The sequence below is a fragment of the Equus asinus genome, chromosome 20, assembly GCF_041296235.1.
Source record: "Equus asinus isolate D_3611 breed Donkey chromosome 20, EquAss-T2T_v2, whole genome shotgun sequence".
Taxonomy (NCBI): Eukaryota; Metazoa; Chordata; class Mammalia; order Perissodactyla; family Equidae; genus Equus; species Equus asinus.
The window spans coordinates 51,742,508-52,221,317 of record NC_091809.1 but is presented as its reverse complement, the minus strand read 5'-3'; the positions used below and the strand labels follow the sequence as shown (position 1 = coordinate 52,221,317).

Sequence of the window (478,810 nt, the reverse complement as noted above, 5' to 3'; positions counted from 1 at the left end):
AAGTAAAATAACTCCAAACTTTGAAAGTCTCAAGGTAATGAAAGTCAAAGAAAAACTGAGGAACTGCTCTAGAGTGACAGAGACAAAAGAGAGACGACAAATAAAGGCAGTGCTTGATTCTGAATGAAATCCTTTTGCTAGTTAGGAAATTATTGGAACATCTGGCCAAACTTGGATGGATTCTGAGGACTAGATAGTAGTAATGGATCGGTGTTAATTTCCTGATTGTGATGGCTGTATGAGGTTATCTAAGGGAACATCCTTGTTGGTAGGAAAAATACAATGAAATATTAACGGATGATGGAACATCAGGCTGGCAACTTATTCTCAGATGGTTCTGGGGGGAAAGATCTTTGTACTGAACCTGCAACTTTTCTCCTAGTTTGAAACTGTTTAAAGGGAAGCATTTGCAAATGGTGGGACTATAATTATCAGTAACGTCTTACTTGCAGTATGGCTTGCATCTCAGCTGGGCACACCAGTTTGTCATGATGTTGTGGTTGAGAGCATTTGAGAGCTGCGGATCCAAGATGCAAATGAATCATTGTTACAGCTGTCAATCAGCACTCTAGCCCCAGGCTCAGGATCAGGCTCAGACCCACACCCATCTTGGCCTTGTCCTTACAGGCTACAGGGACCCATGATGAGTACTTTCCGATTCGGACCACCATCCACTAAAAACCAATTGAGCAATTCCTTTCTTCCAAGATTTCCCATCATCCCCCTGGAAAACACAAACAGAAGGTGTGATCTAGACTAGACAAGCACTAAGGTGTCGTCCAGCTCTAAAATTATTTGCTTTCGATATAATTTTTTTCTAGCTTATTGCTGAGCACGTCATGCCCATGTTACTTCTGAACTTATAGTAAGACATTCCTAATGGTGGATAGCAAATGGTAGAGACAGGTGCCCAATGAAGGCCTAGGAAATTACGTGAGATGGAAAAGCAACAAAGCCAATTCCTCTGTACAGCCCCTCTTTTTTTCTTGCCAAGAGCAGTACATGGTTAGTAACTGCTAACTAATCTTAAGTTATTTTTGAATCCTAATTTGAACAGCAAAAAAATAATAGTATCTAGAATGAATCATCAGAGCAAGGGCATCAGGGGAAACCTGTTTTTCAAAATAGAATAAGCCCAGGTATATGTTTCAAAGTATAAAGTTATCAAATATATATTATCACAGAATAGATACTCCAGAGTCTTCTATGATGGGTTATGTATTTTAATCAGCAAAATTTAGATCCCTTCAGGGGCTCAAAGTTTGTGCTGTTCTGTTCTTACATTTTCTCATATGCCTTGTATTTGGTTTAAAGCAGGATCAAGCAGAATTCATAACTGCTTGACTGTATTGGTGTTATTAATCAGGGGAAAAGACCACTGAGCATTTCCGGTAAGGCAACTTTTGTTAGGGAGTTGGAAAATGCTTTAATTGCTTTCACCGCCAGGTGGCAGTGTTAGAGTATCAGAAATTTTACTTACTACTACTGTCATGCCTCACTTAACATCGGGGCTACTTTCTGAGAAATGCATCATTAGGCGATTTCACCACTGTGCAAACATCAGAGAGTGTACTTACACAAACCTAGATGATATAGCCTAATACACACCTAAGCTATATGGCATAGCCCATTGCTTCTAGGCTACAAACCTATATAACATGTTACTCTCCGAATACTGTAGGTAATTGTAATGCAATGGGATTTGTGTATCTAAACATATATAAACATAGAAAAGGTACATTAAAAATACAGTATAAAGGAGAAAAAAATGGTCCACCTATATAGGGCACTTACCATGAATGGAGCTTGCAGGACTGGCAGGTGCTCTGGGTGAGTCAGTGAGTGAGTGGTGAGTGAATATGAAGAACCAGGACATTACTGTAGACTTTACAAACACCGCAGCCTTAAGCTACACTAAATTTGTAAAAAGATATGCTTCTTTCCTCAATAATAAACTAAGCTTAACTTAATGTAACCTTTTTACCTTATAAACTTTCTAATTTTTTAACTTTCAGTTTTGTAATAACATAGCTTAAAACACAAACACATTGCATAGCTATACAAAAAATATTTTCTTCCTTTATATCCTTATTCTATAAGCTTTTTTCTATTTAAAAAAATTTTTTTTTTTACTTTTTAAACTTTTTTGTTAAAAGCTACAACACAAACACACACATTAGCATAGGTCTGTCCAGAGTCAGGATCATCAATATCACTGTCTTCCAACTCCACATCTTGTCCCACTGGAAGGTCCTCAGGGACAATAACACACATGGAGCAGCTATCTCCTGTGATAACGGTGTCCTCTTCTGGATTACGTCCTGAAGGACCTGCCTGAGGCTCTTCTTGAGGAGGTGTCACTCTTTTCAGAAAAATGACTATCATGGTTTGTTTGGTTTGTGTCCTTTTTTCGTCATAGATTTGCCTGTAAGCAGATAATGCACCATGAACATTCCTCCCTATTAATGAAAACCTTTCAGTGTTGGAATCCATGTTTTCAAACTTTTTCAGGAGCTTGTTGAGCTCTGCAAAAGCTTCTGCTAAACCCTTCACTGCGAATTTTCTTGAGGGTTCTTCTCCTTTTTCTTCTCCTGAAGTTTCCTCTTGTCTTGCCTCTTCTTCAGCTATGCATTCCTGTTCCAGTTCCAACAATTCCTGGTTAGTCAATAGCTCAGGAACCAGCTCTACTTGCTCCCTAATGTCATCCTCATCCACACCCACGTTAAAGTTGTTCACCATCTCAACCACAGCCTTGTTAATTTTTGCAACCTCCTCATCCTTGGCAAATCCTCTGAAGTCACAGACGAACCTCTTAAGTGTCTTCTTCCAGATGCCATTCATATACTCCTTGGTGACATCACCCCAAGCCCAAGCAAGGTCCTTGATGCAGTCATAGATGTTGTAATCCTTCCAGAATTGCATCGGTGTCTTCCTCAGTTGCAGCAAGAGCCTGGGCAAAGGTCCTCCTCAGGCAGTAGGCCTTAAAAGCTGCTATAGCTCCTTGATCCACTGTTTTGATCCGCAGTGTTTGTTCACTTTTGGATCAAAGAGGTGGTGTTTGGAGGGAGAAGCACTGTTTGACATTGGGATGAAGATCACCAATAAAAGAAGGATGTCGGGGAGCATTATCAACAATAAGCAACATCTTTAAATGTATGTTATTCTCCAAACAGTACTTCGCCATTTTGCTGGCATAGCAATTCAGGAGGGCATCCTGGAAATGGAGCTGGGTCATCCATGACTTCTTTTTACTCCTGTAGTACACTGGCAGTGTGTGCTTACTGATATGCTTGAAGGCCCTGGGGTTCTCACTATGCCAGGTCACAAAAGGTTTCAACTTGTAGCCTGCAACATTGCCCCTGTCCTTAAAAGCCTTAGAACCTGGCATTGACTTGGCCTCCTTGTGGATGAAAGTCCTTTCACCTTATAGATGAAAGTCCATTTCCAGAACATGGAGGTTTCATCCACATGATGTTTGCTCTGGAAAGTAATTTTCCTCCACAATCAACTTATCTAGGGTTTTCACAAATTCTTCAGCTTCCTTCACATCAGCACTTGCAGACTCACCACTCACTTTCACATTATGTCATGAATAATGATTTTTCAATCACTTAAACCACCCAGAGATAGCAGTAATTCAACATCGTGGTCAGGTCCAGCCTTTTCTTTCAGCACTGTGAACAAACTTTTTGCTTGGATCACAATTGTCACAGGGCTGAGAGGAATATGCTTCTATGTCTGGTCTTCAAACCAGGTCATTAGAAAGGTTCTCCATGTCTGATATAGGCCTCTCTGGAATTTTTGTTCATCTCATTACCTTCAATCCTTTAGCAGCTTTCACCACTTTGTTCTTGTTCTTTAAGATCATAGCTATGGTAGAATGTGACATATCTGACTGGTGAGCAATAACCATCACTGGTTTTCCACTTTCATAGTTCTTAATCAATTTTAATTTTGTTTCCCAGTCAATCATTTGATGTGGCCTCATACGGGCAACATTAGCAGTGGATTTTGCATGTTTCAGGGCCATGATGAACAAAACAGCATGAGATTATATCAACCACAAGAGAAGATGATGAAATCAAGAGCCATGGTATACATGAGATGTATGAGGCTGCTGCCGGTGTAACACAGTAGACTGTTTTACAACACACTGGTTTTTTCATAAGTAGAAAGAGTGCACTCTAAAATAACAATAAAAAGTACAGTATAGTAAATACAAAAACCAGTAACACAGTCGTTTATTATCATTATTTAGTATTATGTACTCTACATAATTGTATGTGCTATACTTTTATATGACTCACAGCGCAGTAGGTTTATTTACACTGGCATCACTACAAACACATGAGTAATATATTGTGCTACAATGTTATGATAGCTACAATGTCACCAGGCAATAGGAATTTTTGAGCTCCATTATAATATTATGAGACCACTATTGTATATGTCTTCTGTCATTGACTGAACATTGTTATGCAGTGCATGACTGTGATGTTCATTAGTTTATGGCAAGAAACTTCCTGCAACTATAAGGGAAGGGGGAGTAAAAATGATACAAGGAGAAATAAGACAGTACAATGAAGTAGTCAAAATCCCGGGTTCTGGAATCAGAGTGTCCAGGTTCTAAATCCTGTTCCTGCCATTTACTGGCTGTACAATCTTGGACAAACTAACAAATTATTTAAGCCTCAGTTTCCTCATCTCTAAAATTAGGGTAACATTACCTACATAAAAGTGTTGTTGTGAGAATAAAATCACAAAATATACGCAAAGCGTTGGCACATGTTATGTGTTGACCTGGATCCCACAAAATTCGTATGTTGAAGCCCTAACTCCCAGTACCTCAAAATGTGACCTTATTTGGAGATACAGTCATTGAAGATGTAATTATTAACATTGTAGAGGAATAGAATTTGTCACCCCAAAATATGTCTCTTTGGCATAAGGATTATTTTAGACAAGTTATTTTTAAGAAACACTGGACATGGGAGACACTCTGAAAACCAAGGAGAAGTTACCCTTTGTAAAATTTATAAGGAAAATCTCCTTTTGTAAGGGTGTCTCTCTCGCTGTACCAGGAAGAGGTAGATGTCTCAGTCTCTAGAAATTCTTATCAATGGTGAAGGCAATGACTTAAATCTGGCTAACAATCTTACTCTTGTTTACTGTGCTTTTCTGGGTAAGCTTTCATAACTGACTCCCCCTACCCACAACATATCCTTTTGTCTTTGCCTGGAGATGGTATTTAAGGTAGTGGCTTCAGCCATTCTGGCAAGTTACTCAGTTTTCCTGGGTCCCACCCATGCATACAGGAAGTATACATGTTGCTAAACTTCTGTTCATTTTTCTCCTGTTAATCTGTCTCAGGTCAATTTAATTCTTAGACCAACCAGAAGGATCTTTAAAGCAGAGGAGAAACTTTTCCTCCCTGACAGTTCACGTAGTTGGCAGGATCAAATTTGCTGGTTGGAACTCTGCTCCCCCACCAAGTCTGCTGCAACTGAGAGATTCTGGAACAGGTGACAAAAGCCAGCAGAAGGTGAGATTTCTTACCATGTCAGTCTCCCAAAATCTTTGTCTGTGGGGTTCAGTGGAAGTGAGAGTAGTGAGAGAACTTTTTCTCTCTTTCTAAATTTAGATTAGTAGGACAAAATATTTGTGGAACTTATTCCTTGGGCATAGTTACTCTGGTTATTTGGTGGGGTAATCTTCGTTTTATTGATCCTTTTCCTCCCAGAGATGGTCACTACTTTTCTTTGTCTCTGTCTGTTGTGTTATTTGCCCTTTCATCCTGTTCTGTGTCCTGAGAGCTTGGCTTCATGACAAGTGAGAACACGCTCTGGTCTCCGCCATCCAGAATGTGCACTAAGCAAGGTGTACCTTGGTGGCCAGTTAGATAGACCGGGGTTCTGAGACACAAAATCACAAGCAGCACTCTCTTCTTCCAGCTGTGCCAGCTCTCAGGGGAGTTTGTCATAAGGGATCTCAGTCCATAAGAGGCCTTTGTCATCTCAACTTCATTGCTTCATTAGTGCCTGAAAAGCCCCATTCCAGTAGCTGGTGTCACAGATTAGTAGGTTTGTGACTGGAGGTGTCTCACATTTATGCAGGAGACCAGGGACACCACTTTCGCTATACCATTCTTACCACCTGTGGCAACAAAGATCTTTTATTTCCTTAAGACTGTCCTCTGGAATAAACTTTTTGGATCTTGCGAGGACATCATCCTTGGCACTCTCTTGTGGGACACCCCTTGCATCCTTGGGTAAGTCATAAAAAGTCTTATTGGTTTGAGTCACTATTGAAATTAAAAGATCCTACTTATCACTGGCCAGGTGATGGACCTTTTACATTGGAAAAACTTCTAAATTGAAAAATTTCATAGAGAGTTCACAGTCTAAATAATTGTCCTGAAGTTCTAGAATATAGAAATCTTTTGATTTCCATCTTAGTTGGCAATCTCCCTGAAATGAAGAAGCAAGTTTAGTTGGATGGACAGGTCAGCCTCTTAATATTCAGGCTACAACTCAATTCTTTGAGAAATTGAAAACAACTATCTTTGCCTTGCAAATCTCTACAAAAGCAAAAATGTGGCTCTAGAAACAATTCAAAAGCTCCCCTATCTTCACCAATCCCCAAACCTCTCCTGTTCATCTCAAAATGCTTATAGACATTATAAAAGATCAGTACATTGGAAACAGAATTGTCTGTATTTACTGGAAAAAGTTAAATAGAAATTACCCTAGACCTCTGATAATAGGCAAATATGCCCCAAAAACTCCACCTTGGAAAAAATTTGGGTATTCTCTGTGCCTTTGTTATGTAGATTTTCTACCCCCATTTTCTCTAGGACCTAAAACCCATTCTTTGAAATACATACCTTAGAGAGAAATTTCTCATCAGAAGGAACTTCAAAGAAGGTATGTGGAAATTAGGCAAACAAAAAAAATAAGGATATTTTAGGTGAACTTTTTAACAATGATTGTTTCCATGATATGTCTACTTAAATAAGTTTCCCAAGTCTTTTTAGTAACTTAAAGTTTTGCTAAGTTAAATTAAATGATAGAAATTTATTGAATATCTAGATCATTTCCAAATAAGATAAAACAATGAAACATTAATTACTAAACATAGATCTATTTACTTTTGGCTTTTTATTGCAGAGAAACTAAAGATGTTTGGGTCTGTCAGTAAACATGTCTGTGCCATATTTAAAAATTGTACTAAGGAAGCATATGTCTCTAGAAACTATGAGATGTATTCACAAATTTGACAATCTAAAGAATACTAATGTGGCAGACAGTTCACAACTGCTTACTTCTTAGTTTTTACTAGAAATTGAGGTTTCTGAGGGTTGAAAATTCTAGTTAATATTTAGTTAAAACTACTAGAAATAATACGAGAAATAGCTCTATATAAGAAAAGTAGGGTGTGTTTTTAGGTAAAAAAGAGGTATGAGAAATGAAGATACGTATTTGTTAAGGAAAAAGAAAGTATATTGTCCCAAAGTAAAAACTGGTTATGAGAAGGAGGAAAGGACAAAATCTAGATGTAAAAAAGAAAGTTGTAGAAGGTTTATGGAGAAGGAATCTTTGGAAAGAAATTTTACTCATAATCAGGACTAGCTAAGATTGGAATGAATGAATTTTAATGTTAAAAGTAAGTTGGTGCAAAATTAGAATTTGGTTTTCTCTCTGTTAAAGAAGAAAGTGTTCTTGGACTATTGGTCTACTCTTGATAAGATATTGTAAAAGGCTTTTCTTTACCTTTTAAAATAATCTACCTAGAAAACTAAGAATTCTTGTTTTGTCAAAATAATTTTCTGTCTTCAAAAGCTAAGTCTTTTATAGTAAAAGAGCTAAGGTTTATTTACAACTATTTAACTTTCCGTATTTTCCTTTAACATCTTTAATTGTCACTTTAGTTACATGGATTACTAAGCATTGTTTCTCAGTGACCTATGATCCTATCTGACCAAGTGTTTTAAAACCCCTTTGATTTTTTTATTTGAGTTCATAATAGTTTACATCACTGTGAAATTTCAGTTGTACATTATTTCTTGTCTGTCATGACATAGGTGTTCCCTTCCACCCCCTGTGCCCAGCCCCTACCCCCTTCCCCCTGGTAACCACTGAACTATTTTCTTTGTCCATGTGCTTATAAAACCCCTCTGATATTTTTGACAACGTTTTCAAATAAAATTCTAGATGAAGTCTTTTTTACCTCAACTAACTTTGAAATGCTCCAGAGGGCCTCTGGAACATTTCAAAAGATTTGTTCCCTCTCCTTATAAAAAGGGAATTGTTAAACTAATTAGGCTTATTTGATATGCTAAAATCATGTGGGAAGCATTGTAAAATAAACAATGATAAACCTTCTTAGGTTACATTGCATGGGTGAATGCTATTAATAAAAATGTTCTGGAAGTTTATAAAAGTTCTAAAATTCTGATATGTCCTGGTATAAGATTATCAGTCATAATTCTAGTTATTATCTTAGGTGTTGTGTGTCACAGAAATAATAAAATTTCCTTACTGCATTATAATAAACTCCCATCTAACCTTTAACCATGGGCATTTTTAAGTCTTTGTCATTTACAAAGAGTTATTGTTTTACTCTGACACTTCTGCAAATATGTTTAATCTTCAGAGTGATTCATGAAAAGGATTCTGACACTTCTGATAAACTTTCGACCACACCACTGACGTGGGTAAGAATTTGCAGAACTCTAACAGAGAAACTGATGGCTTCATACAACTGCTAACAAAAGACCAAGATCAACAAGAATTAATCACGTTGGACTAACTAAACTAATGAAGGTTATTATACTTTTTACAACTTCTGTTTGAAATATAACTGGTTCTTTAATTTTTTGTTTTCCTGATATAAGGAAACCTTTCCTCTATAGCTAATTATGACTTACACAAATTTGATAAATTATACTTTTGTAAGCAGAATTGAAACATTTGTCTTTTTCTCCCTACCTAACCCCTCCAGAATTCAGAAACTCTCAGTTAATATTCTTATATTTTCATGGCAATATAGTTATTTGCATAAGTTAAATAAGGATCTGTTCTCCTTGTAACAAGACACAATTGGAAACTGGTTGTACTATCAAGGCTTTGACTGGAATGTCATATTTGAGAGAGACATGCACAGACTTGGATATAACCAAACAGCTTTAAGGAACTAAGATTGATTATATGGAGCCAATAAAATCCCCTTGGAAGAACAGTCGATATCTTGCTTACAGGTTCCCAACAGCCTAACCAGGTGAGTAAGGAAAGTCACTTTTCTGGTAGGCCTAGGAACTCCAAGATATTTTGGGGACCTGAAGAAGCGAGGAATTCACCCAAATTTATAGGTATTGCAGGCAAAGTTTGATGGCATGTCCTTGGCTTGGCTTTCCTGGCTTTGAGAGGTCTTTAAAAGTTTAACCTGAGATTCCTTATCAAAAGTTGCAGCAAAGTAGATTTAAAAGATTCTGTATGGTTAACCACTATTCTTACTGCACTTGTATAAATAAGCAGGCCAAGTTTAATGAGACTAGACTTATTCTGAAAACAAATTAGTCTTAATTTGGCTATCTTTGGTAGAAATGAGGGTGATTTTTAGAGAGAAAAATTATGTTTCACTTGCAGATATCAGATTCTAGTGCTATACATTGTCCTTTTTTTTTTTTAACCTGCAAACTGGACTGGATCCTGAATTTTTCTAGTCACAAACCTCCAAAGTAACATTTCCAATTTTCTCCCTTTCTTTTGACTTGGAATCATTAAGAAATAAAGTTGCCTTTTTCCCCAGAGCCCTGCAAACTGAAGATGAATGACTTGATATATTAACTTCAGAGAAATCACCATAACAGCTCATATTTAAACAATCTTCTTCACGCCTGTTGCTATGTAGGCCACTCAGAAAGTTTATCTGAATATTGGACAACATCATCAGAAACACTTCAAACTGCAAAGATGCTTCAAGACAGACGTCTAAAAGTCTTCTTGACTGGCTGCCCTCTGGGCTCAGAAACTGGTTTATAGTCTGCTCCAATCATTAACCTTTGTGGGTTTTTTGGTTTGTTCCCATAGAAATGCCTCTTATTAAATATCTGATTTCTCATGCAATACAGGCCTAACTCTGGGAACCCAGCAACATCACCGTTTCCTGAAATGAGACACAACTGTCTAACTGAACTGACCTATTCACCGGACTGAGTGACTGGTTCAATGAGATGGATGAAACTATCAAATTAGCTTCTGGATTGTGAAACTTCTTGGGGAAGTTTCAAAGGCAGGACTCTAGGGGGACAGAATTTGCCACCCCAAAATATGTCTCTTTGGTGCAAGGATTATTTTAGACTGATTATTTTTAAGAAACAGCAGAAATGGGAGAAGCTCTGAAAACTAAGTAGAAGTTATCCTTTGTAAAATTTGTAAGGAAAATCTCCATTTGTAAGGGTGTCTCCCTCGCTGTACCAGGAAGAGAGAAATGACTCAATCTCTAGAAACACTTATCAATGGAGATGGCAATGACTTAAATCTGTATAACAACTTTACCGTTGTTTACTGTGTTTTTCTGTGTGACCTCCCATAACTGACTCTCCCTACCCCCAACATATCCTTTTGTCTTTAGCCGAGGGTGGTATTTAAGGTAATGGTTTTGGCCATTTTGGTGAGTTACTCAGTTTTCCTGGGTCTCTCCCACTTATATAGGAGGTATACATGTCACTAAATTTCTGTTAGTTCTTCTTCTATTAGTGTGTTTCATCAATTTAATTCTTAGACCAGAAGAACTTAAAAGGGTAGAGGAGAAGTTCTTCCTCCCCAACAACAAAAATGAAGTTACTCAGGTGAACCCTAGTCCAATATGACTGATGTCTCTATAAAAAGAAGAAAATTAGAATGTAGAGACATGCACACAGAGAAAATATCTTGTGAGGATGATGGCAGAGATTGAGGTGATGCTTCTGTAAGCCAACGATGCCAAAGATAGCTAGCAAACCACCAGAAAGTACACAAGAGGCCTGAACCAGATTCTTCTTCACAGTCCTCAGAAGGAATCAACCCTGCCAACACCTCAATCTCAGACTTCTAGCCTCTAGAACTGTGAGACAATACACTTCTGTCGTTTAGGCCATCCAGTGTGTAGGACTTTGTTACAGCAGCCCTGAGAAACGTACAGCATGTGATAAGTACTAGTTAATATTAGCTGTTATTAGTCCTGTACACTTTTAATCTAATTGTACTCAGGCAACAAGACTGTTTCTACTGTAAATTAAAGTGCATTTTCTAGCTATCATGGATTTACATCCCCTGTCTCCCCAAAATCATGACATTCTGTGGAGCAACACAGGGCAAACTTCCCAACAGAGGGAGGAGGATTTCAATGAAATACAGGAGGCTACCTGCCAACAATGAGAATTATGAAGTCTTCATTCCCTGACGAGGTTCACAGTTCACACAAGAGTTCACAAGACCCCTGAGAGGTGAAGCCAGGTACCTGTGGGGTACTAGAAATATTCAATAAGATTACCTTTTGACCTTGTTATGTAAAGAAGTTAATCTTATCAATTTACTGTTTTCCTGTTTAACCTGAGGGGTAACTCAAGGGTCTCAAGGATCTATGAGTTTGTTTTACACAAGAAAGAGAATGCCTTCAAGGGTCACTAGATAACCAGCCCCCAGAGCTGCATTTGATACCCAGAAGTAAGATTGCCCAGCGGCATAAGGGGAGTGAAAGAAACAGAGATTACCCCTTTGTTTCTCTGAAACTCTTGCCACACTCCTTAGCTCTATAAAACCCCTTGTTTTCTTCTCTTGTTAAAGCAGATTTGAGAGAACCCATGCTCCCACCTTCTTGTCTTGGCCAATGAAAATAGATCTTTCTCCATCTCCAAGCACCGATGTCTCAGTGTTCGGCTGGTTTACTGTGCATTAGGCACACGAATTTGAGATTAAGAGGTTCAGTAACATGGGGCTGGCCCCGTGGCCGAGTGGTTAAGTTTGCGTGCTCCACTGCAGGTGGCCCAGTGTTTCGTTGGTTCAAATCCTGGGCATGGACATGGCACTGCTCATCAAACCACACTGAGGCAGCGTCCCACACGCCACAACTAGAAGGACCCACAACAAAGAATATACAACTATGTACCAGGAGGTTGGGGAGAAAAAGGAAAAAATAAAATCTTTAAAAAAAAAAAAAAAGAGGTTCAGTAACAGAGGAGGTAAAATTTGGAGCTCCGTGATCAACCACATGCTGTAACGGTGTTAGCTCTTATTACCAGAGGGGCCTTCTGCTGGTTGGAAGACTGGATTTAATAACCTGTAACATCTTTATCCCAGTGCTTGAATTTCAGCCATTTTCCTTTTACCCTATAGAAGCTAGGAAAGGAAAGAAGGCAAAGAACTTTGGTGGTAGTTTGTTTCTTTTTCTTTGTTAGTGTCTAGAATCTCTAATAGCTCATTTTGTTAAAGACTGAGGTCAGTTAGGTAGGATTAAGGCTAAGGAACTGCTCCTAAAACCCACACCCTATGCCACATACATCCTGACCATTTCATCCCCAGCCCTCCTCCACAAGGCAATGAATAAAACAGTCTTGAATAAATTTAGCTAGAATAGGAAGCACTACAAGTTACCATACTTGGCAGACAATTCACCCCAAATCATCCCCTCCTGGGGCTCAAAGAAGAGACCCGGCCCCATTGGGTGGGCTGGAGGGCTGACAGCAGTTAGGGGGATTTGAGACTGCCTTTTTTGTGTGTATGATAAAGAATGTAGGAGGGAATACTACCTTAGAGGCTGGTCCAAAATGCCCCACACCCAGGTCATTGCCACAACTTGCCTCCAGGGAAGACACCACCAAGTAAGATTGGAATTTTAACTAAAAGGAATTACAGATGTGGGGACCTTGTTTGGTTGCTGATACGAACAAACCAACCAGAAAAGACACGTTGAGACAACTGGAAAAATTTGAACATAGACTGAGAATTAGATAAAATTAAAGATTTATCCTTTTTTATTTTATTTTATTATTTTTTTTTAAAGATTTCAATTTTTTTCCTTTTTCTCCCCAAAGCCCCCCAGTACATAGTTGTATATTCTTTGTTGTGGATCCCTCTAGTTGTGGCATGTGGGACGCTGCCTCAGCGTGGTTTGATGAGCAGTGCCATGTCCGCGCCCAGGAGTCAAACCAACGAAACACTGGGCCACCTGCAGCAGAGTGCGCAAACTTAACCACTCGGCCACGGGGCCAGCCCCTTTCATTTTTATTTTTATTAGAAGTGATAATGGCACAGTGGTTTTGTAAAAGATAAAAGGCCTTATTGGGGCTGTTCCCTTGGCCTAGTGGATAAGTTTGATGCTCTCTGCTTCGGCAGCCCAGATTCAGTTTACCACTGTGGACCTACACCACTCATTGGTGGCCATGCTGTGGCAGGAACCCACATACAAAATAGAGGAAGACTGGCACAGATGTTAGCTCAGGATGAATCTTCCTCGGCAAGAAAATAAAAGGCATTATTGGCTAAAGAGATATACAATAAAATGACCTGATTTCTGGGATTTGTTTTAAAATATGCTAGCAAGAAAAAAAGGTAGACGGGATGAATGAAAACAAGATTAGTGAGCCACTGATAATTTCTTATATTGAATGAGAGGCTCACTGGAGGAACCTCAGTGAAGGTTCATTATATTATTCTCTCTATTTTTAGGTATGGCTGAAAGTTTCCATTAAAAAAATTTAAAAAATAAAAAGAATGGGAAGGGGGGAAAGAACCACAGGTCTCCAGTCCTAATGAGCAAAGAAGTTCTTTGGAAGGTAAGAGAGAGAGGCTTAGAAACCTCACTGAGTTTGTCCTTACAGGAAATAATAATAATAAAGTGACATGGAGAGAACACTAGAACTAGTTTAACAAATACTTAGCTAATATCTACTCTTTACCAAAGCCTGCGATATAATAAAGAAGAAAGAATATTAACTCACTGAGCAGCCCCTCTGTGAAAATTGCTTTTACGAACATCTCCTTATTTAGTCCTCTCAGTAATACCGTTCAGGAAGCTAGATATTATTTTTATGAATCCCCATGTTGATTATTCATCATTTGACATGTCTCACCCCCACCCCTGCCCAGATCCATTTTCTACCATCTTCTGCTGTGCTCTGCAAGCTGACCACTGCAGATTGCATCACCCAACTCCCTTGCCAGGAGGTTTCCCATACCATTTGGATAATGGGAAGCTGCAGTGGGTCATCTGTGGGCAGGAGAGGGGAAAGGTCATGGTATTTCTTCCCCACTCCCTTCCTGCCTTGTTGTCTTATCTATAGCAGTAGTTGCGTCCTCTGAAATTAAAGGTCCACCGCTTGGCCCCTCCTGCAGCTCTCACTGTGAGCCAGTAACTACTCCTTCTCCTTGTGCCCTCACAAGGAGGTAAATTCTGCTTCCTATCAAGGCCCTTATTGACACAATTCCAAAGGTTACAGTCAAGGGTTTTAAGAGGAGCATCACATGATCAGATTTGTACTTTAGAAAGCTTATCATGGCCACAGTGTGGAGAAGAAATTGGAGGAAGAAAAAACCAGGGGAGAATATGGCCACTTAAGAGATTATGTCAGTATAAAGGCAAGAGATTATGGAGAGAGCAGGGATTAAAGGAAGTAGATAGATTCAAGGGACATTAAGGAAGCAGAATTAATAAGACTTGGAAATCAAATGGACATATAAAAATAAGAAATGACAATCATCATCTGGATGGCCAGCACAAAAAAGAGAAAAGATGGTGAAAAAAAATCACAGAAAAAAATACGGTGATCAGTGTGTAACATCCAATACTACTTAAGAGATAAGGCCCTCAAATTTAACCAATATTCCCAGTGGTAGCTCCATCCATATTGGGGAGATGCATGCATCAGCAATCACAGACTGGGAATCTCTGAATCACACAACTAACCCCCAATTCTGATGCCAAGATTACAAAGCACTTTTGGGAGGGAGGTGTGAGGCAGATTGGCCATGAGCCAACATCTACTGCCAATCCTCCCCTTTTTGCTTGAGGAAGATTTTCCCTGAGCTAACATCCATGCCGATCTTCCTCCATGTTGTATGTGGGACACCTTCATAGCACGGCTTGATGAGCAGCGTGTAGGTCCAGTACAGCATCGGAATTCATGAACCCTGGGCTGCCAAAATGGAGCGTGTGAACTTAACCACTATGCCACTAGGCTGGCCCCACAAAGCAATCTTAGTAAGCGTAAATAAGCTTCTCACTTAGGTCTACTGAAGGAGAGAGAAACATTCCTGTCTACATGATATTTATTTCATTACAGATTATCAAATTCTACTCTGTTCTATGTATAAGACCACCTGATTGATTCCTGTGTCTATCTCCAGAGTGAGTCCAATCTACTCTGAGATCCTGGAAGGATCAGGTTTCTAGATCTGCAAGTAAATGACACTGACTCTTTTCCATCCCAGGACTCCTACATGTGTTTGCTGTTCCCTCTCCTTAAAAGAACTTCTATCCCACTCCACTTTGACTGACTAACTCTAACTTGTCCTTTATGACTCCAGCTTTAAGGTTATTTTCTCCAGAAATACTTGCCTAATCTCTGTATTTATCTGTCTTAATTACATGGAGCGGCATGAAGTCAGGAACTTTGTATGCTCACTTCTACATCTCAAGCACCTAGCGCAATGCCTGGCCCATAACTTGTCTTCCTTATTGGCCTGGAAGCACCCTGAGATCACAATATTTATCAAAATCATTTTTATATCTTTCCAGAGTGCCAAGAACAATGCCTTGTACACGGTAGATCACTAAATACTTGTTAAATATATAAACAACATAAAAATGCAAAAAGTGTGTTCTTTCTCTCTATATTTCAAGGGAAAATATAATAAATTATCATGATACCGGAGCCAAATGAATCCAAAGGAACCTCCAGGAAACAAAAATGTGCAAATGTGCCAAGAGGTTTTACAGAGTAAGCCCATATGGGATTTTAAAAAACAACACAAGTGCTGTAGAACTTTATTGTGAATTGGATCTGCCAATATCAATAGTGAAGAAGCCAGTCTTGAAGCCAAATGCCAGCATTTGTTTCCCGAACACTGATTAAAACAAATATTTTTTCAGTTGCCATAGCTTTTGGATCTATTTTTGACATACACATTGAATGAAGCAAATAAGATGGAAACCCTGGCTCCCTTCATTGCTGTTTGACATTAAGGAACCTAACCTCACTAGTGAGGCCAGAAAATACCACTTCACAACCACAAAAGATCATTTTCCTTGGTTCTAGGCAGCCAACTCCAGTACAATCTTTGTGGTGGTTTGTCATTTCTACTAAATAGCATGCGCCTTAAAATGAAATACAGCCTCAAAGTAACCTTCCAGTTTGGAAACTAGTTAAAATTAGACTAAGCCCTCTGTCGTTGCATAAAAGCACCAACAATATCTCTTTGATACTGTGTGTAGCCTCTATATATTGTTATGAATTAGTATTATGGAAATTTAACAATATGTACAAAATTAGAAGAGTAAAAGGATCTGAAGTATCTTTCACCCAGCTTTAACAATTACCAATTGTGAAAGAACTCAGACACAAACCATCAAGAAAAGAATTTTTACTTTCACTATTTTGTAAGGGAGACCATACTTCAGAACAATCAAGCTCTCCAAACAAAGAACACAGCAGGTATTTCAAGAAAAAAATGAGAAGTTGCCCAGATTACAGTTTGTTCCTCATATGATTATTATATTACAAGGGTTGTCGTCAATCTGTAGACATCAATATACTGCAAAAATCAGGAATAAAGTTGTTTGCAGTAGGTTGTTAGCAGCTTACAAGAAGGGCACAGGTCTTCATTTAGAGGCTAATATTAGAGTGTTTCTGGTTTTTTTAGTTTATTTAAGAATGTCAAGGAGCCGGCCCCGTGCCCGAGTGGTTAAGTTCGCACGCTCTGCTTCAGCAGCCCAGGGTTTCGCTGGTTCAGATCCTGGGAATGGACATGGCACGGCTCATCAGGCCATACTGAGGTGGTGCCCCATGTGCCACAACCAGAAGGACCCACAACAAAAAATATACAACTATGTACTGGGGGGCTTTGAGGGGGAAAAGCAGGGGAAAAAACCAGAAGATTGGCAACAGTTGTTAGCTCAGGTGCCAATCTTTAAAAAAAAAAAAAAAAAAAAAAAGAATGTCAAGTGTTTAGGGTTTTTTGTGACTGTGGTTTTGTTTTAGTTTGGTTTTTTGTGACCATGATATATGATGTGCTAAGTCAAAATAGCAGCAGGGCAAGTACCATTACTGCTTGCTTTGCCCTGCATTCTGGCCAGGTCCTGCCCCTTAAGCATAGACTTGACCATACAGGTTTGTTCAGCAATTTTCTGATTCATATCGTTAACTTGTTGACTTTTTTCTATTTTGCCAGTTTAATTTACATGGGAGCCACCAGTGGAGTTGATTAATATGTGATTTCCTTATTGTATGATTTTTTAAAAACTAAGTCCATATGATACTAATGCTTGGAGAATTAACTTCTGCTTAGAGGCTTCATAAAGCCCCTAGTTGTACTTTGATCACATCAGTGTTACAGAAGTATTTGAATTGCTATTATCCACTTGTCCTTTCTTTCTTTTGTGTGTGGGTGTGTGTGTATGTGTGTGAGGAAGATTGGCCCTGAGCTAACATCTGTTGCCAATCTTCCTCTTTTTTGCTCGAGGAAGACTATTGCTGAGCTAACATCTGTGCCAATCTTCCTTTTTTTATGTAGGATGCTGCCACAGTGTGGCTTGACGAGCGGTGCTAGGGCAACGCCCAGGATCCAAACCTGCAAACATGAGGCTGCCAAAGCACAGCACACAAACTTAACCACTATGCCACCAGGCAGGCCCCTCCATTTGTCTGTTCTAAGTCTAGGAACAAAAGGCATCCATTTTCCCTCTACCAAGGTTTTCCTGTAGTAGCTATATAACTGGGGTGTCCTTCCTTCTCTGAGATCCCCAAGCCTGCCAACACTCCTGGTTGTCAGGAAGTAGCATTCTTTATTAACTATAAAAGCTAAGATTTCTCTAGCCTTAGGGTAGGGGAGGAATTTGTAGGCATCTTTTCCACATATGAAGTGCAGTCCTTGTATCTTAATGGTGAGTTTATCATACCTAATTAAATAAGATTTGTTTTTGTATGTGACATTTCTGGCATGGTCTCTCTTACAAAATTTTTATCAATCATATCTCAATAGGAAAAAGACAGATTTGTTTTGAACCCATGTAAATAATGACAAGGCCATGAAAAAGTAAAGGGAAGCAACAAACTGCACTTTGTATAACAATTACCATTGTTCTGTGTAGTTTTACAGACAAAGCCAATCAATGTGACACTATTTTCCTCAGAATCATTTTTCTTAGTGATCATTTCACAGTATATACAAATATCAAATCATTATGTTGTACATCTGAAACTAATAAAATATGTCAATTATATCTCATTTTTAAAAATAAAATAAAATGTTTAAAGTCAAAAAACGAATCATTTTTCTTAGATTTTTCCTCTTGATTTATTAGCTTATAATCTATTTTCTAAGATATTTTTATAGATTTGTTTTCAGAATTCTAAGACATCAGTTGCAATAAGACACCGTATAAAGAGTGTTTTGTCCCACTTTGTACAGTTAGCTTGTTAAATCAAAAATTAGTAATAAATCAGGAAGAAAGAAAAGGAGTGTTCTTATATGCCCAATAGAATATAGAACATTAACCACAAGCAAATTTTTCATCTTAATTTCCTTCAATCCTAGGTAATTAATTCTTGTTTTCTAATCTTGGTATAATTGGCCATCTACTATCACAAAGTCATCTGCTTTTGGATGGAAAAAAATGTCCTAGAAATCCTCAGTCATACCATTCAACCATGTGCTTGGTGATGTCAACTTATACTGGAAAGCCTGTACCTGTGAGTCTATTCCATTTAGTATTAGTAGTTAAGAGTACCCACTTCAGGCCTTCACTGACGTCATGATTCTTCTGATGTTTCTTCCAGAAGATTTCATCACTGGCCTATAGCCTAACAGCAGGGGTGTTTAGGCAATTGTTAAGGGAGAAAAGAAACCACATAATGATGACAGGACTGAAGGGCTTACATTAATGTACTATAATAACTGACAATGTATACAAGAAGAAAAGTGAGACATAATGCCTACATATTTTATAAGGATTTAATCAATAATTGCTCCGAGAGTAGTAACATAGTACAGACAACTAGGGTGTTCACAGATCTCCAGGCTGTTTAATTTATCCCATTAAATATGTATTTTATTGTAACTAATTGACACAGGTATTTTAAAATAGATAGAAAACTAAGTAAATTTTGTGGACAGTTATCATGCCAGTCTTTGCACATGAGCATGAGTACGCTCTATCCATCCTGAAGACACAGAATTACAGAAACATGTTCATTTTAATATTAATAACATCTCACTTGTATGCCTTGTATACAACTGTTCTAGGGAGGCTGGTTTGCCAGCTCTTTGTGTTTGTCTTCTGACAAACAGCTCTCACAATACAGAGAACACCGAGCGCTCTTAATGACTAGCAACCCTCCTTCTACAAAATGAGAAATTAAATCTTTGGTGTTGTCCAGCAGCTGTCTGGGAAACCTCAAAGGCAGTTGGGTTGTACAAGACATCTGAGCAGTTTTCTTATTCAGAGTTTGGGGCCTGACTTTGTAGAAGTCAGTATAAAAGTCTGTCAGAAGAGACAAGATGGGAGCATAAATCATAGGTGCCTAAACATAAGAAACCGTTACAGTCTCAGTTATAGCGAAAATACACACCAGCAAATAACAGTAAGTATTAGGAACTGTAGCCTTTTCAGAAGTGGACTTTTTCTAAAAAATTATTTAAGTGTACAACCAAAAAAAAAACCACAAAATATTAACAGGCTCTTGTGTAAGTACATTTTGGGGACACCAGGAGTCTCTGCTAGCTGGGCATAGAATGACTTTTTGCTATTTCTCGTTCCGAGCAGACTGGATACTCAAAGCTCAATGTTCTTCTGAAATATCTAACTTTCTCTTCTTCATCTTTATAAACTCTGTTTGCTTCATAAATGTAATATTCTATTATAGGCATATATTCAGACATAGAAAAATAAACATACAGTTAAATGGCAAATATGAAGTTTTAATTTTAACTTTAAAGCTTGATTTTACCAGAATACCATATGAGATAACGTTTATCCATATTAAATTCATCTCAATAAAACTGTAACATTTTCCTTGAAAATTGAATAAATGAAATATATCCCATTATCTTGTATACACATCTGTATCTTTTTCAATGACTGTCTAGCCTCAACTACTATGCATATTAGTTCCAACTTCAACCACAGTTACCACCTCTGCTCTCTCAAAGGCCCAGAGAAAACTGGGAGATGGGTAACTGAGGGTCTATTGTACACAAGCACCTTGGCAGAAAAGCAAGACCCAGTGAAGGCCACTTGTGCCCCACTAGCTGTATTACAGATCCATTTCACATTTGTTAAAGTAGCAAAAATGAACACATGAACCAACACAAACCAAATTTTTTGCCTTCTTACAACACATAGTCAGTCTCATTTCATCCAAAATCCACCAACTACCAACTTGTCCCTAGGTTATTTTGAGGCAAATCCCAGACAAATCATTTCACCATAAACGTTTCAGTATGCATCTTTAAAAGATAAAGACTCTTTTTATTCTATAAACATGACCACAACACAATCATCAAATGCAAAAATTACCAATAATTCCTTCACATCATCAAATATCCAATCACTGTTCACATTTCCCCAGTTATCTTGCAAATATTTTCAGCTTCTCTATTTCAGTCAGGATCCAAATAAAACACATTGCAATTGAGCGATGTGTCTTTTAAGACTACTTAATCTATAGGCTTCTCTTCCATATCTTTTTTTCCCTTGCAATTTTTTGTTAAAGATACCAGGTTGATTGTCCTATAGGGTTTCCGTAAACTGGATTTGCTGACTGCATCACTATGGTGTCATTAACATGTTGTCTATCCATTATATTTCCTGTAAATTGTTAGTTGTCTCTAAAGGCTTAATCAGATTCAGGTTCAATGTGGGTCGTTTTCTGGTTTGGTTTTGTTTTGCAAGATGTGTAGTAAAAAATTTAATCTTGTTCAAAAATCAGTCTGGCCTTTGGTTTCTGGGAGGTAGTCTCTAAGCCCTTGGAATAGCATACCTGATAAAAGTGCTTTTGTTTGCCTGAGGGCCTTGGGTCACACAAAACCAGCTCAATTTCATATGGCTGGAGACTGAGAAGTCACATACGCGATCAACCAAATAAAAACTCTGCACAGGAAGGCTCAGGTGAGCTTCCCTGTTGGCAATAATCTGTGCATACTGTCATATATCGATTCTGGGAAAGTAATGGTGTCCATCACTCTATGGGGAGAGGACAGCTGGAACATCCATTTTTGGAACTTTCTTAAGCTCTGCCCTGTGTGCTTTTTTCCTTGGCCACTTTTAATCTGTATCTGTTAGCTGTAATAGACCATTAGTACAATAGCTTTCAGTGAATTCTGTGAGTCCTTCTAGAGAATTATCAAAACTAAGGATGGTTTGGGGAATCCCCAAACTCCTAACTGATGCCAGGTATGAGGGCTGTCTCCTAAACTTCCCACAAGACCACTACATAGTGGTGGTACCTATCCACTATGTGTCAGGAGGTACATGATTTCTGGGTATTTCTGTTTCTGATTTTATCAGCCATTGAGATGATGGCTTAAGATCATTAATTCTTCAGGGACTGCAAATGGTGATGTTCTATATCTATCATCTCTTCTTCATTCATGTTCTTTTTTAGTCTTCCCTTCATCTCTAGATAGATCTATATCTATCTATCTGATATAGATAATATAGGAATGACAGAAAATATAGAATGACAGAAAAAGTGCTTAATTCTTTTCTTTATAAGTTTTCAAATTAAAGAGGCAGTTCCTTGTGTCCTCCATTCAGAGTGACTAATGACTTTGGTTTTCTATCTTTCTGTCAGGAATTGAAGCACCTATCCACTGAGTTACTATCATTATTGATGCTCATATTTGACCATCTTTGGCCAGTGAGAGCTTATCTAAATGGACTGCTGAATCCTTTTGATGTGACCCTAGGACTCTGATAGCTTCCTTGCTTTCTGGTATCACTAGATGTTCCAGGCTTATCTGACATATTTCCTGTTTCAGACCAGGAATCAACCATTTCTCCAAGAAGCCCTGTCTCAGGTTGGGTTCCCCCAGGAAAGACTCTGAGTTGAATATTTACACACAACAAGTTTACTGGGGACTGTCCTCAGAATCAACACCTGTGAGGGAGTGGCAGAAGTAAGACTGGGCAGAGGAAGGAGGTGAACCACAGTGCACCCACAACCAATTCCATAGACAGTGCTACAGATGGTCTAGCCCTTCAAGCTGTCCTGTTTGAGGCAAGCGAGCCTGACCTTTGTAACCTACATTAACCAGTTATTTGATGTGGGCTGCCCCTTTGGAGGAGGGTGTAACCTTGGGTGGAGTGGCTCTCTTCATTTTAGGGCAATCTTTCCCAATTATGGCAATTTTGCCCCGAAGGGGACATTTGGCAATAGCTGGAGACATTTTTGGTTGTCACAACCATGAGTGGGGTGCACTGGCAGCAAGAGAGCAGAAGCCAGGGATTCTGCTAAACATCTTCTAATGCACAGGGCAGTCCTCAACAACAACAAAATTATCCAATCCAAAATGTCAATTTAGTGCTGATGTTGAGAAATCTTGTTTTAGGGCAATGCCCAGATAGTGACTCAGCTGAGAGCCAACAGCTGCCAATGCTCCCAGCATCAGGGGGAATGAGGCCTTAGTCCTGAAAGGGGGATCTGGGTGGCACACCACAGCATCCGCTACATGCCCTGATTACTTTTGGAGAAAACTAGTATATAGAGACCTTAGTCTAGGTGCTAGGAATGCTTGTTGCTCCTGGTTTGGTCTCTATTTCTAGGACTTTCCAGTGGACAGAGTTGAGAAATATATATATTTTTTAATATACATTCATTTATACTGATACTTCCAATGCAAAGTCAGAACCTCAGGTATATTCTTATATTTTGAGAAGCTTGGAAACTCATTGACCCTAACAGAGTTCCTAAAAGCTTTCTGATTAGGCCTTTTTTGAATTTCATTAAGTTTACACTTCAGGGGTTACAAAAGCAAAGGAAAACTTTGCAGGAAAGTGTTCAAAAATAATCCAGAACATTAGAATTAGAAGGAACCTTAGAGATCAAACCTTAGTGACCTTTAGTGACCAAAACTCTCATTTATAAATGAGGAAAAGGGGACCCAGCAAAGTTCAGTGAACTTGCTCCAAGTTTCCTAACTACTTAGTATCCTAGGCAGAACTAGGACCAGGCCACCTAACTCTTAATACTCTTGTTCCTCTTTTCTGACTCTTCTCCTTAGTGTTCCCTCTCTCATGTTGCAGAACTGAGAAAACAGAGCAGAGAGGAACAGAAAGGAGGATGGAAATCACTTTGGATTTCCTAGTGCTTCAGTGGAACTGAGAACTCTGAGCATAGATCTGTGTGAAGGAAGCACTACTTACCCACCTTCAGGAGAAAACCTTCCTTTAGTCGTTTCTCCAAAGCACTCTTAGGTTGTGCTGTGCCTTCTGCATTCTCTTCTTCACTTCTTCCACTGGCCAAGCAGTTACACAAGAGGTTGGCCAAGGCGGGGCTATCTCAGCAAAGTAAAAGAGTTCAATTAACCAGCCTGCTGAGGAACAGAATTAATGACTTGGTCTCATTAGTGCCACACACAAAAACAATCAATCAAGCTGGCAACGTGGTGCAATGCCTCACCCCTCTTCAAATGAAGGATTTTTAAAGAACTCTGTCAATTCCTCCCTCAGCATACTAATTTCGTCCAATAGTCAGTTGCTTATTATCTCTTTCAGTGCTTCTTAGACTTTTCCACTGAAGTATCGGGAGAGAAGAGTGCCAGCTGCACACAACACACACACACCACACAAAGGGACTCGTGTGTGTAAATGCACAGTCCTGGGAAAGTGGCCCAACACATTCTTTAGGAAATAAACATTTCTCCAAAGTCCCATGGTTATCTTAAATATTTGTTTAAATCTCACACCTACTCTGTTTTTCACGTATAAATAAAAGCTTAAAAGGGAAAATTTGTATTCCAGAAGATGCAGTATGTTTAACAAAGACTTTGAGAAATTCCTCCCCCTCCACAATCACCGCACGTCTTTTATATCCCATTTGAGAAACTCCTCTTGAGAAACTGCTTATAAAATATATTTTTATTGCCCTGGGGTAGAATTCATATTCTTAAAGGTAGTTTAATATTTTTAAATTTGCATTTTATCTACTCACTCAACCAAGATCTATGGAGTATCTACTATTTTTCTGCTTTTACTTTAGCAAAAACACTAAGCTGTTGTAATGAAGATTTTCACATAATTTGTGTTTTACTGACGATATAAAATTAAAATATATAAGTGTATTCAAACTGTGTAAGGTGTTACTATATTTTCATCAAAAATGTAAACTAAAATAAATGTAAAAAACAAAAATTATTTTTCATATATTGTCAAATGTTACGTCTTCTAAGATATTCAAAAGTATCTATTAAAATTAAAAGGAAAAATGTAAATTAAAATTAATAAATGTCAACATTTTAAATTAAACTTCTTCAATTTAACTTTTGAAAATTTAATGAAATGTTATTAAATCATTTATAAAAATAAAGCAATTCCTTGTTCAGAATTTATTGTCCTTCTAGGTGCCAATGCAAAGAAATGGTATCACACTTTATAAATGTTTTAGCTAGACCTTCATATGTACAATTTAAGAGGGATATGAATTATTTAATGCTGCGAAATATTCCTCAGCCACCATGTGCAACAGGTGTGAAAACTTCACCCCAAATTTGTGAAGTAAAACAAATGTACACTCAGCACAATTGGAAAACAGTACTTGGATACGGAAAAATCTATTCATTCTTGTTGAAAGAGACGATTTGAAGACTTGATTAACTTGTCTTTCCTCTTATCCAAGCACTTCCATCACTCAAATGCTCTCCACACTTCAAAGCAGTGTGGGACTCCATCTTTGGGAACAGCACAACCCACAAACTTTATAGCATTCAGAAGCAGCCATCTTCTCTTTTGATGACATAAGGCAAGAGATATGGAAAAATGATTTCCTGGGGCTTAAACAGTGTTAGTTATAAAAGTGGATATTTAGGCTTATGGACACGCTATGTCAATGCTGAACGCCCAAGTGAGAAAGGGGCCCATACACTCTTTAGTAATTTGTGTGTGGTTGAGTGGGGGAGGGCAGGTTGTGATATGCAAGGCTCTCTAAAGCCAGGGCAGTCCTCGCTTGCCCCAATCTGAGGCAGTCAGAAGTCTTCAGTACATGGATGCAAAATGGAATGGAAAGAGTGATGTGACAGAACCCTTTCTATTCTGCTCTGGAGAGAATACAGCATGAGAAGAGGAACTAGGAACAAAGAGTCTACAAAGTGCTTTCTCATACATGACCTACCTACCCAGTGAAGTCAGTATATAAAGCAGATATGATTACTAGTACTTTACAAACAAGGAAACTGAGGCACAAACTAAATTAAAGTGACTCTAATGGTTACCTAGCTACAACTTCGTGAAGCCAAGACCAGAACCCAGGGCTCCTCACTCCCCAACCACAGAAACTTGCTGCCTCATGTCTAGCTTCTTGACACTCGGAGCTGCTACCATATACCTGTCAGGGTTTTGTGGGAGAGTATTATGTGAATAGAAAAGAATAGAAGAACCATATTGTTTCATCCTCTTTAGCATTTAAGGACTTGGAGGTTCAGGGGTGGAGGAAAAGGGAAGTCATTTTAATAGATGTTTTCTGAACTTGATTATTGAACATCTTGGAAGCAACATATCCTGAAATGTTTCTGGTCAAATAGTGATTATAGGCACAACAATAAAATTACTGTATTTAGTCTTCTGGGGAGTGGTCAGCATCTTCTTTCATCCTTTTGATTTGGATTTCCTTGGGCTACTGGATGGGGATGTTTTCTGTTCTAACATGGCAATTTGAGAGGGGTAGCTAAGTAGCGTAATTGTTATTTACCATGTGGTATGCACTATTTGGGAGTTGGGGGCTGAACCCGACAGAAAATTAAATGTGATTTCTGCCTTCAGAGGTCCTCATTTTACTCTGATGAATAGATTTGACATGTAAACACAGGAAGAAGAAGAGAACATCAACTTTAGGGAAAATGGGGTGGAGATACACCCAAAAAGACAGACGTCTGTGAGAGTCCCTAATAAATTTAATTTGATGTTGATTTGAAGAAAATTAATAGATTTTTTAGCTGTAAAGCAAAGGCTGCAGATGCTGCCTCTCCAGCTGATCTCCACACCGCCAATACTCTTCCCCCAGAGGTTTTGTACAAGTCATTAACGTGGCATCTGCTCACGAACCAGGTTCTTGGTGACATTCTGTCTTGTTTACAAAAAATATATATGCTTGTCTCTTTCTTACTGTCCACACTGCCCTCCAAAAAAATCAGGGCACTAGAAACAGGAAACAATATCTTTACTCAAAGGATGGATAGATGCCTTTTTAGAAAGACATTTATGACAAAATGTGGCTGACCAGTAGAGGGGGCATGAGCTTCACATTTGGTGTTCTGTAAAGAACTAAGAAAGCAGAAAGAAGGGTGCCTGGGTAAGGTCGCAAAGCAGGATAAATTAGGTGTACAGCAAATTTACAACCACTAAAAAGATTTTGCGAACATTCTCTCTGTATCTTTACATTTTTGCGTGGGCATATGAAAAAGGAATATTCTGCAGACTAGAGGAATGAATCACTCTTGATCCAACAGTGAATGACATTTCTGACTTGAGCTCTCTTGCATTCAGATTCTTATTACTCAATGATATATGTGACTTCATTTTAACACAGCTTTTCCATTATGACGTGCATATACAAATTCCTCAGTTTGCCAAGGCATACTTTGTGTGGCAAAATACTTAAAGGTTAGATGCACTCTTACCTTCACATCTCTAAAGACTGTTATCCTCAACAGAACAACTGCTTTTGGTTGGTATCATAGTGAGTAAACCAATCTTAGTGACCAGGAGCCTAACCCAATTGTTAAGGGCTCAGCCCTCGAGTTAAACAGATGAAACTTCAAATTCTGGATTCTACCACAGCTAGCTTTGTGGACTCAAGTAAGTTATGTTAACTCACTAAGATTTGATTCATCTGTAAAAAGGGGATTATAGTAGCAACCAAAAATAGGATTGCTGTGTGGATTAATGATTACTAACCATAAAAGCAAAATATGGTGAGGGAGTTGATGTTGTTCTTGTTTTCTGTGCACTCGAGTGCACAGAATTGGATTATCTTTGATTTGTGACATGCTCTCATCATTGGCCTAAGCGTGGCTCTCTTTTGCTTTAATTTGTCTGTACTATGTACTTGTTTATTATTAATAATACAAATACTTGTGAACCAAACATTCAATACAAGAATTAGAACATTAACAATCATTTACACCCACCTAATGGTTTCTCTCCATTCTATTCCTCTCCTCCCCCTTTCTTGAATCTTGCAGTTATTATTATAATTTGGTTTTGAAATTATAGCTTTATCACATATTTGTATTCCTAAAAATTATATTCTTCAATTTTCTTTGTTTTAACATTATGAAAATGGTGTCAGGCACTATAAAATCTTTTGGAACTTTTTGAAAAAATTGTACTGCTCAGATCATTCATATTTTTGCTTGTAGCTATTTATTTTGCTATATAATATGCCATTGTGTGAAGTTACCACAATTTATTTATCCATTTTCTATTGATAAGTTTTTGGGTTATTTCAGATATTTATCTTACTAACTGTGATAGTGCAGTAAGTGCTGCTGGCGACATTCTTGTTTGTATCTCCTACTTGGAGGTACACCTAGAAGTAGAACTGCTGAGTTCTAGGATACGGAAATATTCAACATTTAGATAATGATGAACCTTCCAAAGTGGTCCTCCCATTCACACTCCCAACAGTTTGTATTAGACACTCTGTTAATTTACATTCTTGCCAATTCTTGGCATTATCATATTTCTTAAGTTTTGCCCATTGAATGGGTGTAAATTGGTATCTCATCATGGTTTTAATTTGCCTTCCCCAATGAATAATGAAGTTGACCATCTCATAATAATTTTATTGATCGTATGTTTTCTCCTCTGTGAAATTTCTGTTTGTATTTCTCACCCATTTTCTATTGGATTACTTGTCATTTCCTTATTAATTTGGGGAAACATTTATATGTTCTAGTTATTAATCCTTTTTTGGTTAATTGGGTTGCAAATATCCTCTTCTAGTTGGTACCTTCTCTCTTTTCTTTTTCTAAGATATCCTTTGTTGTTCAGATCTTAATTTTAATTTGTCAGGTTTATTGATCTTTTCTTTTATGGTTAAAAGCTTTGGGGCTGGCCCAGTACTATAGTGTTTAAGTTTACACGCTCCACTTCAGCAGCTCAGTGTTTGTGGGTTTGGATCCCAGGCACAGACCTACATGCTGCTCATCAAGCCATGCTGTGGTGGTGTCCCACATGCAAAGTGGAGGAAGATTGGCACAGATGTTAGCTCAGGGCCAATCTTCCCTATGGAAAAAAAAAGCTTTTTTATGTCTTTAATAAAAGCTTCCCTACCCCAACCCCAAAGTCAGAAACATATTTACCTACATTTTCTAATAAAATGTGTAAAATTTCACTTTAACATTTAGGTCCTTAATTTGTCTGTAGTTCATTTTTACAAATGATATGAGGTAGGGATCAATATCACTTTTTCCATATAGATAACCATTTTTTACAAATCTATTCATTGAATAGTCCCTCCATTCCCCATTGATCTGCCATGCCACATCAATCATATATCAATGTTCCATTTTTGCTTGGGTCTGTTTCTAAGTTTTCTATCTGCTCAATGGCTTATTTTTCTATTTCTGAACAAGTACCATGCTATCTTCATATGCTATAGCTTCAAAATAAATCCTGTTATCTAGTAAAGTAAATCTCCCCTCCCTACTCATCTTCTTTAGAAATGTCTTGACTTCTTGGCCCTTTAGTCTTACATATAAATTTTAGAATAAACGATCAAGTTCCATTAAAATCTTATTGACATTTTTCTTGAAATTGCATTAAGTCTATAAACCAATAGGGGAGAATTGAAATATTTACAATATTAAAGTTTTTTCCATTAAAGAAATAAGAAATATGTATCATAGTATTTCTCTTCATTTATTTAGGACTTCTTTAATAAACCTCAGTAGTGTTACATTTTTTCCATGGAGGTCCTGTGCATCATTTTAAAAAATTTTATTTCTATGTATCTGATTTTTTAAAATATATCCTAAGTGGCATCTTCTTTTAAATTACATTTTATGGTTATTCGTTGCTGGTGTACAGGAATGAACTCACTTTGCTAAATTCTTCTATTTTTTCTATTTATATAATAATTTGCCCCAGGAGTCTTTGATTTTTTATGGGGCAATCATGTCATCATCAAATAATGACAATTCTATTTCCTCCTTTCCAGTCCTTATGCCTCTACCATCTTTTTCTTGCCTTATTGCACTAGCTAAAACTGTCAATACAAGGTTGAATAAAAGTGATAATACTGGGCACGCTTGTTTCATTCCTGATTTTAAATGGAATGCAGCTACTGTTTCCCTGTGAAGTATAATGTTTGCCATAACATAATTATCCACCAGGTTAGGCAAATTCTTGATTTGCTAAGAATCTTTATCATGAATTTATGCTTAATTTCTATGAAATATTTCTGCATATCTTTTTAAATGATCATGTCATTTTTGTCATTGAAGCTGTTAATCTTGTGAATTACATTTATAGATTTTCTCTAAGTCTATTTGCATTCTTGGGAAAACCCTACATGTTATATTTTACTTTACATACTCTGTTGGACTTAGTTTACAAATATTTTATTTAGAATTTCTACACTTATGTTCCTGAGGAAATAATCTGTAACTTTCCTTTCTCATATTGTCCTTGTCTTGTTTCAGGATCAAGATTACGTGGCCTCATAAACGAGTTGAGGAACATTCCCTCTTTTTCTGTTCTCTGTTACAGTTTGTAATAAGTTTAGTATGATGTGTTCCTGGAAAGTTTAGTAAAATTTGCCTACAAAACTACCTGGCCCGCTGGTTTTTTGTGAGGTGATTTTTAAAATTGCTTTCATTTCTTTAATAGTTTCAGCATTATTAAGGCCTTCTATTTCTTCTTAACTCAACTGGCAGATTATATTTTTCTAGGAATTTTTCCGTTTCATTTATTTCAAATGTCTTTGCATGTTGTTGAGATGATATTATAAACAACAAAATGGACACATTTTGCTCTCATCTCATTTATGCTCCAGACTCTTGAGGTTTTAAAGATGAGATTAAAAGCTGATAAGAGAATACTAGTTATTTAATATCTTTTCTTTCTTTCCTTGATCACTCTTGCCACAGACTTGTCTGTTTTATTCGTTTTTTCAAAGAACCAACTTTTGATTCTGTTGGTCTTCTGCATTGTACTTTTGTGTTCTATTTCATTAACTTTGGCTATTATATTTCTCATCTCCTTCCTTCTACTTTCTTTAAATTTATTCTGTTTTATTTTTTCTATTTTAAAAATGTCTAACTTAAAGACGCCACCGTTTGATATTGTGTAGAATTTAAGTCTAGGTTATTGTAGACATACTTTCTTGTTTTCTTTTCTTTGGACTTTGCTAGTTTTTAAAAGACAACATCAAACTTTATCCAAGTATTTGATTATCTTTACTTCATACATCTCTAGTAGCATCTCCTGGATTCGCTTCTTTTCTTATTTGAGTACCTTTTTCAATACTGTTTTCAGTATGGGTCTTTGTGTGACAAACCTTTGAGGCCTTATATGCCTGAAAATATTTTTATATACCCTCACATTTAAATGACAATTTGGATGGATACAAATTTAGGTTCAAAGTTCTTTTTACTTTTCAATACTTTAAAAATATTACCATTGCCTTCTCATTGCTCTTGAAAAGTCTGCGATCCTAATGATTTTTTTCCTTTATAGTTGATCTGCTCTATCTCTCTAGAAACTTTTAGAATTTTATCTTTGCCTGTAAAAACTTTAATTTCATTATAGTATTATCAGAGTTAGTTTCTCCTTACCACTCTTGTTTGGTACAGCATAAATATGAGATCTTTCATCTTTCTTTAATTCTGGGAAATGTATTTCCATTTCTCCAAATACTTCCTCTTTTCCAGTTTTATTTTTCTCTCCTGACATTCCTAGTATCTGTAGGTTGAAGTTCACATTCCAATTCAATCTTCCTTATCTCTTAACTTTTATTTTATATATTCTTTTTCTTTATTCTTCCCTGCTTCCTTCTAGAAGAGCTCCTTAATCTGATCTTCCAGCTCACTAATTTATTTTTAAGCCATGTTTATTCTACTATCTATCTCATTTGTTATGTTATTTCTACTATTACATATTTTTGGGGGTTTTTTTTTTTTTTTTGGATTAGCTGAGTTTTTTTTTTTTTTTCTAGATTGGCACCTGAGCTAACAACTGTTGCCAATCTTTTTTTTTTTCTGCTTTATCTCCCCAAATGCCCCCCGTACCTGGTTGTATATCCTAGTTGCAGGTCCTTCTAGTTGTGGCACGTGGGACGCTGCCTCAACGTGGCCTGATGAGTGGTGCCATGTCCGCGCCCAGGATCGGAACCGGAGAAACCCCGGGCACCGCAGCGGAGCGTGCGAACTTAACCACTTGGCCACGGGGCTGGCCTCTATTACATGTTTTTTATGCCTAGGATTTCCTCTTGAATTTTATGATTTCCTTATCAATTATTTATTATGCTTATTTTATATTTATTAACCATCGGATTTAACATATTTACCTCTGGTGGCATCTGTGATCCAAGTTGTTTTCTTTTGAAGTAGCTGTGCTCCAGAGGTGTGTCATTACTGTGGCCTGTGAGCATGTATTTCTCTGATGGTATCAGCTATTCTGTCTGAGCATTTGGTATGGGAAAAGACCAAAGGGCAGATCCCAGTCTGTGTCAACATCCAGTGAGATCAAGGAAAGGGGTAGGCATAACCCTAGGGTGGAGAGCTCCAAGCACCAGACTACCATAATTAATTGCTCAGACTAGGTATCATGCTCCCAAGTAACTCTTCAGGTCAGGGCCCTATCTTTAGGACCACCCTCACCCTCCACCCCTCAAGGAAAAGTAGCCTTAAGAGGAGGTACTTCTAGATTGTAATTCACCAGCCCCAGGGGCTGGAGGGAATGGGGAGGGCAAGGTGAACAAATGCTCAAGGTCAGTCAGTCCCCACCAGTTTTCCAAACTCTGGATTCTGTTCTGCCCTGGAGAAGACACACCAGCAGTATGAGCTTCTGTTGCTAATTTCTACAAAAGTCTCCTGCCCCAGGCTTCAGATGAACACACAGATATACCCATACATGCACACACACACATCAGTTCAAAACAGGCTTCCCTGTCCCTAGGGAGTTCTCTGGGAGTCTCTAAGGAGTTTCCCATTGTTTCCTAGTTTCTTGATGGTTTTCTTCTGCAGTTCCTCCAAGATTGATCTTAGGGTCAGCAGCCAGCCCATGGTAATTCTCTATCTTGGCAGAATTGGAGGTTTTACATAGGTTTATATTAGACAAAACGTGAAACAAGTATCCCCGGGACGTTAGCTGCACCAGGACATCCCAAGATTCAAAATCTCCTTTACAAAGCTTACCTACCTGAGCCTCCATTCCCCATCATCAGCCAACGTCTCTGTCTGAGCTATTCCTCGCCTTCTTCAGATTCCATTAATTGATACTTATCTTTTCCCTATGCAAATATCTAATTAACCCAATCATGAACTTATTGGAAAAGAATTAGAATAGCAGAAAGGAAAGAGGCCTAGAGACTTTCTCTACTGGTAACCAAAGTGCATTTTAAGAGTGGTTTTTGGAAGGCTAAATCACTTGCTTTGTATAATCCAAAGGAAAAAGCTTTGCAGAAAGGAAGTGGCAGGCTGCTGGAAGAGACATTTTAGACAAACATAATCTTTCAGCTTTCAAATTTCACTGTGTAGAATCACACATCCATATAACATTATAATTCCCACTAAGGCTTATAAGCTAACAAAAACAATAGTTACAAGTCAACTTTTCCCATTTCAAGCCTAATGGGTCAAAATGTACTTCATGATTTAATATACATAGGGCCTTACATAATATGGTACTCACCTGCCCCTCAGGCCCATCCTTCAACCTTCATTGTCACTATTCAGTTGGAGCATTTTCAGCTTATTCTGACCTCAAGAGAGTCAGAAATCTTTTCACTTCTTCTAGTAAGGCTCTCCCCACATCTCATCTTCTGGCTTACTGCTATTGATTCTTCAGATCCCACCTTAAATGTCACTTTCTTAAGAAAACTTCTTGACCCGCACTCCCCAGACTAGATCAGGACCCTATGTTGTGCAATCTCATAGCATGTAATACTTTTCTTTTAAAGCATTTACCATAATTATAACTAACTAATGAAATATGTAGGGAAGAGGAGAATTGGTGTAATATACTTGGAAGCAGAAAATAAAGCATTTTTATTCATTTTTTGAACAAATATATATTGAACACGGATTATGTTCCAGGCATGTGTTAAGTAACTGGGAATACAGTGGGGAAAGAGACAGATCATACCTCTTCACTTTACTCACCCATTCTGGAGGCTATCCCCTGGATCTTATCGTACCTAAAACTATATCTAACTCAACTATACCAGCAGAGACATGACTGCTTCTCAAGATTTTTCATGTCCTCGCTCTCATCTCATTTCCGTTCCAGACTCTTGAACCCCCTATTTTCCCATCAGTCTCCCTGCCCCTACTGATCTTCACTTCTTTCTCTATCAGATTACATGGTACTCGTTCTCAGTAATTTTCTTGCCAAATCCTCAACTCCCTTGCCCCTTTGACATTCTGTAGGATCCACCCAGCAAACTCCAGCCCTGTATCAATCTGACATCCAGGCTACCAAACATTGTTGCAAAAAGTCCCATGACCAACAATGTGGATTGCTATTTCCATCAATATATTGTTTCCCCACCTCAACTGGACCTTCTTGGAGCTTCTTATTGCCCAGCAAGTTTTCTATGTGTCCTAATAGATTTCTTCTTCCATTCTTATAGCAGATTTTTTAAACCTTCACAACCCATCTAAAGCCTCTTATTCCTCTACTCTCACACTCTGCAGAGAATCTGCTTCCTACTTCACAGAGGACACTGATGCCAAGGGTAAACTTTGTGCACTGCAAACTATCCACTTACCTGCATCCAAAGCTGCCCTTGCTTCCTGCTCCCACCAATATCAGAGTAAAGAAGGCATCTCATCTCCTGGCTTGTGTTCAAGATTTCATTGCCCTCTATAGATGATCTCTAATCAACTTTATTTCAATCTTTCTCTCTTCTGGCTCTTTCTAAAAATACTCAACTCTCTACCAATTAAAAGCAAAACAAAACAAAACACCAAACTTCTTTGGACTCTATATCCCCTTCTATCTTTGTTCTTTCACAGACAAGTTTCTTGAAAGAACAGTCTACACTCACTTTTCTTCATCACTTCCCACTCACTCCAGTTTGGCTTCCACCCTCAGTACTCTGAAATCCTCTGCAAAGATCATCAATTATCTCTTCATGACTAAATCCAGTGAATTCTTTTCACCTTTATCTTGCTTGACATCTTTTCGGTGATTCAAAGTACTCCCACTTTCTGGAAATTCTCCTCCTTTAAACTTGCTTTTCCCTAGATTTCAAAGATATTTTTCCCTCTCTACTCATTCTCCTTTTATTTCTCTGGCCCTCTCCTCTTTGGCAGGAGGGAATGCTTCTCTTTATTTGCCCATGCCTGTGAGTGCTGAACAAATATGTAGGATTCTGTCTTCTCCTTCATTCTTTGTTTTTTAGGGGGGCGGGGGGGTTATTGGCCTGTTTTTGTATTTTGCTATCTTTAAGTCAGTAAACTAAGCAAATAAATATATTCTTCATTCTTGGAGACCAAAGATAAATGCAAATTTTAAAATAATTTTGTAGTTACAAATATAGGAAATTTAGGTTCTATAAACACTTAATCCAAAACTATTCACTAAAATTAGGTTAAAATCAAGTCACTGAAATTGTATATAATTATATTAAAAACTGAAATTTACTTATTCACAGCTCCCAAATTTTACCTACAAAACCAAAAGGAACAGGTCCACTAGTAAATTAGTAGTTAATGTGGTTCCAGTTTTCACAATATAACACACTTTCCAAGACTGAAGCTTCAAAAAGAATGACTATTTACTTACTTGTAATGTTTATTCCCCTAAGAGATGATAATAATGGTAAAAACGCAAAACCAGGCCCCCCGAATCTGTGAGTTTATCCCCCTGAGCTGTAAGGAACAGTCCCCTAGACTAGCAGAAGGCACTAAGTAGCTGCAACATCTTCTCCTTCACTCTTAATATTCCCATAGGGTGATTCCATCCATATCCTTGACTATCGATCTCTACATTTTCAGCCTGTGTCTCTCCACCAAACTCCAGAATTATGTATCCAGAGCTTGTAAATGGCAACGCAGGACATACGACTCCTAGCACAACTCATGTTTACTCCAGACATAATATATATTGATTTCTGCAGATCAATTAACAGTCTTTCACAATATCTTTATCCATATTAAAGAAATAAGGACTAAATGAATGAAATAGATTGTATGCTCTTTAAGGTTAGATCCATAGTTCATTCACCTTTCTATGTTCAGTGCCCAGCAGAATGAATGGCACATGGTAAGCTCTCAGGTAATTGATTGCATCTGTTTACACCTATCAAAAATCTGGTAACAGGGCCAGCCCCATGGCCGAGTTAAAGTTCCCCATACTCCCCTTTGGCAGCCCTAGTTTGTGGGTTTGGATCCCAGGTGCGAACCTACTCCACTCACTAACCACACTGTGGAGGTGTCCCACATACAAAAACAAACAGAGGAAGATTGGCACAGATGTAAGATCAGGGCTAATTTTCCTCAAGCAAAGAAACAAAAAACAAAACCTGGTAACAATCTTTGACATTTCTCTCTCTCCCATTCCTCACGTCTTATCATTGCTACAGCTGAAATCCATTGCTACAGCAGCTTCCTACCCAGTTGTGACTTTAGAATTTCTCTTTGAAGGGGTTTAGGAGCAGCAGTCCGGCTGGAAGGGCAAGAAGGAGCTGCCCATGGCCTGGTCTCATGTATCTTTCTGTCTCACCTGTGGACATTCTCATCACTGTGTCTCGACATTCACAACTGATGGTAGTTACCTGAGAACATCACACCTCTTCATACCTTCAGAACCACTGCTCATGCTGTTTCTTTTTCAAATGCTCATCCAATCTTTTTTCACCTGGCTAACTTTTACTAAGCCTTTACAACTCTGTTCGAATTTCACCTTTGGAAGCCTCTCCTGCAAACCCTTACATTGAGCTCATTGCCTCTCCTCTGAGCTCTCACCACTTTAAATTATAAGTATTTGTTTATATGTCTACCCTCCTCAAATAATCCTCTGAGGTAGGTGCTATTATTAACACTACTTAACAGATAAGAAACTGAGGCAGAGAAAGGCTAAGCAACTTTCCCAAGGTCACCAGCTAGTAAGTAGTAAAGCCACAATTCACACCTAAGCAGTCAGATTTTAGAGTTCCTGCTCTAAACCATAAAATTCTCAAGGGCAGGCACTGTGCCTTACTCATGTTTGCATCCCCAGTGTCTACCGTGGTGCCTAGCACATGGATGCAATAAATGTCAAACTAAACTGCATTTGTTGAATTCTGCTAAAAAGTTTAGGAATTTCAAAAACAACTAAGATATGACCCTTACCCTCAAAGAAGTTCACGACCTAATGAGGTTAGGGAAGATTAGTACAATACTCCAATAATAAAAAGGAATGAATTAAAGGGAAAGTAACTGAGAGCTGAGTAGCTTATAGTACATTGAAACTTTGGTATTAGAATGTTGAGGACCCTCTTTATAATCTTATCCCAGTAGCATAAACGTAGAATCTTCCTGGAACTCACAGTTATATGAAAAGCCAAATCAAATGAATGCCGACCAATAAATTGTTGGAAGTCAAACTGGAAGCTGTCTAGTGACAAGCTCTAAAACTCTGGCCCAAGCTTTGCCGTATTGACCAGTTTACCAATCGAGTCATGAACCTACTACGAGCCACACACTCCTACTAGGAGTGGTGATACAAAGAATAATGACTGCAATAAAACAAGAGAAGGCGTACTGGTGGAATATGCAGATGGATCTGAGGACTAAGATTAGGTAATATGATAGATGGCAGAGTGAAGAATCAAAATGATTCTACTATCTGGAACAATGAACACCACCAACAAGATACATTTTAACTATCAGAATTTCCATTTATATTTTTAAAAAATCAAATGCCCAAGAAAATGGTAACGGTAATTGTTATTTTGAAAGACCCAGAAGATTTAGTTGGCCTTAATCTTAACTGTGGGCTTTGGCTGCTAAAAAGAAAACTAGCACCATCTTTGAGTGGATCAGTATGAGCAGAGTGTCTGGGTCAAAGGACAGACTGGTCAATGGCCAGTATTCTACACTGCTTTGACCATACCTGGGTTACTATGTTAAGTTTGGGGAACAATATTTTAAGAAAGACATTGACAAAACAGAGTCCCAAGAAGCACAAGAAGAAATGGTAGAAGGCTAGAAACATAGTCAGCTAGACAGTGAATTTGGGAATGTTTGGCCTGGAGAACTGAAGAGAGAATATGACAGTAGGTGTGTGTCTGTTTGTTTGTAATGTCTTGCACCAGGGAAAAGAACTAAAACTATGGACAAAAGTCAGAAAGAAGCAGCTATGAGGCCAACATGAGGACGTATTTTCTGCTGATATGAACTGTCTCACATAGATTACACATGAGACATATAATGAAGCATGAAGCAATAAACAAAGGCTTGATGCCATCCGTCAAGTGTCTAGAGATTTCTGTATCAGATGGGAAGATGGACTCACATGATGCTGTCTAAGATGCCTTTCAAATTTAAGATCCTAAGAAAATCGGGGAGGAGACACAAAATTTTGAAATTATTTTCAAAGTTTAGACAGAATCACAACTTTTTCATTTAGAGAAGATTACCACAGCTAAAACTAGCTTAAAAAATTAAAACCAGAGCATGGTTACCCATCCTTTAAAGGAACCAAAGAAAGTTTTCTTTAAATAACGTCAATCCTGTAGTTTATTTCCATAATAGTACCTTAAACATAGTGGCACCCACATGTTCATTAACCTGACAGAATTGATGCATATTTCAGGAATAGCTCTATTTTATAATAATAAGAAGTACTTGTAGTTGGTACAGGTCAATGATTTGGATCTTCTCATGTACTTTCTGCCTTCTGTAATATAAAAAGCAAAGTATTCATTCTAGCTTTGTAATCTTATTTTTTCTAAGCAAAGTCATTTAATAAAGATTTCACCAGTTTTTGACTTGAACTAAATCTAAATTTAGGTCTGTGCCTACTGGTGTCTTGACTTCTACTCAGTCCTGAAATGATAAAACAGGAAAAATATAGACGTTGATCACAATCAAGGAAACATATGGTACATACATTGTTTTTCAAGTCCACGGACTGTCTGCTTCAGCAAAATATGTACAGCATTGTGAGCCACGAAGTTTTCTTCCCTCACAGTTCAAATCACTGTTCCAGTACCTCTTTGCTAACTCCTCTCTTCATTCCACATTTTCATTCTAAGTCCATTTTGTTCTAAGTATGTTATAGAATTAATTCATATCTCAGTCTCTCACCATCTTTCTTAATTCTTTCTACGTGTACACTCTTTTGCCTTTTAACGTGTTATCTTAACATTTTTTAATCAACTCAATGGCAAATATTGTGGACTCACAGCATTAGCTGGAAATGTTGCATTCTAAAGGTCAAACAAATAGGAAATCTGGTGACTAGAGTACTCTATCTCACTGTTTATAAAACTGGAGATGAAAAAGATGGGAATGATATGAAGCCTCTCTTCTCTTCCCTTTCTCTTATCTTTTATTCTTTTTCCTGAGGGGAGAGGTGCTGGTGGTGGTGGTGGCGGTGGTGGCGGTGGTGTGTGTGTGTGTCTAGGGAGAGAGAAAGAGGAAAGGAAAGCAAGAGTTGGATAATATTAATAATTGCTAAAATGTATATAGGTCATTTAATTGAAGCAAAAGCACATAAGAGACACACTGGGTTGAAATTGGAGAGGGAGAAGTAGGTCTTTCGGACCAAGGAAGCAGAGCTGAAGCATATTTTCCAAAGTTGCAATATTCTAACCTAGCCCACATGTCTTCTTCAGGGTTAGCTTTACAACCTACAAGTAATTTTCAGTGACACACCCATTGTATTTCCAAGTGGGCAAGGTTTACTTTCAGCACAGCCCCTCCCAGGGCTCCTCCATCTCTGGCCTCTCTCTCTCTCTAACCTCTAGACACCCTCACACTGAACTCTGGTTTGCCAAAAATCTTTTGGTACTCCCCGCCATCCCTTTTTCTTCTTTCCTGCTCCAAATCAAGTCTTAGTCCCGGATTGTGCAAGAAGGGAGTTGGCCTGGTTATCTGATTAAAATAATCACATAGAAATGAGTCAATTTTTGCTCAAAAGTCATACTGTAAAGGAGGAGGTTGTTAGCTCTAGTGGATCTTTATGTGCATTTTCTGGGTCTTGAGTAAGTAGCTTTTCATTAGATTTCCAAAGGAACCCATTCCCAGAGCAATTAAAACACATTAACCTAACTGGCAAAATGTATATGAGAACTATTTTTGAATTGGGGTACATATGGGAGCTCCTGGTCTAGTTATATGAACCCTCACATACCACCCACATCAATCCAGAAATCCTATCAGTCTTATAGCCTCCCCCCACTTCCCTCCTCGATTTTGCAAACAACATAACTCACAGTAGAATAAAGTATTTCTTGGGAGAGTGAAGGGCAGAAGCACAGTGAGCAGGTGGAGGGCCCAAGAGCCAGTCGATCTTATGCAAAGAATATAAAACAAAACAAAACAATTAAATTAAATTAATAGAATAAAATGTATGTATACACACATATATACTAATTTTCATTTAAAAAATTAAAATGAGGGGCCAGCCCAGTGACCAAGTGGTTAAAGTTCCATGTGCTTTGCTTTGGCAGCCCAGCTTCACAGGTTGGAATCCTTGGCACAGACTTACTCCACTCATCAGCCATGCTGTGGAGGCATCCCACCTACAAAATAGAGGATGATTGGCACAGATGTTAGCTCAAGGCTAATCTTCCTCAAGAAAAAAAAGAGGAAGATTAGCAACAGATGTTAGCTCAGGGCAAATCTTCCCCATCCAAAAACAAAATTAAAACAACAGAAAACTTGCAAGTACAATGAACTACCGTATACCCTTTATCCAGATTTATCAATTTAACGTTTTGCCATATTTGCCTTATCTATCTTTGTTAAACCATTTGAGAGTAAGTTGCACGTAACAAAAACTGTAATCTCTAAATACTTCAGTGTGTATCTTTCAATAACAGTACTCTTTTTCATAGCCATAACACAACTATAAAATCCAAGAAGCTTAACATTTAAATAATACTATCATCTAATATGCAATCCATATTCAAATTTCAACAATTGTCCTGAAAATATTCCTTTATAGCACTTTTCTCTCAATCCAGGATCACATGTTGCCTGTAGAGACATATCTCTTTATCCCTTAAATCTAGAATGGTTCCTCAGCCTTTCTTTGTCTTTCATGACATTGACATTTTTTAAGAGGACAGGCCAGTGGTGGGGTAGAATTTCTCAATTTGCATTTTTCTGATTGTTTATTTGTGATTAGATTCAAAGTATGTATTCTTGACAGGGATATTGCAAAAGAGAAACTGTATTTCCTCTCAGTGCCTCACATCAAGAGGTACATCATGTCATTTTATCCCATAATTGGTGACATTAACTTTGATCATTTGGTTAGGGTGGTGTCTCTCAAATTTCTCCACTGTAAAGGTATGGTTTTTATCCCTTTGTAATGAATAAGAAATCTGAAAATACTTTGAGACTGTGTAAATATCCTGTTACCCAGCAAACTTTCACTCAATGATTTTAACATCTATTGAGAATTCTATCTGAATCAATTATTACAAATATACTATATTACTATATTATTACAATTATTACTATAGTGGTTGCAAAATGGTGATTTCCTAATTTCATCGTTTCTTCTATGTACATTAGTTGCCATTCCACTGTCAACAAGAATTGTCATTTCTCTCCCCTTTATTTATTTAATATTTTAAGAATAAGTATGCACTCACGGGTTCTTTTTAAAACTCATTGTGTTGTAATCCATTTCTATCATTATTCATTCATGATGCTAAAATTGTCCCAGATTTGGTACGTCGAGGCTCCTGTTTCCTTTTGACATGTCCTCATCATTCTTTGAAAATCTTGCTTTCTGGCACAAGATCTTTTAAGGGCATTTTATAGTTTCCCTCTCTCTGCCCTGGAATCAGCCATTTCACCAAAGGGTCTGGTTCCTTTTAGTGGAGACTGGCATTTAGAAATCCAGATCTGGAGCCACGTAATATACTTCAAAATATTAAAATAACGCTTTACTTGTTTCCTTGAATCACCATATGGAAGACTGGTGTGGTGATTTGCAATCCTAACTCTACCATTACCTGGGTGACCTAGGTAATTCCCTCACTGGGGCTTGATTCTTCATCTGAAAAGAAATTGCATCAGATAACTATTTCTTAACCTCTTCTGGGTCGTCAGCGCGTTTGGGAATCTGATAAAAGCTACAGTCTCATCTCCCCAGAGACAAGCTCAAGCAAAAATTCGCGTACATTTTAGGGGATTCGAAGCTCCGAAGGCCATTCGAGGCTCCAAATCCCCAGATTAGGTGATCTCTAGGGTCTCTTCAGCGTTGATATTCTGTGATTCTATAAGCGACCGTGCTGCTGTCAGAATGACTTCTCAGAGACATCAAAATGTGGAGCGATTTATATAGAAACAGACGAGAAAAAATAGAAAGAAAGGAGCCTGTGAGCAACGCATTGCTCAGCCAGTTCTTTGCCCGTGCCAAATTTAGGACGCGCTGTAGTCAGAGGTGAGAGGTTTTGGCGGGAAGGTCCGCGGGTGGGCGGAGAATGCCGGGGCGGGCGAGGGGAACTGCAAGCCGGGTCCAGGTCGCTGCACGCCCCCGCTCCGCCCACCAGGGCTCGCTCTTGCCCTTCGGCTGGGTGGCCGGGGAACTGGGCGGGCCGGGAGGCGACCCCGCCCCCGGCAGCGGCGAGGCGGCGGGGAGAGCTGAGGGCGCGGGAGCCCGGAAGGAACGCGCCGTCCAGGCCCCGCCCGTCTTCCCTCCCTCCAGCCGCCGACGTCTGCGGTGCTCCGGTCGCCATGGTGACCAATCGAGGCCCGGTCCCGCCCCCGCCCCCCTGCCCCGGCCCCCTGACGTCGACGCACGTCAGCAGCGGCGCGCGCCTGGCTGGGCCCTGCGGAGCAGGAGGCACCGAGCGGAGGAGCGAGCCGAGCGGCCGTCGCCCGAGCCCAGCCGCGCCGCCAGCCCGCCAGCCCGCCAGCCCGCGCTCCAGTCCGCCGTGTCTAGCAGCGGGGCCCAGCATGGTCATGGCGGATGGCCCGAGGCACTTGCAGCGCGGGCCGGTCCGGGTGGGGTTCTACGACATCGAGGGCACGCTGGGCAAGGGCAACTTCGCCGTGGTGAAGCTGGGGCGGCACCGGATCACCAAGACGGAGGTGCGGCCCGGGGCTCGGCGGGAGCGTCCGAGGCGAGGGTTCGGGAGAGGAGCTGTTTACCGAGAGGGGCGGCTGCAGCGGGGGCCTGGGGAGATGCGAGAGGCCGGGTCACCAGCTGAGGCGAGAGGGCCCGGGACTGTGGGGACCCAGGAGGTGCAGGGGGTCGGCCAGCGCCGGAGGGGTCGGGGCCGGGTCGCTCGGACCGAGTGTCGTCTGATTGGAAACCCGGGCAGCCGGGGCTTTGCCTTCCCTACGCCACCCCCGGTGGCCGCACGGAATTTCGCCCGGAGCCTCTCACCCGGGCCGTGACCTGGTCTGTGGCCTCCGCTCCGGAGCCCAAGTTCCGCGTCTTCCCTGCTTTCGGCTGGGGGTGGGGTGGGAGGGGAAGTCTCCGTGCTCCTGGGCTGCTCGAGGAGAGCCGTCGCCAGCCCCGAGGAGGGGACCGCCGGCTCTCGGGCTCCCCGGACGGGGCATCGCACGGCCCCCGGGACCCTGGCTCCCCTCGCTCCCGTCCCCGGTCCCGCCAAGAAGGGGCCCCCGAGGCCGGGAATGCCGGACGGTCACTGTCCATCTTGTCTCCCTCCTTTTGCCCGACAGTGTCTGGGATTTGGTGTCAGGCTAGCTTGGTCTCGTGCCTGAGGCATTTCCATCTAATACTCCAGACAATGGAACTGGTTAAAATGGTCATCTCTGCATTTGCACGGTTGATGGGTTAGTCTTTCTTATCCTGGGTCGTCCCTTTACCAGGTGTGCATTCTGGCTGTGAATACGCCTTCCTTAAGCCACATCAGATTGTGCCTCTCTACTCATAAAGCCTTCAACTGCCTCCTGACGGTGAATCCAGCATCCCCCCATCCATTGCACATTCTAATGCACCGCACATATTTTCTCACAAGTCTCTGTTCTTACCTAACCCGCCCCCCTTCCTTCCACTGCCTCAAGCTGCTCTCCTCAGGGTCTCTATTTTAAGACGTGCAAATTAAATACTTTAGAAAAACGGTAGAAACAAAACCATTCTTTAGAATAAAACCTTGTGTTTTTGACGTACTGTACTCTGCTTTATGGTAGTTGGTCTGGAGTTTCATCCTTTCTCAGTTTTTTTGCCTTCAGTTTACATCCTTTTCAGTTTTTGCCCTTATTAGTGTGAATGTACCAGAGTTTGAATATGGAATAATGTAGGACTTTTTTTTTTTCCAGAATGGCCGTGTAAGGCGAAGGGCATTTGAAAACTTGAGTGATTTTTGTAGCTTTTGTTCTTAGAAGTTTTGCTTAATGTGAAAGAGTCCATTTCCAAAAGAAGGGGTATATGTCATTGTGTCATCTTCACTTTTTGCCCTCCCCTACTGATACTCATTCAGCTCAAATCTAACTTATTTTTTAGCATCAGGACCAAGGTCGTAAGTTTTCCTCTCACAAATTTACCAGTGTTAGCAACTTAGATTAAGTTTGTAATGATAAATAATGTGACTATAGTGAGATTACTCAATCTGATCCCGGCATTTTTAAAGATGAAGAAAGAAATTGGTTGCATTCCTCTAAAGAACCATGGCCTAATGCCATGCCATTTCCCCTTAAATTACATGAAAAGAAGGTATTTTCAATGTGTATTTTATATGAGTCTTTGCTTAATGACTGTCTAAAAATCAAACAGCTTACGCATTACAGAGCTTCTACAGAACTTTTGAACTGGACTGTTATGTGGTTGAATTCCAAACCCATCAGTTCATTTTGTTTTTCTCATCAGTTCTTATCAGTATTAGTTACAAGATTTAATTGTCAGCTTTTATTTATTAGGTCAAATTTAGGTAATATTGTATCTATTTAAAAACTGCTTAATTGGAGCTGGTATGACTGACTTTCTCTTCAGGTTGACAGTTCAAACGATATCCCTTTTAAACTGATACCACTGGTAGAGCTAGGGGGCGCTGTGGAGCAGTGTCATGGTTTGGCTATCAGATAGAGTGAGATCAATGCGTTTGTAACTGAAGGCACAAGTCAGATCATGAAGGAGCACTCGGATCCTGAATTGTGTGTGTAGTATATGTGTGTAAAATGATTTAAGTTAAAAGCTGAAATTTCGAGTCCACAGAACCCATCTCCCTTGTGCTTTTCTAAAAAAGCCATCCTTAACATATAGAGAGAAATAGTGTGAATTTAAGATGGGTGGGTGGGTGTGGTAATTTGATTGGAGATATTAAAATTGAGAGGAGTGAGGGAAATAGCAAGGTAATTAGTGAAGAGAGTAGTTCTTGTAGATCTCAAGTTTTATAAAGTTGCTCTGGGCTCTTTTATGGTAATTTACATTAAGAATTGCTTAGCTACTGGCACAGATACAGTTGTTTCTTAAAGTATACTATTTGTTGTTAGTGAGGGGTTTTTTTAAGCAGTATTTTTTTCTTCCTTCATTCACTGGATAAATATTTGTGTCTTTGATGAATACAGCAACTGCCTCAAATACCATAAATCATGTGGCTAGTGGAAACTTTGTTTTATTTAACGTTATTTTAGATTCTCATTACTGAACATCCTACACTACTAATTACAGTGAGAACAATTAATATGCTATAAAAAACAATATCAGCAAAATATGATTATACTTACTGCTTATCAAACTTTCTTCAATATGGTATGCTTTAACATCAGTGTAAGTTTGTGTGTTTTAAAAGTTGGAAGTCTTTTTTTCCCAAGTTTGAACCTGAAGGAAATTTGGGGGCTTAGTTTAAACATCTGTGTGATGAACAATTGGAGCCTTTTATTTTTAATTGGCTTTTCTCCGTCTCTTGTTTTATAACACTCAAAAATGGTAGATTTTCTACAGAGCTTGGGAGATCCAAGACCGTTTGCCTTTTAGGGGGAAAGAAACAGTAGACAAAAGAGATCTTCATTTTGGTCTAATCTATCAAATAGCTTAACATTGTTTGAGAAATATAATTACATCATCATATGAAGCAGTGTTCTCATGTTAGATCTCTATGTAAATTTTGCACACAAAAGGGAAGGCAGGTGGTGGCAGAATCCAGCTTCCTAATGTAATACTTCATAGAAACTTCGTAGTACTGGTTTGTGGTTTATGAATTAGAGTATCTAATTTTATAAAATTAACATAATGAGGAAAGAATAATAGCATTGAGACTGTTGAACTATTTTAGGCAATAGTGGTTGCTAGTTTGCTATGCTATGAATGTCCTTGAGTAGTGTTTTGTTAATACTGTACTAGCAAGGAACTTTTTCCTTCTAACTAATTGTATGGCTGGTTTTCATTGCTTTTTGTCTGTTAAATAAAATTCCAGAAAAGTCACTTGTGCCCTTAAACTGTTTTTTGTTTTCTGACTGTTAAAGAAATATAGTCTTACTGTAGAAAATATAAAGAGTATAGTGCACAAAAAAGTACCTGTGTAATTCCTCCACCAATGGGAATAAATCATTCTTAACATTATGGTATTATTTCCCTCCAGTCTTTTTTTTAAATTTTTTTTTATTTTTTAAAGATTGGCATCTGAGCTAACAACTGTTGCCAATCTTCCCTTTTTTTTTTTTTCCTGCTTTTTCTCCCCAAATCCCCCCAGTACATAGTTGTGTATTCTTAGTTGTGGGTCCTTCTAGTTGTGGTGTGTGGGACGCCACCTCAGCATGGCCTGAAGAGTGATGCCATGTCCGCGCCCAGGATCAGAACCAGCAAAATCCTGGGTGGGCCACCAAAGCCGGGCGCATGAACTTAACCACTCGGCCACGGGGCTGACCTCCCCTCTAGTCTTTTTTTTATATGCATTTTTTTTCCCATAGTTGAGATTACATCTTATGTACACTTACATAAATTGTATCCTTTTTTCCCACTTATTGTTATTGCCTAAGCATTTTGCTTATTATATATATAACTTTATAAGACATTTTTAATAGCTGCGTAGTGTTCTGCCTTGTAGATGAATCCTGTTTTACTTAATGATTTCCTAGCTATTGAAAAGGATAATTTCCAGTTTTCACTTATAGTAAATAAATTGCAGTGAATGATTTTTGTGTATGTAACTCTTGTGTCTTTGCTTTTAATTTTGGGGGGAGGAGGGATTGGGGGGAAATTCCTAGAAGGGAAATTACCAAGTAAGAAGGTATTATTTTTATATTAAAGAATTATGTATTTTTACCGAATCTCCTTGTTTATTATTGAAAATTAAAAAGTATAAATAAATGAAAAGAACTACCCATAATGTCTCCAACCAGGGATAACCATCCTTAGTTATTTTCAGACCTTTTCTGTGACAGATAGTTGAGTTTTCCTCAATATCATACCTTTTATATTGCTTAGCTAAAGAACATATTAATGTGTGGTCCATGAACTCTTAAAGATATTTCACAGAGTTTCTGAAAATTACCTTATTAAAATAGCATGTAGATGTTGGGCACTTACATTCCTAAAACTGATAGCAAGGACACTCTGAAAATTGCTTTTCTTCACTGAAAAGCTTTCTATGTGCAGTTTGGGACTTTTATATTTAGGCATAATTCTTAAACTAACTATTACCTTAAAATGTAAGTGTTTTTAAAGCTTTCCAAATAAGGTATCAAAATTGCATTTTTAGAGCAAGAGTAGAAACAACAGAAGGGGCATATTACACCCTGATTACTATAGTGTTTCTTGAAGAAGAGAACTTAACTTTTTTAGTACATTTAAACTTTATATTTTGCTTTAAAATTTTAAGACTCTTCTCAGTTGTCATGTTGTTAATCTTGTGCTGTGAAATATTCCAGATTGCAAGAAGCAGCTGTACTATGTGCAACAGGACTTGTTACCAAATAACTTAATCACTAATATTTGTATCTAGGCCTCTGTATGATCTTTAATTGTGTGTTGAAATAAAAATTGTATTTGTCATGGAATATATATGCATTATTAGAAATTGTTCTCTAGTTTCTTGGCACCCAAGACAAGTAATATTTGGCAAATTATTTTTTCTAAATATTGTTCAAAATGATCTGTTCTTTTCGGAGGAGGGTGAGGGAGACAAACGTGCAAAATAAAAGTTGTGTAAATTTTTATATTCTCTAGAAATTTTTAACTTTAACAGAGTTTAATGTGTTCTCGTCTTCATTCCACTGGGAAATTCTATCTCAGTGTCAGGCAATTAAGAAAACATTTATTTGGAAATAACTGAAACTGGCCTTGATTCTTGGATTCACAGGATGACATTTGATTTATGGCCCACTGCTGATGGCAGATTCATTTCCTTGAAGCCAGATGGATTCCAGAAATTCATTAAGATATCTTTCTTCTTCAGTGTACCTAGTACCTCTTCTACCTTCCACCTTCATAGTTTTGAAATAAGTTATTTATGTAAAAGTTTCTTTATGCAGAACATTGGTGGAGAATGCTTTCCTGCTCTTCAGAGAGAAACAGCCCATAATCCAGTTTGAGATTATTAGAAGAATCAAAGACAATTACATTTGGGAATTTCATCAGAAACTCTTCATTTTAAAAAACATTAAAAAATACTTTAAACAAGATGAATCTTGGATGAATTAAACTGAAAAATGATGCTAAAGTTTGTTTTAAGTTCTTCTTTAAAGTAAACGTAGTATTTGTGTGTTTTTCCCCCAATTACAAAAGATATGTATGTTCATTTTAGATATTGTTGAAAAGATCAAAGAAGAGAATAAACATCCTTAATTCCACCATCCAGACCAAGAGATAACCACTGTTGATATTTGGTTCATATCCTCTTATTTATTCACATATATTTTATTTATATTTATACATATAATCTGTTTTTTCACTTAATGTGTTATTAGCATTTCCCTAAGTTTAAAAAAAAAATGCCTAAAGCATGGTTAAATAGTACCCTTGCATGTGACTTTATATTTTATTTAATCTATTTCTTGTTATTGAACATTTAGACTATTTCTCTCTCTTGCTGTTTCTCTTTCTAAAATAATGTTTCAGAGGGCATTCCTGTATATACATCTTTGTTCATCCTCAGGGTAGTCTCATAGCACTGGAATTCTTGGGTCACGGAGTATGTCCTTTACATCCACATGTTATGGCATGAGATGCCAAATTACCCTCCAGAAAAGGAATACCTATGAATTTTCATCGAGAAGAATACATGCTTACCAGCAATATTATTTTTTAAGTTTTTCTCAGTTTGATAGGGGAAAATAATATTTTTATTTGAATTTGCATTTTGATTTACTTTGATTACACAGTCTTATAAGATTAAATATTTTTGTGAATTGCTTTTTTGTTCTTTGGCCCACTTTTTAATTGAGTAGTCTTTTTTTTTATTTGTTTAAATAGTTTTTAAGATAGGAGATTATTTTTGATCACTTCTTTTACAGTCTTAAGCATTCTCAATTCAGTTTTTATGGATCTCAAAGTGTAGTGACATTCACATTTCCTCCTGTCTGTTTTCCTCTCCCAGCATTATAAAATACAAATCAAATCTTCATGAGCATTTGTTTTATTATATAAATTTTTTATTTTAAAAGTCAAGTTTTAAATTTGAAAAAATGTTGACATTATTCTTAAAGAGTACCTAGAAGTGTCCAAGTCAGTTTTACTACTGACTCTCACTGGTTTCAGAAACTTTTCATGTAGACCAATCATATTCTTTTTTTTTGGTATGGAAGATTGGCCCTGAGCTAAGATCTGTGCCAGTCTTCCTCTAGTTTGTATGTGGGACACCGCCACAGCATGGCTTGATGAGCAGTGTGTATGTCCATGCCTGGGATCCGAACCTGCAAACCCCAGGCTGTTGAAGCAGAACACAGAAACTTAACCACTGTGCCACTGGGCCAGGCCCACATTCACTTTTCAATCAAATGATAGGCTAGTATGTTCTGATTCCACCCATGTTTTGATGTATAAACTTGAAAAGTGCATTTATTTTTAATTTCAAATATCTAATCATATGGTAAGGATAATGCTACTTGGTACTTCAGAAGGACAGTGTAGACTTAGTGTATTAGTAGTAAGCAGCCCTGAAGCAAGTATTACCCGAGACGGCAAACATACATTAATCTCTTCTGATTTGTTGCTAGAATAGGTCTTACTGTGTGACTTCCTTACAAAGCACCCCAAAGCCACCGTTGTATGTGTGGTTTCTTTAAGTACATGAAATTAATATTTCTTTTATGGGAAGTGAAATAATTTTTTCTAAAATTATCAAAGACAGGGTAACATTACCATTAAATTATATTTTGAAAAATGAAAGAATTTCTTTTATCCATCAGTTTAACACTATTTCATTTCTGCTCTTGAATTTAATCCCTTGTCTTCCTTGCAAATTTGTATTTTACATAGTTGTTACTTTTATATATGTATATTTTTTTTTGCTTAACGTTGTTGGAAGCATTTCTGTGTATATAGTTTTCTTAATATTTAAATCTTATAAAATAATATAGCCATTTTGTAGAGAATTTAGAAAATAAGAAAATGAAAATGGCTAATATTTCACAGATGAAGTTAGCATATGTGATAAATATAACTCCGTTTCATTTTTCTTTTTTCTTATTGGAAAAGTAATTCATGCTTACTGAGGAAAAACTGTACCTAAAACTATAAAGCAAGAAAATAAAATAATCCCTATTTTTCACCCACTGATAACATTTTTGTCATATTTGTATCTAGATTTTCCTGATCTTTTTCTACACATACTTTGTGTTGAGGCTACACTGATATCCTGATTTCTTACTTAATATTTTAGTCTAAACATTTTTCCATATTATTAAAAGGAACTATTTTAATAGCGTGTCATTAAATAAACTTACCATAACTCATATAATTATTTCCCAATTATTGTTTATATTTTTTATATTGTAAGATAATATTCTTGAATATGTTTACACATAAATTTTTATCATCGTTTCAGATTATTTCCTTCAAATAATTTCTCAGAAGTAGAATTCTTAGGCTAAATTGGACAGATGATTTTTAAGGTTCTTGGTAAAGATTACCAAATTTCCTTCTAGAAAAATTATGACCTATTTTATATTCCTACTAGCAGTATGTAAAAGTGACCATCTCATTGAATCTTAGCTCACAAGGGTGTTTACTTTTTAATCTTTGCAAATATAATAAGTCAAAATGGGTATTTTTGAGATATAATTGACATATAACATTATATTAGGTATTTTATTATTCTTAATTCACATTTTCCTGTTTCTGAGGTTGAATAATCGGTCTTTTTTAATTCATGTTTTCCTGGTTCTGAGGTTGAATAATCAGTGTTGCTACTTTACATGGTATTTAGTTTGGTAGTAATCTAGTTTATCTAATACCCCCTTCACAGTTGTATAGGAAACCTTCGTTTTGTCCCCTAGGAGAAGGAATATTAATTTTTCTATCTCCATATAAATTCACTGAAGGATTTTTTTAAAGCTATTGCATGCATAATTAAGAATTAAAGAGGGCCCAGCCCATTGGCGTAGTGGTTAAGTTCGTGTGCTCCGCTTCGGAGACCCGGGGTTCCCAGGTTCAGATCCCAGGCGTGGACCTAGCACTGCTTGTCAAGCCATGCTGTGGCAGTGTCCCACATAAAATAGAGGAAGATTGGCACAGATGTTAACTCAGCAACAGTCTTCCTCACACACACACACGAAAAAGAGCTGAATAATTTAGATGAACAACAACGAAAAGGGATCCTTCGATTTACGGAGTCTCTTGCTTGACTTTGTGCAGGTTTTTGTCCTTGGTACCACATTTAGAACTAAGTAGAGAAGGGGTGCAGAAAGTAGGTTCCCAGAAATCTAAGTTATAATTGGAACATAACCCTTTTGTAAGTTGGGACTTTCATACACCATTGAGGAAATCCCAAGGTGCAGATTTTTTGTTGATAAAATTTGTTTTCCAAAATGTGTTCTCTTTGTTCTCACAGGTCTATTAAGTTCCTTGAGGGTAGGAATCAGATCTTGTTCATTTTTGCGTCCTGGGCATAATTCCGGGCACACAACAGGTGCTCAGTAAATGTGTGAATAATAGGCTCTTTGAAAGAGTGAGAAGATTGCACTTGGAGTTAGATGGCCTGCGGTTTTTTCCCATTAATTCGCTTGCACTTTGACACCTTTGTAGATTATGTAACATCTTTTGAGCCTCAGTTTCATCAACTCATGGATGTACTCCTTGTTCATTTACTTCTCCAAGTCAAGAAGTAACCAAGATAAAATACGTTAAAGTGTCTTGTTAAATTAAAAAGTGCTGTGCAGTTGTGAAAGTCATCATCATCATCATTCTATTTCTGGGAAGTACTTGATAAAGAGTCCCATTGTTAAGAAATTACCTGGAAGAGGATGGCAGAGACTCCTAGCTAATCACCAAAAATCCACTGTTTCCTTTTCTTCCTGGTCCTACAACTGGACTGTTTCTTGGCTCCCTTGCATTTAGGTATGGTCATGTGACTGAGTTCTAATTAATGGAGTGAACAGAAATAATGTGTGCCAATTCCATGCCTGGCCCATAAAAACCTGTCATGAGTGCTCCTCCAAGCCTTTTTCTCTTGTCTGGCTAGAATGGAGACCACCTTCAGGGTAACTGTGAAAGCCACCTGTTAAAGATAGAGCCTTCTTGCACTTCATGTGCCTGCATGGAGGAGGCCACCTGCTAGCTTCTCTCTTCCAGTTCCACAACATAAGCAAGAAATAAACTTCTGTTGTGTTTGAATCATGATACATTTTGGGGTCTACTTGTTACAGCAGTTAGACTTGCCCTAACTATTTATAAGGAGTATGCTGACACATGCTTTACTTTTTCTTTAGTTCTTTGCTTTCTCATAATCCTCTTATAGCAGGCTTGCAAACAAAGGGGTAATTGTAAAGATATAAATATAGAGGCCTGTAGTCCGTATACATACAGTCTGTGTCCAAAGATAAAATGGAGGAGAGAATTATATTTTGTCATTTAAGACTTTTTGGCTGAGAAAAGTTAAATAATGAGGTTTATAGTTTATTATTATGAAATTTAATTAAGTAATTTATATATTTTTCACTTTTTCATTGTTTGAGGTCAAGGTTCCCAAAGAATATCAAAGAGGAGACATCTCTTGGTAATACCTTGCTTTAATTGTATTTAGTATCTAAACTTTTTCTTTAACATTAAATATGTTAAATAAGTACTCAAGATATTATATATAGTAAAAATTTTTCTAAATGACAGTAATCATGCTGAGATTTTTTCAGTCGTGATTTCTTTCTCTCCAATTCTTTTTTCTATTAGATGGTTGTGAACCATTTTGTTATAAAAGCTTTTTGTTGGGGTGGGGGTTCTGGTATCTAGAAATCGTAGGGAAAGACATTTCCTTCAAAATATGTGTGTCTGTAAAACTCCATGTTAGCTTCCTAAGGAATATTGGGGAAATTAAAATATTCACATCTTTTTTATCTGGCAGCTTTTACCCAAAGTTATTCAAAGTAACTGCAACTGTCTTCTCTCATGCTCCTAGTTGGGGAGAGGGCTTGTTTTAAACATATTTAGGTTTGCAGTGGTCCTCAAATAGCAAGTACGATATTAATCAGTCTACGTATCAGGCAAAGTATAGCACCTTTTAGTTTCTAAAATATTTTGATTATGGAAATACATAAAATACCACCAAACAGAATGAAAATAGCTATCACAAAACCTACGCACTCTACTGCCTAGAGAAGGAGCTACCCTCTTTCTTCTTAGGCAATAAATTTAATTTTAAGCATTATATTTAGTAATCTGATTTCCCCTGAGAAGCTTGATTTATTATGAGGGTGACAATTAATTCAAACCAGGAAACAAGCTGTAGACAGCAAATGAAAAATAGAGAAAAGTGAGAGAGAAACCTTACAGTAGAGCTTTAAGAGATAACAGTAAAGGACACAGCAGCCGTAAGGAGAGAAGAAAAAACTAATTGTTCAGAAGTCTGAGGGAATTAGGTGAATTGACAAGCTAAGTCCTATTTTCTTGGATACATTTTAGGAGTATTAAACATTTATAGCACATACAACAATTGATATTAAAAATTACCCTGAAACAGCAGCGTAAGACAGTTGTGTTCAGAGTACTTTTGGGTAGAATGTGAAGAACATTTTAGAGTTTCTTCAGAACTTACTATAATTAAGTTTGAGTGGTTCCCAATTATCTGAAAATTTTATGTAAATCAGAATGGCTTATTTCCTAACCAAATATCTAGTAATTTTAAAAAATTAGTTCTTTTTGGTTGCATGAAAAAACTGCTTGATTTTTGATTTATGACTACCTAGTTATTCACCTTCAAATGCAGTTCCTTCAAATTATTACCCTTGGAGTGGTTTGGGTTCCTATCTCGTTATGACAGGCAGAGGACACATTTTTTGAAATCAAATTCCTTTAAGGAAGTCAAAATTTAGGGTAAATACTAACATTTGAGGTTTTTGCACTTTGATTTTTAAAATGAAATTTAATCCAATTGGTATTTTTTCATGTAGATGGATTTTAATGCTTTATATTTAGCTTTTTTTTTCAGAAAGATAACATCTGTAGTCTTTGGAAGCATCACTTGCTTTTCTAGAAAAATTGTGTTTCAGTACAACAGAAACTGTCTTCTACTTGTCTGATCATATGTTTATAGTTACTCTGCAGTGGGATGATAACTAGTTGAAACTGCTGACGTTTTATTTCTTCAGTTTATAAATGGAGTAAAAAGGCATTATAGTTCTACTGAACGAGAAATATGTTTGTTAAAGTAACTTCGCAGGGTTATTCTTCCTAGCAGGCTGAAGGCACTCTCAAACAAAATCCACCACAGTGCCTTACACGTTGCAGATGTTGAAGAAATGTTTGCTGAATGAATGAATGAGCGTTGGGTGTAACTAGTTATCATCATCGTCATAGGAGCCTACAGCCAAGTCTCAGTTGTCATTTATTGAAAAGATTCTTAACTGGAAATTGTTAACCATTGTGTACTAATTTTATTTATTTGTTCTGGGATGCAGGTGGCAATAAAAATTATAGATAAATCTCAGCTGGATGCAGTGAACCTTGAGAAAATCTACCGAGAAGTACAAATAATGAAAATGTTAGACCACCCTCACATAATCAAACTTTATCAGGTATGACTCAGCCTTCTACCTCTCTCTGCTTCTCACTTCCACTTCTCTATTTTGCATCATAGTTTTTCTCTTTTATGTTAGTTAGATAATTATATGCCTTTATTAAGCTCAGTACATCCATTTTTCCATATGTAAATTAAAATTAGGAAATCAAAAACTACTAGTAGCTTAATTTTAAGTTCTCGCTCAGACTCAGTTATTTATTTAAAAAGTTTAGAGTTGGGGATTTATGACACCCTGCTTAAACCTGCTGGGTTTGGTGACAGTACCATTAATGAAGATACAGCAATTTTGCTTATTTAAAAAATATACTGTTTGTGTTTTATGAAATACAAAGGCTAAAATAGTATATGACTTAGTGGCATGCTCTGAAGTACCTAGAGCCAAATCTTATATTTTGTTTGGGTTATTTTATCAGATAAAGCAAATGAGCCATTTTTTTAAAAATCAACTTTATTAAGATATAGTTTTTGTAAAATAAACTGCACCCACTTCAAGTGTAAGGCATATTTTTTAAAAGTAAGATTTTTCTCAGATTTTTAGAGAGTAATTCATGTTTTAGAATGGTAATCTACTACAAAACATTTTTTTTTTACATTTCTAGTCATTGATATGTAGAATTTCTGTTTTGGAAAACTACTTTTTTTTTGAGGAAGATTAGCCTTGAGCTAACTACTGCCAATCCTCCTCTTTTTGCTGAGAAAGGCTGCCCCTGAGCTAACATCCGTGCCCATCTTCCTCTACTTTATATGTGGGACGCCTGCCACAGCATGGCTTGACAAGCCGTGCCATGTCCGCACCAGGGATCCGAACCGGGGAACCCTGGGCTGCTGAAGCAGAACGTGCGCACTTAACTACTGGGCCAGCCCACGGAAAACTACTTTTAAACTACAATGTTACAATATGCCAGCCTATGACTTTGATCTGCAAAGTATGATGTGTGCCCCAAATAGTATGCTGGTCTCAGCCTATGTTGGTTTGTGAGAGCTGATTGTTAAATTTTCAGAAGTTTTGTAAGGTGATAAACATCGTGTTAGTAGCTCAAAATCAGTGATGGTAAGTGTATTTACACCACAGAATGTGGTATAAATTTGGTTTACAATTGGTTTACAAGTCAGGGCCTTTTTTTTTCCTCAAAGCTAGTGCTAGCACACCACTGAATGCATTCAAATGGTTAGCACAAGTGTCCTTTGGGGTATAAAAAGGAAAATATTAGAACTTCTGATTATGTTTATTTTTTATATTTATCTTCTTGTGGGCATTTTCTAATGTACATAATATATTTATACAGTGGCACAAGTATGTAATTTGTGTCTCTGTATGTATATATTCATAAATACGTGTACATACGTGTGTGTATATATACACGTGTATGCATATGTGCATTCATATGTATACTTGGCTAAACAACTTTCTATTGGTAGAGGTTTGCAGTTAAAAAGGTGGGGAGACCATTGGAGACCATTAACATTACCATTAGCTAAGAGTGAGAGACTATGGTGTGCCACTCAGAACAATTTCTAAAGTTCAAAAACGCAGAGGGCCTCTTAGGTCAAATTTATATCAGAATATTTCTCCTTTTAAGCTTCATTTATGTATTTTTTAATATTCCTAAAGAGGGTACTTATAAAAAACTAATCACATCCTTAGAAATCTCTAATGAACCGTGAGCCAACCTGAGGTTAAAACTACTGTAGTTCACATGATAATTCTATCTTTATTTGAACAAAATAATCAGTTAAATTGATTTACTGTTTGACTTGTTTAGAACCAAATTGTAGGTAGCTCTTAGTTTTCTGGCCTGATAGGGGATAGTCCTAAACCTATATGTTAGAGCAAAAGTAGTTTTCAGCCTTTCAGTAGGTAGCAGTTAAATTTTACATTATTAGCATGTGCAGAAAAGTAGAAAGAGAAAGAGTGTTACAGAGAAGAAATCTAAAACTCACTCATTTTGAATCTATAAATTAGTTTCCTTTCAGTTCAGTAGTTTGAAAAATCAAGTTTGTGGGGCCGGCCCCGTGGCCAAGAGGTTAAGTTCTCGCACTCCGCTTCGGCTGCCCAGGGTTTCGCCAGTTCGGATCCTGGGCGTGGACATGGCACCCCTCATCAAACCATGCTGAGGCAGCATCCCACATGCCACAACTAGAAGGACCCACAAATAAAAGAATATACAGCTATGTACAGAGGGCTTTGGGGAGGAAAAGGAAAAATAAAATCTTTTTAAAAAAAAGAAAAATCAAGTTTGTGACAATGACACGCTTCCTCTTTGAACCTAGAAAAACTAATTTAAATAAAAGTGTATAGCACTGGAGTTATGAAAAAGCTTTTGAACAATGTTTTAAAATAACAATACTTTGTAGCAATATGAAAGTATAGTAGGAGGAATATCACATTTTGTGTGAGATTAGCTAGGCTCCAGGCCAGATAAACTGATTTCTCTTTTATTTTTCTTTTCTTACACAGAGTCTACCATATCGCAGGGCTAGAAAAGTCAGTGAGAAGGTGGTGAAAAGGCAGTCTTCAAAATTCCTGTTAACCTATATTAGTATTTCTCACAACTGAGCCTAGCAGTCACCTGGGGCTTTTGTTAAAATGTAAACTCTGTGTCAGGTCTCGGGTGAGGCCTGAGATTCTGCATTTCTGACAGATTCCTGGGAGGTGCTGGTTCTGCTGCTGGTCCATGGGCCACACTTGCAAGAGCAAGGATCTAGATTTTTCACCACAGTGTTAGCATGAGGGTATTGTCAATCTTGTAAACTTCACCGTCTTCTGAATTGTTCATAACTTTGATACTTTTATTCATTTTAATTTAGATAACTCCATAGAATGTTATAGTAAATTGCAGTCCTTTCCTGTCAGACTAATATGGAATTATTTATCAATAGGTAATGGAGACCAAAAATATGTTGTACCTTGTGACAGAATATGCCAAAAATGGAGAAATTTTTGGTAAGTATTTTTCTTTAAATTTTTTTAAATTTGAAAACGTCATTAATCTTCATGAATGGAGTATTTTCTGTTAATTCTTCTACTTGTTTAAGAGTTGGTAAATGAATTAGAAGTTTGTAAGCATTAGAATATAATAAAATATCCAGTAAGCTAAAAATATGGAATATGATTTACTCTCTTGTATTTTATGATATTGAAGCTGTGCTTAATTCTCTCATTTGCATTAAAGAGATTGGGGAATCAAAGATAGGGAAAGGCTTTCAGTCATATTGCAAGGGAGATTTTCTTTCCTTTTCACCTTTCTTTCCAGGGGAAATGTCAGTCAACAAATATTTCTTGAGCTCCTACTGTGTGTCTGGCATTGTACTAGGTCTAGGGAATACAGTGGTGACCTAAATAACACAGTCTCTGCCACTGTGGATCTGACAGTTTAGTAAGCTATTAACTAGAGCTGTAAGACCTCAGCAAGCCACTAAACCTCTCCAGGACTTGGTTCCTTTATCTCTGATAAGAAAGTATTTGATTAATTGGTTTCTATGATCCATTCTAACCCTTAAAAATTATAAATATTAAATCTAGCTTTCATCTTTTTTATTTTTACTCTGTGGAGCCAGAACACTGTAGATAGTCTAAATATTTTTGTTTTTTAACCTAAATTTAAGTCCAAAATTATTTTTTAAACAGCTTTGTTGAAGAATAATTCATGTAGAATAAATTGCACATATTTAATGTGTATAATTTAATAAGTTTTCATACACACGTGTATATGAGAGAAACTATCACTGCAATCAAGATATCTGTCACTCCCAAACGTTTCTTTGTGTCCCTTTCTCTTGCCTCACCTCACCACCAGGCCATTCCTTACCTGTTTTCTGTCACTATAGATTAGTTGTGTCTTCTAGAATTTTATATAAATATAATCATACAGTATGTAATCTTTTTTTGTCTGGCTTCTTTCTCTCAATATAATTATTTTAAGATTCATCCATTTTTTTGCATGTGTCATTTCTTTTTATTGTGAGCAGTAGCCTATTATATGAAAATACGCCAATTTGCTTATCCATTGATATGTTGATAGACATTTGGGTTTGTTTCAGTTTTTGGCTATTATACATGAATTGCTGTGACTGTTCATGTACAAATCTTGAACTTACAATCTACCTTCAAGGAATATTCACCACTTCACATGCAGGATGAGAACCTTAAAATAATATACTTCTATTTTGCCCTTTCTGGCCTTTATGTTCTTGTCATACATTTTACTTATACCTATTTTATAAAACATAAAATACAGTGTCATTATTTTTGTTTAAGAAGTTAATTATGTTTTAAAGGAATTTCAATATTTTTTTAAAATCTTATATATTTGGGGCTGGCCCCGTGGCCGAGTGGTTAAGTTTGTGTGCTCCGCCGCAGGCGGCCCATTGTTTCGTTGGTTTCCTGGGTGCGGACATGGCACTGCTCATCAAACCATGCTGAGGCAGCGTCCCACATGCCACAACTAGAAGGACCCACACTGAAGAATATACAACTATGTACTGGGGGGCTTTGGGGAGAAAAAGGAAAAAATAAAATCTTTCAAAAAAAAATCTTATATATTTACCATTGGAGTTACCATTGCTATATCCCCATAAGTAGATGCATGTTTTCATCTTTGTTCTTTACATAGATACGTATTTTCATCTGGTATAATTTTTTTTCTGCTTGAAGGATTTTCTTTATTTTTTCTTGGAGTGCAAGTCTGCTAGTGCTGAAATTTTTCAGCTTTTGTATGTCTAAAATAATCTTTATTTTGTCTTTTTTGAAAGATATTTGTACTGGGTATATAATTCTAGGCTGACTTTTTTTCTTTCAATACTTTAAAGATGTTGCCCTACTGTCTTCTCATTTGCTTTATTTCTGACAAGAAATCTGCTACCATCTTTTTCTTTAGTCCTCTGCATGTAATGTGCCTTTTTTCTCTGGCTGCTTTTAAGATTTGCCATTTGTTACTGATTTCAAAAGCTTCATTACGATGTACCTTTGTGTGGTTTCCTTTATTATTCTTATGTTTGGTCTTCATTGAGCTTTTTGGATCTGTAAATGTACAGTTCTCATCAAATTCAGAAAATTTCTGGCCATTATTTTCTTAACTAATTTTTCTGGCCCACCCGTCTCTCCTCTTCTTCAGAGACTCCAATTGCACATATATTAGGCTGTCTGAAATTGTCCCACAGCTCACTGATGCTCTTTTCCATTTAAAAAAAATTCCTCTTTTGATATTTCACGTTGGATAGTTGCTAGTTCTGTGGCTTTAAGTTCATTAATCTTTTCTTCTGCAATATCTAATCTACCATTAATCTCATCCAATGTATTTTTCATCTTAGACGTTGTAGTTTTCAGCTCTATAAACTTGATTAGGGCCTTTTTAAAAAACCAACAAAAAATTTTTAATGTCCATGTCTCCTAATTCTGACATCTCTAGCAGTTCTGCATCAGTTTTGAATGGTTCATATTTCTCCTCAGTTTTGGTCATATTTTCCTGCTTCTTTACATGCCTGGTAGTCTTTGATCAGATGCCAGACATTGTCAGTTTTACCTTATTGGTTGCCACATATTTTTATATTCCTATAACTTGTCTTGATCTTTGATCTGGGATGTAGTTAAGTTACTTGGAAATAGTTTGATCTATTTGGGTCTTCCTTTTATGACTGGAGCAGTGCTCAGTCTAGGTCTAACTATGTCCCACTTTGGAGTTTTCTACCCAAATGCCCCATGAATCCTGGGTGTTTTTTAGCCTGGCCAGTAGGAGCAGGCGCTGTTTCTGGTGCTGGGCACTGTTCTCTCTAACCCTGTCAGACAGTTCTTTCTGTGGCCTCAGGTAGTTTTCTCACACGTGTGTGCCAGTCGATATTCTGAATGTCCAAGGAGGGCCCTCTGCAGATCTTTGGAGATTTTTCTGTGTGTAGCCCTTCTCTCGTAGTCTGTTTTGTGACCTCTGTTTACCTTGTTTTCCCTAGACTCTCAGCTCTGTCTTTTCAACTCAGGGACTTCGTTGGGCTCTGCCTGGGTTCCCCCTCCCTACATTGTAGCCTAGACACTCTCAAGGCTTTAGTTGAGGGCATTCACAGGCCTCACCTAATTTATTTCCTGTCTCTCGGGGATCACTCTCCTTCTTTGCCTAATGTTCACTGTCTTATAAGCAATGTCTCATATATTTTTGTCTGTTTTTGTTTGTTGGGGGTGGGTTGTTTCAGGCAGGAGAGTATATCTGATCCCTGTTACTCCATCTTGGTCAAAAGTAGAAGTTTCTGATCCTCTCAAAATTATCTTTCATTTTAGTTATTTTAAAAACAGAGAATTATATACACTTCTGTAGTTTTGAAAAATGTATTATTTATGGTTGAATTCTAAATAAATAGTTCTGATTGAATAATTTTCTAATTGTATTTCAAGAAAGATAGTTGGCTTGCTTCTTTTACTTATTTTTTTCCCTTTTTTATGCTAATGCTTATTGAGCTTACTTAAACTCTTAAGATACTTGTTTCAAATAGAAGCTTCTTAACTGATGCTATAAGGGAATGGTATGGGCTTTGAAGCCAAGCAAATCTGGTTTACAGTGCTGGCTACACCATATTAATTGTTGCATTGCTTTGTCAAGTTTCATCCTTTCCTTTCCTTTCTTCTTTTTTTTTGTTCTTTTCCTTTCTCCTTCTTTCTTTCCTATTCTTTCTTATATTCACTCATTCATTCATTCATTCATTCAGTCAGTCTTTCAGGAAGTCTTTATTGAAACCATTATGTGTCACACACTGTTCTATGTGGAAAAAATACAACAAAGAAGGGGCTGGCATGGTGATGTAGCAGTTAAGTTCATGTGCTGTGCTTCAAGGGCCCGCACGCAGTTCACCAGTTTGGATCCCAGGCACTGACCTACGCACCACTTAACAAGCCATGCTGTGGCAGGCATCCAACATATAAAATAGAGGAAGATAGGCATGGATGTTAGCTCAGGGCCAATCTTCCTCAGCAAAAAGAGGAGGATTGGCAGCAGATGTTAGCTCAGGGCTAATCTTCCCCCCCCAAAAAAATATGGCAAAGAAGAAAACAGACCAAAATCCCTGTTCTCTTGAACCTTACTTTCTAGTGTGGGGAGAGAGAAAATAAACAAAATAAGTAAATTATGTAGTATATTAAATGGTGATAAGTGCTATGGAAATAATGAAGCAAGGAACGGGACATGGGGAGTGAAAGTGTTGATTGCAGTATTAAATAGAGTGGTCAGGGAAGCCCTCGCTGACATTAGAGCAAAGACTAGAAAGCACAGTCATATAGATGGGGGGAAAGAGGGTGATCCAGGAGAGGGAAGAGTAAATGCAAAGGCCCTGGAGCAGCAGTGTGCTTGGTGTATTCAAGGAACAGCAGGGAGGCCAGTGTACTGGTAGAGAAGCAAGCAAGAGGGAAGAGCAAGAGTGAGCAAGGAGGCAGAATAGTGGGAGATGAGGTCAGAAGGTAAATGGGAGGCAGGAGTGGGGCATATTCGGGGACTCTGTAGGCCATTATAAGGACTTTGGCTCTTACCTTGAATAAAATTAGGTAACCATTAGAGGGGCTTGAGCAAAGAAGTGATTGTATCTAATTTAACATTTTAAAAGCATCATTCTGTCTGCTGTATTGAGAAGAGATTGTAATGAGCAAGGATAGAAACAAGGAGAACAGGCAGTAGGCTGTTGCAGTGAGAAAGAGTGATGGCTCAGACCAGCTAGTAACAGCATTCATAGTGCTAAGTGATCAGACTCATGAAACGTTTTGAAAGTAGAATCAGTAGGATTTCTTAACAGATGAAGACCACCTAAATAGTGAGTATGGTTAAGGAAGAGACCACTGTCTGATCCCCAAGGCACTCAAATGTTGAAAGTTTGGGGAAAGAGGAGGAACCAGCAAAGGAGACAGAAAAATACCAAGAAAATGTAGTGTCCTGAAAGCCAAGTGAAGAAAGTGTCCTCAGGAGGATGGAGTGAACATCTGTGTCAAGTGCTGCTGATAGATCAAGAAGATGAAGAATGACAATTGACCATTGTATTTAGCAGTTGGTGACAGCAGTTTTGGTGGAGCAGGTGGGCCAAAAGCTAGACTAAAGGGTTTTAAGAGCAGATGAGAAAAGAAAAATGGAGAGAGCAGAAGAGACAACCTTACAAGGATTTCTGCTGCAAAAAGGGAGAAAAGAAATGGGGAAGTAGTTGAGAAGGGCAGTGGGTTCAAGGAAAGGATTTTTAAGTCTTTACCCACTGCAATTTTTTTTTTTTTTTAAAGATTTTATTTTTTTCCTTTTTCTCCCCAAAGCCCCTCTGGTACATAGTTGTATATTCTTCGTTGTGGGTCCTTCTGGTTGTGGTATGTGGGACGCTGCCTCAGCGTGGTTTGATGAGCAGTGCCACGTCTGCGCCCAGGATTCGAACCAACGAAACACTGGGCCACCTGCAGCGGAGCGCGCGAACTTAACCACTCGGCCACGGGGCCAGCCCCCCACTGGAATATTTTTAAAGCTTCAGGCTATCGTTGTATGAGTAAACTAGAAATGGTTGTTACATGTTAGGTGTCATTTGTATGAAAACAGAATGTTCTAAATTGCTCTTTCTTGCTAAGACCTTTGATGATAAAAGTTTGGATCATATTGTTTTATATAAATTGAAGCAGCATTTGGGGATTTTTAATGTATAAAGTTTATTTTTAATGTAAAATACCTAGGTTAAATATGGAAGATAAGACAGTAAACTATAGATTCAGGTAGGTACAAGCAAAGAACAGTCTGGTAGACAGCCAGTTTCTGACATACAGCCATGAGGATAGTGAAATAGAAGTGAGAAGTTGCAGTCCATGGAACATTAATCAAGTAGTGAAAAATATGCATACGATTTTAAGCGAATTCTGAGCCAAAAATGTTTTAAGTCAACTGGAGACTTGAAATGAAAAAGAACCACATAAACAGCATTGAACTATGTATTAAGAAATATATATTAGGATTTATTTTTTTGTGTTTGTAACTTTGGAATTACTCTTTGACTTTAGAAGTATTCCTTTAGTGCCTACTCTGTGCTGAAGGGCATTGTGTTCCTTTTTTTTTTCATTCCCTTAGTTTTTATATTTAGTTGGCCGGCAGATTATACTCTGTGTTCTTGAAAAATGACTTGAAATTAAATCCTTCTGTTTCCACAGTCATCGCCCTGATCTAGGCTTTTATCACCTCATGTCTCAGTTAGTAAACACCTCATGTTTTACCACCTCCTATTTCTTTTCTAGTCAAGTACATTCCGGGTATAATTCCTATTTAGTCTTCCCTGAATATTATTTATATTATATTACTACTGTGTTCAGTAACCTTCCTATTGATTACTTGATAAAATCCAGACTCTTCAAGCTGTAAGTAGAGTAGCTCCACTAAGTAAACAGATGTGCCCAACTGTTCCTTACATAGGTCTACAGATTATCTTGGGTATGGACAACCAAATTGCAAGCTGTCTGCTTCAGTTAATAATCTAATTTCTTTCTTTTACCCTTTCTCTCTGTCTGTCTGGCTGTCTCTCTTGATCTTCGTATTTCTGTCTTCTAAGTTTTTATCTTTACAAAAGTTAAACGTCTACTAGTGTAAGAAGTCAAATAACCGTAAGATTTGTTACAGAAAAATATCGATTTCCCATCCTCCTTCCCACTCCTATTTCCTTCATCATAGACACCCACTTTCTTCTTTTAGCCGATTAGTTTAGATTTACCTCCATTTCCCTAAGTAATATGTTTAAACTGCTGCTTCAGGCTTTTTTAATATGCTATTTTAGGCATAATTTCTTGAATATGTTTTGAATTCTTTCCCTGCTTCTATATGTAAGAGACACATGTTAGAGAGGTGTGTGAGGACCAGTTGTGGGAGACCTTGAGTGTTTGGATAAAGGGTTAGGATTACTTGTTAGAATGGACATCTGTGAGCCAAAAGGTGATCATGTGTATAAGGGCTTTTTAAGAAGATAAATCCAGCAGGGGTGTGTAGACTGAATTAGAGGAAGAGGAAAGTGACCGTTTAGGCAACTATGTTGATTGTCTAGGGGTAAGAGGCTGAATGCCTAGATTAAGATGTTAGTTGTTAGGGGCCGGCCCAGTGGCGCAGCGGTTAAGTGCGCACGTTCTGCTTCGGTGGCCTGGGGTTCACCGGTTCAGATCCCAGGTGCAGACATGGTACCGCTTGGCAAGCCATGCTGTGGTAGGCATCCCACATATAAAGTAGAGGACGATGGGCACGGATGTTAGCTCAGGACCAGCCTTCCTCAGCAAAAAGAGGAGGATTGACAGCAGTTAGCTCATGGCTAATCTTCCTCACACACACACACACAAAAAAGATGTTAGTTGTTAGAATCTTGAGAAAAATTTTAAGCAAAAGGCATTTCCATTCTAAAAATAATAAGTAATATTTATTGAGTATTCCCTTTTTGTTGGGTACTATTTAAAGGGTTTTACCTGATTTTTTAATTTAAAATCCTAAAACCTTGTAAAACAGGCAATGAAAGATGTGGTAATTTGTCCAAAGTTACACAGCAAATAAGTGGCATAGTCCAGGTTTGAACCATGCAATCTCAAAGCCTGTATGTTAATAATTATACTCCACTGCCTTCCAAGAATTCTTATTGATTGTCAAGAGGAAAACATTGAGTTAGGATTTAAAGCAAGGGTGATGGAAGAATATTTGTGATGTGGTTAACAGCAATAAAGAGGTCTGGTTCCTAACTAAAAAATTACAAATTAGATTTTAAATGTGCTGTTGGAGATAACATCAGGACTTTTAGTTTGATACGAGCTGTTGGCAGTTGAAGATATGGAAGCAAATGACAGTCAAAAGACAGCTTAACTTCAACATAAAAGACAAACAACCCAATTTAACAAAGGGCAAAAGACTGGAACCAAACACTTCACAAAGGAAAATATATAAATGACAAATTAGCACATGAAAAATTACTCAACCTTATTAGTCATCAGAGAAATGCAGATTAAAATCCACAGTGAGATAACATTGCTTATCATCTAGAATGGTTAAAATGTAAAAGACCAATAGTACTAAATGTTAGTGGGGATATGAAGCAACTAATATTGTCATACATTGCTGGTGGAGTGTAACACGGTACAACCCCTTGGGAGAACGGTTTTTCAGTTTCTTACAAAGTTAAACGTATATTTACTCTATTACCCAGTAATTCCATTCCTGGGTATTTGCCCAAGAAAAATTAAAATAAGTGCCCATAAAACAACTTGTACAAAAATGTTCATAGCAACCTTTTTCACAAGCAGGAGCAGCTCAAATGTCCATCAACAGGAGAATGTATCCTGAAAAATAGTAATGCAGTGGAAGACGACATAGCAATAAAAAGGAGTGAACTACTCATACATGCAGCAACACGAACACATCTTACAGACATGCTGAGGGAAAGAAGCTAGACACAAAAGGGTCTATACTGTTTAGTTCTATTTGCATGAAGTTCTAGAACAGGCAACACTAATTAATGGTAATAGAAGTTGAAAAGGGGTTGTCTCTTTTCACTCTTTCTAGGGAGACAGGAGACTTGTCTGGAAAGGGGCAAGAGAGGTGATGGAAATGGGGTTTTTTTTGTTTTGAGTGGTGGTTATACAGAGTATACAATTATCAGATCTCATCTAAGTAACGCCATAGGAATCTGCATTTTATTGTACATAAATTATCTTTCAACAAATTCTTTTCTCTCAAAAAAGAGTTCAGTAGTAGAGGTATAGATTTGGGAATTATCTGCACAGAAGTGATGAGTGAATCTGTAATTAATAATGAGATCTCAGAGAAGGAGGCTAAGAAGTGCATTGTGATTCTGCCTTCATTTAGAAGGCAAGCAGAAGTGGAATTGGTGAGGTAGAAGAGTTATCTTGAGAAATAAGAAAAGTTTCTGTCCTGATTAGCCAAAGGGGAGGGAGCTTGGAATGAAGGGGGATGTATTTGGTCATTACAACATCACAGATGACTTTGAAGAGAGTACTTTTCAATAAATTGGGGATAAAGCCGGATTTCAAGGAGTTATGGACACATGGCTGGTGAGGAAAGGGAGAAAGGTATTATAAAACTATTTTGAGGTTTTCAAGGTAGAAGAAGAAGAGAAGGAAAGAACTGAGGAATAATTAGGGTCTATAGAATTCAGTATTGTGTCATGGTTTTGTTTGTGGTGGTGGTCTTGGTGTTTGAAGAAGCTAGAAACGAAAAGAATACAGGCAGGAAGGCAGAGATAGTTGGTGAAACAGGGTCACAGAGTAGACAAGAGGCAGTGGGATCAAAAGCACAGATGGAATGGTTAGCTTAGAAGAGAGGAATTCCTCCTTCTCTGAGAAGATATGCCCAAGTACAGTCACAGAATTAGAGCTCATGGTGAGGATATGGCTACAGAGGTGCTTTGGGGTGAAATAGAAGGAAGATGAATTTGTTAATATAGAAGAGACTTAATTCATTCCGTGATGTAGCAAATGAGACATCAGGGAAAGAGCAGTACATTAGACACTGCAGTGTGGGGAAAGGTTTAGAGCAGCTGGTACTGCTCAGATGATAGTCAAGGGATGAAGAAAAGCATCGATCATTAGCAGTGAGGGAGTCTCCCGTAGACGCACAGTCAGCAGCAGTGCTTTCCAACCCAGGAGGAGAAAAAGTAGACAGTATGAATGACTCAGGTTGGGGATTGGAATGGTAAAAAGTCAAATGCATATAGGAGTTGCTGTGGCCAGAGAGATCAGAGTTGAAGTGGCCGACCACAAGATCCAAGTTCAGGAGGGAGGTAAGTGAGGGATCTCATGAGTTGAGAAAATAGAACAGTGGAACAACTGAAGGTTATGAAGAGGGTGAAGTACTTTCAGGAAAAACATTCATATACAAAAAATAAAAACTCTAACCTTGAGCCCTATGTAACCTCCCAGCAGCTTGCCACTTTCAGGTTCTCTCCTGCTCCTGGCACTGATTGTCCTAACTGTGCCCTGCTAATTCAGGAAAGTCCTTAGGTCTTTGCACTCTCCTCATCTGCTGCTTCTTTGCACAGAGAGAGGTTTCCTGTGCCATCTGGTTTTCTTGCTTTGTCTGTCTAGGTTTATGCCAAAAGGGTGATTTTAGAGGCATGCTGGGAGCGATCTACAGTGCATGATTCATGCGTTATGAGGCTACGGTCTTTCTGCCCTTTATTTTTGTTTGGTTAATTAGATTGCACCTCATTCCATAAATGTTGAAGTCTCTTTAAAGGAGAAAAATACAAAAACAATAGCTCTAAAATATAAATCAGAAAGAACTGACTCAGAAAATACATATAAGAGTAGAAAACAATCACGGGAGGTGGGGGTGGGAACACAAACATGCAGGCAGGAAGGGCCTAAGAGCTTCAGGTTTGGCTCTGAACTTTCTGGCGGTCAAAGTGAAAAGAAGATATAGTGCTACAGAATTTTATCTAGGAGAAAGAAATGTACCTATTCCTCAAAGAAAACAAACTTTTCTTGGCAGTAAATCCTAGAATAAACTTTTCTTTTGAGGTTTCTTATAAGAGGTACTAAGTAATCCATCTTTTTAAAACAAAAATCCAACTAAAGCTGTTAAAACTTTTCAGGGGCTTTCATTGTTTTTGGAATAAAGTCCAGGTAACAAGGCGACAAGGATGACTACACTCTGTACACTCCAGCCTTAAAAACAGTAACAATAAAGATTATTATTTCTTGAACACTTACCTAATGTGTTAGGTATTGTGCTAAGTCCTGTACATATTCTGTGTCATTTCATCCTCTAAAAACTTTATAAGATAGGGACTATTAATATCTCCATTTTACGATAGAAGAAACTGAGGAATAGAGAGGTTAAATGATTTGCCCAAGTCACACAGCAAATAAGCAAGTAAGAGGCATAACCAAGGCTTGAAGCCATAGCCTGACTTCAGAGCCTGGGCTTTTGACTCCACTGCACTAAATGGTTGTATGCCTTCCTAAACTTCTTTGAATTTGCCAAGCTTCTTCTGTCTCAGTGACTTTACTCATTACTGTTTCTTCTGCCTGGAGGATTCTCTACGCTCTCCTCATCCCCTTATGCATGTCAATTAATTGAATTGAATCTTGGTAGATATCATTAATGTTATCATTAAAACTAGACACAGGCAAAGCATGTAACACTTTTGTCCACTCTGGTGGGTATACTATTCTTGGTATAGCTTCTTATGTTGCTTTGGTCCTCTATTTCCTCCTTATCTCGAAACGGGAGTAGGGACCATTCCAGTCCCTGTCTTCAGTACTTTGGAAACTGGCCAGTAGATTTCTTACCAAATCTAATGACCAAATCTAATCTGATGATCACAAAACCCGTAATTAGGCTGATCTCCATATTGGTTCTCAAAATAGAACATGTAAATGTCTGATTCCAAATCCGTGCTCCTGTTGATCTGGAGCCCTAGAAAGCCCTTGGCACTCTACGCATTCAGATGTTTCCTCTTTAAAGGCCTAGCTGAAGCTTCATCTCTTCAATAGTCTTTCTCAATTCTGTCTACATTGATTTCCTCTTATGAGAACATTATAATTCTCTTTCCTGCACAACTCATTTTAGAATTTGTCTACGTGCTGCCTTTCCTTGTTATTTAACGTCTTCATGTGCATCATTTTATCTCTACTAGATTGTAAGCTTCTGCCGAGGACTTAGCACAATATGCAGCATTTTATGAACGTCAGTTGGATGAATGATGTAATAGTCTCCTTTGGCTTTCTACACCTTATTTACTAAGTGAAGCCAACAGGAGAACGCTGCCAGGTTAAGTAGTCTGAGGTACTTCTTTGTTCAGTTTTTGAAAGGGGTTTTCTGTTGGTTTACTCTTCAGGAGATAAACATGAATGAGGAAATACTAACTGAATCAAGGGAGAAAGTTGGCTTCCTCTAGTGTTCTGAGCAGTTTTTGAGTACTTACTGGTAGTTACCACCCTACAGTTACATTCTTTTTTCCAACTCCCACACCTGCCTAAAATAACCCTCTCAGAGTATAATGGTAAAGACGAGCAAATAAATTTAATCTGAGTAATTTTTGTTTTCCAATTCTTATATAGCAGTTAGTGCTCATCTCTGAAGAACATTATTTTCTTGATCTGGCAGCATGGAGTATGTAATGGCAAGTGAATTTGCTTAAAAGAGCCCTGGGTTATTTATAAATACAAGGTTTTGACTCTAAACTTTTCCTTTGAAATCATAGGTATGATTAATGAAAGTTACTCAAGATTCCTACATTCTTTAGAACTATTTCTTATATTTGTCCGTGTGCTCACATGCAGTAAATGGTGCAGAAATCTTAGGGTGGTCACCTTATCAGACAATTTGGGCACTGTTCAAACAATTAAACCGGCAGTCAGCAGATTCCGGCCTGGTAATTAAATTACCCAGGGCCTTTGTTTTCAGATTTCTGCTCCTTGATATGCTGTGTCTTTCCAGGCCAAGCATGTGCTTGAGGTTTATTGATTCATTTCCTGTCTTTCCCTTTCAATGATAACATATTAGGATACTGGCTGTGGTGATTGAAAAAGGGCTTTGTTTTAGCCAAAATACCTTTAGACGCTTGGTTACTCAGAGCACCTATGGGACAATTTTTGTGGCCTTTGGTTACTATCTTAATGGCATGTAATGTAATGGTAATGTTGGAAAAGTTGTTCATTGGCCTTTTATTATGAATGTAAACTTTGAAGGTTTTACTTTATAACACCAGTATGAGTCTAATTTAACTTTTAATTCTTTGAGTTTTTAAATTATTAACGAGGGTCCCAGTTGCAGTACGGCCTAAATCTGCCCTCACTTCTCCAATTTCTTGCTTTAGTTGCTTTAGTTTGGACCTTCGTCGTTTCTCACTTGAATTACTTCAGCAGCCTAAGTTCTCTTTGCCTCCGGATTTGTCCCTCTTCTAATCCGTCTTGCATGTTGCTGTCAAAAATGATATTTCAAAAATGCAGACTGATGCTTGTCAGTTTTCTACTTAAAGTATTTCTGTGGTTCCCCATTGCCTTCAGTATAAAGTCAGAAGTTAGTATAGAATTGGTATAATGATGCAGCCCCATCTACCTTTCCAGTCACATCCCTGTCACATGTCTTATGAGCTTTATTAACTGAACATAATCTACTGTGCAGATGTATAGGCGAATGTTGCTTTCGCATGTCTGAGGATGGTAGATGTCAATGTAGAAAGATAGTAAATTAGTATGTGCTTCAGAAGAGGTATGCCAATGTTGAATTCATGTGGATAAAATTAGGCTGTCCTTGGATATAAAATTTAAGATCTTTCCTTTTGAATTTTTGTTAGACACGTATAACATAGTTACTGTTGAAGAGGTCAGATCTAATTGGATTATTTGTAAATCTTTCTAGTTAACTTTTAGGGAGACTAGTAAGTACATCAAAGAACCAGCACGATTCATGATTCACAAAGTTGTTGGTCTCCCCCTCACCTTTGTTTAAACTGAGTCAGACGTTAAAAGAAAAATCCAGAGTAAAGTCTATGTGCTAGCCCTAGATCTAACTCCTAATATAAACATCCTGGGGCAAGCAGTAGAACATATCTGAACCTCAGAGTCTTCTAAGAATGGGGAGGTTGTATGAGCTTGTTAAGTACTATGTGCTTGATACTGTGGTTAGTGCTGGGGATTTAAAAGAAAGAAAGAAATGAGTGACTTGACCACTGCCCTAGAAGAGTTCACAGTCAGTTTTCTAGGTCTAAAAGGCTGATTCTGTAAATCTCAGGAAACAGTTTAGTTTCTGAACATTTGATGAATGAAATGGATTTGTCAGAGATGATTAAATAGTTTTTAAGCTTCATATGTTTGGAAATATAAGCATAATAGGCCTTAATTGAATAGACAAGTTTCTGAAAAGCAATCCAGTTTTCCTGTTAACTTCTATATTAATTTCAGCTATCTCCTGCTGATTATTGGCAGCCTGCCTTTAGTTAGGGTTCAAAGCTGACATTCTGTGCTGTGAGCAGTGAGCTTCTCCCATGTCTGGCAGCTGCAGCTGCAGCTAGGCTACAGTGAAGGGAGAGAGAGAAGCATCAGCTATTCTGATCTTGGCCATAACCATACCCAGCCAAATTCTATTAATGTGAGGCTTTTGACAGTCTGTGTTTTCTATTTCTTTCAGAATGAATTTCTATTAAGTGAATCATTGTGTTAAGGAATTTCAATAAGACCGAATTAATTCAGAGAAAGCTACTTCTTTGTTTGTGAAAGAGGAGAATCAGAAGTAGATTTTATCTGCTAATTAAGGTGATAAGAGGGATAGATTTCCTACTTAGGATAAAATGGGAAAACCATAGTCCACACAGGAAATGATCTTTTCTTCCCGTTTTGGAGAATATGCTTTCTGCTTTCAGAAAGAGGTCTCTGAGTGAGACCTCTGAGACCTTCTATTTCTGAAAATGTCTGCATTTTATTCTCGTACATGAATAGATAGTCTGATTGTGCTATTTGCTCATTGTCTACTTTTGTAAAATTATTTTTTATTTCTATCAAAGCAATACATTGTATATTGAGCGTCTGTTGTATATCAGACACAGTTCTAGGTGCTCAGAACACATCAGTGAACATATAGTTCTTGCCCTCTTGGACTTACATTTTAGGGAGAGTGTTTCAGGTTGCGGGGGATTAAAAGAAAATGTACAATGTCAGTGTTTCCTAGAAGGTAAGGAGGATAGGGAAGCCAGGATGAAGACTGTTCTTTTATAAAAGGTTGTCAAGGAAAGCCTTTCTGATTTTTGAGCAGAAACCTGAAGAAAGGCTATATAAGAGCAAATTTTTTGATACCTTGTGTGCTTGGAGATCTTGCATGTCTACCATAATACTTAATTGTTTCTCTTGAAATAGAATTTTAAGTTGGAAATAATTTCCCTTAAGAATAATGAGGACATTGTTCCATTGTCCTGTGGTTTCCAGGATTGCTTTTGAAAAGCTTAAAGTGATCCAGTTCCTGAATCTTTGTTGTAAATTGTTTTCTGTCTATGAGCTTGTAAGATCTTCTCTTTGTCCCCAGTGTTCTAAAATTTCACAATGATGTGTCTTGGTGTAGGTCTGTTTTGTTTCATGGTGCTGGGCTCTTGGTGGCCCTTTTAGTCTGGAAACTCATATCCTTTGGTTCTAGGAGATTGCCTTGTATTGCTTAGTTGATGGTTCCCTTCCCTAATTTTCTCTGTCTTCTCTTTCACAAATGCCTATTCAGATATTGACCCTCCTCAACTGGCCCTCTAACTTTTTCTTTTTTATTCTCCTTTTTCCATATTCTTGTCTTTTTGCTCTGCTTTCTAGGGTATTTCATAAACTTTTCCTTCCAAGTTTTCTTCTGCTATTATATTTTTAAAATCTATGAGTTTATTTTGTTCCCTGATTGTTCCTTTTAAAATAACACCCATTTTTGTTTGATAATTTTACAATGTCTTAGCTCTATGAGAACAACAATAATTTTGTTATATTTTCTTCTCTTTACATGCTCTTTTTTTTCCTCCAAGTTGGTTTTTCTTTTTACTATTGGTGAGTATGTTTTGGTCTATATATTTTATCTTAGGAGGTTTCTTTAGATGATTATCTGACATATTTGGTTGTCAATTCCTAGGTAAGAGCAAGGAACTAAGAAACTGACTGGGTACTAAGAAACTGACTGTAAACTAAGCCAGGAGTGGATGGGATTTGTCAGCTATGAATTTTACTATGGGAATGATATTACTGTTCTTTTATTGGAGATTCCCAATGTTTGTATCTTTACTCTTAAGTTGATAGAGTCCCAGGAGAAGATTATTGCAGTCTTCTACCCAGAAGGTAAAGGCCTGGTTGCCATTTTGGCCTCATGGGTAAGGAAGGCTGAGGCATGTCAGCATCAAATATGCCTGTTTACTTAATCTCCCTGTTTTCACTGTGGTATCCCTGTCCTCAACTGTGCCTAGGATCCTTAAGTCTAGAAACCCTTTGTTTCAGTCTCTCAAGAGACACAGCCTCTAGATTTCTACTGGAGTAGAAGTCAGGGCAGGTCACCCAATTACATAGAATGAAAGATGAAATCTGGGAATTGAACCACTTCTTAAAACATCTTCAATGGATCACCCTTATTTTAGCTTCATTCACGCAGACTTTCAGAGCTCCTTGTGCCATCAGTTCCTGAGTCTTTGGGGGGTTTGCTGGATAAATTATATTGAGTCAAGGCATTTTCCATTGCTGAGTAGATTATGTTGAGTCAAGGTATTTTCCATTGCTGAGGCTTCAGGTTTCTCAAGTTGATTGAGTTTGTATTTCAACAATTAGACTTTTTATTTCCAAGTTCTCTCATTGATTTCTTTTTCTCATTTCCTATTTTTTCTTCGATGTGATATATTCCCTTATTTCTGGGAAGATATTAAACATATATTTATCTCTAATGTTCCTTTTTTTCTCCTCACTATATTTTCCTTTAAATACTTGAACATAGTTATAATAACTCTTTTAATGCCATTGTCTGATAATTCCATCATCTGTCTCATTTCTGAGTCTGTTTCTATTGTCTGTTTTTCTCCTGGTTATAGGTTACAGTTTCCTGCTTCTTGGTGTGCTAATACTTTTTTTTATTGGATGCTGGACATTGTGAACTTTACATTGTCAAGTCTCTGGATTTTGTTGTCTTCCTTTAAAGAGTATTGAGCTTTGGTAGGCAGTTAAGTTACTTAATAGTTCTGTTTGATCTTTTCAAGTTTTGTTAGGGTGGGTGTTAGAGTATAACCTTTACAGTAGCGATAGCTTGGCCTCACTACTAAGGTGTGGTCCTTCTAAGGTCTCTGCTGAATGCTTTGAATGATCAATGAGAACTCTCCCCTTTAGTTGGTGGAAATTTGAATGATTCTCAGCCCTACGTGAGCTTTGGGAACCATTCAGCTCGTGGCAGCCTAGTTGTTCTCTGCCCAGCCTTGTAGAATTTCGTCGTGCACAAACGTCTTAGTATTTAGCAAAGAATTAATGGTACTCTTATGAAGATTTGTGAGTTTTTTTTTTTTTTGGTAGCTCCCTTCTCTCCAGAACTTTGCCCCACATCTTCCAGAAACCTCAGACCTCTTGAATTCTAATTTGTCTCCTCTACTCTGCAAGACAACCATGCTTTGCTTGGAATCTCTGTCCCTGCTGTGAATTCCAGAATGTGCCTCCAGACAGAAAGCCAGGAGGTCATAGGCCTCACCTCATTTGGTTACCCTCTCTCAGGGATCACTGTCCTATTTGCCTATTGCCCAGTGTCTGAACACAATTGTTTTACATGTTTTGCCCAATTTTCTAATTGTTTTAAATGAAGGATACATCTGGTTTCTGTTACTACATTATGGCTAGAAGAAGTCAACATAGTTATTTTTAAATCCTATTCCAGTTTATATTGTTTCTTTGGGTGGGTTCTTCATTTGTTGAGCTTGTTCTCTGCCTTAAATGAGATTTATATTCCTCGAGAGTTTGCTCATTCTTTGATTATATATTCATCTTTATAATGGAAATTCTTTGTCATATTCCGTCCTGACTCTATTTATGCAGCATACTTGGGAAGAGGGCTAAGACCTGCTATTGGAGTTTTCACTCGATTTTCAGTGAGAGGGAAGGAGTGAGTAGAAAATATTTCTGGGCTAGGTATCCTGGTGGCTGATCTGCTGGGAATGAACACTTCCCTCTCTTTCTAGGTGTCACCAGCCACCCAGGACACTGCTCTGTCTCTTTAAGATCTTATACACATTGCTCCCTCCTGGGAGGAGGCACTCAGTAATGTCTCTCACTGCCAGGGGTGTTGTGAAGGGGATGAATACGGGCTGATTTGACTTGGCTGCACCCACTGTGGTGTTCTAACTAATAATGCTGTTGACTGCCCCTTGGCCCTTTTCTCTTCCTCTATTCCACCTTTGGGCATAGAGCACTGGTAGTTCTGTTGCCGTTTCTTATATCTGTATTACCTCTGCAGATCCACGTTGATCTTAGTCTGTGATTTTCCTCTTTAGTTTGATTTAGTCTGTTGTAGATGACAGAATATTCCCCGTTTCTAGCTCTTTGATTTTTTTTGTTTTTGTGACCACTAATTAATTTTCTGTCATTTCCAGGATTTGATGTGGGAGGGGAAAACTAGGCAGTTCTCAGTCTGCCGTCTTGAAACAGGCAGAATAATCTCTTTTGATCCTGTCCATGTTCAACCATTTTTAAATAGATTTGCTTTTCATTAAATATCATGGTTTGGGGGGGGGTTAAAATAAATATCTAGCTTTACTTTTGGTAAAATAAACATTAAATACTATAACATTTGTCTTTGCTTCTTTATCCCATTATGAACCATTTATTTGGCTCTTCATTCAGAAGTGATTATTGTTTCTTATCTAGATATTTGAGGGGGAGGAAGAATTAAAGATACAACTGTGCTGTAATATGTATGTGGTGAGTGCTGTTAGAAAATACAAGAGAAGTTCTGTAGAAAATCAGAAAAAAAATAGACAATGATTAACAAGCAGAGATAATATCTGCAGGACGTGGAGTTACAAACTCAGTGGTAATATAGCATCTGGTAAAGGTCACCAGTGACCTAATGGTCAAATCTACTTGCTTCTTTTTAGCCCTCATTCTTTGTCTTCACTGCACAACTTGGCACTTAGCAAGCACTCTGTTCTTCTTGGGAATTTTCTTTTGTGACAGGTTTCTTTTCCTGCTTTTAAGACTTGTCTGTCTCATTTTCCTGTTTCCTAAGAGGAGTTCTGTGTATTCTCTCACTGTGAGCTCCTCTATTCTGAAGCCTTCAGTGCCTCTAGGAAGATCATCTCAGATCTTTGACCTGAGCCTTTACATTAGCCTAAACTCCAGATCCTTACTTTCTGCCTTGATACCTGGAAAATGAGTTACAAAGCTGAACACATTACCTTCTCCTCATCTAAATAAGCTTTTCCTGTGTTCAAATTTCTGTCACCAGTTTGCCCATTCTTACCACCACTGAGTACCTATGACTCATCCTTCTTCATGTTTATATCTAGTTAGTTGCTTAGTCTTACTAATTTTCCTTAGAAATATTTCTCATTTCTGCTCTTTACTTTGTATTTTCATTGCCTTAACCCTAATTTAGTCCCTCATTAATTCACTTCCGGCTCATGATTAGCATTCCAAGTGCTCTCTTGTCTCTAGTATTCCCTTATCAGTCCTGCCTATGCATGGTTGCCAGTTTAATCTAAAGCTAATTCATTCACATTCTCATGATTTTGTCTGTTGTAAAGCAGCATTGTCAGTTTATATATCTTTCTCCTATCCCACTGTGATTTTCCTTAGGGCAGGATCTGTATATTACTCATTATCCCTATCCTCAGCACCCAGGAAAGTAGCACACGACAGGCACTTAGTAGTTGAATGAATGAGGTAAGACTTGTTTTGCTTTTAAGGTATATTATGTTTTAACATGTGTAGTAGTCAGGCAGTTATTAAAAATGTATGAATAGATTTTGTTTTTCAATAACAACTTTTTGATAATAGACTACTAATTTGTGAACATTGATTTTACTGATTCACGAAAAGTAGGCAGTACCTTTAGAACCAAAAAAAAACCCCACCCACATTGTAGTAAGATAATATATTTAATGTCTGCCACAGTGTCAAACAAATATAGAAAATCCTATTTTTCGAAAAGGAACTAAGAAAAAGGGAAACATTTTTCCTAACATATTGGCCACATGGCGTTATATCTCATTTTGTAAGTGACTGCTCTCAGCATTTCTACTGCCAATAGCAGTATTATTATCATTGATTTCAAAAAATTCAAATTTGCTTGGAATGAGAAAAGATCTGTTGCACATTCACCTGTTAGTTTATTTCCAAACTTATGGTCTAAATGTACAGTATGTTTCATGCTGCAAAATATGAAGCAATCTGAAAAAGAGGAAAGCTAAAAGATTCAAAAATCATCATAAGGTTTTGCTTCTATGTGGTTTGAGGAATTTAATGTACAAATTTAACACTGCTTTGTTAACTAACACTTAAAAACTTTCTGGGGGCTGGCCTGGTGGCACAGCGGTTAAGTGCGCACGTTCTGCTTCTCGGTGGCCCAGAGTTCGCCGGTTCTGATCCTGGGTGCGGACATGGCACCACTTGGCACGCCATGCTGTGGTAGGCATCCCACATATAAAGTGGAGGAAGATGGGCCAGGTGTTAGCTCAGGGCCAGGCTTCCTCAATAAAAAAAAAGAGGAGGACTGGCAGTAGTTAGCTCAGGGCTAATCTTCCTCAAAAAAAAAAACACTTTCTGGACCTCTACTATTTATTACAATTGGAATGCAAACAACATGGTTAGAAAAATTAGAAAACCATAAAACCCATTTTTGTTTTTTATTCCTGTCCAGTTGTTCTTTATTTACATTTTTCCTTTTTTATAAAATTGAAGTATAATTTATGTACAGTAAAGTGTACAGATCTTAAGTTTATAGCTTGATGAATTTTCTACATATGTATCATCTTAGGTAACCATCTCCTAGGATAGGATATAGAACATTTCCATCACCCTAGAAAGCTCCCGTATGTTCCCTCCCAGTCCATATCCCCAGAGCCTAACCATTAGCTTTATCTTTCCCACCATAGATTAGTTTTGCCTGCTTTTGAATTTCAGATAAATGGAATAATTCTCTATTGTGCATACTACTTTTACTCAACCTTATGTCTATGAGATTCATCCGTGTTATATGTATCAATAGTTCATTCTTTTTCATTGCTGTTGTTATTTTTAAGTTTACCTTTTTTCACAAAAGTAATATATTTATTGAAGAAATTTTGGAAAATATATAAAAGCTAGGGGTGAAGTTGGGGAGAAGGGAGAAAAAGACCCTTTAGTGCCCCAAGACAAATATTTCTAAGTTTTGGGTTATTTCCTTCCACTTTTATTCTTTGTGTATACGTATAGTTTTTTATAGTTGGAATCATGATATTTAAGTTACATAACAATTTTTTGTTACATAACATATAAGTATTTTGGGAATCAGCAAACAAGGCCAGTTGTCTTTCTACTTAGCCCTGGCTGAAATTACTAATGGACTGGAATTTTCATTTATTCATTTAGTACAACAACAAATATTTGTTCAGCTTCAGCTGTGTGTCAAGCTGTTTCAGTCAAGCCCTGTTCCAGTCACTGTTCTAGGTGCTAGGAGTAGAGCAGTGGACAAGACAGGCCAACTCCTGCTCTTAGGGAGGTTACAATGAATGGACATTAAACAAGCAAAGTAAACAAGAAATTTTCAGGTAGCAGCAAGTGCGGTGAAGATCATACGTGGGTATGGAGCGATAGGAACTCTCATATACTGTTGGTAGTGTGTAAATTATTAGGTAAAATCAAGAGTAAATATACCCTGTGACCCAGAAATTTCACCGTTTCATAAACGTATAAGCTAGGATGCACCTGGAAGAGTGTTCATAGCAGTATTATTTTTAATAGTTCGAAGCTGGAAACACCATGTCCACCAACAGTAGAATGGATAAACACATTGTAGTATATTCATGTGGTGGAGTACCATACAGCAGGGAAAACCAATGTACTACACTCTGTGAATGATGCTTAAAAACACGTTGTTGAGGAAAAGAAAACAGACACAGAAGAACACATTCTATTCATACAAAAACTAAGCTGTGTTGTTTGGGGATACCTACTTAGATAGTAAAATTATTTTTAAAAGATGAAGTGATTACCATAAAAGTCAGGACAGGGGTTACCTCTGGGGAGAAGGACAAGTTATGATTAGGAAGGGGAATGAGGGGGAGGCACTTCTGGGGTGCTGCAAATGTTCTATATTTTGACCTTGGTGGTAGTTATATGGGTATTTATAATAATTCATTAAACTGCATGTTTATGTTTTAAGCAGTTTTCTGTTTGTGTTTTATATTTTGAGCAAAGCAGTGGGATGATAGCATAAGTATAGTTTGTGTGTATGTGTGAGAGATTTGACAGATTTATTGAGGTACAGTTGACATACCATAAACTATAAATTTAAACTATTCAACTGGAAAAGTTTGGGCATATTATTAATCCATGAAACCATCAAAACAATGAATGGGTCCACCATCCCCAAAAGTTTCCTCATATCCCTTTATAATCCTTCCCTGTCACCTCTTCCTCCTCATCCCCTCACCCCTGGGCAACAACTGCTCTGCTTTCTGTCACTATAGACTAGCTTAGTTCTAGTAGTTTATATAAATGGAATCATATAGTATATACTCTCATTTTTGTCTGATTTCTTTTGCTCAGCGTAATTATTTTGAGATTCATCCATGGTGTTGTGTATATCAGTAGTTCATTGTTTTTAGTGCTGAATTGTATTCCCTTGTTTGGATATACCACAATTTGTTTATCCGTTCACCTGTTTATAGATATTTGAGTTGTTTCCCGTTTCTGGCTATTACAGATAAAATTGCTGTAAACTTTCATGTACAAATTTGTGTATACATATATGCTTACTTTTCTCTAGTACTTTTCTCTGTTTCCTAGATTAAATACCTAGGGATGGAATGGCTGGATCATATCATAAGTGTATATTTAACTTACTAAGAAATATAAATATACTTTTATACCCCCTCTAATATCTCATGAAAATATTTTCAAGTCAATAAATATATTTCTTTAAAATTATTTTAAATCATTATGTAGTAGTCTGTCAATTAAATTTGACATAATGTGTTTCACCAGTTCGTTGTAGGTGGGCATTTAGATTTTTTCCACATTATAAATGTTACCATAAACGTCCTTGAAACTAAATCTTTGACATGTTCTGAATTATTTCTTTAAGATAAATGACTAGAAATGAAATTACTTGGCCAAACAACCAAGCTTTTGTTATAGATTGCCTTCTAGACATGTGACAAATTAAATCTTCATCATTCAGATTTTTTCATTTGAATACTAGATTTGTGTCAGATACAGTTAGTCAAAATAATATGTTAGATACAACTAATCAAAATATTCCCTTTGTGTAATGAAGCATTTTTATTTTTCTTTCTTTAGGACTTACAGGTGAAAATAAGTCTAGAGTCTTAAAAATGATTTGTTCAATTTGTATCATATAATAAATGAAATTTCTCTTTCTGAATCAGATGTAGCTGTGAAAGAATTACCCTTAGAATTAGGGAATCTGTAAAATTAAGAGATAAATTGTTCAGATAAAAAAATAAATTACAGAATAGTATGTATGGTATGATTACATTTAAATTTTCAAATATATTATTGTTATTTAATACTGTTTACTATTTAAAGCTGTTTATATAATATATGGTTCATATTGATGTGATATATTTATATAACAGTATATTTATACACACAATGTTTATATTTCATTATGCATACATATTTTCATAGACATAAGGAAAAGTTTAGAAAATATGAATTGAGTTGTACAATGGTGTGTCTGAGGGGTGGGATTATGGGGGCTTTCATTTGTATTTTGTGTGTTTCTATGTTTGAAGTTTTTTCACAATGAGTATACACAGCTTTTATTATTGAAAAAACTCATATCTTTTCATTTGGGAAAATATGAGGTACCTCTACAAAAAAGTTCAGAAGACATTTTAGAGTGTAGACCTTTTGGAGAAGGTCCAACTAGATAAGAGGCTATGATAAGTATATCCTATTGTTGGAATATGTCTTGTTTACCAATTGTGGTCTCCCAGTCAGTGTTTGCGATCTTGAATTGTTAGTCAGCAAAATGAATACTTTTTTATTCTTTCCTAAATTCTGTCAGGCTACACATATTTTATAATTGATATGTTATGTAGCTTGTCAGTTCCAGTGTTCTAGCACCTATTATATTTCAGCATACTGCAGCTGGTTAGGGTGGTGTCACATAGTTTCACTCTTTTTTCCTGCACATTTGTCTCTCCATCTGTGAGCACAGCATTTTGTTGATCCTTGCACATATTCCTTGTATCTGTCTATACGCTGACTTTGAATCTGCTCATCGTACACTTATATACACTTTAGTTGGTGACCGCTGTGTTCTAAAATAATATATTGTTATTGTGAATATGAAGCAAATTATTTTTTTCCCAGATCAGGTAACATCTTGTCTACAAGATAACCACAGGTAACTAGTGAAGGTGTTTGAATACTTCAATTTTATAGTACTATAGTGGAAAAGTCACTTAGCTAGATACCAGGAGACCCGTGTAATTATCCCAGCTCTGTTATGTACTTAGGAAGTAATGCTTGCTGAGGTAACCTACCAGAAAATGAACATTCATTCATTCGTGAGGATTAAGTGATACACTAATGTATGTGAGAGTATTTTATAAATGATAAAGGACATTGCAGTTGTGGTTCTGACGTCTACATCTACTTTTGTTATTATGCGACTTGGGAGTCCTTGTGCTGGCACAGGGAGTGGTGGTGGTGTCATGGTGCTGGGAGTACAGAAGGAAGATATTGCTAGTACGTTCTCAGCATCACTTTTTCATAGCTAACAAGATCTTTTCTCCAGAATAGCTCTTTCATTTAAAAAAAATTTAACTGTTCTAGAAGCACTCATAAGTCTTTGCACATCCCAAAGTAGATCTTGGAAATGAAGAGAGACAGAAAAATATCGTTTAGTGGTTTACTAATAAACATAACTCAAATGCAGTAGTATCATCTCAATATAAGCTATAAACAGTTCATTAGTCCCGAAAGCTTTATTGCTTGTCTGTGATTCTGTAGATCCTTCTCCCATAAAACATTGGATTAGTAGATAAACATAGTTGATGTCAATATACCAACGAGCTAAAATGTCATTTAATATCCATAATTTAGATATATTTTAAATCTTAGCTTTAGCAATTAATTATCTTTTCTTTGGCTTTTCTGAGTAACCAAATTTCAACCCATGACTTGGTTAAACTATCTCTGTTATGAAGTGTCTGAACAAGTAGAAGAAAATCTCTGATCTTTATGAAAACACATGACTATAATTATCAGTAGTTATATATTCTTCCTGCTATCTTTGAGACCTTGAGAGAAGAATTTTGACCTCTGTATTGAAAGTCAGCGAGAAAAAGCTGTGGTGAAAATAGCGTTCCCCTAAAAAGCAGGAATCTTCATGCTTATCATTTTTTAAATATTTATTGTGCACCTATTACAGAAATTATAATAATATTATGCTCTGTTAAGAGTTATAAAATCTTTGGCTTGGGTGTTAGTTTGGGAAAAGTAAAGGCTAGGCATCAATAACTGAAAATATTATAAATGTTTTGTTGATCTTCTTAAATAGTCATTCTCAACCTCTTCCATTTTTTCTATTCAGACCTCCAGTAATTCAAACATCAAAACATAAATTCTTTGAATTGACATGTTGCTTGTTTTTCCCTAAGTTATTTTATGTTTAAAATAGGAAAATTGCTTTGGATAAAATTATATAAGGTAAATGAAAGTAAAAATAATAGGTTGTGTTCAATACAGCTAAAACCAAAGTGATCTCTGCTTCTATGTTTACCTAAATAATATGGCTGGTCTCAGTAGGCATGATTTTTCTAGAAATAGTGCTGTTTCATTATGAGTTTCAGCATAGAGTTTTCTACCTTTGATTTTATATATATAAAAATAAAATTGATTTTCAGTGCTTTTAGTGAACCTCTTTTGTCTTTTGTTAAGAGTACTTCTGACTGAGTTCAAGTTAGATTTATAATATTAAGTTGCCTCAAGCTACATATTCTTTGCTGAAAAGCTTGATATCTCACATGTCATATGCAAGGAAGATTAGTCTTTAATTCACTAGAGTAAAGCAAAATTAAATAAAGGTACATTAAATTTGAGTTATTAATGCAGTGACCTGTAGGAATTAGATAAGCTTTAACTGAGTTTTAATGGGAAACTTGCTTGTTTTTAGTTTTAGCATTGTTGGGCTTTTTCAAGATAAAATAATGCACTTCTTTTTAGTCCAGTGATGTGTGTAAAGGTAGCCTTTGTTTGTACGTTCATTCGTTCCTTCAACAGACATGCATTGAACACCTACAGTATGGCAGGCACTTCAGTTTGATTAATTTGCTTCAGTATAATAAGTTGTGATTTTGGCTTTGTCAGTGGCAAATATATTACCTGGCTAGGATGACTTTGCAGGTTCTGTAGCTTTCTTTTGGTGGGCTAATAATTTTAATGGAAATAATGTGCTACTCCAAACCATTACATAAATGCTACATAAGAGTAATTATTAGCTGTACCAATAAGCCAATATCAACTCTTTATACAGCTATGTGTCTCATATAACTTTATCATTGAAGATGATTCATAGGTGCTTCTAAGATCTCATATACACACAGTTTGTTCCTCAAGCAAAAAGAGGAAGGTTGGGAACAGATGTTAGCTCAGGGCCAATCTTCCCCACCAGAAAGAAAAAATAAATAAATAAAATAAAAGATAAAAATCTGTCAAATTTATTGCGTATACACTGACAAACATACAGTAATAAAATGGATAAATATTATTTATATATATGTATTGTTTAAATACATATACATTATTACATATATGACAATGTAATCAAATCCTGAGTTAACACAGAAAACATATAACTTTAAATATTGTCATTGGATACTCTAAATCTATAAGAAATTGGTGGCTAGGGAGCTGTGGCCAAAATTAATCACTTCTGACTTTTTAATATCTTTATAGTCAAATGGGTCACTCATATGTGGTAGGGTTGAGGGGAGGGGAAGAATGACAGAAATTGGTAGAGCACCAAAATCAAATCTCCTAGTTTGCAATTTTTTCCTAAGAATCCTGGTGATAGACGGGATGTCTTTAATATTATCTTGGTACCATGGACTGCTTTTGACTCACTACTCCAATTTTTTAAAAGTTGTCATGAAAAACATGGACCACTTGTGATGTGAATGAGAGTAACTTGAATTCTTGTAACAGGGCATTTAATTAGTATAAGTGCTTGGAGAAACAGAACCAACCAGATTCAGATGACTTTGATTAGAAAAGCCAATTTTTTAATGTTGTTAATAATGCTAATAACAATGACATTTATTGAATAAATATTATAAAATTGTCATCATTAACATCAAAATTATATTGGATAACTAATCAGATTTCTTGGGTATGGGATCCAAGGCTCTGCATTTTTAACAAGCTTACCAGTGTGATTCGTATGAAGACTAAAGTGTGAGAACCACTGCACTACACTATACTGCTACACAATTTGAGTATGTAAAGACAAATAATAAGGACTTACGGATAGGAGGATGAAGAATATTCCTGATATTGGGAATGATATGTATGAAACCATGAAAGTGTGAAGAACTTCCACATGTACTGGCAATATTTCTAATATTGGAAAACAGTTTGCAATATAGAGGACTTAGAGAACTGTGAAGTCTAAATTAAAGATTAGGACAGTGCTTTAGAAAAGAAGGAGATTGAACAGAGCTGGGTGCTAACTTTTCCTGCTTCATGAACACCTTGCTCACATCCGTATCCTAATGCTAAAGCATTGTATTTCAGCTGTCTTCTTCCTTCATTACACTGTGTTCTTGAGACTAGATATTCTATTTTATTCATTGTTGTGTCCCCATCCCTTAGCCTACTCCCTAGTACATACAGATCCTTAATAAATGTCATATTATCTCACTTTTTTCTTTTAAAACTCCTAGAAGACCCAAACTGGGCTGGAGTCCTTTCTGGGCCAACTTTTAGCAATTTGAGAGTCTTGAGCATTACCTTCCTGTCCAGACCCACAGATCCAAGGAGGAGCTTCAAGCTGTGACTTGGCTTCCTTGAACCAATTATTGAAGTTTAACCCAACCTTGAACCCTGAGTCTTTCCAGATGCCGCAGGAAGAATATTTCCGGAAAGACACAGCAGCCTCTTTTCCCTCTTGTTCAGCAATACTGAGAGAGGGCTCAGTAACTTGACCCTCAGTCTTGGGACCAACTGTCCTTCCCCTCCACCAGAAGTGTCACCCCAAGAGCAGAACAGATAGGACACCATCCAACAGTATAGGTAATAGGAAAAGACAGTATTGCTTCAATTCTGAAAAGACAATTTAATTGGAGATCCTTCAGTCACAGTACACATTATAAAAATAACTTTAGACTTGAATTTGAATGTTATCATTTCTGGAATCATTCTGGGAACCATAGAATGAGAAAAGCAGCTTCTCATTTTCCCTCCTCTGCTCAGAAATATTCAGTAACTTGACCTTCAGCCCTGGTACCATCCTTTCTCTGCAGTAGTACAATTGTTCCAACAACAGGAGAGAAAAGAACATCCAAGAAGAAGGGCAGTGGGAAAGGGAATTGACATTTCCCGAGGGAGGCTCCTAACACTGTGGTTTAATGGAGGCTTGTCTTCCTCTCAGTATGGAGATCAGATTGAATACAGACATGAATGTGCATATTGCTTTGCACAGAAGCTTTCTAAGAACTTAAAACAGTGAGAAATGGTCATTTGTAGCAACAGGATGCAGATTTATGCCAAAGAATCATATCAGAAAGTAGATTTGATCCAATTTCGGTGCCACTACCAAAATGTTCCACCAGCAGCTTTAGGATCACCTGGGGCAAGCTGAGAGGTTTCTTTGATGTGAGCTGTCTGTTTACCTTCTCATATCTGTCATTCCTTCCCTTCTGTGTTATCTGCAATTTGTAAGTTATCTGTATATATTGAATGCCTTTCTGATTTCACTTTGCTTTGTTTATTGATTAGCCTTTCTTTGGCACCTGCATGTGTGTTTTACAATTCTAAAGTCAATTATGACATGGACTCTGTTGTTAAGAATTTGAAACAAAAAACTGTGGGGAAAGCAAAAATAGAAATTATTTAGGTAAAACATGATTGTGATAAACTGTTAGTAAATATTTATTGCTCTGTAACAATGATCTTATTATTCATTCTTAAAGAAATAGCTGCTGTGTTATTTCAGTACAAAATAAACATGTTCAAAGGGCAGAAAAACTCTCAGAAACTCCAATGGTAGAACAAATCCTTCTGTAAAACAAAAAGGAAAAAATCCTGGATGTCAGAGTTAGTCGCTGATTTCCTTTTCTCTGCTAAATGTTTCATTTACGTGTTGAAATCTCTGATTGTTAACTGAGCTCCTCTGCTGCGAGTTTTTGCTCTTCGCAGTATAGAGTGCTCCAAGATTTGAGTCGTTACTATTCCCATAGCATTTGGCCATCATCAGCTTGTTTAGCCAAAATAGGTACTGTTTACCTGCCTCTTTTTCTTTGCTTATTTCTTGACTCTTTTGTATGATTTTCTCACTTGTTGCTCTGTTTATGGTTCTGTCTATATGAAAACCCAATTATGAGTTATTTCAAATGCAAGGTAAATTATTTAATATTGTAACATGTTTAAGCAGTATTAGAGTAACTTTTTTACGTGTTTTACAATTCTAAGACAGGCATCTCAAGTAGCTTTTAAATTAGTTCCCCACACCTAAATGCAAGTGAGAATGGTACATTTTTCTGCTTGTCATCAACTGCCTCTTCTCCTCAGTCTTAACCATGTTTCACTAACCATGTCCATCTGTTGTGTCTTATTAAGAATCTGTACACCCATCAGCTTCACACTTTTAGAGGAATATAGTACAAAGTCTCATGGAGAATATGACTTTATGTTTTATATGAGATGAAATTTCCCTCCCCAAGTAAGAACTGGTTTTTTTTTCACTATAGATGCAGACTCTTTAGAAAATAATTATGAGTATCAAGTCTGATTTCAGAATACAAATTCCTTTGAGAGAAAATTTAATCAGAATATTTAAAATATTATTCTGCAGTGGAGCAAACGATTTATTAGATTTATCAGTGGATCCTTCATATATAAATATATATATATATATTTATGATATATGAGGGACAGGATTTTTTAAAGATCTTTTTTTTTACTTAAATATTTAAATGAAACATTTTTCTTAGGCCAGCCCCAGTGGCCTAGTGGTTAAGTTTGGCATGCTCTTCTTCGGCAGCATGGGTCAGTTCCCGAGCGCGGACCTACACCACTCATCTGTCAGTGGCCATGCTGTGGCAGCAGCTCATGTACAAAAAGAGGAAGATCAGCAACAGGTGTGAGCTCAGGGCAAATCTTCCTCAGCAAAAGAAAACAACTATTTTTTTCTTCTTTGTTTGGTCACCTTATCTACCAGTGAAATCTGACATCTTAAACTTCTCTATAAAGGTCAGCGGATATCAGTAATTTTTCCATTTCTATTTTTTATATTAACTATCACTTAAAGTCTGTGTGTGGAATCTGCTGCTTGCTTTTTTGGCTGTGTATACAGAGGCTGTTGACAATGGTAATGAGAGTGGTGATAGATGCTGTTGAAAGAACAATGGCGTGAAAAGCTTCTCTTGACTCTCTCATGCTAGGTAGGTTAGGTAAAGGTCCCTTCTTTGTGGTCACATAATGGCTTGTGCATATCTCTCAGTGCTATACTTGGCCATTTTATAATTATATGCTTCTAGGTCTGTCTCCCCTACTACTGAACTCCTGGGGGGCAAAAAATGTTTCTTACTTATATTTGTATTTCCAGTACCTGGCAGAGTGCTTAGTCTACAGCATATTGTAGATGCATATTGCATTTGTAATTTGTAAGTACATGTATGTAAATTGTAGGTATATACTATAAATGTTTATTAAGGAGTTGAGAGAACTGACTCTCTAACATTGATGATTACTGTTTTGAACTAAGATTGTGCTTCTGTGGACCAATAGCCAAAAACATATATAAATTGCTTTTAAACATTTCTCTGTTATTAATAGTTCTAGTTATTCATTTACTAGAGAATATATTATTTTTTAATTTACCAAGAAGTTTTAATGTCCTAAATGTATTCATATGTGGATAATTTTGTTCAGTATCATCAAATGCTGATAGGCCTTAACATAAGGACGACATGTCCTGGTTATTATATCCCTTCAAGGTAGTTTGTTACCCATTCTCCATGTGTACAACTCAGCAGTTTCTATTTTACCACTCTGAGGATAACTGTGATATAATAGTTGTCACCATTTTTTAAACTCTTTAAAGAGAAACTCGTTAATGGAAAGAAAGAGGTACAAGTTATTCATAATGCAAAATAACCCATTGGATTTGTTTCTGAAATGCATTTTTAACATTTTTTAAATGTCTGATCTGAAATTTTGCTTTGTGTTATACCTTTCTTACATATAATGTATGATCTTTACTGTTAGTGATTTTGGCATTCCAAATAAAATAAAATAATCATGCTATGAAACTCTGGCTTGAGTTGCTAGTAAGCTGTCTGCCCAGTTCAATTCCCATTCAATTTTCCTACTTAACTTTTCTCAGAAACTTCTGTTCCTCCCTCAATGTAATATTGTTACACATTTTAATTTTTTTTACACTCTAAGCTAGATGTTTAGCTAACTCAAATTCCTCTTGAGGGAAAAATAGAAACCCTAGAAATTTATAAGACCTTTCCTATTATTTTAACCTAAAGATAGGAAAGGAAACCTCAGTGTTCTTTTTGTTCTCCAGTAGGCTGTAAGAATAAACTTATGCAAATATTTATTGAACATCTATTACTTATACGTCACTGTTCTTAGTGCTGTGGACTACAAATTGAATAAGATGTGGTTTTCTGCTTTCAAGTCTATTAGAATAAATAAGCCATATTCATATAGCAATGACAAAGCTTAAAGAACAAGGCAGGATTTTTTTAATGAGATGGCATTTGGAGGATTGTTGAGAATATCTGGTCTCTCTGACTGATACCTTTGGATAGCACTCGGATTGCTGCTGCCCTTGCTGATAAACTACCATTTTGGCTGCATTCTGTCTATTTTGGAAAAGTATTGCTGACTTTGTAATCCTTAAAGTGATTTTGCATATATCTACTCTGATCCATTCATATGCTGATTTTATTAATTAGAATATGCTGCAATTTCTAAAAATCTATTACTCCTTTGTGCTGTCTACAAGGGTGGAAGAGAATTTAGAGTAGAGGGAGGTAAATTTCAGATGAAGATAACAGCATGAGCTAAAGTACAGAAGTAGAAAATTATGACGTTTATGTGGAGAACAAAGCAGTTCAGGTTGACTGGAGCAGATGGGGGAGGAAAGGTGATAGGAAGAGGAGATGGTAATAGGAAGAGATAGTAAGGGCATAAAAGATGGGTTAAAACTATATATAATGGAAGTTCTGTACACTAACTAGGCTAAGGAGTAATATGGGCTTAATTAATGCCATAAGCATGGAAGAGCTAGGGAGAATTTTTAAATAAAGGAATGACGTATTCAGAGTTCTGCTTTGGAAAGATTGATTTGTATTGGAATTGGGAGATCCTGAAGCCATAGTGTTTCCTTGACAAGTATTGACTGTAACCCAGGTGAAATGTAATCAGGATTAATATGGGGTAGTGTCAGCAGAACTCAGTGTGGGAAGGGCATGGAGGAAAGCACCAGATGGGAGAGAGGTTGCAGAAAGAAAATGTCAAGCCCTGGCATTCTTTTCCAAAAGCGTGAGAGAAAATGAAAGGTAGAAATGTGTCAGGAAAGGATTTGAAAATCTAATGCTGGACCCAGATACATTTTTGCTGTGTATAGAACATCTTTGACACTTAACATGATTTATTCTCTTTTAGTGGCCAATTTGTTTGATACTGACTACATGATCATCTTCTTCACTTTTTTTTTTTTTCTGAGGAAGATTAGCCCTGAGCTAACATCTGCCAATCCTCCTCTTTTCTGCTGAGGAAGACTGGCCCTGAGCTAACATCCAGGCCCATCTTCCTCTACTTTATATGTGGGACACCTGCCACAGCATGGCTTGACAAGCAGTGCGTAGGTCTGCACCCAGGATCTGAACCGGCAAACCCCGGGCCTCTGAAGCAGAATGTGTAAACTTAACCACTGTGCCACTGGCCAGTCCCTTCTTCACTTTTTATTTACTTTTATGATCTTGTTAAATTTTACTATTATTGGAGCCATTTTTTCATCCCTCATCTGTTATTTTGCCCCCCCCCTTTTTTATTTTAGGATGTGATTCTTTTTGCAGTTATTTTATTGAGGTCATATTGTTTATAACATTATGTAATTTCAGGTGTACATTATTATATTTCAGTTTCTGTACAGACTACATTGTGCTCACCACCAATAGTCTAATTTTTACCCATCACCATAATATGTGCCATTTACCCCTTTCACTTACTCCCCTACCTCCTCTCCCTCTGGTAGCCACTGATCTGTTCTCTTTATCCATATATTTGTTTATCTTCCACATATGAGTGAAATCATATGGTGTTTGTCTTTCTCTGTTTGTCTTATTTCGCTTTACATAATGCCCTCAGGGTCCATCCACGTAGTTGCAAATGGGACAAAATTTTGTCTTTTTTTATTTTTCAGTAGTATTCCATTGTATATATATACCACCTCTTCCTTATCCATTCATCAGTTGATGGGCACTTAGGTTGTTTTCACATCTTGGCTATTGTGAATAATGCTGCAGTGAATATAGGGGTACAGAAATCTCTTTGAATTGCTGATTTCATGTTCTTTGGATAAATACCCAGTAGTGGGATCGCTGGATCCTATGTTATGTCTGTTTTTAATTTCTTGAGAAATCTCGAAACTGTTTTCCATAGTGGCTGCACCAGTTTTCATCCCCACTAACAGTGTATGAGGGTTCCCTTTTCTCCACATCCTCTCCAACATTTGTTATTTTTTGTCTTGGTAATTATAGCCATTCTGACAGGTGTCAGGTGATATCTCATTGTAGTTTTGGTTTGCATTTCCCTAATAATTAGTGATGTTGAACATCTTTTCAAGTACCTGTTGGCCATCTGTGTATCTTCTTTAGACAAATGTCTATTCATATCCTCTGCCCATTTTTTGATTGTGTTGTTTGCTTTTTGTTGTTGTTGTTGGGTTGTATGAGTTCTTTATATATTTTGGAAATTAACCCCTTGTTGGATATATGATTTGCAAATATTTTCTCCCAGTTGGTAGGTTCTCTTTTCATTTTGTTCCTGGTTTTCTTTGCCTTGCAGAAGCTTTTTGGTCTGATGTAGTCCCATTTGTTTTCCTTTGTTTCCTTTGCATGAGTAGACATGGTATTCAAAAAGATGCTGCTAAGACCAATATAAAGGGTATACTACCTGGGCTGGCCCCGTGGCCAAGTGGTTAAGTTCATGCACTTTGCTTCAGTGGCCCAGGGTTTCACCAATTTGGATCCTGGGCACAGGCATGGCACCACTCTTCAAGCTGTACTGAGGTGGCATCCCACATAGCACAACAAGAGGCACTCATAACTAGAATATACAACTATGTACTTGGGGCTTTGGGGAGAAGAAGAAGAAGGGGGAAAAAAAGAAGATTGGCAACAGATGTTAGCTCAGGTGCCAATCTTTAAGAAAAAAAAAGAGTATACTACCCATATTTTCTTCTAGGAGTTACATGGTTTCAGGTCTTACATCCCCTTTTGAGTTTATTTTTGTGTGTGGTGTAAGATAGTGGTCTACTTTCATTATTTTGCATATGGCTATCCAGTTTTCCCAACAACGTTTATTAAAGAAACTTTCCTTTCTCCATTGTATATTCTTAGCTCCTTTGTCAAAGATTAGCTGTCCATAGCTGTGTGGTTTCATTTCTAGGCTTTCAGTTCTGATCCATTGATCTGTGTGTCTGTTTTTGTGCCAGTACTATGCTGTTTTAATTACTATAGCTTTGCAGTATATATTAAAGTCAGGGATTGTGTTGCCTCCAGCTTTATTCTTTTTTCCTCAAGATTGCTTTAGGTGTTTGGGGTCTTTTTGTTGTTCCATATAAATTTTAGAATTCTTTGTTCTATTTCCATGGAGAATGTCATTGGGATTCTGATTGGGATTGCATTGAATCTGTAGACTACTTTAGGTAATATGGACATTTTAACTATGTTTATTCTTCCAACCCATGAGCATGGAATATCTTTCCAATTCTTTGTGTCTTCTTCAATTTCTTTCAGTAATGTCTTAGAGTTTTCAGTGTATAGGTCTTTCACCTCCTTGGTTAAGTTTATTCCTAGATGTTTTATTCTTTTTGTTGTGATTGTAAATGGGACTGTATTCTTGACTTCTCTTTCTGCTAGTTCATTATTAGTGTATAGAAATGCAACTGATTTTTCTAAGTTGATTTTGTACCCTGCAATTTTGCTGTAGTTATTGATCATTTCTAATAGTTTACCAATGGATTCTTTAGCGTTTTCTATATATAGAATCATGTCCACAAACAACAAGAGTTCACTTCTTCCTTTCCAATTTGGATACCTTTTATTTCTTTTTCTTGCCTAATTGCTCTGGCTTAAACCTCCAGTACTATGTTAAATAGGAATGGTAAGAGTGGGCACCCTTGTCTTGTTCCTGTTCTCAGAGAGATGGCTTTCAGTTTTTCACCTTTGAGTATAGTGTTGGCTGTGGGCTTGTCAAATATGGTCTTTATTATTTTGAGGTACTTTCCTTCTATACTCATTTTATTGATAGTTTTTTATCATAAATGGATGTTGGATCTTGTCAGAGGCTTTCTCTGTATCTATTAAGATGATCATGTGGTTTTTATTTGTCATTTTGTTAATGTGGTGTATCACATTGATTGATTTGCTGATGTTGAACCATCCCTGTGTCCCTGGTATAAATCCCACTTGATCATGGTGTATGATCCTTTTAACGTATTGCTGTATTTGGTTTGTCAATATTTTGTTGGAGATTTTTGTGTCTATGTTCATCAGCAATATTGGCCTGTAATTTTCCTTCTTTGTGTTGTCCATGTCTGGTTTTGGGATCATGGTGATATTGACCTCATAGATTGAGTTAGGAAGCATTCCGTCTTCTTCAGTTTTTTGAAATGGTTTGGGAAGGATAGGTATTAAATCTTTGAATGTTTCCTAGGATTGTCCAGAGAAGCCTTCTGGCCCTGGACTTTTGTTTTTTGGGAGGTTTTGGATTACTGTTTCAATTTCCTTACTTGTGATTGGTCTATTCAGATTCTCTGTTTCTTGTTGATTCAGTTTTGGCAGCTTATGTAAGTCTAAGAATTTGTCCCTCTCTTCTAGGTTATCCAGTTTTGTTGACATATAGTTTTTTGTAGTATTCTCTTATAATGCTTTGTATTTCTCTGGTATCCATTGTAATTTCTCCTCTTTCATTTCTAATTTTATTTATTTGAGCCTTCTCTGTTTTTTTCGGTCAGTCTGGCTAAGAGTTTGTCAATTTTGTTTATTTTCTCAAAGAACCAGCTCTTAGTTTTATTGAGCCTTTCTACTGTTTTGTTTTTTGTCTCTATTTCATTTATTTCTGCTCTCATTTTTATTATTTCCCTCCTTCTGCTAACTTTGGGCTTTGTTTGTTGTTCTTTTTCTAGTTCTTTTAGGTGTAGTTTAAGATTACTTATTTGAGATTTTTCTTGTTTGTTAAGGTGGGCCTGTATTGCTATAAATATCCCTCTTAGAAGTGCTTTTGCTACATCCTTTAAGAGGCAGTGTATTGTATTTTCATTTTTATTTGTCTCCAGGTATGTTTTGGTTTCTCCTTTGACTGCTTCATTGATCCAATGGTTGTTTAGTAAGTAGCATGTTGTTTAGTCTCCACATATATGTGACCTTCCCAGCTTTTCTCTTCTAGTTGATTTCTAGTTTCGTAGCATTATGGTTGGAAAAGATGCTTGATATGATTTAAGTCTTCTTAAATTTATTGAGGCTTGTCTTGTTTCCCAACATATGATCTATCTTTGAGAAAATTCCATGTGTACTTGAGAAGAATGTGTATTCTGCTGTTTTGGGATGGAATGTTCTATGCATCTATTAAGTCCATCTGATCCAGTGTTTCTTTTAAGGCCACTGTTTCCTTGTTGACTTTCTGTTTGGATGATCTACCCATTGATGTAAGTGGGGTGTTGAGGTCTCCTACCCTTATTGGGTCGCTGTCAGTTTCTCCCTTTAGGTCTGTTAATAGTTGCCTTATATACTTTGGTGCTCCTGTGTTAGGTGCATAAATATTCATAAGTGTTATATCCTCTTGGTGGACTGTCCCTTTTATCAGTATATACTGTCCCTCTTTGTCTCTCGTTGTCTTTTTTATCTTGAAGTCTACTTTGTCTGATATAAATATGGCAACGCCTGTTTTCTTTTGCTTGCTATTTGCCTGGAGTATTGTCTTCCATCTCTTCACTCTGAGCCTGTGTTTGTCTTTAGAGCTGAGATGTGTTTCCTAGAGGCAGCATATTGTTGGATCTTGTTTTTTAATCAACCCAGCCACTCTATGTCTTTTGATTGGAAAATTCAATCTATTTACATTTAGAGTGATTATTGATATATGAGGGCTTAATACTGGCATTTTATCTCTTGTTTTCCAGCTGTTCTTTATTTCCATTGTTTCTTTTCCCTTGTATTTCTGACTGCCATTTCAGTTTGATGGTTTGTGATGGTTTTCTCAGTTTTCTCTTTATTTGTGATTTGTGGCTTTGCTCTGATTTTTTGTTTAGTGATTACTCTGAGGTTTGTAGAAAAGATCTCATAGATGAGAAACTCCATTTTCTGATAGCCTCTTATCTCCATTAGCCTAAGTAGGTTCCATCCCTTTTCTCTTCCCCTTCTCAGTTATTGTTGTCACAAATTGTTCTTTTCTGTGTTGCGAGTTTGTGATTAAATTGAACTGCTTATAGTTATTTTTGATGCTTTTTTTCCCTTTGTCTTTGATGTTGTAGTTAAGTGTTTACTGACCTATTCTGACATAGAGCTGCAATTTTCTGATTCTGTTTATCTCCTTGCTCAAGGTTTTTTAAACCTTTGCCTTTTTGTTACAAGTATGAGGGCTTCCTTCATCATTTCTTGTAAGGGACGTCTATTGGCAATGAACTCCATCACTTTTTGTTTATCTGGGAAAGCTTTTATTTCTCCACTGTATCTGAAGGATAGTTTCACTGGATAGAGTATTCTTGGCTGAAAGTTTTTGTCTTTCAGTATTTTGAATATATCATTCCATTCTCTCCTGTCCTGTAAGGTTTCTGCTGAGAAATCTGCTGAAAGCCTGATAGGGGTTCCTTTGTAGATTATTTTCTTCTGACCTTGCTGCTCTTAATATTTTTTCTTTGTCATTGACTTTTCCCAGTTTTAATAGTATACTTAATAGGCCTTGGAGAAGGTCTTTTTGCATAGATGTAATAAGGAGTTCTGTGGGCTTCATCTACTTGTAAGTCTAGTTTCTTCCCCAGGTTTGAGAATTTCTCAGCTATTATTTCTTTGAAAAAGCTGTCTGCTCCCTTCTCCCTTTCTTCTCCCTCTGGAATACCTATATATTTATATTACTTTTCCTAATTGAGTTGGGTATTTCTCAATGAATTTCTTCATTTTTTAAAAAATTTTAATTCCCTCCCCTCCTCTACCTGAAGAATTTCTATATTTCTGTCCTTTAATTCACTAATTCTGTCTTCCATAATGTCAGCTCTATTTTTTATGATTTATAGATTGTTTTTTATCTCATTAATTGTGTTATTCAAATCCAGAATTTCTTTTTGTTTTTTATTTTTAGAGTTTCAATCTTTTTGGTGAAGTGTTCCTTCTGCTCATTAGTTTTATTCCTGAGCTCATTGAATTGTCTTTCTGAGTTTTCTTGTAACTCATTAAGTTTCTTTATGACCACTATTTTGAATTCTCTGTCATTTAGATTGTACATTTCTGTGACTTCAGGGTTGGCTTCTGGAGACTTGTCATTTTCCTTCTACTCTGAAGTGTTACTGTAGTTCTTCATGATATTTGATGAATTGATCCTTTGCCAGTGCACTTGTGGTAGTTTCAGGTCACAGGTTCCAACTGCCACCACTGGGGGTGAGCAGGAGCTATGTTGTCTGATCCTGCTTCATCTGCTGGAAGTTATGCAGGTAGGGCTACTATGTGTTTGTGCAAACTGGCTGCAGCCACTCTTCAGGTTGTGCCCTCATGGGCAGGGCCTCTGTGCTGGGCGAGCAGGTCGGGCACCATAAAGCGAGGCTTCTCTGCTTGGCAGGGGACCGGCTGAGCTGCTGTGTGCTAGGTGGGAAGGGCACCTTCATGGGGGCATAGCCACCATTCAGTGGGTCCTGTGAGCTGCTGTGCTCCATGGACAGGGAGCAGATGGACTTCTGAGCAGATGGGGTGCCTTCTTGCCTACCTGCCTAGGGGCAAGGGGCAACCATGCAGGGGCTGAGCTGCCATTCAGTGGGTCCTGCAGGTTGCTATGCTTTGTGGGCAGGGGCACCTTCTGAGCAGGGAGGGCACCTTCTCACCTGCACTGCGCTCAGTAGGTGGGCACCTTCGTGGGGGCTGAGCCGCTGTCACTCAGTATAGAGTGTTTCCACCAGCAGGGCTGCCGTGGTACAGTGGGTGCTTCCACAGGCTGGGCTGCAACTCTGAAAGCGTCTGCGTAGACTGGGCTTTCCCACCTCCTCTTACAGTTGTGCCAGCCGTTGTGGATCTGCGATCTGGCTTGCTGCCGCTGGGGAGGGGAAGGGAAGGGATGTGCTCACCCATTTCCATTGCCTCCCAGGGATCTGGTCCACCCACCTTCAGATGTATAGCTGCATGGATCTCTCAGATGTCCTGTTGTGCTGTGCAGGAAATCCTCTACTGATTAATAAATGTCCATTTAGTTGTAACTTAAAAGGGAGAAACTAAGGAAACAATTCACTCCACCATGATGCTGATGTCACTCTCCTATTTTTGTCCCCTTTTAATTTGCAATTTTAGTCTAATTTGACTTTCCCCTTTCCATCTACCCTTGTGTGTCCTAAGACAGGGATTGTTGAGTAGCAGAGAACACACTCATCCTATCTCTCATGAAGAGACACAGTGTAAGGTTATAGTAATTTCTGGTAATTCATGAGTAAGAAAAGCTTAGCCAGGCAGCATGGGAACTAAAAAGCTAAAAGAACATCTTTGCCTTAAAGGATCAGTCTTGTTCTTTCTAATGGCTTCTCTGCTTGCTACACATCTCTCTATCCCTTTCAGTCTCTCCTCTGTCTCTTCTTCTCTCTGCTTATTCCTTTTACAATGGCTCCTATGAGTTTCCTGTTTTTCTATACTCTTTCAGTTCCGTTCCTCACAACTAACTGGCAGCTTCCCACTTTGTCTCTCAGTGCTAGTACTTCCCAGGAGAAAGAATCTGATTCACCTAACTCACTCAGTCCAAGTCACAGTATCCTTTTTGATCCAGTGGTCTTTCAGCTACAAGTGATAAAACCCTGACTCAGATTGGCTGAAAAATGGGGAAATGTGTTATCTCCTGTAACAGGAAGTCAGGAGGAAGGGCAGCCCTTACAGTTGGTTGATTGGAGATTCAACAGTGTCATCAAGAACCCTGGGTTCTTTGCATCCCTTCACTTTGCCATCCTCAGGATTGGCTCTATCGTTAGTAAAATGGCTACAGCTAGCTGTTCCAGTCGTCACATCCAGATGCAATAACATTCAGAAAAGGAAGTGGCCATTTCTTCCTGTGGCTTTTTCTTAGGAATGAGAAAAATTTTCCTAAAATCTGCTCTGGAAATGAGCAGACTTCCCCCCCTTGTGTCTCATTGACTGGACTTGAGTTTAGAGACTTTTTGGATTAGTAAACTCTTTCAGTGAGAAAGAGAAGCCACCAGAATATACCATTCCTAAACCCATCTCTGGTAAGAGGAATGGGTTGACCTAGAGACTAAATCAGGCCCATCTCTGGAGTTAGAATAGACATCATTTTCCTCTGTGGTAAATGAAGCCTTATATCTGGAGAGTGGAAAGGAATGACAGTCTGTTGATGGGGACCCAGAAAACTCCTTCTGTTCAAAGGTGTATGTCCATATGCACTGGAGTATAAGCTCTTCTTTTAAAATGAAATTTACTGTGGGAATTTTACCTGAAGAAAATTTGAGTTCTATCACGATGGAAGGCAATTTACTACAATTATGTTTGGATCAGGTATGTACCCCTTTCCCAGTTATCTGTGGCCTGGAGAAGGAGGTATAGTATATAGTATATACATAGTATAAAATAAAGCCACTTCACACTATGAGTGAGGACTGTCTGAACAGGGAATGGCAGACAGGTACCCTGAAATATCTCTGATGTATACCTCTTTTGGGTCTATTTTCTGAATTCTTATAGACACAATCCTTCCTTAGAGATTTTCAGTAATGAATACATTGATTTCAGTGATACAGTGTTTCTTACTATTGTCATAAGAAATATTGAGTATTCAGTCACACAAAATTTTTGCAAAGTTTGAAATACAATTTAGAGAAAGTCCCTTATTCACAATGAGCATACTTTATAAGATTATGGTACCAGGAAAGACATTCTTTCCAAAACCTAAACCTCATACATTTACTATCCACCCTGTGTTATCTAATATGATTTTCATGATTAATTTCTAGTAAGGAGTATCACATTTTGCATGGCCTGTATCTTGCTGAATTTGTGCATACTAATTATTAAGATGAATCTAAATATACTGAGTATCTACTGTGTATGACACCCTCTCCTTGCTTGATACAGTATGCAAGCAAAAGATTCAAAATACGACATATGTTCATTGAGGAACCAGGTTTTTTATGGATCAAAAGGAAAGCTAAAGTAGGTTAGAAGCCCAGAAAGGCTCTTCTTTTCAAAGATATATGCCAATGTACAAATCTACAGTTTGGTTGGGGGTGGGGAGTTGGGGTTTTTTGCTTAATAAACTCTGTTGATAAGAAAGAGAACCCACAGAATGTGGAATTTTCCCGAATAAGATATTCGGGAAAGGAAGCAGGACCCTGATGGCCACTGTTGAAAATGGTCTTAGATACCTCTACAGGCCAGTATTTCCTACAGCATGTTTTATAAAAGCAAGTCCTTGACTGGCCCCTTGAAAAAGGATTCATTCTGTAGTCACAAACAGTGAGAAATATTAAACTCTTCTCCAGGAGGCTTGCATTGTACATTAGTAAATTAAATACTGAGAAGTTGTGTAGTAAAATAACACAAACTTCTCTAATCTTGTATTTTCCAAAGTTTCTTAATCACCGAGTCTCTCCTTTCATATAACATCTGTTAACATCTTGCAGCACACACTGAGGAACTGCTGAGGTCAGAGAGGAGTGTTCTTGAGCAGAACAGTAACATTACAAACACAGTGTTTCAGTAAGAATAGTCTTGTGGTACATAAGATAGACTGGAAACAGAAGAGACTGGAAGCATAAAGTCCTGGTTGGAAGCTTTTGGAATATTTTGATATGAAATAGATGCCACAGATAGAAAAATAACAATGAATATTTATTTATTTATTAATTCAACAAACATTTATTGAGCCTTAACTATGTGCCAAGCATTGTTCTAGACCCAGGGGATGCAGAGAAAAAAATTCAAAGTCCTTGTCCTCATGGAGTTGGTTTACATCCTAAGAGAGGAAGAAATACAGTAAACAGACAAATATACGAACTGGCAAGTGGAGAAGAGTGCTAAAAAGAAAAATAAAGCAGAGTAAAGATAGAGTCCCTGGACAGTGGTTAGAGGGAGACCTTTCTGATGAGTAGACATTCAAGCAGAGACCTGAATTAGGTTAGAAAGAAAGCAATGTAGCTATCTAGGCAGAGGGAACAGCAAGGCAAAGACTCTGAGGTAGGAACCCAATGTGGCCAGAGCAGAGTGAGGTAGAAATGATAGGGTATGGGGAAAGGAGCATGGGACAGGGTGGGTAATAGGCAAGATCATGTCAGGCCTAATAGACCACGGTTAAGACTTTGGATTTTATGCTGACTAGAAGCCATTGGAGAACTTTGAGCAGAGGAATGACATGGTGTGAGTTAGTTTTTAAGTGGTCAGTCTGATTTCTGTTTGGAGAACAGACTGGAGTAGAATTGGAGCAGAGATGAGACTGGTTAGGACTGTTGCCAAGGTCCAGACAAAAGATAATGGTGGCTTGGACTCAGGAGGTGGTCGTACAGGTGGTAATAAGCAGTCAGCTTCAGGATAAATTTTGAAGTTTAGAGTTGACAAGAATTTCTCTTGATGATACCATGTGCCAGGTTTTATTTTAAGTGTTTAATACTAATTATTTAAAATTCATAAAAAGCTTTTGAGGTAGGTACAGTTATTATCTCTGTTTTATAGTTTAGAAGGAAAAAGCACAGAAAAGTAGCTTGTCCAAGGTCATACAGCTAAAAAGTGGTGGCACTGGATTTCGAACCCAGGCATTATAACTCCAGAGCCTGTGCTCTAACCATTACAGCATTCTGTGCCCCACACCCTGCCCTGCCCCTCACCCTCCCTATGGAGAAATTAGAGGAAACCCCTGGGCTGGTACTAGGCAAACACTGCATAATGCCTTCTGCCTTCCACTTTCCATCCAGTATGTGCAAAATTAATAAGAAATAAAATCAAAGTTTTTCTTGTTTAATCTGCTTATAAAGTGTTTGAGCCAGTTCTGCATAACCTTGTCCTTTTCCTTATTTTTCTGTGAAACTGTTTTTGAGAGACTTTCAGAGTTTCTCAGGGGAAATCATATTTTCTGACTATTTTTCACCAGAGGAAAAGGTTGGGTCAGTATAAACTGGTGCTGGGCAGGCTGGAGTGTAGAAGAGAGTGAGATAAGATTCCAGGTGTTCTTTTGGGGTTAATTCTAACAGTTCTTTGAAACATTCCCCCCACAAACATACCTCAGAGAAATGAGTTCTCAGTCAGGATATTGTAAACTGCTTTTTGTTTCCCTGCTCACAATGGCCTAACTACTTTGAGTGCTTCTGACGGGCATAATTGAAACAAGAGAACTCTTACTGCTTCTCATCATCTTACCCTTATCTTTTTCTTTTTCCTCTTTGGCTTGGGGGCTTCAGAGCACTTTCTGGGAGGGAGGAAACAGTCTTTGGAATTCATACAGTGGAAATGTGTTTTCCTGGTTTCTGGCCTGGCATATAAGGAGCTTGGAAGTCATCACTCCATCCTAACAACAAGTAAAAAACTGAACAGACTAAAAAATCATCAGTCACGGGGCAAACCGCTGCTCCCAGCATTGGAGAGACAGAGAGGCGAATACAGAGAATCATGTCTTACCAGAGCAGAAGCCCACAAGCAAAAACTTCTGTGGGAACCAGTACTGAGGTAGGAAACCCTGAATGATGAATTGCTGGAAGCTCAGTGTGGACAAGTCTGAGAGTTAAAAACTCCAGGGGGGTCCAGTCATCAGGGTCGGGGGGACTCCACACTTTTGTGAGTTTCTGAACTGTAGAGCACTTCTCTTTCCCCTACATCTCACTACCACACCACTAAAGGCTATTTATTAGAGTTCCTTTTACCCAGTACATCATGTCTGGCTTTCAACAAATAATTTCAAGGCATATTAAAAGGCAAAAAACACAGTTTGAAGAAACAGAGCAAGCATCAGAACCAGACTCAAATATGACAGGGATGTTAGAGTTATCAAACTGGGAATTTAAAACAACTATGGTTAATATGCTAAGGACTCTAAAGGAAAAAGTAGACAACGTGTAAGAACAGATGAATAATATAAGCAGAGAGATGGAAATTCTGAGAAAGAATCAAAAAGAAAGAGAGATCAAAAACACTGTAGCAGAAATGAAGAATGGCTTTGATGAACTCATTAATAGACTGGGTATGGCTGGGAAAAGAATCTCTAAACTTGAGGATATGTCAATAGAAACTTGCAAAACTGAAAAAGAGAAAAAGGAGTAGAAAAAAATGGAACAGAATATCCAAAAACTGTGGGACACCCACAAAAGGTATATGTGTAGTGGAGAAGGAGGAGAAGAGAGAGAGAAAGGAACGGAAGCAATATTTGAAGCAATAATAACTGAGAATTTCCCCCAAATTAATGTCCGACACCAATCACAGAAGCTCAGAGAACACCAAGCAGGATTAATGCCCAAAAAACTATACCCAGGCATATTGTATTCAAACTGCAGAAAATCAAAGATAAAGAAAAAATCTTGAAAGAAGCCAGAGGAGAAAAACACCTTGCCTACTGAGGAGCAAAAATAAGAATTACATCCAGCTTCTCTTCAGAAACCAAGCAAGCAAGAAGTGAGTAGAGTGAAATATTTAAGGTGTTGAGAGAAATATTTTTTCTCCAGTTGCATTGGCTCTAATCTAACCAAACAAATCAAGGTTAAATTAAATCTGACCCTTCTTCCACAATCCATTGAACAGGTTTCTAAAATAGTGGATTGGAAGAATGTTTGAAACAAGGAAGAAAGAAATAGATCCAGATACTGTAGGAATTTCATAGGATTTGGCTATGTACCAGGGGTGGTATGAGGCAGGTGTAGACCAGAGATGAGACGGAATGATCAGAGTAAGGCCAAAGTAGGCGTGAGATATTTGAATCAAGATTTAGAAATGGCAGAGGACCACTGAACCTGCCGTTCTGTTTTCCATGGCCTTTAGTTTTCCAAGTGCCACTCTTTAGGTTACTAGGCTACCGTTAAGGGTCAGAACCTTGGAGAGTTCCATACAGCACAGGGCAGGAGAAATGTGAATGTAACTATTGCACTGGCATGAAGATGACAGGATAAAGGCTCTTAATAATTGATGCTGAAACAACTGTCTTGTTTTCTCTTTATTGGAATCTCCCAGATTTAAAAGGCTGGTACCTCTTTCTCCCCCAACCTCATGGAGATCTTGGTGGGGCTAGAGATGTCACTCCATCTTGTGGAACAAGGACAAAGCTATCTTAGCTGCAATGGAATTTTCATTAAATTCTGATGCTACAGAGGGACGTGGGGCTTTCAAATACTTGTACTCTCTCCTAAGGACTCTCATACGGTACAGTATTGCTTCTCTAGGTTATCTCCTGACCTAGCATAAAATTAATCAAAATCCTTGGTAGGGTTGGGAGAGTGGATTTGCCTAAAAGTTGTTTTCTGGCAGGCACATATTTTTGTAACTGAAAATTAAAAAGATACTCTGAGTGTTAGAGGTGGTTTATAGAAGCTGAAGCAAGTTCAGGCTAATCTCAGCAACAACAGACTTTTGCAATATAAGTTGCAGGCTGATTAACCTCCTCTAATTTCAGTAATCTGGTTTGTTTTGTTTATTGTTTGTTTGTTTTTAGGACACTAAAAAAATGCAAACACTTATATTTTCATTGTTGTTCTCCTCCTCAGTTTTAGGGCATGTTCTGATGTTTCATATCAGATTAGTAAATTTCTGATTCTTTAATTAAAGCTTCACTTGGCTGTTTAAAAATCTTTTTTTTAACGAATCTACGTTTAGATGCCATATCAGACTACAAATAGAAACTTGAATGTAAATTTCAGGAAATACCTAACTAGTAAATCCTGGGGGTAATAATAGCAAAGGGCAGAAAATCTTATGAAAGTAGAACTTATTGCAGAGAATAATTGTGACATATGTACACTCTGTTACAGTTCTAAGATGTGTTCGTTATCTTTTTATACTACCTGAGAGAATAGGAGAGTTAGAGCAAATTTCTGAGTAGCTAACTGATTTGCAATGCCAAAAATAAATATGGTCTCTAAGAGGTATGTGATGAAAAGGGAGTCTCCAGGACTGCATTAGCATTCTAATAAGATTTCAGAGGTAAGGAAAGTTAGATTTAGTTAAGGATAACAGTAATAAGTATTAGAAAGATACAAGATTGTACCAGAGCTTCCTGTCTCCTTCAAGAGGCATCTTTTAAAATGTTTATTAATGGCTATTCTTGGTGTCTTAAAAGGATATTATTTTCTTTATGTGATGAGGCAGACCCACTTTGTGATTGTGAACTGAGTTTGGACTGAGGCTTAAATTTGTAGTTCACACTACATGCATCAAAACACCAAAGGCTAGTAACTTCAGGAGGGTTTTCAGGTGGGCTGAGTAGAGAAGGAGAATTGTATCCGGAGTGAATTTGCAGCCATCAAATTACAAGTAAAAATTACAGAATATGACAGAATGAAGGACAGCCAGATGTCAAAGATGACTATGAGGGAAATACTGATACCATTAATAGGAATGTGGAAGTTACAAAGGAAACCAGTAAGTAATGAGTTCCATTCGGAACATGTTGAATATGACGGATTGAGATGATATCCAGGTGGAAATATTTACTAGATAGTTGGAAATTTTATTCATTCAACAAATATTTATTGAGCCCTACAGATGTCTTTTTTTAACAATCGATGAGATTAAAGGTATTGCAGGTTTCTGTCCTACTCTTATAAGCCCAATAATGTGGTCCCCAGAAGGATTTTCTCAAGGAAGTATTTTACGTCAATTATATAAGATGTAATAATTGCTTTTTTTTTTTTTTACCACCTCTGTGTTCTATCTTATAATAATCACAAATTGATGGTTTCCAAACTCAGAGACTATTTTTAGTGTTGTTAAAAAAAAATAGTTCTCCCTGTGAATGTACTATAAAACATTGAATTGTGTGATTTGAATGGGTGAATTGTATGTTGTGCTAATTATATCCCAATAAAGCTGTTTAAGTTACATTGGATTTGAGGGAAAGAGAGAGTAGATACCACTTAATTTTTTTTTTTTAAAGGTTGGTACCTGAGCTAACATCTGTTGCCAATCTTCTTCTTTTTCTTTTTTTTTTCCTTCTTCTCCTCAAACCCTGCCCCTGGTGTATGGTTGTATATTCTAGTTGTGAGTACCTCTACTTGTGTGACGTGGGAGGCCGCCTCAGCATGGCCTGGTGAACAGTGCCATGTCCGCACCCAGGATCCGAACCGGCAAAACCCTGGGCTGTGGAAGTGGAGCGCACGAACTTAACCTTCAGACACCAAGCCATGGGGCCGGCCTCTGCACTTAAATTTTAGAATGAAGTTTCAAGCTAGTTTTTAGAATATAGAAAATGTAGGTATTTTTTATCTTGTAATCTAGTTAGCAGCATTGAGCACCTGCCCTACCCAGCCAGAGGAGTCAGTAAATGCTTCCTTAAGGAGATGATACCCTGAGATGAGTCTTCAAGGATGAGTAGAAATTGGTACAGTGAGGAGGGTGGACATATTCAGAGGGAAGAGCCTGTGCAACAGCAGGTATATGTGGGAAACTGCCCTCAGTTTGGAATTAATAAAGTGAAGAGTGTGTGTGTGTTAGAGAGAGAGAGAGAGAGAGAGAAAGATCCTTCGATGTGAATACATAAAGATTCATCACGTTTTTTAACAGCGTCATGGTATTCCTTAGTATGGTTATGTGCCCTGAATTGCTTAGCCATTCCTCTATTAATGAACATTGAGATTGTTGCTTGGTTTTGCCTATTTCAGATAATGTTGTACTGAACTTACTTGTACATGTGTCCTTGCAGACTTGTGAATGTAGTTCTGTATCAAAGGTTAAGCCTCAGTTTTGATAGTCAGCACTGACAAATTTGAGTATGTGCCTTCGGTCTGAGCCATGACCAGTCACACTTCATTGTATAATTTTTGAGCCAACTATTTTAATTAAATCAAAAGTGTTTTCAGATTCTTGTTATTAGGGCTTTATTCAGCCGTGGTAAAGACTTTAGCTTTTATTCTGAGTGATATGGAATGCCATTGGAGGCTTCTGGGCAGAGGACTGACGTGATACATAAAAAGTTTCCAAAGATCACTCTGGCTACTGTGTCAAGAAGAGAAGACAGGGAGACTAGAACAGAAGCAGAAACCCAGTTAAGCTATTGTAATAGTTGAGGCAGGGTGTGACGCTGGCTTGGACTAGAGGAGAAATGATGGAGGTGAAGAAAAAGGGTGGAATTCTAGACATAATGTTGACATTAGAATTGACAGGATTTGCTGATGGATTGGATGTGGAGAGAGAAAAGAGTCTCAAGATTAACTCTAGGAATAGAGTGGCCTTTTCCTGAGTTGGGAAGACCGAGAAAGGTGCAGGCTTGGGAGAGATGCTCAAGAATCCTGTTTGGGGCTTGTTAGTTTGAAATGCAGATTAGATATCCAGGGGGAGTTGATGAGTAGGCAGTTGGTAGATGAGGCTAGAGATCAGGGTGCCCAATATTTTATTAATGAATGAAGAAATCGTTGATAGGTAAATTAGGAAGGAAATGTATAAAACAAAAGTTTGAAAGGGAACAAAGTACAGTTTACTCCTTGATTATGACTCATGCATGGTCCTTTTCTCTCCACTTCTAGGTAGGTCTCATTTTGACTGGAATAGAACTAAACTGGTAAGAGTTTGGAGAGATGAGGGAGAAATACATTTTTATATGCATATTTATTTCTCTCAGAATCTGCCTGTATCTAAGATATGACAGTGCTCAGGAAAATATTTGCTATTAATAATTCTGCATAGACATATTCTAGCTTTATGGAATTATGTTTCATAAAATAGTTATAAAGAAAACCTTTTCATTTTGACCTCCATATAAAATTAAAAATATTTTCACACACACACACAAAAATTACTAATAAACTAATTTTATTAGTTTTATACTAATAAACTTATTATTGGAGTTGGAAAACTTATTAGTAAACTAGGAGTTAAGATGTTAATCGCAGGCCTGGCCCAGTGGCAAGCGGTTAAGTTCGCACATTCCGCTTTGGTGGCCCGGGCAGGGTTCGCTGGTTTGGATCCTGGGTGTGGACCTACACACCGCTCGTCAAGCCATGCTGTGGCAGGCGTCCCACATATAAAGTAGAGGAAGATGGGCACAGATGTTAGCTCAGGGCCAGTCTTCCTCGGGAAACAAGAGGAGGATTGATAGCAGACGTTAGCTCAGGGCTAATCTTCCTCAAAAAAAAAAAAAAGACAAGAAAAAGATGTTAATCACTTTATGGTATTTGCTGTGGTAAGTTACGCAGCCATAAGGACTTTATGGCCATTAGACCTCAACTTTGGTTTGCCTTTTGAACACATCATTTCCTTAACCACCTACCATCATCTCTGATTTTAGCTATCCCTTTCTCATTGACCAGAGACGACATTTCCAAACCCTGCTCCACATTCTCAGTTCCCCAAGTATCTTTTCTACTTTTTATCTGTGTGTTATGGGAATGCCCATATTTGATAAAGCCTCATTCCATTCATGGCACAAACTGCAACCTAATTATGGTAGTTTAAAATGCTGTGAATTAGGTCTTTGTCATTTATCTGCATGATGAAATTTTCCTTAGGAAACATAAAGCCAGAAACTCACTGCATGTGAATGGTAGATCCATGCTGGCACTGATTGCTTAATCCTCTAAATTTCAAAAGATCGTATCCAAAGGCGTTGACAGATCTCACTGGTTTTTTCCAATTTGTTTGGTTAATAGACATCCTTATTTATAGAAAAGCTTAATGGTCCACAAATATTTGAATAGTACATAAGATATTTTATTTGAACTGTTGGTAATACCAGCGCATGGTGGACTTTAAATTAAAAATAAGGCAAGCTTGGAATTCCCCAAGGCTTTACTTTAGCTCCTTGTGAAGTTACACAGCTCTGAAGGGCCCTTGTATCATGAAATATGTTAGACACCAATACAATATTCTTTGACAATGCCCAGGATGTTTCGTAAACCTTAGAGTGGCAATTTTTTAAGTGAACAATCAAAATTATAAAGGAATCAATGTATTTTTTATTGTTAACAATCTTGTAATACTTGACTAGTTAAACAGTGACTTGATTTAGCATGTCTTAAATTTGCAGAAAGCAAAATGGATTTACGATTAAATTCTTTTTTCCTTTCACTCAAAGAGGGAGAAACAAGAGGATGGAAAAGGTTGACTAGACAGATAGGTCAGAGATTGTTGAGAAACTGCTAACTACACAAGGTAATCATAAAACACTTGCTCTGAAATCTACGGACAACACCACCTAAGAGAGAATTCGAGGACTTTTAATGTCTTGCAAGTTGTAGGGCTGTATTCTAACTTTGGTGGATATGGAGCTTCGAGATAAGGATGCAGACACTTTCTAAACTCTGTAGATCCGACCACTATTAGTTTAAACTCTGGCTTGAACAAAATTTAAGGATTGGAGAGAAAGGTACCAAACTGTATCTTAGAGTGCTTTATTTTAAACTTTTGTGTATCAGCAGTACATGGTAATAGTATGTTTGGTTTTCCTAAGAGTAATGATTAGAAACCCACGCTAATCTCTTTCCTGGTTAACCACACCTGTAACACAAGACTAGCCACTTAAACCACCTGGAGACATCATTAAATGTAAGAGTTGAATCTGCAAACCAGCTCTGTGAAGTCATGTTCTTTGTCGAATATTAATCTTTCAAAGGCCACAGAAAAAACTTTGCTCAAGACTATCCCTATTCCTCTGTTATTCAGGGTCATCACCACTAAATTCTTAGAACAAGCAGGTTCCATAAGCATTTAGTTTCTTTTTCTGTTGTTAAAAAGAAACATTTATTAATGAGCTACATGGTTAGAGGCCTTAATGTCCACTCTCTCATTTAATTGTATTTCTGTCACTCTCACTACTCTTGTTTTGGCACACTACTACTAGCTTTATGAAATGTTAGATCTTTTTTCAAAAACTACCAGAGATGGGGATGCAGGCTCTCCTGCCTGTGTTAGATCACTGAATACTGCCCAAACTGGAACCACTTACCTTTTATCTTTCCTGTGCATCTGTTGGCTTTGATCTGTTTCTTATGACTGCTAGCTATCATTCTTCCACCCAGGATTCTGTCTTTTCAGCCTCATTGCTAAGTGAGTAGTAGTTTCAGACCCCAATCATCTAACTTCAGTCCTAAAATAAGTACCCTAAGGATTTTGTACCAGAAATTATAGGGAAAAAGATGAGATAAATATAAACCATAGGGTTAAAAATGGTTAAGATGGAAATTGTGTTACGTATATTTTATGATAAGAAAAATTTTAATAAATAAACCGAGGAGAAACTTGAAGTCGCATTTTTATACAAAGCTGATATCCATTGAAGTGTTAATATTGAATTAAAAAGCAACCTAGAAGTTATATTGAGTGTATTAAATTATATTTAAGTATATTTAGAAACTAAGACCTAGAAAGATTAAGTGATTTGTGTAAGAGCTGAGAACAGAGCCCAGTGTTTTCAAGGGTAGTCCGTGTTGTTTTGGAGCTATCTTCTTTAATTACTCCCTGGACTTAGTAGTTATTATAACTAACCCCTCTGTCTGTTTTATCTTCCTTTGGAATCGAATCATAATTGGTTCTTCAGAACCGTACCTAATCAATTCTCCTCCTTCCCCAGCACTGAACCCGGAACTAGGAGCCAGTGGCTAAGTCTAGGTGCTAATGATGGGTAAACTGGCTTGGAAAAGGTGATCAAGTGCCCTCCTCTGAAAGGAAACCAGACTAGTCTTTTTCACATCATCTTACATAATAGAGCCAATAATTAACACTGTCTACATGAGCAGTTCCCAACCAGCTGTTCTTCAAGGCCAGTCAGGTTGGTTTTGATATCTTAAGATGTATTCCAGATATGTAAAAATAATACAAGTGTATGTGTAATAAGGAACACAAAATATCGCAAAAATGTGTGGCAGAGATGTTCAGATTTCTTTGAGCAATTGTAGTTCATTTTGTAGTTGAGCAAACCTCTCTTTTCTAGTATTCAGGAAATTTTGTCAGTCATATTTCTGCTGTGATAATGTTGCATAACAAACACTCCACAATTCAGTGCTTTACATCAACAAATATTTTTTGTCTGTAGGTCAGCTGGGGTGGCTCTATTTCAGGCTGTAGGTTGGGTTCAGATCTGCTCCACTTGTCTCTCATCCGGGGGCATGCGATTCTCATGGTAGAGGGCAGAAACACAAGATCCGAGTCAAACCACACACATTCCCCATGACCAAGATCAAAAACAATAGTTCAGGATGTACACCACCTGTTGTGCTGGGAGTCATTGCAAAGTCTCATAACAGAGGGTATGGATATTTAATCCTATTACAGGGAAGGAGTGAAGAAATGGGAACAAAGATCTACCACAGAAACATTTCAACCTTGTAATGTTAGTTTGTTACTGAATTAACTGCCCTATTTGATTTCTAAATAGTTGAGCAGATAGCTAGGCTCTTGTTTTGTCCAGCTAGCCTTTCCCTTTCATTATTATCCTTTCTCCTCTCTCATAAGTGACTTCACAATGTCGTTATTACTTCTATGTGGGACCCCAGGAAATATGCATCATAGTTAAGCCACTGGCTGATAAAGTAAGGAGCTTGCCTTTTTCTGAACATGTTTGCCCAGGACACTTGATTTGCTGTTTAACTTTATTGCAAGAGCTTCATTGAAAAATTCTTCTTACTCAGCACAGCTTAATCTATACTCTTGAGTTCTCTGTGCCCATTTCTGAGTGAACCAATCCAGCCTAGCTTCATTGTTTTCCACTCTCAATTCATCTGAAGAACTCAATGAAAAAATGAGAGAAATATATTTGCCCTTTGATTTATGAGTGAATGATAACAGGGTCTTAGATCACAAGTATTTGCTAAAAATATATCTTTAGATTACATATATACAGAAACCAAAATATTAGAATTAACAGATTTTCTTCCTTTGTTGTCAGCATCTTATTCTCCAGGTTTGACATTTGAATTCTAATTCCTAAAAATTTCATGGTTTGGTAAACCATAGTCTGTACTTTGGACTATATTTCTTTCCTTCTTAAGAAATAATTGCATATCAAAATAGCTATCTGGATGTATTTATCTGTGTAAAGAATGTGTTAGAAGTGTGACCAGATTGCATTTATAAATATTATTATAACACTACCATAAATTGAGTAAATAGCACACAACATCAGTAGTTCAGCTTAGAGTGACTCATTTATCAGTCCAGTCATATTCATTACTCAGAAATAATTCACAAGAGAGTTTGAGGTCCAGTAGAGATGATAAAAACAGGTGAGATGCACATACCTATTTAGGGAATTGTCTGGAATGTTTAATGCCATCAAGATGACATCATCATCTGATAGTATTAAATAGGACTCTGGGCACTGTCCTAGGCTATTCAGTTGACGTAATTTGTTTTTTAATTACTGCCTACAAAACAGTTCTGAGACAGTTAATGAAATGTTACTACATGTATCAAAATCAGTAAGAAAACCCAGCTATTGTTCTGAAATTATATTAGGAGAGTTTAGGATGTTTCCGACAGTATCTCATCTTATGTCTGTGAGCCAGTATTGCCTCATGACATCTCTTCTATTATTGTCTTAAAGGGATGATTAAAGTTTTTATTATTTAACCTTCTTTTCTCATATGTATTGTAAATTTGTTTGCATTAGGGACTGAATTTTATTTCCTTCTGGCTCTCTCATCAGCTATCAGGACCATTCCCATAGGGGTGCTTACATCGTTTGTTTGAATTTTTGCTTAATGGAACCGTACAGCTTATTAACATAGAGTTCACAGTTTCAGATTATTTTTAAGTGCTTTTAAAATGTAAATTAGATCAGGTCTCCCACCTACTTAAAACCATTGAATGGTTTTCCAGTATTTTAAAATGTAGACTCTCTCCTAAGGCTTCTAAATTCTTGCTGAGTTTGACTTCCACTTCTTCGGTTTCTTCCTTTGCCTTCCCCTCTTCCTTGCTCTTTATGCTTTAGCCTCATTGGTGTCCTTTGGTCTCATGAGTATGCTACGTCTGTTCCTTGAATGCCTCTCTCCCCAGCTGAAATAGTACCTGCTCATAAGGGCCTCTCCCCATCACCCTATCTAAAGCAGCCTCCCCCTCATACTTTCCAGCTGCTCACCCCAGTTCTCTGGTACACCATAGTTACAACTTTTACTTGTCTACTTACTTATTGTCCTTTCCTCCACCCAAATAGAAGTTTCATGAGGGCAAAGTGCTGAGCATAGTGGCTGACACAAAGAAGTCACTCAAATATTTGTTGAATGAATGGATAAATGAATGACTTACACTTTAAACTCACAAGAAAGTTTAACATTCTTCATTAATTTGATTCCATGAGGAAGAAAGCATTGTGCTTTGAGATTGACCTGAAGGGAATCAGTACAATTGAGGGCCCAAGTAGTCGTGTGGTACTGTGCTCATTATTCTTTTGTAATTGATTTTATTCTGGTTCAAAGCTGAGAGGGGGGTGTGTGTGTGTTCTTAAGATCTGTACACATACATGGAACCTGGGCCAAAAATCATATTCTTGTACATGTTTATTTTTACAAGCCTTCTTGCTTGATTTGCCCTATTAAATACTTCAAAATTGGAAATAAAAGTTTTTTTCTAATGCATATTTTGTGTTGTTAACTACTAGACTCTTGTTAGACACTGCAGACAGCATGATATTTTCATGCAACAGGATAAAGAAATTGCTGTATATGGACAGAAGCCAATAGGATAGAAGTAGAAATAAAAGTCTTGAAGGTTTTTTGCTATCAAGTTAGGATCCATGTCTGGAACAGTTTAAGGTAGGACCCTCTCACAAAGAACAAAACTTGGGGTTTCTTACTGAGAAATCAGAGTAGCCAAGGGCCGAAATAACTTGTCCAAGGTCACATAGCAGTGAGAAATAGAAACAGCATTCAAAATCAGGCTTTTCTGACTCCAGAACTTACTTCCACTATATTTTGAAATCTCACTAGGTACAAAGAGATCAGAAATTTATTTTACTTAGATGTTTTATTAAAGATATGAAAATTTTTTTAACTCATCTCTTTATTTGATATCTGTTACTGTCATCAGATATTGCAATCTGTTGGCTTCTATGTGGGGGTTATAAATAATTTTAGAAAATTTGACCATATATACTTTTATTTGTTGCTGAAAACTTGAACATATAGTCACAAAAGTTGATTATAAATAATCTTTAAAACTTTATATAACTGAAAACTCATCTTCTCAGAAGACTATGGTTTGCTTCAGTAGTTTCACGAAGCTTGAAGAACTAATTCAGAGTCTAACAGATGCAAACAGTCCAATGTAGGGAAATTGCTGAAAGCACAATTAAATTGCCAGAGTATACCACGAGCAACAATTTCCTTTAATTTTTGTCAAAGACACAATTTGATATGATTATATACTTAGAAAAACAAATAGAAAAAAGGAAAATGTTTTAAAATTTATAGTTTCATATTCATAAATGTGTCTCAAGGTTAGAAGTTTAATGTAATTTAGTACTATAAGTAATGTTGTAATCTAATACTTAAAATTAGGGTAACCCATGTTATCCTAATTCAATATGGATCATACACCTAATCCATTTTCTATTAGTGTTCACACTGTGAGGTGGTACATATATTAATGTGCTAAAAATTGTTTTCAGGTTTTTACTTTATTTATTGGGCCTTCCTTTCTTAGTTATATTTTATCCAAGATTGATTGGTTAGAATCAGCACAATCTAAGTTACAAAGACCAGAGTCCTGATCTACAGTAAGAGAGTTTTATTTTACAGTAACATTTTGTACTGATTAGAGGAAGGAAATGTTAGAGAAAAAGATGAGTGGAGATTTGAATATGGGGATTGAAAATAATGGATCTTCAGAATAATTTGAAGAGAACAAATGAACCAATTTTGATTCCTTTATTGGAACCTCAGTGTTCATAGTGGTCATACTCCTGAAAACATTATTTCTCTTCAAGTTTAGTAATTAGAAATGTAAAGTCTTTGCAGATTTGTGGGTTAGGGATCTCCAACCAAGATTTAATTATCTGAAGTGGGGTGTTTTTTTTGTAAGCTATTTAAGCATAAAATATTAACTTGGCATCAGCCTTTTTGCTTTACTCCCAAATTACAAATTGATGAAATTACAAATTAAATCCTTTTAACATAACATTAAATATTTAATTGCATAAATTATTAATCTTTTTGGACTGTTATTCAGCTCCAACTTTAAGGGATGCTGATAATTTCTGACTGAACAATATTAAGCTTAAAGGTAGTCATTCAAAAATTCTGACATCCCTGAAACTTAAGGGATGGGTTTCTCTACTTTGATAAGATGCTGGGAAAGCTGCCCCTTATCCCTGGGGGAAGAGAAAGGATGCCACTAGGTGCTGGTTGGTGGTGATGATGATGATGATAGTAGCTAACATTTATCAGCATTTATTATGTGTCAGGCACTGTGCTATGAAATCTAGACTTGTTATCTGTAAATGCAGAGTGAAAACATTGATTAATTATATTATATAAAGCTTAAATCTATATAACTTGAAACCTACTTATTGGGGCTTCAGCTCTACTTAATTTGGGGGTTGGTAGAAGATGACTCTTGAATTTTTGAGGTCGAATGACTGTAAGATGATAGTTATAGGGACTTAGAAGGTGGTAATGAAGTTTAAAAAAGGAGAGATGAGCTCAGTCTTGATAACACTGCAGTAGCAGAAAGAAATTCTATGTAGATATACAATGGAGTAACTGTGGAAAGGTCAAATGTGTTTGGCAAATTTGGAGGTTAATTTTATAAAAATTCTAATCAATGAAGTAAATCCCCAAGGCAGAGTTTCCTAACCTTGATTAAACCTAAGATTTTAGAAACTCCCCTGAAGTTGCATATAAAATTTTATGTGTGTCTTTGCATACAAGTATAATTTTCATTAGACTCTCAATGAAATCTGTGAGCAGAAGGTTCCAGGCCACAGTGTTAAGACTTACCTTGACTGGAGTGACTAAAGGGGCACCCCTGAGACTGACACTCAGTGAGAAGAATCTGAAAGAGGACTACATAATCCAGCTAAGAATGAAGCAGCTTGCAGGTTATCCACAAGAAGGTGATAGTTAAGATTAATTCTATGAGGGAAGGAGTACAGAAAAAGAAAGGCAGGGGCCAGAGCTAGACTGAAGGAGGTTTATGTGGTTAGAAGAGAAAGAAGAGCAATCAGTAAAAGAGATGGAGGAAAATCAGATAAATACAGAATCAATAGGGAGAGAGATTTATTTTGGAAACCAATTCAGTGTAAAATATGATTGAAAGGTAATAAACGATGAGAACTAAGAAAAGGTAATTGGCTTTAGCCTAGGGAAGTTGTCGTTGACTTTAAAGCAATGTCAATGGAGTGTGAAACGTAGAAGCCATATCATAAAGGGCTAATGAGTAGATTGTAGTTAGGAAGGGAAGGTAGCCTGAGTCAACCCCTGGTAATATAACAACAATAGTAATAATCATAGTTAAATAATAGCAGCTCACATTTTTGAGCACTTACATGTGTCAGGTACTATGAAGAGATTTTTGTCTTTTTTAATTGCTTTTTTCCATTTAATCTTCACATAACGGTGTGAGGTGGAGTCTATTATCCCCATTTTTGGATTAGCAAATGGAGGTTTGGGGAGGTTAAGTAATTTTCTCAAGGTCACATAGTTAGTAAATGTGAAGATAGAATTTGAACCCAGGCAGCCTGGCTCCTGAACATTCATTCTTAGCACCATACTATTAAATACTAAAAGTATCTACAATGATGTAAAAGGAATTTACATCATGGAAGATTTCTGTGTACTGCTGTGAAGTGGGGAAAAAAAAAAAAGAATAAATGTTTTTGTGTAAGAAGTGGGGAGAATGCAGTTATGTATACGTATTTTCACATGTAAAATGAAACACAGAAAGGATAAATCAAAAGTTGATAAAAACAGTTACCTATAGGCAGAGGAAGGGAACAGGGATGAAAGCAAGACTTCTCAGACTATATCCTGTTACATAGTTTTAACTTTGGCATCATATTAAACATCAGGTAAGTGTTTTACATATTCCAAAAATAAAGTTAAATCAAATAGGAGAAAAAAATAATCCCTAATATTTGAAAACAACACATAAACATGCTGTCTTCATATCGTGTTGGCAAGACAGAGCACAGAGATAGCTTTTCAAGTAACTTTAACATAGTATTTTGACTGTACATTCTTAGGGCAATATAATCTCAAGATAAAAAGACATGCAAAGAAATATTAACTTTTAAACTTCATCCAGTAATTTTATTGTTGGTAGTAATATTAGTACAGCTATTTTGAAACTATTTCATGTGTATTATAGGATAAAACAATTAATTTATGTTACTATTAAGAACCAAGATCTTTTATGTAACAGAGAAAGAAAGACAAATGTAAAAATCAAAGAAAATTCCTATAATGTTAAATTTGAAATGGAATGAACTCATTTTTTTTCTTTTTAAAAGTACTTGTTTCCTAGCTCTGTCCCTGAGAAGAGTTAGAAACAGCACCAACCCAGCAGTAAAAAGCACCCTGAGCATCCAGATACCATTCCCCAATAAAAAGAACTAAGGCTTCTTGGAAAAGTGACTGATTCCAGATTTGGGGCAGGAACTATGAGACTTTTTTTTTTTTTTTTTTTTGGTGAGGAAGATTGTCCCTGAGCTAACATCTGCACCAGTCTTCCTCTGCTTTGTATATGGGACACCACCACAGCATGGCTTGATGAGCAATGTATAAATCCACACCTGGGATCCAAACCATGAACCGTGGGCCACTAAAGCAGAGCACGTGAACTCAACCACTACACCACCAGGCCAGCCCCTATGAGACATTTTTATTATGCCAGAAGGCAAAAGATAGTGAATACTTCTGTGGTCATGTTAAAAAACAAAAAAGCGTATAAAGGGGTTCCCATTGGTCAAGGATGGGAAAATTTGAGCATCAAAAAGAATAATGAGGGGCTGGCCCAGTAGTGCAGTGGTTAAGTTCGCACACTCTGCTTCGGTGGCCCGGGGTTCGCCAATTCAGATCCCAGGTGCTGACCTATGCACCACTTGTCAAGCCATGCTGTGGCAGGCATCCCACATATGAAGTAGAGGAAGATGGCCATGGATGTTAGGTCAGGGCCAGTCTTCCTCAGCAAAAAGAGGAGGATTGGCGACAGATGTTAGCTCAGGGCTAATCTTCCAAAAAAAAAAAAAGAAGAATGAATGACTGTAGTGATTGAAACAAATTAAACATAAAAATCCATGCATTCATTATGATACTTAAGAGAATCATAAAAGAAAGCTAAAAAAAAAAAATAGGAGAAAAAGAAAGCTAAAAAAAATTAAACACACAAATCTTAATAGTTATCATTGGGGGTAGCTAGTGTGCCCCAACCCATTACTCTGAAAATTGGTACTCACAGAGGAAGAATTAAGCATTCAGCCTTCCTGACCTATTTTCGTTGTATTTCAGGATAACTAAATAGCCCTAATTGACAACAGAATAGTTTCATTTAATTTATGTGGCAGGAATAAAAAAATTAGAAAATCACAATTTTGCAACCCCTATGAAGTAATTGATTAAGATACAACCACCAATGCATACTAAAATTAGTGCTGTGTTTCTCAAAGTGTGGTCCCTGTTCTAGTATCTTAAGCATCACCTGGATACTTCTAAAAAAATATATAAATTCTTGGGCCCTTTCCAACACCTACTATATCAGAAACTCTGGAGATAGATGCCAGTAATCTATTTTAACAAGTCTTAGAAGATGTACTCTGGAAATTGAGAACCATGATATTAGGAGAAAGAGTGATTTAATTGAAGGCTCAAGCTATCACCCCCAGACTCGTTGATCAATCTCAGTACTCCTAAAGGCGGGAGAAGCAAATGTTATATTCCTCTAAGTAGATGCACCTATGACATACTCTTGTCATCCTCCAAAAACTTAAACCTGAATCTATTCTGTTCTTTATACTTGAATTCCAAATTATAGGAAATATAAGAGATAGAAGACTAAGTTAAACAATATCCTGAGGAAGCAAGGGACAACACCAGAATGTAGGATGACCAGCCCAGTTTCTTCAAGTCAGTAGTATGAGAAAAAGGGGAGAGGGCAAGGGGACTGTTCCAGAATAAAAGGACTCCAAAGACAAAATAAGCAAATACAAGATGTACATCTTGTTTGAATCCTGAGTCAACTAAGCCAACTGAGGAGGTTTGAATTCAGACTGCATATTAGATGATATCAAGGAATTGTTAATTTTGTTAGGTCTGATAACGGGATTGTGGTTATGTAAGCAAATGTCTTTTTTTTTTTTTTCCAGAGATACATACAAAAGTATTTAGGGTGAAACAAAATGAGGCCAAGATTTACTTTAGGGTTACTACAGCCAAAAAAAAAAAAGAAAAAAAGGATAAACGAAGCAAGTATGGCAAAATGTTGATAACTCTTAAGTCTTGCAGATTCATTATACTATTTTCTCTACTTTCATGTATGTTTGAAATTTTCATAATAAAAAGATAGGAAATTTTTTTAAATCCTCAAAAATATTTATTAGGATATATTTATTCCTGTGCTAGCCTTTATCACAGTGTATTCTAATTGCCTGTTTACTTGTTTGTACCGGTATTTCTCAAATTATCAGTATTGAAAGATCAATTTTTTAAATTGTCCAATCTGTCATAGACCATGATTTTTTGTAAAATACAATAAAAATCAATTACCATAAAAGCAAAATGGGCAGGAAGGACATACAAAATATAACCTCCAAAGTTTTGTCATTAAAGTCAACAAACATAAAATTACATTTCACTTAACAATCAAAACAAATGTAAACATAGGGAAAAAGAATTTTTTTTTAAACTGGATCCATTCGTTAAAAAAACCCACATAGGCAGTTAGTATAGAGAAGTGCTGTTACACTCATAAGTTTGTTCTGTAACCGTAATTAAGTCGAGTTTTTAATGTGGAAGGTGAGTGTGCTTTTTACAAGTTATCTTAAGGACCATGTGCATTAACTCGAGCTTGGATTGATGACAGTGCCCCTCACAGGGGATGATGGATGCCTAAACTGGTGTTATCTGCAGCCACGGGTTTTTGCCTCAGTAACTTCTTTTACTGGTTTCCCAGCGAATGGTAGTTTTCAGGGATGCCTACACTGCAGAAATCATAAAGAATGGGGGAGATCATAGATATGATAGAATACTTGCTGAAATTTTCACTTAATGAGTGAAAAAAAGCACCTTTTTAAAGAGTTGATCTCTTCATCTCTGGAATATGGATGTTGTCATTTTTCTTAGTGTGTTAAATATTTGTTGCTGTGATGACAGTGGCTTTCCATGGTAGTTTTAGGTTCCGATATCCCACACCTTTGCTTTTCAGACAGTACCCTTGCTGCCCGGCCTCAAGGCTTTTCTTCCCCCTTGGCTGTGGTAGTGCTAGTTTGGAGTGATCACTTCCAAAAACAATCCCTTACTGTGGATTCCGTTGTGCTTCCCAGGACTCGTTTTGTAGGCGACAGTTTGGGTTCTTTTTCCGTGCATATTAGCTTGTGCTTGTTTACGTTGGATCTGTTAGGCTTCTCTGTGTTGCCAAAATCTCAAAAGTCTTTTCCATTGACCCACCTTAACTCGGCATTTTCACCAGAAAGAAATTTTGTCTATCTGGAGAAGTTGATCATTTGTCTATGAAAAAATTGTCTTTGGTGTGGAATCTTAGGAAAGATATTACTAACTAGCCAAAAGATAATCCCTTACAGAAAACATGCTGCGTTCCTCTCAGTAACTTGTCTTTGCCCAAGGGTCCAACCCTTTATTATGGATTTCCTAGCTCACACAGTATAGAAATTAGGCTCAGGTTTACTCTTCTGAGTAGAGAGCGCGTTGTCCACTTGCTGGTTTACTTAGACATAGTCACTCTGATGATAGTTTGGATGTTTTGACTGAAAATTCTACATGTTTGTTCTTCACTGATCCGTTTTTCCCCTTCAGAATTATGGATGGCAACTGTGTGGGCTCTGTGAACGCAAGGGGAAGCTGTGACGAGCTAATCACCTCAGTTTGTGATAATGGCAGATGTGGAAGAATATACAAAATGTGTGCTTAAATTTAAAGCCTATGACATGTAGAGTATAACACTACTTCACATTTTTATAATACTGCTGATGGAAAGGTTCATGATACCATCCATGATAAGACCTTAATCAGCTAGGTATTTAATAAATACTGTACCTGAGACATTTTGTGCATTGTTCTATGCAATGTGGGAAGTACAGAAGAGAATGATATGGCCCCTCGCCTCAGAAAACTTTAGTGAAGGTATCTGCAGAATTAATTTTCAGGTAAACTGTTTTAATAGATTATAAATTACACAAAGAGAGCTAACATACCTTGCAAAGTGTATTTGTTGAGAGAGTATGGCTGTCATGACAGTGTTTGGTTTAGAGAACGCGTCTGCATATTCTTGGGTAGATCAGCATTGCTCCATTGAACAGGAGAACAGGGTGTGAATTATGTAAACTACTGCCAGGGACGGCTGTATCTCACATTACGGTGATTTGTATAATAACTGCATGAAATGATTGTTTAAAAGAAAGATATCCCTCGTCTGATGGAGTGTCAGAGAATTGATTCATATTCTTTGTTTTACGTAAATTTTATTTTTAAAATGTGGTTAGGAAAAATAGTCAATAAATTTTTCAACACAAGAACAAAGGGGGTGCTTAGGCATAAAAGAGCATCTTGAGTTGTATTGTAAACATTATGCCACTTACTATTGTCTGGTCTTAGGTTCTCTTCAGTTATCTGCATTCCAGTGAAATATGGTTGGAATTACTTTTCTCAAAGCAAGGAACTTGGAAAACAGCATGTTACTTGAACACCAACTCTTATTTATTATAAAAGCTTTTTGAGGAAAAAAATCCTGAATACTAATAGCAGGGTTCTTTTTGGGTTTTTTGGTGAATAATTCTGAATTCGCTCTTCTTTTACAGACTACCTTGCTAATCACGGCCGGTTAAACGAGTCTGAGGCCAGGCGCAAATTTTGGCAAATCCTGTCAGCTGTTGATTATTGTCATGGTCGGAAGATTGTGCACCGTGACCTCAAGGCTGAAAATCTCCTGCTGGATAACAACATGAATATCAAAATAGCAGGTAACTGGGACGCAGCTGGCTCTAATGTGATCGGATGTGAGCCATCGCACTCGGTGTGAGCGGAAACAGACCTGCAGGCAGAGATTCAGGAGCATTTCTACCGACGACATTAAGCTTTCTTTTCTTTTCTTTTCTTCATTTTCTTAGTTCTATGTGTAATGAAAAGTAAGGGAAATAAGTTCATTATTAATATCCACAGGGGCAGGACTATAACTGAGGTCTGATTTGTGTCCAGGTCTGTTTGTGGCACTCTGCTGGAGGAGGTGCATTTGTCTGCGTGTGTGAGTGAGTGGAGGCACTGACAGGGCTAGAGGAGCAGTGTGGGTTGCTGGTGCTGTACCCTGCTCGCCTAATTATGCCTGGTGGCTATAGAGAGGTTACAGACAGAAAAAAGACCAAGGAGGTGATGGAAGCAGAATGAGAAATATTTGGACACAAAAGCACCTTGCCTGCCTCTGATACTATAGGGTTTGGATTTATGACATGGAGACTAGGGTAGAGATTGTGTTGCTAGCTTTCCTGCTACCCTTTTCACAATTGTAAAAGCTTTTGTATTTTATATTCCAAGTTTCTTTATCCACATGGTCAAAACTCTCATTCAGCAAATATTTACGTGTCAGGTACTCTGCTACGCTAGATACTGGGGATACAAATCAAGTCATTTCCTCTAATCTTAAAAGTCTAGTGGAATGGTAAGAATAAGTAAAATACAATATGATAGTTACCCAAAAATATTTGTACAAACTGCAGTAGGAATAGAGGTGAAGGATCATCATTCTACCTGAGGAGTCAAGGAAGCTTCATAGAGAACGAACTGTTTGACCTCAGGCTTGAGAGATGGGTCAGAAGCTTGCCAGGAAGATATACAGAAGTATTATTTTGCAGACAGGCAGGCAGACTGTGTAAATACCACAGGTATAAGAGAGGAAGAGTTTGGAAGGTGGGGAACTATAGCTCAATACTGGTGAAATGTAAAATCCGTAGGCCTGGGACATTGACAACAGAGTTTCTTATGGGCAGTAGGGAGTGTAACCTATTGAAAATTTTATGGTGGGGAGTGGGTAACGTGGGACTGGGTTAACATTATTAGATTTGCGTGTTAGAAAGATGTCTCTCTCTGGCAGCAGAGTGAAGATAGGTGGAAGATGTGGATAAGATTGAAGATGGGGCCAGCCCAGTGGCACAGCGGTTAAGTTCGCACTTTCCTCTTCGGTGGCCCAGGGTTCACTGGTTTGGATCCCAGGTGCGGACATGGCACCGCTTGTCAAGCCATGCTGTGGCAGGCGTCCCACATATAAAGTAGAGGAAGAGGGGCACAGATGTTAGCTCAGGGCCAGTCTTCCTCAGCAAAAAGGGGAGGATTGGTGGTGGATGTTAGCTCAGGGCTAATTTTCCTCAAAAAAAAAAACAAACAAAAAATATTGAATCTTCCTGAAGACAGGAAGATTAATAAGGAATCTAATGCAGTAGTCCAAGTAAGAAAATATGGGTCTGAACTGGAGTAGCAGCAGTAGAGGTTGTAGGAGTGGGAGGGAGATTGATTTCAGTTAGGGTGTTTAAGAAGCAAAAGCTGAGCAAAGTTGCAGGTGGAGGTGTTGTATTCTAGGATTGTTAAGGAGGAAGAGAGACGTCTAGATGAGAGGAGCAGACCAAGAAATTATTAGTTGATTAGCTAGTGTGGATACTCACTGGACTCACTAAGTTTGGGGAGAAAGCAACTGCCTTGGTTTGCTGCACTGTGGTGTAAAATTTAAGTTAAAGCCTCTGATTTGTGCATTTAACTGATTTATTTCTGTGCCATTTCCTATTAGTTTTTGCCTTGGGCATTTGGGGAAAGGCAAATAATTAATTTCTACTTAACTTTGACTTTAATTTTAATTATTTTATTTTATTATTTTTTTAATAATTAATTTTAAATGCCAATGTTATATATGTTTCAGGGAGGTAATGGATTTTCCCTTCTGTAGTCTATTTTTTTTTCTAATGGGATTACCTGAATAAGACAGTTTTGTAAGTTGTTACATTCCCGTTATATATATAAAAATTTCTATTGATTTGTCATTTTTGTTTTGAAAAATGCAATCCACAGTGTTAATTAGTGTTTTGTAGTTTCTTATGTGTGCTCACTTCTCCCATTTGGGTTTTTTTTCCTTCTTTTGGCCTTCCATTTGGTCTCATTCATTTCCCTCCTTTCTGCCAGCCTTCTGTAGTGCTCGTCATTGGAACTTTTTGTTTACCTCTCCTTGAATGCATCAGCTTCTCTAAAATGACCTCTTCAGAGAAGACTCTTGTTTTTTGAAGTCCTTAACTGTATAATAGTTAAGAAGGGGGAAACCCCTGCTTCAGCTTTATATTCCTTTATCACTGAAACAAAAAATTCACAAAAACAATTTGTCAAAGGAGTTCTGGAAGGAGAAAGGTTAGACGTGTGAGTCATATGCTATAGGAATTACATCTCTCACTGACATCTCAAAAGAAAATGTCAAAGTAGAACGGCAAGAAACCTGCAAACAGAATATACAGAATATTCCTTTAAGGTTATTACCGAGTTTTGCCTGGCTATAATATGCCTACTATAATTCTGCCTGTAATATAGGTAGGTAAACTCAGTATTTCTAATGTCATTATGTGATATCTAGTTTTTTGTTCGTTCCTGTTTTTATTTTTGTTTTTGAATATCTAAACTTGAAGGCCTTCTAATTTTTATCTAGAAGACAGGAGACCTAAAGTTGTTCTCTCTGGTTAAGCTAGTGTGACAGCTAACATTTATCGAGCCTTCACTATTTTCAGGTACTCTGCTAGGGACCTGTGTCATTTAATCTTCGCAATCTTCGCAGCACCCCTCGGAGCTGCAGAGCTCTTGCCGGTTTTTCGATGAGAGAGCTGAGACACAAAGAGAGTCAGTAACGTGCTAAGGTGACTCAGGTGATAAGTAGCAGCTGGCATCCACACCTGGGCCTCTGGGACCGCAGCACCTGTGCTTCCAGTACATGGTGTGGGAGGTTCCTCACGTTGTCAGTTATTCCTAAGGGCTTCTCACTGCTTGAATTTTGGGTCCCATCATTCTATACTTACTGTCCTTGATTCCATACCTCACAAGTGGAGACACACATGCACACACACACACAGTATATTTAAGCACTTAAATATCTTCTTGCCCACATTTTTTTTCTCTTGTCATCCTCACCACCATTTAGCCCAAATTTTAGTAAATATTTATTAAGCATCTACTATGCTCCTGAGCTAAGTCCAGGAGATTCAGATATTTCAAGACAAAAACAACAGCAATGCAAAAAACTCAACTCTGCTCTCACCTCAAGAAATTAATCTAGAATCAGACCTTTAATAGGTCTAGTTTCTATAAATATAACACAAAAAGTAATTGTTGTTAAGGCCATGAGGCTAGGAGAAAGACTAACTCTGCCTGGAAGAATCAGGGAAATTATTAGCTAAGACTTGATTAAGAAGAAGGCATTTGTGGTAGGATGGGGGAGAGAAGAAGAAAGGGATGGGGAAGAGAGTGTGTCGAGGGGGCGAGGTAGGGATGGCAGCTCCAAGCAGATGGATCAGCATGTGCAAGGGCAGGCAGGCAGAGAACTCAAAGCATGTAGGGAAACTACAGACCAGAGCTAGTGGAACCTGAGTGCTGGTGAGGAATGATAGGAAAAGAGCCTGGACAGGTAGACAGAGCCAGATCGTGAAGGATTCCACATGCTGTCAAAAGTTTATATGTGTTCCAGTGCTGTTAAAGCATTTCTCCAGGATATTTATTTGTTTGTTTATTTCTGAGGAAGATTAGCCCTGAGCTAGCATCTTCCTCTTTTTTTTTTTTTTTTTTTTGCTTGAGGAAGATTAGCTCTGAGCTAACAGCTATGCCTGTCTTCCTCCACTTTATATATGGGTCGCCACCACAGCATGGCTGATGAGTGGTGTAGGTCTGTGCTTGGGATCCAAACCTGCAAACCTGGGCTCCCAAAGCAGAGCATGCCAAACTTAACCACTATGCCACAGGGCCAGCCCCCTCCAGGATATTTATTTTTATCCATAGATTTTATAATGTTTTTATGGCCCTGCTTCCCTTTAAAAACATCATCTTCTGATCTCTGAAAATTCTTGAATTTTAAAGAAATCTAACACATGTAGGAAAGAGGGGACTCCATGGAGAAATTGCAAGAACCCAGAATAAAATAGAAAATTATTCCCTCAAATTATACTTTCTCTGTTTATTCTACTTGAGAAGATTTCTTTAATTGCTAAATGAGCTGAATAAATGAACTGCTTTAGCCATCTTGTATGTTGAAATTGAAGAGAAGCGCAAGTCAAAACTAGGTTTAAATTAAAATATTTGTCTCTGTAAGACAGAAGATGGAATAGAAGTATCAGACATGCTTCATTTTAATAAGTACAGAAAGACATCTTTGAAATTAGCTTCTAATTTATGTTCCTCCAATGAGTAGACTTCAGACACCGATGAACCCGTGGGTTCACCCACACCTGTGTGTGCTCATTGCTTCAATTAGGAGACCTCCAGCCTTTGCAAAATAGGAGTGTTAGGACATTCAGAGTAAGAGGCAGAATGCAAAGAAATACTGGCTTTCATTCGTTTTAGTAATTGCAGAACTATTTCCTCCTAGCTATTTTGGCTATGACTATTCAGGCATTAAGTTGAGAATAAATAGATGAAGGACATTTAGTTTTATTCTTCAACTTTCCTAATCTAAAATGTTTATAATAAATACTTAGATAAGGATAAAAATGTATGAATTACTTGGAGGAAGTTTTCAGAAGATATCACAGTTCAAACAAGGCTTCACGTAAAGAATGTGGAGTTTGATATCAGACAGTGCTGGTGCAAATTCTGGCTGTGCCACTTAGCAGCCGGGTGACCTTGGGCTGATTATTTAACGTCACTGAGCCTAAGTTTCCACATCTATTAAACAGATTAATCTGGAACGTTGTAGGAATTAGCAGTAATGTTGGAGACAAGGAGGGTGGTAGGTAAGAGTCTGGGCTCTAGAGCCAGGCTACTTGGGGTTGAATACTGGCTCTACCATTTACTGTGTGACTTTGGACACGTTCACTAACCTCTCTGTCCTTAGTTTCTTTATCTGTAAAGAGAGAATGATAAAAGTTCATATCTCATAGTAGTTACTAGTTAATATTTGCAAAGTACTTAGAACTGTACCTGGTACGTGGTTAGTGCTATTTGTTTGTTAAATAAATAGTTAATTAAAATTCCTGGCACCATGTAAACATTCAATAAATGGTAGCTATTATTTATATTCAATGTATAATTGATTCCATGTGAAAACAAATTCTGAAAATGTTGATAGCCATTTAACCCCCCTCAGCATGTTTTTGTCTTTAATTACCAAGGCCTTAAAGCCTTATTAATATAAATCTCAGCAGAACGATAATTTATCATTTGTATTCTGAATTGTCTCTGCTTGATGCAAATTATTTTTTTTTTCGGAGAGGGACCTTAAATCTAATTAGTAACGTGTAATGAGCCTACTTAATCTGACGTGTGCATCACAAGTCACTTGTCTTTAACCCAAGAGGAAGGCTTCCTCTCTGGATTGGCCCACAATCTCTGCGTGGCCCATCATCTCTCATTATTGCTTCTAATAACCTGCCTGCTTACTGGAAGACCTTGAGACAGGGCTTCTTTATGTGGCATTCCAGTTTTGCGCCCTGAAGCCAAACAAGGGTAGGGGAGACTGAGACAGGTTTTATTGGTAAAATATTTATTAGAAGTCTTCCATTTGTTATCCTCCTGCCACTCGTATTATGCAAAATGTAAAAAGAGCTTTGCAGGAGCAAGCACAATGAGACCTTGTCTTTATCCCTCAAGCCTACTTAGCACTAGCAGCGCGTTAAGCCTGGAATATGGAAGACAGCTCAGAGGGTTTTGTTTCGATTTGTTTTGCTTTTCACTTCTTTGTCTTTCTCCCCTCTCCCCATTCCATTTTGGGCTGAGGAAGATGACTTTTTGCTCCTTAGCTCACGGAACTCTCATAGACAAACAGATGTCTCGCACTGGTCAGAGGATCACATTTCGTCTCAGCTGTGATGATTGCTCTTGTGCCCTGCTGTCAGGTAGGGAGGGAGTGACTGGTGTCTGGAGGGAACTATGCAGCTGGCCTTTTCTCGCCGGTGGGCAACAGAGTAAGCACTGACGTAAGCCGTGGCTGATGTTCAGTTTGTGCACTGGGTCAGCCCTGTCTCTCCTGCTCTCCTACCTTTCGTTTGTCAGCTTTCATTTCCTCATAATTGTCTTCTTTGCTCCTGTGATAATAATTACAAAAGATGTGTGACTCTTCAGTGAGACTGGATATCTGAATTCTACTGGTAATTTTAGAAGTGAAGATAAATTTAACCCTAAAGCCATCTGCTGCTCTGTAGGAGGATTTTTTAAATTATAAATTAGACATTATAACACACTGCTGGAGATTAAAAATTGCCTTGGTTGTGTTGATTCATGGAAATCGTTTACTTTTTCTTAGCTTGAAGACTGGTTTCCAATGTTTTGTCTGCTTTTTTCTTTTTTAAAAAATGACTTAGTTTACCTAATGACTTCTTCTATTTAGTTTTTATGTCATTTAAGTTGAAATCCTGAAAGTATTTAGTAATTATAATCATTTTTCAACAATAAACAGTGACAAACTGTGTTAACATTTTCTATGTCTTTTTCACAACCTCTGTTTTAGTCTTGATTTCCTGGCTACTCAAAAGAGTGGTCTGGGGACCAGCAGCATGAGCATTACTTTGAAGCTTGTTAGAAATACGCAATCTCAAGCCCAACCCTAGATGTGCTGAATCAGAATCTGCATTTTAGCAGATTCCCCAGGTGATTTGTATACTTGCTAATGTCTGATCTATCTCGTTCCAACACACATAACAGAATTCTCTAGTGTGCTTGGTTCCCATCAGACAGTGATCATCAGGATCAGCTTATTTACTCTGTGCAAGGCCCTGTTATTCCTAAAACATTGGCCCTTTGCTAATGATGTTTGGGCACTGATAATTTATGTAATTTAGTGATGACAGTAATAATAATCGGTTTTTGTTATCAAGAAGATATAGGTCAACCAGTCATTTTCAAAATATAAAGCAGAAAACAGTAATAGCAGTTCTAGTACTGTTTTCAAATATATCCATAGTCTGTTACTGGTTAGTTAGATAAAGGTAATTAGAGGACTCAGCTTTTGAAGCCGAGTTGATTTCCATGAGAGTCAGTCAACAGTAATTGATCTGTTCTGTGGTTAAAGACTACCCCAAGCCCTCTCTTCTACAGACATTTTAGGCCACACAGAAACCAGGTGAGAGAATATGGCTATATCAGGAAATCTGAAAACCGTCGTTAGAGTAAAACCTCAGAGTACGTGCATTAGTGTTGTAGGGATGGGAGCGTGTATCATCTTCACATGAAAAGGACAAGATGTGTCTATTTAACACATCATACATTGTTAAAATGAATATAGCTTCCTAAAATGAAGGTTGGTGTGTATTTCTGACATTGACTTTGTAAAAATCTTAATTATATCCATTCATTTATTAAGGATGCTGTTAACATAGCACCAATATTATAGAGAAGAGAAAGCCCTCACTTGTCAAGTTCCGCTAGTAGAAGGATAAATTAGAAAATCTTTCATCTCTATTTAATGTAAAGGATTTTTCCTGGGTTTATGACAGCCTTACCTCCAACTTTAAGTTGGATTATACCGCTTTGACTAGTGGTGTTCTCAGAACATCTGTGATATATTAAAAAAAAACCACCTGGCTTGAAGTTCAAAGGACCTGTGTTTGAATACTGGCTAAGCCACTTGCAGCTGTAGATCCTTGGGCAAGTCAGTTAACCACTTCAAGCTTCAGTTTCCCCCTTTGTAAGGTAAGGACAATCATACCTCACAGGGCTGTCATCACCATTAAATGAAATAATATATACAAAAATACTGAGGGTGTAATGCCTAGCCCAAAATAGGCATGACATAAGTGTTTTTTGGATTTGAGTTTAGCTCATAGACCGTGTTGAAGGACTAGTTGTTATTTTGTTTCTAAAACTTATGATTTCATATTGAACTTTTTCAAAATTGAGAAGCTAAAAGGTTGTTTGAGAAAGATTTTACTTTTTTCTGCTGTGTTTAAGAAATCTTGAAAATCATGATTGATCTGACAAATTCAAAGTGTGTTATGAGGGAGAGTTCAAACAATTACTCCCACGCAAATGACAAATTACTACAGAGTAAAGATACTTCTTTATACCTTTAAAATTTTGTCAGAGTTGCTCAGCCAATCATGTATAAATAAAATAGTATCAAAATAATGTTAAACTGAACCCTGGATTGGAGTGAGAAGTATCAGTATGAACTCATGGGTTGTTGTTCTAATACATATTCATATAGATACAAAAATAAATACACGTGTGTGTATATACATGGATTAGCATTCATACATATATTTCCTAACTCTGTCTGCTGACAGGGCCTAGAAGCAGTGATACCCCAGTTGCTATGAGCACATCTAGGTCCTAGTCTTGGTTTCTAAATACCATTTGTCTGTAAAAGGAACCAAGGCTCCTTGGAAAAGGAGTTGATTCCAGGGCTGGGACAGGGAAAATACAAGATGAGCCTGGAACGTCTTCTGATGCCAGAAGATAAGGGAGTACTTAAAATAAAATGAAATTTTAAAAATATGGGGCCATATGGGGGGCTGGCCCCGTGGCCGAGTGGTTAAGTTCGCGCGCTCCGCTGCAGGTGGCCCAGTGTTTCATTGGTTCCAATCCTGGGCGCGGACATGGCACTGCTCGTCAGACCACGCTGAGGCAGCGTCCCACATGCCACAACTAGAGGAACCCACAACGAAGAATACACAACTATGTACCGGGGGGCTTTGGGGAGAAAAAGGAAAAAATAAAATCTTTTAAAAAAAAAAAATATGGGGCCATGTGGAAAGGAGAGAACCTGCCTGAATTAGCTCCTAATGGCCAAAGGTAGAACTATTTGAACATCAAAATAAGTAGCAATAGTATTGAATTATAACCCAAAGAATAAGATAAATACTCATGACAATATTATAATTAATAAATGATTTAATGAATAAATAAAAGGGGAAGAAGGGACAGCTTTTCCTTAAAGAAGAATTGTAATTAATAAGTGTAGAAGAAATGAAGGAAATGAAAACTCACCATTTGACCACCACAGTAATCATTGCTGCGATCAGGATCCATCAATGAATGCTAAATTAGTGAGTGAGAGTTTAAAGAGAGATGGGATATGTATAGTCTCAATGTATCTCCTCTAAAAGATGTATTGAAGGGAAAAACAATGACTTTACATTGGAGAAACCCAGCAGACACCACCTTAATCAAGAGATCAAGGTTATCCCACCAGTAATTAGATGTAATACTATGCACCCCCTGATAGGAAGCACCAAAAAGAGCACTTCACCTCTGTGATGCTCTTCCCAAAAATTCGTAATCTTAATCTAATCATGAGAAAACATCAGGCAAATCCAAACTGGGGGAGAGTCTACAAAATACCTGATCTGTAGTGTTGGTGCTCAGGAAAGACTGGGAAACTGCTACAAATTGGAGAAGACTAAGGAGGGATGATAACCAAATGCATTGTGGAATCCTCAACTGGAAAGGGACATTAGTGAAAAAACTGGTGAAATCTTGATAAAGTCCATGGTTTAGTTAACAGTATTGAATCAATGTTACTTTCTTAGTTTAGATAATTTTACTAATATAGTTATGTAAAATGTCAACCTTAGGGGAAGTTGAGTGAAGGGGATAGGGAATTTTCCTTACTGTATTGTTGCAACTCTTCTATAAATGTAAAATTATTTCAAAATTAAAAGTTAAATAGTATGTAAGTGAATCCAGCATTACATGGTGTAAGTTTTATGACAGAGAAACAGGAAGCAAAATGTCTGAGAGATATAGCAGCCATCATTTTAGGTGTTAACTTGCAGATGGAGAAGATATTCTACTGAAAGCATGTTTCCTGTCTAGCAAGGCCAGGCTGGATCTGGGTCTAGCATAAAAAGAGGAATGCCCAAGTTATTGTTTTCATAATGCTTTCCGAAGTCGGATGATTTGTGGGGTCTTTTATTATTCTCTGTTGTCATGAGACTCTCTTTTTTGTGTTTGCAAGGTAGTTGACGCATATGCTCCCAAATGTTTAATGAAGGAATGAATGAATTTGGTTGGTGTGATGAAACATTAATCCATTCCATTTGAATAAATGGCGATAAGAAACAAATGCTGCATAGCTATGCCATTTTCAAATTTCATCCCTCTTGCTCACTCCTCATTTTACTGTATACTTTCAGGCAGAAAGCTACAGACTGTGAATGAAGCAAATTACCCAGATTCCTGTGAAGAAATAAAAAGGCTTTTATTTTAAAGCGCCTTTCCATTGCTGCTTCTTAACTTGACAATTATTAACTTGTTCTATCACTGTGCCAGACAAGGACGTAAAGGTGGTGGTTAACAGGGAGGGCTCTGTAGTCAGACTTGGTTTCTGTTCCAGTTCTGCAACTTAACTCTAGCAAGGTACTTAACTGTCTGCCCTCACTTTCTCCTAAAACGAGGATACTTGTAGGGTTTTTCAGAAGAAATCATCTTCAGAGAGCTTAGATCAGCTTCTGGCACATAGTAAGCACTTTTAAAAGAGATGATGACAACATATTCATTCGGCAAACCTTTAATGAACAGCTGCTGTCTACAGACAGCACGCTAAGTGCTGAGAGTACAGACGTATCATTTCCCTTTCTCTACTCTCAAGGAATTTAATCTGATGGGGAAGACAGATAAGTGAAACAAGAAGAAGAAGAATGGCTATTCTTCTTCTATTCTCTTGCGTAGCTTACCCAATAGCTGCTGTTTATTGAGCATCGACTGTATTTCAATAGCATGCCTAAAGTGTTATATATTATCTACTTCTAATATGTGTACTTATCTACATATCCTCACTTATTGTGAGTATAAGTTACAATAACTTTATAAAGTGTTGATATTGTCCCCATTTTGCAAATGAGTAAACCAAGGCTCCGAGAAGTTAAGTAATTTGCCCAAGATCACACAGCTAAGTGGAAAACCCAGGATTTGATCCGAAATCTGCCTAATGCCAAAGTCTTCCTTAACCCATATATCAGATGATTGCAAATACAAAGTGCCTTCACAAGGTTATAGAAGACGTCTGCATATATGCTATTATAATAGCTTTAGTGAACCTGTTTGTCTTACAGTGTTTCGTTTAATGTTCCTACGGGCTCACGTTCCAATTTTCTTCAGTTACCTCCAGGAAATAGAAGTAAACATCTGCTCAGTACCATTCTTCTTATAAGTTAACAGGCCGCTTTCTCTGTCCTAGATGTGTAAAGGCAAGGTTGAGAGTGGGCGACCAAGGGCACTGGGATGCCTTCCTAGCTCTTGCTCTCGTCTTGTCTATGAAATGTGCCAGTGAGAGAGCCCAGGGTCCGTGAGGAGGCCAGGCCGCCTTCCTGAGAGGCCTCTGTCCCAGCCACTCCTCGAGTTCATTCCACTCCAGGGAAGTTCAGAATGAAGTCCAGGGAAGTTCAGAATGAAGGAGTTACGTAATGGCTCTTTGAGATGTTAAAACTTTACAATGCTATTTGGAGAGTATCCTCAATTTACATGTGCTAAAACTTGTCTTGTGATTATGGTTTAAAGTGCATCAGTTGTTGCACCTATTTCAGGATCTCCAGACACACATCCCAGAGCTTCTTGTGCTTTTCCTTGTTAGTAAATTAGTATTTTCCTCTTTAAATATTATTTGAACATCTAGTCCTTGACTCATTTGAGAGTGTAGTTTTTCTAGAAAATTAGAAACGTATCAGTATGGACATGTGGGTTATGATGTGATATGATTGGCTAGTCGGAGAGGTGGAGTTGAGAAGATAAGACCTCTCTGACCGTTGTTTTGGAAAGCCAAGTATAGGACTGAACTGCAGTCACCTTGTGAAGGGAGAAGTTCTCATTGCCTCCTGCTCCTGGATGCCAGGGACAGACCACAGTGTTCCACTACATTTAGACTCTTTCCCCACGTCCCCTGTTTTCTCTTCTGAACCCTTAAGCTCCTCTATACTTTTTCTCCCGTTGCTGTGTATTTTCTCAGGAGCTTTTTCTCTGAAAGGCCATAGTTGGTAATGATGGCTTCACATAAGTAGAAGAGAGCTGACATTTCACGTCTACTATGGCATTTTACATTCCTAATCTCATTTAATCCTCACAGCATCCCATCTGAGTAGTGGATTATCCCCACATTTATAGATGCAGAAACTAAGGTTCAGGGAAGTTAAGTAATTTCCCCTGGGGGACTTGAAACTAGACGGGGACTGGAAGTCAGCTCTAGTCCTCCCCGACTTCATAGACTGCACTCCGCCATGAGGCTGTGGTGTTGGGGATTGTGACTATGGTTACTGTTACAACTGCTTGCCACCAGTTTTTACATCAACAGCTGAGAGAATGCTTCACCTAAGGTACAGATGTGTGCCATAGTCTCAAGATGTGAATAGAGTGTGAGTTTATGTTAACTCATTGGTTCCCACAACAATCTGCTGACTACACTTATTTATTATTTCAACTTTACCGATGGGGAAACCAAGGCACACAAAGACTGATCCAAAGTCATGTGGCCAGTCAGTCTGGCGCTGAAGACTTGATCCAGTCCCCCTGGGGCACTTCTTAAAGTTGACGATCCCTGCAGTGCCCTGTGCTAGCTGGGAGTAAAGCTAGTTCCTGTCACTAAGGCAGTGTTCTTCAGTCAGGAGTGTGTTACAACATAACACAGTATGGCCAGAACTTGCAAAATAGTAGGAATTTGTTTGTTCAGTAAGAACTTGAGACTAAGTGAAGGCTTAGCAAAAGGAACAAGCTTGCATTTCTACCAGAGCTCACAATTCGGTATTCTGCTGTAATTTTCATGCATATTGAAGATATCTTAGTACAGTGTTTCCAGACTGTATAACAAGACTGTAGATTCAGTATGACTAACATCATAAGGGGAAGGCCATTAACTGGTTTACAGTATAATGCCACTGCATTCCATAAATGAGTAGATAAGAGATACTGGTGATAGGTGGCCTGTGGCTGGGACCATATGGCCATCACCTGTTAATGAGCTATTCTGATGGGTCTCTGCCAAAATCAGGATGTACAGGCCAACATTTAGAGAGTTGTTACTTCAGAAACACTATACTCAGTTGCCTTAAAAGGTTATATATCTTGCTACCCTGGGGTAATGGCTGTAAGAGCAGCCAGTCCACTTGGTTGGATTAAGGTAAATATGTTAGAGTTTTACTCATTCGTTTCTTTCTTTATAGACCATATAAGATAAATGGTCTTAATCATGGAGTAATTGAAATTCTAAGATTATCAAATTCAACTTGATTGTCCACACCAATGGATTTTCTTTCAGACTTAAAAATACATTATTTAAAGTCTTCTTCCAGTCTCTCATTCACTTTGAGAAAAAAATTTAATTCATGTACACATTCGTTCAGTACGTATTTAGTGAATTCTTAATATTTGTTAGTCATTGTGCTAAGTGCTAAGGAAACATCACAAGATAGATGTCATCCCATTCCTCCCAGAGCGAATAGTAGTAATATTGTTAATAGAGCATATTATTAAATTTATTACGAGAAATTCAGTATAGTTTGAGAGCATAGATGAAAGTAACATTTATTTCCATCCCAATAGATTTCGGTTTTGGAAATTTCTTTAAAAGTGGTGAACTGCTGGCAACATGGTGTGGCAGCCCCCCTTATGCAGCCCCAGAAGTCTTTGAAGGGCAGCAGTATGAAGGACCACAGCTGGATATTTGGGTATTTCTTTGCTTTGCTGTGTTAAATGCATCTATGATGATAATACTTGGTACTCTGGCCCATCTTTGAAGCTCTTGGTACCTAAAACATAGACAGTAGTTCATACTTTCCCTGTCCACTGGATTGTAATTAGTCAGAGTATCTTGAATTAGATTCTAGGAAACAATTTCTAGGGACGGATGTTAATCATCCTAATATCGGCAATAAATTAAAGTTGAGTAATAATCAAAATTATTAAATTCAGATCTTTTGCTATTTATTATAGGATACTTTATTGCAGTAGTTAGGGTTTCAGGGTTTTTTTTCATAGTCTGAGAAAATAGTAAATCCAAACAAGAATTTTTCAGTCCATAGGATTTTTAAGAGCCCTAGGGATATTTAGGAAAATAAAGTGTGAAGTTTTCGGGAGAAAAGTGATTGCGTTGATTTCTTCCCTAGAGCATGGGAGTTGTTCTTTATGTTCTTGTCTGTGGAGCTCTGCCTTTTGACGGACCAACTCTTCCGATTTTGAGGCAAAGGGTTTTAGAAGGAAGATTCCGGATTCCATATTTCATGTCAGAAGGTAACAAATTGTTCATCTTACAATTGTGCTTTACAGAATTTGTGCTCCAAGTGAAATGCCTAGGCAAAGGCTTCTCTTTTTCCAAGAGTTTGGGTGCCAAATAAAGTGACTGAGTCACTTTAAAAGCCATAGAAATAAGCACCCCCTCCATGTAGGTGAGAGAAGTTCCAGCCTTCCTACTTGTAACTGAAAACAGAAAGTTTCCCAGATTAAGAACAGCAAGTCTTCCCATTTATTCTCAGTCTATAAATGTCCCAGGCTTATTTTAGACTTAGAGAAGCACTTTGTAGATACAGATTCACAACCATTTTATTCTAAGTACGAAATGGATTTTCCCATATCCTTTGGGGGGAAGTTGCAAATTAAAATTTTTTAATTAAATTTAAAACCAACTGGCAAAACTATTGAATTAAGATGAAATGCCATAATCCCTACCAGTCCTTGTATTGGGTTGTTATGTAGGCATCAGTTAAGTTTACCCCTCAGTTTAGTTTTTGGTTATCATCCTTAACTCTTTTGCTCCTACTAACAGTAGAAGTAAGCCCTAGTAGTTAATTGCGTAGACTTTGGAGCCAGACTGCCTGGTTTTAACCCTGAGTTCCCTACTTACTGGCAGTCTAACCATGACAAGTTATATCTCCTCTCTGTGCTTCGATTTCTTCAATCTGTAAAATGGAAACAACAGTAGTTACTAATAGAGGTGTTGTGAGGATTGATTAAATTAATCTGTATAGAGCACCTAGCATGGTGCCTGGCACACAGCAGGTGATACAAGGTTAGCTTATGTGGGGGTAGTAAAGAGCATGATGTCAGCTCAGAGAATAAGCTAGTGCCCAAAGTTGCAGGAGTGCAGTTTTCTTGGTGTAATCAGAAGTAAATAATGTTTCACGTACATTTTTCTCAGCTGCACTGATATGGAGAAAAGCAACAGTCCACTGGAGAGCTCTTGCCTCACTTATATACATAGCCTTAGTATATCAGCCTCAGAAGTGACTGAGGATCCATTTATTATTTGCTTGTTCTAGGAAGAAGGCTTGTTTTTTCCTCTAGTGGAAATCTAAGTCTGTGTCTAGATATTTTCAGTTGAGAAATTCAGTGGAAAGGTTCATTTAGTGCAAAATTGGATAGACCTACACCCTTCTGTTGAAGTATTCATTCATGGTGATGGTTAATTTTGTGTCAACATTCACCATGTGAACTTGACAAATATAAGTAGCCTTTATATATTCATTTGTTCATTTGACCTACTTTCCGGTGGGCACTGTGGAGGATACAAAGATTAATGCCAGTGTACCAAGTCACATGAGTCAAGCAAATACCCTGAAGTGCAAGGTGATTTACATGGTTTTTCTAACATTGTGTTTCCTGTAGATTGTGAGCACCTCATTCGAAGGATGTTGGTCCTAGACCCATCCAAACGGCTAACCATTGCTCAAATCAAGGAGCATAAATGGATGCTCGTAGAAGTTCCTGTACAGAGGCCTACTCTCTATCCACAAGGGCAAGAAAATGAGCCATCCATTGGGGAGTTCAATGAGCAGGTTCTGCGATTGATGCACAGCCTTGGAATAGATCAACAGAAAACCATTGAGGTAAAGTGCTCGGAGATTTGACTAAAGATACTTTAGGATTCTGTTGTACTTAGGAACTTGAAATTTCACACGCTTACCTGTCCTCCTGGTCTTTCAGCATGCCATCCCAGCACCTGGGCATACTGTTCCGTTTTCCCTCAAGATTACATCAGACTCTATTTATGTTTGCTTTTATTCAATGTATAAATTCCTCCCTTTGCCCCATCTGCTAAAAAATTCACGAGAAAGGGTTTATATAGGATTGAGAAAAGACAAAGACGGAAGCTTAATTACAAAGTAGAAAGTTTCTTCTCAGATGAAGCATAAAGGTGTATGTAGGTAAGAAACCAGTTTATGTGGAACATCAGCGTGCAGATATGGAACAGGCTGAGGACTGAGCAGGAAACAAGAAGGTAGGCATCAGGTTTAGGAAAGCCAGTGAGATTTAGGTTGTAAACTGGAGAAAGTGGCAAAAACAGGTGGATTCCTGATTTGGAAGTATTATGGGTCATGACCCTGAGAAATTGCTTGTCGCTTTTATTTCTGTCCTTTAAGAGTTAGCATATTTCATAGGATATACATATTTTTAATATCTCCACAACAGTAAAAAAAAAACAAACAAACAATGCTTTTAAGAAGGAAGCATAACTAGAAAGAACATCAAATGCCCCCTTGTGAATATAAAGTGTTCCAGACTGTGCTGCCTTTCCTTCGTTGTAACCGTAGTGAAACCAGACTGGCTTTCCTGCTTTGCTCAGCATGAGCTCGGTGATGTTTTTCTGTGCTTGTTCTTGAAGTAGATCTAGAATGGCAGCTGTGAGTGCAGTTTCGCTGGCCTCTGGTTTTTGCTGAGAGTGCTCTGCATCTGAGGTGCCCTGCACAGCGCCCGTGCAGACTGTCAGGTGGAATTAGAAGCCAAAGAAGCAGTGGTTTCTCTGTTTCTTTAGCATCCTGGGAAAGCTGGCCGGCAAGGGATGTGAAAATTGGGAAGCAACTTTATTTTCAAGGTTTCAAGAGGGTGGGACTGCAAAAACAAGAGGAAAAAATTACCTAAGAACAGAGACACAGTGTCTCTCAATCTAGAATCCAAATGTCATTCTCCAGCCCAAAATAATCACCAGAAATTTCCCCAAAGACTTTAATCGTTCACTTCAGAGTTTGCAATGGTTTGGACTTGTGTTGAAGCTATGGAATTAGAGCCTCTGGGCTCAGGTTGCTAACCAACCTTCCATCATAGCTACAGCCATGAGATGGGACCTTAGGACAGCGTTGAGGAATGTCTCCATGAGACGATGATGGCGTTTTCTCTGAATGCAGAAAAAGGAATGGATCTTGTTAATGTAAAAGGACCAATCAAGTCATTTAAAGGCATCACCCTTTATATAACTAATACTAGAAACTTGAAATTATGCCTTCCATTCTAAATTCTGGAACAGCTTTCATTTTGACACACACTTTGTTTGTTACTCTATTTTTAAGAACATGTGACTTCTTCCCTCCTTTTTTAGAAAGGTGTAGATCATTGGGTGGGTTTTTATGGTTCTCTGCCTTCAGCGCTTGTTTTCTGTTTCAGTCTCTGCAGAACAAGAGCTATAACCATTTTGCTGCCATTTATTTCTTGTTGGTGGAGCGCCTGAAATCACATAGGAGCAGTTTTCCTGTGGAGCAGAGACTTGATGCCCGCCAGCGTCGGCCTAGCACCATTGCTGAACAAACAGTTGCCAAGGTAACACCCCATTAGCCAACAGTCTTATCTGTGCATGTGCCTATTCACATGTCTGACACATTGTTCATCTTGTACGACAATGGGTTAGGATTTCGTTCTCTGCACTGTTTTTCTGTAAAGTTTCTGCCTATCATTCACCAGATTCTCAAATGTTTTAGTATCTTCCTATTTTTAAGAATTAACTTTATTTCAAACAGTTTATTTCTGTAAGAGAGTTCTCCTTTTTTTATCATTCGCTTATGTTGAGAACTAATGTAATTAGCCTGTATATTCAGTTTCATTTAACACATTTTTATTGCAAATTTACCATGTGCAAGCTTCTATAGGGGTTAGAATGTATAAAACACAGTCATTGCCCTCAGAGACATTACAGTATAGAAGCAAAATAAAACAACATCATAAATAATCATGATTCAAAATACAGAAAGATACATGCTGTGGAAGAACTAAAGGCAGAGGAAAGAGAGATGCATCTGAATGGGAAAGCTTCATGGGAGAGATGGCATTTAAGACAGATCTTCAGAGATGTGTAGGACTTTGTTAGGGAGAGGCAGTAGTTGAAGGCATTATCGGTAGGCAGAAGAAGCGGCGTGAACAGAAGTACTCCAGTGGGCAAGTGTGGGGCTTGTTCAAGTTAACCCGCTGGAATTGAAGCATAGGGAAGTGAAAAAGTTGGAGTGGTAAGTTGAAGCCATGTCATGAAGGTTTTGAATGCCAAGGTAAAGATTTTACTTGTAATTCAGGAAGTAATGAGGAACTAATGAAGAATTTTGAGCAGAACAGTGATGAAATTATATCATGCTTTAAGCTTATTTGGTGATACTGACAAGGATAGACTGGATAGAGAAGAGGAGAAATTGGGAGAGAGCAGTTAGGAGATTATGACGGTAGTTGAGATGAGAACTACTGAGGGCTTGAACTCAGGTCGTGCTGGTGGCAGTAGAAAGGAAGGGAAAGCGTAAGAGCCTGTCAGAGGTAGACTAGGTGAACTTAGCAGTGGTTTGGAGAGGCAGCTCAGCATGCTAACTAAAAGCAAGGACTCTGGAGCAAATCCCAGGTTCTCTCATTTTCTGCTTAAGAGTTTAAAAAGTGACCTTGAAACAGTTAGGGGCTGGCCCCGTGGCCGAGTGGTTAAGTTCGTGCGCTCCACTGCGGCAGCCCAGGGTTTTGCCATTTCGGATCCTGGGCCCAGACATGGCACCGCTCATCAAGCCATGCTGAGGCGGCGTCCCACATGCCACAACTAGAAGGACCCACAACTAAAATTTACAACTCTATACTGGGGGACTTTGGGGAGAAAAAAGAAAAAAATAAATCTTTAAAAAAAAAAGGTTACTTAAGGTCTTTCTGTGCCTCAGTTTTCCAAGCTGTAAAATGGGGATAATTATAGGATGTTATGATGTTTAAATTAGTTAATAATTGTGCAGGACTTAGAGTGGTGCTATGTAAGTGTTTGTTGTATAAAATAATCAATAAATATTGGGAAGGAAGAGACAACAGTGAGTTAGAGATGACCCCACTCTTGAGCCCTCGGATGAGAGAATAGTGGTGCCTTTAACTTATTTGCATAGAAGGAAGAGTGAATCTGGATCCTGGGAGAGAGGCTGGGGCTAAAGAGAGTTGGAAGATCATCTATATAGAGGTTAGGAAGAGGAAGGGTTCGTCATTTGATCTACTAGGGTTTCCATCTACTTCTGTGAGTATTTGCGTTGTTCAAAGTGCAAGTAAGAGAAAAAGAGTTTTGACTTTGCATTTCCTGGTTAGCAGTTTTAGAAAATGTGGAGGATTGTAATAGAATTTTGCATTGGTTCCTACAGAATATGTGGGAAAAAAAAACCCAAGGAAATTAAAATTTCCTTGGTTTTGTAGGCAAATGGTATACTTTGTTATAAATGCTTTTTTTTTACTGCAATATATACATTCACTATTTTTTTTTTCTTAAAGATTGGCACCTGAGCTAACAACTGTTGCGAATCTTCTTTTTCTTTTCTGCTTTTTCTCCCCAAATCTCCCCAGTACATAGTTGTATATTTTAGTTGTGGTTCCTTCTAGTTGGGGCATGTGGGACGCTGCCTCAACGCGGACTGACAAGTGGTGCCATGTCTACGCCCAGGATCTGAACTGGCGAAACTGTGGGCCACCGAAGCAGAGCGTGTGAACTTAACCACTCGGCCACAGGGCCTGGCCCTCCATACTTTAATATATAAAATAATGTGAATATTGATACTAATGTGAGTAACATAATGTATTGATAAAGTTCCAAATATTGGGATAAGAGCATCTTTGAGCACTCTTGGAATCCTTCGAAGTTGAATGGTATTGCTTTCAGCACAGAGAGGAGGGAGATGAAGTGAGAATCCTTAAGTTGGGGTACGCCAGCCCTGGTGGTCTAGTGGTTAAGATTCAGCTCTTTCACTGCCTCAGCCTGCGTTTGTTTTCCATTCAAACCACACCACATGTCTGTCAGTGGTCACACTGTGGTAGCTGCATGTTGCTGTGATGCTGAAAGCCATGCCACCAGTATTTCAAATACCAGCAGGGTCACCCACGGTGCACAGGTTTCAATGGAGTTCCCAGACTAGACAGACTATGAAGCAGGACCTGGCCACCTACTTCCAAAAAATTGTCCATGAAAACCCTATGAATAGCAATGGAGCATTGTCTGGTATGGTGCCAAAAGGTGAGAGGATGGCGTGAAAAGATCAGGCAGGGTTCTGCTCTTCTGTCACTAGGAGTCAAAATCGTCTGCACAGCACTAACAACAACAAAAGTTGGATAGTAATAGTGAGCTGTGGTGGTGCCCCTTCCCTCGTGAAAATCCTGCTAGGCAAAAGGATAGGAAGCTGGAAAGCCCCCAGTGCTGCAGGAGGCTCTCCCTCCCAAGTCTATTTATTCTTCTTAAACATTACACAAGTGAGGGAATGGGGTTTGGTAAATGATTGCTCCTGAGCCCACACATGTGTTATTGTACCTGATTGCCTTTCATATCTAAACTTGAAGCCAATTCCCCATGACACCTCAAATTATGTTTAATTTGACTTGGGATTCAGATATATAACGTAGCTTCTCATGTTTGATAATTTTTTTTATTACTGAGCACCTCATAGTTCTTTTTATCTTGTGCATTGACCAAGGTGTCATAGAAGGCTACTTACGGGGACTTAAAATGTCTCTAATTCAAATAGAAGTCTTCAGTGCTCCCTCATAAACATGTCTTGACTGCTTTCTGGATGCTAAGCAATAAGCACTGGTGCTGAAGAAGATGCTCCCTTCCCTACAAGATTTTGCATTCTAATGTTTAGTGTTGAACTTGTTAAAAAATACATTTCTCAGGGCCAGGTCCATGGCTGAGTGGTTAAGTTCATGCGTTCCACTTCAGCAGCCCGGGGTTCACTGGTTTGGATCCTGGGCACAGACTACACACCACTCATCAGGCCATGCTGAGGCAGCATCCCACATGGAAGAACTAGAGGGACCTACAGCTAGGATCTACAACTATGTACTGGGGCTTTGGGGAGGGAAAAAAAAAGAGAAAGATTGGCAACAGATGTTACTCAGGGCCAATCTTCCTCACACACAAAAAAAATAGATTTCTCTGTTTTTATGAGTATAAATGTGCTTAAAGTTTTCTCCCTTTGATCCTTTGATGTTCTACTATTTTTTTTAAAGAAGTGGAAAATCACTTGTTACTTGATACAGCAATAAGAAGTTGTGGAAACAATACGATCCCATGCAAAGATCACATGAGCTGCGGAATCATGCAGACCTTGGGTTCCATACAAAGCTGAGTGACTTCAGCAAGTCAGCATCTCAGAGCTCTAGTGTCTTTAAATATAAAGTGGAAATAACAATACCTACTTCATAAGATTGCTAAAAGATAAAATTAGTTAACTTATGTCAGCAGCTCAGTTCAAATAGAGCACTTATGTGCTAGGCACAGTCCCTTTTACTGTGGCTTCAGAGGTACCCAGTAAACAGTCCCTGCCCTTAAGTAGTTTATAGCATGGTGATATAGTATGGTGATAAAGTACCCAGTATTACTGCTTAGAAAACAGTAAGATTCCTGTCTTAGATAGGTTTACAATACTTATGTTTGCCATATAATGTGCAGAAAATGTTACATCTAATTGACTGCAGATGTCATGCCTTTTTCTTGTGAATTCTAACTACTGGTTTTTAACAGTTGTTCCACTCCAACTTTCCATCAACTGTGTAAATACACAAGAATGAATCATTCATTCCAGTTCTTCTTTAATTACTGATTAGAGGTTGCCCTCCATCACTGCAAGAAAAAGCATCGTATTGGTCTGCTAGGGCTGCCGTCACAAAGTACCGCAAGCTGGGTGGCTTAAACAACAGAAGCTGAACTTCTCAGAGTTCTGGAGACTGGAAGGCCAAGATCAGGTGCCAGTCAGGGTTGGTTTCTGGTGAGGACTGTCTTCCTGGCAGACAGCCACCTTCTCTCTGTGTCCTCACATGGCCTTTCCTCTGCACACAGGGAGAGAGAGAAATCTCTGGGGTCTCATCCTCTTCTCAGAGGAACACCAGTCCTGGTGGATTAGGACCCCACCCTGAGGACCCCATATAATCTTAATTACCTTCTTACAGGCTCTGTCTTCAAATACAGTCACATTAGGGGTTAGGGCTTCAACATATGGATGGGGTAGGGGCACAGTTCTATCCATAATAGGCATATTCCTATTGGAGCAGTAAAGATTTTCCCATAGGAGAGAACATTATTTTCATTTTAATGGTTCTGGAAAGCACAAGTCAGGAGAAGAGATTCAAGACAATAAATACATGTTCTAAAAAGTCATTACAATTAGTTGGACGTGATCATTGTTTATTGTCACTCTTGAAGAAACTGGTAATATCTGCTTCGTTGGGATATTAATCAACCATTTATTTATTATAATGTTTTTTAGTCAGCTCTGTAGTGCTGAGCATGCCATTTGAATATTTATACCCTACCTTGTTCCAAAAAGACTTTTTTAATCCCCTCAGTGATTGAAAGAATCCTAAAAAGCAGACCTCTAAAACCTACCATCCTGTTTTCTGTGAAGTGATTGTCACAGTAAAATGTGTTATTCCTCTGTCCCTCCCAAGTTTACGGTAAGTCCTAGTCCAGATTGGATGTGAAGGTTGTCAAGGAGAATGTGGTATGCTTGGTCTGGCACAGCGTGATCCTGCCGTTTAAAGAGTCACGGGCATAGGGGCAGGGACTGAGAAGGAGCACACATCGTCCGTGTCAGGTTGGTGTCTCATTTCCAGTGCGGTATCTTCAGGTAATGCTTGGCCTTAATAATTTAGACTACTTTCATGTAGATGAAGCAGTCCAATAAATTTGGGAAACAGAAGTCAAAGTTCAGTTTTATCCTTTGATTGAAAAGCTGGTGATAAAGGTAAGAAGAATGTATCAAATATACTTTATTAGGAAGTTTACATTTTGCATCGTGACATGGTGGCTACAAAAATTAAATGACTAATGCTTGAAAGGAAAAAAAAGTTGTTTAGCCTCGAAAGTGGCGTAGGATATAAGCCCGAGCAATGATGATACAAGAAAAGCTACTTCTTTATCATACTCAGAATAGTATACAATGTATTTTTTTTTTTTGTTTTACCATCCATATAATACCAAGCCTTTGCTATTGCTGTTTTATTCTTTATCTCATGCAGTGTATCTAATGATGTTAATATTGGAATATACCAAATATAAAGCATATTCTAAATATTTTCAGAGTATATTCAAATATAAAGTATATTTCTAACATATCCCCCCCATCATTGAAAACCACCAACCTGAAATTTTAACTAGGAACCATTATAGTATCTGAGAACAAAACTGTGTATTCATTTTGCAGTCTAATTCCTATATTAAATCTTATTATCATTTTAAGACTTTAGAAAGAAGGAGAAAGGAGGCATTAATGCTGCTGAGTGGAGGACTTTACATGTTGCCCTTTGCAATCCTAACTTCACTGTGAAGTAGGCATTATGCCTTTCTTGACAGGTGAAGAAAGCAAGATTCAGAGAATTTAGGTAACCTGATTAAGTTCACGCAATTAGTAAGTGATGGAGCCAGGAATCAAACCCAGGTCTTAGGAGAAGAGAAGCTAGAACCATACCACTTTGTTCCTTTTCATTTGTTTGAATTTAAAACTCACCATCCTATATCCCTTGAAGTGATTATAGCAGAAAAAAGGCCACTCCTCTGCCTCGAAAAACTAGTCTGATGATTGTTCCCTCAGATGTTTTGCAATGTTTGTTACATTCAAAAGGCATCTAATAAGTCATTCTGCTAGTTTTGAAGAAATGGGGAGGAAACAAGTATCCAACAGTTTCCTCTTTAAAATCAGTCCTTGCAAAGTGTCATAAAGGAAGATTCTTTTTTACATGATTTTTTAAAAGAAGAGTTTGTAAAGCTTGTTTACTTAGAGTTCTTAACAAGAGATGAAGAATGGACTTTAAACCATCAGGAGCTTTCTATAGTAGGTTGACTTCAGGAATATAACTTGCTCAGCCGTAAGCATCTCTTTACATGGGCCAGCAGGCTGTGCCTCTCCTTGAAAGAAGGACATTCCTGTCACTTCCAAGTAACTGCTGCTTCTCTTTTCCTCCTTTTTCACACACACCCTTGCCAAGAAATATGTACCATCCCACCCCAGAAAAAAAAAGCAGATAGATAGACGGCACTTACTGCCGTGTGCTTTGTATTTATAGTTAGTTGTGTATGTTTCTGTCCCTGGTTCAATTTTGAGCTCCTAGAGGCCGTGACTTTTCTATTCCTTATATCTTTCCCGGGTAATATTTTTAAGGATATAGACAATATATGTTTGTTAAATTGGAAAAAAGAGTGTTCTAAGATTCCTTACAAAGACTAGCTTTCTTGTCATCTGTGTAATATGCGCCTCATCATGGAAGAGGAGTGAAATTCTGTACAACCTATCTCAGAATAGTGGATCGCTGAGCCTGCTTCAAATCGTTACCTGTGTCATATACATACTGTATCAAATCTTTTCTGGAGTTTTCAACAAATAGCTAATTATCCTTTCATTACACCAGGAAGAATGACTTTATTCCAAGAATTTTGTATATTTATATAGAAAGCATTAATGTTCCCAAATTATCTGTTCTTGCCACATTTACAGGCACAAACGGTGGGGCTCCCAGTGACCATGCATTCGCCGAATGTGCGACTGATGCGATCTGCCCTCCTCCCACAGACGTCCAATGTGGAGGCCTTCCCATTCCCAGCCTCGGGCTGTCAGGCAGAAGCAGCCTTCATGGAAGAAGAGTGTGTCGACACTCCAAAGGTACCAATGTCTTTGAGAGACTTGCAGGTTGGCTGGAGACTTCAGTTTGGCCCACGAGTGTTGTACTTTGGCTTTGTTGAACTTTGTCATTTCCTCAAGTCACTCAAGAGTGTTGTTTTTGTGCAGAAAACCTGAGAGAAGCATCCAGAGCTAAACTCAGCTCTCATCACCATCTTATCGTTACAACTGTTATGACTTTTCAAAATCTTTTTTTTTTCCTCTTTCCTTAACCAGTTCCTTCTCTCTTCAAGTTTCTAGATCCTCATAGGTTTTGGGTTGTTTTTTTAAACAAATTGTAATTCTGAAAACAAAAATACAACTCTTACGCTGAATTGAGCTTTGTCTATGTTATTATTGCCTCTCTTCTGCCACGTGTGCTGCAGCTGCAAAATGATGGGCCATCTTTTTTGGTCAATTAAACATCTTTTTCTGTCCAGTTTGAACATGCTTAAAGGAGATGAGTTTATCCTGGTATACTGCATAAAGTTGGCTTTTGGTATATGGAAGATGACAGCTTCTCTCATTTAATGGGTGTTTACGTAACTTATAATATATGTTTTATATACTTAGCATCAAGTCCTGTACAGGGGATCTTCTTAATGGGCAGGTCTTGGAGTCTGTTCAAAATAGACTACTTTACTAGCTCTGTAGGCTTGGGCAAGGTGACTAACTTCTTTGAATTTCTGTTTTCTCTTGTGTAAAATGAGAATACCAACTTTATGAGAGTGTTGTGAGGATTAATTGAGATAATGTGTGTGAGGTTCTAGGCAGATTGTAGATACTCAAAGAAATATTGGTTTCCTATCTTTTTAGCCTCTTTGGGTATTAAAAAGACATGAGTTCTGCCTCAAAGTTGATAGTCCAGCAGAAGAGACAGGATGCATAACTAAAGACAGTGTGCCAGGTGTTGAATAAATTAATAAAATATACTTGGTCCCTTAAAGAGCTATAAATCAAAGTGCTGCAAGACTAGGAGGAAGCAGGGGGAGTTGCTTTAGCTGGTTTGATCAGGAAAGTCTTTGGGTTAACTGTCAGAGCTGGGAATTGAGAAGGGGGCAGAATCACTCCCTGGTTTGGGAGTGGTATTTCAGTGGAGGAAAGAGCCTGAGCAACAGCAAACATCAGGGAAGCCTCAGTCCATCTAAGTCAGAGCAGCAGCTAAGTGCGCCTGAGGAGCAGGGCATGTGACCGGGTGTCGTACGGCATAAAGACAAATACCTTAGCTTCAAACGGCAAGCCAAGGGATGTAGACTTTTTCTCTAGGCTAAGGTTCTCAACGTGGGAATGTGTTTCATGGTCAAAGAGAGTTTTTTTCCAATGGACTTCCCCAAGGTAGTAGGAAACAATTGAAGATTTTTGATCAAGGAAGCACTATGAGCCATGTTGTGCTTCAGAAATGAGCCTGGAAGGCTACATAGGCTGCATTGGATAGGGGAGAGACTGGTGACAAGGACAACAGAAAGTTAGAGCATATGTCCAGCAGGGAGATGATGAGGACCTTGAACTAGCATAGTGCTCGTGAAACTGGAGAGGAGGGGATGATATAAATGAGGTTGTATGGATAAAATCGATAAATATTAGGGTCCAGAGAGAAGTCCAAACTGATAGTATTTCGAGCCTAGATGATGGGGAGGGTGAGTGCCATTTTCAGAAACAGGGAGCTCTGGAGGTAGAGCTGATTCAGAAGTTAAATAATGAGTTGAGCTAGAACGTAGTCAAGGCGGCTTGATCCTGGGCTGCCACAGGCAGGTGTTAAGCCAAGTTGCTAACCACAAGGAGTTAGTGTCCATGCCCCTGAGGACAAGGCTACTTCCTGTGGACAGTCTGTTTTCTCTGCCTGTAGTTGCCTAGCATGTTCAGTAACCTCATAAACTGCTACTAAATTCTCACCCAGAAATTTAGGCATAAATTGGGGCAACATAATTCATTTAAGATCTAATTCCCTTGAAAAAATTAAAATGCAGTCTGCTAAAAGCTTGTCTGTGAGGGCATCAGGCCCGAAACACAGATTGGGCATTGGCTGCCGTATTATATAGGGCAAGCTATTTTTAAAGCTTGTGATTGTTACCGTAACTAGGAAACAGACAGGAAATGAATGATTTTGTGAAAGATACAGACAGAGATAGATGGTGTATTTGCATTTGTAGGAAAAGCAGTGCCACGCTGGAACTGGCCACCCACACTGGCAGTGCCACCCTGGCGCGTAGTCAGGCCATAGATATCCACTTGTCTTATTTGTGGCCGATTTCATTTATGTCAGCAAAAATGCCTGTCCCTCTGCCTTCTCTATACCTCTTTCTTTGGGGCCCATAAATAACTGGACAAACACAAAACTATCAAAGATACAATTCCTTTGTTATTCATATTGCTTCATATGCATTCACTATAACACCCATTTGTTGTCTTCTAAAAGATGCTTCCTAACTGCATGTATTGCTCATTTATTTCTGCTCTCAGTTGGTGGCAGGTATTGTGTGTCAAAGATTTCACCTCTCCTTCCCTCCCAGAAGTCTTCAACTTAAAACTATCAGTAAAGTCCCTTAGGGAATCTGCATTGAAGTGTTGGTTTCTGGTTCTCCTTGAACCCGACTTCAAAAAATAGCACCTTTCTGAGACAGTCACCCAACTCTGACCAGTAGCTGAGACCCCCAGGTAACAGAGACCATTGGGCAGATGTGCTAACCCTGTGGGATCAGTCTTTCTCTTTTGAGGCTTTCTTTGGGAATGATGAATTTTACATACACACCCACACACACACATTTCAGTCACTTTTAACATTTTATTAGAGATTATAATAAAAGGATTCCCAAGTTACTATCTTCATAGCTGGATAGCAGAAGGGAACTATGAGTCTAAACTGTGAAAATGCAAGTGTAATAGAGGTGTTCCATGTCTGTTTACATTTTTAGTACTTTTTTTTAAAGGTAGTATACATAAGAGAAGGTCTGAAAAGGACGTATATCAAAACCTCTTAATGGTCTTAACCTCTAAGGCTACTTTGTAAAGGGGAGAAATTGCACTTTTACTTCTGAATTTGAATGTTTTTATTTAAAATTGAAAACAAAATAAAACCAATCAGAATCACACATGGAAAACTCAGGAAGGGAATAAGAAAAAATTAATTTATCCATAATCCCACTACCCACAGACAAGCATATTTTGACATGTTTCCTTAGAGTTGGTTATATATGGATGGATGGATAATGGATGGGCGGATAGATGGGTAGGTGGGTGGGTGGGTGAGTGTAGGGTGGTTCGGGAAGTAGATAGACTAGTTACAACAAAATGGCATTGTATTATATGTAATTTTGTGTCTTGCTTTTACATAATATAACATTATGAGCATTTTCCCCATATCATGAAATCTTCTTTGAAAGCCTGAGGTGTATTTAACAACTGCCTAATATATTGTATTAGATGTACCCTTACTTAACTGCTCTCCTATTTTTGGACATCACGTACTTTAATTTTTTTACGTGCTTATATATGCTTCAGGTGAATATCTTTGTGTCTAAATATTTGACTGTACTGAGGTTATCCAGTTCTTTCCTTCCTCACCTGGTTGTTTATTTTAATTTGCCTCATGATGGTGAAGATGCTTTAAAAGAAAATGTTGTAGTTATATCCTCATGCTTTTTAAATTTTTATTGTTATAAAGGATTCTCTTTGGTCAAGAAATAATAATAATAGATACAGTATTTTAGTTAATCCTCTCAGACAACTTTACTCCTATTTTGCAAGTGAAAAAAAATTGAGCTTTATGGAAGTTAAGCACCTTGCTAATAAGTCATGGAACTGAGATTTGAGCCTACAGCTCTGCCTCCATATATGCCAAACTTTGTCAGACACTTAGGACACAAATTAAAGAAGGCATATTCCCAGCCTCCAGGCTCACTGACTAGTACTGTGTGCTACTCTGTTGTACTAGTCTGCTTGGGCCGCCATCACAAAATACCGTAGGCTGGGTGGCTTCAACAACAGAAATTATTTTCTCACAGTTCTGGAGGCTAAAGTCCAAGATCAAGGTTCTGGTCAACTTGCTTTCCGGTGAGGACTCTTCCTGGCTTCTGGAGGGCCGCCTTCTCACTGTGTCCTCCCATTGTCTTGCCTCTGTGCTCAGGTGGAGAAAGAGAGAGCTTTCTGCTGTGTCTTCTTATAAGGACACTAATCCTACTGGATCAGGGCTCCACCCTTATGACCCCTTTAACTACACTTCCTTAGAGGCCCCACCTCCAAATTCTGCCACAGTTGGCTTCAATATATGGCTTCCGGGGGAACACAAACATTCAGTCCAGAAGAGTCTGCCAATCTCCTGTGCTAGAATCTTGTATCTGTGGTAGAGTCAAGGGTGTTATCAGTTAGTGACGGAGTTTCTGAGAGTTTGACTCCTGTGTGTATACTACCTAGTGCATATGAAGTCTCTTATTAGAAGTGAAGTGATTGATTGAGCTTTAAGGAAAGACAAAAACAACGTATTGGTGTACATTTTACCCACATTGTATTTTGAAGTCCTGCAATTTACAGTTAGCTTAGATTATTTCCTAGAGCAAAAGCTCTTATGTCTAGCAGCTTAGGTCGCCTAAGTAAATCAGCCCAATATTTCAGTCACACAATCCCAGAGCTGAATTTGTTATATCAAGTCCCTGGGTAAATTGGTAGGCAAGGGTGGCACGATTATCACCTGTTTCCGCAAGTGAACTTATAGCTGAAGATGTTCACATCTATTAACTATGAGCAGGCTCCCACATGCTTTCTGATTTAATCATCAGACATCATCTGAAAAAACAGATCATTGTTTTCCACCTGTCCCAGGATAAAATTGAATTCAAACATTTTTAAATGAAAGACATAATTTCTCCTGTAGTCTAGATGAGCAGGTAAATTTGTAAGCAGACAATTTAAGAAAAAATTATAAATTTTAAGGGGACTGCAAGGTTTTTTGAGTACTCAGAAAAAGATGACTTGTCTCTATTAAGGAAAAAAAGAACCTGGTTGTAAGGCTATACTGCAAGAAATATCTGGGAAAATTTTGACGTAGGCTGTAAGTGTAAAGATGCTCAGTAGATACTTACTTAACAGTCTTTTCTCTGCTACTTTACCCATTTCTAAATCATCCCTAGCTAGTCCTAGAAAATTGTATTAGTAGACAGTTAAGGAACCTAGAGGTATGAATATAAGTTCCCAAGCAGCCATTCTTTCCTACGGCAAACTATGAAGTGTATCAAAAAGGGAACACTTATGTGAGGAAGGGCCAGGGGCAGCATAAGTTGCTGGCCAGATTTCAGAGTTTTTGTTTTCTGGTGCCATGGGGAAGATTGGTCTTAGTCTGGGAGGAGAGCATTTGCCACTCTTCCTTTTAAATGACCGCTCGTCACTTTAAAGCCCTACAATGCGTCAGCTACCTTATCCAAGTAATGGCTACAGCCCCAGAGCAGTTTTTATGGAATAACTGTCCCCTCCCCCAACCAAACAAAGATCTGAGTCACCCAAGTCTGTCTCTCCAAATAAAGGGCTTTGCGGTGCCTTCAGATTGGTTGCCATAAGAGGAAAGCTTCCTGTGTCTGGCACAGGGATGTCCCACGTCACCTCTCACATACATGAGCTTCTCCTGCTTCCAAAGGAAACAATAGCTCTACCCAGTGTATTCCAGGTGAAAGTACTGCTGAGAACTCAGCGTCTTATGACTGGCTGTTCCTGAGCAGCTATTCCTAGGAGAAAACGCATTGATTTCCACGGGGGAATAGTTAAGGTAATGAGGTAAATAATTGCCTCCCCATTGGGGCTTTTACCAGCCAGAAGAACTGGCAACCACAGCTCCCCTTTGTCTGCTGTTTCTGCCTGCCATTAGGTGGTTTGCTTGGCAACTGCGTAGGAAGGCAGAGTTCTCGCTCAGGAGCTGTGCTGAGCTCAGCCCTGTGGGAGAGAACCGTAGATACTGTGTGTGTTGCTGGAGGAGAGGCTTCGGTGTGCTGGTGCTCGTTAACCTCCGCTGGAATTTGGGGCCTGTGAGTCATTTGTTACTCTATAATGGAAGGCTTTGGCTGTTTGCCACTTGAGGGTGTTTTTTTTTTTTTTCAATCCTTTTTGTGGTATCAGCCTGTCTTTAAAGAATCCTTTTTTTCCATTCCTCGGGCACATAGAACCAATTAAAGACTAAATCAAATGGGCAGGTACTTAAATTATGAACATAAAAGTATGTCTAGAAGCTTCCAGTATGTTTTGTGGTTGAAAATGAGAAGAATGCTGGTGACTACTCTTTTCTTAGTTATGAGCCATACAGGTATTTTTTTTTTTTTAAATCTCATCTTCCCCCTCTTTGTCTCCCTTATTTAAAAAAAATAACTGGTAGGCCTCAAGCTAATATACCCCTATTCATCTGGAAACCACTAAAAAAAATTGTTTATTGTAATGACGGTGACTCAGAGAAACCTGGGAGACAGTGCCAATTTGGGTCATAATGGGCTTCTGTCTCTAAGCTGCAGTTGACTTGCCTCAACTTCTAATCTGCGTGTCATCATTGGTAACAAATATGTACATTTTTAATATTTTACTTAACTTCTAGCTTGCTACAAGTCGACACTTTTTCCTTTGTGGATTTTCTAGTGTTTCAGCAGAGCAGCAATTTATAGTTTCCTCTCACACTGATGTTTAGGTAAATGGCTGTCTGCTGGACCCTGTGCCTCCTGTGCTGGTGAGGAAGGGGTGCCAGTCATTGCCCAGCAACATGATGGAGACCTCCATTGATGAAGGGTTGGAGACAGAAGGAGAGGCTGAGGAAGACCCCAGTCAGGCCTTTGACGCGTTCCAGTCCACGCGCTGTGGGCAGAGACGGCACACCCTGTCGGAAGTGACCAACCAGCTGGTGGTAATGCCGGGGTCAGGTATGAGCGCCCGTCAGCACTGGGTTAAGGCTTCACAGCAGCAACTCATATTCCAGTCTCCAAAAAACAGTAACGATGCCAGCCAGTTTCTAAAATACAGTGAACGTTTTATCCTGTACAGACCACATTCAGCAGGCTGTAGGCTTAGGCCTGCTCGGCAGCTAAGAGAGATGAAATATCTCTGAGTTGGCTCCCCTAACTCCTGGGATTCATGCGAGTGCCGTGTGAGGTGTCGAGGACTCGGGCTCTTTGGGAGTGGCAGAGGTTGTATGGGTCCAGGTTCTGGAGTGTTTTCCCCATTAAATTCAAAGCTGATTAAATTGCCCTGTAAAAAGGTTCTGAAAAGATGTTCGGTTGGAGATTAAGCACACTGCAGCTGTGGAAACTCAAGCTGGTTATGCTTTGAATCCCATGTTCAAAGGAGATGCTGCTTGCTGTTGGTCATAACTGTTGTTTTGTTTTGTTTTTTCTCTTAAAGGGAAAATTTTCTCCATGAGTGACAACCCCTCCCTTGACAGTGTGGACTCTGAGTATGATATGGGGTCTGTTCAGAGGGACCTGAACTTCCTTGAGGACAGCCCTCCGCTTAAGGACATCATGTTAGCCAATCAGCCATCACCCCGCATGACATCTCCCTTCATAAGCCTGAGACCCGCCAACCCGGCCATGCAGGCTCTGAGCTCCCAGAAACGAGAGGCCCACAACAGGTCGCCAGTGAGCTTCAGAGAGGGCCGCAGGGCGTCAGACACCTCCCTCACCCAAGGTGACTGACTGCCCTCTCCTGGCTTTTAAAACTCTTATATTATAGGACTTGAGGGGGTTTGTTGCCGTGTTGGTTTTACACCTGTGGTCACTGGAAGGTCTTGTGTTTTATTTAAACTGTTTGGTCCTTATTCTTTCTTTCAGGAATTGTAGCATTTAGACAACATCTTCAAAATCTGGCTAGAACCAAAGGAATCCTAGAGTTGAATAAAGTGCAGTTGCTGTATGAACAAATAGGATCGGAGGCAGACCCTAACTTGGCCTCAGCTGCTCCTCAGCTCCAAGACCTGGCCAGCAGCTCCCCTCAGGTGGGTGCCCTGGACCCTTCCCACAGTGCTGACGATGAGGCGTGAGTCTGTCCTGAAGATATGTTGTTTCATCTAGAGGATTTACTCCAGTCCTAGAGCACGCAGGCTCACTGGGGAAGCCCACAGCCTGAAAGCTTTCCTTGTTGCTGCCACCTGCCACTGATGGGTGAGACACACCCGCATTGGCCCTGGGGGATCAGTACTGCACGGAGGCCTAGACGCTCTCAAGCTCTGTTTGGTTCATAGGGCAGATTTGATATGAATTAGCTCTTACAGTCTCCCTTGAACTGCCCCCCCAACACACATAAAAATTAAGAAGAGTAAACTTCACAGAAATGAGAAGCTTGTTGCCACTACCTTTGATGTGATATCACTTCATTAACTATTACAAGTGGATTATTTATGCTAAAAACACAGAAAAATATTGTTGATCCAGTAAATTTCATTTTGAGCCTATTTTCAGTGCATCAAGGATATTATAGCATTCAATGCCCACATGAAAGTAGTGGCCTCCTGATGACATCAAGAGCCTTTGCTCCAGTACTGACTGGGTAATCGTTTACTACAGATGATACCTGTGTAAATTTTCTGCAGCGTGATTAACCCTCAGCCTACTAGCTGTGTCAAGAGCTTGGAGTGTCGTGGCCCACAGAGCTGGAGTTCCTCTGGACGTTTCCCAAGGTGCTTAAACTGAGAACTGAAACTTTCTCCCACACGGAGAACTGAAAATATTTTCACCCCTTGCTCCTCAGGAGGAAGTTTCTCAACAGCAGAAAAGCGTGTCTGCTCTCGCCACCAGCGTGCGTCCTCAGCTCTCCCAGCGGCAAGGCCTGGAAGCCCAGTACCTGCAGCACAGACTCCAGGTGGGAGCCTCCCCTTGTCACCCCAGCTCACTCCACTCATCCAGAACCTGCCTTTCTGCACAGCAGAAGCCCATTTTGCTTGGTATTTTTTTAGGGTAGCTGCTTGATTCCTTATAGGCAGGTAGGTTCAACTCTGCACTTGTAGTTTCTAGAAACATGTTGAGACTTAGCCTTATGCTCTGTGTTGGCGGCAAAAAAGGATTTGTCCTCAGGCCCCAGGAAAGGACAATGCCACTGAGTGGTAGGAAGGGAAACCTGGCTTCTTTGCTTCTAATGTTATGCCTCTTAATGAATAATAAATAAAATGGAAATCTCAAGTCAGCAAAATTTTAATATCAACTTTCTTCTACATTGGTGCCTGAAAAATCTTTAAAAATGATACAACATAGATCCCATGAAGAACGAATCAGAGGCCGGCCCAGTGGCACAGCAGTTAGTGCACACGTTCCGCTTCGGTGGCCTGGGGTTCGCCGGTTCGGATCCTGGATGCGGACATGGCATCACTTGGCAAGCCACGCTGTGGTAGATGTCCCACATATAAAGTAGAGGAAGATGGGCACGGATGTTAGCTCAGGGCCAGCCTTCCTCAGAAATAAGAGGAGGATTGGCAGCAGTTAGCTCAGGGCTAAGCTTCCTCAAAAAAAAGAATGAATCATTCGTTCATTCAGCAGGTACTGTGGCCTTTGCTATCAAGACTTAACTCCACTTTTCTCATTGTTTTTAATCTCTGTGAACCTCACAGTCTTACAGGACTTTTAGAAATGGAAAACTGAAGTAGATTAGAGCTGAGGCACTCCAGGCCTGCTGACCCAATGCTGCAGGGCCACGGGCTCTGCCAGGGTCTCAGTGCGCAGGTGGCAGTCCATTCACTCTGCATGGGTTCTGGAGGACACACTTGGCTTCATGCTTTAGGCAGAACTACAATCTAATGACTGCATTCTGGATAACAACATATTGTCATGCTTGTATTATTTTTCTGCTCTTCCAGAAGCCCAGCCTTCTGTCAAAAGCCCAGAACACCTGTCAGCTTTATTGTAAAGAACCACCAAGGAGCCTTGAACAGCAGCTGCAGGAACACAGGTGAGAAGGGGTCTTTGGCCAAAGAAGTCACTTTCTTTATGGAAGACTTAAGAATGCTGGATGTGTTGTCCTTTTCCCCAGGTGTTTGCCTCTACTAGGAAAATAGGTGTCAAGACCTGATCGTCAATGCAGATATTCCAGCGTCCATGGAACATGGGCCTTTTAGGACATAGCAGCCCCAAATGTGCTTTGTTTTCCTTTTCGTCTGGCATTTCCCCTTTGGGTTGTGAATATATTATGCTTTCAGAATCCACGAGCTCATGCGATTTAAGTGGGTTATACTGCAGGGAAGGCCTCCGTCCTCTCTTGCAGTATTCCTGCCCTAGGCCTCACTAGTACAAGCCGCTTGGCCAAGGTAGAATTACCTAATCCATCAACCTCCAGACACCCACAGAAGCCAAGGTGTCACCACACCTTTGAATCACTCCAGATGGGAAATTAGCCTCCTGCTTCATAGGGAGAAAAACTCAGAGTATTAGAGAAAATGAATTAGTGTTCACTTTAGCACCGAGGGGTCAGAATGGGGGGTTTAGGAAACCAGACACGATTGGTTCCTACCCCTACTTTGTTTTCTTCTGCCACGGGAAAGAGAGAGGTGGGGGACTAAAGCTAATGACTGATACTGGATTTACATTAAAATGGCCGTCACTGAAGAGGATTTAAAATTCTTTCTTTCGGTATTGCCATTTAGACTCCAACAGAAGCGACTCTTCCTCCAGAAACAGTCTCAGCTGCAGGCGTATTTTAATCAGATGCAAATAGCGGAGAGCTCGTACCCACAGCAGAGTCAGCAGCTGCCCCTTCCCCACCAGGAGACACCACCGCCATCACAGCAGCCACCGCCATTCAGCCTGACCCAGCCTCTGAGCCCCGTCCTGGAGCCTGCTTCAGAGCAAATGCAATACAGCCCTTTCCTCCGCCAGTACCAGGAGATGCGGCTGCAGCCCCTGCCCTCCTCGCCTGGTCCCCGGGCTCCACCGCCGCTGCCCGTGCACTTGCAGCAGCAGCAGCCGCCACCGCCGCCGCCGCCGCCACCACCGCCACAACAGTCGGGAGCTGCCCCAGCGCCCTTACAGTTCTCCTATCAGACTTGTGAGCTGCCAGGCGCTGCCTCCCCTGAGCCAGACTATCCCACTGCCTGTCAGTACCCCATGGATGGAGCCCAGCAGAGCGGCATGGCAGCTCCGGACTGTCCCAGGAGCTCAGGACCGCAGGAGGCCCCCTCCAGCTACGACCCTCTAGCCCTCTCTGAGTTCCCTGGACTCTTTGATTGTGAAATGCTAGAGGCTGTGGACCCACAGCACAGTGGTTACGTCCTGGTAAATTAACCTCAGCACAGGAAGTAAGGCGGGTCAAGTAAAGGAAGAGTATTTCTATTTGTATTCCAGCCTTTTAAATTTAAAGCTTATTTTCCTGCCCTCTCCCTAATGGGGAAAAAATCAAGTCACCCAACTGGAATCAGAGGGCCTGGCCGGGTGGATGTTGCTTCCTCCTGCCTCTGTCCCACCAGTTTTCTGTGGCAAGTGCTGGAACATAGTTGTAGGCGGAAGCTCACGCCCTTAGGTCAAGTGGAGCAAGCTCTCACGGGAGGCACCAAAAAATGTTTTTATACGAAGAAGGCATCCAGACCCAGGTTTTTGCAGAACTACACCAATTTGTTATCGAGGGAGACCTTGGTGAACGCAGGAAAAATGTGTGCCATTGTATATGGGCAAAAAAAAAGGCAATATATTTTTCACTGAAGCCAAGCAACAACATGTTGCTTAAAGGCAGATCAAGAACGCATAATGAAATTTGATGCACAGGAAATAAAGGACAGTGTACTTGGTCATTGAATCCTAAGTTCTAAGCTGCTGAGGCAAGTTGTCCCTGAGGCCATTGCAAAGCAGTAGAGTGTGAGCTTTGTTTCAGGGGCCACTACATAACGGCTGGTACTGACCCCTGAGACCAGTGGTCGTCTCCCCCTGGGAGCGGGTGACACACCACTTCAGAAGGTGCCCTGGGTTACAGAACGTCAGAGTGTACTTGGCTCCAAAGATGTCACCTGTAGAACCAGAGACCCACCGCAGTGGAGACTGGGGGCACAAATTCAAGAAGCCGTCAGGAGCAGCAGCCCCGGGCCGGGGAAGACGGGCTCTCCCTGCACAGTCCTTGTGGAGACTTCTGGTTCGAGCAGTGGGTCTTTAGAGGACCTGGCGTCTCTTTTAAAATGTAATAACTACTTTGACTTTACACTCTATGTTGCTAGTAGTTTGAGCTTTGTATATTTGGACAGTTTCATATAGGGCTTAGCAATTTTAAGGACAAGACAAATGAACTTTGATCTCCCATGTGAAGTGGTAGTGCTGTGCCTTTTCTCCCAGATCATGCTTTAATTCTTTCTTTTCTGTAGAAACCAATAGTTTTCCATTGATGTCAATGCTAAATCCAAAGTCACTTCAGAGTTTGTTTTCCACCATGTGGGAATCGCATTCTTAATTTCCGTAAAGTTTTGACTTGTAATGAAATGTTCAAGTATTACAGCAATATTCAAAAACCACAGATGTGTTAACCATTTAAGCAGATCATCTGCCAAACACATTATCTTACTAGTAAATTAACCCTTACAATTCATTCATCAGAGTAAGTAAAAACTAGATCCTACAGCTAGTTAACTGTATACCTAGACGTAATGAGTAACTTGTCATTTGGACAGTAACATCCAAGGGTTACAAATTCAGTATTATTTACAAAGACTATCGTTTCTGTCCTTTAGAACGGCTTGTCTATCAGCAGATGAATGCGCTAAGCACAAAGCATCTTCCTTAAAGCACAAAGAAGAGAGATACTCCAGTGATGCTGCATCTAGAACACACCTTTAAGTTGCCTTTCCTCTTTGTAGTAAGTGTCCAGGCAGGTGAGGAGAAGCATGGAAAGTCTAAGGAGTTCCGTTCCGGCCCCTGCCCAGCCCCGCCCAGCATTGGTAACTGGAGCATCCTTGTCACCGGCTCCACTTGGCGCCAGGCCCGTTCACAGAGGCTCTCTGCGTGGGGTTGGACTCTGGGTGTTAGCAAGAAAGGGTGGTGCGGAGGACTGTCATGCTGTGATTTAGCAACACGCAGTGAAAATCCAGGAAGAATGATGTTCCTTCTATGGATTATTCTCCTTCATGCTTAAGATTGATGATTTCGTGAAATAGATCACATCGTTTCATTTAAGAGATCCTTTCATTAAGATCTCTAATCTGTTCTAAGGTTTTGCAAAATAAGCCAGTTATAAAATAGGGCTTGATTTGTTTAGGCTGAAGGATATTTCCCAAAATATACTACAGAAGGGCTGTAATATTTATAAAATTAAAACGCTTTCCAGATTGAAAATCCAGGCCGCTCATTTCAGAGTCGCAGGAATGGCACAGTTACAGATTGGCATAAACACCTGCCTCCCGGCAAGGCCATCAGCTACTTAGCCTGGGAAACCTCGGAGCTATGGCAGGACGAGCGGGCTGACAGATGAGAGACAGCGGCGAGGCTGTTGGAAGGTTAAAGGGCCCAGAGAGAGACATGGGGAGGCACCAGCAGGGCCAGGTATGGTAGGAACCGACAGACCAGCGGTGCAGGCACTCGCCTGGCCAGTGCGTGACCCGCCTGCCAGACCTGTGTTGTAAGCTCCTGTTTGTTTTTCTCATTTATTTCAAGCAGAAATCAATAAATTCCCTAACGATCTGTATTTACTGAAACGTAAGGTGGTGAGAGGAGACTGCTTCTGTTGGTCAATCAGGTGTTTTCCCAGCCCTGTCTGATCATTGCCGTTGCTCTGTCCCCTAACTAGTGACCTGTGTAAGCTGCCAAGCCGTTTTCTCCTCACAAATACTGAAGTAACACTAAGGCTTCGTACCTCTCTTTTTATGAGAGGCTGCTTTGAAAGAACGACTTTCTTTCCAGTCTGTTTCACATTAGCAGTGTGTACACTACTGTATAATAATCATTAGCTTTATTACTTTGTAAACCAGGCTCCTCTGAAGAGACTTTGGTGAGATGAACGTGAGGTAAAAATTTCATTCAGCAAAAAGTGCAATATGTGTGGTACTTTCTTTATTTTTTGTTTATGTTCTTTTTTTAATCCAGGGGTATTAGTCTCTGCTTTGGGAAAAAAAGCACTAGTTCTGCCATTTCTAGTCGGGCAAGTGTGTCTCTGGTATTTACGTGCAGCTGATACGCAGGTCCCTGTAAGGCAAATAGAGCGTGTTAATGCAAAGAGGGAGGGTGGCTGCTCCATTTCAAAACTGCCGTGAGCTCCACTGACGACGCCTCGCCGGCCCTCGCCCCCTCTGCCCCTCCCGGGCCTGCACTGGCCTCTTGCTACCTTGGCAACAGAGAAGGGGGCAGAAGGTTCGCCACACCAGCCACCCTCCAACATCGGCGTAATGGGAGACATCTGGGGCCGCCACGGAGGACCAGGAGATGGGACTAAAGGACTCTGTGAGTTCTGGTATGAACAAAACCCCTTCCTTTCTGAATCAAACTCTGCCTCCTGGGAAAGAGAAAGTCCCTTTCTTCCTCAGAAATAAAGAACTCGCGAGGGTTTAAGCTGTCCTGCGTTGGTTAGGTGGGACTGGCAGGAGCTTGGGATGGGGACTAAAGGCAGCCCTTGGCCGGAGTTCCTGGAGGAAGGGGGGTGCCCTGTGTCCTTATGGGGCGAGAGGCAACCACCTTGGGGGAGTATCGCCCTCCAGTAGACATAAGGCCTCTGCAGAAGGGACTCATCTGGCACTGGCCTCTCCCACTCTGCCCCCACACTGTCATTAGTACCTAAAAGGGGGGCTCTCGGAGAAAAGAATTCTGCCTAATCGTTAGAGTTGGGGAGAAGGGTGTGTGCTCAGCTAGAGTGACAGGGTGGCCAACCAGAAACTAAAGAAAGGGGACAAGCAGCAGCTTCTCGTGCTAGCTGGCCCGGGGTCCCGGTGCGGAGGTGAGCACAGCCTCTGGCCAGGGGCAGGCAGTTCAGACAGGTGGACAGGAGGACATGAGTGGCTTCTTTTGCAGGTACTTAAATATTGGGTGCTATGTTGGGGTAGAATTTTCAGCTCTGTATTACATTTAAAAACCCCTATTCAACAGTTACCCTCAGGCACCCTAAGGGTTTAAAGGAAATTCATAGTGGGGATAACTTTTTCACATTCCTCCTCCTCTAGAGACAGTACATAGTGTCACTTGACAACACTGGCCCCAGTGAGCAGCTGCGGAGTCCCAGTGCTGGGGCTGACCTGGGCTGCATCTGCACCCCACACTGGGCTGCCTCTCCTGCCTCCTCGGAAGCCACCCGAGCCGCTCGGTCCCTTTGTGCCTAGACATCAAAGGTAAAAACTGGAGAACAGGTAGTAAGTTGGAGTCATTGTCTAGGCAGGGACCTTTGATCATTTTGTTGCTTTTAAAGGAAATTCGTACAGAACTTATCTTCAAAGTGATGTGTGGAAGACAAGAGCAGTATCATCTGCCTCTGTTTCTAAACTGGACAAAGATAAATCTTTTTCATTTATGTATCCCTTCTCACAGGTTCAGTAGTACGGTCCTCCCGGGCCTGCGGCCCCAGGGAAGTGACTGGTTACGGAGCCCTTTCTGTCTCGGCCTGCGGCCCCTGGAAGGCAGCAGGATAAACACAGGCTGGCCTTCCAAAGCCCCTTTTGCCTCAGAGTGTCTGGTCTCACAGTGCCCCTCACATACTTGTTTTACCATTTTTTCCCCATTAAGGTAGCCTGGCTGATTCCAGAAGGCTCACAGCCACCCTAGTTTACACCACATCTTATCTGGGCAGATTTCGACACGTCTGGCAGGAGACGGCACCTACCGTTGCAGACACTGAGCAACAGGCAGCAGCGCCCTAGCCAGCGCCCACTGTGCCGGTTCCTGCCCGACGTTCCACTCGCCTGGGGAGAGGAGCAATAGCTGACACCTGCACCGATAGGCCAGCACTTTCACAGGCCAGCTCTTCTGATCCTCACAATTCCATGGAGTCATTTGGGCAGGTAGAGTCCTCATTTTACAGCTGAGGAAAGCCAAGCTCTTGGCAAACACATGACTTGTTGACGTGACTTGTCCAAGTGCACAGAGCTCGTGTGCGGAGCGGCCAGGACAAGCTCGTGGGTTTTCCGGCTTCTCGCTGGGCGCCCTTTGCCCTCCTTGGTAGCAGTGGACTCTTCATGAGCAAACAGCTGTATAAACAGAGTCCCCATCATGGTGAAGCATTGGGTGAATGTGACACTGTCCCCACAACCTTGTTGTCCACTTGACAGCTGCTTGGCTTTGGGAAAGAGGTGCCCTCCAGGTGACAACTGCAGTTGTCCAGGTGGCCCTGCATGAACAAGGCTAAGGGGACACAGACCCCACAGGCTGCCATCCTTCCAGTGTCCAGTTAACTACAGAAGTTAGGTTCACATCAACATGTCTAGTTTCTCCAAGTTGCGCGATATAGTGATTTCCTACAGGAGCATATGATAGAAGGACCCACCCTTCCTTGATTGCCAAGGGGCCAAACTGCACAGCTCTGGGCCCCCACTGCAGGCCAACAAACCCAACCCCAAGAAAGGGGGCTGCACAGAGAAGAATCATGGACCCAGCCTGGTCCTGAGGAGGGGCGTAACGTTTCTTTACAGTGAAGGCCCATCGAGGAGAAATGCCAATTAGACACTTGTAGGGTTAAAACAAATAACATACTTTGATTGAAGATTTTGTCTTTTCAGAGGCAAAGTGGGTGGGTAGGCAGGAGCTTTAAAAATAGAAGTGCAAAATAACATCCTGGAAAAATATGACCCCAGATTGGAATGATGTTACATTAGCAACTACAGAGACCTGGGACTCGCCGCTGGCTGTGGGATGCCTGTCTGTCGAAGATTCGCTCAGTCAAGGAAATTCCAGTGGGGAGGCCTTCCCACCACCAAGGGTAAAAGAAATCCGCCTCCACCAGCATCTCCGAAGGCAAAAGCAGCAGAGAGAAAAGGAGATTTGCTTCTCTTTGGGGACTGCAGTTTAAGAAATAAAAGTGATCCGGAGTTATTTGCACTTTGTAGAAACGGCAAGAATATTTGCTTATTGCTGAAGGGAGGAGGGTGGCCTTTGCTGGATGTTTGGTTTGTGAGTTACTTTTGATAAAGTTAATCTAATTGTAGTTATTTTTCCTGTGTGCTTTTTTATTAATTACTAAGAAAAAGTGGTGAGTTCAATAGCTTTGTATTTTGAGTGCAAATCATAATAGTTCCAATGTGAAAAAATCAAAATGTAACCTGTCACTCAATGTTAGAAAATTGCCTAAAATGTGGTTTAATAAATGATCTTTGTATCAAACAGTAATTTAAATGGGGGTAATTTTCTGCAAAGAAAATGTACTGTTTTTACGTTTCCACCCTCTTGAATTAAAATAAAAAGTTCTTTTCTAAGAGCCTGGGTGAGATGCATGTCAGGCGGATGAGGTAGGGCCTTCACCTCGTCAGGCCTCGGGTGGGATTTTTGAAGTATGGAAGGTGGCTGTGTTCCCTAAGTGCTGATGCTCATTTCAGGCTACAGAAAAGGACAGTGGATAATATGTTCTCATTGACGTCAGCAGGGTAAATAATACCTCGCTCCCAAGTCGCCTGAGTACACGTTAGCCGCCGCAGAGCGCTGACGAAAGCTGGCTGGGCGCTGCCTGGTGCTCCGGGCCACTCAGAGAGGCAGCAGGAGCAGCAGAGGAGCGGGGGGGAATTGGGCTCCCCCAGGACAAACCAGCTGCAGGGCAAGGGGCAGGGGGGGAGGTGCAGCAAGACCCTGCGACTTATGCTAGCACGTATTCTCTGGGGCCTGCACAAGGCGTCCGTCCGGCGTGCGTGCACACATGCACGCGCGCACACACACTGGGGACCCCTCACAGCACAGGCAGCAGCTCAGTGCCCTCCCTCAGATGCTGCAGAACCCATTTGCTGAGCATTTGGGGCCGCTCTCATGCGTTCGGGACCTGTTCTCATGCCAGAGCCCGAGTGAAAGGGCGTATTAAATCCTACTTTCTGGCAGCAAGTTCAACTGAGATTTGGTTTCACGCACATCATTCCAGTTGAGCCCATGCTATAGAGCTGAGACAGTTCCCAAACTGAGGGATCATCTGCTGGCCGCCTGGCCGGCTGGGTGGGAGACTGGAGCAGCCAACCAAGAGCAGGAGGAGAGCCCCCTCTCCATAGGCTTGTTCTGCTGCCCCAGCCCCACTTACAGTGCTCAGTCCTGCCCCAAAATGGCTGTTAGCCCTGTTTGGCTGCCCAAGAATTCAGTAACACAGAGTTTCAATTGCTTTTTTTTTTAAGGAAGGCGCTTAATTTCAGTAACGATGTTTTGCAGACTTTGCCCTTTCCCACCAAATTTCTCCATCATTTTTATTTGTATTGCCAAAAACAACCCCAGCGTCCAGCGTCCAGGCAAAAATAACAGGCCTGCCAGCAGAGACTGGCCGGAACTTCAGCGGCCAGTCAAGCGCAACCTCCACATTATCCAGAACATCCTTCAGTTCTGTGGCTCTCATGAGCCAAAGGCTCAGCGCAGGGTAGAGGAAGAGACTGGGGCCAGGGAGACCTGAACTCCTCTGCCTGGCAGGGCTCAGGGCCTAGAGCTCGCTGACAGTGCCCACACTCCAAAAGGAGGCAGTGTCTGCAGTGCCACTCACCAGAGCACACCTGTCCCCGCTAGTCAGGGCCCTTCCCAGGCAGGGTAGTAACAGAGCCCCAAGGTTCCGTTCTTGGCCATCTGCTCCTTTCTACCCTACTAGTTCGCAAATTGAGGTTTCACAGATCCCTTTGACATGCTGATAAAAGCTTTGGACCCTCTTCCCAGGAAACATGTACACAGACATACAACCTTGGACAGATAATTTCAGGGGAGGAGTTAGTTTCTGGACTCCCTGAGGCCCATTCATGGGGTTAGAGGGGTTTTCTAACCCCTGACTGAGAAAGAGCACGACCCCTCGGGCCTTTTCAGAGTTCCAGTTCTTGTCGGCACTCTCCCTGCTGAGTGTTCCAATCCCTCCCTGGGGGAATCCAGGTAAGGGAGAGAGCCCTGTGCTCTGCCCGCAGCCCCGGCACACCATGGGAGGAAGTTCTGGGCTTTGTGCACTAAATCCTGGGTGCCACGTAGCTGCAAAATAAATGTCACCTGCACAGGCTACAGCTGCTCTGCCCAGGGGGCTGAAGAGAGATGACTCTGTCCTCGTTTCAGCCTCAGCAGTGATGATGTCACTTCAAATAATTGACAAGACTGAGCAGCTCTGAAGGGACAGCATACCTACACACGGCTTCATCCTTTACGATGTCCTTTTGGGAGACAAATGTGGGTCTTGAAGTGAAGGGTTCACTGGCAGCCCTGCCCCCACCCAGGTATATAGCTATGACCACAAACCACTGAGGCCAAACCCGAAAGCCAGGCCAGGCCTAGTGGGGAGCCTGCCGTGTGTCTCCAGCCATTCCACTAGAACAAGCCTTCCTGCTCGGACGTCCCAGCCCCCCAGCACAGCTGAACTCCTCTGGACCTGCAGTTGCAAATACCCCTAGGGAGCACTGCTACCTCCCTTCGGGTACCTTTCTAGGGGACTTTCCCCAGCAGGACTGACTCAGAGCTGGTCTGAATTGGCAGGGTCTGAAGCCCAGGCAAAGCAGGTGCAGGGCTAAGCCATGAAGCAAGGAGCCCAGATCAGGCGAGGGAGTTCACCACACCATGGGAAGCGGATCCCCTGCAGCTGAACCTCCAAGAGCTGGCCAGGCAGAAAGCTCAGAAAATCTGGGCTCAGAAGAAATGAGGCATTGGGGATTTGACCTCTCCAAGGGAAAATCGAGTCACTCTCTTCATCAGGCAGGCTTTCAGAGTTTCTGACTCAGTCTCTCTCCTCACTCCCCAAAGAGGAGAGAATAATGGGGCCTGAGATGCCCCAAAGGAGGCCTGACTGAGAACTCTGACCCTCAGGAGTCCATTACCATGCCAGGGCCGCCCGCACGGTTGGCAAGTGGGACACAACTGAACTGAGGGAAAACCCCCCAGAGCTTTCCTAGAAGCACGCCATGCGAAGGATGGGTTTACAGTTCAGCTGACTTGTCTGGGACCCACTAGAACTGACCTCTGGTCACTAGAGAAGCCCAAAGGTTTAGCAGGGTCCCTGTGCCAACAAAGGGGGCCAAAGGGCAGGCAGGCCGTTGGAAGAGGCCCCAGGGATGAAAGGGCCTGGCAAGGAGGGCCTGGCCAGGACCAAGGCTGGGAAAGCCGGGCCAAGCTTCCCCCAGCCCACCCCCTGGAGCAGCCACCCTGGCCAGAAAGGCCACCCGGGCATGGTGGTGCCTTCCCATTCTCTGCCAGGAACAGCCTGGGAGGCAGCAAAGAACCTCTGACTGAGTCCTCAGCTCCTGGCACCACTCCCAGCCCAGCCACTAACCTGAGCAAATCATCGCAAAGGCTCATTATTCCCCACGGTAACTTGGGAACATAGACTGGCTGACTTAACTTGCAGGCTACTGTGCGAGTCCAGCGCAGCCTGACATAGCACTGCCCACCAAGAAAGCGTACCTCACCTCCACCTGTCTTGCTTTCATTTAACTCTTGACTGTCCCAACACCAGACAGAGAAAACGGTTGCTTGGTGCCTGTGAAATCTCTTCACAGATTAAACGGTGGGTGCCCTCTTCTGAACACCTGGTCCACGTTGAGAACCAAGAACTTTGCCCAGGATGTCTTTATTTTCTGTGAAGAGTTCTGGGCAGCGCCAGCCATGGGTACCACAGACATAAGAACATCCACGAGAATCCAGGTCCCACCTAGAAGGCCTGTCTTATCCATCTCTAACTTTTAGGCCAAGCTCCTGGTGGAGAAGCGTTGAAGGGCCTGGGAGGTCTTTCTCTGCAGACAGCCGCTCGAGCCCCTAGCCCCTACAGTGGAGAACACGGCTCTGGCTGGGCCTGTGACCGGCCCAGTGCTGACCTCCCTGCACTGACCTCTGCTGCCAGCCCTCAGGGAGATGCACACAGACCTCTCGTTCAAGAGAACTAATCCCCCAGCCCGAGGTTGGCCCTGGAGGAGCTCCCGCCCTTCAGTCATCCACAGCCAAGCTCCTTAGAAATGCCCTGGAGACCCTCCGGCAGCACATAGGCCCTCCTAACCTGCTGTCAAGAGGGACAAGGACAGGACAGGCAGCCCTGCCTCCCCCAGGAAGCTGGCTCCTGAAAGAGCTGGGATTCCTGAGCTGCAGAATGGGCCCCACCTCAGCCGAGCCGGAACTGCCTGGTTCACCAGCAAGTGCTGGTTTAGAACATGGAGGAGAGACGGATGCCAGAAGGCAAAAGCCAGAGATCCCAGGGGCCCAAACGACTGAGTTTGGGGAAAATAAGGAAAACTGGAAAAACCAGAAGTAGAAACAAGTTAGAAGCAGCAAGGGGTGCAGAAGGTGAGATCTCAGCAGACTCCGGGTGCAAGGGGCGGGCTCCGGCCAGTGTCTGTGCAAGACAGACTGCTCGCACAGAGAGAAGAGGAAAAGGAGGGTGCATTCGGTACATCAGTGCCTGCATTTATGGATGCTTCACTTGATTTCAGTCTCCAAACCTGGGCTCGGGGTGGAGAATGACTGTCCCTCACAGCTGCTCCTTCCTGCAATAACAAGACTGACATCACTGTTGTCAGGGAAATGGTGTTTTGATTAAAATCATGTGACAGCTTCTTCGTGATTCAATAAACAAATCCTCTGTTAACCCTCGCCTGACAGAGGCCCGTCAGCAGCCCTGTCGTCAGAGCAACCCGTGGACCGTCCAGGAGGGCAGTCCCACCTGACTAGGAGGGGAGACCACCTGTCTGCCACCACCAGGAAGGAGCAGCTGAGTTGACCCAGGGCTGGCAGGGAGTGCAAGGTGGCCACACTCCTTCCTGGCAGGTCCTGCATGTGGGGCACGTGCAACATCCAGAGTACAGACTGCTCTGCAAACCCCAAGGGCCAGTCTCTGAGTAACCAAGCAGGTACCTTTCCTTCACCAAAAGGAACTGGCTCTCACCCCTTGGGGCTGTTCTCTCTTGGAGCAAGTCGCAGGCCCAAGCTTGGGGATGCTAAATAGCTCCCACAGGGCCCAGAGCCTAGCCCAGAACTGAGGACAGTTCCCAGGGCTCTCAGCAGCCAAGGTTCACTCTGACCCCATTTGGGCAGATGGGCGAGACTGCTCTGCACCAGACAGTGAGTGAAGGGTTAAGAACAATGTCTGGTTTGCAATTGGATGACTTCCTGGATCACTCACTTGGCTGCTGGCCCCTGACACGCAGGGCTCTGCCTGGCAACAGCCAATTCCCTTTCCATCTCACCCTCGGGTCATTTTCCTTAAGTGAAACAAACACAGGGAGGGCTCCCTGAGTCACGGGGCAGGGGATTTTTCTGGGTTAAATGATCTGCAGCCTCAGAGGCCTAGCACTGCGGGCCTCCACAGCTGGAAAAGACCCCCCAGTAGATATGACAGGGTTCGGGGGAGGTTCACAGCCACCTGAAAAGCAAAGCTGACAGCACTACCCCTCGGGGTGGTTGTGAGGATGAGAAGAGATTTGCCAAGTGCTTGAGACGAGGTGCCTGCACACAGTTACCGAGCTCGAGGCTCAAGGAACAGCAGCTACCACAGCTTGTGGCCATCACGGGGTCACCTACATACCTGAGTAAGTCTGCCATGAGCAGTCTCATCAACTGTTCCATGCTCTGGCCAGAGGCATACCGTCATTTAATGGCATGGCCAGTTGATCCTGAATTTGTAGGAAAATATAACTCCTTTCTTCCCAAGGAAGTCTATGGTTTAGGCTTAAAAGTATATAATTATTATTCCCAGTCCTTTGGCCAAGGTGTCTTCCCTAAGACCAAGTTCTATGAAATAGACGTAAGGACGTAAAGGACTGACCACCCCAGGCATCTGTCAGGGCCCAGGCGATGGCTGAGGCTGTGAGTGGCATTGTGACCCCAGGACTTCCTCCTGCAGTGCAGCCACTGCAGAAACAGCCCAAAGCTGCCCAAACCAGACCCGCCTGGCTGCTCAGGCCCTGGGATAACAGTGTGCGGCCTGCAGGAAGGGGAGAACATTCTAAGATGAAAGACCGCAGCTTAGGGCCGGGACAACAGGAAAAGTTCTCATAGCCTCAATTCACATACGATGAAGGAACAGCCATGAAGATTCAGAAGGCAAACTTTGATGTTAGAATCTTACCAAGCAAACCCACTGGAGCAGGTGAGAATGCCATCTTCAGAATGAACGAAACGCAGCCTGGTGTCAGCACAGGGCAGCCAAGAGCCTCTGCGCATTTATGGCCTTTGTAATAGCTCCAGGGCAGTGGCTAGCACCAGCCCCAATTGCTGAACTTAAACTTTTGCACACCTTCTCCAGAGTTGCATCAAATAGGGCTTGTAAAACATTCAGTCTATTACACAGTAAAACTGACAGGCATGGTTTTTTACTTGAATAGAAATGACTGAGAGGAATTGTAGCAAATAAAAACTGTCTAAATTTTGAGAGGTAAGTGGGAACAGCCCATTTCTACAAGCAACTCTTCACCAAAGCACCCGTCCTCTGCATGGGCCTCGCTGTCTCTGACGGGGGAGGGGAGTCTTCAAACCACAGGAGTGACAGAGCTCTGGAAAGCCCACCCGACTCCTAAGAGAGCATTCCCAGAACAAAGGACAAGAAACAACAACAGGCTTTAAAAATAGACTCTCTTGGCCCTAAAAACTTGACTGTCCCCTCAGGGAGTTAGAGGTCCTGCTTCTCTGCCTAGCCTCCTGTAGCACGAGGCCATGCTGGCTGCCCTCCACCCACCCCTCAGCCCATGAGAGGGGAGGACTCAGGCCTGGGTGTCTGGGGCACTTACCTTCCCAGTGTCCTCTCTAGGCCCTCTAGGTCTCCAGAAGTGGTTCTTGTCAGCCCCAGGGACGCTGGGCTCATCACTGTCCTTCACAGGAAAATCTAGCTTCCTCAGCCTTTGGGCCACCACTAGAGATACAGACAGTGGCATTGTAACTGTTCCTTACCAGAGTCCAGCCCTCCTAAGCCCACCTGCCTCCCTAGCCAGGATGCCCTGCCCTTGCAGCACTGAGGTGGGGAAGCACACAGGTCCCTGTGCAGAGAAAGCTAGTTCAACCCAGGACCTTACTGAAGGTGCCTTTCCCTCAAGAGCCATGGAAAGTGCCTCCCACTGGGCCTTACGGTGCCAGCTCGGTGCTCCCCATCTTGGTCACTGACAGCCTACAGGGCCCAAACCAGACAGAAAAGACCTGACTCCTTTCAGAACTGGCTATATCAGTTTAAGAGAACAACTCTGGAGAAAGAAATGACTTGGCTTTTCTACCCAATGAGTAATTAAACTCTCTTCATCCTCCAGAAGATTTCCATCTCAACTGAACATTATGTAATTTCCTGGAAACAGCAGGCTCGTGGAGGCAAATGGGGAATAGTGAGACTATTCTAGGTACAAAAGAGGACTGAAGACATGTGAGTGAACAGGAAAGAGAAGCAAGGAACTGGATGGAAACAGGAATACAAGAGAATCAGAGGGCAATTACATAACATCAGACCACAATTGATTCATCTGTTAAAGCAAGGAGCGCAGGTAACAGCTCCCGCCCCCTCCAGTTTTATATCCAAGCAGTGGAGTACTAGGAGGCTGTAGGGAAGAGTGCCAGAGGAAGGCATTGCCAAAGGAATGTAAGTCAGAGGGTGGGACAAGCACCCAACTTGTTTGGCCACCTGCCCTGCCATCCCTAGGGGCTGGATCCAATGTGACTTCTACAGGAAAGCACCAGACTTTCAACTCCATGACAACACAGCGATTAATAACAAAATTGCAACAAGAGAGCATTGCCATAGCTTAACCACTGGGTCAGGAGGGACATGTGTGTTCCCCTGAAGGTCTATGCAAGTCTCTTGGATGCCTGGATAAGACAGCTCAAAGGTCAGGCTTCTGTCTCTGTTGAGGCAGGACCAGTTGTCCAGCAAAGACCCCCAGGGCCTTGCATCACAGTGGCCAACCTGTGGTACTTACCCAAGCTGAGGGCTAACTATTATTTTGACAAAGCCTCATTAGAAACCTCATATTAACCTGTTTGTTCTCATGAAACAGGACACATCTTCAGGTTCGTATCTTCTCAGCAGCATAAAGAAGATCTGGTCTCTTAAACCTGTGAGGGGTGATTTTTTTCTACACAAATCTCAGAAACACTAAGGTGAGTTGCATTGTTGATGAGACATTTTTATTGGCATACACTTGCATGTATGTCTCTGCTGGACTCTCCTATCGACCAGACTGATGAAAACTGCCTAGATGAAAAACTATACAGCATACATTCCAGGTAATCGTACATATCCACAGGCAACTTTTGCCTAAGATGGGGGACTTGAGAAGAGCCACATAAAGCTCGTTTCTTAAGAGCATTCAAATGCTTTTATTGTGTTGATGGGAGAATGAGATGCAGTCTGGTACCTTTGATGACTTGTTCCATGCACGCAACACTTCAGAGGACAGATTTCAGAAATTCATTGAACACAATTTTATTGAGCACCTACTGAGTACACCAGACACTCACCGAGGTGCTGGCGATACAGCAGAAGACAAAACAGACACAAATCCCTGCCCTTACAGAGCTCCTGGAGCTCACATTCTGGTGACATCAAGATAGGAAAACTAATCCAGGGAGAAAATGACCAAGTTAGGAGCCAAAGAACAATTCTTCTGAGGAGGAACAAAAGGATTCCCTGTTTAAGTCAGAGAGAAACAATGAAGTCTCTAAGGGGTCACCCAAAAGACAGGGCCCTGCTGAGCTCTCTGACCCAGGCCTGAGAAAGCAGGGCTCCCTGTCTCCCCTTTACCACAGTCTTAGGGGGAAGGCCAACCCACAGGGCTCCCCGGGGGGTGGGGAACACACGGGCATTCAAAACCAACAGCACTTCCAGCCCCAGAGTGAAGCAATGGTTGTGCATATTCATTACAAGAATCAAGACAACAGTCTCTCAAATGTGCACTTCAAAGGAGGAACATAACCTGCAGGTGATAAAACATAGAAAGAGCCATGAGACTAAAATGAAAATGTTCACATCATAATAGGTTATTAAAATCAGAACACAGAAAAGATTTTTGCTTAGGAAAATATTCAATCCTTAGCCTAAAAAGTAATAAAATAGAAACTTAATATAAGATAATTTGGCAGTTTTAAATGCAGGCAGATAATTTCTGATTTAAAATGTTCTGTTTTTCTAAGGAAAGACAAACTTGAAAGTATTTGGTCAGCCTTGGTTTTATGTAACAGTTTAATGTACAAAGTTTTTTTAGGAGTCTTTGGGCCTTCACAAAACAGAACAGGGCTCCCTGGGTTTAAAAAAGAGTTGTGAATCAACGAAAGAATTCAAAAACCAAAATGGAAACAAGCAAACTACACAGCAAGATGCGCTGAGAGAAAAAGAAGCTACAATAAAACCTCATTAATTAAAATTCATTAGGACAAGGCAAGTTCGATTAGGTGAAAAATGTAAATAAACATTTAAAAAAATATTTAAATTCTCCATGAAATACATATGTATATATTTCAGGGATAAAGAGTAAACTGAATGCATGTGAAAAAAGATGTGGCCTCAAAGATCCTCATGGAAGGCATTTTAATATAATTGAAAAGAGTGATTAGTAATTGGCATATCAACTAGTAAAGGGGTGCTTTTTAAAGAGAGCTTGAATATTGTTTAATTACTGTTTAAGTAGTTCAGACACAACAGGCTTCCTTACATACTGTTAATTCACTTCAGCAAACCCTTAGCTTAACTCATTATCAAATTCTAGGAAAAATTAATGAGGTTTTACCGTAGAGGTAGAAAAATAAACATTTCAAATGATTAGATTCCAACATCACCCATACAAAAGAATTAGTAATGAACTTCAGTTTGGAAAGTACAATGTAGCAAAGACCAGATGTTCACACAGCTGGAAGCAGAGCCAGGTAAAGAGCAGGAAGTGCTCCCAGGATTATACCAGTGGTTCCTTTACTCATTAGAAATACAAAACTGCAATCTTGCAATGCAACAGTACAACTACTGCTTATTGGGAGGCACTAAATTTTAAGTTTCTCAGGGCATGGAGAGAGAGAATTTTGGAATGCAATCACAGTGGAGAGCTGGTGAAATTCAGTTAGGTTGCAACATCACACGTTAGCAGCAAGATGCGTCTGCACTTCAGGTTTCTGAATGACATGATTACAGTCAAAATCAAGCAAATAAAAACCCAAGCAACCAGCACATAAACCCTGAGTTTTCACATTCCCCTTCATGGGAGGCACTGACACAGACCATCATTATCCAGGAAAAAAAAATGTGGCTTTCACTACAGTTAAATCTTGATGTGTCTCCCAAATAGAGTGTTTATAAAATAAGTTATTCTAAACCATGTACATTCAACTTTGGAATGATGGAGAGACACACAGACACATGTAAACATCAAGGGAATCACTCCACTCCATGTCTGGGTCCAAACCCATCCACACTTGGTCGGGAATATTAAGTGGCTGAGGCCTGATTAAACAGTGAGGATGCAGGAGCCCAGATGGTACCAGATAAATCATTAGGAGACAATCAAGAAATGACTGTATCAAGTGTCAGGAATTGGTCACAAACAACAAAAATGGTTCTAAATATTATTATCCCAACAAGGGAGACGAGTAAAAAACAATCCCATTTCATCTTTAGAAAGAATCAAGTCACCGAAATTTGATTTCTCGTTAAGTTGTTGTTGCCATTTGCTTGGATGAGGTCTTGAAGGTTCTCCATTTTTTCTCCACCCAGTTTAAGAACACACTGACTAGAAATCTGTGATAAGAATTTAGTAAAGTCTTTTCCCTCCTGTTCCTCATTATGCCAACGCAAGCACTGGAAAATTCCAAACAAAATCAAGTTAATGGTACAGAAAGTTCATGAACTATCTATGTGACTATTAAGCATGACAACAATGATCCAAAAGCATGACACTATGAGCTTGTTATTACGGTCAGTTTCATTATATTCTGCCAGGCTAACCAAAAGCTAAACTTTAAAAACTGATTACAATTCAAATGAAAAACTCTTCTTACCAGTAAGAATCTTATTCCTACCTAGCCCTAGACACGGAACTGAGAGACTGGCCTGCTTAATGGTGGGCCAAGAAGGTTCTACGCAAAGAGGCACACACATTCCAGGAGCTCACCTCCCTCCCCGTCACCCATGTGCTTATCGCCTTGCCACTTAACATCATTCACACCCTCTTAACCCAAGCAAAAGCTGCAGGCAAAATCAAAAAGACATACCACTTATTGCTTCCTGTGCAAAGTATTTGACATCCATGTCTTCATCTTGGCCTAACTTCTGCAGTACCGGCTTAACTTCCTCCTGCAAAGCCCTAAAATCCAACAGTATTATCTGTGAGCAGCAGTCTTCTGGACCAGAGAAATGCTCTATGGTATATATGCTCTATGGTAATTTTTAAAGTTTAAAATAAAAGAGTACTTTAAAATACCTATAATATAAACTCGACAAGTACTAAATAATTTCTCAAGTTCTCAGCAGAATTAGCTCCAGGCAATGATCTACACATATACAGAGCTTAAATATAAAAGTCAAAGTGGACACCCTCAAAAACAGTTGTTAAATTACTTTATTATTATTTTCTTTATACAAAGCCACATCTTAGGTAAAGTGAAAACCACTGAATTTAATTTTGGCTATTATTCCCCACTATAACGTAAAAACTTCAATCTACTTTTAAAACAACTGAATAAACTAAAATCTTACTCAGTATCTAGAATTGGTCCAATTTTCTGTAGAGATTTGGCCACATTGAAACGGACATTCGCTACTTGGTCTCCTGCCATTTTCAAGACGATGGGCAGCATCTGCTTAGTGGTTATTTCTTGACCACAGGCTTCGGACAGTGCCTAGAAAAAGAAATAAGAGGGCACGTTTAAAACACTTTTATTTTTTAAAATACCCCAAAATCTAAAGAGACAAATTAATATTTAATAAGTAAGTAACTGACTAACAGGAAAATGTTTCTAGTTTGCGCATCTGAATAAAGGATATACCAGGTAGCATTCAAAGAGTCCCAATTAAACCAGAATTCACAACTGACTTGACTACTGTAGATTTTAACATGAATTTAAAAACTGACATTTTCTCTCATCTTCTAACTGTCCAAATTAATCAGTGTAAGAAATATATTCCAAATAGAAGACAAAACACACAGAATTCAGAAATACAGTCCTGAATAACTGCTTTAACACCTGAGCTTAGCAATAATAGCTATGTAATACTTACGTTAATGCAGAATAAAGTGGTCATTCTATGCAAGTAATTAGGATCATTTGCCATTACTAACACTTTGGGAACAATGGTATTTTGGGCCCACTCTGTACCAAACTTCTGAACTAGTTTCATGAGGTTGCTAGTGGCGGCTTCACGGATGGCATATACTGCAGAAGAGGTGAAGAAAACATCGTCATGCTATTTACATTACAAGCACAATACAGTTTATGTACATTATCATCAAAGGTAGACCAAAACCAAAACTCTGCAAACACACTCCAAATTCAGTCATACTGCAATGGAAACAGGCTCAGCTATGACCAATAATACACTGATTTAGTCTTATTATAGTTTCAAAATGTCTAATATGTCCAAGGAAAAGGAGGAACTCATTATAGGCGTCATTAATTAATGAATATGAGTGCCTACCACGTGCTATGTGTTACAGAAAGAATACGTAAGACACTTCCCCTCAAAAATCGTACACTGTCAGAGAAATGAAAGCTGATGCACTCCAAGAAGCCACATGGTACAAGACTCATTACCACGAAGTATGAAATTGTCTGGTGAAGACCGTGAGGGCAGATGGAGTTTAGAGAAGAGACAATAAGGGAGGTCTAGGAAGGCTTCAGGAAAGAAAGGCCTTGCAGTGGGCCTCAAAGATTAGGAGGATTTGTGTAAATAGAAGAAGGGAGGAATTCCTGGAAAGGGCAAAAAATTTATCCAGGGCACAAAGGAAAAAACTGAAATCTATGAGACTGCAAGGTTGGACAGTTAGGGTGGACCAGGAACACGGAGCATCTTGAAGGCTAAAGTTAGACTTTGTAAAGAAAACAATGATGGGTTTTTAAAGCAAAGTTGTGACCCAATGACCAATGTGGTATTTTAGCAAGCCTATTCCAGCAGCAGCAAGAACAGCTGAGAAGACCCAGGCAGCAAGGAGGTCGTTCAGAGGTCACTGTGGTCATCTACACAATAGCAAATAAAGACTTCAGACCAACTTGCCTCTTTTCCCTTAAAAATGTTTATGTTGAGAAAACACGTCAATGTCTTCTGTGTCTAAATGCACCTACTTTAGCATCTAACAATTCCCTAGCAGATCATTTATCAAAGACATCATAAATGTGGATAATAAAGGCCTGAGCTACTATCTTCTCAACAACTAGTTGATATATACAGCACTGAACAAAGACAGGTCCAATAAGACTCAAAATTTGGGGTTAGGTAATAAACCTGGGTGGTGGGCACTGATTCCTTGTTTTACTTCTCTCGCCAGGTAGGCCCAACCTTCCTGGGTGATAGAATGGGCAAGAATAGCTATCCAAGCTACAGCCCTAATCCTGGACAGTTTATACAAGGCTTCTGGACAGGAAATACCCAACTCTTCCCAGTTTATAGATCCTTTTTGGCAATGCCACTGATGAGAACAGCAAGACAGCATAGCCAAGGAACTATATAATTACCAGCATGCAACCTGACCAAAGTCTATGGGAGAAGCAACCTGTCAGTACTATCCACCAGCACGCTCTAAGGAGCAAGCTCAAGTCAAGTGTTCCACCCATATACAAATTTCCTCCTCTCACATTCAGTCATTGTCTTTGGCACAATCTCCTCCCCCTAAGGTGGAGCCAGCTAGAGCTCCTGCGTCTTCTCCTCTCATTCTCCTTGTTAATTTGCTTGAGGTTTTTCTCATCCTAATGCCATTACCATAGGAAGAGACCTCGCTGCCAGAGTAACCAGAGACGGAGCGCAAACACACTCCGCCTTGACCCAAGTCTTAACTGAACTCCACTCTCCTTGGCCAGATGCCTACTATGTTCTTGGCTCCTCTCAATTTTGTTGCCAAAGAATGCAAACCATTCCACAGTTCTGCCTGTTTTCTCTCCTTGTTTTGTCTCTCTCTTTCCCTCTCCCCTCAAGGTCTAGCTGGACTTGCAAGCTTCCTCTGAATGTCTAACACAGTATGTGCTCACACTGACTTTGATAACTTTTCCTTTCTCCTATAAAAAATAAATTCTCCTTCTAAATTCCTCCCTCTGATCAACACTGTCCACTCAACCATGGGAGGGGGGTGAGTGATACTTTCTTCCTTATACTTCTCGAGATTTTTCACAATATTCTTTTAGTAGTCTAACAATCAGGAAAACAGTGTCAAAAAATTTAATTGATCAGTGATCACTACATATCAGTTATCTAGAATGCAAAAACAAAACAACAAAAAACTGGTGTGACTAAGTATGAGACAATTTCAGACCTGACATTTCATTGGTTTAAAGAATGCTTCACTATTCTGCTACGGAAAAATAAACAAGTCTCTCTTGCTCCCAAATTGGAAGAAAAAAATCAGAGAAAAGAGGAAGAACTTGCATAGACAGAGCAATCCTACATAGAAAGGGTGTCAGGAATTTAATTCTTTGTGGAACATTATGACTTTAAAAGTTCCTCAAAATAAATCTAGAATAAATCTAGAATGCCAGGTTTCAAAGAAAGTGTAGAATAATCTGCTGGGACATGTCATTCCCACTAAAATATGCATCAGAAATAATATAAGCACTTTTTTTCTAAAAAGAGGACATTTCTATTCTATGATTTGCCAAAGTTAAGTTTTATTTAAAAAGAAAAGAAAAATTAAGCCATACAAAGGTAACTTTAGAGGACAAGAAAAAAATCTTCACAATCTAGTTTGAAAACAATGAAATTATCTGCATATATATACTTTTACAAGATTTGCAAATTTTTTCACACCCCTCTTCACACTCTTAACTATATGATCTCCCATATGATCCAAATATGCCCTTAACAAAACTACCTGTATGTACAAGCAGACACAAATATGCCCACTCCCCCCAAACATCCAGGCGTAAGGACCCCCAGATGAACAGGGATACACTCAATACATAAAGTATATGTAAGATGCTGTGGAACTGAAACAGGATGCCTATCATATCCACCAAAATATGGAACCGAAGCTCAGAGAACATTATGGTATAAGCCCCCAGGGCCCTCATCTGAACAAGTCTCAGACTACACTGAAGCTGCCGAGTCTGCACATGGGGCCTGGCACTGGACCTCACTGGTACAGAGGGCGCTCCTCACACCCACCAGTGCCTGGCTGACAAGAGGAGATACATAGACCTGAGACCTTGTCAAAAACTCAACTGATAACAAGTTAACATATAAAGTGGTTTTATAAAAAACATCTACTGTCTTATATTTTTGATAAGCAGCAGTAGCAGTTTTCTTTTGTAACACAGTGTGTGGCACTGGAAGAAAAAGATTACGTGATCCTTGAAGTGAATTACGTTATAAATGCAAAGAGAAAATAAAATATTTTAAAAAGGTTTTTTCTAAATGCTGTCCCATCTGACCCTGCCCTGAGCTTGCAGCTCGCCCTCTCAGCATCAAGGCAGCGGCAGCCAGAGTGCGGGCAGTACGCCTGCCTTGCACCATAACCAGAAATCTGGGCCCTCTCTGTCCTAAGTCACAGCTGACGTCTTCCACTCCTAGACTCCTTTACTGTGCTACTGTATACCTCCTTCTCTATGTCACCTCAAAGAAGCCAAGTAGCCATTCTATTCCCCTATGCCTTTCATCTGATTCCAATTCCTGTCCCTCAGTCTATAGTGTCAGAAGACACCAGTGACATAATCAAGGAGAAGACCTTGGGATAAGAAAGGAGTCAGTATACACAGAAAAGAGATAGTCTGAAAATAACGTAATAGAATGAGTAAGAAACAGAGTAGAGATTGTTTAATGGAGAAAATAAAATTTAAGATAGAAAAACACTGGTGAAAAATAAAAATGTCACATTTGTTCAGATGAAGATAACTAGACCTTACTCAAAGCCTTTCTTCACCCCTACAGTGGTAAGGCAAAATACTTGGTCAGATTATGATTCCTTTCTAAAAAGAAAATCTAAGAACAAAATGGGATATATGCAAAAACATGAGTCTTCTATTACTAATCTGCTTTTAACTTATTTACTTACCATGGTCCACAAGCCAGGCCATACATAAAGAATTCAGCTTTTCATCAAAGAATTCCACACCCTATGGATACAGACGATTCCATTAATACACATCTTCAAAGTTAGAAATCAAGATGGTCTATTTATATTACACCAAAGTGATCTGAAAGCTAAAAAAACACTTGTTTCCAAATAGGTTGACTTCATGACCCAGCCAGAAAAGGAATACCATGTGATCTGATTTACAAACTATAAATCTATTTTATTGGATAGAGATCTTAAAGAAAAGCATAAGTGAGATGCCCCAGGCCCTGTTAAGTGGAAGAGAATAGGGTGGCCAGGAGCCAGACACAAGACTGCAGATAAGTAGGAAAAATGCAGTGTGGACAGTCTGCCAAGAAATCTCTAGATTATTTGTAAAAATGAATTTACCCAAGAAAATACCTGTCAATGATATTAATAATTCTCTAATTTTTTCCCTTTTTGGTTAATATCATAATAAATCCTTAAGGATGAAGAAACTGACATTAAGAAATAGAGCTATCCCCAATTAAAGAGAGTACTTCTGGGATGGGAGAGCGCAGAGGAGGGAGAATAAAACAGGCACAAGAGTACTCGTGAAGTGGGGTCAGCATAGAGTCACGGGGGAACGAACCATCCTGGCTCTCCAAGCTCTGCTCTTCCTGTCAACGGGTGGCCACTACAAACTTCAAGACTCTTTTTCCATATGGTGATTCCTCAACTCCCTCTAAGCAGTATGTAGGAAAAGTGCTCTCTAGGGACATTTTGCTCAGAATATAGGCAAACAGAGAAGCTGCTCTGAGCAAAATTCAAAGCTGACCTATCTCTAAACCATACTCCCTTTTCCTCTTAATTAACTATTTAAGCCGCCGAGACATTAAATATCACAAAATCTATGTTACATCCACCACGAAATTGATTATATTCTTCTATGGCTTTGCTTTTAGGTGGCAGTGAGGTGAAATGTGTTTCTATAAGACCTTTTTATTAGAAGTTAATGCACTAATGAAAATAAAAACCATCCCCCAGGCAACTAGGAGAGACCATACTTTCATGCGTCTAAATGAACATAATCATAGGAGCTATCTGGGCCTCCTATGCCATGGTAAATCTACTCCACTATTTGATGCTATTCTTAGGTTCATGGAGCTCACATACTCACCAGCTGGCCTGCCAGCAGAGGCATATACTCAATGATAGCCAGCCGGACCCTCCACTTGGCATCTTCAGCCAGCTCCACTATGGCAGGAAGGAGAGACTGAGAGAGCTGACGGATGCCAATCACTTCATTTACACAATCCAAATTGGAGATGATATTCAAACGAACTTCAGGACACTGCAAGTACACAAGCCCCAAAAGAACACATAAAAATCCAGTTCTTTGCCCAGTATTCTCCTATTATCAGGATGAAGTAAAAACTGCTAAATAAATTTTAAAATAAGAAACTACTGACTCAGGTGAAAAAAAGTATAGTCTTGGAAGAAATACTTAAAACCAAGTACACAAATAATTTAAAGCACATAAATGTAACTGATCTTAACCAGAATTTTCAATGAAAAGTCTATAGGATGCTAAAGAGCACAGGCTCTGGAATCAAATTACATGCATTCAAATCCCAGATATGCCATTGCTGAGACCTTGGGTGAGTTATTTTATCTCACTGTGCCTCAGCTTCTTCATCTGTAAAATGACGATGATAATAAGACACACCTCATAAGATTGTTGTGATGATTACATGTAATGATACCCACAAAGCATTTATGATCGTGCCTGGCCCACAGTATTACTCAATAAATGTTAGCTATCATTATAATTTTGATATTATTACCTTTAAATTTAAATGAAAGAAACTTTGTAAACAAAGATACACCAAGTTTAAAGAGAAGAAACCAGTACATATAAGCAGGAATCAGGCAGAGGATGAACAGATATTTTTAAGTCTATATGGAAGGCTCCTTGTGCCCATTTTCTGGCAACTTGTAACCCCACACCCAAACACAGGGATTGTTACTGGTTTAAAATAAGTTACTTTTTAAAATCCCTTCATCTCTATTTTGTGTTCTATTTTTGTGAAACCCCAAACCAAAATCAAACCAAAGCACTGACTATCAAAGACAACAGAATTTATAGTCAGACTCACCTCATCCTTTAACTGAGCTAAAAAAAGAGGTAGAAGATGTTCAATGGTATTCTCTTTGCCCAAAATTGTAGACAATCCCATAATTACAGAAGCTAGAGCTGATTTGACATGTTGATTTGTATCAGACACTAATTCCTAAAATAAAATCAAAATTAAAAGCCTTTGTTTTTTGTAAGACAACAGAAACTTCCATACCATTTCCCAAGGCATTTAAAAAGACAACACTATTTCAATAGTGATTAGCTAATAATGTTTCCTCAGACAGTCAGTCAGATAACATAAACCTATGCAACAAAGAGCATTTTACAATTATAAAGCACTAATAAGAGATAAATAACAATGTCATATATTAACATATCTGTCCCATTCATCCCTTGTCCACCTTTAAACTCGAAGAGATTTAAGGCAAACAAACAAAAAATTGAGGTAAGGTTTACGTTCAAATAGAGCAGAGTAAAACAAAAATTAAACTAAAGTTAGGTTTACCTTTATATAGGGCAGAATTTGATTCATAATGATGGTTTCTCTACCTTCAATGGGCAAGTTCTCACAAAGTTCTAAAAGAGATAAACAGAAAAAAATAATGCTTACATAGAGCCATTTACAAGGATCCAAATGAAGAAATTTAACCAGGTTTATCAACAGTTTCAAGTTAAATCAAATTGTATGTTTAACTAAATAAGCTCTACAGAGGACAAATGGCTCCTACTATAAACGCATTTTTTCGTCAATCTACATGCCATTGTGTATCACACCAATCCAACCTGAGAAGGCTTTTTTTTACAGAAACAAGATAAAATGGCGGTTTGGTTTTAAATATAAAGGGAGTAGCTTTATATGACAATGTAATCTTTGTAAACACTGAAATCACTTCTATTTGAAAACACATTCTACAACAAAAATGCAAATTCAGTGGCATAAACTAGCACCAAAACGAACACACGCTGCAACATCAATGAACTCCCGAACCTTTGACTTTGTGGGCGGCAGCTGCTCGCACTTCAGCTTCGCAGTCTTTAAGTAGGTTCTGAAAGGCGGGGATGAGGTCACTTAGGGTGATTTTAGGACCCACAGCTTTCTGGAGCTATAAAAGAATTTGTACAGGTTTTGATGTATACTAAACAAAATAATTAACATGAACAAAAGAAAATAGTGTAATCTTCATGTATACGTTCTTGCCCCAAGCACTTCCAATTCAGAAGAATTAATTCAGAAACTTTTGGTACAAAAACAAATCTGTGGGTTTTTGTTTTTTTTGTTAGTACTTAAAAAGTATCAGTGCAATAATTTTACCTCTGAAAATTTGTCAGCTACCATATAGCGAACTCGCCAGGATTTATCTTCCGCTGCTTGTCGAAGGGTGGGCATCACCAAAGCCTCAAGGTCATCCTGAGACAGTAACTGGGCAATACTGACACAAGCTTCCACAGCTAGGAGGCGCACTGAATCCTAAAGGAAGAAAATTGCTTTCTGTTACGGAGAGCCATGGGGCAGTGTGTGCGGTATGGGCCAGTGCTGTGGGTGTCACTGAAATACAACTACAGTATATGCAGCCTCATGTCTTTACATCTTGAAATAGCTGCTCACTTTGCCTGGAATGGCATGTGAAAGCCATGAAGGTAGAAAACGACTTCGTTCTAAGAGTGAACAGCAAAGTAATTACGTTGGCTGGAGAGCAGTTTTTATTAAGGAAGACGAAATGCAAATGCAAAGATAAAGTGAAAAAAGGAGAACATTTTAATGATATCATCAAAACCTCACTATAATAAGTTGCTGAGGGATAAAATGAAAACTATGCTCGTACAAGTTGTTTATAACAGACCAGTACAGAAAAAGAGAATAAGGGTAAAGGGGAGTCACTGAGGAAGCTCAGTTTTCAAAACGTTCAGTTTGGGGCAGCACGAATAAGAGTTCAAGCGTGAGATGATGACTTGGAAAGAAATACACAGAAAACTGGGGCCTGCCCCGTGGCCAAGTGGTTAAGTTTGCACGCTCCACTTCAGCGGCCCAGGGTTCAGATCATGGGCGCGGACCTAGCACTGCTCATCAAGCCATCCTGAGGTGGCGTCGCACATGCTACAACTAGAAGGACCCACAACTAAAAAAAACATACAACTATGTACTGGGGGGTTTTGGGGAGAAGTAGGAAAAATAAAATCTTTAAAAAAAAAAAGAAATACACAGAAAACAAATTAAGAGTTCATCATAATAACAATAAAAAATCGTTAGATTTAAATGCTGAGGACCAAGGAGAGAATAACTTTCAACTGGCCAAGCCTAGAAAAATGGAGCAGAAAAAATTAGAAAGGTATGGGATTAATGAACTCAGCTTTCCAAACATAACTGCCAAGTGTCAATGCGATACTTACATGTCCTTTAAGCAAGTAGAAAATACAATTAGACAAATCAATGAGAAATTAGGAATTGAGACTATAGATTTGGGAATCATAAATACGTAAATAGAAACAGAAAATATATAAACATCTGAGCACCCAGAAGAAACAAGACAAAAATTTTAAGTGTTATGTGTGTACATAAGTATATTTTATATATATATATATATATGCACATACATACAGACAACAGAGAGATACAGCAACATCCACTTTCTAAAATATTACAAATTTAAAAAATTGTAGATCAACAATAACTTACTATATGCCTGACACTCAATGACCAGGCTGAAAAAGCTATTACTAGGTTCTTGGTAGTGGCTATACAGATATTTCTGGATTCCAAAAATGATGCTAAATCAAGGGACTCCTATCATCTATGGGAAAATATACCAATAAATATTTGTTACTCAATTACTCCCCTTCCAGAACGCCTGATTTTCTTCCCATACCTGCTCCTCCCCCCAGAATCTTCTCTATCTCAGCAACGACACCACCATCCACCCAGCTGCTAAAGCCAAAAATCAAGATCTCCTTGACTCCTCGTCCCTTCATCAATCCAACTGTAGTTCTACTGACTCCACCTCCCAAACTTTCTCCCGACTCCCTCCATCTTCACTCTACCACCCTAGTTCACCATCATCTCTTGCCTGGATTATTACAAAAGTCTCCTAACTGGTCTTTTTGTTTCTATTCTCACCTTCCACCTTACAATTTACAATCATGTGCCGCATAATGGTGTTTCAGTCAACAACAGGCCATGTGTACAATGGTGGTCCCATAAGATCAGTACCACATAGCCTAGGTGTGCTGTGGGCTATACCATGAATAGGTTTGTGTAAGTACACTCTATGATGTTTGCACAACTAAATCGCCGAAAAACGCATTTCTCAGAACATATCCCTGATGTTAAGTGACACATGACTACAGTTTCCACCCAGAAGACAGAATCTTTTAAAAATATAAATTACATCAAGTCATATCTCTGCTTAAAAATCTAGGTGTATTCCCACTACACCTAGAAAATAAAATCCAAACTCTATACTCTGGCTTAAAGGTCCTCCATGATCTGGCCCCTGCTTGTCTTCTCCTATCTCATCTCTTATCAGTGCCTTCCACCCGCTATGTTCCAACCTTAGGGCCTTTACATTAGGTGTCCTTTCTTCCTGGAAGTCTCTTTTCCTGGAGCTCTGACACTCTAGCAAAGGGCATAGCCCGTATTTTTCTTTTCTCTCAGTTTATGTCATCTCTTCAAAGTCTTCTTCTGACTAGCCCGTCTAGAGGAATGCCTTGTCATCACCCCATTATGTCACCCTATTCTATTTTCATCATAGCATTCATCTCTGATATTTTGCTTATTTATCCATTATCTGTTTTCTTTTCTTTTTTTTTTTTTTAAAGATTGGCACGTAGGCTAACAACTGTTGCCAATCTTTTTATTTTCTTTTTCTGCTTTATTTCCCAAACCCCGCCCTGCTCTGTACATAGTTGTATATCTTAGTTGCAGGTCCTTCTAGTTGTGGGATGCAGGACACCGCCTCAACGTGGCCCGACGAGCGGTGCCATGTCCGCGCCCAGGATCTGAACCCTGGGCCACCGCAGCGGAGCGTGGAAACTTAACCACTCGGCCACGGAGCCGGTCCCTATCTGTTTTCCTTCATTAAAATGTAAACTCTGAGAGACGGAGTTTCTATGCCTTGTTTAACACTGTATCCCAGCACCAGAATGGCGTAGTAGGTGCTCAGTACTTTTCCAATGAATGAATAAGCCCAGAGCAGCAATTCTATCACTGGTCGGAGGGAATATACATACACATATTTTACAATTAAGCACTTAATACTTTTTTGAGCATCAATTGCTTCTAACACCACAACTAGACATGACATGCCTCTGGATAAAAAGTAACCCCCCACCTATGAAGTGATCTTATTGCCCCAAAAATATCAAACCTAAATCTCATGAAGCCTCTAGATCAGGGGTGGGGCAAACACTGGCCGAATCCAGGACAGTCAGTTTTGTAAATAAAGTTGTACTGGAACATGGCCCTGCCTGTTAGTTTACTTATTATAGTGCTTTTGTGCTGCAACAGCAGAGCTGAGTAGCTACAACAGAAACTCCAGCCCACAAAGCCTAAAATATTTACTATCTGGCCCTTTACAGAAAACATTTGCAACGCGCCCCCCCATCCCCCCGCGCTAGATTCAACTACCAATTTGTAGGAAATGCAGAGGACAAAAGAAAACGTTAAATTATACACTGGAAAATGAAATCAACAAAATCTCAAATGAGGATTTTAAACTAATGCTGTCCAATGTGGTAACCATTATCCATTGTGGCTTCTGAATACTTGAAATGTGGCTAGTGCCACATGTTCAAATGATTAGTTTGGATATACTGGGTTAAATAAAATATATTATTAAAATTAATTTTGCCTTTTTTTACTCTTTTAAATGCGGCTTCTAAAAACTTAAAACTAATAAGTAACTCACATTGTATTTCTGTTGGACAGTACTGTTTTAAACTATGCTTGAATAATAAAAATGCAAAGAGAAGCAAGGAGGTGGTTCCCATAAAAGTCAAGATAAAGCGTTAGTCTTTAAGGGGGTGGGGAGCGAGGAGTGGAGAGTGGAAGGGGGAGGGGGTGTTTGGGGGGAGTCCACGGAGGGCCTATGGAATAGTGGCTGTTAAAGTCCTGTCTCCTTTCACAGATGATAGACAACATTACCTTATAATAATTCATTAAGTTACATATTTATTTTGTGTTTTCTAGATATTATTATTTTGAAAGTAAGATTTGCCACCCTCAGATTTCGAATCTGAAAATGAGACTCATCAGTATGCGTCTGGTGCTTTTAGTCCTGCACACACATAGTCATCCTAGCACAGGCGCCAGGCAAATTGAAAACCTGAAAGGACTCTTCTTCTCGAGTTCAGGAAGTCTGGGGACTGATCCTCTGAAGCACATACAGGAGCAGTACAGCCTGGCTGTGAAGGCCGTGAACTCTGGAGACAAACTGCCCAGATTCAAATCCCATTCCCAGCACTGCCAACGATGCAACCTTGAGCAACTGATTTCAATTTCCTGTGCCTCTGTTTCCTCATATGTAAAATGGGGTATCCGCCTCATGCGGCTGTTGTGAGGACCAAGTTACTTCATCCATGTAAACCACTTAAAACAGGTTGAGAAAGATTAAGTACTTTATTTAGGTGCTTGCTGTTGTTATTATTATTTCTATACCAAAGAGATCTAGATCCCTGGATTTAAAATTGCTATTATGCAAAGTCATCCTAAACATTCATATAGAGAAGGCAGAGGCTCAAATAGGCTTCCTAACCTTGCTATGCTTGTTTATCTCAAAGTCAAAAATTCCAGGAAATATTACTCTCCCAAATGACAATCCCCTCTGCAATTCCCATAGGTATGTCACCCCTTAATGCAGCTCTGGTCTTCCTTTCTAATTATGGCTCCCGTTTCCTCTGACTCCTCCTTTCAACAGCTGCTAACATAAAAGAAAATCATAGTCTGGTTAAGAAAGAATTATAGAGACACTGAGATGGGTCATATTAAACTTTATCCAGGCCAGAATAAGCATTAAATTTGCAAAAAGGATCCTGACATGAGAACCAAAACTTCCAAAGAAACTCTTAAAATGTTAGAGGACAAGAGCCTATCTGTGTACCTTAAATAATAAAAGTTAACTTACCTGTTCATCTGAAGCTAGATTAGTAAACAATGGAACAATTTCACTTTTCACACTGTCTAATTCCAAAACTTTTGCAAATTCACCCAACTTGGAAGCAGCAGCACGTCGTACCATTGGTGTGTCATCTGTGCACAAGGAACGGAAGTATCTAGAATAAATAAAGTAAGAAAAGTATTTCCTGTCAAACACCATTGATTGAACACCCTCCAACACACACATATACACACACGCACACACACATGAAGACATTTTAGAGGTTTTTCTCTTACAAACATCAGTGATTAGTCTTCTACTCACAGAAGTGACAAAGATAAAACCTCTGGTATATTCCACTGGACAATAAAAAGTGATGTCATCAATCCTACTATCCTTGTATCAGCCACTCACTGGTAACAGGGTACTGTGTAAACTGTCAGCAACAAGTTCCCAAAACCCCAAATAACTAAAAAAAATACCATATCTTACTGTCTAATTTCTGCTTTGAGAGCATTTGAAGCCCTGGGATAGCAAACGCTGAACAAACCACACGCAGATGTGCGAGAAGTGAACCAATCCCCACTCGCCAGGCGTTTCACCAGAGGTACAAAATGAGCTTCCAGAGCCACAGGAGTATGCTCCTGGGAGATCTGCCTCAGGGACTCCACCGCCTTGTCGCGAACCACAGTCTCTTCCACAGTCGCCAGGCTTTCCAAAGGAGGCTGAGTGGATCAAAAAGGAAAACCAGAGAAGAAAATTTATTGAATCAGTTTACATACAGATTATCACCTTTTAAAGTGACTGAAAGGAGGTGGTACATGTAACCATGTTAGCTACACCACACCAAATGGTTACTTTCAGTTCACACAGTGATAACATATGGTGTGTCCAACCTGAAGACACGACTTCTGTAGGGTAGCCAAGATATCATGTCCCAGATGGCAATTCCCAGATGGTGTCTACAAATGACACCGTGGAAGAGATTTGACACAATATTAATATTACTATGAGCTGAATCACTAGGTTTAAAAGATATGTAGCCAAATTCAGACAGGATCGTGTATATTTCAAGAATAAATGCAAAAACATGAGCAATGCTGGGCACCACAATTACATGATGACATCTCATCAAGCAACTGAGTCCACGGCCATTGGAGTGTTATTCTACCATTTCTGGAAGTGCAAGCAACCCGTCCACTAGCTCCACACCATCAACCTATCCAACCTATAAAAGCCTAAGTACAAATCATTTTTCTCAGAATACATCCAGAATCTTTCCATGAGCCAGACATAAAGCAGGAGTTTCTGATAAAACAATTAATTGAAGAGCACAGAGCTGGTAAGAATCCTTGCTTGCAGCTTTGGGAAGCAAAGAGACCAAACAGGTTGGTCTGGACTTGGCTCAGTAAGTGAATATGACAAAGCCCAGTGAAAACTGAAGGATGTTCTCTGAACCTCTCCCTTCCTGGGTTTGCATTTGGTCTAGGTAGATTCAGCATATGCTATGAGCTGCAAATGTTAAAGACAAAACTCATATGTAGAACTGAGCAAGAAAATGAAACAGAATTACAATGAGTCAAAAGGAAGAAGCAAGTCTACCTAACAGACATTTTGAAAATGGTTTGATGCAGAGGTAGAAAGTACTCAGGTTTCCTAAGAGGTATTTCAGAAGCCCTTTGAAAAATTACTGCTTTCTTACTTGCGAAGGCTCTTCAAGACCTTCCCCGCCTTCTCTGACCTCCTCTCATGCAGTACAGTTGGACAATCTCTATCACTACCACAGGACAAAGCCAAGCTCCTGAGAATCGCACACAAGTTGTCTCCTGATTTGAACTCTGCCTATTTCTCCATGCTCTTTTCCTACTGCCCTCAACCACCACTCCTGCCAACCCCAGTCCAACACTTGTACTCCAGCAACACAACCTGTTTCATGCTTCCAAGCCTCTGCAACTCATTCTTTCAGTAAATGATTACTGTTGTATTCTAGCACTGAGGACAGAGAGAAACAAGAGACAGGTTCCTAGCTCCAGTGGAGTTTATATTCTAATGGAGGAAGACAACAACTAATCAAGAAAACAATCAGATGGTGATGAGTACTCTGTAAAGAAACAGAATAGGAGGAAGTGATAAGGGGTGACTGGGAGGTAATTTCAGATTGAGTGGTCACAGAAGGCCTCTCTGAGAAGATGCTTTGAGGTTGATATCTGAACGACAAGGGGCCAGCCATAGGAAGCTCAAAAGAACATTTTATTAGAGGAAATACCTAGAGCAAAAGTCTTAAGGCAATAACAAGGTTCGTCTATTCAAAGAACAGAAAGATCACTGTGAATGGAATGAGGTTACCAAGAGGGAACATAGTATGAGATAAGCTCACAGAGGCAGGTTTTGTAAGCTAAAATACAAGCTCTGGCAGAAATTTGGATTTTCTAAGAGCCACGGCAGAGAGTGATCCATCTGCTGGGTGTACAGTGAACTGTGGGGGTGAGGTGGAAGGCAATAGTTAGAAAGCTACTGTAGTAATCAAGAGGAGGGATCATGTGGCCTGGAAAGACTAGAGAAAAGATGAGCCAGGTAGTAGTAGGGATGGAAGAAATTGGACTGATTTGGAATATACAGAGAATCTGCAGAAGTTACTAATGGATTAGATGTGGAAAATGAGGGAAAGAAGATTCAAGAATGTCTTCTGGGTTTTGGCTTGTGCAACCGGGTAGATGGTGATGCCATTTACTGAAATGGGACAACTAAAGGAGAGGCATATTTTGGGGAGAAAATTAAGATCTGTTTTAGGCATGTTAAATTTGAAATGCCTGCTTGACATCCTAGTAGAAAAATCATAGGCAGATGGAGAGAGACAAAGAGATAGACATTTCTCTCTCTCTCTGGCTATATCTGAAGTTCCATAGAAAGGCAGAGAGAAAAATCACAAGTCAGGATCACACAGACAGTATTTAAGCCCTGAAGCATACACCCTCATCTTGCGCAACTGTCGAAATTCCTAGTCATCCTTCAAAACCTGGTTCAGATGTCATCTCCCAAGAGGTCATCCCTGATCAGCCTGAGTTAATCTCTTTCTCTTCTCAATTACTGAGTACCATGTATGTGCTTCTACTTTTCCATCTAACACTGTACAGTAATTATTTGTTGATAAATAAGGACAGAGACCTCATTCCATTCACACTGATCTTCTTTAACATTACCACTGTAACTTCAGTGCCTGATATAGTAGGCTCTCAACAAATGTCAACTAAATTGAACTAAACTCACCAAATTCACAAAGTCAGTCAGAAGCAAAACTTATGCTTACAATCGAAGACAAAAAGCTAATAAATATTTCCAAAGTCATGACACTGCTAGACGAGAATTATGATTTCCAATTTCAAGGAAAAAAACCCAAACAAACAAATCTTTTTTCTCCCAACCTCTAAACTGACAAATAACTCTAAAGAGGCAGAAAACAAAAGAGGAAGAAGTTCTTATATTCATCGTCAGAAAAAATAAGAAAGGGTTGAGCCCAAAGTGCCTACATTATTTATTTTCTCAATAGCTAACACTGTGACTATCCATAAAAAGATCTGAATAAAAAAATGTTGCAGTGTGCCTATCACCAAACAACGTATCATTTATACTGCAAAACTTCTAGAAGGAGGGCAGGCGGAATATACTTACCAGCAAACAGTGGGCAAAGTCAGGACCTCCCACGAGGCCGGTGAAATTTCCCAGCTGCTCTGCAAGAGCTAACAGTACCTCATCTTCATCATAAATTGTATCTGGAAATGACAACAACCCAGTACTCATCAACAAGGACAGCTGGCCCAGAACTGGGCACACACAAAACTAGGAAGAGGCTCACTATGTAACTAGATGGTCCTGTCACAATCCTGTAACAGCCTTTTCTTCCTTCTCATTCAAGAGTCTTCTTAGTTGTTTTACAGAATGAATTAGAAACTCATAATCCCATATCAATTATTTACTATTAACTAAACAGTTAATGTTTGAATATGTCTGGCCACAGTATTACAGTATGCTCTGTCCTGTTTCCTTTTGCCCAGAAAGCATCAGGTGCAGTTTGGTACTTAGCAGTGCTGTGGGTAACAAATGCTAAAAAATAATCAAAGTTTTGAAAGCCACTGGAAAACAGAAACGCCCATGCCTGTCTTTAAACAAAGATTCACATACCTGTAAGGAATGGCAGCAGTTCAGTTCGCGTCCTTTCTACTCCAAGTGCTAGAGCAATTGTTGATAACTTCTTAATACTGTTGAGACGGAGCTTTAAAAAACAAAGTGGAAAAAAGAACGAAGTAAAAAAACCAAAAGTTGTGATTTAGCCCAGAAGACAAAAGTTGCAAACAGGTGAATTAATGACATACGGGTAAGAATGAGAAAAACCTTCAGTTTAGACTTTATTCTATGAGGAACCTCAGGAGCTCGGCTTCATCAGCCAAAGGAAGATCTAGCAGAAACACTCCGAAGGGCCCACTGGCGAAATGAATGAAAGAACATACGATAGCCAGGAAGTGAGACAATTTTAAAGAGAGAAAACTCCGGCAGTGATGAAGCAGGTGAAACGGGTGAATACAACCCCTGCCTTTTCAAAGAAAAGTGCCCCCCGAGCTGCTACACCGACTCCTCTAGGTTAATCGGCCAACCCACCCTCTTTCTACCCAGCGAGCCCGGCCGGGGTCCCAGCCGAGAGGAAGGCACCCATTCACCCGCACTTCCAAGGGCCCCTGGCGCCCCCGCGCCGCCCCGCTCCCGCCCGCTCGGCCACAAGGACGGCCGGCCCAGGGCTGGACGCGGCGCTCCCTCCGCACCGCCCGGAAGGGGCGCCCAGGCGGGAAGCCGCTTCTCCCACGACCGGCCCGGACCGGTGGGACGCCGGGCAGACGCCTCAGGGGGTCAGGAAGAGGAGTGCTGGCGAGGTCCCCAGGAGGGTCGGGTCGAGGCACCCAGCCCCTCACGGGTCGCTCCCTTCCTCCCCGTCAAGTTTCTACTCCGAGCCGGCTCTTTCAATCCCCGGGCCTCCCCCACCGCGGCGCCGGCCTTCCCTCTTCCCTACCACGCGTCCCGCCGGGCCCGCCTCCGCTCCCCGACCCTGACCCCAGTACCTGCACGTCCTCATTGCGGAGCTCGTCGATTAGAACCGCGATCGGATATAGCGAATCGTCTCCATCTCCGCCTGCTGCCCCTGGGCCGATCCCGGGCCCTGCAGCGCCCGCCATGTTCTTTCTCCTCCGGCCAGTTGCCGCCGCCCGGCCCCGCCCCGCGCCCAGGCCCCGCCCCGCGCCCAGGCCCCGCCCCGCGTCCTGGCCCCGCCCCGCGTCCTGGCCCCGCCCCGCGCCCAGGCCCCGCCCCGCGCCCAGGCCCCGCCCCGCGTCCTGGCCCCGCCCCGCGCCCAGGCCCCGCCCCGCGCCCAGGCAGGCAGGGCTAAAGCCCGCGCTCCAGCTCCGCGGAGGTGTAGCAGCCGGGTGTCTACCCGGCTCGTAAAGGCTCCCGCCCAGTCCCCCTTGCGGGAGCTGTAGGTCTAAACTCCAGAAGAAGGGTGGGCTAAGAAAGCGAACGGATCCCCTGCGTCCTTTCCCCAGCCGAAAGAAACAAGGGCAGGGATTCATCCTGCTCCTGGTGATCTGAAGGGGTCAGGGACCTCCTACTTAAGTGACCCGTGCTGTGCCCTCTTAGGACTCAGAGGGATCAAAGAGGATGCCCAAGGCCAGGAGGAAAAAAGATTTAGCGCCTCCCCTCCTTTCATCCTGGCCCTGAGCCACTGGGTCTCCAGCCCTAATTTCCCCACTAGCCTCAAGCTTCCACAGAACCCCTCCACCTCTTCCTTTGGCCTGTGCGCCAGAATTGTATCTGGCTCCTGCTCCGTAAGACAAATAACGCGGGCGGTGAGAGAAAATGAACAGTGCTGTCCAAACTCCCCAGTCAATATTTTTTCCGCTTTCTCCATGCAAGCTGTTAAAAACATGCTGCTCTCTTGTTTTTGTGTTTCTTTTCAGTTTGGTACTGGAATGGTGCCTTCTGTTGTATTTTCTTCCTCCCATTTTTTAGATCTTTAGCATGCTAGAAGTACAACAATCAAGCAAAACTAGGACAAGCTTTAATCCTTCCAAATGCAGTGGAGGGGCTACTTTACTTGTACAAGAAAGGCTAAATGGCCTCCTAAAACTCCAAGAGTCCTCAGAAGCAGCAGTGGGAGGAGGTGAGGGTATGGGAGTTCTTTCTTACAAAACTTAATGGAAAGTTCTCATTTACCCTTGTTAGGGCAGCACAGAATTACTAAAATGTCCTGTCTTGTTTGTTTGTTTGTTTTGAACTATAAGCAGCTTAGAGTGATGATTACATATGGTGATCACAAGCTTTGAAATGGTAATTCTATGTGTCTGATTAATAAAAATGTGAAATTATTAATAAATACAGTTTAGGAGACTTTTTTTTAAAACATGAGGTTCCTGGAAGTGAACACAGTAGATAGGGCATTTGATAGTAGTGGCGGTTTGGGAACCAGTAGACCTGAATAGTATTTTTCAAATTAGGTCTATGGATGTATTCTCTAGGGTTTTAATTTTGTTTTCATGTAGATAATATTTTTTGGATTTGCATAAGCATATTCTGGATTGTTTGGGTGACCACTTCATAACCCAGTATTGCCACATGATTTCAGTACCTACATTTGCACATGTGTTTCAATGCTGCTTTTATTGTTTTAGGATAATGAGAAAAGAAGAGAGGTGGATTTAGAATGAAAATGGTGGGGTTTTTTTTTGTTTTTTTTTTTTTAAGATTTTATTTTTTCCTTTTTCTCCCCAAAGCCCCCCGGTACATAGTTGTGTATTCTTCATTGTGGGTTCTTCTAGCTGTGGCATGTGGGACGCTGCCTCAGCGTGGTCTGATGAGCAGTGCCATGTCCGCGCCCAGGATTCGAACCAACGAAACACTGGGCCACCTGCAGTGGAGCGCGCGAACTTAACCACTCGGCCACGGGGCCAGCCCCGAAAATGGTGTTTTCATGCACAAAATGAAAGCCAAATCACAGGACATCACAGGACTGCACATTTACAATAGTTCTAACAGAAAAGTGGTGAGAAAACTGAGATGTCAGAGGTCACTTGGTGGCATAGGCAGGTTGAACTCAAAAGAAGCTGAGGTTTCATGGGCAATACCATAGTCAAAATACAAGGGATAATATAGTCTAAACAAAATACATTAATACAGTTAAATTACTTTATTAACATGAATAGTATTAGTTTTGTGGTTTCATTTGTATTTAATTTGTAAATCTATTTTGGTTTTTTAGTTGTATAAGAACTATAAATAAAAGAACATTATATTCCTACTTTATATTTTAAATTTAAGTAACAATGTAATAAAAATAATTTAAGTTGACAGAGTTTTCAAGTGTTTTCTACCTTTAGTAATGGATCCAAATACTACAAGTTTGACAAACAGAGAGCTGAGAGGTCTTTTGATTTAGTATTTTACCAGTTAGAAGACCAGAGCGGGTTCCTATTGGCATGGAGAGGAGAAATCTGTTTCCTTGTACTTGATGTAAAAAGTGTTCAGAAATGATAAAGGAAGCAAGGGCAGAGAGCAGCACGTTGAGTCACTTCCACACATACCGCCATCTAGATATTAGCTGACGCTTAGGTGACCCTCCATATGCTAAACAAAAATTAGCACACTGATTGATGCCAAGCTATTTTGTTTAAAACTCAGATACATTTTGCTTTCCCAAGCACAATGAATTGGACACCTAAGGAATAACTATGATTAAATATGAAATCACAAGCTGAGAAAATAGGCCCCAGAAAATTGCCTGGTTTGAGAGTCATCAATTCTGGCCTTCAGTTCCCACCTCTGTCTCTAACTCATTGTGACCTACCTCTCCGTATGCCTCAATCCCACCTCCCACCCCCTCATCCCCAATAAAATAGAGCTAACCACCTCTGGTTCCCTCTCTGGTTTCTGTGATGGTGTGAGAATGAAACAGATAATAAACATGGAGATGCTAATAAAGCCTTCAATAAAGAAAGTGATTAAAACAGACTGAAGCAGAAAGAGGCCATTTCAAAATCTGGGCCAAATGGAAACTAGAACAAAATGTAAGACAGTCTTTTGGGGAGTGTGGTCCACTGACTATCTGAATCACCTAAGGTGCTTGTTTAAAAATGCAAATTCCAGGGGCCAGCCCAGTGGCCTAGTGATTTAAGTTCGGTGCCCTCCACTTCAGTGGCCTGGGTTTGCAGGTTAGGATCCCAGGTGTGGACCTACACCACTCATCAGCCATGCTGTGGCCACAACCCACATATAAAATGGAAGAAGACTGGCACAGCTGTTAGCTCAGGGCTAATCTTCCTTAAGCAAATAAACAGGAGGATTGGTAACAGATGTTAAGTTAGGGCTAATCTTCCTCAGAAAAAAAAAAAAGCAGATTCCTGAATGTCAATTATTTCTCAATAAAACTGGAAAAAAATGTGGATTTCTGGCCTCCACTCCAGATTTACTGAATCAGAATCCCCGAGAATAGGGCAGGACATTTTACTGTGCACCCCTGGTGGTTCTAATGTACAATGACATTTGAAAGACATTGATTTAAAAAGTTCATCTAGAGGGGCTGGCCCTGTGGCCGAGTGGTTAAGTTCGCATGCTCCACTGCAGGCGGCCCAGTGTTTCGTCGGTTCGAATCCTGGGCGCGGACATGGCACTGCTCATCAAACCACGCTGAGGCAGCGTCCCACATGCCACAACTAGAAGGACCCACAACGAAGAATATACAACCATGTACCGGGGGGCTTTGGGGAGAAAAAGGAAAAAATAAAATCTTTAAAAAAGAAAAAAAAGTTCATCTGGAAAAATAATTACCTTGTCAACAAACAAGCATCTGCTCAAGGAAAGTCTGAAGAGAGTCTTTGGAAGCCACCTCAGTCCCGAGAAAGCAAATGATAGCTACAACTGCGTATCAATAACCAATTCTTGGGGCCAGCCCTGTGGCCGAGTGGTTAAGTTCGTGTGCTCCGCTTCAGTGGCCTGGGGTTTGCCAGTTGCGATCCTGGGCGCAGAACTACGCACTGCTCATCAAGCCATGCTGTGGCAGCGTCCCAAGTTGGGGAACTAGAAGGAGCTACAACTAGGATATACAACTATGTACTGGGGCTTTAGGGAGAGAAAGAAAGAAAAAAAAAAGATTGGCAACAGATGTTAGCTCAGGGCCAATCTTCCTCACAAAAAAAAAGAAGAGAGAGAGAAGAATTAAAAACAAATAAGCAATTCTGTCCCTATTGGCTGTGGTTTTTGCCAGATTAAAATGATCTCTCTTTTTCTGGATTCCTGGAAGTCAGCTCAGCACTACAAATGTAGAACTGTGGCACTGAGCTGTTTCCATACCCTCTCTTCCTCTCTAGTGCTCCTTCTGGTCTCTGCTCCATGTCCCACACACAGAAGAAACTAATGACCAGGGAGTGCCAGAGGCAACAGCTGAGATGAGGATGAGGATTTAAAGCAACACTCAGGAAACAATGTGACATTCTCAGCACTGAGTCCTGATACCCACCTATAGTTCACTCATCCAGCGCATCAAGGGAAGACAAGGTTAGATTCGCCCATTCCTTCAGATGAAGCACCAAGAGTATGGAGAAACACAGGCAGATGGGATTAACAGCCACCAACTCCTGTGCTTGTAACAGCTCTCAGTGTCACAACAGAAAAGGGTCAGTGCCGAGGAAGTGTGAATGACATCACTGTTGTGCTCTCCGGCCCCTTGCCTCACATTTACTAAGCTTGCCTCTTCCTCACAGTCTGCAGAGTTTACAAATACATGCTCACTCCAGGGCTGATCTGCTCCACAGAGTCACCCCGCCGGGAGAGAAGGCCAGGTGCGGGAGAGAGACCTAGATGTGGGTGGTTCTTTCAGGGCAGACCCAGCAGTGCCATCCCATTGAAAAGGCCATCAAGAAAGTGGTGGACGGCCAAGTTCATGCACAGAAAACCTGAGGCACATGCAGGCATTTTCCAATTTTCTTCATTTAGCAAGATGACCCTGGTAAACAGATTCCCAGGTCTGTACTTAATTCATTGCAAAGTAGCAATTTTCACCATGGTGTTAATGATATTTTGAATTTATGTGTATACAAAGAATGTCTTCATCCTGTGAGTCTCAAATATTTTCCCCTCAACTTCACCTCAGTATTTTCAGATTCTTTCTCTTCTCTGCTTTGTGGCAAAATTTTAACCCCATTTTTATGGCTAGGAATACTTGACAAAGAGAAAAAGACTTTACCTGGAGTCACACGGTGAATCAGAAGAAGCTATGGAACTCATAATCAGGGATTATCACTACTCCTTGCTTCATCCCCTACCTTCACGCCACAGCTGATCACTAGATATAAAAAGGGTATTGGATTTCCAGAGCAAAACTTTGCTTGAATTATTGGGAAGAGCAGCTCAAAGAAATGGGACAGTCAGTTCTGATTCAGGGCAGTACGTACAATGGTTAGGAGAGTACACACTGGAGTCAGGAAGACCTAGATTGACATCCCAGCTCTACCAATGACTAGCTGTGCAACTTTCAGCAAATAACTTATCCCTGCTCATTCTTGGCTTTCTGCATCTGTAGAGTGGGGCTGTAAGGCTTACCCCATAAGGTTGTTAAGATTAAATAATTCATGTATAGTCCTTAGATTAATGCCTGACAAGAGTAAGCCCTCAAATATTATCCATTTATAGTTATTATCTACTGAGGAAGTAGAAGCAGGTAGGAAACATTCCGGTCAATTGAGCATTGGCAACAAAGAGGACCGGTGTGAAAGGATGAAAGGAGTACACAATTTAGAGTCAGAAGACCTGACTCAGGCCTTCCAGAAGGTTTCCTCACTGCTAAAATAGGGGTAAATCTTACCTTATTCTCTCTTGGGGTTGTTGTGAGGAATAGGATCCATAATGTAAAGTACCTTGTAAATGGAAAGCATCATGTAAACGTTAGAAGTTACGTTATTGATTACCAAGGGCTCACTGATCTGGTGCCCAAGTCAAACATAAAAAGAGAACACCTGGAGACCTATGCTTAAGGCGTGCAGGCCCCCAGGTCCCCAAGAAGAGCAGTCAGAATTAGTACTTCCTCTAACACAGGGTAGACTTAAGCTGCAATCAACCTGGAGATCCAACAGACATCACAACCTTCCTCAAAGCATTAGGCCTTTGAGTCCTACTATGGGCTAAAGCATTCTTAGGACAGTCCCCTGATTATCTTGCCAGATGCTATCCACAGCTCAACAAAAACCCTTTGTTACGGTGTTAAGTGGAAAAGCAAGGCACACAGTGTTATTGAAGTTGTGGAGTGTAAGTTAAGCAGAAAATATTCGGAAATTATAGATTGCTCCTTAACAGGTAATATTAAAATATCTTAAGATTAAAAAAAAAAGCAAGCGCCAGAACAATGTATAGTATCTTACCACTTGTGTAAAATAAAATGCACACACATGTTCTTGAATAAGCATAAAAAAAAAATCTCTGTGGGGCCAGCCCTGTGGCCGAGTGGTTAAGTTTGCTTGCTCCGCTTCGGTGGCCCAGGGTTTTGCTGTTTCGGATCCTGGGCACGGACATGGCACCGCTCAGTCAGGCCACTCTGAGGCGGCATCCCACATGCCACAACTAGAAGGACCCACAACTAAAATATACAACTATGCACTGGGGGGATTTGGGGAGAAAAAGCAAAAAAAAAAAAAGATTGGCAACAGTTATTAGCTCAGGTGCTAATCTGAAGGAAAAAAAAACAACTCTGGAAGGACATATATGACTAATCACATTGATTGATTATGGGAAGGTAACTGGGTACCTGGTGAACAGAGGTAGAAGGGAGAATTTTCAATGTACAGTATATCCATTTGTCCTTTCATTTGTTTGGTTTTTACTATTTACTAATTTACTTTAATTTCACCCATTTTTCCACTACTGCCTCTTTTCTGTTTCAGGACCCAATCCAAGATACCACATTGCATTTAGTCTTTTTGAATTCCAAACCGTGGAAATTATTATGTATTCAAACAAACAAACCTTTTGGCTCTTGGTTACCACACCATAGACTGGACTTTGCCTCCTCCTGGCTGGCCTTCCCAGTGGCATCCACAGATGTGTATGACAGCCCCCACTGCCAGCTATTCTCTGTCTAGCCCTGCTATGCCCACAGGGGAGAGTCCAGTCTTCCTTCTTCTCTGTTATTTCTGCAAGCCCTTATCACCATGCCTTGTATTAGACCCAGCCAATATAAGTAGTAGCTTTCAGCATCTGGACACTGTCCCCAAGCTCCAACTAGACAGAGGTTTGATTTAGTAAAAGCAGGTATTGCTTAAAATATTCCTGGTCCCCTGAAAGCTTTTCCCAGTGGTGTTCCCTGAAGATGGCATTCTTTCCCATTTCTTTTTCTGATCTGCCCAGCAGAACTGTTAGGAAAGGGGTCATGAGAGTAAGAAAGAATCAGTGCCAAGACCCCCTGGACACGCCACCCAGGTCTCAGCAGAAATTTGGCTGGAACTGTAATCAGAAACCGAAATTTCCACTAACTTCTAGGATTTCAGGAAATCAGCTCCCTTTCTGATCTAGTTGTGTGATTAAAATTAGCTGGGGGCCCACAGTGTTCTAGAAAAGCCCCTACAAAGACTGAATGTATCATCTGCACACTCCCCCTTACTAGGACAACCTCCAGGCTGTGATTACTGGAGGCAGATTAAGAAGATGGCAAAAAAAAAAAAAAAAAAACAACTGAAACAACTTTGACTAGATCCTGTTCTTATCTAATCATTCCAGATACCTCAACATAATATCCAAAAAAGGAGGCCGGGAGCTCTGGACTTCAAAGAGGTCATGAAATAGGGAGTATAACATCACGGTTAAAACAGAGGGTCTGGAGTCAGATAGACTACTTGGGTTTGAATCCCAGGTCTGCAACTTTCTACCTAGGTGATTTTGGGAAAGACATTTAACATCTCTGAGTATCAGTTTCTCCATCTTTAAAAAGAGGATAATGATAGTTATCAATCTCATTAGGTTGTTGTAAAGATTATGTGAGAAAAATGCGACTTGAAACATTCCTGACATATAGTAAATGCTTAATAAATGTTAGCTATTATTCATATGATTTCTCCACAGAGCAAATCTCACAATCTAGAGGGTAGAAAAAAAAACAAAAAGAACCCCCAAAATAACAAAAAAAAACCACCCCAAACTCCAATACATTCATCATATAGTTCTAAGGTTGTGTTCAAAGGAGGGTATCTATCAGGTGTCACACAAATAAAGGAGGGACTCTCCTTCTATATCAAAGAGGTGGCCTTGTCTGTTCCTCAAGGCTTAAATTTGCCTAGGTAGGTACCCTACACTTTTAAATGCAAATTCTACTTCCTTCTGCAAATGTTTCCTTTTCACCCCATGACCTACACATGAAAAGCAATCAAAGAATATCTAAGATCTTTTACTTTGCAAGGGCTGAGCCCCTGCTAAATGCTAATACCTCTCATTGAGCTACTGTGGATAATGTGCTGGCATCTGATGGAAGGGAGAACCCTGGACATTCATATACCCTTTGGGTTGCCTTTGATGATATCAATAAGTTAGCAGGGGCAAAGTTAAGACTGTGTATATGACATAATTTGCTCATTTTGAGAACCTTGAAAATGGGCAAATGGCTAGTAATTACCCCTAAAAGTAGCCGCTTCCCCTTCTCCACCAAACGTATATCTTTTATTACCTAGAAATACCAACAAGGTCATGTCACATAGAACTGAAATTAACTGAGAAGAATTGACCTTTGAATAATTTACAGACCAGGGAATCACTGTTGTGGTGGATGATCCATCCTCCACAAATTACGGGCATGGTTTTCTCCAGGACATTTTTGCAACTATAGCAATTTAAGAGTGCGATGTAAGGATATAAAGTCTAAAGAAATGCAACTCAGATATTTCAACTTACACTTGAATTTCAACACCAAGAACACAGCAAATCCTGAAACTAATGAGATTCCGGGAGTAAAAGGAGTGCTGAAATTTTTAGTGAGACTAGGCTGCCCTCTGCTGGACACTAGGGAAGTCAGAAACAGTGACAGTGGGGAGTAAAACAAAACCAAAACCAAAAAAAAACATGGCAACAACTTCAAACTTTGGTGCTATTTTTTAGACTATCTCTAGCAAGCACAGACTGTGGGAACACAATTATAGAAAAAGGCCCAAGGAAAGGAGAAAGGGCTAAGTTAAAAAAAAAAATCGTAACATTCTTTTTATAAATGTAGCATGGTAAAATCAGACTCCTTGTCTACATAACGTTCCACAAATATTTCACTGGCAAGAAAAAAATGGGAACATATTATAGGAAATACCAGGAAGGCTTGGAGACATATCATTAATAGGGAGACAAGAAAGAAGCGAGACTAATTCCTAAGTGATAAACATGGTGTTTTCTTGTTGGTTGAGTGAACACATTGCAGGTCATTTCTCTCAAAATGAGATTAACCTTTGCTCTCATGTCCAAGGGGGTTACCAGCAGCTCCAGAGCAGCTCTGCAGAAGACCAGTGGCAGAATGACTAAGGGAAAGTCTCTGCTGTACTTGTCTCAAAGAAACAGAGCTAAGTACAGAAAATCTACAAAGTAGGCCGCCCCAGTGTATCCTGAGCAGGAGGGCTTAATACCCACACACATGGTTTTTTCATTCTCTTACTCTCGACAGCCACAGGTCCTCCTCTGAGCAGGCCAAGCAGTGCCAATCAACAGGGTTTGGGGGCTGGCCCCGTGGCCGAGTGGTTAAGTTCACGCACTCCGCTTTGGTGGCCCAGGGTTTCACCAGTTTAGATCCTGGGCACAGACATGGCACCGCTCATTAGGCCATGATGAGGCGGCGTCCCACATAGCACAACCAGAGGCACTCACAACTAGAATCTACAACTATGTACTGGGGGGCTTTGGAGAGAAGAAGAAAAAAAAAAAAGAAGGCAGGCAACAGTTGTTAGCTCAGGTGCCAATCTTAAAAAAAAAAAAAAAATAGGGGCCGCCCCGTGGCCAAGCGGTTAAGGTCGTGTGCTCCGCTTGGGTGGCCCAGGTTTTCGCCAGTTCGAACCCTGGACGCAGACATGGCACTGCTCGTCAAGCCACGCTGAGGTGGCATCCCACATGCCACAACTGGAAGGACCCACAACTAAAAATGCACAGCTACGTACCGAAGGGCTTTGGGGAGAAAAAGGAAAAATAAAATCTTAAAAAAAATAAAAAATAGGGTTGGAACTTAAAGGCCAGGTGGTCTTCCTGAAGGTTGGATCTGCCTGCACAAACTCTCTCCTCCCACCTCATAAATAAATTAAATAAATGGCACTTGAACGGGTCTGAAGTTGCCAAAATTAGTCACCCCTTGTTCTTAGATGTGTCGTCATTCAAACGTACTGAGATGAGAGGATCAAAGGGAAGAGAAGTGCAGTAAATTATTAACTTCCATTAGCATACTTCAGGGCCATATTAGTTAATTGTTTCCCAGAAAGTGGGACCCAGAGAGAATAGGAGATACGGCAGGTAAGGTTTGATAGGCCGGAAAAAGCAGAGAAAATGTTCTGGGGAGGGGACAAGGCCTCGATGGAGGCCTAGGTGGCCAGGGGTTGTAACTGGAAAGGACACCAACCACTGTGCCTGGTTATCTTTGATATTTGGTATGACTGTTTGCCTTCCAGTCTCTGAGATCAATTGCAGCAGACATTAGAAAAATCACCTATAGAGTTTTTTAAAAATAATGATGCCTAGGCCCATCTCAGGCCACTAACTGAGAACTCCTGGGGGGGTCAAGCAGATAGTGGCAATTCTTTGAAGTGTCCTCAAGTGCCTCTTGTGCAGCTCTGGTTGAGAACCACTGCTCTGTATGTCACATCTTCTCCAGCATTCAGTACAGTGCTGCTGAAGCAGCAAGCCAACAGACCAAAAGGCACACCCTTCTCATTTGGCAGCTTGGGAGCTGAGAGCTAAAAAGGCAAATTACAAGCCAATGGCACCGGGTGCCAAATACTGGTTCTGCAGGCAAATGAAGGTCAAGGAGAACCCTCGAAGGCAGGTAAAGGCTGGAATCCATGGTTGTAGGTCTGCGGAAAATCCTTGTCAGAGAAGTTTGTTTGAACTCACACAATCGTTGGGCTGTTAGGCTCACCAGGAGTCACCTGGTTTATACTTTTATCTCCAGGCAAGTAAAGACAGGAACAAGCAGGCCAGAAGCAAAAACAAACAGAAAACCCTATCACCTTGAAAGATTTTGTGAACGTATCCTAAGATTCACTTACACTTTTTAAAAATAAGCTCATACTCAAGTAAAATGCTATTTCACCCAATTCTCAACTTAATCACAAGCTATTTATTCTAAGAAGCTACAACAGGAGTTCCCAGTCTGTCTGTGTTACTACAATTCTGTAACCTCATATCCTTTATCTGAATTTCCCTCATTTCATTGATCAAATCTTCTGGTTATAATTTGTGTCCATGTCAGGTCTATGCTGCACTCCACAGCTGAAGAGAGCCAAAAAAGCTTTCAGTTTTAAAGAATCATTCGCTACTTGATATTACTGAATTTGAATGTGTCACCACAAAGTCATCCTGCAGTTAGACTTCCTTTTCCCAGCAGGGCATGTAGCTGGTAGGAAAGGAGCACCTCCTCACACCTGGAGGCGAGGCTTCCTGCCCCAAACTCATTCAGGTTTCCTGGGCTAAGTCTGACCCTCCAAAATCAAGTAATAATAGAAATATTCAAAAGAGGTACCCAATCTCTCTTTTTAGAAGGTACTCTGAGGAATCTGTGAAAACCTGTGTACTTCAGGAGAATTCCTAAAATATACACGATATTGAGCCTCATTCACATCTTCCAAATTGCCCTGTGAGTACTATAGGACTTAGGACTTGCTGTATTTTCTGTGGTCTAAAAATCTGCTAAATTGAAAGCAACAGGTGTATATTAGTTGCAGGTTTCTTTTTACTTTCTTCATTGTCAATAAACACATAAATGTTCAGGGAACTGTGTGGAGCACTGAGAATACATAGAAGTGTGACATGGTCCTTGCCTCTAGATGTGCCAACAATGCCCTTGAGAGAGAGGTGTACAAGGGTTACGTGTTAAGATTCTATGCCATTAGTAAAGACATTAGGTACTCAAGAGGGTTCAGGAAAGGAAGCAATTGCAGGGGTATGATGTCTAAATAGTCTTCATAGAGGAAAGGGAGACTCACGCTGGCCCTCAAAGTAAGAGTAAAAGAGAGAAGGAAGACCTTCTAGACAGGAGAAAAGAAATTCATTAAGGCTGTGGACTTCTCCTCCTGGAATTATATTAATAAACCATCCTTCTCTAAAATAACTTGGGAGAAACAAATCAAACTAAGTTTCATGGGCCTTTTGGGTCCCATAGGAAGAAAACTGATAATGGATGGTTTAAAACCACATGGCTACCAGAGCTACTGGCTATAAGGTGGAAGGCATAGGAGTATTGTTAGGAATTCATTCACAAAAAAGTTCTACTGCTCCTGACAACCCCTGACAAATGGAGAAATTACCTAAATGTTAGACATTACTAGATCCACATTTCTATGAATATTAAGACTCTCACAGTCCAGAGATTCTTAATCGAAAAACCCAAGATGGACTCAGAAACTCTCTCTTAGGCACAACTTTGACACATTGAGTAAGTCCTACTGCGCTTAGTTTTTCCACAAGTAAAATAAAACTAACCCTCACTGGGTTTCCCAAAGACTTCTTCCTTGAGTTTTCAGAATAAACATTCTGGGCTATTTGGCCTATCAAAGGCAGGTCTATACGCTGAAGGGTGGGAGGAGGGGAGATGGAAAGAGTTGAGCTCCTTCAGTTTCCAATCTCCACCAAAGATCTAAAAGCTGAAAGCAAAAGAGAAAATATCACCTTAAGAAAAGGAAAATCAGACTGCCAAGATTTATTAAACTTTTTCTTTCACAGAAAATACAAGTATGTAATGTAAACACTGACACATGAAATAAAGTACAAGGATCAGGAAGACAAATGAACTGGGCAATACTCTTGCTTCCATACTGTACTGCTTCCTGATTTCATCTGCAGCATGAATCACACGGTTATATATATTGGAAAAATTAAAGGCAACTTTCATTTAGATTTACCAAAACACTAGAGAGCCTCTGAAACCCAACAATGCCATACAGAAGTCTGATCTTTCTGTTGCAAAAAAATTAAAGCTAAGCACATGTCCATTTATCTATTTACCCAAGGTATTTAACATAGCAGCGCAAGAATGAATTAACACATGAACTTCAACATGCCTGTGGAGGCAAAGATTAAATTGTGCCTCTTTTCTCTCTTCAGAGAAAATAAAATTAACCAAATTAAAAGCAGAGCTGCCGGATACTGGGCAGAAGACAGCATAATCACAATGAATTCTAATTGCAATAAATCCCATGAAATGCAAAACACAATAAAGGACTGCCATGGGTGCTTTGCCCAAATGGTCACTCCAGATCTAATGCTGCAGAATCACATGGGGTTTTGAAGGTTCTTTTCCACAACTCCAAACTAGGAAAAATGACCCAAATTAACGGTTGGGATCAAGAACCACCTTGATTTAAAACAAAGAGTCTGTTTCTAATCTTGACTTCAGTAATAAAGAGTATGGGCTTCAATTTTCTGTGATTATCCCAAGAGATTAAAACCACTGGTCTTCTTTCTTATCAGATGACACCTACTGGGTAACAGGTAAACTTTGATAATAGATGCCTACTACACAGTCTGCTTCAATAATGGGACTCAGTGTCATAAGATCTGGGGTTCAGATAAGGTTGCTTAAGATCTAGAGATCAGAGGGCCCTGGAATTGCCAAGTACACCCACACCCTCACTCAGCTCCATCATCAAAGGTTATTACAAATACTCAACAATCTAGGGAGAAATAAGTACCTCAGATACTTTATCCTTTCAGTGAGCAGAGCAGTCAGCTCACGAGGAACACTGATTCTCTGGAGGAGAAATGCTACTCTGACCAGGTGTTTTGAAAACTCTTTTTCCCAGGCAAAGCTAATCTCCCTGTATTGCTGAGATGGAGATTTTTAAATGTCCTTAAACAGTATCACATGAAAAACACCTTCACAACAAAAACAATTCACTTTCATATCCTTCATCTATAGCATTTGGCACAGTGTTCTGCAATTTATTGTGCTCTCACTAAAAATATACATAGAACAGAAAAAAACAAAATCACGTTTTAAAAGGGATAGGAACTGATATTCCTAAGGAATCCCTGGATCAATTGTGACCTGTTTTGTGCTATATTACAGTAAGCTCTTGCTCAGAAGGATTTTTTTTAACATGCAAGATGATAAAATAGATCAGCACTGTACCACTTTGATTAGAAAAAAAGCCACTCATCATGGACCTCCATTACTGGACTCTCTTATTGACCTCTGCAGAAAGTAGAAGACCTCACCCACTGTAGGAGACAATACACTATTACTGCAGGTGTGGCAAGATATTTCACTGAAAATTCTCTGTCCTGTAGTGAGACCACATGTGCCAATATTTGCCCTGGAAAACAGTAATCAAGTATTGAGAATTACATGCCACAAATCTTTAATGCAGCAAATGGGACCCCAGTCTATAATCACTCTAGTTATCATTCTATACTGTCTAGATTTATTGCCTCTCCAGTGCCTCAACCCCATCCCAGATACTCCCTTACAGGGGATCCTAAAGAGGAGACTTTTTATATGGGAACTTGCCATTTCTTCCCTTATCACTTGTTTTCTCCTCTCTTGGGATCAGTTCCTATTGAAAAGCCCTTCTCTTTGAAAAATGAAAGATGGAAACTCTGAAAAATAGATTCATCCTATTTGCAGATCCTAGACACAATTACCCTTAGGGAAATAAGGCACCTATAATGTGACCCCAGATTGACTACAGAAATGGAACTGATATGGGATCCTGTGTGGCTGCAAAGGAGCATGATCTCCAAACATAAGCACTACTTTCCTGCCACAGGCTGGCTGTATCACGGAGCACTGCTGTGATGGTCTGACCAACAGGCAGACCAGAGGCTCCAAAGAACTGAAAGAAATACAGATAAAATTCTTCCTTAAAATAGAAAGTTACATTATCAATCAGGTCTCTGGCCAACCTCATCATTCTTTCAAGTAGTGTTTCCATAGTCAAGTGAGGAAGTATGGAAGAGCAATAGATGAGATTAGGCAACCTAGGTCCTAGTCCTAGCACTACTACTGGCTGTGTGACCTTGGGCAAGTCACTTTACCTCCCCTTATAGTCTCAGTTTCTTCATCTGTAAAATGGGGACAAAAGCACTTGCCTTGTCCACCTCACGTTGTGACTGTAAAGATCAAATGAAATAATGTGAAAGAGCTTTGTAAACTATGAAATACTGTATGTAAAGGTAAAGTAATAGTATATACTTATTACACTTTAATTAGGTCCTTATTATTGCCTACTTGACTAGCCGTGCCCCATGCAGGATGTGCTTTGCAATAAATAGAACTCAAAAACAGGCGCTATAAATATACACTTATCTTTTTCACAAGGGTTGTTAAAAAGGGGAAATTCTTAATTTCTTCAGAAATGGCCTCAGAATAAATTAATTAAAAATGTGATGTCATCTAAATCTATCAATTGATAGAATTAGTTTTCTCCAAATATATCCTGTACAGTTATAGTCTGGTCTGTTGATACCTTTATACAGGGAAGTCTTGAATTCAAGAAATATTGCATGCTAAAACTTAAAAAAACCAAACAAACATACAGTTAGAGTTTGTTGTAAAGGAATAAAATGAAAATAAGAGGCATCCTACGTAACGAAATTAGGTCACAGTTCCTCAAATGGTTGCCTTTTTCCTGAGATAGCTCTAGGACAGGGTCCTAGTCCTGTGAAGTGCGGTAGAAAAGCTTAGTCTTGCTGGAGGTGAAAAGGACATATAGGATGGCAACTAGGCTGTGCTCATTTTCAGCATTAGGATTTGAACAAGAAGGTCTGCTAGGAGCTGCCAAACAGCTTTGGTGGAGAAGCCCATATGGCCCAAGAGAGGCTTGTAGTTCTTGGATGCCAGGCCAGAGTGTGGAGAACAGCTTAACACAGCCATCCAGTTTGGGGATTTTCAATTCTTCCTGTAAGCTGGTTCTGCTCTTCTCCGGTCTAGTAAATAATTGAACAGAAGAAAAACAATGAGATGTGGAATAATATATCTACCTAGACTTTAGGGCCTTTTTCTGCCTAGTTGCAAAAAGCTTACATGCAGAACAGAGACACAGGCAAGAAGTGAACAAGACTGACTTTGACTAGCCCAAAGCACCCAGATTCCAGTATTCATGTCAGACGGCCTTTATTACAAATGTTACAGGCAAGACTTGGAGGGAGTCCTGTTAACAGGATGGTTGTCCTTTGGGCCCACAGGCGTGTTGCTAACCTCCACTTTTCTTCCTGATTTGCTTTGCTTTCCGGGGCTTGAGGATGGAGTAGTTTGCATATACTGTATACTGATCTGACAGGAAGGGGACATAGAATGCCCGCAACAGCTTTGAAGATCTGAAAAACAAGGTTAAAAAAAAGACAGAATTTTATTATTTAAGAGAATTTACTAATGGTATTGAAAATGATTAAAGGAAATAAACTTAGCACTATGGTGAGGATAGCCAGCCCTGGTGGTCTAGTGGTTAAGATTTGGTGCTTTCTGCCGCAGCCTGGGTTTGTTTCCCAGTCAGGGAACCACACCACTGGCCTGTTGGCTACCATACTATGGCAGCTGCGTGTTGCTGTGATGCTGAAAGCTATGCCACCAGGATTTCAAATACCTGACACACATGGTGGACAGGTTTCAGTGGAGCTTCCAGAATAAGATGGACTAGGAAGAAGGACCTGGCCACCCACTTCTGAAAAACTGGCCATGAAAATTCTATGAATAGCAGCAGAGCACTGTCTGACATAGCGCTGGAAGACATGAGAATGGCGTAAAAAGACCGGGCAGGGTGTCAGCTATGTTGTACACAGGGTCACTAGGAGTTGGAATTGATTCAACAGCACTAACAACAAATGGTGAGGATTATATTTTATATAAGTAGCACAGAAAAGTCTGTTATTTAACTATTAGATCACGATAGAAGAACTAATCAAAATCAAGTACCTTGTTATCCACACCAAAAAGATAGTCTCCATAATAAGCCACAGTATATCCTTCAAAATAGCTCTAGGTTTTCACTTTGCATTAGAATATGTCAGAGAAAAGTTCCAGGTCAATAAAGGACTGCTATTACTGAAACAAATTCTTAACACCCAAATGGCTTCTGCATCTAAGAAATTGTAGAGATGCCAAGGGCTCAAAAGACCCTGACACCAACTCTAAGTTTTCCTAGAGAGGTAAAGAAAACTATGTCCTGGGCTTCCTATGCACAGTGTTCCGGCAATTCTTGAGTCAAAGAGAGAGTCTATACACAAGCTCATGTCGTGACATGTCCCTGGTAGGTTATAATACATCTGCTTCTTACTAAAATATAGGAACAGCTGAAAAATCTGAATTTCTCACATTTCTGAAGAATGTAAAAGATACCACATTTACTGAACACAGTATCAGACAGGCACTGGGAAAAGTGTTTACACTTTTAAAGATAATATTTAATCCATCCAATAACCCCATGAGGGAAGTGATATTATTATCCCTATTTTATAGATGGGAAACTGAGGCTTACATCAACTAAGTAACTTGCTTAGGGTCACACAATAAGCGATAAGAGTCCTTATTCAAATCCAGATTTGATTCTAGATTCTGCATTCTTAACCACTATGGTTTATCATGCATTCTAGGAACAGGCTAACAGGATTCATCGCTTCCTAGAAAAAGTGGCAAATTCTATATGAAGTATTACTTTTTGACTGTGACTTCAGTCTAAAAATCAAAAGTTGGCCCAGTTACTGCCACCCTAAATGAGGCAGCTGAAGGGTGTTCCATTGCCAGTCCTTTTCCAGACTCTAAACTTGTAAATGTCATGTCAACGTGGCATTTGTACTGGCAGCCTACCTCTGGGTTTGGCAGACTCCTGCAATGCCTGCACACAATGATATCGTGCTTGGCATACACACCTCTTAGAGATTCTTCCCAACTGGGGTGCTGGCATGCTCTGTGCTCAACAGAGATGCACTTCACTTCAACAGCTAACAGCTCAAGGGCTTTGATAGAGAAAAGAGGCTTAGAAGACAGACACGAGATAAAGTAGGGCTCCTGCAAACAAAATGAACAGGAGGAGGAAGCATCTACCTCAAGTCAAAAAGTTAATTTATTCTTTCTGTCTATGCTGCAGAAATAAGGGGAAGGTCAGAACAGAAAGCAGTAAACAGCAGGAAACTCGTGTGCTTAAGTGTAGTAAAGAAAGGCTAAAACTAATTAAGCATCATTTCCATTCCAGTTGACTCCACAATAAAAGCTTCATTAATATAGTCAGTATATATTTCCTGTCAATTCAGTCCTTGGTAAAACATTAGGTCCACTGGGGCCAATTTTAGCTCTTTACTTTCTTTTTGGAACAATTCCTTACTATTTGGGAAGGTTATTATTTCATAATTTTATTATTTCTAGAGTCTTCCAAAGAACAAAGAAGAATTATACTTATTTTGAAAAACAGAGGGGCGGGCCCTGTGGCCGAATGCTTAAGGTCGCTCTTTGGCGAACTTTAGCCTCTGCTTCTGGGGCCCAGGGTTTCACCAGTTTGGATCCTGGGCGCAGACCTAGCACTGCTCATCAAGCCATGCTGAGGTGGCATCTCACACAGAAGAACTAGAAGGACCTACAACTAGAATATACAACTATGTACTGGGGGGATTTGGGGAGAAGAAGAAGAAGAAAAAAAGATTGGCAACAGACGTTAGTTCAGGGCCAATCTTAAAAAAAAAAAAAAAAGGAATAAAACTCATTCTATCTTGTAATTACCATATGATTGCAACTTTTTATAAATTTAACCTCTACTATAGGATCTCAGTGGTCTTATTTTTTTCTATATCTTGGATTATTTACAACTATGCTTTTTTTAAAAAAAGACTAAAATAATAAGAAAAAGGAAGAATGATAAAATCACCAAAAACGACAATGCAAAAGTGAAATAACTAATCACTATTGCATTATCCTTTAATTTTCTTACTGCATTATTCAAAGGACTGCATCATCTTTCAATAATGTAAAAAACTTGAGACATTATCTTTGTAGTCTGCTTTTAGCTTTCATTGAACATGGTGAGAATTCAGAATTTTTAAATTTCCTGCCCAAAACAGCAAAAAGAAGAAAATTGACAGAGCAAGACATTTCACGATTATTAGACAAATCAGAAGATAAATGCAAAGAGACAAACAGCAGCACTCAAGACTCTAATGATGATGTTGAAATTGATCACATAAGCAAAATTTCAGACTATGAGTCTTCAGATAACAATATACTAGATGAATTTTCTCAAACTCAAGAATTGATCAGCGACCAAAATATCTCTAAGAACAAAAAGGAAATAAGGTATTCTCAGTCAGTCAGTCATTCAACAAGAGGGACTTCATCATGCAATATTTGTGCAGTAAGAACCTAGACCATCCTGTTAGGCTAAAAGGGCATATGACCATATTCTTTCATCTTTTATGATGTCTGTGTTCCAAACTTTATTTGATATATTTCATAAGTGGATAAATGCTAAAGGCAGATTAGTATACAAAGGTGCCTAGAAGGATATAGATCATGAAGAAATAAAAAAATTCAGTGGATGGATTATTTTAATTGGTGTTTATAAATCTAAAAAGAAAATGTTTGAATTCTGGAACAAAGAAGATAGCTGAACTCTCTTCAACAAAATTATGAGCCATTAAAGGTTTCAAAAAATTCTTCAGGTTTTGCATTTTGATGATGTAAGTCCAAGAAGAACCAGAAGTAATAAACTAGAACCTATTAGAGATACACCTGAAGTCTGGAATCAGTATTTTCAAGATGGATATATTCCAGGTTCATGCATGACAGCTGACGAGCAGTCAGTTGCATTCAGAGGTGTCCATTTCAGATGTGTGTGTGTATGTGTGTGTGTGTATATACATATATATGTATGTATATTCAAAACCAGGAGAGTATGGAATACTTAGAGTTGTTACATCTAAATTATGATTAAAATTTCAAATAAAGCTGTTTTTTTACTATCCCTTTATTATTATTTTTATAAGTTATTTATAAAATAACTAAAAAATATAAAAAACAAAAAGGGTCTATTGAGTTGAGACAGTAAACGGTGATGACTATTTTTCCTGTTATGCTGACAGATCATGCCAAGGAGGTCTAAAAGAGCATTTCAGAAAACTATCGTGGGCCTTAACACGGGACATATCATCACCAAAAATACTGACTGCCCTGAAATGGAAGAAGGGCCACTACACATTATTTTTTAATGCAAAAGGCAAGTTGAAACAAAGGTAAAAAGATAAAGAAAACTGGGACAAAATATTTGCAATATATATCACAGAGGATTAGTATCTAGAATATTTAAAGTGTTCCTACAATCAATAAGATGACAGACAAGTCAATAGGAAAAATGAAAAAGGATATGAACAGAGAAAAGAAATGTAAATGGCCAATAAACATATGAAATAATGTTTAATGTTACTAATAATCAGTGAAATGTAAATCTAGATATAATTTTTCAATAATCAGGTTTGCAAAAGTTAAAAAGTCTGACAGTATCAAACACTGGTGAGGAGTTAGAAAACAGATACTGCCAGTGAAAGTGGAAACCTGCACAGCCACTTGGAAAGCCAACTGTACAGTATCAATTAAACCAAAATTATGCAGTCCCTATGATAGAGCAGAGGCTTTTTATCTTGTACTTTTACACTATATTGCTGCTTTATTTTTTTACAACCTACTTTCCATTTGTTATAAGAGAAAATTTCAAACATACACAAAAGTAGGAAAAATATAACTTGTAATAATTTTGAAAAACCAGTAGAAAAATTTTTAAATAAAGGAAATCTCAAATCCTTAAAACAAACAAAAAAACCTATGTGCTTATTACATGTAGGGCTTTGTGTGCTGGCCCTGAAGACACAAAAGCCTCTGTCTCAAAGAGCTAATAACCTAGTTAGGAGAAACAGAATATGAATGATACTTAACCGTAACTTAGCAGATACTAAACAGCTGATACAGAAGTGCAAAATGATAACACATTCAGAAGAGAGAACGAATGCTGAAGGTTGCACAGATGTGGAAGAAGCATTTACTATATGTTACAGGCATACCTCGTTTTATTGCACTTCACTTTACTGCACTTTGCAGATTTTGTGTTTTTCATACACTGAAAATTTGTGGCAACCCTGAATCCAGCAAGTCTGTCAGTGTCATTTTTCCAAAAGCATTTGCTCACTTTCTGTCTCTGTGTCATATTTTGGTAATTCTCGCAATATTTTAAACTTTTCCTTATTATTATATTTGTTATAATGATCTGTGCTTAGTGATCTATGATGTTACTATTGTAATTATTTGGGGGTGCCACGAACCACATCCATATAAGATGGCAAACTTAATAAATGTCATGCGTGTTCTGACTGCTCCACTGAGCAGCCGTTCCCCCATCTCTCTCCTTCTCCTCAGGCCTCCCTATTCCCTGAAACACAACAACATTGAAATTAGGCCAATTAATCATCCTACAATGGCCTCTAAGCATTCAAGTGGAAGGAAGAGTCGTGCGTCTCTCACTTTAAATCAAAAGCTAGAAATAATTAAGGTTAGTGAGGAAGGCATGTCAAAAGCCAACACAGGCTGAAAGCTAGGGCTGTTGTGACAAATAGTTAGCCAAGTTGTGAATGCAAAGGAAAAGTCCTTGAAGGAAATTAAAAGTGCTACTCCAGTGAACATATGAATGATAAAAAAATGAAACAACTTCATTGCTGCTATGGAGAAAGCTTTAGTGGTCTGGATAGAAGATCAAACCAGCCATAACATTCCCTTAAGGCAAAGCCTAATCCCCAACAAGGCCCTAACACTCTTCAATTCTGTGAAAGCTGAGAGAGGTGAGGAAGCTGCAGAAGAAAAATATGAAGCTAGGAGAGGTTGGGTCACGAGGTTTAAGGAAGAAGCCATCTCTATAACACAAGAGTGCAAGGTGAAGCAGTAAATGCTGATGTAGAAGCTGCAACAAGTTACCAGAAGATCTAGCTAAGATAATTAATGAAGATGGCTACACTAAACAATAGATTATCAATGTAGATCAAACAGCCTTTATTGGAAGAAGATGCTATCTAGGACTTTCATGGCTAGAGAGGAGAAGTCAATGCCTGGCTTCAAAGCTTCAAAGGACAGACTGACTCTCTTGTTAGGGGCTAATAAAGATGGTGACTTTAAATTGAAGCCAATGCTTACCTACCATTCTGAAAATCCTAGGGCCCTTAAGAATTATGGTAAATCTACTCTGCCTGTGCTCTGTAAATGGCACAACAAAGCCTGGATCAGAGCATATCTGTTTACAACACAGTTTACTGAAAATTTTAAGCCCACTGTTGAGATCTACTGCCTAGGAAAAAAAATCCTTTCAAAATATTACTGCTCATTGATGATGCACCTGGTCACCCAAGAGCTCTGATGGAGATGTATAATGAGATGAATGTTGTTTTTGTGCCTGTGAACACAACATCCATTCTGCAGCCTATGGATCAAGGGGTAATTTCAACTTTCAAGTCTTTTTATTTAAGAAATACATTTCGTAAGGGCTGGCCCCGTTGCCGAGTGGTTAAGTTCACGCGCTCCGCTGCAGGCGGCCCAGTGTTTCGTTGGTTCGAATCCTGGGCGCGGACATGGCACTGCTCATCAAACCACGCTGAGGCAGCATCCCACATGCCACAACTAGAAGGATCCACAACGAAGAATAAACAACTATGTACCGGAGGGACTTTGGGGAGAAAAAGGAAAAAATAAAATCTTTAAAAAAAAGAAAAAAAAAAAAAGAAATACATTTCGTAAGGCTATAGCTGCCATAGATAGTGATTCCTCTGATGGATCTGGACAAAATAAAATGAAAACCTTCTGGAAAGGATTCACCATTCTAGATGCCATTAAGAACATTCATAATTCATGGGGAGAAGTCAAAATACTGACATTAATAGGAGTTTGGAAGAAGCTGATTCCAGCCCTCATGGATGACTTTGAGGGGTTCACGATTTCAGTGCAGGAAGTAACTGCAGATGTAGTAGAAACAAGAGAACTAGAATTAGAAGTGGAGCTTGAAGATATGACCAAATTCCTGCAATCTAATGATAAAACTTTAATAGATGAGGAGTTGCTTCTTATGGATGAGCAAAGAAAGTGGTTTCTTGAGATAGAAATCTACTCCTGGTGAAGATGCTGTAAGATTGTTGAAACGACAACAAAGGATTTAGAATATTACGCAAACTTAGTTGACAAAGCAGTGGCAGGATTTGAGAGGACTGACTCCAATTGTGAAAGAAGTCCTACTATGAGTAAAATCCTATGAAACAATACTGCATACTACAGAGAAATCATTCGTGAAAGGAAAAGTCAATCTGTGTGGCAAACTTCATTGTTGTCTTATTTTAAGAAAACTACCACAGCCACCCCAACCTTCAGCAACCACCACCTTGATCAGTCAGAAGCCATCAATGTCAAGGCAAGACACTCCACCAGCAAAGAGATTACAACTCACTGAAAGCTCAGGTAATGGTTAGCATTTTTTTTTTTTTTTTAAGATTTTATTTTTTCCTTTTTCTCCCCAAAGCCCCCCGGTACATAGTTGTATATTCTTCGTTGTGGGTCCTTCTAGTTGTGGCATGTGAGATGCTGCCTCAGCGTGGTCTGATGAGTAGTGCCATGTCCGCGCCCAGGATTCGAACCGACGAAACACTGGGCCGCCTGCAGCGGAGCGCGCAAACTTAACCACTTGGCCACGGGGCCAGCCCCAACGGTTAGCATTTTTTTAGCATTAAAGTACTTTTTTTTTTGGAGGAAGATTAGTCCTGAGCCAACATCTGCTGACAATCCTCCTCTTTTTGCTGAGGAAGACTGACCCTGAGCTAACACCCATGCCCATCTTCCTCTACTTTATATGTGGGACGCCTACCACAGCATGGCCCGCCAAGCGGTGCCATGTCTGCACCAGGGATCCCAACTGGTGAACCCCAGACCGCCGAAATGAAATGTGCAAACCCGACCGCTGTACCACTGGGCTGGCCCCTAAAGTACTTTTTAATTAAGACGTGTACATTGTTTTCTTAAACATAATGCTATTGCACCTAATAGGCTACAGTATAGTGTAACCATAACTTTTATATGCACTGCAAAACCAAACAATCTGTGTGACTCACTTTATTGGGATATTCACTTTATTGCATTTGTCTGGAACCGAACCCGCAGTATCTCCAACGTATGCCTGTATTTTATTTTATCCATCCAACATTCCAAGGCACACTAAGCATGATAAGCAACTTGCCCATCTATAACCAAATCCATGGACATCTTACGTTAAATGTTCTGTCCACTCAGAAGCAACTAGAGAATGGCTTGAATAAAACCCAAGTCTTATTCATGGCCTACAAAGCCCTAGGAGATCTAGCCCGTGCTTACTTGTCCCAGCTCACCTTGTGCCATTTTCCTCTTTGCCCATGTTACACTCCCACCACACCATCCTCTTTTCAGTTCCTCAAAATTACAAGTTCTTTCCTCCCTAGGGCCTTTGCATATGCTTTCCCCTCACTGTCTGGAACTCTTCCATCCTGTTTTTCTCATGACTAAGTCCATCTTATTTTTCTACTCCTCATCTTAAAAGTCATCTTTGAAAGGTCTTCCAACTATCCTAAGAAATGCTAGGTTTCCATTTCTATCACTTAATCTCTCTCAGTGTACCCTGTGTGTTTCTTCACTACACTCTTCACAATTTGTAATTTTATATTTATTTGTTGGTTAACTTATTTATTGTCGGTCCCTCGCACTCCCACTCCCAGATTTCTGGGGACTAAATACAAGGAAAAACTAGGAAAAATCTATAATCAGAGCTTAGTACTGGAAAAATCCTTATTAGAAGATGAACCTCCTTTTCTCCTGCAGATACCACTTGTGATCTTTATCATCATTATCTATCTTTAACATCTAAAGACACTAATTTCTTCTAGAAGATGAAGTGAGAAAACAGTCAATATAAACAACTCTGAGCTGGGATGGGAAGATGTGTCATTTTTTCAAAACCAAAAGAACAAGTTGCTTGAATTCTTCATTTCTAACAGTATAGTAACTGTTCTAGATTAATTTCTTTACCATCAATAGCTTTAATATGTTAAGCATGACTGGGCCTTTTAAATTGTTATATTACATTGTTGCTGGAAAAAGAGAAATTAAATTCGTTATTTGCCTTTGTGAAAGAAAAGAGCAGTTGAGCATTGGAATAACGTGTGCGTACGCATTCATACACATGGAAACAAAGACAAGACTGAATCACAAATTAGAATAAAACGAATGCCTATCAAAACTCGTACAACAATGTCTGTAATAATGTGAAATGCCAAAGTATTGCCCTAGGGAAGCACAGGCAGCATAATTTAGGAAGAAGCAAAATGTGTGCCTCTATCATGGAAACTGAAATACTTCCCCTCCTAGTGAGAAAGTCACTGGAGCAATTCAAGGATGAAACAGACATGGACAAAGCAATCGCCCGAATAGAATAACTAGCTGACGGTTGAGCATGTTTTCTAATTCAATTACCAGCTCTATTTATCAGGGCCAGGGAGCATTCTGCTGTGGAGATTTAAATCTGCTCTTGCTGACGTCAATGGAAGACTGGCTGCCAGTCCCTGATGTCGCCAGTTCAATAGGCACAAATGGAAATGCTGGGTCAATTTTTCATTTTAAAAAGAAAACACTCTAGTACTCAGGTTTTCTCTTTTATTTTTATCTATCCATCCATCCAAACATTAATATCTCTGTGAACCTGTAGTATAAGCCCACTGACAGTTCTCTTTTTCCACCCAGTTCTCTTTTTGTCTCTGTTCCTGTCTCTCTCTCGCACTTAGTTCACATTTCAGTGACAAACTTTCTACAATCCTCAGCACAGAACTGGCCTTTCACAGTAATCCTCAGCTCTGAGGACACTTAATCTTAGCCATAGTCAACCTATAGTCCCATGTCAAGCAATTTAAGAACTGCTCAAAAAGCTGGTATGCAGCAAAAATGTGACTATTCTTTACCAGGAAATGGGGTGAGGGACATTACTTTAACAGTCAGTAAGTAATGAAGAGGTGACATTTATCTCTTTTTCAAAAAGGAGAAATGGACACAGGAGTTACATGCTCTGTGTCACACTCCACTAGAATACTATACTGTCACTAGAAGACAGAACTTTGTCTAATTGCTGTGTCTCCAGCTTTTAGAACAGTGCCACAGAAAGTGCTCAATACCTATTCTGTGAATGAATGAATGAATATACTCTGACTCTTAAATCAGAGCATCTAGTTTACCTCTCTTGCTTCTGGCAATATTCATCTTCTACAAGGAAAAAGAAACATCAAAAATAACATGAAGCTCTTCTTTCTCTTCTCTTTCCAAACAATTCAGTCCTAAAGCCAGCAGGTGGGGCAGAGTAAAGTAGGAGTCTACGGTGAGGGGCAGGGAATGGGGAAGGCTGTTGCCACCCACGGGATGTTAAAGCACAAGTGAGATGCGGAAGGCATCCATGTTAGCAAAGAAAATATTGATGCAAAAGGTCAAGTAACCTCTCCAGGTTTCAGTTTCACAAAATTTGCTGAATCATCATTACCCATGTGACCAGAACGACACTTTACTGTCAGTAGGCATGTCCAATAGACCCTTGACATTCAATGAATACATTCACAGTTTTGACTATTTGGTAGCAACCTCCAAAGATCCATACTGTGTGTGATTTGGAAGTCTGGTAAGGCACAGATTGGAATCACAGCACTGCAAGACTGGAGTACAGAGTGAGTCATTTCACTGATTGGGGCCCTGGCCAATCATCCAACATAACATCATAACCTTTTCACCAGTCACCATTAGCCAACATTCAAAATGAGGGAATTGAGACAGAATTGGTATTAGGCAACGGGCCATTTTCTGACCTTCAATCCCACCAAGGTTGCTGGGGAAATGCTCTTCACTAGTCTTTTTCCATCTTATAGCTACTTCGGTATGAAGGTACTATGTGCTCCATCCAACATTCCTGTAGAGAAGATACTAAACAGTGTGCAAGAAGGTGTCTGTCTCTGCTCTTTGGACCCTCATTTGGGCTACTTTTATGTGACAAATAGTGAGCAGCACTGGAGGCCACATCAAGTAGATGATTCTGGCATAGAGACGAAATGAACAATGAGTATAGTATAAAATAACTCAACAATCTTTTTTTCTTTCTTTTCACCTTAAAAAAACAATTTACTTCTTTCAAATCTGTGATTGACTGATGGTTTTCTGTTTCACTTGGTGTTGGCTGGAGTGTTCAAAATGGCCATACTCACACAGCTGGTCATGGGCTGAGAGTTCAGCTAACACTAAAGGCCTTCAGGCCCCCTTTATGTGGGCCTCCTCTCTCCACATGGCCTTTGGATTTCCTTAAAATGTAATGCCTGGGTTCTAACAAGCAGCATTCCAGGAGAAAGGAAACAGAAGCCAATCAGCCACTCAACAATCTTTATTTTACCAAATAAGGGCATCAGATGCTTCTGAAGAAATCCATATTTCACCGTTTTTTTCCTTTTTCTTTTTACTCTGGCATAAATCCAGTTTTAAGAAGGCAAAATACGTCAAACAATTGATAAATATTTTCTGAGATCCTACTATGTGCTATGTATGAGTTGTAGAGAATCAACAAGAGATGTGGTTCTAACTCTCAAGGAACTTTTAGAACAAAGGCCTCTGATGATGCCAACTGCTTGGTCTAAGCTAGCTAAAAGCAGTGGCAGTCCTAAAACACTGTACATACTCTTCAAACTTGAGAGTCTCTACAGCACGTACTTGGAGCACAGATGGTCTGTACACAGTCTCTTTCTAGAGAACTAATTTCACAACAATGAAAAGCAGATTCTCTGAGCTTCAGAAAAACAAAAAAGGTTTATTTTTCTTAAAATGTCAGGAGATCTCAATGACTGAAGAATACAATGAGCAAAGAGTATTCTTGGCATAGATGAAGGAGCTGGAGGCACCACTGTGATTGACGTGTAGGGAAAAAACAAGAGCACTTCAATTACTGGTCAGGTAGAAGAACTAATTCTACCCAAAGGATTTGAACACCATCTGAAACATGTTAAACTGTTGGCCTGCAACCAAATTCTGCCATGGAGTGTAGTCTCCCTCTCCACCTGGGTAGCAAGAAGCTGCAGATGGAAACAGCCTGCTGGACTATTTTGTGTGCCATATGTCTCTTATGCAAGAAATCTCCTTTAAAAAGAAAAATTTCAAAAATTATCCAATTTGGATGAAGAATGGCATCAAAAGAGCTGTGATGGCTTTAAAACAGGTCCATGAATTCTTTGACACTTCTCCCATCAAGAGGGAAAGTCTAATTCCTCTCCACTTGAACGTGGGCTATTCGAGTGCTTGCTTTCGATAAAGAGAATAAGGCAGGAGTGACACTATGTGAATTCCAAGGCCAGGTCATAAAAAACCATATAGCTCTTGAGATACTAGCTCTTGGAAGCCAGCCACCACGCTGCAAATAAGTGCAGGCCACATGGAGAAGCCACATGTAGGTGTTCTGGCTGACAGCCCCAACTGAGATGAAGCCAACAGCCAGCATCAACTGCTAGACATGTGAGAAAGCCTTTGAGGTGCCTCCAGTCCCAACCACCATCTGTGGCCAATACATAAAAACCCTGAGTAGCTGAAGAGCTGCCTTGCTGAGCCCAGTCAAGCCCAGAACCATGAGAGAAATAATAAATAATTGCTGTCCTTTTATACTGTCAAGTTTGAGATGATTTGTTACACAGAAATATCCAAAACAAGAAGTCCAAACTAATTTGCCCTTTACAGTGATCTCCAATGGTCTTCTTAGTATCCTTCAGAAATAAATAGGTCTGCTTATGCTGGGATTAGGGGCTAGGGACACAATGGCTGCCATCAACCAGACTACTACATAGGACCAAAAGGGATACAGGTGCCATGGACTCTTTAGGCCTCACAGCTACTGGATTCACTTCTGGAGGCTAAAAGGAGAGTCACAGTCTCAGTAAACAATCTCCACAGAAGCTAAAGCTTGTAGCCACTGAGAATCCTACGCTGGGCAGTGAAAGAACACAAGTAGCAGATGCTATCAGCACAGTCCCCACCTTGCACAGTAGAGGTCCTCTGACTAGAAAAGATCCCTTCTACCACACCAGCCAAAGATGTTAACTTCTAACTCCTTACTTGCATCCACTCTTCACCTATAATTATAAATTTGCAGGGCTTTGTAATCCTGCCCTATTTAAGTCTCCCCAAATTATCTCAAGCCCCTAATCAGGCAAACCTAAAATTCAGTTAGAGAAGGCTACTATGCTCTAAAATAGGGAAGAATAGAATCTCAAAATCCAAAAACCAAAGGTGAAAGCAAAACAAGCAAGACAAAAGAGACCTATAATGTAGGAGGAAAAAAATGGGTGGAAAGTGGCTGTGCGAAGCCATGGCAGGGCCTCCCAACTTGTTTCCAAAGCCACAAACAGGCCCTGTTGCTCAGGAGGCCAAGTCCAACATCCTGGTGAGGCATTTCCCACCAGACTCCCACAACCAAACACTCTCACCACACTTAGAAAGAAACCCACCATTGAGCTGGTAATTTATTGCAACACTCTCCCTTCACTCCTCTCTGGGGAATCTCAGAGTAGGTATTACATCCACCCACTTGTCGAGCTATTTTATACAAGCAGCAATTATATCATGCTTCAAAGAAAGAAAAAAAAATCCTCTCTTATTTTAGACAGTATGTAATACAAGATGGCCATAGAGTGACAAATGTGTCTGGTTTAAAAAGTGATATTGTTAACTAGTTTAGACCTCATATCTTGGGAATTTGATAAACCTTTATAAAATTAGCCAGACTCAGATATGGCAAACTCAGGGAGAGGAAGTTGCAGCTACGGTAGCAGCTACGTGCAAGGCGAGACTAGAAAATGATGATTAAGATCTTATGCCTAGATGGTCTCTCAAACTAAAGGGATCTGAGGTCTCTAGTTCTCTGCTGAAGAAAAGAAGCCTGTTGGGGAAAGAATGGATGGGCATCTGGGCTGCTGTTCTCTCGAATGGGCCAACCAACATTTAGCCCTATTTAGTGAGTCCTTCTCCAGCAGTCCAACAGTAAAGGCCTCACTTAACTTCCAATAATTTCAACAGAAAAAAAGACTCTTCACATATTCATGGATATTCAGAATTCCTAAATTTGCACCAATCACAATATCATCTTAATAATCCATAGGTTGCTTCCCCTGGAATGGAGTCTCCTCTGACATACACTCAAAGTATGATCTTCTTATATGCCGAGACTGTCTTCAAACTATCCTGATTGCTTCCCTGTCAGACAGATGAGACCCATCTAGGCTACAACATGGAATGTCGGCAAATTAAATCAAATAAGTAAACTCTGGGCAAATCCACATGGTAAGCACGGACTGTGGGGCAAAGGAGCTATATCTATATGCTCCATTTCCCATCCTACTTTTGGAGACAAGAGCCTATTTTCTGGTCACATTAAAACAGGATGACCATATATCTCAATTTGCAAAGGGCAGGGCCCCTTTACTTTCAAAAGTGTTCTCATATGAATGATATAACATAGAGCACTTTAAAAAGCAAATTTAAACCAGGCAAAGAGGTAAATTAAACTTTTCTTTGTTGATCCTCAGGCCCCTCATCCACAGGTTTCTTTCTATCTTTCTACTTGCACTTATGATTTCTTCCCCTTGAACTACATAAGCAATTCTACCCTCTTTCTCACTGTAAAGCCCTCCTTTTCCTTTAAGCCTCAGCTCAAGCATCACCTCCCTCAGGGAGCCTTCTCAGTCTACTCTAACCTCCACAGATGTCTCCTTTCTTTGAAGTTCTAGCACACAACTTGGCACCTCCTATGATCTTAGTACTATTTTCAAGTTGTTTCTGTATGTGTAACTACAAAAGTTTTAAGTTATTCAAGGGCAAAACCTGTGTCTAATTACTTCTTTTATACCCCTTAAAGAATCTAGCTCTGTGACAAGGACATCATAACTATTCAATAAATATTTTCTGATTTCCAAACCTGCCTAACCAGCCGGCTTCAGGGCATAAGAAGAAAACCCCAGGTACCTCCCGCTGCTGACTCTTTCTCTCACAGCAGCCTGTACTTTTCCTTTAAAGCACTTAACACAGGTTGTAATTATATATAGTTTTATGGTTATTTGTTTAATTCTAGCTTCCCCACTATACTGTAAGGTCCAAAAGGACAGGGAGTTTGTGTGTACCATTCATCACTATGTACCTAAGATCCAACACAGTGCCTGGCAGTTATTCAAAAAATATCTGCTGACTGGATGGATGTCAGATTGACAGACAGACAAATAGATGGATAATGGAAGAAAGAAAAAATGATCTTAAAGTGAACTATAAAGAAACCAAATTTAAATTTTAGAGACTTAAAACATTTGAGAAACTAATCTGCTTACATTTCCATAAAGATCATGTGGCAGTATGTCACAGGCTTATTAAAACCTTCTCCTTTCCTCAGAAAGAGCTGGAGAAAAGTTAGGCCTGCAGCCCCATTCAATCTGGGGTCTAAGACACGAGTGACCCTTACATGTGGATCATATCATTATTTCTCATTCTTATATAAATTGCTAAACTACAAAAACCATTCCTTCCAGAAGACAGAGAAAATGTAACAGCCCCAGTGAATAGGCTCGAAGGCATCCAGGATCGTGTTCTCAAGAGCACTTCATGCACCACCTCAGAGAGACAGTTCTGAGGCACACAGCCCCTGACAGTACAGTCTAACTTAACTGGCCTGAAGTCAGCAATGAGATGTCATGGTGCTAAGAGTTATAAATTGCTGTGGCAAACTGGACTATAGGATCCCTCCGTTTCTGCAGTTAGATCAATATATACTAGGAAATACTGAAGAAGAGAAATATTAAAGAAAACCAGCATAATTTTGGAACCCTAGGCAGCCTGCTAATTAATTGAAAGGTCTGACGTTTACATAATACTTTAGAATTTTAAAATGTTTTCATATTTCCGCTCTCATTTAACCCTTGCAACATTCCCATAAAGTAGATAAAATATTATTATCTCTGTTTTATTGATATGGAAATTTGGGAATCAGAGAGGAACAACCAGTAAGTAGCCAGGATTAAATGCACGAGTCTTCTGACTGCACACTCTTTTCACTAAACTTTGCACACCTTCAGGTGAACTGCACCTTTTAAGTTTTTAAACCAACTGAATCCTTTCCTTGTCATATGGTCATGAAAAAAACACCAATTTTGGGGAAATTAGTACAATTTATGGGAAATGAAAAACCTCTGAAGGCATTCCCCAATAACCTTCTCCTTCCTCTACCTGCACCAGAAGTGTGCTCATTGGGCGAACGGGACGTAAAGCAGCAGCAGGGACCAACAGGAGAAACAGGACACACCAGAAAGGAAGCTTCGGGTCGGCTCTCCCTAGCAAGTTACACTCAACTTGCAAAAGCTTCTGGTCAGGGACCAGCCCAGCAAGAGAAAGCAATCCACAACAATAACTAGGATTACACTTCTCATATAGCAAAGGCAATTTTCAAAAGCTTGATACGGGCCATTGAGGAAAGTCGTGGGTTTTGGGATCTAAAATTTGTCCTGATCTTTCTCTGAAACAACACACCTCTTCAGCCTATCCCTCCTTTGCAGGTGAGTTCAGTCCCGCATGACCTTCCATCTAGTCAACCAGAATAGCCTCCTAACTTGTTTCTATGCCTCCAACTTTGCCTCCTTTCAGTCCACCTCCCATACTATCACCAATGCAATCTTCAGATGTCACCTCCTCTGGGAACCTTCCTTGGTCCCTCTCACCCTAGCTGTTTTAGAATTAATGCCTTCCTCCTATGCTCTAACAGCACTTCTCTGAACTATGGTGCATCTCCCCAGAGATATTGGAAACTCCCAAAGGCAGTGGTATTGTCTGCCCACAGTCTAAAGTCTTAGATGTAGAAGATGTTCAATAAACTTTTTCAAATGGAGCCACTTATGCTTTATTTCTGCCCTTAAAATCTACCTTGTTAGGGAAGCAGGATATTCAGTGAGGAACAGCATGTAGCATCTCTGGGAAAGGCACTCATATTTCATGGTCTCCCAATGTGTCACCTGCTCCTGCTAGCTGAGGACAGTGCTGAACACAGAGGGGCCTGGAGGAGGAAATTCAGCCACATCACTAGTGTGGCTGTATGATCACCCCAAGTCACTGTGCTCACCAGAAGGCAGGTGGGAAGGTGACCAACACCTTATGCTCTTCCCTCAAAAGATTCGAATTCTCCAGGGAAAACTGCACAAGTGTCACTTTGTCTTGTCCCAAAGGCTCACAGTTTATGTGTACCAGCTGCTGTGCTAGTGAGCTACCAAAAGGGGAAATGGGAAGATGACAAACCTTTCTCATTTTAACCCTTCAAAACCAAAAGGAAAAAAAGAAGTCACCTCAAAAATACTTCCTTGCTCCATTTGCTATAAACAGAGTTTGTTCTGTGACCAATGTGCTTCTGGTGAGTAAGTGTGAGCCACTAACCTTCCCTTTGTTAACAGGAAGGTTGTTTGGGATCTGCTCTCCCTTCAGAGCTAGAGATCCTTCCAGGCCCAGATCTCATGTTGTCACAGTTTTCTCAACTCAAAAATGAAGGCACAATAGAGACCTAGCCCAAGTACTTAGTCATCAAATAACAAACCAGGCACCAAAGAACATGTGTGATGTAGAGAACTTCATACCATCACTGCTGCTTCTCTTTCAAGCTCTCTCCTATTACTATTCCAATTCTGACAATGTATTGAATATCAATCTATGATCCTACAACCTTTCACAGTCTTCCACTCCCTCGATGCCCTGCCCTCTTCCTCCTTACCCAACTGAAGGCCATGATCAGTCATTGTATCACTTCCCTGCATAAACCCTCAACTCCCTCGACACTTTGAACTTTCTTGGCTAAAACCCAACCCTGCACACAAAGACTGAACTTGAATGTTCATAGCACCATTATTCATAATAGCCAAAAAGTGGAAGTAACCCAGATGTCCTCAACTGGTGAAGGAATAAACAAAATGGGGTGGGGGCAACCCCATGGCCTAGTGGTTAAATTCATGTGTTCCGCTTCGGCAGCCCAGGGTTTTGTTGCTTCAGATCCTGGGCGCGGACATGGCACCGCTCATTAAGCCATGCTGAGGCAGCGTCCCACATGCCACAGCTAGAAGGCCCCACAACTAAAACTACACAACTATGTACCAGGAGGCTTTGGGGAGAAAAAGGAAAAATAAAATCTTTTTAAAAAACCCAAAAAAACAATATACAAACATGACTGTTATTTCCCTCATCTTAAAAAAATAAAAGTGGAATAGTTTGGGGTGATAAAAAAAGTTTTGGAAATAGATAATGGTATTCTCAACACAAAAAAGAAATGTATATCTGTCACATGATAATGGTTTTAGCTAATACTACTGTAGTAATCATATTGCAATATGTAAGTGTATCAAACCAACATGTTGTACACCGTAAACTTATACAATGTTATATGTCAATTATACGTCAATTTATAAAAAAGATAATGGTAATGGTTGCACAACATTGTAAATGTAATGAATGCCACAGAATTGTACACTTGAAATGGTTAAAATGGAAAATTTTATGTTATATATATATGCTACCACAATAAAAATAATTTTTTTAAAGGACAAAAATCTTCTCTAGTCATCATTTCCCTGCACCCACCACCAGCTATAGTCCTATTTCTCTGCTTCTCTTTATAGCAAAACTCTTCAAAAGACTTGTCTATATTTGCCCTTTCCAATTTTTGTCTTACTACTTTTGCTCTGACCCCTCTAATCTCTCAAGTCCTTCTACCCTGCCCCACTCCACCAAAATTGCTTTTATCAGCTGCCACATCCAATGGACAGTTGTTATGCTTCTCCTTACTTAATTTATCAGCAGCTTCTGACTACTCCTTACTACTGAAAATGTTTTCTTCCCTGTTTCTGAGTCCCAGACCTGCCTCTCAAGACCTGGTATTCTACCTTTCGCTTTCTGTCTGACCTCTTGGATCCTGGGCTCTGCCTGCCAGGCCTCCCTGGACCTCCTTAACTTCGACTGTCTGTTTACCTGGACTTGTGCCCAAAGACAACCTGACCCCTCCAACTCACCCCTTACTGCTTTATCTGAACATCCTGACTCCTCTCTTATCCTTAATTCTGAGACCTTTCTAAAGTGCCAGTCAAGCCCTGGTCTAGTTGGTTTCTCTCTTTAAGATCGAGTAAGGCCTGCCTCATCCCTGACTGAGGCTCAAGCCCAAAAATAATGGATATGAACTCCTAGTTCTTTAAAGGACACTGTCAATCTTCCTAACAATGTTAGAATACTCTTAATTAAGATAGCTGAAGTTAGTTGCCAAAAATAATCAATTTCACTTATTTGTGTTTTCTTCAGTGGATTTGTTTTTACTTAGATTCTTTTATTTGGATGATACCAAAATAAACTGTGGAAATTAATAAACAGAAACCTCATTAAAATGGAGCTGGAAGGCCAAAAGGGGGCGCTCCCAGGCCCTATGGCAATAGCAGAGCCCAACAGGAAGAAGAAGGACTTCCTCTTCCTGACCGGCAAGAAGCTCAACCATCAGAGACTGTCACAACTCAGCTAATGAAAAGCCACTACACTTCAAACTACCAGTCGCGTCCAACAGACTCTTTGTTTACAATAGTGCTCCCAACTTCCTCTTCCCCCCTATAAAGCATTTTTCTCCTCCCCTTGCTGCTCAGGGCTAGCACGTGGCTCACAATGGCTGTAGATATCTAATTGCAATTCTTTGCTGATCTTGAATAAGCCCATTTTTGCTGGAGAAATAACTGGCTATTTGTTTAAGGTCAACGATACTTTGCATTCTGGTGCCTAGAAAAAGAGAACACTCTTAGATTTCGCAGGAAACTGGATAAGAACAGATGTGTTTGGGCCCAAACACAAAAATAAAATGATGGCTACTAAAGTCAGCCCAGGACTGGAAGTTATTCAATCCTAGATTCCAATTTTCACCCTTACTAGTCCTACTACATCTCCTAGAATTAAAGTCACATACCTAGAAGCATCAAGGAATGGTCTGTAGGCCAAGCTGATCCACTCTTCTCTATTGGATGAATATTTCGGCTCCAGGGGTGTTTCTCTCATGGTGTCCAAATCCACTAAATAATGGCATTTACTGATGTCAATCTGCAATAGAGTAAGACCAAACTTTCATCAATAATTTCAAAGGTTCTTTCAGGGTAAGGAATATCAATTGCAATCCTAAGAATTCCCATAGGGTTTTAGAAGCACAAACATCCAAGTCCTCAGATAATGTTGCTCTTTGCTCTCTCCACTTTGATAAGGCTTCCGGGGGTGTGGGGGAGGGCACGCACTCATCCAGCCAAATATATACGTAAGCTTTGGGAGTTCTGACTCTAGCTTGGGTATTAAGTCCATCTAGCCTCACAGACACTTCTGAAGCTAGCATGAGTCCACAACCTATTCAAAAAACTATCTTCTCACTATTGCTCCCTTCTAATGCATCGCCTCTTACTCCAGAGATTGAAAGGGCATGACTAAACACAAATGCTAATGCGTGAGGAAGCCCTGTCTCTGCTGACAGAGTCATGTGAGGTTACGCGACACCTCGCAAATGGTCCAGAATATGCATATCATCTCCTTCAAAAATTCAACAGAACTGACAGAGACATGGAAACTGTCCCTGCAGGAAAAGATCAGTGAAACTGAGATATCGAAACTGCAGAAGTGGAAAAGATTATGAAAAATAAACAGTAACTATTAGCAAAACTATAGTCATTTAGTTGCTCACAACATGGATACACCAGAGCATCACAGATGCTCATAAGAGAATATTAACACAATTCATTTAAAACCACGGTGGTACTGTGCTTCTCACAAAACTGATTAATCCGATGGAACAAGCCACAAAATCTGTAGGATAATTCTGTTGTTAAATAGTTCATTTCAAAATATAATTACATTCTTCTTCTCATCTCGAAGCTATCAGAATATTTAACAGCCACAGGGAAAATGTTTAAGCCTTTTTAATTTTAAAGTTTTAACTTTTTTTAAAACAAACAGAAAAAAAGACAACACACAAGTTTCTGTGAAGTTAAATAAAAACTCAAAGACAGAAAACATCACTGTGATATTGTGATTTATAATAAACATATATATTTTGGTCTTGCTCCACTGTTCTTGGCTCACAGCTCCCAAAACCCTTGTAATTTCCTAAGCATAGGAGCAATGAGAGCAGTTTTTGTTATAATATTTGGTCTCTTGTCCTCAGTTCCTAAAAACTCTTCAAAGCCATAAAGGTGAAAGGGGTGTCTTGGTATTCATAACAAGCTCCTTTCAACACAACCACATTTATGTTAATGAGGTGACTTCTGGAAAGCTGGAGGCTGGTTGCCAGGAGAACTGTGGGATTAGGGGGATGGAACTCTCAGTCCCACTCCCCACTTCGGCGGGGAGGGGAGAGGGGCTGGAGACTGACTTCAATCACCAATGGCCAACGATTTCATCAATTGTGCCTCGGTAATGAAGCCTCCATAAAAGTCCACAAGGACGAGGTTCAGAGAGCTTCCAGGTTGGTGAACATGTGGAGATTCGGGGAGAGTGGCGTGGCTGGGAGAGAGTATGGAAGATCCAAACACTTTCCCCATACCTTGCCCTAAACATTTCTTCCATCTAGCTGTTCCTGAGTTAAACCCTTTTATAATAAACTAGTAATCTAATAAGTAAAACGTTTCTCTGAGTTCTGTGAGCTGCTCTAGCAAATTACCTGAACCCAGAATGGGGTCGTGGGAACCTCTGATTTATAACCAGTTGGTCAGAAGTACAGGTAGCAACCTGGACTTGTGATTGGTACCTGAAATCCAAGGAGGAGGTCATGGGAACCTCCAATCAGTAGCCAGTTGGTCAGAAGCCCAGGTAACAACCTGCGCTTGTGATTGGCATCTGGAGTACAGGGACAAGGGGTGCAGTCTTGTAGGATTGAGCCCTTAACCAGTGGAATATGATGCCATCTCTGGGTAGATAGTGTCAGAATTTAGTTGAACTGTAGGACACCCAGCTGGTGTCTGAGAATTGTTGCTACTGTGGGGAACCCCCAGCCATTGGAAATTGGGTCCCTTAAGCATCTTAATCACTAATGTAGTCAGCTAAAGAAAAGTAAATCTCAAGGGAGGAAACTATTATTTTTCACTGTTTCTTACAGGTCAACTATGTCACATAACCACTTTAAAAATCATTATATCAAGGCCTATAAGGGATTATTAATCTCTATTTTATAAATGAGGAAGTCAAGGCTCAGACAAACTCAATAACTTCATTTTTTTTCAAGATACATATATTAAACCCCCACAATGTACCAGGCATTAAGTTAGAGCTAATGATACAGAATCCAATAAATAAGACACAGTTCTTGCCCAAAATGGATTTACAGTCCTAAGCAAAGTCATGTGAGTATCCAGCAGAGCCATATTTTGACCCAGGTCAGTACGACTTCAAAAGTCATATCTTGGGGCTGGCCCGGTGGCGTAGTGGTTAAGTTCACACACTCAGCTTGGGCAGCCCGGGGTTCACAGGTTCGGATCCTGGGTATGGACCTAACACTGCTCCTCAAGACACGCTATAGTGGCATCCCACATAAAACAGAGGAAGACTGGCAACAGATGTTAGCACAAGGTCAATCTTCCTCACATACACACAAAAGAAGTCATATATTAAGACTGTCAAAAATGACTGAAATAGAGGCAAAGTGCTCTCAGGAGCTCATCTAAATGCTTCTTAAAAATTGAAACCAAAAAAGAGGGGCAAGCCTGTGGCTGAGTGGTTAAGTTTGTGCACTCCGCTTCAGTGGCCCAGGGTTTCGCTGGTTCAGATCCTGGGCGCAGACATGGCACCGCTCATCACATCATGCTGAGGTGGCGTCCCACAAGCCACAACCAGAGGCACTCACAACTAGAATATACAACTATGTACTGGGGGGCTTTAGAAGGAAGAAGAAGAAGGAAAAAAAGAAAAAGATTGGCAACAGATGTTAGCTCAGGTGCCAATCTTAAAAAAAAAGAAGAGTCCTCCTAGAATGCTAGGTTTCAGCTAAGATAAAGAGCATTTGAAACATGAATAGATCTATGGCAAATCTCATATTTAATGGTGAAGAGTCGAAAGCTTCTCCTGTGGGATCAGGAATACGTCAAGGCCGCTTGTTATCATTACTCTACTCAACACTGTACTAGAGGTTCTAGTCAGCAGGGAAAGATAAAAGAAAGAAAAAAACTTCAGATGAAATAGACAGAAACAAAACTCATTTATCTCAATGACATGACTGGTATATATAAAGTCCAAAAGAATCAACCAATACATTTTTGGAATTAAGAGAGTTTATCAAACTTTAGACTTATAGGATGTAAAATCAATGTGATATATGCCTGTATAACAGCAGTAAACAATATACAATATTATTATATTTTTTAATTATGTATTTTCAAATTATATTATAAAAATATTATTTACAAGGACTTGAAAATGAGTGCCTTGAAATAAATCTAACAAAATATGGGAAAGTCCTCTATAAAAAAAGATACAATTTTATCGACAAATTCTATCAACTGATGAATTTATAATGTGGTATATTCATATAATTAAAATGTATATACAGGCAATGGAATATTATTTTTTTATTTTGATTTTTTGCTGAGGAAGATTAGCCCCGAGCTTACATCTGTTGCCAATCTCCCCTCTTTTTATTTTTTTTTTGCTTGAGGAAGATTAGCCCTGAGCTAAGATCTGTGCCAATCTTCCTCCACTTAACATGTGGATTGCCACCACAGCACGGCTGACAAGAGGTGTAGGTCCGTGCCTGGGAACCCAACCTGCAAACCTGGGCCACCCAAGCAGAGCACACCAAACCTAACCACTATGCTACGGGGCTGGCCCATTCAGTCTTAAAAAGGATACAAACTATAACATAGATGAGCCTTACAAATATTATGCTAAGTGAAAGAAGCTAGACACAAAAGACCAAATATTGTGTGATTCCATTTATATGAAATGTCCAGAATAGGCAAATCCATTGAGACAGAAAGCAGATTAGTGGTTGCTCAGAATTGAGGGAGTGACTGCTTAATGGGTATGGGTTTTTTTGGGGGAGTGAAGAAAATGTTTTGAAATTACATGGTGATGTTGGTTGTAGAACATTATGAATGTACTAAAAGCCACTGAATAGTACACTTTAAAATCATTGGTTGCCATAAGATTCAGGAACTCTATTTCTAGTTATAGGTCCCAAAGAACTGAAAGCAAGGACTCAAAATAAATATTTGTATCCAGATATTCATAGCAGCATTATTCACAATAGACAAAAGGTGGAAACACCCCAAGTGTCCATCAGTGGATGAATGAATAAACAAAATCTTTGTTTAACGGGTACTGAGTTTCAGTTTGGGATGATAAAAAAGTTCTGGAGATAGAGAGTGGTAATGGTTGCACAACAGTGTGAATATACTTAATGCCTCGCACTGTATACCTGAAAATGGTTAAAATGGTAAAATTTATCACAATAAACAAATCTTTGAAATGATGAATTTTATTTCAAAATTTTTTGATAGAGAATAAAGTATACCTTATTAGTTTTTTTTTTAAAGATTGGCACCTGAGCTAACAACTGTTGCCAATCTTCCTTTTTTCCTGCCCAAATCCCCCCAGTATATAGTTGTATATTTTTTTAGTTGTGGGTCCTGCTAGTTGTGGCATGTTGGACACCACCTCAGCTTGGCCTAATGAGCCGTGCCATGTCCGCGCCCAGGATCCGAACCAGTGAAACCCTGAGCTGCCGAAGCGGAGCACGTGAACTTAACCACTCAGCCACAGGGCCAGCCCCTAAAGTTTACCCTATTAAATGGAGAGATAAACTTTATTCCTAGATTAAAGGCTCACTATTATAAAGACGTAAATTCTAAATAAACTGATTGATAGTTTAAATGAAATCTCAATAAAAATTCCAATAGACTTTTTTTGTGAAATTTGACAAGGTAATTCTAAAACATATATGGAAATGCAGAAGCCAAGGCACTCTTAGAAAAGAAGAGCAAGGAAGGTGGGGGTTTATTTACTATAAAGTTAAAGTAATTAAGACAATGAGGTACCAGTGCAGGAGCAGATCAATAGACCAGTGAAGAGAACAGAACCTAGAACAGAGGCAGGCACATATGGACCCTGATTTATGACAGAAATGACACCTCAGAGCAGTGGGGAGAGGACGGTCTCTTCACTAACTGGTGCTGGGACAACTGGATATCCTCTGGGGGAAAAATGAAATTGGACCTCAACCTCACTCCATACATAAAAATCAACTTCAGATGGATTACAGAACGAAATGTGAAAAACAAAATAATAAACCTCTAGGAAGATAATATGGGAGAATATCTTCAAGGTTTTATGGTAAAAGTCTTTTTAGACACAATATAAAAAGCATTAACTGTAACAGAAATGATGGATAAATTTGACTACATTAAAATTAGGAATATCTATTCATCAAAGATACCACTGAGAGAGGGAAGAGATGAGCCACATAATGGGAGAAGATATATGTGCACATTTAACAATCAAGGATTCATATCTAGAATATATAAAGAACACCTGCTAATCAATAAGACAAAGACCATCCAATAGAAAAATGGGCAAATGACTTGAATAGGTACTTCATAAGAAGAAATCTAAACTGCCAAAAACTAATGAAAAAGTGCTCAACCTCATCAGTAACCAAGGAAACGCAAATCAAAGCCATGATGAAAAATTATAATACCTAGCGTTGGCCAGAATGAGGAACTACTCTTATACATTGCTGGCAGGAGTTTAAGTTGGTAAAAGACTTTCAGAACACTGTTTGGCAGAATCTGCTAAAAATAAACATACGCATTTCCTACAATTCAAGAATTCTACTCCTAGGTATTAGATTGAACCATATGAAATCATTAATATTTGACTGTTTAATACACAAAAATGGTAATTTCACATGGCTCAAACTAATGTATATCCAAGAGAAACACATGCACCAAAAGACAAGTTCAAGAATGTTCAAAGTGGCATTATTTGCAGTTGGCTCAGGTTGGAAACAACCAAACATCCATTAACAGTAAAATAATAAGTTGTGGTACACTCATACAATGAAATACTATACAGTAACAAAAGAGAACAAACTACAGCTACATGCAACAACATGTGTGATTATTACAAACAAAATGTTGAGTGAAAAGATCAAGACACACAAAAATTGCAGTATGATTTCATGTATATGAAGTTCAAAAACAGGCAAAACTAACCTATTATTTAGGAATGCATACGAAAGTGATAAATCTAAAGAGAAAAGCAAGGAAATTATTACCATATAAGTGAGGAGACTCCCACTGATGGGAGGAGTGGGTAGTGATCAAAAGGAATTGCTGGGATGGGGCTGGTTCAGTGGCGTAGTGGTTAAATTTGTGCACTCTGCTTTGGCAGCCCGAGGGTTCGGATCCCCGGCGTGGATCTATGCACCACCTATCAAGCCATGCTGTGGCAGGCGTCCCACATATAAAATAAAGGACGAAGATGGGCACGGATGTTAGCTCAGGGCCAATCTTCCTCAGCAAAAAGAGGAGGATTGGCGGTAGATGTTGGCTCAGGGCTAATCTTCCTCAAAAAATTAAAAGGAATTGCTGGGGGAGATTCTGGGTGCTGGCAATGTTCTAGTATTTGACCTGGGTGAGGGTTACACAGGTACCTGCTCTATTATTATTAATTTACTGTACACTTATGTTTTGTGCACATTTAGACTTATGAGTTATACGCACACAAAAGTTTTAAAAAGTGCATATAAGAACAACTTGATCATCTCTGGCTCACAGTAAACTCTGTTCTTCCCCAACCTCTAACTCACAGTAACATTCTCATTCTCTCCCAGCATTATTTATATGTAAAAAGACTTCAGTCTCACATCTGTCTCTACATATGGGCTATTCCTCCAGGGGAGAGAGAGCACACTGAGAATTGACGTCAGACCCAATTCCATTCCACATAACTCTCTAAAAATGATCCTTTGCATAAACACTTCAGGAAGCAGCCTTTCTGGTCTGAACACCCACTCTGTAGCTCCCAAGGATTTTAAAAACATGAAATAAGTCTTTAAAAGATTTGCTAGTGTCAGGCCTCTGTAATCAAACAGAACCAGCAAGGGGCAGAGACTTTCATGGTCTCATGCCTAGACCTCCTTCAGTGAGGGAGCTCTCAGTATGACACTTCAATACTTGACCACAGCATGGCCTTTTCCGGCCGGGCATACTACAGGTCTGATTATCTGGATTTGGTGTTGACTACATGGTCTACCAGAGATGTGGGTAGTAACTAATTAATACCCAACTACACCAGTTAGCTTTAGGCTCCACTCATTACACCACACATGCAAATTCCATTTAAAGTAAAGTTTTTAGAAAGATATCACGGCAAAAATCATATTAATTGAGATATTAATCCATTAAAAAAATGTAACTTCTTTTCATCCTTCCTGGGAGGCAGCTCAATAAAGAATTCTTTTTTTGTGGAAGCAGTTACTGAACAACTAAAACACACAAGGACAAAAGCCTCCAGCAGAAAATGTTTAGGTATGATCAAGGGGTGGTTCTCTACTAGAGAAGAAATAAGGTAATTAGAAAAGAAGCCATAACAATCAACAAAATAAAAAGACAGCCTATGAAATGGGGAAAAATACTTGCAAATCATAAATCTGATAAGGGATCAATACCCAAAATATATCAGGAAAACAAACTCAACAGCAAAAAAACAAATGATCTGATTTAAAAATGGGCAAAGGACCTGAACAGACACTTTTCCAAAGAAGACATACAAATAGTCAAGAGGTACATGAAAAGGTGCTCAATATCACTAATCACTAGGGAAACACAAATCAAAACCACAATGAGCTATCACCTCACACCTGTTAGAATTACTATTATCCAAAGGACAAGCAATAACAAATGTCGGTAAGGATGTAGAAAAAAGAGAACCCTTGTGCACTGTTGACAAGAATGTAAATTGGTATAGCATTATGAAAAACAGTAGGGACGCTCCTCAAAAATTAAGAATAGAACTACAATATGATCCAGCAATCCCACTTCTAGGTATATATCTGAAGGAAATGAAATCACTACCTTGAAGAGATATCTGCACCCCCATGTTCATTGCAACATTATTCACAATAGCCAAGACATGGAAACAACCTAAGAGTTCATCAACAGATGAAATGTGGTATGTATTCACTACACACACACACCCCCCCCCCACACAGTAGAATATTATTCAGCCATAAAAAAGAAGGAAACCCTGCTATCTGCGACAACATGGATGAACCCTGAGGGAATTATACTAAGTGAAATAAGTCAGAATGAAAAAGATAAATATGTATGATCTTACTTACAGGTGGAACCTAAAAAAGTCAAACTCATAGAAACAGAGCAGAATGATGGTTACCAGGGGCTATGGGAAATGGAGAGATGTTGGTGAAAAGGTACAAATTTCAGTTATAAGATGACTAAGTTTTAGGGATCTAATGTACAGCATGGTGACTAAAGTTAGCAATACAGTGTTGTATACTTGAAATCTCAGACAGTAGATCTTAAATGTTCTTACCACAAAAAAATGGTAACTACGTGAGGTAACCAATGTGTTAACTAACCTCATTGTGGTAATAATTTCACAATATATACATATATCAAATCATCACATTGTATACCTTAAACATATACAATGTTATTTGCCAATTATATCTCAGTAAATCTGGGAAAAAAATTTTATTTAAAAAATTAGAAGAAGAGTTCTAAGTCAGAGACCTAGATTCAGGTCTGGGCTCCACCATCAACCAGCTGAGTGACTCATACACATTTAAGTTTTTTATAGCTCAATTTATTCTTCTGTAAAATAAGGATAATACCATCTACCTCAAAGAGTTGTAGTGAGGATTAAATGAGATGACTCATTTAAATAAAGCATGTAAGGTATAAAGGACTACACAAATACCTGTAATATTAGAAGGAATCCTTGACTAACTCTGTGAATGTGAGAACTTGACTGATAGAAAAGAACTCTAGAGCATTAGAGCCCATTAAAATGAATTGTTCTTGTTTTCAACCTAGATTGACGTCTACTGTCAATTCAATTTACGCCTAACATGTAGGACAGAAGGGTTACATATTGACTACGTACAGTCCTCAAATAGCAATGAATTAGCAGTATCCACTAAATGATATCAAAATGAATCTTCCGGGCATCATCAAAGCCTTTATTATTTGGTGAATCCTAAACTAGGGTATATAAAATTCAAAGACGTCTCTGTTATTAAACTTATAACTTATCTCAGGAAAGGATATTAGCACATATGAAATACAAAGTATTATAAGAGCAATCTGAGTTCAGAGAGGAAGAAATCACAGGGGGCTACAGTAGTTGAAAAGATTTCCTGGAGATGGTGGTAAAAGTCAGAGAACGGAGGAAAAAAGGGAGAGACGAGCACGGTTTACAGGGAAAACAGGAGGAATATCTGCTTGTCCCAAGAGCTGAGTGTTGAGAAACAAAACTAGCGAGAGATGGCCTAAGGACGGATAATGAAAGGACTGAAATTAGGAGAATCTGGCTTTTGTGCATCAGGAATCTACTCTAGGTTTTCAGCCAACGATTGATATGATTAACAAATGGGTCTCAGAAAGAGACGTCCACAGTGGCTACGCTGGGCAGGGAGGGACAAGGAAAGGCTAGAGGAAAAGCTGGAAGCAATGACTCCAGTCACTAACAGAGTATCCAGTAGTGAAGTGATGAAGTTTTAAAGTTCTATTGCAGTGGGAATAAAGAAAGAAGCAAGGGCAAATCTCAGGTCTATTTCAAAGGAAATCAATGACACCAAGATATCTAATCCAGTGAACTGGGGAAAGCAGAGGGTTGCAGTGAAGAATCAGTTTGGGTGAGACTGAAAGAGGACGGTAACTTGCGCTTTACCCCGACTGAGGTGGGAAGAACCATGACGTATTCAAGTAACTAAGGAGGCCCATGTGACTGGGATACTGAGAGAGAGTTGTTCTCTGTTCCTACTGCCTGGAACCCTCCTTGCTTCCACCTCTTAAATTCCTACTCATCCTTCAGATTTCAGCCAGAAATGGTTTCCTTAGGAAAGACTTCACTGTCCACTTAAACTAGGACAGGTCCCCAAATTACATGCTCTCATAACAACCAGTACTTCTTCATTAAAACATTTCACAAGTATAATTTATGAATTAATTGAGAAATTGGTAAATTCTATGGAAGCTGCAGCTGTGTCTGTCTCATTCAGTCATGCACTCCAAAAACCTAGCAAAGTACAAAGCACACAGTAGCTGCTAAGTAAATGCTATTTAACAAATGTACACAAGAACGCATGAAAATAAGAGGAGGGAGGAAAAGGAGAAAAGGTAGAAAAAGGGAGAGAAGAAAGAAATAGAGAGAAGCAGAAGACCATAGATAAAGCTTGGGAGGATGCCTACAGGACTGGGCAAAAGAAAGTGGAAGAAGCAAGGGACGGAAGGAACCACTAGAGAACTTGTAGGAGAAGCATCAAAGAAATACGCAGCTGTGAAACCCGGGGAGAGCGGATTCCAAAAGCCACAGAAAACCGTAAGGAGGCTGAAGACTGAGAAAAAGTAACAACAGGAAGGGGCTCAACAGTTGTACCAAACAATAGATTTACCACTCTTTAGAATGCCATGTGGGGACAAGGAAAGAACTAATACTCCAACCGCCTTTTCTCAGTGACCTTCTCTGCTGTCTATCCTCTTGCCGGAGCCAACTCCCACAAGTCCTCAGACAGGAAGGATGTGAACTTGCATTCAGGCATCTATCAGCTGGAAATGACAATGACGCACATAGCTGTAAAAATAGAGATCTCTGGCAAGGGCCAGCGTGAAGTTCACGGCACATCACAGAGAAACCATCTCCATATACAAGACAGATCTTATTTCTCAAATGTCACTGAAAATGATCTGGTAGACAAATGCAGTAAAGAATCCTCTAAGAGTTTAAGGGGATAATGTGAAAGATCAATCAAAATCAATTGTCCTTTAACCTCCAAGGCAAGTGGGAGGATTGAAGCTGAAAAAACTGTGTAGGCACTTTGCCCACAGCTAAGTAAAACTTGGTCATAACTGAGGCTATCAAACAGCAACAGCGGCTGACATATGCTATGAATTTACTACTTAACTTTTAAGAAGTATTCAGAATGTCTTCTTTCTTTCCAAAACACGTAATAAATTTTAATTCATTAGGTGTCCTCATATCCCTCTGTGAGCAACTGTAGTAAGGCCCAGGACTACTTAGAGCTGAGCATTCTAAGCTCTGCGAAGGCAGAGACTGAGTCCATCTTGATCAGCACTGTATCCCTGGCGCTGGGACAGTACTGGCACACAGAAGGCAGTCAAAAAGTATTTACTGAAGGAAAGAATGGTCACCAGCTGCACCAAGATGCTGGACAATTTCAAACACCAAGTGTTAAAAACTAAGACCATGGGGCCGGGCCCGTGGCCGAGTGGTTAAGTTCGTGTGCTCCGCTTCAGTGGCCCAGGCTTCGGATCCTGGGCACGGACATGGTACCGCTCATTAGGCCATGTTGAGGCGGCATCCCACATGCCACAACTAGAAGGATCCACAACTAAAATATACAACTATGTACTAGGGAGGTTTGGGGAGAAAAAGGCAGAAAAAAAAAAGAAGATTGGCAACAGTTGTTGGCTCAGGGGCCAATCTTTAAAAAAAATAAATTAATTAATTAATTTAATTAAATTAAAACTAAGACCAGCTATCTGTGAGTGCCAAGAATATCTTCCCTTAGCTTCTAGTCCTGGGAGGACAATCTATTTCCTCTAAAATATCATACAATAAAGACCAAATCGGGGGCTGGCCCGAGGTCGAGTGGTTAAGTTCGTGCACTCTACTTTGGTGGCCTAGGGTTTAGCTGGTTCAGATCCCAGGCACAAATGTGGCACCGCTCATCAGGCCATGCTAAGGCGGCGTCCCACATAGCACAACCAGAGGCACTCATAACTAGAATATACAACTATGTACTAGGGAGGGGGGCTTTGGGGAGAAGAGGAAAAAAAAAAAAAGAACATTGTCAACAGTTGTTAGCTCAGGTGCCAATCTTTAAAAAAAAAAAAGATCAAATAACACAGTAATAAATCTACTAAAAAAATCTCTAAATGGCAAAATGACTTCAAGCTCCAGTGAACTGACTACTAATCTTGAGTAAGGCCAGACAATTCACCGTAACAAGATTTGACTGACTTGGATATTTTATAGAATGAAAAATTAAAGTATAGGAGTTGACTAGAGAAGTCAATTTAAACAATTATTCCTGGATCCTACTACTGTGACAAGAATATACAACTCCCTTGAGATCTATGAGAGCACTCTTCTTGCTTTTGGGAAGGGGATTAGAGAACCCAAAGAGCCCAGAAAACGAACATAAGAATCACATTTAGGAATAACCCAAAATTCCACATGGATAGTCCTTGCTTGTTCTCAATTCACAGACAAGATCCTGAAAGCCTGGAGAACTTTCTGCATGTAAAGAATTTCTCCGAGAAGATACATTTTGACTCCATTTTAGCCACAATTTTTTATTATAAATATAAAAAGAAATCCTATGGTATATATATCCAACTATATTTGGACGTGGACTATATCAGCAAGACCCATAAAACAAACAAGTGTTTGAAACAGCTCTCTGAAATGACACCAACAGAAAAGCAGAATAATGCTCTGAACCCCCTGCCCCCAACTAAGTGCTCTTTTTTTTTTGAGTTCATACTAGTTTACATCATTGTGAATTTCAGTTGTACATTATTTCTTGTCCATCACCATGTAAGTGCTACCCTTTACCCCTGTGCCCACCCCTCAGCCCCCTTCCTCTGGTAACCACTGAACTGTTCCCTTTGTCCGTGTGTATGTTTATCTTCCACACATGAGTGAAATCATATGGTGTTTGTCTTTCTCAGTCTGTAAGCGCTCTTATTTAAGTCTATCTAATGTTACCATTTGCGTCAAGAAATGGGACCTCCAAACACTCTGCCTCTAATCCGAGCTGTAGCTTTGTGATTTAGGGGAGTCACTTAACCTAGCCTCAGAGGTTTTACCATCTCTTTGCAAACTAGTAAACTCCCTCTTAACTCTAAGAAATGATTATTGGAGAGAAAATAATTTCATCACAACTGTATTAAATATACTCCACATTGCTGATTCTACTCTTCTCAAAACTACTGCTGCTCATAGTTAGATATATTTTCATATTGAAAGACCTCCCTGCACTGCAGGTGATAAATACACAGGATCTGCTTTTTATATTGCCAAGAATGGAGCAATGAGAAAGTCTGTCTTACTTGTAGCACTAAACATAGTTGAAGATACATATTTGTCAGGAATGGCAAAGGCAAAATAAGATCATTCGGTTCTCTGAATTTGCTGATGTCAAGGAGCTATTTAAAAACTAAGATATTATCATTGTTATTCTGACACTGTTAAATATGGAAAGGCTTAGGGGAATTTTGTGGGCTTGTATGCCTGAAAAACGTTAAATTTTTACAGAGCTTCTTCAATTCCAAGTGCTTTATCAATATAAAACTCATGATTTGGGAATAGGTCACATGTCTTACCTACATAGCCTAGAATAACCACACAGATCCAGGCTGAAGTTGGTTGATGACACATACAGAAAACTCAGACAGTATTTCCCTTCCCATCGCTCATGTTAGACATCACTAATCAACTGTAGCACTCTTTCACTGAGCCTAGATACAATCTCATCATGCTTTCAACCTGGGGCTCCAGTAAGCCACTACCAATTGATCAAAAACGTCAAATGAACAGAAAATATTTGCCTTCTTTGTGAAATCAGTGCATGGGGGTGAACACTCAGGACGGGGTAATGTCACTGAATGAAGCCCAATCTACATATGTCTTAGGTCTCAAAAATATATCTCAATATAAACAAACCTACTACTTTATACAAAAGGCATATTTAGAAAACTGAGAAGTCATGGGAGATTGCTTAATTTCTTTTGTTTTACAACAGCAAATTTAGGGTTTCTTTTGTAAATTTGATTTTTAAAATAGTTTATATAAAGTATTTTAAGAATACATCTATAACATAGAATGAAATTCATTAGTGACTAAAGTCACTATCACTACCATCATTTAGAAAAGCCTATTAAGCACCAAATTGGAAACAAAAGAAAAATAAATCACACAACTTTCAGAGAATTTCTACTTTAGAGTTAAGTTAAGCCCTGTATACAAAAAACTATATACCATTTTTGTCAAAAATTTCAATTTTTTCTTTAAGGTTTTTATATTGTCATTATAATTTAAAGGAGGACCAGGGGCCGGCCCGGTGGCACAGCGGTTAAGTTTGCATGTTCCGCTTCAGTGGCCCAGGGTTCGCTGGTTTGGATCCCAGGTACAGACATGGTACCACTTGTTAAGCCATGCTGTGGCAGGCGTCCCACATATAAAGTAGAGGAAGGTGGGTACGGATGTTAGTTCACAGCTAGTCTTCCCCCCAAAAAATAAAATAAAATAAAATAAAATAAAATAAAATAAAATAAAATAAAAAAATAAAAGAGGATCAGAGGAAGACAAACACACACATAGATACCTGCCCTTTAAGAGCTTACTGGGATGGACAACAACAGACGAATAAAGTTTAGATTTTTTTTTTTCCTTTTTCTCCCAAAGCCCCCTGGTACATAGTTGTGTATTTTTAGTTGTGGGTCCTTCTAGTGGCGGAACGTGGGACGCCGCCTCAGCATGGCTTGACGAGCAATGCCATGTCCGTGCCTAGGATTCGAACCCAGCGAAATCCTGGACAACCAAAGCAGAGTGTGCAAACTTAACCACTTGGCCATGGGGCTGGCCCCCAGATGAATAAGTTTTAAATATTATTCAGCCAATAGAATAAAGCAATTATGACAAAGCATAAATAAAAAGCAACAGAAAATTAATTTTTAATTATCCAGAATTGGCAAAACATGCTCACAAAGTCTTCTGCTATTATAATTTTCTCTGCTTAATGAGTCAATTGACATTATCATCAGTTCCTAGTATATATTTTGTGACCCATGAAGAGGGAATGACTTTTTAAACTCAAATCTTTCAGTCATTTTTATCACCCATCCAAAAGGGTATAAATTCAATAGATGAAGCTCTACCCAGGTTAATATTTGCATCAACCTATGAAATTATATGACTTGTTCCCTACTTGAAATGTTGGGAAAAGCTAGGTAGGGGAAGTGGACTAGGAAAGGTAACCAATTTTCTGGTGATTCTTACGTTGTTTCAATGGGTAACTTTGTTAGTTTATCTGAAATTCTGTGAATTCCTAAAATAGTCTCATATTAAACTGTTAATACCAAAATATATTCAGCTAGGGGCTATTTATGTACTATTTCTTCTACTAATACAGATAATTAAGAGTCTGTGATACTATATGTGCTAAGAGTAAGTGGATTTTTTAAAAGACTAAGTAGATTTTTTAAAAGGGAAATTAATAGTACATAATTATTGGGGGACTGGGCAGGGTAAATGGCCATGGGAAAATTGTGTCATAATTATAAAATAAAAAGAAATATCAGCAGCTCTGCTTTGCTCAATCTGCAAGAAACTCCTGCAGAAAACAAGATCTGCAGCCTGAAAAGTGGTTTGGCAGACTTGTTGGAGGGAAGGTAGTAAAAAAGAGTGGCATGACAGGAATAGCAAAATACCTTTATAAAGACTCACAGGTATAAGTGAGCCAGACAGACAGGCTGGGTCAAATAGGCAGGCTGTGGTTCCCAGGCTTTGAATTAGAGTTTCCATAAATCACCCTGACTGGGGAGTTCAGAAGCATCTATGTGAAAATAGACATAACACAGCTAACAGAAAAGTATTCCATCTTCCTGCAATATATCAAACTTGATAGGGAACCAGCTAAGCCACAAATCTGCCAAACACTAAGGTTTGCCAATTCACATTAGAAACAAATGACAGAAAGCCAGACTGTATCTCAAGTGACTCTGAAATCATAGGTAGGATACTGAAGGTCTCTGAAGCAAAGAGATGGTATTTTCAATTTTTTTCAAGTTAAAGATTGGGACTTGGGAAGAGAAAGATAAAGAAAGTGAACAGCAGAATATAAACAATGGAGTCAAATCACAGCACTGTTTTTCTGGATTACAGCTTATACACTAATGAGTTCCTGGCAAAGGTCAGAATGTATCTCACCAAGACCACAGTGAATATGCTTAGAAATACTTCCAACTAAATGAAGAAAATTTTAAACTAAAATCTGAAAGGGGAGAAAAAAACACCCAGATAAAATCATAAAATCAGACACTCTAGTCAAAAAGATGTGATATTTTTAAAAAACCACACAAAAGGAAGAACTAAATAATTTACAGAAGAAAACAGAGAAGAGGCTTAGAAATAAAACCCTATGGCCTCAAATATAAATGAAGCATTTAATCTGATATGTTAAAAGAAGGCAGCAAATAAAAAGCAAGAGCAGGCATTTTCTATATTCCTCCTGCTAAGTCTAGATAAAAACCCTGGATGTTGTCTACGAAACAAACATAAGACAACTCCAAAAGGTAGAGAAAAGAAGGCAGACCAGCTAGGAACCTCAGGACCCCAGGAACAATACTTTCAGACAATAACCACTCTACTCTAGCAGTGACAATTAATTTTATGTGTCAACTTAGCTAGGCCACAATACCCAAATATTTGGTCAAACACTAGACTAGATGTTGCAATGAAGTTATTTTTTAGATGAGATTAACATTTATATTAGTCGACTCTGCATGAAGCAGATTACCCTACATACTGTGGGTGCGCCTCACCCAATCAGTTGAAGACCTTAAGAGAAAAAGACTGAGGTTCTCCAAAGAAGATAGAATTCTGCCTCCCGACTTGAGCTGCAACATCAGTTCTTCCCCGGGTCTTCAGCCTGCCAACCTATCCTGCAGATTTCAGACTTACCAGCTTCCACAATTATGTGAGTCCATCCTAAACAAATCAATCTCTCTTTCTAATATATATATACAATCATGCGTTGCTTAACAGGCGGAGTACATACTGAGAAATGTGTCAATAGCCGATTTTGTCATCATGTGAAAATCACAGAGTATACTGAAGGGGAACAAAATTTGCCACTCAAAATGTGTCTCTTTAACATGAGGATTATTTTAAACTGATTATTTTTAAGAAACAAGACTCAAAGTTTTTCTTGTTACCTCTCCCTTAACTGCCTAAAAGAATTCAGATGAAAAAACCTGTCCCAGGAAGTGGAGCTATCACCTTAGCATAACATGAACTGGGTGGTAGACAGGAAGGAACCTAGAAAATCCCATTTGTTGGACTCCCCTCTGTGTTCTTCTGTTTCTGTGTGGACAAACTCTAGTTTTCCAAATGTTTGCTCCTTTTCACCTCCGTGTGAACTGCCTCCCTTCTCTTTGAGTCCCTGACTCTTCCCATCCCCAACATTTTCTTTTGTCTTTAGCTGAGGATGGTAAAGCGACGGCTTCGGCCATCTTGGCAAGTTACTCTGTTTTCCTGGGTTTCTCCCATGTGTACATGTTATTAAACTTTTGTTGGTTTTTCTCCTGTTAATCTGTCTCATGAGAACTCTCAACTATCCTCCAAGACCTAGCTCCTATGCCACTTCTTATGTGAAAATGTCCCCAAAAAGAGAATTAGGGAGAGTCCTTCCTATTTTCGCTGTGCTCCCACAGCATATTATGGCACTCATCACACTGTTGAATAATATTTTAGAACTGCCTCTCCTCTAGACTCTGAGTGCAAGATTTATGTCCTTTTCTAAATTCATCTTTAGGTTTATCAAAATAAGATATGTGCATAGTTCCAAACTTACGCAGTACAAGAAGCTTATGAAAAACAGCAGTACCCTCCTTATTCCCTGATCCCGCTTCCCAGCACCAACTGCTCACAATCCTTCCAGCTTTTCTCCTGCTAGCTTTTGATTTTTCAATTATCAAATAATAATATACACTTAACTTCTTTTGGTACTTGATACATCTTATTACGAATCATTTCTCATTCATCATTTGAGGTACACTTTATGGGCTCCTTCAATCTGAAAAGGGATGTTCTTCAGTTCTGGGGAATTTTCTCACATTATTTCGTTGGCAATTTCCTCTTCTCCCTTTCATTTGTTCTCTCTTTCTGGATTTCCTAATAGCTAGATGCTGGATCCTCTCATCTTTATTCCTTTTCCTATTTTCTCTCTGTTTGTTTTGCTTTTATATAATTACAGTATGGAAGACTTCTCCAACTTTATCCTCTAATCATTCTACTGATTTTTAAAATCTCCATTATCTTATTTTCAATTTCTAGGTGCTTCTATTTTCTGATTGTTCTCTTTTCAAAGCACACTGTTTTATGGTTCCCAAACTTTTCTTTTAATCTATCAGGGAACACTGATTCCTACATTGTTTCTGTTTCTCCCAATTCCTTCTTTTCCTCATAATTTTTTTCTTTTTTTCTTGATAGGACTTTTCTTAAATGACAGGAGATTATGCTTTTTGTCACTTTTGTATTTTCAGCACATAGTCAGGGACAAGGAAAAGTTAAATAAATGGGTGGATGAATGAATCAAGGAAGGAACCGAATGAGAAACAATTCAAAATGATTAAGAATGAAAAAGATGCCAAAAGATCAGAGATTAATGTTACCATGATGATAAGATTTATATATCATTGTCTTTTTAAGCCAATGATCCAGGACTGCTGGGAATGTCCCTGCCAACAGGTAGTCTCTGGGACACTTACTGGATGGACATGGCTTTCTGTATGAACCCCAACAAGAGGAAAATTATTTAATTTTATTTAAATTTTCATTTAACTCTTTAACTCCTCTCCTGCCTGGAAGAGATTAACATATTGCTTCACAGTCTTATTTGTCTAAAGCAATCTAGATCTAGTTTGCAGAAAGAGCAGCAAAAGTAGTCTTAGACATAATAATTGAAATGACTGAACTAAGAGGCCAAAATGCGAAAAAGGCAAAAATTACTTAACAGAAAATCTATGTCCCAATTTTGAGTTGAAGGTTCTTCTTGTGCTCAAGGACAGGAAGCCCAAGGTCAACTGACAGCTTGCTGAGTGATGTTTGTAAAGCAGACAAGAGATCTTCTTGGCAGTTTTAAAGATTTGATATTTATGGCCCCTATTATGGTTATTTTTTTAATGATGAAAGTAAAACACGATTTATCATAAAAATATTTTTTAAATGCATTTAAAAAAATCATCTGTAGTCTCACAACCCCCCAAAAATCACCATCAACCTGTTAGTATATGTCCCAGACCTTTTCTTCTGCAGATACAGATTTTTCCTTACAAAATCTGGATCATGCTATATATACTGTTTTTCTGCGGCTATTTTTAGTTGGAGATTTCTCAGTCTGAATCCCTGGTAACACCAAGTGACTACTGCCCCTTAGGTCTAAGAGAATCAGAAAGAATAGTTTCTTCTCTCAATTTTGTCAATATCTCACACTGCAAAATCTGATACCACACTCCATTACCACATCATCTACAATTCAAAAATCAAAAGACTGGATTTAAATCTGCCTTAAAGTGTAACCAAAGAGCTCATTTTTTTGTTTCTTCAGATTTAATCATTCTTATATCAAAAATAACAAAATTGTAGGGTGACATTAACACATGATCATGAAACAAAAATGTGTTTCATTTCATTAGTCACAGGCTACATATCAACCAGATGTCGAAGCTAAAAATATGCTTTAGTTTAAAATTTTGTAAAATACACGCATTTAAGACTCATTTGAAAGAAATGTGACTTCTTTCAGTTTCTAACAACCCACTAGAAGCTTTGGAGAACAAATCAGGACCTCTAAACCAAAAGGAAAAAAGGGGGGCGGGGAGAATTCAAACTAATTTATTGATAATCAGTATCACATTGTTTACATCTCATTAATTAATGTATGTTAAGCATGACAATTTAATACCACCTCAGATATAAACAAAAACACACACTCTAAAAGAAAAGGCCTGAGATAGAGGTCAAGACATCAATAATAAAAGGTGTGCATTCTGTTGGGGAAGGAATGAGCTAAGGGAGCTGGGTAATAATTAATATTCTCACAGCTTTTCTTCATCAGCTATAACAGATTCTGCCAGAGTTGGAGTCTGCAGTGACATCTTCTCAACTCTCAAACGTCAGCATCACACTCAGGTTGCATGACACAGCACAGTGCGCCCCTAACAGATATTCATTTCCTTTGGGGCAGAAACAGTATGTTGACTTCCATCTCTGGCCATTACGTCCCACGGCCCAGGAATCAGGACTCAAAACAAGATGCACCAACATAAAATATTTGATTAGAAAACAGGTAATAGGATAAGTTCAAATTGCAACTGTATTTCAGGTGTAGTTACAGAAAATTGGAAAGAGATGCAAAGCTATTTCAAGGTCCCTGGAAACTCACAAAGTCATCTAAGAAGAAAATACACTTCATTCAATTCCAGAAAAGAATCACAGGCTCTCCTAACTCCTAGCCCAGTGCTCTTGCCACTACATCATTTTGCCAGGCATCAATATTCTCCTATGATATTTCCCGTTTTTGAAATAGGAACACTGGGGCCTAGGAGAAACTTTTTTTTTTTTTTGAGGAAGATTAGCCCTGAGCTAACTACTGCCAATCCTCCTCTTTTTTTTTTTTTTTTTTTTTTTTTAAAGATTTTATTATTTTCCTTTTTCTCCCCAAAGCCCCCTGGTACATAGTTGTATATTCTTCGTTGTGGGTTCTTCTAGTTGTGGTATGTGGGACGCTGCCTCAGCGTGGTCTGATGAGCAGTGCCATGTCCGCGCCCAGGATTCGAACCAACGAAACACTGGGCCGCCTGCAGCGGAGTGCGCGAACTTAACCACTCGGCCACGGGGCCAGCCCCCCCAATCCTCCTCTTTTTGCTGAGGAAGGCTGGCCGTGAGCTAACATCCATGCCCATCTTCCTCTACTTTATACTCGGGACACCTACCACAGCATGGCTTTTGCCACGCAGTGCCATGTCCGCACCTGGGATTTGAATCAGCGAACCCTGGGCCGCCGAGAAGCGGAATGTGCGAACTTAACCACTGCGCCACCAGGCCAGCCCTTAGGAGAAACATTTGATAGGGAAAGATTTCAAGCATTTTTCTAGCTTTTCATTTCTTCTTTTATAAATACCCTATTTAAATTTTAAAAAGTAGTTGTCATCCAGAGGCACAGACTGTCTTATTGTTTTATAGTCTCCCATACTTGCTAAATACATATTTGTCAACTGAATCTTTAAATTCACAAATAAAAATTTACTGCACTGTAAAAATGTAAACTCACAGGTAAAAATTTTTGGTCATTCAATCACTGAAGATCATGGAAACATCACTTCCTTTCTAAATGCCTACACAATGAATACTATGGAACTAATTTTAAAGAAGCATTTGGAACAGCCTTCACTTAAATTTTTAGCAGATTCCAATCTTACTATACCACACATATTAGGGCAATTTGAATCTATTTGCTTTGATACTCAAGGCTGACAACAATTAATAAGGATATCTATAGGGCAATTTATTTTCTCCTCCAACAAGCACTTTCAATAAAGATAGGAGAAAAGAGAAAAGGAAGACAAGGAGAAAAAAAGAAAAGGGAGTGGACTCTGATCATTTCTATAGACTGATAAACACAATAATTACTACTTAAAATATCTGGCATATATATATATAACGGAGCTCTAGAAATGGAAAATAACTTTTTAAAAAAGTAATGCTCAGCCACTTAATATCTATTCAACCTTGTTACATCAAAGAATGATTAACCATTACATGAAAACATATATTCAAGTGATATACTATATGGTATAAACTATAAGTGGCTTTAGAAGTAAGAGAAGGTATGAAAAGGATACTGGGCAATCATGAAACCAAGCTTCTTATCCTAGGACTAACCTTTGTCATGTTATCACCTCTCTGAGCCTCAGTTTCTTCACCCATAAAATGAAGACATCATAGACTCTATACCTCAAGTTCCCTTCCAAATCCATAATTCTTTCCACTGGTTAAATGAGAAAGCAGGGATAAAGCATAAGATAAAGAAAGCTTTGACTGAATATACAGTTAGTTCTATTATAACACTTGTTTCAAAAATGCAAAATTGTTCCAACACAACTGAGATATTAGGGAACAATGTGAGCATAATTCAATTTTTGTGTTTGCTTATGTGTCATTTAATCCACAAAAAAAACACTAGGTGAATCCAGAAAACTGCACTCAGCTAAACTAACCAGTGTAGGAATATAAAAAGTGTGTACAAGCACATACTCAAATATCTCCTAGCTTCTTCAGTTCACTGCCTGTGATGAGCTCCACTCATCCATATTTAGTATTGTAATTTTTTGTCTTATTTCAGATAACCCTTTCACTACTTCACACATTCTAACCCTTCCAGTGTCACTTTCACATGCAAACTTCAGGTCTTTTCAAGGTAAACTCCCGTATTATTGTAGTATTTATGTACTTTTAGCCATTTAACATATGTAAAACTGTGCTGCCATTTTCATTAGGTTCTAATCTCTTCTTTTACAGGTCATTGACAAAGTTTTTGAGTATTTGTGTCCCTAACTCCATTTTTCCCATAAGCCTTGTGGTTCTTACCACACAATGATTTTTAGCAATTTTACATCATGTTATAGAAGAGCTGACTGTATTACTGTTTGGGAAAAATTAAACAATGAACAGTTTTATTTTTTCAAAGATAACACATGGACAAACTTCCTGCAAGTCTGCTTAAGCATGAAGTCAAAGTTAGAGAAAAGTCTTTATATGAAAACTCCCTCCTGAACAGATGTTTTTCACTCCAAACTATTCACTGACTAGGTAGCTTCCAAATCAGACACCAGATTTGGAGTCAGAAGAATATCATTCACCTTCAACTAGTGAACAAAAATTTGGATTTGTCAAGAAATAAAGAGGAGACACTGAATGTATCTTCTAAATTCAGACCTTGATTCTGGCAGAAACTCTTGGCATGTACCACTGTAAAAATGCCACCTGTTCAATAATGGGATGTTCAACAGCTACTCAATACCTAAATGAAAGAATACGCAGCAAAAAAATATTACTTCTGCAATACAGTTCCCACAGTGTAGTAGAAACCACAGAGCCTTTACAAAACACTCCTAATTCTTGATGAACTCTGAGGTAAAGGAGGATAGTGAAATAAAGGAAGCCACGCATGTTTCCTAGCTTCCATGCAGACTAGAAACAGGAGACAGACTGAACCACTTAGCACTGAAGCCAAGGGTTGGCTCAAACCTGTCACTCAGAGCCAAAGGGCAGATAAAAATAACGCTGCTATTTAGCATGCTCAGGAAAGATAGAGAACATAAATATTTTTACTTCTTGAATGAACCCAGACTTAAAACCAGGACTGATACCAGAAGTAATAAACCTAAGTGTAGTATCGTATGTGCTTCTATATGTTGGGCAAAGTTATTTGGCCATTAGAATCATGATCCTGGCACCATTTCTTGAAGAACTACAACATTAAATTTTTAAAAATAATTGAAATTTTCATTTATGTACATATGTGTGTGTGTGTGTGTGTGTGTGTGTGTGTATATATATGCAAGGGAAAAAACTGAAAGAAAAAACCCACCAAAATGGTAACAGTGGTTTAATATCTGGGTAATGAGACTATAGATGATTTTTTTCCTTATCAATAGCTTTCATTATTTTATAAAATGAATGTACACTACCTTTATCATGAGAGGAAAACTTTTTTTTTTTTTTTTTTTGGTGAGGAAGATTGTCCCTGAGCTAACATCTGGGCCAATCTTCCTCTCTTTTTTATAAGTAGGATGCCACCACAGTATGGCTTGATGAGCAGTGTGTAGGTCTGCACCTAGGATCCAAACCTGTGAACCCTGGGCCTCCAAAGCGAAGTGCATGAACTTAACCACTACACCACCTGGCTGGCCACAACAAATAACTTTTTAAACAGTTAATTGAAAGAAATGAATCCCTGATCATAGTTCAAGTAGAATTCACAGTAAACTATCAAATGTCTCTTCTACTTTCCAAAGGGTCAAGGTGAGTGGACTCGATTTGGAGGGCACTTCCACGGCCATGGAGAAAAATCCAAAGAACTCTACAGGAAAACTCTCAACCAAAGGAAGGTGGACAAGCACAATGACAGACACCACACACTCAGCAGGTACATCTGATTTGTTTGTCCCTGCTTTTTTTTTTTCTCTCCTCGAAGCCCCAGTACATAGTTGTATATCCTAGTTATAAGTTCTTCTAGTTCTTCCATGTGAGATGCCACCACAGCATGGCCTGATGAGTGGTGTGTAGGTCTGCACCCAGGATCTGAACCAGCGAACCCCAGGCCACCAAAGCGGAGTGCATGAACTTAACCACTTGGCCACAAGGCAAGCCCCTGTCCCTGGTTTTATCAGCCAGCATTTTGGTGATTCCTATAGGTATTCTGAAAAATCTTTGCTTTTGGGTAAAGCTAATATGTATAGAGTCACTTAACCAAATTTAACAGTGCCCAGTCGCAGAAAATATAGAAATATGATCTAACCAGAGACAACCAGTGACCAAAGCCTAAGAAATATGTAAAGGTCCCTGTGGATTTTATAGTCAGCTTTCTCTCAACATCACTGTCCCAACGATAAGGAATATTCATGTCTCCACTCAGGAAGCATGTATAAGCTAACTACTAAATATACAGCACTATCCTAGATGCTAGGTGAACACAAAGAAATAAGGGGCAGTCATTCTCTTCAGAGCAGTCACAACCTGAAGGGGAAAGACATGATATACATATCAGAAATAATTAAATAACATAAGACAACAAAATTAAATGGCTAAATGAGCTGTACAGATAAATACTTAAGGCATTTAAAGATGGACTGCTCACTATGGATGTAACTAGTTGAGAAAGCTTGAGAGAGGAAGAGTTTTGATAGTGTAAGAAGGGAGACAAAGGTAATCCAGGCACTGTCACCAATGTAAGCAAAGCCATTGAGGTGGAAAAGGCAATGATGAGTCTGGGCTAAGAAAAATGAAAATCAAGTTGGAAAATGGTAAAAGTAAGGAAGGAGAGACAGATTCGGGCAGATTATAAATCTTCTTAAGGGTGCCTTTAATTCTAATCCATCTGATATACCATTATCAGATTAAGAATATTTGTGGAAAAATCTATGTACCCAACACTATGCTAAATATGACAGGGAAATATAATATCTAATCTCATAATAATCTTTCAAAGTAGATATCATTATTCCAATTTTACAGATGAAAACTGAAATTAGTTAAACAGAGAAGTTAACTAATTTGCCCAAGGTCACCAAGGTAAGAAATAGAATGGGATTTGAACTCAGGCCCACTTGACTCCAAAGTCCAGTTCTTTTTCACTTCTCCATGCTATCTCTTTCAAAAACATAGCTGTAACACTATCACTCTGAACTCACACCTTCCCCCTGTCACAGTGTATTCTCCCACCCTTTGGACTATCCAGTGTCCCCATGGTGATCCCCTGAACATCAAAGCCTGCTCTCAAGAGTATATCTGCAGCTAAAATGAGAACAACCAATAACAGTTTACCCTTCCCAGAGGTATTTTCATTTGTTACAGGAATCAGAGGCTTAAGTCAGACGGAAGCTCTAATATAAGCCACTTGGTGGAGTACAACCTCCTCAGGGGGCCAGGACAATTACACATCTTATGATGTCCATTTTCATAGCTTACAACTAAAGCTCACACAATAGGAACCTCACTCATAAGCCCTGAGGGTCTCCATGGAAGTCTAAGCAGCCCCAATCTGGGAGACAAAAGGCGAGATGTGACTACAGGTTTGCTTCAGAAGAGAACTACAAGTTCTGGTATTTCACATTTTAAGTATATGACATGAGAAAACCTAAACGAAATGTATTTGACATTTAAACTCTTAAATGTTTCTTTGACAGGTTGCCAAAAAATGTGCTTTCTAGTAAGTGTATAAAATAATCTTTTACTGTCTCTGTAAACCAGAAGCATTATTTTTATTGCTCTCACCTTTTCCACAAAGATTTTCTAGGTATCAAATGGCGAAAGAGTCACCTTTCAAAGGAACTGAAATAAAATCTGCATGGGATCTCAGAGTGCGTAAAGACGAGTGGGCAGAAGAGCACAGCCCTGACGGAAATCGCCCTACGGATTCACTATGAAAAGAGCCTTCACTGACTGTTCATTTGCTAAAACTAGAATATACTAATAGGCCAAAGGTCTACTGACAACTTGAAAGTTCCCCACCAAGTACTTTAATAACAAGGACCAAGGAATAATAAGAATTTCAGAATGCATTTCAAAATAATGATTCAAATTCAACATAAAAAAATTTCCAGGCTAGCTTAGAAAATGCATTGAATTATATATTTTACATAGAAAATAAAGTAGGTGGTAATCTGCAAATAAAAGTGATACTGTTCATTTTTCTCAATAAACATTGTTATATCCTTCACTGTAAAGAAATCACTTTCCAAGAAATTCCCATTTTATCAGAAATGAATGAGGAGAAATTACAATGGACACTTCAGAAATACAGAAGATTATAAGAGAATACTACAAAAAGCTATATGCCAACAAATTGGATACTCTAGAAGAAATAGATAAATTCTTAGAATCATACAACCTTCCGAAACTGAATCAAGAAGATACAGAGAATTTGAATAGACCAATCACCACTGAGGAAATTGAAACAGTAATCAAAAACCTCCCAAAAAGTAAAAGTCCAGGATCAGACTGCCTCCCTGATGAATTCTACCAAACATTCAAAGAAGACTTAATACGTATCTTTCTCAAACTCTTCCCAAAAATTGAAGAGGAAGGGAAGCTTCCTAACTCATTCTACGAAGCCAACATTATCCTTTATCCTGATACCAAAACCAGAAAAGGACAATACAAAAAAAGAAAATTACAGGCCAATGTCACTGATGAACATCAATGCAAAAATCCTCAAGAAAATAATAGCAAATCAAATACAACAATATATTAAAAAGATCATACACCATGATCAAGTGGGATTTATTCCAGGGATGCAGAGATGGTTCAACATCCGCAAATCAAGCCACGTGACACACCACATTAACAAAATGAAGAATAAAAATCACATTATCATCTCAATAGATGCAGAGAAAGCATCTGACAAGATACAGCATCTGTTTATGATAAAAACTCTGAATAAAATGAGTATAGAACGAAAATACCTTAACATAATAAAAGCCAAACATGACAAACCCACAGCTAATATTATACTCAATGCAGAACAACTGAAAACTATCCCTCTAAGAGCAGGAACTAGACAAGGATGCCCACTTTCACCACTCTTATTTAACATAGTATTGGAAGTCCTAGACAGAGCAATCAGGCAAGAAAAAGATATAAAAGGGATCCAAATTGGAAAGGAAGAAGTGAAGCTGTCACTTTTGCAGATGACGGATTTTATATATAGAAAACCCTAAAGAATCCACCAAAAAACTTTTAGAAATAATAAATTAATACAGTAAAGTTGCAGGATACAAAATCAACATACAAAAATCAGTTGCATTTCTATACACTAACAACAAAGTGGCAAAAAGAGAAACGAAGACTACAATCCCACTTAAAATCAAAACAAAAAGAATAAAATACTTCAGGATAAATTTAACCAAAGAAGTGAAAGACCTGTACACTGGAACCTGTAAGACACTCTTGAAAGAAATCGAAAAAGACACAAAGAAACAGAAAGATATTCCATGCTCTTGGATTAGAAGAATTAATATAGTTAAAATGTCCATACTTCCTAAAGCAATCTATAGATGCAATGCAATCCCTATCAAAGTTCCAAAGATATTTTTCACAGAAATAGAACAAAGAATCCTAAAATTTATATGGAACAACAAAAGACCCCAAATAGCCAAAGGATTCCTGAGGAAAAAGAACAAAGCTGGAGGTATCACGCTCCCTGATTTCAAAATATACTATAAAGCTATAGTAATCAAAACAGCATTGTAGTGGCACAAAAACAGACACACAGATGAATGAAACAGAATCAAGAGGACAGAAAAAAACTCATGCATCTATGGACAGCTAATTTTCGACAAGGGAACCAAGGACATATAATGGAGAAAAGAAAATCTCTTCAATAAACGGTGTTGGGAAAACTGGATAGCCACATGCAAAAGAAAGGAGACCTTTATATTATACACAAAAATTAACTCAAAGTAGATTGAAGACTTGAACATAAGACCTGAAACCATAAAACTTCTAGAAGAAAACATATACAGTATGCTCTTCAATATTGGTCTTAGCAGCATATTTTCAAGTACCATGTCTGGCCAGCAAAGGAAGCAATAGAAAAAATAAACAAATGGGACTACATCATACTAAAAAGCTTCTGCACAGCATAGGAAACCGTCAACAAAACAAAAAGACAATCTATTAACTGGGAGAAGATATTTGCAAACCATCTATCTGACAAGGGGTTAATATCCAAAATATACAAACAACTCATACATCCCAACAACAAAAAAACAAACAACCCAATTAAAAAATGGGCAAAAGATCTGAACATTTTTCAAAAGAAGATATACAGATGGCAAAGGGGCACATGAAAAGATGTTCAATATCACTAATCATCAGGAAAATGCAAATCAAAACTACAATGAGATATCACCTCATACCTGTCAGAATGGCATCATTAACAAGACAAGAAATAACAAGTGTTGGACAGGATGTGGAGAAAATGGAACTCTCATACACTGCTGATGGGAGTGCAAACTGGTGCAGTGACTAAGGAAAACAGTATGAAGATTCCTCAAAAAATTAAGAATAGATCCAGCCCTGATGGCTGAGTGGTTAAAGTTTGGCATGTTCCACTTCGGCAGCCTGGGTTTGGTTCCCGGGCATGGAACCATACCACTTATCTGTCAGTAGCCATGATGTGGTGGTGGCTCACATAGAAGAACTAGAAGGAGTGACAACTAGAATATGCAACTATGTACTGGGGCCTTGGGAAGGAAAAAAAAAAGATTTGCAACAGATGTTAGCTTAGGGAGAATCTTTCCCAGCAACAAAGAAAAAAAATTAAGAATACAACTACCTAAGATCCAGCTATTCCACTGCTGGATATTTATCCAAAGAACATGAAAACATGAATGCATAAAGATACGTGCACCCCTATGTTCACTGCAGCATTATTCACAAGAGCCAAGACTTGGAAACAACCTAAGTGACCATAAAGGACAAAGGGATAAAGAAGATGTGGTATATATACACATTGGAATACAGCTCTTCCATAAAAAACGATGAAATCTGGCCATTTGTGACAACACGGATGGACCTTGAGGGTATTATGCTAAGCGAAATACGTCGGAGGGAGAAAGTCAAATACCATATGATCTCACTCATAAATAGAAGATAAAAGCAACAACAATAAACAAACACAGATATAGAGATTAGATTGTAGTTACCAAAGGGGAAGGGGGGAGAGGGGGCTCAAAAGGGGTGACTGGGCACATGTGTACAGTGACAAACGGTAATTAGTCTTTGGGTGGTGAACACGATGTAATCTACACAGAAATCGAAATACAATGACATACACTTCAAATTTATATAATATTATAAACCAAAGTTGCCTCAAAAAAAAAAGGAAACGTCTATTTCATCAACACACTAATGTGTATGCCAACAGATTTTAGGGATAGAACTCATTTCAAAGAAGTAAAAGGAGAATGTTGCCCTTACATATCTGGATGGCTCCTCTAGGTTCTGGTCATTCATGTCAATAGGAACAATCCGGGTGGCCAGTGGTCCCTCTGCAAAAGGTTTTGGTAACTGGCCCCTGAACTCTGATGGAATGAACTGAAGCTGCCAGCTGTCAGAAACACAAATAAGGAGAATAAGAAAAACACAGGGGGCTCATATTGCTAAATGTACTTGAAATAAACAAGCCCCCAAAAAAATTCATGTGAAAACATTTCACTTGGAGAAGAAGTATTTCTGCTAAAACCTCAACCAGGGAGCATAGAGGCAGAGGTCACAATTCAGTCCAAAACCGCTGAGAAATTTTCAACTAGAGATCTCTCAACCCATTTCGCTAACTCTCACAGTGAAATTTGCAACCAAATGGTTATTCCATCAAACGACCAGAGAAGCATCAAAGTTTATTACCAAATACCACATGATCAGAGAGACTCATCAAAATTAAAGCAAATTTATCAGGTAGGAAAAGAATGAAATGTAAGAATATACTATGGGAGAAGTACCTTGTTCCTGAGTAATCCTCAAAAGTATCTTTAGTTATGAAACTATTTCAAATGTAAAAGGCAAAGGCTAAAGTTAATACTTAAAAAACAAGTTTTAATTTAATCAAGTGATCGATACAGGATCTTTATCAAGCATAAGATACCACCACGAGTTAAGCTGCTAAAGCCAGTCCCCAAATGTAGCAACATGACTCAAGTTAACCTGACTTCTCTTTTCCCTAAGTAGGACTCTTCTCTGTCCAAATTAAGCAAACGGAAGGAATTCCAGAACCTATGCTATCACCTCCAACAGCAGAAAGCATAAAGGAAAGTGGCACAGATATCTTAACCACAGCTTTCCCCACTGTCCACGGTTCGTAGAGAACTTTCACTGTTCTTGGATGACAAACATTGCTTCTCTAAAAACACTCTTCCAGCTAGAGTTTCTAGACCACTTTTAGAAGTGGAGTAATATCAGATAATTATAGAAATTTAAATATAAATCCTCAGAAAGAACCACTAGCGGGAGCCCAGGGCTGAAGGAGTTTCTAGAAGTACCCAGACCTCTGTGGTTGTGGGCAGTGAAGGGTGCATAAACAGACACAGCATTCAGTCTACTGAACACAGGCAATGGATGCACAGTGCAGATCTCACAGTTCTCTGAGATAGTAAATTATTTAAAATTTTTGTGAAAAATCCAAAATGAAAGAAAAATTAAAAAGATACTGCCACGGAACTACTATTTTTACTCCTTGATTTAAAACTCTGGAAATTAAAGGACAACTTACTTATCGGGCAGAAGGAAGCTGCTGGGAAATCGATACCACTCTTTTCCTACGCAGACATTCACAGGTCTGCCTTCTGGCACAGTGTGGATGGTTGGGTCCGTGGCAATTCGGTAAAATTCTGGATACAAATCAAGGGGCCCATGATACCCTGGAAGGGACAAAGGTCTGTGAAAGCCGAAGATGAGTAAGATGCGATTCTGACATTTAACTGTAACGCATGTTAGCATCCCACTGTAATCCATGTGAAATTTAAGAGTGTGAAGCTCCACAACAACTCAGCAGGAAGCTGCTCTCCTAGTACAAAACGTCTCTATGGTCAGGAAGATGATTACAGTAGAGACCCTACTTTGCCAAAAAATAATTTGCTTTCTTGCCTTTCTCTACACCCTTCCACCTTTTTAACTTATGTTATTTTAGCATATTTTAATATTCCGGATCCAAATAATGATTATACGAAAGAATATTATCAGGGGAATTGAGTCCCCTTTGCAACCGAAGTTTAAGACTTCCTTAACTCAACCTTTAAAAGGAAAAACAAAATCAACAATAGAGAAAAAAAATTATAGTTAATCACACTAAAAGGAATTCTCAATCTTCTCTTCAATCCTAAGCTAGAGAAGTGGCAGCCCAGTCATAATATTAAAATAGTCCACAGGTTCTCCCCATAGAAAAGTCATCCTCCCAGCTGAAGCCGAATTGTATTAAACAATCACGCATCAAGCAAAACCCAAGGTGAAGTGCCTTCTAAGTATGGGTTAAGATATTCTCAGTACATCTACCTCTGAACAGTGCCACAGAGCGAGAAAAGGATAGGAGCCCAAACAGGAAGAGTGTTCCTAATGCCAGCCAATTTGACGTCACGGTATAGTGCTCCAGGCGGTATCGCTGAAATACGAAGTGGTAACATTTCTGGAAGGAAAGAAAACCACATTGAAAAAAGAAGACGTACCTTGCAAGAAACACATAATCACAAGACATCATAGTAATACCAAGAGGGAGGAAGCAGCAAAAGAGTTTCTATCAAGGGTCTGAGAATTGCAAACACTTAGTGAGGCACCCACCCCAAATTCTAAGAGTAAGGCAAACTCCGTTGAGACTGTCTGTAGGTCAGATCAGTCAGAGGGCTTGCCAACAATGAAACCGCACTAACTTCACGAGAAAATTATTTGGGTATTTCTCTAGTGCTTAAGGTCTTAATAATTTTTTTAAAATATTTAAACAAAAATGTTTTTGTTTAAATGTTAAAAATTGTTAAGTTTTAAAAATTTATGTTAAAAATTGTTTAAAAATGCTTTAGTTTGCTTTGATATATGAAGTATCTCAACCTATTTTGATATAACAAGTATTAATCTTTACTTTCCTTACCGACAAGTTTTCATCAAAGTTTTTAGTATCAACAAAATGTCTCATGATCAAAGAAGAATAAAAAAGAATTCTTCTCATAGAACATCAGGAAAATGCTATTAATTATCTGCTAAACTACAAACTAGATGAATACTATTACAATATATACACACATATATAAATTCTGCAGTCTTTGAGTACCTTTCCATTAGATTTCTTTCCTTCTTTCTTTCCCTCCTAGACTAGAACTACTTTTGGAAAACAATTTTGCAATATACAATAAGTGCCATAAATACATCTGAACTCCTTTAGTACTTTTGGGAATCTGTCTTAAGGAAACAATCCAAATACCTAAACGAACACATTTGTCTAGCATTATTTATGATACTAAAATAAGCAAGCAACCTAAACTCTAACAAAAATTACATTTAATCATTATATTATATATAACCAAGTCAATATATTATACATTACCTAATAATGTTATATATTATATCCAATTAAGAACATTATACTGCTATTAAAATGATGGGTATAGATACGGCAACACAGAATGTTATGATATAATTATATTAAAAAAGATATAAAGTTATATGTACACTTAGACTACAACCATAATAAACTTTGATATGTGATAGGCAAAAATGCTGAAAATTATCTGTAATCAAGTTCAATTACTTTTATAATCAAAATTATTTTTTTAAACCATCATCCTAACATGGATGAGTCTTAAATACATTATGCTAAGTGAAAGAAGCCAGTCACAAAAGACCAAGTATTTTATGATTCCATTTATATGAAATGCCCAAATAGGCAAATCTATAGAAACAGGAAGTAGACTAGCGGTTGCTTATGGCTGGGGAGATAAGGGAAAGGGGGATGACAACAGCTAAAGGGTATGAGGCTCTTGAGTGATGAAATGTTCTAAAATTGACTGTCGTGATGGTTACACACATCTGTGAATATATTAAAAACCACTGAATTGTACACTTTAAATGAGTGAATTGTATAGTTTGTGAATTATATCTCCATAAATTTGTTAAGAAAAAACCCTATCACCCTAACTATTCTTTTCTGCCAATTGCAAACGGTAGCAAAGGTCAAAAAAGAGTCTAGAGGCTTCTGAGACCACAAATACAGAGAAATTCAAGATTAGTTCTGACAGGGAATTGACCTGCACAAGTTTTAAGCCAGGATTACAAAGTATCCCATATTGCTAACTGCCTGATTTTATCTCAAACACTTGAGCAAGTTTTAATCTGATTTTGTAGTTGAAGAGCAGACATTCCAAGATCTGTGCTGTGTTGCAACTATTCTGTGGTAAGCCCATACAATGACTTAAAAAAAGTTCTCTAATAGCAATTGGATTCTTATTAGCAACAGAGACAAATTAACACAGAAATTAACACTGTAAATATGTAATCAGCAAATAAGCATACGATCAACAGCCAAGCAATCAATACATAAAGCTTTAATAGTATGATCTGTATTAGGTTTAATGTATGGACAAAATATCTTAGGTGGAAGCATTCTGTAATTTGCCTTGAAGCTTTATGAGCAACTTAAAAAGTGAAATAGAATGAAGTAGATATACATTTCTCTGAAACTCACCTGAAGTGCAGAAAGGGCCACAGCGCCACACAGACATATAAGTGGATATACAGGGAAAAGAAACCTCTCCTCTTTGTGAGGCTGGATGAAGAAAATTATAAACCAAATATACATTGGAGCCAAGGTAAGCCAATATGGGTAGCCTAAATTCTGAACTGTAAGACACAGAAAAATATCCACCTTTCACCATATTAGAACAAAACAACATATTTAGTTTCAATGTTCTCTTGATCTTGAACTTGGGCATATGCCCTCCGACACCCCATAAAATGTTTCAACTCTTGTATTCACACTTTCTCTGATGCAATAAAGGAGTCAAGTAGAAAAAAGTATATACTTCTTAGCTCTCCCAAACAATCCAACATCTCAAGGGAGGCACAATGCTAGATTTGGCTAGAACACAAACGAAAGTCAGGTGAATGGGTAACAGAGCTTAACAATTTCTACACCGGATAAATGGGAAAAAAGGATTCTCTCTTAATGAGTCCTGCCACTTAGACTAAAGGTTCCTGAGACTAACCAAAAGCATAACATAAACTCAATTCTTGGGTTGTAATCCCTATGTTCTGTTTAATATATTATTCTTACTTATACACCAATTGGTCTGTTCAAAAAGCTATATATAGATCAAAGAAAAGAAAAAGAGTTGGATTCTCAAACATATCACTGGTTTTCACGAAGACACAAATGACAAAGACTTTGTTTCAAAGTAAATATAAAAACACTCCTAAAGAAAATTTACTGATTAAGTTTTCTCTCCTCTTCTGCAACACCCATACACTCTGAATCTCAAAACTGGAAACAAAATGTACTTAAAGCATGTGAAAGAATTAAAGGAATCTAATGAACACTAAGACCCAAGCACCTGCTGCAAAGTTCCTGTGGTTAGGTACACGAACACTGAGTGGTAAGCCTGCAACCCACAGAGAAGGCATCTCCTACTGTGTTTAGTTATTAGTGATAATGAGCAGTGCACAGGAATCACCAGTAAAGGGTAGACAGACAGCACCCTCTGGTGTCCATTCTGTCTACAATGAGCAAGTTTAGATGAAAAGATCAGGATTGTCATCAAGATCCACCTTAGCAATGCCTAATTTAGCATATGCCTCAGTTATCTGTTTTTTTGCAGAAACTCTTTAGGGATAAAAATTCTTGAACTGTAGTAACAAGCTTATCTTTTGAACTTTCCATTCTTAAGATTTTATCATGAGATTTTAGGCTGTAACTTCAGATTTATACATTTCCAGGAAGTATCTTAGGTTAGAATTTTCTTAATTATAAGAAAATAAACCTATCTTTTACAAGTAAACAATCTGTCTTCTGTATCTTAAAGGCTGACAAATACATTTTAAAAATATGGCCTAAAATTTTGAAATGTCCTCCATAAAATGTACAAAATCATAACCACAGTTGTACTACGATGGGATAATGGATAATTTCTTTCCTGCTTCTTCACATTTTTCTGTGTTTTTTCTTATAAGAAAGTATTGCTTCTATTAGAAAATACACAAAAAGTATAAAGAAAAAACAGCACTCACTTTTTTACTAGGTGGACATTTGTGTACATTACACATTTTTAAACCAAAATCAGATTCATACTGTAGAGAACAGCTTAATATACTGTTTTTATACTGACAGTACAAGCTTTTCCAAATTTTCCACTTGCATAAATTATTTCTGTAGTCAGAAAAACAGTTACTTTTCAAAAAAGAAAAAGTGATTCTTAAGAAATACAAGGAACGGAGGAATAAGCTAACTCCTCAAGGGAACAAACAGCTGAATCCAAATATGGGCCACTATGCAAGATGAATGACCTGGTTTCTTTAGAAATCTTCATGAGAAAAAAGGTGAGGGGGGAACCTCTTAAAAAGCATAAAAAACACAACACCAAATTCAGTACATGACCCTTGTTTAGATCCTGTTTAAACAGATTAACTATAAAAAGCCACTTTCAGAAAATGTAGGAAATCTGAATACCAACTGCATGTTAGATGATATTAAGGAATTATTGTTAATTTTGTTAGGATAATGGCATTGTGGTTACGTTAAAACAAAACAAAAGTTATTCTGAAGGCTGTTTTCACATTCTAATATTATAACACAGTGAACACTTTATAAACCATTAATAGTAGAAATGCAGAATGGGGGGGTGCAATGCAGGGATCATAGGGCATCCAAATCAGACTGAAAAGTCCGAAATTAAATCTCTTTCCAAAGCTCGTATGAATTTCTGCTCAAATCTGTCTTCCATAAAAGAAACTATGGGCTCTAGACATCCAGAGCCATGACAACTTGCGAAAACACTGGCTGTGCAATACAGAATAAGAGCAAGCAAAATAAATGACAAACTGAACCTTCTAGAATAAGGCAAACTCAGAAGCAAAACGGAACAAAGAGAAGCATCATGCTTCTTAGGAAGTCCAAAGCTTCTCTCACTTCAGTATCAAATTTGGGGGAATCCCTGTATAGTTTAGTTTTCAAATTTTTGGTTGAAGTAATTTGCAAAGAATGTTTGCCTCTGCCACTGATTATCTTAAGCAATCTACCATGTTAACACACACTTCCTTAAAAAGCAGAAGACTGAAATAGGCTTATCTCCTGAGATTTTTATAAATGTTTTTGCCTCCCTGGGTGGTTATGTATATTATACTGACTTCTTCACTTGAAGGGATATAAAGCTCCTCCCTCTGTCAGTTTAACATGCAATTATTAACCAGATCTTCACATAGGTTTAAATAATCTACAAATACAGATCAAAAATTCAATAAGCCAACCATTTCCATAGGAAGAAAATGGAGGATAAAATAAGTAGATTCTTTCTCACTTCTTGGTATACACTTGCTCTTTCCGCCCAAAAAACCTATCATCCCTTAAGCCACTCACCGTGAAATCTCTGCAGTAGGTATTCCATAAGAGAAGTCAGTGGTAAGACCAGGAGAGCCAAAGCAAAGGCTACATTAAAATTTAGAAATCCATTAATTAAATAGAAATACCAGGGTTCTGTACCTGAGGGAGACAAAGAGAAATCATTAGTGGATGCCTCCCAAAGCTATTATAACAGTGCTTGACTCATAAAGTTCTTTGTTCAAGGAATGTTTATGATCCAATGCCTCAAGTGAATGTGGGTCGGCCAGCGCACTCTCTTTCCATGCTCAGCCACACAAGGGAAGCACAGGAGTACAAGATGGGAAGAGAATGAGACTGGTCATGGATTTAGAGAGAAAGCAAGTTTCAAATATGTAGCTATATTTTCTATGTTGACTATTATATCTAGGCTAAATTGCCACGCCCAAATGGGACTAATACTTTTTCAAACAACCAAATAATTTAAATAGCCTAGTGGTGACATTGTGATTTATAGTAAGAAATATATATTTGGTCTTGCCCCCTTTCCTGGTATAGACCTCCTAAAACCGTTGGACTATCCTAAGTGATGAGAGAGATAAAAGTGTCTTTTATTATGTTAATTATGGGGTTTTTGGAAAATCTCTAGGTAACAGAAGGATGGGGACAGGTTGCTAGGAGAACCAAACATGTGATTGGAGGGTTGGAACTTTCCGTCCCACCCCCCCACCTCCAGGGAGGGGAGAGGGACTGGCAATAGAGTTCAATCACCAACGGCCAATGATTTAGTCAATCATGCCTATGTATTGGAAACCTCCACAAAAACCTAAAAGGATGGGGTTCAGAGAGCTTTGGGTTGGCGAAGACGTAGAGGTGTGGACAAAGTGGCACACCCCGAGAGCATGGGAGCTCTGAGGCCTCTTCCCACAAACTTTGCTCTGTGCATCTCTTCCATCTGGCTATTCACTTGTATCCTTTATAACATCCTTTATAATAAACTGGTAAACGTAGGTGAATGTTTCCCTGAGTTCTGAGCGCCATACCAGCAAACTAATTGAACCCGAGGAGGGGGTTATTGAAACTTCCAATGTATAGCTCATTGGTGATAAGCACAGGTGACAACCAGACATCTGAGTAAGTGAGTGAGGGGGGTCGGGGAGACCTGTAGGACTGAGATATTCAAGCATTGCTCATTTTCTTCTCACCTGTTTATCCCATTTACATTCTACTATCTTTCCCTTTGATAATGTTCAACCAGTATTCCATAGTCAGGTATATAGGGGACCTTGTGTTTGGTAAAAACAACAATTTGTTTTCCTTAGGAAAACAATGTTCAGAGACCCAAACCCTGCTCAGAAGTTTTGAGGATTCAGAATAAAACAAAATGACTGAAAACAGAAACCTTACACTAGTTTTGATTCTTTAATTCAAAATCCTTAAACCCAAGTGATGAGAAACAGCCCCCCTTCTGCACATTTGGCAGGTTTTTCATCTGCTCTTCCCCTCTGTGTGATTACTTCAATCAGGCAGTGAATGACACATGCGGGTTTTAATCAGTGTGTGTTGTGACACCCGCCTTGCACCACAGCAATTTCCTGCAATCAGCATTGCTTAAAAGGGTAATCAGAAGGCAGAGGAATAGTCAGAAAAACCTGACATCTTTGCAGCTTGCTCAGCAAAACAAGATTAGAAACCAAACCCATAATGCTAGAAACATATAGGGGAGGACTAAGGTGGGGGGGTGGGTAGCCTAAGGAAGGACTCAAGTTCAACTGTTTGTCACCTTTTAGGAAAGCTCACCCCCTCCTGTCTAAATACAATGATTGGAACTGTTCAGGAACAGAGGTCCTATTCCAGGCCAAGTTCACTGGAGACATTTATATCTTATATTCTTTACAAATAACCTTTTGGGTTACAGAAAACTAATGGATGATTTTCTTTTCAAAACAGAAATACGTATCTTCTCTGGATTTTAATTTAGAGTTAACAACATATTTCCTAAAATGAGTCCTTTAGGAGTCCACTTCCCAGAAAGATAATTTTTTGCACAATCCCCTCCTGACCACCAGTGTAGATGCAGTGCTGTCAACCTTGACCTGCCTATTTCCTTAACAAATTCTGGAAATCTGAACCTACAAAGAAAAACCACAGTGACCAGAGAGAAAGGGGGTCATCTCTTACATCATCTATTACAGATGTTAAGCATAAACAGAAGAGGTCTCTTTCTCTTTGATCCTTGCAAACACATATTGCGTTTTCAGGGGAGCTCTTTAGTTTCTAGCAAATACTTGTCTCTACCACAATTTCCTATACCCTCCTGTTAAGGCTGACTATCTTTTTACCTAGATACACCGTACTCTGAGATGTGGAACCAGAAGTATTAAGCTGGTAAACTCAATTATTTTTGTGTTAGGAGCTCACAGATCAAGTTCACAGCTAAGCTTGAACATTTCGTAACAGACTGTTACTTCCCTGAAGGATGGGGCAAAAATTGAGGAATAAGCCAAGAGTGGGGAAGGTTCAAGTGACAACAGCCTTAAAAACAAGGGCAAAAGGGGACAAAAATAGTAAATTCTGTTAGTCAGAGTCCACTACTTGATGAGACAACCCGCCTTCAAAGAGAAAAGAGTAAAAACTTTTATCGCTTTCCAGGGAGATATTGGATGCTGCTGCTCAGAAAGTATCAAAGCTGAACTCTACAGAAAAAATGCGTCAGAATGACAAGCTAAGCATTTAGCTCGTGCAAAATGTAAGGTGAAAGAAAGCTGGAAGCGGGGATTCTGCAGGGAGTGACTCATCAATCTCCCTCTTTATAGAAAGTGCCTCAATTCTCTTCATTCAAATGAGCTAAAGGGAGCTTTGAAGAGGCTAAAAGAAGGGATAATGTTTACTGTTCCATAGATTGAATGAAGGCGAACCATTTTATAAGGCCTATAATTTTACAGAACTGTAGGAACTAAATTATAGTAAATTGTCCTCACAAATGTCAAATTTGCACCACCAAGAGGGAAAAGCCACCACAGTTCAACAGAAATAATTAGCAAGAGAGTGAAGGCTCTAGAACAGTTCTGGCTGGCAGTCAACTCTAAGCAGGCCTCAAAAGACCACTGGGGCTTCATTCTCTGCTGCTGCAAGAATAGAAAACTGTGGGCCTTTTAATAGAGGGCATTAGCCTTTACCTTCTGAAATTTCCCGTCCAGTGATCTGACAGATGCTAATAAAACACATAAACAGGCAGGGATCATGTCCTAAGTTGCAAAGCGTCATTCTAGAGCAGACTCACTGTTATTTTTGAGGGAAGAGTGTTTCTTATACCTGTCCTCCCACGCCATCCCCAGGCCTGTGTACTTGTCAGCAGGGAGCACCACTCCACTCACCACACAAAAATACTGATCAACCTCAACCTCTGACAACTCAAAATGTTACAAGGGTATGAGGCAAAATCAGCGCCAATACCAGTCACTATTTTTTTGCAACACTAAATTTCACCTCTTGATCTCTGACCCCACAGAGATGCTTTGCCTACAACTTTGCGATTTTATGTCTACACTATTCTAAAGTTCCTAAATGCCAAGTGTTCTTTACCTCATGCAAACACTCCTCCTTTCTTCAACAAGTGTCTGATGCAGTGCTCCCAGGTGAAAAAGAGCCCGCCAGTGTGCACGCCACCCTGCCTTCGAAGCTCTGCAAGGGCTCCTGACCACTCTCAGAGCCACACTGCACCAGACCTTCAAAGGAGCAGCTTCCCACGTGTTCTATAGATTGGATCTTCTGCCACCCAACTCACACCCTGATTTTGCAAGCTTATTCTCCTGTCAAGTCGCAACAGCTAAACTCCAGGGTTTTGCTAAGGTTGTTTCCAGGGGAAAAAACACAGGCTTTGGAGTCAGACAACCCTAAGCTCCTATCTCACTTCTGCCACTGATTTAACTATGTGGCAAGTCCCTCACCATCTCCACCTCAGTGTCCTCATCTAGGAGTAAGGATAAATAATGCCTATCTTACAGAGTTTTGTGAGGCAAAGAAGACGATATGTGTAAAATTTCTGGTATATATTAGGCATTCGATGAAAAGAAGCTGTTGTGAAATCCTCCTCCTTTTCTTTCCCCTGACTTCAAAAGACAAGAGTCAGCTCAGGTCTAGCACGTGTCATTAATATATGTTATCTGGCCAAGAAAGTATGGAAAGGTCCCTTTGAAAACCAGGAACAATAGACAAAGTAAATATTTATATTATTACAATCACAATGGAGAGAATTTATCTTGCTCATGCTGTGTAGTTTTTACCTAAAATTCAGCTAATGTTGTAAAACTACTTTAAGTTTTTTAAAAAGAACTCAATATTCAATCATTTTTTTTGTTTCAGCAGTCCCCACAGTTGACGCTCTATTTGTCTGAAATGCACCCCTGTAGTGTCTATTTGGTAAACTCCTACTCTTGCTTCCAGGCTCAGCTCAGGGACTACCACCTCTAAGAAGTCTTTCCTGATACCATGAGATGGACTTGCTCCTACAATTCCCTATCTTTCCACTGTAGCACACAATACATTGGACTGTAATTATCTATTCACGTGTCTGCAGCCGTATTAGACAGCAAAGTTCTATGAGGACACATGATAAATGCTCAAAAGCAATTTATTTCACTGCTTCTTTACCTGAGGTCCATTTATCCATTCATTCAAGAAGTAACTATAGGCTTATTATTTTCTTATACATAAGAAACAGCCATAAGAGATGGATGCAAAAACTATCAGCACAATGCATTTTTAATTTTCAGATAAGAAACTGTGCTTACCACAGCTAATGAAGCACTTGGAGCAGGAGACTCCTACAAAATAGTCAAAATAATGCCAAATAATGCCAAACATGTAAGTAAAGTGAAAGAGCTGGAGTTTCCAAGACAAAAGACATGCTATTTCACTGTTTGACACCTGGACAGCATCAAAGCATCTATAAAAGATAACTCTTTGATATTTACTGAATGGACTCACAAATTATAATAAAATTAGCTGATAATTGTAAAGTACCTTCTGATTTAAAAAGCACTTTTACCTCTACTATTCTTATTTGGTATCAAGAAAATCCCAACCTAGGACACCACAACAGGTCTAACCAAAATATTCTAGGATATAATAGTGATCAGGGCACTAAAGTAATCTGATGGATATTCTAGAATTTGTTCATTCACTCATTCATGACAACTCTTTACTGAAGTCCTAGAATACACAAAGAATACCGACTGCTATGATGGAAGAAATATTCTCTCTGCAGGCCTGCTAAAACAAAAAGGAATTAACACTCTATAAAAGAGTGGAAATCAGAGGGTGCTCACTATCACCACTCCTATTCAACATAGTATTGGAGGTTTTGGCCAGAGCAATTAGACAACAAAAAGGAATAAAAGGAATCCAAACAGGAAATGAAGAAGTGAAACTCTTGCTGTTTGCAGACGTCATGATCTTATATATAGAAAACCCCAAAGAATCCACTGGAAAACTATTAGAAATAATCAGCAACTGCAGCAAAGTTGCAGGGTACAAAATCAACTTACAAAAATCAGTTGCATCTCTATACTCTAATAACGAACTTATAGAAAGAGAACTCAAGAATACAATTCCATTTACAATCACAACAAAAAGAACAAAATATCTAGGAATAAATTTAAGGAGGTGAAGGACTTATACAATGAAAACTATAAGACATTATTGAAAGAAATAGATGATGACATTAAGAAATGGAAAGAGATTCCATGCACATGGATCAGAAGAATAAACATAGTTAAAATGTCCATACTACGCAAAGCAATCTACAGATTCAATGCAATCCCAATCAGAATCCCAATGATATTCTTCATGGAAATAGAACAAAGAATCCTAAAATTCACATGGGGCAACCAAAGATCCCGAATTGCTAAAAAAAATCCTTAGAAAAAAGAACAAAGCTAGACGCGTCACAATCCCTGACTTCAAAATGTACTACAAAGCTATAGTAACCAAAACAGCATGGTACTAGTACAAGAACAGACACACAGATCAGTGGAACAGAACTGAAAGCCCAGAAATAAAACCACACATCTACTGACAGCTAATCTTCGACAAAGGTGCCGAGAACATGCAATGGAGAAAAGATAGTCTCTTCAATAAATGGTACTGGGAAATCTGGACAACCATTTGCAAAAGAATGAAAGTAGACCATTATCTCATGCCACATACAAAAATAAACTCAAAATGGATCAAAGATTTGAAGATAAGTCCTGAAATCATAAAACTTCTGGAAGAAATACAGGTGGTACACTCATTGACATCAAACTTAAAAGGATCTTTTTGAACACCATGTCTTCTCAGACAAGGGAGACAAATGAAAAAATAAACAAGTGGGACTTTATCAGACTAAAGAGCTTCTGAAAGGCAAAAGAAATTAGGATCAAAACAAAGAGACAACCCCCTAATTGGGAGAAAATATTTCAAATCACATAGCCAATAAGGGGTTAATCTCCATAATATATAAAGAACTCACACAACTGAACAACAAACAGCCTGATCAAAAAACGGGCAAAAGATATGAATGGGCATTTTTCCAAAGAAGATAGACAGATGGCCAAAAAGCGCATGAAAAGATGTTCAACATCACAAATCATCAGGGAAATGCAAATCAAAACTACACTAAGATACCACCTTACGCCTGTTAAAATGGCTATGATCACTAAGACTAAAAATAACAAATGTTGGAGAGCGTGTAGAGAAAAGGGGACGCTCATACACTGCTGGTGGGAATGCAAACTGATGCAGCCACTATGGAAAACAGTATGGAGATTCCTCAAAAAACTAAAAATAGAAATACCATATGACCCAGCTATCCCACTACTGGGTATCTACCCATACAACTTGAAATCAACAATCCAAAGTGACCTGTGTACCCCTATGTTCATTGCAGCACTATTCACAGTAGCCACGATATGGAAACAATTCAACTGCCCACTGATTGATGATTAGATAAAGAAAATGTGGTATATATACAATGGAATACTACTCAGCCGTAAAAAAAGACAAAATCATCCCATTTGCAACAACATGGATGGACCAGGAGGGTATTATGCTATGCGAAATAAGCCAGACTGAGAAAGACAAATACCACATGACTTCACTCATATGTGGAAGATAAACAAACACAGGGACAAAGAGAACAGTTCAGTGGTTACCAGGGGGAGGTGGGTAGAAGGTGGGCACAGGGAGTGAAGGGGAGCACTTATGTGGTGACAGACAAGAAATAATGTACAACTGAAATTTCACAATGATGTAAACTATTATGAACTCAATAAAAAAAAAAAAGAATGGAAATCAGACCCCTCAAAAATTGTCAAGTTCAAAGATAAGGTAAAAGCACAAAAATTCTACCATCAAGCAACAACCCTCTAAAGTCTGGCTGACTACAGCACTGTATCAGTCCTGTTACTGCCCAGTATAACCATTCCCTCTTTCCCAATAAAGCTTTTTCTCCATCACTAAAAAAAATAATCAGTTCCTGTACATCCACAATAGCAAAATCTGAACTGAAGCTATCCCAGATTCATCAAAGCAGGCAAAACAGAGCCCCAAGGACTCTTCCCAGAAAAACATTGGCTGAAATGAACAGCAGATGCCAATGTCCAGAGAAAGACTGACCACGGCTCTGCTGGATCCCAAAACCCACCACAGGGGTCCCTGACCCACCCACTGTTAAACAGGAAACAAACTTAAATCAGAGTTTATTCTTTCTTTCCTACTCTCCCTACCAACCTGCTTATTTCTAGATTTATAAACCTCATCAATCTAGAGGACTACAAAAATATGTAACTTTCATATACTCTCACACAATTTTATAAATAAGCAGTCAGAAGATCAACATGTAATAACCCATTTAAAAGGCAGAGAAGGGGTCCTGCCGGGCGGTGCAGTGGTTAAGTTCTCACGTTCTACTTCAGTGGCCCAGGGTTCACTGGTTCGAATCCCAGGTGTGGACATATGCACTGCTTGTTAAGCCATGCTGTGGTAGGAGTCCCACATATAAAGAAGAGGAAGATGGGCATGGATGTTAACTCAGGGCCAGTCTTTCTCAGCAAAAAGAGGAGGATTGGCAGCAGATGTTAGCTCAAGGCTAATCTTCCTCAAAAAAAAAAAAGAAAAAAAAAGGCAGAGAAGCCAATTTTTCAAAATTAAACTCAAATTAACACAATTTATTCACCTATATATGGATATTATGCTTCCAATAGATTCTATGTAAATTAATTTCTAATGTGCAATCTGGGTCTAAGAAGACAATCTCCCTTCTATTGCCTTGTAGAATCAAATAAAATTTTACAAGTAAACTAAAACAATGGGCAATTAAAAACACGCAAACTCTCCCTAGCTAAAGGGAGACATCTAGAGGCATAAGCTTAAAATTGGGGCTTTTTCTCACATCCTTGGAGATCTTGAAGCTATAAATGAGCCTCTTAAACTTCCTTCAACTTAGAAATTACTCTCTTAACCATGCAGTTTGTGAATTCAATTCACTGAACAAAACACTATTTATTTTAACCTATTACTTGCCATCTAAAATGACAATATTCCCCAAATCCCAGGAGGCCCAATTAAGTCTCATTCATATGCTTACTTTAAATCTCCTCATTCAATTTGCTGGTTCTCTTGGCAAGTGGCACAGAAAAATGATGGGCATGGCTTAAATTGATAAGAGATACAGAGATAATATTAACCTGCTTTATAGCAAAGCCCCAAGACAATCACATATACAGAATGCTCTAAGACCTTAAAAAGACTAAGACAGAAGAAACTACACTTATTTTAATCAAAACGTATCTCATAAAATGTTTAGTGATTTGGCTGATCTGATCAGAAAGATCTCTAGCTTATCCCTCTGTAGCTATCAATAACTAAAGTGCCCTAAGGGCCAAATAAAACAGGCTCAACGGCTGGCTTAGAGAAAGGCATCAGGCTTGGGTAGAGATGGAGGTAAGGAGAATGCATCCCCAGACTAAAGGCATTCCATTTTTTTCCCTCTTAACCCTAAACTAGCCAAACTATCAACCTCTCATACTGACCCCCTCCCATTTGCTAGGCTTTGTCTACAGATTTTCCAAACTTTCTCCTCTAATGCCTGATACTGAAGTAATGTAAGTTGAAAAAAGAAAAAGTAATATGAAATGTATATATTTACAGAAAATGTCGAGGAATATACTCTAAGGCATTAACAATAGCTATCTAGAGATGATGGGATTATGAATGTTTTTATTTTCCTATTTTTGTTATCATATTGATTTTCTAATGAGAAGAGAAAAAGTAACTTTCAATTAAAAAAGAGTAGTATCCGGAGGCCAGCCCCACGGCCAAGTGGTTAGGTTCATGTGCTCCACTTCAGCAGCCCAGGGTTGGCCAGTTCGGACCCTGGGTGTGGACCTACACACCACTCATCAAGCCATGCTGTGGCAGCATCCCACACAGAAGAACTACAAGATCTTACAACTAGGATATACAACTGTGTACTGGGGCTTTGGGGGAAGGAAAAAAAAGAGGAAGACTGGCAACAGATGTTAGCTTAGGGCCAATCTTCCTTACCAAAAAGCATACGTTTTAAAAAAAAAAAAAAGAGTAGTATCAAAAGCCATGGCATACCCAACAGAGTCCTCAATACTCTGAAACTGAGAATAACAGACAGCAGGACTAACAGAAAGCCAGATCTGAATGTCACAGTAACCAAGGAGAAATATTTAGTGGCTACAAATGCTATATTCAAATCTCACTTATTTTTAAATAAGAAAAGAACACTGTCAGCAAAGAAATGCTATATTTGATAAAATGAGGCAATTGAATTAAAATTCCAAAGCTCAGGGGCTGGCCCCGTGGCCGAGTGGTTAAGTTCACGTGCTCCGCTGCAGGCAGCCCAGTGTTTCGTTGGTTCAAATCCTGGGTGCGGACATAGCACTGCTCACCAAACCATGCTGAGGCAGCGTCCCGCATGCCACAACTAGAAGGACCCACGACAAAGAATATACAACTATGTACTGGGGGGCTTTGGGGAGAAAGGAAAAAAAATAAAATCTAAAACAATAAAATACTGGGAGTGAATTTTAAAAAAATAAATAAATAAAATAAAATAAAATTCCAAAGCTCAAGCAAATTAAACTATCTCCTAACTCTTCCCCAAATTTCATAAGGCCTTACCATAGAGATCAGGTCCATGAGGAGTAAAGACATTATACAAAACAATGTTTAGTGGTGCAATCACCAACTTTCCATAGTAGTAGCTGTCAATGACCACCACAGGCACCTAAAACAGAGCAGAAAATATATAGCGATTATAGACTTTTGTCCCGGAAACATTCTCCCAGCACTAATAGGATAAAGCAGAATGAAAAACAGAATGAACTCCTAATGTTCTCTTTCCCACATCAGAAGGTGCTTTCACTACAACTTTAGAACACAAGAAAAAAAAAAAAAACTCACCAGAAAGAGCATGAGGGCCACCAGCGACCATTGAAAGAAACTCTTCCACCTATGTTTCATGACCAGCAAGTCAAAGGCAATAGGTAAACTATTGAACAAAGAAATAGAAAGTGGGGAGTTAAATTCTCAGCATATAGTCTCCAACAGGTCAGATCCACACATACCTTATGCAGAACTGAGAGAAAAATGTCTCTAGTAGTTATAGTGAGGGAAGAAAGCTAGTATGTGAGAGGATGTCTTCTCGAAAATATACCGATCTCATCACAGGACCCGGAAGAGCACTGTGCATCCCATGATGCACAGGTGAAATAAACACTGAGCTTATGCAATGAGCTCCATTTTATACATATTTATGTGTAACAGACATTTAAAATATATTAATTGTAAGTAAATGTGCCCTATTGTCCGAAACTCACCCTGCCAAATAAATAAATACTGATCTCTCCCTTCTATGATTTATTAAGATGTTAGGAATATTACAAACTTTGACTTCACTTCTGATATATCACCTTCCTATACCATTTGCTCTTCTTCCTTTCACTTACATTCCCCAGGCAAGTGGCACAGGTATGTTGCCTTCACTAGTTCTTCCTTAAGGCCTTAGATCAAGCTAATAATAATAAGACTGATCCAAGGTCAACAGGAACCTCCTCTCCGCCAGACCCAGTATCTCTTCACAAACTTCATTTTCCTTTGTCTTTCTCCTGCACTTAAAGCATCTGTTCCTTCCTCTGTAGACTCCCTGGCTCCTGTTCTTTTCTGGCCTCTTCCCTAGTGCTCCTTTCTAGGCTTCTTTTTTTCCTCTACCCCATCATATTACCCTACTATGGTCATATCTCCCAAAAGGCAACTTCTATTCTTCTTTCTCTACATCCATTTTCTCAGTGGAGGCTTCCACTCTTATTGCATGAACAATCACCTTCATATCTAGGACACTAGTCAGAGGCTTTACCCATGCTGCAATCACAAAGAATTCTCTCCCTACACCAATCTACCTATACAGAATCTACCCAAACATCAACTACAGGCTCTGCTCTCACCTCCTTTATAAAATGTCTGCAGAACCAATTTCTCCCATCTCTGAATTTATAGAGCATTATCATCTCTATCACTTATTTAGCAATGTCATGTGCTGTCCCAGGAAATCTCTTCTATAATCTGAACTTCCACATTCTATCTAAATTTTGCATTAACGTTTTGTGCTTTCATTTTTTTGTCTCCCCAACTAGATACATTTCCAAAGCACCTGTATTTCTACTTTGATAAGTCATCATATTTTTAATTACTTGTTCAATGTCTGTCTTTCCTATTAAAATATAAGCTCCCAAAGAGCAGGAACCATAACTGTCTTATTTATAACAATATCAGTAGTGCCTAGCATAAAGTACTCAATAAATGATGGTAGATTGCTAACTGATTGATTGTGATCCTGAAATCACTTATCTGGGCGAAAAGCAGACCAATCAAAATGTGCCATCGAGAGATATCTCAGGAACTCACAAAGTTCAACGTAGATGGAATAAAGAATAAAAGGAATGGAGGAACTGACAAAAGGAGGCTGGAGAAGCAAAAAGGAGGAAAGAGAAGGGCTTTGTGAGTCATATTACAGTCTGGACACCATAAAGCAGGAGTTGGCAAACATTTTATTTAAAGGACCTGACAGTATATATTTTAGGGTTTGCAGGCCACATACAGTGTCTGTTGCATATTCTTCTGTGTTTTTTAACAACCCTTTAAAAATGTAAAAGTTTCTCAGTTCTTGGGTTGTACAGAAACAGCGCAGCTCGATTTGGCCCACAGGCTACAGATTGCCACCTCTATCACATATAGCAATGAGGAAGCTATTATAAAGTTCAAAACAAAACAAGGAGTGATACAATCATATCTGCATTTTAGGAGGATAACTAGTGTGATGTGGAAATAGACTGACAGGGATTAAGACTAGAGATGGCAAGATCATTTAGGAGGCTGTGTGGTAATCCAGGAGCAAAGAGAGGTAAAGAAAAGTATTCAAATTCAAAAGATACTCAGGAGATACAATAAATTAATAGCACATGGGAAAGAGAAAAGAGTCACACATAATTTTCAGGTTCCTGGCTCAGCAGTGAGTGGATGGTGGTACCATTTACTGGGATAGAAATATAGGTAAAGGAACAGATAAGAAGAAAAGATAATGAGTTTAGTTTTGTAAATGTTTAGCTATATAACGGAGATATCTAACATGTAGCTAGGACTATATCAGTGAAGCTCAAGAGATGATGGGACTAGATATAAAGATATGGGAATCATTAAGATGGTTGAGATAGAACAGAAAGTATAGAAGAGGGCCTCATACAAAATCTTAAAAAATATAATAGCTTGAGGATGATATGCAGAATAGAACAGAAGAAAAGATTGGAGGTGGGGAAATCAGCCTTTAAAAGGCAATTAAGAAAATTTAAAACACCTATTCTCTGACTTAGTAACTCCTCTTCTAAAAATTTACCCCATAGATAAATTTCCACAAGTATGTAGACATACGTATAAAAATGTCCACTGAAGCATTGTGTAGAATAGCAAAAAACTGAAAACCAAATGTCTACCAATAAGACAATAGTTAAATAAATACAGACAGCCAGATAATGGAATGCTATGCAACTAAGAGAAAGAACGATATAGGGGACAGCCCGGTGGTGCAGAGGTTAAGTTCACACATTCCACTTTGGCAGCCCGCGGTTCGCCAGTTCAGACCCTGGGCGCAGACCTACACACTGCTTGTCAAGCCATGGTGTGGTAGGCATCCCACATATAAAGCAGAGGAAGATGGGCAAGGATGTTAGCCCAAGGCCAGTCTTCCTCAGCAAAAAAGAGGAAGATTGGCAGGAGATGTTAGCTCAGGGCTAATCTTCCTCAAAAAAAAGACAGAAAGAAAGAACAATATAAATCTACGTACAACAGAAGACATACATACGTACAGGATAATTCTATTTGTTTTAAGAATTTAGGTATGTATGTATATATATGTGTATGTGTGCATTTATACACACAAGGATAATTTTTTGAAAGATATAATCAAAACTATTATCAGTGACTATCTCTGAAGATTGGGCTAGGGGAGAAGAGAATTAAGAATTCTTGTTACCTCATACAACCTGGTATGTTTTTTTACAATACAGATAGACTAATACTATAATAACCTTAACATCAAACTAAAATTTTTTTTTGAAAGATTGGCACCTGAGCTAACCACTGTTGCCAATCTTCTTTTTTTTTTTCTGCTTTTTCTCCCCAAATCCCCCCAGTACACAGTTGTATAATTTTAGTTGTGGGTCCTCCTAGTTGTGGCATGTGGAATGCCACCTCAACGTGGCCTGATGAGCATTGCCATGTCCATGCCAAGGATCCGAACCAGAGAAACCCTGGGTTGCCAAAGCAGAACATGCAAACTTAACCACTAGGCCACAGGGCCTGCCCCTAAAATATTTTTTTAAATTACTAGTGGTACAGGCAAGAAGGCAAGGCAGCACAAACCAGAGCAGAAGTAGTGGGAATAAAGAGCACAAGAGGACTGAGAGATACTATGGAACCTTGAAAAAAGATGCTGGGGGCAAAAAGGAGAGGGACTGAAAGGAAACTCAGCTTTCAAGCCTGGTGACCGGGAAAATGCACAGCACAGGGTGGTGCAGTGTGGAAAAAACATCAGCTGTAAAGTCAGAAAGGCCTGGATCCAAAAGCAAACATAATCTTAAAGGCAAATTACTCAACCTCTTGGAGTCTACTTTCTCATTTATAAAGCACTAATAGTTGTATTTCTCTTGCAGAGTTGCTGTAAGGTTTAGGGATAAAGTTTGTAAGGGGTTCAGCAGTGCCTAACATACAGTAGATGTTTAATAGTCACTATTCCTCTTAGAGTTAATCATAACAATAAGCACTACGAGAAATGTTCTTCCGTTCCCCAGAATCTTTGTAGGTCCAATTAATTCCTATAACTTTGGGTCCTATCCAGAGAATAAGCCGATAACCTAACATTAAGATTTACTATATGCTCATCGATACAAGGAAGACAAATTGTGTTAGTGTCTTACCCAAGAGCTGCACTGAATGGCCAGCCTAAGATGGTCCCAGCTGCTACTCCAAGCACAGCAATGGAAGTCTTGTCCATATACCAGCCAGTCATGGCTATCAATGTAGTGTACATACAGAAACTGCTAGGAAGGAAAGCTACAAGAGGAAAGAAATGAAAGAAAAAAGGGGAAAGGACAAGAGTTTGAGATTTATTAGCTATCAATTATTATAGCTACCCTGCAAAATGTCAATAACCAGGAACATATTTTGAGCAATGCTATATGAGAGAGGGGCAGAAAAATGATACCACTTTAAAAAAAAAATGAAGTTCAACTATTTTCTTATTTTCTCACTTCTATTTTTTGGGTACCAATAAATCACCCAATTATACAATACTAACCATACCATTCCTCGCCTGACCTGTACCCCAAATCCAAAACTTACAGAATTCCAGGTTCCCCAGGAACACTTCCGATTTATATTTTCAAGCAGAGAATACGGCTTCAAGAAACTTAGAGCCACTGCTGACAATCTATTTCTGAAGAACTTTATCTTCCGATAGTCTTCTGAGACCGTCCTGGTACTAACCTGTACCTCACAGGAATTCTAGGAAGCCTTCTCAAAGGCCAAGCACGGGATGGCAGCACTGCTTTACATCCTGCACCCACTGACATAGTTTGGCCTTTAAATGTCCCCTAATTATTTGCAACCAGCACTACTTTATTGTTATATACAGCAGACCACTGAGCACTTTCAGGGTCTCGACAACAGTAACATCCGATCAAAAGTGTTTGTAACAACTCTACACAAGAATGCAAATCTGCCTCTCCAGGCTGTGTAAGGCCTGCCTCACCTAACACTAGGGAAGGAAAATCAGTACCAACTCCAGTAAGAACCACAAAAGGCAGTTTTATTTAAGAAACTCAGCGAAGGGTTCGGAGGCTCTGTATCAAAGGATGCCTTTAACTTATCTGTGCCTTAGCATCCTCAACTGAGATGACAAAACCAAAGATACTCCCAGGTATCTCCCTCATATAATAACCAATTATTACTGTAACTTAAAAAAAAGTAACATAAAAAACATATGAGGTACAACCTTCACAGATAAATGCTAAATAATATGTGTCATCCAAAGCTGTCGATTCCAGCTGCCAATGTAGAGGACAAAGGGAGCAGAGGAATCTGAGGTCTCTACTAGCTCGGAGGGTAGAGCACAGTCTCATTTGGACAGTGGCCCTCAAAGTTATTCAGGTGTGGAGCCCTCAGGTCTCTGCAGAACAACATGGATTTTGATACAGTCAATGAAGGAAAAGTACATATATACTTTTGCGCCAGATACTATTTTTTGTGTATATTTAGTGCACATATTAGATTCTGGTACACAAAACCAGAACTTAAAATTGAGATAATTATATCTAGTAACTTAATATTTCTGGAGAATTGGGCACAGGCTACCTTTTGGCAGATGGCTACCTTGGTTCAGCTCATAGAACACAAATATTCAAGGGCAGCACAGTTTGAAAGCCACTACTCTAGATCAAGGTTTTACTCCAAATTTCTAGGAGCTTATTGTAAAAAAACCCCAACAGAAGATGTATACCTTTATAGAATACATTGCAAATAACTGGCAGAAAGCAGAACCATCAAGAACAGAGTTTTTAGGCACAAAGAGCTTCCTTGACCAAAATAACAAAATTATTTTCCTTCCTCTAACAGCAAAGAAAGGTAGTGGATGCTTGTGTTTTTCAGTCTTGCAGTGATAAAAAAAAAAATACAATAATGTAATAGAAAGCAACCTGATAAAAACAACTGCTCTACCACTCATGAATTCTTTGACTTTCAGTAAGTCATTTCATCTAAGTTTGTGTCCTCACGTGCAAAAATGAGAAAATATTTATCTCATTTATACCATGAACTATTGTAAAGGCCAATCAAGATCACGTAGATAACAGTGCTTTGCTAATTACTGCCGTTATATAAATATAACCTACATCTAGGTAAGTTTTTCCTTTCAATGCAACTGTGAAATATCAGTGGACCTGTTACGCTCTCACCTGCACTTTTACTTACCCGATGATGAGCAAAACATGCCAGTGCTGAGAACCAAGAAGGCTAGCATCATTCGACTCACATGCAGTCCAAACTTCTTGCACACAGCTCTAGGAGAAAGGCAAAGACTATCAGCACAGCAAATTTTAGGGATGGCCATTTCAAATCAAAGGATGAAAACGTCTGCATCACAGAGAACATGGAAGATCTAAAGTCAATTACAGAACTGGCTTGACATGTTTGTTAGCAATTTCGTGTGCATAATAACCCCAAACATTCTTATTCCTTATGCAGGAGAAAAGCTCTCTATCCAAGAAGAAATGTATACTTTCCATGCTAAGATTATGTCTACTACCAAGAGGAAATCAGCAAGATGTAGTGGAAAAAATACCACGCCTCAGATTCCGATGGGCACAGGTGCAAATTATGGCTCTGCCATTTACTGGCAGTAGGACCCTGGTCTAGTTACAAAATCTCTGTCAGATTCCTCATCTGCAAAAAACCTACCTTGTACGGTTTCTGTGAGAACAACGCATAGAAAAGTGCCTGGCACAGAGTTACTCAATAAATGGTTATCAGAAAAAAAGACCAGGAGATACACCAAGGTGTTAATAAGTGATATCTAAGTCAGTGTTTCTCAAACTTAAGCAATTATATATTTCCCTTTACTTCTTTCTTCTAGGGGTTTTTTTTGGCCCTATAAGTTAAACATTATTAGAGATTATTATTGCTTAATTTAGTCAATATTTGTTCAGCCTATACCCATGTGTTACATATTTTCTTGCTCAGGTTCCTTAGTGCATCTCAAAGCTTCTTTCTGAAATAATTTTGCTTTTTCCTAAGTATATCCTTTAAAAGTTCCTTTAGTGAGACTCTGTTAATAGTAAATTCTCTGTTTTTTGTTTGGTTTCTTTTTCTCTCTTTTATTTTTTGTCTGAAAGTCTTTATTTAGCTTTCGCTCTTAAAAGATGGCTTAGCTAATATACAAGTTTAGGATCACAGTCATTTTCTCTCAGCACTTTGATGATACTATTTTTTTGTCTTCTGGCTTTTGACAAGGTTTCTGTCAGTCTAATTGCCCAACGTTCCTTTGCAGGTATTGTAATAGTTCTCTGTCAACTTTTAAGATCTTCTTCTTTGTCCTTGGTGTTCTACACAGTTTCAGTAATTCCTTTTTATCTATCCAGCTCAGGATATGTTAGGCTTCCTGAATCCGTGGATTAGCATCTTTTTTTCATTAATTCTGGAAAATTCTTAGCTATTACTTCCCTGAATACTGCCTCTCCCCATTCTATCATCTCCAAGAATCTGATTAGATATATATCGTATCTTTCAACCCCAGCATACACATTTCTTAACCTCTTTCATATCTCTTTTTTTTTCTCACTCTGACCTGCATTCTTAGTAATTTCTTCAGATTAATCTTCTAGTTTACTAGTTTACTTGTTAGCATGTCCAATTAGCAGTTTAAACTGGCCACCGAATGTTAAATATCAATTACTATATTTTCATTTCTAGAAGTTCTGTGTAGTTCTTTTCAAATCTCCCTGATCATTTTTGTAGTCTCCTTTCTTTTTTCTTTGTTTTTCTTTTTGGGAAGATTAGCCCTGAGGTAACTGCTGCCAATCCTCCTCTTTTTTCTGAGGAAGACTGGCTCTGAGCTAACATCCGTGCCCATCTTCCTCTACTTTATATGTGGGACGCCTACCACAGCATGGTTTGCCAAGCGGTGCCATGTCTGCACCCAGGATCCGAACTGGCGAACCCCGGGCCACCAAAGCAGAACGTGCACACTTAACTGCTGTGCCACCGGGCTGGTCCCTCTTTTTCCTTTTTTTATCTTTTTATTTTATTGTGGTAAGAACACTTAATATGAGATCTACCCTCTTAACAAATTTTTAAGTGTAAAATACAGTATTGTTATCTATAGGCATAATGTTATACAGACATCTCTAGAACTTATCCATCTTGTACAACTTAAATTTTATACCCATTGATTAGCAACTTCCAATTTCCCTCTCCCCCCACCCCTGGCAACCACAACTCTATTCTTTGCTTCCATGAGTTTGACTATTTTAGATACCTCATATAAGTGAAATCATGCAGTGTTTGTCCATCTGTAACCAGTCAGCTCACTTAGCATAATGTCCTCAAAGTTCACGCACTTTCTTCTTTTTTTTAAAGGTTGAATAATATCCCATTGTATGTATATACCACAATTTTTTTTCCATTCATATGTCGATGGACATTTAGGTTGTTTCCAATCTTGGCTATTGTGAATAGTGCTGCTGTGAAGAAGGGAGTGCAGATATCTCTTTGAGATCCTGATTCAGCTCTTTTAGATAAATACCCAGAATTTGGATTGCTGGGTCATATGGTAGTTCTATTTTTAGTTTTATGAGGAAACTCCACACTGTTTTCCATAGTGGCTACGCCATTTTGCATTCCTACCAACACTATGCAAGGGGTCCAATTTCTCTACATCCTCGCCCACACATGTTGTCTGTTTTTTTGGTAACAGCCATTCTAACGAGTATGAAGTGATATCTCATTGTGGTTTTGATTTGCATTTCCCTGATTATTAGTGACACTGAGCATCTTTCATATACCTGTTGGCCATGTGTATATCTTCTTTGGAGAAATGTCTATTCAAGTTCTTAGTCTGTTTTTAAATTAGAGTAATTTTTTTGATATTGAGTTGTAGGAGTTCCTTATATGTTTTGGAAATAAACCTCTATTCAGATTATGGTTTGCAAATATTTTCTCCCATTGTGTAAGTTCCTTCTCTCTCTGTTGATTGTTTAGTCTCTTACTTCTTATTCATGTTTTCAATTCTCTCTTTTACTTCTTTAAAATTATTTCATATTCTTATTTTAATAATTGCTAATAAATGAAATTCTGTGGCTCAGCTTTCTGTTGACTGTCATAACTGCTGGCTTTTACTTATAATATCTTGTTCCCTTCTGTGCTTTGTGATTTCTTTTTATTATAATTTCTTGTTCACTACAACTTCATCTGTGGTAGTTCTTTGACACGTGGATTAAAGATCCATTTCTCCACAGAAATTTTTTTTTTTTTTTTTTAAAGATTTTTTTTTTTTTTTCCTTTTTCTCCCCAAAGCCCCCAGGTACATAGTTGTATATTCTTCGTTGTGGGTCCTTCTAGTTGTGGCATGTGGGATGCTGCCTCAGCGTGGTTTGATGAGCAGTGCCATGTCCGCGCCCAGGATTCGAACCAACGAAACACTGGGCCGCCTGCAGCGGAGCGGGGGAACCTAACCACTCGGCCACGGGGCCAGCCCCTCCACAGAAATTTTATATTTGTTTTTGCAAGATACTTGGGGCACAACCAACTCAGAACAATTTAAAATAAATTCTCAACTTGTGGTGTGGGGGACCATGTAGGTGACTGGAATTCAATCCTGAGCCCATATGAAGACCAACTTATGGTTATAATCCTCAGAGACATCACTGGCTTTCTTTCTTCTCTACTCCACACAGAGTCAAGGCAAAGAATTTTTTATCTGACATTTTTAGCTGTTTTGCAGTGGGAAGACTTTTAATAATGATTATTAAGTCCAAATATCTTTTAAAGCATTATTAAAATAAGGTATTAGGTTTCATGTAAAAAAGGTGGCTATTTTTATTACTGAAACACTTAAATGCTTAATACTTCCACTAATACTCAACTAATAGGTACTTGGTGAAAAATTATGTAGCAGGTACAAATAAGATCAGAGTCTCACACTGGGAGTAATTTCCTAACAGCTAAGCTCAAGGGGAAGAGGTGAATCATGATCCCATATCTTGGGACCAAGGCTCTACTAAATCCTACCAAATAAACACAGTTAGATATGTATTAACAGAATTAAAATTAGTAACATGAAGATAAGGTGTTTATGAATCTCAGCAAAGAAAGTGATAATTAGAAGTATTCCCCTCCTATGGTTTGTTTCAAACAAGAAGTCACACTTCTTTCCTAAAAAAATTAAAAACAGAATTGCCATATGATAGAGCAATCACACTTCAGGGTATACATCCGAAGGACACGAAATCATTACCTCTGAGATATCTGCACCCTCATGTTCACTGAGGCATTATTCACAATAGCCAAGACATGGAAACAACCTAAATGTCTGTCTATGGATGAATGGATACAGAAAATGTGCTATATATGTGCAATGGAATATTATTCAGCCATAAAAAAGAGGGAAATCTTGTCATTTGCAACACATGGACGGACCTTGGTGACACTGTGCTAAGTAAAACGTCAGACAGAAAGACAAATACTGTATGATCTCACTTATACGTGTTATCTAAAAAAAAGCCAAACTCATGGAAACAGAGAATAGAATGGTGGTTGCCAGGGGCTATGGGGGTGGGGTGGGGGGTAAATGGGGAAATATTGGTCAATGGGTACAATCTTCCAGTTATGTGATGAATAAGTCGTCGGGATGTAATGTACGGCATGTTGACTATAGTTAACAATACTATATTATATACTTGAAAGTTGCTAAGAGAGTAAATCATAAATGTTCTCACCACACACACACACACACACACACACACACACACAACTGTGATCATTTGAGGTGATGGATGTGTTAACTAACCTTATTGTGGTAATCATCTCATAATACATACATGTACCAAATCACCCTGTTGTACATCTTAAATTTACACAATGTTATATGTCAATTATATCTCAATAAAGCTAGGAAAAAAAATTTTTTTAAGTTGCACTTCAGATATAATATTAGGGGCCAGAAGGAAAGTTTTTCTATCCTAAACACTGCTTACACTATCAGAGAAATAATCTGTTCTATATTGGTATTTTTCATAGCACTTTTAGAAGCAAAGCTTTTATACTCACTTATAAAAGTAAAGTTCACAGATACAGCTCACAAAAGCCAGAAGACATCGTAAAAAGTAAAAGACAAGAATCTGAAAGAAACCCAGAACAAGAAAACATAAGTCACAGGTGCATGTTAGAAAAATTCTTAAAGATGAAACCACTCTCATTTGTCACTGATAACACTATAAATTGGTATAATCATTTTGAAAAGCAGTATGTATCAAGCACTACACAAATTTTCACATCCCTAGACCCAGTATACCTATTTCTATGATTCCAGCCTACAGAGTTAACTCAAAATATGCAGGGGGAGGGTAGTCTTACTCATGAAAACGTTAACTGTAGCACTATTAATTTAGAAAAAACTGTTTAAAAAACTAAAAATGTCAAATTATAGAAAAAAGGTTAAATAAACGATGCTACATCTATTTCATGGACTATTATACAGATATTAAAATTTATGGCTACAAAGACAGGGGAAAAATTCTTATGACATAAAGCTCATTCATTCAACAAACATTTCTTGAACAACCACAATATATTAGGTACTGAATATTATAAAATACCAAGTGAAAATGAATAACACAATATTATTTATACATCAGAGTTATAGCTACGGAAATCAGAAGTATATAAAAAGATTGGAAAGAAATATAATAAAATGGTAAAAGTGGCTATGTCAGGCTGGTGGGATTTAGGTACATATTTTTCCTCCTATCTTCCAAACATCTGTAATGTGATTTTATTAATTTTATAATTAAGAACATAAATTTAAGAAATAAAAATAACAAAATAATAAGGGTTATGGCAAAGAACTTTTAACTTACAGTATACTGGTATGTTTCAGACCATTGAGCACCTCAGAATATAGGCTCTATTTAAATACATACTATGATTAATATAACTGCATATAAGTTGGAAATACTGTCCATTTTCATCACTATAACCAAAAAATTCCAAAAATAATTCAATAAAGTGATCCAGTAAATGCCCAGAATCATTCATTAACTCAATAAAAACATACTGAAAATCTACTATATACACTGAGCACTATCCTTGATGCTACTGGGAATACAGATAATTTCAGTACAACGTGTCTACGTGTAAGGACTCCTCTTCTAATTGGGAAGAGTACAAAAACACACTTAGAAAGTTAGAAATAACACAAGTTAATATAAGATAAGAACTGTATTTGGGATCAGGACAACGATGCTCCCATAACAACTAATATTCAACATGGTACCTGGAAGGCCTGGCTGGTACAAAAAGACACAAAAAAGAAATGAGGTATAAGGAATGTAATAGAAGAAACTAAACTCTATATACAAAGACGAAAGAGAATCCAAGACATTCACCTGACAAACCATTGACAGTAATAAGGAAAATCACCAAGAGATTAAGATCAAAAAACAAAAATCAGTTGTGTTCCTCTATACCAGCAATGACCACTTGAAAAAATAATAGAAAACAAGATACCACACATAACAGCAACAAAAAGTATAAAGAATCTAGGCATTAACCTATCAAAAACTAGATAAGACTGAAATGAATATATTTTTTAAATTTTATTAAAAGACAGAGAAAATCTAACTAAATGGATAAATACACCCTTTTTGAGATGGAATGAATTAACACTGTAAAAATACTGATTCTCATATTAATATGTAAATTCAATGCAACTGCAACCAAAACCCAGCAGAATTTGGAGGAGGGGCAAACTGATTCTGAAATCATTTTTAAACAAATTTTAAAATGGACAAAGTGAGAAATTCATCAATCAGATATTAACACACATTATAAAGCCATAATAATAAAAACAGTACGGTACTGACGGACAAATTGACCAATGACATAGAATAACGAGGCCAGAAACAGACCCATACATATGAGAATGAGGTGTATGACCGAGATGGTGTAACAAATCAGAAGGAAAAGGATGGATTATTTAGCAGATGGTGCTGGAAAAGCCAGTTTACCATACAGCAAAAAATAAAGCTGGATCTTTCCACAATTTATAAAAAATAAAATTCAAATGGATTAAAGTCTTATATGTAAAAGGTAAAATTATAAAGCTAATAAAAGAAAAGACCGAAGAACAGCTCTGTGATTATGGTGAAGAAGGATTTCTTTTAGAAACACCCAAAGCAACCAACCATAAGTGAAAAATTAATTGATATGACCATATCAAAATTAAAAATTTCTGTTCAACAAAGGACCACAGACAAAGCTAACAGAGAAGTGAGAGCCTAAGAGAAAGGATTTCCAGTAACTAAAACATACAAGGGGTTACTATTGAGAACCTCTACAAATCAGAAGAGAAAACCAGAAAAAGCAACTGAAAAACAGGCAAAGGATGTGAATAGGTAATTCACAGAAAAAGAAATCTGAATGACTAATAAATAGAAGAAATGCTCCACCTCACTAGTAATCAGAGAAACACAATTAAAACGAGAAGCATCTCACAATCATGAGAAGGGCAAAAATTAGAAAGTCAAATATCAAGTGTTCAGGAGACGTGAAGAAGCTAAAACCTCGAACACTGTTGCAAGGAGTGTAAAGTTGTATAGCCATTCTGGAGGGTAACTGAGCAGTACTCCATGAAATTAATGGCCCATGGATCTACATATGGGATCCTGAGTATACAGTTCAGAGAAATTCACACCCAGATCCATAGGGAGACAAAACAAAGGTGTTCTTGTTCAGGGTAGCAAGAAGTCGGAAAGATAATCATCACTAGAGGTGCTAATTATTACCATATTGTCTATCAGCAATAATCCACCTGTCTGTACTCTACCTTATGATGCTGGGGCTGGGAGTCCATAAGCTACAATTCCCCCTTGCCAAGTGGCTCCCTGCTGGCTCCCACTGGCAGAAGCTAACAGGGAGGAGATTGGAAGTAAGAACAAGAAGAGAAGGGAAATCTTTATTCCTGTTCTGCTTGCTTTTCCTATCATTGATGTAAGAGGAAGAATTCTGTGCTGAATATGTCAAACTTGAAGTGATAGTGGATATCCAAGTGGAAATAAAAACTTTAAGTACTGCATATTGTTATTTCTCTATGAAGTCCCTCATCCTGTATATCTTTCCCTGGTAAGTTCAAAAAACCAGCAATGAGATACTAGGTAGGGACTAGTATCTAGTAGGTAGGGACTAGTGCTAGTAGGTAGCACTTTCTACAGGTGCTACCTTTCTGATCATTCTAAAATGCAAATGCAATCATGTCTCTCCTCTGTCTAAAACTATTCATGGCTTCACAATGCACTTGGGGAAAAAAACGTCTAATTCCTTAATAGAGCCTACCAAGTGTTGTATAAACCTGGCCTCTTCCTACCTCTTAGTTTCATCTAATCCAGTCCACTACTCACTCTCTCTTCCAAATGTCAAACCTACCTATACAAGAAGGCCATGCTGGCTTCTTCCCAGCCTCAAGGCCTTTGTCCCTCATCTCCAACTCTTTCTTTACCTAGACAACTTCTGCTTATGCTCTAGTTCTCTAATCAGGGACTTCTGCTTCACGGAAGATGAGTTAGCCATACTTTTCCCTACTCCTCCTGCTATGTAAAAGCAAAAACTCTGGACGTTATATGTAAAACAAACATAAGAAGACTCTGAAAGGTGAGAAGAAGATAGACTGGCTAGGGACTTTGGGACCTGAGGGACAACATGGTTAAGCTCCCTGGATTTTCTTTTTGCCTTCTATATTCTAGACTTGGAGCTAAAGAAGTTAGCAACTAGAAATACCAATGGGTACAGACAAAAAAACACCAGCCAAGGCCTGCTCTATCTAGCCAAAAGACCATGAAAAGGGTAGCCTAGCAAGACAGAAAACTTTTAGACAGTAACCACTCTAATCTAGCCAAGCACTCCAGAAAAAAAACTGCAGCCCCATTCCCCATCGTGCCAACAAAGGTCCAGCAGGAAGACATGGCATTCATCCTCACTGGTGGTAATGAGCTCCCTTTCCCACCACAGTGTCAGTGAAGACCACTTGGAAAGCCTGGACTTCTACCTCCCCCTACAACCTAGCAATAATGAGGTACCTCTACTCTGCCCACTAGGGTGGTATCAGTGGAGACCTACTGGGGAACATGGACTTCATCTCCCACTTGGCAGTAACAAGGTGGAGAACTCCCTCTTTTCTCCTGCAGGAGTGGTACGAAAAGAAGCCTGCTAAAACAGAGGCTTAGGGGCCACCCCGGCAGCACAACAGTTAAGTTCACACGTTCCACTTCGGCAGCCTGGGGTTCGCCAGTTTGGATCCCGGGTGCGGACATGGTACTGCTTGGCAAGCCATGCTGTGGTAGGAGTCCCACATATAAAGCAGAGGAAGATGAGCACGGAAGTTAGCTCAGGGCCAGTCTTCCTCAGCAGAAAGAGGAGGACTGGCAGCAGATGTTAGCTCAGGGCTCATCTTCCTCAAAAATTTTTTTAAAAAAACAGAGGCTTAAATAAGAGGAACAGGGTGGTGCAGAGGAAGCAAGATGGGCCCATGAATAAGATCCAGAGTCTCATAATGTAGTACCCAAAATGTCTGAGTTTCAACTGAAAATTATTTGTCAACCAGGAAGATCTCAAACTGAATGAAAAAGCCAATCAACAGATACCAACAACAAGATGAGAGAGATATTAAAATTATCCAACAAAGTTTTAAAAGAGTCATTGTGAAAATGCTTCAACGAGCAATTAAGAACAAGCTTGAAACGAATGAAAAATTAGAAAGTCTCAGTAAAGAAACAGAAGATACAAACAAAAAACCTAATCAAAATTTTAGAACTGAAAAAATACAATAACCAGAATAAAAGCACAGTAGATAGGCTCAACAGTGAACAGAGGGGACACAGGAAAGAATCAGTGAACTGAAAGATTAGATTGTTCAATCTGAACAACACAGAGAAAATAGACTGGAAAAAAAAGAACAACCTCAAGGACCTGTGGAACTACAATAAAAACTCTTACATTCATATCAGTGGAGTCTCAGGATAGGAGAAACAGGGCAGGACTGAAAAGTACTCAAAAAAATAACAGCTAAAAACTTCCCAAATTTGGCAAAAGACATAAACCTAAAGATTCAAGAAGCTGAGTAAACTCCAAACAGGACAAATCCAAAGAAATCCATGCCAACACACATAATAGCCAAATTTATGAAAAATAATCAGGTTAGGTTTCAGGTAACTCCTAATTATCCTTCAACACTGTTTGAATTAGGCTCTCCTTATATGCTATCCCATTGCACAGTACTTTTCCTCCATAAGACCCACTGCATTTATAATTACTTATTCAACCAATCATCTTCCCCCCAAACTATAAATTCCATGAGCGCAGAGATTTGGTCACTGGTACATCCACAGTACTTAACAAAGTCTACCAAATAAAAGTTGCTCCATTAATATTTGTTGAATGATGAATGAATAAATGATTCTTCTGGAAAAAAAGTCCCCTCTTAACTAGCAATCTATTTTGTCCTTTTCTTAAACTCTTTCAGAGACTCACCTCTTGATCAGTTGTGACTGCTTTCAGGTTGGTCTGCCCTTACCTTATTGGTTTGTAGAATTCTTGCATGAAACGCAGCTGGCCAGGCATGAAGCAACAGATAAGCATAGGAACGAATGGCATAAGCTGGGGAATATTCCCAAGTCTGAAACCCCTTCCCATAGATGAGGTAATGTGTCTGAAAGTACAAAACAGATGGCCAAAAATCCTTGTCAAGAGGATACAGATGAAATTTCTAAGCAAAAATATGAATGAGACAAAGATACACAAAAATGCTGAAATTCTCAACAAGATTTGCAAGTAATAGATAAGAGTCAAAATGACCCAATATTGAAAAACATTCGGCCATTATAAATTCTACAACATTACTGTTTGATCAACATTGAAAGCTTGAATTTTACCCTCTACTTATTTTTTTAAAAATACTCATTAAGCAAAACAGAGAAATTCTAAATTTTATATTTTCCTTAAACTACTTACACTAAGCCTTCTTTATTTTTCTGATACAAAATGAGGTCAGAAAATTTCACCTCTGAATTTTCTATAATAGGAAGTCAACACACTTATGAATGTATAAATCAAGAATTAGCAGTATAAGCATATTATTTACCAACATTATTTATTTTTTTTATTTTTTTTTAATAAAGATTTTATTTTTTCCTTTTTCTCCCCAAAGCCCCCCGGTACATAGTTGTATATTCTTCCTTGTGGGTCCTTCTAGTTGTGGCATGTGGGACGCTGCCTCAGCATGGTTTGATGAGCAGTGCCATGTCCGCGCCCAGGATTCGAACCAACGAAATACTGGGCCGCCTGCAGCAGAGCGCGCAAACTTAACCACTCGGCCACGGGGCCAGCCCCCCAACATTATTTATTTTAGTAAACATCAGAATAAATAACTAAAAAAGCTGAAAGAAAGTGGTTGCCCCTAGGGACGGGATGTGGGCATGAGATGTGGAACAGGGAGTTACTGCTTTTCCTTTAAGTTCTGTAGCAGTTAATTTTAAAGATTTTATTTTTTCCTTTTTCTCCCCAAAGCCCCCCGGTACATAGTTGTATATTCTTCGTTGTGGGTCCCTCTAGCTGTGGCATGTGGGACGCTGCCTCAGTGTGGTTTGATGAGCAGTGCCATGTCCGCGCCCAGGATTCGCACCAACAGAAACACTGGGCCGCCTGCAGTGGAGCGGGGGAACCTAACCACTCGGCCACGGGGCCAGCCCCAGTAGCAGTTAACTTTAAAAACTATTTCGAAGTATAATTTTGATCAAAAAAAAGTTTTAAGAAAATTACAAATTTCACCTTTTTGTAAAACAGCCAAGTTTCCTATAGCCTTCAATAGTAGGTAAATCATCAGCTTAGAATACAAAAGTGAAAATAATGTTATGTTACTAGTAGTCACATTTGTATACTATTTGTATCTTGACTGGTAACAAGGTCCCAAGCAGTGAAATCAAGAACAACAACAAAAACTAAAGAAATCACCTACTGGTTCCCAGTAGTTGAATGTTTCATCACAGTCAGAGATGTTGCTCAGGAGAGCAGCACATAACCTTGCTGAGAGCAGATACTTGAAAGCAGTAGATCCTTCAGGTGCCCACACTTGTCCTGCTTTGTTCCCAGATAACCTGCTCAGAAGCAAAAAGAAGTATGTGTCAGGAAGATCTGCTAACCAGAAGGACTAAAACTAGACAGAGAGGACAAGAATGGCAAGGGACATCAAAGTACTTAAGTTATTCAGCTAAAAAGGTGAGCCGTTAACTGTTCTAAATAGAATAAGAAATGAATTAAAACCTTAATCAACCTTAATGATTCGTTCCACTTCCTGCTTTTAACGTGTAAGTTAATTCATACACTTTAGTTCATTGCATCTATGACACTTAGTTTATCCCAAGCCAACTAATTACTCAATCGAAGGCCACAAAGCTCTTTTTCTTCTCTTAACAAGGTCATTAGTTTCCACGGCTTTATGCATTTCCCCACTTGTTTAAATGTATAGACGCCTAATATGTGCAAAGCACGTAACCTCCTCCAACTCCGGTGCTGACAGCTCCTTACCCTGCAGTCCCCCGGGCTTGGGAAGAGAGGTGGCTGCAGGCGCTGGAGCGTGTGGGGCCCACACAGAAAAGGAAAGGGTCACGGCTTCGGAGGGAATGAAGGAAGCTGGGGGAGAGAGCCGACAAAGGTACACTCTGCTCTCGCCAACGCCTCCCACAGAGACTCCGCCAACTCCACCACCGGACGCCAGCCCACTCCGGGCCTGGGCCGAAGCCTCACAGATCTGCACTCCGGGGTTTCTTAACAAGAAACAGGGCACCCGACGTGGGGGATCTAAAGCGGGGCGAACAGCAACGCTGGCCCGCCCAGGAAGAGCAGAACTGCGCGGGCGGCCGGGAGAAGCCCAGCGCGCGGCGCCGACAAGACCCTCCCGGGGGCGGCCCCGCGCCCAGCCGCCCGGCCGGCCACGCCCCCGCCGCGCCCGCACACCTACTCGCTCCGCGGCTCCCCGACGCCCGCCTCGCGGCTGCACAGCAGCTCCCGCAGCTTGTCCGCAGCGGAGGCCGTGTCCCCGCCGCTGCCCCCGCTTCCCTTCAGACGCTGCCGGACCCCTCGGCTTGCCATGGCAGACGTGGACAAGCAGGTAGCATTCGGCACCCTACGAGGGCGGCGAACGTGGAGACATAGCTTTGGCTGGCAAACGGTGTCCGCCGAGGGACAAAAGACTTTGACATGCGCAGAAAAGACTCAATTATAGCGTTTCTGGCCAATTGGGGCAAATCCCTGAGTAGAAAAGAAATGGGACCTCAGACTTGACTTTCACGATCACAGCCATCCCTTCCACATACTTGTAACTCTGGGCATTCCTCCCTCCCTCCAACTCTCTCCTCCTTCACTTCTCTGCATTCTCCACTCTCCTACAAAAACCTCCCTCCAGGTCCCCTATTTTCAAAGAAAGCACAGGTAGAAAGTGGTTCAAAGACTATACAAAGTGAGTGCGCAGAAGTTTGAAAGATCACAGCACAGCTGCCTACAAAAGGGGAGGTTTTTAAAAGGTCACTGATGCTTGCCCTGTGTTTTATTGACAGAGGCAGCCTGTAGCTACTTAAATGCTTCAGAGAGACAAAGCCACAATAGCAGAATATAGAAGAAGAAAAGTGAGACTGAAGAAATTCTGCAACAAATTCAACCAGACACCAGTCCCTGCCATTGCTACGTCAGCATTATGGTAAGCATTTTACATATTTTATCTTTTTAAAATATAATACAATGACCTGTTTTATCCATAAGGAAACTGAAGACCAAGGTTGCGTACCTAGAAAATGGTGGAGCCATATTCCAACCCAGGTCTGTCTTACTACAAAGCCCCTGGTCTTCCCACCAGAAGGTCAGGAGAAAACTGATTTCATACAGGGATTTTTATACGGGCACCTTGGCGAGATCACGCCTGTGACTCTCAGGAGTTATTCTATTCCTGACACTCTGCCCACTCCCCCAGTCAGAGTTCCATCCCATCCTGTGGAGCACTGTACCAGTAACTGAGACAAGTTTATAGAGAGGGTGCTGACTTGACAGTTTCCCAGGTTAGGATTTTGTCAAAATAAGTAAAGGAAAACCTCATTTAAAATGGAATCAGAAAGCCCTGAAGGGGGAGCGCTCACTTCTGTACCACTCCTTGCAGCCTGCATACCCAGCAGGAAGAAGGAAGATAACAAGGTCTATTTGTCTAGACTTCTTTGTATAAAATTCTCTCGGTCTCAACTTATCTGTGATGATAGGAATGTTACTTTTCCTCTGGTACAAGGGAGGACATTTTTCACATGGGAATTTCATCTCCTGCTTTTAAGAAAAGGAATATCCCTTCCTGCCCTAACCACCACTTGCAGCCAATAAGAAACCACAACAACCTCTAACTCTTGTTCTTCTCCAATGAACTTGTGTGTGTGTGTGTGCGTGTGTGAGGAAGATTTGCCCTGAGCCAACATCTGTTGCCAATCCTCTTTTTTTTTCAGCTTGAGGGACATTAGCCCTGAGCTAACATCTGTGCCAATCTTCTACTTTATATGTGGGATGCCTCCACAGGATGGCTGATGAGTGGAGTAGGTCTGCACCCAGGATCCAAAACAGTGAACCCAGGCCGCCAAAGCAGAGCAGGCAGAACTTTAACCACTCGGCCATGGGCTGGACCCCTGCAATGAACTTTTTTTTCAAAACAACCCTCCCCAATCCTCCTAAAACCTAATAAAAGCTGACTTTCCCTTCGTCTCTTCAGACTTGCCTATGGTTCACCATAGCCTGCTTGTCGCAAATTGCAATTCCTCTGCTATTCCTGAATAAACTTATTATTTTTTCAGCCTGCATCAGTTTACTTCTTTATTTAGGTTGAGAATTTCATACTAAAAATTCCCCAATTTTGAAAATGGAGATTTATCATATTGCTCAATTCCTACATGAAATTATTAATTACAGATTTCAGACATCCCAGCCTAGCTGTATCTCATATATCCATCTCCTTTTCATTTCACTCTAATGCAGGCCCCTCCTTGCCTCTGCCTAGGACTACTACAATAGTATCCTTACAGGGATCTCCCATCTCAGATTCATCCTGTGCAACACTGTCCAATTAACTTTCAAAAGCACAACTCTTCCTTAGTAAAAGGAAGAGTAGTGTTGCTTCCCTAATAAAACTCACTAGATTTTTCCTATTGCCTGCCAAATCAAGTACAAACACCTTATTCTATCAGTCTTTCATGAACTAACTCCAGCCTCAACCTAGTTTTCTAATTTTATCTCCCACTACTTTCCTATACACATTTTACATTCCAACTAACTAGCCTGAAAAGTGCCCCTAGTGTTGCCTACCTCTACCTCTGCTCCTGTATGTCCTCTGCCTGGAATGCATGCATGGCTCCTTGCCTAACAATCCTCCCATCACATCCCTGCCCTTGTTTTAAGATCCATCTCAAATGCTACCTCACCCATGTACCAGGCACTATTGGGGATAGAAGGAAGCTATAAATCATATTCCCTGCCCTTGATTAGCTTATAACCTATGTGGAGAGGTAAGCAACACACGTGTCCATAAGAGATCCCTTGATTCTTTACTCCACTCCCCAAACTTAAACCTTTGCCAATTTTCCCATTCCAGTTAATGACACTTCTTTCCTTCCAGTTTCTCAGGTCAAAAACCTAGGAGTCCTGCTTGATTCCTCTATTTCTCTAACCCCACACCCCCAACCCATGCACATATATTTAATTCATCAGCAAATCCTTCTAAATATTACCCAATCTAACAACTTCTTACCACCCTGATAAAGGTCGCCATTCTCTCGTTTGTGTTACCATAATAACCTAATTTGTTTCTTTGCTTCCATTCTTGCCTTCCCACATGCTTTTCTCCAAATACAAGAATAAATAAGACAGTTATTTCCTTCACAGAGTTTACAATATAACTCCAGTCTGTGGAGCCTACCTATTAGTTAACATGAACATACATTAATTCACATTAGACTAGTCCATTCTGCAGAGTCCTGGGCTGTGCCAATCTCCCAGTGTCCCTCAGAGATGCTTACAACAGAAGACCCCAAAATCTAGGGGGGCAAAGTTTAGAGTTAATCAAAGTTGAGAGGTTACTGTTGAAGAAGACTATGGAAGGAGAAGCAAAGTAACAGAAAGTGGCAGAAAGAACATAGGCTTTAGAGTCAGACAGACCCCAGTGTCAACTCTATTAGTTCCATAACTTTAACAGTAGTCAACCACAGAATAAAAATGACGATGATCCCAATACTAATTATGGAGCACTTGTAACTTACCCAAGCTAATACATGTTGGTCCAGAAACCACTCTTGTATATTGACTTAGTGAGATGATACAATAGAGCTAAGGGAAGAAGAACTGACAGTGTGGAAAATCTATTTTTTAACATATTTGATGAGACATTCAAGTTCTACCGCCTCTTCATCAACAGAGCATCTGAAGTACAAGATGCTGTTTTATTGGTTTGTTTTCCTAGTCATTACTCACGATCAAAATATTGTCCAGCTCCAAAGGTCACCAATCTCAGTATAGTCTATAAGTTTAAGTGACAGAGTTACAAATATCTTTAGAGTCAACCAACAATGGCTATAGTCACAAGGTAAAAAATTTTACAAAAAACACAGTCCAGAAGGACTACCAGTTACAAATTGGTCTTTTTCATCTATGCCCACACCCATGAGGATCACACTATAGAAATGAATTTACTAAACTACCGAGGAGTCACATGTAGTTGTTGTTGAATCTCCTTCCTAAACTGGGTCTGCATTGATGCTACCTGCTGCCGGGTGAGGGCCTTGTCACAGGTCTGGTAGGTCAATCTATAGCAAAGGCTGACCTGTTCAGTCTTTGGATGCTGAAAACGACTAAGGAATTGTATGGATATGACAGTGTCCTGGGACACTGCTCGGGCCAAAGTATGAAACTCTAATTCATCAAATCCTTTCTTATCATCTAACCAAAAACTAATATCATGCACATAGCATGGTGGATATAGGGAATAGCTTTTAAAGGGTTCTATTTTCCCAGGGACAAAATTCTTCAAGAAACGGTTGTCAAAGGTCCACAACATTCTCCAGTCAGAGATACTCCAGACAAGCATGGCTAATAGGTCCAAGTTCATAGACACAAACACAAAACACTGGTCTTCGTGTAAAATGCTTGTAGCAGATGTGATGACAGACCCAATAATCAGATCCTTGGCACAATCTGGGCCAAAATTATGAGACTTTACATTAATCATATAATCTTTCCCATTTGGTTGAAAGACAAATTCCACCGAACTGCTTAGCTTAGAGCCCTCCAGGAATGTCTGGGTTAGAAGGTTATCTAGAATGCCCTTCAGGTGATCCAGTAGTGACTGAAGGCAGCCATCCTTCAGATTTTCACTAAACCCAAAGATAAACAAAGTCTCATGAAATGCTGGCATTGTGAAAGGCGAAATGCGGCACTTCTGAAAGACAGGTCCACTGAGGATGTGCAGAGAACCTGGGAGGAAGTCTGGCGCTTGGATGACAGCCTGAACATGAACTAGGAGAGAAGGTCTAAGGCAGATCTTGGCTTGGCTATAGATACCTTCATGAGCTTCTTCCTTACTGTCTCTTCCAGGGCTCTTGGGAAGGCTAAGTTCTGAAAATGACACTAGACAGTCCTCCATATCTTCTGTTGTCCCACCAGTCAGGGACTCAGAATTTGCATTATCTTCGTGGAAACTAATCCAAAAGGCAGCTGATAGAATGTCACGGTTCCAAGAAGTAACAACACCGGTGCCTCCCTGTGGCAGCAAAGGGAAGGAACACTTCACCCTTTTAAGAGGGAAAGCTTTGTCCAATTCAGCAATGAGTTTCTCATTTATGGTTTTGACAGGATGACATGAAGGTGCTTCTAGGAAACCCCTGTTTAAACACACAGAAAAAATAACTCTTCTAACTTAAAATGATAACTATAATGTAGCTAGAATTAAAAACACAAATAGATGTATAGAAAAAATTATCTTTAAGTTGATCCTGAAAGGAAACAAAGAAATCATCTACCATAAACAGACACATCATGTTTCAGATTTCTGACACCATCATCCCCACAATACACCAGAAAATATGACAATTTTTAATTCTAAACAGGCTTCTGCAGGCCAGACTGACAAGTATTCACAGTACCACCATTATTAACAATTTATGTAGCATCCATTCAGTAAATGGTTGCCATCAAGCCAATCAAGATACAACTAGAGATCGAAGTGCTTTCTGGTAAAATAACAGGTTACCTGTTCAACTTTCCTACAAGTGCTTCTGGTTCTGGAAAGGAAAACCACTGGTCACCCAGTTTGATCCTGAAGATTCTGGGTTGCAAACTTTCAAAGGGTAGGCTCCGGGTAAAGATATGGTTCAAAGCACCTTCTACATGAAAGGACTTATCTTGACTCCTGGCAAAACAGACACCAACTATGAAGTTTGTCATTATTAAAGAAGGCAAATATTTCTAGGGACTAAATCAGGAAATTGGCAGGGGAAAAGTTTGCCTAGGAGATTTTTTTTTTCATCATTAAAGGGATGAAAAAAGGAGAAGGCTTAGACCGTTGTTCTTACTTACCTATAGCCAGTGCTCTTGTACCCTGGCACAGCCTCACAGCTGAAGGGATACACATCACTTAAAATGAATCCCCCCAGAGCTGCCATGGCAACCACTTGCCAACTGTTGTGCCATTCTCTCATGGGCTTATCAGCAGGAGTCCCACCTTGTCCTCTACACAATGCCACATGGACCTCTCCTTCCTCTGCAAGAACGTCTGTACAGCTAACGGGGGGAGGGAGACACCAGACATTTATCAGAAACAAGTAGAAATTACCACAGGAGTTAGCTATATATATATATATAGTTTGGCTTTGAAATAATTAAGATCCAATTATACCTATTTGCAAAGATCTATTAGACTTCAAACATGCAGAGAAAGTAACTGCAAGTAAATAAAAATGAAAATTCAGTGTTAAACTCATAACTGATACTTGTGGCTGACCAGGGTGTTACCCAGCTTTGTATTTGCATTGTTCATCTATATGTCATAGAAGGGCCAATGTCTGCAAACTTTCTATACATCATTCACTGATCAGGGTGTTCTTCCCCATATAGAAAGTTGTTCTTTTCACCCCCCTCCTGCCTATTGAAATTCTATACTTCAAATAGTAACTTAAAATACTGTCTGTGTGAAAAGTTTCTTGACAACTATGACCCACAGAGACCTCCAACAGTATTATAAGTTTTAGTATAACAGTGTAAAGCACTGTTTTAAGTTCACAATAATTTTATGAGATAGTTACTGTTAATATCCTCTGTTTATAGATGAGGAAGCAAGAGCATCTAAGGATTAAGTAAGCTGACAAAATCACACAACTATTAAGTGGTGGGTGGCGATTTGAATCCAGGCAGTTCGGCTCCTAAATCCATGCTCTTAGTCATTAGACTATATTGGGTACCATTATTTCATATTGTCAAAAATAAGTGATCCTCCCTTTACACACTCAAGAGTACACAGTTTGTACTTTCATTTAGTATTTAGGGTAGTATGTCTGCCTTTCCAACTAGATTGTGGGCTCCCTTGGAGCTCTGTATTCTTTCTAAACGTATCATACACATGTACACGTTACTTCCCAAACCAAAATGTTTGAGCACTTGAACTGTAAGGTACATCTTAAACATTTTACTTGTGAATGCTCTCCTTTCCTCACCTCTGGAAAAACTTGGCAAGCAGCTCCCTGTTCTTAGCTACTCCAGCTTTGCGTCCATAATGTGGAAAGTTAAAATAAATTCGATCAAACTCCCTGTCGTGCAGTTCAAAGGCATCTGCCAGCTGGGTGCAGTCCACACCAAAACGTACCTCTGTACCTGGCAAAAAATATACACAGAAGTATATCTTAAGACCTGGAACCAGAGAAACCTCTCCCTAACCTGAACCATGCAAAACAATCCAGGTCTAGGCACACAGCGTACTCTCTGTAAACTGTCCACGGAGTGATCAAGAGCAGCCCCCACGTCTCTTTGATCCCCACATGCCCACCCTTTTCGCTTAGGGCGGCTCGGGCAGAGGCACCGGGCTTCGTGGAGGGGCGGGCCTAGCTACCTTGCTCGCGCAGGCGCTGTACATTCTCCTGGGCCACCGGATCCCGGGCCAAGTCGGCCGGGCGCTGGAGGCAGGTGGCGGTTAGACTGGTGCTCGGATCCAGGGTCTCGCTCAGAGCGGCGGCGAAGGAGAAATTCCCCTCCCCAACCAACAGGAGGCGCCGAGGGGCCATGGCCTCCACGTGCTCCCTGCTGGCGTTCTCAGAGGCGCTCGTTTCTTACGTCACTTCCTTCGCAGGTTTCTCGTCACCTCTTCTTCACCGGTCGCTGGTTGATGACGCGCCGACAGCGTCCGGTTGTCTTGACATCCATGGAGGAAGATAGACATGAATGCAAAAGCGAGAAACCGGCCACCCCGTCCCCTCGCTCCTCCACCCGCTCGGGAGTGTCAAAATAAATGTCTTTTAGCCCAAGGCCGGCTCTAAGCGACTTCGTCACACCTGCATGAGGTCACAAGCAGTCACTAGCGCAGAGGGGCAGGCCATGAGGCGAGTTCTGGGTGAAAGAAGCGGGGCGGGGCTGAGGCCAAGGAGAGGTGGGGCTGTGTCTTGCAAGTTGTTGTCACAGAGGATTTTATAACAGCCTTCATCTCGTCGGAAATGGCTGCTGCTGCCCATTGCCTCTGCTGCTCGGGATTTCTCCAGGTGGTTATATCTCCTACCTTTTATTCATTCAAGAAATGTTGAGTGCCTGTAATGTGCCAGGCCACTGTGAGTGCGATTAGATACATGGATGAGCAAGATGTGGCCTGTGATTTCTACTAAGCTTGTAGTCTGGTGGAGAATGCACAGCAAAACAGGCAATTCTGAGACAGTGGGATGCGGTGTTATGAGTGGAGTAATTCAGTATGCTATGAGAGCACACAGCAGAAGCTTACCAAGTTTTGGGGTGAAGTGGAAAGATTCTCTGGATGAAGTGAACCTGAGTTGAAAGCCAAGGAAGGGAAAAAGTACCCCTTACCCGGGTCAAGAGAAGTGAAGAGGCAGAAGGAACAATATACACAAAAGCATGAGGTAGTTGAGTTTGCCTGAAATGTAGTTACAGGGAGAGTGGGGAACAGATGAGCCTGAAGAGTTAAGCTGGGGCCAGGTCGTGTAGAGTGTTGTAAGCTATTTTAACAATCTCAACCTTATTCTGAAAACAGTGGCGAGCCACTGAAAGATTTTAAATAGGAAGCTGACACAATTAGATTTTTCTTTTCAAAAGTTCTGCTTTCCTATGGAGAAAGGACTGGAGAAGAAAAAGGCTGATGGCAGAGATCAGATAGGAGGCTAGTGCAGTAATAGAGACAAAGACTGTTAGTGATCTGAATTGGAACCTGGCAGTGGGGATGGAGGCCAGTGGGCTGATTCAAAAATCGGCAAAACCTAGTGGTTGGATGGATATAACGGGTTGAAAGAGAAATCAAAATCAAAGGTAAGCCCCAGGTTTCAGGCTTAGACAACTAAGTGGATGGTTATGTCTGTCCTTAGAGCCCCAGGCATAGTGTCACCTTGGTCTGCAGTCTGAGTACTCGGCCTCTTAGACTTTGTGGGCCTAGCTACTCTTTAGTCATCATGCTGTTTGTTGACATCAGTGTGTGCATTTATCTTCACAAAGGCACATGGTGTGAGGGTAGCTACCTTTAACCTACAGTATTGGCTGTGTCCCTACCTGTGGAAAGGTGGGTGAGAGGTGACTCCGAAATCATGACCACCTGGCTATGGTGATCTGGGTGATCTACATTCTTCCTTTGCTTGGAGAAGTGGGAGGGCCAGGTTTGGTAACATCTCTTCCTTTAAAGAACATGGAATGGCAGAGTAAGATTTACTTTCACTCTCTTATAAAATCTTCAGACAACACGAGCTCAGCATCAAATTACTGTTCTTCAGACAAGGTATTATCTTGCTCTCCTAAGCCAAGATACCAGACTCATCTTTTGGCCAAAAATAAAAATGGTTAGGCTTTTGATTCCTTACAAAAAGTTGAAATTCAGACCTGTCATCTGGTATGTGCGAAGCACTGTTGATTGGGAGGGCAGGCAAAAGGAGAGGGTGCGATAATGAGTAAGACTCAGATACTGTTCTCAAGGGATGTACAGTTCAGCATAGGATATTTGACACATACTTGAAGAATTCTAACATATGGTAGAAAGTTATAAATATAGAAAGATGTGAACATAAAATTCAGTATGAGACAAAGGAGAGAGAAGTTAACTTGACAGAAGGCATCACGGGGGAAGTGGCATTTGACCTGGGCATAGAAGAAAGGAAACTATTATTTATTGATCGTTTATTGTGTTATCTAGTTATCCATCTCTCACTTCTCCCTATTCTCTTTGACTATAGGAATACTCTTAGTCCTTAAACTCCTACATCTCAAAATTACCTGAACATTTAGCTAGTTCTCTATATAGTATTGGGGATACTGAAGGTTTTCCTGTCTTTTGGTGGGGGGCCTTTAATCTACATAGTCATCCACTACTGCTGATTGAGAGGATAAGTCAAAGCATTCAATGAACCTGAAGAGAAAAAAACAGAACCACAACAATTACATTGGGAGGAAAGCCTAGATCTTTAGTAAGATGTGCTTATGTAATGTTTGGCCAAGGATAAGAAAGGGATCCCTTTTCTGCTCTCTGGTTTGTGCAGCAAGCTTTTCTATTCTCACCTATTTCCAGAGACAGTCTCTTGCCCGTTACCTTGCAAACCCACACTACGGCAGCCTCATTAATGCAGATGGCCATGCTGAAGTGTGGACCGATTGGAATGATATGTCCAAGTTTTGCCAGTATGGATGGAGATGCACCACTAATGAGAATGCCTATTCGAACCATACCCTGATGGGCAACTGGAACCAGGAAAGATATGACCTAAGGAATATTGTGCAGCCCAAACCCTTGCCTTCCCAGGTAATCCAACTTTCTCTTCTTTGTTTCCTTCAGTTAGCAAAAGAAACACCAGTAGCTATTTGAGAGTCAGGAATCTGACAACTTCCAATGCTGAGGTCTCTCAGGCTTCTGTCCAAGTGGTTGGGGGAGGGCAGCAGTCCTCAATGGAACACGTATCTCACTTCACTATGAAATTGAATATTATATTATCATAAGATAGTAAAAGGATGGGTAGTACTCTTTTTCTCTTGCTTCTGTTCAGACTTTATTCATCTCCAGAAATATATAATGCCTTCTATCTCAGGCTAGCTGCTCCCTAGTCCTTGCCTGCCTAGACTTATGTTTTATCTGCATCTTGCCCTTAGATCTCTCCTACGCAAACAAACATACAAAAGATACGAAAGTTAGTAGAATATAGGCTAATGACATATAGACCTCTAGTCGATCTTAAATATGGCACAGCCTGTTAGAATTCATGTCATTGTGTACTTTATTTCCTAATATTGGTTAGAGATTCCTATGTTTTTAATCTATTACTTTTTCTTTCCAGTTTGGACACTACTTTGAAACAACATATGATACAAGCTACAACAACAAAACACCACTTTCAACCCGTAGTAGGTGGACTATTCTTTTTAATTCTTATATTCCCAGGACCTAACTCAGTGCCTGGAATGTAGAAGGAACTCAAATAAAAGTAAACTGAATGAGTGAATAAGTGAAAGAACGAGTGAATGATTTCTCTCTTTTTCAATTTTGACAGTATTCATTGTCTATTTCCTCAGAAATAAGAGTGAGATTGGTTACTAAGAGTCCTTATTGTTGACTGATTCCACTTGTCTTTCCTTCTCTTGTCTCTTCCCTCAGGATTTAAGCGCGAGCCTCACTGGTTCCCAGGACACCAACCTGAGCTGGATCCTCCTCGATACAAATGCACAGAAAAGTCAACTTATATGAGTAGCTATTCAAAGCCTGAAATAGAGCATCACTCCATCTGTCTGTGGAATCCTAATAACTGCCAATTTCAGGGTCCAGGATTCTAACAAAGAATAAGAAGCTTCATTTTTCCAGAGTAGAATGTAGGAGGGAGCACATTCTAAGCACAACTAAGAATTTAGCTGACTGTAGCACAGTTTCACTCTCAATAAATAAACCACAGAAAATATTCCCTATCCCTTTTTTTTTGTTTTAACCAAGATTTAAATGTCAAATTTAAGTTAATTATGTCTGCTTTTAGTTCTACATTAGGGGTATTGTAGAAGGGCATTAAAAAATTATTTCTCTCAAATCTACAACCCTTCTGCTCTTCCCTGCCTGTCGTCAGCGGCAGAACTGCAAAATCCCACATGACTTAGGTTACATTTGGTTAGAGGCTTTCTGGATATGAGCTAGTAGTCATGCTCAGATAGTGTAACTTTATTGTAACCTTAATGAACATCCCCTCTTAAGTACTAGAAAAAGAAAATTTTTTTTAATTATTAGAATTTAAAATATACAAAAGTAGACAGGGGCCGGCCAGGTGGTACAGTGGTTAAATGCGCACGTTCCGCTTCAGCAGCCCGGGGTTTGCCGATTCGGATCCCGTGTGTGGACATGGCACCACTTAGCTAGCCATGCTGTGGTAGGCGTCTCACATATAAAGTAGAGGAAGATGGGCACAGATGTTAGCTCAGGGCCAGACTTCCTCAGCAAAAAGAGGAGGATTGGCAGCAGATGTTAGCTCAGGGCTAATCTTCCTCAAAAAAAAAAATAATAATTAATTAAATAATAAAAAAGGTAAAGCAGTCGGCACAGTGCCTACCATATAGTAAGCACTCAATAAATGTTGGTTAATATTAAAAAGGAAAATAAATGCTAGTTAGAATTGCCTTAATCTACTTGCATAATTCAGACACAAGGAATGAAGTAGAATTATAGATGAGCTAATTAGAAAGTTACAAAAAAAACACAAAACTTCTGCTGGACTAGAAAAGTCCTATACTAATTACTATGAACAGCCATAGCAAAGGGTGTGATCTGGAAAAGAATAACAGTAAAGAACTAGTCTAACTTGGGTGTGGTAATAAAAAAGTGACCGTGCACATTCTGAATGAATTTGTCAAAAACATAAATATGATGATCTAATAGTCAGACTTTGATTTATTGGGGTACTGTTGGCAAGACTGAAGGTGGTAAATAATAGGTTGGTTAGGCAGCCAACAGCATCTGCTCCACAACGACAAAAGTTATCGGTAAGTGTAGAGAAATCTGACTTCCAGCTAGATCACAGCATTTCAGACTGTTAGGAAGTTGTTTTTTAAGAAAACATTTTGAACCTGTGTAGAGTTGCAATTTGTGTTGTCCTAGTTCCACACCCTGGTAACGTGAAAGATTTTGACAACTATTCCATGTGGAGTATTTTAAAAGCAGGGCTGACCCCAAACTGTAGGCTTTGTAAAGGCAAGAATCTAACTTCACCTCCTGGTCAGTCCTTGTGAGAAATCAGAAATCAGCTGGAAGCTGCTACAGAAAAATAAGAGTTATCTCTAAACATTCATGCCAGACAACCTACACGAGGGCTATTTTTCATTAATTGAGTCAGAAGTTTTGTCTAGACCCACAAAAGTGAAATGGAAGTGTGTTTGTAGAGTCTTTGTTGAAGCTAAATAATAGAATCGTTTATTGATCAGTTATTAATTGTAATTCTTAAAAAAGTTTTTTAGGATGGGTCATTGAATTGGATATTTCCCATTCTTAGTTTTAATAGGTGTTTGCTGGGTAATTTAGAGACTACATCTAAGAGGCTTGTTTAATTACCCAAGTCCTATTTATTGTTCCTGTGAATCAACTGAAGGCAATGTTTATCAGTAGGAAAATAAATAACATTGCGGACACCATCTCCTCCCTGGTGACATGATTAATTTCAGAGATGCACTAAGGCCTTTTGTGTCTTGTTATCCAGAGTTTCTTCATATTTGTTGTTAGAACTGAGGCCCAAAATCAAAGAGGGAAGAGAGAGAGGAACCTATATTCCTTGAATTCTCCCAACAGCTTTACCTACTTTTTCTCCTTAATTTACTCCTTACAACAACCGTACAAATCAGTACCCCATGTTATAAATGGAAGCCCTGAAGAGCAGAAAGGTTAAGTGACTTGCTAAATTTATACCATTAGTAAGTGGTGGAGACAGTCATTCTGAGTCTAATATCCCTGGAGCCCCCTAAATCATAATGGGATGATTAAATGGATCTGCTGTATTTGTACATTTATTTTAGAACATGGAATATTCAAACACAAGACAGTTATCTGTTGCTGAATAATATTTTATTGGCTTAATAGTTTGGGCCTGCCCTTAGCATTAATAAGCTTCAGCACTAGTCACGAGATTTTCATTCACTGGTGGGGAAACTTTCTTGTTTTAAAAAATGCAGTTAGAGAAAGGACATCTACTTCTTGGGGGCAGTGACAGCAGGCTTCTCTTCGCGGGTGATGGGAATGGTACGCTCAGGGCCAGAGGCCTGTTTCCTTGGTCCATTCACAGTGAGGACCCCATCAGATGACAGGGAGGAAGTAATGGCAAGAGGGTCCACATCAGCTGGGATTCGGTATTTCCTGTGGAACTCCCGGGAGATGAAACCATGTTCATCCTAATCCAAGAGAATGAGGAAAGAGGTAGAAAGATAAGAACAGGAAATAGCACTACTTGCCTAGAACCAAGACATCCTCTTTTCCCTTAGGTGTCACCAAATGTCATGGCAACATGAGAGAAAGCTATATAGCTGTTCTGTTTGGGACTAAGATGAAGTTGCCTAGGTAGTCACTCCTACCAATGAGAATTTTGAAAGTCTGAAACAGCCAAAACTTCCTGAGGCATGGAGATATTTAAGGGTATTTCCCAAAGGTTTAGATCAATGTTTGTTGGGCCTACAGGATTTGGAATATCATCTGGCATTGAAAATCTGAGTCCCTGAGGAAACCCAGAAAATATCCTGACTCTTCAGGAATGTCCCAGAATGTTCCAGACCAATAGGACTGCTGCTAAAAAATAAAAAAAAAAAAAAGGACTCCATCTAGAGAGACTATGACCCAAACTTAAATCATATGAGCAAAACGTGAACAGCCTGAGGACCCCAAACTGTACTGTTTGATGCACAGAGTTATCAGTGATTGGTAAGAAGCAAACTCATTAAAAAACCCTTCCAGAAAGCAATGAGAAGGTTTTCCATTCTTCAGAATTCTGCTAAAGAGTAGTTGACCCCTACCCTTATGCCTGCTCAATCTCAAGCATTTATCCAGACAGGCTCTCAATTAACTGATTTCCACATGAGCACCAGAGTATTAGAAGCTGAGTACAGTTTGAAAATTTAGGCAAACCAAGTAGTTCAGCCTTAAGATGAGCTAAAGAGAAGAGGATTCCTGAACATCTAAAAGAAAAGTCCCAAGTTCAAGGGCCTTCAGGGTGCAAATCAGTGGTCCTCAACCTAGACTGTACGTTAGAATTACCTAGAGAGATTTTTTTTTCCCTTTTTCTCCCCAAAGCCCCCCAGTACCTAGTTGAATATTTCTTTTAGTTGTGGGTCCTTCTAGTTGTGGCATGTGGGATGCCGCCTCAGCATGGCTTGATGAGCAGCGCCACGTCCGCGCCCAGGATCTGAACCCATGAAACCCTGGGCCGCTGCAGCAGAGCGTGCGAACCCAACTACTCAGCCACGGGGCCGGTCCCTAGAGAGATTTTTAAAACGCTGATGCCTGGGTGCCACCCCAAAAAATTCTCATTTAATTGGTCTGGAATATGCCTGAGCATTGGGATTCTTTTTTTTTTAATTCCCCTCCTGATTCTAATGCAGCCAAGTTGAGAACTACTGGCTTAAATGGGAAGTGAACACCCCATCTATCCCATCTAAGGCAATCAAATCAAAATAAACAAACAACAAAGATCTCTTCTCTGGCCAAAACAACAACAATAGGTCTATCTCTATTCCAGACCCTTTTGGCTTAGTACTGGCATGCTACCAGCCTCAGAGGCTGATGGCAGTGTCTGGCATGCAGTATGCACTGAATGAATGAGCAGAAGAGAAAACAAGATACACACCTGGCGCTCTTCATGTTTGCCGTGCACCTCAATCACATCTCCCAGCACCTTGACCTTGAGTTCCTCTGGGGAGAAGTGCTTCACATCCAGGTTGACAGAGAATCTGTCCTTCTCCAGACGCATCTAGAAATAGCAAAGCAGAGAAGAGGGGGTAGGAGAAAAGATGGGAGAAATGTGGATTACACTAGTGCAGTCTCGTCGGTCTGCAAACTTGCTTTCTGTCCAGGAAGTTTATCCTCCTCTTTTTGGCTAAAAATCCCTTTTTTAATAAACATGGCTCTCTGGTTCAAGGCAGCCACCACAGTGGTACCCAAGGCCCAAACTTTATTTACAGGGACAGGGAAGATGACAGGCCACCCAGGGGACCAATCACAAGGATGAGTCTGGGCATGGCTTCGGCTGCCTCTCTAATCCCAATGCCTGGCCTTGTCATTTGTCTGTAAGACAAAGCCCCCTTCTTCTTGCTCAGGTCTCTGCCAAGTTTCCCACCCACTCAGTCTGGAATGTTCTGCTGGCCCTGATTTGTCCTTCCAAAGCCCTTGCCTATTTAGCTCCTGTTTACTCACACTGGAATATTTTTAAACCAGAGTGTTATCTGTGACAGCTTCTGTCAACCTTATCTGCTCATGCCATTCTCCCACCCTCTTAGGACAAGTGGGGGTCCCAAGACTAGACCTACATTCTTTCCTCATTAGTCTTGGACCCAGGCCAGTGCCCTGTTAGCCCTGAGAAACCCGGAAAATCACAGAAGAGGGAATAGAAAGGAAGAAAATAGTTGGTTGCTGTCTCCAGCTCCAGGCAGAGAGGATGAAAAGCTCAGGATGAGGTAAGACTCTCTGGCTCTGAAACTTCAGCTGATAAAATTTGTCAGGTGTATGAGGTATTAGAAGAGTTGAGAAAAGGAGTCTGAAGACAGCTCTCTCCCTGGGATCATTATGAACCAAACCAGAAAGAAGCATCCCACTTAGACGTTAGGAAATGGAGGATGATCTTCATAGTGCATGGAAAAAATGTAAGAAATAGGATATAGAGGAACATCAAATACAAACAGGTGACTGGAGGAGGGAGGCACTAGTAACCTTATCTTTCTTCACTGCTGGATGCACAAGTACCTAAGACACTTAGACATTGCCAGATTTAGGCAGGGAGGAAAACAAGAGCAGATGGAGTTGTTTCCAGGAGGTTCCAGGAAGAACTCCCCTGTCCTGGCAGAGGGGAGACTTACCTCTGAGAGCCCAGTGTCAATCCAGCTGGGTGCCCGCAGGAATGAGGGCGGCCGAAGGTAGAAGGGACTCAGGGAAGTAGAGGTTGGGAAGAGATCAGACTCCAACAGGTGTTCTCCGAAGAACTGGTCAAAGAGGCGGCTGGGGGAGTGGAAAGGAAAGAAGGGGCGGCGGATCCACGGGTGGTGGATGGCGATGTCCATGGTGGCCTGGTGAATGTGGGGGGTCAGCTGGCTGGTCAGCTCCTTCAGCTGCAGCTACAGCCAGCCCCTTATATATGCAGTCTTGTGAAGCTTCTGGAATGGTGATGTCAGGGGTTTTATTATCCCAGCTCACCGCCCGTTCATGGGGACTTGTGATTAGGGATTTGGCAGTGTGACACATACCCAGGACTCACTGAGCTAAGAAAAGAGAAACACAAACACATCTGAGCTGGCGAGTGACTTGTCCTGGTCTTGTTTCACTAACTTTCCGTCCACACCCAATGGCCCCTCCTCCCCCCTTCTCTGGAGTTGGGACAGAGTCAGGAATCCTAAGCAGGCAGCAGTGTGCCCCTCCTCCTCTTCTCCAGCCTAGCATGCCAGAGGAATCGAGCCAGCAACTATCTTGGGCCTGGGCAGGAACTGGAATCTTCCTAGGCAGGGCCCCAGGGACATTAACTCTTTGTTGGTTCCTGGAGGAGAGCAGTGATTGTCAACATGTCAGTGCCAGGCGTCTGTGTGGTGCCCTGGGTTGACCTGGGTTCAGGAGAGGACCCTGACATTAACTTGGGCAGAAAGACCCCTCATCCTACCAGCAAAAAGGATAGAAGGGTTTCTTATATCTTTCACCTTACATGACTAAAGAACATTAAATCCAGGAGAGCTTTATGAAATAGGATGCAGGGTGCCTGCGACTGAAGAGGAGAAAAAGGTGGTGTGGAAAATGTGCAAACTGTTTGTGAGGGGTTCAGGTACTCTTCTCTGGGGCCTCTGGCATCAGCCTCCCGGCTGCAGCTCGCTCCCCAGCCAGGACCCCCAGCTGTCCTCTCAGGCCCCCTGCGACAGCTGAAGGGGGGGAGGGGACGGGGGTCCAGGCGGCGCTGGTCACACTCGTCGCTGGCACTCAGGGCCCGGGCTCCCGCCCCTCCTCCTGAGGCTCGGCACTATTTTGGGTGGTGTAGACCCCGCCCCCACCTCCAAGTGAGCCCTGTCTCTCCAGGCAGCTGGAGGGGTCCCGCTGCGTCGCTGGGGCTGCACCTCGGTCTAGGACCGCCGACGAGTCTGCAGCCATGTCGGGCCGCTCAGTGCCACATGCCCACCCGGCCACCGCCGAGTACGAATTTGCCAACCCGAGCCGCCTGGGTGAGCAGCGCTTCGGAGAAGGTATGGCACAGACACCACCCTCTTGCCTCCCACCCCCACCTCCTGAAATTCTGGGCTGACCTCCCAATGGTACTGGCCTCCACCCCACTCCGGGCTTAACTGAACTCCTGGGGCAAGCCATCTCCCGCACCAGACTCCCCCTGCCCCCCTCTAGGCAGGGCTGTCTCCCTTTCCTAGTGACCTCAGTGCAGACTTGGAGCCCGCAAAGCTCTGATACCTGCCTCCTGCCACCCCCAGTGTGCTTTGTTCCTCTTGTCCACCCAGTGGTGGTTTGGTTTGCCCTTCTCTACCCCCATCTCAGTTCCGTTCTCAATCGCCTCTCCCCAGCTGCCTCCTAGCCCCTATGTCCCTCTCCTTCCCTTCCCTGCTTCTCCTGATCCCCCTCCTGCTGTCCCCAATCCTTATCTCCTGATCTCCTCTCGTTTCACCCCTGTTCCCACCTCATGCTCCCTCATCCTGCCTCTTGTCTTCTCTCTCTCTGCCCCTCAGGCCTCCTGCCAGAAGAAATCCTGACCCCCACCCTCTACCATGGCTACTATGTCCGACCTCGGGCTGCCCAAGCTGGGGAGGGCAGCAGGGCAGGGGCTTCTGAGCTCAGGCTCAGTGAGGGCAAGTTCCAGGCATTTCTGGATGTGAGCCACTTTACCCCAGATGAGGTGACTGTGAGGACTGTGGACAACCTGCTGGAGGTGTCTGCCCGGCACCCCCAGCGCCTGGACCGCCACGGCTTCGTGTCCCGAGAGTTCTGCCGCACCTATGTCCTGCCTGCTGATGTCGACCCCTGGCGGGTCCGCGCTGCTCTCTCGCATGATGGCATCCTTAACCTGGAGGCACCTCGGGGTGGCCGACATTTGGACACAGAGGTCAATGAGGTCTACATCTCCCTGCTCCCTGCGCCTCCTGATCCAGAGGAAGAGGAAGAGGGAGCCACAGTTGAGCCCTGAGTGCCACAGACCTAGCACCCAGCGAACCCCTTTCTACCTCCTGCGGTGATACGAGCAGCTGCCCACCACCCCAGAGGTAGCAGCATCCTTGGGGGAAGGGAAGAGTGCATGGTCCACAATGTGTGGTTTGGTCCCTTGGGACGTGTCATAGCCTTTGGTTTAGTTCTGGGTGGAGCTGAATAAACCCAAATCTCAGGGCCTTGTTTGTGCTGCTCCCTATTCTGCGGCCTGGAGGATGGGATGGGCAGGGAGGGAGGAGGTCAATAGCCAGCTAGACAAAAAGCTTCTCAGTTAGATGTGCCCAACGTCACAGCGCCCTGAGCTCACACTTGCATGCTGAGGTCACACCCGGAAGCTGACACTGGCTCCACATCAAATTCCTAGCCATTTCTCACAATGCAACAAAAGAGAGAGTGATCCTGGGAGGGAAAAGGGATATGCCATCCAAACAGCCCAGAGGGCACTGTCTGAGCTGGTGATTAGAGACACAAAAACAAGGGTCTCCAGACTGTCTGGCCTGTTTTGGGTAGGGGTTGGGAAAATAGGTTTTGGCTGGAGAGAGTTGCCTAAAGCCCTGTTTTCCCATACTCAGGTCTGTCTGCTGAAAATGTTCTCTGATTCTGAGGGACCAAGTATGCATACACAGGGGCACAAACACAGAAACCTCTGCCATTGTCACCAAACCCCAAAGTCTCCCCACCCTCTGCACATGGGAGGCCCATAAAAGAAAGTATTTGTCTCTAATCTTGGAACATCCCAAAGAGAGGAGTCACTGCATCACCTCACCCAATCAGAGACTAAATGCAGGGATCTAGGGCTATTGGTGTGGTGGCAATGGCCAGGGAAACTTCCCTTGGAAGTAGTCTTAATACTAGTGGTATGGTGTGTTCAGGAAAGTCTGGGGGTTTGACCTCTCAGTTACTCTCTGTAATCAAGAGAGCATGTGTGTGTATGATTTGCGGAGTGTCCAGAAGATCTCCCTGCTCCAAAATATATCTTTTATCAGGCTGTGGTGGACACATGAAATTCTTCCACTAAAGTGGTTAATTCTTAATTTTGTTGGGTTACAGACTCATTTGAAAATCTGACAGAAGCTATAGATTCTCTTACCAAAAAAGGGCACATGCTCCCAAATTTAGCATACAATTTGAATAGGTTCAACAGCTCTTGAGATCCATGCATATGCCCCTCTTAGGGATCTGCAGACCCCTAGGATAAGAAGCCTCACTTGAAGAATTCAATTTTTGGTTGAAGGATTGCCATCAATTAAAAATGAAGGCATGCCTCAGAGAAGTAACTACTGATATATTCATTTGTTCATTCATTCAATAAATATTTATCAAACCCCAAGTGATACACTATGGAGGATACACATTGTAAATATAAATTATAAAAACTATGGTCTTCTATTGTCTACTCTCAGGAATCTTAATACCTAGTTGAGAAGAAAAAGAATAAAGAAAGGATCCTACTCAGACTTCAACCAGAACAGCTTCACATTGATCTGTCTTGTAACTGGGATTTACACATAAGCTTTAAAAGGTTCCTTAGCTAGAAAAAAATTTGAGACCTCTGATTTAGTCCAAATCCCTATCCCAATTAAATTCTCTTAAGATTATTAATCAACTTCTTTTGGGACATTTTGAGTGACAGAGAACTTAGAACTTCATAAGGTAGCCCAATTGATTTTCTTTTTGGACATATCTGTTACAAATTCTTCCTTCTATTGAACCAAAATCTGCATTTCAGTAACTTCTGCCCATTGGTTCTGGTTATGTTCAGAAAGTAAATACAATCCTTCTTTCACTTGAGAGTCCTTCAGATATTTAAAGATAACCATTGTGTCCTCCTAAGGCTTCCCTTTCCCAACTAAACATGCCCAGTCCTTTTAACCATATCATATAGGACTTTCTATGCCACTTATTACCCAGACAACTTTCTCTTGAACACACTGGCTTTTGACAACATAACTTGAAACTCAACACGTCAACCTAAAATTATTATTCGGGTCATGGACTGACTGGTACAGACTTCAATAGAATAATCAATACTCACGTTTATCACTCTAGACTTCTATTGATATTACTTTAGGTGTATTGGGTTTTCTGGCTACTAGAACACTGTTGGTTCCTTTGGAGTTTCTGGTCATATAAAATCTCTTAAATGTTTTCCTCTAAATTAGAGAAAGTGGCTGGAAAGGGACCAGATTGTGGAGGGCTTTGAGTGCCAGGCTAAGAAGTTTGGGTAACAGCATGAAAAGAATATAGTTAATGGTAGAGGGTGGAATGGATTGCTGGGGAGAGGCATGGCTATGAAATAAGATGCTAGTGCAATGATTCAGCACAAGATAATAATACAGTAAGATGCTTTACCACATTAGCTGATGACAATTAGCTGAGAATAAGAAGTAATAATAACAATAGCTAGGGCTTATTGTAAGCTTCCCGTGTGCCAGACCCTGGACTAGAACTTTATACCCATTATCTCATTTAGTCTTAACCACAAACCTATAAGGCTGTCCTTCTTAATATTGCCATTTTTCATAAGGAAAGAAGATGAGGAGGACTCAAGAGTCCATGATACTCTCTGTGGAGTGCAGGGCTGAGTGCTAGGTCCTGACTATCCATAAGAGGCACACAAATAACTGGGCATCTGTGCAAGACACTACAGATGGGGTGGGAGAACTGAAGACAAACCTTACAGGTTTCATAAATTCTCCTGCAGCCCATATTTTCTACAGAGGAATTTACTCAACTGCATCCTAGCTGCTGTTGAGTGTGGAATGAGTCTTACTTTGGGTCATTGGAAGGAGAAGCTGAGTTGTCTAAGTGGAGATTCTGTAGTTCAGTACTGGGGATGGGGAAGTGAGTTTTTAAGAACTGCTGAGGGGCCGGCCCCATGGCCAAGTGGTTAAGTTTGTGTGCTCTGCTTAGGTGGCCCAGGGTTTCGCCTGTTTGCATCCTGGGTGCGCACATGGCACTGCTCATCAGGCCATGCTGAGGCAGTAACCCACAAGCTGCAACTAAAAGGACCCACAATTAAAAATATACAACTATGTACCAGGGGGCTTTGGGGAGAAAAAGAAAAAATAAAATCTTTGGAAAAAAAAAAAAAAGAAGAAGTGCTGAGGCCATTCCAATCATAGAATCATATGATTTTTGACCAGAACAGAGATTAGGTAATGAGTTCGGTCCTCCATTTTACAATCCTAGAAAAAAGTAATTTGCTCACATTAATTCCAATAGCAAAGGAGAATGTAAAAGGAATCCATGTCCCTAAATTTAAGTTTCCAAGTGACTCCAGTATTCAAACCCAGATTCTGACAGGGATAATGAGAAACTGCTACTGATTACCTTGAAAGTGAAACTCAATTAAACCTGAGTAGTTCTGGGGAAACCTAAGGTAAGACTCTTTACTCCATTATAGAGACTGTATTTCAGTGACAGTGTGAGTAGTAAAGAAACATTTCCTAAGGAAACCCAGAGCCCTTTTCTATCTCAGGTTTCTTTTCACTGAAGCTTGAAGCTCAAAGTTCACGGCTTCATCAAAACAGTTCCAAATCCCAAAGGTGAGATAGGTCTCACCTGGAGCCTGGCTGTGTGACTCTGTCCTTTGGCTGGGAGGAGTCACCTGGGAATCCTTCCAGCAGGTGGCTTCTGAAGTCCAACCTGCTAGGCTGAAATCTGACACTGACAGAGAGTCCCTGGGAGCTGCTGCTGAAAGCTAAACCGCGAACCAGGAAATGCACAAGCCTCTTTACGTACAAAAACAGCTGGGCTCCCTCGGAGACAGAGCACCATGGGAAACCGGCTCTGCTGTGGGGGAAGCTGGTGAGTAGGGGGAAAGGGTGGAGGGTAACCTCTGGAGGTGGACGTGGAGGCCCCGAACATAAGACAGAGCCTGCAGATAGTTCTCTGCCAACCTCCCACTGCCACCTTCCTCTGCCTGGCACCTCCGGGTGCCAACACCAGAGCAGCACCTCCTTCTGTGCTCTGACCTTTCAGAAGACCTCAGAAAACACAGCCAAGCCAGCTGTAGAATGGCCAGAGCAGGGCTGGAATGGTGAATTGGCACTGTTTCTCTTTGTCCTCCTCTTCCTCTCCTTTTTCGTCTCTGCCTTCCCTTCTCCAGATAATGATAATAATTGTACATTTGAGAGCTTACTATGTGTCAGGCACTTTATAAACAATTTCATTTAATTGTCCCAACAATTCTTTGAGGGAGGAGGCCTCACTCCCATTTTACTGCCAAGAAGCTGAGGCTCAGAGAAGTTAACTAACTTGTCCAAGTTAACATGGCTAGTAAGCAAATAAACCCAGATTCGAAACCAGGCCTGTCTGACTTCCAATCCCATATTTTAAATCACTACATAATACTGCCTCCCAAATCAAGCAAATCGACTTTGGAGAAATGTTTATTTAAAAGGGCAGAAGAGGGGAGGAGGCTCTCCATGGAACATGTGACTATGACTTTCATGCTTATTTGCTCTTTGACCTTAGGCAAATCCTGTAACTTCTCTTTTTCCTCATATATAAGATGTAGATAACATGACCTATGTTGTTTAGATCACAAGTTTGAAGAGCAGAGAATATGTGAAAGCCTCACAATAAATTATTTGTAGTGTCTTTATTATTCTTTCCCAGAGTTGTCATCACTATAAAATCCTGGACCTGGTTATATCCTGTCCATTGTGATACCATTCCCCACCTGGGTCAGACTTGAAGATGTCTTGTTTATGAATAAAGCATTATTGTATTTAGAGAGATAGGTGAGGTACATTGAAAAGCACATACGATTTGGAGTCAGTACATTGGATTCAAGTAGTGTTCCTACTTCTCATTCATTTATCCATTAACTTATTAAACAAATATTTTATTGAACATCTATATGTACCTGGCATAGTGATAGATGCAGAAGACATAGTAATAACAGGAAATTTGGTCCCTGCCTTCTTGAGTAAGGTACCAAAGTTCTAGGGCCTTAGTTGACCCATCTGTAAAATGGGAACAATAATATGCCTTCCCTGGAATGTTGTTAGGATTGAACAAACAAATAAGGCACTTTTTAAACTCTGAGATGTCCTGCAACCGTAGGACATCTAGAAACATATAAAAGCTTCTAGGGAAGGAGGTGAAACAGCTTCTTTCACTCCCTTTCTTCCCAAGTTTTCGTATTCCTCATTTTTGGTTACTTCTTCCTCTGATGCTGGTAGTCCCAGTAGTCAGCTTATGCTGATGCTCATTAAATGCCACGCACCTAGCTGAGTATTTTACATTTATTATCTTATTTAATTTTTACAATAATCCCATGAGGTTTAGGTTCTATTATTATCCTCATTTTATTAATAAGAAAATAGAAGCCTAATGAAGTTAAAAACTTGCTGAAGTTCACACAGGTGGTCTGATACCATCAGTCTGACTCTAGAGCCTGGCTAGAAACGCTACAGCAGATATCCTAACCAAAATATATTTTTTCTCTTACAATATTAGTAGGAATGGATAAATATCATTCTCCTCCATTTCTTATTATCTCAATAAACTTCCAGAGACTTAAAGATACTATGACAATTGAAGTGAGTTTTATTTTAAAATATTATTTGGGGGGTTTTTTCTGATTACAAAAATAATACACATTTACTGTAGAAAATTCAGAAAATACCAAACAGTAGGAAATAAGAAGCAACCCTAAATATAAGCACTCAGAATGACAGGAGCATTTTAGTATATTTGCATATAATCCTTTTTAAATGCCTATGTGTATAGTTTTCTTCCCCAAACATATCTTATTATCTTTTTATTAACTTAATAAACAGTAAAATTTTCCATGCTATTAGATGTTCTTCCAACATCTTTCTTAAATGGATGTATAATGTTCCACTGATTGGCAGTGCCATTTATTTAGTCAATTCCCCATGTTGAACATTTAAGATATTTCTTATTTTTTGCAATTATAAATAATGCTACAATGAGCATCCTGTCTGATTATTTCTTGGGATATGGATCCATATTCTTAGGATATGGAATTGCTACATCAGAGGTTACACACATTTATGGTTAAGGCTTCTTATACTTATTGCCAGTTGCATTCTAGAAAGATTGCACCAATTTTTATTTTTGCTACCAATAGAAGACAGTGCCCATTTAGTTTCCTTAACTCTGAGCTAAAAATAAAATCCTATCACCTATGAGTCTAACTGAATATTCTGTTTGGGTTGTGTCCAGGCATTGTGCAATATCCAATTTGGGAAAAGGCTCTATTCATTAAAATTGGGTCCCCCAAATCTATGTTATTTTAGAATTAATATTCTCTTTATCCATTTAAGTAGAAGTAGGAAGACAGTAGTGACAAGGGGCAAGGAGTTAGAGGCTAGGATAAGGCTATGACTAGGCAGTGGTAAGAGAAAGGAGCTGAAGTGGCAGATGAGGAAGTAGAAAAACCCAGAAGTGGCTTCAAAGCTTTTCTTCTGAACTGTTGGTAGAGTTCAGATGGAGATTCTAACTGCTTGCAAGTTAGTGTCGACACAAATTCCATAAGCAATCTATAAATAAAAATTTGGGTGAGTTTATTATGAGCCAGATCTGAGGACTAGCCCCGGGGCCTTCCTTCCCCAAGGAAGGAAGGGCACCAAAGAAGTGGGGTGTACAGAGTGGTTATATACCGTCTTGGAAGAAAGAGCATACATCACATATGATAGGAATGTCCCTTTTCAACAGTCATGAGATTGCCTAGCCCTAGCAGTGAGATTGCCTAGCCCTAGCCGTGAGATTGCCTAGCCCTAGCCGGCACAGCACAGCTATTCACACAGTAGGTAGTAGGTCTGCTGTCTCGAGCTGGGTGGTCACAGGGTGGGCACAGCAATCAATTCCTAGCCTAGGGAGAGATGCTTATCCTTAAGGAAATGCCCATGTAGGGGAAGTTGCATCTTTATCTTAAGGGCATTTGTTTTTGTCTTTGGGATATAGCAAATGCTTAAAGCAGATATACAATGCATGCTCAATGGCCACGTCAGGTCCTTTTGGAAAAACAAGGTCAGGCCGAATTAGTTTTACACCAAATGGCTTCCTCATATACTCCAATATATCCTATTGCTTGTCATTTGTGTATCATCAGCAAGCTGCATTAAAACCAAAAATCAAACCAAAACACAAACCTCTGCCAGATTTTTTCACACTAGTAAAATGAACATGATTTAGAAGTTTCCCTCTCTCTGTTTCTTTTTAATTAGCAAAAGAAGGAAACTTCCTTGGGGAGACAGAAGTCAGACAAATAGGGTTGGCTCTCGTGAGAATCTGAAATGTACCAGCAAGAAAAAGCATCCGGAGTAAGCTCCAAACTATTCAGCCTATTTCCTCAGACAAGTGTTGTTTCTCTGGCCATCAAACAGTTGACAATCACATAGACACACTGGCTCCATCAGGGACCCCAGGGGCTCAGAAATGAATATAACAGGTCTGTCCCGCAGCACAGGCGGCGTAGCTGAGTCACTCACTAAATTCAGAGCTCCTTGTGCTGTGGATGTTAAAGGTCAAACATCTCTCACTTTCTGTTAATTAAAACCAAGGACAGGGAAGCACGGAGGGAGGTCATCTGTTAGAAAGGGCTTTGAGGGGTCCTCACTTGTTAGTCCTAGTTATGGCAGCTTCTGTGACTCCCAGAATGAGAACCCTGGGTTGGCAGAGATCCTGAACAAAAAGCACTGAAGAAGAAGTAAGAGGGTCTCCAAATCCAGGAATATCCCATCATTTGGCAGGTTTCCCTTACTCTCTGCTGGGATTAGCCTGTTAGACAATCCCAGAATAGCCCTCAACCAAGCTCATGCCTGGCATGTAGCGCCTGCTTGCCTGAGGCTGTATTTTGGGTTTGGTTATGTCAGTTGTACCACTCCACCTTCCAGAACTATCCCTTTGTGAGAGGTGTGGTACCCTTGGTAAATGCTTTGGGACTGACTTAGGGTGAATCTTTGTTAGAGGGAGGTGGGGGAAGGTCAATCCCAGAATGTTCAGGAGACCATGGAGCAAATGATGGAGGGAAGATAGCAGCCAGGGCTCTTACACATGATGATCTGTTTTTTCTTTCACAGGAGCTGCCCATCAGCTTTCCAGAGGCAAAAAAAACCAGGTAACTGGTGGGGGGTGGGAGGGGAGTTGGGGAGGCAAATTAGAGAAAAGATACAGAACCAGTGTCTTTGGAAAGGGCATAAGGGTGGAAAACAGGAGTAGCCTTGGAAGGGATAAAGAGAGAGAGTTCACCAAAGGGGACCTTTAGGTTACTGGGTTCAAGACCAGCTCTGAAACTCTGGGTCTCATTCTTCCCATTACCTCAGAGTGGCAAGGTTGGTTGCTCATTCTTTCATTCATCTAGCAAAAATTTACTAAGTACTTACATTGTATGTGAGGTACTCTGTACCATCCCAAGGAGGCAGAGGCACAAGAGGAAGGACATGCTGTCTCAGCCCTATAAGAGCTGAAAATCAAGTTTGAGAGATAGATACATGTAAACAAGTCATTGTAATGCCATCTACCAGTGCTAAAATAGATGCATACTCATGCCGTGGGAGAATGGGAGATAACACTAATGTCGAAGGAATAAAGCAAGTTCACAAGGTGGAAGAGGAGCAGAGAGGAGAGGATATTTTAGGCATGAGAATTACCTCATGCAGAAAAAAGAAAGAAAGAAAAGAGAGAGAAGAGACTGACTTGATTGAAAGTGACCAGTTATTTGGTGTGGTTGAGCACTTACCACATTGCACTGTGACAGTCTGTATACTTGTCTCCCCTAGTAGACTGTAAGCTCCCTGAGGCAAGAGGAAACAGCCAGCTCATTCTTCTATCCCCAGAACGTGGCACAGAGCTTGACATATAATGGGCTCTCAAGATGTATTCATTGAGCTATGTTAGGGGCTGGTGAAAAAGGAGGATGGAAAATATTATGGGCAGATTGTGAAAGGGCCAGATCGCATCGCCTGCTAAGGAGTTTGGATGTGGGAATGGTAGAAGTGAAAGAGGCAGGGAGATTACTTAGAAGCCTAATAGAGATGTGAAGTGGGCAGAATGGATTTGTCAGATTTCTTCCTCTCAGGGAGCCAAGCAAGACAAACACTGAAGCAGCAGCAGCAGCAGCAGCAGCAGCAGAATGGTGCAAAGGTAATGACAGCCCTCCATCCCTTCCAGGGGGCTGCTCAGACATGGGATCCCAGAACTCAGCCTTTTCATCCTGGGACAGACACATCTCAGTTATCTGTATAACTTGCTGGTTCTCCCCATCCTCCTCTGTCCCCCAAGGGAGCAAAGCCAAGGGCGGTCAGTGTAGCTGACCCTGCGTTGGAGGCGAGGGGCAAAACCGAGTCAACAATCTCCCTTAATGCTGTCCATTCCTCTCAGGGCCATGACACAACAGGACATACGTCCAAGCGGGTGTTAGGGCAGCCTGCGTCTCAGGAGAGGAGTCAAAGCCTCAGGTCGGAGGACAGCAGCTTACATTACGCAGACATTCAAGTGTGCAGCCGTACCCAGCCACGCTCTACCCGGGAGGTGAAGCATCTGCAGTTAGAAAACGCTACAGAGTATGCGACTCTTCGCTTCCCCCAGGCCACACCCCGCTATGACAGCAAGAACGGGACCCTAGTGTGAGCCTTGAGGAGGGGGGATCGTTTTCGTCATGTCACCACTACTCCTGTGGGGAGAATCTACTGCTTTGGGAAGTTGGCTGGCAGCCCACAGGATGGCGGCCATGTTTTAAGCTTAAAGAACTCCAGAGCCCCTGAAATTGTGTGTCCCCAGTATCGCTCTCTCCCCTAGGCCTATCTCTTATTTGCCACCGTTAGCTTGGAGTTGTATTTGGGTTAGCTAGGGGTGGAAGGAGTTCCACAAAATGAGGGGGCTAGGTTGAGTGTCCAGGAAAGTAGGTTTTTGACCCCTACTTTTGCTCCGGCTCTCAAAAAATAGTTCAGAAAGAACAGGTTACCTCTTAAGCACTTGAGCTGATTTTGTTCGACTTAATTTAATCCCTTTTACACACCTAAAACTCCAAAGATGCTCTGGAAAAGCATTCTGTGCTCTTGTACACAGCCTCCAGGGCTGGCGTGGGCAATTTCCTCAGTGGCTGGGTCAGGGGTCCCAAACCTAAATGAAGGAGGGCAGGGGCTGAGGCATGGAGGAAGCGTTCTTCGATCCATCGGTTACAAGGCCTTCAAGTCACCGATACTGACAGCACAGCGTGGGCCGGAAGCTCTCCTTGGCTGGAATGTTGGCTCTCGCAAATGCGGAGCTGCTAGGATCAATAAATAGAGGAAGGAACATGCCTGGTGCGTTTTCTGGGGCGGGGGTCTGCGGGCTCTACGTAAGCGCAGCAGATCTTGTTCACCCTAAGGGCGGTCCCGAAGTCCAGCCACTTCGAGCCCTACTCTGCAGGCCTTGGCTGGAGCGGAGGGGCTGTGGTTTGGACAGACAGGAGGCTCCCTCTTATCTGCGGAAAGCAGTTGTCTCTGGCGGGGTCGGGCCAGCAGGAGGCGCCTCTAGACGGGCAGGGGGCGGGGACCAAAGCCGGTAGGAGGCGGGTCTGGACAGACAGGGGGCGGGATGGGGCCGGCAGGAGGCGGGGTGGGGACCCGGCCAGCAGGAGGCGGGGCAGGCTCGGGCCAGCGAGAGGCGGGGTCACGACAGGCAGGGGGCGGGTCAAGGCTGCCAGGGGTTGTGGTCTGGGCCATTAGGAGGAGGACAGGCAGGGGGCCGGGTCTAGGCCGGTAGGAGGTGGGATCCTGGCTGTCAGGAGACAGAGTTCGAGCCGGCAGGGGGCGGGGCGCGGGTCCACTGGAGACAGGCAGGGCCTGGGCCGGCCCCCGCGTCACCATGGCAGCGGGAACGCAGCGGCGACGCTCTAGCTGGAGGAGGCGGTGCTCTGAAGGACTGAAGACGGAGCTGCTGAACCAGACGAACCGATGATTTAAGAGGTAGGTGCTGAAAGGTGGCGGGTATCTGGGAAGTATTATTACCACAGTCGAGCGTCCAGCTCAGAGCTAGGGACACACAGAGGCACGAGGCCGGGGTGGGAAGAAGGTGGCGGAAATTTCAGGTTCCAAACCGACTCCAAGCCTTACAGGTTCTTAGTGTGCCTTTCCTGATTCAGACTTTTAGAGCTTGGAGACAAGTGGAAATGCACTTCCCTTTCTCAATCTCTACACCATCCTCCCCAAATACTGCTGCCCCACGGTTTGTCCCTGAGAGGGATGATTCCTTAAGACCGATAGAGTACTGAAGATGGAATCACAGCACAAAGAAGTTGGTAATAATAGTATCGACTTCATAGAGTGTGAGAACGTAAAGTACTTGGAACAGAACATAGTATGTAGGCAAATTTTGACTGCCATTATCATCATCACCACCACCACCACTATTTTCCTGGCTGTTCTCTGGCACTGACCTAGTGCAAGTGGGATTCAGAAAAGGTGGCTAGAAAACTGCCTCCACCACTAATTAGCAGAGCAACCCCCTAGCCTATTTCCTATTAGCTGGAGATAATAAAATGAACTCTATTTCCAAGGATTATTTACTATGACGGTGAAATGAGATGAAGTAGGTGATAGCACTTTGTAAACTTAAAGTGCTATATACAATTTTCTGCCTTAGAACATATATGCTGCCTTTCTTGGTTAAAACTGAATTCCTGAGGATGAAGGGAAGTGCATGTCAGGAGAGCTCCCCGTATTTCTCCTAAGTGTCTTCGGAATCCTTCCTATGGTCTTTGACAGATAAATGTAGGGAGGAAGGAAAATGCATCCTTGCCGTTAACTCATGATAGGGAAGCATGGCTATTTACTTGATTATTAGAACTTAAGCAACTAGTTTTTCAAATGCCATTGGGATAGCCCTGTTTTCATTATAACATAACATCTTGGGCTGAATTACCTCCTAAACAAGGTCCTGTTTCTGATACTTCCAGATGACTTAAGTTTTAGATTTGGGGATGGGGCCTGACCCTACTAGATTGGTTTAGCTTTTTGAAGTTTTTTTCCTGTGCTGTATTTTTGCACATTTCTCCCTCTCCTGTCTTAAGGTGGCCCTGATCCAGCTCTTCTGGGGACTCTGAAGATGGGGACCCAAGTGGTTATGAGACTCTGTAACTCCCTGCTGCCAGCGGAGCCCTGTGTAAGTTTCTGCTGTACTGTTGAGAGGCATGTGATGCCATTAATGGAATTTCAGTACAGTTCTACAACTGGGGGATTTCTCTATCACGACTCAGATCCTGGAAGAAAATTGTAATATATTTGCTTTCTTTCCTTGCTTCCCCTTCTTGTGGAAATTCTAGCTCACTTTGTTCATTATCTTTTTCTGGAATTAATAAAGTCAGGCAGAAGTGGAAAAATTCTAGCAATTAATAAGAACATATGCATTGTTTAAAAGATTTAAATAATGTTCGTTATAGAAATAATGCATATTAATTATAGAGCATTTGGGAAATATTGCAAACCGTGATTTAAAAAAAATCCTCCCATCCAGAAGCAGTCACTGTTAATATTTTAGAATGTTTTCTTCTAGTCTTTTTTCTATGTATATTATTTACATATTTGAGATATGCACACACTTTTTGACTTTGCTTTTTTAACTTAATATTTGTTAATATGAAATTGTTAGTGTTTGTTTTATTATGGGTACAAATGTTTGGTAAACATTATAATGGCTGTAATTTTCTTGACCATTCCTCTGTGGTTGAACTTGTAGGTTCTCCTCCCCATTGTGAATAACTAATCACTTTCCTCATTCAAGACTTTTTTTTCCTTAGGGTAGAGTCCCGGAAGTAGAATCCTTAGGTCAAAGGATGGGAACATTTTAAGTAACAAAGTTATTTTTTAAAAGAACAATTGTGGGGGCTGGCCCCGTGGCCGAGTGGTTAAGTTCGCGCGCTCTGCTGCAGGCGGCCCAGTGTTTCGTCGGTTCGAATCCTGGGCGCGGACATGGCACTGCTCGTCAGACCACGCTGAGGCAGCGTCCCACATGCCACAACTAGAGGAACCCACAACGAAGAATACACAACTGTGTACCGGGGGGCTTTGGGGAGAAAAAGGAAAAAATAAAATCTTTAAAAAAAAAAAAAAAAAAAAAGAACAATTGTGGTGCCAGATTTTGTATATATCCTTCAGAAGGATATCAGTTGGGAGATAGAAAGGTCCTTGATAAAAATCTGGCTACCTCTTGCAATGAGACCTTGGGTCCTACAGAAAGATTATTTCATGATAGTGTAATTAGTAATGTGGAGCCCTAACACATTATGAATGGCAGTCCAGAGGCATGGGGGCATTTACACTGTTTTCATAGTTGAGAAACTCAAGGGTCACTTCCAAAATATCCACCAGATGTCGCTAGTTTTAATCTAATTTTTACCTGCAGGATAGCTGGCAGATATGAATTCTGAAATATGAATTTAAAAAATTCATGCACAATATATTTGCATATCTGCTTTGGTACAGTTTATATTAAGCACTAGCATCTGGTGATTACTTTGGCGACATCCTACTCTAGTCTCTCACCATTCTGTCTCTTTTTTCATTTTTCTACCCACTCAGTCTGTCACACTCACCCTGTACACTCAGTCCCCACATACTAATATTGGATTCTCAGTTGTACTAGTCTTCATTTTACTGTTCTTTATTTCAGTCTTGTTTCTTGCTTTTGTGTGTGTGTATTTATGTGTAACTGTGAGTTCTTGAAGTTTTTGCTAAAAAAATAGGACCCGGCATATAACAACATATAATAGGTGCTCAGCACATATTTAATGAATACTTAATAAAGGAATGCCTTGATGAAAGAGAGGAATATATAAAAGGATACCAGAAATTATTTATATTTGTCTTGGAAATACAGTAAAAGAGGCAAGAATTCACATTCCTAAATTAACTATAATTAAGTGCTAAATGATATAGTATAGAGCATGCTATAACCTTTGAATTTTAAAGAGAGGAAGATTCATTCATTCATTCAGCCAATATTTATCGAGCATCTACTATGTGCCAGGAAATATTCTTGGTTCTGGAGATAAAACAGTAACAAAACATACAAAATTCCCTACTTTCATGGAGCTTACATTCCGGGCAGGGGGAGGCTGACAATAAACAAATAAATAAGTAAATATAGAACATACAAGATGGTGATGAAAGCTAGGAAGAAAAATAAAAATAAATCAGGCAAAGAGGTTTGGGAGTGCCCAGGTGAGGGGGTGTTGTCATTTTAAATAGGGAGTCAGAGAAGGCCAAATGGTTCAAGTGACATTTGAGCAGAGACCTGAAAGAAGCGCAGGAATGAACCATGGGTTATGTGCGAGATGACTGATCCAGACAGGTTAAGATCAGAGCTGTCTTGCTTGATTTTAACAAAATCAAGAGTGGTCAGAGGAGTTTCACGAGGAAGTGGAACTTGAACTAGGCCTAGTGATGATTTGAGTAGTAGAACTGTGGGACATTCTAGGCAGACGGACAGTTGTGAAGCCAAGGAGGTGACAATGAGCCTTGTATATCTGTGAGACAGTGAAGAGCCTGCTAACCTGAGCGCAGGAAATTTGGTGGGAGGCCTTAAGAGCTGGGCATGAGGAATTTATATCTGACATAGTAGAAAAAGGCAGTATTTGAAAACAGTTGAGCAGTTGATCCGCAAGATGAATGTATTGTCTAAGGAAGATTAAATGGTGCAGACTGGCAGAAAAAGAGAGCAGTTTAGGAGCCGGGACCCACTTGGAACCTTTGCAGGTAGATGTGAGCCCTTTTGTATATATTTATGCTGATGTCTCTGAAGATAAATGCAATACAAATTGTACACATATTTTACTGCCAAGGAACTCGCTAATGTGAGAAAAAAAGATTAAGAAATTATTTCAGAGTCATTTAAAACATTTCCATTGACAATTTTAATTATTTGTTTCTTCACATTGCCTTTCTGCTTCTTTGTATTGTTAATGATTGCCCATAATAGATGTGTTAAATTTTACATAGGTGTGAATTTCACACATCTTACTTCTACACAGGGAGAACTCACAGTCAATATTTTCACCAAATGACAGTTCTGTTTAAGGCTCAAGGTCTTACTTAGGCTAACATATTATTATCTGTATTAATATAAGTGATGAATGAGTTTGCCAATGTTTCCTGCACTGGCTTATTCATTCAGCTATAAATATTTACCGAGTACCTTCTATGCTGCAAGCATCATATAAAAGTATTGCATAATGATTAAGAAACTGGACTTTGCCTTTACCAGTTAGTAGTGTGGGGGATCAGAATTGGCCACCCCAAAATCTGTCTCTTTGGCATACGGATTATTTTGGGCTGGTTCCTTTTCAAAACTGCAGACACAGGAAAAGCTCTGAAAACCAAGTAGAAGTAGAAGTTACCGTTTGTAAGAGACATTTACATTTATAAGGGAAATCTCCATCTGTAAAGGTGTCTCCCTCTCTGTACCAGGAAGAAGGGTGGATAACCTTATCTCTAGAAACTCTTATCAATGTGGAAAGCAAAGACTTAAATGTGCATAATAACCTTACTCTTGTTTACTGTGCTTTTCTGGTAATCTCCCATAACTGACTCTCCACTCCCGACATCCTCCTTTGTCTTTAGCTGCAGATAACATAGAAGCTGGCAGCTCGGCCATTTTGTTGAGTTACTCAGTTTTCCTGGGTCTCTCCCATATATACATGTTATAAAGCTTTATTTGATTTTCTCCTTTTATTCTGTCTCATGTCAATTTAATTCCTAGACCAGCCAGAAGGACCTAGAATGGGTAGAGGATTTGTCTTCCTCCCCTACAGTAGCTATAGGGTCTGGGGTAAATTATTTATCCTCCAAACCTCTCTTTCTTCATACATAAAATGGGGACAATAAAAAAACCTACTGTTTATGGTAATTGTGACCGTCAGATGAGCTAATGTATGTAAGTGCTTAGTACAGGGCTTGGCACAGAGTAGATGCTCGATTTTGCTATTATTGCTGTTGTGTATAGATGTATGGGTACCTTTTAGTTGGTGAGGGACGTATCTGCCATTATTGTTAAAATAATGCAGGGCTGAGGAAGCCTGGTATAATTTCAGAAATCAGGCAACATGGCAGAGATATGCAGAAAGCAGGTGCTTGGACTCTGCCTCTCCTCCCAGGCAGAGTGAATAACAGGCCCGCAGCAGTGGGAGTGGTTCCAGCTACCAGGACTGGCTTGCAGTTTTCCCATGTACCGGCACTACAGGATACAGATCATTGTCCTAGTTATTCCGAATTCTTTTAGCTAACCCACTTATTCTCCCAGCTCTTATGTTGATATCACAATAGGGTGGGATGGAGAGGATGGAAGGAATGGTAAATGTTAGTGTTGCTTAGAGCTCAAGCTCAATTCTTTACCTGGGCCACTTTCTAAGTCAGACCATGATAAGTATGGTGAACATACTTTCTGAGCAAAAAAAAATGAGATTATGTGGTCCAACAGGAATTTTGTGCTTTTTCCAAGTGTGAGAGGCAGACTATATGTAAAAATACTATAAGTTTTGGAACATTTCATTAGCTGTGTGGGGACAGTGGAACAGAATATTTTGAAATTGTACTATCTGAATTTAAGTGAATTAAAATTAAATGCAACTTAAATTTTAGTTCCACATTTGCATTAGCCACATTTCACGTTCTCAATAGCCACATGTGGCTAGTGGCCCCTGGATTGGACAGCACAGCTATGTAACATTTCCACCATCACAGAAGGTTCTATTGGACACCACTGTTGTAGAATATGTGGTTAGCATTATTACAGACTTCTAGGGAATAGTGCAATCTTGGGCCATATGCCCTATAATAAATCTTGTGTCTATTTACCACAATTCTCTCTAATTCATCCAGCATGCTGTGAGGTATAGGGCAAATAGCACAGAGCTTGGCCTCAGAGGCCTTTGGTTCAAATCTTAGCCCCCATACTGACTTGCTGCATGACTGTGAGCACCTCTGCTAGTCTTGGTTCCTTCATCTGTGAGATGACAGAGCTGGGCCACATGAGATTTTTTTGGAGCCTTAAAATTCAGTGATTTAATATCTTTTCCCAAGAACAGAGCTCACAGGTCCTACTTTGATCAATGACTTCTTGTTGGAGAAACAGTGACTTGTTGGCATAGATAACCGTCAGCAGGACCTCCCTCTGATGTCTGAATATTTTCTGCCGTGTCCAAAGCATGATGGACTGTCAACAAATCAGAATCCTCTATAGAGGGATCTTCCAACTGGGTGTTTGGGTTTTGTATCACTATGCATGTAGGTGTGTTACGTGCAATTTTATGCTGTTGGAAGTTTCACACTTCTCTTTAAAAAGGGTCTTGTTGCAATAACATGGATTAGTGACTCATCTGAGAGTGTTACACCATGAACTGTGGTCACAGTGAAGGGAGTTCTTGGCAACTAAATTCCCCAGCTAGATTATGGAGGACAGTGGTCTTCTGACTTGTGGGCTGCTAGGGTTCAGTGTGATTGGGTGTCATGGCTTTTCCCCAGCCTTAGCCAGAAATGAACCCACAGCATTCAACCAGCAGCAGGCATTTAACGCCTCTACTGACCTTCTGCTTCCTGCTCGCTGTGGTCAGAGGGAGGGGTGTCTTTTCTCAGAAGCATCTTTGTGTTTAGCAGCTTTAGACATTCAGGCAAGATGTAGCTAGTTCTGGCTGCTCCTGGTAAGGATTTTCTTTTTCTCTAGGGACCTGAGGAGAAGGTCATTAGGTTGAATAGGAGCCATTATTGGCTTTTCCTGCTAATGAACTAATGGGGATTTGGGGAGAGAGTCGGGGCCATCTCCAAAATCGTGCGTCCTAGCTTTTCCAACTGCCTCTGTCACTGACCAGCTGTGTCCTTGGGCAAGGTCCTAACCTTCTCTGAGCCTTACCACTTGGAAAACCCTTCCCTCCCATCTGGGATCACGAGGTGTAACATAATATGGGTGTTCTTTCAGCTTCCAATTTTCCTATAGAAGTAAGAGTGAGCACTGAGAGTACCAACGACTAGTGTTTTCAAAAATAATCAAGGCTGCGATTTGAATAACTAGAAACAGAGGGGAACAGCTCTCTGTTTCACTTGAGGAAATTTTTACTAACTCTTTCAAAAGCACCAGGACATTTTTGCAGTGAGTTTAATTAAAACCCATTTAATTTAAAACTCATTAAAAATACAGGTTTTACATTTTAGCAGTTATTTTAGAAAGTAAGAAAGGTTTTTTTTTTTGGTAAAGCCTTGGTTATCCTTGGTTTACCTTTCATGTTTCTGTTGTGATTCTGAGTGGTTTGTTTAGCACTGTTCTATTAAATGTGTCCTAATACCATCAATTACTCTGTATTCTCTTTTTGTTCTCTCCTTCTAGCTGGTTCTTCTTTCTCTTTTTGCCTTTCTCCCTTCTGCTTCCTCTTCTTTAACCTAAGCTTACTGTCCAGGCCCCAAGTGGAAAAAGGTTGCTGTTTTCAGCTAGTGAGGGGGAAAATCTTATGAATCACTCCCTTCCCACCCGTCTTGGGGTGGGGTACTTGCGGCCTTAAATAAGCAGAGCCCATATATGTGTGTGTGTCTGTCGCACGCTCACACCAGCACGCCTGCCTGCAGGGTTGGTGTGTGTGCGTGTATGTGACTGCAAGCGCACGCACATGCCGGCCAGCCCGCCTGTGTGTCAACGTGTGTGTGTGTGTGTGTGTGTATATGCTCGTGGCGCGCGCTGATACCCGCATGCCCGCCTGCAAGCCTCGTGTGTGTCTATGTCTGCAGCGTACGCACACACGCTCGCCCCCCAGCCCAGGGTGTGTGTATGTATGCGTGTGCAGCGGGCGCACACGCAAGCCGCCCCCCCAGCACAGTGTGTGTGTGTGTGTTGCGCGCGCGCGTGTGTGTGCAGCGCGCGCACACGCCAGCTGGCCCGCGCGCCCGCAGGGCTCTCCCTTACGCACGCCGGGCCGGGGGCCGTCCGCCAGCGCCCCTCCACCCGGTGCGCGCCCTGCTGTTTCTATAGGAACTGCGACAGCGCCCAGGCCCTTCCAGCCGAGGCCCCCGTGCGAGCATGCCCAGTGGAAGACGCTAGTTTGGCTCGGGTCTAGGTTTCCAGTAAGTGGCATGCGGGACTCTGGAGAGATCCCAATGAGCTGAGCCGAGAGTCTTTGTGTGCAGAGGGAGGAGGAGGCGGCGGCGGCCGCCTGGCCTGGAGACCCCTCCCGAGGAGCCCCCGGCAGGAACAATGCTAGCCTGCCTGACCCGGGGGAACTTACTGGACGTCCTGCAGGAGGGCTTCAATGAGGTAATTGTTTGCTCCTCCCACTCCCCAGCTCCCCTCCCCCAGCGCCTGCCGCCTAATCTCTGGAAGAGGTCCTCCTCCGCCCCCATCCTCACCGGGACCCCAGTCCAGTTCCCCCGCAGAGTCCCTAAGGTGGTGGGTACGGTACAGACGAGATGATCTAACCGGGAGAAATCTAAAGGACCGCCTGCCTCCAGCTAAGCTGAGCGATGACCTCCCCCCGCGGTTTACCTGAGCCCAGAAGACAGGGCCACAAATTCAAAGGTCATCTCCTTCCAAAGGAGGTGGTCTCCGCCTTCCCCGGGGATTCTCGCCAAATAAATCCCCAGGGAAGCCCCTGAATAGATAGCAAAAGTGCTCCTTCTGTTTCGGGAGCTAACTGGGTGAGCCAGGGGAGGTGGGGTGACATTGCATTGGTAGAAAGTTTGAGAGAGGGCAGGGTGAGTAGGTGGTCCATGTGAAGTGCCCTCTTCATGTTTATATCTCTTTCTAAACCTGGGGCAGTAGACTTCTCCACAGCTAAGGGCATGATTGACAGAGAGTAGGTAAGAGGAGAGAGGGTGCCTGAGTTTCTGGGTCCAGTTCAGAGCCCCTTCTGTATGAGGGTGCAAAAACTGGGGCCTCCGCCTGACAGACAGTAAGGGCAAGGACTGGCTGGGGGTCTTTTTCTCTTCACTTGTTTTCTGTTATTTATTCCATTTCCTTCCCTTGTGACCCAGGAAATTCTGGTCTAGGACCTTTTCCCCTTGCGGTTTGCTCCAAAGGTCATCGATGGCTTCTGAGCCCCACCCTTGGCTTGCCTTATCCCAGCATCCAGGGAGCCCCCTACAAGGACACCTAGACTGTTAGTGCTGTCTTTCTTCCTGTCTCCCTCTCTCCTTTTCTTTCTAACTCTCCTTCTCTTCCCTCTATGTCTCTCTTTCTTAAAGTTTTTTTTAAAAATCAGTTTTTAGTTAAACAATGTTATGAATACATTCTCTTCTTAAATGTGAACATTACAGGTGAGACTGAGTGCCTTGGCCACCCCTCCAGTCCTGGCCTGTTCTCCAGAGGTAACCATTCTCATGAATTTGTGTATAAGATTTTCTTTCTACAGCTGCACCACGGGCTCTTTCCTTAATTCCTGTTTCTAATTAAGAAGCTCTGTGGCCTGACCTGCCTCAGAACCTTCCCCAGTCCTGGCCCCTGTGCCTCAGCCTTGTTCCTGACATAGAGAGGAAAACTGCAGAAATGCTGTCCCCACCTAACCAACTCAGTCAGAATTTTCCTTTGGCTGAAGGGTGTCACAACCTTCAGTGAAGGGCAGCGCTTGCATCCTGCCTGCACTGCAGGGCTCCTCGTCTCTGCATCCTTCCTCTCTGAACACATGGAAGGGGATTGTTAACAAAGAGCTACAGTCTGAGTTGAAACACCGATGAGCCAGCTCTTTGAGTGCTTCCAGAATTCCTGGCTCCTCTTTCCTCACTGTCTGCCTTAGGGCTTCCCTGGTCTCCAGCTTCATACATCTGACTCATCCACCAACTGTGACAGAAGCTCCTTAGGTCCTCTTATGGTCTCCTCTTTTTTTTTTTTTTTAAAACTCAGCCCCGCCGGTCAGGTCCCACTGTCTTAGTAGGAGGTGGAAACCAGCTCAGAGGGAGTCCTCATCTTTGCCTTCTGCCTGTTTTCACTTTCAAACCTTTCAGCTGAAGAGCCAGGTAAACCAAGGGGTTTGGCTGTCTTTTTCATGCTTTGATCCTTCCATAAATATCCCCAGACCTCGAATTCTTGTAAAACTTAAGGGAAAAGGAGAGTGGGCAAGTTTTCTTTTGTGGTGTTAATAGAGTCTTCATAAAAACAAGAGACACACAACTTTATAATTAATTCATCTCTGGAGTAATGCGGGAGTGCCTCTTTTCCCTCTCTGGCATTTGACTTTTCTACCCATCTTGTAAACTTCTCTCCACCCCCTCCAGAGGCTAATGTACAATCCATTCCTTTCTATTAGTAGATTTGAACTCTGATAGCCAATAAGTGCTTCTGGTTTCTCTGAGAAATTGACATCATCTACATACTACTAATAGTAATATGTTAAATCTCAATGGTCCTCTACAGTTTAAATAATTCTTTGACCTAATAAATTATATTAAATAATTCTTCTCACATAATCACATTTAATGCTACTGAATAATGGTACGATTGGTTATTTCAGAGTTGATGGGGCCCTATTTGACCTATGCCAGCCTCTAGAGTTGCTTAATACATCTAGTAATATTCAGCCTCTTTTGTTAGAGTCATGTGATAAGGATGTAAATAGGACTTAAAAGCTAGTGTCAGAAAACACTTCAATTCCTCTGAAAAACTCTTCCCACTGAGGCTAAGAATACCACACATGTGTCTAAGCATCTCCCTGGAATGAACCAGGCGTATCTGAAGCTATTCTTCATCACCCAGATGCTTTATAGGTTTGTGTGGTTAGGGCTGTGACCTCATTCTCTATGACAGAGAAAACTGCCACAGGAAATGAAGCTATGGCCCTAATTGGTTCATTATAAGGGAACCATGCAGCAGAGAGAAGCCCTGCCCTCTGAATCAAGGCTTCCCTTTACCCACTGTTGGCCTCTGTTCTCAATCTCTATGCCACTACGCATAACTGCATGACAGAATTTTCTTCTACCACATTCCCTGAATAAAGCTCTGGCCTCAACATACTTGACAGATTACTCCCTGAATTAATCCACGTCAGTGCTGTCAATGCAATTCCTTTTATTAACGTGGTCAATCTGCACTATGAATTATCTGCAAGTTTTGGCTATTGCCAAATTCTGTAGTCCACCCTGGCTATCATCCCCTGTCTCCTATGTTCTGGGCCTGGCCAAGCTTTCTGTAGTTCACAATTTCCCCATTCTGCATCTGCCTCAAAGCTAGTTATTTATTTTCTCTGCCACTTGGTATTGATGTTGCCATATGAATGTTGTCCTTGGTTAATATGCCACGATGAATTTCTGCAAGTGTTTTTCTGGGGGGTTGAACTTTGTTTAAAAAAGACTTTGGTGCCTGTGTTGGGAGGTTTTGACAGACCTGAGACTATAATATGGTTTGGCCAATCATCATTCATTCAGTTATTTAGGTCATTTATTGGGTGAAGGGATGGATAAAATAATTGAAAAACACCTGGTTCCTGCTCCCAAGGAATTTATGGGGGGTGATTTATAGGTGTACTGAAAAAACCATAATAGAATGCTTAATGTGATTAGTGTTATAAAAGAGGTAGTGTTGCTGGGAGATCATAGCGCTATCTTTTACTTAATGATATCATGAAAAGCAGAAGATACTTACCAACCTACCTGCTCACTGAGGCCAGACTTTTTTTGCTGCTAGTCTGGTAAACATGCTCGCAAGCACTCATTCAACAGACGTTCACTGAATTACTGTGTTTACCGGGCACCGTGCCAGGCTCTGGAAATAGAAGTCAAATAACATAGAATCTGTGCCCTAGTGGCTCACAGGCTGATGAAAATAAAGTAAACGTTCAGAGTAGAAACTTGGGAAAATTTTGGTGATATAATAATCTTGCTTGTCAGGCAAGAGTGAACCTATGCCTCGCTGTAGTCTGAGTGGCCTGAGGGACTAAAAATTGTGGAATGATTTATTAAAATGTTGGTTGACAGGAAATCAGTTGTCTGAGCCTTAACCTTTTAAACACATGACCTGGAAGACTTTCTCTACTATTTTCCCTCCAAGTGGAAAAGTGGGAATTTAAATCCCACATTGAGATTCATCTGCTTGGCAGTCCCTGAGAAATACAGGAAGAGCCTTTGTCTGGTGTCATGTCCCATGAGGGGGACGTAGAATGAGTGAGGAAGAGGATTGGCAAGTGGAGCAGCTGCAGCGAACATCTCTCCTAAGTGCCTCGTGCCTTCCGTGGAGTAGGATTTGCAACGTGGGGCCAACCAGAGGCTTTCAGACATTTCCACAATGAATTCCTCTGTGCTTTGCTGTAGAAATTAAAGGCCCGTTAAGTCTTTAATGTAACAAAGCACCATACTCCCCAACCTTTTTTCAATCCTGACTGATTTCTCTTCTCCTCACCCAGGCTCATTGGCTTTGTTCCCACAGGAGTCAATGCCAGCTAAACAGATGCTCCCTGGCAGCAAGCTATCAGGCAGCTTTATGTTCCTTGTGGTGTGATGGGCTGGCCAGGCATGTGGAGCAGTGATTGGGTCCTGTTTGCCAGGTGCCTCTCCCGCAGGCAGTTCAGAGGGTCTGGGGACCACTAGAAATGCTTCATTGGCCATAACTGCCCTTGTTCTCTAGGCTGTAAGGACCAAAGTCTCCAACTGACACTTTCCTGAATCTATTTCCTTATTATCCTAAAACCAGGCCCCATTTAAGTGGTCATGGACATAACCTTCCGTGGTCAGGTATGGTAATGGGATGGGGAACCAATTCCAAAGGCCCTGCAACAGTGGGCTCCATGCCCTGTTTCTAGGATAAGAGACACTCATAGACTATACAGTGATATCTCATTCATTCATTCACCTGCATTTATTCAGCACTTACCTTGTAACGTGTACTCCTGAAGGAACAGAGTGTTTGTGGAACTCGTAACAAATGGAAATTTTAAAATAAGGTTAGGAGATGTATCTTTCAGAAAGTTTTTAGCTCTTCACTTTCTGATAGATTATCCTTTCATCACTGGGCTGAACACTAATATGCAGAGCCCTGCTCATACGGGGAAGAAGAAATTTAATGATATTTTTACTTGTGAACTTTATTTATCTAGTTAGCCACCAAGTTCAATGAATAAGTAGCTTTTCCTGGTTCAGTAAGGGCCTGAAGGAGTTGTTAGAAAAGAAATACAATATTGCGTTCTTTTACTGGCAAAATTTAGGCCAATAATAACTCAAAGTTTCCAAACCTCCTTCCTTCTTAGTTTCTCAGCAACATCCCTGCTCCCATCTCATCTGCTGCTGCTGCAGGGTCTCAGAGTTCTAAACAGGTATCTGGTTTCACTGTGAAACTGATTTCCTTCCGGAGCCATGCAGGTCTCCTTCTGAACTCTCTCCCTAGACACCACAAGAGCCCTGCTGCTTTTCTTGTTTGCCTTTCTTCCTTGCCAACTTCTTGGAAGCTTCTACACAAGAAGCAGTAGGTCCCACAGACTTGCCTGCTGCAGCCCAGGCAGTGCTTTTGCAATTCTAACCAAACCAGACCGCTGCAGGAATTCTCTTTGACCTTGAAGCTTAGAGGAGATGGAGACCAGAGGCTGGGTTTACAAACTTGTTTGGAAGGAAGGGCAGGTCCCCAAGAAAAACAGAAAGAAAGTTACATTTGGTGGTAAGAAAGCTTTCAAGGTCAAGATTTCCTGCACAAATTAAGAATGTGGACAGAACTGTCTATCCTAGAAGAGTTTAACTCATATTGTAGGGTTATTTGGAGTGTCTTGGAGGAAGCTGATGGTGATTAAAGGGTTACTAAGGCCTCCAGTTCCTTGGTTTTGTTACGCTGCTCTCATGACTGGAGAGCGTCCGACTCGTCAGCTTTGCTTGTTGTGGCATCTACTTTTCCTTCCCTTGAGGCCTGACTCAGAAGGTTGTCATAAAACCCCTCACTTTCTAGACTTCTGGATTATACAGGCATCCTTTTAGCTTCCCCAGAACAAGTTAGAAATGTTAATTCTGGACCCAGAGTAGTTCTTTGCTGTCACCGACATTGTGTGTTCGACTGTCTTGCTTTTTTAATGAGTTTGGTCACAAGTGCCAAGAACCCATCTTGAATGAGCAGAGATAGAAAGTGGAATTTACTGACTCGTGGAATCCAAGAAAAGGCTGATCACTTAAACCATGGGAACGGCAAGGATGGAGCAGAGTCTCAGAAACAATGAAAATCAAGAACTCAAACACTGGCAATATCACTCCCTCTGCTCTCTGCCTCTTATCTCTGGTTCTTTTGTAGGTGGCTTTATTCTCTTTCACTACAGATGCTCACTCTCTCAGGTGGGCAACATGGCCTATGGCAACATCTGTGTTTTATATCTTACAACTTCCTCAGAGAGAGACTCATTCTATTCCTAAATGCTGGATCAAATGACTGTGATACTAGTCTGGTCCTTGGGCTCACCACTGTATGCAGGGGGCGTGTTCCTACAGAAGGGGGATCATTGTGAGGGGGCAGCTGCCCCAGGAGTTGTTAGCTACACTGCTCCTGGTGGATCTGATTTGAACCTAATTGTGGTCCTACTGTGCTTCTGCAGCTGTTGTTGGAAATAGGCCAAGAACAAGGGGCATGTTCAAGATATATTTCTTAATACTCCAGATATCTCATTTTGCTGAACCTGTTGCATATTGTCTTCACTAAATAATAGACTTATAGAAGGAAACAAAATGTGGTGTCTTGTTTTTTTCAGCTGCTGCAAGAAGCCGTAATGAGTTACTTCAGATGGCTGGGGGTGGGTGGGGTTTGGATGTAGAGAAAAAGTAGGTATGCTCTGGATCCCCACCCTGGCCCTAACCAGAGAAGCTCTGCTTTTCCCTATTTTGTATATCTAGATTTCGCACAAGTTATAATTTTAAAAAAGATTATGAGGCCTCAAAAAGAAAAAAGAAAACTACTAGTCCAACCCCCAGAGAGTCACAGCCTCTTACAAAAAGCATATGGTATTTCATCTGCTGCAGAAGCATCTCTAGTAAATTTTAAACCAAGCAGCGGAGCCACTCAGGGCCTAGGCTTGCACCACAGGCCTCTTTTAAGATAAACATCTTTGTGGGGGAAGTGGGTGGTGAGGTTGGTCCTCATAAGTGTCTACTTTGTCCTTCAAATCATTTTTTTCAGAGCCAGTAGTAGGCTTTTATAGCAAGAACAGGTCTTGTCTGCCCCTTGGTGTGAAGGATAGATATTTTCAGGTCAAAGAGGAGACAAACTGAGACGTAGTTTAGTGGTCAAATCCCCACATTAGACTTAAAGCCAGTGGAAAAGACCTAAAGCCGGTGTAACCCTTAACCTGTGGTTAGGAAGAGCCCCACTCGGTTGTGACTCTCTCATCTCTTTGTTCGATGCCACTTAGTAGGTCTCTCAACATGAAGACACAGTAATGACATGATAAAGGCCTTTCTTCCATTAAAAATGTTTTATCAATGATTTCATTGAAGGCATGCTTATCAGTTTGTTAAATTACATGAATCTGGGCAGAATAGTAAATATCCTTAGCATTTTAATATCTACCACTCTCCTGGAATGACTTCAGGATCCATGATGAAGAAGTCTAGCCTCTGGTTCCTTGACTGTCCCCACTGCAGTAATTGTCCCCCTCTGTGCCACTTCAACAAGGCCGTATATTAAGGCTACATCCTGGAACTCCTTCCACAGAATTGCCCTACCTCTGAAATCTTGAACTCTGAAACTCTACCCTCTCCTCAAAACCTCAGTTTTCACACTCCTGCACTCCCGTTAAACTTATTTTCAGTCTCATTAAGCTCTCCTCTACCTTATTCTTCTCTCCTCTCAGCTTATCAGCTCTCCTTTAATTTCCTCTTCCTGGTGCAGATTCCACCATCAGTCACTTCAAATACACTGTCACCATCGTGCTCACTTCCTCGGCGCTGGTGATCACTGCCTCTCCTCTGACCATTTCCAGTCCTAGATTAGCCCATTCCTGGTTTCCTCCACTCGTGCCTCAGGCCTGCTGAGCACTTCTGGAGGAAATCACATAACCTTGCTGATTGATTCAATTACAAAATGATGATTTCCAGCTCTAGCTGAGTCCTTAGTGCTGTGCAGAAATCTTGAGCAGTCATTGTTCTTTCCAGCTCCCCACAGGGTCCCTTTCCTAAAACCTCTGTCATTCTCCCTGTCCCTTTTTTGTGTATGTGTGTGAGGAAGATTGGCCCTGAGCTAACATCTGTTGCCAATCTTCCTCTTTTTGCTTGACGAATAAGTCACTGAGCTAACATCTGTGCCAATCTTCCTCTGTTTAATGTGGGATGCTGCCACAGTGTGGCTTGATGAGCCGTGCTGTGAACCTTGGGCTGATGGAGCAGAGTGCGTGAACTTAACCACTGGGCTCCCTCCCTCCCTGCCCCTTTTACCCTCAACAGATAAACTGGCCTACTTCATAATGAATAGAGGGGCAGTTGGATTTGAGCTCCTTTAATCTCCCTCTTCCCCATGTCCAAATTTCCCCACCTAGGTGCCTATTCCTGCTTCCTCATGATCAGAGGAGGAAGTGGCCCTCTTCTCCTCCTCTGAAATCTTGCTGCATCATTCACAGTCCTCCCCTTGTACCATTTTCTCTTTCACTGACCCCTCATCTCGGCATACCAAGGTCCTCTAATCCTAAAAAACCCTCCTTCTCTATCCCACCTTTCTCTCCAGCTAATACCCTTCTCCTCCCCTCACTACTTTTTTTTTTTTTTAAAGATTTTAATTTTTTCCTTTTTCTCCCCAAAGCCCCCCGGTACATAGTTGTATATTCTTCGTTGTGGGTCCTTCTAGTTGTGACATGTGGGATGCTGCCTCAGCGTGGTTTGATGAGCAGTGCCATGTCCGCGCCCAGGATTCGAACCAACGAAACACTGGGCCGCCTGCAGCGGAGCGCGCGAACTTAACCACTCGGCCACGGGGCCAGCCCCCCGTCACTACTTTTTTTCCTCCCTCCTGAGGTCTCAGTTCGCTGCCCTCTGACTTTTAACCCCACCACTCTACAGTATCATTTCTCAAAAAAGCTCACCAAAGCCTGTTAACTGTTCAATGAAATGGACTTTCCAGTCCTCAGCCTGACTTTTCTACAGCGTTTGACCTTACTGATCACCTGTCTTAAAGTTCTCCCGTGCCTGAATTCCCACATAACACTTTCCCCTGATTCTTCTTCTGTCCCTCTGATTGCACGTTCTAAATAATTTTCTAAATGTTCTAAGTATGTTCTAAAATAAGTTTCTGTTGCTCATCTCACTTCACTTGTCCCTTTGATATATTGCAGCCTCTGCCCTGAGTATTCCTTTGTTTTCTCGCATTGTGTGCTTTCTTTGGTATAGTGGAAATAATGTATTCTTCAGAGTAAGATGGAGCAGGTTCAAATCGCATTTTCACCCCTTATCAGTGCTATGCTCTTGAGCGAGGATTCCCATGTGGAAAATGGGGCTAATAATATTGATTGTTTTTTTGGTTCTTCTTCCCAAGGCCCCCTAGTATATAGTTGTATATTCTGGTTGTCAGGTCCTTCTGGTTGCACTGTGTGGGACGCCGCCTCAGCATGGCTTGTTGAGTAGTGTTAGGTCCGTGCCCAGGATCCAAATCGGTGAAACCCTGGGCCACCCAAGCAGAGCATGTGAACCCAACCACTTGGCCACAGGGCCGGCCCCTAATAATATTGATTTTAATGATTGTGTATGAGGATTAAAGGAGACAAGGCATACAAAATACTTTGTTCAATGGCTGACAAGAATTGGCACCCAGTACATTTTCATTCTCTTCTTTCCCTTCAGTGCCCTCTCTCCCCACTCCCTTTCCTGCCAGATGACTTCTTACAGATCTCCTTATGTTTTGGGATAGTGTAAGCCCAGGATTTAGAGTCAGCATTGAGTTCAGATCCTTGTTCTGCCACTTACCAGCCCTGTGGCCCTGGGTATGTTGTTGCTGTGAACCTTGGTTTCCACATCTGAAACATGGGAATAATAGTTCCTCACAGGAGCAATTTGAGGGAAAAAAGTATAGTTGGCTATAGGGAAGGATGTGGTAAAGTGCTTAGCACAGTACCTGGCATGTAGAAGATACTCAGTAATACTCAGTAGATGATAGTTATTGTCTCATTTGCACCTGTGGCTATTCCTGTCCCACATAGATACTCTCAAACATGTATCTCCCACCCCTCCCCCCATCTCTTGTGCTCTAGACCTGTATTTTGCCAACTGGCTGTGGAACATCTGTACACTGATGTTTACAGATAGCTCACTCTTGTTCAAAACTGAACTATTTGCTTTTCCCAGTACTCGCTCTTTACATATTCTGCATCTCAGTTAAATCAGCATCCATTAGGGTATGACTTTTTGGACCCTTTCTTTTTGTTACTGCCTAAAACCTATGAGTCACCTTTGACTTTTTCTGGAATTTGTCCTTTTCTTACTGTCCTGCTTCAGTTTATGCTCTCATCTTCTCTCACCTGAATTATTTCTTGGTCTCCTCATTGGTTTCTCCACGTCTGGATGCTTCTCTTTCTGTCTCATATTGTCCCTGTGTCCAAAGTGACCTTTCTTAAATACAGGTCTCACAGTTTCACTCTCCTGTTTCAAAAGTGCACACTTCCTTGTTGAAGATCTTTAAGACTTAAGTCTAAGTGTTGGTAGGCCTTTTGCTGACCTATTTCTCTATCATCATCGCTGCCACTGACAGCTGTGCCCACGCACTAACTTATCAACTGGCTATTCCTCCAAGATATATGCCTTCGCGTCTCTTCCTCTTTTTATCATCTCTGCCTAGAATGCTCTTCTCTTCTCCAACTGCCAAACATCCTTAAGGACCAGCCAAATGTTTCCTCCCCTCTTGACCTTTCCCTGATGCCCACATGCTTCCATCCCAGTTGCTCCTTCTGTGCATAGATAGCATTTTTTAAAGGTTTCTCTACTGCTGCAGTAATCACTTTGCATCATAGTTATTTATGTGCCTGTGAGCGCTTGGCTTGGCACAATGCCTGGCAGTTTTGGTTGATTTGAATAAACAAATGCTTGAAATGACAGGATCTAGAAGGATCTTGTGAGATGGAATCTAACAAGTTGAAATTTATTAAAGGTAAATGTGGATCAAGAAAACCAGGGGCTGGCCTGGTGGCGCAGCGGTTAAGTTCACACGTTCCACTTCTCTGCGGCCCGGGGTTTGCTGGTCCGGATCCCGGGTGTGGACATGGCACCACTTGGCACGCCATGCTGTGGTAGGCGTCCCACATATAAAGTGGAGGAAGATGGGCATGTATGTTAGCTCAGGGCCAGTCTTCCTCAGCGAAAAGAGGAGGATTGGCAGCAGTGAGCTCAGGGCTAATCTTCCTCAAAAAAGAAAAAAAAAAAGGAAAACCAGTTTTATAAGAATGAAGATGGAAGAGACTGGTTTAACAGTAGAATGTATTAAAAATTACTTAGGGATTTTGGTTGACAGCACTGTGTGAATCAGCAGGGTGAGGTGGTAACAAATAAAGAAGGCAAAGAAGGAGAAAAGGAGGAGGAAGAAGAGAAAAGAATGTGAAATATTTTGGATTAGAAAGCTGAGTGTCTGGTTTTACACCCAGAGTGTTGTGTTTGGTTCTAGATATCATTATTTTAGAGGGACTTAGACCCGAATAGCAATAAATCTGGAAACCATTTTGTTTTTAAGAGTTTTTGAAAAAATTATCAAAGTAGACAAACTACTCTCTGACATAAAGAAGAAGAGAAATGAAGAAAGCACAAATATACAAAATAAGAAATGACAATGGAGAAGTAACCATTAAAACAGAAAAAATTATGAGTCTTTGCAGGTCTATGCAAATATATTTTAAAGCTTTGGTGAAATGGATAATTTCCTAGGGAACTTCTGATTACCCAAGCTGATAGAGAGAGAAAATTCAGAGACTAATTTCTGTACCAAGCCCAGATTATCTCACAGAGGAATTCTACCAAACCTCCACATTTCAGGTAGTCCTAATGCTGTATAGATTATTTCAGAGCACTGAAAATGAAAGGAAACTTCTAACTTCTTTTTATAAAGCAAGCATAATATTCATATCTGCACATGATAAAGACAGTGCAAAAAAGAAAACTACAGACTAATATTATTTATGAACACCCATGAAAAAGTGTAACATATGTAGTACTAATATAGCACTAATAAATACTTTATTCACAAACAGAATCCAACACCAGTTGGATTTTTAATTATATTAAAAATATAACGCCTTATGATCAGATAGGATTAATTCCTAGAATGCAAGGCAGGTTCATTATTAGGAAATCCATTAACATCATAGACCATATTAGTAGATCTCAGGAAACATAACCATAGAATTATCTTCATAAATGCTGACCAAACTTTTACCAAACTCAACATCTGTTCCTCATAAAAACGCTCAAGAAAATAAGACTTGATGGATTCTTTCTTAACATGATAAAATGTATATATCTTAGTCCTAATACCAGTAACTTACTAAATTGAGAAATACTACAGGTATTTTCTTTAAGTCCGGAAACAAGGGAAGGATGCCCACTATTTTCACTGCTATTCAATTTGGTACCAGAGGTATTAGCCAATGCAAGTAGACTAAGGACATTAGAGGCACAAGGCTTAGTAAAGAAGTAAAAGTATTTCTGTTTGCAGATGATGTAATGGTAATCCTGGTAAAACTCAAACAATAGAAGATAAGGTAACAGGATACTGAAATCAATAGCTTTCATGTACACAAAAAGTAACCAATAAGAGAACAAAATAGTAGAGAAAACCTCATTTGCAATTTCAACAAAGATTGGATACTTAGAAATGAACTTAACAAGAAATGTGTAAAAGCTACAGGAGGAAAACTTTAAAATACTCCTGAAAGACACATTTGAACAAATGGAAAGACATCCCCCATTCTTGAATAGGATGATTCAACATCATAAAGATGACAGTTCTCCCTAAGTCAGCTTATAAATTTAATATAGTCCCAATAAAAATTCCAACAGGCTTTTTTTGGAAGTTAGATAAATAGATACTAAAGTTTATATGAAGAAATAAATATGCAAAAATAAGAAAACACTGAAGAAAGAAAGTTTTTGAGCAGGAGGAGCTGGCCCTACTAGACATTAAAATATACTATAAAGCCTCTACAAATAAAACATTGTGGTACTGGTGCATGAATAAACAAATATGCAAGTGATAGAGAATACAAAGCCCAGAAGTAGAGCCAAGAACTTACAGAAATCTAGCATATGATAAAGGTTACATCTCAAATCACGGGGTAAAGAGGGACTTTTTTAATAAATGGTTTTAGAACAACTGGGTAGCCATTTAGAAAAAGATAAATTGGATCTATATCTCCCCTCATACACAAGAATAAACTCCAAAATGGATCACAGATCTAAATGTAAAAAATGAAACCATATAAGAAACTAGAAAACAAAAACAGGTGAATTCTTTTACCTCAATGTAGAAATAACCTTTCTAACTATGACTCAAAATTCATAGGTGCTAAAATAAAATATCAATAAATTTGGTTATATAAATATAAAAACTGGGGCCAGTCCCGTGGCCTCATGGTTAAGTTCCGCGCACTCCGCTTTGGTGGCTCAGGTTTGTTCCCAGGGGCGCAGACGTGCACCACTTGGCGGCGGCCATGCTGTGGCAGCATCCCACATACAAAGTAGAGGAAGACTGGCACAGATGTTAGCTCAGGGTGAGTCTTTCTCAGCAAAAATAAATAAATAAATAAAATAAAGTGGAAACCTTTCCATTGCCAAAAGGAACACCATAAACAAAGTCAAAAGACATCTGACAAACTGGGAAATATCTGCAACATATATCAAAGACAAAGGGTAACATTTCTAATACATAAAGAACTCCTTTTTTTTTTTTTTTTTTTTAAAGATTGGCCCCCCCTCAGCTAACAGCTGCTGCCAATCTTCATTTTTTTTCCCTGCTTTTTCTCCTCAAATCCCCCCAGTACATAGTTGCATATTTCAGTTGTGGGTCCTTCCAGTTGCGGCATGTGGGATGCCACCTCAGCATGGCCTGATGAGCGGGGCCATGTCCATGCCCAGGATCCGAACCAGCGAAACCCCAGGCCGCTGAAGCAGAGTGCGTGAACCCAACCACCTAGCCAACGGGCGGCCCCAAGAATCTTAAAACTGGAGGAACAAAGGACTAAAAACTTTGATATAAAAATGGGACAAAGACTTGAAAAGACAGTTCACAAAGATATAAAAAAAGATATAAAATGGATTCTTAAACCTACAAAAAGAGATTTAAATTTATAAAGAAATGAAAATTAAAACAACACGAAGATGCAGTTTCTCACCTATCACATTGGCAAAAATTAAAAAGTCTGACGACATATTCTCTTGGCAAGGCTTGTGGGAAAATGTGCTCTTGTGCATTGCTGATGGGAATGCAAACAGATACAACCCTTTTGGCAGGGAATTTGGCAATGTCTAATAAAATTATATACTTACTTGCCTTTGGATCCAGCAATCCTACTTCTTGGAATCTACCCTAAAGATAGACCTCCATCAACATGAAAACACCCATGCATAAGGTTACTCATTGCAGCATTGTTTGAAATTGCAAAATATTGGGAAAAACCTAAATGCACATATATAGAATGACTGAATAAAATATAGTATGTCCACACCTAAATGCCCCTATATAGAAGAATGATTGAATAAACTATAGTATGTCCACATAATGCAGTACTATGTAGCTATAAAAATGAATAAGGAAGATCTCTAAAACAATATAATTTCCAGAATATATTAAGTGAATGTTAAGTAAAGTGCAAGTAAAAAAAAGAGTGTCAATACTATGCTATTTTTCACATTGGAAGGAAAAGGAAATAAGAAAATATACATGTATCTTTTTTTTCCAGATAAACTGGAACTTATGAGATTGGTTACCTAGAGGGGTGTATTGGAATGAGATGGAAAGAACAGAGAAAAGGGAATGGAGTGCAAAGAATGAGGGGAGTGACAGTTTTCTGAATGTATGTTTTTGTATAGCTCTGACTTTTAGAATCATGTTAATCTTTTACCTACCACAAAAAGAAAATAATTAAAACTAACCTAAATGTGGGGAGAACTGCAAATGGACTACAAATAGAAGAAATGTACCTAACTGTATTACAAATGAGTAACAACCACACTGAAGGGGATGGAAAAGGAAAGAACTAACCTAATTCACTTGGAAATCAGTATTTTGATTGTATACTGTAAGGGTAAAGACAAAAAGAACTATATACAAATATTCTAGTTAGTAAACTTATTTTTCACAAAGTGTGGATTAGCAAGTCTGAAACTATTCGATGTGTTTTCTAGGATTGAGCAAATATGAGTAAATATATTATGGAACGTGAATGTCAGGTTTCTCACTGTGGGAGAAAGGAGTTACAAGTAAGGAACAGGGAGAGGAAAGAATGAACCCTGTGGTGTTGGGTTGAAGTGGGGATCAGTATAATTTATGGTGTAATTCATGGTATGTCTGTCTATCTGTCAAGATAAGTAGATATAAATATGTGTGTATGTGTGTATACATACATGCATTTCCTACTCTACTGCTGAGAGGGCCTAGAATGTTATCCCAGTAGAATGAGTACACCTCATGCCCGAATTTTGGTTTCTAAAAACTATTCTCCAATAAAAGGATCCACAGTTCTTTTGAAAAATAGCTGATTCCAGAACTGGGGCAGGGAAAGTAGAAGATGAGGAGACTGGAATGTGTAATGAAGCCATAAAGTAACAAAGTGCTCACATAATGATCGGACCATGTGATCCAGCAATCCTACTTCTGGGTATATAGCCAAAAGAATCAAAAAGAGGGAGCTTGACAAGATGTTTGCACACTGGTGTTCATAGTAGCGTTATTCACAATAGCCAAGAGGTGGAAGCAACGCAAATGTCCATCAACAGATGAATGGATAAACTAAATATGGTATAAACATGCAATTGAATATTATTCAGCCTTAAAAAGGAAGGAAGTCCTGTCACATGCTGTAACAAGGATGAACCTTGAGGACTTTATGCCAAGTGAAGTAAGCCAGTCACAAAAAGACGAGTACTGTGTGATTTCACATATCTGAGTTATCTAAAGTAGTCAAATTCACGGAAACAGAAAGAGTGGTAGTTGCCAGGGGCTGAGGGGAGGCGGGGCATGTAGAGTTTTTGGTTATTCGCTATAGAGTTTCACTTTCGCAATATGGAAAAGATCTGTGGATTTGTTGTTCAATAGTGTGACTGGCTGCTGAAGGGTACACTTAAAAGTGGTTAAGATGGTAAATTTTATGTTATTTTTTTTTACCACAATTAAAAAAAAAATGGCCAGAGCATGTGAAAAGGATACAGGAACCAATATGAAGGTGTCCCAATGGCCAAATCTGAACAATTTGAGAAGCAAAATAAATAATTATAGTAATGGATTAGTATAAAATATAAATAAAAATAAAATAATTATCTTTGAGCTCATACTGATATAAATAAATAAACGGGGAAACAGGGGAGAGCTCTTCCTTATATTACAAATTTCAATAATTGTAGAAGGAATGGTGAATTAGAAAATCATCATTTGGGAAATACCATAATAATAACTGTTGCAGGAAAGAAAAATCAATGGATGTTAAATTTAAAATGGACAGGAAAAGTGATCATGAGAAAAAGAATATTTTCATAGTCTTTAAAGCATCTTCCCACAAGATACTTATTAATTACAAAGGGAAAAATGTGAACTTTACAGTAGAGAAACTGGTGGACACTGCCTTAACCAAGTGATCTCAGTTAACTTCACCAATAATGAGATGTTTTGGCATCATGTGCCTTTTGATCTGATGCACTGAGAGGGACACAGTGTGACTTCTGCAGTAGTCATAAAAAAACCCAATAATTCTTGCCAAAAATTCATGACCTGAATTTAATCATTAGGAAACTTCAGACAAACCCAAATTGAGGGCCACTCTACAAAATAACTGGCCAGTATTCTTCAAAATTGTCAAGATCATGAAAGACAAAGAAGACTTAGCAACTGTCCCGGGTTGGGGGAGACTAAAGAAATATGACAACTAAATGAGTGAGAGATCTTGGATTGGATTCTGGACCAGAAGAAGGACATTAGTGGGACTATTGGTGAAATTTGAAAAAGTCTGTAGATTAGTTAATGTTATTGTGTCAGTGTTAATTTCCTGTTTTGGTCATTGTACTGTGGTTATGTAAGATGTAAACATTTGGGGATCTGGGTAATGGGTATAGGAGAACTCTTTGTACCATTTTTGCCACTTTTTTGTAAGTGAAGTTATTTCAAAATGAACAGTTAGTAAAATAAAAACATAATACTTTGGGGTTTTGAATAACCCCCTCGTGTAGATCAACACTGTGTTCTGGTGGCCGAGGAAGGAAGCAAAGAAAGAAAGGAAGAAAAAGGAAAGAAAAGAAAGAGAAATATCTTGAATGAGGAATCTGCTTGTCTCTTTTTACACCCAGAATATTGTATTAGGTTCTAGATGTCATAGTTTCAGAGAGATTTAGACAGGAAGATCAATAATATTTGAGCCATTTAATGTAAGGAATGGTTAACCTTGGCTCGCAAGTCTGGATGTACCTGGGAGCACTTACAGAATACTGACGTACCTGGGCCCCACCCCCAGAAATTCTGACTGGTCAATGGTGGGGCCTAGATGTTAGTATTTTTTAAAAGCTTCTGGGTGATTATGATGGGTAGTCAGGGTTGAGAACCCCTTTGTTAAAGGGACTGGAATGTTTAGCGAGGAGAAGACTCAAGTTAGCTCTACAAGAGTCATGTGGGGAGTTTGGGAATATAAGGCTTTCTGAGTTCTACCCCCTGGAGAGAGTTTTGGTGGATTTGGAGTAAGGTCTGCCTATCTATCTTTTTGAAAATTTTCCCTTGTGATCTTGATGTGCAGCCAGGTATGGGAACAGTGATATGAAACACCAGAGGATCTTGTTAAAATACAGGGTCTGATTCAGTAGGGCTGGGGTGGAGCTTGAGAGCCTATATTTCTAACTGGCTTCCAGATGATGCTGATGCTGCTGGTCCAGGGACCATGCTTGGAGTAGGAGACAGCTACTTAGTGTAGATTATTCCACAAGAGACTTAAGCATTGGATGTGGTGGAGGAAGTGGTCTAGACTAAGGTGACTTCCATTCTGAGAGTTTTAGTGAGGTCATTTACACCTCAGGGATGCATCTATTTAGTGTGGTAGATTGCAAAGAGCATTGGCTTGGGAGCTAGAGTGAATCTCATAGTCATAGTTTACTATCTGGGTGACCTTAAATAAATTATTTCACCTTTTTTGAGTCACAGTTTCCAATTAGCAAACTAGATACAATAAAATCTCCCTGGCAGATTAGCATTAGAGAACATGTGTTTAAAGGACCTAGCATAGCTCTTGACACAGAAAAGTGGTGACTATTATTATCGTTTATGCCATAGAATCCTCTTTTGTTGGAAGACCAGAGCTGTGATTAATGTGCATGAAAAGTCCTGTTAGGAACCTCTAATCAGTTTTGCATCAGAGATTACTTACTTCTATTCAACAGCCAAAAGAAGGCCATGGTTATTTAAGTGGAAATTATCTTGGCCTAATGAAAAATACTTGTTCTTCTCTGCCCCTGCATAATTAACTTTTGCAATCATTTTAAGTCTGTGCCTGATGAAATGTGACAAATGATTCACTGATTCAAACAAATATTTATTGAGTGCCTGTTACTCTGAGAGTCCAGTAGTTCTGAACTATCATAACTCTCTGCTTGGAGCATAGCTCAGACCTGAGCTCCTTTGAGCTAACTGTCTTCTTTGCATCCTGTGCTCCTTCAGAAAACCCCCTGGAAACGTGGGTTTCAGGTTGGGCTAATACTTTCTTAGCACTCTGTGCACCCCTGTCATAGCACTTGTCTCTACCAGCCTGCAAGCTTCTCCTCCTCTTCCTCTCTTCCATTTTTTTCCTGCAAGGTTCTTGAAGGCATAGCCTCTTTGTAACTCCATAACTTAGTACAGTGCCTGCGCTCAAATTATTGTTGAACAGATTGCATGATACAGGACATCCTCAAGGAGATCAGAGTCTGAGGTGTGTGGGACAGTCAGGGAAGGCTTCCTGGAAAAGGTGATGCTTGAGCTCAGACTCAAGAGGAGGCAGGCTGGGGGAGGTACAGTGACTGGAAAGCATGGTGCATTTGGGGCAGTGCACATGGTTTGGACAAACTGAAACCTAGGGCGGCAAATGGGAGAGGGGTGAGTGAAGCTGGAGAAGAGGCAAGGGCTAGTGCTTGACGGACTTAAATGCAGCTAAGGAGATTGGATTTTATCTTGATAATGAGGGGTTAGTGAAGGATTTTAAACAGGAATCTGTGGAGGGTGGGTTGAGGGTGATAGTAAATACAGGGAGATTGGATAGGAGTTTTATACATAAGCCAGGTAATTAGATCCCAGCTGTTACCCTTAATGCCTTTTCGGGTCTTAACTCCTTTCCCCCAGAGCAGAGTGCTTTACTGTGGAGGCGCCCTTTGCCTGGCTGCTTCACACAGGCTTTGACTGTGTAGTGGGAGCAGACCTTGGACGAGAGTCTGGCCCATGTTAAGCAGAAGGTGCGGCCACTTCTATTCTATGGAGTGAGTTGGATAGCGAAAGGCCCTTTGTAAAAGCCTGGACCACATTTACAGAGTTTCAGTACCGGGTCTGCTATGTCCTAGCTATGGGGACATTGGAGAAGTTACATAATCTCTCTGAACCTCATCCATAGAATGGAGATGATACCAACCCTTCAATGCTTTTGTGAGAACTGAAGTAGAAGAGGATAATGATGAAAATACTAATGACCATTTAGTAGGCATCAATTGTGTGGCAGGCCCTGTTCCAATTACATTCAATTATTCATTAAAACTTGTATAAAACACTAAAAATAGTGTTTAGTTCATGGTACGTACTCAATAAATACTAGATTTCTCCCCCCACCCCCTGCTCATCATTGCATTTCCTATAGTGTATCAGTATCTGATAGATTATTACCTTGGTATTGTCTTCCAAAGGACTTTATATTTATCCCCACAAATTGACAGAGAGAAAATAATGAAGATTTAATTTAAGCTCAGGAAGCAACCAGTGAGTAATTTCCAGCATCATTTCATTAAGGAAGTACTTGGGGCTTAGAAATCAACTGTACTTTAACCAAATTATAATTTAATACCATTAGCCCTTGAACTTAATTTTTAGGTTCAGTCTTGGGCTTCTACAGAAACTAGACAGAATTGCTACCTGTACTATGACATTGTTCATGTGCTATTTTGATATTTAGTGCCCGTCTTCAGACCAAATAATCAGAATAAACACCTGAATACAAGCTGTGTTTAAGAGACAAAATGGAATATGTAAGGATGACTTATACATCCTTGCCTGGGCCTAACAGGCTTCTGATGATACTGAGCCCTAGCTTTGTCTGAAAATAAATGAAAATACAGCTCTGCCCCACAAGTCTTCAGGAACACGGCTCACCATAGCCTTTCTTTTTCCTTTTTTGTGCAGGTTTTAGGTAGCTTGATCCTCTTTGACAGTATAAAGCACAGATTAAAACTAACTCTGTAGCAATCCCAGGATTATGGGCTCAGGAGAATAAATATTGGGTTGACTGTGAGATGATTTCAGTTAAATCTCATTGTGAAGAAAGCAGAGATGGGAGAGGCGGTTCTGAGCTTGGTTTACTGTTTATTCCTGGTTCCCCAAGATCAATTCTTAGGAGTGTCACAGTCCATTGTGCATACAGAACATGAGTGATTGTTCCTGAGAAGCGCGATGGGTTGCTGGCAGCAGTCATGACACCCAAAAATTGGCTGTGGCTCTGGGCCCGGCCCTCATCCTTGGTCAACAGAGCAAAACTCAGGGAAAGCAGGTGTTATAGTCATTGAAACACTCATCTGCTTCTCTGTGTCTACACTGCCACCCAAGTCAGAGGTTAGCTCATCTCTGGAGACTATCATAAAACTAGAAAATTTTAGAACATGTTCCATGTCTGAACCATCTTTCTTCTTTTCTTCCTTAAAGCCTCCTCCTCCTCCCTCTGGATATGGATTGCTCACTATAGCTCCATCTCAGATGCTGCCTTAGAGGGTGCAGGGTAGAGGATAAGAATAATATGTAACATTTCCCTTATTTCCACCCTTCATTTTCCAGCAACAGCTGCAGGCATACGTGGCCTGGGTGAATGCACAGCTCAAGAAGAGGCCAGCGGTGAAGCCGGTACAGGACTTGCGACAGGATCTTCGGGATGGGGTGATCCTGGCATATCTCATCGAAATTGTTGGTCAGTTGGCCCTGGACACTGATGCTAGCTTAAACCAGAACATGGCCTTCTTTATCCTCCATATGTCCTTCACAGCAGATTGCTGCTTCTTTAAAATATATGGAAATGGAAGTAGAGCAGATTTAAAATACTTGCCCAAGGTTAATTCATTTATGTATTAGTCACTAAACACTGTGTGCCAGGCACTGTATTATGCTTTGGGAATATGAGGATGAGCACCATCTATGCTCAAGAGTCTCCCAATCTATTTGGAAAGACTGGAAAATGAAGTCAGTTCCATTAATGTGTTTACTCTGATGGGGTAGGTACAGATAGAAGCATATGGGGGGACACCCAACCCAGTCTTAGGGGTTCAGGGATAGCTTACCAAATGAATTGATGTCTAAACCAAGGCTGGAAAAGGAAGTAGTAGCCAGGCAAAAAGGTGTGTTACCAGCAAAAGGACCCCTCTGTGATACTCACTACCATAATGCTTCATGAAAGGGCTTGTCCTCTTGAAGCCCTGGAATTGTTGCTGGCCATGCTTATTAGATGGTACCACAGCCTTATTTCTATTGCATTTGTCCATGGCTCTATAATTATAATATTATTACCATTCACCAAATGGTAATTGTTTACTTATCTTTCCTATATAGACTGAGCTCTTTAAGGGCAGGTAGAGTATAATTTTTTGTTTGTTTCCACACTCTTACCCAAGTGCCTGGCACATAATAGTTACTCAAACATTTATTGTTATATTAGTCAGCTGACCTTGCTTAGAGTCCTTGAGGGATGTGGGGCTTGTAAGTTGTGTGGAAGAAGCCGGGTTTGCTACAGGCAGCCTATCCATGAGTACCTCACTGGGACAGCTCATGGATTCATCAAAGTATTCATTTTTAATGAAAATAACAATGGTAATACTAATAGTAGCTGCCATTTATTGAACACTTTCTATCTTGTTTAATTTCATTTGATCATCAACTCTTAAGAAACATAATATTATCCCCATTTTTAGGAAACAAGCTTAAAAGAGAGGATTTATAAAAATAAGTAAATTCATTGAGCACTTAGAATATATCAGGCATTTTGCTAAGCATGCTACTTTGACTGATTGAGTTATGATATGGGTGTGATATGAGTACTACTGTCGTTCTTGTTTTGTGATGTTTACAAAGGTAAGCAACTTTACAAGGTCACATAACTATAAGTGGCAAAGCAGAGGTACAAAACTAGATCTGCTTTAATTCCAAAGCTCATTTTAAACATTTAAATTTTCACTTATTTGAATAGATTGTACTTGAAAATATAATCAGGTAGAAAATCCAGAAGGTGTAAAAAGATATAAAGTCAAAAGCCTTTTTTCCACCTATGTCCCTCTGTCAGCTCCTTGTACTTTCTGGAGGCAACCAGTGTTAGCAGTTTCCTGAATTTCTTTCAGAGATATTGTGTGCATATACAAGCAATATGAATGTGTACTCTTATTCTCCCAAAACCCAAATTCTTTTTTCCTTTCTTTTTTTCCTTAATTGAAGCAAAAGCCAGATTCTTAAATGCTGGATTCTATTGTGACTTTGCTATATGAAAAAACTCCCTGAATTCACTACCTTATTTCCCATTCTTTCTTTGAGCTTTTGCTCCCACTGCTCCACTGAAACTGCTCTCCTCAAGGTCACAGCCTCCACCTTGTCAAATCCAGTGGCAAGGCCTCAGTCCTCGTTGTACTCACGGTAGAACTTGATCCAGGTGATCCCTCCCTCCTGCTTCACACACTGCTTTGCGTGGCTCCCAGGACCCTGTGGACTTGCAGTCCTCCTCCTTCCCCGCTGGCTTCTCCTGTTTGCTTTGCTGCCTCTTCTCCTTCGTCCTGACCTCTAAATGTTGAAGTTCTCCAGGGTCAGTCCTGCCCTTGTGTATACCCTATCCCTAAGTGATCTCTTCCCTAATTTGTATCCTTAGCCCTAAACTCTTCCTTGAATTGAAGACATGAATATCAGCTTCCTAGTCACCATCTCTCCTTGGATGTCTACACTGCAGCTCTGACTTCACATGTCCTACTCAGAACTTTTGATTTCCTTCTCCCTGTGAATCCCTTTATCCTCCAGGTTTCTTCATGTAACACATCATGGTACCATTCACCCTATTAATGCAGAACACTTAGAAGCCGTCCTTAATTATTCTCTTTTCCTCTTATATCGTATCCAGTCCTTCACAGGTGCTGTCTGCTTTATATCAAATATTTACCTGTAACTTGGTACACCTGAAATTTATATAATGTTATAAACCAATGTTGTCTCAATAAAAAAATTAAATAAAAAAATAAAAGCAATCACCTAACAAAGAACCTCTCTTGACTTAGAATAGGACTTACTTGTGTTCTTCTAGTTTTTTGGGGGGGAAAAGACAAAAAAATTTATCTGATATCTGACTTCTCACCTGTCAGCCTCTTCCACTCTAGCCCAAACCATCGTTATCTCTTGCCTTGACTCTTTTCATTTTCTAACTAATCTCCCTGTTTCCTCTCCAAATAATCTATGTCCACACAGAATCAACTTTTAAAAACATAAATAAAATCAGGTAACTCTCTTGCCTCAAACTCTCCACTAGCTACCCATTACACTTAGAAGATGATTCAGGCTCTTTGGTCCACGGAACCTCACAGGACCTGGCCTTGCATATGTCTCTGCCTTCTCCTAGGACTCGACTCCACGCTGTCTCCATTCCAGCAGCACTGGTCTTGTTGCTGTTCCTCAGATAACCTGAGCTCATTCCCATTTTGGGATTCGTACCTGTGGTTCCTCAGTCTGGAATGCTTTCTCCCCAAATCTTAGCATCTCTTACTTTATTCAAGTCTCTGTTCAGATGTCTTCTCAGAGAGGCTGTGATCACTCTTTGTTTTTCCTCATGGAATTTATCACTACTTGGAATTGGATTAAACATTTACTTGTTAACCTGGTCATCTGTCATCCCTGCAGATATAAACTCTGTGATGGAAGGGCCTTTTTGTCTTATTCACTGCTGTTTCTCTGGTGTCCAGAACAGTGCCTGGCACACAGTGGGTGCTCGATGAATATTGTTGAATGAATGAATATCCACACAGTAACTTCAGAGGCCCCTGGGAGTAGATGTGAAAATTTTAAGGCCCTTCAAAAGGCTTTCATTTTCCTATTCCCCATCCAAGTTACAAACACCAAGGCTTAACTCACTTGCGTATTTATATATAATCTTAGTGTTTACATCAAATAATGCCTTACTATCTGTCTGGGTACTATGAAACTTTGATAGTTTCCTTCCTATAACTTCGTATATTTTCTGTCTTCTAACAGCAGGAGAAAAGCTGAGTGGGGTACAGCTGAGTCCAAGTAACCAACAGGAGATGAAGAATAATGTGGAAAAAGTGCTGCAGTTTGTGGCCTCCAAAAAGATTCGTATGCACCAGACATCGGCTAAAGGTCAGTGCCTCATCCCATCCTTGGTGCATGCGTACACTCAACATTTTTTTTTCTTTTTCTTTAGGTTATATTCTTTAAAAAAAATTTTTTTTATTGAGGTCATATTGATTTATAACATTGTGCAATTTCAGATACACATGATTACATATTAGTTTCTGTATTAGACTGCATCGTGTTTACCCCCAATAGTCTAGTTTTTATCCGTCATTGTACATATGACTACATTCAGCTTTAATTGATGATTGCCACCCTCAGAAGAACCATCAGTTGTGTAGCTGAGGTTTCTGGGTAGACAGGAGTAGGATCAGGCCCATGACCTCATATCACTTTTCCATAAAGAAAGTTATCCTCTTGGGATGAAACTATTATCAAAATCTGAGTGTTTTGGAAACCCGGGTGGAGATAGAAGTTCTCTATTCATTTTCATTAAATAAAGGTTTACTTGAGTGTGTGTAGGAAAATTAATAGAGAAGAGATTACAAAATTTGGATTTTAATTTTAGAATATCTCATTTAAGTTATCAAAAATGAAGATCTAATAGTCCCCCTTATCAACAGGGCATACGTTCCAAGACCCCCAGTGGATGCCTGAAACTGCAGATAGTACTGAACCCTATCTATACTGTGTTTTTTCCTATACATACATACATGTGATAAAGTTCAGTTTATAAATTAGGCACAATAAGAGATTAAGAACAATAACTAATAATAAAATAGGACAATTATAACCATATACTATAATAAAAGTTATGTGAATGTGGTCTCTCTCTCTCAAAATATCTTATTGTACTGTACTCACCCTTCTTGAGATGACGTGAGATGATACGATGCCTACGTGATGAGATGAAGTGAGGTGAATGACGTAGGTATTGTGACGTAGCTTCCTGCGCAGGACAAAGCGGGATGGCCTGAGATTTCATCATGCTACCAGAATGGCATGCAATTTAAAACTTATGAATTGTTTATTCCTGGAATTTTCTATTTAGTATTTTGGGACTGAGGCTGACTGAAACCATGGATAAGGGGACTACTGTAGAGTACGCCTTTCAAGTTCCTAGGGTTTCCTGACCAAGAATTCTTTAAATCATAATAGTCTATATTTTTTTCTAACTAGTTTTCCAGAATGAAAATATTTTATACCATTTTTTTTTTGGACATCACAGAACATTCCAGGCAGGGTGAAATGGGCTCTGTGACCTCTGCATGTGCCCTCTCCTATAGCCACAAGGCCAGAAGAGGACACTTCTCAATCCATTTTGAGCTCAAGCTACGAGGAAGAAATCCTGTAGGTGTCCTTGGAGAGCAGAGGCTCCCTAGTCTTCTTACTGTTTCTCTAGAATAGGTTGTAATCTGGTTCTGTTTCAGCTTCAGTGTCTGGGCCTGACTGCCCATGGCTCTGATGAGAATGGGGCCAGGAGGGAGCCCTCCTTTCACCTTGGATTATTGGTGTTCTCTGTGTTGGGGTTATTCAGTGGGGCAGATACTCACCATTGACAGTACCCTGTAGAAGGTATCAATCAATCCTTCTCAAAGCCTTGCATATTTAAAAGGCTTTGAAACTAAAAAAAATAGAATATTACCCATTTCCTTACATTAACTTTCACCAGACCTATCCCATTGTCTTCTGCCTGCATTCGTCTTTTTTTCTAGGGCAAAATTTAGAATGTCATAATATCTCCGATCTGGTCCCCATGAGGAGTGGGCTTGGGGATCTGGCCCATTAAAGTCGGCTATTTTGAGGGAACACTGCCATTCAGGGCGTCATTGTCTTTTACCTGGAGAAGTGCAACAGCTTCCTAATTAGTCCCACTGCATCAATTTTTTTCCCTTCCTGTCTGCTCTCCACACTGCAGCTGGAACGATCTTTCTAAGAGAACATTTGCTTATGCCAGTCCTCTGTATCCGAGGACCCTTAGGATGCACTCCACGGTCCTTCCTGTGGCTTACCATGCCCTTTCTGACCTGACCTCTGATTCACCCCCCTCATCTTTCACCCTCTCTCCCTGCACTTTGAGCATTAGCTCTGCCGAACTTCTTTCAGTTCTACCACAGTACTGTGCCATGGAAATATAATATGATTCACATAGGTAACTTAAAAATTTCTAATAGTCACATTGAAAAAAAGATGAAATTAATATTAATAACATTTTATTTAACCCAAAATATTATTTCAACATGTAATCAATATAAAAAACTATGAAGGAAATGTTTTGAATTCTATTTTTTGTACTAAGGCTAATGAGATTTCTTAGTTCTATTTTTTTTGTGTGCTAAGTCCTACGCTTATGGCGCACTTCACTTCAGAATATAGCTACCTTTTAAGGCTCAGTAGCCACATGTGGCTGGTGCTCCCCTATTGGACAGCACAGCTCTAGTAGGTCATGCTCTTTTTCACCTCTAGACCTTTATGCCTGCTGTCCCCTCTTCTTGGAATACCCTTTACCTTGTCTTCCCTCATCTGATGAACCACTTTTCATCAACCAAGTCTCAGTTTAGAACTCACTTCCTCTAGGAATCCTTCCCTGAGCCTTCTAGACTAGACAAGATGCCTCTACTCTAAGCTCCCAAAGAATCCTCTTCTTCTCCTTCCATAACACGTTATTGTGCTTTATTGGAATTGCTTTTAAGTCTTCCTTCTCCCTGTTGAATGTGGCCGTGTGAGGACAGAGGTCTAGACTGCCTTGTTTACCTGTGTCACTAGCAAATACGTATTAAATGAGTAAGTCCTCAGCCTTCTGCCTCCTTCTTAGGACCTCTTGGTCTGTTCTGCCCCTCAGATATTGTGGAAGGAAACCTGAAGTCTATCATGAGGCTGGTTCTTGCCTTGGCAGCTCATTTCAAACCTGGCTCAAGTAGGACGGTGAGCCAAGGACGGGACTCCAAAGCCCCTCTGCAGAGTCACCAGCCACACTGTGCCACTGCCGTGGCCCAGGGAGCAGCTGCCGCTCTGGCCGACGTGTGTCATGATATGTCACGGTCAGGACGCGATGTCTTTCGATACAGACAGAGGTAAGGCTAGAGGCGAGGGATGGAAACTTGTCCTTCTCTCTGATATTTCTCCCCTTAAATGATGCAGTGGGTGGAAATATCACCTAAACAGCTCCACATTGCAGAAAAGAGCATGGAGTGGAGGTTGGAGAGGGCGCTCCAAAAGAAAAGCCCTTTTTACAGCAGTGTTTATTTTGTACTTAGCAGAAAGTAAAGAAATCATATATGTAATTTTTTGCTCTGGTGCCCAGAATTTTCAGTATGTGTCTTCTTCACTGGGAGATATGTGGGAGCAGTGGTCCGGTACATCTGGGGAGTCTCTCCCTAATGTATCCTAAAGGCCAAGCTGTTCTGGAGAGTCATGCAGGAAACACTTTGGGGGTTGTGTGTCTGGTGAGAGAGAGCATGACCCTGAGGTGTTGCAAAGATTGGTGAAATTACTTGTTTTTACGTCTCTCTTCCCTACTAGTTTTCAAGTGTCTCCAAGGCAGGGGCTTGCCTTATTCATCTTATTTCCATAGTGCTCACAGAGGGGCTATCTATCAGTACCTGTTGAGTTGGCCTGAACTGAAAGACTGACACCCTCTCCTTGCTGGTGCCCCCTGACTTTAGGAACAGCAGCATGGACGAGGAGATTGAGAATCCGTACTGGAGTGTGCGAGCCCTGGTGCAGCAGTACGAAGGGCAGCAAAGGTCCCCGTCTGAGTCCAGCTGCTCCAGGTAACTGTGGCCTCAGATTCTTTCCACTACAGTCCTGACTAAAAGCTGAATTCCTGGGGATTCTCAGGGTTCTCGGTTTCAAGCAGCAACACAGCAGGCAGTAAGGCTCCTAAGCCCTTTCTCTTTCCCTCAGTTTGTATTTGGCTTTAAAAGGGGAGCCTTCAGCACTGCCTTGCGGTTTTGTGCTGGCGGGAGGGTGGGGTGGGGTGTTGGTAAATTTCCCACATAAGGAAGCTTTGTGCAGAGCCCCAGTGCCAGTGCTTAGCTGTGTCCACGTGGGGGCGTGACTGTGCCCTCCAGCCCAATGCGTCTCAGCTGCCATTGTTTTTGAGGGCTAGTTTTACTGCATTGTCTTTGCGCCTGAGTGTAACTCTAAGTTATGTCTTGAGAAGCTGTATAAAACTAGAGAAAAAATGGGTCAGAGTTGTCTGAGAGCATTAAAATGTTTCCAACTTTCATTTATAGGGCTGGTAATTGTGGCAGATTAGTATGCATTTGAGTGGGCCAATGATGTTTGTGACTCTAGCTGAAAGGCTGTCTATATCCCTTAGAGCCAAATGCAGAGACCAAAACAGGACAAAGTGCTCTAATGAAAGCCTGATCAATGCCAAGTGCAGTGGCAGAAAAAGACTGCTTTCCTGGCTCATGTAAATCATGGTCCTGTAAACACATCCCCAGATCATGTTAGCTTATTTACTAACTTCATTTCATTGCTGAGTCACATTTAATTTATGCTCTTACGACCTTTTCTCTCTTACCCCAACCCAGTTTAGTCTGTTCTTGTTAAGCCTAATTGTTCTTTGTCTTACATATATCTTATGTGTATTTGTTTTCTTCTTATGATTTCTTTTCCTCATGAAATTCCATCTTAGTTTGATGGACCATTTTCTAATTTATCAAGGTCACATGGAATTCTTTCCAGTGTTTTAATATACTGGTAACCTAATGCAGTTCCCTTTAATTTTCATATCTAATAGATGTGCTTTTTTGTTTATAAATTTCACACAACATAAAATTAACCATTAATCATTTTAAAGTGTACAATTCAGTGGCATTTGGTACTTTCATAATGTTGTGCAACCATCACCCCTATCCAGTTTGAAGACATTTCATCACCCCAGAAGGAAAACCTGTACTTGTTAAGCAATAGGTGTGTTTTCAATACGAATCTAAGCCATTTCTTCCTTGCTTGCTGTGGAGACTATCACTTGGTACAGAATCAAAGGATGTTTCATTGTATGATGAGATCTGTTGCTTCTTGCATGGGTACAGGCCTTTGACTCCTCTGGTGCCTGCCAGAGTTAGAGAGAGAGAGAGAGAGTGAATTGGAGATCCACTGGAAATGGGGCTGCAGTGGGCTGACCATGACAGTTTTCCAGGAGAGGGGTCAGAGAATAGTTTGCATTCCCCTTTCTGTCCTTCACTGCTTCCTGATTTTGTCATTTTCTTCTAAGCCCACTCCTCACTCACCTCTCTGGGATGCTCGGTCAGCACCTTGCCTTTACCTCGGTGAGCTCCCTGGGACCCAGCAGGCTCTGGAACATTCTGCCCACCCATCCCCTTCCTCAGGGGAAGCCCACCTAATGGCCCGGTGACCCATGAAGGCCAGGAGACCCGGGGATGAGAAGATAGGAAAGATAGCCCCGGTGTTTAATCCTCTCCCCCTGCTCCTCGAGACATCCTGGCGAAATCCAGCGCTCCTGTTGCTTCCTACGTAGACCAGCCTCGGGCCAGCCTCTCACTTTGTCCAAGCAAAATGATCCTTAGTTGGGAAAAAAAGAACACATGAAACGCCCGAGGGGAAGGTGGGAGGAGATAGGCGGTCGACGGTTTTTCCGGGGAAGAGTCTCTCCCGTAAGGAGCCAGGATAGACCTGCCCCGACCTCGTTGTCCACGAAGGGAAGGGTCAGAGTAGAGAAGGCAGTGTTTTCAGTTCTGGGGTTCTTAGGACGAGGACCAGAGACCCTCCTCGGGATTCTGCGGAACGGCGGCCCCTCCCCTGCCCGGCCCCGCCCGTGCCCCCCGCCCTCGCCCTCGCCCTGCCCCTGCCCAGAGCTCGGCCGGCCCGCCGCGCGTCCGCCTGGGTCCGAGCCCGGCGCTGCCTGGCCGCGTGTGACAGCCTGGGAGGGGGGCGGAGGGGAAGAGAAGGGAGCGGAGGGAGGGACCAGGGAGGCGGCGCGGAGCCGGGATCGTCCGCACGCTCGCCGCCCCGACTCGACCGCGCAGCTGGAGCCGCGGGATCATTGCCCCCGGTCGGAGATGGGTTGAGATGCCTGCGCCCGGGAGCATGCCCGGAGCCGCGCGGCCGCGGAGACCACGATGCCGCTGCCAGGGACCCGCAGCCCGCGAGGGGAGGCAGCTTCCGCCGAGGCCAGGCTGCTGCAGTGTCTGAGCCGCCGGGACAGCGCGCCTCAGACCCGGGAGCATCCCTGTCCCTGGGGCCGTGACGCCTGCCTCTCTGTCCTTCCTACTCTCTCCCGCGATAGGGGCAAGCAGCTCTGGTAGTTGGCCTGCCCGTAGAGTCGTTCTTCGGGCCCCAGCGCGGGGAGACATGCCCGAATTTGGGAGCGCTGTGACTCTCAGCCTCCCGCTTCACCCAGGGAAGCAGGCTTGCTGAAGCCGGAGCCAGGAGGGGGACCATGGGAGGGACGCAAGTCAAATGGTGAGCTGAGGCCACTTTGGCTTTGGAGGTGGGGGGCATGGGTGGGAGCAGGGCCAGGACTGAGCATTCTGTTGGCCAGAGACAGAGGGGGATGGGTGGGGGCGCTATACTAGGGAGAACAGGCTGCTGGCCTGGGGTTAGCACTATAAAAGACAGTGGGTTTCGGACGGTGGAGCCAGCATAGGGAAGGAGGAGTGGCACTTTACCCTGTCTTGTCTCTGCTAAGGGAGACAAGGAGAGAACAGGACTCTCTTTTTGGGGGAAGGGGGGTAAGGACTCTCTTTCTTATCACTCATTACTCATTTAAAAAAAATTGATTTGACTAATATGGAAGTATCTAGCTGGGGGTTGCCTGTCTGATAAGTTAAGACTGGAGAGATGTTACACCTGTGAGAATTAAGAAACGTATCACGGGGACCTGATTTGCAATCAGTTGTTCCCTGACTTGAGAGGATTATGATGGGAAGTAGGGGATTACCTGTTTATAAAATAGGGTTTTTAAGCTAATCAAGGAGAGCCTAAATGATATAATTAATTAGCATTAAAATACTTTTCTCTGACTTGAGGCAGAGGCTTTAATGCACCATCCTCATCTAGTGAGGTTCTTGGGGAGGCAGCCGTGATGTCTGCTCTGACCTGTGCCTCAGGATTTTTCTTCCTCAGGTCCTTCATCCTTTGACCTGGCCATCTAGTTTCACCGTCTTACCTCTCTGTGGCCTCACATACTGGCAGCCTCAATTCAAGAAAGGGAAATGTTGTTTTCCTTTGGCTGCTCTGCCACTCCCCCAGTGGGGTTGGATATGCAGACATCCGCCTCCTTTTGCCCTTATATGGGCTACAGCTCACTTAGGAGGGAGAAGGTGGAGCTGAGCATGCGTCTCTGCTTTTAGGAAAGCAGTTTTCCAGCATCCTAGGTTCACACTACTCCTCCCACCCCACCCCCCTTCGTCTCACACATGCCAACCGTGGTCCAGCCAAATGCAGGCAGTGGAACATGACAACCATAGCACCTTGTCAGCTGAGAAAGTGTTGTCTGATTATTTCCCAAAGAGGAGCAGCCGTTGTAAGCATGTCTGCACTTGGATCCCTATTTCTGTAAGAAGACTAATGCTGAGGCCTGAACAGTCGTAAATCTGTTCTTATAAATGACATAGTACCCTTAGACTAGTGCTTTTCCAGCAGCTAATGCATATTGGTCTGGAAGTCAGATTGCCTAAGTGATGAAAGATGGATAAGAGAGTTCTAAATACCACCTCTTGCTGCTTACCACCTCTCTTGCCTGTTTGGGTTATAGATCTATAGATAGGGTTAAGTGACTTTCTTTAATTTGAAGAAGCAAAAAACTTTGAAATTTTTTCTGAGGTCCTAATAGGGGTGAGAATGTATTACTAGTTGGAGTCATTCCTACCAAGCCCTTAAACTCTGGACAGTGAGGAAGATGAAACGCTGGTCCTCAGGCTGCTTCAGAGGGTTTAAAATCTCTGGCTACCTCCATGGTGCTTGGCTCTTGTTTTTACTGGTTTCTAGGAAGACAAAATGTTAACTCCTGATCGTGGCTGTGAGGATTAGCCTGGGAGACTTCGGGGGCACATTAAGTGGGTCAGTGAATCCTAGACACTTTCACTGTTGTCTGGGTGATGGATTTGGAAAGAATTCCTGAGAGGGAGCTGGGTCTGCAGACCCCACAGCCCCTGAGATTGTTTCGGTGCTGATGTTCTCAAGGTGTGATGCAAAGAAGGGCTCTTCGGGTGGAAGCATTGGCCTTACATTCCCATCTTGTCTTGTAGATTTGCTGTTGTTCTGGAGACTTAAAATTCCACTTTCCTAAAAATCTGAACAATTCCTTCCAAGGCTAGTAGTTACAGCATAACTCAAGAACTGTCATGAAGTTTCTGATGACAATTTGAAAATACTGTGGCAGAGATGTAAATAACTGTTTGATGGGAGTAAATCAAGTAAACCTTTACCATCCCCTAACGGGTCTTTTCCCCTTTTGATGTATTAGCCTTTTCCTTATCACATCCTAGCTTTGTTAATATATCACTGCCCCTTTGCTCAGCCTGACACTGTTCACACTCCAGCGATTTCTACCCCGTGAGGCACCCTCCACACTGCCCCCTCCTTTGGGATCTGCCCAGAGCTGATCTGTCATGATTACTCTGCTGGTATTGCTTGTGTCTGTGAAAGATCAATGTATTAGAAGTAGATTTTCCTTCTAGCTCCCAAAGCTACTAAGACATGAAGTCATCAGTCTCTGAACTTGGGCCCAGGGATGGTGGTGGTGGTAAGTAAAAAAAAAAAACCCAACCAAACAACACCAAACTTGGAGTTCTTTAAAATGCTAGATTACCCATACTTCTGATCAATCTCTTTTCAATGAATTAGGCTTAAAGGTAGCCTTGTTGTGGAAAAGGCTTCCTAGGACTGGGTCATTCATTCATTCAATGTACATTTCATTCATTCAATCAGTTCATATTCATTCATTCGACAAATATTTGTTCTTATTGGGGTTCTGTGTTAGGCAATAGGAGTAAGATTAATAAGAACATTTTTCGGGGATAAATTATGAAAAGTTTGGCTTCTAAACAAGTGTTCATAATAATTGTTTCTCTTTCTTTTCTTTTGATCACAGCCTGACTTCACCCAGTCCTATCCACAGTGCAAAGAGCGAATCCATTATAACCCAGTCAGAAGAGAAGGCAGATTTTGTGATTATTCCCTCTGAAGGAATAGAGAACAGAACAGGTACTATTTCTCAGCCTGCCTAGTTGGCTCAAGAAACAGCCCTCGGCTTGAAGAGTTTAGGGGTCCTGACTATCTACCTGTTAGCTCCCTGGTCTTCTCCCTCTGCATAGTCTGTGCGTGCGGCGTCAGTTCTAGAGGACTCTAATGCTTTGGAGCCAACTCGTGTGGTTATCCTCTTACAGAATGTCACTTCTGATGTCCTGGTTGTCAAAAGTTCTGCAGCAGCATAGACAGGCTGTTCATCAGCTGGCTGCTATAAATTAGGAAATGACTTTGGGACCGTCAGAAGCCTTAGTCAAGTCAACAGTTTTATTACTTCTGTGTTATACAGATCATTTCAGTACTTCCTAACTTAAACTGGGGCCAGGAATACGTAGTAGGAGCTGAGGTGTCTGTGAGACCATACGGTAGAGAGCAGGTCTACAGCAGGCCTGGTATGAGGACCACAGAAGGGACCACAGAGAGTTCCCTTTGTTTAGACGACTTCTTCTTCCGTCTCAATCACTCTGCTTTTTCTTGCATAAACACAGAGGGAAGCACGGAAGAGGCAAAGCACGTGATTTAGATAGAGTTTTGTTCACCTATGAGGGATGAATGAAACCGAAGCCCTCAGAAGAAAAACTGGAGTTAAATTCTTTCTTGCTCTGCTCCCCCTCTAGCCCTGGTGTTAGTACCAAAGTGTCAGTCATGTTACTGAGTCGGTAACCATGGGACCCTGGGGAGGGAGACGGAGAGCATTTATTGAGTGCCTGCTCTGGGCCAGGCACCATGGAGCCCTGCATGTAAGTTACCTCATTTAATCTTCCCGACAACCCTGAAGGAGTGTACTTATATTCATTCTTATGAATGAGATCAGAGCAAAGAGACTGTAAGGGTAGGAAAATAAAACCTGAGAGAGATCCAACAATTTGCGCGAGTGTGCTTTTACTGGTTTGTTTCCTGTGTGATTTACACAACTTAAATGTGACAGGGTTCAGTTATGACAGAATGGCCAAAGGAAGGTTGAGTTGAGGTCTCCCCTCTGAAGCTCCAGAGCAACAAACAGGAATTTTGTTTTCATTGCACCTGACAGCTCCCCTCTTGGTACCTGGCAGAATCAAGCTCTGGGAATGCCAGTTCTGGAGAATTAAGAGTAAAATGTGTGTCACATACCAAGACTCCCAAAGAGGGAGTCTTACTGCTTCCTAAAGATTCTACAGAGGATAGATGTCCCGCACAGAGTAAGTGTTGCTCTCCAGAGCCTGGAGTTAAGAATGGTTTCTTTATGTCTCACAACCCCCCCCTGGTGGAGAGTCCAGTTTCTGCAACGAGGACAAGTTCAGAAGGCAGGTGACCTGAACCTATGAACGCAGAGAACTGTGAACACTTTCTGCTGGAACCTCACTTTTGTTCAACATGAACTCTACTCCTTCCTTTCATTTTGCAGAGGAGACAGACTCTCCATTATCCCGCGACTGGCTACCGGGCAGCCCGGGAACCTATCTGGAGACTTCATGGGAAGAACAGCTGTTGGAACAACAAGAACACTTAGAAAAAGAAATGGAGGAAGCCAAGAAAATGATATCAGGATTACAGGTAGCTCTCTCCCTTGTAGTTTGTCTTTGGTGCACCAGTTGATTATTATTCTTAAGCCACTAGTATCAGCTGAAAATAAACTGAGTTGTCTATGAGGTTGGAGTTGAATGGGGAGTTTAGATGGAGGGAGTAGTATACAATGAGCAGAAAGTTCCTTCTATGTAGGCACTCTTAAATGGACTTTATGGACTCTTTTTATAGCACAGCTGTTAGGATTTCTGCAAGCCTGGGAGCCCTTATTGACCCCTACAAAGCCTTATTCTGGCTCTTGGCTTCATAGGTGGGTTTCTCCCCTCTCTGCAGCTGCAGACCTGCCATTGCAACGTTCACCAAAGAATGGCACTGTGAAGAGTCAGGGATTTTCTCCTAGAAATTCTTCAGCAAAAGGGGTGGAAGAGCCAGTAATGCCGCAGGTTTCCATTTGAGTCTAGCTGAGGGATTCAGCTCAGTCCCGCTGCATTTGCAAATGGATGCTGACCACGGTGATCAGGTAGAAGAACTTTTCCTCGAGCCACAGAGCCCTTCAGGTTTTCCTATACCTTCAGTGCCAGCTCAGCAAATCTCCCCCAGAGGCCGTTTGACCCACTTGGCTTAGTTCCTACCCCGATCGACCCCCCAAGTCCTCTGTCTTTGTGCATCTGTCCCTTTTTAGGGGAGCCCGTGTGGTGTGCTGATGACCCTGAAATTGCCTAGGAATATTCTTTTCTTTTTGTGCTAGGAACTGCACTGCTTCTGAATTGTCAAATATTTATGGACACGTAAACAAAGCCCACATTATGTGAGTGGCTCTGGCAGCCGGCAGGCGGTGGAGGGCGTGCTCCCAGCCAGCCAGCAACAGGGTGCGGACACAAAGGGTTCCCAAAGAGAAAAGGGGATTGGTGCTGGGGTAAAACAATTTGCATAATATATGCCCCAGGCACTGAGGAGGGTTGTAGGAGTGTTTACTGCCTAAACATTCCCAAGGAGAGTTGTTGATTTTCCCCCATTTGCTCTGTATTTTTAAAATGTCTGCCTTTTAGATCCCTTTTCTGCCACCCCATTAAGGAATGGTTTTAATTAATGGAATGTTTTTTGTGTGCTGTCCTTTAGTAGGAGGTGTGAAAGCGTGGGGAACTTTGGGATTCCACCCAACCAGGTCTTTCCCAGGATCATTTGCATTATATGAGCATAGATATCCATCAATTGGCTTTCAGTTGGGTTTGCATTTTTCAGCCTGGGAGAAATCCGATGGCAGATTAGACAGAAAAAGAAGAGAATCTACAGGCAGAAAGTCAGCATCCTAATATTCCCTGCAAACAGAGGAGTTTTAATTCGCAGCCACATGATCACAATGAGAATTCAGTTCCATTATAGAATACAATGGGGTTCACAGCATCCACTGGGCTGCTTAACTCTTTCAGTGATGAACAAGTTGCATGCTAAGCCACATCCAGGATTTCTGACTTATTAGTATGCCTTAGTTAGAGCCCGTTGAACACTGCCAGTAGAGTCGGTATTTCTGTAACGTGCCCTCCCTTAGCAACCTGTAGCCCTGTGGCGGCTTTTTTTTTCCTTTTGGTGAGGAAGATTCACCCTGAGCTAACAACATCCATTGCCAAGCCTCCTCTTTTTTTTTTTGCTTGAGGATAGCCCTGAGCTAACATCTGTGCCAATCTTCCTCTATTCTTTTGTACATGGGACACCTCCACAGCGTGGCTGGTGAGTGGAGTAGGTCTGCACCCTGGATCTGAACCCGTGAACCCAGGCCACTGGAGCAGAGCGTGTGGAACTTGAACCACTAGGCCACAGGGCCAGGCCCCCTTTGGCTTCTTATACTTGTCTATACCTCTTGCTACAACTCCATGGGATAATCAAGTTAATTTGTTTTACTAAAATATTATTATTAATCAGTGCTTAGTAGGCCAACCAGTGGCTGGATTTTAAACTGTTTTCATATACCAACGTTTGTGATGTAATTTGTGTTCTCTCACTTGCGACAGGATTAAACCTCTGTAACTCATCTTGTTGATTGGATTGAGAAAATGTCGTGATATAAAACGGGGACACTTTTTAAATCTTTCACTGAGCTGATAGATCTCGTAATACCTACCTGCAGGGGTAGATCCAAGTTTTGTGAGTCCTAAAATAGACGATTTTCGGGGCCTTCTTTAACAATAGGATTACAGATTAGGAACACAATATTAGATGTAGGGCCTTGGAAGGGACAGTGCATGGGGGGGCTCTGAGGCTTCAGCTTCCTTAGCTTCAGGGTAAATCTTCACCCGCCCCCCCATATTCTAATAAAAACAAAGCCTAGTATGAAGAGTTGAAATGAAGACGTGTCTCTGCAAATATGTTTTCCTTCTTGTTCTATCCAGGTTGCTTTTGAGAGTAAAAATGCAGAATTATTAAAGCAAACAAAAATTTAAAAAACCGAAGTCAATATGCCAAATGTATTCCAAATAATTCATTGTGATAAACTTTTCTAAACCAAGATAATGCCACACTGCTTTTAGTTCACTTTCTAGCCAGTACAGTTCAGTTTGAATAGCTCTGGTTGGAAACGTCACTTCTGAAAGGAGAGTTTATTTTTAGATTTTTTTCGGGGGCCAAGGAGCCTTGGCGCAGAGGATTCAGGTGCATCTGGAAAGATGAGAGAAACCGAGAGCAGGGGCCTGACAAAAGGAACCCCAGATAGACCCGAGATGAGCAATTGGAGGTGTCTAGGGATCAAAACTTACCAAGGAGATTTCTAGAGGAAGCCTGGTTGTGCTTTCAATTTGGAATGAGTTTACCAAGCCAAACTCTAGCCTCTGTCATCTGATGGGAGTTAAGTTTCCTTCTGCCTTTGTGGTTATTCAGGCCTTACTCCTCAATGGATCCCTACCTGAAGATGAACAGGAGAGGCCCTTGGCCCTCTGTGAACCAGGAGTCAATCCTGAGGAACAATTGGTGAGCCCCTTCTTTTCCGACTAGACACTAAATAATCTGGTTTATGTATTTTATTTGTAGCATTTGACACTGTTGTCTGTGCCTCCTTCTTTTTTTTTTATTGAGGTAACATTGGTTTATAACTATATAAATTTCAGGTGTACGTCATTATATTTTGATTTCTGTGTTTATATCATGTTCACCACCCAAAGACAAATTGCCATCCATCACCATACACATGTCCGTGCCTCCTTCTTCTTTTTTTTTGTGAGGAAGATTGGCCCTGAGCTAACATCTGTGCCAATCTTACTCTATTTTGTATGTGGGATGCTGCCACAGCATGGCTTGATGAACAGTGTGTAGGTCTGCACCTGGGATCCGGGCTTGCAAACCCTGGGCCACCAAAGTGGGGTGCGCAAACTTAACCGCTATGCCCCGGGCTGGCCCCCTACCACGCCTTCTTGAAATGCTCTCTTCCCTGACTCCAACTCTCCTGGTTTTCCTCATGTATCTTTAACTACCCTTTCTTTCTTTTTTTCTTTCTCTCTCTCTGTCTCCTTCCTTCCTTCTTTCTTTCTTTCATCAACAAATATTTATTGAGTGGTGACTATGTGCCAGGCACTGTTTCAAGGTGCTGGAGCTGTGCCAATGACAAGACAGACCTAAGACCCTGTCCTCATAGAATTTACATTCAGGTCCCCTTTGAAGCTTATCTTTTTCTGCCTGTACCTTAAATGTTGGTGCTCCTCAGGGTCCCACTCTGGGCCCTCTTCTGTCTTATTCATTCACCTTCATAGCTTCATTCACTTCCCATCTGATTCAGATGTTGCCTCTCAAATATTTATTTCCAGCTCAGCTCTGTCTATGGAGTGCTGGATTTGTATATGCAATGTGCAACTGCTGGTTGATTACCTCCACTTATATGTCCCATGAGCATCTCAATTTCAATGAGTCCTAAATTAAACAACTTTTCTCTTCCTTCTCTCCCCACCACCAAAACTGCTTGTCCTTTTCTTTTCTTTTTTTTTTTTTTTTCGAGGAAGATTAGCCCTGAGCTAACTACTGGCAATCCTCCTCTTTTTGCTGAGGCAGGCTGGCCCTGAGCTAACCTCCATGCCCATCTTCCTCTACTTTATATGTGGGACACCTACCACAGCATGGCGTGCCAAGCAGTGCCATGTCCGCACCCGGGATCTGAACCAGCAAACCCCGGGCCGCCAAAGCAGAACGTGCGCACTTAACTGCTGCGCCACTGCGCTGGCCCTGCTTGTCCTTTTTGATTCTGTTTGTTAGCACTGTCCATCTACTCAAATACGCAAAACAGAAATCTGAATATCATCCTTTAATCCTTTTGACCCTTCCCTCTACATCCAATTAGTCACGAAGTTTTGTCAGTTTACTTTTTAAATATCTTTATCCAGTTTTCTCCCTTCTTACAGCCACTACCTTAATTCAGGTCTTCAGTATTTTCTCAGCCTCCTAACTGGTTTTCCTGATGCCTCTCCTGTCCTCCTCTCATTTATTTTCTGTTAAATAGCAAGAATAATTTACCTTCAAGGCAAACTTCATTTTGTCATCCTTTTGCCTAAAACTTTTTATGGATTCTCCGTTGCCTTCATGGTCTTTCATGATCTGGCCCCTGTTTCCTCTCCAACTTCATCTCTTGCCATTTCTCTTTCCCCTTGCCCAACCCCTGCACCCAGCACACACATACTCATTCCCGACTTTATCCAGATTCATCTATCTGCACCACCCTGGCTGGGCATGTGCTTCCCCTATTTCCTGTTTTTCTTTGTATCCACAGCACAGGGCTGGCATCTAGTAAGTACTCTATAAATATCTCTTGAATGAATGGCCTCTGAATTTCATGGCATTCTCTTTTTGCCTTATATTCAGATTATAATCCAAAGTCGTCTGGATCAGAGTATGGAGGAGAATCAGGACCTAAAGGTATGTCAGGACATGCACATTTTACCCTTTGAAAAAGTTAAGGGAATGTTACCCACCAGCTTCAGAATGCTAATGGGGACAGGGGAAGGGATGCTGACTTGGGACTTTAGCTGTATCTGTATTACGTCTGTAATTGAAAGAGAGATATGTCCTAAATATGGCAAAAAAGTAACATCTTTTTAATCTTGGTGATGAGTAATAGGTATCTGTATCATTATTGGTTATACTTTTCTATATGTTTGAAATCTTTCCTTGTTTTTCTTTTTCAATTAAAATAAAAAATGGATCTAATATCAGTATGGTCTTTTTTTCATAACTGACATAAAACATTCTATTAGTTTTGAGTGTACAATTTGATAGATGTGTATGTTGCAAAATGACCACCACAGTAAGTCTAGTTAACATCCATTACCACACATAGTTACAAATCTTTTTTCCTGTCATGAGAACTGTTAAGATCTGTTCTCTTAGCAATTTTCAAATATACAGTACAGTATTATTAACTATAGTCCAATATGGTCTTTTTTTAATGAATACTTCCCAGAATCCTTTTAGGTTAGTGGGTCTTGACTTTTTTGGAGTCGTAAGTGACTAAAGCCATTAACCCTCTCCCCAGAAATATGTGAAGTGCATGGACACACACTCACTGACTTGAATTTTTATTTGAATAACTTTCCAGCCCATAGTAGAGTCCAGGTTAAGAATCCCCATTTTAGACATGTTAATTCCAAACCTTGATGTGATGCATTAGGTAAAGAAGGGAGTGGGGTCTGGGTTATGGGTGTCCCTCTCCTAAAATCTCTTTCCTAGTGACAATCATACACATATATTTAATCTATTGTAAGTTTAATTACTTCATTATTTCATTTTTCATTTCATTATTGTGAATATTTCATTATTGTGCTACGTGTGTTTTTATTTAGTCCATAAAGAACAATACCCTCTTGGAGAATCAGAAGCACTCTAACCCTTTGCTGAATATTAAAAACTGAGATAATTATTTAATGACATTGGGGATAGACATATTAAGATATGACATATATTTTTCAGTGAGAGGGATTTAGATTATTATGTTTAAGTGTTCCTGCCATGAAGATTGCTAAATATGGGAAGGGGGGCCCGTGGGAATGTCTGGGATCTTCTTTCTCGGCAAGACTCTTCTCTACCTGGGCAGCTGAGTCCGGGTGCCTCAGGAAAGAATGGAATGGGTCCTATTCTTGTTTGTGTGGGTCAGCCTGTACTGTTTACTAGACCAGACTGGCTTTCTGCCTCAGTAGAGGGTTAATTTTTAGAATGGTTATCTGAGTTTTGTGTTCTTACTGACAGAATGAGGTAATGCTTCTGAAGCAACCCAGATGCTACCATCTGATTTAACTATATTTGGTTTGCAGAAGGAGTTGCTGAAATGCAAACAAGAAGCCAGAAACTTACAGGGAATAAAGGTAAAAAAAAGAAGACGTTCAACTCTTTAAATAAGCTCTCTGCGAGGTAAAGTAGTCTGCCGGTGAGAGTGGTACTAGGAGGATGGTTGGGCCTGTGGTCTTTTCTTGTATACATTTGCCGGGGTCTTTAACAGGCCCTGTGCTCTTAGTAAAGAGAGGGCTTTGTGAATGGGGAGTGAGGCATGTTGAGGAATATACCTTTGTTTTGCTGAGGCTTATTTCTGGTAGTTATGACTCATGGTGCTGTCACTTCTCTCAGTACCACCTTGATTGTTTCTATATGTAAAAACAGTCTGTTTTTACAGCTTTCTTAAGTTTCAGTTTTTTATGAGTTTTCTTCAGTTCTAAAGAAGAATGTCCTCTTAAAAAATTGCAATTTATGGGGCCAGCTTGGTGGCACAGCGGTTAAGTTCAAGCTTCAGCGACCTGGGGTTTGCAGGTTCGGATTCTGGGTGTGGACCTATGCACTGTTCATCAAGCTGTGTGGCGACCCACAAAGTAGAGGAAGATGGGCATAGATGTTAGCTCAGTGACAATCTTCCTCAAGCAAAAAGAGGAAGATTGGCAAAAAATGTTAGTTCAGGGCTGATCTTCCTCACCAAAAAAAATAATAATAATAATAATGAATAATTGTAATTTACTTAGTTTTTGAATAGTTAATAACATTGAGATGGTTTAAAGTTAAGAAGGTACAAAAGGATAATCCTTGAAAAGGCTGCCTTCTGGCCCTGTGCACCCAGTCACCTAGTTCTCTTTCCTGGAGGTAACTTTATCAGTTATGAACAATTATGTATGTATATAATCTTCCCCCTAATAATAATATAATACTATAAGTAGATAAATATAAATAGTATAAATAAATACAGCTTGACATGTTGCTTTTTTTCACTTAGGAATATCTTGGAGATCATTCTATTTCAGTAAATAAAGACCTTCTTAGGTCTTTTTTTGGCTGCATAGTATTCCAGTATTTGTATATATGATAATTTATTTAATCAGTTCTTAGTGATAGTCTTTTAGGTTATTTCTAGTCTTTTGCTAATACAAACGGTGATCTAGCTAATAACCTTGAATATATGTTATTTCACCCAAGCAGGAGTATATCTGCTGAATAAATACCTAGAAGTGGACAAAGTTATTATTCAGCTGCTGCTTTTCTCCTTCCCTACGCTCCCATTTATGGGCTGAACTAGAGTGTAACAGCAGCATTTTCCAGAGTATGTCCTGTAGCCTTAGTCCCTTGAGATACTTCAGAAAGCAAGTATGTTTCATGCTCAAATAAGTTTGAGAAATGCCCTACATGTTTGAAGAGTTACAGTGAATAATAGCATATTAAAGGTCCTGAGAAGGTCTGTCATAAAGAGGTTGGCCTAAAAAAAGTTTAGAATTGTTAGCCACAGACATACTTTGTCTCCCATGCAACACTTACTAAGATCCCATGGTGCACACTTTGGGAAATGTTCCTCTGAACTGCTGATGCCAAGGGCACCTTACACTACCTTTGCCATCTACTGTCATGGCAGACAGCATATTTAGAATGGGCTCCCATATTCTCCAGAGTCTGCACCATTCTTTACAGTCTGTAAAGAGAGAAAAGGCAGAGCAAATATACTGTAATGCAGCTCCAGTCCATTAGTTCGATTTGAAGTCACCATGATTGGAGGAATGTGTTATAGCAGACGCTTTTAAGTAAGTATGTACAACCCATCTTTTCTTAGGTGTGATAGGAGCCAAGAGGGTCCAGGCTGAGAGAAAGATAGCCTAAAGCTGGTAAGATCCTAGGTCACCGGGAAGAGGAACCATCAATCCAAGAACAATTCTGAGCATGGAAGTAGATTCCGAGTCCTGGTCCAGACTAGGCATTGGAAGGCAATGGAAGCAGGGCAGGAGCAGGCTCTGGACGGCAGGGCGGGAGAATTCCAGGGATCCTACATGAACATATGGCGGGCCGCGATAGGGCCCAGCCCTCTAGGAAATGGGGTTTTGGCAAAGAAGAAGAAGGAAAAAAACCTCATGTAGATTGAGTATTTTATATGCCCAAGATATAGACTAGAAAGCCAGGATGGGAGGAAGGAGAGTGCACCATCCAAGGTCACTGTCATGAAAGTAAGTGGTAGACTTGTAATTTGAATGTAGGTCTATGTGATCTCAAAGGCATTTGCTCTCTGGGACATCATGCTTTCAGGAATACAGTGGAGGGTGGGAGTGAGTATTAGGTGAAGGAAAAATCAGGTTTCATCAGCTTGGTAGGACAACGCATAGGATTTTCCTTTAGATGCTAGTGTCTTGGAAGAGGACAAAAGAATCCCTGCTTATCACCTTGTGGCAAGATCCTACAGTCCTTTTGTCTCCCAGTTTACCAGAACTAATGCTGATATGCAGTGAGGGCTTTAAAACTTTTAGTAATAACTGGCTGATTGGTAAATTGGGACCACAGTAATGAGCATGCTTTTTTCCCCCAGGATGCCTTGCAGCAGAGGTTGACTCAGCAGGACACATCTGTTCTTCAGCTCAAACAAGAACTGCTGAGAGCAAATATGGACAAAGATGAGCTGCACAACCAGAATGTCAGTTAAATGAGGGAACTGTGACCTCATTGAGCCCCAGTAGCACAATAGGATACCGCATGAAGTCCTATTGGGTCTGCCATCCTAATCTCTTATCCTATTTCCGGATGCCTGCCCTCAGTGTCTGCAGTTATTTTTATCCCCCATCAGACTCATGTCTGTTCCTAGGTAAAAGCTCACACTACATGGCCTTGAGCCCTTCAACTTTGAGGACACTGAGACAGAGGCTAAATTGTTGTGGTTCTGTAGTCTGATTATCTCGCTAAAGACATGGAGAGCAGCTGTGTGTTTTTACTATAACCATGCCCTCTCTGTGCTGTATACTATAATTGGCAGCATGAACTCTGGTTACCAAGTAGGTGGTTTCCTACCAGTGTTGGCAGACAATACCTCTATGCCAGTTAATTCTTTCTTATCCTTCTTGCAGGTGGATCTGCAGAGGAAGCTAGATGAGAGGAACCGGCTCTTGGGAGAATATAAAGTAAGAATGTATATCAGTTTGGAAGTGATTTCCATTGGACCTTTTATGAGCAGCCTATTATTGGCATTGTTCAAAGAGCGCTTAGGTACTCAGTTCTCATCCTTCCTTTCTGCAAGGAAATCTTTTTCTGTGTTCCTTTGATTCTCCAACCCTGAAGAATAGATAGCATGGCTAGGAGAAGGAGTACAGAACTAGAAGTCTGGAAACTTCAGTTCAGTCTTAACCTTTCTATCTAATTAGAATGGAGGGAATGTAGTGGTCCTTCTGCACATGGTAGTTCCCTTCCCAAGAATCCTTTGCACTGAGTCAGACTACTATGGTGCGTAATGTCTTCCTGTGTAGCTTGGGGAAAGGACTTCCCCTCGAGGCTCTACTTTCCTCAGGTGCAAATTGCGTCACGAAGGGTGAACTGTTCGATGTCCTTGGCTTTGCCACACGTCTGAAAGCTTGCTCTCTGTTGCAGAAAGAGCTGGGGCAGAAGGATCGCCTCCTTCAGCAGCATCAGGCCAAGTTGGAGGAAGCACTCCGGAAACTCTCTGAGGCCAGTTACCAGCAGGTGGGACCATATTCAGCCACTGTCGTTCCTGCCCTTCTGGCCTGAAGACGTCCTTTGCTGATTTAGTCTTTGATTTGCAGGTTGATCTGGAGCGGGAGCTGGAACACAAAGATGTCCTTTTGGCTCACTGTATGAAAAGAGAGGCAGATGAGGTAACCTCCAACTCGAGGTCTCCCTCCCACATTTACAGGGGCAAAAAGGGAGATTCTGTTTCTGACTCAGGGCTGAGCCGAGGCCACAGGTCAGTGTGTTGGGAGGCTATTTGATGCGGGGTTAAGAGTGCAGATTCAAGGCTAAGAAAATCTGGTTTCACATTCCATCTTTATCACTTTTTACCATTGTGTGACTTTAATTTGCTTAGCTTCTGAGACTTAGAAATAAGGCTCATCTGGAAAATTGAAGTAATAGTGGCCTTTTCTGCCGTTATGAAGAATATGTAAGGTTATCCATGTAAATAACTAAATGCAGTCCTGGTAGATCTATCTGGCACAGTGTCAAGCTCAAAAAGTATTAGTCATTGTTCTTATTTTTTATTACTAAAGCAAAGGCAGGAGGTGCTGGCACAGTAATCTCAGGCCCTCCAGTGGCCGGGCAGAGGCTAGTTGGGGCCTCTAGGCTGAAGTTTCCATTCTGTTCATTCTGCACTCGACAATGCCTACCAAGTGTCAAGTACTGGGGATAGAGGGGAGAAAAATCTGCACTCGTGAGGCTTACGCCCTAACAGAGAGACTTTAAATAAATACATAATATCTGCTGTGTCAGGAAGTGATAAATGTAAAGAAGAAAACTAAGACAGGACATCTGGGTTTGGAATTCTCCCTTCTAACAAGCATCATTTCATCTTGCTGCTATAGGTGACCAACTACAACAGTCACAACTCTCAAAGCAATGGTTTCCACCCTCCAGTGGCAGGAAAAGCAGCTGCTTCCATCACCCACAGAGGGGTAGGTTCTTAGGATTTGAGTACAGACCTGTCACATCCAGCTAAAACCAGAAGAATACCCTAACCATTGCCAGTGGACCAGGCCTTTTCTATCCCCATTTCCTAATTCTTACATCTGTTGGGTATATAAAGATGTGAGGTACTTGATATCCAAAATCAAGAATTAGTTGGCAAACAGTAGGCCCGCTTCCATGCAGGAAAATTTCCTACTGTTGACACCTCCTCCCTCAAAAATAAAAGATCTCTCCTGGAGTCCTCTCCCTTATACCTTCTTAAGCCCAGCGGTTTGGCTGTGGTTAATAATATGGCACTGTGCCATGCCAACAGCACCTCATTTTTGCCCACAGACAAGCGACCTGCAGCTTGTTCGAGATGCCCTCCGCAGCCTGCGCAATAGCTTCAGTGGCCATGATCCTCAGCACCACACCATTGACAGCTTAGAGCAGGGCATCTCCAGCCTCATGGAGCGCCTGCATGTCATGGAGACCCAGAAGAAACAAGAAAGAAGGGTAATCCTCTTTCTTTGGTATTTCTCTTAGGCAAGCTCCCAAAGAAGCTTAGTTTTATCAATTTTAATTTAGATGAAGGCAGTGCTAAAAGATATAAGAGCCTGCTGAAGGTTATAGTTACTTTTCTCTTTGGTTTTCCTCTCAGTGGACTCTCCATCATGGTAGGACAATCTAGGGAAGGAGTTCGTGATAACTCTTGCTCCTAGCAACCGTATAACTGTCTAAGGAGTTGTGGTTCTTGACCCCACTGGCCTCTCTTTACTGCTTATTTTTTACCCCTTCCCCCCTGAATGAGCTTGACATTGGATGAAAAAAATATATGAGAAAATGCATTGGAAACTCGAGAGCCTTTTATAAATGTATGTTATTAGTGTTAGGGTGAATATGTCCAATTTTATATACTGTGGAAGGAGATAGGGTAGACAAGTATATATTTTAGGTGCTCTTTTATGATTTAAATTTCTTGGTAAAGTTCCTCTACTGATCATAATTCTTAGGATTTTTATATGGCTCCCCAGGTTCAAGGCAAGTCAACCAGAACTCAAGCAGGCAGTGAATATCGGGACTCCTGGCCCCCTAATTCGAGTAAGTATTCATTATTGCTCAGTAAGGACTCCTAGTGTATTAGATCAGAAATTTAGTATTTTTCATGCTACTAATATTTTCGGGATAGAATATTTCTTGTAGTACTCACTCTTATGTTATTTCTGTAGCAATACTAGAATCGAGTTATTTCTAGGACTATGAAGACACATACCATCATCATCACACCATCACCTCAAGTACCACACGCAAGATGCCGTTGACTCGGAGAGGCTAAAATGTCTCTGGACATTGTCAAAACATTTATACTGAACAAAGCAAAATATACAACAAAAACACAAATCATTCTATAATCCCAAATAGCACAGAGAATTTCCAGTTCTTCCTAGAGGCAAGAAGTTTCATTTCTTTGGGAATTTTCCTTTAAGTTTTGAGTGTTTAGGTCATTCAGTTTAGTCTTGCAAAATATTTGCACCATCTAGTGGCCATGGCTAGGAAGTATGTTTTAACTGGCTCTATGCTCACTCATTACATTTTTTCCCCTGTTCATTTCAGCATGTTGGAAATCTACGCTGCCTGGTAATTTCTATTTTACTTTTTATTGTAGCCTTTGTTTAATAACGTTCACATTTTCTTATCTTTTATAGTTTACCCAGGCCTAATCTAAAAGTATCTAATAATTTACAACAACCAAATAGTAAAAAGCTGACCATCATCAGTTTTGTATGTTGCATGCAATTTTAAAGACCACATTAATAAACAAAACCTAAAGTAAAACACTTAAAATATTTGCACGAATATGAAAGGTAAAGTATTTTTGTAGAGTAAATAAAGTAGCATTCTTAAGCCTCCAGATATCTTGTGCTCTTGAATCAAGAGGTGTCTACACTGGGAATGAAACAAATTATGTTAGTACCAACATTAGTTTCAGTTTCTTTTCCTAGCATTTTTTAGAAACAGTCCTTTCTGTTTTCTTGAGAGGTTTTTTATTTTATTGTTATCCTCTTGAGTACTTTCTGTAGGTTAGTAGAAACTGCCAATGTAGATAGTCTAAATATTTGGAAGTTCTTTTTCAAAAGTCTAATAAATTCCTCCTTCCCTGGAAAAAGACTGTGGTGTTCTACTCAAAGAAGTGGTTAACGTGAAAGCAAATGTAAAAGACCTTTTCTTCCCCATATTTTTAATTGGTCTAAAAGATAACACACTGTTTACAGCAAAAATAGTATTAATGTATTATGGGTTTATCCCCTGTGTGAAAGTAATATCTATGACAACAATAGTACAGAGATTGAGATAAAGATATTTAGACTCTGCTGCTGTAAGGTTCTCACACTGTAGGGGAAGTGGGATAATATTATTTGAAAGCTGACTGTGACTAATTAAAGGTGTATGTTTAAATCCAAGAGCAACCACGAAAATTTTTAAAAGTTAAATAAAAAATTAAGAGGGGAGTTAAAAAGGAATCATAAAATACTCAATCCAGTATCAAAAAATGTAAAATATCTCATTGTTAAAAATATTGTTTACATGTTGAAATGATGTATCCAAATTGAGAATCTAAAATACACTGGGCTGGGGCCGGCCTGGTGGCGCAGCGGTTAAGTGCACATGTTCTGCTTCTCAGCGGCCCAGGGTTCACTGGTTCGGATCCTGGGTGTGGACATGGCACCACTTGGCAAACACCATGCTGTGGCAGGCATCCCACGTATAAAATAGAGGAAGATGGGCATGGATGTTAGCCCAGGGCCAGTCTTCCACAGCAAAAAGAGGAAGATTGGCAGTAGTTAGCTCAGGGCTGATCTTCCTCAAAACAAACAAACAAACAAAAAATACAGTGGGCTTTGAAGACAATATAAAAAAATATATCTATATATACGCACACACACACTCAATATACACTCAATCTAAAGGCAGGGAGGAAAAGAGGATAAAAGAGAAAAAGGAACAAAAAACATATGGAACAAATAGAAAACAAGGTGGATGGTAGGTTTTAAAAACTAATCTGTCTTTTATTACATAGTCCCTTACCACTTACAAAATTATTGTTTACGAGCATCATATTAATTGGGAGGCAGCCTTGTTTGGTGGGAAAAACACAGCTTTCAAGTAAAGCAGAACAGTATTTTAACTCTGGGGCTGCCAATCAGGAATTCTGGGACTTCAGGAACTGAACTCTTTACCCCCGTAACTTCTGTTCCTCATTGGTAAATGTGGGTGATGATATCCAGTTATGGTTGCCATGAAGACTGAAGGTTCTTACTAAAGTAGCTGGTCTGAGGACAAGAGATTTAAAACCACTGACCTAGAGACTATTATCATTTTATTGTATTTAGTGGAAGATAGTAGATTTTAATCAAAACATGTAATAAGTACATTAAATAGAAATGGTCTAAGCATATCAATTAAAAGATTAGAGATTCTCAAATTGGATGAGTAAACAAGATTCAACTATATGCTGACTATACGAAGCCCACTTTAAATATAATCATATAAATAGGTTAAAAGTAAAAGGATGGGGGCCAGCCCAGTGGTGCAGTGGTTAAGTTCACATGTTCTGCTTCTCTAGCCCGGGGTTCGCCGGTTTGGAACCCGGGAGCAGACATGGGACCACTTGGCAAGCCATGCTGTGGCAGGCATCCCACATATAAAGTAGAGGAAGATGGGCACAGATGTTCACTCAGGGCCAGTCTTCCTCAGCAAAAAGAGGAGGATAGGCAGCAGATGTTAGCTCAGGGCTAATCTTTCTCAAAAAAAAAAAAAGTAAAAGGATGGAAAAAGATATACCATGGAAACATTAATCAAAAGAAAGCTGGTGTGGTTATACTAGTATCAGACAAAATATACTTCAGAACAAGGAATATTTTCAGGTATAAAGAGACATAATGATAAAGAGAAGATACATATTGCAAATATTAGAAATGAAAGAGAGGATATTACTATAGATCCTTTACACATCAAAAGCATAATTAAGGAAGAGACAACTTTACACCTATTAATTTGACAACTTTGATGAAATGAATAAATTTCTTGAAAGACACAAACCACCAAAACTTACTCAAGGAGAAATAGATAAGCTGAATATGTTTATAGTTATTAAAGAAATTGAATTTGTAGTTTAAAATGCTCCATCCATCAAAGAAAACTCCAGGACCAAATGGGTTCACTTAAGGAAGAAATAATACCAATTCTACACAAACTTTTCCAGAAAATAGAAGGAACACTTCCTAACGCATTTTATTTTACCCTGATTCCAAAACTAGTATCTCTAATGAACCACAGACGCCGGAAAAAGAAAAGGCATAGAGATGGGAAAGGAAGACACAAAACTACCTGTTTGTAGATGACACAATTGTCTATGTAGCAATCCCAAAGAATCTATAATAAAGCTACTATATCTAAGAAGTGAGTTGAGCAAGGTCATAGGATATAAGGTCATTATGTAGAAAGTCAATTGTACTTCTTCCTTATACTAGCAATGAATATTTGGAAATAGAAAAAACCTTTAAAGTACCATTTATAGTGGGACCAAAAAAAACATTAAATATGTAGGTATAAACCTTACAAAACATGTGTAACATTTCAATATTAAAAACTACAAAACAACAGAACACTGATGAAATAAGTCATAGAAGATGTTAATAAATGAGAAGATATACCATGTTTATGGATTGGAGTACTCAACATTTAGATGGTCCATTTTCCCCAAATGATCTATAGTTTCAATGCAATTCCAATAAAAATCCTACCAGACTTTTTGTAGGCATAAACAAGCTGATTTAAAAATCTATATGGAACAATAAAGGGACTAGAATAACCACAAAAAAGAGTTGAGAAAGATGAACAAAGTAGTTGGAGGACCACACTATCTGATTTCGAAACTAACTATAAAGTTACAGTAATCAAGACAGCGCAGTATAGGTGAATGGTTAGACACATGGATCAGTGGAACAGAGGAGAGAGTTCAGAAGTAGACTTACATGTATTTGAGCAGTTGATTTTCGACAATGATGCAAAGGCAATGCAATGGCAAAGGGATAGGCTTTTCAACAAATGGTCCTGGAATGATTAAACACCCATATAAAAAAGAAGAGTCTTGATCTATACCTCATACCATATGCCAAGATTAACTCCAAATGGATCATAAACCTAAACTTTAAAGCTAAAACTGATTCGTGATGGCTTGTAAAATCATGTACAGACGGTCTCTGACTTACGATGGTTTGACTTAGGATTTTTCGACCTTATGATGGTGGGAAAGCAAAATGCATTCAGTAGAAATTGTACTTCGAATTTTGAATCTTAATCTTTTCCTAGGCTATTAATATGTGGTACGATGTTCTCTTGTGATGCTGGGCAGTGGCAGTGAGCTGCAGCTCCCAGCCAGCCACGTGATCATGAGGGTAAACAACTGATACACTTAACACCATACTGTACCCATACAACCATTCTTTTTTTCACTTTCAGTACAGTAGTCAATAAATTACATGAGATATTCAACACTTCATTATATAATAGGCTTTGTGTTAGATGATTTGCCCAACTGTAGGCTAATGTAGGTGTTCTGAGCACATTTAAGGTAGGCCAGGCTAAGCTATCATGTTCGGTCGGTTAGATGTATTAAACACATTTTCCATTTAACAATATTTTCAACTTACAATGGGTTTATTGGGATGTAACCCCATCTAAAGATCTGTATTAAATTTACACATACGCATGTACACAAGGATATGTTTCTGGGTCATATAGTCTCAGATCTTTTTGTACATGATTTTTATAGTAATGCCACACTGAATTTACAATTATCATTTTATTATAAGATTTACTATTGAGTAAGACTAGTTCTCCCTCATTATTCTCTTTTTCCTTTTCACTTGAAAGTCTGTGCAATCCAATCCAGCCGTCTTCACTAGTTACCTGAAACTACTCTCACTAATGTCACTGATGACTTATTTACCAAACCCATCTTTACTTACTAGACCTCTGTGTTGCAGTTGACATCATGATTACTCTTTCCTTAAAATTCACCCAAAATGTGTACATAACATTTGTATTAGTCATCTTGGACTGTCATAACAAAATGCCATAGACTGAGTGACTTAAACAACAGAAATTTATTTTCCCACAATTCTGGAGGCTGGAAGTCCCAAGATCAGGGGGCCAGCATGGTCAGGTTCTGGTGAGGGAGGGCTCTCTTCTTGGCTTGCAGACGCCCACCTTCTTTCTGTGTGACTTTCAGTTTTATAAATACGTGGTCCCATTTCATGCCTTTACATGGTGGAGAGAGAGCTCTGGTGTCTCTTCCTCTTCTTATAAAGGCCCTAGTTCTATGGGATCAGGACTCCACTCTTATGACCTCATTTATCTTTAATCCCTCATTAAAGGGCCTATCTGCAATACAGTCACATGGGGGTTTAGGGCTTCAACATATGAATTTTGGGAGGACACAGTTCAGTCCATAGCAATATTATTTTCATATATCGTAACTTTTTTGCTATTTCATTCCACTAGACTTTGAACTTCTTAATGGTGGGGATCGTATCTAATTTATTTTTGCATCTCTAGTACCTGATACATAATAGGCACCAAATACACATTTTAAATGGATGACATAACTCACTTCTGTTCCCCTGTCTTAGCTAATGGTACTACCATGCATCATTTTCCCAGACCATAAATCTCAGTTATTTTTGGCTTTTCCCTTTTATCCCCAATGTTCAACTATATCCCAAGTACTAAGACTTTTACCTTCTGAAGGTCTCTCACATCCATGCCTTCTCTGGCTCTAGAGCTACATCTTGTCCTTCCTCATCTTTCAGATTGTTCTAATTGCCTCTTAAGGAGATTACTGGTTTCCAGAGTGTCTCCCATCCAACCCATACTTTACTTTGCTGCTATATTGACTTTTCTAAAATGTCAGTCTGATTGTGTCACTCCCTTTTAGTATCTCCCCAGAGCTTAAGACTAATATCTAAATGTCTTAGCCTGGCAGAGCCCTTTGTGATCTGGCTCCTGCCTACTTTGTCATCCTTATCTCCACAGCTTCCCAGTGTATTCCTTATGCTCCAGCCTTACTAGCTGACTTTCAGTTTTATAAATACGTGGTCCCATTTCATGCCTTTACGTGTATCCTTCCCTCTTGGAATGCCCTTTCCAACTTCTATCTGATGGGTTTTTTTCTTTCTTTTCTTCTTCTCCCCAAAGTTCCGCCCACCCCCCCCATGCATAGTTGTATATTATAGTCATAGGTCCTTCTGGTTGTGCTATGTGGGAGGACGCCTCAGCATGGCTTGATGAGTGGTTCCATGTCTGCGCCCAGGATCCAAACCATCGAAACCCTGGGCTGCCAAAGCAGAGCGTGCAAACTTAACCACTCGGCCAGGGGGATGGCCCCTGATGATTTTTTAAAGCTGCTTTGTTTAAAGATTTTCCAACTATGGGGCCTTTCTGACCTCTTGAAGGTGGAATTAACTGCCCCATCTCCAGTCTTCCTTGTAAAAATCTGATTTTAGTGTACTGAAATTACTTGTAATCATATATGTCATCCATGTGATATTGTAAACTCTTTGAGGTCAGAGGCCACATATAGTTGATTTTATATTCTCAAAATCTAGCACATGGAACGTGCCCAGTAAATGTTTGTTGAATGAATGAATGAATGAATCCTAAAATTTAATGATAAAACTGAATATTTTATTAAACAGCCACTGTGTGTGTGCCAGGCACTGTTCTAGGTGCTGGAGTCAAATGAGCATCATGACATGAAAGTTTCAATAGTTGGCATTCTTTGAAAAATAATTCAGAAAACTGACTGATTGTGATTGCTGTCCAAAGAGAGAGTGTTCCCTTGTCTTTCTCTCCTGTATTAATTCATCCTTCATATTCTCCCTTGTTTTAAACTCCTTCATAGAACCGCTCTCCTGTGACTGCCAGTTTGATTGGGATCAATGCCTAGAATTAAGTTAAGAAGAAAATATGTGTAGGTGGAATTGCGGAAGAGATTTGAATCAAAGTTTAATTATTTCTTAGTGCTTATGATAAAAGTTTCTGATTGGTCTTTTCTCCTATTCTCTTAAAGTCATAATCACATGTACTTATTAATTAAGATTTTGTGTAAGTACCTATACAAAGGGTAGAGACAAGATGTGGATCTAGAAACCTGAGTTAAAAACCATGGGACCAACACATATAGATCCTGAATAGCTAAGGATAAGGTATGTCTTGTACCTTTTAGACTAGAAGCATAAGGCCTCTTAGAATCTGAGTTTCTAAGGTTACTTTGCTCCTATGGATCATATTCCTATTTGTTTCTCTTTTCATGAATTGCATGAGCATTCGCTACACTGACCTCCAAAATCTAAATATTAGCAGTGTCTGCAGCGCCTGCTATGTGTCCATTCTGTCCTAGCTGAAATCTTGTTGGGCTTCTGTGACCTCTTTGACTCTTAGCAACAATGCCTGTCAGAACGGTTGCTTTTCCCCTGCTAGAAATACCTGGAATGGGTGAGAAATGATGGTCCTTGTGAAAGTGTCCGTCTGAAGCACCTGTAGTCTTTGTGGCCCCAGCGGTGACTTCCTGTTGGTCACACCCTATGGATATGGTGTTTGGCAAGGGTGTGAAAGCTGTGCTGTGACCTCAGGCAGCTTTATTCTCCTGGGACATTTTGAATAAATGGAAATGAGGGGTGGTTGGGAGAAACTGAATGTTCTGACCACAGTTTCTTTCTCTGATTGCAGAGTTGCCTCACTCGCAGAGCTCTCCAACTGTCAGCAGCGCCTGCACTAAAGTGCTGTATTTCACTGACCGGTCCCTTACACCCTTCATGGTCAATATACCAAAGAGGTGAGATTCCGGGATCATTATTTCTCTAGAAAAAAGGGCAGGAAGGCAGAATCGTTAGTTACTGCCTATCTAACCAGCTGAGGTGTTTGGGAGGCACTGTGGCGTAGTGAGAAGAGCACAGGAGATAGAGGTACTAGTTCCAGCTTTACCACTAACCAGTGACATTACAAGGGACAAGTCATAATCTGCTAGGTACAGACGCAGTAATAGTGCTTCCAATCCTGATATGCAAATATGTTCCAAGTATTTGCTATTATTAGGAAAAATAGTTATTTTATTTTACTTTTTTAAGATTGGCACCTGAGCTAACATCTGTTGCCAATCTTCTTTCTTCTTCTTCTTCTTCTCCCCAAAGCCCCCCCAGTACATAGCTGTATATTCTAGTTGTAGGTCCCTCTAGTTGTGCCATGCGGGACGTCACCTCAGCATGACCCGACAAGTGGTGCTAGGTCCGCGCCCAGGATCTGAACCGGCAAAACCCTGGGCCACCAAAGCAGAGTGTGCAAACTTAACCACTTGGCCACGGAGATGGCCCCAGAAAAATAGTTTTTAAGTGCTCAAAATAGCTCCTGCTGATAGCCATAGATTGCAGTCTGTTACTCCACAGCTATTACTCATTCTTCTTTGTCACTATTTGATGACTGCAACTAACCTATTTAAAAACCTTCACACACTCTGTTGATATACTCCCTTCTAAGGTAATTGGCTTTGAAGTAAAGATTTTTAAACCCTGGAACCAATTACTGAGAGAGATGATAGGATTTCCCTTTCCTTAAAGAGTCTGTTTGCTTGGTCTGGGTTAGAGGGGAGCTTTCTGAAGTTAGAAGGATAAAGATGGAATATTTGATTTAATACTGCCAGCCTAGAGAAATAGAATATTGTTACAAAGAAGGAAATCAGGAGAACTTAGACATATTGATAGTTCAACAAATTAGATTTCAGAGACCTTATGTCTTATTTCCAGAGGAAAATAGAGAAAAGTGATTTGGCTGCTGCTGAAGCAATAAATCTATTTTAAATTCTCAGATCACCCCACAGGTAATGCCATTTTCATTCCCTAATGGTGACTTACTCCCTAACCTCTGCTGTTTTAGAATCATCAGGGTTATCAGGGGTAGTGACCTAACAAGGCCATGCCTGGAGAGGCTTTGGCAGGGGCCTGGGTTTAAAACTAACATCTTATCTTTCCAACCTATTGATAAGCAGTCTATTTTAGTGCTCTCTCCTTTGTTGCAGGTTAGAGGAAGTGACACTGAAGGATTTTAAAGCAGCTATTGACCGAGAAGGGAATCACCGGTATCACTTCAAAGCGCTAGATCCCGAGTTTGGCACTGTCAAAGAGGAGGTACAGAATCCCCGGGAAGTCTGGGTGGCATTACCGGTCATTCCTGCACCACAAACCTCCTACTCAAGGATTAGTACCCAGAACTACCTGAGTTCCCTAACCAGGTCAGAGGAATTTCCCAGAGCCTCAGACCAGTCTGATTACTCTAGACTGAGAAGGTTAGGAAATGGCCCAAGAAGTTGGTAGCTTCTTGAGTTCAAGGACTTAATCACTTTGACCAAACTTGGATTTATTTTAAAAAGAAAAAGTTTTGTTAGGGAAAATAAAAGACCTAAGATTAAACAAAAGCTTGGTTTTGGGGTCCCTTTTCTATCTGTAGTCAAATCTTAGAAAACTTTCTGCTATAAGGAAGCAGATAGTTTTTTTTGCTATAGTAGAGCAAAATAAATAAACAGGCATGACTATATTGAACTGTATATTGTGGTGGTAGTTTCTCAGCTGACGAAAATGAGGAGCTCTGGAAAGTCATCTAAGCTTATTCTCCACTCGTTGACAATTTTCTTAGCCCATGCTTCTCTTTATAATCCATCTGCTAAAAATAGACCTCTTTAGGGGGAAGAGTTCTGGGTTATGACATATTGCAAGTGCTCTCATTGTCATTACAGAATGAACAAGGTTGGAAAAGCCAGTATTTTATTTGGTAAAAATTTCCTAACTGAAATGTTTTAATAACCGTGTCCTATTAGTGGCTTAGGAAATGCACTGAAAGAATGAATGAAAAGAACTGCATGCAAACATGTTAAGATTAGTCTTTTTAACCCTTTCTTTATAATGCCTAGGACCAAAATTTTCCCCTTTCTCATTTTTTTAATGCTTATATTACTGCAGTTCTCAAGAAGCCCAAAATGCTCTATGGTTAGTAATTTATTAATTCTTATAAATCTCTATGAGCAAAGCAGTGTTAGGGATGCTTTTACCATTTCATAGATATGGAACTAAGAAGATATATTATTTATATATATGTATATATTTTTTTATTGGTTATAACTTTAGGGACAAAACCAAAGGGACACAGGCTTTCCTCCGCGCTTTTTTTTTTTTAAAGATTGGCACCTGAGCTAACAACTGTTGCCAATCTTCTTTTTTTTTTTCTGTTTTTTCTCCCCAGATCCCCCAGTATATAGTTGTTCTTTTAGTTGTGAGTCCCTCTGGTTGTGGCATGTGGGATGCTGCCTCAAGATGGCCTGATAAGCGGTGCCATGTCCGCACCCAGGATCTGAACTGGTGAAACCCTGGGCTGCTGAAGCAGAGTGCACCAACTTAACTACTCAGCCATGGGCCAGCCCCCACTCCACACTTTCTTATCCTTTATGTTGGAGGTCTTATTTTCTTCAGCAGCAGTTGTTTGGTGAGACTCTCTGTCTTACTCTGTTTTTTCATTGTGGCTTTTTTTCTTTCTCTAGGTTTTTCACGATGATGATGCCATCCCTGGATGGGAGGGGAAAATTGTAGCCTGGGTGGAAGAAGACCATGGAGAAAATTAATGCTGAGTATTAGATTAGGGCCTTGTGGAACTTGGCACTCCTGGCTGCTTCACTCAGGAAAGAGGACTAAAACCGGAAAACACTAAGAAGTTTCTAGTTCGTGCTGCCAAAACAGAAACTTTTCCAAGTGTGATAGCCACAGGCCAGTCCTGTGTCTGTGCCTGGCATATATGGTACTTAAAATCTCTGTCCAAATGTAGACCATGGGTTCATCTGGAGTTCCTTGTCCGTGGGAACACAGTGTTTTATTCTACTCTGAGAACAACAAACCGAAGGCCTTAACCAATGGGGATGGATGATCCCGCTCCTATAGGGGCATGGCTGCTATTATCTGGAACCTGGGAATTGGATGCATCACTCCTGTGTGTTACAGTATTATTTTAACTGGCCTCAATGGTTGCAGCAATCAGAGTCCCAGCATCTGTACTCACAGACAAGGCAAAGGTACCAGCTTTTTTGCTTCTTTGCAGCTATTGCAAACCAAGAATAACTCATGAGGTGGTACCAAAGATGAAAGCCCACTCTTCAGGAATCTTTTGGACTGGACATGGATGGTGCTGAATTGCTGATTGGATGGAAAAAGGGCTGCCCATTTGTGCTATACTGTGCTAAAACCATAAGTAAGACCTTGGGCTGCCTCTTGTGTCTTAACTGCTTCTGCAACTTATCCTTCGGCCCACAGAGGCGTATTTCATGTACTGCTAGTTTTTCTCTGGGGACTCTTTAACTTTAGAGCCATTTTTTTCTTTTCCAGTTGATGAACTTTGTGCTTGAAAGGAATAAGGAGTGAAAGTCTCCTTAAAAATCCAGGCGGGTATGGAAAGGTGCTGCTACCCATATCTTCTTGACTTTCTTTCTCTCATGACTTTCTTTAGCTCATGACATCTCCTTTGGAGTCAAAAGGAGAGAGACCATTAATTTCAGTATTTGTAACTTATGAGTACTGAGCATGAGTTACTGGTCTGCCCCTCTTCATTTCAAGGCCAGAGTTATTTTCTATTATATATTTAGTCTAGGCTGATCCTTTAGGGTACACTAGGAACCATGGGGGCATGGAGCATGAGTTGTGAATGGCAGGGTTGATTCTAGGTGAAAAAAATCTAGAATCCTTTCTCATGTGCAACATTGTCAAGTGTAGAAGCTAAAAGAGTTAAACTTCCAGATATAACTTAGTAACTTGGGTTTTCTCATTCACCAAGCACCATCAACCAATCAGCCATTACTATATATACATATTTTCCCAAAATTCTGCCTATGACCACTGATGTACACTGCCAACCAGAACAGTCAGACAGATCTGTCCTGGGTTCTTGACCTGTCTGTCTCTAGTTCATCTCCCCTTTTCAGCCATTTCAACAGTCTACTCATTGAAGCTCTGAGATGACATTTCATTGTTATATATAGATGTGTCTTTTAAAAATAGTTATGTTTGGAGAATTCTTTTGTACTCATTTGCTTGTTGTCTGAGAACCATGTCTATTTTTATAACTTGAGTGTGAGTTCTGTATATTCTCACATTCTGTATACTGTATCCATTTTCTAGAGAACCCAGTAGCTTTTATACAGGCTCTTCTCTTCTTACCAGCCCTTGCGGTTTCAGAACAAGCTTTATTTTATTACAAGTATACTAATGACAACTAATTCTGTTCCAACTCTACCTGCCATTTTAGTTTTGGAGGTAGTTTTATGTAATCTATTTGGTTGCTCCTCTAGCGGACAGAAGGAGCTCAAAAGACACCTGATGTCTTTCATGTACGTTTACCTGGTCTTCTCCTATTGAAGAATGATTTCTCATCAGAAATGACTGGAAATGACACTTTGGAAAGTTAGTCAAAAGCAAGAATAATTCATTATGAAAGCAAACAGAAGAAAACAGTATATTCTCAGTTTTTTCCCCAGGAAGTCTGGAGAAAAAATCCTCATGTCACCCATTTCTCTGTTGCATGAATTTTAGTGTTTTGCTATAAGACAGCATGAGGGTTATCAGACCAAAATTCGTTATTGTATTTCCAGTACAATTAATCTTGAATGTCTGTCTCTTAAATCAGTTTTTACTTGTCAGTTTTCTTTCAGCAAACATTCTTACCATTATGTAGAATTTAACTTTTCAGAGAAAATTAAATCAGAGAAAAATGTCAAAGTCCTCTACCTTGTCTTTTATCTTTATGTCCTTTCAAAAAGGAGCCTGCATGGCCTTAGTGCCTCCATAGAAAGCTGAAGTTGAGTTCAGGGGAGAAAATAAGATGACTTTTTTCCTCTTTGGCCCAATAATCTCATATGCCATGGGTAACAGCTAAGCCCCCGCAATACAGGATGTCACTCCAGTAATTCTTGTGTAAAGTGTAGTGGTAGTCCTCCTTCCAGTTTCTAAAGACAGGAGCCTTCCGAGGAGCGTGCACTGATTCATTCTGGTTTGAATAGTCCATCTGATATCCTGTGGCTGCACTGGGGGAGGCCTCTTGACTGATCAGAGTATTGTCCCCTCATGGCATTTGTGTGGAATAGTCCATCCTGCTATTCCTAAAGTTCTCTCTTTGAGAAAACTAAGGAACTAGAATGTTTAGAGTTCATAAAATAATCTCTAAACCCTGTTAGATTAAAAAAATGACCCTCTCATAAAAACTAGTTTAGTAGAAAGCTCAATTCCTTAAGAAGTCTTCATCGTTTAAAAACTGAAGCCCTATTCTCATTCAGTTCCTTAAATTAGTTGGAATTGGAACACTTTACAATTTGAACCTAAAGAATTTGGGTTAAACTTACTCGGTAATGGCAATCTTACTTCCTGACCAACTTTTCAGCTCTTTTTGACCAGGATGGTTGTAAATTAGGGAAAATATCTTTATGTTCTACAGCCAATCCACGAGGACTGTAATTACTTAAAAGCATTTAGGTCATAATTATAATTTCATTTTTTCCCATAAAATAAGCATTATGATTGCACACTCCTATTGTCTGAATTTATGTAAGAGGTATAGCTTGCTTAAAATATATATGTAAAGTTATATTTTCTTAGAAACATGGATGTTTGCAACCATTGTTTTCAAAGAGATTATTACCATGTATTCTCCCTGTTTTACAATGTTTTCATGAAGGCTGTGTTATACCAGAGGCTTCTGATTATCAAAGTGATAACCAGTTTTAACTGCCTGTATGTACCAGATTTGTGAACTAATTAAAAAAAAAAAGAAACTATGAATAAAATGGAGTTTGCAAACTAAATACCTTTAAGTATTTTCACTTGTGTTTATCAACTGAAATTAATTAATAAAGCCATTTACATTTACTGAAAGTAAATTTCCTCAAGTGATCTCCCTGGTAGCATGTTTACTCACTACCTGGGGAGTAGAGATAAGGATTACTTTATTGCTACAGATATTTTACTATTGGTATTTCTAATGTAAGCACAGAATAGGTTATTATTATCAAAGAGAATTAATTGATTTAGCATTTCTTTGGAAACTATATATAAAGCAAACACATAAGAACCTGTGAGTGTAAACCATGTGGGAAAACAGTCTCTAATGAAAAGCAAGAAACAGTAACAAGAGACCTTCAGAAATGTCCTTAAAAGAACCAGAATTTCCAAGTTAGTTTGAAAGCTGCCTTTCTAAAACTTAAGTAGGCTTCATTTGTCACTGCAATTTGAATGTTTTATATATGTAAATCTTTAGCCCTGAGTGCTTTCACTTGACTTTCAATTACATATTTTCAACTATTAATTACAAGCCATTTTAATTGTTATTCCATTATTATGTTAAAATTAAATATGTAAAGAACTTAACTTAGAATCCTTTGTTACCAACTAATTCCTCTTTCCATCTACCCATTTTGTGTCAGTAATGTCACCATTCTACATGTCTCTCTACTTCAAACCTTAAAGTAATGAGTCTTCCTTTTCCTTAAATTCCTTTATCCAATCTGCTTAGGAGAATTCAGGCCTATTCTCTCAAGACTGATTTGACAAACGTAAGAATTCCTAGATTACCTGTGGGGTAAACTTACCACCCCTGGACTGTTCCACCTGTGCCCTCCTATGATTTAGCGATACCTGTCAAAAGTATATTCAAAATGCAAACTTGATAATGCACTGAAAAATGCAAAACAAGGTTTAAGCAAGCCTACCTAAGAAGAACAAAACTGAAGATCATCTCATACAAAGGCTAATTTAGATCCAGCTATTAAATTCAAATGCAGTGGAAGTAGTAAGACATTTCAGCTAATGCAAAATTGTTAAAACATTTTTATAATTTATAAATTTACAGTATAAGCCCTTTCGCGAACCACAATTATTCTTCCATTGCTTCTTCCAATTGTTATTCATAAATAGTTTTACATAATTGTAAAAATCTAATTGCTCTATCTACTCAATATTATTTCAAATGTGCCTTTCCATTCAACCTGGAAATTTCATATTTCTCAGTTGTATTGCCTATATATTAACTCTGTTAGGCAGCTGTGCCTACTTAATCTTTTCCTAATTTTTGGATAGTTATATTTTCCAGTTCTTTTTCTGTTAGAAAGATGCTAAAACGTTTACCTTGTTTTAAATGCCTTAAGGATACTAGAATAGGATTTTGGGGAAAGAGCTAAACAATTTTTTCTGATTCTTGTTTCCTACTGTTATTATCATTTCTAAAAACAACCAATATTCAGTGGCCCCAACAGTGCATCTCCTTCTCTCCAATCTCATTAATACTGGGTTGTTAGACTTTCTCAAGTTTCCCACTTAAGTAGGTATGAAATAGCACCCTCTAACTGTTTTAATTTTCCAAATGTTTAATTACTAGCAAGGTTGAACACGTTCTCAAATGTCGGTTTTTCCTCCTGTTCCTTGTGTTCTTGGTGGTCCCTGACAATGGGAACTTAAGAGAAAGAAATATAGCATGTGCTCCCCTCCTAATATAATGTCACCCTCAGCTCAGAAATGAGATTTGTTTTTCCTTAATCTTTTCTTCTTCTTCTTCTCCCCAAGGCCCCCCAGTACATAGTTGTATATTCTAGTTATAGGTCCTTCTGGTTGTGCTATGTGGGAGGATGCCTCAGCATGGCTGATGAGCGTAGCAAGTCGGGGGCCCAGGATCCGAACTGGTGAAACCCTGGGCCACCGAAGCGGAGCCCATGGACTCAACCACCAGGCCGGGCCCTCCGAGATATTTTCTAATTATAGGATGATAAGCTTACAGTGGAAGTGTACTAACGTGCTGTAGATAACTTTTTGTTCATTAATTCAACAGACATGCATTCAGCCTCCACTATTTACTAGATCCTATACTAACTCTGAGGATACATGGAAGAACAAATAGACATACCCTGCCCTCACGGGCTTATAGTTTAGCTTTAGTACGAAATATTTCAAGCATAACAAAGCTTTTTGCTATTTAAAGGGATTCTATGGTAAATTAGAAATGCAAATCTGCTTTGAAACCTGTATCTCCACACAGGGAATATGCTTAATCCTGCTATACAGTACATCTTGAATATGGGAATGTATTTTCCTCTTGGCTGCCCTTCACACCATTTGGCTGGAAAGTCTCTTCTCTGGTTTCTGGTTGGGCTACAAACCTGAAAATAAACCTTTGCAATAACCCAGGACAGCCAGCACAGAGCGAGGCCCCACACCCGGTTACCACTGAGTAAGCAGAGGTGAGGGCACCCGCCGGAAGGCTTTGACGCCCTGTGGGCCGGTTCCTCACTCTCATCTCCATCCGAGCGCTCCAAGACCCTGCCCCTTGGCCGGAGGCTCTCAGCGCCGGCCGGTCCTCGGGCTCACCGCCCAGATTTTCAACACTTGGTCCCTCCCCTCGGCCCACCTTCTCAGACCACTCTGCCTCTCTCAGCCCGGCTTTCGCTGCCTTTGTAGGCCCCTCCCTTTCAGCCGCGCTTTTCCCAACTCTTAGGCTCCGTCCGACGCTTGGAGATACCTTTCCTAAGACCCTTCCACTCCTCGGCTTAGTTTTCCCAAATCTGCGCCTGCATTGGCTCCGTTGAGACACCCCAAACCCCGGGGTTCCAAAGTAGCCCCCCACACTCGCTTTGGACCACCCTTTCTCCCACTCCCGCGAGGAAAGCAGACGTTGCACACTTTTCTGGTCCGGGAAGGGGGTGGGGTGAATCTTTGGAGTCAGTTTTACGACAACGTGCGGCTGCGCGGCGTGGCTGACGGCAACAACGGGCTTCCCTTGGAGAGGTCACTCCGGAGACCGCGGGTTTTGGGGTATCGGGGTCGGCGGCGGTATGTGGCGCGTCTGTGCGCGGCGGGCGCAGAGTGCGGCCCCAGGGCCAGGCTTCGGGGCTCGGTGGACGGCCTTGCGGGAGGAACCGGGAGCTCCGTGCGTCACGCCGCGTGCTGGCCAGGCTTCGGCTGGTTGCAGCAGCGCGACCATAGGCTATGGCACGGTCCGGGCGCTCTGCGGCTGGAGCCCCAGCTCGCGGGCCACGCCGCGGAATCGCTTCCTGCTGCAGTTTTTGGGATCGCCGAGCCGCCGCTGTTATAGTCTCCCCCCGCATCAGAAGGTGAGCCTCAGACCTGTCCTTCGCGGGACCCCGTTGTCCTTCAGGGCAGACTTTCTGGCCTCGGGATCCTCCCTCAGAGGCCTCAGGGATCCTCCAGCCCTCTCCCTGTATATGTCATCAGCCCTTCTCCAATACCCATCTTCGCTGTAGCTCTTGAGCTTCCTTCTCCTCTTCTATTCCATTGAAGGAAGAGCTGCAAACCTGTGGCAGTATGTGGAATGTCTGCTGAGGTCCGTGCTCTGTCAGCCCACAGGACTGAGGAGCAGGGAGCCTGTAACTGGAGAGCTTCTGGTGCAGAAACTCCTTTTATATCTCCGGTGCTCAGCGTGTGATGGGACTCAATAAAATCTTTGCATTAAATTAAGCTGAATTGAATTGAGTTGAACGAAACATTAAATCAGACTGAGACTTAGGTAGCCCTTTTAAAATTTGGTGTTTCTCCTTTTTCTTCTCCAGGTTCCATTGCCCTCTCTTTCCCCCACAATGCAGGCAGGCACCATAGCCCGTTGGGAAAAAAAAGAAGGGGAAAAAATCAATGAGGGTGAACTAATTGCAGAGGTAAGTTGTTTTAAAATGTGGAAGTGAATGACAAATAAAAATGGCAAGCAATAGGATATATTGGAGTATATGAGGAAGACATTTGGTGTAAACCTAATTCGGCCTGACCTTGTCTTTCTAAAAGGGCCTGACCGTGGCCGTTGAGCATGCATTGTATATCTGCTTTGGATATTCCCTATGGCAAGAACAAAGGCCCTTGAGATAAAGGTGCAACTTCCCTCCCCCGCCCAAAGTTGGCATTTCCTTAAGGATTAAGCATCTTTCCTTAGGCTAGGAACTGATTGCTGCTCACCTGTGACCACCCAGCCCGAGACTACAGACTTGCCTCCTGCTACGCCCTCTGAGATAGCAGACCCACTACCTGCTGTGTCCATCAAGGGCTGTGCCGACAGGGCAATCTTGTGACTATTGTGGGAGGGACATTTCAATCATATGTGAAATATCCTGTTTGGGGGTATATAACCACTCTGTATACCTCACTTCTTTGGTGCTCTTTCTTCCTTCAGGAAGAAAGGCCCCGGGCCATGGTCCTCAGATTTTAGCTCAGAATAAACTCTCCCAAATTTTCATTTATAGATTGGTTATGCATTATTTTCGTTGACATGAGTTAGGAGGGACTGGCCCAGCTAAACTGAGCGTCACCTTTCTGGGTTGAAAGTTATTCCTTTTACCACTTGATAGTAGGGGAGATTGGTTAGGTAAGTTGTCAGCAACTAGCCAAACTGATTTTTAGCTAAGATGTTTTAAACTAATTTCTGCTTTCAAATCTGTGATAGAGGCTTTATCTTTTCGTGACTGTTGAACTGTCTAATTTTAGACACAAGCTAGTAAACTTCATACTGGCAGCACAAGCCTAAGCTTCTGTTTTTGTGTTAAAAGGTTGAAACTGATAAAGCCACTGTTGGATTTGAGAGCACGGAGGAGTGTTACATGGCAAAGATACTTGTTGCTGAAGGTACCAGAGATGTTCCAGTTGGATCTGTCATCTGTATCACAGTTGAAAAGTGAGTCGTACCCTGGTAATTTGTGGAACTTAGGTGCTAAGTGGAGTATCTTAACCCAAAAGTGAGGATTTAGGAGTTAAAGGCTTCTAAGACTACTTGTATAGGAGCTGAATCTTCTTTAGAACTCCCTTATGTTTATGCATTCTTTTTCTTCCTTAGGCCTGAGGATATTGAGGCCTTTAAAAATTATACACTGGATTCCTCGGCAGCACCAACCCCGCAAGCAGCCCCTGCACCAACCCCTGCTGCCACTGCTCCGCCTCCTACACCTTCTGCTCAGGCTCCTGGTAGCTCATATCCCACTCACATGCAGGTGAGGCTCAGCCTCTGGGTGTTTGCTCTAGAAAATTTATTATTTATTCGTTATTTTTCATAGATGACTATCGCATCCTGGAAACTGGCATTAAATATGGCCAGCTCTTGTCATTTGAAAGCAAACGGAGATATAAACATGAAAATTAACAACTTATAGTCTTAGTTGTTATTTCCAGGTGTGTGAACTTGGACGGTTCCTTTAACGTTTCTCAGCCTCATTGTCATAGACAGGATAATGCTTGGCACTTCTCATTCAAGAACATTGGGTTGGATTTTGAGGATGATTTGTACTTACATCTACTACCTGTATAAATGGAGTTTTAGTGAGCCTCAAGTGCTGTCCCTTGAATGAAAGTGCCCAGTTGGTGTTTTCCTCTGTCGTGTAGTGATCTGTTTTCTAAGAGTGGATGAAGTAGTCCAGTAGTATTAACGAGGAAACTGACAATAAATAATAAGCGTAGAATAGACATATATAATAGCATTGCAAGAAAGCTGAAGGCAGTAACTATAATCACTGTTGATTCTGTTTACTAAGTCAGTTTGTAAGAGACTGAGTTTACTAGATATTAGGGTTATCCCATTTATATTTGTGTGTTTCGGATATTAGAAATGGATAAAACCCAGCTGTCGTTTTTCTAAAGGATTAAGACTGGAATTTTTCCTTCTCTTAGTTTATTTGTAGAAATTTCTGTATGGGAATCATTGTTTTCTTTGAACGTAATGTTCTCCTCCATGATTTATTATTAGCAGTCACTCATGATGAAGTTTTGTCTGGTGTTCAGTTCACATATTTATTTCATCCTGTTCAGCAAATTCTGTCTTACTGCATAAGACTTTTACTTCATTTCTTTCCATTTTATGTCTGTGGCTTTGTGTGCAAGTGTTAGGGTTGTGTCATAATTATCCTTTAAGATACTGCATAGAGATTGTTGGCTTCACCAATTTTTAGGAAGTAGATGAAAGTTGACAAGAAAAATTTTTTTTTTAAAGATTTTATTTTTCCTTTTTCTCCCCAAAGCCCCCAGGTACATAGGTGTGTATTTTTAGTTGTGGGTCCTTCTAGTTGTGGCATGTGGGATGCCGCCTCAGCATGGCTTGATGAGTGGTGCCACGTCCGCACCGGGATTCAAACTGGTGAAACCCTGAGCCACCAAAGCGGAGTGCACGAACTTAACCACTCGGCCATGGGGCCGGCCCCTACAAGAAAAAAATTTTTAAAAAATTTTCTAATTACAGTCTAAGTTTTATTTTACTTTTTTTCATGCCTTCCTGAGACATCTTCAATGGAAATGATTTTTCTCTCAGCGTGATTTTATTGTTAATTAGGTACAAAAGACTAAGAAGGCAACAAACAAGACCCATAATAACTGAATAAGCATCCAAATTCAGTGGACACGCAAGCCGTATAAGTAGGAAAGCAATTTTTAATTTAGATTGGCCAATCTGATGTGTAGATTTTATCGAGCCGAAAGTGACTATTGTAAGAACACTTCTTAGTTTTTATCTTGGAAAGGTATTTGGGAAATTCGGGAGAAATGCAGTTTCCTCTGAGGGAAAAGATAGATACTGATAAAGAGCGCAGCAAAATTTTAATGGAACAGTCTGGGCCAAGATCATTCTGTGAAAATGAAAAATTCTAGCTTAATCTAAGTGTTAAAAGAAAAAGATGAAAAGATGCTCTGTGCTTAGATATTTATTGAGGAATTAATTTTGACTGTCTAGAAAGAAAGCTTTTCCATCTGCCCGTTGCTTTTAACTTTGGAGGGTGAGTCATGAATATTGCTGATACTGTAAAGCTTGAGATTTGAAGGATGATTTCACTGGTGGGACACTTTTGAGACACTGAGCTTTTGCTGTTAGAGAGACATCAGGCAGACGGGGATTCGGCTTCTCACAGTCACTCTCATCCCATAAAACTGTTTAAGCTTGCTTAAGTTCCATTGTATCCAGAGCTTCCCAGTATTAAGCAATAACATGTATTTCTTTCTGCAGGTGGTTCTTCCTGCTCTTTCTCCTACCATGACCATGGGCACAGTTCAGAGATGGGAAAAAAAAGTGGGTGAGAAGCTAAGTGAAGGAGACTTATTGGCAGAGATAGAGACTGACAAGGCCACTATAGGTGAGATTTCTTCAGCTCTTAACGGGTGAGGCACTGAGTTTTCCAGTGAGGGAAGAGGATTGCCATTCTATCCTATAATGAGTGAGTGATAAGGTGAAAAAATTTTAATTCTTTGGATTCATTTCCTGGAACAGGATATCTCATAACAAAAGTGTGCGTAGTCGGATTTGTCAGTTTCATACTGCACTGTCAGTGAATCAAGGATATGTCAACTTTGGGATTATCTTAGGCCTGAGTTTGCTTCTTGGCCTTATTATGTTACTGAGAAGCTATATCAGAACTGCCATTCTTTAAACTGGACAAGGGAAAAAAAGAGGAAGCAGGAAAAAATAACTTCCAAGGCAGGAAAATACCAAAGAATTTAAGATGACTGAGGGAAAACTGAAACCAGGGTTTAGGTCATTTTCGTAGTTGAGAATGACTGATAGAATGTATATATCCTGTTCAGATATCGTATCACATTTCCATATATTCCTTTCCTAATTTGTTTTTATGCTCAGAATAAAAGCCACATAGACAATCATGTCTTTCTGATAATATTTATAGATAAATATCTTTCTTTCCTGTCCAGTCCCTAGAGATGCAGTGGGAGATTCTGGGCATCCTCTGCAGTGGTTGTTTTCAGATTGTGTTCTTCAAACCCCCTGATTCCTTGATGACACCTTGGGGAAAAGGAGAAGTGAACAAGCAGGACTCGACTGTGCACTGCCCCCTGCCCCCAACTTCCACCAGAACAACTCCTCTTTTCTTTTTGCATATTGTGCTTCCCCTCATAGGATTTTATTAGAAGAAAGGATTCTGTTTCTTAAAGAGAAAAACAAAAAACCTTGGTAACAGTAGGTCTGCTTTGCATTTTAACTTGAATACTAATGTTGCTGCAGGGGCTGGTATTCTAGAAACAGTCGCTAGAGAAGTATTACCTTAGTCAAACCTTTTAAACTCTGTCGTGGCCTTGTAGTCTTTTCTGCTTAAACACATCTTTTATTGGATATTAATTCTCAACTGGGAAGTGGAAGAGTTCATCAAATATGTGTCCATCAGGGAGAGGCACAATGCCACAGAAAGCCGAGATCTGGAAGGCAATAGCTGTCCTCTGCAGTGACTTCTTTTAGTTTTACTTTTGCAGTCCTTCATGTTTGAATTCCTTGTAAGAAAAGCAGTAGCTAAATAAAATGTAAGTTGCGAATACTGTGGAAACCCTGGTAATGCTATATTTCATCACGTTGATACATTTGGTATAATACCAAGTATACCCTCTTTGAAAAGCTCCAACGATGCTTTTGGGGTGTAATCTCCCATCACTGTCAAGCCTAGTAGCTCCCTTAGTTTAACATTCACGTGGGTCTGATCTTTAGCAGTGCAGTGGGTACGCATAGGGGCTGCCCATGGAGATGTTTTTAAGAAAATGTTCAGAACTAACCACTGTCTGTAATCTCTCATAGTTTTATTTAACAGATATTTATTTAGTATTTTGTACCCGTACTGATTCACTTTCAGTAGTGCTAAAAGTACTAATTTATTTAATTTTCATAATATCCCTGTGAAGTAGGTACTGTTATTATCCCCATTCTATAGGGAAAGAAGCTGAGACACAGAGAGGCTGAATAGTTTGCAAAAGGTTAGATAGCTAGTTTGAAGGAGAGGAGCCTTTTTCTTAAAACTGTGCTTTGAGTTTGGTGGGATAGTGGAGCCCTTTAAGTTCCATAATGGTTTTTCTTTCCATTTAAGGTTTTGAAGTACAGGAAGAAGGTTACTTGGCAAAAATCCTGATCCCTGAAGGCACAAGAGACGTCCCTCTAGGAACCCCACTCTGTATCATTGTAGAAAAAGAGGCAGATATCCCAGCATTTGCTGACTATAGGCCGACTGAAGTAACGGATTTAAAACCACAGGCACCACCTACCCCACCCCCGGTAGGTATGCTTCTAGAATTGAAGGAACGCGTATTACTCATCTCTAAATCAAGGGATTACATTAGATGATATTCTAGGTTCCTTCCAGCTCTAAGGTTCTATGAATAAGGAGGGAGATAGTCAGTTAATATTTGTGGAGACCTACAGGGTATGTGGCACTACACCACTCATCTAGTGGTCAATAGTTTGATCCTTGTAGCTTTTCTTTTTTTTTCCTGCTGTCTTGAGTCCTGCTGAGAACAAAGCTAAGGTGATGTGTTCTTTTTCTGCTTTAGGTGTAGATATGGATATGGAAGGTAATGCTTTGTTCCCCATTTTCTATAGAATTTACTGTATAATCTTTGTTGCTGTCAGTCTTCTTGGTATTCACATATTATAGCAGATCAAGCTTATATTTGTAATACATTGGAACCTTGACATAACATGGCTTGTTTTGCATAGGATTTAGTCTGTCACTATATGCTCTACACTATGCATGTATAACATGAACTTGTACAAACTCTAAGCTTCAGTAACAGTATAATGAGGCTTCTGCGGTTGCTGCAATCACATGAGTTGAGAGTAGGTACACGTTTCTGTCAGAGAAAACTTGATTTCTGACTGCCATACATTCACAGGGAGCTGGCAAGTAGTAGTATTGGTTTATTTCTTAAAGTTCTTCGAACATAGAATCTTCCAGCATAGTTTATTATTTTGAAATTAGGTTAAGTGAAAACAAGAAACACATTGGTGATAAAGAGAATGAGAAGCGGCAAGTAAAGTGAAGAAGGGCTCTAAGGATATTATTTATTGGTTGGCAGTTTTAAAATCCATGCCTTTCCAAGTTATGGAGTAAGATAATTTGCCTTTGTTCTGTCTTTGACATAAAGTTTTGAATAATCTTACTGTGTTGGTTAAGCAGGAAAAATGTGCATTACGATCTTTGGAAAAAGAGGAAAGTTATTTAATTAATATACCTTTGACATCTTAATAAAATGTAGACTCTTGATCTTTCAGATCAATCTGTACAGTGGCAAATTAACAATTTGTGACTTTTTTCGAAAGGTGGCCTCTGTTCCTCCAACTCCCCAACCTATAACCCCTACACCTTCAGCTGCCCGCCCAGCTGCTCCTGCTGGACCAAAGGGAAGGTTGTTTGTTAGTCCTCTTGCAAAGAAATTGGCAGCCGAGAAAGGGATTGACCTTACACAAGTAAAAGGTAAGTCTTGTTTCTGTGGAATGAGGTTGTAAAGGTAAAATTTAGTTGAGTTTCCTCTTTAAGGCCAGCAAGTACAACTCTATATAGTTGTCTTATCTGGGATAGTGGGGAGAAGGAGGGGGGAAATACCTCCTTTTTGCCACCACAGAGTAGGGAAACTTATTTTACTTTAGTCTGTCTAGAATCTACCTATATAATTTAGATGGCTTTTTTCATTCTCTATTTATGGAAACTGCTTAATTGTTGGTGAAAGTATAATGTGCTTGTTTAGCAAAGCTGAGTTATAGGACTTGATTATGTAATAAGAAATCTCTGTTATTGCTAGGCTGACTGTAGCAATATGCAAAATAAAACATGGAGTTGGGGTGATTTGAAATGACTTAAAGTAATAAAACTAATATAAAACTGAACTAAACCTCCTTGAGGGTAAAGGATAATGTCTTACTCATCTTTTTCTCCCCAAAGAGAAACTGTAGCTTAGTGATAAGAGCATGGGGTTTTGAATCAGATCGTGTGGGGTTTAATCCTAGCTTTATCATTTTCTGTGTAATGTGTCTTTAGGTGAATTACTTGTATATGTCTTTACTTAGTCCATCTGTAAAACTGGGATAATAGTGTACATTAAAACAGGCGAAGTGCTTGGAACAGTGTCTAGAATATAATAGTCAGTATACATTAGTTTTGTTCCTATTATTATTATTGCCTGGCATTGAAATAAATTTAGTTTTTGAACTAAAGCTAAAATTGATGTAAGATAATTAAGATACTTATTTGGAAAAGGAAGAAAATTAATATTCCTGGAACATTGTTTGATGGCTACTACTGTGTGCTAGTCACTTAATTGCCACATTTAATTTACGCAATGTTTCTTGAAGTAAGAATTGTTCTTCCCTATTTTGGATAAGAAAATAGACTTGTAAGGGATCTCCCTTTCTGTTAAGTAGTAAAGTTACAATTTGAATCTAAATTTGTTTAATTCTAAAGCCTGTGTTGTTCTCACTATCCTGTGCTGCCTTCTGTTTTGATGCTCTGCCTTCCTTAATTTCTCAAGAAACTAATGATTATTTCCCCAATCGTCCAGCTATGGGTACTCAGTGCTGCTTATCATTTGTCTGCAATCAGTTGTTGTGTGGTTAGAAGGCAAGCCAATTCCCAAAGACACAAGAATAGAATGTTATACATTTTTTGGACTTCAGAAGATTCTTGTAATATTAGAAGACCCTTTTTTCCACCTTAATGTTATTTCATTAGTATATTGCCATTCTTTATGTTCATGTGATTAGAATCAGGGACAGCAGTTGGAGTAAATTTTAAGAGGAAGAGGGACTGGTTTAATAATTATATCTGAAGAATTTAGACAAGTAAAGAAGGACCATTTATTAAATATTTAGCAACACTGGCTACCTTACTAAAGATAGAAGTGGAAACATCTCAATATTGTTATCATGCAGAGTTAGGTGATTCATTTATTATCATTTAAACAAATTTTCAGTGAATATTGGTTCTGCATCCAACACTTGTTCATAAGACAGACAAGATTTCATTTTCAGATGCTTATATTAATAACAATAAAGAATTAAGTGACCAGAAAGGGAGTAGAGCATACTAGTTAAGAGTACGGGCTCTGGAGCTGGAATGCTTGGTTTGAACCTCGGCTCTGCTGTACGATAGCTATGTGACCTTTTGTGTCTTGGTTTCTTCATTTGTATATAAAAATAATACCCTATAGGTTGTGAGGATTAAATAAGTTAATAAACAGTGCCTGCACATAGAAAGCATATAAAGGTATTAGGAATAATGATAATAATAACTTACTATTATTAAATAAGATAATTTGAATGCTAAGAAAGAAATAAACCAAGTGATATACCAGTGAGTAACAGGGTAAAGATATGTGCAGTTGTGACTGCTTTTAGACGGCGTGGTTGGGGAAGATCTTTCTGATGAAGTGACATTTATCTGACCTGAAAGATGAGAAGGAGTCAGCTATGAGCCAACCATGTGAAGGACTAGGGGGGAAGGCATTTTGGGCACAGACCAGTAGTACATAGTCTAAAGTGGGAAAGAGCTTGGCACATTTGAAGAACATAAAGGAAACCAGAGTTAATGGAGCATAGTGAGCAAAGAGTCTAGTGTAGAGGTTGGAAAGAAACACAAGAGTGAGAACATAAAGGACTTTACAGATCATGGTAGAATTTGTATTTGCAGTGCAGTAGGAAGCCATTGAAAGACTAAAACAACGAAGTGATGTGAAATGATTTATATTTTTAAAAGATGAGTTTGGCTGCTCTGTGCAAATGGATTAAATGAAAGCCAGGGAACCTGATAAGATCCTCTTGTTGGAGGTAATGATGGTGGCTTAGTGGAAATGGAAAGAAATGGACAGCTTCAAGATACATTTTTGACATAGAATCCATAGAACTTAGTCAAGGATTGGAGATGGGGTTTTGACAACAGTAATATAAAAACAAAAGTGCAGTGGAAGCCAGTCTGGATAGGTTGAAAAGCACAAAGTGGATGAAGAAGTGGAGATAGCATTGTGGACAGCTCATTCAAGAAGCTTTGCTGTGAAGGAAGGCATAGAAGTAGAGTTGTAGCTTTGAGACAATATGGGCTCAAGAGAGGGCTTTCGAAAATGAGAGCTAGTAGAATGGGCCTAGTATAGAGTTTCTCAGCTACGGCACTATTGACATTTTTGACCAGGTAATTCTTTGTGTTTGTAGGGGGCTGTCCTGTGCATTGTAGGATGTTTAGCAACATCCTTGTTCTTTACCCACTACATGGTAGTAGCATCCCCCACTTGTGACAACCAAAAATATCTTCAAGCATTGCTAGATGTCCCCTAGGGGGCAAAATTCCCTTGGTTGAGAACCAGTGGTCTAATAGAAAAGGATAAATTGATGATGGAGAAAGGGAGAAAGGGCAGAATAATCTGGCAAGAAACAAAGTTTTTGAGAGTGGAAGGGTTGATGGGATTGGCCTTGATAGGAATTAGGGACATTTTGTCTGTTTTTGTAGGAGAGAAGAGAATATGGGGTGGTTTTATAAGTTTGGTGGCAGAAGATGAGAGTACCTCTCTGGTTGCTACTCTTTGATCAATAAAATATGAAGTGAGGATATCAGCTGGAGAATGAATACGGGGAGGTTTGAGGTTAGAGAGATCATGGAGTAGTGTTCTCAGAGATTGAGAATGTGAATTCAAGGGAAATATAATTTAATTTCTGGGTAGTTTTGAGTGTTTACGTTAGGTTTGTGGCCCTGAATTTATAGTACAGTCAGTCAGCTAGGTGTGTGCTTTTTTTCCCTAGCAACATTAAGCTCCTCTGGTGCTAGCATTGAGAAGGCAAATGTTTTAGAGTTTGACCAGGGAGTGATTTTAACAGTGATCCACAGAGTGTAAGCTGGGTAAGGAGGAAGTGAAGACAAGAAGGAGATAATGGATGGTGAGAGCAGAGGAGTCAGTGGAGTGAAGGTCTTGATGAGGTCGAAGAAATTTTGTAGGAGGAGGAGGGCGTGGTCTACATTAAATGAGCTGAGAGGATCATTGATTGTGTGCTGTTTTCTGACAGCAAATGTGTGTGTTTTCCACACTAACAGTCAATGCTCTGACACCAGCTGGGTATCCAACAATTCAGTCCTATTCTGACACTATCCAGAGTTAGCATCAGACTCCACAGGTTTAAGGGCTCAGTCCCTCAAGACTGCCCCCACTTCAGATGTCAGTTGAAAGTCTTGGGACCACTCATACTTCTGACCCATTGGTCATAAATCAGGAGTTCCCAAGACCCCCTCCTCAGATTTGATAATTCACCAGAACGACTCACAGAACTCAGGAAAGCACTTTGTTTACTGTTGCCCATTTTATTATAAAGGATACAACTCAGGAACAGTCATATAGAAGAGATGCATGGGACAAGGTATGGGGTTGTGGTAGGAGCGTGGGTGCACAGCTTCCAGGCCCTCTCTATAGCACCACCCTCCCAGCACATTGATGTGCTCACCAACCCAGAAGCTCTCCAAATCTTGTTCAAGAGTTTTTACATTTCAGTTAAAAAGCGTGGTTGATTAAATCATTGGCCATTGATTGTTGAGCTCAATCTCCAGTCCCCCTACTCTCCCTAGAAGGACAGATTACTTAGGAAATTTAACCAAAATGTAACCATTTGAGGAGAAATTGTTTTAAATCCTAAACCCTGATGTTCAGAGTTTGATATGTCTCAAAACTACCCATATTATGTTTTATATTTCTTTGATGCATGGCACTTTGACATCACTATCCCATTTTATCCTCACGACATCCCTGTGAGCAGGGACTGGTGTTATAATCTCTATCCTACAGACGAGACTGAAGACCAGATGAGATTAAGTGACTACAGTCATCAGTTTAGTTTATGTTTGACAACAGCCCTGTGTTTTTTATTCCAAGTCTAGTGTTCTTCCCCTTATACCATATTGTTTTATGATGGCCTGTTGTGCCTTCTTAGGGAAATAGGCAAAAGGATTTAAAAGATTTCAGCTAACTCCTGATAGGAAATTCTTGTGGGTGGTTGAAGCTTAGCATAAGGCAGGTGGTACTGCAGCTGTCCTCCTCTTGAGGGGCCACAGTGTCCAGATCAGCCTTGGTTGTAAGGGGAGGTTATGGTTTCTGTCTTTTTGTAAAGGAGGAGAATCTAATAGGGGTGCTGCTACCTCTGTCCTAGAGCTGCTGGTGAGGATAAACACAGTCCTAGCCTACTCACTTTTCATAATGAAGGAAAGGAGTTGGGACAAACTGCACACAACGAGAATCCTTTTAAAAGTCTGCCTTGGGGCAGATGAATCAATTTGACCAAATTTTTTCTAGAAGTGGGCCAGTGTAAAAGGTATTTTAATAACTAAATTCTCAATCTCCTGAGAATTAAGGTTCAGGATTATCTACTTGGGTCTAAAGTTGTGGATGGGAGGAGGAAGGAAATTGAATGAAAATAAAATTAAGCCCATTGAGAGAAGTTTGAAGATCTTTCCTCATGTGTGACATTGCACCTGTTTCCTACATAGGCTCTAACACAGGCCAGTTTAGAGCCTTGGCTCCTGTGAGAAAGCCTTGCATGTTGGAGATCACATAAGGAGTGAATCATTGTAAAGATGAGATCATTGCAATTGAGAGTTATTCATGTTATTTTGTGGTGGAAAAATTGACTTGCCTGATTTGTCCAAAACAATTATTTTCATATTTGTCGACTGTGTACAAAGGGAATTCTTCATGATCAAATGAATCTACAACTCAAATGAGAGCTGTTTCAGGATTCAGAAAGGGTTTTGGAGCTAACCAGGAGGAGGCAGCCAGACTTACTTTTGGAGGTATAAATTGTACTCAGCATTATCCTTATGCTGGTATTTCCCAATTTAAATTAAAGAACATGAAAAAATAAAGTACAACTTAATTAGATAAAACTCTAAAAGAGAAATACTTAAAATAAAAGAATATTTGCTATAGTTAAAAAAAACCCACTACAGATCAATCAAGAGCACTCTGTGTGAATTAAAATTAGTAATTGACACCAGCTGGTATTTTTAGGGAGCACTTTAAGGGGCAGGATTAAGACAGTGATTCCCTCAGAGGGTCTTTGGTAGAGAACCGTTAGCAACTTGCACTTCAGGATCATTGTGTTGATCTCCTTGAGGAACCAGCAGTATGGTCTCACATGTATCTCTTCCAGGGACAGGACCAGAAGGCAGAATCGTCAAGAAGGACATCGACTCTTTTGTGCCGACTAAAGCTGCTCCTGTGAGTTACATTTGGCTTTTTTTTTTTTGTAATTTGTCTGTGCAAAGTGCTTTGTCCAGTCTATTGGACCCTTTCATACATTATTTATGAATGGAATAGCTTAACCAGTATTGTGTTTTCTTTTGTTTAATTTCACTGGCTAGCAATTTATATAGATATGAATATGCTGTCTTTCATATACAAAAGCAAAGATGATATACTACATTGACATGCATTCCAAACTGTCTTTTTTTGAGTAGTGATACTAAATTTTTCTTACTACATCCTCTCCTCATTCAGGCCCTATTTTTATTTCTTTTTTTCTTTTTTTTTAATTAAGATTATGATAGTTTACAACCTTGTGAAATTTCAGTTGTACGTTATTGTTAGTCATGTTGTGGGTACACCACTTCACCCTTTGTGCCCTCCCCTCACCCCCCCTTTCCCCTGGTAACCACCGATCAGTTCTCTTTGTCTATATGTTAACTTCCACCTATGAGTGGAGTTATCATACAGAGTTTGTCTTTCTCTGTTTGGCTTATTTCACTTAACACAATACCCTCAAGGTCCATCCATGTTGTTGTGAATGGGATGATTTTGTCCTTTTTTATGGCTGAGTATTATTCCATTGTATATATATACCATATTTTCTTTATCCAATCATCAGTTGCTGGGCACTTAGGTTGGTTCCACATCTTGGCTATTGTAACTAATGCTGCGATGAACATAGGGGTGCATGGGCCTTTTGGAATTGCTGATTTCAGGTTCTTAGGATAGATACCTAGTAGTGGGATGGCTGGGTCATAAGGTATTTCTATTTTTAACTTTTTGAGAAATCTCCATACTGTTTTCCATAGTGGCTGCACCAGTTTGCATTCCCACCAACAGTGAGCACAGCAGAGCGTGAGAACTTAACCACTATGCCATCAGGCTGGCCCTTCATTGTTTTTTCTTAACACTGTACAGGAAAATGAATTACCTTGTTTATATTTATCTCTTAATTCTTTCAATTTAGGAATGCTTTGATTGCTTTTCTTGAAGATAATTTTGCAAAACAAAACTATTTTGATCTGGGGCCAGCCCCATGGCCGAGTGGTTAAGTGTGTGCACTCCAGTTCAGCAGCCCAGGGCTTTACAGTTCAGATCCTGGGCACAGACCTAGTACTGCTTATCAAGCCATGCTGGGGTGGTGTCCCACATAGCAGAACCAGAAGGACCTACAACTAGAATGTACAACTATGTTCTGAGGGACTTTGGGGAGAAGAAGAAGAAAAGGAAAAAATAAGATTGGCAATGGATGTTAGGTGCCAATCTTTAAAAAAAAGAAAAAAAATATTTTGACATAAACTAGTCATCAAACATAGTCTGGCTCAAAGAAAAATGACACTTAAAACATGGTTACAGAATTCTAAATATAAAAACTGAAAACAAAACTCTTAAGCACAGTCCAAATCTGAGTTCTTTTTGCTCCCTTGGGATAGAAATAGCTGTACTTCTCTATAAGCCTTTTAGTTTTTACTTTGCCATCTGTAAAATAGTCACCAGTTGCTTCTGCTAAGATTGAGCTACAGTTACCAAGAGGTTTTTTTACCTCCCCATAGGCTCCAGCAGCTGCTGTGCCTCCTCCCACAGTTCCAGGAGTGGCACCAGTTCCTACAGGTGTCTTCACAGATATACCAATCAGCAACATTCGTCGAGTAAGACTGTTACCATAAATCTGGAACCAAAGCTCTTGGGGGCATGTTTTTCTCTGATTGTTTAGTTGCATATATAGTTTGAAATACTGACAGAGACTTTTTTCGTTGGGAATCTTAGATGATTAGTTTAAGAGATGTCTGGTTTGACCAATTGAGTACTTGGGGTAAACACTGTTCTGATTAAATGCCATTGGAAGGGGCTAAATTATGGTGCAATCCTTCATCCACCAGTTCTAATAATGCTTGAGGAGTAAGCATTACCAGGGAGCAGGGCAAAGGGGCAAACAGCCGTGGGTAAGGTCTCATCTCAACTCAAGATAATTATTTTTTGATCTCTTTGATTTCAGGTTATTGCACAGCGGTTAATGCAATCTAAGCAAACCATACCTCATTATTACCTTTCTATTGATGTAAATATGGGAGAAGTTTTGTTGGTACGGAAAGAACTTAATAAGGTAAAAGGTCTGGAAATTCCATCTCTATAAATTCTAAAAGTCTTGCTTTTCCCCGGTAAACATTTACATTTTTGCCCATATTTTTGTTACAGTATGCCAGTTGTTGATGGAATATGGGTGTCATCTTAATTTTAACTTGCAGGAAATATCCTGGAGAGTTTTTGTTTTTTTTAACCCTTGATTAAAGCTTATCATTTAAAGTTGACTTTGCAGTGATCCATTTTAGCCTAACAGAGTCAATATGATTCTCTGAAACTACGTGAGTCTCTTTTGGTAGGGAAGAAAGAGTATGTTTGCTTCGTCTTTATAGTTAAGTACCAAGCCCCTACTTAGTGTTTGGCATAAGGTGCTTTTAGGAACATAGCATCAGGCATCATCCTTCTCCATGAGTTTGTAATTTAATTGAGATGATGCATGTGAAAAAGAGAGGAGGCAGTTTTTGTTAAAGTAAAAATATTCATTTGCAGATCAGTCTTTCCACGGTAATGCCCCTTGTCTGCTAAATTACCTTGTATAGGTTAAGTGTTAATAGGAATTCAGAGAAGGGGGAGACCACCATTTGGGAATTCACAGTAGGAAACCAAGTGGAAAAACTTGGTTGAGCCATGTTGAAAGTTCATCCTAGTGATGGAATATCATAAAGTTTAAAGTCCTTTACAAAAAAGGAGGTAAGTATAGTCTGCCCTCCATATCCGTGGATTCCGCATCTGTGGTTCAAGCAACCACAGAACCCGTGGTTATGGAGGGCCAACTAAGGGACTTGACCATTAGTAGATTTTGGTATCCGTGGGCGGGCCCTGGAACCAATCTCCCCGGATACCAAGGGATGACTGTATAGCATATGTGGGAGATAGATTATCTTTTCTAGAGTGGATACACAGTTGTTGGTTTAGGGAAGACCTTGATTTACAAGCAGAAGAATTTAGACTTGAATTAGACATTAAGTAAGAAACCAATAAAAGTGACATGATGATAAGAATGTTTTAAGAAAGACTAATCTAATAGATATTTACTGGCACACTTTAATGGCAGAGACTAGTTTTGCTTGTCATGTAATCATGCAATGAGGGTGATAGGGGTCTGGATTTGAGGGTTGCATTAAGAATGGAGTAGGAAAGAGGGATATGAAAGGTATTTTCAAGAAGGTGAAAAGTAGAAGCCAAACTCCTTAGAGTGGCATACAGGGCCTTACACAGGTTGTCTATAACCTCTCTGACCTCCTCTCCTACTGCTTTCCTGCCAGCTCACTCTGCTGCAGACACAATGGTTGCTTTGCTATACTTCAACACTCACCTGTATACTCCTGCTTTAGGAGTATGTTCCCTCTGCATGGACTATTTTTCCTCTAGTATCTATCCGGCTTCCTCCTTCACCTCCTTAAGGTTTTGACTCAATATCACCTTCTCTGGTCTTCCCTGGTCACCTTATGCTAAAATTAAGGAAAGAGGAGTGGAGTGAGTGGTGGGGTCTCTGTTTAGTTCTTTTTCCCTACTTTATTTTTCTGCTCAACACTTAACACTATTTGCCATACTATATGTTTTAGTTATTTATTATCTATCCATCCCCTTTAGAATATAGGCTCCCTGAGAAGAATTTTTACCCATTTTTTTCACTGTTTTATATCTAGAGCTTTAGAGTTATATGCCCAGCACAGAGTAGACTCTCAAATATTAATGAATGAATGAAGCATCAGTAGAACTTTGCAACTGACTACAGGGTTAAAGATCATGGCATACTTTTATTGTCAAAATATTAAAGCTATTTTATAATAAATTTGTTTGGAAATTAGGCATGGAAGTTTTATGTCCAATGTATTATTTTATTCATTTATTTAAAACAGTTTATTCTGATATAATTCACATACTGTACCATTTACCCATTTAAAGTTTATAATTCAGTGGTTTTTAGTATATTCTGAGTTGTGTGACCATCACCACAATAAATTTTAAAACATTTTCATCACCGTAAAATGAAACCATGCACCCCTTAGCCATAACCCCTACCCCAATCCTCTCATCCTTCCCAGCCCTAGCCAACCACTAATCTACTTTCTGTCTTATAGGTTTGCCTTTTCTAGATATTTCCTATGGGGATAGAGATTTCATTGAATCTGTAGATCCATGTGGGGAGTATTGCCATTTTAACAAAATTAAGTGTTCCCACTCCATGAACATGGGATATCTTTCCATTTATTTAGGTCTTCTTTAATTTCTTTCAACAATTTTTATAGAGTATAAGTTTTTGCTCTTTTAAATTTATTCCTAGGTATTTTATTCTTTTTGATACTATTGTAAATTTCGTTTTCAGATTGTTCATTGCCATTGTGTAGAAACAGTTTATTTTTGTATTTTGATTTTATATCCTGCAACCTTGTTTTTTGTGTGTTCCTTAGAATTTCCTATATACAAAATCATGTCATCTTCAAATAGAGGAAGTTTTGCTTTTTCCTTTCCAGTCTGGATGCCTTTTATTTCCTTTTCTTTCCTAACTTGTCTGGCTAACACATCTATGACAATGTTGAATTGAATTGGCAAGAGTGGACATCTTTGTCTTGATCTTAGGGGGAAATAGGTCTTTCCTCACTGAAGTATGATGATGATTTGGAGTTTTTATATGTCTATTTTATCAGCAGGGTGAGGAAGTTCCCTTCTATTCATAGTTTGTTGAGTATTTTTATCAAAAGGGGTGTTGAATTTTGTCAAATATCCTTTTTCTGTGTCTATTGAGATGGTCATGTGGTTTTTGTCCTATATTCCATTAGGATATTATTACATTAATTGCTTTTTAGATGTTTACCATTCTTAGGACAAATCCCATTTGGTCATGATGAATAATCCTTTTCATATATTGCTAGATTTGGTTTTCTAGAATATTTTTGAGGATTTTGCGTCTATATTTGTAAGAAATATTAACCTGTAGTTTTCAAAAAAATTTTTTTTAATTGATTTTTTTATTGCAGTCTTACTGGCTTATAACATTGTGTAAATTTCAGATGTACATTATTATATTTCAGTTTCTGTATAGACCACGTGTTCACCACCAATACTCTAGTTTTTGTCCATCATCATACATATATGCCCCTTTATCCCTTTCACCCTCTCCCCACCTCCTTCTCCTCTGGTAACCATTACTCTGTTCTCCTTATCTGTGTGTTTATCTTCCACATATGAGTGAAATCATAGAGTATTTGTCTTTCTCTGGCTTATTTCACTTAGCATAATACCCTCAAGGTCCACCCATGTTGTCGCAAATGACGTGATTTTGTCTTTTTTTATGGCTGAGGAGTAGTCCATTGTGTATATGTACACAGCATCTTTTTTATCCATTCATCTGTTGATGGGCACTTGGGTTGCTTCCACTTACTGGGTATTATAAACAATGCTGTGATGAACATGGGGATGCATAAATGTCTTTGAATTGCTGATTTCAAGTTCTTTGGATAGATACCCAGTAGTGGGATAGCTGGGTCATGTGGTATTTCTATTTTTAATTTTTTGAGAAATCTCCATACTCTTTTCCATAGTGGCCACACCAGTTTGCATTCCCACCAGCAGTATATGAGGGTTCCCTTTTCTTCACATCCTCCCCAACACTTGTTATTTCTTGTTTTGTTAAATATAGCCATTCTGACGGGTATGAGGTGATATCTCATTGTAGTTTTGATTTGCATGTCCCTAATAATTAGTGATGTTGATCATCTTTTTTTTTTTGAGAAAGATTAGCCCTGAGTTAACTGTTGCCAATCCTCCTCTTTTTTTTTTTATTGAGTTATTGATAGGTTACAATCTTGTGAAATTTCAGTTGTACATTAATGTTTGTCAGTCATGTTGTAGGTGCACCACTTCACCCTTTGTGCCCACCCCCCACCCCACCTTTCCCCTGGTATCCACTAAACTGTTCTTAGTCCATAATTTTAAATCCCTCATATGAGTGGAGTCATACACAGATTATCCTTCTCTCGCTGGCTTATTTCACTTAACATAATTCTCTCAAGGTCCATCCATGTTACTGCAAATAGAATGGTTTTGTTCTGTTTTGCAGCTGAGTAGTATTCCATTGTATATATGTACCACATCTTCTTTATCCATTCGTCTGTTGCTGGACACTTAGGTTGCTTCCACGTCTTGGCTATTGTAAACAGTGCTGCAATAAACATTGGGGTGCACAGGACTTTTGGGATTGCTGACTTCAAGCTCTTTGGCTAAATACCCAGTAGTGGGATGGCTGGATCGTAGGGTAGTTCTATTTTTAATTTTTTGAGGAATCTCCATGCTGTTTTCCATAGTGGCTGCACCAGTTTGCATTCCCACCAGCAGTGTATGAGGGTTCCTTTTTCTCCACAATCTCTCCAACATTTGTTGCTATTAGTTTTAGATATTTTTGTCATTCTAACGGGTGTAAGGTGATATCTCAGTGTAGTTTTGATTTGCATTTCCCTGATGATCAGTGATGATGAGCATCTTTTCATGTGTCTATTGGCCATCAGTATATCTTCCTTGGAGAAATGTCTGTTCATGTCTCCAGCCCATTTTTTGATTGGGTTGTTTGATGTTTTGTTGTTGAGTTGCGAGAGTTCTTTATATATTATGGATATTAAGCCTTTGTCAGATATATGACTTGCAAATATTTTTTCCCAGTTAGTGGGTTGTTTTTTTGTTTCAGTCCTGTTTTCATTTGCCTTGAAGAAGCTCTTTAATCTGATGAAGTCCCATTTGTTTATTCTTTCTATTGTTTCCCTTCTCTGAGAAGGCATGGTGTCCGAAAAGATCCTTTTAATACTGATGTCAAAGAATGTACTGCCTACGTTTTCTTCCGGAAGCCTTATGGTTTCAGGTCTCACCTTTAGGTCTTTGATCCATTTTGAGTTTATTTTGGTGAATGGTGAAAAAGAATGGTCAATTTTCATTCTTTTACATGTGGCTTTCCAGTTTTCCCAGCACCATTTGTTGAAAAGACTTTCTTTTCTCCATTGTATGCCCTCAGCTCCTTTGTCAAAGATAAGCTGTCCATAGATGTGTGGTTTTATTTCTGGGCTTTCAATTTTGTTCCATTGATCTGTGCACCTGTTTTTGTACCAGTACCATGCTGTTTTGATTACTGTAGCTTTGTAGTATGTTTTGAAGTCAGGGATTGTGATGCCTCCCGGTTTGTTCTTTTTTCTCAGGATTGCCTTAGAAATTCGGGGTCTTTTGTTGCCCCATATGAATTTTAGGATTCTTTGTTCTAATTCTGTAAAGAATGTCCTTGGGATTCTGATTGGGATGGCGTTGAATCTGTAGATTGCTTTAGGTAGAACGGACATTTTAACTGTGTTTATTCTTCCAATCCATGTACATGGAATGTCTTTCCATCTCCTTATGTCATCATCCAATTCTCTCAGAAAGGCCTTGTAATTTTCATTATATAGGTCCTTCACTTCCTTAGTTAAATTTACCCCAAGGTATTTTATTCTTTTTGTTGGGATTGTGAATGGTATTGTATTCTTGAGTTCTTTTTCTGTTGATTCATTACTTGAGTATAGAAATGCTACTGATTTATGCAAATTGATTTTATACCCTGCAGCTTTGCTGTAGTTGTTGATTACTTCTAACAGTTTTCCAATGGTTTCTCTGGGATTTTCTATATATAAGATCATGTCGTCTGCAAACAGCGAGAGTTTCACTTCTTCCCTCCCTATTTGGATTCCTTTTATTCCTTTTTCTTGCCTGATTGCTCTGGCCAGGACCTCCAGTACTATGTTAAATAAGAGTGGTGATAGAGGGCATCCTTGTCTCGTTCCTGTTTTCAGGGGGATGGCATTCAGTTTTTGCCCATTGAGTATGATGTTGGCTATGGGTTTGTCGTATATGGCCTTTATTATGTTGAGGTAGTTTCCTTCTATGCCCATTTTCTTCAGAGTTTTTATCATAAATTGCTGTTGGATCTTGTCAAATGCCTTCTCTGCATCTATTGAGGTGATCATGTGGTTTTTATTCCTCAGTTTGTTGATGTGGTGTATCACGTTGATTGATTTGCAGATGTTGAACCATCCCTGTGTCCCTGGTATGAATCCCACCTGATCATGATGTATGATTCTTTTGATGAATTGCTGAATTCTGGTTGCCAAAATTTTGTTTAGAATTTTTGCATCTATGTTCATCAGCGATATTGGCCTGTAGTTCTCTTTTTTCGTGGTGTCCTGTATCAGGTTTTGGTATCAGCGTGATGTTGGCCTCATAGAATGTGTTAGGAAGTGTTCCATCTTCCCTAATTTTTTGGAATAGCTTGAAAAGGATAGGTATTAAATCCTCTCTGAAAGTTTGGTAGAATTCCCCAGGAAAGCCATCTGGTCCTGGGATTTTATTCTTTGGGATGTTTTTGATTGCTGTTTCAATCTCTTTCCTTGTGATTGGTCTGTTCAAATTGTCTGCCTCTTCTTGAGTGAGCTTTGGGAGATTGTAGGAGTCCAAGAATTTATACATTTCCTCTAGGTTATCCATTCTTTTGGTATATAGTTTTTTGTAGTATTCTCTTATAATCTGTTGTATTTCTGCAGAGTGTGTTGTTATTTCTCCTCACTCATTTCTGATTTTGTTTATTTGAGCTTTCTCCCTTTTTGCTTTGTAAGTCTGGCTAGCGGTTTGTCAATTTTATTTATCTTCTCAAAAAACCAGCTCTTTGTCTCATTGATCCTTTCTACTGCCTTTTTCATTTCAATAGTATTTATTTCTGCTCTGATTTTTATTATTTCTCTCCTGCTGACTTTGGGCTTCATTTGTTCTTTTTTCTCTAGTTCAGTTAGGTGTGCTTTAAGGTTGCTTATTTTGGATTTTTCTTGTTTGTTAAGATGTGCCTGTATTGCGATGAATTTTCCTCTTAATACAGCTTTCGCTGTATCCCATATGAGTTGGTATGGCATGCTATCATTTTCATTTGTTTCCAGGTATTTTTTTATTTCTTCTTTAATTTCTTCAGTGATCTGTTGCTTGTTCAGTAGTGTGTTGTTTAGTCTCCACATCTTTGTGCCTTTCTCAGCTTTTTTCTTGTAATTAATTTCTAGCCTTATAGCACTATGATCTGAGAAGATGCTTGTTATTATTTCCATTTATTTTAAATTTGTAGAGGCTTGCCTTGTTTCCCAACTTATGGTCTATCCTAGAGAATGTTCCATGTGCACTTGAGAAGAATGTGTATTCAGCTCTTTCAGGGTGGAGTGATCTATATATGTCTGTTAAGTCCAATTGTTTTAGTTTTTCATTCAGCTCCACTATTTCCTTGTTGATTTTCTGTCTGGATGATCTGTCCATTGATGTGAGTTGGGTGTTGAGGTCCCCTACTATTATTGTGTTGTTTTTAACATCTTCCTTTAGGTCTGTTAATAGTTGCTTTATGAATCTTGGTGCTCCTGTGTTGGGTGCATAGATATTTATAAGCGTTATTTCTTCTTGATGAAGTGTCCCTTTAATCATTATATATTGTCCCTCTGTGTCTCTCTTTACCTGTCTTATTTTGAAATCCACTTGGTCTGATATGAGAATTGCAACACCTACCTTTTTTTCTTTGCTATTTGCTTGAAGTATTGTCCTCCACCCCTTCACCCTGAGTCTGTGTTTGTCCTTGGGGCTGAGGTGTGTTTCCTGGAGGCAACAAATTGTTGGATCGTGTTCTTTAATCCATTTTGCCACTCTGTGTCTTTTTATTGGAGAGTTCAATCCGTTCACATTGAGAGTGATTATTGATGCATGTGGACTTAATGCTGTTAATCTGTCACTCATTATCTTGTTTTCCTGTGTTTCTTTTCCTGTTTGCTTTAGACTACCCATTTAATACTGCAATTTCTTATGCTGGGTTTCTTAGATTTTTCCTTATTTATGATTTGTGACTCTGTTCTGTACTTTATTTTAGTGTCTACCTTGAAGTTTGTATTTAGAATCTCCTGTATAATATAGTCTATTCTCTGGTGGTCTCTTACCTACTTGACCAATACTGATTTAGACCCTTTGCTCTTCCCCTCCTAAATAATTATTTTCATTTTTTATTCCAACTTGTCTTATTAATTTGTAGTAGAGTGCTAAGATCATCCTTGTTTTGTTAGTTTCCTTACCTTTACCCTAATGCTATAGTTGAATATTTGCTATCCTGTTCTGGTTCTATCCATCGGTCTCCCTAGTCTGTGGATTGTGTCCCCTTTCTCCCTTTTTCTTTTTTCAGGTATGAGAGCCTTCTTGAGGATTTCTTGTAATGGAGGGCTTTTAGTTACAAATTCCCTTAACTTTTGTTTGTCTGGAAAAGATTTAATTTCTCCCTCATATCTGAAGGAAATTCTTGCTGGATAGAGTATTCTTGGCTGAAGATTTTTATCCTTTAAAGCTTTGAATATATCACTCCATTCTCTCCTAGCTTGTAGGGTTTCTGTAGAGAAATCCACTGACAGTCTGATAGGGGCTCCTTTATAGGTTATTCTCTTTTTGTTTCCTTACTTCCCTGAGTATTCTCTTCTTCTCTTTCCTATCTGCCAACTTTACTACTATGTGCCTTGCAGTAGGTCTTTTTACATTGACAAATCTAGGAGATCTAAAACCCTCCTCTACGCACATTTCTCCGTCGATCCCTAGATTTGGGAAGTTCTCTTCAATAATTTCGTTAGGCACACTTTCTGCTCCATTTTCCTTTTCCACATTCTCGGGAATTCCTATGATCCTTATGTTCTTACTCTTCATTGAATCCATTATCTCTCAGAGATTTTCCTCATTTTTTTAATTCTTAGTTCTCTTTCTTCCTCTTCCTCTGTCTGGCACCATTCAGCCTGTCTATCTTCGATTATGCTAATTTTCTCCTCTATGTTGTCTACACGGGCATTCAGGGAATCTGTATTCTGTTTTATCTGGTCCATTGTGTTTTTCATCTCAAGTAATTCTGTTTGATTCTTCTTTATGATTTCAATCTCTTTTGTGAAGTAACTCCAGAACTCGGCTTGTTTCTCTTTCTCTCTACCTCATTGAGTTTTTTGATTATAGCTGCTCTGAATTCATTATCACTTAGTTTACCTAATTCCAAGTCCTCAGGACTTAATTCTCTGTTTTTATTGTTTTCCTTCTGGTCTGGGGCTTTTATAAATTGCTGGATGGTAGAGGAGCGGTTTTTTCCCATGGTGGTAGAATTCAGTTGCAGTTACAGCCTGTCACCACTAGATGGGGGTCAAGAGCCGCGTGTTATGAGCTCTCTGCCTTGGGGCAAGACGGCTGCGCCCACTGGCTTTGCCGGCAGGGGGGAGGGGCTGTTACTCACTCGCACCGGTCTGGGTTCAGATCAGTTCTGTTCTCTGGTCTCCCAAGGCCCTTGATTTATGGGGTCCCCGGGGACGGAAGCTTTCCCCCGTCAGCGGGTCTCCACTGAATCAGCGGATGATCCCCCAGTCGCGCGGCCCCTCCCCCGCTCCTTCCCGACCCGTCCCACAGCGATTGCAGACTCTATGGGAGGGAGCGATGTTCTCTCCTACCGTTCCAGCGCCTCCGAAGGTGTAAGCAAGGATTAGGATCTCCGCCTTCTTGGTATTGTAGGTCTCTAACGAGCTGGCGTTATGTTTATTCTCTGAAATTCAGTTCTTCCAATCTTTCGTTCTACTTTGGAGGGGAGAGAATCCCGGGTCAGCTCACCCCGCCATTTTGCTCTGCCCCCTCTCCCCAATCCTCCTCTTTTTGCTGAGGAAGACTGGCTCTGAGCTAACATCCATGCCCATCTTCCACTACTTTATATGTGGGATGCTTGCCACAGCATGGCGTGCCAAGCGGTGCCATGTCTGCACCTGGGATCCAAACCAGCGAACCCCAGGCCGCCGAAGCAGAACCTGCACACTTAACTACTGTGCCACCGAGCCGGCCCCTGTTGATCATCTTTTCATTTGTCTATTGGCCATCTAGATATCTTCTTTGGAGAAATGTCTGTTCATATCCTCTGCCCATTTTTTGATCAGGTGGTTCATTTTTTTGTTGTTGAGTTGTATGTGCTTTTTGGAAATTAACTCTTTGTCAGCTATGTGATTTGCAAATATTTTCTCCCAGTTGGTGGGTTGTCTTTTTGTTTTGTTGATGGTTTCCTTTGCTGTGCAGAGGCTTTTTAATCCGATGGCCTATTTGTTTTTCTTTTGTTTGTCTTGCCTGAGTAGGCATGGTATTTAGAAAGATACTGCTAAGACTGATGTGTACCCCCTTTATTTTCTTCTAAGAGTTATATGGTTTCAGGTCTTACATTCAATTCTTTAATTCATTTTGAGTTCATTTTTGGGTATGGTGTAAGACAATGGTCTAGTTCCATTCTTTTGCATGTGGCTGCCCAGTTTTCCCAACAGCACTTCTTGAAGAGACTTTCCTTTCTCCATTGTACATTATTGACTCTTTTGCCAAAGATTAGCTGTCCATAGATGTGTGGTTTCATTTTTGGGCTCTCAATTCTTTTCCATTGATCTGTGTGTGTGTGTTTTTCTGCCAGTACCATGCTGTTTTGATTACCATTGCTATGTAGTATGATTTGAATTCAGGGAGTGTGATACCTCCAACTTTGTTCTTTTTTCTCAGGATTGTTTTCGCTATTCACAATCTTCTGTTGTTCCATATAAATTTTAGGATTCTTTATTCTCTTTCTGCGAAGAATGTCATTGGGATTCTGGTTGAGATTGCATTGAATCTGTAGGTTGCTTTAGGTGCTATGGATACTTTAACTATGTTTATTCTTCCAGTTCGTGAGCATGGAATATCTTGCCATTTCTTTATGTCTTCTTTGATTTCTTTCAATAATGTCTTATAGTTTTCAGTGTTTAGGTGTTTTACCTCCTTGGTTAAACTTATTCCTAGGTATTTTATTCTTTCTGTTGTGATTGTAAATGGGATTGTGTTCTTGACTTCTCTTTCTGCCAGTTCATTATCAATGTATAGAAATGCAACTGATTTTTTTTATTGAGTTCATAATAGTTTACAACATTGTGAGATTTCACTTGTATATTATTGTTTCTCCGTCACCATATAAGTGCTCCCCTTCACCCTTTCTGCCCAACCCCCCACGCTCCTTCCCCCTGGTAACCACTAAACTATTCTCTTTGTCCGTGTGTTTATCTTCCACATATGAGTGAAATCATACAGTGTTTGTCTTTCTCTAGCTTATTTCATTTAATATAATACCCTCCAGGTCCATCCATGTTGTTGTGAATGGGATGGTTTTATCCTTTTTTATGGCTGAGTGGTATTCCATTGTATACATATACCACATCTTTATCCAGTTTGGTCGATGGGCACTTGGGTTGCTTCCAAATCTTGGCTATTGTGAATAATGCTGCAATGAACATAGGGGTGCCCAAGTCACTTTGAATTTTTGATTTCAAGTTCTTTGGATAGATACCTAGTGGTGGGATACCTGAGTCTTATGGTATTTCTATTTTTAGTTTTTTGAGAAATCTCCATACTATTTTCCATAGTGGCTGCACCGTTTGTATTCCCACCAGAAGCATATGAGGGTTCCCTTTTCTCCACAACCTCTTCATTTGTTATTTTTTGTCTTAGTGATTATAGCCATTTTAATGGGTATGAGGTGATATCTTATTGTAGTTTTGATTTTCATTTCCCTGATGATTAGTGATGTTGAACATCTTTTCACGTGCCTATTGGCCATCTATATATCTTCTTTAGAGAAATGTCTGTTCATATCCTCTGCCCATGTTTTGATTGGGTTGTTTTTTTGTTGTTCAGTTGTGTGAATTCTTTATATATTATGGAGATTAACCCCTTGTCAGATAAATGGTTTGCAAATATTTTCTCCCACTTGGTGGTTGTCTTTGTTTTGATCCTGTTTCCTTTGCCTTGCAGAAGCTCTTTAGTCTGATGAAATCCCACTTGTTTATTTTTTCTTTTGTTTCCCTTGTCTGAGAAGACATGGTATTCAAAAAGACCCTTTTAAGATCAAAGTCAGAGAGTGTACTACCTGTATTTTCTTCCAGAAGTTTTATGGTTTCAGGTCTTACCTTCAAGTCTTTGATCCATTTTGAGTTTATCTTTGTGTATGGCATAGGATAATGGTCTACTTTTTGTGTGTGGCTGTCCAGTTTTCCCGACACCATTTATTGAAGAGATTATCTTTTCTCCATTGTATGTTCTTAGCACCTTTGTCAAAAGATTAGCTGTCCATAGATGTGTGGTTTTATTTCTGGGCTTTCAGTTCTGTTCCATTGATCTGTGTGCCTGTTTTTGTACCAGCACCATGCTGTTTTGATTCCTATAGCTTTGTAGTACATTTTGAAGTCAGGGATTGTGATGCCTCCAGCTTTATTCTTTTTTCTCAGGATTGCTTTAGCTGTTCAGGGTCTTTCGTTACCCCATATGAATTTTAGGATTCTTTGTTCTAGTTCCATGAAGAATGTCATTGGGATTCTGATCGGGATTGCATTGAATCTGTAGATTGCTATAGGTAGTATGGACATTTTAACTATGTTTATTCTTCCGATCCATGTTCATGGAATATCTTTCCGTTTCTTCATGTCCTCATCGATTTCTTTCAGTGATGTCCTATAGTTTTCATTGTGTAGGTCTTTCACCTCCTTTTTTTTTTTTTTAAAGATTGGCACCTGAGCTAACAACTGTTGCCAATCTTTTTTTTTTTTTAATTCTTCTCCCCAAAGACCCCCAGTACATAGGTGTAGATTCTGGGGAAATCCTGGGCTGCTGAAGTGGAGCATGCAAACTTAACCACTTGGCCACGTGCTGGTCCCTCTTTCATCTCCTTGGTTAAATGTATTCCTAGATATTTTATTCTTTTTGTTGAGGTTGTAAGTGGGATTGTATTCTTGAGTTCTCTTTCTGTTAGTTTGTTATTAGAGTATAGAAATGCAACTGATTTTTGTAAGTTGATTTTGTACCCTGCAACTTTGCTGTAGTTGTTGATTATTTCTAATAGTTTTCCAGTGGATTCTTCAGGGTTTTCTATTTATACAATCATGTTGCCTGGGGCTGGCCCCGTGGCCGAGTGGTTAAGTTTGCATGCTCTGCTGCAGGCAGCCCAGTGTTTGGTCGGTTTGAATCCTGAGTGCAGACATGGCACTGCTCGTCGAGCTACGCTGAGGCAGCATCCCACATACCACAGCTAGAGGGACCCACAACTAAGAATATACAATGGTGTACTGGGGGACTTTGGGGATAAAAAGGAAAAAAATAAAAATCTTTAAAAAAAAAAAGTCATGTTGCCTGCAAGCAGCCAGAGTTTTACTTCTTCGTTTCCTATTTGGATTCCTTTTATTCCTTTTTCTTGCTTAATTGCTCTGGCCAAAACCTCCTGTACAGTGTTGAATAAGAGTGGTGGTAGTGGGCATCCTTGTCCTGTTCCTGTTCTTGGAGGGATGGCGTTCAGTTTTTCCCCATTAAGTATGATGTTGGCTGTGGGTTTGTCATATATGACATTTATTATGTTGAGGTACTTGCATTCTATCCCCATTTTGTTAAGAGTTTTTATCATAAATGGATGTTGGATCTTGTCAGATGTTTTCTCTGTATCTATTGAGATGATCTTGTGGTTTTTATCCCTAATTTTGTTAATGTGGTGTATCACATTGATTTGCGGATGTTGAACCATCCCTATGTCCCTGGTATACATCCCACTTGATCACGGTCTATGATCATTTTGATGTATTGCTGTATCTGGTTTGCCAATATTTTGTTGAGGATTTTTGCATCTATGTTCATCAGCCATATTGGCCTGTAGTTTTCCTTTCTTATGTTGTCCTTGTCAGGCTTTGGTATCAAGGTGATGTTGGTCTCATAGAATGTGTTAGGAAGTGTTCTGTCTTACCTAATTTTTTGGAATAGTTTGAGAAGGATAGGTATTAAAATCATCTTTGACTGTTTAGTAGAGTTCTCCAGGGAAGCTCTCTGGTCCTGGGCTTTTATTTTTTAGGATGTTTTTGGTTACAGTTTCAGTCTCTTTACTTGTGATTTGTTTATTCAGATTATCTATTTCTTATTGGTTCAGCTTTGGGAGGTTGTAAGAGTCTAAGAATTTATCCATTTCTTCTAGATTGTCCATTTTGTTGACATATAGCTTTTCATAGTATCCTCTTATAATCTTTTGTATTTCTTTGGTATCCATTGTAATTTCTCTTCTTTCATTTCTAATTTTATTTATTTGAGCTTTCTCTCTTCTTGTGCCTTTTAGTCTGGCTAAGGGTTTGTCAATTTTGTTTATCTTCTCAAAGAACCAGCTCTTTGTTTCATTGATCCTTTCTACTGTCTTTTTTGTTTCAATTGCATTTATTTCTGTTCTGATTTTTATTATTTCTCTCCTGCTGACTTTGGGTTTTGTTTATTCTTCTTTTTCTAATTCTGTTAGGTGTACTGTGAGATTGCTTATTTGGGATTTTTCTTGTTTGTTAAGGTGAACCTGTATTGTGATGAATTTTCCTCTTAGGACTGCTTTTGCTGCATCCTATATGAGTTGGTATGGTATGTTTTTATTTTCATTTTTCTCCAAATATTTTTTGATTTCTCCTTTAATTTCTTCAGTGGTCCATTGGTGTTCAGTAGCATGTTTTTTAGTCTCCACATTTTTGTCCCTTTCTCAGCTTTTTTCTTGTAGTTAATTTGTAGTTTCATAGCGTTATAGTTGGAAAAGATGCTTGATGTGATTTCAGTCTTCTTAAATTTATTGAGGCTTGCTTTGTTTCCCAACATATGGTCTGTCCTTGAGAATGTTCCATGTGCACTTGAGAAGAATGTGTAATCTGCTGGTTTTGGATGGCGTGTTCTATATATATCTATATTAAGTTCCTTTGGCCTAGTTTTTCATTTAATTCCACTGTTTCCTTATTGACTTTCTATCTGGATGATCTATCCGTTGATGTGAGTGGAGTGTTGAGATCCCCTACTATTATTGTGTTGTTGTTAATGTCTCCTTTTGGATTTGTTAATAGTTGCTTGATGTACTTTGGTGCTCCTGTGTTGGGTTCACAGATATTTATAAAGTGTTATATCTTCTTGGTGGAGTGTTCCTTTGATCATTATATACTGTCCCTGTTCGTCTCTCTTCCTGTCTTATTTTGGTCTACTTTGTCTGCTAGAAGTATTGCACCACCTGCTTTCCTTTGTTTGCCATTAGCTTAGAGTATGTCTTCCATCCCTTCACTCTGAGCCTGTGTTTGTCATTGGAGCTGAGGTGTGTTTCCTGGAGGCAGCATGTTGTTGGGTCCTGTTCTTTAATCCATCTCGCCACTCTATGTCTTTGTATTGGAGAATTCAACCCATTTACATTTAGAGTGATTGTTGATATATCAGGGCTTCATGCTGCCATTTTATCACTTGTTTTCTGGTTCTCTTGCATTTCCTTTGTTACTCATCTTGTGTGTTTTGGACTACCAGTTCAGTTGGGTAGTTTTTTATGCTGGCTTTCTTAGTTTTCTCCTTATTTATTATTTGCCTCTCGTTCTGCTTTTTTGTTTAGTGGTTACCATGAGGTTTGTATACAAAATCTCCTAGATCAGATAGTCCATTTTCTGATGACCTCTTATCTCCTTAGACTAAGCTGACTCAATCACCTTCCTCTTCCCCTCCTAAGTTTTTTTTTTTTTTTTTGAGGAAGATTAGCCCTGAGCTAACTGCTGCCAATCCTCCTCTTTTTGCTGAGGAAGACTGGCCCTAAGCTAACATCCATGCCCATCTTCCTCTACTTTATATGTGGGATGCCTACCACAGCATGGCTTGCCAAGCAGTGCCATGTCGGGACCCAGGATCCGAAACAGCAAACCCTAGGCCACCAAAGCGGAACGTGTGCACTTAAATGCTGTGCCACTGGGCTGGCCCCAGCCTAAGTTGTTTTTGTCTCATCTTATTCCATCTTGTGTTGTGAGTTTGTGTTTAAAATTACAAGATTATCTTAGTTTTTGTTTTTTTCCTTCCCTTTACCTTTAATATTTTACTTGAGTGTTTGCTAACTTGTTCTGATGGATAGCTACAATTTTCTGATCTTGTGTGCCTATTTATCTCCTTACTCAGGGCTCTGTAACCCCTTCTCTTCTTTTCAGGTATGAGGGCCTTCTTGAGGATTTCTTGTAGTGGGTTAGGGTCTTGTGGAAAGTTTTTATTTTTCCATCATATGTGAAGGATATTTTTGGTAGATAGAGTATTTTTGGCTGAAAGTTTCTATCTTTCAAAGATTTGAGTATATCATTCCACTCTCTCCTAGCTTGTAATGTTTCTGCTGAGAAATCTGCTGAAAGCCTGATAGGATTTCCTTTGTCCTTTGTGCATCATTTTCTTCTGCCTTGCTGCTCTTAGTATTTTTTCTTTGTCATTGACTTTTGCCAGCTTCGCTAGTATTTCCCTTGCAGTAGGAGATCTGTTGGCCTCTTTCACGTGGATTTCCATCTCTTTCCCCTGGTTTGGGAAGTTCTCCGCTATTATTTCTTTGAACAAGTTTTCTGCACCATTCTCCTCTTCTCCCTCTTGAATACCTATAATCCTTATGTTACATTTCCTAAGTGAGTCAGATATTTCTTGGAGACTTTCTTCATTTCTTTTTAGTCTTAGTTCTCTCCATCTGGAGCGTTTCTAGAATTCTGTCCTCAATATTGCTGATTCGTTCCTCCATGATATCAGGTCTCTTGTTCAGGGAATCCATGTTCTGCTTTGTCTCATCCATTGTTTTTGTCATCTCCAATATTTCTAGTTTGTTGTTCTTTATAGTTTGAACTCTTTTGTGGGGTAGCTCCTGAATTTGTTGAACTATCTGCATTCTCTTTTAACTCATTGAGTTTTTTAATGATAGCTATTTTGAATTCTCTGTCATGTAGTTTATAGATTTTTGTGTCTTTAGGGTTGATTTCTGGGCAGTTATCATTTTCCTTCTGGTCTGGAGATTTAATATGTCTTTTCATACTGCTAGATGGCATGGATATGTGCCTCCACATTATGGTAGTATTTCATTGTCACTTCCGCCTTTTGCCACTGGGTTGGAGTCAAGAACTGCGTATTTGGAGCCTGCTGCAATCTGCAGGACAGCTCCCAGGTGCTGGGGCGCTTTCTTTCTTCTGTGCAGTCTTAGGGCTTCTTGCTCTGCCCTTGATATCTGCTCTCCTGGAGCATTGGCTTGATGAAGACACCCCTACAATAGCTAGTCACCTCTGTGTGGGGCTTTCCCCTGGGCTGAGAGGCACCTCAGAGATCTATGGTGTTCCTGCGGAGGGCCACCGCTCTCTCCCCCCTTTTCTTGTGGAACCACATGGAGTCACTGAGTTGCTTCCCTTCAAGCAGAAAGAGAAGCTTTCTCTTACCTTGTATCACTTCCTTGGGGGTGGTGCTCCAGCACCTCCACCTTCCAATGTGTGTGGCTGTGTGGGTCTCTCATTCACCTTTTGTGTTGTGTGGATGTCCTCTGTTGGAATATGAATGTCCTTTTCGTTGTATCTTAGAGGGGAGAGTTTATGGGGAGAGCTCACTCTGCCATGATGCTGACATCACTCCTTGAAATGCAACTGATTTTTGCATGTTGATTTGTAGGGGTTTTTTTCTTGTTTTTAATCGAGATATCTTGGTCTACTTTTGGTATCAGGCCAATACTGGCCTTATAGAATAAGTGAGAAAGTGTTCTGTCCTCCACTATTTTTTAGAAGAGTGTGTGAAGAATTGATTGTAATTCTTTAAATATTTCATAGAATTCACCAGGGAAGCCATTTGGGTCTAGGCTTTCAAATGTTGCTTTTCCAGTTTTTTAATTACCAATTCAGTCTCTTTACTAGTTATAAATCCATTCAGTGGTTCTGTTTATTTTTGATTCAATTTTGGTAGTTTCTATCTTTCTAGGAATTTGTCTATTTCACCCAGGTTATCTAATTTGTTAGTATACGTTTGTTCCATAGTATTACCTGTAATCCTTTTTAATTCTGTAAGGTAGATAGTAATGTCCCCTACTTCGTTTCTGATTTTAGGAATTTGAATCTTCTTTTTCTTTGTCACTCTACCTAAATGTTTGGCATTTGTTGTTCTTTTCAAAGAACCAACTTGGTTTTGTTGAGATAAATGAAAAGGACGGCATAACATACCATAACTTATGGGATGCAGCTAAAGCAGTGCTTAGCAGAAAGCTTAACAGCTGCAAAGGCCTAAATTTAAAAAGATGAAAGAACCAACTTTTGGTTTTATTTCATCCTTTCCACCTCAGAACATTTGTATGTGTGTGTCCTCCCCTAACCCCCTGAGATTATATAGTTTCAGTCTTTGGGAAGAGAATTTAAGAAACTACAATGGTTTCTTATCTTTGCAGATGTTAGAAGGAAGAAGCAAAATTTCCGTCAATGATTTCATCATAAAAGCTTCAGCTTTAGCATGTTTAAAAGTTCCTGAAGCAAATTCTTCTTGGCTGGACACAGTTATAAGACAGTAAGTATAACACTAGTAGGGAAGGTATATATTCATCAGCAGTTTTCTTGCATTATATATGACTAGGAGTATAGGAGGTAAGGAAAAATGGAATACAGAGTGGAACGTGAGTTCTGTAGGTAAAACAGTTTGAAAACAATATAAAACTATTTATGAGATAGTGCTAAATTTAGTTAGTAGAGACTACAAATTCTTTATATGAGTTTAGCAAAGGGAGATAACTGTACAGATATGTATAATTAAGTTGATGATGACTCTCACAAAGCTGGCTTGAAATGGGTTTTGTTCACCTTTTAGTTCTGCTGAACTTGAGGGGTGGGAGCAAAATTGAAAACAACCAAAATCCAGTATTTGTTAATATTATGGTGGCGTGTGACCGGCATGGTGCTCAGTGTCTTCCACATTTGTCTCATTTAATCCTATGACCACCTTATGAGTTAGGTGCTTTCACATCCATTTTCTAGATGAAGAAACTGAGGCTCAGTGAGTTAAGTAACTTTCCCTGAGTTAATAGGTTAGTAAGTAGCAGGATTGTGATTGGAACCAGAATTCTGATTCCTAAGCCTAGGCTTTTTCTACTGTGTAGGCTCTTGTATTATTATTAACTTAGTTTTTATTAAAAGAATAGTATATACTTTAGAATATTGCTCCATGGTTTACAGTGACCAACTTGACCTGTAATCTGAGCTCTACTCCCAAGATGCAAACACAACTTTTAAACTATTATTTCTTCTGATATTTACCTTCATATTTCTAAATAACATTTTTCTGTTGCCTTTTATGAATTTTTCATGTTTTACTTCACCAACTGACTTATTGTTAAAGAAGATTAAGATTTAGCTGTGTTGTGTTCTTCTTACGTGTGTGTGCGCACACACACACATACACACCATCATCCTACCAAGTTGATGTAGCACAAATTTTGAATAAATCAGTATTCAGTGTTAATATTTTTATTCCAATGAAAATATTGTTGATGACTAAGATATGTAAATACCATGAATACTCACCTAACTGATATTAATGATTGCCTATGAGGGAGCTAGTTTTCTCTGTACTTATCATGAATTTTTCTGAAACTCCCCAAGAGAACTTTAAACCATTTTGCAGTCTTGTCACACATACCGGGTAATCTGCTGATTCTTTTTCCTTGGTGGCTCCAGGCACTCTTTGGCTTGTGACTGCATAGCTCCAACCTCTCCTTCCATCTTCACATGGCCTTCTTTGTGGCTGTGTCTTATCTTCTATCTTTTATAAGGACTCTTGGCATTGGATTTATGGCCCACCCAGATAGTCCAGGATGATCTCATCTCAAGATCCTAATTATACCTGTGAAGACCATTTTACTAAATGAGGTCACATTGATAGATTCTGGTATTAAAACATAGACTTATCTTTTAGAGGGCTGTTATGAACATTTGCATACAATTCTGTGTGTTGACATGTTGTCATTTCTCAGTCGATTCCTTCGAGTGGAGTTGCTGGGTCATAGGGTAAATATATGTTTAACTTTTTAAGAATATCTGAAGAAACACTACTTAGATGAAAGGATCAAGGTTGCAAAGCAAGTTCTATGAATTAGTCATTAATTCTTACTAAATGCCCTTCATTCGTTTGTTCATACAGCCATTCAACAAATATTTGTTGAACATGTACTGTTTGCTGGATTCGGTGGTGAACAAGATAGGAAACACCATCTGTACTCTCTTATGAGGAAGATTTTTAGATAATATTGTAATAACAAGATAATTTTACTAAGAAAGAAGTTATTTGCCATGTGGTACCTTAACCAGAGCACAGCTGTGGTAGCTGCTAAGGGTCACACACTTTTGCTAGAGCAGGTCCCTATGTTTGCAAGTGACAAAAGCCCGCTCCATCAGGCCAGCTTGGGCACATTGAGGGATTTGGTAGCTGTAATCTTCTAAAGCTTGTGCCTAGAATGAGCTGGAGTTCTTCCTTCTTGTGAAGTTTTAACTTTTTCTCGATTGCAGAACACTTTAGCAGGGGCCCTTAAACAGACCCCAAGGAGATGTGGATATAATTCAGGAGTTTGGCAACTTGGATGAGGAAAAAAATCATTCTTTTCCACTAACCTGCAACTGAAATCTAGCTTTTCCTCCTATTATAAATGTAGAGAATAAAAGAGGTATTAACAGGGGCTGGCCCCGTGGCCGAGTGGTTAAGTCTGTGTGCTCCACTGCAGGCGGCCCAGTGTTTCATTGGTTCGAATCCTGGGCAGGGACATGGCACTGCTCATCAAACCACGCTGAGGCAGCATCCCACATACTACAACTAGAAGGACCCACAACGAAGAATATACAACTATGTACTGGGGGGGCTTTGGGGAGAAAAAGGAAAAAAAAATCTTTAAAAAAAAAAAAAAAAGAGGTATTAACAGTACTTGTGCTGGTAACCAGTAACATTATTTTGATATCACATTGTGGTTGTTGCACATGTCTCAAAATATTGTTTTACTGGGGCTGGCCCCGTGGCCGAGTGGTTAAGTTTGTGCGCTCTGCTTTGGTGGCCCCAGGGTTTCGCTGGTTTGGATCCTGGGCGCGGACATGACACCATTCATTAGGCCGTGCTGAGGTGGCGTCCCACATGCCACAACTAGAAGGACCCACAACTAAAATATACAACTATGTACTGGGGGAATTTGGAGAGAAAAAGCAGAAGAAAAAAAAAAAGAAGATTGGCAGTAGTTGTTAGCTCAGGTGCCAATGTTTAAAAAAAATATATATTGTTTTACTTATCATCACTTCAAAATCATAGCTATTATTAGACCTGCTGCAAGATCTTGTTATTAATACAGAAGCACATATATCACACTTTTGTTTTTTGAATAGTTTGATATCTGATTTTCAGTGTAGTTTTTTGATTTTCTGGTAATTTGAGCATTTTATTTTCTGTGTTAAAAAAAATGTATTCTGAGAAGGAACTCCAGTGCAAAGGTGCCCTGGTGTAGAAAAAGATTAGGAATCCTACTTTTTTTTTTTAAGATTTTATTTTATTTTCTTTTCCTTTTTCTCCCCAAAGCCGCCTGGTACATAGTTGTATATTTTTAGTTGTGGGTCCTTCTAGTTGTGGCATGTGGGACGCTGCCTCAGCATGGCCTGATGAGCGGGGTCATGTCTGTGCCCAGGATTGGAACCAGTGAAACCTTGGCCCGCCGCAGCAGAATGCACGAACTTAACCACTCAGCCACCAGGCTGGCCCTAGGAATCCTACTTTTATATTCTGAGACATGACCACCCTACATCCTTAGCTCTCCTGTTTCTCCCAGAATGCAGTTCCTTCCCTTCACTCTTCCTTTCATCTGCTCAAGCTCTGCTTGCAGACTCAACTGCAGCCAAACACTTCATCTCACAATCCAAGGAGTTCTCTTTAATTCTCACTGAATGCTCTGAGCCTTTTTTCCCCACCTACACCCATGTGTTAGTCAAGGCAGAGGAGGCAGGGAATTAGAGAGTGCATGTGAAACCAACCTACTAACACATTTCTCATTCATTTAAAAAAGTGCAGACCAAGGAGAGGGCACAGCAAAATGTAAAAACAGGAAAGATATCTCTCTGGCTGAGCAGTACACAAACTGAAGTAAATATCAATATTCTTGCTTAACCTGACACATAAGCTCCTAATAAACATTGTTGATAATTATTGAGATCTCTTTTTTTTCTTTTTAAATAGAAATCATGTTGTTGATATCAGCGTTGCAGTCAGTACTCCTGCAGGACTCATCACACCTATTGTATTTAATGCACATATAAAAGGACTGGAAACCATTGCTAATGATGTTGTTTCCTTAGCAACCAAAGCACGAGAGGGTAAACTACAGCCACACGAATTCCAGGTAAGGTATTATTTATTAACCTTCTGAATGTTAAGAACTGTGTTGTTTTTAAGGTTACCATTATGCTTTTAATGGATTTACACCTTTTGATTCTACCTTGTATTCTCACTGGCACAAGGTCCTGAAAATAAAAATTGAGTAGCCTGTCAAAAGCTGAAAATAGGATGTTTTCCAACTAATGTGCCACACAATTGACTTTTATTCAAATTGTAAATGTTGCATATTTTCAGTAAAGTGTATTCCATTCAGGCCTTTTTTTTTTCTTTCAGTTTTACTAATGTATAATTAGCAAATAGGAATTGTGTATATTTAAGGTGTACAACTTGACATTTTGATATATGTATACATTGTGAAATGATCACAGTCAAGCTAATTAACGTATCCATCACTTCATATTCCATTTTCCTTTGCTTTCTTTCTCTCTTTCTTTCTTATGACAGTTCAGAGGCCTTCTTAGAGTAAAAGATTATCTTAAAGTCTTTCACAAACAGTTGTCATTTTTTCTTATTTATGTTGACGAGCAATTAACGTGATCTGTTTTTAATCTCTTTTCAAGGGTGGCACTTTTACAATCTCCAATTTAGGAATGTTTGGAATTAAGAACTTCTCTGCTATTATTAACCCACCTCAAGCATGTATTCTGGCAATTGGTGCTTCAGAGGATAGACTGCTTCCAGCTGATAATGAAAAAGGGTGAGTGCCAAAATGGAGAGGGAGTTGTAAGCTCATTTTCATTACATTACACCTGTTCTTGAGTCTCAGTTTTACAGTTATTGGCATGGCATATTGAAGCTTCAGGTAGAGTCAGACGTAAGTATAGAATGAAGTTTCTCAGGGCAGCATCTCTTATTTTACTAAATGTAGTTAATCCTATTTGAGATGGGAGACCTTATTTACTGTAAGTCAGGGGTCAGTATACTTTTTATTAAAGAGCCAGATAGTTAATATTTTAGGCTTTTCAGATCATGTGGTCTCTGTTGCAGTTATCTGCCATTGTAGTGTGAAAGCAAGCATAGGGAATACATAAATGAATCCTAATTAACCTGCATTTGGTGAGATTTGGCCTGTGGGCTGTAGTTCGCTGACCCACGCTCCAGATGGCTGTTTGCTCTATTTCTTCAGGCTATTAATATGAGCTAGAGGTATACAGGACATGAAGACTTGGTGGAAAATGGTGATACCTGGTTGGGATTAAGAGTAGGAGTTGGCAGTTGGGCTGGTTACTGGCAGATCTAGTGATTGCTTTCAGAATACCTAATAATGTTTTTATCTTTTTCTAGATTTGATGTGGCTAGCATGATGTCTGTTACACTCAGTTGTGATCATCGGGTTGTGGATGGAGCAGTTGGAGCCCAATGGCTTGCTGAGTTTAGAAAGTACCTTGAAAAACCTATCACTATGTTGTTATAATTAACCCAAGAATTTCTAGACTCTCCCAGGTCACACTGGTTCATTCTTATCAAGATATAAATATGTTATTAAACAGGTATTCTTTTTATTTTAAAGTTAACCAGTTATTTTTGAGTCTGTCCGGATAAGTTATTTGTAATGTGCATTACTGAATTTTTTTAAATGCCAATTACACTCAAATATTGTGCACATTTAATAAACACCAGATTTTAAGCTGTGTACTCCTAGTCAAGGGACATGTGGCCTAGCCCTTTGGTGATAAGTACTTCCACTGGGAAATATAGAAGTAGAATTGTGGTTCCCTATTGAGACAGGTTCGAAAAGTAACCTGGATGAAACCTTGAGGTTTTGAAATTTAATTGCCTCACATCTTTTGCTTAGATTTGAGGGAAAGAGAAGTCAGGAAAATTAGTTCTCTTGGAAAAGAGAATTCTCTTTGAATTGAAGCTTGATTTTGGAATTTAACCCTAATTTAAATTTTTCTGTTACATGATCTTGGTTTATCAGGGATAGGAAGGGTAGAGAACTTAAAGGAAAATAAGTGAAATTTTAAAAGTCACCATTTTCTTAGACCTCTTAAATCAACTGTTCTTTAGTTTTCTATGAATCCTGAAATGGTTGTTTTCCCCTCTTGAGATGAAGATATAAATATAAACCAGCTACTTGGTATAAGTGAGAATTTGTATGGGTAGTTATGTAAACAACTTAAATGTATAATTCTGAGAGCAGAATTCCACAGTTATCTCCAAATAAAAGAATATTCTTATAGAATTTAACTGAGAGAAGTTGTGAAAGTAGAATTTTTCCTCCAAGATTAACTGGTGGTTACTTGCAAATGAACTTAATTACCAGAATTTATTACTCAAATAACTTTGGCAAACTGTGTCAAGTAACTATGGAATAAGTGTACATATGTAAAATATGATTTCTAGTGAGGTATGTGCCAAAGTCCATTTATCACCAAGTCCTGTCTGAAAAGAAGAGGGGGAGAGATACACTGGTGAACAGTTTGGAGTGCTAAAAGATCATGGCCAAAACAAAGTGGTCATGTCTACTTGGATAAAGGAAAAAATATTAAATGTGTACAAAAAAAGTGTTCTGTGTTTTTCCACCCCAGTGTTGTCTCATGTAAAATAAGAAAGTCCTAAAATCCTATTGCAGAGAAAAAATTATTTAGGTTGCATGCTTCCTTATCAGCCTAAATATTTTTTTCTATTTTGTTACAATTTGCCTTTCTTCTGTGGCGAGGAAGGAGGAGGTGATATTTAGGATAATAAAAATGAATTGGGAACATTATTACAATTCCAGACTTTCTATTGAATTGATATGTTTCAATAAATACGTGGAATTGTTTATGACTATTTAAAATAAATCTGACCAGTGCTTCCTTGTATATGTACTACGTGGACTATCCCCTGAAATTTAGGTCTTTCAGTGTTGAATCTTTTATTACATGGTGCACAAGTGACACTCCGTATATTCCGCAAACATCCTTGCTGTATTATTATGAAGACAATTCAATACATTAATCTGATTTTTCAGTATTTAGTAATTTTAGCTTGAATTGAAGATTATGCAGAAGGAACAAGCTTATCACAGGGGACCATCGTCAATATGAGCCACATCTGGTTCAAATACATGAAACTTCAAAAACAATTCATTCTTTGCTAATGCTTATGGCTCTGTTGTTCCCTTGATAGAAAAATAAAAACTCCTTCTAATAAAAATTGTTCTGAATTAAAAATCTGAGCTATAATTTAAATCTGGATTCATTCTATTTCTCTTACCAGAACTGAAAGAAAAAAAGTTAGAAGTAGTGTTTTTTGGTTCAAATTAGATTGTTTAAAAATTAAACTATATAGGCTGGCCCTGTGGCCGAGTGGTTAAGTTCGTGTGCTCCACTTCTGCGGCCCAGGGTTTCGCCGGTTTGGATCCTGGGTGCGGACATGGCTCTGCTCATCAAGCCATGCTGAGGTGCATCCCACATAGCACAGCCAGAGGCACTCACGGCAAGGATATACAACTATGTACTGGGGGGCTTTGGGGAGAAGAAGAAAAAAAAGAAAAAGAAGAAGATTGGCAACAAAGGTTAGCTCAGGTGCCAATATTAAAAAAAAAAAATTTAAACTGTATATTTCTAATGTGTCTTGCCTAATTTTTGATCTTTTGGTAATTGTTTTTCACATTAAATGATTAAGACCAGGGACAGCTATGTACATATAAGCTCTTGATACATTTTGGTTTTCTAGAATTGGTAAAATAAGGACTGAGTTTAGGAGGATAGTTTAAGCTCAAGGAGTTACTGAAGCACCTCGTGTTGGGGTGTAGCTCTGTTAGATATTTAACTCCAGTCCTGAGTGAGTGAAGATATGATGTCCCAAGGCATGGTTACAAGAGGAGTTGACCAACGCGAGATGACAGGAATGTGTTGCAAGGAATACTCATTACCTAGTAATGCACAAGCCCTGGAATACATGGGAATATAATCACTGCTGATAATCCCTCTAAAACCAAGTTTGTAGAAAAATTTCCTAAATCAAAGATAATTAATGTCCATCTCAAATAATTTCCAATTTTGAGGAAAAAACTTGATACAATTCAAATTTACTCCACAGTTCATTAGTTAATGCTCTTGGGCAAAGTTTTGCTTTTTGTAGGGAGGGTGAGATATGTTTTTATGAATATAAAATCCATTGAAATAATATGTGACATGTTTTGCAAAATCGGTTGTCAATTTAACATTTTAACTTTAAGCGTTGTTAGATCTTGATACGCACTTTAGTAATGAGTGTACAGGCACATAGCTGCTGACACAAGTAACACCTAAGTGCTGTGACTGCACGAGTAGATGATTCAGTTAGTTCTGCGTGGGGAGGTATGGGAGTTTCTAGGAATGTGATTTGACAGCGATTTTGTAGAAGGAAAGATGAAAGCATTCCAAGTTTTATGAGGGATGAGAATATAATAGGTTTGTTAATTTTAGGACGTTATACACTTGTGGAAAACTTTGATGATGTACTATTCTATTGCTAGGAGAATTCAGATCCAGGCCAGGTTTAAGAAAATTATATTTGTTTTTAAATGTCATATATTAGTTATTTCTATTACACATACAACATTAGTTTCTAAAGTTAAAAAGCTTTAAAATTAAGAAGGACCTCATTTAAAGACCTTATGTTGAACTAGAAACCAATAATTACAAGGAAGCTGTTTTGTATCTAGAAAAGACGATTAAGGGATGTTTAAAGTTTGAAATGAACCTTGCTTACTTGTGATATAAATTGGAAAGTTGATAGCTTGGTATTGAACAGCCGTTTGACAACTTAGATGTATAGGAGTTGAAAAGTACATTCTGCATTTTTTTTTTTAAAGATTTTATTTTTTTTCCCCTTTTTTCTCCCCAAAGCCCCAAAGCCCCCCGGTACATAGTTGTATTTTCTTCGTTGTGGTTCCTTCTAGTTGTGGCATGTGGGACGCTGCCTCAGCGTGGTTTGATGAGCAGTGCCATGTCCACGCCCAGGATTCGAACCAACGAAACACTGGGCTGCCTGCAGCAGAGCGCGCGAACTTAACCACTCGGCCACGGGGCCAGCCCCTACTTCTGTATTTTTAAAATTATTAGGAGAAAGGCACTTGTCTCAAAAGTCAACTCCTTTTTCTTAAACTAGAATTGGATGTATTTTGTGTCTTACGTGCAATAACATTCAGTTACTGTTACTGCATGTATCCAATCCAAAGACAAGTCCACATCTGACATTTAAAGGTTGGCTTGGGTAGCTTAGACTGCTGCCAGAGCTGTTTTATAGAAGTACAGAGGTTCATAGAAGCAGAGGTTTGCATATTATTACATAGGCCCTGTATCTTTATTGCTGGTGGAAACTTTAATTGCTGTGGCCCATCTTGGTAATAAAAAACATCTTGCACAGTCTAGGACTTATTCCTAATGCAAAAATTTACTCGAGACAAAATTTTTTTTCAACCAGTAAACCAGGAATTCTCACAAGTTACTTAGAAACAAAATTCCCCAAATGATACTTAAATTACTTAAGACCATTACAAATATCTTCAAAACAAGTATATCATGGCAAGACTTTAGTAGTTTCTGCCTGATGCCAAGTTTATTTGAGGAGAAAGAGTGAGTTAAAAAAAAAAAAAAACAGCTGATGAAAAAAATCTCATTCCATCTAAAGGAACTCTTAGAAAATATGAAACTAGTGTTTAAGATAAACCACTACCTCTTCACCCGTAATGAAGGTCCTATAATTCCCATGACTTTAGCACTGAAAACCCAAAACACGTGATGCTCTTGATTTACACAAGTGGCATCGTGACGAATAATGTAGCTTTCTCTTTAATAAATTTTGCTGTAGTCATTTCAGTATCCACAGATTCTGGAAGATTCAGGTGTAATCTGTACTTCTCAGAGACCTCGATCAGTAAATCATCCTAAGAATAATAAACCAAGAAAGATTTTAAAAGATGAAAATAGAAAAGTATTTTCTGGTTAAAGTTTGTGCTACCAGATTATTGTTCCCAGTTATTCACTCCTTACCCCTGAGAAGAAGAACCTACTTATTGCCAAATGACTGGCAATGAGCATTAAAATTGCTGATATAAATCCCTGAGATTTTGAGGTTATTTGTTACTGCTGCACAATACATCGAAAATTAACTGATATGGTACCAGAAGATGAATGTTGCCATCGTAAATTATGTGGCATGGACTTTGGGGCTGAACAGCAAAGAGCAAGGAAACTTACTGGAGAGTGGAAAGATGGTGATCCATGTTTTATAGCGCTAAAGCTCTGAGTAAAACTATCACAATAATTTGGAAGACAAATAATGTATCTGGTTAATTTGTGGCTTTAGGTAAAGAAATGGGAAAATGAAATGTTGGTATTATGCATTGGTTCTATGGGCTACATTTAACAAGGTACTACAAAAAGATGACCTTAGAAAAGAATTTCCCAGTTTACAAGAAAAATTGAAAGGGAATATACAGAGCCCAGAAATTCTAAGACTGAAAAATGGAACTAATTTTTCTTTTCAACCAGTAAAAGATAAAATTACTTTTTATCAACAAAGGCTGATTAAAACAGCCTAGAGGCAAAGACTAAATCACAAGTCTTTATACCCTTTGTTAAAACCTGACTGGATTAAGGTGGAGCTCAGTAGATCCTTACATTTTGCCCAAATGACAGCAATTAGGTCAAAAGAGACAGACCATTGAAAAATCGACATATCTAAGAAGAATTTTGGTAGACTGATGGGAATCAAAGAAATAAAATGCTGCCAGCCTGGACTAAAACTAGTTTAAAATAACCTCTGCACCCTTACATTCCGTGGGCATGAAACAGGCTGCGTTAGCTCCTTAGCACCCAAGGATAGCGTAGTCTCCAATGTTATTTTCAGATGTGGCCAAGGTGGATAGTGAAAAAGGAAAAAACCTCCCAAAGAATGGAGCTGAAGGACACAGAAAACAATGGAACTAGGGGGCGAGGTAATCAACGAACCTTGTCATGGGACCTAAGCAAGAACATCTACCTCCAGGAAAGTGACCCTTGCAATATCTGCCTACCAGGATTTCAGAACTGCTCTGGCTCATATTTTTCGCATTTCTGAACTGAGACCGCTAACTATGGTTATCCTCTCCTCATTCCACATTGTATGGTGCATGGGGTTACGAGAGTCGATAGCTTGTCTTTGTGGATCAAGAGGAGCAGAAGGTGGACTACGATGGCAAAATCATGTAATTTGGAATCTGATGCTGGGATTGGAGGTCTTCCTTGGGGAGAGAAGCAAATGTCTGTGACCAAGAGAGTGGACTGTGGTAGGTTGTAGGATTGTTGCCAATTAGTTGCTCTTCTTCTGTAAAAGGATTACATCTCTCTACCATGTAACTTCCTGTGGCCAGCTGTGAAAAGGATATTCTTCCCAGCCCTACTGATATAGGACCTGGCCTTGTGACTTCGGCCCACAGAATGTGAGTAAAAGTGACATATGCCATGTCTGAGAGGAAGTTTTAGGATCCACTGCATGGTTTGGCCATTTCTATTTTCCCTTTGCCATGAGAATGGCATATCTCAGATGGAAATTGCTCCTTCACCTGTTATCTTGAAATGCGCAAGACTTGTGGAGCAGAGCAGGGCTAGCTGACACGTCACCAGACAAATTATTGTAAACCACTGAGATTGTAGAGTTTGTTACTATAGCGTGATCTAGTGAATGTTGACTGATACAAATTTACAGTATTATGTATTCAACTTACCTCAGAAACACTAAGGTCACAGAGAGATACTGAATTAATACCAGGTAATTCTACTTTTAATTCAATTTTCAGAGGTTTCTCATTTTGATCCACCACAACTTTTAATTCATAGGTTGGTCTTTTCATCTCCACCTGGATCTCTGTACTGGACATCTCTTCTATCAGACACCCTGTTTTGCCTGAAACTTGGTTTTTTGGCAGTAAAAGTTGAGGAAAGTGATCTGTGTTGCTCACAGTACTGCTTCTTATCTGTTCAAGGGTTAGTTCTTTATGAAAAAAAGGGTGAAGATGAAATCACAAAATTAATCAACAACATAAAATACTAACAGGCCATAAGCTATATGTAGTGTTAGCTGAGATGGCAGATAAAGCTGCAGCTAAATTAGTTTGGGAATCTTAAAAGAGTCTTAAACCAAAGAATTTGGTTTAAAAGTATGCAGGATTTAAAAATCTTTAAGGACACGCTAATATTTCTAATATATAATCTTTATATTTATCTAAGTTTCTTTTAAAATTGAGATTTCTAGTTTGCAAAATGTACACAGGATGCAAACAAATTTAAATCAGTTTAATTTTCTATTTCCATTCATTAACTTACCCTTTCTCATTTTCTCTCTTAAATCTGTGGGGTCAGTTTGGATTCTCATCAGATTTTGTTTCATCCTTTGAATGCTTCCTTTTATCCTAAATTTGGTGATATGGTAAGAGTGTGAGAGAGTGAACTGAAGTTGTTCCTCAATGCATTTCATGGCCATCCATATTAATTGATCTTTTTTTACTTGGTCCTTTTCTGCTGCCTGGAGAACATCAGGATTATAGGCAACATCGATGACTGTGTAAACATCTGTGTGTGTAATTCAGAGGGTGTGAAATGAAGACAACTTGTTTCACTAAGGATATTGTCAGGTAATACGTTAAGCCATAATCCTGATAAAGCTAGAGAGTATAAATTCGATTCTTATATTTTATTTGGGTTAAAAACAGCTCATATTATTAGAAAAACCAAACAGTATTCAATAAAGGTACACTTATTAGTCATTAACTACATTATAACTAAATAAAATATTTCACTTATAATGCCTTTTGCCAAGTAAAATTTGGTCCATGCTTATTCTCAATAAAAATTTTTTAATGTGTTTTCTCGGCCATAATTCTATGTACCTGATGCCTCAGACATATCTTCTGGTCTTCCAATACTTAGAGGTACTGGATGTGTGGTTGACTGGGGAGCTGGGATCCTTTTCCACCCACATAGGTTGATAAAAAGTATTTTTTCTTTTGGTTTCTAGAAAGCAAATAATTTTGCATATCTCAAAATCTAGTTTTTTATTTTTAAATATCTTAAAGGTCAAAGAATTTGAAGAGTGAGAACTTTAGGCTCCAAGTAAGTCATTGCATGTATTAAAACTGTGTTTGAGAAATTAGACTGTTACCTGATTTCCCCAAAGCTGCTGGCTTTTCATCAAGAATCCACTTGCTGCTCCCAGAGTATCTGGGAGGAGGCAGGAGGAGTTGATCTAAGCAGCTGTTCCAGGTGAATTTGTTTGACCCTGTTTCACCACTTCCTTACTTCCCACACTAAATAAGTTCTCTTTATTTGAAAAATCTCCAACTCCATGCAGCTTTATTAAATAATTAAATTACTTATTTTCATTCTAGCAGAAAAATGGCTCATTTTGAGATCTCCAAAATATATCAAATATGAATGTCCCATTCTTACTCCTTGAAAACAATCTCCCACACTAACACACTACTACAGGATCATTTCATTCAGGACCTCCCCATCCCTGGGCACCGACTCTACATACCAGGATCCTAGTTTGTAGACAGAGCTGTGGTTCTGGGGCTGCACAGAGCTGTTTCCCCTCTTTCAATTGCTGTTGAATGAACTTCTCATAGCTCTCAGGATTGCTTTCAGCCAGATCATCTAGGAGGTTCCAGAATTGAGTAACTTGGCTGAGCAGACCCTTTGAGGATGACTCCATGATTCAAGTGAATAGGCCTCTTAAGTCTGTGGAAAGACATGACTTAAGGGAAAAGAAAGTCTTTGTAACTATTGATTACTTTCTTCTTTTAGGGGAGGAGGAAAAGGTCATAAATTGTTTGGGTGAAGTTAGCAGCTATCCTTAACACCTGTGTCTAAAAAACTGGGCTCAGCACCACTTTATCTTTTCCTTATTCTCTAATTACCTACCACCCCTTCCTAAATTCTCAAGTTGTCCTCTCAAATAGGGCCTTACCTCTGCCTAGAACCTCACAAGCCCTGAGGGGACAGAGTAGTCACTTTAAGTCTGGATTTCCTGGTGATTTTCTTGTTCCAGTACCTAGGTATTGGCTGACTGGTGCCTATCCAGTCCTGAAATTGCCAGAGGTGTGTGTGGGGTGAGGGCCACATGAGACTTCCTCAATCCTCAGCATAGCCTAGTATTTAAAAGCATGGGCTCCAGCCAGAAGCCTCGATTCCAGTCTTAGCTCTATCACTTCCTGGGTGTGCGACCTTAAGAAATAATCTATATATGTGCCTCACGTTATTCTTCCCAGAACGACGACGATAATACCTATCTCATAGGGTTCCTGTGAGGATTAAGTAAGCTAATAGAGAGAGGCCGGAACACCTGGTAAACACTAGATGAGAATAATAATATCCTCTCTGTCTTGAGATAACCTCCCTCACTGGAGACGTGTCCCACAGCAGCCACAGAATGAGGAAAAGACGAGGTTTGGGTTATTCGAATACTATATTAGGATCAAACTAAATGGGGAACTGAATCGACAGACAATCATTCCACAGTTCGGCAGACTCACCTCCTCTCTCAGTTCCTTGACAAACCGCGACACATGTTACCAGGGTAACCAGACTGGGTACAACATGTAATTGGGTCCGGGAAGCTGCAGACAGAAAGGTCCTTTCACATCCAGTTCCGGAATCTCCCCCTTCTGCTGCTGGGCTAGCTTTTCAGCTGAGCCCGCCCGACTCACTTCTTTTTCAGGAAGCCGCCCGCCTCCCTTCTGCACCTGTCGACCTCTAGAGTGTCCTGGAAACCCTCCCTGTGGGAGTCTCTGGGCGTCCTGTTGGTGGGAAGAATTTCTCAGGAGCACGACTTCCGGTCTGAAAGGGAAGCCTGCTCGCTTTTCTCGCAGACCGCTTCCTCCCCCCACCCCCGCCACGCGAGGCTGCGGCGCACGGTATGGGTGTGTTTGTGTGTATTTGTGTGGGGAGGGCGTTTGGAGGGAAGGTTACCGGGAGCTCTGTGGCCGCAGGGGGGCAGGGATCCCGGTGACAAAAATGGGGGTGTTTTTTCTCTCTTCCACTTGGAAGCCTCAACTCCCCCTTCAGGCACGCTAGATGCTTCTTGGGGCCCAGTCGACGGCCATACCCCTCCAGCGCGTCCCCATCCTTTCTGGGGAGCGAAACCCACCCCCCGGGGCCATCCCGGAGGAGCGTGAGCGGGGAATGCCCCAGCCGCCCCGCCGTCCGGATCCCGCGCCGGCGCAGCCTCGGGCCTCGGTCCGGAGAGATTGTCGGTCTGGGCTGGGGGAAAGGCAGCCGTGGCCTGGGCCGCGGGTGAGGGCAGAATAACCCGTGGGAAGGCTGCATTTTCACGAAGGACTCGGGTGAAGCTGCAGAGCTGCCTTTGAGCCCTGACTCCTTGGCTTCCTGGGTCGGAGGAGATCTTGTAATGGAGTGGTTCTTCGTCTCACACTAACAAGATGCCTGATTTCCTCAGGATCGAGGGGTGAGTGAGTGGTGGGGTGGTTGCACAAAGCCCCTGCTAGTGCACACGTGAATATCCCTGTCAGAATAGAAAATGAAATTCCCCTAAATGGAGAAATTGAGGGTATCTCTGCATTCGATGGTTTTGGGTCTCAGTTTTTGTTACTGTTGACATTTGTGATCCCTGAGGCTCTCAAGTCTAGGTATTCGCAAACTAATTTTGGGATTCCAGAGTTGATTTCTAATCAGGACCTCGTTTGCCTTGGACTGTGTCGCCTGGGGCAAGTTATGGCTTTAAGGGAATTTCATCTACCAAGTAGGAAGGAAGTTACTTGCCTTATATAAAATAATAGAGTTATTTTGAGGATTAAATAAAATGATGCTCTTGAAAGCACTTAATTTTGTGCAGTTTCAAAGAACTCCTGTGTACATTATCTCCTTTCATCCTGACATTAGTGTGGTCAGGCATTTCCCCCTTTTAATGGTGAAGGAAAAACTATTCCTCAGGATCTCTGACTTCCAGTTCAGTGATCGTTCCTTTACCATACGCTTCTTTATAACATTGTAATGGAAGACAAGTAATAAAGAGAATTGTTATTATTAAATGTTATTTATTGATTCATTTCAGATTGAAGAATGTCCCGGGTTCCATTGGGGAAAGTCCTCCTGAGGAATGTCATCCGGCACACAGATGCTCACAATAAGGTGAGAGGTAGAACCTCGTTATTTCTCAGCCTTCGATGAGCGTATGCAGTGCGCCTAGCATTATTTTGGTACAGTTGGGAGATACAAAGATGAATAAAATAGATAATTGCAATATAATTTGATAAGTACTTGTAACAGAGACATATACAAAGTGCTTTAGTGCACTGAGGAAGGAATAGTGAAATCTGCCTCGGGGAATTAGGAAAGGCTTCACAGAACTGGTGGTATTTGAGTTGCTGATATTAGAACTAATTCCTTTTTATTTTATTTTTTTATTTTTCTAAGATTTTATTCTCCCTTTTTCTCCCCAAAGCCCCCTGGTACATAGTTGTATATTTTTAGTTGTGGGTCCTTCTAGTTGTGGCACGTGGGATGCTGCCTCAGCATGGCCTGATGAGCGGTGCCATGTCCATGCCCAGGATCCAAACCATGAAACTCTGGGCCGCCGAAGCAGAGCACGTGAACTTAACCACTTGGCCACGGGGCCGGCTCCTGAACTAGTTCTTGATGAACAGTTTCAAGTTTGCCAGGTGTAAAAGATCATTCCAGACAGAACATCATGTACTAACATGGCAACCAGATAGTGCATGAAGCACTTGGGGCATGGCAAGAAATTGTGTGCATCCAGAAAATAGGGAATGTGGGGTATAGTGACGATGAGGCCTGAGTGATAAATTAGAGTTGGATTATGATGCTTGGAGATTAGACTTTTCCTCTAGGCAATAAAGCAGCCATCAAATGTTTTTAAGGAGGATGTGACATAATTGTATTTTAGAAAGACGATTTGTTAGCTGGGTGGGGGATAGAGCAGATGGGTGAAACAGTAGAGAAATCAGTTAGGTAAATACTGTGTTTCAGATGAGAGAGAGTGAGGGGTTGGCATGAAAGCAGTGATAGTACTGATGAAGATGAAGAATTTAGGAGATAGAATCCAAAGAACTTTGTGACTTATAGGATGATAATGATAATTATAGAATCGAATATAAACATCTTGGGTTATGTATATTGAATGGGTGAATGATGATGATGCCATTAATTGAGATGAGAAACAAAAGCAAAGGGACAAGTGTGAGGGGAAAGGTAATTAGTTTGGTTTTGTACATGTTGATGGTGAGGTGCTTATAGGATGTCCAAACAGGTGAAAATTCAGACTTGGAGGAAAGGAGAAAAGTTGAGGCTGGACATAAAGGTTTGGGGATTATTGATATGTGGCAATTGATAGAGGTCATGAGAAGAGATGCAGTCACCTAGGAGAGCACATATGATGAAAAGAGGGCCGAGGACCCTTTGGTTTTCTTTGGTGAACTGTACAACTCCTAGTTTGATCATAAGTGTTATTACTATCATATTACCTGATATTTTGATTGTGAGTGAAGGTGTAATTGTTACCTAAGCAGCCTCTGTCGTTAGCTTAAACAACCCCTAGCTGGGTGGTGAGCTTGGATTTGAAAGTCTTGGCTAAAAGAGAGAAACCAACCACAGATCGAACAAAACATTACATGAAGACTTAGAAATAAAGTGTATTCTTGTTCTTTGGGCAGTTGTAATCTGCTTTTCAGGAAATTCTCCAGCAGTTCTCATACTGTTTGTTCTATTTTGTTTTGCTTTGCTTAACAAAGATTATAATGTTGTGAAAAGAGACTTAGCCTAGAAAGTTTAAAGACCTGCCCTTACCAGCTTTTGACTTTGGTAAAATCTCTGAGCTTTTGTTTCTTCTCAGTAAAATGTAATAATGGTACCTGCTTTGTTTTCCTCATAAGATTGCTTAAGTTTCAACTGAGATGATACAATTAGAATCATAAAGCATTTTAGAAACATAAGACATTATCATTTGCTAATTGCAGCATAATTGCAAAATTGATGAGGTGGTAAGTGTGTCTTTGTAGGGGTTAAAAAGTTCTCCTTTTGCTGCAAAATTCTACTTATTTGTGATTTACGGGGTCAGATTTTTTTAACCACTCTAGAGAAACCAGGATTTGCTTCCCAGGTTCCTCATTGTAACCCAGTCTGTAATCCAATAATTAGTGCAGACTGTATCTTCAGTTACTTTTCTGTGATGTAAAGTTATTTTTAACTTATTTTTATTTCTTTCCTTTTTAAAAAATCTAGATTCAGGAGGAATCGGATATGTGGAAAATAAGAGAACTGGAGAAACAGATGGAAGATGCTTACCGGGGGACTAAAAGGGAAATGTTACCCAGCAGTTCAAGGTGAAGTTGCAGCTCTGAGAACTGTAATAATTCTCATCTTACTCAGAATCATCAACTTTTGTTTAAAAACACTTTGGTGTGCTAAAGATAGATGAGCTCAGTTCTGTGAGTCCCTAAGTCTTCTGACTCTCATAAATCTAGACCCAAGCATAAAGGTAATGGCCAGGATGCATATGGCCTCACTCTTTGTATTTGTTTGCAATGGAGAATTTAAAAATTCTACCTTAAACAATTGTAAACTTCAGAGATTCTGTGAATTCTGACTGTGCTGGATGGCTTTTTACTTAAGATTTTCTATTGGTATCTTATGGTCACTTAGCTGATCATTGACTCCTTTCCCCTGTTAGTCTTTCATTCTCTCTCTCAGCCTTTTGTTTACTCCATCTACTCACTATCTTTGCCAAGTCACACAGCCTTTCACATTACCTTCTTAATAATTTGAATGTGAATATGAAGGATTGTGCAGGCTTAGTTGTCTTACCCGTGAAGGTATAGAAGCGTCTGAGTATTGGGAACATCTCTTGGGCCTCATATGCCTGCTAGTGTAGAGCTCTGTGTATGAAAAATGACTATAAAGTAATAATGCTGATTTCTAAAGCCACCCAGGGAAATAGTTAATAGTAAGATATTTAAGGAGAGTGATTGTGCCTGTGGAGTATGTGGACTTTGGGGGGTGTGAACGGCTTCAGACAATAAAGTATTCAGGGTATCCATGTTAAAGAAGTCAGAGTCTCAACATAAAAATAAATATCTTTTCAGTCTGTTTTCTAAAAAGATGGTCCTTTGAGAATTTAGAAGTACAGTTACTGAAGATGATGATTTGTTTTGTATTGGTTGTTCAATTCCAAGTGGCATTTCCATGAACAAAATATTTTTTTTTAAAGTGGACTATTAATGCTTGTCATGGTGAATAAATTTTTAATAACAATCTCTTTAGGGGCAGAGATTCTGATTGCCTCAATTGCTATTATATTCCCAGCAGTTAGAACAGTCCCTGGCACATAGGAGGCCCTTAAACATTTTTGATAACTGATTAGCTGGCTTGGTGACCTGTTAGTCAACATATAAGCACAGGCGGGATCAGTGGTTCTCGTACCCCAACATACTCATGGGTTAGGCCTTGCTCACTATAGCAGGTTGCTGGTTTTCAGGGAAGGGGTTGTATTTCAAAATCTCTAGAGTAGTTTGAAATGTCCCCAGCTGTGATTATGCTCTGCTTCCTTCTTTGCATGCCCTCCTAGTTGAAAACCAGTGAGGGAGCTACAGCATGCCGCAGTCCAGAAGTCATTTTGTCTGTACTCTGTAATAGAATGAGTAGTAATGGTCTGGTTTTCATTGGACAACTGTAAAGACTTATAGAGAGGAACAGATCATGTATTTTCCCAATTTTTTTTTTTTCTCCCAAAGCCCCAGTGCATGGTTGTATATCGTAGTTATAAGTCCTTGTAGTTCTTCTATGTGAGCCACCACCACAGCGTGGCAACTGACAGATGAGTGGTGTGGTTCTGCAACTGGGAGACAAACCTGGGCTACCGAAGCAGTGAGAGTGCTGAACTTTAACCACTAGGCCAGGGCTGGCTCTCACGTGATTTTTTTTTTTAACATTAGGTATCAGGTTGTTTTGTTCTCCCCTTAGCTTGTTCAATGAATTTTGTGCATGATGTTCCATAAAGTAACCTCACAGATTGCTTCTAAACCTAAAAGTTCTTCTGTTTTATAGCCGGATGCGTAGTGATGGTTTTGATGAAGAAAGTCAAAGAGACTATTGGAGGCCAAAGAATGAAATTTCTGGGACATTAGAAGATGATTTTCTTAAGGCTAAATCCTGGAACAAGAAGTTATATGATTATGAAGCTAACATGCCAGACAGGTTTGTGACTAAATTCTTGTGACCATTAATGCTATTTGGCCTGAGATGAGAAAGTATACTTTTAAAAATTAATTATCGCTACAGAAACTTGTACACAAATGTTCATAGCATAACTATTGATAATGGCCAAAAAGAGGAAACCCAGATGTCTATCAACTAAGAATGAATAAACAAGATGTGGTATATTGAATGGTAATTGAATGTTATTTGGCAGTAAAAGGAATAAAGTAGTGATACATGGTACAGCATGGATGAACCTTAAAAACATTATGCTAGGTGAAAAAAGCCAGACACAAAAGGCATTTGTCTGATTCTTTTTTATATGATATGTCCAGAATAGGCAAATCTAGAGAAAGAAAGTAGATTAGTGGTTGCCATGGGCTACAAAAGAGGGAGGAATGGAGAGTTAACAGGTAGAGTTTCTTTTTGGGGTGATGAAAATGTTCTGAAATTAGATAGTGGTGATGGTTGCACAACTCTGAATATACTAAAAGCCACTGAATTGTACATGTTAAGAGGGTGAATTTTATGGTATATGAATTATATCTCAGTAAAGTTGTAATTTAAAAAAAATTGTCCCAATGTAGACAGCATTATGTTGTGAAGTGTTTTTGGAGAAGTACTTCACAGCTAACGAGCAGAGTATGAGTGTTCCTTAGTGTTTCTTAAGGAAGAGAAGGGCAAGTTCTCTTACAGATGGACAAAGGAATCCTTTGTGTCTGAAATGATAGTGTGCGGTACAGAAAATACAGCCAACTAAGTTACTGAGCTATAATGTGGCGTTGGCTCTACTTTATCTCTGTTTTCTTTGTTCTCTGTGTATATCTGTGTAAGCATGTGCTCGTAAGTCTAATTTGTCTTAATTTTAAAAATGTATGCATTGCCTTATAGTATGTGTAATAAAATATGTCATCTTACAGATGGGGTCACAGTGGTTATAAAGAGTTATACCCTGAAGAATTTGAATCAGACAGGTAAGGCAAATAGGCTTACTGAAGAAAAAGTTACAAACTAAGATTAGTACAAAGTCCAGACTATGAATTGAGTTCCTGATTTTTACAAAGGATATAACATGTGCCATTAAAAATGTAACCAGAGAAATAATAGGCAACTTAGCTGGGAGACCATTGGTGTTTTGCCTTTCCCTCATTGGTGTTCTGCGTATCTATAGCACTTAGGTTTTATATATAGGATTCCATACAGTAATTCAGTATGGCAGGTTAGAATTTTTATCTTCATTTTAAAGATAAGGAAACAAAAACTCAGTGAAGGTGATAGTCGCTTAGTAACCCTGTGTCAAAGCTCTGATTTAATATTTAGGTGTTAACCCCCAACTTCCTGTCTAGAATGTGGAATAGTAAAATATAAATACACTTTTTATTTTCTTGGGTAAAAGTTTCTCTTTTTTTATTAGTAGTGATCAGCAAGATATTACCAATGGACAAAAAACATCTCCCCAGGTAAAATCATCTTCCCATGAATCTCACAAACACAAGAAGTCAAAGAAAGCCCACAAAAAAAAGCAGAAAAAAAAGTCACACAAAAAACAGAAGAAAAGCAAAAAGGAAGCCACAGATATAACAGCAGATTCCTCAAGCGAGTTCTCAGAAGAAACTGGGGCTTCTAGTACCAGGAAAAGGAAACAACCACATAAGCACAAGAAAAAATCCAGGAAAAAGTCTCTCAGAAAACCTGCTTTATTCTTAGAGGCAGAAAGTGACAGTTCCCGGTCAGATGATTCCGCATCCAGCAGTTCTGAGGAAAGTGAGGAAAGAGACACTAAGAAAACCAAGAGGAAAAAGAGAGAGAAAAAAGTTCATATCCCTGTAGTTAACAATGAAATCCAGGAGAGGACAAACAAACGCACAAATTGGAAAGTGGCTACAGATGAAAGGTCTGCCGAGAGTTCAGAGGATGACTAAATGAGAAAGAAACACTCTCCAGTTTCCATGAGACCCTGGCTATTTACAGCTTTTACACCTTGGGGTTTCCTGTTGACTGTATTGCTCAGCACAGGGGGCCTGAGGTCAGAGCTGTCCTGTGCCATCTGTATACGTTCTCACAGACTTCTTATCTTTCATTTTGGCCTGTTAAACTTGACCCTCTTACTGTTAATAGGGAATCTGGTATTTTGTTATTAAGTTTTCTTGAAGAGATTATTTTTTGGCAATTAATCACTTTTAGCATAGAGTGCATATACAGCAAATTAAAGGACCCAGAAAGCTGAATCCAGTAATGACCTGGGTACACCAATTGGAATGTTGGATTTGGGGAAGGCAAGGAATGGGATCAAGAGGTGGATTGGAACCAGTGCTGTGTAGGATGGTATAAGGCAACATCAAGTTGCTCTCGTCTGTTTATATAGCAGGTGCCACAACTTGACTTTTTTTGTCTTCATTCTTGGTGCTTTGCTCTTTCTGTATTTTGGCCCCACAGGTGTGGTCCTATTTACTTAATGAGGAAATGAGCATAAGAACATTTTCCCTTCATGATAACATCCATAGACAGCTGGTATTAGAAGAGACTAGGATTTTCTGTCAAATTCCCCTGCTGGACAGGGTCAGTGGCTACTCAGTATACCCCTAAACATGGTAATTGGATACAAAGTGGTTTTCTAGTTCCATTGGTGCATATTGCCTAAATGGACTTGTGTTCAAAATTATTTCTTCAGTTGTCTTAGGTAAGTCCTCAACCAAATGGGGAAGAATGAGGAATTAGTCATGCCATCTAATGGTGCTCTGAACAGGATTCAGGGCAGCAACTGCCATTTAAATGTTATCTTCCTTGTTCATTTTTAGATCTGTTAATGAACTTTAGGTTTTCCCTGAAACTAGGTTCAATCAGTTCCAGAATGAAACAGGCTTCTCAGGGACATAGCCACTTCTTCCCAGTCTGCCTTTGGTTATTTCCCTTTGCTAAGATACAGTCATGTGTCGGTTAACAATGAGGATGCGTTCTAAGAAATGTGTCGTTAGGTGATTTTATAGTTGTGCAAACATCAGAGGGTACTTATACACCTAGGCTATATGGTACTAATCTTATGGGACCACTGTTGCACGTGGGTCTGTTGTTGACCGAAACATCCTTATGTGGCGCATGACTGTACTGTGATCCCTACTATGTTAATTCTCAAGAAACCAAAACATCTTTGAACGAAGGCTGGCAGAACACAAGTGAATTTTTTCATTATGACAGATCAGGTGACACATTGTTTTTTCCTGGTGGTTGCTTCATGGGCTGAGTAAAAAGCTTGAAAACTCAGACTTTGGTCTTGGTTCTGCCACTGATTGGGTATGAGGTTCAGAGCAGGTAAGTTAACATCCCTAGCCTTACTTTTCCCATGTGTAATACAAACATATTTCATGGTAGCAGGACAGTGTAAGACACCAGCAATAGAATATAACTATGACAGCATTCCATGAGGTGGTAATACTTTGTGGTTCTAACTACTAAATTTGTTCTCTTTACAGAACAGATTTCTATTAAAATTCTTAGTCATAAAATACATGGTTGGCCAGAGGTTCCCTATCCCTTGATTATAAGCAGGTGCTACCTTTTGGGATATTTATTTGAAATATTAATACTTCGGTACTCAATTATCAGTGTTCCATGGTGTATATTTTTACCTTTGGGACTGGTAGGGGCCCAAGGGGGGAAGAACAGTCTATAATTACTACCTCTTAACCTAAAGCAATTGTTTTGTTCTTGGAGCAAGTGAAATCTGTTGGAAGGGATTTTCAGCATATATATTTTTAGCATTGTTTCTGTGCTATAAAATTACTGATTCTAAGCACAGACTCGGGAAGATGGGCCAGTGGAACAAGGCATCTCCAGGAAGTGGCTTCTATTTAGGTCTTGACTTTCCCTTCCTCCCACACTAGCAGGCCTCTTTCCCAGCGAATATACATCTTGCCTGTTTTGTTTGCCATGTTTACCTTTTCTTGGTCACGTATAAGCAATAAAGCTGTTTCCTGTTCTTCACCTTGCTCAACCCCAAATTCTCTTCTATGCCTTAGGCTAAAGCTTGGATGCTTCTTCCAGCCCCCTTAAATATGGCTTAGGGTGGCTCATCAAAACCTAAGATCTCCCATTTGCAGTACTGGCTTTGGAACATATTTATTTCTAGTGTTCTTGCCAATCAGAGATTTCTATATTAAATCCTAAAATGGGATTCCAAAAAAAAAAAGAGTTGGAGAATTGACATTTATTGAATAACTATTGTGATACAACATGGAATTTCTGAATTCCAAATAAATAAAATTCACTTTTTGAACATTTGATCTGTTCCTTTTTCGTACCAACAGGCTTGGTAATAGCCTGAAGTTGACCTGACTGACAGTGGGTTGACAACCTTCCCCCACCGGCCCTTCAATCTGCTTAATAACAAGTCTTTTGCTTCTTTTGTCATTGTCCCAGGGGCTGGCCTACTGCCCTCCTTTCTGTACAATCTGGGCAAACCGACTGGTGATAGTAAGAGTAGTGTCAATGAAGCGGTCCACACAGCTAGAGAGACAATTTTCAGTGCGAGAGTCTAGGCGATTCCCTGGCTTCTCCACACATTTATCCCAACAGAGTTCCATGAAGTGATGCACCTAAGAGGAAGGAAAAATAGTAACCATTGGCGTCTGCAGACAGGCCTACCAATTTTCTATTTCCTTCCCATTTTCCGTCACCTGACTAAATCATTCTTTCAATCAACAAACTATGGGCTCTCCTCTTTCCTCACTTTCTAATTTGTCATCAAGGTGGCTTAGATCCTTATCTCTACATTGCAACAATCCTCTATCCTCTCCTTTTCTGTTTTTCTCCTTTTTAGTAATTAAAAAATACTTCCCATCAAGTCACCCCTGTGTTTGTTAATGTATCAATTTCCCTGTTAGCCACTCAGGGCACTCCCTTATTTAATCTCCAGTCTGTACTGTTTCAATGAGGTCCACATAAAGCATACTCAACTTGACTCTTAATAATACTCCTGGAATGCCCCCCCTAAAGATTCCCTATCCTTTAAAACAGTTAAAATTCTTACCTCCTTGAAGGCCACTGTCTATTATTTTCTTTTTGTGTCAAGTTCTTAATCAGATTGTAAATTTTCAGGCAGGGTTAATACCTTCTCTTATATTCTCAAACTAGCACCAGTGTAAACTGGGAAGGAAGGTACGGTACGAATTAATTCCCCCAAACCACTGCACTCATCTCATTCCAAACCTATCCCTTACAGAGTAGGTGAGTTCTTAACCTTTGGGGGGTAATGGTCATATTTTGAGAATCCGATGACGGTTATGGATCCACTCTCCTGAAAAATGCAAATACAGGCACAGAAAAGGTGTGCACTTTCATAATGTTCAGGACCCTAAGATTTCTAATCAGGATTCTTGTTACTTCTCCCCAACGAGCCCTCCCCCTCCTAAAAAAGGGGGGTTAGAAAATAACCATTTACTAAAGACTTACTTTTTGGGAGGCTGGGTACTAAACATTCAGTCAATCTTTTCTGCAGCCCTAAAAGACGACTGTCACCTCCGTTTAAGAGGTGTGGTTAAGTAATTAGCCCAAGGTCATGCGGCTAGTAAGAGACGACGCCAGGGTTGCAACCATGCCTAAAGGGCCTCAAAAAACCCTTGTTCTAATCTAATAGTCTAGACTGTCTCCAGAGCCCATCTTTGTCCGATTATGTTCTACTGCTCTATCGTTTTCAAATACATTGTCGCATATGATCCTCACTATCCAGTAAGGCAGCGAGCGACAACGAAACCAAGACTCAGTGGATGGGTGCCTTGTCCAGGGGCACGTGGCCGGCAAGAGGCAGAGGCAGGCTTAGAACCCAGATCTTCTGAATGCCAGCCCAGAGAGCTCGCCGCCAACGCAGGCTCCCATGCCCTTCCGTCGCCCAACTCTTTCTTCTGCTTGACACCTTCTCGTCTCCCCAGGCTGGGCCTGCTTAGCGGCACCTGAGCACTATCGGTCACCAGCAGCCAAGTCCTCTCTGCTGTGAGGGGAAGCTGGCGTAGCAGAGATGGAGCATCAGGCGGCCTCACTGCGCCGCCACTGTACCCGGGACCCGTACTTCACCCTCCTTTCTCTTCACCCTGGTCCCTGTCCCCGCACCTGTGCAGTGAACTGCGCCTTCTGCTGTTCAGCCGCCACCAGGCGCTGCAGTTCCGCTTCATCCGCCTCACGCAAGTCCGCCATTCTCCGCGTTGGACTCCGGAGCTTCCGTCGAACGCGTATGCGCATGCGCAGCGGGCACGCGCGCGGACACCCGACTTCCGGTTCACGCTGTGTTTTCCTTTTCGTTGTTTTCGTTCACCGTTGTGGGGCGGGAGTTGTCGTATAACTGCTTCCGGGTTGCTGGATGACCTTGAGCCTTCAGGAGCGAGATGGCGATTCTCTGGAGGCTGAGTGTCCTCTGCGGTGCCCAAGGAGGCCGAGGTGAGGAATCTTAGCGGCTGGAGGTTCTTAGCCCAGCCTCCAGCCGGGGAAGGACATGCGCTGAGGATTCGTCTGCAGGGTGGTGAGACCTCTTGAGCAGGGAATCCCTCCTCCTTTCCTTTGGCCGCTCTGGCTCCTGCCGAAACCACAGCAGTGACCACCCTTGCTTCCTGACCCAGATGTTCGCCCGAGCGCGTATCTCCGCTGCTCTAGGCTGGCGTGGTGATGGGGTAATCTGACAAAGAGCTTCTTCTGGAAGTTACAGTCCTGCTGAGGCTATTCCTAAAAGTTCTCTTTTTCTCCCCATTCACTGTCCTTCGAATGCTCCCACCCTGAAACAGAAAAGTGTGTTGGAATCTAAGTGCCAAAGCCTGGTCTTGACCATTTCCCATGCAGTTGGTGTAGAGGTGGGGGGGATCAATTCGATAATCATGGAACTGGGTTATACCAGGTACTCTAGTAAGGTTAGCATAAATGTGAATAAAACATAGTTCCTGCGCTCAAAGAGTTTTCATTTTTATAGGGAAAACGCATATAAGCATAATTTAACATAAAGCAAAAAGAATTGTGTTGTACGTAAATTGTTATGCTAGTCCAGAGGAAGAGTACATTTAGCTCTATTTTGGAAAGATTACCTTGCCCTGGTTCCTGAAGGAGCTGTGCCTGATTTGAGTCTTGAGGATAAGGATAGCTATGGGAAGAAGGGCACATCACAGGTAGAGCTGCAGGGATGAGCAAAAGCATTGATGAAGTTGTAGAAACTGCTTGGTATGAGAAAAAACAAAACAAATCAGATACTGGAGTGTGAAGCTCAAGTTGAGAAATGAGAGATGAATCTATAAAGGTGAACTGGAGTCAAATCACAGAAGAACTTGTCTTGATAAGGAGTATGCATTTTACCGGGTATGAAGGGGAGCCATCGAAAGATTTGACATATGTTTGCAGCAGATTAAGCACTTTGGTACAATGTGGTGGATGGCTATCATGGGAGATGGGGCAGGCTAAGACACAAGTCAGGGAGATCAGATAGGACACTGTTGTTGTAGTAGTCCAGGCAAGGATGGTGAGGTCTTGAACTTGGAAAGTAGTTCAAAAAAGAGAAGATTGTCTCAAGAAATGTTAAGGAGTTAGATCAATATGATTTATCAATTGACTGAATTTAGGGACAAAGTCCTACATGACTTGCAGATTTCCGGGTTAGGTTAAAGAGTAGCTGGGATGTCATTAAATCAAGTAAGGAACATGCAAATGGGAGCCAGGTTTGGATGAGAAAGTGAGTTAAAGAATGATTTTAGTTTTTGGCATGGTTTGAGGGCCACGTAGGATATCTCAGGGGAGATACTGAGCAGGCACTTTAACTCCTGAAACTCTGGAGAGATACCAGGGCTAGAGGTACAGAATTGGATGTCATCAGCTTATACGTAATAGAAGCTGAGTGGACGAAATGGCCAGGGGTGGGCACAGGAAGCAAAGAGAGCAATGGGGAGATGATAGAATCCTGGGAAAATGTTTAAGAGTGAATGCAGGACGAGGCTGATATAGGATGGCCAAAGAATCAAAGGGAGGACCAGAAGAGAGTTTTGTCAAAGAAAAGAAGGGAGGAAACGCCACCAATGCCAGGTGATGCAAAAAGGCCCAATAAGATGGATACTGAACAGTACCTGTTGGATATGGCCCCATGGAGACCATTGGGGACTTGCCAAAACAGCTTTGGTGGGAATGAAAACAAGTTTCAGAGTTGAAAAATGATAGGAAAGTAAGGAAGTTGAAGTGATTTAGACGACACTTTAAAGAAGCATGGTTAGAAAGGAAAGAAAGAGAGCAGGGCAAGAGTGCACAGGCATTAGAGGACATAGGATCAAGGGAAGGGTTAAGTATATTACATCAATTGAGGCAAAATGACCAATAGGAAGGAAGGAGAGGTTAAAGATACAGGAGAGAAATTTTTACCTTTTATTGAGTGCTTATAACATTCTGGGAATTATGCTGAGCACCTTGCATATATTGTTTAATTTTCAACAGAGTATTATGACCTGCTGTTACTTCATTTTACAAATGAGGACATTCAGGCTTAGAGAACCTGTTTAACTTAATTGCTCATCATCTCACAGCTAGTAAGTGGTGGAGTTGGGTAAACCTGGTCTGTCTGTTTTTTAACCAAGAGACAGGATCCCAAAGGGGACAGAGAGGGATGAGTTCAAGAATACAAGTGGAGAAATTAATCTTGAGAAGCAAGACAGTAGTAGATGAACTTCCCAGACTAGACTGAATTCCTTGAGGACAAAGACTTTGTCTTTATCTCTTGCTCCAGTGCAAAGCATAATCTTACATGTAGTGAATGTTTGTTGCATGAATAGATGAATACATGGAAGGAGAAAGGAGCCATAATTTACTTTTTTTTTTTTTAAAGATTGGCACCTGAGCTAACAAATGTTGCCAATCTTTTTTTTTTTTCCTGCTTTTTCTCCCCAAATCCCTCCAGTACGTAGTTATACTATGTGGCTCCTTCTAGTTGTGGCATGTGGGACGCCGCCTCAGCATGGCCTGATGAGTGGTGCCATGTCTGCACTCAGGATTTGAACTGGTGAAGTGGAGGATGCGAACTTAACCGCTCGGCCATGGGGCCGGCCCCCATAATTTACTTTTTTTTTTTTTTTTTAAAGATTTTATCCTTTCCTTTTTCTCCCCAAAGCCACCTGGTACACAGTTGTATATTCTTCGTTGTGGGTCCTTCTAGCTGTGGCATGTGGGACGCCACCTCAGCGTGGTTTGATGAGCAGTACCATGTCCTCGCCCAGGACCCAAACCAACGAAACACTGGGCCGCCTGCAGCAACCCCCATAATTTACTTTTTAAAATTAGTAAAAGTGAAGTCCTTTTACGTAAGTGGTTCATTGACAGTTCGATCTTTCAGTGGCTGCTTAGTCTGACCTCACAGCAACCCAGTGAAATAGATGCCATCCTCATTTTAGAGATGAGGTGTTATCCTATTTGGGGTTAAGTAGCTTGTCTATGATCATTTAGAAAGTCTGTCAGGGGCTGGCCCCGTGGCCGAGGGGTTAAGTTCGTGCTCTCCGCTGCAGGCGGCCCAGTGTTTTGTTGGTTCGAATCCTGGGCACGGACATGGCACTGCTCATCAAACCACGCTGAGGCAGCGTCCCACATGCCACAACTAGAAGGACCCACAACGAAGAATATACAACTATGTACTGGGGAGCTTTGGGGAGAAAGAGGAAAAAAATAAAATCTTTAAAAAAAAAAGTCTGTCAATCCTGTTAAAGGAGAGGTGCTTATCATCCCCTTAATGGTTCTTTCCTCAGCTCTCTTGCTCCGAACCTCAGTGATCAGACCTGCTCAAGTCTCAGCATTTCTTCAGGACCGACCTACCCCAGGATGGTGTGGAACGCAGCAAATTCACCTGTCACCCACCCGCCATTGTATGTTTTCTCCATTGGCTCTGCTTTCTGGGCTCTGGCCATCTTCATCTGGGCTAATTATCACGCTACTGGCAGGACTTGCTGTCTGTGGTGGGACCTCTTATGTCTAACTCTGTCAAATGAAGACCTAGCCTACACCTTTGAGCAGATAATGCCAGCATGGTTGTATGATGCCATTTACATTCATAGAGAACCTTCTGGTCTATGTCTTTTCAAAAATTTTAGTTTTTTAAAAAGAAAATAGCTCTGTAGGAAGAGTGTTGTATATAGTTTAGTCACTCTTATTTATTTAGCTAATGAAGAGGAGCCAGATGTGGATACTTTAGAATAGTAGACAATTAAAAAAGTCATGCATATTTATAGCTGTAATTGACTTGCTTGTTAGGTTGATATTAAAATCATGGAATTTCTTGGATGAATACTGTTTACGTATTATTAAAATTAGTTTTAAAAAAGCTATAGGTGAATAATGAGTTAACTAATTATTTTTAAAGTCTGGAAATATCAGTATTTTACAGAGATAAAGACTTCTCTTGATACTTGAGTCAGCCATTTAGAGATGCTTGCATCCGAGTTATGAGAAATTAGGCAACTGTAGTTTTTCTGCTTTTTAGAATTATTTTAGCTTCGAAAAGTTTTTATTTCTGCATTCCTTTGCTTAGTTCAATTAGGTTTAGCAGGGTGGTTTTAACTTGGTGTGCATGGGACTGAAGGAAAGCCCCTGACACTGTGTACATTGTTTTTAATGTCTTTGTCTACATGCATTTTTCCAGGAAGTAGCTCCATCCTTTTGTTAGATTCCCAATGGAGTCTGTAACCAAAAAAAGATAGAGACTCTCAAAGAAATGTTTAAAGCTCATTTTGTTTTTCACTTGTTTAAAGGAAGTTTTCATGTTTCATATCTGTTTTGGGCTATTTATAAGTGATGGAACAGAAGGACCATGATCCTAAAACTTGACATCAGAATTTTGCTTCTCTTTGAGTTGGCTGGTTTAATTTTGTTTTGGGAGGCTTTTTAAATATTACCTTACTTCCAAAGATTACAAGGTGTAAATAAAAGACTAATATTTTAAAGGAAATCCTCAAGTGTCACTAACTTATATTTGTAAGGTATCTGTCCATTACACTGAAGTCCAAGATTAGTAATTCTGCAAAGACATTTCGTCCATCTTCTTGCCTATCAGCAAAGCGGATCTGTCTTCTAATCAGTGTTTGTAGGCATTGAGAAGCCCTGTGCTAAAAGACTTCAGACAAGGGAGATAGCACCTCTCTCAGTTACCTTCTTAATCTCACCCTCTTTATGCTCCGAGTTGAGTCTTATTGCATACTGTTTGCCATTCTGTCAGTTTGGATTATTTTGTGGCAAATATTGAATGTGAGAGATGTGTTTCCCCCTTCAACTCTTATGAATTTGGTCCTTTTTTTCTCTAGCTGGTTCCAAGGCTGCATCTCTCCACTGGACTAGTGAGAGGGTTGTCAGCGTTTTGCTCCTGGGCCTGCTTCCAGCTGCTTATTTGAATCCTTGCTCTGCGATGGACTACTCCCTGGCTGCGGCGCTCACTCTCCATAGCCACTGGCAAGTACAGCAGTCCCTTCAGTACTGCATCGTCTGCTCAGTTTGTTTGCTGTGAGCTTGTCTCCTTGTTGCATATGAGGGAGAAGTTGATTGAGCTACTCAAGACCTGTGGAAAACTTTAAAATATATATAAAACATTTATATGCCCAGATTTATGTACCCACCTACTCAATGTCTTCACTTCCATATCTAATAGGCATTTGAGTATAGTGTGTTATAAAAAACTGAGTTCCTGATCCCCCCACGTCTCTTCCTCCAGCACTCTTGCTCATCTGAATTAGTGGCATTTACCTTCTTCTGTTTGCTCAAGCCCTAAGCTTGGTAATCATCCTTGATTCCAGTAGTAGTCTCCTAACTGCTCCCCGTTCTGTCTGTTCCCAACACAGCAGCCCCAGTGATCCTCTTAAAATATTAAGTTAGGTCAAGACATTTCCCTTCTCAAAACCGCTTGTTGTCTCCTAATCTTACTCAAACTAAAAGTCAGAATTCTTACAGTGGTTTACAGATTCTATGTGGTCCGGCCCCATTTCTTCCCTTATCTCCAGGTACGCTCTCCTCATTCACACTGGCTTCTGTGACATTTCTTGAACGTGCCAGGGACACTCCAGGCCTCGGGGCTCTATGCTTACTGTTCCTTCTGCCTAAAACTCACTTTTTCTAGTTATACTTCGTTTATTCCCTCATTTCCTTCACATCTTATGTGTCACCTTCTCAGTGAAGCCTTCTCTAACCACTTATTCGAAATTGCAGTGTCCTTCCAACGTTCCTTATCCTTCCCTCTTGTTTTATTTTTCTCAGTGGCACTCATTACCTTCTACTATACTATGTCATCTATTTATTATTTTGTATATTCCTTGTCTCCCCTCACTAGAATGAAGGCTCGGATATAGAAAAACACAAAAATCAAATCTATGGCTTAATGAATTATTATAACAGTAATACTACTCAGGTCAAGAAATAGAACTTTGCCACCTACTCCAGAAGCCTCTTCTTGTGTTCTGTCTCAGTCATAACTGTTCAACCCCCAACCAGGAACCATTATCCTGATTTTTGTAGTAATCACTTGTTTACATTTCATCATAGTTTTATCTCCCAAATGTGTATCCCTATATACTATAGTTCAGTCTTGCCCTTTCTTTTTTTTTTTCAAATTGGCACCTGAGGTAACAGCTGTTCCCAATGTTTTTTTTTTTCTTCTCCCCAAAGCACCCTTGTGCATAGTTGTATATTCTAGTTGTAGGTCCCTCTGGTTGTGCTATGTGGGAGGCCGCCTCAGCATGGCCTGATGAGTGGTGCCATGTCCATGCCCGGGATCCAAACCTATGAAACCCTGGGCCGCCAAAGCAAAGTGCGTGAACTTAACCACTTGGCCACGGGGCTGGCCCCAGTCTTGCCCTTTTTAAAAAATGAAGTATCATATGGATTTTTGACTATTTTGTCTGCTGTTATATCTTTAGTGCCTAGAACAGCACCTGACACACAGTACTAAGTAAATACCTGTTGAATGAATGAATTTCCAGTTTCTGTTTATTTTTTCCGGTGTAGTTTGTTAGACTTTCTAAGTTAGTGAACCTCCTAGAAAATTGTAAATAACAGGTTTCTTGACTTGTTCATTTATGTTGTTTGGCAAGGACAGTATGACACTGGGTAGGGGAGGCGTTTTCGGATTGTTAGAACTGAAAGGACGAGGGGAGTATCTTAACCCACCCTGTTATTTTATGGATGGGGAAATGAAACCTCAGGGAGGTTAAGTGACTTGTCAGAAGCATTTTCTAGCTAGTGTTAAAGGAGATTTTGCTTTCTTGGGGTTTTGAGGTGGGTTAGGAGAATTACCCTTTAACCAGATAGACTTTTCAAAATAAAGGATTCTAGTTGTATATAAAATATCAGCTCACAGGTACAGTAATACTTCTCTAATATGTGTTTCTTGGAAGGAGATCCATCTAAATTAATGAAAAATCTCAATAAGAGATAATTCTAAAGTAATGCTTTTTTTATTGGTTTCTCCTCCAGTTACCTTACTAATTGTCCTTCTTTTTCACACACACAAAAAGACTTGAAAGAGTTGTCTGTAATTGTGCACTAGTTCCTCAGCATCCAGTCTCTTAACACACATTAATTGGACCTTTATCCCAACTATTTAACTGAAGTCTTTCTTACCAAAGTCACCAAAGACCTTCATTTTTCCAAATCCAGTTGTCTATTCTCTGTCCTCCACTCACTGCAGCTCTCAACAGCATTCTACTTAATTGACCATTTCTTCCTTAAATAATGTTTCTTTGACTTCCTAGATGCCATACGTACCTTGTTTTCTTCCACCTCACCAGCTGTACCTTCTCGGTCTCCTCTGCCAGCTCCTTGTCGTCTTGTTTGACTTCTAAATAATAAAGGTCTGAACCCCAGGCTCAGTCTTGGCTTTCTTAATTTCTCCATGTACACACTTTCCAGAGGTGAGCTCAGATCTGACCTCTGCCCCTGGTTGCAGATTTATATTTCCAGTTGTCTGACTGACATGTTCACTTAGATGTTTCATAGTCATCCTGAATTTAACATTGCCAAAATCACTCTTTTTCCCCCCAAATCTCTCTTGATTTCCCCTCAAAACCACCTACTCTCCTCTTCTTCCCTAACTCAATTAAATCTGGTTGCTCAAGCCAAAAATCCTGGGAGTCATTCTGGATATTTCTTTTTGTCTTACCCCACATCCAGTCCATCAGCTTTTTCTGTTAGTTCTCTCCTCAAAACATAGCCTGGGTTCTCACGCCACAGTATATCCCCATCACAGCCTGGGTTTAGCCAACAATCTTGCCTAGGCTACTTCAGTTGCCTCCTAGCTAGTTCTCTGTTTCTCTTCTTGCCCCCTTTCTCCTGCCTGCACTGTCCATTCGCCACGCTACCACCAGAGTGACCTTTTTAAAAAGTAAAATTACATTTATCCTAAGAAGATATACAAATGCCTAATAAGCACATGAAAAAATGCTCAACATTGTTTGTTATTAGAGAAATGCCAATCAAAACCAGAATGAGATACTACTTCACACCCACTAGAATGGCTCTAAGCTGTGGAGAAGTTGGAGTCCTCATGTAATGTTGAGAATGTGAAACGTTGCAGCCACTTTGGAAGACAGTTTGGCAGTTCCGTCTAAAAGTTGTGGAGTTTACCATGTGACTCAATGATTCTACTTTTAGGTGTATAACTCCCAAAATTGAAAACATATGTCCCCACACAAAAACTTGTGTAGTAGTGTTCATAGAAGTGTTATTTATAATAGCCAAAAAGTGAAAACAATCCAAATGTGTATCAGCTGATGAATAGCTAAGCAAAATGTGATATATTCTTAGAAAGAAATATTATTTGGCCATACAAAGGATTGAAGTAATGACACTTGCCACAATATGGCTGAATCTTGAAAACATGCTAAGTGAAAAAAACTCAACACAAAAGGCCACATATTGTATGATTTCATTTATGTAAAATGTCCAGAACAGGCAAGTCCATTGAAACAGAAAACAAATTAGTGGTTGGGTAATGGGCTAGTGGGTACAGCGTTTCTTTTTGGGATGATGAAAATGTTCTGGAATTAAATGGTGATGATGTTGCACAAACTCTGTGAATATACTAAAAGCCCTTGAATTGTACACTTTAAAAGGGTTAATTTTATGGTACATGAATTATATCTCAATAAAACTTATTTAAAACAAAGTAAAATTAGGTCATTCCCTGCTTAAAGCACATCCCTGGCTTCCCATTGTATTTCAAATAAAATTCAAACTCCTTATCATGACCTTCAAGGCCTTATGTTTTCTGCCCTTGCCTTCTGATCTCCATGTTCTCCAGCTGCACTGACCTTTTGACTATTCCTCAAAGATAGCAAGATCATTGTCACTTTTATTTGGAATGTTCTTCTCATTCAGGTCATCCTTTCTAAAATATTTCTTCAGAGCACGTATGTACTTTTTCTTCAGTAGAATGTACCATAAAGGGCAGGGATGCTGTCTTGTTTGCTCTTCTCTCAACATCTGTAACAGATTCTGGCACATAATATCTGCCTGATAAATTCTTCTTGAATTAATGAAAAACTCGGTAGAGCATATGGTTTAGTTTGAAAGAAAAAACCCTAGATTTTGTAAATAGAGTAGTAATTATTTACTGTCTCTGATATAAATGATTCTGGAAAATTGAATCTGAAGAATAGGAAGAATTTATTATATTATTAGGAAACTCTTGAATCCTTCATTTTGGTTTATGGTTCTTGTTACCATGAGTTGCATTTTGAAGCTGACTGATTATTTTTTGCAGCCAAGTTATCTGTATAGCCTTCTAACTTCACTTGTGATTTTTCATTTGTACTGTGATTTTTTTATTTCTTTAGGGGCCTTGGACAAGTTGTTACTGACTATGTTCGAGGGGATGCATTGCAGAAAGCTTCCCAGACAGGCCTTTTGGCACTCTCGGCTTTAACCTTTGCTGGGCTTTGTTATTTCAACTATCATGATGTGGGCATTTGCAAAGCTGTTGCCATGCTGTGGAAACTGTGACCTTTTTGACTTAATACCTTGAGAATTGATTGTACACCTCTTTGCCTCTGCTCTGTCATGCCATTCAACTCACAATAGGGAGGAAATAACAGATAAGTCCATTGGTGTGACAAACCTCTTCTCCTAGTCACCTGGTTGTTTTTAGAATTTACTCTTTGAGGAAAAGGTTTGAGAGGAACTGTATCCAAGAAATTGTGAGACTGAGTTCCATGTTCTAGCGAGTTGAGGGATTGTCTCCCAGCTTCCCACAAGACTCACAGTGTAACTAAACATTATATATGAGCTTTTGCCTTTTAGTTTATCGAACTCTTAAAGGGAATTCACCTTTATTACTATCACTACCTGATCAAACATCTGTATTTGTCCCGGGAGTGGTGGAGAAAGGGAAAGACTTTGCAGAAAATTAGGCAGTGTTTAATTTTTGAAACTTTCCCTTTCTGTTCAGTCGATACCAGTTACTGATGGTTACATGTTCTAGGGAAACTTTAAAATTAGGAAATGCTGGTATTTCATATTACTAATTTCTAAATCCTAGGAAGAGCCTGGAGAGCTTCTGAATATAGAGAAGTTCCATGTAGGGAAGAGATCCCCTTATAGATGTATCAGAATATTACAGATGCTAAGCTGAGACTTAATCCTCAAATGTGTTTATTTTACTTGTCCTAAAATAATCTGTCCACAAATATAAAACTGTAAGTAATAAATTGTTATTTTCCCGCTATGGGACTCGCCAATGTGAAAATGTATTCTATGAAAATAAAGTTTTTTAAAAATAAAATGCTATATAATAAAAATGTATTCTTTTATGTAATAACTGTCGCTAGTTTTATTCAATAGAATCGAGTGTGTGTTTCATCTACAGCACTAAAACAGGACCTAGTGCTTAAATTTCCTTCTGGGGCTTAGCAGTTAGGTAATCAGATGCAAAGTACTGTACTACAAAAAAGACTTACATGTTATTGGCAGACATATACTGAGTATGAGTAGTTTGGTATGAGGAGAGTATTAAGATTAAGTAGTAGGTGTTAGGTAGAAAGGGTGTCTAATCCTAACAAGTTTCGTTAGCTGAGGATTGAGAAGGTAGAGTGGAGGCTGGTTGGGTACTGCCTGCCACAGGGCCTGGTTGGTTTTGTAATTAGGGTAGAGCTGAGCTGTCACTTTGGAAAATCAGTGGGTTGCTGTGAGCTGCTGGAGCAGCAGGGAGAAGAGGTAGGGGCTACCAGCAATGGGAGATTTCTAAGGTTAAGCAGGGCATGATCAGAACTGTGCTTCAGAAAGAATTTAGGTGATATTAGGAAGTTTGATAAACTAGAGGCAGAAGGACGTTTAAGAGGATAGAGGTAGAAGAAAGGGCCCGAACCTGGGCAGTCAGTGGAAAGTAGGAATTAGTTTCATAAGGTATTGTAGAAATCAAAAACATTCATTCAGTAGGTACTTAGAACCCCATGGAATTGGCACTGCACCAGGTACTGTGGCTAAAGAGAGAAGAATTTCTCTGCCCTTAAAAGGAATTGATAGTCTAATTGGGACAGGTGAATGATTGCAATATAGTGTGATAAGTGCAATAATAGTTAAGCACATCGAGCAGTGATGTAACAAAAGGTGCAGTAAGAATTTGCTTGCGGGGCTGGCCCCGTGGCCGAGTGGTTAAGTTTGCACGCTTCGCTGCAGGCAGCCCAGTGTTTTGGTGGTTCGAGTCCTGGGCACGGACATGGCACTGCTCATCAAACCATGCTGAGGCAGCGTCCCACATGCCACAACTAGAAGGACCCACAACTAAAATATACAACTATGTACCCGGGGGCTTTGGGGAGAAAAAGGAAAAAAAAAATAAAATAAAAATAAAAAAAAGATTAAAAAAAAAAAGAATTTGCTTGCAAGTTTCCTGGAAGAGTCTTGACTTGGGTTCTGAAAGATAAGGAGCTGACAGGTGGCCAAGGAAGCTGGGGTGAGGCGTGAGCATAACTGGAGGAGCATACATGGAGCAGAAGATTGCACGCGATTTGGTAGGACTGCAGCATAGACAGGGACTGATTGTAGAGGACTATATATGCCAGGGGAAGTCATTGAGACTATCTTAATGGCAATGAAGAGTCATCGAAGATTTTTAATTATGCAAATGATGTGGTCAGATGTTTCTTTTAAATATTCATGCTGGCAGCTGTGTGAAGTGTGGATCTGAGTGAGGTAAGCATGGAAACGGAGATTATTTCAGTGATCCAGAAAAGAAATGCTGAATTCTGAAGGCAGTAGTAGCCAGAATGAAGAAGAAAACAAATTGAGATGTTTAGAACTTGGAATCAATAAGAGTTGTACTGGGGTGTGAAAGATGGAGAGAGGAGGGACACTGTGCTCAATTTTTTTGTCATAAATGGGTGGACAGGAAGTGGTGTCATTATTTATTTATTTATTTATTTTTTTGAGGAAGATTGGCCCTGAGCGAACATCTGTGCCCATCTTCCTCTATTTCATATGTGGGACGCCTGCCACAGCATGGCTTGACAAGTCGTGTGTACGTGGGTACCGGGGATCCAAACCAGTGAACCCTGGGCTGCCAAAGTGGAGCATGCAAACCTAATTGCTACACCACTGGACTGGCCCCCAATGGCGTCATTAATTTTTGAAGGAGAATTAGATATGGTAGTGGGGGGGTAGGTCACTACCCAAGTTTTGGATTTGTGAGATATCCAAGAAGAGATAGAATTTGTCAACTTCTATTTTGGGCTATATGACAGACTAAATTTTAGAAGTTATTTTACTATGACGCACCTAAGGATGTTATACGAGAAGAACACCCTTTAAAACATGACTGAGGGGCTGGCCTGGTGGTGTAGTGGTTAAGTGCACACACTCTGCTTTGGTGGCCTGGGGTTTGCAGTTTCGGATCCTAGGTGCGGACCTATGCACTGTTCATCCAGCCATGCTGTGGTGGTGTCCCACATACAAAGTAGAGGAAGATGGGCATGGATGTTAACTGAGTGATGATCTTCATCAAGCAAAAAGAGGAAGATTGGCAGCAGATGTTAGCTCAGGGCCAATCTTCCTTACCAAAAATAAAAAAAGTGCAGAGGGTGATTTTAAAAAAACATGAATAAGTTTGCAAAATGAAACCCTTTCAAGCCAAAACAAAATGAGCATGCATTTAGGGAGGTAAGCAAATGCCAGTGGCATCAATTGCCCTGAGATTGTTTAATAAAATCCCAGGTGACCTAGAGTTCTCATTTCAAGAAGGCAACATGGGCTAGGAGCAAAGCTTTGGACTCAAATTGGAGTTAGATTGGAGATTCCCTAAAAACAGGAACCACAAAGAGTTTTGCCTTCAGGGAAGAGTGAATTAAGTAATTTTTACCTGAAAAAGCGGAGAGCAGAGAAACTTGTCTGTTCTGGTTGGAGGAAAGAATATCTCCTTGGAGAATATGCGGCTAAGGGCCAGCCCTCATGGCAGTTTGCGGCCTGAGTTCATACTATCTGCGTGTCTAAAAAGACTACATGCTGCAAGTGTAACGTTTCCCCGGCTTGGTAGTTCCCCAGATGCCGGGCAGAAGTAAACAGATCCTCACTGGAGGAAGGTTTCCCCAACACAAGCCTCAGAAATGCCCACAAAGTTCCAATGAACTGAACTTCCAGCAAAAAACCACAATACGTACAGGAACACCCTGAACAAGAGTCAGCACAAAAACCAGAAAGAACCACATCCCCAAAGAATTCAGACCCTGGCAGAATTTTCAGACACAGAATATAAACACAATGTGATGGAAGTCTAAATATAAGTCAGTTGTCAGATCAAGCATCAGAAGGTCTTTGGAGAAAGTGCTCTCCCCTTCATGTTCTCTTCTCCATCCACAGAATCTTGGGAGCTGGAGTCTACTTAGGAAAGTCATGTGTTTCTCTGGAGTCCTTACAATGAATGTCGGGGTCAATTCTCAGTCTGGATATCCAAATTATAGAATCCTAAGCACCTTTACACTACACTGGGAAGCATGTGTCCAAGGCTCTGGGCCTGGACCTTAAGAACTATATTTGAAGTTAAAAGTACCTGAAATGGTTGTAAGGCTGACGTTTATTGGCATCTCTTCTACTAAATCTAGTCTCCCAGTTGTGGATTGTGCTGGTGATGGTAGGGGGTGCAATATGTCTGATGATGGGCCTTTCAGAGATATAACCTGTATGTTGGGCATAAGCCTGTGTATATAAGATTCATTTTTGAAAAAATGTAGTGATTGCAACATACCAAGCATGGAGTCTGTTAGGGGATGAGTCAAACTCAGCCTCATGAGGTCTTTCTGTAACAGTTTCGTATGAGAGCTTATGAAAATTTTAAAATGTAAGTTGGAATGTCATTAGGCCTAGGCATAAAACTTAGAACTAAGGGAAAGTTTCAGTCTAATCAGAAAAGTTATAAACTGTTATTTAAAAGTACTTAAAGGGTTGTAATTTGGTCAACTGAATTAAATCCGTTTGTAAATGTTCAAATGGTCTTTGATGTGGGGATTTCTTCATACGTTTTCTGGATTATAATTAAAATGAGTAAAATTTTATCACTCGTTAAGCCTCCTAGGTAAAAATTTTTTAGCTAATATTTTTGCAAAGTTTGAGCCAATTTGTTCCTGTAATTTGGGCTATTATTAACTCCTTCAGCATAATTATTTTCAGTCTGGAGGTCATTTGGGAGACATCATGCAGTATGAAACAGTCTTGACAAAGCTGGTGTCTTTCCCCTGATCCACCCTCACACCTCCAATGAGGGAAGAGTGTTGTATTTTATTTATTTATTTATTTATTGCTGAGGAAGATTTTCCCTGAGCTATTTTGTATGTGAGTTGCCCCCACAGCACAACCACTGATGAGTGGTGTTTGTGTGTGCCTGGGAACTGAACCCAGGCTGCCGAAGTGGAGCACACTGAACTTAACCACTAGGCCAGGGGGGCAGCCCCCCAGAGTGTTGTATTTTAATTAGTCTGTCTTATAAAGAAATAAGATTGAACAGCTGTCTTTATAATATGTTGGTAATGCTAGAAAGGCCCCTTTGTATGGTAGTAGGCTTTATAGTATTAACTTTAGTATAGGCTTTATTCTTTTTTTTTTTTAAGATTTTATTTTTTCCTTTTTTCTCCCCAAAGCCCCCTGGTACATAGTTGTATATTTTTAGTTGTGAGTCCTTCTAGTTGTGGTATGTGGGATGCTGCCTCAGCATGTCTTGATGAGCCATGTCCGTGCCCAGGATCCAAACCAGCAAAACCCTGGGCCGCTGAAGCAGAGCATGCGAACATGACCACTTGGCCGTGGGGCCAGCCCTTAAGCTTTATTCTTAATAACAAAGTTTCTCTGGGTGTTGTCAATAAGACAATAATTTATTTTCAATTTTTGTTTGAATTGTCTGAGGAAGTCAGGAAATACTTTTGATTGCACAATATGCTGAAATCTCAAGCAATCCTGAATGCTCATCCATAGACAGCGTGGACGTTAATTCTTAATTATTTAGCAAGATGGCATGCTCTTAATAGAGCTATCAGTTCAGCTGTCTGAGATGTTGGTTCCATTTGAATATTTTGAAAATATTCCAAAATAGAATATTTCAAAAGTTACAGCATATTTAGGATAAAGTATACCTTGATTCTTTTTAAGTTATGAGTCATCATCAAATGGTAATATATCAGGGTTGTACATGATAGCATCAGTCAAAACAGGATGGGGCATGCTTAGAGTTTAACAGCTGTTGAAAAGAGTGAGAAATTACCCTTTATCAGGAAGGAGAAGTAGTGCAGCTAGATTTAGATTGGAGCAGCATTTAATAGTTATAAAAGGAACAGACAATGAAATAATATTACAGAAGGCAAGAAGCTTTTATATGGTTCCTACTTTTGAGTAAGGATCACTAAAGTACAATCCTGTCTTTCATGACCAATGAGAAGGGTGTAGCATAGTTAGGAATGCCCAAAGTTAGAGATTATTGTAAGAGAGGTTATTATTTAAGAGAGAAAAAGCCTGTTTAAGGTCAGCTCATATAGTGGTTTTAGTTAATCAAAATATGAAGAATACAAAATATACCTAATTATTTTTAGTATCTCTCCTTTCACAAGGTAGGAAAATAAAAAACATTGTCGCCATCTGGGACACTCCAAAGAAAGTTTAGATGTAAAAGGCCTCTTAACAGTTTTATTATTCTGAATTTAAGCCTTGAGTTTAGGAAATAAAAAAAAATTGTCCAAGAAAATTGGTTATTAAATATAGGCATAAGTCACAATTACTGAATATAGGAAAACATCTTCCTTTAGAGTGACAATACATACAATAGGAAGCTTTTTTAGAAGTGAGGAACTTTTGCTAAGACTGATTGAAGAGAATGACGAAGCCACAAAAACTATATTTAAAGAACAATCTTATTCTTTACTACTGATTTTCTTTTTAAAAATGATTCATAAGCTTTTTTGTCTACTACTTGATATTTCTTCATATGTACATGGTTATACATACAAAAATATATAATTAAATGATAGATTTAAAGCTTTTGACTTTAGCTTTAACATGTAATTAACCTTAGCGTATTAGGCAAACACATATCTTGTTGGATTTTTTACCTTAGTAAACTTTAAAATTTTCCTTGATAAGTAGACAAAATGTATTTTCAAATTTATATATTCTTTTACTGCAACTACTGTATTTAATATAGTCTTTTTTTTTTTTTTTTTTTTTTTTAAGATTTTATTTTTTCCTTTTTCTCCCCAAAGCCCCCCGGTACATAGTTGTATATTCTTCGTTGTGGATCCTTCTAGTTGTGGCATGTGGGACGCTGCCTCAGCGTGGTTTGATGAGCAGTGCCATGTCCGCGCCCAGGATTCGAACCAACGAAACACTGGGCCGCCTGCAGCGGAGCGCGCGAACTTAACCACTCGGCCACGGGGCCAGCCCCTATTTAATATAGTCTTAATCACCCATATTAATTACAACTTTTAACCACAGTAATAAATGTCTGTTCCCTTACAGACAGAGAGAAAACTAGAAGGCAGGTGACTAAGAGCTGATGTACAAAGTATCTCAGTAAACACTAATATCCCCCAAGGGCATAGGAACATTCTATTAAACATGTTAACTGATAATCAATCTATAATCTGTAAAAATAGTTAAAGGTATATTAAAACTATCATTGGTGACAAATGTTTTGTATTCTCTATCTTACTTAGAAATTATCCAGGTGTCCAAGGATGATTTACTAATTAACTTAAATAATAGGAGGGGGAAAAAGAAGAAATACATGGTAAATTGCCCAAAATAAGATGGCAGAAATTAAATCCAGATATAGCACTAATCACTGGGCTGGTCAATGTGTTAAACTTGCTGGTTAAAATACAGAGAGACTCTCAGGAGAGTGACGTCAGCATCACAGTGGTGTGAGATGCTCCCTTTGTCTCTCCCCTTAAGTCTACAACTAGTAAAACATCTGTAACTAAGCAAAGGTTCCTCTGCCCAACATAGTAGGTGCCAGAGAGATCTACACCTCTGTACATCTGAAGGTGGGTGGATTGGAACACATGGAGAAGGTGGAACTAGGGGAACAGCAGAGGCAGTGTCTGTGATCCTGGCCTGCTGGCCACAGCAGCTGAGCCTGCAGCCCCAGGGAACCCAATAGTAGCAGAGGCACCGCACACAACTCTGGCATCCCGGCCACAGCAGTGCCTGTAGCCACAGGGAACCAGACAGCAGTGGCGGGGGACCCACTGCTTCACACCCCCTGCCCACAGCAGTGGCACATACAAACCTGGTTTTCTCCCCACCCTCACCCTTCCCCTGCTGCAGCAGTGGTGGTGCCCCTGACTCAAGTGATGCCAGTGACTGCAGCGACACCAGCAGAAGCAAGGTACCAGTGACCCCAGAGGCATAAGCAGCTATGAGGAGGGCACTGCTGACACCTCTGGCAGAGGCAGTGGAGGGTGGAAAGAGCCAATTCTCAAATATAGCCAGAGGCAGCACAGGTAAGATAAAAAACTTGTGTTATAGTGCCACCTACTGAAAATCAAAAGAAAGGCCTCTGATTACCAATCTGTTGAATTAAAATCAAAGTAAACAAAGCTTTACCTAAATAAAAAAGGTGTTCACTACTTGAAATGTGCCAGCAGAGGAACAGCTCAGCAAGCACCATGAAAAATAAGGGTAACATGGTATCACACACACAAAAATGACAACTCTCCAGAAACCAAACTTCAATTCACAGAAGATTGTGATCTGACAGAGAAAAATAGCTGTCATGAAGAAACTCAGTGAGCTACAAGAAAACTCAGAAAGCCAGTTCAATGAGCTCAGGAGTAAAATTAATCAACAGAAGGAATACTTAACCAAAGAGATTTAAACTCTAGGAAACAACCAAACAGAAATTCTGGAGCTGAAGAACTCAATAAATGAGGTGAAGAGTGCATTAGAAGGCATTGGAAACAGAGCACACCACATGGAAGAGAAAATTGGCAAGCTCAAAGATAGAAATCTAGTAATGATTCAGATAGAAGAGAAGAGAGCACTAAGATTTTTTGAAAAAATGAAATAACTCTACAAGAACTATCTGACTCCATTAGAAAAGGCGTCATAAGGATAATGGGTATCCTAGAAGGAGAGGAGAGGGAGAAGGGAGCAGAGAGCTTATTTAAAGAAATAATCGCTGAGAACTTCCAAAACCTAGGGAAGGAACTGATATACAAGTCCATGAAGATAATATAACACCTAATTATCTCAAAACAAAAAGACTTTCTCCAAGACACATTATAATAAAACTGTCAAAAGTCAATGATAAAGAAAGAATTTGAAAAGTAGCTAAAGGAAAAAAGACAATAACCTACAAAGAAATTCCTATTAGTCTATCAGCAGATTTCTGAGCAGAAACTCTACAGGCCAGGAAAGAGTAGAATGACTGATTGTAAAGTAAAGATTGAAAGATAAAAACTGTTAGCCAACAATACTCTATCCAGAAAAATTGTCCTTCAGATATGAAGGAGAAATAAAGGCTTTCCCAGACAATCAAAAGCTGAGGGAGGGAGTTAATCACCATTAGACCTGCCTTACAAGAAATGTTGAAAGGAGCTCTTCTACCTGAAATGAAAAGGCAAAAGTACACAAAACTTTGACTAAGGTAATAAATAGACATACAGAATCAGAAAATTGCAACTTTGTATCAGAATAAGTTAGTCAACACACTTACAGCATAAAGGTTAAAGAAAAAAAGCATTAAAAATAACTTTTGGTATTTCAATTTGGTAGTGAACTCACAACATAAAAAGATAATTTGTGATAACAAAATATAAAACAGGAAGAAGAAAAGGATGGAACCTGTATAGGCAAATGAAGATAAAATGCTATCAGCAGATAAATGACTACTTTGTCTATGAGACGTTTTATACAAACCTTATGGTAACCACAAAACAAAAAACCAAAGCAGAGCCACAAAACATAAAAATAGAGGAAACTGAGAAAAACATCATAAAAACTGCCAAACTAAAATGACAGACAGAAACACGAGGAAAAAGAAACAACAGATATAGAGCAACCAGAAAACAAAAGATAAAATGGTAGTACTAAGTCTTCATATATCAATAATCACCCTAAATGTAAATGGATTGAATTCACCAATCAAAAGACAGAGTGGCTGGATGGATTAGAAAACAAGACCCAACTATATGCGGCCCCCAGGAGACTCATCTCAGCTCTAAAGACAAACATAGGCTCACTCAAAGTGAAGGGATGGAAGATGATACTCCAAGCAAATGGTGGCCAAAAAAAAAGTGAGCGTAGCTATATTTATATCAGGCAAAATAGGCTTTAAGCCAACAAAAGTTGACAAGAGGCAAAAATGGACATTACATAATGATAAAGGACAAAATCCATCAAGAAGACATAACATTTATTAATATATATGCACCTAACATAGGAGCACCAAAATGTATAAAACAGTTATTAACAGACCTAAAGGGAGAAACTGACAGCAATATGATAATAGTAGGGAAATTTAGCACCACTACTTATATCAGTGGATAGATTATCCAGACACAAAGTCAAAAAGAGAACAACAGCCTTAAATGAAACATTAGACCAGGTGGACTTAAGAGCTATATATAGAACATTCCATCCAAAACCAGGAGAATACACATTTTTCTCAAGTGCACATGGAACGTCCTCAAGGATAGACCATATGCTGGGACACAAAACAAATCTCAATAAATTTAAGATTGAAATCGTATCAAGCATCTTTTCTGACCACAACGGTATGAAACTAGAAATCAAGGAGAAAGCTGAAAAAGTCACAAATATGTGGAGACTAAACAACATGCTACTGAACAATTATTGGGTCAATGAGGAAATCAAAGGAGAAATAAAAAAATACCTGAAGATAAATGAAAATGGAAATACAACATGCCAAAATCTATGAGATGCAGCAAAAGTGGTGATTAGAGAGAAGTTTATAGCAATACAGGCATACCTCAAGAAGTAAGAAAAATCTCAAGTGAGTAATCTAGCCTTAAACCTAAAGGAACGAGAAAAAGAATAACAAATGAAACCCAAGGTCAGTACAGTAAAGGAAATAGTAAAAATCAGAGCAGAAATAAATGAAATAGAGACTAAAAAGACAATAAAAAAGATCAACGAAACTGAGTTACTTCTTTGAAAAGATAAACAAAATTGACAAACCGTTAGCTAGATTCACTAAGAAAAAAAGAGAGAAGCCTCAAATAAATAAAATCAGAAATGAAACAGGAAAAGTTACAATGAATACCACAGAAATACAAAAAAATTATGAGACTACTATGAACAAGTATACACCAACAAACTGGACAACTTAGAAGAACTGGATAAATTCTTAGACTCTTATGACTTTCCAAGACTGAATCATGAAGAAATAGAAAATCTGAATAGACCAATCAGTAGTAAGGAGATTGAAACAGTAATCAAAAATGTCCCAAAAAACAAAAGTCCAGGACTAGATGGTTTCACTGGTGAATTCTACCAAACATTCAAAGAAGATTTGATACCTATCCTTCTCAAATTCTTCTAGAAATTGAAGAGGAGGGAATATTTCCTAACTCATTTTACAAGGCCAAGATTACCCTATACCAAAACCAGACAAGGACAACCACAAAAAAGAAAACTACAGGCCAATATCTCTGATGAACATAGATATAAAAATCTTCAACAAAATATTAGCAAAGTGAATACAACAATACATTAAAAGGATCATATACCATGATCAAGTGGGATTTATACCAAGGATGCAAGGATGGTTCAACATCCGCAAATCAATCAATGTGATACACCACATTAACAAGATGAAGGCTAAAAACCATATGATCATCTCAATATATGCAGAAAAAACATTTGACAAGATTCAGCATCCATTTAGGATAAAAACTTTCAATAAAATAAATGTAGAAGGAACATACCTCAACATAATAAAGGCCATACATGACAAACCCACAGCTAACATCACATTAATGGTGAAAAACTGAACGCTATCCTTATAAAATCAGGAACAAGGCAAGGATGCCTACTACTTTTATTCAACATGGTATTGGAAGTCCTAGCTAGAGCATTTAGGCAAGAAAAAGAAATAAAAGTCATCTAAATCAGAAAGGAAGAAGTAAAATTATCTCTATTTGCAAATGACATGATCTTGTATATAGAAAACCCTAAAGACTACACCAAAACACTATTAGAAATAATAAATGAATAAAAGTTAAGGAGCACAAAATTGATACACAAAAATATGTTGTGTTTCTATACACTAACAGTGAATTAGCAGAAAGAGAAATTAAGAAAACAGTCCCATTTATAATT

General features: G+C 39.9%; 14 protein-coding genes and 1 long non-coding RNA gene across 37 annotated transcripts; 9 read left to right on the top strand and 6 right to left on the bottom strand.

Moving 5' to 3' along the window:
* Window positions 1–42,587: 42,587 nt before the first annotated feature.
* SIK2 (salt inducible kinase 2) lies at window positions 42,588–158,135 on the top strand. The gene is made up of 15 exons (XM_014855426.3): window positions 42,588–42,893; window positions 54,816–54,932; window positions 57,818–57,881; window positions 121,362–121,523; window positions 135,253–135,377; window positions 135,816–135,939; window positions 137,311–137,531; window positions 139,084–139,236; window positions 146,385–146,549; window positions 153,202–153,430; window positions 153,909–154,193; window positions 154,337–154,500; window positions 155,253–155,363; window positions 156,352–156,443; window positions 157,135–158,135. The coding sequence occupies exons 1-15, from the start codon at window positions 42,759–42,761 to the stop codon at window positions 157,769–157,771; spliced, it is 2,784 nt and encodes a 927-aa protein (XP_014710912.1). The 5' UTR covers window positions 42,588–42,758; the 3' UTR covers window positions 157,772–158,135.
* A 2,260-nt stretch (window positions 158,136–160,395) lies between these two features.
* On the bottom strand, window positions 160,396–193,210 carry PPP2R1B (protein phosphatase 2 scaffold subunit Abeta). 4 transcript variants are annotated; one of them, XM_014855713.3, is made up of 16 exons: window positions 193,044–193,202; window positions 192,115–192,205; window positions 191,605–191,705; window positions 188,428–188,660; window positions 187,963–188,110; window positions 183,159–183,314; window positions 182,835–182,949; window positions 182,352–182,422; window positions 181,866–182,000; window positions 180,887–181,060; window positions 179,725–179,785; window positions 175,749–175,903; window positions 175,227–175,369; window positions 174,743–174,834; window positions 170,296–170,417; window positions 160,396–160,645 (listed from the first exon to the last, which is right to left on the bottom strand). In XM_014855713.3, exons 1-16 carry the CDS (start codon window positions 193,155–193,157, stop codon window positions 160,538–160,540), a joined length of 2,019 nt encoding a protein of 672 aa, XP_014711199.2. In that variant the 5' UTR covers window positions 193,158–193,202; the 3' UTR covers window positions 160,396–160,537. The 4 variants fall into 4 exon arrangements, with proteins under 4 accessions (XP_014711199.2, XP_044608612.1, XP_044608611.1 ...); XM_044752677.2 differs by lacking the exon at window positions 160,396–160,645 and adding an exon at window positions 161,447–161,785; XM_044752676.2 differs by lacking the exons at window positions 160,396–160,645; window positions 170,296–170,417 and adding an exon at window positions 171,954–174,329 and having other exon boundaries at window positions 193,044–193,210.
* A 12,658-nt stretch (window positions 193,211–205,868) lies between these two features.
* Window positions 205,869–295,659, bottom strand: ALG9 (ALG9 alpha-1,2-mannosyltransferase). Of its 6 annotated transcripts, none has more exons than XM_070490307.1 (16): window positions 295,524–295,659; window positions 294,526–294,664; window positions 293,086–293,220; window positions 287,571–287,641; window positions 282,720–282,808; window positions 280,670–280,805; window positions 276,606–276,693; window positions 276,324–276,429; window positions 266,169–266,291; window positions 263,286–263,440; window positions 261,110–261,239; window positions 260,331–260,478; window positions 259,043–259,172; window positions 229,227–229,357; window positions 209,381–209,499; window positions 205,869–209,109 (listed from the first exon to the last, which is right to left on the bottom strand). In XM_070490307.1, exons 5-16 carry the CDS (start codon window positions 282,769–282,771, stop codon window positions 209,072–209,074), a joined length of 1,356 nt encoding a protein of 451 aa, XP_070346408.1. In that variant the 5' UTR covers window positions 282,772–282,808; window positions 287,571–287,641; window positions 293,086–293,220; window positions 294,526–294,664; window positions 295,524–295,659; the 3' UTR covers window positions 205,869–209,071. The 6 variants fall into 6 exon arrangements, 4 of the variants coding, with proteins under 4 accessions (XP_070346408.1, XP_014710915.1, XP_044607715.1 ...); XM_014855429.3 differs by having other exon boundaries at window positions 295,528–295,659; XM_044751780.2 differs by lacking the exon at window positions 295,524–295,659 and adding an exon at window positions 295,095–295,492.
* LOC139041095 (uncharacterized) lies at window positions 295,539–297,393 on the top strand. Of its 2 annotated transcripts, none has more exons than XR_011495695.1 (3): window positions 295,539–295,677; window positions 296,123–296,262; window positions 297,047–297,392. It is a non-coding gene; the product is annotated as an uncharacterized lncRNA (long non-coding RNA). The 2 variants fall into 2 exon arrangements; XR_011495694.1 differs by lacking the exon at window positions 295,539–295,677 and adding an exon at window positions 295,788–296,025 and having other exon boundaries at window positions 297,047–297,393.
* A 1,597-nt stretch (window positions 297,394–298,990) lies between these two features.
* FDXACB1 (ferredoxin-fold anticodon binding domain containing 1) lies at window positions 298,991–302,957 on the bottom strand. The gene is made up of 5 exons (XM_014855428.3): window positions 302,683–302,957; window positions 302,291–302,447; window positions 301,158–301,361; window positions 300,832–300,990; window positions 298,991–300,463 (listed from the first exon to the last, which is right to left on the bottom strand). Exons 1-5 carry the CDS (start codon window positions 302,852–302,854, stop codon window positions 299,281–299,283), a joined length of 1,875 nt encoding a protein of 624 aa, XP_014710914.3. The 5' UTR covers window positions 302,855–302,957; the 3' UTR covers window positions 298,991–299,280.
* A 212-nt stretch (window positions 302,958–303,169) lies between these two features.
* On the top strand, window positions 303,170–308,784 carry CFAP68 (cilia and flagella associated protein 68). Of its 2 annotated transcripts, none has more exons than XM_014855434.3 (4): window positions 303,170–303,325; window positions 305,341–305,571; window positions 306,101–306,167; window positions 306,418–308,784. In XM_014855434.3, exons 1-4 carry the CDS (start codon window positions 303,281–303,283, stop codon window positions 306,591–306,593), a joined length of 519 nt encoding a protein of 172 aa, XP_014710920.1. In that variant the 5' UTR covers window positions 303,170–303,280; the 3' UTR covers window positions 306,594–308,784. The 2 variants fall into 2 exon arrangements, with proteins under 2 accessions (XP_014710920.1, XP_070346413.1); XM_070490312.1 differs by having other exon boundaries at window positions 306,101–306,171; window positions 306,418–307,673.
* A 47-nt stretch (window positions 308,785–308,831) lies between these two features.
* Window positions 308,832–312,447, bottom strand: CRYAB (crystallin alpha B). Its single transcript, XM_014855437.2, has 3 exons — window positions 311,847–312,447; window positions 310,622–310,744; window positions 308,832–309,176 (listed from the first exon to the last, which is right to left on the bottom strand). The coding sequence occupies exons 1-3, from the start codon at window positions 312,045–312,047 to the stop codon at window positions 308,976–308,978; spliced, it is 525 nt and encodes a 174-aa protein (XP_014710923.1). The 5' UTR covers window positions 312,048–312,447; the 3' UTR covers window positions 308,832–308,975.
* Window positions 311,182–314,351, top strand: HSPB2 (heat shock protein family B (small) member 2). Of its 2 annotated transcripts, none has more exons than XM_014855436.3 (3): window positions 311,182–311,447; window positions 313,045–313,208; window positions 313,698–314,351. In XM_014855436.3, exons 1-3 carry the CDS (start codon window positions 311,443–311,445, stop codon window positions 314,150–314,152), a joined length of 624 nt encoding a protein of 207 aa, XP_014710922.1. In that variant the 5' UTR covers window positions 311,182–311,442; the 3' UTR covers window positions 314,153–314,351. The 2 variants fall into 2 exon arrangements, with proteins under 2 accessions (XP_014710922.1, XP_070346412.1); XM_070490311.1 differs by lacking the exon at window positions 311,182–311,447 and adding an exon at window positions 312,564–312,756.
* Window positions 314,352–317,653: 3,302 nt separating this feature from the next.
* Window positions 317,654–324,447, top strand: C20H11orf52 (chromosome 20 C11orf52 homolog). Of its 2 annotated transcripts, none has more exons than XM_014855442.3 (4): window positions 317,654–317,982; window positions 322,233–322,270; window positions 323,231–323,295; window positions 323,533–324,447. In XM_014855442.3, the coding sequence occupies exons 1-4, from the start codon at window positions 317,951–317,953 to the stop codon at window positions 323,779–323,781; spliced, it is 384 nt and encodes a 127-aa protein (XP_014710928.3). In that variant the 5' UTR covers window positions 317,654–317,950; the 3' UTR covers window positions 323,782–324,447. The 2 variants fall into 2 exon arrangements, with proteins under 2 accessions (XP_014710928.3, XP_014710927.3); XM_014855441.3 differs by lacking the exon at window positions 317,654–317,982 and adding an exon at window positions 321,941–322,065.
* A 353-nt stretch (window positions 324,448–324,800) lies between these two features.
* DIXDC1 (DIX domain containing 1) lies at window positions 324,801–394,309 on the top strand. 5 transcript variants are annotated; one of them, XM_014855445.3, is made up of 22 exons: window positions 324,801–325,100; window positions 326,204–326,295; window positions 354,274–354,403; window positions 357,706–357,831; window positions 360,608–360,839; window positions 361,431–361,538; window positions 366,833–366,945; window positions 368,372–368,520; window positions 371,362–371,451; window positions 373,327–373,380; window positions 374,772–374,822; window positions 377,285–377,389; window positions 377,817–377,870; window positions 378,334–378,426; window positions 378,507–378,578; window positions 379,281–379,370; window positions 379,717–379,878; window positions 380,397–380,463; window positions 380,977–381,000; window positions 388,156–388,261; window positions 389,498–389,606; window positions 391,010–394,309. In XM_014855445.3, exons 2-22 carry the CDS (start codon window positions 326,239–326,241, stop codon window positions 391,088–391,090), a joined length of 2,073 nt encoding a protein of 690 aa, XP_014710931.2. In that variant the 5' UTR covers window positions 324,801–325,100; window positions 326,204–326,238; the 3' UTR covers window positions 391,091–394,309. The 5 variants fall into 5 exon arrangements, with proteins under 5 accessions (XP_014710931.2, XP_070346405.1, XP_014710930.2 ...); XM_070490304.1 differs by lacking the exon at window positions 380,977–381,000; XM_014855444.3 differs by lacking the exons at window positions 324,801–325,100; window positions 326,204–326,295 and adding an exon at window positions 332,720–333,423.
* A 2,654-nt stretch (window positions 394,310–396,963) lies between these two features.
* On the top strand, window positions 396,964–436,473 carry DLAT (dihydrolipoamide S-acetyltransferase). The gene is made up of 14 exons (XM_014855451.3): window positions 396,964–397,603; window positions 398,060–398,161; window positions 399,041–399,165; window positions 399,325–399,478; window positions 401,473–401,599; window positions 403,328–403,512; window positions 404,557–404,710; window positions 410,410–410,477; window positions 412,058–412,153; window positions 412,501–412,608; window positions 430,876–430,991; window positions 434,682–434,844; window positions 435,401–435,537; window positions 436,125–436,473. Exons 1-14 carry the CDS (start codon window positions 397,325–397,327, stop codon window positions 436,252–436,254), a joined length of 1,944 nt encoding a protein of 647 aa, XP_014710937.1. The 5' UTR covers window positions 396,964–397,324; the 3' UTR covers window positions 436,255–436,473.
* A 3,746-nt stretch (window positions 436,474–440,219) lies between these two features.
* Window positions 440,220–445,626, bottom strand: PIH1D2 (PIH1 domain containing 2). Of its 2 annotated transcripts, none has more exons than XM_014855452.3 (6): window positions 445,327–445,626; window positions 444,330–444,532; window positions 443,683–443,806; window positions 443,120–443,365; window positions 442,522–442,787; window positions 440,220–440,700 (listed from the first exon to the last, which is right to left on the bottom strand). In XM_014855452.3, the coding sequence occupies exons 2-6, from the start codon at window positions 444,504–444,506 to the stop codon at window positions 440,566–440,568; spliced, it is 948 nt and encodes a 315-aa protein (XP_014710938.1). In that variant the 5' UTR covers window positions 444,507–444,532; window positions 445,327–445,626; the 3' UTR covers window positions 440,220–440,565. The 2 variants fall into 2 exon arrangements, with proteins under 2 accessions (XP_014710938.1, XP_044608348.1); XM_044752413.2 differs by having other exon boundaries at window positions 444,330–444,548; window positions 445,327–445,532.
* On the top strand, window positions 443,306–455,299 carry NKAPD1 (NKAP domain containing 1). 5 transcript variants are annotated; one of them, XM_070490309.1, is made up of 7 exons: window positions 443,306–443,427; window positions 445,512–445,707; window positions 446,865–446,941; window positions 449,051–449,151; window positions 450,872–451,021; window positions 451,942–451,995; window positions 452,439–455,299. In XM_070490309.1, exons 3-7 carry the CDS (start codon window positions 446,873–446,875, stop codon window positions 452,941–452,943), a joined length of 879 nt encoding a protein of 292 aa, XP_070346410.1. In that variant the 5' UTR covers window positions 443,306–443,427; window positions 445,512–445,707; window positions 446,865–446,872; the 3' UTR covers window positions 452,944–455,299. The 5 variants fall into 5 exon arrangements, with proteins under 5 accessions (XP_070346410.1, XP_014710940.1, XP_070346411.1 ...); XM_014855454.3 differs by having other exon boundaries at window positions 443,309–443,427; window positions 452,436–455,299; XM_070490310.1 differs by lacking the exon at window positions 443,306–443,427 and having other exon boundaries at window positions 445,484–445,707.
* Window positions 455,211–457,255, bottom strand: TIMM8B (translocase of inner mitochondrial membrane 8 homolog B). The gene is made up of 2 exons (XM_014855459.3): window positions 457,124–457,255; window positions 455,211–455,613 (listed from the first exon to the last, which is right to left on the bottom strand). The coding sequence occupies exons 1-2, from the start codon at window positions 457,250–457,252 to the stop codon at window positions 455,446–455,448; spliced, it is 297 nt and encodes a 98-aa protein (XP_014710945.3). The 5' UTR covers window positions 457,253–457,255; the 3' UTR covers window positions 455,211–455,445.
* Window positions 457,256–457,308: 53 nt separating this feature from the next.
* Window positions 457,309–467,813, top strand: SDHD (succinate dehydrogenase complex subunit D). Of its 2 annotated transcripts, XM_014855456.3 has the most exons (4): window positions 457,309–457,447; window positions 460,768–460,884; window positions 462,316–462,460; window positions 466,834–467,813. In XM_014855456.3, exons 1-4 carry the CDS (start codon window positions 457,396–457,398, stop codon window positions 466,997–466,999), a joined length of 480 nt encoding a protein of 159 aa, XP_014710942.1. In that variant the 5' UTR covers window positions 457,309–457,395; the 3' UTR covers window positions 467,000–467,813. The 2 variants fall into 2 exon arrangements, with proteins under 2 accessions (XP_014710942.1, XP_014710943.1); XM_014855457.3 differs by lacking the exon at window positions 462,316–462,460 and having other exon boundaries at window positions 466,834–467,054.
* The last annotated feature ends 10,997 nt before the right edge of the window (window positions 467,814–478,810 follow it).

Bases quoted from the DNA above. Each gene is read 5' to 3' on its own strand.
- SIK2 (XM_014855426.3), top strand. From the start codon at position 42,759: ATGGTCATGGCGGATGGCCCGAGGCACTTGCAGCGCGGGCCGGTCCGG. The intron at 139,237-146,384 runs GTAACACCCCAT...CCACATTTACAG, and splicing joins CTGAACAAACAGTTGCCAAG to GCACAAACGGTGGGGCTCCC. The intron at 156,444-157,134 runs GTGAGAAGGGGT...ATTGCCATTTAG, and splicing joins CAGCAGCTGCAGGAACACAG to ACTCCAACAGAAGCGACTCT.
- PPP2R1B (XM_044752677.2), bottom strand. From the start codon at position 193,157: ATGGCGGGCGCTGCAGGGCCCGGGATCGGCCCAGGGGCAGCAGGCGGA. The intron at 191,706-192,114 runs GTATGTGAATCT...TGTCATTTCCAG, and splicing joins ACTGCTGCCATTCCTTACAG to ATACAATTTATGATGAAGAT. The intron at 182,423-182,834 runs GTTCGGGAGTTC...TATCTCTTTTAG, and splicing joins TGCCGCCCACAAAGTCAAAG to AACTTTGTGAGAACTTGCCC.
- ALG9 (XM_014855429.3), bottom strand. From the start codon at position 295,658: ATGGCAAGCCGAGGGGTCCGGCAGCGTCTGAAGGGAAGCGGGGGCAGC. The intron at 263,441-266,168 runs GTGAGTGGCTTA...TGTGTCTTACAG, and splicing joins CCTACTGCAGAGATTTCACG to TTCAGAATTTAGGCTACCCA. The intron at 259,173-260,330 runs GTAAGTTGTCCT...TGTTTCTGACAG, and splicing joins AGCTTCCTTCTGCCCGATAA to CTGGCAGCTTCAGTTCATTC.
- FDXACB1 (XM_014855428.3), bottom strand. From the start codon at position 302,854: ATGGCCCCTCGGCGCCTCCTGTTGGTTGGGGAGGGGAATTTCTCCTTC. The intron at 302,448-302,682 runs GTAGCTAGGCCC...ATTTTTTGCCAG, and splicing joins ACAGCGCCTGCGCGAGCAAG to GTACAGAGGTACGTTTTGGT. The intron at 300,464-300,831 runs GTAACCTGTTAT...GTGTTTAAACAG, and splicing joins CTTGTAGGAAAGTTGAACAG to GGGTTTCCTAGAAGCACCTT.
- CFAP68 (XM_014855434.3), top strand. From the start codon at position 303,281: ATGGCTGCTGCTGCCCATTGCCTCTGCTGCTCGGGATTTCTCCAG. The intron at 303,326-305,340 runs GTGGTTATATCT...ACCTATTTCCAG, and splicing joins GCTGCTCGGGATTTCTCCAG to AGACAGTCTCTTGCCCGTTA. The intron at 305,572-306,100 runs GTAATCCAACTT...TTTTCTTTCCAG, and splicing joins CCAAACCCTTGCCTTCCCAG to TTTGGACACTACTTTGAAAC.
- HSPB2 (XM_014855436.3), top strand. The intron at 313,209-313,697 runs GTATGGCACAGA...TCTGCCCCTCAG, and splicing joins TGAGCAGCGCTTCGGAGAAG to GCCTCCTGCCAGAAGAAATC.
- CRYAB (XM_014855437.2), bottom strand. From the start codon at position 312,047: ATGGACATCGCCATCCACCACCCGTGGATCCGCCGCCCCTTCTTTCCT. The intron at 310,745-311,846 runs GTAAGTCTCCCC...TGCTATTTCTAG, and splicing joins TTGACACTGGGCTCTCAGAG to ATGCGTCTGGAGAAGGACAG. The intron at 309,177-310,621 runs GTGTGTATCTTG...CTCTTGGATTAG, and splicing joins GCAAACATGAAGAGCGCCAG to GATGAACATGGTTTCATCTC.
- C20H11orf52 (XM_014855441.3), top strand. From the start codon at position 322,019: ATGTCAGTTGTACCACTCCACCTTCCAGAACTATCCCTTTGTGAGAG. The intron at 322,271-323,230 runs GTAACTGGTGGG...TCTTCCTCTCAG, and splicing joins CCAGAGGCAAAAAAAACCAG to GGAGCCAAGCAAGACAAACA. The intron at 323,296-323,532 runs GTAATGACAGCC...CATTCCTCTCAG, and splicing joins AGCAGCAGAATGGTGCAAAG to GGCCATGACACAACAGGACA.
- DIXDC1 (XM_014855444.3), top strand. From the start codon at position 333,364: ATGCTAGCCTGCCTGACCCGGGGGAACTTACTGGACGTCCTGCAGGAG. The intron at 333,424-354,273 runs GTAATTGTTTGC...TTCATTTTCCAG, and splicing joins TGCAGGAGGGCTTCAATGAG to CAACAGCTGCAGGCATACGT. The intron at 371,452-373,326 runs GTGAGCCCCTTC...CCTTATATTCAG, and splicing joins TCAATCCTGAGGAACAATTG to ATTATAATCCAAAGTCGTCT.
- DLAT (XM_014855451.3), top strand. From the start codon at position 397,325: ATGTGGCGCGTCTGTGCGCGGCGGGCGCAGAGTGCGGCCCCAGGGCCA. The intron at 412,154-412,500 runs GTAAGACTGTTA...CTTTGATTTCAG, and splicing joins CAATCAGCAACATTCGTCGA to GTTATTGCACAGCGGTTAAT. The intron at 430,992-434,681 runs GTAAGTATAACA...CTTTTTAAATAG, and splicing joins CTGGACACAGTTATAAGACA to AAATCATGTTGTTGATATCA.
- PIH1D2 (XM_014855452.3), bottom strand. From the start codon at position 444,506: ATGGAGTCATCCTCAAAGGGTCTGCTCAGCCAAGTTACTCAATTCTGG. The intron at 443,807-444,329 runs GTATGTAGAGTC...TTTGCTTTCTAG, and splicing joins GTCTACAAACTAGGATCCTG to AAACCAAAAGAAAAAATACT. The intron at 443,366-443,682 runs GTACATAGAATT...TTACACACACAG, and splicing joins AGATATGTCTGAGGCATCAG to ATGTTTACACAGTCATCGAT.
- NKAPD1 (XM_014855454.3), top strand. From the start codon at position 446,873: ATGTCCCGGGTTCCATTGGGGAAAGTCCTCCTGAGGAATGTCATCCGG. The intron at 449,152-450,871 runs GTGAAGTTGCAG...TCTGTTTTATAG, and splicing joins ATGTTACCCAGCAGTTCAAG to CCGGATGCGTAGTGATGGTT. The intron at 451,022-451,941 runs GTTTGTGACTAA...GTCATCTTACAG, and splicing joins GAAGCTAACATGCCAGACAG to ATGGGGTCACAGTGGTTATA.
- TIMM8B (XM_014855459.3), bottom strand. From the start codon at position 457,252: ATGCGCATACGCGTTCGACGGAAGCTCCGGAGTCCAACGCGGAGAATG. The intron at 455,614-457,123 runs GTGCGGGGACAG...CCTTCCTCTTAG, and splicing joins AGGCGCAGTTCACTGCACAG to GTGCATCACTTCATGGAACT.
- SDHD (XM_014855456.3), top strand. From the start codon at position 457,396: ATGGCGATTCTCTGGAGGCTGAGTGTCCTCTGCGGTGCCCAAGGAGGC. The intron at 460,885-462,315 runs GTATGTTTTCTC...TTTTTTCTCTAG, and splicing joins CCTGTCACCCACCCGCCATT to CTGGTTCCAAGGCTGCATCT. The intron at 462,461-466,833 runs GCAAGTACAGCA...TTATTTCTTTAG, and splicing joins CTCACTCTCCATAGCCACTG to GGGCCTTGGACAAGTTGTTA.